Source organism: Podarcis muralis, chromosome 8 (genome assembly GCF_964188315.1).
Source record: "Podarcis muralis chromosome 8, rPodMur119.hap1.1, whole genome shotgun sequence".
In the NCBI taxonomy this organism is placed as follows: domain Eukaryota; kingdom Metazoa; phylum Chordata; class Lepidosauria; order Squamata; family Lacertidae; genus Podarcis; species Podarcis muralis.
This window is the reverse complement of record NC_135662.1, coordinates 60,237,521-60,814,236: the sequence shown is the minus strand read 5'-3', so window position 1 is coordinate 60,814,236 and position 576,716 is coordinate 60,237,521. Positions and strand designations below refer to the sequence as shown.

At 42.8% G+C, this 576,716-nt stretch overlaps 6 protein-coding genes, 2 long non-coding RNA genes and 1 pseudogene across 22 annotated transcripts in view; 4 read left to right on the top strand and 5 right to left on the bottom strand.

The window, feature by feature from the left end:
- The window catches only part of GMPR (guanosine monophosphate reductase), a 21,836-nt gene extending 15,054 nt beyond the window's left edge, over positions 1-6,782 (bottom strand). Inside the window, exons 1-3 of one of the 4 annotated variants that reach the window (XM_028737674.2) lie at positions 6,763-6,782; positions 1,042-1,161; positions 498-581 (exon numbers count right to left, since the gene is read on the bottom strand). In XM_028737674.2, the coding sequence (XP_028593507.2) occupies positions 498-581; positions 1,042-1,152 (195 nt within the window). In that variant the 5' untranslated portion in view covers positions 1,153-1,161; positions 6,763-6,782. Of the gene's footprint in view, positions 1-497; positions 582-1,041; positions 1,162-5,031; positions 5,054-5,639; positions 6,659-6,762 lie in introns of those variants that run through there. The other 3 variants (XM_028737672.2, XM_028737673.2, XM_028737675.2) reach the window with 3 other exon arrangements.
- A 36,079-nt stretch (positions 6,783-42,861) lies between these two features.
- MYLIP (myosin regulatory light chain interacting protein) lies at positions 42,862-56,210 on the bottom strand. 3 transcript variants are annotated; one of them, XM_028737654.2, is made up of 7 exons: positions 56,010-56,210; positions 54,831-55,021; positions 48,826-49,011; positions 47,894-48,091; positions 46,759-46,923; positions 45,837-46,257; positions 42,862-44,207 (listed from the first exon to the last, which is right to left on the bottom strand). In XM_028737654.2, exons 1-7 carry the CDS (start codon positions 56,094-56,096, stop codon positions 44,118-44,120), a joined length of 1,338 nt encoding a protein of 445 aa, XP_028593487.1. In that variant the 5' UTR covers positions 56,097-56,210; the 3' UTR covers positions 42,862-44,117. The 3 variants fall into 3 exon arrangements, with proteins under 3 accessions (XP_028593487.1, XP_028593488.1, XP_028593489.1); XM_028737655.2 differs by lacking the exon at positions 56,010-56,210 and adding an exon at positions 55,827-55,955; XM_028737656.2 differs by lacking the exon at positions 56,010-56,210 and adding an exon at positions 55,223-55,554.
- A 3,313-nt stretch (positions 56,211-59,523) lies between these two features.
- LOC114600880 (NXPE family member 3-like) lies at positions 59,524-104,394 on the top strand. 7 transcript variants are annotated; one of them, XR_013394009.1, is made up of 7 exons: positions 59,524-61,626; positions 94,283-94,427; positions 100,079-100,803; positions 101,912-101,985; positions 102,078-102,290; positions 102,654-103,224; positions 103,605-103,738. XR_013394009.1 is itself a non-coding variant. In XM_028737651.2 (6 exons), the coding sequence occupies exons 1-6, from the start codon at positions 61,592-61,594 to the stop codon at positions 103,058-103,060; spliced, it is 1,599 nt and encodes a 532-aa protein (XP_028593484.2). In that variant the 5' UTR covers positions 59,524-61,591; the 3' UTR covers positions 103,061-103,738. The 7 variants fall into 7 exon arrangements, 6 of the variants coding, with proteins under 6 accessions (XP_028593484.2, XP_028593480.2, XP_028593485.2 ...); XM_028737651.2 differs by having other exon boundaries at positions 102,654-103,738; XM_028737647.2 differs by lacking the exon at positions 102,654-103,224 and having other exon boundaries at positions 59,525-61,626; positions 103,605-104,394.
- Positions 104,395-118,322: 13,928 nt separating this feature from the next.
- LOC114601369 (NXPE family member 3-like) lies at positions 118,323-123,360 on the top strand. The gene is made up of 5 exons (XM_077933249.1): positions 118,323-118,431; positions 120,463-121,187; positions 121,919-121,989; positions 122,082-122,294; positions 122,666-123,360. Exons 1-5 carry the CDS (start codon positions 118,363-118,365, stop codon positions 123,199-123,201), a joined length of 1,614 nt encoding a protein of 537 aa, XP_077789375.1. The 5' UTR covers positions 118,323-118,362; the 3' UTR covers positions 123,202-123,360.
- Positions 123,361-154,632: 31,272 nt separating this feature from the next.
- LOC114600079 (protein S100-A6 pseudogene) lies at positions 154,633-155,710 on the bottom strand (annotated as a pseudogene).
- Positions 155,711-158,885: 3,175 nt separating this feature from the next.
- On the bottom strand, positions 158,886-184,037 carry LOC114600878 (uncharacterized). The gene is made up of 3 exons (XR_003707683.2): positions 183,908-184,037; positions 161,712-161,765; positions 158,886-159,467 (listed from the first exon to the last, which is right to left on the bottom strand). It is a non-coding gene; the product is annotated as an uncharacterized LOC114600878 (long non-coding RNA).
- Positions 162,088-174,135, top strand: LOC114600879 (uncharacterized). Of its 2 annotated transcripts, none has more exons than XR_013394008.1 (3): positions 162,088-163,475; positions 168,571-168,646; positions 171,240-174,135. It is a non-coding gene; the product is annotated as an uncharacterized LOC114600879 (long non-coding RNA). The 2 variants fall into 2 exon arrangements; XR_003707684.2 differs by lacking the exon at positions 162,088-163,475 and having other exon boundaries at positions 164,515-168,646; positions 171,240-171,431; positions 173,263-174,135.
- A 23-nt stretch (positions 184,038-184,060) lies between the features above and the next one.
- On the top strand, positions 184,061-225,431 carry DTNBP1 (dystrobrevin binding protein 1). Of its 3 annotated transcripts, none has more exons than XM_028737641.2 (10): positions 184,061-184,264; positions 186,535-186,585; positions 186,879-186,929; positions 187,884-187,944; positions 189,902-190,034; positions 192,392-192,524; positions 196,092-196,114; positions 222,179-222,334; positions 223,323-223,466; positions 224,104-225,431. In XM_028737641.2, the coding sequence occupies exons 1-10, from the start codon at positions 184,209-184,211 to the stop codon at positions 224,349-224,351; spliced, it is 1,056 nt and encodes a 351-aa protein (XP_028593474.2). In that variant the 5' UTR covers positions 184,061-184,208; the 3' UTR covers positions 224,352-225,431. The 3 variants fall into 3 exon arrangements, with proteins under 3 accessions (XP_028593474.2, XP_028593475.2, XP_028593479.2); XM_028737642.2 differs by lacking the exon at positions 184,061-184,264 and adding an exon at positions 184,427-184,605 and having other exon boundaries at positions 186,879-186,925; XM_028737646.2 differs by lacking the exon at positions 184,061-184,264 and adding an exon at positions 184,551-184,605.
- JARID2 (jumonji and AT-rich interaction domain containing 2) lies at positions 225,296-416,200 on the bottom strand. Its single transcript, XM_028737640.2, has 18 exons — positions 416,177-416,200; positions 327,181-327,316; positions 303,276-303,417; positions 275,200-275,369; positions 267,262-267,438; positions 260,823-261,046; positions 250,733-251,762; positions 244,703-245,199; positions 239,973-240,065; positions 238,951-239,069; positions 237,112-237,182; positions 235,858-235,972; positions 233,969-234,074; positions 233,114-233,296; positions 232,351-232,481; positions 230,342-230,525; positions 228,376-228,483; positions 225,296-227,168 (listed from the first exon to the last, which is right to left on the bottom strand). The coding sequence occupies exons 5-18, from the start codon at positions 267,413-267,415 to the stop codon at positions 226,992-226,994; spliced, it is 3,192 nt and encodes a 1,063-aa protein (XP_028593473.2). The 5' UTR covers positions 267,416-267,438; positions 275,200-275,369; positions 303,276-303,417; positions 327,181-327,316; positions 416,177-416,200; the 3' UTR covers positions 225,296-226,991.
- Between the last annotated feature and the right edge of the window lie 160,516 nt (positions 416,201-576,716).

The following is a 576,716-nucleotide window of genomic DNA, read 5'->3' as shown; positions in this document are numbered from 1 at the left end:
TAACTGTTCCCCCTTGCTGTAATGTTATTCAAAGAAAGATGCTCATTCATGGGCGTAGGCAAGGGGGGGCATGGGGGCAGCTGCCCCCCCCATCAAGTAAAACAATATAAATACTTAACTGACCAAGCATGTTGGTCCTGCCCCCCTAACAAAAGTCCTGCCCCCTCCTCAACACAAATCCTGGCTACGCCCATGCATTCATTCTTAGTTTACTGGAGAAAGTTTTGTTAACACACTTTCCCCCTAACTTCTATGAACATTTGCTACAGCTAAGGTTTCTTTCTAATGGTTCTATTATATATATATATATTATATTCCCCATAGAAATGCTGAATAAACCACTTAGCACAATTATTTTAAGAACGACAAAACCATTTCTTGCAACCAATACATGTTGTTTTCTTCTTTTTCTATTTTGTATGTGTGGAGTTTTTCCCCAAACTCCCAAGTTTAGAAAGCAGTAAATGCACTTAATAATTAATAGTGTGAAAATATACCTCTAGGCATTCTGGGTGATTGCTTGCAAACAGCTCCCACTGTTCCAGAGAGTAATGCTTGTGAATTGCAGTGAACATTGCATACTAGAAAAACAGAAACCAGGTATTACCCTACAATCTCAGGCAGCAACGTGCACAAAAAGACTACATGGCTACAAAGCAAGAATATGTTATGGGATCTTATTTTTTAAAATTTAAATTAGTTTTTACTAAAGATTTTCTTGTGTAACAAAACAAGCAAATAAAGAAAAGTACATATAGTGTCTCCACTTTCAATTTGTAGTCTTTTCCACAATTTGTTTACATTCAGTATGAGACACTATTATCATATCCATGGTTTAACAGGTATTTAGAAGTACTTGACTTTGCTCCTACTTTCCCTGTTTGCAACACAGGCAAGTCAAAAGAAAACTGGAATCTAAAATTACTTTGCTTCAAATATGTTTTTTGTTTGTTTGTTTTGGAAACAATGGACCAGCTCAGGTAACACACTTCAGGGTTTTATTTTTCTTTCCGTTTTGCAGGAGAATTAAAAAGCACTTACTTTAGTCATAACCTGTGCCATTTCAAAAGTGCCTACAGTGTCCATATTTGCTACTATAATGGGGATCCCAGTGTAGGTTTGCTTAGAATTACGGAATGTGAAAGTACGCATAAGATCCACCTGTAAAGAAAAAAATGCGTATTTTAATCAGTCTTTTGTACCAGCAAAGAAATACAGCTTTTATATGCTATTCGGGGGGGGGGGGGAGGTTCACTAAATGTAGAATTAAGGCCTAAAAGGAAGGAAATGCAAACTTGTATTTCTAAGTAAGCCAATCCCAGATTTAATGCTTATCCAATTAGGAACATATCCTCAAGATGTTCAAATCAAGTTCCTTTTTTCTAGTTTTCTACTACATCCCATTTAAGCTGTTGGCTGGTCTAAAGTAAGTTAAGGATCTGAAATTCTCAAAGTCACCTAGAGCTGAGCTGGAAATGCCACTTTGAAGAGTTTTCGCCAAATATTATTCACCATTTTTTCAAAAAATGGAGACTTGGCACTCCAACACACAATGTGCTGGAATCACCAGCCCAATGTCATTACGGAGCACAAAAAGTAGTAACAACAACAAACCTTTAGGAAAAAAGGAAAAAAGCCGTGCTACTGCCACCACTAATGGTAAGCTCCATCCCCAATAATTGTTGCATTATTTCTTCTCACTCTATAGAAATCTGGTGAAATGGCCCCCAATTTTCCTGCCCACAAATGGGCTGAACGAAGGCCTTTAATGCATAGCTCTATCATCAACACACAGACACCAACGAGTCTTAGCAAATGCTGCCAAAGGGTTCGCATTCCCCAGTTAGGACTGTTTGCTGTATGGGAGTGCTTTGGGATCAAGGTCTCCTTCTGGATGCTTAAACTGGCCAGGAATGCATTTTATCAGCCTTGGCCTTTTCCATAGCTTACCCCTATTCATGAAAGAGAACGGTTTGACCCTCATACTGCATGTCCTAGTAACCTTCCATCCAAACTGCAATACAGAGAGCCACACTTCAAGCATGTTCACAAGTTGTGACTGGTCCACAATACAACAGCCACGTTCGATTACAGGGGTTAGATGCAGGAAGCAATACTAATTTTATGTGAGCTACACTGGTTGCCAATTTACTATCAGGATAAATTCAATTTTTACTTTTATCCCACTTTATACTCCACCCACCAGGTAACTTGAGAGAGCATCTTTTCCATATGTACTTAGTAAAATCCAGCTCAGTTTAATCATCAGTTAGCCTGGTTTATAGAACCAGATTATAGAACCAGCTGCCTGTTCCATACAAGACATTGCCTCTTTTAAACAACCTTTATAGGTTTGTCTTTTTAAATGGGCTTTTGCTGTTTAATATGCCTAATGGTTTTGTTTGTTGCTGTGCCTCAGTTCTGGGATGGTTTTATTGTTATCGCTTCTCGGCCTATTAGCCAAGATGATGTGAAAACACTATTATATTTTCTGTTAACTGCTGTTCTCTACCTTGAAAAGCAGTGTATTGATAAGCAGACTACGCATCTCCCAAATAAATAATTAATAGGTAATTGTATAATGCTGGACCTCATTCATTACAAGCAGGACCTGTATCCAATGTCTCCCCAACCTGCCTGATTTTTTGTTGGCAGCAACCTAGGCTCATCCTTACAAGCCAGGAATTAAAAGAAAACAGAAGTCACAGAGGGGGACATAATGTCTGCCTCCCTCTTAACTCATGAGTAAAGCGATACCTAGAATTAATCCAATAGCCAACCAAATATAAATGGAAGAGTTGAAAAGGTTTAAAATATTTGTTATGCACATATATATACAAGTTCTTTGGTCACTGCTTTGTAGCATTCTCCCTTTTTAATATCCTCAACTCAACAACTAAGACTACAACTCCCATCATTGCTAGCTAACAGGACCAGATGGGAATTGTAGTCCCAAAACATCTGGAGGGCCGAGTTTGGGGATGCCTGATCTAAGAGCAGGATCACACCTGCCTTCCCCACTCTTATCCCATACATCTGAGAGCTAGCTTGTGGACCATGAAGAATCTCCTATGAATTGTACAAATAGCTAGTGTTCATTTTCCTGAGAGAGAAGCAGCATATTCAGAGTTACTCTAATTACCCATAACTTCTGTGGCTAAATTCCCACATTTTCTCTACCTTCTACCATTGTGAAATTATTTAAGAAAGCAACTTGCATGTTACCATAAGCAGTAGGGTCAAACTAGGCAGCCAAATATCCCTTAATTTAGAATATTCTCCTTTGTTTCAGAACGGAATGTGGCAAGCAAAACAGAAGTCAATCCTAAACAAACATGCTACCCAGTTCTATACAACCCATAGATTGGTAGCCAACTAAGTCATACTGAGTAGACCCATTAAAATCAATGGACTTGTAAGTCATGACTAACCTACACCAACTATTTCAGAGAATCTGCTCTAAGTAAGTCAGCACAATCCTAACCATGTTTACTCTGAAGAAAATCCTAAATGAAATAAGGCCTAAATAGGGGTTGGATTGAAGCCTTATTCTAAAGTAAATACGTACAGACTGAATTCTTACTTGGATGCAATAACCGCTCTACCCATTACACCAAAATAAACAAGCATGTGGCCTTATTTTGCAGGAAAATGCTGTTGGCTCGTTTACTTGTATGATATACGCAGCTGGAAACATTACATATAACACTTTGGGTGTAGATGCAAAACACCTGATGGCATGTATATCTTAAAGCAGCCTAAACTTTCTTCCATTGAAATCTATGTTAATGATAGCTACAAAAAGTTGGTTTTAAATTAAAGCTATTTTTCTCATTTAAAAAACAACTGGGTACTTTTATTTAGTCCTTACAGTACCCCATAGAATAGGCAATACAAAAGTGCCACTTATCTTTGGAATGTTGTTCCAAGTTAATAGGTAGATCAAACCATGTAGGTCATGGTAAGCCTATTGGGTCAACAGATATGCAACTCCACATTCCAGAGGGATTTCCTACAACACTATTCTGGTTACAGAGATATAATGCCTGCAGTATTTTTTTTGAAAATGCCTTTACCAGTAGCAATGGTTGCTGGTCAGAGAACAGATGTCTCTACACAGCCTGCAGTCACAAAGCATTCGTTCCAATATGATGGTGTGAATTATCCAACCACAAACTAGATTTCAGGGATTTTAATAACACAAGGAAGAAGAAGATTGCTGCTTTTATTGACAGCTGACCAAGCTATTCCCACCCACCCACCCCCAGAAGAAAACCTGAGTACAGTGGTACCTCGGGTTAAGTACTTAATTCGTTCCGGAGGTCTGTTCTTAACCTGAAACTGTTCTTAACCTGAAGAACCACTTCAGCTAATGGGGCCTCCTGCTGCCTCCACGCCGCCAGAGCACGATTTCTGTTCTCGTCCTGAAGCAAAGTTCTTAACTCGAGGTACTATTTCTGGGTTAGTGGAGTCTGTAACCTGAAGTGTATGTAACCTGAAGCGTATGTAACCCAAGGTACCACTGTATGCGTGTGCATTAAGAAACCTGTTGGATCAGACCAAATGCACATCATCAAAGCCTATCATCCTGCTACCCAAACTGGGCAACTAAACAAGGCAGGCGCAAAACAGCCTTCTCTAGCTGTTGCCCCCCAGGAACTGGCATTCAGTGGCACACTCCTTCTGTGAGCATGGAAGCTCCATTTAGCCACCATGGCAAGATCTATGTTGCAGACCTATTCTTCATGGATGTAGCTATTCTTCCCCTCCCTCCACCCACCCACACCCTTTTCAAAGTCTTATTTAATATGGGATCTTAAATGTCAATTTATATTTAAAAGTTAATTAAATCTGCTTTAGATGTTGAACATCCCATAAACTGATGCTTTGCAACCACATACACACACAGCTACAGCTAAAAGTTCAAGCTAGTTTCAAAAAATAAAAATGGAAGCTTTTTTAATTTGGCTGTCAATTTACAAAAACACAAAAGTATTTGCCTTCCCCTCCGTTGTGTATGTGTGTCCTGACCTGCCTTGTCCTCACAAAACAGCTTCTCCCTGATATTACTTTCCCTGGAAACTGCAGGCTTGCGAAGCATGGCTTGTAATTTGAGTCACCGGGGGCCCCCCTCCCGCTCACCCATTAGCCAGCAAATGATGTGTCACACCGGCAGTTTCTCCGCGCCTCTCTGCAAAACAATTCCGAGCACAGTTCTACCCAACTCTAGGTCACCTTCTTCCATCCACTGTATTTTCTTGCAAAGTAACAGCAGCAGCAGGAACAACAACAACAACAATAATTAAAAACGTTTTAGGCAGATGCCCCTATCAGGACAGCACAAGCAGTTCTTAGGGGGAAGCGAGGAGCTCACGTTTCACGTTTGCAAGGGCTCTTTCCTTGCAAGGAGGCAAAAGCTCCTGCAAAGGAGAAGGGGGGGGGGGGTGCTGCCTGCCGTGTGATTTTATCTTAGTACGCGAGAGTCCACCTAACCTCACCCGTGAGGTAACAAATGGGGGGATTGCTTTATTCGGGGCCGCAGCGGGAAAGACAAGAGGCGGGAGAGAAGCAGACAGACAGAGCTCATTAACCCGTTAACTTGGGAAATGCAAAAACCAAGAGAAAAAGAGGTTATCTACCGGAGTTAGATGCGAAGTATTAAGGGAAAAAAGCATGCTCGTTTGGAAAGGCCCCCACCTCTGCTCTGCTTTTGAGGCTGCTTCGCTTAGGTCTAACCAAGACATCTTTAAAGTCCAGTTTGAGATCGGCATCTACTCGGGGCATCTCGCCGGTTCAGCTCGGGTGCAGGAGGGGCGCTCCTCGCCTCAGGCTCTCGGGCTGCAGTTGCTTTGGCTTCTCTTTCCTCCCGCGGCGGCGGCGGCTCTCTCTCTCTCTCTTTTTGTTTGCTTTGCTTTGGTTAGGTTTGCTTTGGGTTTTTTGCCGGTCAGCCCGAGTCTGGGGCGGGCAGGACAGAAGCAACCGAAGCTTGTTTTCTTTGCAGGGCGAGTATTTATAGGGAGAGCCGAAGGCGCGCGAGACGGTGCCGGATCCCCATCGCTTCTTTATTAGGAACGGGCTGCTTTTGGAATGTGCACAGGCGGCGCGGGGCAGGTCAGGTGGCCTCGCCGCCCGGCTCCTTTCCCCCCTCGGCTCGCCGGTTGCTCCGTGACTCTGTGGGTGCCTGCGCGCTGCTACAGCAATGCAGCTCCAGGGGAGGCGAGCCGGAGACGCTGCAGCACTTCCAGGCGCCGGCAGCTGCAGCTTGCAGCAGCAGCACCATTAACGTGATCGATAAGGCCGGGGCCGGGGGAGAAGGGACCTTTCAGGCGAGGGAATCAGGCACCGGGGCAGAAGCGGAGTGGGCGAACGCAGCTCCAAATTGGAGGAGGAGGAGGAGAATTAAGGGCAACCCAAGGGCAGAGGAAACAGCGCGCGGCCATGTGACCCTCCCCAAATCTTCTGCGTTTATGCACTTGTGCTTCGTCCTCCCTTTCTCTTTTTCCCACCCTCAGCCTGCTCCAGTTTCTTGTGTGTTAGCTCCTTGGGGGGATCCCTCACCCTAATTCCAGCTTTCTTCATTTGCTGCTCTGCCAGTCAGTTATGAAACGGCGTCTCTCTCTCTCCCTCTCTCTCTCATTAAAGAAATAGACCACAGTTGCAGGCAAAACCACAGGCACACTAGTTTCCCCCACCCCAGTATTATCAATTGAGCACGTGAGGAACGTTACACTGACTTAAGACACTGACTCTGTCACCACTCACCAAGCTTCGTGGGCTGTGAGGGTTATTGAGGCCACATTCACTTAAAAACACTTATGATAGCACTTTTAGCACTCATGGCTTCCCCCAAGGAATTCTGGGAGCTGTAGTTCATTATAGACGCTGAGCGTTGTCAGGAGGCCCCTGTTGCACTTAACAGAGCTGCAACTCTTGAGTTGCTGTAAAGAGGGATTGATTGTTAAACCCATTTTTCTAAAAAAAATAAATGTTTAGGGGTACTCTCATTTTCCTGCTCATATTTAAATGCTGCCCCTCAATGAGGCCAAACTTAGATTCACAAAATGTTTAGGGGTATGCGTACCCCTCAGAAAAACCACTCAGAATTGACATTCTGTGAGGGGAATAAGAACCTCCTTCCAACTCCCAGCACCCTTAACAAACAGCTCTTATGACTGATCAAAATGATATCATAGTCCTTTAACTGTATGGTGTGAATGGGAACCTGAGTTCTAGTCACTAGCATCGCCCTGACAAGAATGCAGAAACACAGATTATTTTCCCTGGTTATTTTGCACATTTGGGAGCTCACACCTACTTCTGTAGTATGTGGGATATGATTAATAACATTTTGCCATATTAATTACATACCAAGGTTTATGTCACTGAAAAGCCTGGCTTACCTAAAGCTAAGAGTTCCAGCAACTTGGGCCCCAAGAAATTATCTGGCCATAGCTGTCAAGTGTCCCTTTTTTGAAGGGACAGTCCCTTATTCTAGTGCCATGTCCCGCTGCTGTCCCTTATTGATAGATGTCCCTTAAATGATGTCCCTAAAATTTCAAAGGAAGCAGCCCCTCTCCCTCCCTCCTTGCTGGCCAGGGAGGCTCCAACTGTGTTGCTTGGCTGTGTTGCTCACCCAATAAGAAGTCTAAGAACGACTGGGGGGTGGAGCTTGCATGCCTTGTGCTGATCAAATCGGCTGCGTTCCCTGGGAACTCGCCTTTGCTCAGCGCTTCCCAGTTGGAGAGGTGATGGTGGTTTTCCTTGAGGCTTCGTTTGGCTGCTGCCTGGGTTTTCTGTCTTTGGCTCAGAGGGGCTCAGAAGTTGAACATACCTGTGCTGAGTGCTTGGATCGGATTGTCATTGTCTCTTTTAACCCCAGCATGCCTCTGTGTAACCTAATACTTTACAGCAGTGCAAAATTCTAACTTAATAAAGTCTACAAGAATTTCCTCCATTACCATCTGAATAAGTAATTTTTTTGCAAAGAAAGGTATAATGTCCTGCCATCAATTCAGGAACAATATTTTGTCCTTCACACATTTCATAATATCCAATAGTTTTATTGTTTTTATGGCTATGGGGAGCCTGTCTAGCCCTGTTACTGATGGCTGCGTTTAGACAAACACTTTTTCAGTAAATGGGCCATTAGTCTATGAGTTCTCCAGTTTTCTTCTGTTGTAGTACATTTAAATGGCCTTAACTAGCTCTTGGTTTATTTTATTGGTTTTTTTCATTACTTATTTTTTATCTGTATGTTTATAAATTGTATATCTTGATTGTATATTAGTTGTATATTTTTATTTGTACTGCTGCAAGCCACCTTGGCTGCTACCACAAAAAGGGGGTATAAGTTTAAGAAATAAAAATAAATGAATATATGAATTTTCTGGAACAAAAAAAGCAATGAGGTAACTTAAAACTTTATATTCCCATCTCCAACTTTAAAGTTATAGGGGGTGTTGCTAAACTTTCTTCCCAACCTACAATATGATTTGCATAAATGGCAAATAATTTACATAATATGCCAAATAGGTCACTTGGATATTGGGAACTGCAGTATGGCAACCCTAACAACAAGTACATTGTGCACTAAGAACTAAATTCCAGAAGGATAATCTTCCAGAAATGTAAAGCTCAGGAGCTGAATCCTAGGGGAAATTTTGTAGAAAGTTAGGGTTTTCCTTCCCACTTCCGCTATAGCAATAAAACCTTTGTTGGTTGTAGTAATTCTCAACCAGAAATCTAGAATAAAGACAGTTTTTGAAAGGGGGTAAAAGCTAGTACAAATAGTTCTACATCTAAAAGGTCCACTGTCCAGACCTACATAAAGGAAAAGTCACTTGTGAGAGCTGAGAACAGGGCAAGGAGGCCTAAAAAGTCCTGCCCCCCCCCCCCCACCACTTTGATCTTACATAACTCAATTTTCTTAGTAAACAAATCCAATAAATTGATGCAGTGCAAAACAAAGGTCAGGGGGATAGTCTACTCACATGCCTCTCATTGCTACTTTTCCATTTTCTGCTAACTTGCATTATGCATTTTTTAAAAAAAGGATAAAAGAGGCCAGAATGTGATGCCTTTTGGTTCCTTCAAAGACAGTGTAAAGATGCCATGTACTTTCCATCATGGAAAATGGCAAGGCTCCTAGCCGGGAAGCAGAGCAAGACTCCCCTTTGCAGACATAGAGAGCTGAAGATAAATGATAAGCCGTTGATTTTCTGTAGTCATGCCCTGTACTGGCATTATCTGTCCCTTCCTTGCAGTATTGTAGGCACAACCCTATTTTGTCAGCAACTTGTGGCATTGTCCTGATAATTTGAGCACCTTATTTTTAGTTCAACTTCTTGAACTATCCATTATGCTTTAATTATGAGTTTTACAGAGTTGAAGATGAAGAATCCTGATGCAATCTAATGTCTAGCTGCCTTTATTTTTTATTCAATCTTACGGCACTGTTCTTGTGAACAACAATTTTGCTGTATCTTCCACAAGTTGTTTATGTGCTGTGGATTATATCCAACTATGTTCAGAGCAAACTCATTGAAATTAATTGGCATGTTTAACCATGACCATTAATTTTTACATATCTACTTTCAGTAGAACTTTGTTGGATAATGCTATATTTTTAACCATTTTATATGATTTCAGCTTTTCGGTTTTGTAGGAAAATGACCCCTTTCCCTAATCAAAAGTGATTTAACACAGAAGAATGAACAACAACAACATCGAGATAGAAGCTTAAAAGTATCCAATTCACAATAGCATCCCTTAGGAATGATGGTGTAAATATTTTGGGTTCCCTAAGTGGCTATAGGGTAGAATTTGTCAGCATCATAGAGAACCAAGTAACAGCTGTCTGATGAGACAAACAGTTTTCTTTTTTTGGGAGGGGGAGAAATAACATCAAAATGACATTTGGAAAGGGACACAATGTACATTATATTTATATACTAATGCCAGTCGCCCCAAGGCCAAGATGACAGAACTAGAATGTGGAGCACTGAAACAGAGCACAGATTAAGAGAACAGTCCTATGCACAAGAAACCGGCATAAAGCAAGCTGGTGTAAAATTACACCAGATCCAAACTCCAGAACATGTCGTCTTCCCAACTCCTTGACATGGAAACCACCTACCAAGAGCACCTCCACTTTGTTGGGATTTAGTTTCAGTTTACTGGCCCTCATTTAGTCCGTTACTGCCTCCAAAAACCAGTTCAGCATTCGCACAGCACAAATGGAATGGAAAGATAGAGCTGGGTCATGGGTGTCATCCACATACTGATGAAACTGCTCCGAAACCTCTGATGACATCTCTCAGCAGTTTCATATAGTACATATATTATTTTCTAGAGTGCTGTTGTGGCACAACCTCATGGCCTTCACAATGGAATTCCAGGTGAATTCGTGCCCACCCAGGGATGGTTGTGGGCAGCATTCCTGCATTGTAGGGGGTTGGACTAAATGACCCTTGGGATCCCTTCCAACTCTTCAATTCTATGATTCTGTGATTCGCTACAGCTCTGTACTTGGTTTTACAGGCTACGGTTTGAGTGATCAACAAAATATTCCTCTACATGCCCAATAGCACCATCTGCTGGTATGAAGCATGACAAATGAAATTACCATTAATTAAGATGTAATTATGTGTGAGCAAATTGATTCCATGCCATAAATTTGCCTCTATCTGCTGATATTCCATAGATACATTTATCTATTTCCATATCTAAATCTAAGAGGGTCCTTCAGCAGCAGTAGTAGAGCAACACTGATTGTGCCCATTATTGGAGAAATCCAGGGACTGATTATTTCAATTACATAGGTAGTACTGTTGAATGGATGAGTAGGATACAAATTCTAGTTTTTGAGTTCCTTCTTGTATCATTCTTCCTGGTGTTCAAGTTGTTACAGAAGGTGCTTAAGGCTGTGATCCTAAGCCCACTTACCTGGGAGTAAGTCCCATTGACTTTAACAGGATTTCCGAGTGATTGTAGCAAGGATTGTGTTGTTAGTGGGATTGGGGGTATGTTTAAAATTTCAGTTTTACCATCATATTTTTGTGACTTTGGTAAGAATTTTTGTTATGCTGCAGCAGAGGTATGCTAAAACTTAAGTAGAAATAATGATCCACAGTAACAGAGAGCTCTGTTGGAATTATCTGCACTAAAATGTCAATACAATGCTTCCTATACATGGTTAGTGATTTTATTTGACTGAATCAGCTAAGAGTGGGATTTAAACTCTTAAATGGCCTCTGGGTACCAGGAAGGTGCTCTGTTTCCTGGGTTTTCAGTAGGATGCAATGTTAGTTATACCACCACTGTTTCTGCAACTCAATAGTTTCAGCCTCTTAGACGATTAATGGGTTCAATAAACAAACTTATGTGCCTGCCTGTTATTGATTTTGTGGTAGCAACATGGTTACAAGCACTGCCATCAGTTTTAAAAGCACAATTAATGGACTTTAAAAGGTGTGCTTGTACTTCTTAAAAATTTGTCGTATATACTGTAGGTCCCTGTGCTTTGCATTATTGTAACAATGCGCTATACCTTATCTCGGGGATAACCAATGTGGTGCCCTCCAGATGTTACCCTACAACTCCCATCACTCCTAACCATTGGCCATGTTGACTAGGGCAGGTGGGAATTGTGGTACAACATCTGGAGAGCACAAAATTGGCTACCCACTTTATTTTATCAAAGAGAACAAGGGTAGTCAACATGGTGCACTCTTGACATTATGGACTATGATCAATGGTGGCGGTGATGGAAATTGTAATGCATAACATCTGGAGGAGACCACACTGGCTATGCCTAAGAGAGACAGAAAATATAGCTTGTGGTTCTTTTTTCTAGGTAAAGTGATTATTTTAATAATAGATTACTCCCCTGCTCTTTCTATTTCTGGATCCAAGCTTTATCTGTTCTAAAGCAATGCTATTCTAATGTTAAGCCATCTTCGTATCTCACTCCACAGGTGGCTACATTTAAGGGAAATCCGATGTAATGTTTGAAAACCACACACAGGCTTTGGGACAGTGAGGGATGAGAAGGGTGATTCATGTGCTTTTCTCGGGACACACAGTAATAATAAGACCTGCTTTAATCTCGGGCACCACAGATTAATTTGTCAAAAATCTCCATAATAAAACAAGCCTTTGCTCCAGGCAGAGTTATTATCACTGCTACATTAGTTCGACTTTATAATGAAAACCGCTGTGCTCAGTGCAACTGACTCTTGTACCTTCTGCTCATAATTCTCAGCTGCCTCTGCTAATATTTTATTCCCATTATCTGAATAAAGTCTTGCACACAATGTTAGAGAGCTGTACTAAGAAATTAGGTGCGTTGTTGATGGCAATTACATATTTTTTTTGTTATGGTGTGATGAGCAGGTAGACATGATTTAGGGAGAAAACAGCATTGCAGGCCACATTGGCTCACCTGTTGGATTAGTTAAGATTGGCTTGTGGGCTGGAGGTTCCCCACCCTTGCTCTGGATAAACCATGAGCTGTAACCAGAGTTTGTTCTTTGTTTACTTCCTGTGCTTGTTTGGAGGAGACAAACCATGAACCTGGATTGAGATGACATGCTAAGCAAAATCATGGTTTAGCCCTGAATAGCTGCTTTGGAGGTTGGATGCCTTTATAAATGATAGAGTAGAGTAATTTCTATCAAATATTCATTAGCTGTACAATTTATTTGGATGCATGAATAAACCACTCCTGTAATGTTTCAGTTTTAGTTACTTGCTTTTGCATTGGCATTAAATGAAATGTTTTATTAGTTGTGCTAAAGTCTGTAATAAACCGTCAGTAATATTTATTTAAAATAGTAGAGACATCACCTTGCCAACAAAGGTCCATATAGTAAAAGCTATGGTTTTCCCAGTAGTGATGTATGGAAGTGAGAGCTGGACCATAAAGAAGGCTGATCGCCGAAGAATTGATACTTTTGAATTATGGTGCTGGAGGAGACTCTTGAGAGTCCCATGGACTGCAAGAAGATCAAACCTCTCCATTCTTAAGGAAATCAGCCCTGAGTGCTCACTGGAAGGACAGTTCCTGAAGCTGAGGCTCCAATACTTTGGCCACCTCATGAGAAGAAAAGACTCCCTGGAAAAGACCCTGATGTTGGGAAAGATGGAGGGCACAAGGAGAAGGGGACGACAGAGGATGAGATGGTTGGACAGTGTTTGCGAAGATACCAGCATGAGTTTGACCAAACTGCGGGAGACAGTGGAAGACAGAAGTGCCTGGCGTGCTCTGGTCTATGGGGTCACGAAGAGTCGGACACGACTAAACAACAACAAAAAACAATATTTATTTTGAAAGCTCTTTTCAATGTAAATAATGTAGGTATCTTGCACCAAGTCAAGAAATACATGCATAGCAACATAGAAGGACAGCTGTATTGACTATTTTAGAGCAAGGCAGCTTACACCGAAAATGTTGAATTAGATAAATAATGTAATAAAAACAGCATTGGATAAAATTATGTACAGCAATACCATAAGTCCTTGAAAGACATTATACTACTTTTTCATTTGGGCAGGTATTAATGGACTGGGATTAGACTGACCCAAGAGGTTTTTCTATATTATTTGCATTTTCCCTATAGAATGTATTTTACCTGCTTAAGTGCTTAGGAAATTGTGGGATATAAATGCTTATATATGTCACAGCTGTTTTACCGCTCTGTTACCCTTTTACAGGAATTACAGAGAATTTGGGTACTTCAATAAATGAGCCAGCAGAGGGCAGATTTACATCTACTATTGAATTGAGCACGCACTGTGCGTTCTGGCTTTTAAGAAAGTAGAATTATTACTGCTCAACATTAAACAATGCCCATCTGAAGGTTACATATATTATTGTGTGTTTCTCAACTGAAATATTTGCTTTTAATTGCCAAATAAGTATAGTGCAGCTGCTTGTTTCTTTGTTTAAATGATAATTTCCCATCTTTTTAACACATAGGAACATATTTCCACAAAATATGCCCCTACATTATTTGGAGTTAATTTGCCTAATCCTGCCCTCTCCATCTTATTATTCAGTTCTGTAGTATCCAATGAATTGCCCTGTGGTATAGATTAATGAAATTGCCCTAATATTTTTAATAGTTCTTCAAATGCGATAGTACATTTTAACTTACCTGATTAAAATTTGCCTTTAAAGGAACTTAATTTTGCATTGTTTGAAACAAAAGAGTCTTGCTAGCAAATTGATGATAGCGTTCAATTTTTTCAGCAATTGCCTTTGAACTTTGCAATCTTCTTCCAGTTCTGTCACGACTGTTATTTTCACTGAGGACCACTCAGATTACCCAGAACAACCGTTTGAAAATTGTTGGAGTGTGGGGAAATTCTACAGTTGTAAAACTCAAGATACAAATCAACCCAACTTAAGAAAATTAAAGTGGGGGAAGGGAAACAATTAAGCTGTGCAATTAGATTCTGGATGTCCGTTGTGATAACCTGAAAAGTTAAACAAAACCACATTCTACCTTGGATCAAAAAGCTGTCTTAGTGTGTGAAATATTTTAGAAGGGGCTTGGGGAACTGGAAACAGATATTGTACTAAGAAAGGTACAAGGCTAAGAAAGCCTTGTATATTTTCTGTCAAGCACACACAGTTTATTCAGAAAGATATCTCCTTGACAGGCTATCTGCATACGATGGTTCCCAATAAATGTACAAGCTGGCAAGGATACCGCATGACATTTGAGAAGTGTAAAGCACAAAAGAACAACAAACAACAGAAGCTTGAAACTGATCTAGAGAAAAATATTCAAAACCTGTCTGACTGCAGCAAGCTACTCTTAAGTACCAGCCTTGATACCAGATGCTAGAAAGGTAAAGGGCCATTCATAACATGCCAGAGCTGCTAAATAAACCCTTAGTAATGAGGCTTGTGGAGAGGGTCCAATACACAACACAATACTCTGAAGTGCTCCAGTGAGAAAAAGGCTTGAAATAAGGCTGAATGATCTTGAGAACAAGAGCGACAGAATGTCTCCAATGAGCCAAAAAAGTACAGTTTCTTTTTCAGGCGTAGTGCAATAGAGCAGCTCCAAGAATGGAAAACAAAATGGACAGTGGGGGAGGAGGGGAAGAGGAAGAAATTCTCTGTTGTTATCTTCAAAATGAAACCAGTGATTTTGTAAGCTTTGTTTCCACCCATCCTGCAAGCAGCTCAAAAGCCTTGAATCAAATAGCTGTGGCACACTATTGTTTTAAATCCGGGTTGGGGGGGGGGGGGACATGCAATCCTCAATACATTGCTGGACCAGTAACCCCAGGCAGCCAAGCCAGGGGTGATGGGAGTTGTAGTCCAGCAACATTTGAAGGGCCACAGATTCCCCAGTGCTATTTTATATTTATATTCATGGTTTGCTCTTACAACCTCCCCCCCCCCAAGCTTTTAGTGTATAAGAAGTAAAGTTTACAGGCAATTCTAACAAACAACTGAATGAAATAATTCAATTCCTAGTTTCAGTGTGACTTGGAAATAATCATGTTTCAATGATACAAGGGAAATTTTAGATTGATTTTATTCTAGTTTTTGCACTTGTTTTTGATGTTTTGAGTTCAACTTTCTGGGGGAAAAGAGACTCATAATTAACATCATGCCTGTATAGACCAGATTTTTAGAGTCTGGTCAATTTGTGCTGTAATCTTGTACCCACTTACCTGCAAGCAGTGCTTTTTTCTGGGGGTACACAGGGGTACGCATACCCCTAAAGTTTTTTGGGAATGTAATGGGACAAGAAACTATTTAAAATTTAAAAAATTAGTTTCTTCTCTAGCACGGTGAATCGTCAGTTCCGTTGCTACCCCTGATGGCGGCATCATTTCCTGTCACAGTGTTTCCTGAGTCTCGGACAGAAGTGAGCGTTTAATGTGTGAAGTAGGAGTGGGAATCTAGCACGGTGATTGGTCAGTTTCGTTGTTACCACCTCCGATGCGGCTTCATTTCCTTTCCTAGAAAGGAATCGGGAAGATGTTAATGCACACAACCTCATGCCAATGTGGAAGTAACTGTGAGCTGCCAGCTGTGTAATATGATGCATGTTCTTTGTACTGTATTTATTTTTCCTGATTTGAACTATAAAATGGTGATTTTCTTAAGTCAAATTGAGAGTACCCCTAAACATTTTTTTAAGGAAAAAAACACTGCCTGCAAGTAAGCCTCATTGAACTCTGGGACTTATACCTAAGTCACCACCAACACTAGCTGGCCACCAGTGTTTTCCTGATATTATTTCCTTGGGTGCTCTGGTATACAGGAAGCTTATGCAGGAACTACATTCTGGGGGAAATTGCATATAGTCAGAATAAGCCATTGGAACACCCCTACATGACCGTCCTTACCTTCTGGAGCATGGCAGAGAGATTTTAAGCATCAGCCAGCTCTCTGCCTTGCTTACCCTCCTGTGAGATTCTAGCCCCAATGTCTCCCTGTTTCTTCCTGCTTCTTACGTTATGCTTTTTATTGAAAATATAAGACATTTGTGTTTTTTCCTCATATAAGAAGCTTTCATGCTTTGCAAAACAATTCTAATCTTGCCAGAAGTTGAAAGAGCAAGAAGATCAACTAGTCTGAAGCCCTGACAGTTTGCTAATTATTCCTGCACCCCCAATTAGTGAAAAGAAGACGCATTTCTGTCTTTTTGCACCCATCATGGGCCTCTAGCTTCACCTTATTAGGTTAGTAAAGTGTGACAAGAGTTCTCTGGCCTTCAGTAGAAGACCGGGGGGGGGGGGGCTGGCATCAAACCCAGGAGAACAATAATTTTATTAGACTCATACATTCTTCATGCAGCAAGATAATACTGGCAGGGAATAAGATCTTGTGAGAACCCAGTAAGCAAGGCAGAGAGCTTAAAAACTCTTTTTGCGCAGGATTTTGCGTGCATTTAATTTGTGCAATTTCAACTGGTGAGCCGTCAATCAAGTAAAGTTAAGAATCACACAAGTTACCGTAAATGTGCATAAGTTGTGAGTTACCTGTACCTTCTCCCTTGATCTGGCCTTGCCCTGAGGTGTGGTGAATTCTGTCTGCGTCTTGGAATCTACTTTGCCCCACCATTGCAAATACTACTCCTGTTGATGGGCAGAGGTGTTCCTTTACTGTAGACTGCTTTCCCCCCTCTTTCCTTTGCTGTTGGCTTTTAACAAATCTGTTCTTTTACTGCTTCTTTCAAGGCATGTCAGCAGTTCTTTGGCCCTTCTCACCAGGGAAGTGGTTGTGGCTTTCACTGATTGTTCTTTGTTAAAAAAAGAAAGAAAAGGCAGTTCTCAAATCTCTCAGCTAGTTCCACTTTCTCTCCATTTACATATAATGATATTTTTCAGAGGGTAATGTGTTAGCCAGTTGCAGCAAATGCAATGGGTCTTGTGGCATCTGAAAGACTAAGAAATTACAGCAAAAGCTGTCCTTTTCAACAGATGCACCATGTGTTATCCTGAATTCCAGCTGTTGTACGCATATGTAAGCAGAGGGTGGGATGTCAGAGGGTAATTAAATGCAGAAAGTACAGAAAATGATAATTAAGAACAGTGGCTGTTCACAAAAAAAGTTGTTGGTGGATAACACAGACATTCCAGCAATAGCACACCAATTAACACATGTAGTGTGATAAAAACAGCAACAGCGACAACACTTTATCCTAATTTAAACCACAGGAGACAAAGCCAAGTCTCTCTACCTGATACCTACCGCAGTGGGATGCATGTTTGCCTTGAGTTGCCAGGCCCATGTAAGCGGTGGCTGACTCCATTTTGAAACCTTTTACAATGACTTGAAATAAAGTTGTCTCTGACCCAGAATTCCATTTTTGCCAGCCAGCCAGCACACAAAAGCATTTGCCTACAGAGACTGGTGTGTTTCTACTTTCAAGGTCCTTTTGCCTGTTTTAGAGGTATTTTCTTCCTCTTTTATTTAAACGACACATGAATTCTGATTTCCTGTAAAGTAAAATTAATGTGTTGTTGTTTTTTTTTAATTATAATGCAGAACTTTCATTCTGGAAATTCTCTACCTATTCTTGTATGAAAATTCATGCTACCCAGTAGGGTGGCCGGATAACATTGGGCTTATTATGTCAGAAGGGAATGTAAGGCATCTCTGTGGCCCTAAAAATACCTGCAGTGTACTAAAATGCAAAAACAAACCAGCCCACAACATTTTCTATGGTTACCAAATGTCCCTGGGGACAGTCCTTGGATTTACAAACCTGTCCCCAGACAAAATCCGTCCCCAGAATGTCCCTGGATTTCATTAAATCTCCCCAGATTTATATTTTGAGTGTTGTAGATTTATTAGTAGGGAATGAATGTTGCGTGATTGGTTCACCGGCACAAGACACATTATATCGAGACTTCCGGCAAGGCAAAATGGTGGGCTCCACAGCAGCGAGCAGCTCCTGAAGCCAGCCAGAGCCAACTGCACTACCAAGCTGGCTCCGGGCTGCTGAGACTGCCGCCGCCACTGCCAACGGGGAACTGGGGACGCCCGGCACGTCACCTGGGGAACCGCTGACCCCCCTCCCCCTGTGACCCAAATTGAGCCAGGAGTGAGAACACTCGGCCAACTGGCTGACTCCGGCGAAAACCCCGGAGCCAACGTAGGGAGAAGGAGGAGAGGAGAAGGAGGAGAGAGAAAGAGGAAGGAGGGGAGCCCCGACCTTACCGCCACCGCCGCCACCACTGAGTAGGAGAGGTACAAGGTACGAGAGCACTGCGAGGGCAAGGATACGTGGCCAAGTCCAGGATCTACGCGAGCTTCCTCCATGGTGGCTAGCACTCCAAGAGAGCAGACCAGGGCCCAGAGGAAGGCCGCGCAACAGAGGAAACCACAGAAGAGAAGATATTACTTATTTTTTTTTAATAAAAAAATAACTTTTTAAAATTAACTTTTTTTTCTCTTTTCAAAAAAAAAAAAGTGTCCCCGGATTCTTTGGGGGGAAAATCTGGTAACCTTACCTTACATGCAGGTAAGGGATCAGCTGTAGCAAGGTGCAGAGACCGGGGAGAAAATCTTGCTCACTTCCTCTTTCCATGAGCAAGCATGACAAAAAATGAGGACATTTTCTTATTATCCTATATTGATTCCTGTTTCACATTTCATACTGTACATTTCCAAAAAGAGAGCAAAATACTGTATCCTCCTTTCTTTTATGAACTAACATAGCTCTGTAAATTTGTTAATTTTCCTAGTAAGAGATGGGTGGGGGAGGTTTTTAATCCTGGTTTCCACGTTTCAGGAGCTTCAGTAAAGCACATATAAAATACATAACAACTACACTACAGTCTTTCTGGCACCAGGTTATAAAATTCTTACTGGCCCAGAGAGCGTATGACCTCTGTTCTACTTCAATAGTTTTGTGTTTTTGTTGCCTCTCGATCTTATTCTTGCTTGAAAAATATCATGTTGCTTTGTTATATTGTATTTTAAAGTTTGATTGGGCACTGCACTGGAATCCCCTGGACAAGGGGTGTCCTAGTTTTTTCTTTATAGTAAAAATTAATTAAATTAAATAGCTTAAGCCATTGAAAGCTTTAAAAAAACTAACAGTAAGAGGAACAATGCCCATCGTTGAGTAAGGTTGCTAGGTAACGGTGACATGTCCTCCTTTGTGACCTGGCCTCTTGCAGGATTACTTGCCAGAGGTCTTTGGTTAGAGCAGGTCTTTGAAGGGAGTTAGATATTGTGCATGTGGTAGTTTAGGAGTTATAGCATTAGTTGAAGAGTAATTTTATTTGTTAGAGAGTTGTTGCATTACTGAGAAAGGTAAAGTGATACAAAAAATCGTAACATCTTTTAAACTGTAAATAGAATTTCTTAGTGACTTCTATATTCTGGTTCCGTCACAATTCATGAAGGTTCAGAATGAGATGAGAATCTCCTGTAATGGCTCTATTCATTCCCCCCCCCCCCCAAAAAAAAACCATCCTCAGGACCAGTTTAAACGCTTCAAATGATCCATGTTTTGGCAAGATCCTTTGGCAAGCTGTTCTCAGTGTGTCCAACTCCTTGCTACATTCTCCACAAGATGCCTATGACACCAAATTCATGTCAAGCCCATAGGTATCAGGTGCCCCAAGTTGAAAGCAGCGATATAGAGCATGAAGACATTACAACCTCACTTTCTCCCAACTCTGTCCTAAACTGAAAAGCATCAGAACGAGGTGTGTGTCATGGCAGGGCTTCTGCCACTTGAAGCAGCGTCCTCACTTGCCTCATGACTGGGCCTGATCTGTCTGCAGTCTCCCTGCTGAAATTAGGGCTCCATCTGCACTATATGTTTAAAGTGGTATCATACAGTGTGTCCTCATCCAATCACCACCCCATGATTCCACCCCCTCCATTTAATCGGGATTCAAGGTTCATGCGGTTGGCAAGGGCGTAGGAAGGGGGGGGCGGATCGCTGTCGGGGGAATGGGGGGAGCTGCGTCGCTTTGCCAGCAGCATTCCCCCCTCCCTTTCATTTTGACAGGGAGGCTTGGGAATCACAGGCGGGCCATGCGCCAAATGTCACTCTCCCTCAGCGAAGAAACCCGGGGAGTCATGGGCGGGCGGTGCGCTGAATGTCCACCATGGGTGGCTCGTTCCACCCCCGGCTGCAGGGCGCATGCATCGCTCTGTGCACCCGAATGGCCCCACCCCCTCGGGAGCGCGCCCTGCCCCCCTGGGCAGCACGGGCGTATGCTCCGCCACTGGCAGGAAGCAGACCCTTCCCACAGAAGCAGTAAATCTGGATTAAACAGGAATACAATATGCTCTGCCCCTGAACTTCAGCCCTTCCCCAAGCAAAAGCAGTAAGAGTTTTTCTTAACAGCTCTTAACAGTAAGAGACCACTGATCAGAATCAAAAATCAAAAGCAGTTGTTGCTCTGCCACCCAAGGCATCATGCAGCAACCATGTGATGAAAGATTAGCAGCAACAGGGCCAATAGGCCTTTCTGAGTGGCATTCTATTACACTTATGGATGCCAATATATTTTTTTAAGTATGTGGCAATAAATAATTATGCTTTTCTTGGCACATTACGCTGGTATTTTTTCAAAGTGCAGAGTACACCCTGCTTGTTGTCAGCCATATTAAATTATTTTTTCAAAGTCACAGAAAAGGAACGGTGTCTTTGCCCCTTCTGTCTCTTTGTCTCTCAAGATGTCAAGCTCATATGTTGCTCTTATAAACTCTGTGCTAGGAAGGTTTTAATGGCTGACAGTTTGAATAATACGCTATCACTTCTCAACACGCTCTGATTAAACTTGGGCAAACAAGGCATTGCCTAGGAAAATCTACAAATCACCCTTGATGATTCATTTGGCCAAGCTGAATCACTTAAACTGATTGCACCAATTGTGCTGTCAGAAAAAAAATTCAATTAAAGAAACAAAATAGCAGCCACAGCATCAAGAACAACAACAAATTGATTACACTCCCAACGTTTTGATATGTTGCTGTCTGCTGAAGGCTGAAAAATAGACAGGTGAAATGCAGTCCTCTGGGATCGAAGTTGCTCTCTGGCATAATTGGCATCAGAAAACTAAAGCGGATAAGTGCACAGCATGTGTAAAACAATTGTGTCCTCATGGTGGCATCATTTATTGCCATTCTAGAAAGGTATCCGGTGTTGGTTTAGGGTATTTTGCTAAAACACTATACGTACAAAATAAAAAATGGTGGTATAGTGGCTTGCAGTCACAAATGCAAAGAAGGATTTGTATTCCCATGTGTCCTGGGAATTTGTCTATGTAGGAGTTATCATCCAGGTTCGAAAGAAATTATGCAGGCATGCAACGGTGCCTCCATTTAATTCAGGGACAGTACAATTTGTGCTTTGCATGCAGAAAGCCTCAGGTTCAATCCCCCGTATCTTCAGGTAAATCTTAGATTGCAGGATTAGGAACGAATCTCTGGTTGCTTCCAGATAACCTATTTCTTGAGCAGTCATCCCGATTTGTTTGCTGGGGCCGTTATATGACATCACTTCAAGTACTTGTTGTTCTAATTGTTTAAACTGTTTAGAATTGCTTTTCACTGCTTTTTAACTTGTGTGTTTTAAATTTGGGGTTTTTGTTGTTGCTGTTTAAATTCCATAATTCCTTATGGCCCTTAAGATGTGCCTGGGAAGAGAGGAAATGGGAAGAGTCCAGAAATCATCACCCCATCCCAGCCCCCAAAATTGGTCTGTTTGCTGCTTCCTGGGTGAGCCTCAGCCACCCAGACAGACGACACAAGTTGTGAGAGTAGATATTTTCAAACTTAGCATTGAAAGCTAGTAATAGGGAGATGGTTTCTAAAGCACTGAAACTGCCCACCTAGCCATTGCCCTCCTACCTGACGCTCAATTTGATGTTATATTACGGTACTTTGCTAGCCAGCTTGCGTTTCTTGGTTGGAAAAGAGCTGATTTGGATTCCAATACTGGAAGAGGGGGGTAAGGCAGCAGACCTCTCCCCACTACTGCACTACAGCCTCAGTCCAAACTGAGAGTGGGGAAAGGGAGAAAAGTGAGAAGTACTAACCACAGATCTCCTAAGCAACTTCTGCTTTGGTCCTTTGTGTAAGACTTGCTTCACTGGATCATTGTGAAAATCCATCAGATAAATGTATGCTGTTACTCAATATACAGTAGGTAGGACCGCATGTCATAAGAATGGGACTGCTGCTTACCTCTTGACCAGACTTCCCAGAACTCCCATATCTATCATCTCATTCTCCACTTACCCTTCCTTCAGGCTCTGCTTTCTTAGCTCATGACATTGCACTCTTCCTTCCATCCCCATTCCATTTCTACCAGGGGCAGCGCACCCGTTTCGTCGCCTGATGTGAAATGATTAGGTGCTATCCCGCCCCCGCCAAAACTTCCCTTATCTAGGTCATCCGCCGCTGCCCATGAAGCAGCAACCACACTGGCAGGTTCTGGTGAAATCTCAAGCTCTCTAGTGAGGATGGGAGGTGAACTTGGTTTGAGCACAGATCGATAGGGAAAACAACAGCAAGAGAACCAAGAAGAAAACTACAGAAAGTAGGTAACAGCAACAACAATTTATTATTTATATACCGCCCACCTGACTGGGTTACCTCTCTCTGGAGATCATCATGTGGGGAAGCATGATTTGCTTTTGAAGTGCTTAGGCTGTGTGTCTTCACCTATGCTCAGTCTGTAAAACCACACAAATGTCCGACTCTTCGTGACCCCATGGACCAGAGCATGCCAGGCACTTCTGTCTTCCACTGCCTCCCACAGTTTGGTCAATCTCATGCTGGTAGCTTCGAGAACGCTACCCAACCATCTCATCCTCTGTCGTCCCCTTCTCCTTGTGCCCTCCATCTTTCCCAACATCAGGGTCTTTTCCAGGGAGTCTTCTCTTCTCATGAGGTGGCTAAAGTATTGGAGCCTCAGCTTCACGATCTGTCCTTCCAGTGAGCACTCAGGGCTGATTTCCTTAAGAATGGAGAGGTTTGATCTTCTTGCAGTTCATGGGACTCTCAAGAGTCTCCTCCAGCACCAACAAATAAATTATACATTTATTAATGTAACTGAAGTCAAATACTACATAACGCCATAAGCTTCCAGTGACTTTCTTCCAAAGGAACCAATTGAGGTATTAAGTGCTACGCTCCAGGAATGCCTCACTGTTTGGAGTAGGGCAAACATTGCATTATTGTTTCCTAGAAAACACTAGGAATTTCTATGCATGAAATGCAGGGGCCAGGTTAGATATTTTGTGACCAGTCGTCAAGACAAGTTAGTTATCGGGTAGCGAGCTCTATATAATCACAAGTAAACTTATAAAGTGTATCTAGGTGAGCATATGATCACCTACATGTCTCATAAAGTATAGCAGGCTGACCTGTATTGAGTGGAGTAGGGCATTCATTTAAATCATGCTGATTTCCACCCACATGGAATTTGTGGAGTTGGAAGTGATCACGAGGATCATCTCGTCCAACCCCCTGCAATGCAGGAATATTTTGCCCAATGTGGGACTTGAACCCACAACCCTGAGATTGTGGTAGTCTCAAGCTGTACCAACTGTCATAGGAAGTGGTGTAAACCTGTCTAGGCCTAGTTAGTCTGTTAATAATTAACGGATTCTGCATTGTCCACAATACCTATTGAGCTGGCACATTATTCTTTAAATATGTTGGAAATGCTGGATACCATTTGAAGTTCCAAGGCTGGAAGATGGATTGGAGAATATTTTTTCTCTTAGAAGATACGGCATGTCGTAAGAGGTAGCAAAATTTATAAAGAAATAAAGGTAGGGACTGAGGTTGTAGTTCATCTACAAAAAACAACACATCATCCGTATACAAATCTATTTTCTGCTTAGTCCTTTTGAATTACAGTCCCTTTACAGAACTTTTTCTGTTGCAGTATAAATGCCAAAGGCATCCTCATGAATGCCAACTCATTGTTTAGTGCTATTATTGTTCTATTAGTGTTAAGTTGTGGGTGAACATATCTATGCTGGTCCCGGGGGGAGGTTACCGTGGGGCGAGGTCCAGGACCTGAGTCGAGGGTCGGCAGACAGTCCTCCACGGGCGAAGCAGGGTCCAAAGCGAGGAGCCGGGCAAGGACAGGAACTCTGGAGGAACAGGACTGGGTGCTGGCTGAAACAGCTCTTCAACGACGTTGCTCCCGCAACCTGGGACCGGGCTGACTGGCCTTTATCTTCTCTGAGGCCAGGGGTGGTCCCGGCCCCCAGGAGACCTGCCTCTCCTGTCCTTAAGGCGAGCACTCCTCCTGGGAGAAACCAGTTCCCTCCGCCTCTCTGCCCTGAGCCTCTGCAGCTCAGGAGAGGCTGGAGGGTTACTGGACCCAGGGGGAGACTCGCCTTCCCCTGACAGGGCTGGGAGAGGCGCACCTGTAGGCACTGTGTCCTCAACCACCTCCGGAGCCAGAGTGGATTCACCTGGTGCCTGCTCCTGAGGATCCGGCACAGGTGCAGGCGCTTCAGAATCAAGGCCCTGCCCCAGTTCAGCTGGCCCTGGAGGCAGGGACTCCTGTGCAGGCTGGGATTCCTCTGGTTCAGCCTCTGAATCGGATTCCCAGGCCATCACAATATCAGATGACACAGCGATTCTTCAAAAAACTCTTGTTCATTCACAGGCCAGAACAGAACTGAACTGAAGGGTTCAGCCAGCCTGCTTATATAGAGCTCCACTAGAACGCAACAGTAACCATTTTCTGTAACTATCCAATCACTGAACGTCACTTTCGATCCCTTATTTGCATATGTGGACCTGAACTATCTACAATATCCCCCTGCTGGCCCAGGGTGAGAACTTCAGTACATAACAATTGGTTATGTTGTGTACCCCAACGTACAACGCCAGTGAAGGAAAAAGTATTTGAAAACACAAAGTTTTTAAAACACAAAGTACCTCTTGATCAGGTAGCCAGCTTCCTTGCCCCTCTACCATAGCTAGCAAAAACAGAATAAAACTGTGTGTCCCATTTCTTGTCCTCCTGCAGAACATCAGAAATAAGTTTCTGCTATTGTTATAGCCATGGAAGGATACAAACTAAAATTAGGCTTATTCAATCACTCTCAAACCTTCATTGGCATATAGACAAAATTCCCAAATGTTCGGTACAATAAAACCACTCAGCAATATCTGCATCTAACAATTAAAATACTGTTGTATAACATTCCCGAATCCTCATTGCTTGCTGCAATGTTACTATCTCCATCTTATCTTAGGCTTATTCATGAAACAGGGTTTGTTATTCTGAAACTGCATTTTCCATTTTTGGCAGAAAAACACCAAGCAAATGATCCCTGCCAGTATGCTTTGCACACTTCTGAAGAGTTTGGTCCCTCTTGAGAGACCGGTATTATGCAAAGCACTGGGAAATTCAGGAAACATGAAAGAAGTACTCCAGCCTTTTTGTTTCCTTCTGTGAACACACAAAAATCCCAGCATACTGCCTCAGTGATCCTCTCTCTCCAGTATATCTACTGAAACAGGGCTGGCCTGCCCATGAAGCGAGGCAAGCCAAGGCAGTGGCCTCAGGGCGGCAGGGTCCGGACAGCTGGGGGGGGGCACATATCCAGCCTCCGCAGCAGTCTGAGTCACTGGCGAGGGAGGCACGGGGAGGGAGAAAGAAGGCCCGCAATGAGGGCAGACCTGAGGGCTGTGGTGTCCTGTTTGCAAAGGAGGAGGCGACTGCCAGAGCTTCTTGCCTCTCTTCAGTGGGCAACAGCAGCACCTTCCACCTCCCTTCCTCTCTGCCAGCCCAGGGATGGGGCACATGAGGGGAAGGAGGCCCTGCTGCTACCCCAGTCATGAAGGCTCAGCCCAGGCATGGCTTGACAAGTGAGGGAGCCTGTTATGTACTGAGTTGAATAGGATCAAAAATGCAGCAGTCTGATTGGTCCTAGAACAATAGGATTCAGAATGCAGCAGTCTGATTGGTCCTAAAACAATAGGATTCAGAATGCAGCAGTCTGATTGGTCCTAGAACAATAGGATCCAGAATGCAGCAGTTTGATTGGTCCACAGGAGCCACCCAATCCAGCTCCATGTGGAAGTGAATCCGCAACCTGATTGGCTTACAGGAGAATCCCGGAATTAGCCAATCACATGGGGCTCATTGTGTAAATAATGTATATAAAGCAGACATCCTGGTGGAACTCCCATTCCTCCTCACCTCTATGAGCTGAATAAAGAGCATGAAATCCACTCTCAACTCCGAGTATATTTCAGAGCCTGTTGTGGGGGCTCCAGGTTGCTCCCCCTCGTGCCATTTCAAAAAATCTACACCCGGGGCCACAGCCCCCCTGCCCTCCCCACACTATGTTCCTGCCTCTGCCACTGCGCACCTACTGTGGTGGGAATGTGCGCGGCAGCAGGTGCGCGGTAGGTGCACAGTTGAGGAGAGAGGCCATTTTCTGATTTGCCTCTAGTGGTCAAATGTCCCGAGCCAGCCCTGTACTGAAAGTTCCTTTATGGTTTTGTTCAGAAGTCAAGCTACTCTCTCCATAAGGTGACTGAACTCTTAAGTAGTGCAGTGCTAAGCTGAAATATTAATTTGTGCCTGGGGTGGAGGCGGTGATGACATTTGCTAGAATGCCTCTTCTTGTAAGTACCAGCCCATATGCCAGGGAGAGAGGTGACTAAGAAAACTTGAGGTGGAAGGTCATGTGACACCAGCTTTGTCTAGAGATCAAATTGGAGCAAAAAAACAAAACCCTGCTGCAGTGCTTTTTTCTGGGGGGACGTAGGGATATGCATATCCCTAAACATTTTGTGAATCTAAGTTTGGCCTTATTGAGGAGTAGTATTTCAATATTGTTAAGTTGTGGGTGAACATATCAGACGACACAGTGATTCTTCAAACAGCTCTTGTTTATTCACAGGCCAGAACAGAACTGAACTGAAGGGTTCAGCCAGCCTGCTTATATAGAGCTCCACTAGAACGCAACAGTAACCATTTTCTGTAACAATCCAATCACTGAACGTCGCTTTCAATCCCTTATTTGCATATGTGGACCTGAACTATCTATAGTATCCCGCTGCTGGCCCAGGGTGAGAACTTCAGTACATAACAAATATGAGTAGGGAAATGAGACTACCCCTAAACATTATTTTTTGTAGAAAAAAAGCACTGCCCTATTAGCATAGTACCCTTAGCATAGTAGGATAAAATTGTTCTTCTATGTTCCTCATGTCATATCATCATCAGGGATTTTTTCCAACCGGAACTCAGTTCTGGCACTTTCCAGGTGGGCTCCATTGCCATTATAAGAGAACAAGTGAAGTGTTCATGGTGAGTTCCAGCACCTCTTTTTCTAGAAAAATAACAGTGATCACCACCACCAATTGTTAGGTGTGTTTCTTTTTAAAAAAGACTCAAGGCAACTTACAACAGATATACAAAATATAAAACAAAGCAGTAAAACCTGCAAGAAGTTACCCACATAATGGAAATACCAGCCTGCCCTATAATTTTAACAGCACCCTATAATATTAACACATCTGTCCCTTGGTGACTTAAGAAGTTCTTTTGATCCCAACTGATGTTTAACTGACCAGTGTTCTGGGATCCTTAATTTTGATGGAATATGAATACGCAGTGCTTTTTTTCTTTTAAAAAAAATGTTTAGGGGTTGTGGTGTTCGTACGGAGCCCCCGGTCGTCTCACAGACTATTGACCCATACACCACTAATCCGCTGCCACCAACCAGGTCCTCCTCAGTCATGTTCTTAAGTTAACAAAGAAGAGTGTAGTTTATTGCAAACACCATTAACTTTAACTGCATTCAAAACGTTGTTACTCTTTACTTTCTTAGTCTTATTTTATCCTGTCTCTAACTCTTCTACCTCCCCTCACACAAGAACCAACTGCACTAACTATCTCTCTATTTCCAACTGTCTGCCAACTGCTTTCCCAACTGCCTTTCCCAACCAACTAACCAACTACCCACAACCCAAACCTTGGGCTAAGCCCTTTTATAAACAGGTAAGCTCCGCCTCTGGCTTTTCTATTGGTCTACCTTAACTCTTTCTCTCCCCCTGTATAGACATTTTCAAAGGAACAGGCAAATGCCACAGGGCTACTCATTTTCCTACTCATATTGAAATACTGCCCCTCAATGAGGTCAAACTTAGATTCACAAAATGTTTAGGGGTATTAGTACCTCTGTGTACCCTCCAGAAAAAAAGCACTGTGAATATGGTTCTTAGAAGCCTTTATAGTGGTTTGAATGCTGGGCCACTTGGTTTAGAAAAATGCATGTTCACTCATCCTCTGGCTGGCTCTCAGTATAGCCTACCTCACAGGGCAGCTGTTAGGTTAAAATGGAGGGAGAAAGACATACATGCCCTTGAGCTCATTAGAAGAAAGTTGTGATATATATGTAATAAAATTATGTTTTAAAAAAACATAATCAAAAGCAAAATCTATAAATCATCCTCATTATTAAGAATAATAATTTTATTTTTGTGCTGCCCTTCCTTTCAGTTCAGAGCCCAGGGCAAAGTACAACACCATTAAAAAAAATACAGTCATTTCAAAAACCATTTACATTAAAAACATTATTATTATTTTTTTAAACCACCCCACTTTCCCTCCTGGTGAAAAACAAAGATAATTAACTTGACGCCATTATAATTCCATCCCTCATAACACCTCATTAAAATGCAAACACTTACGTTAATGTTCCACAGACACAAGGCAGAATGTAAACCTCGTGCTTTTTCCCCTCAGAGACTGAACAGAAAACTCCTACATGTACAAAGAGGCATACGGTAAATTAAAACAAGCTAAGAACAAACAAGACTGACACTGCTTTTTGGAAACTTCTCCATTTTTACTGAATTCAGCCTACATAGAGAGACAGACAGGGTAGTATTTCGCTCTCCCATTTTCACAGCAACCGCCTTTGCAGTGTTTGTGTTCTTTTTACATATCTGCATGTTGAGAAGGAATTGGAGCCTGTAATTTAGACAGTACAGCAGCCAGAGCAGATTCCAAACAGCAGTGCTGGATTATTCAATAGGCAAACGAAGCATGTGTTTAGGGCACCAGCAAAGCAGGGGCACTTTGGGGGGGGGGTTAAAGAATTTAGTTTGGGGGGTTTAAAGAATTTAGCATTTGATTATTATTTTTCTTTAAGCATCAAAGTAGCTATCATGTTAAAATCAGAACTTTGTTAGGCTTTCTTACAATCCATAACACACTCCTCTTCTTTCTTTCTGTTATTTATTATATATTACATATGGGGGCCACCATAATCTTTTCGGTGCTTAGGGCCTCTAAAGGTCTTAATGCAGTTCTGTGAAGCAGTTTGAAATAGAACACATGAGCTACTGGCAGGAGGAATGTATGTGATGTCGATAAATAGATGAGGAGTGCCCAAACAGGGGCAGCTTAGTTAGTGCTTTCCCGGCTTAGGGAAGGATATGGGAGAGGTCTAGCACCTTGCCAGAGCCCACCTTGCCAAAGTTGGGTGCCTCCTTATCCGTCTTCGGAAAGGCAGTGTGAAGACTGAGGGAGGGGGTGCCCAAATCCGCCACTGCCCCAAAGTTAAAAACTCACTTGCCATTTCGTCTAAAAAAGAGAGAGGGGTTTGGAAAAATGAACCCTACTGTGGCAATCTCATGATGTTCCTGATAAACTTGAAACCTAGGTTCTTACTGTCACAACAGGAGCTCCAAGATTGACAGTGCAGGGGACAGGAGCAATAGGCAAGAGCTGACACTTGTCTAAAAGCAATTTAAAAGATGTAATTGCACAGGTAATAAACACTGAGGCTTCGGCAAGAGAAACATCACCTACATAGGCAGATTGTACACTCGCTCACCCCTATGGAGCTAGGTCTCCCTGTTAGAATCATAAAACAAAACAGGCCATGCCAAATGGGCAATATTCTCTTCCATCATCCCTGATGGTGATGCTAGCTGCATCATGAGAGTCCAACCACACAGGGAGAGCTATATCTGTCCTTCTTTTCAGCCAGTTAAGAACTTCTTTAGAGACTCTTCTCCAGGTGCTCCTGCAGGCAGCTAGCTATTGGAGAGAGACATCTTTCTGCGGCAGTGCCCAAACTGTGTTGGCCCCTCCCCAGGCAAGTTCACCTTCACCTTCCACCTTCCTTATTATTTGTTTGGTGCCAGTCGGTCCTGTTCTCCCAAGCTTTCAATACCAGATGGTGTCTTCTATAATAACAACTCATCTTTTCAGCTTGAGTTGGGTGCTATTTTTATTTAGTGGCTGATCATTGCCTTTCAATCGTCTGCTTTAATATTGTTTTTACAATCTTTATCATATTGTAATATCATCTGTTTTGCGGCTTATGGGAAAGTTGGGTTATAAATCCCTTAAATAAAAAATAAAATAAACTGAGCAGGCATGTAAAGATAAAACTGAAGGCCAAGAGAACAAAGAAGTCAAGGTTTAGAGAAGAGGTAGGCAACATTATGTCTTCCAGTTGTTGTTGGACTCCAAATCCCATCAGCTCCACCCAGCATGGTGGGTGGTCAGGGATGAAAGGAGTTGGAGTCTGACAGGCACCAGGTTTGCTATCTCTGACTTGGAGGAATCCAATATTCTGCAGAGCAAAATCTGGCAAGCATTTCTGGTGACATGGCGGGACCAAGGATTGCCTAACCTGGAGCCAGATGACATGGCAGTGGAACAAGTCCCCTAACTAACCAAACCTTAGCTAAAATCCCACTGAAAGGAGATCTCCATTGAGATCTAATATTTCCTTCCATTTTCAATTGGACAAAGATTGTTCCGTTGTTTTAGGCTTTCAAAACCAAAGCATGAGCAGGGTTCCAAATTATAATATTTCAAGGACTCACGAAGAAGGACTGAATCTGTGTGGTAAAAGACTTTTTTAAGCCTGTTTTTTAGAGCACAAAATGATCAAAGCTTCATGGACTATATAACAGATAAACACACCTACCCTTCTGTAGGTGGTGTCAAGGACAATAATTGTCAGTTCTAGAGTTGTATCATAGATAAGAACTACCTAACAATTAATCTAAGCGTGGGCATGGCTAATAATACTTTTTTGTTCCTGTGAATACTTCTTTGCTTTTAGCAACATTACAGAACTTGCTTGCCATGCGACCAGATGTTCCACTTCTGAAAGAGGGAAAATAACTATATGGTGCAATCTACACACATATAAAAAGTGTTCTGAAAATGATCTTTTTTAAAAGTGTTTTTAAAAATACATTAAATTTTCCATAAGGCTCACCATTGCCATCTAGTGTCACATTGTATATTGCACCTAAAACACCCTTAAAATGATTTATTTACAGCTGTACCTTGGGTTACAAACACCTCAGGTTACAAACACTTAGGGTTACAAACTCTGCTAACCCGGAAGTAGTACCTTGGGTTAATAACTTTGCCCCAGGATGAGAACAGAAATTGTGCGGTGACGGCACGGCAGAAGCGGGAGGCCCCATTAGCTAAAGTGGTACCTCAGGTTAAGAACGGTTTCAGGTTAAGAACGGACCTCCGTAACAAATTACGTTCGTAACCTGAGGTACCACTGTATAGCCAAGTCCTTTGATTCCAAAAGAACAAACAGAAAAAATAGTGTACCAAACAACTTCTTCTTAAAAAACTAAACAAAAAAAACCCCTAGAAAACCAGACAAACTTGAAATGCTCAATTATTTCAACTACATTTTTTTTTAGAGGGAGTGCTTTCTCTGAGCTCCCCTGCCAATGTTTCAGTTGTAAATTGCCTGGATATATCAAAACAATATTTGATTTTCTGTCACATAAAGTAGGTTTTGCCAAGTAAGGTTTACCAAACGTACAAAAATTATATGCATGGTGCCATATGACTAGCTCAGGATGAACCTAGCGTATGGTGTTTTTTTAAATAAAAAACAACAACCTGTGTGGTTTGCTTGCATATGAATTGTAATTACTGGAAAAATGCAGATTGGGGACTAATTTACATGTTTAGAATTTTATTATTTATTTATATCCTGCCTTTTTCCTTGAAAAAGTCTAAAGGCAGCTTACCGATAAAATAGAAACAGCAAAAACATAGTTGGGGGATCATTAAAACAAGTGAGCATTAATAGAATTAAAGCTATCTAATAAAACATACAGATAATTACAATGAAAACATCGCAGCACCAGCACATTAGTTCCCAAAAGCCTGTTGGAATGAGAAAGTCTTCACCGGGCAGCAGGACAATAAGGAGGAAGCCAGTCTAACTTCTCTAGGAATAAAAAGCACATGATTCAGCACTTCTGGCACTTTGCCACTTCACTGATAGGGGGTTGTACTGTATTTTAAATGTTCCGCCCTAACTCACTCCATACAGAAAGCTAGCATCTTTTGAGGGAAAGCTAGACTACACTGCTTCTGCCTGACCAGAACGTTGTGACATGGAGAGAATAATACAGTGGTACCTCTGGTTACGAACTTAATTTGTTCTGGAGGTCCGTTCTTAACCTGAAACTGTTCTTAACCTGAGGTACCACTTTAGCTAATGCGGCCTCCTGCTGCTGCCGTGCCGCCGCCACACAATTTCTCTTCTCATCCTGAGGTAAAGTTCTTAACCTGAGGTCCTACTTCCGGGTTAGAGGAGTCTGTAACCTGAAGTGTCTGTAACCCGAGGTGTCTGTAACCCGAGGTACCATTGTAATCCTGTTTTCTCACAGAAATATGTGAACCTCTGCACCACCACTGCAACAGGAAAGAGCACGGAACGTTTGTACCAATAACTGTGAATCACTTTTGCACCAGGATCCACCTGCCTAGACCTGGAAAAATCTAAGCATGATGGGTAAAGTGGCCAAGCTCTCCAGGTTTGCCCATTCATAGAAACTGCCTTTGCAATAGAAGTATGTCAAGTTGCAATGGGCAGAAGATTTATGAAGTGTAAGCTGCAGGAAATGCAATAACTTTAAACTTAGGACATCTTTCACAAGTAATTTTACCACTGACCCAGAATGAACATGCTGAGCATTTTAATCACATATCTTCAGTGTTCACAATTACTGGGCCATTATTTATATTTTCCAGCTTCTGAAAAGGTCAAGTTCAAGGATCCCTGGATAGTTAAGTCCAGTCAAAGGCGACTGTGGAGTGCGACGCTCATCTCACTTCAGGCCGAGGGAGCCGGCATTTGTCCACAGACAGCTTTCCGGGTCATGTGGCCAGCATGACTAAGCCGCTTCTGGTGCAACAGAACACCATGACGGAAGCCAGAGCACACGGAAACGCCGTTCACCTTCCCACTGCAGTGGTAACCTACGTATTTATCTTCTTGCACTGGTGTGCTTTCGAACTGCTAGGTTGGCAGAAGCTGGGAAAGTGGTCCCACTCATCCCAGTAATGCCTTCATGTTTCCGAATTGATTCTGGAGGTGTATTTCTGGGTGCAGTAAGCCAACCTTATGAATGCATTTATCCCCCACTAATATATTCATTAAACTCTGTCATTCAACTGGCTGAGCGAGTTTTCCAAAGCACTACAAAAAGGTATGGTTATTGAAAACAGATCTCTCAGAAAAAAGAGGTGCTTTGCATTGCTTTTCTTTTTTTAATGCAACACTAAACAGGCCCCCAGCTTCCTCCATGGTAACTAGTAAGAGCTGCCCTGCTACATCAGACCAGAGGGCTATCTAGTTCAGCATCCTGTGTTTCACAGTAGTCAAACTGGTATTTACAGAAAGCCCACAAGCAGGTCACGAGGACAATAGCACTCTCCCATTGTTGTTCCCTAGCAACTGATATTCAAGAGAGATCTAGGAGGTAGCATATAGCCATCAAGACTGGTAGCTGTTGATAGTTTTTATCTTCCATGAATTTGTCTAGTCTCATTTTAGCCCACCTAAGCTATATCTTACAGCAGCAAATTCCATCATTTAAGTATGTGTGCATATGTGTGTTTGTGTGGAAAAGTACTTCCTTTTGCTGTCCTTATCTCCTTAACCATTCTATTGATGACCTTATGGCATACCAAGCAGCTTATATCAATCTCAAGATTTCCAAAGCATGAACCACACACCTAAGTGCCTACACCTTGCTAATATAATGAAGTATGCTGAGTGTCAGTTATTAAGTACTTTGCAAGGCTTGATAACGTATTGGCAAATAAAATGCCAGCAGAGGCGTATATGAGCTTAGTTGCCAAACTCTTCATTGGGTCATGATGTTAAACTACAACAGCCTTCAATAACCTGGTGCCCCCCAGAAAGTTTGGAATACAATTGCTGTCAGACCAAGCCAGGATAGAGAACCCATGGATAGCACCCAGCTGACAAAGGCTGAACTACACCAACTTAGAATAAAGAATTTCAAACAGCAAAGAGAGAAATGACCTGCCTTCCGTACCACCAACTAGTTTTAGGTGCACAAAACTTTATTAAGAGCAGTTTCAGATCAGGAAATTGGCCTAGAACCTAGTAAGAGAAGAATGCATTTCTAAAGGGAACTTCATTTGCTTTTAATGAAGAATTTAGTATACTTAATTTTTCGTTTAGTTGCTTTCTAACTGCAACTCAGAATAAGCATTATGCTTACTATTTTGCATACACTGTGCAGAAATGCAGAACTCGGACTCTCCCCTACATCTCTTCATCATCATGGAGAGACACAAGTTCCGCTTTGGCATGAGGGACAAAGCATAGACAGATGATGTATGAGTCACTTCTGCACCATCCCTTCCTCCTGCTTCTGTGCCAGATGCAAAGAGACTGGCACTGGAGCATAACAGCAGCGACTCCCATCTCCTTCCACTTCAGTTTCTACACAGTGCAGTGTTCTTCAGCCTTGGGTTGTAAGACTGTAACTTCCATCATCCTTGCCCATTGACTAAATTGGCTGGGGATAAGGGGAGATGAAGTTTACAACAGCTGGTATCCAAAGTTGGAAGAGTATTGCTGTAGTGGAAAATACAGTCCAGTGTGCATTAAGTTATATGTATTTTTAACATGGATTATGTGCAAAGAAAAAATTGTTGGGAACAGTTTTAATCTCTCAGTAACATAATCTATAGATGGCTCTTAATAGTGTATAAGCAAAAACTTGTCAGCTTCCTGTAGCCTGGTTCTAGCTTCACAGGTCCTGTACTTCCCTTTTATCCAGTCCCAGATGGCTCTTTATGACTTCTAGTTCTTGAACTTGTACAACATCTGTGGAGAATCTGTGGCCCAGCAGATGCAATTGGGCTCTTAACTCCTATAAACCCCAGCCAACATGGCCAACAGTCAATAGCTGGTGGGAGTTGTAGTCCAGCAACATATGGAGGGCCACAGATTCCCTGTTCTCGGTGCAAATGCTTGGTGCAGTGTTGTTACATGTACCTTTGCTATGCCTACTCAACAGAGCTCAGCAGACAACAGAATCTATTTTTAGATCAATACCCCTTTAAAAAGAAGAGCAATTTGCTCAAAAGCCACAATGTACTAACCTCAGAACAATAGCCCTTGCCAACTGCAGTAATTCAAAGTAATTGTCGCAGCACAAAGTACAGGACACAAAATGTGGAAAATGCAAAATATTGTCTGCTTCACAGAGAATTCAAGATTTGTAAGGTTTCCTGTAGAATTGCTGTAAATTGGGGAAACAGCAATTTCTCCCCAAAAAATGGCTACATGTGTTATTCATATATTCTACTATCTGCTCAGTTTTTATCTGTAATATTGGTTTAATAAATTATACAAGGTTACAGGGTAAATTCCAGGATCAAAGTACCCAAAGCTGTTAAGTTAAAGGCCACTTTCATTTATGTACCATATAAACAACATCAAAGTCCTACAGTCTCTTATGTGATGTTTACTTGCAAGTTATGCTCCTTGCATTCTTTCTTGTCCCAGTACTTTTCCCTTTTCAAGTTGGAAGCAACACTGAAGCTTTTGACCACTTGGGCTGTAGGTAGCCAGCTATGCCCTGACCACTGGCTTTCTTAACTACTTCCTTTGGGGTTGGATAGAATAGCGCGAATTAACAGCAGTAGGTAATATTTGGAAAAGTTGAGAGATGCAAATGGTTAAAAAGGACTCAAGACTGGAAGCAGCAGGAAATCAGAACAAGTGTTTATATCATCATGAGCTCGCAAGTTACCAAGAGAAAGGAGATGGAGAGTCCTGAACTTATAAACATGCATGAGCTAGTTACAGCCAGCATGGAGCAAGCCTGATGTTCTGATAATGCCCGCACCGTTGCTTTGCCATTTAACTTTTGGTTAAACATGCTGCATCACTTAAGATAAGCTTTGAAATAACTCGGTTGTCAGAGTTAAAAGTCCGTAATTTATAACCAAATCTCTTGTTAAACATTGGCCTAGTGTTCGCCTCAGCTTCAATATTGTCCTCAGCTGCAGAGGAAAGCAATCAGGGCTCAAAGACCAAGGGAAAGTCTAGGTGCATGGTATCTACGTTATACAAGAATGCAGTATTTTAGACTCTGGACTTTTGTGCCATGTAAGCAGCACAGACAGGAGTTTTTAGTTATCGTTTCCACGCTGTTAGGTACTTGGCTGAATTTCCAAGTCATGAGTCTTTTCTTAGTTATCATGGAATGCCCATGGGTTGTTTTTTTAAAAAACACACACACATTGAGTTACATGTGTTGCCAGGATGGTGCAGTAAACTTTTACCTCACCTAGTTACCGGTACTTTGCCTCCTAAGAGCTGCTGCCATTGTGATTTCTGTGAATAAGAAAGTCATGAAAAGCATTGCTAGCATTGTCAGCATGTGATAGGATGAATTTACCCTTCCCCCATTTGAGTATCATTCTTCCCAAAGTTAGCACTGAGTTCCAATTTCTATTTGAACATATCTAACTTGTGTATGTGGATGCAGTATTGTGCGCTTCCTGTTTTGTAACACTGCAACAACCAAGAAACGCCTCCTAAATTTTTGGTAGGCTTCACCATGACATTGCCACATTCTCTTTCCAAGTGTAGCTTTATTAGCACCAAAGAGCATGCACTGCATAGACTCCCCTCCATCTGTAGAACTTCACAAGTTAAAACTAGTTAATTTTCCACCTAACAAAAGGCTTGGTCAAGTGCTTTGACTGGAGGTTGAAATTATTCCCAGAATTCAGAGAGCTATTAATGGCTGGCAAATAGAACAGTGTATATAATTCTATTAGCCACAACATTTAACACCTGCCATTTCTCACCCACTTTCTTTGAAACCTGAATAGATCAGATATTCGCTATTCCAAATTTCTTACCAATATCATTTGTCCCATGCTTTGAAATTGGGTAAAATGCCATATATATATATATATATATATATATATATATATATATATATATATGCAGGTTTTGGTGTCCTCGGGTGTCTTCCCGTGTAAAAGTTGGGGTGTCTAGGCGACGTTTCGACGAGGTCTCACTCGTCATCTTCAGGCTGGTGCTTTCGGCTTCTTGTTACTGGAACAGAGCAGGATCTCAGTGTTTGAGTTCCTATAAATACTGTTGAGGAGGTGTGGCCTCTAATGTTCTTGGGCAGAGAGGAAGTTCCCAGGCTAGTGTGCCTTTTCTTCTTTTGTTTCTTAATTACTTGAGGGATATCTTGAGTGATTTCTTGAGTTGTATCCTGAGTACCACTTAGGTGGGTCATTAGGTGTGGATTAGTTGCTAAAGCCTTTGTGTCTTGACCTCTTGAACTTTGTGAAGAGTTTTTCTGGGAAGATGGTTGTACTGCATTTTGTTGTGCTCTGGCTTGGCTTCGTGTATAGGGGCGAGCTGTGGTTTTGTGGTCTGTGCCAGCCAGATCTGTGTAGGGATTGCAGGGGGGTGCAGCATCCGGAGGTGCCACCATGGTTTGGCTACTGGATGGTATCTGTAATTCATCTGTGGAGAGGGTCTGGGTTTGGGTCTGGTGTGGTTGATTGGTGATGGCGTTCTGTGTGCCTCTGGCTCTGGTGTCAGTTTTTGTGGGGAGGGCTAATTTCCAGATGTCTGGCAAGCGGGATGTGTCGTCACGCTTGTTCATGTTGTGAGGGTGTTTCTCTATCTCGATGGCTTCCATGATTATTCTCTTGTGGTGATGTTCCATGTTAAAGAGCAATTTGGAATCTGCAAAATTAATTTCGTGTCCTGTTTCTTTCATGTGTTGGAAAAGAGAGGAAGTTTTTTCTTCTTTTTTGACGGCATTCTTGTGTTCTGCGATACGTGCATTTATTCGTCTGTTAGTTTGTCCAATGTACGTGGCTGGGCAGACTTTGCAGGGTATTTCATAGACCCCTTGGTTTTCCAACTGGATTTTATCCTTGGGGTTTCTGAGGATATTGGCTATTTTTTGGTTGGTGCAAAAGGCTGTTTTGATATTGTGTTTATGGAGGATTTTGCTAATTTTATCTGTAGTGCCCTTGATATAAGGAAGGAGGGCCATGCCATTGTTTTCTTCTGTGTCTTGGTTTTTGGGGGGTGTTTCTTTTTGGATTAGCTTCGTAACCCTGTTTTGCTGGTATCCATTGGCAATTAACACATTTGAGAGATTCTGTAACTCAGTTGTCAAGTGGTTTTTGTCAGCCAGGCGTTTGGTTCTGGAGATGAGAGTCTTGGCTACGGAGTTTATTTGTGCAGGGTGGTGGTGTGATTGTGCATGTAAGTAGCGGTTGGTGTGTGTTTTTTTTCCGGTAGATAGTGTGTCCTAGGGAGCCATCAGGTTTTTTGTAGATTAGGACGTCAAGGAAGGGAAGTTGGTTGTTGGCTTCTATTTCCATAGTGAATTGTATTTTGGGGTGTAGGCTGTTGAGATGTGTGAGGAAGCTATCCAGTTTTTCCTTCCCGTGTGGCCAAATTACAAAGGTGTCGTTCAACATATCTGAGCCAAAGTTTGGGTTTGTGTTCTGACTTGTCTAAGGCATTGGTTTCAAAGTGTTCCATGTACAGGTTTGCGATGACCGGTGAGAGGGGTGATCCCATAGGTGCTCCTTCTATCTGTTTGTATCTTTGTCCATTGTGGATGAAGTACGTGTTGGTTAGGCAGTGCTTGGTCAGGTCCAAGATGTATTCGGGGGGATTGTATTTGTTTTGAATGGCTGTCAAGGCTTCATTAATGGGCACTTGTGTGAAGAGAGATACAACATCGAAGCTCACAAGTAGGTCATTGGGATGTAGGTTTTGCTTCTTTATTGTTTCTATGAACTGGAAGGAGTTTGGAACGTGTGAAGAGATGGATTCTGCATAGGGCTGAAGTTGCTTGGCGAGAAATTTAGCGAGATTTTGTAGAGGTGAGCCTATGGAGCTGACTATTGGTCTGAGTGGTGTTCCTTCTTTGTGTATCTTGGGGAGGCCGTAGAGTTTGGGGCATCTGGATGATTTTTCTCTGGGGATGATTCTTAGCTGGATTTCTTCACTGATAGGAGAGGCTTTTATTTTGGATTTGGTGGTTTTTTCCAGATAGGTGGTGGGATCTGTTTTTATAGGTTGGTAGGTAGGGTCTTGGAGTAGATTTGATAGTTTTGCTTGGTAGTCCGATGTGTTCATCACAACAGTGGCATTACCTTTGTCTGCTGGGAGAATGATTATGTTGTTGTCTTTCCTCAGGTCGGTGAGTGCTTTCTGTTCTTCTTTGTGTAAATTGCTTCTGGGTGGTTTGCTGGAGCAGAGGATGTTGGTGACTTCAAGTCTGATTTTATTGGCTTCATCTGGGTTGATTTTGGTTAGGCTAGCTTCGACTCCGCATATGATGTTTTCCGTGGGGATGCGTCTCGGGGCGACTGCAAAGTTGAAACCTTTGGAGAGTACTTTGGTTTCAGTTGAGGTGAGGATCCTGTCTGATATGTTATGTACTGTTTGCTTCATGGGTTGTTGTGGAGGGTGGCTGGGTTTCTGGCGTTTTTCTAGTTTGTGGAGTTTGTTGGTGTGTGTGTCTGTCTTACGTGAGGTCTCTGTTTCAGCTCTCCAGACGCACAAGGGCACTACAGATAAAATTAGCAAAATCCTCCATAAACACAATATCAAAACAGCCTTTTGCACCAACCAAAAAATAGCCAATATCCTCAGAAACCCCAAGGATAAAATCCAGTTGGAAAACCAAGGGGTCTATGAAATACCCTGCAAAGTCTGCCCAGCCACGTACATTGGACAAACTAACAGACGAATAAATGCACGTATCGCAGAACACAAGAATGCCGTCAAAAAAGAAGAAAAAACTTCCTCTCTTTTCCAACACATGAAAGAAACAGGACACGAAATTAATTTTGCAGATTCCAAATTGCTCTTTAACATGGAACATCACCACAAGAGAATAATCATGGAAGCCATCGAGATAGAGAAACACCCTCACAACATGAACAAGCGTGACGACACATCCCGCTTGCCAGACATCTGGAAATTAGCCCTCCCCACAAAAACTGACACCAGAGCCAGAGGCACACAGAACGCCATCACCAATCAACCACACCAGACCCAAACCCAGACCCTCTCCACAGATGAATTACAGATACCATCCAGTAGCCAAACCATGGTGGCACCTCCGGATGCTGCACCCCCCTGCAATCCCTACACAGATCTGGCTGGCACAGACCACAAAACCACAGCTCGCCCCTATACACGAAGCCAAGCCAGAGCACAACAAAATGCAGTACAACCATCTTCCCAGAAAAACTCTTCACAAAGTTCAAGAGGTCAAGACACAAAGGCTTTAGCAACTAATCCACACCTAATGACCCACCTAAGTGGTACTCAGGATACAACTCAAGAAATCACTCAAGATATCCCTCAAGTAATTAAGAAACAAAAGAAGAAAAGGCACACTAGCCTGGGAACTTCCTCTCTGCCCAAGAACATTAGAGGCCACACCTCCTCAACAGTATTTATAGGAACTCAAACACTGAGATCCTGCTCTGTTCCAGTAACAAGAAGCCGAAAGCACCAGCCTGAAGATGACGAGTGAGACCTCGTCGAAACGTCGCCTAGACACCCCAACTTTTACACGGGAAGACACCCGAGGACACCAAAACCTGCATTCCTGTACCCGTGAAAATCTACGAAAGCATATATATATATATATATATATATATATATATAAAAATATATAAAATGTAACTAGTCCTGTGGTTGTATATTTGTGTTCTGTCTGTGCCTTAGGTCTGTCTGTGCCTTAACAAAAGGTTAAACTGTCTTTATCAAATACTCCAAGCTCCTGAATAAAGTTTGCATTTAGCTTAACCTTTACACTTTATCTACCATATACTTTACTTTGACTTAGTTGATGGAATCACTGCAGGGCAAGAGGGCAAAACTAAACATTATCAATAGGTTATCAACTAGATTGTGCTCAGTATGGAAAATATGCATTGAGTGCATTTAAGTTTCCTTTTATCCGAAAGACTAATTCGCTTTTATTGGGTGTTTTTAAACATTTGCTGAAAGACCAGCTACTTTCTAAGGTAAACATCACTGTCAAACCTGATTCATTTTGCCATTAAAACAGCCTATGTCATTTACAATTCAGAATCTATCCACAAAGCCTAGCTCCACCATGGCTGATTCACCTAAAGCAGCTTACAAAATCCAGTTCTCTAGTTGTTAATGCCCATCCCATCCTCTTTTATTCTATTTTACACCCTCAACTGCTGGCAGTTACAGGTAGATGAAGTTAACCAGTTGCAAGCACCTTCATTTGGATCCTCCTAGGCTTTTCCACTGTCCAAGAGCAAAGAGCGACTAGCTGGGAGGGAGTTGTAAAGCAATGACATTTGGATTGAGTCATGCATGTGGTTATCTCATATTAACATTAAATGCAGACAGAAGCCTGCTCCTTATTTTATGCAAGCTTCATCTGCATCAAGCAATAGTGTGGTGTGAATGCAGAGAATACATAAAAGGGGGATAGGAAAGTTTCCATGATCTTACTACCATGCTTGAACAATAGCTACAGATACTTCATGAATTTGTCCTTTTAAAGTGCAACCATATGGACACTTTTGATCTTTTTATGCCATTTACTTTGTATTGATATTTTCATTGGCTTTAGAAATATGTATTAATACATGTTAATATGCTGTACACTGTCTCCTGACCATGTGAAGGCCATTATAGAAATATCTAAACAGGAGAAATATTGACAAAATGAATGTGAGGAAGCATAGTGTCAGTGTAATTAAACATGTTTAACCCTAAAAGCTATGTAGTATGGTTATGTTTTGTCATTGCGTAACAAGTGAATGTATGTAAAAATCTAATTAAATAATCAGAAATAAAATCATTTACACAGTAAACTTCTGCTTGAGGAAATGTCCACTGTCTGCAGCTCTCCCCACCCCCTGCCCTGTGAGAGGCTGCACAAGGATGGAGGTAACCAAGATGTGTCTGCTGTTGTCTTGATCTTTCTTGTAGTTAGCATTAATATGTAAGGCATGCAAATGAGGAACTACTGCAAAATTCTGTATATAAAAAAGTCCTTTATTAACCTGAATATATAAAAAAGACAAGTTGTCTACCATAATAGGAGTTCTTGCTTCATGTGGAAAGAAAACTTTTTACAAAGTGAAAAAATAAATACCTTTTGGAGTAAGGTTTATACGCTAATGTGCCATAAAAAAGTAGAGCTTTAATATTTTGACAAAATGTCTGTGCAAAGAAACAAATGCATACACACATTACTGCTACATTAAGGCAATATGAAAAGTATATTCAGAAAGTCTCAGTAAAGTGACTTTTCTAGCTTTCTTTTTAGCTAGTATTGCACCCAAACATGGTCATCTAGTTTTCAATATTTTGGAGCATTCACTAGCTGACCAAAGTCCAAAATGCCCAGGGACAGGGTTTGTGGTAGAAGGTAAGACGGTTTTAAGAAAGAATAATTTAACACAGCTGCATTTTAGAAAACCATATTAACATTATACTGTTTGAGAATACATTTCTCCCAACACAAGGCAGATAAACAGAAACAAGTACAAGAGAAACAACTGACTCTTGCAAGAGAAAAACGTTTAACAGATGTTCAAAGTTACTTTTTTAAAATGTAAGTATTTCAGCATTTTCTTCTCAGGAGGTGCCCAACAGGCTGCCAAATTTACTCAAAATCTTTATAGTAAATTTTGCAAGTTACCTATTTTTGATGAAACAAATACAACTATTTGCTTAAAGCTTTGCAATCTTAGGTTCTTAAATACAAAGATTTAAAAATAGTTTCTTCAGTGAGACTAAAAGCAGAAACTAAGTTACTGTGAAATAACAGATGTAGATATTAAAAAACTAGTTTTCCTAAAAGATAAATGGAGTGATCATGCTAAATAAAGTAACTTTAAAAACAATATTTATAATTGCAAAAAACAGGCAGTGTTGCCCTTGCTGGATACTACGGAGTAACTTTTCATCTTTCCTCCTCTCAGATTTTTTTTTGTATATTGCCATTTTATAAATAAATGTTGCTTCATGTGACATGAGGTTGTCTATAAGTCATTCACAGTTATACCCATAAAACAAATTCTCTGAACAGAGATCGTTCCCTATTCTCCCCTCCCTCCCCCCATAGTTTTGTTGCGGTCGTTTTGACTATAATTGCTGGCAGATGCTGAAGTGACTGCTCACCTTCACCATCAATGGAGTCGGAGAAAACATTAGTGCAGTATTTTGGAAGTATAAGATAGTTTAGAAGCTTGTATAGTGTACATCTTCCGGTGATAACATGGAGGTCATATTACGGTCAGATTAAGCAGGCTGGTGTGGGTAGGCAAATACACATGCTGGACATGCTCTACTCGAGATCTGCAAACTGGACATGACTAGAAGGAAAAAACAAAAGTCAGAACATTTATTCACTGTTGTTAACAACTTTAAGGCTAATATAAGGGTTTATCCGTTTACATAGCCTGTTTTTCTGCTGATATATATTTAAGTTTTAAAAATATTTGTCACAAAAGCAAGCCTTAGCAGATTTATACAAATGTGTTCATAACTAGAACATATATGCTCCAGAATCTAAAGTAGAAATCATATGATCTCCATGTAAGTAGTGCTGTTTAATTTCAAGATGCCACAAAATGTTGTCAAATGTGAGGTTCCAAAGAATTTCAAGCTTATGCCTACTATTTTCAGCAATTTCACCAAAATCTGTGTTACTTACCTGGTAGGTCAAATTAGGCATTTGACAGGGCATTTTAACTACTACTAAGGAATATCTCCATCTTCTCTCAATAGTATGCCAAAGAATCTAAGGCTATACACAGCTATTAAATGCTATGAACCGATGTTCCCTTCTATATCTATTTTGTCAACAGTTTGAGAATTTGTTTTAAGTATGGAGAACAGCAAAATACTTGGAAAGGTAATGACTCAGTTGTCACATCACATTATAGCATAGCTTAAAGCCAAGTAAGGCTTAACAGAAATGAACTGCATTCTGGTGCACTACTGCTGTGACACCATGCTACAAATATGACAAGCCACAGAATGGCTTGCTGTGAGGTCCAAACTCGGGCTTGCCAGTGTTGGTTTTTGGCTTACCACTTACGGTTTATTTGGACAAACAAGCCAGAAGCCCAAGTTTGGACATCACAAGTCAAGTTCCGGCTTTTGTTCCTTTGCAACTGGGCCAGACCCTGCGATCACCGTATGAGGCCCATCTTCATGGGCCCTCACCACGAGGTACAGAGGGTGGCAGCATGAGAATGGGCCTTTTCTTTTGCGTTTGGATTTGTTTTTCTAAGGTCCTACACTCTGGGTTAATGGGGGAATGAACAGGAAGGTGATAGATGGAAAGGGAAAAACTGTATTAGAGGCAAGGAACGGAAGATCTCACAGGGTGGGAAGCTGGAAGAAAAAGCTCCAGGTGAGAGATGGGAGGATCTGTCCACTTTTATGTGAGACAAGGGTTAAGATCTATCTCTGAAAGAGGACTTGGTATTTTCTTCTTTTCTTTAGATTAATTTTTTTATTGTATCATATGCTGAAAAGTTTCAATAATTTTTTTTAAAAAAAGGAGGGAGACACAGAGAATCGTCCTTTTCTGCAGTGGCTCTGTTTGCAGAATGCTCTCACTACGTATCTTTAGGCATCAGGCAAAAATGTTCCTCTTCTCCCAGGCCTTTGGCTCATTAAACAATCTACGGCTTTTTAAAAAGTGGGTGGGTGAGTACACGCACAGGGGAAGGCTATTGCTTTGTTTGCTTTTGCTATGTGTTTTTATACTCTAATCTACCCTGTGATACTGAGATGAAAGGCGGTATATAAATCTGATAAAAATAATGCAGCAGCAGCAAGGGAGGAGAAACATGATTAGAGCATAATGTATCAGCGCACTGCTCATTCACATTAAGCCACAGTTGTTTTATACTATGCTTTCATTTAATGTAGAAATCAGACCAATAATTTAACATGAGATTCAATGTTGTTGTAATTAGCTTTATAATTACCTGTAATTGTGCAGCACATGACTCACAGCACACGGTGTGACCACATGGACAAAATGTTGAATTTATTTCTTCTTCACAGCATACCATACATAGTAGGGATTCTTTAAGCTTCCGTAACTTTTCTTGAAGAGCTTTCATCTGCTGGCAGTTGAGACCCTCACAGCTATCACAGTTCATACTGCTTTCTGAAGACTTAAGGGGAGAACTTGGCGGGCTCTGGTCGCTTCTCGAAACAAGATCCACAATGCCAGCATTGTAAAGGGCTCGCCTTGCATGATCATAAGCTTCCTTAGATGTCCGCTTAATATCAAACACATACTTTTTGCCGAGATTAATATTCTCATTCAGGAACAAGGATGCTAAATGGCCCTTTAAGTCTCGACTGTACTGCATCATAACAGCACTAGTAACAGTGTCACACCTACCAGAATGGGGGGAAAAACCAAGTATAACTCAGTCAAACTGAACAAAAAGGTGAAATAATAGGTTCTGTTTATTCAAAGAATTCTAATACTGTAATTGCAATGAGAACATGGAAGACTATTCTAAAAACAAAACAGCATTCCTAGTTTGAATACTTCTATTCCCTAAAAGAGAATAGTTTGAAATGGGTTGGTACAAGTTTGTTAAACCAGAGTTGCATGAGAAATTAATTTAATGGTATGTTTAGGAAGTGTTAACTTTATTTTGTGTTCATACAAGAGGTTTCTTCAAGCACTTCTTCCCACTTCAGATATAAAAGAATATTCCTAACCAAAAAAATTAAATCCACTCCGGAGGCAGCAGAATAAAATGAAACCTTTTACTTCACAAATATTAAAGTTTACACTATTGTTATATCAACTAAAAAGAGAAACTTAAGCACTTATGCAGGAAATATTTGATGCATTTGAAACTGGATTTGTTTTCTAGAAATACAAACCTGTAAAATGCATGTGTTTCTGTTATCGCTCTGTACAGTCCACTAGCTGCTCTGGTGCTGACCATCTTGAAAAGGTGAACTATGCTATTGCCAGATTCCTTTGTGACAGTCAAGTACACATTCTTTCCAGACTGCGTTGCCATCTGAACAACTGGGTATGCAATCCTGTAAGGAAGGCAAGTATGTTAAAGAACAAGTCCTGTACTGAGAGCCTAAAAGGACTCTGAGGAACAACTACAGGCCAGCTATAGTTTGGCAGGGTACATTTAAGGTTAATACTAAGCTAGAACAATATAGCTCTTTAAATTTATTTATTTAATAATATATAACCTACATAACAAGTGTTTCCTAGATTGTGAAGAGAACAACGTAAATAGCAAAAATATAAATACACAAGTATAAAAAGGTCTTTAAAACATTAAATTACAAGATCCTATGTAGTATAAAATGTAAAATGGTTCGTTACTCTTCAGAGAAAGCCCACTTAAAAAGTTAAGTTTTCAACAGTCATCTGAAAGCAAAAATGTTAGGTGGTGTTTCCACAAAGCTGGAGTCACAACACTAAAGGCCTGGTTTCTAGTTCATGTCAGGCAGACCTCTGGAGCATAACGAATCCTTAACAATGCCCATTTGGAGGAATGCAATTGTTAGGTAATGATATATGTGTCAAGGCAATCTCTTAAGCAATCTGGTTCCACATCATGCACTAGTGGAAAGAAACAAAGCCACCTACAATTATTTCGACAGCTTAATCTACAGCACATGGGGGTGGGGGATCTCGAGCCCATGGACATGATTAGGCATGGCAGTCCTTGCCATTCGGCCCTTGAGATGCCCATCTGCCCATATATGACATGAGTTCAGAGCAGGTAAAGTCAGTGCTTGGATGAATGGGGCTTTGCATGCACTATTAATCTGCTGCTTGTAAAGACCCAAATGGCTGAGGATCACCTGACTGCTGGGCACTTGGGAGGTGTGGGGTTGGCGAAGGGGAAGTCCTATTGGAGAAGTGCACCCAGGTGAAGTTGAGCGTGAATCATAGAGAACAACAGGTAACAATGGTTGAATCACAACAGAGGTGTATCCCCCACAACTCTTCTGAACCTTTTAATGCAGTTTAGTAAGCATTTATTACCTGTTGATGGGAGTGAAGTCATCTTTACACATGGCAATACCCTCAGGACCAATTCCAATAAAAAGTTTCTGCCCTTCACTGTCTCTAACAGAATGCCATTCCACCCCATAGTTCTCCAGTGTTGACACAATCTGTAAAACTTGATACTCTGCTGAAGCTTGGGTGAGGCCTTCAAGTTCCTTATGCTTTGCAGTAATACTGTAGGTAACAAAAAGTTGAGAATAGGTTAATCATTCAGCCATGCATAAGCAAGGTTTAAAGACATATTCTATCAACTTCATGAACATTTTATAACTTTTAATGATTTACAAGATTTAAATACTGGCTTTTATCAAGAAGATCTCAAATGTTATGAATTTTATAGATTTATTTGTAATGATACATTGTTAAGTATATTTTTTGTCTTTATTTAAATGTAACTAAGTATGGTATTACACAATATTCAGAATTAAGGTTTTACATGGTAACACATTAAACAGTTGTTGGTAAGATTAGGTGCCTTTTGGGAAAAACAAAATTAAAAAATTTGTTGAACTATGAATGTGGCTTCATGCTTTAAAAAACTCAAACACTAATTGAGGAACAATCTCACCACACTTAAACAATTATAAATCTTTACTCAGTTCAATAGGAGATGTAAACATTTTCAAATTCTCCTATTGAGACCTGCCTTTTTAAAAATATTTTATTTAATCAGTCTAAGAATCAGGAAAATATATTATGGTAATACACAGGTAACATATAGATTCAAAATTAAAATCCTTAAATATCATGAGTACTACAGAAAATGAAGAAGTCTTAGATATGACTGTGTTAGCATAAATCCTGCAAATAAAAACGTGTGGTTTGCAACTGCAGTGGTTTTGCCAATAATATGCATCTGAACAATTATTTCAGCCATGGTAATGTTCTTAGGAAACATACCCTCTTACCTGTCCAAAACAGTAGTGGTAAGCTCCTTTGCACAGAACTCTTCATAATGATATTTGGCAGTATTTTGATTATAATCACCAAACTTCAACTGGGCAAGTAGTGCACTAAGTTCAATTGCATGTTCAGAAGAACACTGAAGATTACCAGCCAGAAGATCCTCCTCTATATGCAAGAAAAACATGTGCCTAAAAGGAAATTAATTAAAAAAGTATTAAGTCATATTTAGTAAAATATGTGACAGAAATATTCTTCTTTTAAAATTCACAAGATATTGTTCTGATTTCCCTATCAGTAAGAATTGGAAAATAAATTACAGAATACCTCAGTGATATAGAATAAATTGAAAGTCTGATTCATCTTGAGACATTGAAATAGAAAGACAGTATTAAAGATGAAGTTTTAGTTGAAGTGAGTGAACAGAACAGCATCTATTCTAAGTTTATTTCCAGGAAGGAACAGGAGTTTAGTCAGGGGAAAGGTCCTTTGCATGTGACTTCACATATTACTGAAGGATGATGGCAACTTACAATCATGAGGCACAATAAAACCCACTATGAATTGTTGAGGATACCTCCTCTGAAGATCAATGATTTTAAAGGCATAACAAACTGAAGGCTTTAAGGTAAAGAAAGGCAAAGATTTGAACTGCCCCACCATCACAGCTGCATTGCCAGTTCAACACATACCGAACACAAATAAGCTGGCAGAGGTTGGCTTGTCTGTACTGAGTGTTTCTCAGATATTAAGGAGGTCCCTTCTGCACTATACACTTAAAGCAGTATCATACCACTTCCCCAAAGCAATATCATGGCCTCCCCAAATAACCCTGTAAACTGCAGTGAGACTAGTTAGGAGATCCCTATTCCCTTCCCCTATTCCTTTTCCCAGGAGACTGTGTTATGAAAGGGGTATTAGTCTCCTAACATCTCTCAAAACTCTTAACAAACTTTAGTTCCCAGGATTCACTGGGGGAAGCCATGACTGTTTAAAGTGATATACTACTTTAAATGTACAGTGTAAATGGGGCTGGGGGGAATAAGAAATCTGTCATGAGCAGTGTTAGAAACAGATATGAAAGCTAGGAACTAAATGGCACCTTAAACCTAGGTTGTGGGTGCCACATTCGAGTGCCTAGGTGAGCTTTTTTTGTAACAAGAATACAAAGCTGAAAATGAATGAACTGCAGCTAAAATCTTAAGTTCATTTTTACATGGTCTAGTCTTCATCTGAAGACTACAAAAAACAAAGCCATACTTCCCCTGCCCACCTCCCTAATATTCTTATGAGGGTCTCTTCTCCAGTCTTCAGAGAATGGCTGGAAGTGGGGAGGCAGAAAAAAGGTCCCCCTTTTCTTCCAGTAGTGGCAGTTTTAATCTGAAGTCTTAGGCTCAGTACTGCACCCAGAGCTCAGACACTGCTTGCATTAATGAAATTCCCTTTCACAAAACGTGCTTAAAATAATGGGTTGTTTCGAACACTGGTTATGAGTCTAATTAAGTATCTGGTGATAGACCATTACTGTAGTTGTCTCACATATCAAATTAGAAATACTGTTACACCTATTAATATATAAGTGTATTGTGAATCAGATCTTGCCCTCCTTCTAGTTCAGAAGTGGAAAGATGGTGGTGAGGACTTTCTTTTGGAAAGATCTGTTGCAGAATTAAGATCCTTTTTTATAATTCCTTTTAAAATCATAACTGAATATTCTGGCCAATATTGGTTATAACTCATGGGACTGCAGGTAAGACAATCGCCCACTAATCTGCGAGGGAGTTATAGTACAAGATAGATGCCAGCTTCTGTGCAAATAACTCTTGTCAATAATGCTAGGTTTTTATTAGTTTACCAGTAAAATAGAAAACCAATTTTTAAGTTTAAAATACATGGATCAGAATCTGAAAGAGTCTTCTTTCCCCCTTGAACCTCCCCCTGAACCTTACCCCAGAGCCCAGCGGCCCCTTGAGTAGAATGGAATGGGAATGGCGGGATTGCCAACTGCTCCCCCCCAATGCACATTTAGTAGTGCACTGAGGCAGTAAGCCACTGTTTGAGCAGAATGCCTCAGCTTTATGGGGGGGAACAGAAGCCGATGGCACCTTGTACGCCTCCTTCTGGCAACTCCTGCACCCAAGCTGGTGCCACAGGTTTTGCTCTGCTTTCATTTGGACCACATCAGTGAGGCCAAGGGAGGGATCCTGACTTCTGCGCAGCCCAGGACCCTCCATACACACTGCCCAGGCTTGCACCCTGGGAAGGTCACTTTGGTGCTAACACAGCTGTTTGAAGGCACACTCCATTGTCTCTTGAGACACATGGATGCCAACAACAAAAGGTAGGAAGATTTATCTAGATCAATGTGCAAGAATCTGAGCAGGTGGTTTGTAACACAATACCTTTTATTTACTTCCTAAAATTTATATACTGCTTAACTGTAAAGAAAACAACAACCTCAAAGCGGTTTACAAAAAGGTAAAGCAATAAATCTGCCAAGAAGAAGAATCACCCTCAACAATTTAAGACTTTCAAAAAGTTAAATTAACAATAGGCTAAAGACAGCTTAAAACTCACAAACATTTTCTAAACATTAGGGCAAACTTGTCTAAACAAAAATGTTTCAGCAGGCACCAAAAGGAGTATAGTGAAGGCACCTGCCTGACATCAATAGGCAGGGAGTTCCAAAATGTAGGTGTTTCGACTAAAATATTTTAGTTCCTATAAATGTGGAATGGGTACTATGTGGCACCCACCTATAACAGTGCCATTTCTGTCAATATGGTTGAGTGGGCATATATGCGGTAAGGCAATCTCACAGGTATCTAGCCATGTAAATTGTATTAAATTGTGTTTAACATTGTGTTTTAATTATTGTAACCCACTCTGGGACCTTAGGGTGAAAAGCGGGTAATAAACTATTATTACTGTCATATTGTACAATGGCAGAGGCGGCAAGATTCCCAAGCTTTGTTCATCATTGTCGATTGATAAGGGAGGGGAAAGCTTGTTAAACTATGCTTCATGTAGTTATATGGATTCAACACTTTTTTCAGCAACCACCACAAGATTTAATTGCACTTGGGCAAGACAGAACACTTACCTAGACAAAATATATTTAGACTGCAAATTACAAGTGTGAACTGTACTGTACATGCAAATTCAACAAGCCAGTTTTAATGCAGCAAGCTGTTTGAAACAAATTTAAATAGCTCACTAGAATGGCCAGAATTCTGATTTTAACTCTTCGGAGATCAAACTGAACTTTAGTTCTTAACTAAAAAGCTAATACACTAGATGTTAGAAAGTAAAATGGAATTAATGGTTTTGTCATGTCCTTAATTATAGTAGCTGTTTAATTTCTGACCACTCACTACAAAAAACAAGTTACTTTATTCCAGTATTCTAAATGTATTACTACTGAACTTTAACAAGAAGTTTTAAAGGATAAAATTTAATATAAAAAGTTTCACATATTTACTCAACATCAACAATGCTTACTATTCCAAAAGTAGACAAAAGTTTAGACTTGTTACTTCTTCACAAAAAGCCTCGACCACAAAAGCAGAACTTTCTTCCCTGAAGCAACCATTTCAGACCAATCAGGAGTCGAATTTACCCAGAAACTCGGCTTTCTTCCAATGCAGCAGTCACCGATTCCATAGAACAGCCTGGCAGCTATTAACAAGGGTTACTTTCAGTCAATGACCTACAGTTACATTGTTGTTGCTTCTCTAGCAGCCGCCACACATCCTTCACTGCTGCCTTCACTGTTAGCAAGTAAAACACAGCCACACCCAGAATAAGTTTTGAGACTAAACTTTCTCATTGCAACTCATTTCTGAACCTTGGATTTCTCGATTACTATCCTGCTTTTACCTAAAAACAAAGTACCAGGCAGCTCCATGAAGCTTCCCTGAAATAAATCCAAACTCAAAACAATTTCCAATTATATAGATGGCTTCCCAACACCCTGGCACAATTCCTTTTAAAAGTTAAAGTAATTACAGGAGCATCTTAATTAAAGTTGTTTTGTTTCTTCTCCCCATCCCCCACTTTTTACAATATTCAGGTACCAGAATACTGTAAAAACTATGTATCCTGAAGCATTTCAACTTAGCACATGGACTTGGAATAAAGGTGTTCATATTTAAGACCATGAAATTTCAGCTGACACACTGTTTGGGCTCCTTTTCCTGGTTATAAATTACTATAGTAGAATATGGGCAAATGTAATAACAATGATTTGCTACTGTGGAAATCTAGGTTTGAAGAATTATTCAACCTATTAAGTAAAACAGCAGAACAGCAATCACAGTTTCACACTTAATGTCATGTTCTCAAGCCTATTAAAAGCAGTTTCACGGGTCAAGTCAAATCAAAACAGACCATTACGTCTTCAAAATCCAATCTAATCCAAATTTATGTGGAGAGTGCTCTAGGGTTGAACTCTTGAAATTTATAATAGCCAGCTCTCACATCTCTCTCACACATATACAAAACTTCCATTTACAAATACATATTCACACAATGGTTGATACTTCAAAAGAATAACCTAATCTCAGTACACTGTTTTCTACACAAACAATATGCAAATACAAGGGAACTGATCCTGTCACTGCTCTCAAACTGATGCCTATTCTTTTTCAATGGCACAGACTAAGTGAGGATGAAACGTCAACATTGAATCTCTTAAGCCTGGAGGACTATACACTACGACAAAGAGAATGGGTTCCCCCCCACACGGGTACTCTCATTCTTTGGAACTTGCCAACATTCATAGCCTTTCAAAGCAGTTCAGAAAACTGGTGCTATATTAACATATGACAGGATGGAACTCCTGGTCTTCACTTTGCAAGTCTAGCACAAAAAATGTGTGAGTGTTAAGGTTTAAAAGTCCCAGACAGCTGTAAGCCAGATTTTGCACAGTAACTGTAACAGAATGAAAAATATCCCCAAGTTATAATGCACAGCATTGTTTTCTTAAAAGTAAAATATTAACCAAAGTGATTCATGTAAGAAATATTGTTCTATCACATGCAATGAAAGCTTTTGAAAACATGATACACAATACAGGAGGTCTGTGCACTTAAAAAAGAAAAGAAAAGAAGATGCAGCCTGAATATTAAAAAGCTGTATGGATTATTTCAGAAGTATTTTAGTCCATAAAATATTAGCAGCCCTACCATCCCATGAACCTAGCAGCATCCAGATTCGCAAGCTGCCTGCCTAACAAATAGTTAATTCATTGTTACATTAGAATAACATTATGTAGAAAGCATGAGAACAGCATAAATGCATTCATGGAAGAGTTGTGATTATCTGCAACCATCTACAGCAGGCTACAGTTTGGAAGTGAGCATTTTTCTACAAGAAAATGTATTTTAATAAAATATCACCATGCTACTGAAACATTTCATCTTAAGAATTATATGGCTGGGTGAAATTTTACCATGAAGGCTACCTAAATAAGCCCCATAGGGAATAAAAGGTGGAGTCTTCCAAGTGCATTTTAAAAGTGTAATTACACGATTTTTGTCAGTGTTTGAATTCAAGTGTAAGCTTAAGATAGATACATATTTCCTAAAGGGAGAAACCAGCTGTTTTCTCTTTGTGGTTTGCAGCAGGGCCTAAACTTGTTTGAAACATTACTGTAATATGATATCAGAGCTCTGTAAACTGAAACACTGGGTGGAACAGTTTCCTGCTATGAACATTTTAAAATGACCTGCAATAACACTGCTAAGAGGTTACTATCGGGCAAACACTTTGTGTTACTTCCACTTGTAGAAAGGCTCCTGTAATTGCAGGAGGTACTACCCAGGCCTATATATGAACATACACTGCTATGGTATGTTTTATTCCCCATAACAAATACTATTTTACAATAAGACCTTAGCTTCAGATTCAGTTCTACAGACACATTCATGTCACATTCTAAACTTCTACTGGAGAGTTGCATATATTGAAAATAAAGTATGAACAGGTCTCACTGGGAGTTCTTTCTTACCTTGTCTGTTCTTGCAATATGAGATGGGGCTCCACAAAGAACTTGACACGTAGTTTCAGTCTGTAAGGAGGCAGACCATCCATCTGCTGGGATATTCTATTTCGCAAATTCAGCCACAAATTCTCTCCTTTGCTGCCTGTGAACTGGAGTCCGAAGTAATCAACTTCTATAATGCCCAATCGTCTACAAACCTATGATTAAAAATTGGAGCATCATAAAAGTTAGTACAAGAATCATCATGAAGTAGTGTGGCAAGATGTTGTTTAACAAACTACACGAAGTCCACAAAACAATATGCCACTTGATACTGGTGGAGCTGATAACAAGCATATACTACAAAATGACAAGCTAACTCAGATTGCTCTTAGGGTGCCAGAACCAACACCTCATACCTAAAGCTTGTAGAAAGAATGACCCTTCTGTGCAAGAACATTCACCATGTTGTAAACACCAAATCCAAAGACTTGGGTCTCCTGCCAAAAACATGTACAGTTGGGTGAACGTTCTGGGTTAAATGAGCATAAACAATGGGCGCAGCTGGACCACTGCATAAAACCCTGAAGTTCTCCATGCACAGGTTGAAAGCAGACGGTTCAATCAATCCCACGCTCACATGTGCCATGTACATTTACACCACGTGGTGCCAACGAAAACTAGAGCCTTGCAGGGTTCAGTTGCCTGCCGCAACAAATCTAACGATTAGTCCACATGCCTTGCCAAGCATAGTGTTCCCCATGCAGGGGCGATACATTTGGGGGGGGGCAGTCAAGTCACCTGCCATCGCCCCTGCAAAGTGCCACGTGGCTAATGCTAGTAAAAGGGGGCGAATTTCAGGGCGAGGGGGCGGGGGGGAGCCGCAGCTCAGTAAGCAACGCGTGGGAGGCAGCCAGAGCAGCAGCGTCGCTGCAGGCTCCGCAGCTCCGAGGCCGTTGCATCCCCCTCCCCTTGCCTGCATCCCCCCATCCCGATCCCCAGCTGCTCTGTGTCCAGTCCCACCTAGCACGAGAAAAGGCTCTCGTTCGGAGAATCTCGAGGCGAAGCAGAGAGCGCGCGAGAACAGCCCCGTCGCGGCTCGTGGGTCGCGAGCTCCTTCAACGACCATTCATGAACCAACGGCGGGTTGCGGGAAGGGGGGGGGAGAGAGAGAGCGAGAGAGAGCGAACGCGCGCGGCTCTTCACCTGGTCGAGGCAGTCTTCGCCGTTGGCCTTGGCCTCTACCTCCACCTCCATCACCACCGCGTCCGGCCTGGTCACATAGCACAGCATGGCCGCTGCCTTGTCGCGAAGACGCGCACCGAAGAGCCCCGGCTGCTTCGCGGCTGCCCACCACCACCCGCCAGCCCGCGCCCTCCCCCTGCGCTCAAACCTTATCGTGCTTTGAGGCGAGCGGCAGTTGGCGCTCCTATATCTCTCCTCGGCGCGCTCCCCTCCCTCCTCAGCCCCCGCCCTCCGAACGAAAGCGAACCAATGCGCGTACGCTGCTCTATTTACATGCAGCCGTCCGAGCCAACCGAAGCGGCGGGGGAAGGGGGGTGGCGGTTTGTTATTGCCAAGATAGCCTCAAAGAGGTTGGCAGAGGGAATTTGAGGTTTCCGATTGCATATCGTAGGAGCTCCATGTGCGGGGCAAGAAGGGTGGAATCGAATAGGAATCGGTGAAAAAAGTGAAAGGGAAACAGGCACGGTTTATGTGCCATAGACGATGCCCGATGAGATAAAGCTTAGTTTTAAAGCACCCAGGAAGCAAGTCTTTAGTTCAAGGTCATCATATGTAGCCACCACTTCCATTATATATGTCCTTTCCCAATTTCTGTTAACAGGCACATGCTAGGAAGGCTTATCCTGTTAGTGCTAGGCACTGACTGGAAATGACCATCTGAATAATATTTACCTGAATATTTACCACAATAGTTACTTACCTGACTTCTTATTTTAACTTCGTTATTTGGTTTTCATTGTAAGAATTTATTTACAGTTCTTGTGAACTGCACTGATTTTTAATGAATTAGCAGTATAGATATTCTATAAATAGATTAAAGGGCAAATCCGAAGAAAAGTATTTTTAAGGCTGAAATCCTATCCATACTTGTGTAAGAGGAAGTCCCACTGAACTACTTTTGAGTAGACATACATAGTTAATAAAGTAACAGCAATTATTATACTGAATGTGATCTAAAATATGGCATGTAATAAACCATATATATTTATCAGATAAATAGGACCATCCTTAATATGAATAGTAATTGCAACACCATCATGCTGTAAAACACTTTATAATAAGAACAACTAGCATACAGCTTTTACTGTTTGACATTTTATTATGTTTTTATATGTGCTGGAAGCTGCCCAGATTGGCTGGGGAAACCCAGCCAGATGGGCAGGGTATAAATAAAATTATTATTTATTATTTTATTTTATTTTATTTATTACATGGGAGTAGCTGTGTGGTACTCCTATAATGCACGCACCCCATTAAGATAGGAAGCATACTTAGCTCAATTTTTCTTAGAATATACTTTGATGAAATCTAAGTGGTGGGTTGCATCACTCTCACAAGATTTTACTGTCTACTGAAAAAAACTAATCAAGGTGTTCCAATCAGGGGTGTAAGAGAGAGATCTTTGTTAGATCTTTGGAACTGCAAGTAAGCTTGGCTATACTGTGCACATTTGTTGCTTAAGAAAACACTAAATGGAAAACGCAGATAAACTGTCCAACTTCATATTTTACCAACAGTTCTGTTAATCCAGGAGAGGCAAAATAAAGAGTGGTATATTGGTAATTTGGTACTTAATCTTGCAATGTGGTATATACTGCTGTCTACTACTAATGCCTTTCTGCTTTTTCTGCACAAGACAAACATGCTAGTCTCTCTGCAATGCAAAAGAAGAGATGACATAAAACTGTTATCAGAAAACACTAGGATAACATTTTACTCTCCAAGGACATTGGCCATTTTCTTGGGAGACTCCAATAGTGATGCTTGATTCTATGTATTTTGTCTGAATAGAGACAATTGTTTCCCGTCCCATTGCAGGTATTAGCTTAGCAATGCTAGCATGATTTTTAACATTTCTTAGGGTTGCCATACATATGGAATTTCCTAGACATTCAGCCCTCGTAAGCAGCATCTGGGTGGAAATCACTTAAATGTCCGGGAATCTCCGGATGTATGCCAGCCCATGTCAGTAGTGTACGGTAGATTTTGTGTTCATTTCATTTCAGAAAGCTCAACAACTTTGCCCAAAAACAAACAAAAAACAAACCCAAAACTTTTGTATCCGGATTTTCACTTTTTGAAATATGGCAACCCTAATTTATTACCCCTGTAATAACTTTTCATAAAAGTTACTGCTTATTTGTCACACATTTCAGCTCTGATTTGAATGGTCACAGGCTATACTTTTGCATTTTTTGCCCTTCACCTATTACAATATTTATAAAAAATATTTACCACTGTATCATAAAAATATATCACAGCATGCATACATACGCACATACATACATACACCTTTACCTGTCAATGATTATACTTTATGCATCTGATCAAGTGGACTCTAGCTTATATATTTGCCACATTTTTCCTTGTTTCTTTTAATATACTACCCCTCTGGAAGTTTATTTCAAAATACTGTACTACAGCAAAAAAAGAGCTTCCGTCTCTGCCTATTTTCATTTTCTCCTGCAATCTTATATGCAATTCCATCCTCTCGTCCTGCATATGATAGATTCTGCAGATTGTGGGGAACCTTTTTTATTACCTTGGTTACTGTGGGGGACTGTGTTATATTATCCTCAGTCATTGTTGCTTGCAACCGCCACCTAGTGGTGCCAATTACAAAAAACAACACCTACGGTCATCTTAAAACAAGAGTCTCCCACTCCGCCCTGCCCCAACCTGCAGTTCATTCAACTGGGACAGAGCTTTCCAAACTTTTCATGTTGGTGACACACTTTTTAGACATGCATCATTTTGCAACACAGTAATTCAGTTTTACTAGCAAAACGGAGGTTAAACTAACCCCTTCCCAGCCCCGGGAGGAGCGTAGGGAGTATTTGCGTGACACACCTGCACACTGCAGGCAACACACTAATGTGTTGCAACACACAGTTTGAAAAGCTCTGAACTAGGAGTATGAAACAATCCTAAGACCTTGCAGGGAGAGGGCAGAGTGTCTGACACTGTTGGGTAAGCTTGTATTGGATGCTGTTGACAAGCAGTAACTTTCTTGGCTTGAAAAGGGCCTAGTTTCATTTCCATCATAAGCAGAAGCTCACTACCCTTCCTACTGAAGGCTCCTTCTCCAGAGCTAGAATATGCAGCTCAAAATAATTTCGAAGTCACTTTTATATTTATTCTAACACAATGCTGTGTTCACTGGTGGAGGAACGGGGGTGCGGAGGCAGTGGACCGTCCCCAGCACCACAATTCCGGTAGGGTGCCATCACGGTGCCCCCCAACACTCGCCACGCACCCCCCATGCACTGGGCGCCATGCCCCCAGAACGCGTGCCACGCCCTTGCGGGCGGCGTACCACACCCCCGGGATGCACACCACGCCCCCGTGGGCAGTGTGCCACGCCCCCCAGGATGCACGGCACGCCCCCCGGGGCACCAGCCACACCCCTGCCTGCTCTCAGCCCCCAGCAGTGGAGCATGCAGCCCCGCCACTGGCTGTGTTACCTTTAGGGGGGGGAATTGGCTCTCCATACTGTGTACCCCAATCCCTCAATTTATATGCCACTGTGGAAGAAACACAATTAAAGATATAGGTTTGCTGCTACTAGCACAGGATGCATTTCTAAGGTGCAAACTATCTCCAAGCATAAAGCAGGGCTTCTTAATGTCTAGCAACAAACATTATGGCCAAGTCTACCTGGAGACCCTTTTTCTTGTGGGGGCACTCCCACCATTACTTAGTGCAGCGGTCAGCAAACTGAGGTCTGCGGGCTGGATCAGGCCCAATTGCTTTCAGGATCTGGCCTGCGGAGTGTCTGTGGATCGACGTGGGGATTATGTTCGTTTGGGCTACGCCATATTTTTTTCTGTGCCATTCCATTTCCCCCACCTCTCCCTCACACATACTGCGGCGGCGCCTCCTCCCTCCCTCCTCCTGGCTTCTCCCCGCCCTGCCTAGAGAAGGAAGGAGGCTGGGTTGAGCGCCATTTTAAGCAGCCCCTCTCCGTAGCCAGCCCTTTCATGCTGCTCATCTTCCTTCTGCCGCCGCCCTGGCGCTCCTGTGGGCCAGAGAGCAGAGCAGACGAGCTCGCTATGCCTACCCACAAGAAGCAGAAGCAGCGGTGGTGGTGGCAGCCCCTGGGAAGGTAAGCACAGCAGTTGGGGATGGGGTGGGGGGAGGACTACTTGCCGCCCTCGCCTCTTCTTCCAGTCCTCCCCCAGTGCAGCTTCTCCAGCCCGCCACAAGGTCTGAGGGACAGTGGACCGGCCCACGACTAAAAAATTTTGCCGACCCCTGACTTAGTGTCTCATAAATCACATGCAGAGTTGCAGGGGCTTTTTTTCAGCCAGAACTCACCGGAACTCAGTTCCGGCACATCTCACATGGGTGCCATGGCTGTTATAAGAGAATAAGGTTCATGGCAAGTTGTGGCACCTCTTTTTCCAGAAAAATAGCACTGCAGAGTTGTTTCATTGTCACCACAGAGGACCCACCAATTATTTAGAAGGTTCAAAGAAAATATAATGCAGCGGGCATCTGCCAGTTTCTGAGCCCACCATCCCTGCCTCATAATGTTACAGCTCTACAGAATCTCTTAGAGCAGATAACAATCAACTCTATAGGATTTTGCCAACCAGACAGGGCCCTTTTAACGGGAGCACTGAGTGCGGTTCTCATAGGCCTTTTACACCGAAGGCCTCAAATATGAAGAGCCCACAGCTTTGTTGCTAACTCTCAGAAACATGAGACACAGAGGAATGTCCAGGTTCCCTCAGTACTTCTCTCAGCAGCTGGGCTTAGCCTCTGCTTCCCCTCACAAAGATCATCCGCCCCACCTATCCTGTAAGGAGGAACAGCAGGACCTGACACTCTGAGGCAATGGTATCAACAGCACCTTTGTGCCATGATGGGACTGACAAGGCGGCGGATGATTACAGCTAGCCCCCAAAGGCCAAGGCCTCACACTGTAAAAACAGCAACTTATCGGCTGCATTTACAGCCATTTCCAGGACATCTGGGTCGCTAGGGTATTCTTGAAAGGCTGCCAAGACCTTCTTTTTGAACTGTGAGCTGCTCATTTCCATCCAAGCTGGTCATTGAAAAATCAAGTTTGATGCCTGAGCTTTCCTCTACTTTCCCTGTTCCTTTTTCTGTTGTGTCATTTCAGATTTTAAGTCCAAGGGCAGATTATGTGTGTGTGTAAAAAGTTTCCCCAGCTGACAATAGGTATAAGATGCTTTGAATGAACAAACAACCCTTCCCTGAATTCAGGTAACTTGAGCCCCATAAAACCTAACGGGGAAAATCACGAAACAAGCTCCATAATATAGGTGCTGATGTCCTTTTAGCACCACAAGATGAGCGACAAGAAGAAGTGATGGCAGGCAGGAGGAAGAGCAAAAGCCCAGCCCAACCACGTAGTCAGACTTGGCTGCATACCCCACGAGGCTCTCTGTACCCCTCAGTGCCAGGCTCCTGACTGACCAGCAGATGCGGAAAAAAGAAGAGTGGGAACAGCTCAAAATGGACCCAGCCAACAAAGAGACCGGCAGATGGGCTAAGAGGAGATACAAAGATAGTAAATGAATGGTGGTGCCGGTGCCTCTGTGGAACCAAGGTAGGAAATGGAGGTGGGGAGAAAAATGGAGGGCCCAGAGGTTTTAATCCTGAGAGGGAAAGTGTGTATGTGCGTATGTAGCATTACTTTTATTTAGAGATGAATTGGGGAAATTAATTGACTTGTCTTCGGTAAAATAGGTGTGTTTGAGCAGCAAATGGGGTTCAAATGAGTGGCCTTGTGTTTGGAGGTTCATATACCACATCTCTTGGGCAATATATTTATTGCTTAGCCTCACCAGCTTGCATTTTGTATAATGGATGCTTTGCTGCAATATTAAATACTGTGATTGTTCGCCGCTCCCCCCACCCCCCGAGACAGCCATTTTGTGACTGGCTGGGTCTCCACCATGGCAACCATTTTGTGACAGCTACCACCCAGCGTTTTCTCAAAATGGACCCCTGCAAAATCCCGTCTGTAATATTGATGTAGTTTTTAATTATTTTAAAGGCATGTATACAATAGAACTACCTTCTCAGCCTGTGAGTACGTAACACTCTCTGCTCATGTGTGACTTTAAGAGAGATGGTTGTCTAATGCTTTCTATATGAGCATTTTCCTCGCTCCCATCCTTCAGTTATGCAAATATTTTTTTAAATGACATTGACATGTAGTACAGTAGGCGGTGGTCAAATGCCTCAGGACTTAAAAATGCACTTAGAGTAGAAAAGTCAAACGTTTGTATATATTCCTCCTTAGTCTTGCACTTTAGTAATAACCACTTTAGTCTTTCACTTTAGTTTGACTGTGCTCAGAACACTTTAGTCCCTTTTTAGAGGGGCCTGCTTTCAACAAACACCAAATGAGTGAAATGACTAATCCATTTCTAAGATACGACATGAAAGCTAGGGTAAACCGGTTTTTGTCAGTGATGTACTAAGCAGGCCTCTTTTGCAACCTATAAATCAGGAAATTGTCTTTAAAAATGCCTTGAAGCCATCAATACGTTCCAAGTTCCTTTATTTGCACATATTTGCATTTGAGCTTATGTTACGGTTAATCATTTCAAAAGGTGTATTATTACACTTTCCCTGTAAGCTATTTTTATAAAGAAGGTTGAGGATTTAATGGATGCATTTGAATCCTGGTGTGTTTTAATAAACCACAAGGCATAACATATATTTTGCTAAACTCATTATATTGATAACAGTGCCTGGTGACAATGAGAAACACAAAAGGAAAGTCTGTTCAGTAAACTGCTGAATTTAGGCTATATAGTGGTACCTCGGGTTACATACACTTCAGGTTACATATGCTTCAGGTTACAGACTCCGCTAACCCAGAAATATTACCTCGGGTTAAGAAGTTTGCTTCAGGATGAGAACAGAAATTGTGCTCCGGCGGCGCGGAGGCTCCATTAGCTAAAGTGGTGCTTCAGGTTAAGAACAGTTTTAGGTTAAGAACGGACCTCCGGAACGAATTAAGTATTTAACCCGAGGTACCACTATATTTTAAGTTATGCTTAAAATTCTACAAGGAAGGCTCAAGCAGTATGTGGATCGAGAACTCCCAGAAGTGCAAGCTGGATTTAGAAGAGGCAGAGGAACCAGAGACCAAATTGCAAACATGCGCTGGATTATGGAGAAAGCTAGAGAGTTCCAGAAAGACATCTACTTCTGCTTCATTGACTATGCAAAAGCCTTTGACTGTGTCGACCACAGCAAACTATGGCAAGTTCTTAAAGAAATGGGAGTGCCTGATCACCTCATCTGTCTCCTGAGAAATCTCTATGTGGGACAAGAAGCTACAGTTAGAACTGGATATGGAACAACTGATTGGTTCAAAATTGGGAAAGGAGTACGACAAGGCTGTATTTTGTCTCCCTGCTTATTTAATTTATATGCAGAATACATCATGCGAAAGGCTGGGCTGGATGAATCCCAAACTGGAATTAAGATTGCCGGAAGAAATATCAACAACCTCAGATATGCAGATGACACAACCTTGATGGCAGAAAGTGAGGAGGAATTAAAGAACCTTTTAATGAGGGTGAAAGAGGAGAGCGCAAAATATGGTCTGAAGCTCAACATCAAAAAAACGAAGATCATGGCCACTGGTCCCATCACCTCCTGGCAAATAGAAGGGGAAGAAATGGAGGCAGTGAGAGATTTTACTTTCTTGGGCTCCATGATCACTGCAGATGGTGACAGCAGCCACGAAATTAAAAGACGCCTGCTTCTTGGGAGAAGGGCAATGACAGGCCTAGACAGCATCTTGAGAAGTAGAGATGTCACTTTGCCAACAAAGGTCCGTATAGTTAAAGCCATGGTCTTCCCAGTAGTGATGTATGGAAGTGAGAGCTGGACCATCAAGAAGGCTGATCGCCGAAGAATTGATGCTTTTGAATTATGGTGCTGGAGAAGACTCTTGAGAGTCCCATGGACGGCAAGAAGATCAAATGCATCCATTCTTAAGGAAATCAGACCTGAGTGCTCACTGGAAGGACAGATCGTGAAGCTGAGGCTCCAGTACTTTGGCCACCTCATGAGAAGAGAAGACTCCCTGGAGAAGACACTGATGCTGGGAAAGATGGAGGGCACAAGGAGAAGGGGGCGACAGAGGACAAGATGGTTGGATAGTGTTTTCGAGGTTACCAGCATGAGTTTGACCAAACTGCGGGAGGTAGTGGAGGACAGAGGTGCCTGGCGTGCTCTGGTCCATGGGGTCACGAAGAGTCGGACACGACTAAACGACTAAACAACAACAACACCACTATACGTCTATTTACACATTTTCAGGGGTAAGCCCACTGAACACAGCAGAAAATACGTTTGAGTAAAAATATTCAGATATAGCATGTTATGAAGGACTTAACACTTTTCCTTTTTCAAAATTGTTTTCTTTTCTTCTGGTTTATTGGCATACATAGCCCATGCATCTGCATAAAGGGAAAGAGGTAGAGGTGATCTATCATTATCATTATCATTATTAATTTATTTATACTCTGACTTTTTCCTTGATGGGACTCAAGTCTACTTACAGATAAAAACAGGAATCACTAAAAACACAGAAAATAAATCTTAGGATAATTTTCTGGTTGTATTGGAACATTTTCTGGTGTCATAAAGAATTATCTAATTTAGCACATTTAATTTTACCTGTAAATTAATTAATTAATTCCACTTATGAATAATGTCCCATAAAGTATCTCAAAGTTATTTCACAATAAAACCATCAGCAATAAAACAAGTACACTATTTCATTGATAAGAACAATTAAAACCACTTTCATCATGTAAAAACCTTTTCCGGTCTAGTGCAAATAAAGAGTAGGGTAAAGATCTCAATTGAAAAGCTTATTTTTGAAGAAAGGTCTTCAATTAGGTCTTGAAAGAACAACAAAGATGGTGCCTGTCTGATATGTACTGGGAAGGAATTTGAAGTAGGAATTAGGTGCCACCATGCCAAAGGCTTAGTTCCTAAGTACAGCATGGATGTCCTGATGAGGCAGTATCTGAAGGAGGCCCTCTACTTCACAGCATAGTGGTTGGTTTAGTAGAATAAACCTAAACACATGGAAACTGCCAAGCTTGCCATTATATTTGCATTTGGCATCCATTCATTGTTACTTATGAACTTAGGAAACAGATTTTTTTCCCCGCTGTGGAAAAAATAAAGCACTGGGAAAATGTCCACCCCACCTCACTGGCCTCCTCCTACCATGCTTTTATGAAGCCATAATGCCTTTCAGCAGACAGAAGGGCTGGATTAATGCTGGTAACTCCAATATTGTTTCCAGTTCCTGGTTTGCTTCCACCACCTGCTACAGTATACAACAACTATGGGCTGACGCCCCTTCTAACTTCACTCACCAACTTCCGCACAGCACCTCTTATTCCTCTGAAAGGCCCTTGCTCCTTGCCGAAGTCCCCCTCCCCTCCCCTGAGTCCCTCCCCCTCAATAATAATAATAATAATAATAATAATAATAATAATTCATTATGCATACCCCGCCCATTTGGCTGGGTTTCCCCAGCCACTCCAGGCGGCTTCCAACAAAACACTAAAATACAATAACCTATTAAACATTAAAAGCTTCCCTAAACAGGGCTGCCTTCAGATGTCTTCTAAAAGTTTGGTAGTTATTTTTCTCTTTGACATCTGGTGGGAGGGCGTTCCACAGGGCGGGAGCCACAACTGAGAAGGCCCTCTGCCTGGTTCCCTGTAACTTTGCTACTTGCAGTGAGGGAACCACCAGAAGGCCCTCGGTGTTGGACCTCAGTGTCCGGGCAGAACAATGGAGGTGGAGACGCTCCTTCAGGTATACTGGACCGAGGCCGTTTAGGGCTTTAAAGGTCAGCACCAACACTTTGAATTGTGCTCGGAAACGTACTGGGAGCCAGTGTAGGTCTTTCAAGACCAGTGTTCTATGGTCTCGGCGGTCGCTCCCAGTCACCAGTCTAGCTGCCGCATTCTGGATTAGTTGTAGTTTCCGGGTCACCTTCAAAGGTAGCCCCACATAGAGCAAATTGCAGTAGTCCAAGCGAGAGATAACTAGAGCATGCACCACTCTGGTGATCTCCATAGCTCATCTACACTCTTGTTCAACCCACGGCACCACCAGAAGCCCAGCTTACTCACCAGCTATGCCCCTGTCTATGCTGCTGTGCACAAGTGGGCCATCCCTCTCTCTCAGCCCACCCACCATGACAACCGCAGCTCACTTGGCTTCTTCAACACCCTCCACCAGAACCCAACCTGCTCACCCACTGCCCTTGCTGCTCACCCACTCTGCCACTTCACCACCTCTCTTGTTCATCTGCTCTGCCCCCGCCACCCTTCTTGCTTGCCCAACTGGCACAAGCCCCAGTTGCTCACCCCACTATCCCACTTGCTCAACCTGCATGCCTGTCTGATGCTTCCCTCAACCTGGACCATGCACAGTCCATCGTCAGCATAACAGTGGACTAGTGCAAATATATTATAGAGCAAAATATTGCAGAGGTACTGTAGTATCATTTAATGCCCCTGAAGACTGCTGGGTACTGGGGCCATACCAGAACTGCTGGAGGTCAGAGGCAATTGTATTTCATCCTGCAGGGAGCTTTACTGCTACTGAAGGCAAATGAGCATAATGATCACAAATCCAATACATTCAGGATTGGCCCTGTCCATAAGAAAGCCAGTTGCAGCAGACTTAATTTAAACTTAAAGGTAAAGGTAAAGGTACCCCTGCCCGTACGGGCCAGTCTTGACAGACTCTAGGGTTGTGCGCCCATCTCACTCAAGAGGCCGGGGGTCAGCGCTGTCCGGAGACACTTCCGGGTCACGTGGCCAGCGTGACTTCGCTGCTCTGGCGAGCCAGAGCCGCACACGCAAATGCCGTTTACCTTCCCGCTAGTAAGCGGTCCCTATTTATCTACTTGCACCCGGGGGTGCTTTCGAACTGCTAGGTTGGCAGGCGCTGGGACCGAACAACGGGAGCGCACCCCGCCGCGGGGATTCGAACCGCCGACCTTTCGATCGGCAAGCCCTAGGCGCTGAGGCTTTTACCCACAGCGCCACCCACGTCCCAATTTAAACTTACAATAACTTATAATAAGTCTAAACCTTAACACTAAGCATACTATGTTCAGAACAAGAACAAGGTATAAATGGGACATCAGCATAAGCACAAAAAGTAACAAAGTAAATAAATAATGCCCTTCACAGTGTATAAATCACAGATCACAAAGGCGTAATTATTCCAAGGGTGAAAAATTGTGCCAGGGAACAGTTATTTCCTATGCACACCTGACACTTTAGTCACATGCCCAAGTGACATCATCCTGGGCTACTTTGGCTTTGTCACATGTGTTCAAACCCATGCAAGGCAGGCAAACTGCAAAATTAACTTTTGAGTGTCTGAAAGTAAATCTGCCTGCTTTAAGTTATTAAAATTTAAGTATTAAAATTAATCCCACATAGATTCAACTACAGTGGAACCTCGGTTTATGAACTTAATCCATTCCAGAAGTCCGTTCTTAAACCGAAACCATTCTTCAACCAAGGCGCGCTTTCTCTAATGAGGCCTCCCGCTGCCGGTGCCCTTCCACCATTCGGATTCTGTTCTTAGAACGAGGTAAAGTTCACAAACTGGGACACTACTTCCGGTTTTACGGAGTTCGTAAACCAAATAGTTCATAAACAGGGCTGTTTTTAAACCAAGGTACCACTGTAATATGTGTAACAATTTGCCTTTCTTATGTAATGACACAGACAGGATATTGACCATTGTTCTCTCTAACTACATTACAGAGAAGCTCTAAGTTACCCACAGTTACAATGCTTGCTGCTTCCTTTTGTGACTTCTTTGCATTTTCCCCACCCCATATTTTGTAATGCTCAAAATGTATCATTTATTAGATAAGCAGGACATTTATAACAGCCTGGTTTGTTTTTATATGATACAGATCTGTAGTATGCTTAGCACAGCCTTCCTTTTCTCTTCTGCTTATTGTTGCTGTAAGTTTGGTATTATAAAACATTTGACAGCAAAAGATTATACAAGAGGGAAATTTATATTGGAATTCACTTCAGTTGGCTTGATACATATTAATCACAAATCGTAGCAGCTTGTAGCCTCTGAACACACCACACTTTACTCTGTTTTCAAATGAATGCCTCTCACATGTGGTAATAAGGTTAGCTTGACATTTCCTCATCCAGGAAGGTGACTTCCTACATCACTTGCTGCCTGCAAGTGATTTAGAAACCATAAAGTGGAAGGGCACCATTCTACAAAACCTTCAAATGAATAATACAGAAGCTGAGCCACATGTTCATAGCCAGGTTCTCCCAACTACTGTTGGAGGCAGCATACCTCGGAATAGTAGTTGCTGGGAGTCAAACTGGTGGAGAGAGCACTGTCATGCTTGGGTCCTGCTTGAAGGTTTCCCATGGGCATCTCATTGGCCACTGTGACTAGATGGGCCCTTGGCCTGATCCAGCAGGGCTCTTCTTGCACTTAAAACACTGAGCAACTCAGAATATTTCATTCAGGCAACCTCCAGCAATATTTTTATTATTGGTAGGAGTGTTGGTTTTTTATTGACACCACCTCATACTGACATTTGATACCAAATGGCTGGGTGGGCAGAAGAATCTTGACGCTTGCTATTGGCTCTTGAAAACTACCACCAGCCTTCTTTTTTCAGGAGTGGGAGAAGCTGTACTAAGTGGCTATTGACCTGCCTGAGGGGAGAAGTGGGGAGAGAATGAGACTTGGCTTGAGGTCTTCTTGCCTTTTAACAACAGCACTGATTGAAAGGTGCTGCGTAGCAGCAGAAAGGCAAGAGATGCTATTACTGGAGACCTGTGCGCTTAGCACTTGTGACCTGTCCCAGAAAGAAATTGTTATTCTACATATCCCAATATACTGAATGGTCAATACATGATATTTACTCTCAGATGAGTATGGATATATGCCTTACTAATTTGCATTATTTGCAACTACAGCAAAGATCTCAATGTTTTTATATTTTGTTTTTTAAATAAACTTGGTGGGCTGTAAAGGTGATTTATTAATTGGAATAAAGTAGAGATGAACCTGCAGAAGTTATTATTAAGGATTTATTTTAGCTATCCTCTATACATTAGATGAAAATTGGGAAGCTTAATAGCTCGTATATTATGCCTATACAGCTGCTGTTATTTAGTATTGTATGCAATGGCCTTTGGCTACATCCACAAGCAGTACATATTTATTCTATCATCAAAACCTATGGGAGTGGAGAAAGACCTCTTCCACTCCTGTAAGAAAGTGGAAGAACCTGAGCCATTAGGGTGATGACTCCATTTGTAATTTTCTGATACAAAAATGAATGGAACCTGTTCAGTTTTTTAGCAAGCTGTTTTCAGAGACATAATTGGAATAGGGGGGAAAAACTGCTTCCACCGCTGACATTGGGGTTACTGGTGTCGGGTGCCAGTTTTCTCCAAAAAATAACATCCCAGCCTCAGCTTCCTGTTAAGTTATTAAGTGGCTTCCAAGTAAATGAGCTCAGACTGTGGCACAGCTGAGCCAGTATTAGGCAAGTGGATTTGGCCCCCTCAGATGCATTCCTAGATGCAAGCCTCTTTCTTTTCCCTAGATCTCAAAAAGGGGGGAAATTGGGTTCCATGGGCTTTAAATGGTGATGCAGTTCAGGTAATGGGAAAGCTGATACTGTGTCAGTATGTCTTGGGCATTGTGTTAATGGACACAATGCAAAATGGGGTTTTGCAGAAGGTTGTGTTGGCTTGAAAAGGCCAAGGTAGTCTGAACCTACCCACTACTTTTCCAAGGTACCTGCTCTGTTTATTCTGTTTTTTCCTCATACTATTCTTCCTCACTGCTTCTGGTTACCATCCAAGCTAGAGGTGTTCTGCAGCCTGCTGTCCTAGGAGTAGGTTTTGGACATTCAAGATTGGAGATTCGAGAGTTGGTAACATGCTGTGTTCAGCTGTTTGTTATTAAAGGTAGTTTGAAGAATTCAAAACAAACATTTGTTTACACGTTTTCTTGAGAACAATTCATTTTTGCCAAACATGATTTTTCTGTCTCTTTAATATTTTTAATTTTTTAAAATTTTTTTTAAAAAAATATTTAGCAGTAAGGCCCATTGCAGCAAATAACATGCTGATATTTTTTGAAGTAAGCATTTGGTAAGTTCACTCCTGCCAACATATCTTTTTAGTAAGAGCCTTATTATTTCAGCTTGAAGAAGAGTCTTTAGATTTCAGTTTAATTTTTGTGTGCCATGAGCTGCAAAATCTGATCCAGCTATAGCATATTTTCCATAACTAGGAGATTGCTGTTCTCTCTCCCCCAGCCCCAAGAAATCTGTCAGCCACAGATCTAGGGCCTACTCAAGAAATCAAAGCAAATTTAACTCCTGGACCTAGGAACACACTCTCACTCTGCACCAGATTGACGGAAAGATCAGAGGTTAGAGATTGAGAATAGGCTTTAGCATATCTCTTGTGCTTGACCCTAACCCTTTATTTCAGGGGTGGGGAACTGGATTCATCTAGTGGTCTGGATTCTGACATCCCCGAACCACTGCAGCCCACTTTGACAGGGGTGTGGAGCTTGCCTCCTGCCAATCACCTGATGTTTTCAAGTCAGGTAAAGTGCTTTACTTTGCAGACCAGTTTGATTAACAAAGAAAAGAGTTATTTTGCCTGCATGGTATGAAATCAAACCACATGAGCAAAGTAAGTAGTGCTTGATTTCATACTGCATAGGCAAATGAAGCATTTCCTTGCAGAGCTTGCTGTATCAATCAGGTGATTGGCATTGACATGAAGACCTGCTTTAGGCAGGGTTCAGCTGCATTACAAAGTTTCTATTCAGGAACTCCGTAGTGCAGTCTGTCCAAGCAGGATTTGCTGATACTGTAGCACTAATCAGGTTATTGGCACTTAACAGCAATCCTTGTTTGCCAAGGAACAATTGGTAGTGCAGTTTACGACTTACACTTGTTTCTTTACAACCGTCTTCATCTGCTCTACACATGACAGCAGATATGCGCTTTGGAAAAAACAGCCTTGCTGGCCAGAGGTTTCCCACTGTTGCTTTATCTGGACTACTAATACCCTTGTGAGCTGCATGATGGAAGATTGGGTCTAGACCCTGTCTATACAGTATTCTCCTTACCAAGAAGTTGCTAGAAGGTTTCTGTAGAGAGAAATCCTTTCCTTGCTTCATCATGCCAGTCATTTCCTCCAGTAGACCAGTGTCAGACTACATAGTAGCCAATAAGCTGTGCTTTTAGTTTTTATTGTATCTGTCTTACTGCACTTTCATATTTTTTTAATGATACTGTGGTATATAAGTATTTGTATGTCAGCTAGGTCATTCTCAGATTACCTATCTGTTCTAACAGCTGCTGTGGAAAGGCATTAGTAGACCCCTGGAGCCAATATAGCAGGGATCAGCAAACTTTTTCAGCAGGGGGCCGGTCCACTGTCCCTCAGACCTTGTGGTGGGCCAGATTATATTTTGGAAGGGAAAAAAAATGACACAACAGCACCACGAGCCCTGGTGGCTGCTTATCTGTGTCTTGCGAGCGGCAGGGGCTGGCGGCGGCGGGACGATGAGCAGCGCGTGAAAGGGCTCCAGAGAGGGGCTGCTTAAAATAGCAGCCGCTCAAGAACTGCTGCTGCTGGCACCAACAAAGCCCAGCCCCCTTCCTCCTCTAGGCAGGGCAGGGAGAAGCCAGGAGGAGGGAGGGAAAAGGCACTGGTGCCATGTGAGAGAAAGGGGGGGGAAAGGAAAGAACGCGGGTGCTGGCGATCCACATGGCGATTCCCGGACCGTCCGTGGGCTGGATCCAGAAGGCAATTGGGCCTGATTCGGCCTGCGGGCCTTAGTTTGCCGACTCATGCAATATAGGAATCTTCTGCCTAGTTGAAGTGGCAGTCACAATATCCAGTTGGAAAAGAGGCATGAAGAGAATGTTGTATGCCTGTGACTGCACTTCTTTCATAGAGGCAATGTAGGTTGCCTCCTCTTATTAGCCACTCTTGTTCGAACTCTTCTCTGTCATAGTCTGCTGACCTAACATAGCTACAGGAGGAAAAATTGGATCTTATTCTGGCTCATGTATTATAAATATGATTGTTGTGTACATTTCAAGTGTAGTATGTCACTCACCTGCAGGTGATAGTGATGTCGAAGCCTGAAATAAATTGGCTTGAGTTTTAGATTTTTAAGAGAGTGGGGGATGACAGAAAATGAATATTCTCCCCTGTAACAGATGTCAGCTACACACAGGTCAGATGGTGCCAGCCTAGTAAGCTAACTGAAAATGAAAAGCAAAGATACACTCTATCACAGAATAAAATTAACATTACCCTGCATTTCTGAATGGATGAGATGTTCCATTAGGGATTTCAAATTCATAATGTGATTCCACTACACTCCCTTAGGACTGACAAGAATGCAAAGAACCATGTACAGTCTCTCCATGCATAATTTTAGGTCACGAATCTTAAGCATCTGATGCAGTCAAGGAAAGAAAAAAGCTCCACTAAAAACCCACTTTACTCTCCCCCCCCCCAAATTGCTGGAAATATGATATGAATGAAGTGGCTTTGATCTTGGTAACACAGTAGCCCTCCCCACTTTTTACTAGCACTAAGGGCTGCATAGTACTAAGGGTTGGATAGTGTCTTTGAAGCTACCAGCATGAGTTTGACCAAACTGTGCGAGGCAGTGGAAGACAGAAGTGCCTGGCGTGCTCTGGTCCATGGGGTCACAAAGAGTCGGACACGACTAAACGACTAAACAACAACAACAACAAAAGGGCTGCATGGTTACAGAAGGGCTGCAGGGCCAAGGGCTGCTTTTGTGCCTACCCATGAAGTTGCCTCCTAGCCACCCACCCATAGCAGAATAACTTCAGAAGTGTGGAGCCTTAACTCTCTGTCTAGGGTCTGATTTAGATCCCTGATCTTCCAGTGTTCTAAGTCTTATGGGGAACGTGGGGGGGGGGTCTTTACTTACTTCTCTATAATGGCAAAACCCATCTCCCTGCTCCAGTGGTTCTCCTAAACCCCTGCCACCGCTACCATTCATTTTTTTACTTCCTCTGATCCTTTAACTTCCCAATAACCTAGTTACTGTGGAGTATAGGTGTGGTATAAAGCCAGTCAGATACAGATATTATATTTAACAAGGTATTCATATTTGTTTATTAAGATATTATTAAGTGCACAAGCTTATCTGGTTACCATAGTACCGTATTTTAAATGATCAAATGCCTTGTTAACTTGTTACTGGCAGTTTAAATTCTACCAGCTTCCATTCAACTATTAATGTTGAACTAATACATTTTTAAGGAAGCAGTTAGTTACCGTGTTAAAACACTTTAGCCAAATTTCCCTCTTATTTTCTCCATCGCAGATAAGTCTCACCATAACCTTGTGCCCACTTTCCCAAAGCCAGACGCCTAACTTGGCCAGCTTTGGGAAGACAGCACAAGGACTGGGGGTAGGGGTGGGGTGTTGTTGAATTATGGCCTCTCCCCCCCCCCCCCCACACACAACAAGGAAGTGTGTGGTCTGCAGGTTTTGTGTCACAGTACTGTTGTAGCCCACTTGGTATGGGAAGTATACTACGTGAAACACCTTGAACTTCACTTGTTAAAGTCCTATAGTATCTATTAACATTAAGAAGGTGACTGAAAGCACAGCCCTAACTGTTCATTCAGAAGACCAATTGATTTCAGTGGGGCTCACTACATAGTAAATGTAATTAGGACTTATTTGATGCACAGAATAATAATCATGAACATTAAAATTTGACATTATTGCCTCCCCATTCTCCGTGGTGCATTAAAAGGACATATCTAATTTCTCTGGTATTGCTCTGTTAAAGAAAATACTAAGATACAGTGCTCCATATCACAGAAAGTGTAATGGGCCATGCATTGATGAAACATGACATAACATTACTCTAAGCAATAGGTCAGAAATAAAACATTCTTGAATCCGATATTCTGTCTATCTTAGCTGGAGTCAGTAGCTATCACCATCTGTGAAATGCTCACCACTTATAAAGAAGATTCATTCAAAGCAGTGAGCATTTCACAGATGGTGAAAGTTAGGAGCCATTTGAGATGCTCCAGACTAGGAAGGCTATCTTACGTTGCATTTAAGTCCCTTGCTTGTCCTGAGAATTTTATCAGAGCTTTGCTGCCAAATCAAATCATTTATAGGCACAGTATGAACACAAGAAGAGGAGACTAGAATAGACATAAGGCAGTTGAATATATATTTTGGTATAACAGTCTTGTATGTAGACCTGAAAGCTCAAGAATTACAAAAGAACATAAGAACAGCTCTGCTGGATCAGGCCAGTGGCCCTGAAAGCCAGTGCATTTCCTCACCACCATATAGCTAAACAGTAAGTCAGGCAGGGGTGCCAACTTGCCCTCAAGATTGTGGGTGCCCACTGCCACAGTGTGGACGTGTGACATCCCACTCACATGCCTGCAGTAGGAAAGAGCTGCTCCTCTTCCTCTTCCTCTCCGCAACCAGTGAGGCACCCTGCCTCATCATCCGAGGCCCCCCCAGAAAAGGGTACTTTGCTTGCTGGCTGTGGAGGCTGGAGCTGAACTTATTTGCTCTCAGAGGCAGTGCCGCTGCCACCTGATGGCTTTTCTCGTGGATTTTGTGGGTGTCCAGCACCCACAATTATATTATTGTTGGTGCCCAAGCACCCACAGCTCCTTGGAGTTGGCTCCTATGATGTCAGGAATGGAAAACCTGTAGTCCTCCAATTGTCATTGAATTTCAATTCCCTTCAGCCCCAGCCTGTGAAGCCATTGGTCAGGATGATGGTCCAACAACTTCTGCAATGCCACAGGTTCCCATCCCTGCAATTTTATTTTATTTTTAAAGCATCTTTTATAAACTTGCATGTGCTGTTCAGTACCCACTTCCCCACTCCCAGAATTCATTTTAAACAACCAGGAATCATGTTGCCATTACAGAACAAAATTTATTGCTATAGAATCTAAGTGAAGGAGTCCAATGATATTTACTCATTATGTAAACAAACAATAACACAACTCTCTCGCTGCTCAGGCAACCAATAAGGTAAAAGTTACCTTGTATATTATTTTGTGGGTACTAGTTTTGTGAAATGCTGTCTCATTTACTAACCCATTATAAGCAGAATAAATGAAGCAGGGAAGCTTTTTAAATGCAGTGGTACCTCGGGTTAAGTACTTAATTCGTTCTGGAGGTCCGTTCTTAACCTAAAACTGTTCTTAACCTGAAGCACCACTTTAGCTAATGGGGTCTCCTACCGCCACCGCGCTGCCGCCATGCGATTTCTGTTCTCATCCTGAAGCAAAGTTCTTAACCCGAGGTACTATTTCTGGGTTAGCGGAGTCTGTAACCTGAAGCATATGTAACCCAAGGTACCACTGTATGCGTGTGCATTAAGAAACCTGTTGGATCAGACCAAATGCACATCATCAAAGCCTAGCATCCTGCTACCCAAACTGGGCAACTAAACAAGGCAGGCGCACAACAGCCTTCTCTAGCTGTTGCCCCCCAGGAACTGGCATTCAGTGGCACACTCCTTCTGTGAGCATGGAAGCTCCATTTAGCCACCATGGCAAGATCTATGTTGCAGACCTATTCTTCATGGATGTAGCTATTCTTCCCCTCCCTCCACCCACCCACACCCTTTTCAAAGTCTTATTTAACATGGGGTCTGAAATGTCAATTTATATTTAAAAGTTAATTAACTAAATTTGCTTTAGATGTTGAACATCCCATAAACTGATGCTTTGCAACCACATACACAGCTACAGCTAAAAGTTTCAAAAATAAAAAAGGAAGCTTTTTTTTATTTGGCTGTCAGTTTACAAAAACACAAAAGTATCTGCCTTCCCCTCCGTTGTGTATGTGTGTCCTGACCTGCCTTGTCCTCACAAAACAGCTTCTCCTTGATATTACTTTCCCTGGAAACTTCAGGCTTGCGATGCATGGCTTGTAATTTGAGTCATCGCCCCCCCCCCGCCCACCCATTAGCCAGCAAATGATGTGTCACACCGGCAGTTTCTGTTGCCGCGCCACCGGAGCACGATTTCTGTTCTCATCCTGAAGCAAAGTTCTTAACCCGAGGTACTATTTCTGGGTTAGCGGAGAGCCAGTGTGGTGTAGTGGTTAAGAGCGGTAGTCTTGTAATCTGGGGAACCGGGTTCGTGTCTCCGCTCCTCCACATGCAGCTGCTGGGTGACCTTGGGCCAGTCACACTTCTTTGAAGTCTCTCAGCCCCACTCACCTCACAGAGTGTTTGTTGTGGGGGAGGAAGGGAAAGGAGAATGTTAGCCGCTTTGAGACTCCTGAAGGGGAGTGAAAGGCGGGATATCAAATCCAAACTCTTCTTCTTCTTCTTCTTCTAACCTGAAGCGTCTGTAACCTGAAGCGTATGTAACCCGATTTACCACTGTATAGCTCTACGTTCCACTTGACTATTTTAGGCATTGTACAGCTAACAGACAAGCTAAAAGAACTGCTCCTGTGGATGTTGCAATTTTTAAAACTGGGTAACAAATAATGGAAATGTGCTAAGCAGGAACCTAGAGCCCAGAAAAGCTTTCACGCGGCTTCTCTCAACACATCAGATACTGCACTTATACCCACAAGCAAATTTGAAGCAGTGGAGCAGACAGAAAACTGCACCTACCTGTAAAAGAATTATAATACGTCAGGAATACTTCTTGCAGAATACTTTATTGGCCATGGCATTTCAGTGGTTTTCCATTCATTTGAGACACAGGAGGACAAAAGCATAGCATTGCTAAGAATATAGTTCCTGATTTTCTTGACACTCACTGTAACTCTTAGTACAATTTGATATTTTCCAGAAAGCCACCTAACTGCTTTCAATTTGCATATTTAATAATCAAGATTATGTAAAGTTGATCATTATGTGGTAGACTTATTGAAGGGGTACATCATAGGTCAATAGTTTGATGGAAATTGCTAATGAGATTTTTTTTGGGGGGTGTTGTGCAGCAGTTTTCTCATTGAAATCCTCCCCTCTTCCAAGCAACACCTGTTGATTACCCATGTAATAAGATCCTCTGTTCAGCACACTTCCCTCTGTTGGTGGGAAATGGCAAAACCACAGAACTAGCTGTGCTCTACAAACATCAGAGTTCCCCTTAGAAACCATGGTTTCCAGATCAGTGGTGGATCCCTACAACCTAAATAAATATGGATAAAAAAGAACCTTGCTCTGTTGTTTATTGAGCTGCTTCAATTTGGCAGAGGTTGGGAGGGAAGACAATGGATTCTGGATATTAACATGTAGATAATACTGAGTTCTAGAGAACACAAGTAAGTACAAAAATAAATTGAATATTCCTGGGTGAAATATCTGTGGGATTTGCAGGAGGGCTGAATGTTAGGATCAAACTAGATGTGACACTAAACAAATAATTAGTAACAACATCTCTGTGTTCAAAGCATAGCAGTACAGACTCCTCAATTTCATCTTGACTGTTGTGCACAGGGAGGTTTAAGTTTTTTCCCTCATGACACAGTCCGAACAAAAAATCCTCCTCTTCTACACAACTACTGGCCCCATAAATGGGATTTTTCTCAGGCACACCGTGGGGGGGGGGGGGTGAAGCCTTCCTTACCAGTACACTTCAGTCATGACAAAAATAACCTCCCTCCATCATCTATTAATTTTTTAACAACACACAAACATAGTTGGGCTCTGGGACTAGTTAATTCACAAGAGAAGACCTGTGGGAAGTACTGTGCTGTTTCCAGGCACACTCCTGGTTTACTCTCAAAGGGAGATGTTTGTGATGGGTAGAAATGGTGTTCACATGTTTGTAACATTTGCAGGGATGTTGTAAGCAAGGCTGTGCCCATTCTTATGATGGCATTCTCACCTTTTCAAGATTCCTCCACCATGGAAACTGAGGCAACAGTGGCCCAGGTTCTAGAGCTTGAGTTGAAGGTACATGACACAGCAATTTTGCTGAACCCAAGTAGATCAGGAATGTGCCTGGATAAGAAACCACCACCTGGTACACTACCTGGCATTTTATGAAATAAAGGTGTGTTATTCTTCATATATGGTAAGCCTGGCAAAGAGATTTGTAAGGCAATTATCTCATGTGTGAACCAGCCATTTAATAAATTCTAAATCCTGGATTTTTATTTAATACTACCCTACATGGCAACTGCATTGCAAAACTGCTTTTACTACTGCTCCACACAGTAAACTCTGTGTATGAGCTCAGTGCACAGGTTAGCCACTGCCCTCCGCCACCATCGTGTGGTTTGTCTCCAGAGCGCTGCTACTTAGTCCAAACAGCAGTCTGACATCCCAGTGTTGGGATGAGCCAGATGGTGGGACTAATAAATGTAACAAACCAATACACATGAATGGCTCGCTGCACTTAATTGGGTCCTGAATAAACTTTCAATATCAGAATCCTATCTTGTATCTTGCTGATGAAACACCAGCAAAATCCCCAAGGAACTAATGAGAACTCCAGTTTGCAGAGTTGATGAAAACATGCTTCCCTAGAGAAAACAATGTTGACGACAATGTTGCTATTATGTTCTTGCAGAATTAGAAGTTTGCCCACCTATTATCCTTACTGTATAAGCAGTTGGAATTATCTGCTCCTTGTGTGAAAGCCCAATGTAATGCCATAGATAGGGATGTTTAGTTTCAGGAGATGTGCATAAATCCTGGAATTCAGATTGTGGGTTTCTCTACCTTTTAAAACTCTTTGGCAGCTAGCCAGACTCCAACAGAGCAGTTAAAATGGGGACATCAGAGCACCAACCCTGTGGAATCCAGGGGACCATGACAATGGAGCATCATCAGAGTCCCAAAAGAGGTCTAACCAATGGCGTTTCAAACCATAATAAATTGTTAATTTTGCAGTGGATTGAACACTCGCCACTCATCTTACTTCTCACCACCATTCCAGAGGAAACATGAAAACCAGACAGAATTGGAATATAATTTGCTGTCAGAGCATCAACTCAGTGCATTAGTGTATTCATTTCAGCGCATACACCACACTGATCCCTATCTTAAACTGGGATTAGGAGGACTGGCATGGCTGGCACAGTTAGTGCTGGCATCATGAGCAGGCAATGGACATCTGTTAAAGCCCATACCCCTACAGGGGCCCATTGTCAACCTCTTCATCTGCCCGGCCTTGCTGCTTCTCTGCTTTGCTATTCTTTCCCCTCAAAGCAAGGGAGCAGTGAGAAGAGTGAGACGATGGAGCAGCATCGTCTGCTTGCCTTGACTTCTCCCCCTCTGGGCAACTGTACTGATTGTGCCAAAGGACGAAGGACTATAGCTCACTGGTAGACAATCTGATTTGCATGCAGAAGGTCTAGGTTCTGGGAAAGACTCCATCTGAAACCCTGGAGGGCTGCTTCCAGTCAGTGTAGACAATGTTCCTAAAGAGAAAGGGAGGCAAACGGGCCTGTTCAGTGACAGGTCTCCCTGAAAGCATCTTGCCTAAGGGCCCTCCAAAATCTGGTGCGAGTTCTGGACACAGTCCAAGCAGGGAATTGCTGCAGGAGTTTTTATGTGAAAACTCATGCAACCTTATACAGTACTTCAGGGTTGGGAAAAATACTTTCTGCGCTTCTGCTTTGTCAGGGTCAGTTAAGAGACATTCAACAATGAATGTAAAAGATAAACCTTTTACTGGTTGCTACTACTTCAAGCTGCATGTATGAATGTTTCACATTCTCTCTTATACAGTATGCTAGTTTTCTGTGTGTAGTGACTTTTGGGCTGGGTGGGGAGAAGTATTCTCACCTGCGGCCTGCTGTCCAGGAAAAGCATTTTCACTTGATAAATTGGTCCTCAATTATATAAACTGTAAGTTATCATCTGGATGCAATCTGAAATACCACAAAACAGATTAGGAATTTCTGGAAACACCAAAGAAATGCACACACCCCACACCCACACTTGTAAAAATTACCATAAAATGTGTATTACATTGCATTACTGAAATTAACTTTGAGCTGTTTGCATATTGTTACATAAAAAGGAGTTTGCAAATGTTCCCGAAAAATTGCCTGCATATTTTGTGAGGAAAACAAATGTATTTGGGCTGCATTCTGCAAATCTGACAAATTGCAATCAAATGGTTTTATTACTGAGTTGATTAAAATATTCTAAAACACAAAACATGCAGGGAGGGGAGAGAATACAAGCCTGGGCAAAATTCTCACAGATCCTCAGATTATCAGCCTTTGTGTGGATATATAGAAAATCTTCACACCTTTTGGCCGACAGCATATAGAACCACCCACATTAACCAGCCCTTCATTCCTGACAGAATAAAGATGACTCACCAATGCCTCTCATTGACTATTTGCATATCAAACAAGCTAGATGGAAAAAGTGAAATAAAAAGCTCCATGTGTCATTGGATTGCATTTTATAGTAAAATTTGTTTTTATTTCCTGCATCTTTAATGCTGATAGTGCATTATTCTAAATTAATTTTATTAGTTTTACATTTATTAGTTTTATTATTTTTACAAAAGCAGCTTAAAGCAATGTACAATAAAGACATACATTAAAATCAGCATAAAACAAAACCAAGAAACATCTAAAAGACAACCATAGTTTTAAAAAACAGGATTAAAACAGTTCTCACCTGGGGTCTACTGGTTTTCCTGGCGCACTCCAGATGTTAGGTGAAGGGTTTGAATCTCCAGGTGGGCAAAAGCACTTTAAAAAACATTTAAAAGTGCTCAAGGAGGAAGCTGATTTTCTAGATCCATTTCAATTGGGGTTTAGGTCCCATTGTGGCACAAAAACAGCTTTGGTTACCCTGTATAATGATCTCTGTTGGGAGAGAGACAGAGGAATGTGCCACTTTTAATTCTCATGGACCTCTCAGTGGCTTTTGATACCATCAACCATGGTATCCTTCTGGATCAGCTGTCCAGGTTGCAGGTTGGCAGCACTGCTTTGCAATGGTAACAGTACTACTTGGTTGGCTGCTTCCAGAAGGTGATGCTTGGGGAGTGCTATTTGGCTCCATGGAGTCTTCAATGTGGGGTTCCTCAGAGTTTGATTTTATCTCCTATGCTGTTTAACATCTACATGAAACCACTAAGTGTGGTCATCCATTGTCAGGAACTGACTGGATGAAGAGTGGTGGGAGGCACCAGTCGGGGAACTCCCAAGAGCAGGTAGGCTCATAGCTAGGGGATTGGTGGTGGGACACTGAGGAGAGGTCAGAGGGAGAATAGTGGGAGGAAGGGATTGATGCCGAAGGGGCAACAGGGTTTATTGAGCAGGAAGAACCACTTGACAGGGAGCAGTTCAGACTCCGAGGCTGAAGTGGAGGAGGAAGGACTCTCTCTCCTGCTGCGACGAGCCTGAAGGCACTGAATAATGAGGAGGGCAGAACAGAGACCAGAGGTGCACAGACACAGTTTGAGATTGCTTGGGAAACATCCAGGAGAGGAAGAGTCTTAGAAAGGGTTGAAGCCAGGGACCTTTAATCCTGGAAACTGCTCCATAGAGGCAGGACCTGCTGAGAAGTCTTGCTGTGTTGTCTGCTGTTTCCTTGAATAAAGAGTTAACTGACAAAAGAGCCTTGTGCCTTTCATACCGACCTGCATCTGACTCCAGCCCTGACATCCAGAGTTTTGGAATATGCTGTCAGCAATATGCAGATGGCACACAGCTCTCCTTCACTTTTACATCTCCAGGTGTGACAGTGGATGTGCTGGACAGTTGTTTTGCCTTGGTAAGAACAGACTCGATGACAGCTAATAAACTGAAGATCAATCTAGATAACAATGAGGCACTGTTAGTGGGCAGTTCCCTAGACTGGATGAGTGGATGGTTGCCTGCTTTTGATGGGGTTGCACTCTCTCTCAAGCAGCTGGTACTTAGCTTGTGGGTACTTCTGGATCCATTGCTGTTGCTTGAGGCTCATGTGACCTCAGTGGTGCAGAGTGCCTTCCATCAGCTTTAAGCTGGTGGCCCAGCTGCACCCCTATCTGGACAAGGATTGCATAAGTTTTGTTGTCTATGTTCTGGTAACCTCTAGGTTAGATTACTGCAACACATTAAATGTGAGGCTGCCTTTGAAGATGGTTCATCTAATGCCCTTCTTTGTGTGCTCCCTCCACGAGAGGTCTGGAGAGTGGCAGGCTGCCTTATACCCTTAGTGGTTATGTGCTGGCTGGCCCGATATCCAAATGCCTCACACCTGCTCCAGAAGCTGTTAACAGGATGGTGTGAGGCATGTTTACATCATGGACCAGGTGAGATAGGCTAATAGAGCATAGATAATAAACCCTGCAGCTGCACTCCTGGCTGACACTCAGCTATCAGCTGACCCAGAAGTGGGTCCTCCCTGCCAATACTTATCCCTGAAGCGCAAGTTAATAAAGCAAACCAAAAACTCTTGAAAGTCCTAAAGGGTTTAACCCTTTAGGATGGGCCAATAAGCAATGAAGAAGAATTGTACAAACCAAGTAACCCATCTCCTTGTAATACAAAATTCTTCCACAGTAGGTTTGTCCTACAGATGGCGCCAGACGAGAATTCCATGTGGAATTCCTTTGGGAAGAAGGGCAGGATATAAATTTAATAAGTAAATAAATGCAGTGCATGCTCTGAAACACACGGTCTACCTCACAAAGAAGGTCATGCCTGGCCTTTCTGAAGAGGTAAAGAGCAGCCTCTGGTCCTTAAATGGCTCCATTAATTTCCCCTCCCCATGTCCTATGCCTGAAACTCCTTCCTAGAGCTTCCATGTCTCGCCTTCCCTGCCATCAAAATGTATCTTTGAAGCCTCTTGGGGCAGGAACCTGTCCTTGCTACTTACTGTTACTCTGTAAAGCGCAATGTACGTTGATAGTGCTGTATAAATAAATAATCATAATAGCCCATTACAGTAATTTAGCATCAGGATTACATAAACAGCAGTTGCTGTGTCTGAACCTGAAAGAATCTGAATAAATTCTTAAAAGACATTGAATTAACAAAAAGCAAAATGTTGGGCATGAGCGTCAAATGACAAAAGACAATAGAGATCCATGATTAGATCTCTAGAGACAGTTACATTTTTAGTTAAAAGCATACATAAGGGACCCTGATTTTTACTGGAGCATCAGGAGTGCTCCCCCCCTTAAACTTCTCCCAGTGTTTTAATTATCTAAATCACTCCCTCTCTGACTATTTGGCCTGTAGGGGACAATACTATACTACATCCTCCTCTTCCAATGCCATAACCCAGCAGCTGCATGTGGAGGAGCGGGGAATCAAACCCGGTTCACCAGATTACGAGTCTACCGCTCTTAACCACTACAGCACACTGGATCGCTTCAGAAACTTCAGAAAGTCTGAGACTGTACAATAGATCCCTTGTGTAGGTTAGCCATGAGATGCCAGTATCCCCACTCTCACTAAATATATATATATTTCCTTTCTCTACATTTAAGATAAGGGACTCGGAAGCAAGATTATCTCTTTCAAGGTTTAAGGGGCCCCTTGACAAAGTGGCCTCCTGAGTGGGCTTATCTGGCAAAGAAAAGCAATAATAAATAATAATAAAACCCAACAAGTGCCAGGGAGCAATGCTATGTCAAGGGCACTATGGGAAATTAAATGGCTGCCAGCTGCTGTAACCACCAAGTGTAGGGCACCCAGGGCAGACATCAGCACTGATGGGCTCTGCAGGGGCCCAGGTATCTGTCCACGTTTGCCAGGGTCCTGCCAATGCCAGGACAGGCATGCACCCAGGAACTTGCTTCTTCCACAGTAGGTCATCATCAGGAGGAAAAGAGACTGTTCCTCTAAGGTTTAAATGTATGTTATTTCTGGTACCTAAATGCAATAGAATCCAACCATGTGGTTTAATGCTTCTTGACAATACAGCTTGTTGTAGTTTTATCAGGAACTACCGTCTGATTTGATTTTCCCTCACAACATCATTTTAGGTGAATATGGGTGAACATGAATGAATCCATTTTTATATTTCATATACTCAGCAGGTAGTTGCAACTATTATTGTTCTTCTCTTCAAATGTATTGGTGAAATATATTCATACTGAGTATGAATATACGCTGAAGTGTCTGTAACCTGAGGTACCACCGTATTTATATTTTTGAGCTTCTCAGCAGATACTATATTTCCTCTTCTCATCAGTCTTCACAACAATATGAAGATAAAGGTACAGTGGTGCCCCGCAAGACGAATGCCTCGCAAGACGGAAAACCCGCTAGACGAAAGGGTTTTCCATTTTTTAATTGCTTTGCAAGATGAATTTCCCTATGGGCTTGCTTCGCAAGATGAAACATCTTGCTAGTCTTGCGATTTCCCCCCCGCTCCCCCCCCTTTTTCTAAGCCGCTAATAGCCTTTTAGCAGCTAAGCCGTTAAGCCTTTAATAGCCGCTAAGCCGCTAATAGCGCTAATCCGCTAAGCCACTAATAGGGTTGCTTCGCAAGACGAAAAAACCGCTAGACGAAGAGAATCGCGGAACGGATTCTTTTCGTCTTGCGAGGCACCACTGTAAAGGTAAAGGAACCCCTGACCATTAGGTCCAGGCGTGGCTGACTCTGGGGTTGCAGCGCTCATCTCGCTTTACTGGCCGAGGCAGCCAGCGTACTGCTTCCGGGTCATGTAGCCAGCATGACTAAGCCGCTTCTGGCGAACCAGAGCAGCGCATGGAAATGCCGTTTACCTTCTTGCCAGAGTGGTGCCTATTTATCTACTTGTACTTTGACGTGCTTTCGAACTGCTAGGTTGGCAGGAGCAGGGACCGAACAACGGGAGCTCACCCCGTCGCGGGGATCAGAAGGTCGGCGGTTCAAATCCCCGCGACGGGGTGAGCTCCCGTTGCTCGGTCCCTGCTCCTGCCAACCTAGCAGTTCGAAAGCACATCAAAGTGCAAGTAGATAAATAGGTACCGCTCTGGCAGGAAGGTAAACAGTGTTTCCGTGCGCAGCTCTGGTTCGCCAGAAGCGGCTTAGTCATGCTGGCCACATGACCCGGAAGCTGTACGCTGGCTCCCTTGGCCAGTAAAGCGAGATGAGCGCGCAACCCCAGAGTCGGTCACGACTGGACCTAATGGTCAGGGGTCCCTTTACCTTTACCTTATTTAACCTTTTTGTACCTACTGCCCACTAATCCATCTTTCTTGATGGTAAAATTTCCTTACCCCTCACCAGTGCTCGATGGAAGGAGGATTCAGCTTGTGCCGTAGAACCCCCTACCGCCCACCTAGAATCCTGAAATGCCCACTAGTGGGCGGTAGGGACCAGGTTGACAACCTCTGGGATAGACCATCAGAATCTGTAAACAATGTGTCACAAGTGAGTGGGGAAAATGAGAGTGGTGAACAACAGGTAATGAGACACAATTTACTGAAAAGTGATTTTACTGGTCAAAGTCTGAGGTGTTTTGAATAAAAGCTCTTCTTCAAAAGCAATTGAACTTGCTAGGTAAATATTTTAAGAATTACTGCTATTTTCATCCAAGTGTTTGTTTTTCTGTTTTGTTAGTCATTCTGAGTTACTCATTTGGAGGAGAGAAACTGGGTATTGGCGATATAGTTTTTTGTGCTTAGTAAACAGCATGTCTTATTTTGCTTGTACCTGCTTTTAAAACATTCATCTCGGCCTCTTTTCTATTAATGCTCTCACAGCTAGGGTAATAATAGCCTTGTAATGATTTCACATCTGCAATCGCTATACCACAGTCAGTGTTTATAGGGATGCAGCTGTCTCCTTTTTCTGTACTCTGACATGGTGGTACCCATTCAGCTTCTCTTGTTGTGGACTATACTGAGCTAATGGACCAATAATCTGACTCATCATAAGACAGCTTCCCATCTTTCTGTATAACTGGAGAGAGAAGGTGATGGAGAAGATGTATAATGTATGTCATTCATTTATTTTGCATGCATGTTTATGCACATGCACAAAAAGCAGCTTCTATCTTTTTGAACAAAGAGTTCTCTAAGGATAGGACAATTAATTATAGTCTGACTAGGTTGTGTAAATATAGCTGGCTCATCTCTTTAAAAGTTAGCGGCTCTCTTCCTCCACTGAGCAGATCATCCTAACATATGGCTCAAGAAGAAGACAATCTTTCTTTGGCAGCTACAATCATCTGTCCGGACAGGCACCAGAAGGCAATCTGGTAATCTCAGTTGCGTGTCAGTGCAAAATATTACCAGAAAGTGAGGAGCGCCTTTCTATTCCCAGAGTTATCTCCAAGCAGATCAAGATTTTTGTTTATCTTTCATTGGTGCCTTTAATGAAAAGGCAGGCACTTTATTGCTGTCCATGATGCTGAGTTGTTTTGACAGGTTAGGGCTGAAAAGGGTCTTGGGTACTTACAAAGAGGGAAAAGGCTAAGTGTAAACTGGCAGAATGAATTGGCAGCAGTAGTGCTGGCAGCTCCATTTAATCTGTGCTGCCCTTTGAATATTTGCTTTACAGTTTACACTAACAGGTTTCAACCTCCAGTTCTGCCAAGTCAATCAAATAGTCTTAACAGCATAAAGTGTCAGCGTTTCTTTTTGTCCTCAAAACCTTGAAACCATTTGCAGTTATTTGGTTGACGTGTTTATTTAATCATTAGAGGCCTCTGTTTACAAAGGCCCCCACAGAACCTGGCAAAGATTCCTCTGAAAGCAACACAAAGTTTCTTTGTGTTTCTCAAAACAGAAACAGGGATAGAAAAGCTATATCCCCTCAAGTATTTCTAGGAGTTTGCATTTAGAAGAAACTGGTCTGCAAAGTCTTTCTGGCAGCAACCTATCTGGCTGAAAAATACGCTTGTATTAACTCATTCATGCTGCCAGTTAACATTCACTGTTTTCTACAACACATCATTACTTATCAGCAGACATAAATAAAAGAAAAAGGAGATGAGCTCTTTCCCAGTAAAAATCTTGAACATTACACTGACACCATTTAAGACTGAAGAATCCTGAGTGCAATGAGAATAGACATTCTTCACATGGTGACCTCCATGCAGGACTTAATTTCTGCTGCAGAATTTGGACTCTTGACAATTTCAGCTTTTAACAGTTTCTAGTTGTCATGGTTTTGGAAATGTACAGTCCACATTACAGGGCTGCCCAGTATTCTTTTGGAACATCCAATTTTGTCTCCTGTCTAATTCTGCTGTTATGCCTTGCTGATCTCCTCTTCCCATTAAATCATTTGAGGCCAAATAAAAGAACTTCAAAGTCTGTAAACCCCAAATATTGCACTCAGAATAAAACTACAACTTTATCATCTTTTTTTTTGCTTATAGTGTGGCAAATGCAATTCTAAGCAATTCTGAAATCACTGGGATTTATTTTCCAAGTAAATATCATTAAGAGTGAGGTCAAAGTCCTTGTTTTAAAAAGTTACATTTAATTTCTGGATGTCACTAGTGTCCTATGAAATCCAACTTTTCCCACAAACCATTTCTTAGTTTTATAGTTTGTGTGTGTGTGTGTGTGTGTGTGTGTGTGTGAGAGAGAGAGAGAGAGAGAGAGAGAGAGAGAGAGAGAGAGATCATGAAATGGCTAAACATATGAAGCCTGAAATATTAAACTTGAAACCATGAAATAATCCATTTTTAAAGTTATTTCTTAGATGTGTTATATGGAAAAAAGTGGTTTGGATCCAAACAGCCCCTAGCATGAGCAGAAGGAATGTCTACTAATTTCAGGAGTGTCTTTAATTTTCACAGATGTGGTCTTCCCCCTGCCCTCTCAACACACCCACACTGTCAGCCTATTGCCCACCATTACACAAGGTCCTCTATGCCAGTGGTTTTCAACTAGTGTGCGATGGCACCCTGGGGTGCCTTGAATGATGGCCAGGAGTGCCGTGGGCAACACTGGCCTCTCTCCCTCTTTCCTTCCCTCCCTCCTCTGATGCCCTCTCACATCTTTGCCCTCTCACATCACAACCTAAGGCTTGCACAGGTTTTTATTGCAGCATCCCTGGCTGTAAGCTCCACAGGCAAATGGTGCCTCTGCGAGGCATCACTCTTTGGGGTGGGGAGCTAAGAGACCATGGATGGCAGCAGCAGCTGCCCAGAGGGCTCCCAAGGAGAGGGTCTACAAGGAAGGGTAGTTAAAAAATGGTGAGAGTCTTCCAGCTCTGCAGGCAGGGGTGTCATAACTGGGCTCCTGAGCCCCACAAGGGTGCTACAGAAAGAAGGTAGTTGATTAAGGGAGTCATGGACTCAAAAAGGTTGAACCCCCCCTGCTCTATGCTATACAATGAGTCTAGCATTAATAGTGTTTTGTACTACATGGTTTTGTCTTATGTGAAATGTACATCTCAAATAAAAAGATTTCCTTTGTCTTTAGAAGTATAGCCTAGCTCACTCCTATAGTCTTGCAGTGGTTCGCAAAAGCAAAACAATACCTTCAAAACCTTCAGCAAAGCAGAACGATGTTCTCATGAAAATGTATCTTAAACACTCACAACCCTATGATGACATAATTTTGAGTCTACAAAGCAGATAAAACTTGCAACACTTGGCAGCAGGTGGAAGTGTTGAGTCACTGAGTTTCCTGTGGGATGGTGTTCCTGTTAAACTGTGAGACTGCCACTAGGAAAGCACATGTCACCTGAGGGTTGCAGGGTTCCCTCTTTCCCTTAGTCCAACCACAATCTCAGCAGCACTTGGAGTTGGTTGTAGCAAATGGTAATCTTTATTGCAATCAGATGTAGTTGCAGGCTTTGTGGTTAGCTTCACTCTTGGACAGAAGCTTTTGCTCCCCTCTCATGGCTTTGAGTAGTAGTAGTAGTAATAATAATAATAATAATAATAATAATAATAATAATAATAATAATTTATTTATTTATACCCTGCCCATCTGGCTGGGTTTCCTCAGCCACTCTGGGCAGCTTTCAACAAAATATTAAAAATACATTAAAACATCAGTCATTAAAAACTTCTCTAAACAGGGCTGCCTTCAGATGTCTTCTAAAAGTCAGATAGTTGTTTATTTCCTTGACATCTGATGGGAGGGTGTTCCACAGGGCGGGCACCACAACCGAGAAGGCCCTCTGCAATGCCCTTGTAGGCCATCCTTTGGCAACACAGTGCCCTCCAGATGTTTTGGATTATAACTCCTATCAGTCTCAGCCAGCACAGCTAAACTCAGTGCTTTCTATTTAGATACCGTATATATGCCTCACTTTCCCCCCAAATTCTGACCATGTAAAGTTAAAGTGTGGCTTAAATCTGTGACCTTACCAAAATTGGCTTTTACGATATCACTGCTGAAACAAACATACGGTAAAACGGAACAGGTGTGAGTGCCTGCGGAATTTTAAGGGGGCGGCTTATATTCGGGTATTGTCTTTTTTGCTTTTTACCCCTTGAATTTTAAAGCTGTGGCTTATATTCGGGGGCGGCTTATATTTGGGCCAATATGGTACATTCTAAAAGAGTAGTGCACACTTCTGGTATTCACCAGAGGTGTTTATCTCCTTAAGTCCTTTCCTTCATCTATGTTTATCTCCTTTAGGTCTGCATGCACATCATATGTTAAAAACACAGTGCTTCTCCCAAAGAATACTGGGAAATATAGTTTACCGCTCACTAGCACCCTTAACAGACTACAATTCCTAGGATTATTTAGGGGAAGTCATGTGCTTGAAATATATGCGGTGTACACAGCCTAAGTCCCCACACAAAGCTCCTATTCTAGCAAAATCTGTCACTTGAAAGCTCTCTTAGCTGCAACCAGAACAGCACCTGTTACTCTGCACAGTGTGGCTCAGCTTTCTTGTGTAATATACCTCAGTGCTTGTGACATCTGTAAGTGAAGATGAGAATTCCTACAATGGTAAATAAACAAAAGAAAAAGACCATTTCCTTTCAGCTGAGAAGCAAAAAGAAAAGGTGGAGATCATGCAGCTCCCATCCTCCAAACATTTTCATCTAAAAGTGCTCATGCTTTTTCCCCACAAAGACTTCAGTGCCAGCCTGATTGTGGTAGGTAATCAGCATCTTCAAAGAGAACCCACAGCAGAGAGCCATACAGAGCAAAAGGGGAGTGTATTTGAGACAGCAATAATGTATTACTTTTTCTATTCCATTCCCATATATAAGGATAAGAAAACAAACCAGAGAGATGAAGAAATGTTTGCTACTCATACTTCATCCTCTCATGCATTTTTTTTTCTTAACAGGACTTTTCTGTGGGTTACTGTCATAAAGCTCAATAGATATTAAACTATCCTTATGGGAGACATATTTGGGACAGCTCTATTACTGTAATATATGGGATTCATAAGGAATGAAGAATGCATATGTATTTTAGGAGAGCATAAATGGAGAGAGAAAACATATTGAATGTCTTCAGATACTGGTGATTTTTCTCTTAATATGAGGGTCATTTAGCAAGCCTCTCTTTAGGAGCATAAACCTGGCCAAATTCAAAACACACAAGGCTCTGTAACGCCTGTTATGTCCTATTATGGGCTTGCTTTTTTAAACTTGGATTCAGTATTCCCTATTGTGGTCAAGATCTTACTACAGCATTGCAGCTGATGCTTTGTTCATTCTGGTTATTTTGGGGGCCGTGTTTCAGTGGAATATTTCTAACCAGCATCTCATCTTTTCTATCTTTTGGAATCTTCGGTAATTTATTCTGTTCTAAATAATTTTCTATTTTCTCTTTATTTTATTTTCCTGCTTTGTACAGTTCTTTATAAAATCTTAAGAAATTTCTCCTGATCTCCTTCAGATTTTCTATTATTTTATCTTCTATTTTTAACTCATTAATAGTATTTGGTCCTTGTTTCTTTTTTAATTGCCAAACTAATAATTTCCCAGGCTTGTTAGCAAATTCTGCCTTAGCATTTTTATTTTCCATTCAGCTTCTTGATTAATTAACATTGAAAATTGGGTTTGCAGCATCTTGATATTTTGTTTTATTTGTATACTTCCTAGTTAATAATAATAATAATAATAATAATAATAATAATAATTTATTATTTATACCCCACCCATCTGGCTGGGTCCCCCCAGCCACTCTGGGCGGCTTCCAACAAAACACTAAAATACAATAACCTATTAAACATTAAAAGCTTCCCTAAACAGGGCTGCCTTTAGATGTCTTCTAAAAGTTTGGTAGTTATTTTTCTCTTTGACATCTGGTGGGAGGGCGTTCCACAGAGCGGGCGCCACTACCAAGAAGGCCCTCTGCCTGGTTCCCTGTAACTTGGCTTCTCACAGCAAGGGAACCGCCAGAAGGCCCTCGGCGCTGGACCTCAGTGTCCGGGCAGAACGATGGAGGTGGAGATGCTCCTTCAGGTATACTGGACCGAGGCCATTTAGGGCTTTAAAGGTCAGCACCAACACTTTGAATTGTGCTTGGAAACGTACTGGGAACCAGTGTAGGTCTTTCAAGACCGGTGTTATATGGTCTCGGCGGCCGCTCCCCGTCACCAGTCTAGCTGCCACATTCTGGATTAATTGTAGATTCCGGGTCACCTTCAAAGATAGCCCCACACAGAGTGCATTGCAGTGCATTGCAGTAGTCCAAGCGAGAGATTACCAGAGCATGCACCACTCTGGCGAGACAGTCCGCGGGCAGGTAGGGCTTGCGTACCAGATGGAGCTGATAAACAACTGCCCTGAACACAGAATTGACCTGTGCCTCCATGGACAGCTGTGAGTCCAGAATGACTCCCAGGCTGCACACTTGGTCCTTCAGGGGCACAGTTACCCCATTCAGGACCAGGGAGTCTTCCACACCTGCCTGCCTCCTGTCCCCCCAAAACAGTACTTCTGTCTTGTCAGGATTCAACCTCAATCTGTTAGCTGCCATCCATCCTCCATCCGCCTCCAGACACTCACACAGGACCTTCACCACCTTCACTGGTTCCGATTTGAAAGAGAGGTAGAGCTGGGTATCATCTGCATACTGATGAACACGCAGCCCAACCCCCCTGATGATCTCTCCCAGCGGCTGCATGTAGATGTTGAAAAGCATGGGGGAGAGGACAGAACCCTGAGGCACCCCACAAGTGAGAGCCCAGGGGTCTGAACACTCATCCCCCACCACCACTTTCTGAACACTGCCCAGGAGGAAGGAGCGGAACCACTGTATAACAGTGCCCCAGCTCCCAGCCCCTCTAGACGGTCCAGAAGGATGTTATGATCGATGGTGTCAAAAGCCACTGAGAGATCCAGCAGAACTAGGAAACAGCTCTCACCTTTGCCCCTAGTCCGCTGGAGATCATCGACCAGTGCGACCAAGGCAGTTTCAGTCCCATGATGAGGCCTGAATCCCGACTGGAAGGGATCCAAATGGTCCACTTCTTCCAGGCGTGCCTGGAGTTGTTCAGCAACCACTCGCTCAATCACCTTGCCTAAGAATGGAAGAACTGAAACTGGGTCATAGTTGGCCATATTGGCAGCATCTAAAGATGGTTTTTTAAAGAAGCGGTTTGATAACTGCCTCTTTCAGCAGGTCTGGGAAGGCTCCCTCACAGAGAGAAGCATCCACCACCCCGCGAAGCCCATCGCCCAGACCTTCCCGGCTAGCTTTTATAAGCCAGGATGGGCAAGGATCAAGGATCAAGGAGACAGGTGGCTGGTTTCACTCGTCCAAGCAGCCTGTCCACATCCTCGGAGGTAACAGATTGGAATTGATCCCACGCAACTTGACTAGACAGGACTCTAGCACTCTCCCGCCCCAGCCCTGCTCCCACGGTGGAGTCTACCTCTTCCCAAATCTGAGCGACTTTATCTGCAAAAAACTTTGCAAAATCATTGCAGGAGATCATGTGTTCCATGCTGGGCCCCGATGGAGCAGGTGGTTCCACTAAATTGCGAACCACCTGAAAAAGTCTCCTGCTGCTGTTTTCTGCAGATGCAGTAGAGGCGGTGAAGAAAGTCTTCTTCGCTGTCGCTACCGCCACTTGGTAGGCTCGACATTGAGCTCTAACCTGTGTCCGGTCAGATTCGGAATGAGTTATCCGCCACCGGCGCTCTAGCCGTCTCAACGATTGTTTCATTGCCCTCAGATCTGTGGAAAATCACGGGGCTGTCCGAGCTCCATGTTTCTTTATTAACTGCTTTTCATTATCAATTATATGATTTAATATTTCCTCGTTTTTCTTTTCTCTGGTAGCATAGATTAATTCAATCAGTCTGCCATCTTCATTTTGAGATAGAGTTCAAATGTAGATTTTATGGCTACAACATTCAGCTTTCTGTTTGAAGATCCCCCGTCTGTCTTCTCCACTCCCTGCTCTGTGTAATAACTTTTGTGTGTATATTTCTCCTGATGATGAGTTCTGGAAAGCTCAAAACCTTTCTTGCGATTTTGTGACATTTTTGTTGTCCCCAAAATATTGTTCAATTGTGTACTTTTTTCTTAAGTACCAGCATATTTTCCATTCCTGTTCAGGGAGTGGTCAGAGGCTTTTCTGGAAATGAGATGTCTCTTCTTCCATTTTCTAGCTGGGGATGATGTAAGCAAGGATGATGTAAACAAGGAGACTGTCTGTGAAAGAGAGATTAGGCAGGCAACTGGAGAGGCAGATAGAGTCAGAGAGTAGCAAAAGCTAGCAGCAGCTGGGGGGGTTGGCTGTCTCCTTGAAGAAATTACTCAGGGAACAGTAGACTTTTGGGACATCTGTTGGTGTGTTGAAGCTACACCTGCGGTCAACCTTTATATTTGTAAATAAAATGCAAATATTACAAATTGCTATAAGTTTCCTGTGACCTCCTTCCAAAGGAAATCAAGCCGAGGTAAGTGCTTGCATCCCTGGAAACAGCTCACTGCTCAGTGAACCAAGGTGCACATAATAGCTGTATTTGTGTGGTGGAAGGGGTCTCTAAGGCATGGCATCGACAGGTCCACTTTTAAAGAAGCATTTCCAAGATGCAGATAGACAATGAGGTAAGTTTATGCTCCACTGTGGTAAGCAATTACCAGGATTTGATGTAGTCTTAGGTTTATGGCATCACAGATTCGCAGCAACTTATCTACCCTTCTTCATAAGTCTTTTGACAGGAAGGAGAGATTCTGAGTCCTTATAAGGCCTGTGAGTAGCCTGAGTAAAACATGTCCCAGCCAAGCCTCAGTAGCTGTGCCTCTAAAAGATTTAGTCCGCTGACCATCCCCTGCCCTACTCTTTTGTATTTTGCCTTGTAGGTGTGTTGACTTTCTAGTCACGAGTGTGATTTTGCTCTTGGAAGTACCTGTTTTGTATCTCTATTGTCGGGGACAGATGCCAAAGACTTATTGGGGTCTCAGACCAACTCCTCTTCTCTGTCTTGGACTAATATTCATAGGAGGGGTGAGTCCAGGAGGTCACTTAAAAATCTGCTTGTTGAATTTATTCTTTCTTTGTAGATCCTCTATGTATGTAAAAAAAGAATCAGAGCTAATAAATTTTGAAGCGAAATGTTGGATTTTTTTCAGGTGGGATGTGTTTTGAAGTTCCATGCCTGCTGTTAAACCCATTATTTTTCTCTGTTTATGTGCCCAGTGTCCCCACCACCACCAACCCCCACTAGGAAATGTGTGTGTGTGTGTGTTTAGGGGCAAACAAAATTTATTCTTAGAGATGTGCATGTGAGTGAGTGAGTGAGTGAGTGAGTGAGTGAGTGAGTGAGTGAAGGGGTGGAAGGACAAAGGTAGGACTGAGATGCTTACAGTCCTCCTCCAGTGTGGCCCAAGAGTTTGTGTGTAATGGTTGTGGAGCCTTGGGCTTTTGACTCCCCTGAGCCATGTCATGCTTTCTGACATGGGCCAGATGTGCAGCTAGGGTCCCTTCTTGAAAGTCTCAACAGAAGCTTGTGGAGCATGAGGGACTCTTCATCCCTGTTCACTGCCTTAGAAATGTACCCTATATGATTTGTAATTAACTCACAGAGGTCTTTCTCAGTACTGCCAAAAGAAAGTAAGAATCCTATCTGGCCCCAAACCCCAACCTCTCCAGGGACTGTGGCTGGGTCTAAAAATATTTTTTAAATGTTTCAGAAAAACTTCATAATGGGAAATCACGTTGGCGAAAGATGAGACTCCACAATGCCATCTGATGTAACAGTGTTATAACACTAATGTAGCTGAGACCTGTCTTTTGCACATTTATGCTGGTTGCTGTGGCAAAGCCACTTCTGGCCTGCCCAGGAGGTGGGGTTGCGGGCTTCACGCCCACCCCCCACATGAGCGGGGGCTGGTTTCAGCCCCCGCGAGAGCAGGGGAATCCCGGCCGTGTCTGCCCCCCCAGCCAGCCAATCAGCTGGCTGGGGGGGGGTGCGTGACCTGCCCTATTTAGGGCCGACGCAGAGGGGGCTCGCCCTCTTTTCGCATAATAATAATAATAATAATAATAATAATAATAATAATAATAATAAATTAATAAATAATAAATAAATGAATGAATAAATGCTAGGCTTGACACACTTCAAGGCAAATTAGAAAATCCTAGGCTTGACACACCTCCTACCAAGGCTGAAGCTCTGCAATACTTGGTACATTGGAGGGTGCTGGGTCGTGCAGCAAAGACTCTTAAACATCCAGTAGGCGGCAATCTCCCTTTTTCTGTAAGGTTGTTTAATCCATAGACCCTGGCGTGGACTTCTTAGTGTGAAGAGCACTGTAGGGCTGCTGTTCAGGGAAGTTTTTTTAATGTGTGATATTTTAGTGTATGTTTGATTTCTATGGAAGCCGCCCAGAGTGGCTGGGGAAACACAGCCAGATGGGCGGGGTACAAATAATAAATTATTATTATTATTATTACTATTATTGTTGTTGTTGTTGTTGTAGGGCTGGCGCAGGCTGCAGCCTCCTAAAAGTGATGGTAGAAGGCCCTTATGACATTCTATGCCAATTCCAAAATAATTAAATAAAATAAAAATAATAAAAATAATAAAAATAAAATAAAATAAGAAGTATCTGTTGGTCCGAGGACAAGGCCCGGTTATTTTCAGCTGCATACTCCATTGCCTTTGGCGCTATGCGCATTGGCGAAGTGGTTTGTAAGGGCCAACCAGAATCTGCTGCCCGAGGTTAGTTTGAGAGACCTGAGACCTGACCTTGTTCAGATCCAATTTAGTCCTGCATGTCCAATGTTCCAAAACCGATCAGCGGTAAAGGACACTAAACATTTCATGTATGTGAGACCAACCGTCTCAGGTCCATTCCTTATACATTTGGATGGCTCCCGCCGTGCACGGCATCAGTCCACGCGCATTATACAAAGAGAGATTGCTGCCTGCGGTTTATCCTCAGCTGAATTCGCGGCTAACTCCTTTAGGATTGGGGCCGCCACCACAGCACTGCATTTGGGACTCTCAGCTGAAAGGATGAAGGACTTGGGGGCAGTGGAAGTCTCATGCATTTAAGGGATATATTCGTAAGACCTTGTGATTGTTCACAGTATACTTGACCTGGCTTCGTTACCTTCTTTTGCTTTCAGGTGACGTTGTGGTGCACATTTGGATTATAGGCCCTGCACTGTCCACTGGGATAGAAACCATGCCGTTAATGGGGACCCTAGGGTGCAGGAACTATGGGGGCGCGCATCTGGATAATCGGGCACAGCATTGTGCATTGGGCCAGGGTCCGCGCCATCAATTCCGGTCTCGGGCCGCACCTTAACTACATCAATATATCTTGGATCTCTCGGAGGGGAATGCGCTGGGCCGGAATGTTGCCCGCAATTAGGGCCAGAGCGGCAGCGGAGGGCCCCCAGATGCTTTAGTTATCCAATTAGGCGAAAAGGATTTAGCTTACAGAAAGGCAGTCGACTTGATGTGGCATATTTTTAGTGACTTTGAGGAACTTAAGGCCTCTTATCCAAACATCACCATTCTTGAGGCCTTGTTGATGGAAAGCCGGGTTTGGAGAGAGAGCAGGTGCCCGATAGCCATAAATAGGGCTAGGAAAGCCTTGGATCGGGCGGTGGTGCGTAGAGTGGCAGCCCTGGGTGGGTGGGTCATTGACCACCCAGGCAACTGCGAGGCCCTCTACCGGCTTGATGGCGTGCATATTTCGGATGCGGGAAATGATATTTGGCTTGATGGCGTGCATCTTTCAGATGCGGGAAATGACATGTGGCTTACTGATATAGCAAAGGGGGTAAGGGATTGGTTTCAGGCATGAGAGTATTGGCGGCGAGTGATTGCTCGTGTGGCGGTAGGCATTGGTAAGAAGGGGTTAAGAGGATGTGGGGGGGAACGCCATCACCTCCCCCCAGTGAGCGAAGGGTGGTCCGTTAAAGGACTCCGGGGGGCGTGGCCCTGTCTGAAGCCTATGGAGGTGTGGGCCAAAGGCACGCCCCCGAGCGGTGACCCGGGGGAGCTCCTAGTCGACGTGCCTCGGCAGGAGACTCCCCCGATATAGTGTTAACCCTTCCCCGTGTCTCCAGCAAATGGGCTGGAGCCGGATAGTCGTTAGGACCAATGCCTAAGCCAATGCCTCTCATTCCTGAATTCAATAAAGTTGTGGCCTAATTCGCCCATTTAACCTTAAACTATGGTGTCTCGTGTCTTTATTTATCCTGGTGGGGGGCGGGAACTCGCCACGCAAAGTGTTTTGCTGGATAATGTTTGAGAAGGCAGATTGTCACTGCACTGAAGGGTGTCCTGTCCAGTAATATGGGGTGGAAAATTTCCCAAAACTGAAATAATTACAGTGCTTTATTTTTTCCATTTCATATGTTCATTAGTAATTATATGTGAATGGCAACAATAGTAAAACAATATTAATTAATACAATATTAATCATGCTTGGCAGTTTCAGACTATTTATCTTTCTTTTCTAGCAATAAAATAAATGTGCTAAATTAGAAAACTCTTAAGGCAGTATATTTTATTCTGCAATGGAAGTGAAACACTTTCTGATGCACTGTAGAAGCCCAGCTTTCCACCGCACCATGCACCACGCACCACTTCCGCTGCCACCATGTGCTGGCTCTTGCTGAACTTGGTGGGAAATGGGACCCTCCTCAAAGTGTTGCCACTTTCATGTCTTCTCTGCTGGGGGTTGGGGAGCCAGTCAGCAACCTGCACACAGGAATGCCTCCTTCTCAACAGCTGAAGCAGTGGGCGGATTCAGTGCCACATCTTGAACTTCCACCAGGTGGGTGCTTCTTCCCACGACATGGGTAGACCAGCTCTGTACATTCCCTTTCTCAGAGAACAAGAGTGGGGAAATATTTTGCTCTTGCATTGTTGATTCCTAGTTGTTTGGGTGGCCTGCTTCACCAGGAAGTGAATGCAAATTCCTTGGGCAAAAAGGCTTGACGCCTGGAGGCAGAAAGAAGTTGGATTGCTGCTTACGGTAATTCCTACCCTCACCACTCCCTGGTAGTGCTTTGGCTGGGGCTCTCGGGGTCCCCCAAAGGAGACAGGAGTTTCTTTACCCAGTTCCTTTGGGGCCAACATACTGCAGAATTCCTGTCCCATTTTGAATCTTGATGCTCTTTCTCTCTTCCTGTCCCCACCCTCTCTTTACCTCCTACCGTCCCACGTCTCTCTGACCTGCTAAAGTCCAAATCAGGAGTTAAAATAAAAATGTAGGGGGGAATAACCCATCCTTAAAACTATTACTCACATGAGACAAAATTGTCATGGGGAAATGACCTCACACAGACACACAAACAAACCCATACTGGCTAGTGTGTGCATGTGTGCATGTTTATGCCAATCTCCCTCCAGACCAGATAGTTGCAGGTCTTGCTTCCCTTCTACCTCCTCGCCCTTCTTGGAGCTGGGCCCCTCTGCCTCGTCCTGCTAGCTCTTGCTAGCTCCTTCTCAGAGGATGATATTCCTCATGAATTAGTAATAAAGTAATAAAGGATGTGGCCCATCCTTTATTACTTTTCAAAGTGTGTGTGGTGGATAATTCCTGGAACTCCTGAGAGCTGAATGTAAAGCAGAATTCATTTTGTAGCTGTCTCAGAATAGTTTACTCCATATGATACTCTTGCAGGCACATAAGCCCAGCTCCCCTTAGAGCAGGCTGTGGGTAGGTGGCAGTCCTGGCTTCACCCCACTGTTCTGACAATCAGAGTCTTTGAAGAAGCTGTACCGGGGAGATTCAGTTATTTTTGCTGCCAGACTTGAAACTCAGCCAGTATAATGCCTTTACAGTGGTACCTCGGGTTACAGATGCTTCAGGTTACAGACTCCGCTAACCCAGAAATAGTACCTCAGGTTAAGAACTTTGCTTCAGGATGAGAACAGAAATTGTGTGGCAGCGGCGGTGGCGGCAGCAGCAGGGCAGCAGCGGGGGGCCCCATTAGCTAAAGGGGTACCTCAGGTTTCAGATTAAGAACAGACCTCCAGAACGAATTAAGTTCTTAACCCGAGGTACAACTGTATATACTGGTAAATCTGTTGAACAGGACTCAGCTACATTAGTAAAGAAACAACAATTTGAATGTGTTATAAATTTTTGTATGTGATTTTCCATAACACAAGGCTTTTCTCTTTTGTTATAACAATTTAATTTCTGACTTATTTATAGCGTTCTCTGTTGGGATATGAGTGCTCACCAGCTCCATAACACAAGGCTTTTCTCTTTTGTTATAACAATTTAATTTCTGACTTATTTATAGCGTTCTCCCCCCCCCCCCGATGTGTAGATCCATCCACAGTCTCATTAAGCTCTGCATACAGCTCTAGTTCGTGCCTCCACCCCCACCCCCCCAGTGTAGGATGGGAGGCAAATACATCAAATGATAAGGAACTGAAACACCTTCCCTTCAACGAAGAGCTTAAGCCTTTGTGACATGTTTCAGTTAAGAAAAAGGGCAACTAAAGAGAAAAGGAGTGAGAGGGGGGTGGAAAAAGCAGAGAGGGAGAGGCAGCCATTTGAAATAAACATGCAATATTATTAGTTCATACTTATATCACATTTATATCGGGTCATAAACATGAGAGATTATCAGCATTACTAAGACCCGATTTCTTTTTTTGTCTTATTCTGACTCTCCAGATGATCTACTGGTTCCTGTCCTTTGACCACTTCAGAGACAAACATGTGCCTCCATCCCCTGTGGGTGCCAAGTCACTCCCGGATCCCTTTATGGAGTCTCCAGAACTGCAGGCACTGCTCCAGCTGATCCATTGGCCTGCTCCACCTGAGAATGCTGCAGCCTTTGCTTCCTCCACCAGTGCTGAGAAGAGCCACTACTGGCTCTTGCAGTCCCAGAGCAACTACACAGTGGGTAACATGCTCCTGGTGTCGCTGGAGGCCCGGGACCAGAGTGGGCAGCCAAAGCACTACGGCGGAGACTTCTTGAGGGCCAAATTGCATTCCCCAGAGCTGAAGGCGAGTGTGGCAGGGACAGTGGAGGACCACAAGAATGGCACCTACACATTGACTTTCCCGCTTCTGTGGGCAGGTGCGGTGAAGGTGTCTGTGTGTCTCATCTACTCCAGTGAGACTGTGGCCCTCCTTCGGCGCATCCGTGACTCCCATCCCTCCACAGTCACTTTCAGGGGCTACTTTGTGGACCCAGGCCAGGGGAGCAAAGAAGAAGTGACTGAATGCAACGTGCATCCAGTCTCAGGCCCAACCTGCCAGTACGTGGATCCTGGCACTGGGGAGCACTGGTTTTGTGCCAGGCCCCAGCATCACTCCTGCAATGACCTTGTGTACCACTCTACTGGGATCTACAAAAATGTGCTCTCCTCAGCAGAGAAAGTCTTCCTTAGTGGGTGAGTGCTTTGGAGATGGCTAGGAATGGGGAAGGTAAGCTTATGGTGTGGTGATAGCGATGCAATGCCAGGATTTCTTATGGGAACCATGGGAGTTTTTCTAGGCCCTTGGAAGTAGAGATGGTGTCAAGTCTACTTATGGTCTCTTGAGGTCTGGAGTGTTATGTTTGTTCCTGGAACCACTCTGCCCTCCTCCCTGTGTTACACACCCTACCTTTCCCATCTTCAAGGTTATTTCATGCCATCAAAAATTATGTCCTTTCCCCAGAAGGGGCTGCCATTCATTGTAGCAGAAGAATGTAGTGTGTGTGTTTTTATTTCCTATACTTTCCTGTGTGTTTAATTCCTGTGCAGAACATAACTGGGTATGTGAAGATAAATACCTTTGTTCAGTTTATTCAGCTGTGCAATGTGAGAGGTCTTTGAAACTTAAATTTGGAGGAGCCAGAAGTAAGGCACATTGTGGAGAAATGCCACTCTGTCTTTCACAGGGCATGGAGGATAGTTTATTGTAATGCCTAAGGTCTGGAGCAGGCATAGGCAAACTCTGGCCCTCCAGATGTCTGGGACTACAATTCCCATAATCCCTAGCTAACAGGACCAGTGGTCAGGGATGATGGGAATTATAGTCCCAAACATCTGGATGGCCGAAGTTTGCCTATGCCTGGTCTAGAGGGTTTAATGAAAGCAAAAATGTCAGCAATAGGAGCATGTGATCAGATAACAAAATGTTAGTAATGTTCATGAGCACATTTCAAAAAAATAATAATTGCAAAAATCACAATAGCAAATCACAAAAACAGCAAAAATAATGCAGCACCAAAATCAAATCTTGGCCCCAACAGAAACCCATAAACACTACCCCCTCCACATCTGTGGTAACATTATCCTCTGGACTTTGGACATACACTTTATCCATTAATATGAAAATCAAATTAAATTAAACACAGATTGAGAGATTGCCTGTTGAAGGTGAGCCAGTGTGACCAGTAAGCAATAGAACCCAGCATAGTCTTTAACAACGTGATGAGCTTCAAAGAAGAAACTCACACTTCAGCAGTGATGCAGCTCAAGTTCCCCTGTTCTTCATTCCTCTCTGTTCACACAGAGCTGCGACAGACCGGATTATTCCAGGGAGTGTGCCCATCATCCAAGTGCTGCCTAGCCACCAGCTGACTGTTGGTGAGTGGAAATAGATGGTGGGAAGTCAGTTGGCTCTGTGTTTATATTCTTGAGAATGGCATTGTGACCATCCCTTGCCTGTGTTCCTGTAGCCACCTCCCCACCGCTCCCATGCCATCCAGGACTTGCCCTCACCAACCCTTCAGGTTTCTACTACAAGGATGTGTGGGTTTCCTTGGGATGTTCTAGCCGGACCTTCCCTACTTCTGACTTGGCACTCAGCTGCTTGCGAGGCAAGATAGTCCATATGATTGGAGACTCCACACTACGCCAGTGGTGGGAATTCCTGCTGGCCTTCATTCCATGTAAGTCACTGTCTGGGTGTGGAAAGGGCATTGTTTTGGGGGACAGGTGTCCTGGTGTGGGGATAGATGTATAAGAAAGGTACGGTTGAGCTTCAGAACCAGAATGAAGGAAACAGAGGTTGGTGTAGCAAGAATTGTGTTGGCTGGGTTGGTTGGCTTTGGCAGAGAACTAAGAAGGAATGTTTGGGCCAGGTGAAGAGTGAGGGAAGCTACTCTCTCACTGTTACACATGTGTAAGGGTATGCAAATCATGGATCAGAGCACATGAGAACCTTTGATGGATGACTGGAGTGTGGAGCTGTCCATTTGGGACTCTAACTCCTGAGTCTCTCACACACTCTGTCTTTCTCTTTCTCTGTGTAGCAGTCAAGCAGATAGACCTTCACGTGACCTATCAGTCTGGCCCACTGCTGGCTGTGGAGCCAGCACAGGGCCTTGTGCTGAGGTGGCGTGCCCACGGCATTCCGCTGCGCACCGCGAAGTCCAAGATGGCTGACATGCACTACTTGGCCAATGAGCTGGATGCACTTGGTGGGGGCCCGGACATGGTAGTAGTTTTCACGCTGGGGGCCATTTCATCAGCTTCCCCGTGGATGTACATGTGCGGTGGGTGCACGGCATTCGGCAGGCTGTGGCTCAGCTCCTGGCCCGCAGCCCCCAGACCACCGTTGTCATCAAGTCAGCCAACACAGGATTCAAGTCTGTCTGTGGCAGTGACTGGCTCTCCCTGCAGCTGGACAACATCCTTCGTGCCATGTTTGCTGGCATGAAAGTGGCCATTGTTGATGCCTGGGCCATGACCTCCTGCCACTACCTGCCTGATAACATCCATCCTGGCAAGGTCATTGTGCAGAATGAGGTCAACGCCTTCCTCTCCTATGTCAGCCCAGGAAGTGACTCAGAATGGAGCAGTCTTAGTACAGCAGAAATAGTGGTAAGAATTGTGTTGGCTGGGGTTGTTGGCTTTGGCAGAGAACTAAGAAGGAATGGTTGGGCTAGGACAGTGATGGCCAAACTTGGCCCTCCAGCAGTTTTTGGACTACAACTCCCATCATCCCTAGCTAACAGGTCAAGTGGTCAGGGATGATGGAAATTGTAGTCCCAAAACAGCTGGAGGGCCAGGTTTGGCCATCACTGGGCTAGGAGAACAGTGAGAGAAGCTACTCTCTGACTGTTACACATGAGTAAGGGTATGCAAATCATGGATCAGAGCACATGGGAACCTTTGATGGATAACTGGAGTGTAGCGTTGTCCATTTGGGACTCTAACTCTTGAGTCTCACACACACTCTGTCTTTCTCTTTCTCTGTATAGCAGTCAAGCACATAGACCTTCATGTGACCTATAAGTCTGGCCCGCTGCTGGCCGTGGAGCCAGCACAGGGCCTTGTGCTGAGGTGGCGTGCCCATGGCGTTCCACTGCGCACTGGGAAATCCAAGATGGCTGACATACACTACTTGGCCAATGAACTGAATGCACTTGGTGGGGGCCCTGATATGGTGGTGGTCTTCACGCTGGGGGTCCATTTCATCACCTTCCCCATGCATATATATGTGCGGCGGGTGCACAGCATTCAGCAGGCTGTGGCTCAGCTCCTGGCCCGCAGCCCCCAGACCACCATTGTCATCAAGTCAGCCAACACAGGATACACTGTCTATGGCAGTGACTGGCTCTCCCTGCAGCTGGACAACATCCTTCGTGCCATGTTTGCAGGCATGAGAGTGGCCATTGTTGATGCCTGGGCCATGACCTCCTGCCACTACCTGCCTGAAAATATTCATCCTGGCAAGGTCGTTGTGCAGAATGAGGTCAACGCCTTCCTCTCCTATGTCTGCCCAGGAAAGTGACCCAGAATGGAGCAGACTTGGCACTCTATTTCTGCAGAGCACATGGAAAAACTTCCACAAGGAAGAGGGGATCTCTTTTGTCATTCTCCCTTTTGTCATTCTTCAAATCCTGCAGACCTTTCTGTCTCTCAGAAGATATGGAGGAAGATGATGGCTTTCTTATGGAAGAACTTGCCGATACCTGTTTTGGGTGGGTGGGAAATTTTACAGCACGGAATAATAGGACGTGATCATCTGGGGCTTCTTCCTGCAGAAAAAGGGCTGCTGCTTAAGGTGAGATGAAATGGGTCCATCATTCTCTGAGATGAATCTACAGGGCTGGGTGCCTGGACAGCAGTGTCCCTCCCCTGGACCACATTTGCACTTGAGACCTTCACTGTTGATGGGAAGGAGGCCCAGCCCAAACTGTTCTTATGTGAGAAGGCTTGTGTGGCAGCCAGGGGTGGAGGAAGGGGTGTGTGGTGGTGGGGGACTATCCTAGGTGTCTTCGCTGAGGGGGGTGATATTTGGTGCACTGCCTGCCTGTGACTCCCAAGCCTACCCCAAACCGCTGGGGGAAGGGAGGGAGCTGCACCGCTTTGCTGTCGCCATTCCCCCCCTTCCGCCTTCATTTTGACAGCTGGGGGAGGCTTGGGAGTCGCGGGCACGAGGTGCACCAAATGTCCACCATTGATGGCTCGCTCCGCAACTGGTTGCAGGGCGCGCACGCTACTCTGTGCACCTGAGCAGCTATCCCATGCCTGGGAGGGCATCCTCTGTGCCCCGCCCCCCTCAGGAGTGCACCCGCCCTGGGCAGCGTGGGCATAAGCTTCGCTGCTGGTGGCAGCAGCACTGTAATGGACTGGAGAGCCCAACAGCTGCCTCTGCCAGGGAAGCTCAGTTACACAAAGGGTTTGGACAGGCTCCCCCTTGCAAGTTGGTTTCCCTAGTGGGAGCAGCAGCAGCTCTGTAATGAATCACCACCAGGTAAGCCTGCCAATGCATGAGCACAAGGGTGTGGGGAAACTGCCAGCCTCCCCCTCACACTTGCAAACATGCTTAGCTGACTGTGGTGCTGTAATTGTCCAGGGAGCTGAGTGGCCACTTGTCTGCCTGGTCCCTTACAATGCTGTCATTGCTGCTAGGCACCTTAGCATGTGCAAGGGGGGGGGGGGGCTAGAGCAGCTTCTCCAGTGTGGGGGGGGCAGCTGCAGTGACCACTGAATGGGGGCAGTGACAGGAAGTCAATTCTGGCAAAACAGAAATCACACACACCCAAGGGCATACTTAGGGGGTGCTTAGGTTGACCCCTGCCAACGGTGCAGAATACCTAGGAGCCCACCCTTCTATCGGCACACTTCACAGGCCACTCCTGGCAGAGTGCTAAAGGAGATGAAAATAAGCTTTTTGAGTTTCCGGTCCATGGTCTCTCCTGGCTTTGGATGCACTGATACAGCTCCTTGCCAAGAGTTCAAGAGAACCTAGGTATGTCTCAATTGTTTCTATGTGTAATCAGAAGCATGTCCGGTCAAGTTCAGTTGGACTTTCCTCCATGTTAGAGGGGTATGGGATTGCAGCCTGAAACAGCTCCAGAGATTTGTTCTTCCACCCTCCAATAAGCACTGTGTTTGAACGTAAAAGGAAAGCCCTGGTGGCTACTTACCTGACTTTGTTAGTATTGACTAGGGAACATGAATGTAGGGGAGATTTCAGGTTTGCATCCATAACATGCAGTAATTGCTCACTACAGATGAAGTGTGCTAAATTTTGTTGTGTCAGCACTACAGAGTATACGTGTGTACACATACAGGCACATACATACAGGCACAGCATTCAAGCGCACACATACACCAAAGCAAAGTTTCTCAGAGTGTGAAATGTAAATCATTTGCCTACAATTTGAAAGTGCCTTCTGTTGAACACAAAGGCATTTGATTATCTAGCTTTTATTTTTTTTAATGTGGCCATGATTCTAATGTTGTTGTATTTGTGTATTGAGTGTTTTACATAGAAAATGGAACTGAAATAATAAATATTATTTGTTCATTATTTTGCTTTTGAGCTCATACTTAATTTGTTCACTTTGCCATGGTGGATTGTAACAATAAACTTGGAGCAAAAACCTTTTAGAATGTACATTACGAGAATACAGTACTACTGGAGACTAGTGATAGCTGCCTCCTGACAGGCAGGTTCCCAGCTTGGCAAAAGAGCACCTTCTGTCTCCAAAAAGTAAGCCACGGTGCAAAGGCAAGAGAGGGGGCATACTGCTGAATTGAAAGGGGTGGTGTGTTTTGTGGGGGCAGGGATGGGGGGGGGGTGAGGTGAGCACTCTCTCACCACCACAGTACATTCTCTTCATCCAAAGAAACATTTCAGTCCATCAAAGCAGAACTGGAGAAGGGTGGCCTGAGTCCCAACAGGCTGGGAGGGCTGCATGTGGTCCCTGAGACTGATATTTCCTATCAGTGCTTTAACCCATTGTTTCCCAATTGGGGACGATATGGTCCCCTTGGGGGGGGCAGGATATTCCAAGGGGGCCATGGGTGAAAATTGCATAAATGAGGGGGTCACGGCACAAGACTAGGGGCCACAGAAGGAAGTGAGAAGTGAAGAAAACAGAGAAGTGGCTGAGAAAAGAAAACAGAAAAGTGAAGAAAATAGAAAACAGAAAAGTGAAGAAAATAGAAAACAAAAATGACCACGCTTCCCAGTGAATGGATTGCCATGCACACTCTGCGGCAATGTCGCTTCCGCTTCTCCCTCCAACTTCCGCACCCCACCGCTGCACGCACCAAGATGTCCGCATCTTGTATGTCACGGGCAAGGTGCGTGGCTGCAGCAGCATTAGTGTGAGGGGCTGCTGTTTCTTTGTGCAAGCATTACTCCGAAAGGAGGTATGTTGTTGCATGCAAGAGTTACACAGCCTATCGCAGAATCGTGTTAACATAATGGACAGATACAGTGGTACCTTGGGTTACATACGCTTCAGGTTACATACGCTTCAGGTTACAGACTCCTCTAACCCAGAAATAGTGCTTCAGGTTAAGAACTTTGCTTCAGGATGAGAACAGAAATCGCGCGGTGGCGGTGCAGCAGCTGCAGGAGGCCTCATTAGCTAAAGTAGTGCTTCAGCTTAAGAACAGTTTCAGGTTAAGAACGGACCTCCGGAACGAATTAAGTACTTAACCCGAGGTACCACTCTATTTTAAAAAGCTTGTTTCTGGTCATCAAGCACAAGGGTCACATTGATCAAGAAATACTTAAAGTATGAATTATTATGTAATTGTATTTTGTATAAATTATAACAGTTATAAATAAAACATGTTCTATTTACAAACAAAACATTTAAATAGCTACCTTTCTACTGGTAGGCTGGGGGGTGGGACACAAGAAGCAAACCAGGTTGGAAGGGGGCCACGGAACAAGGTTGAGAAACACTGCTCCTACCCACCCCCCCTTAACAAATGGCAATTCCTGGCCGGGCATTTTGTGGTTCACCTCCGGCAGCAAAGTGTCTTGGGCTGACCCTCTCCCCTTGTTTTGGCATGAAGGGGAGATTCTCAGTCCTTATAAGCCATGGACATAGCCAAGGGGGGCAGCTGCCCCCCCAAATCAATATAAATCAATACACATCTGAGGTTCTGGCCCTCCTAGCAAAAGCCTGCCCCGCCAACAACAATCCTGGGTACGCCCATGTTATGAGCTCTGTGAGTAGCCTGACTGCAGCTGATTCACTTAATGTCCCAGATAAGCCTTAGTAGCTGTGCCTTCAGGAGGCTTAGTTCACTGACTTCCTCCCCTGCCCTCCTCTTGTGTGTTTTGCCTCACAGATGTGTTGACTTGAAGTACCTGTCATACAAGAGGAAGGAAGCAAAGACAGATGAGACAGATGCCAAAGACTTCTTGGGGGTCTCAGACCAGCTCCTCTTCTCTGTCTTGGACTAATATTCACAGCAAGGGTGAGTCCAGGAAGTCAGTTATAAATCTGCCTCAATGAATTCATGTGCTCTCTATCTATCGTCTTTGAAAAAAGAAAGAAAGAAAGAACTGATATGTTATAATTTATGATAAATTTTGAAGCGAAATGTTGGGTTCTTTCAGGAGGGTTCTTTTTTGTGCAGTTACATGCCTGCTGCTAATCACAATATTTTACCTATGCCCAGTCTTCCCTAGGAAATGTGTGTGTGTTAGGGGCAAATGGGGTTTATTATTAGACATGTGCATGTGAATGAGTGAAGGGGTGTAAGGGTAATGGTAGGGCTGGGATGCTTACAGTCATTCCACAATGTGAGCTGAGAGTTTGGGTGCTACAGTTCTGGAGCATGCCCTTCACTGTCCATTTGCCATAGGCTCCCCTGAGACATATCATGCCTTCTGATGTGTGGGCTAGATGCGCAACCAGGGACCCTTCTTGAAAGTCTGAACAGGAGCCAGAGGGGACTCTTCATTCCTGTTGAGTGTCTTGGATCTTAGAAAAGCACCTACATGAATGACAAAGCTACTCAGTATGCTTGGCAGATTCAGATTTTTAGTTTTTTTTCTACATAGCAGTAAAATAAACATGCTAAATTGGATAATTCTCTCAAGGCATTAGATCTACACACATATACCCCTCATGAAAGTGAAACACTTTCTGATGCAAATTACTCAAATTGGCATAGGGAGCTTTCCCAATTCAATAATTTCTGGAGAAATTTCCTGCCCACTGGCTCTGGATTCAGATCCTGGGGGGTGTCCTTTCCTTGGGCAAGTGGCTGAGACGAATGGTTTTCTGAGTTCCCTTCCCCTGTAGAAATCCAGCTTTTTCAGCAGCATTACAGCCCTTTCTCAGAGAACAGGTGGGGGAATCTTTTGCTTTTGAAGAGTTAATTCCTGGTTGTTTGAGTGGCTCCCTTTACCAGGAAATAAACATAAATTCACTAAAGGCTTGACTTATAGGGGGCAGAAGGGAACTTGCAATTTTTGTTTAATCCACGTGCTCACCTCTCCCTGGTAGTCCTTCGACTGGGGCTTTTAGGGTCTCCCAAAGGACGCAGAAATTTCTTCATCCAATTCCTTTGGGACCAATGTGCTTGCTGTAGAATTCTTGTCTGATTTTGAATCTTGTTGCTCTTTCCCTTCTCTTTGCGTGGCGAGTTCCCGCCCCCCACCAAGATAAATAAACACACGAGACACCGTAATTAAGGTTAATTGGGCGAATTAGGCCACAACTTTATTGAATTCAGGAATGAGAGGCATTGGCTTAGGCATTGGTCCTATCGACTATCCGGCTCCAGCCCATTTGCTGGAGACACGGGGAAGGGTTAACACTAATCGGGGGAGTCTCCCGCCGAGGCATGTCGACTAGGAGCTCCCCCGGGTCACCGCTCTGGGGCGTGCCTTTGGCCCTCACCTCCATAGGCTTCGGACAGGGCCACGCCCCCCGGAGTCCTTTAACGGACCACCCTTCGTTCATTGGGGGGAGGTGATGGCGTTCCTCCCCCCCCCACCCTCTTAACCCCTTCTCACCAATGCCTACCGCCACCGAGCAGTCGCTCGCCGCCAATACTCTCATGCCTGAATCCACTCCATTATCCCCTTTGCAATATCCATGAGCCAAACATCATTACCAGCATCCGAAAGATGCACGCCATCATACCGGTAGAGGGCCTCAAGGTTGCGGCCTGATCGCTGTTCAGCAGTTTATTTAAAGGGAAGCTGCACTGTTGCTAAGTAACCAGCGGGTCCCGCCCGCCATCTTGGGGGGACCACGTGGTTTGCGTTGCGGCCGCCATCTTACGATAGGCAGCCACCCTTAGGAAGGCTTCCTTTACGCTTCCTGTGTGTTTGGTTTGCAGAACAGCTGCTTGTGGAAGAGCAGCTATTTCCTGTCCGGGTTATTCAGTTTCCTTGCCGGCAATTTTCCTAGCTTGATCGCGGTTGTATAGTATCCATTTAAACTGACCACGTGGTCTTTCGGCCGCCATTTTACCATAGGCTTGGTGCTTGGGGATTTAATTTTCTGCAAGCCTCTCGCTTAGTTATTCGTCTGTTGGGTTTTGCAGTTTTTAGGGTTTATTTCCTGCGGTAGTGTGATTCTTTTCGCAGGCAGCAGCTGTTAGGTGTACTTCAGGCGGCTGACAATTTAGAGGGATTGTTTACAGCATTGCCGGGCTACAGCTTGCAAGCGGTCGCCATTAACAACCTTTCACGTGGGTTTTGAGGCGGCCGCCATTTTACTACAGGCAACGCCTGTGGGAGCTGCCTAGTGTGAGTTTGTTGGCTGTGCAGTCTTTATATAATTAGGCAATTCAGTTGTGCTTATCGGATTATATGTTAATTTAATTCATTTGTTTAATTTAGTTCATTTGGCTGATCGAGGTAAAGGTGCAGGATTTTGGTCCGTTTTAGTAGGTCATTTAATTAGGTCTGCTAGGGCTTCAAGCGGTTTTCCTTCCCCTCCCTGCCTGCCAAGTCCTTGATTTCTTGTTCTACTGAATTTAGAGGCACTGTGAGCCTGCATCGGCAATAGCTTTAAGTTTGTATAGATATAGATCCTGGCCATATAGTTTATTACAGCGGTTTAATTAAAGTGCGTTGGCATTTCACGGTTATACTTAATACATAGATATAATTAATTTGCTTAGGTGTTTGCTTTGAAAAACAACTCATTTGGCATTCACAAGACAACTTACCTCCCCGCTCGAATTTAAATAAAGTTAATTATATAAGAGGCAAGAGCTTCAAGTTCCAATTCAATTCTTTGCTTTAATTCCTTTTAACAATTTAATTAAGATATAGTTATAATCAATCAATTCATCAATCAATAAATAAGTAAATAAATAAATAGTTAATAATAATAATAATAATAATAATAATAATAATAATAATAATAATAATATATATATATATATATAATAAAGCGCCCTTTGGTGCTCCTCATCCGTGGTGTCGGTATCCAGTGAAGACAATTCTGAGCTACTGGGACGAGTGCGGACAATACTGAGCTAAGGTGATTGTCTGGAGTTTTACTGGTGTTTTACTGGTGTCCACAATATTGAACTGGTTTGGTCGGGTGTACTAATTATCTTTCCATTAAGGTTTTGCCAGTGCAGACGATACTGAACTACGCACACTTAGCCGTGCTACGTGGTTGGTGTTTCATTGATCAAGGTAAGCAAGAGCCTAGATCACATCATGTCTGGTCAAGGAAACCAAGTAAACTCCACCGCATCTGGGGGGCCTCAGGGGAATCAGGAGGATCCCCAACCCTTTGTAATCCCAAGTAACCCTCAAGCCTTGGCAGAGTTTTTCACTGCTTTCCAGGATTTCTATAGACACAGGTCTTTAGGACAAGTGGCAGCAACACCGGCAGCACCAGTGGCAGGGGCACCACTGGCACCAGTGCCACCGCCAGCGGCACCGATGGCAGCGGCACCAGAGGTGGCGGTATCCGTTCCAGAGGTACCAAGAGCATTCACACAGGACTTCATTCCGGATACACAACCCAATGAAGTGCAACTTCCCGGCACTTCTGCAGTCACTGTGGCAGCGTTGAGAGCAGCCAAGGAGTCAACACCGCGCCCTAAAAGGAATACCCGAGCACAGTCGGCTGCCCCTGGCAAGGCAAAAGGGGGCCAGAGAGGTGGAAAAAAGGGTAAGGCTTGTGTTCATTGTCCTGGGGCTACTAACCTGCAAAAGGATCCAGGTGTTCCGAGTCTCTTTCAGAACCCGCCACCGCAGGCGGCACCAGTCGAGGTTGCCTCAAGCTCCTCTTCCGATGAGGAAGCCCAGAGGCTGCAAGCTGCACAGGCGATCACCGTACCGGATCAAGCCATGCCTGAGGGCCAGCCAAGGAAGAGAAAGGAGAAGAAAAAACACACCTCAAAGAAGAGTAAGAAGAGTAGACATTCAGATTCAGAGGATGATTCAGGTACCTCTTCTTCTGATTCGGATAGCGATGCTCCTATGGAGGAGTACTGGGGCCACGGGGAGGATTCCGTGGGTCTTCCTGTATGGGTGCATGAGAGAAGGGCCAACTCCTACAGGAAATCCTTTAACGGGACCCTCGAGTGGAAGGATGGTGCATTGGTTCAGGATGTTAAAATGTCCACCAATCTGTCTACGGATGTCATCGTAGGCACTCACTTATCACAGAGAAAGAGGAATAAGATCCTCAGTGGGGACTTTGTAGATATATTTAGACTGCTACCTCCAGCAAAACTAACGGGGAAAGGGGAGAAGAGGCGCACGTATGGTAAACGCAGGTACAGAACACCTAGAGCCGAACGTACTTTTGACAATTGGCTCCCCTGCTCCTCACCCCCAATCTCTCTCTACTTCCTCTCCTCTCATGTCTCTCTAACTTGTTGAAGACTTGCAGACCTTGTTGCCAAGGGGGACAAAAATGGGAAGCAACCCCCTGCATCCTTAAAACTGTTGTTTTCTTGGGACAAAATTGCCATGGGAAAATGACCTGCAACAGATACACATACTACTTAATGACACAGCTAACACTTATGCAGGTTGTGTGTGTGTGTGTGTGTGTGTGTGTGTGTGTGTGTATGTTTTTGCTAATCTTCCCCGGGACCAGATAGCTACAAGACTTGCTTCTCTTCTGCCTCCTCGCCCCTGTCTGGAGCTGGACCTTCCCTTCCCTTCCTGCTCGCTCTTGCTAGCTTCTTCTCAGCGGATGCCATTCCTCATAAATTATTACTGCCTGTGGCGCTTCTTTCTTTTCAAAGGGTTTGTCCACACTTCTGCTTGTCCCATGCCTCAAAAAGTGGGGGGATACTTTCAGGAACTCCTGAGAGCTGGAGGTAAAGGAGAACTTATTTCATAGCTGCCTCAACATAGTCCCCCCGCGATACCCTTGAAGATTCATGAATCCAACTCCCCCAAGAGCAGGGTGTGGAAGCCTTGGCTTTACCTGTCTGTCTACAATTCTTCAGCCTCATTGCTCTCTCTTTGGCGAGGCTGTGGCTGGGAGCCTCCTTTTCTATTGCCCTGTGTTTCACCTAGTTGATCAGATGATTTTCATTTGACTACCATTCCACACACACCCTAAACAAATACCTAAACCATTTGCCACTCTTCAGTAGCTTTTGTTTGAACCTCCCTGAGGCTGCTGGAGTTGCTTGGATGGAAGCCAGAATAATAGGTTGGCATGGGTGTGGGTGTGAGGCCCTGATCCTCCTTAATCTGCATCTTCAATCTGTCAGTTCTGAACAATTACATTTTTACTCTAATCATTTTTATTGGGCTTTGCCATTAGCCTTTAGAACACACCACAAAGCCTAACTTATAAAGCCTGGAGGTTATTAAATAAAATTCAGAGTAAAATGTTATTAGACCTGTACAAATAACCTGCTGCACTATTCAGAACTTTTATCTGCTGTTGTCTTAGCTGCCAGTGCTATTTTAAAAAGGCCACTCTGTGGGTGGATATAAATCACCATCAAATGGAAAGCAAGTAATATCAATTATATCTATATCTTCCTTCTCAGCCCACCATACAGTGGGCACTGCATCTCATTGTGAGCAAAAGCATCCACATAGCCAACCCAGCAAATACAGTGGTGCCTCGCAAGACGAAATTAATTCGTTCCGCAAGTTTTTTCTTCTTGCGAGTTTTTCGTCTTGCGAAGCACGGTTTCCCATAGGAATGCATTGAAAATCAATTAATGCGTTCCTAGGGAAACCGCCTTCAGACCAGGTCCGGGGACAGTCTGTCCCCCGACCTCTTCTGAAGGCTGGGGGGGGGGACAAGGGCTTCTGAAGGCTGGGGGGGCTGGGGGGGAACAAGGGCTTCGCTGCCGACCCCCAGCATTTTAAAATCTCACCGGGACACGGGGAGATTTTAAAATGCTGGGGGTCAGCAGCGAACGCTTCGCTGATCCCGGGACGGCAGGCAGATCTGCACCGCCATCCAGAGCGGGGCGGGACTTAGCGCCCCGCTCGGGATGGCGGCACACATCTGCCTGCAGTCCCGGGATGGCAGACAGCTCTGCGCCGGCATCCAGAGCGGGGCGGGACTTAGCGCCCCGCTCGGGATGGCGGCACAGATCTGCCTGCAGTCCCGGGACTGCAGACAGCTCTGCGCTGGCATCCAGAGCGGGGCGGGACTTAGCGCCCCGCTCGGGATGGCGGCACAGATCTGCCTGCAGTCCCGGGACTGCAGGCAGCTTTGCGCGGCCATCTGTAGCAGGGCGGGCTTCGCCCCCGGCTCCCGATGGCCACGCAGAGCTGCGCTGATCCCGGGATGGCAGACAGCTCTGCGCCGCCACCCCGAGCGGGGCGGGACTTAGCGCCCCGCTCGGGATGGTGGCGCAGATCTGCCTGCAGTCCCGGGACTGCAGGCAGCTTTGCACGGCCATCTGGAGCGGGGCGGGCTTCGCCCCGGCTCCCGATGGCCGCGCAGAGCTGCGCTGATCCCGGGACGGCAGACAGCTCTGCGCCGCCATCCCGAGCGGGGCGGGACTTAGCGCCCCGCTCGGGATGGTGGCGCAGATCTGCCTGCAGTCCCGGGACGGCAGACAGCTCTGCGCTGGCATCCCGAGCGGGGCGGGACTTAGCGCCCCGCTCGGGATGGTGGCGCAGATCTGCCTGCAGTCCCGGGACTGCAGGCAGCTTTGCGCGGCCATCTGGAGCGGGGCAGGCTTCGCCCCCGGCTCCCGATGGCCGCGCAGAGCTGCGCTGATCCCGGGATGGCAGACAGCTCTGCGCCGCCATCCCGAGCAGGGCGGGACTTAGCGCCCCGCTCGGGATGGTGGCGCAGATCTGCCTGCAGTCCCGGGACTGCAGGCAGCTTTGCGCGGCCATCTGGAGCGGGGCGGGCTTCGCCCCGGCTCCCGATGGCCGCGCAGAGCTGCGCTGATCCCGGGACGGCAGACAGCTCTGCGCCGCCATCCCGAGCGGGGCGGGACTTAGCGCCCCGCTCGGGATGGTGGCGCAGATCTGCCTGCAGTCCCGGGACGGCAGACAGCTCTGCGCTGGCATCCAGAGCGGGGCGGGACTTAGCGCCCCGCTCGGGATGGTGGCGCAGATCTGCCTGCAGTCCCGGGACTGCAGGCAGCTTTGCGCGGCCATCTGTAGCGGGGCGGGCTTCCCCCCCAGCTCCCGATGGCCGCGCAGAGCTGCGCTGATCCCGGCACGGCAGACAGCTCTGCGCCGCCATCCCGAGCGGGGCGGGACATCTCTGCTGTCCCGGGGAGATTTTAAAATGCTGGGGGTCGGCAGCGAACGCTTCGCTCCCGCCCGCCAGCATTTTAAGATCGCCCGGGGCAGCGGAGAAGTCTCCGCTGTCCCGGGAAGGCAGGCGGGGGGGAGCAAAGACTTTTGCCCCCCGCCGGCCTTCAGAAGAGGTCCAGGACCTCTTCTGAAGGCCGGCTGTGGGCGAAAGTCTTTGCTCCCGACCGCCAGCAATTTAAAACAGGTCCCCGGAGATTTCCCTATGGGCTTTCGTCTTGCGAAGCAAGCCCATAGGGAAATTCGTCTTGCGAAGCGCCTCCGAAACAGAAAACCCTTTCGTCTTGCGGGTTTTCCGTCTTGCGAGGCATTCGTCTTGCGGGGTACCACTGTACAGCACCGACAGGCTACAGGGAATCTGCCAGTATCTTCCATCTGTGTTTGCAACCTGCATAAAGAGGAAAGAGGCAAAACAGCTCAAAGCAAATCTTGGGACTGGGGTCTCTCCCAGGTGCAGCCATCTGTGTGACCAGCACATCCAACTGAGGCTTTTTTATCGGCTGTAAAACACATATGGAGAAGCGCTAGGTCATGAGAGATATAGATCACATCCACACTATGTATTTAAAATACTCTTATACCACTTTAAGAGTCATGGCTTTGGATTTGTAAAAATTAAGCTGTGAGCCCAAGACTAGACCAAAGCTATAAAGCTCATGGATTTGGCCCCTTGAGGTTATCACTGGCTCAGGTGTCATGATTAGCATGTCATCGGCATTCAGTGAGAGCCTATACAGTTGCTTCTTTATTTCTACTCCAATAATATCTGTAGCCTCTCAAATTGCTAAAGTTTCTAACACCAAAATAAAAGTGGACAAAGGGCAGCCTTGTTTTATTCCCAACCAAACACAGATGTTAAATCTAAATTATTGAACCTGATCATAGCCATAGCTTCTGTTTTTTTCCCCCCTTTCCCAAATTTAGGGCAAAATTGCAGCATTTTCAATAGGACCAACAAGTACTGGTAATCCCACTCCAAACAATCAAAGGCCTTCAAAATACTAAGGCCATGATTGTAAGAGGGGATGCCGAATCCCTACAGAATTCTATAACACTTAATGATATTAGAATTGGATCTATGATATTTCTGCAGGGAACAAAATCAGTTTGATCTAGGGCAACTAATTTATGGAGGAAGTGTTTGATTCTATTGACAAATATAAAGCTAAACATTTTGTAGTCTTGATTGATGAGGGAGATTGGACAGAATGATTCTACCCTTGAATAGTCTTTAAAAGGTTTTTGATATGGTCCAAATTTTAGTATCAAGTTTTAAGGTAAAGATGCACCATGTTAAAGATAATTAAAAAGCCATACCATATAAGGAAGAAGTTGATAATAAGATCATAAAATTGTAGAGTTGGAAGGGAACATGAGGGACATATAATCCAAACTTCTGCAATGCAAGAACCTGTTGCCCAATGTGGGACTCAAACCCTGAGATTAAGTATTTTGTGCTTTACTGACTGAGCTAACACAGCTTCATTCAATCTTTTAAGTTTTTATAAAACCCAGATGTGAAACTTTCTAGGCCCAGTACTTTTTTTAAATTTTAAATTCTTAGGGACCATTTCAATTTCAACCTTAAAGAGGAATCCTCTACCATCATTTGAAACTAAAGGAATGTTTAGTATGTTTAGACACTATATTAGTGTATTTTGGATACATAGTGGTATACAGTGGTACCTCGCAAGACGAATGCCTCGCAAGACAAAAAACTCGCTAGACGAAAGGGTTTTTTGTTTTTTGAGCTGCTTCGCAAGACGATTTTCCCTATGGGCTTGCTTCGCAAGACGGAAACATCTTGCAAGTTTGTTTCCTTTTTCTTAACACCGTTAATACAGTTGCGACTTGACTTCGAGGAGCCTTTTTTGAGGTTTTTAAAGACTTTGGTGATTTTTGAAGCTTTTACAAAACTTTCCCGACACCATGCTTCGCAAGACAAAAAAAATCGCAAGACGACAAAACTCGCGGAACGAATTAATTTCGTCTTGCGAGGCACCACTGTATATGGAAGAGTAATAAGGAGCAAGTTCTTAACAAATTTTCTCAGGAGAAAAGATTTTGGTTCCATCTTTTTTCAAGGTACATTGAACTATAGATTTATTTTTCTGTTTTTCAAAACTCTTCACTAACACTCTAGAGTTCTTACCACCAGTGCTCATCTCTTTCTATCCCTCTTGCAATGAACAGACAACACACTGTTAAGTAAGTTTAAAACAATTCATTTACAAAATGTTCCAAAGGTCCCATTCATACATTTATCTAAGCAGCAGCAAGGAGAACACAGGCAGAATACTCTTGAATAGAAGATACAGAAAGATCACTTCAAATACATGCTATGAATTTGCAGCTTGCTTTGACATATCCTCCTTGGTCAGTTACAGGGTTCACAAAAAGAGAGGGAACAGGAATAAAAAGCTTCACTTCCTTCCTCATCAGAGAAGAGGGGATGTGACCTACCTGAGTCTAGGAATCTAGCTCTATTGTCTTAACCCCTTCATGCACCAACTAGCACTCATGCATAGTTATGTTTGGCTGCAATTTCCCACAGCCTGAGCCCTGATAGAGAGGCTGGGAGGGCTGCATTTGGTTCCTGAGGCTACTCCCTAACCAACCTCTAACCCAGCCCTCTTAACAAACCACAATTCTTGCCCCCGGGGGGTGGGGGCCGCAGCGCATTTTCTTGTTCACTTCAGGTAGCAAAGTCTCTTGAGCTGACCCCATCTCCCGTTCTTAGTGAATTTTTTGGCAGGAAGGAGATGTTCTGAGTCCTTACGAGCCCTTTGAGTAACCTTGCTGCAGCAGATTCACTTCATGGGCCTGCAGAGCCTCAATAGATGTGCCTCAAGGAGACATAATCCACTGACTTCCTCTGCTGCCCTGCTGTACTTTGCCTCATAGGTGTGCTTACTTTCTAGGTGAAAGTCCAATTTTGCTAATACCATGTATCTTTTGTTATCTTGATCAACAGGGAAAATCATACAGGAAGGAGAAAGGAAAGGCAGGTGGGACAGATGGTGATGGCTCCTTGTGGTCTCAGACCAGCTCCATTTCTCTGTCTTGGACTAATATTCACAGCGGGGGTGAGTTCATGGGGTCATTTATAAATCTACCTCTGTGAGTAAAGTGTTCTCCAAAGATTCTCTTTTTTAAAAAAGAAAGAAAGAAATCGAACATGAGAGTTTAGAATTCTAGATAATAAATTTTGAGAGGAAATGTTTTTCAGGAGGGTTATTTTTGTGCAGCTCCATGCTTGTGACCAATCATAGTATTTTTTCCTGTGCCCATTCTCCCCTATGAAGTGTGTGTGTGTTTAGGAGAAATGGAATTTATTATTAGATGTGTGTGTAAGTGAGTGAAGGGCATGCAGGTGAAGAGCAATGGTAGGGCTGAGATGTTTGCAGTGCTCCGACAGGGTGAACCAATAGTTGGGCGCTACAGTTGTGGGGTCTGCCCCTCACTGTCCATTAGCCATTTCTTGTCTTCTGGTGTGGGTCATATGTGCAATTGGGGTCCCTTCTTGAAAGTCTCAACAAGAGCCAGGAACATAGAACCATAGAATTGTAGAGTTGGGAGGGACAACAAGGATAATGCAACCCCAACCCCTGCAGTGCAGGAATCTTGCATCCAGTCTGGGGCTCAGACACACAGCCCTGACCTTAAGAGACTCATGCTTTATCAGCTGGGCTATCACATGAGGGACTCTCCATTCCTGTTCACTGCTTTGGAACTTTGAAAAACACCCTGTATGACTTGTAGATAACTTATCATCATCATCATCATCATCATTAAAATTTGTATACCGTCCCTCATCCATTGATCTCAGGGCAGTTCACAAAACAAAATTACAATATAAAAACCACAAACAAACTCATAAAGGTTTTCCCAAAGAAAGCAGGAATCCCATTCAGCCCCACAACCACAACCTCTCCAGGGACTGTCTATTACACATTCATGCTGGTGGCTGTGGCAAGTGTTTTGCTGGCAAATTGTCACCGCACAGAAGGGTGCCCTGTCTTGAAATATGAAGTGGATCTTTTCCCAGTACTAAAACTATTCTATTGCTTTGATATTTTGTCGTCGTCGTCCCCATTTCATACTTTCATTAGTAACTAGGAGTGGAGGCCTATGATATTACTATGATATTGTAATTAATTAATACAGTATTAGGCACGCTTGGCAGATTCAGACTTTTTAATTTTCTTTACTACATAGAACAGAAACGTGCTAAATTAGATGACTCTCCAAGGCATTAGATTTCCACCCCCACCCCTGCCTGTGAAAGTGAAACACTTTCTGATGCAAATTACCCAAATTGGCATACAGTAGGGGGACTTCCCAGTTCAAAAATTTATGGAGGAAATTCCTGCAACACTGTTCCTGGCTTCAGATCCTGCCTGAGACAGGGGTGCCCTCTCGATTGTGGGTGTGCATGTGACGCAACTCTTCTTCCTCCTCCTATCTGCAGCCAGTGAGGTGCCCTTTTCCATGGGGAGGGGCTCGTGCCTCTGTGTCTGAGCCCCACCCCCTGGAAAAGGGTGCCTTGCTCGCTGGCTGCAGAGGGTGGAGCTGAACTGCTTCTCTCTCAGAGGCTGCAGCACTGTCACCTGCTGGCTTTTTTCACTGACTTTGTGGGCGCCCAGTCCTATGGTCTGAGGTGTGTGGGGTCCTTTCTTTGGGCAAGTGGCTGGACTGGGTGGTCTTCTGAAGTCCCTTCCCTTATAGAAATTGAGCTTTCCCAGCAGCATTACCACCATGCTCCTAACCTGCTGAAGAGTTGTAGACTTATTGCTAAAGCCCCCAATATTCTTTTTTGGGTATGCTTTAAACATATGGCGTAGACAGGGTGCCGGGCAGAATAAAATATTGGGACGGGGGCCAAGTAAGCCCCACCCAAAATAATTGATCACAAGATGTGTCACATACACAATTTGAATGGTAATGTCCATCAACATTGTGGGGTTCTGGCCCTCTCAAATATTTTATTGGGGGGGGCTGAAGGGACCTCGGCTCTGCGGAGTTGGCTCCCACAGGCGCAGATGTGGCCATAGTCCTTGTATTTCCCCCCACAAAGCCTCACCCCATTTCTTTTTTGTGTTATTCTGACTCCCCAGATGATCTACCGATTCCTATCCTTTGACCACTTCAGAGACAAACTTGTGCCTCCATCCCCTGTGGGTGCCAAGCCAGGCCCAACTCCTTTAACAGAGTCTCCAGAACTGCAGGCACTGCTCCAGCTGCTCCATTGGCCAGCTCCAGCTGAGGATGCTGTAGCCTTTGCTTCCTCCACCAGTGCTGAGAAGAGCCACTACCGACTCTTGCAGTCCCAGAGCAACTACACAGTGGGTAACATGCTCCTGGTGTCGCTGGAGGCCCGGGACCAGAGTGGGCAGCCCAAGCACTACGGCGGAGACTTCTTGAGGGCCAAATTGCATTCCCCAGAGCTGAAGGCGAGTGTGGCAGGGACAGTGGAGGACCACAAGAATGGCACCTACACACTGACTTTCCCGCTTCTGTGGGCAGGTGCGGCACAGGTGTCTGTGCGTCTCATCCACTCCAGTGAGACTGTGGCCCTCATTCGGCGCATCCGTGACTCCCATCCCTCCACAGTCGCCTTCTGGGGCTACTTTGTGGACCCAGGCCAAGGGAGCAAAGAAGAAGTGACTGAATGCAACGTGCATCCAGTCTCAGGCCCAACCTGCCAGTACGTGGATCCTGGCACTGGGGAGCACTGGTTTTGTGCCAAGCCCCAGCATCACTCCTGCAATGACCTTGTGTACCACTCTGCTGGGATCTACAAAAATGTGCTCACCTCAGCAGAGAAAGTCTTCCTTAGTGGGTGAGTGCTTTGGAGATGGCTGGGAATGGGGAAGGTAAGCTTATGGCGTGGTGATAGCGATGCATTTCCAGGATTTCTTATGGGAACCATGGGATATTTTCTAGAGCCTTCCTGGAAGTACATATTCTAGAAGTAGCTTTCACACCATGTAGGGAACCTTTGGTATTCCAGCTGTTGCTAAACTACAATTCCTAGCATTCCCATGAAGACATACATCACTATCATTCACATGCTGGCACTCCTTAGTGCAAAATGTAACCAAATGTAAGTGATGTTCATGAAACCATTTCATTGAATAATATTCCATGACATTAAACAACCCTCTTCTAATGCATAATAGGGTCTAACAGCAGAATACAAAGTAATTACAAAAAGAGCAAAAATAACACAGCACCAAAATCAAATCTTGGCCCCAACAGAAGTCCTTAAACACCACCATAATCCACATCACATTTGTGGAAATTATTGTCTGGGGACTTTGGGCCTCAATCCAGCACATTGAGAAAAGCAATAGCACCAGAACTGAATTAAATTAAACACAGATTGAGAGATTGCCTGTAGAAGGTGTGCTAGTGTGACCAGTAAGCAACACAACCCACTGTAGCATTGCTCAGATGTGCTATAACACCTCCTGGACTCCCTCGAAGTGATGAGCTTCAAAGAAGAAACTCACACTTCAGCCGTGATGCAGCTCAAGTTGCCCTGTTCTTCATTCCTCTCTGTTCACACAGAGCTGCGACAGACCGGATTATTCCAGGGAGTGTGCCCATCATCCAAGTGCTGCCTAGCCACCAGCCTGTTGGTGAGTGGAAATAGATGGTGGGAAGTCAGTTGGCTCTGTGTTTATATTCTTGAGAATGGCATTGTGACCATCCCTTGCCTGTGTTCCTGTAGCCACCTCCCCACCGCTCCCATGCCATCCAGGACTTGCCCTCACCAACCCTTCAGGTTTCTACTACAAGGATGTGTGGGTTTCCTTGGGATGTTCTAGCCGGACCTTCCCTACTTCTGACTTGGCACTCGGCTGCTTGCGAGGCAAGATAGTCCATATGATTGGAGACTCCACACTACGCCAGTGGTGGGAATTCCTGCTGGCCTTCATTCCATGTAAGTCACTGTCTGGATGTGGAAAGGGCATTGTTTTGGGGGACAGGTGTCCTGGTGTGGGGATAAATGTATAAGAAAGGTATGTTTGAGCTTCAGAACCAGAATGAAGGAAACAGAGGTTGGTGTGGGAAGTGGTAAGAATTGTGTTGGCTGGGGTGGTTGGCTTTGGCAGAGAACTAAGAAGGAATGTTTGGGGTAGGAGAACAGTGAGGGAAGCTACTCCCTCACTGTTACACATGTGTAAGGATATGCAAATCATGGATCAGAGCACATGAGAACCTTTGATGGATGACTGGAGTGTGGAGCTGTCCATTTGGGACTCTAACTCCTGAGTCTCTCACACACTCTTGTCTTTCTCTTTCACTGTGTAGCAGTCAAGCGCATAGACCTTCACGTGACCTATCAGTCTGGCCCACTGCTGGCTGTGGAGCCAGCACAGGGCCTTGTGCTGAGGTGGCGTGCCCACGGCATTCCGCTGCGCACCGCGAAGTCCAAGATGGCTGACATGCACTACTTGGCCAATGAGCTGGATGCACTTGGTGGGGGCCCGGACATGGTGGTAGTTTTCACGCTCTGGGCCCATTTCACCACCTTCCCAGTGGATGTATATGTGCGGCGGGTGCATGGCATTCGGCAGGCTGTGGCTCAGCTCCTGGCCCGCAGCCCCCAGACCACCGTTGTCATCAAATCAGCCAACACAGGATACAAGTCTGTCTATGGCAGTGACTGGCTCTCCCTGCAGCTGGACAACATCCTTCGTGCCATGTTTGCTGGCATGAAAGTGGCCATTGTTGATGCCTGGGCCATGACCTCCTGCCACTACCTACCTGATAACATCCATCCTGGCAAGGTAATTGTTCAGAATGAGGTCAACGCCTTCCTCTCCTATGTCTGTCCAGGGAAGTGACTCAGAATGGAGCGGTCTTGGTACAGCAGAAATAGAGCACATGGAAAATTCCACAATGATGAGGGATCTTCAGAGAGCACCTTGACATGTTCAGGGGGTAGGTTGGTGGCTAGAGCAACTTCTCAGCAACCAAGTTGCAGTGGGTGTTAGATGGGGACATGCAAGGTAATAATATAATAATAATAATAATTTCTTATTTATACCCCGCCCATCTGACTGAGTTTCCCCAGCCACTCTGGGCGGTTCCCAATCAAGTATTAAAACAAGACAATGTTAAATATTAAAAACTTCCCTGAACAGGGCTGCCTTCAGATGTCTTTTAAAGATAGGATAGCTACTTATTTCCTTCACATCTGAAGGGAGGGTGTTCCACAGGGTGGGCGCCACTACCGAGAAGGCCCTCTGTCTGTTTCCCTGTAACCTTACTTCTCGCAATGAGGGAACCGCCAGAAGGCCCTCGGCGCTGGATCTGTGTCCGGGCTGAACGATGGGGGTGGAGACTCTCCTTCAGGTATACAGGACCGAGGCCATTTAGGGCTTTAAAGGTCAGCACCAACACTTGGAGGTGTAAAGAGGGGAGAGGATCATTTATGCATACTGTATGTGGTGGGAATGTGGAAAAATTAGGAAGTTTTGGGATGTTATATATAACAAACTAAAAAAGATGTTAACAATCGCATTCACAAAACGACCAAAACTTTTCTTATTAGGGATAATGTCAACTGAAATAAAAAGAAGAAGTAAGACCTCTCTTTATGTATGCAACATCCGCAGCCAGAATTTTAATTGCAATGTATTGGAAAAATGAAACTATACCTACAAAATCAGAATGGCAAGTTAAATTATTAGAATATCTGCAAATGGCAAAAATGACAGGGAAAGTAAATCAAGAATTGATTATATTCAAGGAATATCTGAAAAATTACTGTGATAGCAAAAACCTCCTGGCAGATCTTGAATGAGTCTTGCAATGTACAGATAATATATGTAAATTTAATGTTTCTATTTATTTTTTCTTTTCTTTTTCTTTTTGATTTCTTTATCAAAATGTTTTATGAAAATAATATAATAATATGGCACTGTGTAAAATATAACAAGTGTAATTTAGCTTTTTGAGAACTTTCGGAAGTCTAGGTCTTTTTAAAATTTCTTGTATTCTTTTTAATTTCTTTGTTATATGAGATGTGATATAAATTGTAATATAGTATATTGTATAATTTGTGAAATATGTTTAATAAAGATTATACATACATACATATATATATATATATATATATAAATATATATATACATATATATATATATATATAGAGAGAGAGAGAGAGAGAGTTTGGATATCAGAAAAAGATATTAATATATTCAAAGACAATTACACAGTATGGAAAGAGATTAAAAGGAATTTGGAAATCTGGGACAGACTAAAATTATCATTCTGGGGAAGGATTTCCATAATAAAAATGAGTACGTTGCCAGAAAGACATTTTATGGTTTATTTGGCAGGGGGAAAGGCATAGAATTAATTTCAAGATATTAACTGATATAAAAGAAAGAGGCGGTTTCACGCTGCCAAATCTGGAATTGTATTACGAAGCTGCATGCCTTTCTTGGATCAAAGAATGGATAATTTTGAAAAATTACAAATCTGCTAGATATAGAAGGTTTCAACAATGGATTCGGGTGACATGCATACCTAAACTATGGTAAGGTGAGAGTTCACAAAGAGTTCATGAATCATGTGGCAAGAAGATCATTATATGATCATGTGGCAATTTTGACTGGGCTAGAATGACTCGTAAAAACAACTAATAGAAACGGTGGAAATGATGGTTAATAGAAGATAAATTTGGAAAGGCATAGAACATAGAATTCTAAGGACCCAAGTAAAAGGTGGAAAGAAGTCCGGTGCAAACTAAGTAAAAACACAATAAGTAGAAAAGTAACACAATTTTTATTTTCCTTTTTGTTTATGCATACATGTTCAATGGTGGAATGTCGAGGGATTTCAATTATTCATTGTGAATGTTGACGTGTATGAAAAGAATGGTTGTAAATTAACTGAAAAACCAATAAAGATGTTTTAGAGAGTGAGAGAGAGAGAAAACCCTAATGCCAGGATAACAAGAAGGGGCTCCAACTTTAGATCTTATTGCAAGGCAGGTTGGTGTCAGGGAACTGCCATCGGAAGGACAGGAGGTGCAAAGGCTCCCTCAGGTTGAAAGAGACGGAGCAGCTGAAGAGGGAACCAGTAGGGGGCGAGCAGGAACTTCCAGGGAAAGTGAGTCGGAGGGGTGGCTCAGAGACGTTTCCAGCGAAAACAGTGGAGAGGTCTCAGGACCTCCTATAGGGACACCCACGCCTCGCCGGAAACTGTCACGCAGAGAGTCCAGAAGACGTGTTTCCGTGAAAGAGCTTTTATGTTGGAAACGTTTCCGAAAGCAACCACTTTCGGATTCTACTAGCGATTGACGCAGCCATGCCGGAGGGGCTCCGTCACAGGCAGAGGTTTGAAAACCTGATCAAACTCTGAGGGACTTGCATTTTACGCACAAGCAGCTCATCATCCCACCACAGCAATCCGAAAGTCACTGAAAGCCAGCTTGTGCAAGCAGCGGCATCATGAGCGACCCAGCCGGAACCGGAGGAGCAGGAGCAGCTGGAGGAGGTCCAAGCCTGGAAGAAAGGTACAGGGCGTTGGAGATCCAGCTGGCCATGCAAACGGCGAGGCTTGAGGAGAGGAGGGCTCAGGATGCAGAAAAGGGAAAGGAGAAAACCACCTCGATAGCCAGAAAGGTGCCAGGATTGGTGCAGAAATTCGGGGGAGATCCCAGAAACTATCATGCCTTTAGAACTGAGATGCAATACGCTCTCAACCTGCAGTATGATGACTTCCCCGACGAGGAATCGCGAGTGGCTTTTGTAATTGGCCATCTCGAAGGGGGGGCGAAGGATTGGGTTCGACCCCTGATGGCAGTGAATAATGAGATACTAAAGGACACGAGGAAGTTTTTTCGTGCCATGGACCTGATGTTTTCCAGTGACATTGAGCAGGGGGTGGTACGAAGGCAGTTAATGGCTTGCAAACAGGGGAGCCGATCTGTTCGTGAGTACTGGACTGAGTTTACTATGCTGATTCATAAATTGGGGTGGGACCTATCGGCGGAACCCATCCAAATGCTTTTTGAAGAGGGGCTTTCTTCGGCCGTTAAAGATGAACTTTCCCGGGGGGCGTACAATCTGATACGCATAAGGAAGGGAGATGAATGGAAGACCACCATGTTCACCCCTTTGGGAGCCTTTGAATACCTCGTTATGCCCTTCGGTCTACAAGGAGGCTCCGCGTGCTTTCAAGCGTTTATTAACCACGTTCTGGGGCCTTTGCTCTACAAGAACTGTGTGGCCTTTTTAGACGACGTGTTGGTGTATTCGGAGGATGAGGAGCAGCATGTGAGGGACGTTCGAGAAGTGTTGGGCAGGCTGCAAGCCAACCAGCTGTGGGTGAAACTGGAAAAGTGCCAGTTTCATACCAAGGAGGTGGAATTCCTGGGGTACCGCTTGTCAGACAAGGGATTGGCCATGGATCCAGGCAAGGTCCAAGCGGTACTGGAATGGAAGACACCGAAGACCAAGAAGGATGTGCAAAGATTCTTGGGGTTTGGGAACTTTTATCGGAAGTTCATCAAGAACTTTGCCCACTTGACGGCGCCCATCACCGACTGCCTCAGCAGCAAGAAGAAATTTGTTTGGACGGCGGAGGCGGAGCGAGCATTTGAAGAACTGAAAAGGGCTTTCGCCTCGGAAGAACAACTTCTGCATGTGGATTTACGAAAACCCATGAGAGTGGAAACCGATGCGTCCGACCGGGCGGTAGGGGCGGTACTTCTTCAACCGGGGAGGAGTATGTCAGAGTGGAGACCGTGTGCCTTCTTCTCGCGGAAGCTGAATAAATCCGAGAGGAACTACACGGTGTATGACAGGGAACTACTTGCCATTCACGAAGCGTTCCGGAGGTGGAGACATTTATTAATTGGGGCACAACAAAAGGTGCAAGTGTGCACCGACCACAAGAATTTAGAGTATTGGAGAACAGCTCGAGTGCTCAACCAACGACAAGTGAGATGGGCACAGGAATTCTCTAAATTCAACTTTGAAATTTGTTATGTGCCAGGTCCAGAAAACGTCAGGGCGGACGCTCTCTCACGCAAACCAGAGTATTGGGAGGGGGAGGGGGCGATTGAAGAGAGACATGTCATCCCTGAGGACCGCTGGGTGTGTGGGGCGGCGCTGGTGGGGCAACGAGAACTGGTAGAGGAAACGGAAAATGATGAATATGCCCAGGATAAGCTCAGAGGACTCAGGGGGGAGGGCGAGAGCCCCGAAGGTTTTGAGGAAAGAAATGGGGCATTGTATTACAAAGGGGCACTGTATATACCCGAAGGTGAATTGAGGGGGAGAGTACTCAAGCAGTTGCACGATAGCCCCACGGCGGGACATTTTGGGCAACACAAGACCATGTGGTTGGTTACCAGGGAATTCTGGTGGCCCAAGGTGAGGGAAGATGTAAGGGAGTATGTAAGAGGGTGTGACCAATGTCAGCGAGCCAAAGGGGAAAGACGGGCGCCGGCAGGGTTATTAGAACCATTACCCACACCAGAACGGCCTTGGGAAGCGGTATCAATAGATTTTATGACGGATCTGCCGAAGTCCAAGGGGAAAACAGCCATCATGGTAGTAGTAGACCTGTTAACAAAGATGTGCCACTTTGTAGCATGCTCACATGCAGTCACAGCGGAAGAAACAGCGAAGTTGTTTGTAGAACACATCTTTAGGTTGCACGGGGCTCCCTTGAGGGTGATCTCGGACCGCGGCAAACAATTTACTTCCAGGTTCTGGAGGAAGCTCATGAGCTTGCTGCACGTGGAAGTCAATTTTTCAACGGCCCGGCACCCTGAAACCAACGGGCAGGCGGAAAGAGCAAATGGCATTCTTCAACAATATCTGAGGTGTTATGTCAATGACAGAGAGAACGATTGGGTCGAAAAGTTGGCGCTGGCAGAATTTGCCTACAATAATGCGGAGAATGTGTCCACAGGGATGAGCCCCTTTTTGGCTAATTACGGGTGTCACCCCAGGGCATTTCCAGGGGAGGGAGGGGAGAGATGGAGCGTTCCAGCGGCTGAACATTTTGTAGAAGAGATGGAAGCGATCCATCATCAGCTCCAGCTCAACTTAGAAAGGGCCAAGGCACAATATAAGAAGCAGGCAGACAAGAACAGAAGGGAAGGTGAAACCATAAGGGTGGGGGATCAAGTGTGGCTGTCAACCCAAGGGTTGCCGTTCAAAGGGGGTTGTAAGAAATTGAGGCCCAGAAGATTGGGACCCTTTGAGGTCATTCAGCAGGTCAACCCGGTGGCTTTCAAACTCCGGTTACCCAACCACATGAAATTGCACCCAGTGTTCCACAGGTCGTTACTGTCACCATACAGGGGGGGACGTGAAGGGGAGCACGTCAGGGGACCAGCCTTGGAAGAGAGGGAACGCAGCAACCATGTAGCGGAAATCCTCGATTCCAGGTGGAAGGGAAATCAGGTAGAGTATTTGGTGGCGTGGGAAGGGGAACCGGAGTCAGAAAACACCTGGGTGACTGCAGGGGAGGTCAATGACGAGGTTTTAACAGAAACGTTCCACCAAAGATTCCCTAGGAAACCACAGCCGGTAGAAAGGTTTAGGAGGGAGTACTTCGGCACCACCGACGAGGAACAGGAAATGGAAGGATTCACGGAGTCGGAGTTGGAAGAGGGAATAGACTCCGAAGACGAGGAGTATCGAGAGACGAGGGACAGTAGCAGGTGGAGGGAAGTGTTCGAAACTTCGGACGATGAGGAAGGTTCTTTCAGGGGTTTTACTTCCTCCCAGCCCGGAGGGGAGGAGACGGGAGGGGGTGAAGGGGGCCCTGGAGGGGAGGTGGATGTCAGGGAACTGCCATCGGAAGGACAGGAGGTGCAAAGGCTCCCTCAGGTTGAAAGAGACGGAGCAGCTGAAGAGGGAACCAGTAGGGGGCGAGCAGGAACTTCCAGGGAAAGTGAGTCGGAGGGGTGGCTCAGAGACGTTTCCAGCGAAAACAGTGGAGAGGTCTCAGGACCTCCTATAGGGACACCCACGCCTCGCCGGAAACTGTCACGCAGAGAGTCCAGAAGACGTGTTTCCGTGAAAGAGCTTTTATGTTGGAAACGTTTCCGAAAGCAACCACTTTCGGATTCTACTAGCGATTGACGCAGCCATGCCGGAGGGGCTCCGTCACAGGCAGAGGTTTGAAAACCTGATCAAACTCTGAGGGACTTGCATTTTACGCACAAGCAGCTCATCATCCCACCACAGTTGGTATAGTCAGCTTCAGAAGATCCTTATTGAATTCTCAACACTGCTCAATGCCCTTACATGACCCCATTGCCCACCTGCAGTTTAAGCCAGTGATCGTGCTCTTTTGGGACAGACTATACTGCTGTCTTGCTTTTGCTTCAGGCTCTAGCCTTCAAGCTCTTCATCCAGTCTCACTCTGTTTTCTGTGTTCTTATCTTCCTCTTCTTCATCTCTCCCAGCACTAGTAGAATAGATCTATTTATGCTCCAGCCAGCCTTTCAACCAATTAGATCTGAGTGATGTAGAATTCCTCCTCAGACCACTTCTCCCATCCGATGAGTGACCAAGAATTTCCACCCAGTGAGCCAATCAGAAGTCTAATTTTACAATCCCCTCTGTCAGTATTTAAAAGAACCCAGGTTTGCTCAGACCAAACTTATGTAACTGAATAACAGCCAACTGCTAGCCACCAATAGACACGTCATAAGAAGTCAACCTAATCCTAAAATGGAAAGCTATCTGTGGACAAACGGTGGCTCCCTCAGCAACCCCTTAGTCGCCTTTGGCTGGACTTAACTGTCCAGGGGTCCTTTACCTTACCTTTTACCTAATCCTGAAATGAAATGAAAGCAAAGGGACTAGGCATTTAGAACTTGTTTTAATGTTATAAAGCAGTTCCCCCTCCCTCATTAAACAACCGAAAACATTTCTGGGAACCCCAGATTATGTTCTGGTAAGGTAAAGGTAAAGGTACCCCTGCCTGTACGGGCCAGTCTTGCCAGACTCTGGGGTTGTGCGCCCATCTCACTCAAGAGGCCGGGGGCCAGCGCTGTCCAGAGACACTTCCGGGTCACGTGGCCAGCGTGACATCGCTGCTCTGGCGAGCCAGAGCCGCACACGGAAACGCCGTTTACCTTCCCGCTAGTAAGCGGTCCCTATTTATCTACTTGCACCCGGGGGTGCTTTCGAACTGCTAGGTTGGCAGGCGCTGGGACCGAACAATGGGAGTGCACCCCGCCACGGGGATTCGAACCGCCGACCTTTCGATCGGCAAGCCCTAGGCGCTGAGGCTTTTACCCACAGCGCCACCCGCGTCCCCTTATGTTCTGGTAGGTTTGTGTTTATTCTTACCTACACTGTGTGCTCAGCATCAATTTCCTGATTCCAATCCTAGATCTAAAACTAACATATACACATTTTAAACATTGAGTCATGTTCTTTAGAGGTCAGAAGTGTGCTTGAGAAATTGCTTATCAGCACAGAATAATCTCTTGGCCATTGTTACAATCTCTTTGAAGGCAGGTTAAGGAGAAAATAAAAGTGATGTGAGATGAATATATGAACATCTAGCTAGATGGCAGATAGTTTAATGGAAACTGAAGGCCTTTCTTGGTTGGGACAACCTACTCTTCAGAGTGTTACCTTATTCTAATGACATTCATTGGTTTTGGCACAAGATGGATCTTGGTGGCTGCCTGTTAGTATACAATTAGGACCATCTAAACCTGAGGAGCACAATGCAATTTAAATTACTTCCATGGGAATAGGTATTTCAGTCATTAATCAGTTGCACTTGACTAACAGTGTACTCTAATACATCTTTATTTAGCTGTAAGTCCGACTGTTTTGCAGAGAAGACTGTGTAAACGTGCATCTGACTGTACTGTGAAGATTACCTTCTATTAAAGGGATGGGCTGCAAGCTAGGCAGTGCTTGGTTTCTACTGCAAGGTGTGCCAGGGCTCCAGCTTTCTTGGCAATCACACCTATTGCAAAGGAAAATCAGGGACATCTCAAGCCCAGCCCTTTGGAGCAGACTTTGAGGGAAGGGCTGCGGGGGGGGGGGGGAGGAAGGGAAGTTCCAGTGCACAAGCAGAAGTCTATTTCAACAGCAATGTTGGATATCGCCCTATAATTTTAATAGAAATATGAAAGATCTCACCATAGTGAGGAAGACTGTGAGCAGGTGATCTGTCAGCTCAGTCTGCAATTGACAAGCAATTTCCGGGGTTCTGCTCTTCCTTATTATGCTTCTTCGTACAGTATTGCACTTAGACCAGAAAGCCTTCAGAGGACTTCTTCAAATACAGGTCTGTCCTCTGGACGGCAGACTAAGCCAGACACACAGGTCACCTGATAATGGTCATCTTACCCCCTGTGGGGTGATGTATTTCTAATTTATAGCATTTCCCACCTCTAAATAGGTATCAATACATACAAATCAACATATGCAAATTGGTGTCCTCTATTTTGGTAATGTATTCCCTCTTGGGATTTTTTTTAAGAGACAATGGGGTGGTTTTTTTGGGGGTTTTTTGCTTAACAAATTTTCCATATAGAGGATAAATTAGATAAATAGGTAGACCCTGGAAATATGGGCTGGCATGGTGTACGGATGCTAGGAAAAGCTTGCATGCATGAACAAGCTTGATGACAGCTATGCCATGTGGATTCTGCAAACAGCAGCAACAAACAAACAAACAAACAAACAAACAAACAACCCTGCCTGTGTCAAAAGCACCAATCCTACAATAAACCCCTGTCTGGAAGCATGTTTAGTTTCATGTGAGTGGCACAAAGCTTGCACAAAGCTTATGCAGAGGTTATATGGTGTTTGCTTTTCATTGAGCATTCACCCTACTTTGCTTGCATGGAAGTTATATGTCTTGCTGTTAATCAGTCATTTATTTCACATTTTTTGGAACATTTCTCCATCACTTTCCTGACAGCAAAAAGTCTTTGAAGAAAGCTAGGAAATGGGCATGTGATGGAAGATGTTTGCAGAAAATGTTGGTGATGATACATGAAGCACTAAAGTTACGGTAGCTAGGGGCAATAAGAAAGGTCCAATTCTTTAGCTGATGTCCTAGATAACAGATGAAAGAAGAATGCTATCAGAGACATGAAGAAGCTGATTCTGTTTGTGTGTGTGTGTGTATGTGTGTGTGTGTGTGTGAGAGAGAGATAGAATATTATTTTATAAATTTTCCAAAAAAACAAAAAATGAAAACAACAATACATATTCAAACATAGAAAGATATAGAGTTGACTTCCCCCTGTTCCCTTCCCTGGTTGCCTTGTTTATCATCATACCGCATCTCCATTTTAAATTATAAAATCATTATATTTTTTAAATCGTATTTAAATCGTGCTAATGTATTAACCTGTATACATTGCTTCTGTATATATGCAATAAAGTCCTTCCAATCTTCTTTAAATGCATCGTCATCTCTTCCTTTTAATTTCAAAGTCAATTTTGCCATTTCAGCGTATTCCATTAATTTCTCTTGCCAATCTTCTTTAAATGGGACACCTTTGAAGAAGCTGATTCTAAACTTTTCCTAAAACCACCACTATATTCTAATGAAACAAACTAATCATAATTAAGGGTATCAAATTAGGGGTATTGCAATAATGCCCAGCATGCTAGCAAACAAATGAAGGCTGTTCAGCCTGCGAATTAAGTCACGTTTCCAAACAGAGATAGACTAGAAATATTGGCAATTGTTACCAGAAAAGGTTAAGTCAATGTTTGTTTGTTGTTGAAATTCTGTCCCCAGGGAACACAGTTTAGACATTTCCATGCTGGAAGTAAACACAAAAAAGGTCAAAGCAATTAACAGATAAAAAAAATTTCTAGGCCAAACTAATGGCGATTGTAAGAGATCCATTTTGGATCTCCCACTTAAAAAGAAAGAAAGAGAAAGAAAAAAGACTAAATGTAACAGCTTTGGACCAGAGAGAGGCAGTTCTTGGGGAGAGGGGATTGGCTTCTTTCCCTATGCCATCTTCACAATTCTTATTGCTGTTACCAGGGATGTGACCAGGATTTCCTCAGCCTGGTACACTGTATCTGGATTGGGCTCCCTGCAGTATATTGACAAGAACTGCTGCTTATGTATTTATATTAACTTACTAGCCTACCTCACAGGGCTGTTGCAAATATGAAAGGGGGAGGGGTGGAAAATGAACACAACTTTGACTTCCTGTGTGGAAAAGCAAGATGCAAATACCAACTCCCTTCTTACTGTACTCAAACTTTTTTTTTAAACTGCTACTTCCCCAACCTAGTGTCCCCCTATGCTCGCTCTACTCAGACCTCTGCCTTAGTTTAAAATTGCTACTTTCCCCTCTCAGTTTCTCTCTAACCCTGATTTATTCTAACTTCTGCTGTTGTTTGAAACTGCCATTATAACCTGTGACCCTCCATCTTCTGCCTTCTCTTTTCCTCCCCTCCCCTCCCCTGACTTCATGCAAATCCAGGATTGTGATGCAGAACAACAAATTCTGCATTGGTGGCTATGCAAAGACAGCCTTACATTTTTTTATATATAGGAAGACACACACACACACACACACACACACACACACACACCATACTAGTATAGTATATACCTCCAGTTTGAGAAATAGAGACATTCTAGACCAAATTGCAAGTCTTAGTGTGACCTTCCACCCTCTCATATAATTCTGATCCAAGGAGAATTCCTAAGCCTTTAATAACTGACTAGAAGGAGACCATCACAATTAGTGGAAAAGTCATGCCTGCAATATTTGCATCACTGCAGGTACCTTCTTCTTCTTTGGTGATCACTCGTAGCTGAGTAAGATTGTCTTCCATGAATATGGTCTTAATGGTGTGTCTGTGACTGTGGAGGCCAATTCTGGATCCACATGTCCTTCCACAGTGGGGACATAGGTTTCTGGGCAGGAATTGATCACTGTGAGGATTTGCCATAGGTGCCTTCTTCTTAGCTCGTTTCTCCCTTTCGTCCTGAGTTTGTGCTGCTTCAAAGTCCATGACACCTTTGGTAGAGGCTATTCTCCAATTGGAGAGTTTGCAGGCATGGTCTAGTCACACCATCTTTCATACTTCAAACAATGGGATCTATTCATCAATGGAAGGCAAAATATAAGGCTCAGTGGCCTACAAACTGAAGATTTCTGTTCCAGGCACTATTTTTTTATATATGCAATAAAGATAGGAATTTTAATGCCATGGATTATGTTTTTGCATTTCAGAACAGAATTCTGATGTCCGAGTCCCACGAATATCTCATACGTAAGTAGAGGCTGCAAAAACTCTGCCTGTCCTTAGAGGTACTTTGTTATTTATTTTTATGTTGGAAGGCAGAACTTTGACTATGAAAACAGGTCCTGGGACTGAGCCCTAATAACCTTCATGATAAATCAAGTCATGAAAATCAAGCCATGCTTCCCAAACTCACCTAGCTATGTTTACCATACCGTACTTTTCGCTCTATAGGACGTACTTTTCCCCCTCCAAAAAGTAAGGGGACATGTGTGTGCGTCCTGCAGGCTCCTTGGCTTTAGCGATAGCAACGCAAAGCCTCCGAAGCGCAGAGGGAGCGCTCCCTCTGTGTCTCCGGAGGCTTTGCGTTGCTTTCGCTGAAGCCTGGAGAGCGAGAGGGGTCGGTGCGCACCGACCCCTCTCGCTCTCCAGTCTTCAGGGATAGCTGCCTGAAGCCTTCGGAACGCAGCGCGAGTTCCCACTGTGCTCCGCAGGCTTCGGGTTCCTTTTGCTGAAGCCGGGAGAGCAAGACTCTCCTGGCTTCAGCAGAGAGGGAGAGCTGTGCAGCGCCCCTTCAGCCAAGCGGGAGGAGAAATGGAAGGGGCTCCGTTTATCCTGCCGCTTCGCTGAAGGGCCGCTGAGCAGGGGGGGGGGGAGATTTTTTCCCTTGTTCTCCCCCTCTAAAACAAGGTGCGTCCTATGGTCCGGTGCATCCTATAGAGCGAAAAATACGGTAATTTGTCTCACAATTTTCCTTGTATTTTTCACAGGCTCATAACTAACCTGCTCATTTTTTGTCTTTTTGACAACTCTTTGCAGCTTTACACGGTGTCAAATCTCTGAGGAGATTTGTTGCATGCTGTTTTTGTGTAGCCCTTCCTCGTTGAAATGCTCCCCAGAGTGCTATTCTTAGTTGTTTTGTGTATGAACCAGGACCTCCTCTGTTGTAAGCATGCATGCAGTCAGCATTAATATCACGCCCCGCACAAAGCAGCTGAGTGTGCTGCTGCCAGACACCCATTGATCAGCGATTGTACATGTCATCGTAAAGAAAGCCCTTTAATAAGCTCAAAAACAGATCCTGGTAGCTGTTCTCGAAAAGCCTCGGGTGGAATAATCAGCCTTGTAAGAAACTGGCGAGGGAGAAAAACACAATGCATTCAGTCAAGGCAAAACACTTAAGACACTTCATCAAAACCATGCCTAAGTCATTCTTATTAATGGAAACTCGAATGGATTGTCAAGATTACAAAACAGCATTTGAAGGGCTATTTATACTTTTCTCAGTACCAGTATGAATTTTTCATATTAAATTGCTCATACTATTGGAGGAAAGCCAATGAGCAGTCCAATCCCATGAATGGACTGTAGCGGCTGCAGTACAAACATTAGGGCCAAAACAGATGTGTCATTAATTGCAAGTAAACAATTAAAGTGCAGGGTTCTTGTTGTTGTTTTTAATGTAAATAACTGTAGAGGATTGGGAACAAACAGGATTGGAACTGTGGTGTGCCAGGGTAGGGGAAGATGCTATGATCCCAACACCTTTCTCCAAGCTGCTTTTCAGCCCAGGGGAGTTCCTATTGCTATCATCTGTGCACACTAACTGCTTCTGGGTTCCCCCAATGTGGTCCACAGCCATCACGGTGCAATAGATGACTCTCTTGGTGCTAGCTATTTCCTCCTGCACCTCCAATTCTTTAAAACAAAACAAAGAGGTGTTGGGTTTGTTATTGCTTGAGGGGGGATTTCTCCTCTTTTGGGGAATTATTTTTTTGTTTTTACATGGGTGTAGGTGTTTTGCTTCTGTGTGTAGGAGAGGGGTGCTTCTAAGCAACAGCAGTTTTTCTTCTGTGAAATGAGCACTTTCATACATTCAACTGCAGGATTATTGTAGTCAGGGCGCCATCTTGGCAGTGTCTTCTCTTTTGTAATAGTGTTTTGTTCAATGCATTTCAAACCTGGGCAGAGAGTGGTGAGTCACAGTGTAATTTGGAATAGAAAAACAGCAGACAGTGGAAAGGTCAAATGTTGCCACTTTCTCTTATCATTTCTCCATTCTGAATTATCTGCTTCCAAATAATAATAATAATAATAATAATAATAATAATAATAATAATAATTTATTACTTATGCCCCACCCATCTGGCTGGGTTTCCCCAGCCATTCCCCAGCCACTCTGGGTGGCTTCCAACAGGAGATTAAAAATACATTATTATTATTATTATTTTAATTTTTTTTTAAATTTTCCATTAAATACATCCAATTAATAACAAATCAAATCCAATCCTAATCCAAATCAAGGGGGGGACCAAATCAAGGGGGGGACCAAATTACAACCAAATTATTAATTATTAAATTTCAAATGGCCTTCCCAAATTCTGGACCTCTGAAGCGATCATCTCAAACAATTATAATTTCAGCTTTCTTTTTGTTGTTCTCATATTTTCCACATTCCGATCTTAAAGTCTCAAAGTCCTCAGTCCCTGGTTGATCAATTCTCATCATGTTAGACAGCCATATATCCTTTCATTTGCCAAGTACAGTTTATACACACACACACACACACACACACACACCCTTCTGTCAATTTATCAGCGCAGTTTTTCCTGGCTTCACTCTGGTCTTATCTCCCAGTCTAGGCTGTTGTCCAAGCCTGCTATTTCAAGTTTAAATTCCAAAGTTGTTGTATTCTTAAAACATACTGCTTGCAGATACATGCAGCAATGAAGATATGAATCATTTGGCAATTAATCAGCTTTTCCGGGGATCACACAGAACACACTTCCTGGGCCCTGGAGGGGGGCTGCTAAATACCCGCCTCACCTTTTCTCTCACCCATAAAGAAGAAAAGCCTGCAAACAGATGTACTGTACAGTGTGGGATATTTCCCAAATTATTGTCTCAGATTGTTGTAGAGTCAGCCACCAAATGTTTCCCACTCCCTCAAAAAAGGGAGGAATTCACTCTTTTTTTGTCCTGCGTCAGAGCTGGCAAATGCCATCGTGGCCACTCCTTTAACTTTTGTCAAGTCCAATTAAAACTGCGCAGCTGAATAATTAATTGTAAATAGAAGTCCACTTGTACTCCATTTGAAAATTAGATCTTTCTAATGAGGCTCAGCACATAAAAGCAAGTGTAGATAGAAAGAAAATTATAGTCACGTACAGATCACCTCCCTAAATCAAAACACCATGGTTATGTCCAAACTTAAACACCAGTGACTGTGCAGTTCCACAGGTTATTTCCTTTTTCTTCATCGGTCCAGAATACGCCTGTTTTTGGCCAGATATTATTTTTTTAAGGAACAGGTGCCCCTGCGTGTAGGAGTGGCTCTGGAAAGTGCCAGCAGTGTCGTGCTCTTTGACCCAGCACCCCCCCCCTCCGCTTGCACCTTGATGCGAACTGACAGATCACGGGTGATCTGCGGGTCTGTGAGACAGTCCTCCCCCACCTTGGGGAGTCTGCCAGGGTTAATTATCCCCATATCAGCCCTGAGTTACCGGCACAGCTGGAGTCTGTTCGTGTGGGAAGCAGCCATTTCCCACAGTAAAAAAGCTGGAAGTGAGATTAAAAATACATTAAAACATCAATCATTTAAAAACTTCCCTGAACAGGGCTGCCTTAAGATGTCTTCTGAATGTCAGGTAGTTGTTTATCACTTTGACATCTGCTGGAAGGGCGTTCCACAGGGCAGGCGCCACTACCGAGAAGGCCCTCTGCCTGGTTCCCTGTAGCTTTGCTTCTCGCAATGAGGGAACCGCCAGAAGGCCCTCGGCGCTGGACCTCAGTGTCCAGGTCGAACGATGGGGGTGGAGATGCTCCTTCAGGTATACTGGACCGAGGCCATTTAGGGCTTTAAAGGTCAGCACCAACACTTTGAATTGTGTACGGAAAAGTACTGGGAGCCAATGTAGGTCTTTCAAGACTGGTGTTATGTGGTCTCAGCTCCCAGTCACCAGTCTAGCTGCTGCATTCTGGATTAATTGTAGTTTCCAGATCACCTTCAAAGGTAGCCCCATGTAGAGTGCGTTGCAGTAGTCCAAGCGGGAGATAAAGAGAGCATTCACCACTCTGGCGAGACAGTCCACGGGCAGGCAGGGTCTCAGCCTGAGTACCAGATGGAGCTGGTAGACAGCTGCCCTGGACACAGAATTAACCTGCGCCTCCATGGACAGCTGTGAGTCTAAAATGATTCCCAGGCTGCGCACCTGCTCCTTCAGGGGTACAGTTACCCCATTCAGGACCAGGGAGTCCCCCACACCAGTCCACCCCCTGTCCCCCCAAAACAGTACTTCTGTCTTGTCAGGATTCAGCCCCAATCCATTATCCACCATCCATCCTCTAACCGCCTCCAGGCACTCACACAGGACCTTCACCACCTTCACTAGTTCCGATTTGAAAGAGAGGTAGAGCTGGGTATCATCTGCATACTTGAAAACAGGTATCAGGTATGTAGCAACTGATATGTAACAACACACATGTTACATGTATGCTACAAGTCTTCTACATGTTTCTACTTCTCATGGAAACAGTGAGGCTTCCAGTGGAAGTGGATATGCACGTCATCCATTAATACGTAGCCATTCAAAAAGGAAGATGGAATGGAAAGGTCAGAAACTTTGGGCACGTACAGGCTGCTGCTATTTTTGGATGGGATTCAATCACATCTTGGCAAATTTAGGCTACACAAGTAAAGTTGGTTTGGTGCTCTTGTGCAACAAACCCATATTCCCTACTGCAAAACCGGACACTTTGCAATAAGGAAAGTGGTGGAAAAGTACACTGGAAAGTGTGGGATAACATTTGCTTGCTTAATTCAACTTTGTACAAACTCCTCACAAACAAATCAGAATGAATGCTCAATAAACAGCTGAAGTTGTATAACATCTGTGCAAACTTTGTACAAAAAAAAATGATTAAAGCTTAAGCAGGTTGCCTGGGAGTGACCTTGAAGGAGGGAAGGATGGTATGGGAATATAGGTTGCAGAAGTGGCTTTTGGGGGGCTCAGTGTATTACAAGTCCAGGCTTCAAAGATGAGGTGGATCTCCAAATTGGGGTACATAGAATGGTCACCATTCTAATATTTCATATTTCCCCCTAGAAGAGTTAAACTGGCCCTTGGTTATGATGTGCCTTTTATTGGATTCATGTGCTGGTCATATTTTGTAAAGCTTTCCAATTTCACAGAGTTCCTCTTCAGGAAGAGGTAATGGATGGTTAATGTGAGAAGTAATGAAGTGCGACTTACAGTGGATGACTGGATGAGGGAAATTTGGAGTATCCTAGGCATGAGGCACCAAAAGTGAATGTAGCCCATTCCCTTCTGAATGCTTCGATGTTTCTCTCAGAGCTTTATGCTTTCTGACAATTCCTATTTTGTTAAAAAATGGTCACATCTTAACTGCCTCTATCCTGAGAGGCCAAAAGTGAATTGTAAAAATCAATTTAGCAATCTGACTGCATTAATGGTGCATGAAGTAAAATGTGGTAAGTCTGTTAAACACGAAGGGGGAAATGATACATTTAAAAAGAGAGGGAAGGTCACTGGAGAGCAGGGGGGTCAATTCACTTCAAAGACATATAAAATCAACTTTTTAATTATTATTACACGTTCACTGTGAAGTAAAGTAATTGCACAACACTGGAATAAAAAATAATGCTTGTCCATAATTAAGACGTATGGGGTAGGATTGTCTGGCACAGCTCTCATGCCTTTAATGTCCAGTACAGATAGCAGAAGTTCAGCGGGTGAAGTTTTCCCTTGCTACTGTGTCCACAGGAAGTGGGCCTTGCTTGGTGCATATTGCAGGTGATGTGCTGACTCTAATGTGCCAGTGGGTGATCTTCAAAGTCCAGAAAGTGCTTACGAAAGACTTAAAGGACTAGAAATGTATTACAGTGGTGCCTCGCAAGACGAAATTAATTCGTTCCGCAAGTCTCTTCGTCTTGCGGTTTTTTCGTCTTGCGATGCACGGTTTCCCATAGGAATGCATTGAAAATCAATTAATGCGTTCCTAGGGAAACCGCCTTCAGACCAGGTCCGGGGACAGTCTGTCCCCGGACCTCTTCTGAAGGCTGGGGGGGGGGGGGACAAGGGCTTTTCTTCCCACCCCCAGCATTTTAAAAAACCCTGGGACAGCGGAGGACTTCTCCGCTGTCCCGGCGATCTTAAAATGCTGGCGGGCGGCATTTTAAAATCGCCCCGACAGCGGAGGACTTCTCCGCTGTCCGGGGCGATTTAAAAGCCCCTGGGAAGGCAGGCAGGGGGGACAAAGACTTTCGCCCCCTGCCCGCCTTCAGAAGGTGTTCCCGCCCCCCGCCCCGCTTTGGAACAGCGTTCCGAAGTGGGGCGGCTGGGGCAGGTCTTCCCGCCCCCCTCCCCGCTTCGGAACAGCGTTCCGAAGTGGGGCGGCTGGGGCAGGTGATCCCGCCCCCCCTCCCCGCTTCGGAACAGCGTTCCGAAGTGGGGCGGCTGGGGCAGGTGATCCCGCCCCCCCTCCCCGCTTCGGAACAGCGTTCCGAAGTGGGGCGGCTGGGGCAGGTGATCCCGCCCCCCCTCCCCGCTTCGGAACAGCGTTCCGAAGTGGGGCGGCTGGGGCAGGTCTTCCCGCCCCCCCTCCCCGCTTCGGAACAGCGTTCCGAAGTGGGGCGGCTGGGGCAGGTGTCCCCGCCCCCCCTCCCCGCTTCGGAACAGCGTTCCGAAGTGGGGCGGCTGGGGCAGGTGATCCCGCCCCCCCTCCCCGCTTCGGAACAGCGTTCCGAAGTGGGGCGGCTGGGGCAGGTCTTCCCGCCCCCCCTCCCCGCTTCGGAACAGCGTTCCGAAGTGGGGCAGCTGGGGCAGGTGATCCCGCCCCCCCCTTCGGAACAGCGTTTTAAAATGCTGGGGGTCGGGAGCGAAGCGCTGCCGACCCCAGCATTTTAAAATCTCCCCGTGTCCCGGGAAGGTTTTAAAATGCTGGGGGTCGGGAGCGCTTCCCTCCCGACCCCCAGCATTTTAAAATCTCCTCGGGACAGAGACTTCTCTGCTGTCCCTTGGAGATTTTAAAATGCTGGGGGTCGGCAGCGAACGCTTCGCTCCCGCCCGCCAGCATTTTAAGATCGCCCGGGGCAGGCGGGGGGAAGGCAGGCGGGGGGGAGCAAAGACTTTTGCCCCCCGCCGGCCTTCAGAAGAGGTCCTCTTCTGAAGGCCGGCTGTGGGCGAAAGTCTTTGCTCCCGACCGCCAGCATTTCCCTATGGGCTTTCGTCTTGCGATGCAAGCCCATAGGGAAATTCGTCTTGCGAAGCGCCTCCAAAACAGAAAACCCTTTCGTCTTGCGGGTTTTCCGTCTTGCGAGGCATTCGTCTTGCGGGGTACCACTGTATTTGTATCATATTGCCAATGCACACAGTACTTTACAGTGTAACATGTGCAAAGAAGGCTGGTTCCTGGCCCAACAACCTTGCTTCTGGTTCACAGAGAAGCATGAAACTGTTTGCAAAAGTACTCTTAAATCAGCCCATGTGACACTTTGAAATTCCCACAACTGGGACCTCACAGTGCAGCATCACCTGATGTCAAGTGATTAACAGGTGGCTGGTCTGTCAATTTTTGCACTGCAAGAGTGGGGAAATAAGGATCAGGCCCACTGGCTAGAAGAGGTTCCCAATTCATCTTAAAGGGGCAGGTTATGGCAGGGCAGAACTGCATGGCAGGAGAGACAACAAAGGGCTCTTCTTTTCCCGAAGGCGATGATGACGCCAGTGATTAATTACTGTGCTACTTTTAGTTTGCAACATGCAACTCATTTGTACTCGCAACATTATTAATCTCTATTAATGGAGAGGGCTCTTGATATAAGGGAAAATATGCTTGCATCATGGGTTTCTATGGCTTGCCTCATAAGGTCATCTCTGTCCTTGTCCATTTCACCCTTTCCCTTCAGAAATTTGCTCAGTCCAAAAGGAGGAAATCTGTGAACTGAAAAATCTTCATTGAGCTTAATGTTTCCTGTCAGACTGTGCACATCTGCCTCCCTGGATAACACAAAATAAAAATCAAACTTGAAAATAATAAATAAAACAGAGGCTGCAGAGGAACATTTATAATCTCAGGGGGGCAAGAAGAGGCCAAGGGAAAGTACAATGTCTCAAGTGTATCTGATTGTACTATGGCATGTGAGTGGGAGACAAAACTTGAATGCTCAGCTCATTCTGTTTACAGCCTATCTAATATTCAATGGATGAAGCATTGGGATTGGATCTGGGAGATCCAGGCTTCGTGAGAGTCTTTGACCTCAGGAGTTTGCTGGCAGCAACATATACTATTGACAAGGCCTTTCAAGCTTCACCGGTCAAAAGGGAGAGATAAGACTAATTAAATCTGCCACAAGGCGGAAAGTACCAATGTTTCTGGGTGGATAAGCTTCTAATTTTGTAGAATAGCACCTGTACACCACAGGAGCTGTTTTGTTGTTGTTGTTGTTGTCTTTACATCTGGTACCATGAATGGGTAATCAGATATTTTATTTGGAAGCTGTTTTAAAATGCACATTGAAAATACTTGCAGCAAAAAAAGTTTTAATACCACACTGTGCCTGGCGCAATGTACAAAAGGTGTTGGGATTTGGGCAGAGTGTACTGGCTAGACTTTAGAGGGTGAGGACCTAAAGTCACCTGTCAAGGGTGTAATTAGAAATTCTGTTTGCGTGATTTTAAATTAAATAGAAAGCATGGGGAAGGGTTAGTTGTTATCAAGATAACAATGCAATTAACATTAGGGAGGAAAAAACCCTTCTCTTTAATGCTCATTTTGACAACATGGCACTATAGCCCTCGAGATTCAGCAACCAACTGCTTGGGGTCAGATCACATCCCAGAGGAACTGGGAAAGAATCACAGGCAGACAAAGTTGGAAGCCACAGTTTTGAGTCCACTACAGGGACGCGGGTGGCGCTGTGGGTAAAACCTCAGCGCCTAGGACTTGCCGATCGCATGGTCGGCGGTTCGAATCCCCGTGGCGGGGTGCGCTCCTGTTGCTCAGTCCCAGCGCCTGCCAACCTAGCAGTTCGAAAGCACCCCCGGGGGCAAGTAGATAAATAGGGACCGCTTACCAGCGGGAAGGTAAACGGCGTTCCTTGTGCTGCGCTGGCACGCAAGATGCAGCTTGTCACGCTGGCCACGTGACCCGGAAGTGTCTCCGGACAGCGCTGGCTCCCGGCCTCTAGAGTGAGATGAGCGCACAACCCTAGAGTCTGTCAAGACTGGCCCGTACGGACAGGGGTACCTTTACCTTTTTATCTGCACTTTTTATTGTTTGCACTTCAGACAAGACAGAGTGTTCCAGCAGGCAGTCCAGTGGTAGGGTGTTTAGGTCCTGCGGTACAAAAAAAGAACTCCATTTTTGTAGAAATTGATTGTTTTTCCTAACTGCAGCATTTAGGTCTTTTTTTAGTTTAGAGAAAAGGAGAGTAAAAGGTGAAATGATAAAAGTTTATAAAACTATGCATGGCATGGTTAAAGTGGATAGAGAAATGTCCCTCATAATGCTAGAAGTTGTGGACATGCAATGAAGTCAAATGTTGGAAAATTCAGGGAACAGAGAACAGAAAGTACTTCTACATGCAGCACCGGTAAACTATGGAACCTGCTCCCACAGGAGGCAGTGGTGGCCCCCAACCTAGATGGCTTTAAGATAGGTTTTGACAAATTCACGGAGGAGAGGACTATCAAAGGCTACTAGTTGTGATGGCTATGCTCTGCCTCCACGTTTGGAGGCGGTAATGTGTCTGAATACCAGTTTCTGGAAACCACAGGGAGGGAGGGTGCTCTTGTGTTCAAATGCCGCTTGCAGGTTTCCCATAGATACCTGGTTGGCCACTGTAAGAACAGGATGCTGGACTAGATGGGCCTGAGGCTTGACCCAACAGGCTCTTCTTATGTTTTTGTATGGGAAATGTCTGTCTAACATCTCCAGGGTGACATGGAAATGTGGAGAACCAAATTTAAGACTGGAAAGCTGACAGAAACTAAATTGACTGATCTGCCCATCCCTAACCAGAACTTATTAAACTTCAAGTGTTATCTGGGTGAAAAGTATGAGAGTTGGGACCAAGAGTTTTTAATCCTTTATATTTGGGTGAAGGGGGAGTGCAGTGCTAACATTTTTGAGGCTATTACTATAGATATCTGTAAAAGAATGAAATAACGGCCTGTGTAATTCCTTCATAAGGCTAGTGACTCGTGTGATTGTCAAATGTGGGTCTCTAAATGCCTCTAGCATACTATGTGGCATCATTGTAGTGTTACAGGACATTGCACTTTGTCATTTCCTTATGTACTAATGGTTGGATATATAACTTGAGCCTTAATGGCCTTTTTCTAGATAACATGCTGTTCAGTTATTGAATCCTGCCTGCAAGGCCCCATTTCCACTTGTTATCAATAAACAATTGGTTTACCAAAGTGGCAAAGAAACGGATGAATGTCATGTTGGAATTCTAGGTGAATCTGAACAACTAGATCTTTTTTCCCAGAGTTGTTCAATTCCCTCAGGATTAAACCTTTTTGATGTGGATGAAGCAATAATTTTTCTGATGAAGTCTCTGACAGCAACAGTTCCCTGGTTGTCAATTGGCACATGATGAACTTCAGCCGTTAATTAAAGCACAAACTCTCTGAGTTAATAATCTCACAGGCCAGAGGCAGCCAACATTTAAAATCATTTTCTCTTCCAAGATTCCAATCTTATTGAAAATACCTCCTTTGCAGAAACATGCCCCTTGTTTTTAACATATACAGGGAATCTCACTTTCTTATACACAAAATGATACAAGTATGCCAATTAAATTCAGAAAATGAGAAGAAAACACTTTAATGGCAACAGAATCGACATATTCACTGAATCTCAGGAGATTTCCTAAGAAGCTGTTGCATGAGCCACTGTAAAAGCTCATTCAAAAGCCTACCGAACAACACCCTCATCCTTTGATTCCTCATTTCTCATGCTAGAAAAGGCTCACATTGTCTCCTTTGACAATATCATTTTTACACTGTGCCATTTTAACACAGCTTTTTGTCTATAAAGTATGCTACATGCTTTTAAAAGTAATGGTAGATACCTGGCTAGAAAATAAATCAAGGTAATAAATGTCACTGCAGTCATAATGGGTGAGTTGCTAGGAAGAGGAATCAAACTGGTGCTGAAATACATAACATTTAAATCTTTTTTTAAAAAATCAATATGATTTTTTTCAAAGAAGGAGGAGGTGAAATAATCTCATTCATTATCCATGCAGGTGATTGAATTTGTTTGATAAAGGGTTGTATTTGGAGCTTTTCGTCTAGAAAAAAAGTGTTGGTACTCAGCATGGAGTTGCTACAGTAAGTGCCATGCTTTTAACCAGTGCTTTTCTTCTAGAAATAAAGGCGCTGCTACTGCATACCCATGAGTACCCCCAGAAAAAAAGCACTGGTTGTATTCAACTAAGGGTCACGCACCTTCTCTCCACCTGCTTCCTTCTGGAGCATCCATTCTACTCCCTGGACTTAATCCTGGTTCAGTGCTACATTGGCAGCAGCATTCCACAGTTAGGGCTAACCAGAGTTGTTGCTTAAATCAGTACAGTCATACCTCACGTTACAGATGCTTCAGATTGCGTGTTTTTGGGTTGCGCACCGCGCCAAAGCCAGAAGTACCGGAACAGGTTACTTCCTGGTTTTGGCGCTCGCACATTCGCAGAAGCACTAAATTGCGCTTTGTGCAGAAGCGCCGAATTGCGTCTCCGCTGTGGGTTGCGAACATGCCTCCTGCAAGGATCACGTTCGCAACCCAAGCGTCCACTGTATATGAAATACAGTGGTGCCCCACAAGACGAATGCCTCGCAAGACAAAAAACTCGCTAGACGAAAGGGTTTTCCGTTTTTTGAGTCGTTCCGCAAGACGAATTTCCCTATGGGCTTGCTTCGCAAGACGAAACGTCTTGCGAGTTCTTGCGAGTTTGTTTCCTTTTTCTTAAAGCTGCTAAGCCGCTAAGCCGTTAATAGCCACTAAGCCGCTAATAGCCGTGCTTTGCAAGACGAAAAAACCGCAAGACGAAGAGACTCGCGGAACGGATTAATTTCGTCTTGCGAGGCACCACTGTAAGTTCAAATCCCTGGTTTCATATGCTAGGTTAAGAGGAAATATAGGTTAGCCCTAGCCAGTGCTTTTTTTCTGGGGGGACACAGGGGTACGCATACCCCCTAAACATTTTGTGAATCTAAGTTTGGACTCATTGAGGGGCAGTATTTCAATATGAGTAGGAAAATTAGAGTACCCCTAAACATTTTTTTCTAGAAAAGAAGCACTGGCCCTAGCCCTTGTTAACTTTCCCAGTGTTGTTGTTGTTGTTGTTTAGTCGTTTAGTCGTGTCCGACTCTTTGTGACCCCATGGACCAGAGCATGCTAGGCACTCCTGTCTTTCACTGCTTCCCGCAGTTTGGTCAAACTCATGCTGGTAGCTTCGCAAACACTATCCAACCATCTCGTCCTCTGTCGTCCCCTTCTCCTTTTCCCAACATCAGGGTCTTTTCCAGGGAGTCTTCTCTTCTCATGAGGTGGCCAAAGTATTGGAGCCTCAGCTTCGGGATCTGTCCTTCCAGTGAGCACTCAGGGCTGATTTCCTTAAGAATGACTAGGATTGATCTTCTTGTAGTCCATCCAGCAGGTGAAATTGGTACTCCAAAATGGAGAATGGGAGGAGCATCATCAAGCAATCTGCTGTTTTGCATCCACTCCAGCTTGCACATGGGTCAGAAAGGTCTGACAGATGGATTAGAGTTATTTAGAACTCTAGGACATGGGTCAATGTCTTTTCATTCAAGGCTGGTTGACTGTTTCACTGGAGTATTAAGAAGACATGCAGATTCATGTTAATCAACTACCTGCACTACCTATGAGTAGTTCATCTTAATTCAAACCACTAGGACTGGCCCTACGATGAGGCAGATTGAGGTAGCTGCCTGAGGCAGCAGGTGCTGGGGGGGGAGGGAGTGGCCAGAGCTGTGCGTGCCATGTGACTTGGCCTATACCCCCTACAGTAACCTGCTGCCTTCAAGTACAGTGGAGGACACTGTCCTTACAAAGGTACTGGAATAAGATTCAACTTCCCATCCAATTGGCTTCTGTAGCTGCCTTGGGAAAGAGCACCATCTTGACCTTTGCCTCAGGCAGCAAAATGTCCTGAGCTGGCCCTGCAAAGCATATAAAAATGAAGCAAAAACAAAAGCTAGCTTGTCTGATAAATAGAAGAGAATCTAGCCATTAGTCGTCCTTCAGAGCCATCTGATATCAAAGAGGTTGAGTAGGCTTTTGTATATGTGAGTAATCTGATAGCATTCTCCTTAGCAACAAAGGATGCATTGTAGCCAAAAAGGGTCTGCTAAAGCCCCTTCGTACTTCACTTTCCTTGCTGAAAACACATTTGATTCAATTACATTGATACTTCAGAAGTAGCATCAGGCTATTATAGCACAGCAGAGGCTGCTATTATTCTGGGAGAAGGGAAAATGTTTAGGCCCTTTAGAAATTCCATTAGGTTGGAACTAGGGGTTGTTGTGCTGTTGTTTTTAAATTACGGTGATTATTTTTTAAACCCAGCAGGATCATATTTCAACCAAAATGGGATTCGTGCTTTTACAGGAGGCCAAAACAAGGGGGCAATCTGACTGAAATCAAAGGAGGAACATTGACGGATTGTAATGGAGCTAAATTGTGCCTATATGCTTCTGACTTAGCCTGTTCAAAGAATAGAGGTCTGGTGCTCTGGCCTAAAAAAGGCAATCTAGCTCAAATGTGCCTTGGTGCCTCTGGCAGTGGCATCCTTTATTTTGGAATAGAGAGCAAGAACTGCCAGGTGGAGACTACAGGCAAGCGCAACACCAGTGGGCACTAGTGGGCACCAATGGGTCAGGTTGGGCACTAGCTGAGGGCCCCAGGAGCCCAGTAGAAGCCCGACACATTCACGCTGTCACACACTGCTGTCCCCACTGCCACCCCCACCCTCGCCGATGACTATTTCAGCAGAACAGCAGTTCTGCTTTTGAATGGAAGCACAGTTCAACTCCAACCCGCAGTGACTTCATGCCATCTTAATTGACTCAAAATGCAATGCTGCAGCCTGTAGACCTATGGAATCTATAGGCAGAGAGGGCGGTGAGTGGTTTTTCTGTTGCAGGAGCAACACAAGAAGAAATAAGACTGGGCAGTTGTTGCTATGGGTATGTGTCTTGGCCCTTCAGTGGCACTCTGCTTAGAGCTGCTGGAAATCTGGCACCAGCCCTGACTTCCGCCTAAACATTTTCCTACATTCCTCAGTAAGCTGACCTGCATGTTACCTCAGCTGCCTGCAAGACTAGTACATCAGCACTGCAATTCTGTACTTTGCTGTTAGATCTAGTATGGTATGCTCCACATGGATTCTTTTGAACATGTAAATAATTGGCACAGGGTTGCCTGAGTATCTGTGACACTTGTGGCTTCAAACGTGGCACAACAATCACAATGCCAATGGTATTTTCCCAGGTACAAAATATTTGACATGGGATATATTATAGACTTAAGCGAACTGGTTTCCCAGAGAACCCTGAAAACCGTAGTTCTGTGGCTGGGGCTACAGACCTTTAAGAGAAAAATCAAGGCCCTCAAGAATTCCTATGATTCTTTGGGGGGGGGCCAGAATATTAACAATTTGATAGTTTCATTTTTGAATTACCTACCCCAGGGAGGCTTTCTGGGTGCCTGCTTTGCTGTCTTATTTGCCCATGTTTCAAGAGGTAACACAGGATATTTTTATCTGCTTTGCTAAAGTTTAGTGCTGAATTTACCAGCTGCTGCTCTGCTCTGTTGTCTGTTTATATGTGATTTTATATCTTCATTATACACTGCCCTACATGTTTTGCTGAAGGGAGATCTAAAAAGAATAAAAACATAAAGTAGTAGAAAACTAGTATGTCTGCAGACAGTGTAGACAGATGTTTTTGGGTGCTCAAATGCATGGAAACCTACAGGAGGCTTCATTTCAGTAGGGCTGAGAATTTAGGAGTGGAGTGATACAAAATTCATTGGAAATGTGAATGCCATCTAATGGGAATGAGTGGTCGCATGCATTTTGGTTTGGTTTGGTTTGTTACAACGTTTGCATAGTTTTGGAATTACAAAATGAACTGAAATAAAAAAGAGCACCAAGGAAGGTGGATGGACTGGTGCCAACAGGGGAGGGGTTGCAATTCAAAAGAGGAAATGTCTGTTTGTTTTCATAGAGAAATTCAGGGGTTTAATCTGAAATCAAGCTGGATTTGAGTTTGTTGGTGTCTCTGGTAACTTCTCTCTCTTGCATCATGGATGTTGGCAAATTGGATTTTAGAAAGGCAAAATAATACTAGAATTGGAGCTGTCAAAGATGCACAAGGGAAACTGTTTTAATCCTCAGGAACTTGGCAGTGTATTTTTTATATTATGTCTTTATATGTTATGGATGGATGTTCTGTACTATATCTATTGCCTAGTACAAGTTTGTCATGGCATTCGGCCAGAACAATAAACTTATGAACTTGGAACTTTTGGATAAGGATCTTGCCCGTGGGACAGATCCAGTTCCCCAGCCGAGGTTACAGGGGGGCTCAATTGGATTCTTAAATGGTGTGCATTTATTTACACAACTTCTGTAACCTGGATGTTATTTACACAGATATAGGGAGGGAATCACATACAACAGGACAAAATTGATTCTCATTTTGGCACCCTCACTGAAGAGGCATGGTAATGTGGCCGAATCACACTCTTTCTTTTTGCGGCTTGTCACAAGAGGCAGTAATTGTTCAGAATGACTAAGCACAGGCATTAAATGCAGTCAAGAGAGATGGGTTCATGCATACGTTTCCCTTTGTTTGACAGGAAAACTGACTCCACTGTGGTTTCCTGCCGAGCTGATTAGAGGCTCAGTGTGCAAAAAGAAGCATTAGGTAACCATTTTAAACTTTGTTATATACATGCTCCTGAAACATTATTGGACAATTCCAGAGCATGAAAAACAATAATGTTGTAGGGTCGGTGTGACCTTAGTTCTGTGTCTTCTACCTGAAGACTACTGGAGAGAGAGAGAGAGAGAGAGAGAGAGAGAGAGAGAGAGAATAAATAATAATAATAATTTTATTATTTATACCCCACCCATCTGGCTGGGTTTCCCCAGGCACTCATAAACATGTATGAGCTGAGGTTGAGCAGATGGGGCTGTCAATTGAGAAAGGGTCATGTTTAATGCAGCTCATCATGGTCTCTACATATGGGCCAACGAATTTGCATAAGTATGTAGTCAAAAGTCAAACAGAAGAGTACAGTCAAAAAAAAAAAAAAAATCCTTCCAGTAGCACCTTAAAGACCAACTAAGTTAGTTCTTGGTATGAGCTTTCGTGTGCATGCACACTTCTTCAGATTCTTCAGGTATCTGAAGAAGTGTGCATGCACACGAAAGCTCATACCAAGAACTAACTTAGTTGGTCTTTAAGGTGCTACTGGAAGGAATTTTTTTTGTTTTGACTATGGCAGACCAACACGGCTACCTATCTGTAACTAGAAGAGTACAGGTAAGTTTTGAATTGGGGGGCGGGGGCGGGCATAGTGGGAAAAGGGGAATTATCTACTAATGTCCTCATAAAATGATTAATACTGCAGTCTAATGCATGCTTACGTTGCATCAGTCCCACTGAATTTAGTGGTACTTGTTTCTGCATAGCATTTATAGCAGCGATGGCAAACCCTTCTGGGGGCCACATGGCTGTGTTGGGCAGGGCCAGTGGCAAAAGTGTACAGTAAGCTGGTTTTAGACATACTCACACATACTTCTCTGTCCTTTGTCCTGGCAAGCAAGAGGCATTATTGGTATTCAAGGACACATTCCAGCCAGGCAAAAACACTCAGGGAGTGCAAAGTAGGGCTAGGGAGAGGTATGGCCTTGGGAGAGGGGTGTATGGCTAAGGAGGAGGAGTCCTGAGGGCCAGATAGAGAGGTCTATAGGGTGCTTTTGTTCTGAAGTACATGAAGAGGTCTGTGTATTCAGGAGCAGGTCATCTAGTCGTTAGGGAAGTGGATAATGTTTTGTGTGTTTTGCATTAACAGGAAAGAGCTGTCTCCACAACTGAACAGAACTGTAAGCCCCTTCCCATGCAGGACTTGGATTGTCCCCATACTCTACGAACAGACTCGTATACTGTGGATATGGGTATGCCAATATAAACAGACATTTTAGAATTCTGTACTGAAAGTAAATTATAGGACCAGAAAAACAATCTGTTCCTGGAATGGATTTCATAAGAATGCCTCTTGCTGTTTCGCTGCATTGAACCAGTGAACTTGCATGCCACCTCTGGTCCAGAAGCCCATGTATATTTAACCACCCAAAAAGTAACTCATATTCTTTGACATTCCAACAGAGGGTATTATTGTGTTGGCAGCAATTAATAAAAATTCTGCTTGGTGCTTTGTTGCAAATAGATTTGCCTTTGGGCTGGACCATCTGCACCAGCCTGCAGCTTTGCTTTGGTATTGTTTCACTTTAAGTTCTAGCCTTTTCCATGAAAAGATAGCACTGTACAGAAAACAGTTGTGTTCCTAAAAACCTGCCCCAAATATAACTCTGTGCTAATGCAGGGTTTGTTACACAGAAGTGGGATAGCTACACAACAGCAGCACTGAATAATTCATATTCACAGGCTCTATCAAATGAGATTTACCCTCTCTGCCTGTGCAATGTGTTTGCATTTCCATATACTTGCGATAATACTTAGATGAATGATAGTGGATACAGTTGAAATCCAAAATGATATGGGCATGACCAATCTATTCTGCAGAGGATCTCCTCTTAATTCTGTTTGGTATAATGCTCAATTGCTGTTTTGGTCTCTGAAAAGCAAAGCATTTATTTATTTATTTTGCATCTTTAGGCCATACAGAACTCTTCAGCAGGTAGTATAAAAAAGGTAGCTAATTCTAAATGCTACAGAGAGCAAAGTGTGATGTGGCAGGCAGGTTGATAGAGCGATCCTATCTATGGTGGTGGGAGCTCCATTACAGCCACTGCCACCACCTCCAGAGCCCTGCCAGCTCACAACAGTTTGGATAGGTGGGAAGTACTTGTCTGTGATCAGTTTACCTTTTGATGTCTCTCCCACCCCCTGAAGTATGATATATGACAATTCCAGGGGTGCCATTGGTTTAGAGCTTTGGGGAGGGGTGTCTGAGGGGAATGAGTGTACATAGGATCCTATGGATCTGTTGCCTTTCCTGATGTGCCTGTTCCTGGCCACACTGCCATTGGAGAACCACCACCATTGAAACAGCAATGATGGTGGAGATTTTCATTGCCACACAAGACAGACTTCCAGCAGCAGCAGCAGCAGCAGCAGCAACTTCTCAGACAGCAGAAAGGGAGGCCCACAGCACCCTGTGGTCTCTCACCTGTTCTCCCAGGTAGCTAAGGATTTCTACCTTACACTGCACTCTCCTAAGAGTAAATCCCATTGTACTCAGTGAGGCTTGCTTCTGAGCAGACAAATATTTTTCAGCTGTGTTGTACTTCCCCTTGGCTGGGCTATGGTGTTTTTATTTTGCCTCCTTATGATTTCAGGCTAATTTCTGTGTTGGTCTGTTTTTTACTGATTAAAAAAAATTCCACTGTAGTTATATTTTAATTGTTTTTGAATTGTGGAGAACCAAGAAGCCATTGTTGATTGGGTGGTATATGTGTGTTTGTACATTTTTGTTTTGTATGTTATTTTCTTTTTATTTGTTTTGCAATTGATTTCACTTATATTTTACCCTGCTGTTAAGTCACTTTGAAACTTTTGTTTGTATAATAGGTAAAGGTAAATAGGTAAAGGGACCATTAGGTCCAGTCGCGGATGACTCTGGGGTTGAGGTGTTCATCTCGCTTTATTGGCAGAGGGAGCCGGCATACAGCTTCTGGGTCATGTGGCCAGCATGACTAAGCCACTTCTGGCGAACCAGAGCAGCACACGGAAACGCTGTTTATCTTCCCACCAGAGCGGTACATATTTCTCTACTTGCACGTTGACGTGCTTTCGAACTGCTAGGTTGGCAGGATCAGGGACCGAGCAATGGGAGCTCACCCCATCACAGGGATTCGAACCGCCAACCTTCTGATCGGCAAGCCCTACGTTCTGTGGTTTAACCCACAGCGCCACCCACTTGTATAATACACACACCCTAAATCTGGGGTCCTAATGTGGTGCCGGTGGGTACCATGGCACTCTCAGACACAGCCCTTGGCACCAGTCAGAGCCCCTCTCATTTATTTATTTTTTAAATTAGTAGTGTTGGCTCTTTCTTTTTTTACAAGTTGTTCTTTTTTGCAGGAGAAGGAGTTACCTGCTTTTTTGAGTGTGTTTATTTTGGGGTAGTTGTAGGTGTTTTGTCTGTTTGGAATTTGTGGTTTCTGCGCATCTCAAATTTTTCTTCTGTGAAATTGATATTTTGTGGTGTCTACCATAGATTCTTAGATTTCCAGATGTGCTCCTTGGGCCCAGAAATGTTGGGAACTCTTTCTGTAAATAAGTCATTGAATAGGATTGCACTGTTAGTATGTGACCCCATAATGCAGACAATGAACTGCCTTAAATGCTAATGCTATTGTACTGATATAGTTCAGGTAACTGGGACATAGGTTATCCCCTTCTGTTCCAACCTCAGCACAGAGATGCCGTACATGTGTGGTCTGCATAGAACAGGCTTCCTCAACCTCGGCCCACCAGATGTTTTTGGCCTACAACTCCCATGATCCCTAGCTAGCAGGACCAGTGGTCAGGGATGCTGGGAATTGTAGTCTCAAAACATCTGGAGGGCCGAGGTTGAGGAAGCCTGGCATAGAAAGTAAATGCTGTGTCCTGGCTTTAGAAACTAAGAGGTAAGTGCTGTCCTGATTACAAATTAATTTCAGTACTTTGTAGGTTCCAAAGTAATTCTCATCTCCTGCAGCTTTCACACAGGAAATTGTTCAGTGTAAGTAACTGTGAGTTGGACAAAGGCTTTTGATATTGTAAAGGAACCTCACTCTAGTCTTCAATAATTCTTTACCTACAAAAATAATTTGTCAGCATAATGGGTACTGTGTCAACCCCATGGGTGTCACCTAGTAGGCACTTTATAATCCTGCCAACGTAATGATTAAAATGTACTAGAAAATTGAATCAATCCATCAGTAGTACTCTATTCCTAGTGAGACTTGCAGTTCTTTATATCCACAAAATGCTTCTTTCTTCAATTTGCACTGGAACCTCAAACCCAATAATTAGAACTGTACAGATAGGGATGTATGAAGGCAGTGGATGTGAACAGGCTGGAAGTGGAGTTTTGCAGCAGATTCTGGACATGTAACCTGTCACTCATGACTGCATAAAGAGGAGAGGTGCTGGTGGGCATAGAAAGCAGCAAAGGGGACATTGCAGGAACAGTTCATCAGAAGAAGAAGAGGACAGGAAGGAAGGAGAGCCATCAGCAGAAATCCAGATTTTGGGAGCCTGGTCACTAACCAGCACTGGAGCAAAGGCAAGGAAGGTGATAAGGTGGAGGCTTAGGGGATCCCCAAGAAGGTATTAGTATATATACTGTATATATTTTTTAACAAAACTTAAATTTTATTGGACGTGAAACCACCCACAGAGGTATAATCCCAAACCACGACACCTCGCCCCACCGCGGTGTACATTTACAAACTCAAAGCTTCGTTGTAAATCATTGCCAGGGCACCCAGGAAAGTGACGTATTCCTGGAAGTTCACCACTTGGTCCCCATTGCAGTCCAGATCTTTCATTAATGCCTGTATCTCTGCTTCCTGCAGTTTCAATGGTGAGCTCCTTCTGTATCAGCTCCTTCAACTCCTTCTTGCTTAGGGTGTTCTTATCGCCATCCTTGCTGGCGTATTTGTGGAAGATGACAACCAGCACGCCAATAGCTTGGTCAAGAGGTGCTGCCATGGTGAGAGATCAGAAGCAAGATGGTCCAGTGCTGAGTGGCAGGAAGTGATGGGGAACGTGGTCAGGTATTAGTATTGTTGAGAAATCCCTCTACACCTATACTTATAGCTCCCTGGAGGATCCCTATGATGAGTCGGGTCCTAAACTCTGCTGAAAGAGGTAAGGACCCTTCATGCCTTCTCTGAAGAGGTTAGTTGGGGCTCTGTAGGCTTTTCTCTTCATTGTGAACCCCCTAGCTCAGGCATAGAAGCCAACCCCAAGGGCTCAAGGTCCCTTTGCCCCCACATAAAATATATGCCCCCCTCAAGTTGATGGGCATTGTCATTCAGATGGTATGTGTGTGCTGTGCCATGTGATCAATTGTGCAGGGCACACCTGGGCTTCCCAATATTTCAGTCAAGTTGGCACCCATGCATTTCCGACACCATTCAGGTGTTTTTCCACAAGGGCTCATGCAGGATCACTCTGGAACGATCTGAGTTGGAAAATACAGTCAGGGAAGTGGACAGACTTGATAGGCAGTTTTCCTCCCTCTGTTATAGTACTAGAACTTGAGGCCATTCAGCGAAGCTAAATGGTGGTAGGTTCAGGGCAGGCAAAAGAAGGCACTTACCAGGCATAGTTCGCTCCCACGAGACGTAGTGATGACTAGCAACTTGGACAGGTTTAGAAGAAGAAGAGACAAATTACTGGAGGATAAGGTTATCAATGGCCGGTAGAGACGGTGGCTGTGTTCCGCCTTCAGTGTCGGAGACAGTATGCTGGGAATCACAAATGGGGAGAGTGCTGTTGCACTCAGGTCCTTCTTGTGGCACTGTGAAAACAGGATGCTGAACTAGATGGGTCTTTGGTCTCACTCAGCAGGCCTCTTCTTAATTATGGTCTTATTTAAGTTCTTAGGTGGGCAGGTTGCATATCCTTTCCTCACCCCGCTAATCTAGTTCTTTCTCTATTTGTGAAAGGGGGGCAGGTTGCAGTGAGACATAGAAAAAGTGGCAAATAATTCACTTTCAGCTCTGCAAGCTTCTCACTGCTCGGAAAAGTTGGGGCAAATGTAATGGTATTAATGGTTAGACAACAAGGTATACAAGGGCAATTCTATAAGGCTGATCAATGACTTGGCATCAGTGATAAGCAACAAAAGCTAAATTGGTCTACTCTGCTGGCAAGGGATTATCAATGCCCACCACTTCTGCTGCCTCATCAAGAGCTAAAATATTTTTTCCTGGCAACCTGTGGGGTAGTATTTTGTCATTTTGTGTGTATGCACATACAATCAATCAATCAATCAATCAATAAATAAATCAGTGAGTTACCATTTAAGAGGGCGGGTTCTTACTCAGAGAAGTTTACCATTTAAAATTCAGCGTAAAGGAAAGAGAGGAAGGGGAGGAGGGGCAGAAGGTATAAATAGGGAAGCAATATGTGGTTGTTTCAGTTACGTATGCTTAGGTTTAGTTATGGCCCCTGTTACAGTAGGGCACGGAAGCACATAAATGAATATGAACATGGAAACAATTATGCTATATAGAACCCCCTCCTCATCTTTAAACAGTCATTACATGTACCCAGTCCACATCTTTCACCTTCGCCTAAACGTCTTAAGAAATGGGAGCAGGAAAAGTGAGAATTGCTGGAAACCAATTCAAAAGCAGTTAGTATCTAGCTCAATTTATTTCAATAAAGAGCAGATCATTAGGGACCTAAAGCAGTCTGTCAATTTTTCTTTCACATTTATCAGAAATTCACTGACTTCAATCTTTTTCTTGCTGGCCGCTTCTTCATGGAAACTATCCGCACACTCAGCATTAAAATTTGCTAGGCACTCTTACTGTGCTGAACGCTAAGCAACAATCTTCCCTCCGAAATGGTCTGTCAGGCACTGTTTTCCTGAAGCAACAAGAAATGGCAGTATGCAGTGCAACTCAAAAATGCTTGCACCTTTAATAATATTTAAAAATTTTAAATATTAAAACAAACAAACAAACCCAAAATCTTGCACATAAATATGTTAGGCCATAATTATTAAAAAGGGAAGATAAGTTCTGAGCAAAAAATTGTCTGTATTATTTAACTATTTCCTATTTCCTGCTTCTTTTCCAAGTTAGTCTGAGTTAGCATGTGCTAGTGTTCACTTCTTGGCTCTAGCTCGGCCAAGTATAAAACCTACACTTCAAATGGCTTTGTTTGCCTTAATGAAGTTTAAGTTTGCTTTGTCTTTACAACCAGCAGCTTTGCCAGGCTATTTCTTTCTGCGCACTGCTGCACTAGATTTCCCAAATAACAACACCAATCAGGTGTGACCATGTGGAGTCAGGCTCACCTCTAAGGCAGAATTTTGACACTTGGGACATGGCATATCCAACATGCATATTATATGAGAGGGGCCACTGTCACCTTTCAACAACCCAGAAGGTGGAAGTAAAACTGTACTGTTCTTTTTTTCATGCTTTGCCATATTAAATTGACTTTGAGGACCAAAAACTACATGTCCCTTCCTTGCTTTCCAAAGATACAGTTCTTCAAATACCTAGAGAAGGCAGGAAAACAAAGGAAGACAAGAAGGGAAAAACACATCCCCCTGCACATAAATTATTTCAGTGGTTAATGAGAAAAGAGTCTTCTAATGAAGCCCTCATCCGTGAAGATTGGAAAACAAACTTCAATGCATCCTCTTAGGTTCACAGCAAAATACGAACCTGTCACAAGGTAGAGAAATAGGTCGCGTGGAAGTTAATGGAAAACCATGAATGGAATACATTGTGTCACAATGCATCATCCCAATTAAGAGATTATAGTTAGAATTCTATTTACAGTGATTAATGTGCTTGATTGAATTGTGGGGTGTTGGTTTTGTTTTCTTATTTGTTTGAGTCGTTTCTGAAACTAGGATTGCTAACTCTAGAACTAAACATTTCTGGTACGGAGGGAAAGCTTGATGGATCTGATAATGGAGACATTGGGAAGAGTCCCATGAGAGTGAAGCCAAGAGTTTGTTATACTAAATGGGTACAACTAAAAAAAACCCCAGAGGTGGTGGAGAATCTGGCATTGCACCTCAAAAAATGTTACAGCAGGTGATTGGCAGGTGGGTGTCTCCACAAATCTGTTGCACGGTTACAAGACTCCAAAATAGACTTTATTCACTCTCTACAAGTTGGAGGGAGACTTTCTGAAGCAGGCGGCAGCTTCTGCTCATGGAAGCTCCAGGTATCTGACATAGAATCCCCACTTCAGACAGTTGTCTGCGCAACTCATTGGAGACAGAAACAGCAATGCAAGGGAGACAAAACTAGCTCACTAATCCCTGCTCTCCACATTCACATATTGTATTTCCAAATTTGTTTTCACACCAGATGTTTTGGACTACAACTCAACTGGCTGGGGCTGATGAGAACTGTAGTCCCAAAAATCTGGAAGGCACCAGGCTGGTGAAGGGCTGAGCTGGAGACTTTAGGTAGAAAGATGGCATAGTTTAAATGAAAGAGACCTGATCTGGAGAATGAGTCAGACATCTCACACTTGCCTTAGAATCACAGTGATGAATTTTTCCAGTGATACAACTCCTAGGTTCAGAAAAGGCAACAACTTTGTTCACCTGAGACGCACTTTCAACAATTTCTAACTGATTCAAGCAGAATTCTGTTGAAGGTTATGCAAAATTCACTTGAAGGTCAGCAAGACAGATCTGCATTTTTTAACTTTTTGTTTTTATTTTTTAAAGTATAAGAATAATTGTTAAATAACACCCACACACCCACACCAAAGTGACATATTTTAATATGTTTTATATCATTCTACATTAATTGATACAAAATTGCTTGCTTTCTTGTTTTGCAAATTGATGGAATCCCAGGTTTCCTCACAGACCTTAAAATACAAAAATACAAAATTACCGTAACCGTAAACTAATTTCCGTCATGGATATTCATTTTTTTAAAAAAAATCTGGTTCTCTGTCCTGCTTTGCAATGTACATGAGCTATTACAATGAATAAAACACAACAAACATCTTAAACGGCCATTCCATATCTGATGGCACCCACAGTTTGTTACCACCTGGCAATGATAGGACAGATGCTGTCTCACAGCAGTGATGTTATCTGTTTGCATCAGCCAATAGAGGCCATGCTTGCATCCATGCAACCCAGGGGAGTATCTGCCACCATTTCTCATGTCAAGTGCAGCTTTGGATGAGGCCCTGAGCTTGTTTATGAATTCCTAGTACATTCTTTTGACAAACCTTCCCTGTCACAAGCTGGAAAAAGTATGTGCTAAATGCCCCTCTAAAGTGCCTCCAAATGGATTTTCAACTCTGTTAATATTTTAGTACCCTTTACAATACACATCATTAAATGTGTGCACTTTGTAAAACTATGAATAAGAGTGTGTATAACTCCATGCATTTCATACTAAATGTAACTGATTTTTTTCTACACCGCAGAAGTAGTGGTCTGTTACTCGAAACAGCCACTCCTCTGGAGGGATGCTCAGCACAGTCCATATATCTTAGTTTCTTCCTTGCAAATGGAAACTATCATAGCGTAGATGATGCTCGCCCCCCCCCCCCTTAAGCACACTCTCTCAAAATAATTCATCCTTGGGGTGTATTGTACTACGTGCTATCCTTAAATGAGCACCTGGATGATAGATGATTTGAAGGTAATTTGTTTTATACTGTATTGTATTGTTATTTAACCTGTTAGCTTTCTTGTGTTTCCTTAGAAAATAACATGGAAAACAAAACAAAAAAGTTATACAATAAATAGAATAACAATGATAACAGGCAGGGTTATGTTTGAAATGTTTCACAATAAATGAGAACTGAGTTAGAGCAGGAACTCTTTGCTTTAGCTTTGAGACTTTGGGGGGTGGTTGTTGACACAGTGGTGCTCAACCCACACTATGGTAAAACGGTAAGTGTTCCTACTGACTTCTGAGGGTAGTTCTTTCTTCCATTCAAAATTCAGAATTTAAAATTCACTTCAAGCATCCCCACCCCCACCCCACTGCTGAGGCCAACCATGAAGAAGAGTGAAATCCTATATTCTTTAAAGACAAATATTTCAGTTTGATAAAGTTAATTGTAGCTGCTGCTTCTTTGCCTCCTGTCATGAGGAATTTCTGTCAGGAGGTGATTATATAGATGTGAAAAAAGAGATATACAGATGACCTGTATCATTGGAGAATGCAGCATCAGCATCGGAAGATCGTCATTTTTTTGGCTGGTCATAGGGGGACTGACAGAGCATCCAAGTGGAAAGGTTTCTAAGATAGTGTCTCTTCTTCAGCAGAGCACAAGGAGATGATAATAAGCTGATTGGATGCAATATACTCCCCACTGAAAAAAAGTCCAACTACTGCTATAGAGCAGAATGGATATGGATTGCTTCCAGTATCTCTTTACTTGGTCAGCAAAGAAATGATTGTTCAAATTTTGTCAGTGGACCTATGGTGCAACTCTTTTTGTGTGTGTGTACAATGTAGCTGTACAAAGGTACCAAGGCAGTGGTGGGGAGAGAGAAGGAGAGAGCACGTTTAAGTAGAAAAACAAACCACTGAAATACTGACATAGCAGTTCAAGAGATCTGCCCTGCAGCAAATAAGATGAGTGTTTAATGAAAGCTAAGATCCAGCTTAAATATAATTAACGCGTTAGTAAGTGGAGAGAAATCATGTCAGCTCCTTGTTCGCATCTATCATAGTTAAGAATAACTTTAGCAATGGCCACTCCAAATCTTTTGTGCTATTGTATTTTATTTGGAACAGTATTTTAAAAAACACAAAAACCCGCATGTAATGAATTCCTTTAATTCTTATTAAAGGGGGAGTGCCCTGTATCACAAGCAGTGGCTGTGGCTATCGGTTCCTGCATTTAAGGTACAAATATTTAGGAGGATGGGAAAATCAGATACCATGAAGTATCCTATTAATTTGAACCAGCTCTGCTGTCTAGTGTTAAAGTTCCTCAGAAAGACTCATAACGTGTCATAAAGATGTATAGGTATCCTCTTCTTAATAAGATGGAAAATAGCAAGGGACTGGAAGTCCAAGGTTACATGATACAGAGATGGTTTACCATGATTTGGCAACCAGGCTTGGCAGAAAAGCTTACCTGTCAGAGCAGACTGGCAATTGTAATTCTTGAAACATGGTTTCCCGTTCTTACCTATGTCAATGGAAAAACATCACAATTTACTTATTTATTTTACTAAATTTCTATACCAGCCTTCATCCAAAGATCACAGGGTGGTTTACAGCATAGAAATACAAAATAAGAACACAAAATGCACCACCACCACCACAACAACAGTAACAGTAACCAATAATTGTTTGTACCACAAAAACATTTAAAGTCCATAGGTTGTTTAATCAGCCAAAGGCATGGTTATAAAGGAACACTTTTGCCTGGCAACTCACAAATCTCACACATCTCTTTCTGGAGGGATTTATTTACCTGAGCAGTTAGAAATGGGTTTTTTAATTATCTGTAGCAATTAATGATCACATACACTCATTCACATAAATTGCAAATTCTACTTGTTAATGTTTAAAATTGTCATTGAGCATTTATCATTGATGAGCAAAATAAGCAATATAAACATTTATAAAAAAAATCAAATAAGGAAGCAAAACCAAACTAAACATCCACAGCCACCATTTTAAGATAGACCTGCTGGTGGATGGATTGAGTGGTATCCCATGTACAGTGCCCCTCCCTCAAAAAAGTCACCTGTTCTCCATATTTTCATTTTCGTTTTGTTAAGATCAATATTATAATTTATGTTTTGTCTACATTTCCCCTCTTTCCCCTCTCCCTTCATCCCATGAACATGATCTGCTTCTATTGAGAAACCTCTGCCACATTTTTGTCATTTAAAACTGTATTCACTGCCCTCAGTTCAGGACAGGGCGAGGCAGGAATAAATCTGAATTATTATTTAACTGTTCGATGTATTAATGAATGGTGCACTATTGCCACTTATATTTGTTTCCTAGGAAACCAGCTTGAAAAGTACTATTTGCCTAACATCAGGAGGTGCTGGGTTTGCTATGTGCATGAAACAAAAACATGGTATGAAAGAAAATCAAAATTTACAATTTAGCTTGAAAAAAAGAAAGAAGGAAATTATAGTGATCAAAGCATGTGTACTGAAATACAATTTTTCTTGGAAGAGCACTTGAGATTTGATTATCTTAAAACATGATAAAGGGTCTTTGTGTGACCTCAAAACTGAATGCTAATTATGATTTTTAAAAACCTGATTTATAGATAAATAAGATCAACCATATTTTTTCCCCCACAAAGCAATTATGACTCTGTTCACTAGATGAAAGCTAGTATAATTACAGACCATTCTAAAAAAATTACAGTTTCTTCAGTGTGTTTGGCTCTTGGTAGAATGGCATTATGTAAAGCTATCCAATACTGCTTGGTAATAGCAACCCATGAAGAATCTGCTTCCCTGTCTAATGCATTGCATAGCCATGTTTGGAAAAACCAGCCACAACCCTTCTCCAGAAAATCAATACTGTGTGGGCTTATTTCCTTGAGTGTAATAATTGCTGCAGACCCCAGGCTGTTGTGCTGACCACTTTGAAAGATTCACAATGATCAGCTCTACATTTCTATTCATTAGCCACAAACGTAACAGTATGCCAGGCCAATAAAGGCCACAATTACTCAGGCATCAATCCACAAAGCTTTTCTTGAAGAAAGATAAAAGTCAATAAGAAAAGTTAACTGTGGGTGTGTGGCAACAGGGTGTATACTGAATGACTGGCTAAAAAACATGGTTTTATTTTCCAAGAAAGTTACAGGAGCTGGATAGGTGTTCTTGATCTCCGAAGCCTTTTAAATGCAAAACTGCCAACACTGGTGAGTAAAGAACTAAGAAAAAACTGAAATAGCACATGTCACAATTTTGGACTGCAGTATCCAATTGAAAGCTGCCATTTAAGGAACAGGAACTACCGTAAGTGTGGATAGTGGGAGACGTGGAGCCAGTTTAGCCTCTGTATCATTGTGATGCTTTGCCTTACTTTCTTAGCATTGCTTACCCAGTACACAGCAGTGTTCAATTTGTGGCCAGCCTGTAGCTGTTGAGCTCTATTAATTGGTGACCCAACTCCTGTGTTTGAAGCCTGAACCAAGTTGCATGTTCTGAACATGCAAAGTTGTGATGTTATATTGCATTCCAGACTATCCTCTGGGTTCTCATGGAAATGTTTGCATAGTTACTTTGCAGGGATGGGGACACACATCTCTCAGTAATCACCAAGATGAGTGACACCAGCATCACACTACAGGTGCAAGGCTCTCCATTCCTCCTGAATACGCAAACTGTTGAGTGCTTTGTATACTAATAGTGACCCCTTGAACTTGGCTAGGTTCAAGGGTTCTATTCTACGTAACTGTATAGATAAATTTAAAAAAATTAAAAATGCAGTAACAAAAAAGTTGGTAAAATGTCAAAAACATACAGTAAGCAAAAAGATAATGTGCATTATTCCTTCACTTTCATGATTTCTAAGTCCATCTTTATTTTTCAAGCTCCTGGTGATGCATTTCATATTTGTGGGTACCACTAATTTCTCCAAAATAGCATTGCAAGAAGGTGGTATTTAATATGAACACAAGCTTGATATCTGCTATGTTTATGGAATGGAGCTACTGAAAGCATTAAAAAAGGTAAAGGGACCCCTGACTGTTAGGTCCAGTCACGGACGACTCTGGGGTTGTGGCGCTCATCTTGGTTTACTGGCCAAGGGAGCCGGCGTACAGCATGACTAAGCCGCTTTTGGCAAACCAGAGCACCGCACGGAAACGCCGTTTACCTTCCCGCCGGAGCGGTTCCTATTTATCTACTTGCACTTTGACATGCTTTCGAACTGCTAGGTTGGCAGGATCAGGGACCGAGCAATGGGAGCTCACCCCGTCACGGGGATTCGAACTGCCGACCTTCTGATTGGCAAGCCCTAGGCTCTGTGGTTTAGACCACAGCGCCCCCCATGTCCCCAGCGCCACCCGTGTCCCACTGAAAGCATTTAAGAGGCACCAGTAAAGACCTTTGAGGTGCCATGGTGCCACCACCATAGAGTCTCTTGACTTGACAGTCCAAATGGTTAAGTAACCCAAAGAACAATCACATCTACAGCATAGTTATGTCTACTATGGGGCAAACAATTGTACCCAGCTAAAGCACAATATTTTAAATATTTGCAAGTGCTGAGGGACTATGTAGTGTATGACAATAGAGGCAATGATGATGATGATATAGAAAGGGTCCAATATGAAGATCCAAATGTATGTTTTTATATGAAATATTTGGGGCCCATGTCCAATTATCATCTAATAGGTGGTACAGAAGCATGTCATCCATGGGAGCTCATAGTAGAAACTAAAATAGCTAAGTGCACCAAAATACATAAATGAAAATAGCATCTTGCAGAAAACATTTCATCCACCTACATGAAACTATGTTTTACCTGAACTCCATTCATAAGCAGATAGCCCATGATCGAAATACAGTTTTCCAGAAGAGTTATAACCCCAGCCTCATGTTCAAACGGATTACTTCACGCACCTTTGACATGAAGGCATTAATGAGATGAAAAGGAAAATTATCTCACTACTCCATCAATTACTACAGGTGCCTGTAGTCTGCTAAGTGCCTTTTACCTTCTTCGCAGTATGATCAAGTCTATTTGAAAAATCACATTAGGTTAAAATTGAGCTGCATTAATAACATGTTAATGCGCCCTTGAAATGTTTACCCAGGATTTTAAGAGCAAAAAGTAGAAGCTCTAAAATACCATGAAGGCAGCTTATTTTTTTTTAAAAACGATCTCCAGTTCTATCATGAATGAACCTCACTTCATGTATTTAACCTAGACACAACATTTTATGCCATAATAAATCTGATACCAGCTAAATCTGATATTTTTAGTGATCATAGCAAAAATAAAGTACTAATACATCTACCATTAATCCAGAATGCGGCAGCTAGACTGGTGACTGGGAGTGGTCGCCGAGACCATATAACACCGGTCCTGAAAAGACCTACATTAGCTCCCAGTACATGTCTGAGCACAATTCAAAGTGCTGGTGCTGACCTTTAAAGCCCTAAACGGCCTCGGCCCAGTGTACCTGAAGGAACGTCTCCATCGTTCTGCTCGGACACTGAGGTCCAGCGCCGAGGGCCTTCTGGCGGTTCCCTCACTGTGAGAAATGAGGTTACAGGGAACTAGATAGAGGGCCTTTTAGGTAGTGGTGCCCGTCCTGTGGAACACCCTCCTACCAGATGTCAAGGAAATAAACAACTATCTGACTTTTAGAAGATATCTGAAGGCAACCCTGTTTAAGGAAGTTTTTAATGTTTGGTGTTTTATCCTGTTTTTAATATTCTGTTGGAAGCCACCCAGAATGGCTGGGGAGGTCTGGCCAGATGGGCGGGGTATAAGTAATAAATCAATCATCTACATCATCATCATCATCATCATCTCACATTCTCCAGCAATGCAGAGCTCTACAGCCTATGTACCAAGGGTGGGAAATCTGTGACCCTCCAGATGTTTCTGGACTCCGGCTTCAACCAGCTCCAGTCAAAAGGGCAGATGGTTTGGGAAGATGAGACATGTAACATCTTGGGGGCTACAGGTGTCCCAACCTCTTCTATATACAAACCTTGGTATCTGAGCCCCATGGTTCCCCAAAGGCACATATGCCATTAGGGAGGGGGTTGAAAATAAAACTGTTGATATCATAACACTATCAAACAGTTCTATGATGCCAGCACACTTGGATCACTGTGTAAAGCTCTGGTTGCCTCACTCAGAAAGGTTATTGCAGAGCTGGAAAAGGTTAAGAAAATGCAACCAACTCTTGTGGCTTTTTAGTTTAGAAAGAAGGTGAACATAGGGTAGTGGTGGTGATAGAGGTTTATAATATTATGCATAGTGTGGAGAAAGTAGTTAAGGAGAAGTGCTTGGGGCCAACCAATGAAGTGGATGTTGGTAGATCATGGATAGGCAAACCTCTTCGCAAACACTCTACCAAAAGATGTAGCGATGGCTACCAACTCGGATGGCTTTAAGAGAGGATTAGGCAAATTTGAGGTGGGTAAGGCTATCAATATCAACAACCTCAGATATGCAGATGACACAACCTTGATGGCAGAAAGTGAGGAGGAATTAAAGAACCTTTTATTGAGGGTGAAAGAGGAGAGCGCAAAATATGGTCCGAAGCTCAACATCAAAAACACGAAGATCATGGCCACTGGGCCCATCACCTCCTGGCAAATAGAAGGGGAAGAAATGGAGGCAGTGAGAGATTTTACTTTCTTGGGCTCCATGATCACTGCAGATGGTGACAGCAGCCACGAAATTAAAAGACGCCTGCTTCTTGGGAGGAAAGCAATGACGAACCTAGAGAGCATCTTAAAAAGTAGAGACATCACCTTGCCAACAAAGGTCCGTATAGTAAAAGCTATGGTTTTCCCAGTAGTGATGTATGGAAGTGAGAGCTGGACCATAAAGAAGGCTGATTGCCGAAGAATTGATGCTTTTGAATTATGGTGCTGGAGGAGACTCTTGAGAGTCCCATGGACTGCAAGAAGATCAAACCTATCCATTCTGAAGGAAATCAGCCCTGAGTGCTCACTGGAAGGACAGATTGTGAAGCTGAGGCTCCAATACTTTGGTCACCTCATGAGAAGAGAAGACTCCCTGGAAAAGACCCTGATGTTGGGAAAGATGGAGGGCACAAGGAGAAGGGGACGACAGAGGACGAGATGGTTGGATAGTGTTCTTGAAGCTACCAGCATGAGTTTGACCAAACTGCGGGAGGCAGTGGAAGACAGGAGTGCCTGGCGTGCTCTTGGTCCATGGGGTCACGAAGAGTTGGACACGACTAAACGACTAAACAACAACAACAACAACAAGGCTATCAATAACGACTAGTCATGTTGTTCTACCTCCACCGTCTGAGGCAGTATGCCTCTGTATACCAGTTGCTGAGAACTGCAGATGAGGAGAGCACTGTTGCTTTTTGATCTTGCTTGTAAGCTTTTCACAAATGTTTGGTTGGCTGCTGTGAGAGCAGACTGCTGGACTTGATGGGCCTTTCGCCTGATCCAACATGCTAAACTCACATCAGTCAGAGGTGCCAGCTTCTCAAGATGATTGAGGGGGCCCAATGCGACGTTCTGAGGTCGCATGTGCGAGAAGCCAGGGGGCGGAGCCAAACGCCTTCTGAACTTTGAGGGGGTCTGCCCCCTAAAAACAACAACTGGGGGCCCCAAAGTGCCTCAGCCTCCAGGAACTGGCACCTGTCAGGCATAGGCTGCTTAGAGAAGGGGACAAATTATATTTGATTTGGAGGAACAGATTACTTATTTATTGGAAAGTATTTCCTAACTGCCCTTCGTTAAAATATTCTAGGGCTGTGTACAAAAATGTCAATAGAACTAATCTCAAAACATATATTTTAAAACTAATAAAAACACAACAAAATACAAGATGACAAGAAGCAAATAAAAACCTGAAAATGTAAAAAATAAAAATAAAAATTGGAATATGCAGAAATTCCGAACACGCCTTGGGAAAGAGGATGATCTTCACCCGGCATTCAATTTCCCCATACTTCCTAATGCCCTTGTGCTTCCTTGGGGAATGGTGATAAGCTGCATCCACAAACCATCATCAGACAAGTGCTGCCCCTAGGCATGCCTTTGTAAAGGGCTGAAAACTGTTATATGACTGAACAATCTTCCTTTGTTATGGAGACTGGCCTAGATAGCTAGTTCCTCAATGGGAGTTAATGGTCAGGAAATAGTTGAGATATCTTGCTATGAGCACTTTAAATGGGGGGAGGCTTGGAAGAAGCTACATCCCTTGACTCCCCCTCCCTGCATATAAAGGGAAGGGGCTGGTGTTAGAGGGTTTTGGTTAGTTTTTTATTTTCTATTTTGCAGAGAGACAGGAGAGCCTGATCTGAAGGCAAAAAGCAGCTGGAGCTGAAGATGCCTTTCCTCTTTCTTGAGATCTGAGGTGAGATAACAGATTGTATGCCTGGCAAGAGTGCATATGCACACATAGGCCCTAGTTGTATGTTTGTAGATTGACAAAAAATAAAATAAAATGCTATCAGTCTCTTCCAATGCTGGGAAATCAAGGAAAAGCTCATAGCTGTCAACCATCCCTTATTTGGCGGCAAACTCCTTTATTCCAGCGCCGTGTCTCGCTGCTGTACCTTATTGATGATGTCTCTTAAATTTCCCGGGTTTCAAAGGAAGCAGCTCCTCTCGGTCCCTCCCTGCCGGCCAGGGAGGCTCCAACTGTGTTGCTTGGCTGCGTTGCTCACCCAATAAGGAGTCTAAGAATGACTGGAGGGGTGGAGCTTGCATGCCTTGTGCCTGGCCACATTGCCTGGGGACTCCCCTTTGCTCAGCGCTTCCCAGCGGAGAAGTGACGGTGGTTTTCCTTGCTGCATTCCCTTTGCTGGGTTGCTGCGCTGTGGGGACCACTGCTTGAGGCTTTGTTTGACTGCTGGCTGGGCTCTTCCTTTGGCTTGGAGGGGCTCAGAAGTTGAACATACCTGTGCTCGGAATCGGATGGATACGTCATCGACGGCCCACTCACTCTTGCCGGGGAAAAGGTCTTTTTGGAGCGGGGGCACATGGTGGGGGGGGGAGGAAAGGAGTTGGTTGAGTACAATGGCAGGTGGAGATCTTGTGTGGGGGGGTTGGATTTGTTTTGGAGGCTCCTTCGATTGACTGTTATGGGGGAAAGGAAAGGAGCTGGTTGACTAAAATCCCTTATTTTCAAATCTGTAAGTTGACAGCTATGGAAAAGCTGCCCTGGAATTTTTCACTGCTTGGAGAATTGGGAAGCACCAAACCGTATCCTAGGCAATGACAGCACAATCCTATGCATGTCTACTCAGAAGCAAGTCCTATTGCTATGTACTGGAAACATTTGGGTTATTGCTTTAAATGCATAACTTTTAAGCAGATGGGGGGGAAAGAGATTTTTACTTTTTGCATAATAAAGAGTAACAAGGTTGGTGCGAGGGGTTGCTTGCAAAATGTGACATTTCCATTGATGTAACCCATAGCATAAACTTTTTCACAAAGATCTAACACCTTTGTTGTAGTTTTTTTTTAAACACAACTCCTGCCGCTAGGTGTACTGCCAAGCAGAACACATCTGTTATAGCGCTGAATGTGCTGTGTTGATCTCCTATTGATTAACATGTCATTGATTTAAGTCCAATGATGGTTGAATGAGTAAGAGCTGCACAGCAGGTATGAGAAAAGCCAGGCTTTCATCTACACCAGTGTAGCTGAGCAGCTCCTGGGCCTTTTGCAGCCTTCAGGGTTTTTCCCATCTGTCCAGCCTGCTTGTTTGTCTTTTCTCCATGCTTTTTCCCATGAGAAAAGGCAGTTCAGTAGTAAACAGAGGAAGAAGCTGCCTTGTACCAGGTCAGATCATTGGTCCATCTAACTTAGCATTGTCAAAACCGACATGCAGCAGCTCTTCAGCTTTCAGGCAAGAGCCTTTTTCCAGCCCTGCCTAGAGATACCATGGATGTAACTGGGACTGTTTTTTTTTTTTTGCATGCAAAGAATGAGCTCTACAACTGAGCTAATATTCCTCTTGAAAGAAATCCTGTGGCTGAATATTGTGCCATTTCCTGTGGGGTACTGATCAGTTTTTCTTTAAATACAAATGAGAGAGAGAGAGAGAGAGAGAGAGAGAGAGAGAGAGAGAGAATTTGAACCTTGCAGACAGGGCAAGAACTTGACACCTGGTAGAAGTCTCTTTGCCTCAGAAAAACCGACCCATAGTTACCCTACCTGTGAAATTGACACGTTTGGATCAGTCTTCACTTCAACCTGGACAAATGTCAACTTTGCAATAAAGTTGTTGTTCCCATGTGTTTGATTTCCATATTTCCACTTTTGGACAGCTGCATTAACACAGGTTGCCCAAATCACATGGCTGCTCCCCACATCAGTATCAACCACCTCTGAGCAGGTAGAACAACTGCTGGAAGTAGTGATGTGAACCATCACTCATGTGATAAGGAACTCCAGATGTTTATAACACACAATGAAGTAGCAGAAAAGGTAATGGCTGAGCGAGACTGAGCGTTCCGTACTATGCATGCTTATTTAGGAGTAACTCCACTATGGGTCAAAGCTGGGGAACTCTGGCCTTCTAGGTGACTCCAATTCACCTCATGAGCCCCAGCCAGCATGTTCAATGGGATGATGGAGTTGTTGTCCATGGAGGCCACGGGTTCCTCCTCTCTGCTGTAGATGATGCCAGTCTACTCACAAACATATCAGTAAGTAATTTATAGTTACATTATTCCCGCCGTGCACATTGATAGGCTCAGCTAACTACTGAATTGGGGACCAGTTGTTCCCTAGTCACAATAGTTTTTATTTGGCCCCGGAAGGGAAGAGATCGTCTAGAAAGAACAAAGATTGAAAGGAGATGATTCCCTAATCTATAGCACAAGTTTAGAATTTTAACCATTTAAGGAACAGCCTAGACATCAGCTAAAGTGACGTCAGATTTCAGTTTATATTCACCATTGTTATAAAGGGGGCACATTGTAGCTATGCAGGTACAGTCTGAAAAACCCGCAGGATGAGGACAAATTAAAAGTCAAGTCTTCAATCAGTACACCATTTCCCTTTTTGGCCTCCATGTTTAATTTATATCAGCCAAGGATAGCCTAAGTTTGTCTACTGAAATGTCATTTGCACTCTTTACAAACCTTTGAATTTGTTCAAGAAGGTGAAGAGAAGATTAAATATCAAAGGTGGGTAAAAGGTTGAATGGCTTGAAAGGTTGAATGACAGTGTTTCCTAGGAGGTGGTGTGTGTGTGTGTGTGTGTGTGTGTGTGTGTGTGAGAGAGAGAGAGAGAGAGAGAGAGAGAGAGAGAGAGAGAGAGAGAGAGAGAATGTGAGTGAAAGTAAATTGGCTTGCAGGACAGGCCTCAGTATGAAGCAAAGTGAATCAATTGGTTCAGAAAGCAGGTTCCAGAGAGGGTGCTGTTTTCCTCCTCCAGAGTTGGATTTGTTTTAATTTTTAATTTCAAGTGCATTGGCAGAAATCCACAAGACCAACATTGGTGAGGGCAGTATTCTGGGCAATGTGGTCAGTTGTCCTACTTTGCAGAAGGCAGCCCTCTCTCCATTAGAAGAGCTGTCAGAGGACAGTCTTGTATTTGGAGGGGTGCATTATTGGAAGGGCTACCCAGTCCAAGTCCATTTTAAAGATGAAATCATGGCAAGGGAAAGCAGGCACTTCAAAGTTGCCACTCAGCACCTGGACAACAGAGTGATTTGGCCTACATGCTACGTGGGTGGTGCTGTGGTTTAAACCACCAACCAGAAGGTCAGCATTTCTAATTTGTGCGATGGGGTGAGCTCCCATTGCTTTGTCCTAGCTCCTGCCAACCTAGCAGTTTGAAAGCATACCAGCACGAGTAGATAAATAGGTACCGCTGCGGCAGGAAGGTGAATGGAGTTGTGTGCCAGAAGTGGTTTAGTCATGCTGGCCACAACCCGGAAAAGCTGTATGAGGACAAACGCCGGCTCCCTCTGCCTGAAAGCAGAGATGAGCACCGCACCCCATTCAATGGGAATTAACTGTCCAGGGGTCTTTTACCTTATCTTTAACTTTACATGCTACAATCGTCTCCACTATGATGAAATGTCATATTTCTACTTTAAATGATAGCAATTATTTATTGATCTGCAATTCTGCAAATATGACCTTTTGTCTTTTGGAGATGCCTTAGTGGCCATCCTTGAATGAAATCTCCCAGTCAAAGTACCTTCCAGCCTAAGTACCTGGAATATAGGAATGACCTCAACAACTGATAGTCCCCACTGGTGTACCTTCTAGTTGCTCATGCCAGGTCATTGAGAACAAGGGAGCAACTGGAGGAGAAATCTGAAGAAGAGTCCTGGGAGAATTAATTTTTGACTATTGAGTCAGACCATTGCTCAGCTAATTCAGTGTTGTCCAATCTGATTGGCAGAGGAATTCCAAAGGACTCCTTCCAAGTCTGAAAAGGTCATGAGAAGGGAGGGAGGAAACAATAATTATAACATTTGTAATTGTTCCCCCCACCCTAGAACTCAGGAGATTACCCCTTTTTATTTTCGTAACCATTTAATGACGTATGTTTTCACAATCGAGCCCAGTCCTTTCCTCTCCTCTTGGACTTTCTCTTCCTCTGCTGAATTCCCCTTCTTAGATTAGAGAGATGCAGCACAATGTTGCATGGAAAAAACTGTCTTGCATGCGGGAGGCGGGGGGAACAAGCCCTTTAAAAATTAAACTTTTCCTTACTGAAAGTGCATAACACATGAGGCGTTATTTTAAAAATACCTAGCTGAAAATGTGTTGAATTCTGGGTGTGAAACTGTTAATTAGTGAGAACTGGAATGCACATGGAGAAGTTACATTATTGGGAGAGATTCAAAAGCAGATAGTGGGTGGCTGGGTCCATATTAGGTGCATGCGGGGAATTAAACCACCTTCTGCATGCCTTCTACTTGCCTAAAGAAACTGTACAGAATGGCGGACACTGTGTTGTAGGTAACACGTTAACATTTCTCCTTCCACATTTTCTTTCTAGCTTTTAACAGGAGAGTGGGAAGAAAGAGGACGGAAAGAGGTCCTGCCCCTTCAACTGTGGAGGCTAGGGAGGGGGAGGCAGGTCTGCTGGCTCATTGTCCTGCCCCTTCCATGGGTTGGAGAAATTCCCTAGCGAAGAGGTTGAATGCTGACCAGCCAGAAGGGAAGGCTAGACAGGTGGAGGAGCAAACTGAGGGGCTGACCTTCGTTCCACCACCAAGAATACAGCACTGCCTCTGCTTTAGGGAACAGACCCAGGTCCCTTGGAGAAAATCACACCTTCAAGTAAACCAGTCTCTTAGGGGGAGTGTCACAAGTGAGCGAGCTACATCTTGCCTTTAATAGATGGTGGGAGGGACATATCCATTGGTCAAAACATCTTTGCAGCTTTCATCCAGTCTCTGACTCTTGATACGGTTCTTGAACTCACTAGCTACCCCTTTCATGCTTTGCACCTATAGCCTGACCCTGCACCATACCTAGCCTTGAATAAACTTTTCTTCCTACTCACACAGAAGAGCCTCAGTCATGGTGTTTGGGGCAGGAGCCGGGATGGACATTAAAGTAGTTATATATAAAAAAAGTGTAATCTAATATTAAATTTTGAAATGTTCACGGCATGTCCCAGTTTCTCACAACAGAGAACAGTTATATCTGCCATTAAAATATTGGCAAACTAAGCAACAATATCGGGAGGCGGGTGGTGCTGTGGGTTAAACTACAGAGCCTAGGACTTGCCGATCAGAAGGGCGGCGGTTCGAATCCCCACGACGGGGTGAGTTCCCGTTGCTCAGTCCCTGCTCCTGCCAACCTAGCAGTTTGAAAGCATGTCAAAGTGCAAGTAGATAAATAGGTACTACTCCGGCGGGAAGGTAAATGGTGTTTCCGTGCGCTGCTCTGGTTCGCCAGAAGTGGCTTAGTCATGCTGGCCACATGAATCATAGAATAGAATCATAGAATCATAGAGTTGGAAGAGACCACAAGGGCCATCGAGTCCAACCCCCTGCCAAGCAGGAAACACCATCAGAGCACTCCTGACATATGACCCAGAAGCTGTACGCCGGCTCCCTCGGCCAATAAAGTGAGATGAGCGCCGCAACCCCAGAGTTGGCCATGACTGGACCTAATGGTCAGGGGTCCCTTTACCTTTACCTTTTTAAGCAACAATATAAACCTTATATAGTATTAGAACGAGTCTGATATATTTGGAGAGTGCAATACTCAGCAGAGGATGGCTCAGTTGGTAGAGCAGGAGACTCTTAATTTCAGGGTCATGGGTTCATGCCCCATATTGGGTTAGATTCCTGCATTGCAGGGGGCTGGACTAGATGATCCTTGTGGTCCCTTCCAACTCTATGATACTATGAATAACATAACACAGGATAAAACTCTTATCAGTCAAGCTAGTTGGGCAACATGTTGGGCAAACTAGCTCCATCTGAGGAAATTATATATTTTTTCTTATTGGAGGTTTAGACTTGGGGAATTTTTTTTAAAAGTCTGTCATGAAATGATGCTCTGTCTCATGGGAAAGGTATCCTTGGCACACACAGAGATCTTGATTGTTAGTAAAACAATTCTTTGAAGAGATTGTAACTGGAGGGTCAAATGAAACCTTTTCCAGACAAATTCTGGCTGGCAAAAGCTGCTGTGTTTATTTTGAATTTGATCCAGCAGTGCTTAAGAAGTAAGCACTGTTTATTAGCAAGATGTTTCAAACCAGATCTATTTCAGCTTTTAATACAAGTAATATGGATATTTGGCAAAATGTCAAGATGTATGAACCCAAATCAAAAGGTGTTCAAAGCAGAAGAAAAAGAAACTTGTTTCAGATTTACATTTGAAGCTGAATTTATCAAATTTGTACTTTCGCAAATAATAGAGAACCAAAACCATACTTTGAAATCCATACTTCCATCAGATTTTGCAATGCAGTTCTCCAATTAACCAATGTTTACAAAAAAGTACATATTAAGTAAAAGTGTACATAAAAATTAACATATTCATGAAAATAATATGTAAAAATGTGTCTGTTAGCTAAAGCTGTGTAGAAAAATGAGTTTATTAGGAGAAATTCACACTAAAATGCTGGTGAATTTTCATAAGGATAAAAAAAAAGAAAATTCACAAATTGCGCAGAAATGTATAGAATCAAATTTAAGATGGAAAAAATTAGAAACCGAATGAATCAAAATTGACAGATCCTTCCATCCCTAGTAGCAATAGAGAGATCTATTCCCCACAGATCGCATACAGAGTGCATTATGGAAAGAGAATTCTCATGTTCCATAAATTATTGTTCTTCGTTGCATGGATTTCTAATGATCACGTTTCACTCAGAACCCTAATTACAAGTGACTGATATGGCTAACCTTTAGCTTCAATTAAACATGGATGTATGTGAAGGAAAAGGTACGCCAGGATGGCCAAATGGCTGACTGTCCTGACCTCAAGACACATTAGGCAGTATGTCCATCCTGTCAGCTAAATCCCTGTCCAACTCACACTCCATGTAAATTGATCTTTATTAACTTGACCACCAAAAAAACTCAGAAATGCTGATGATCAATATTTAGCTGTAGAAAAAGGGTGAACCTGGCTGAGATCAAAGAGATGGCATATGGATGAGGTTGCAAGGCCAGAGCCTTCAGGCTACAACTCAGCAGTAAAAAACAAGATCAGAGAGAGGGTTTTTTTCCTCAGGAGAAATTATTTAACGGCATTAGATATTCGGCTTAGGGACAAACAACATGATAATAGATACTAAGGCTTGATTAGTTGCTAAAGGATCAACAATGGGAAAACTAAAGCAGTTCTAAATACAGAGGACAATATAACAAAAGTGACATTTCAACTTTTTAAAATTTTGAGATCCATCTTGTCCGATACTATACTGTCTATGCTGATTAGCCAAAGCTCTCCGTGGTCTCAAGACATAGGCTTTTCCTGAAATTATTTTAAGTGACTGTGCCAGTAACTGCACCCTTGACTGTATGCATCTAAAGCATGCACATTTCAATGAAACTATGGGACCTCCTTTTGGCAGCATCTAGCTGAAGCATAGAGGAGGCCTTTGTTTATAAGCTCAGTAGCATTCATGAGCTGGTTGCCAAAGGTAATCTAAGGACATGGTGGAATGATGAACCTGAAACTAGAGTACTTGGACTGACATAAGCAACTGTTATAAAACTGCTGTGAGCATTCATATAAATAAAAATGTGTGGATTGGGTTCAGATATTGCAGGGTTCTTAAATAAAATCAATGAAGTGCTGAAAACAATTAACTGAGAACCAAAAACTATTCTGGCGAAGATTAATGTGAAGCAAATCAAAGTGCAAGCAGTAGAAAACTGATAAATTTTCTGAACTAATATATTTCTTACCTACATTTTTATTTAACGTAGCTGTGTTTAAAAATAGTTTTTTACCACCTCTGTGTGGGCTTTTGCCATAATTGTAGCACACGATCCTTATTTCTTAAGGGGGGGGAAATCACAGGAACAAAAGATTCCCTTGAGAATACTGTCAAGCTTGAGTTCTGGAAGTATTTCAGCTGCCCAGTATCCACACATTATTTCCACCAGGAATTTGATCCTAATCCTCAGTTCAACTACTGCAGCATAAGCAGAGGATCAAGTTCAGTAGCTGAAGTGGTATCTTATGGAAGCTAAGTAGGGTAGAATGATAAAAATCAGATTCCAGTTACTTCTGAAAGCTCATTCTGTTCTCCCTTGTTCCATGCTAATTTCCCAATATACTGCCTTAAGTTGAATGGGGCTGCTCTTTTAACCAGTAGAAAGTCGCAGAAAGCACTAGCTTTTTCTTTTTTCATCACCCTCTTCGCTGCTGAAGCATAGAAGAGCTTTAAAAACACTATTAGCATATATGCAGCATTTAATTGCACAAATGAAGACTTTAGCAGAGCCCTTTCCAGCTGCCACTTCCTGATGGGGAAAAGCTGCCCAGGGGGTCTTTTCCTCAAGTGCCCAGTAATTTCAAAGGAATACTAATTAAAAGAAGTTAGAGTCAAGTGTTTAAAAAACATATATTTATTGGGAAAGTGAACATTTACCATACATAACCAGTACTCATCTCCTCACCTCTCATTTGGCTCCCTGAGTCCCGACTTAAATGGGTTACATAATACTGTTTAAAGCTCCCCACCTCCTTCAGCAAGACACTTTCAAGAGGGTCATTTGCCATGTAAAGAAAGGGCACATGATGAGATGCTATCTTGCTCAATTTCCTCTCCATTTCACAAGCAGCAGCTAATGAAGCAGACCGTGAGCCCAGAAACAAAGAGAGATGAAGGTTGACAGCAGCCAATAATAATAATCATTTCCCCTTCCTCTCTTCCCTCCACGCACCCCCTGGGCTCTCCCCAAATCTGTTCCAGGAGGTTAGGGAAAATCTTAGAACAGATTTATTTATTTTTGTTGTGCTGGTGGGTAGAAGAGAATGTTCCCTTGTGCAAGCAGAAATCCTTGCACCGATGGAACATTCACTTTAGCACTGAGCACCATGTTTGGGTCTTAGGATGCCTTTGTAAAATTTACAAGTGGATAAGTTAAGTAAGCAGAGAACTGGACACACATAAGTAGTCTTAGGGTGGCTGTGGACTGACAACTAGGGCTGCCCAGTTGCTCTTTTAAAAGCCATAAGAGTAGCGCTCTAGAGATTAGCACCTGTGGAGATTGTACTACTGTTGCATTCTGTCAGAGGGAGTGTGTGTGTGTGTGTGTGTCAGATTTTTTTAATGTTCTGAAAAGAAAGACGAACAGGGAAAACAGGAGGACAATCTGACTCTTGCTTGCTAGACTGAATAAAATGTACCCAGGGGCTAAGAACCAAAGCTTAAACTGTAGGCCCCCTGAGGCAAACATATTTCATGTCACATGGGCATGCCCAACTGTCAGGACCTTTTGGGAATCTGTTCTGACAGAAATATGGTCTCCCAAGAGATCCTGTGATAACACTAATTGTATAGCTGAAGAACATTACATTATCTGAATAGGATTGTTTGTACTCAAAAAAGTAGAACAATCAAAGTGTTCCATATAAATTCTGATGAACTATTAGATTCTTATGTGGGTTTGTAAGTAAATATGATTATTTTATCTATGAATCCATTATATATTTATTTGATTAGAATAATCTCTATAATTGATGGGATTCACTTAATGAATCCTGTCAGCAGAAGCCGGGACAAGGTCTTCTTGTGAGGTCCAGTGCCGAGGACCTTCTGGCGGTTCCCTTGCTGCGAGAAGCCAAGTTACAGGGAACCAGGCAGAGGGCCTTCTCGGTAGTGGCACCCTCCCACTAGATGTCCAAGAGAAAAACAACTACCAGATTTTAAAAGACATCTGAAGGCAGCCCTGTTTAGGGAAGCTTTTAATGTTTAATAGGTTATTGTATTTTAATATTCTGTTGGAAGCCGCCCCGAGTGGCTGGGGAAACTCAGCCAGATGGGTGGGGTATAAATATAATAATAATAATAATAATATAATAATAATAATAATAATAATTCTGAGACTACAGTGAGACAATCTCCCCTTTCCTCCCTCTTTGTGCCCCTCACAATTGTGTGTGTGTGTGTGTGTGTGTGTGTGTGTGTGTCAGGGGAACTCCCAGAACAGCATGCAAGGTTAGGAGAGGGGTTATCATTCTGGCTGGCACTTGTGGAACAATCAGAACAGCATATATGTATATAAACACTATGGAAATTTACACCTGTGAAGAAAACGCCACTACTGTATTATACTCTTTCAACAACAAAAAGTCAGAATTTTTTGTGGTCTGAAGGAGAAACAAGCACGTGGAAAGCAAGACAATGGTTTTATCACATAATGTAAAAAGTGAATGAACAAAGCATGGATAGTATAGAACGGCATTTCTCAAGCTATTTTCTGCAGAACCCTGGAGTTCCACAAAGCAGTCCAAGTGGATCTGCAAAGAATGCAGCTGTAATGGCAGACAAGCATGCACAACGTGCGATTTCCATTGAGCTGCAGTCATGGGGATTAAACGCACCACTCAAGCCATTGTCCTGGAGATCCCTTCCCTTTCCCTCCGCCCCTCACTGTGCTTTCCAAGGGCTGTATCACTAGCGGCCAGTGGGGTGGCATTGGTTACCTGGCCTCCGAAGGCCATGTTTCATTGCTGGTTACAAGAGCGGCAGAGGTGAGGCAGATGGGAGCTTAGGATGGTGAGAGCACAGCAGCAGGGCCAATCTGATACTCCTGGCACTGTGACCACTACCTCTCCCTCTCAGCAGTTGGCAGTAATATAAAGCGCTGGAAAGCCAGGTAAGCAATGCTGCCTGACTGCACCACCCCCTACTGGGTTAAATGTGCTGTTCAAACCCTCTTCATGGGAATATATTGTCCTTCCTCTTAGCACTGGGCTGCAGCTTGATGGCAGGGGTTAAACATGCTGCTCCTTTAGGTGAAGACGTATCTTTGATATGAGCCTAGGCCTTAAAGATCACAAATATAACAAAACAAAGGCATTTTCCATCAGAGACCAGGAGACGGAAACTTTCAATAACTTTGCTGCCAGAGTTGCTGCTTTTAAAGGTTGCCACTCTCCTTTGCGGGCTCTTTCAGTGTTCAACTCCCTCCCCAATTTTCATTCAGTATTAATTTCATTAATTACTCTCACTACATAAGGTGTTTGTAATATTGTTAAATTCAGAATAAAATTGATCTGAAAACACTATTTATTTTAAATCAGCACTATGTTGTTTGGTGCCGTTAGTAGTGGGCATTTTAAAAGTTATTTTTAAAAGAATTTGTTGGAAGGGTTGCCCTGACATTTTGTTTGATGTGAAGGCTTATGCCACTGCAAAAAGTTTGAGAAGTACTTGTTGTTGTTGTTTAGTCGTTTAGTTGAGAAGTACTAGTTTACAGTAATTGCCTAGGGTGGAAATATCCCTGATCCCTGAGCAAATCAGCCCAGCTCTTCAATAGCCCCATGAATTGCTACAATAGCCAGAAACCTCTTGGCAATGTTTCCCCAGCATGCTCCAAACCCAGACCATTTTCTCACTCTATTCTCTGCATTCAAAGGGCAAAACTGTTTATTTCAGCCCTCTTTGCCACACTAGTTCGTTCCCACATTGGCAGAGCTCAAGTGTGATCTGCATTTCAAGCTGGCCTTGACTGCTCATTAATTAGCATTCCTTGCTAGTGTCTAAAAACTATGCCAAAGCTAAAGAGCTTTGTCTTGAAAGAACAAGACAGCATAGCTCATAAAACAATATGCACGTAGCATTCTTTAGAATAAGCCAAGGAGTCATGAAAGGAATTTTTTTCAAAACTGCTCTGGGGTTTGGTGCAGGAAGCTTTACTGGTGACATCATGGGAGCTGACCAATTAGTGCTGTGTCTTCTGCTTGAAACCTGAAGATTGCCCCACTCCTTTTGAGCTCAATATTGGAGTGGAAGGGTACTTTGGAACTCTGGAAGTGTCCTGACTACAGGAAAAATGTTAGACATCTCTTTGCTTTTTAAAGCTTTTAAAGTTTTCTTTTTAAAGTTTCACAACTGGGCTAGTCAGTGTGTGATTCCCACCCTCAGAATTCAGGAATCCCCATGCAGCTACTTTGTTTTGGCTTCCATGCTCTTGGAAATCTACGCCCAGAATAGTAAAGCCAGGGATTTGCCCTGTTCTCAGGGGGAAGCAGAGGCTTGGAGAGCTGGCTTTATGCTCTGTGTAAAGTGCAAGGGATCGCCTGGAGAACAACAAAACAAGAGAACAAGGTTAATGCCAAATAAATAAGGGTAACAGTCAACTAAGTCATACTCATTTTCAGTGGATTTACTTGAAATATGGCTATTTAATCAGAAAGAATTCAGTGATACAAAAGAAGAAAAACAAAAGACGAGCATTGTTACCTTTTCTTTATATCTGAGTTTAGAGAAGTGCAAGTGGCCTATAATCTCAGGCAACAATAAGCAGAATTTAGCAGAATGTGTGCACACAGATTTTGTCACAGAATCTCAATTTAAAACACACACACACACACACACACACACACACACACACACACACCTCTAGTTTTACACTGCAGCAGTATCTTGAAAATGTGAACTCTGATAGATATAAAAATATTCAGCTCACAAGGGGCTAAGGCAGATGCTTTTGGAGTCCAGTCTTCATAGCTGGCCGAAACCAAATGAAGAAATATTTAAATTGCACAATGCCCTCCGAGTGCATGATTCAGTACCAGCTCAGTGTTCTGCAGTGTTTATTAGTGAAAATCAGCAATAAGCATTACCAATTTAAATCAGGGTTTAGAAGCACATTAATTCCAAGTAATTTAAAGTCAGTTTACAGTAATTAAAACTAGGACCGCTGCCCCCCACTTCAAGCAACATGGAGCTTCGTTTTCCTTAAGATCAGGTATTTTCCTGATTCTGCTCTGCCCTCTAGTGGTTTTTGCTATTACTATACCTCTCTCCAGAGGGGCTTGCCTGTTTTATTGTGAAAGCAGATATTAGGACCAATTTACAGAACACTGTAACACTGACATTTGTGTGTCAATTAACCAGATAGTTAGATAATTAGCCACTGTCACTATTTGCCATTAATAGTCTTATTCATTATAAATTTGTCTGCTCTCCCCTTTAAAGCTATCCAAGTTGGTGGCCATCATTGCATCTTGTGGTAGTGTGCAATGTGCAGAAGTCCCTCCTATTATTTGACCTGAATTTTCCAACATTAAGGTTAACTGGGTGTCCCTGGGTTCTAGTATTATTATAAGAGGGAGAAAATTCTCTCTCTAGCCATTAGGCTTTGCATAATTGTTGAAACCTCCATCAGGTTTTCCCTCACTTGCTTTTTTTTTAAATCAAGAGCTCTAAATGTAAACTTTTCTATAGAAGAATGCTCTAGCCTCTTGATCAAGTTGGTTGTCGCTTTTCTGAATACTTGTCATCTCTACAATATTATTTTTGAAGTAAGACAACCACTTTCCATTACCTGCCCTTGCTGGCAGGGTGTAAGTGATATTTCCTATTCCCACCAGATTTCTGAGGACCAGATTCTTCCTTTGGTGGATAGATCACTTTCTCCATTAACTTGCATTAACTGCTTGGGCACATTTCACGCAGGTGTTGGTTTTTAAATTGACATTTCAAGCACTTCTCACATTGCGTGATACAAGATGCAGTACAAGTGACTTAAGACACTAATACTTTTTATTGCACTTTACAATGGCACACACTCCGGAAAGCTATTATAAACTGAGAAGATGCAACATTGTATTCCAATGTGCCACATTAGCAGCAGTTGTATTAGCAAAAAACAAAAACCCAGCACAATGCTGCCTCACAAATGAAAGGTGCTGCGGTGTGGATCATACCCTAATCCTCTGGCCTGTAATATAGGATAATAATACTGGTTTATTTCATAGGAGTAATTTAATGACTTCTGAGATAAAGCATGTAAAATAAATAAAACTTTGAACAGCTGAGGGTAGTTCATGAAAGCAGAGAATTACAGTAGTATTAGAATTATTATTGTTATACTGTGTTTATATGCCAAATATTCTTCAAAACTGTATGTTTGTGCAAACCCATATATTCCACCCTCCACGTTGATGAAGGGTATCAAATAGTCCGATACTCTCCTCTGCTATACGGGCTGGGAAACTTATGCCTGAAACCCCGGAGAGCAAGCGGCCAAAGGTATTAATACTAGGCAGTTTTCTCATCTAATCATTTCCATGGTTTCGTTTTAATCTGTCAGAGAGCTGCAACAAGAGGAATACTACAGAATATTTAGGCTAGACAGAAAAACAAAACCAGTAAACGGTATAACGCCTCCTCATCAAACGGCTCTAATTAATAGCATCTGCCACCGTTTACACCCTTCAGCCAATCCTAGCGACAGTCCTACGACGGCGGTTTTCTATGCGCGCGCCTAAAACGACTCAGTCACGCGCGCCTGTTCATTCAATTGCGATAAATACCGAGACGCTGCGGGTTTAAGTAAGACCGAGTCACGTGCTGACGTCACCGCGCGCGTGATGTGAAAGAGATTGCTCTATCTCGCCGACAGAGCTATAAAAACGGGTGAGTGACACGTAGCCTCAACTTCTGAATTCTGCACTGGTGTCTCCCCCCCCCCCCCCCTTCTCTGAGACAGAGCTGAAACGTATTACTGTATTGGGACTGGAATATTCGCATAAACAAGCAAACAAGATTTCCCACACAAACAAGAGCTGAATTTCACTGTTGTTGGTTTTTTGGTTTTTTTGGTGGGTGGATCGGAGGGAACCACCGTATGCAGTGGGGCCCCGTGAAAGCTCGTGCATTATTATTATTATTATTATTAGCAGCAATGATAATACTTCTAATATCTCTTCTATGCCACTTTATATTTTTAAGGAAAAAACCCCTCAAAGCGGTTTATATTAAAACAGCCAGGAAAAAAATTACAAAGAAAGTAAAATGTAAAGTATACGTCCATTTAGAGCAACATAACATCACTCCTGATTCTAAACTTGTCCATAGAAGGGAGGGGGGGCAATTCTCACTTCCGTCCCGGGGAAGGCGACTTCTCTGATGGAAACCCGGAAACTCCCTATCCTGACAAGGCGACGCTTCACTCTCTATTTTTCTTTCATAGATACAGTATATATACCTATGTCTATCTCTCTGCGGCGACCCGAGCGGGCCTTCGTTTCTTCCCTTTTCTCCCCGGCGAGCGGTTGGTTTGGGCGGCTCGGGTGGGCGGGGCTTCTCTTGACAGGCACAGCGCGAGGAGGAACCGCCGACGGTTGGGCTGTGTGGCCGTTGGGCCCCTTCGCGAGAAGCCCCGCCTCTCCCCCCTCCTCCCCGCCGCGTCCCGCGCTTCTCCGGGTGCCGCAGTGGGGGGGCTCCGAGGAGTCCTCCTTCCCGCTTGTTGTGTCGCGCGGGCCGAGAGGGGGAGGGAGGAGGAGAAGATGTTCGAGAGCCTGCGCGAGCGGCTGCTGAGCGTCCAGCAGGATTTGACCTCGGGGTGAGTTAACTGCCGCCTCCGCTGCCGCGATAAAGTTCCTGAAAGTCCCTGAGGTGCTGAGGGAAGGGAGAGCCCGCGTGCGGGGCGGGTTGCTGGCGGAGTAAGGGGCTGCCCTTCGGGGCTCCGCTGACGAGGGACGCGCCGTGGGGCGTTGAGGGTTTGCCGCGGAAAGTTGCGGTTAAAACGCCCCCTAGGAAGGAGGCGACTTTTGAGGCACTTTGGGAATGAGCCCCGTGGTGGAATTCACTGGGGCTTTACTTCGGAGTAAACGCGCGTCGTGTGGCAGTGGAAGAAGTGCGTTCGCGTTTGTGGGCGGATTGCCTGCTAACTACCGACACCAGGTGCGTGTTGTGAGGATGGGGCGTGTGGCTTGTCCCGCCTCGGGTTTTCTTCTTTCTAATACGCTGCCGCAAATAGCACCAGGGGTGCTGCACGAAAACCACGCGCTGTCAATTAGTTCTTGGCTACTTTAGCCCTGAACAAGAGTCACTTCCCATGTCCCGCCTTCCTTCCCCCAATGTTGCTAAATGAACTTTGGACTTGGTAATTCGGTGTTGTTGTTGTTTTAAAATCACTCAGGCTGCTTATCACCTGATCGTGCGGTGTTGTGTTTTTTTTAAAAAAGGGATTGGAGCTTTTGCTAGCTTGCAACTGATTGCTTTCCTATCAGAGTACATTATCTGTAAGGTAAGCTCGTTTTGGAACAAGAGCCCAGCCAATAGGACCCCTTTCCGTTTTTAAAAAAATGCATACTATATATAAAAAAGTTAATGATAAAGGTCTGGGACTCATAACGTTGCAGGCAATGCTTTGTACTCCTCCACCTTCCCAGTTCGTGTGATTTTATTGGCCTGCTTTTTAAAAAGGCTGATAGAAGATACAGTACTAGTTTCCAAGTGCGCTTCTTATAAGGGCTGTTTTCCATGTTACCAGGGGAGCCCCTGTTCATTTGGGCGAATGGGGCACTGCTCCACCAATCTCAGTCTGTCCTCGTTCCCACCTGTCTCCCTCTTACTTCCAATCAGGCCAAGGGGTGGCACTGCCTGTCAGCTTCTTCCTCTGCAGTCTCAGTGTTGCCCTTGGGGAACTCATTGGGGGGGGGGGCAATATTGTTAATAGGCTCTGCCAGGCGTTGGCTGTGGTTCCACCTACTGTTGGTCTCCTGCAGTGGCCTGCGCTACCCAGGGCAGGTGCGGGAGTGCACCTCTGTGGGGGGCAGAGGGTGCCCTACCGGGCGCCACAGTCCGAGGAAGGATAGGGCTGGGGAAGCTGCCGCCCACTCTCCTCCTGCTCTCCACCACTGGGTCAGGCCTATCCCAGCGGCAGAGCTGCCACAACCAGGCACCACTCTCCTGCTCTTTGCTGCTGGGTCAGATATGACCTGGCGGCAGAGCCGCTGTGACTGGACGCGCCCGTTGTAGCTCTCTGTTGCTGGGTCAGACGTGACCCATTGGCAGAGCTGCTGCGGCCCGGTGCAAGGTGCACCGTGGCCAAGGAAGCTAGGCGGCAGCATTGCCACCCATTCTCATGCTTTCCTCCCCTGGGTCAGACCTGACCCAGGAGTGGAGCTATGGCCAGGCTCAGCTTCTCACTAAAAGGAGACTGCTGTGGGGGCACCTGTTTGCACCCCCTCACAAAATTACACCTGGGGCCATGGCCCCCATGGACTCCCCCTACGCTATGCCTCTGGTCTCCTGATCTCTGCCCTACCAGAACCAGTGAGCACCACCAGCTACCACTCTCCTTGTTCATATGTGGAATCGAGCGATGTTCTTGTTGATTTTGAAGTATAATGAGAAAGTTGGAGTATGCCTGCTAGTATATCCAGGCCTGAGTCATTAGTGTGCCTGGGTACATTACAATGATTGATTCACTAATGGCTAGCATGAGTATTTCCACCAAGCTTATAATGTGACAGGCCCTCTTTCATGGGCATAGCCAGGATGGGGGGGCAAGCTTTATGTTAGGTAGGGCAGAACTGAGTTATCTGTGATGTGATTTGTCAGTTAAGCATTTTTATTTATTTACTTTTAATTATTTACAGTCCTTCCCTGCTACATGGTTTAAGCTGACTAAGAGGCATGGAGTTATATGATACCAGAGAAATGGGGGGCTGGAGAGGTATCAAAATAGGTGGAGGAGCTGGACTGATATATCCAGTGAGGTTTATAAGTGGCAGGAGAAATGCAGAAGAGGGGGGAAACACTTAATAAACCTTAATAAATTGCCTTATTTTGAGTCTCACCGCTTTTCCTTTGTGTGTGTTTTAGGCTGAAGACCTTGAGCGACAAATCAAGAGAGACTAAAATAAGCAAGCAGAGGTGCTGTTGGATATTCTTAAATTATGCTTTATAAAAATTGCATAAGCAAAATTCAATTTATTGCATGATGTTTACATGGCATAACAAATACTGTAGTCTGTTCTATTGAATAACATTAAGAAGCTTATATTAGCAGGTTTTCTTTTTTAAAAAATTTCCAGTATGTTGTTGTATAATTGTTAATATTTGCAACAGCAATGTAAAAAAGGTAGCTTTGTGATCTAAATATTAATTAGAAAAGTACTGTAGGACTTCAACACTTAACTAACACATTCTGTTATTTTTTATTACAGGTCTATACAGTGTTCACCAGAGTTTTCTGCTGGATTACTCTTATTGAGCAAGTAAATTCTGTCATTTAAACTTCTGTTGAATTTCAGTTATTTATAATTCTTGTTTATTTTTCTAGAGGCATGGATGTAGTTAGTAAGGAAAGATACTGTAGCACTTTGCCTTGCTCCCCTTGTTTACTTCAATATTCAGTAGCAAAAAATTAATTCTTTTTAAAAGTGAGTGTTTTCATTGATCCTATTGATACCTTAGTATGGTTAGCATTTGGTTACTTATATGGAGCTAAAGTGGAACAAAAAACTTAGTATGCATTTCTAAAAACATAAGTCCCATTGAGTTTAGTGGGGCTTGAGCACAAACACTATTGGTAGTGCTGCCTGGTTAAGCATGGCTAAGATGAAGATAGGGAAACCATATCCTTGTTTTTAAGGAAAATTAAGGATTTTTCATTCTTCTATGTTTTATTTGTGAATATGTGGTTTGTTTCTGGCAATTGTTCAGCAGTCTCGAACCCCTCTAAGCCTTGTTTAGCTGTGTTGGGTAACTGCTTATTTTAGAAATTTGGCTTTCATTTAAAAGTTGTGTTATTGGCCCAGGTTTTAGACCTTGTGGTCTCTAAGAACTTAAGAGATGTGAATCTGGATAAGGCTCCAGTGCTAACGGAGTTTTTAAATATAAACATGTTTTCATATCGTGATCTTAAGCTGCAATCCTGCAGTATCCTCCGTAATACTTGCTACCAAATAGATGTGCATAGAACTGTGCAATTAATCTCTGCAAAATTCTGAAAAAATGCTTGCTTTCTAAGCCTTGACATCTCGAGTGCTTTGAGTTCAAGATTGTTTGACTTAATACATTATGAACAGTTTTTCTTGGTAGATATATATATATATATATATATATATTTTCTTACAGCAAATAAACACTTTAGTTCAGGACAGCTAGGTGAGCTTGTGGCCATAACCTTAAGTATAAGTCCAATGATATCACTGTTTTCTTTTGTGAAGATATGAAGATACTTGGGCAACTCTTCACAGAGGAGCAAAAGAATGTGCAAAAGCTGGAGAGGTAAAACATTAACAGAAACTAATATACAAACATTTTGTTTAAAAACTACTTTGCAGTTGTTTAGGTATTTTGCGTTTAGGAAGGTACACATCTCTCATATAAATGAGAATTCACCATGTAACATCTGTTTGAAAGAATCCTGAACATTGATCAGCATTCCTTAACTGGGAACCTGATATTTTATGTAGAATGCAGCTCCATCCATATCAGCTGAAAATCACCCACCCACCCAGCTACCTCTACCTCTCTGCTGGCTCAGACAAACCACGTGCTTGCAACATGCATGCCTTACCTAGAGGAGCCTTAGTTTATTCATCCCCCACATCCAGTACATTATTAATTGCAGGCAACCATCCAGCACTTCCACACCTTCACTTGAGTTAAATGGTCTATCTTCACTTGACTTTGATGGATGTTCAGCTGAAGTGCTTGGCTATGTTCACACAAATGTACATGGCAGGGAAATTGAAGTGGCATGCTACTCACAGAATAATGGGGTTGTACAGGTTCCTGCAAATTGATATGTCTGTATTTCTGGGGAGCATGTGGGCTACATAGCTGTAAATCTTAAGCATGCTTCTAAATTCATGTAACTAATACTAATAGGGAGCTTTGGAGGAAGGGTAGGATTCTAATGTAATAATTAAAAACCTTTGCAAAACTCAAAATTAAAATTATTCATATACATTTGCTTCCTGAACTGGTTTAAGAGCAATAGGAATATAGCCACATGTCATCAAATCAAAACTCAAATCAATCTGATTACTTGCAAATAGAAACTAGTTGTGCATTATATAAGTAAGTAAAACAAATAAATTGTACATAAATATACTTTTCTTTGGCATATTCCTGTTACGTATATTAGGCTTCAAATGTCAAAATATATTATAGAATTAAACCTATCTTACAGTATTGATGACAACGTCAAGGAGTTCCATGTTCATGATTTGCTGGCTTTCTAAGCTGTGGCTTGCCTTGGATACTTACAGAATACCAAATATCTAACTGAAATTTCAGCAGAAGGTTTTATAAACTTTAAAATGTGTAGCAGAAATAATTGCTGAATTGGCATAAACTTTGATTTGATACCTGAATTTACAATTGTATTCTCAGTTAAAATCTATTGTTCCAATATTTTTCAAAAAAATAGTTGTATTTCAACTTGTACAGCTGCAAAGGTTTGCCTTGTTAAAAGGAAAGACATGAATATGTTAATGGACACCTCAGGCCTAGGCGCCAAATGTGGCTCTCGAAGCCCCCCCCCCCCCCCCCCCGGACATTCACACCCCCTTCCCCTCAGTCATGTATCTCACTGGCCCTTCTTTGCATATCCTTAAGTGCTTTTGCCTGGCTGGAATGTATTTTGTACTGTGATAATGACTCTTGCTTGCTGGAATGGAAGGCAAAGGGGTATGTGTGTGTATAGAGACTTTTAACTCTTGCATGGATGGAATGTAGTATTCTGTAGAATAAGAGTCACATTTGCGGCTCTGCCTCACCTATCACTGTGAAGGTTGCCTGCGAGCAAATGTGACCCCAGGCTGAAAAAAGTTCCCCATCCCTGGAGTAATAAAGAGTTGACTGACTAGACTATGGGATATTGGAATACATAATACAAAGTGTTAAAATTAATGCTAAATTGAGAGTTTATCATAATCAGAATTCACATTGCAAAGTAAATAACATCCATTCACTTTTGGAGAGACCATGGCCAGGTGTATGAGGAATACTTTTGCAAACTTGGAAAAATATTTAGTATAGTGCATTAGCATAACCTTGAATATATTTTTGTTTTATTTGAAATTTGTTTTATCTGTATTTTGCACTGAAAATATTGTGAATTGAAATGTGTAGCTATTTAAGGCTTTAGCAGCTGACTTATGAGCCCTATCAGAGGTTTGGAGAGTTAAAATAAATTTAATAATGTTAGTTTTATCCTTGGCTTTAAACATTGCAGCTGGTGGATAGTGAAGTTGTGATGCTTTCTGCTCACTGGGAGAAGAAGAGAAGCAGTCTCTTAGACCTTCAGGAACAGCTCCAGCAAATTCCGGGATTTTTAGCAGATTTGGAATCTACAACCACTAGCTTGAGTAAGTGTGTGTGTTCCGCTTTATTTATTTAAAGAATTGTCTCACCTTTTAGGAAGCTTTCCCATAAGCAGCTTGAAAATTATGAATATACAAATGTTAAAACATCACAGTTAAAAATTTAGTAATGGTCTTGGTATAATAATAATAATTGGCATACAAAAATTAAAACTATTCATAATAATGCTTTTAAGGAATGTTTCAAGGCACAGGAGGAGGAGGATTGCCAGATTTCCCTAGGGGGAGAGTTCCATAATTGAGGTGTTGCTGCAGAAAGGTCCTGTCTCTGGTACCCTGGGAGATAAAAGAGCAAGACTTGGAAGGTTATATTTAATCCCATGTATGAATGTGGGCAAAGGTATTTCTTTAAATAGTCGCGTCCCAGAGCATGAGCTTCTTCAATTGAGTCCAGACACAAATTGATAACCAGTGTTAGATTCAAATATGTGGTCACCCTATTTCAATTTCTAAACTGTCTTTAAGGGAAGTCTAATGTAGAGAGCTAGTCTTAGCTGCAAATGCCATGTAGGCCTCTATTGTTAAAATTCGATATAGGAGAACCATTTCTCCTACATCAAGCTGTGTAGTTCATTCTTCAGGAAGTGTGCAGCCCCATCTGGAGCAGGTTATATATCTCCATCCAAATCAGATAGATTCCTAAATAACAGCATGTTTGTGTTGTCTGGATTAAGCTTCAATCTGTTAATCTTCCTCTCATTCAGTATTGCCTGAAGACACTGATTCCAAGTTTCTGCTACCTTCTTGGGGTTAATTGATGTACATTTGTTAATTTTTATCATATAAGATATCTTCTCTTGTGCCATTATGTTAGTATTTGTGAAGTTGTTAATCTACTATTTGGAAAGCTCTCTAAAGCACAATTTAAAAAAAGAGTAAAAGTAAATTGGCAAATGCTTGACATTTGTAAAGTTCATTGTAAGTAGTAAGACAATACGGACCCCTGGTCATGTAAACTACCTGGAGCTTTGTAAGGTCTCCACTAGGGGGTGCTTGATTGCTACTTTTCCAGAAATCACTATCTAGAATGAGGAAGAGGGGAGCATTGAGGACTACATTCCCTCTTGGCCAATCATCTGGGACTGCATGCCAGTCCCAGTGGTGGGTGGGGCCAAAACAAGAGTTAGCTTGACCAGAATTCATATTGCATGTAACCCCCCCCCCCCCCCGCACCATTGCATATATTATATGCATACAGTGTGACTCATCAGCACATACCACATAAAGGCCAGCTTCTATTCACCCCGTCCAAAAACAATTGGGCTTGGGAAAAATCATTTTAGCTTTATGCCTAATTTCTTGGGGTGATATTAATGGGGATTGCAACTGCGGTTTGTAGGGTTATCCCCCCCCCCCCCAAGCTGCACTCTCCATGAATATTGTGTCCTCCCCCCAGCAACTAAGATTAAAAACAACCTAACCAACTGGTTTCATTTGATTGGAGTTGATTGGATTTCATTTCATTGGAACCTATTGAAGTGGTTCTTTTCAGCCTAACCATGGTGTGTGTTGGGTTGTGTGTGTGTGTCACAGCATATGTGGAGCATGCAGGTTTAGAAGATCCTGCCTTTATTGAGACTGCTTGTTTCCCGTTGAATGGTATAGTTTAATGTAAATAACCAAATACCCTACATTGTAAGTACAAAAACCTACTCAAACAGTATGTGGGGTTTAAATGATTCCTCAGTTCCTTAAATAGACAAAAACATGTACAATTAACATAGATAAAAAGTTTAACAGTTGTGCAAGTAAAACAATGCAATAATCAGGAGTTGTGAATTGTTGGTAAAAACAATGATGATCATCATAGACCATACAACTGTTACATGCTGTAAAGAGCCTGTGAACACTCATCATATTTTACAACCACATGAGTAGGGCAGGCAATAACGGAGCACTAAATTTTGTTTAATGCTGTTGGTGTGCGTGTGACACAGATGGTCTGTGTTGCTTCTTTCTCCATACACCATCTTGATCACTGTTGTGGAGTGGAAAGGGATTGCTCCCTGTGATGGGTGGCTACTGGGTCCTTCTGTGTGTGCTCCATAGGATGTTGCACCTTAGGATGTTTATGGAATAAAGTCGCTAGATTTTTCTACATGGATCTTCTTTCATGTAGTGATTGTTCAGTGAAGCCTAGGCCAGTATTGTGGGAGAGTGGTGTTGGGAAGGGAAAAGGAGGGAAGAAGAACCTTCTTTCCTCATTGGCCCTATCCCCAGTCCTGTGATTAGTTTTGAGACATCACTTGTTTGCCAAGATAAGCAAAATTTTCCTTAAAATCACCACAAATTATGTTCCTAATGGTTTGCCTATTTTGATATTTGAATATCTTGTTACACAGCGCAACTGGAAGCAAATTTTAAGGAAATGGAAAATCATTTACTTTATCTTGAAGACCTCTGTGGACAGTGTGAATTGGAAAGATACAAGCATATGCAAGTACTACAGCTTGAAAATTACAAAAAGACTAAACGGTGAGTTTATTATGATTTTAAAGATTTATTTTTTATATTATTGACTGTGAATTCCTTCTTTCTGTGCAAATATATGTTCATCTTAAATATCTTCTTGTCTGAGAATGGAAACTTGAGGTCCCAGAATCCTTCATGAAAAGGAATTATCTGCCTGCAGTTGGCTTTCAGATTCAGGTTGTAGTCTTATGCATGCTTAAGATTGTGCTGAATATGTGCTAGAAAAAGTTTCACTTTGGGTATTTTAGGCCTTCAGTCTTCTACTAATTGCAGTGACTTGATCTGCCTTATTAGTCATCTTCTGTCAACATTGCTCTGATTCATAGTAAAGGGCATTGCATGGTAATTGTGGACTCCATTTCTTTGGTACAGATGAAAAAATAAATGCTTCTAGCAATGGCAGGGACCAGCTATTTCTGGGTGAGCTAAATGATAAATTGGTTCATCAAGTTGTCACTCACCTCTTGGGAGAAAAGGTAGTGTCTGGTTTGCTGCTGACATATGGTGAGGATAAGATAAATGGTGTTAGGAATAAACTTGGATCAAGTGATCATGACTTAGTCTGGTTTGATTTAATTAGCAGGCCAGTTGGATTTAGAATTGCAGCCAAGCTATTTGATTTCTAAACGACATATTTTGACATACTCTGGAGACACATTAGTGAGGTGATTTGCATCGTAGGGCTTATACCCTTGAAGAAAAGAGCTGGAATTATGCATTAAATTTACACCAAGTAAGATGGTGAACTCTTTTGGAGGAAAAATCTAAAGATGCAACCAGAAGAACAAAATTGGAGGATAACAGGGTGAATAATTACTTATACAGTGGTACCTTGGTTTACAAACTTAATCCGGAAGTCCGTTCTTAAACCGAAACCGTTCTTAAACCGAGGTGTGCTTTCCCTAATGAGGCCTCCCACTACCAGTGCCCTTCCACCGTTCGGATTCCATTCTTAGACCGAGGTAAAGTTCGCAAACTGGGACACTACTTCTGGTTTTGGGGAGTTTGTAAACCAAATAGTTCATAAAAAGGGCTGTTCTTAAACCAAGGTACTACTGTACAGAACAAGGAAGGCCTTTTATTGTCAAAGACTTACCAACCAATTTCTGTTCTAATAATTTGAGAGAGAACTCAATTAATGGGATACATTATTGTCAGAATGTTATTAACAACTGCCATTCAAGAAGGAACATAGTATATACAAATCTTCCCTTTTAGAATGTTTCTTGAGATGCTTGTATTATAACAGAGGAAGATGTAGTTGCTTTCTATCCCACATTGCAGCACCTATTCAGATACCAGACAAATGAGGCTTTTTTCTAAGGTGACTCACCTACCCAGTTCAGGTGTAACATTCTGAACTCAACAAACTCTAGTTTCTCCTTCTAGCAGGGATAAATTCACAGGCTACCACCTCCTTATGCACCATCTGCAAGAAAACCTCATGGTTTGTTAAACCACAGTTTCCCTATAAAGTCTACACTAGGAAACTGATATAAGCATTACCTACAGTCCAAAGTCTGCCAAGTACTACATATGAACCATGATCAATCCTAGTTGGTACAGTGTGCTTAAATCACAGTTTTCAGGTTTGAACATTGCAGGGAACATTCAAGAGGGGTATGCATGTTAGTCTGTTGCAGCAAAAACCAAAGAGAATTTTGTGCTATTCCATGCACCTGATGAAGTGGTTACAAAAAGTTATGCCATAATAAATTTGGGGTAGCATAACTGATTAAAGTTTGTCCTTGTTAATCAGCAGGCTGTGGGCATGAGGAGAGCCCATCCCTCTACTCAGGAGAATGTATGTTATTTAAAGAAATTGAAAGGTAGCAGCACCAGTTTAGGGTGACTGAGCAGGAGTATATAATCCTTATCTGGTGTTCATTATCCATGTGAGTTACCCAAAGGAGAGAAGCTACCCTTACCTGAAGTGCTCAAGGCAAGGAGAAAGTAAGTGTCCTTGAAGCCACACATGAGTTCAAGGGGCCTAATTCCCAGCCTAAGAGTGATTTATATTGGACTTTCATCCAACCTTCACCACAATACTATGATTAGGTTGAGAGATACTTAATGCATTTCCTTTGTGAATAATCAGGGTTTAGAACCTGAGTCCCCCTAAATCCAAACCACCTATCACTGTTCCTCTGTCCTGTTACATTTGCTGTACATGTGAAACAAAAGAATTTAAATATATCACATAGCTAAATTCATTTCAATATTCATTTCTGACTTGAACCTTTTTCCCTTGCTTAAAAAACTACCATTCCCTTGAAGATGACATTCGCTAATGCCAGCTGTGCCTATTGGCAACATTCATGATTTGACATTGCTCCATAGTAAATATATGCTAGTTTTCAGTGTTGCACTAAATATAGGAATTCCAGCTTGTTGAAAGACACAGCCTTGGTTGTTGTTTTTTTATAATCTAATTGCCAGTAACTCTTTTGAGATTTCTCTTGAAAGAATGGGTGCTCCTCAGATTACTTCAGTCAAAGAATGTTGTATGTTATATGTTGACTTGAAGCAGGCTGGAATTATTTACAGTTAATCAGAAAGGGTGCACTGGAAAAGGTTTACCTTATTATGTAGAAATGAGCACTGTGCCACTTTGCCGTTGATTAAGCATTGCTAATATTGATCTTGGTTTGAGAAAAAGCATTTCTTTGGTGGATGTTTGTAGAAATCAGCACCCTTATAGACTATTGCTTCTCCATCTCTCTGAATGTAGCCATCCAAGTACATTTGGCTCCAAGATACTGTGTATTTTACCGTTCTTTATATTATAGAACTTCATCTTTCCCCCAAGCAATTTCTGTTACAGTTTTATCATGCATTCAATTTTCTACAAGTAATAAATGCTAAAATGTAGAATTACACTAAATCCTTCAACTCTGAAGTTCATTTAGAGTAGTCTTTATACTTATTTTATTAATATGATTGGATATATGACTTCTGTTGTCTCCAAATTAATAATGGCAATAATTGAAAGCACTTTTTAGAACTTGATAAACATACTTAAACTATTTCAAATTACTTGCTTTTAAATTCTTGCACAGATTAATTGGTTATGCTGTTCATTCAAAGCTGTTTTTGCAGTGTGGGAATAAAATATATCAACTGTTGATTGACTTGAGATGAATTTATTGTGTGTAATAATGCTGTTTTATACACCCTGATTATGAGAAGCAGTCTTACATACTTAACATACAGTCATACCTTGGGATGAATACGCTTCGGGTTAGGTATTTTCGGGTTGCACTCCACGGCGACCCAGAAGTAATGGAGCGCATTACTTCTGGGTTTCGCCGCGCGTGCATGCGCAGTCCGTCAAAATGACGTCACGCGCATGCGCAGAAACTAGAAAACGTGACACGTGGACACGGGTTACGTTCGCTTCGGGGTGCGAACGGGGCTCCGGAACGGATCCCGTTCGCATCCCAAGGTACCACTGTACTTATAAAAATCACACAACCTTACATTCTTTTCCTGTTGCTGACAAAGCGTTTTGTGCAGCTAAACTTGTGATCATGCATTTTGTTTTGTTTCCCTCCCCCCCCCCCTTTACAGGAAAGAACTTGAGATCTTCAAAGGTAATTCAAATCCTCCCCCACCCCTTAGGACAACTTTTACAAAATCAAATGTAACAAAAGATATCTATTTCACTTTTGTTTCTGTATTGCACTAACTTCTGGCAGACCAGTTCTGCAGATCAGCTTTAGCTACCATAATGCAAACAAGTGTCTTACTCTGTCTTCCTGGCTATATATGTTTCTTGTTGAAGTAAATAAGTAATGCTCTGTGGTGCTGATATGCTGGTAGTAAAGTTAATAAACAGTGAGCCTGCAGTTTGAACTCCTTGACTGAGTGAAAAGGGGAGGCTGGAAAGGGATATAGGAGGTGTGTACAGACTTTTCATCCTCCCAACTGGCCTGAGGTGTTGAATGCTGTTAAGCATATGTTGCATGTGGGCATTGTGCCTATGGTGGATGACTACTAGTCCATAGTGTGGCAGTGTGTTTCCTGCTGTTGTGGGCAGTTATGATGCACAACTTGTTGAGACAAAATGTGTGAGGCACAAAATATTAACCTGCCATTTTAAAAATTGTTAGCAATTGCTAAATGTGTGATTTTGCTTAGCTAAGTGAGTGGTTTTATTATTGCATAACACAGTCAATTAACTTCAACAGATAACAAGTGGCACGTTATATAAAATGCCACATTGTTTTAGCTTGGTATTGAAAATGTCTTGTTTATCATGGCAGCTTTAAACTCAGGCTCCATTAGTAGATGGCCAAAGAGTAGGTAAATGTAATTCTGTGCTATTATTAATTCTTGCATTATAGAGTGAACAATATAAACTATGTTTAAAAAAAAATCTTCTAGCTTTGAGTTTTGAAAGTCAGTGGCATATATCCATAGCTGTCTTCTGTTGCATTGAATTTAGTGTGTTTATATATTCAGCCTGCCCTCTGATCTAGTGCTGCAGCTAAATGTCAGGTCTGTCCATTGGGGGCTGACCTGACATATATTATTGAGAACTGGATGGACAGGCTGGATGGAATTGATCCAGCTCAGCTCTTTCTACCTGGGTACCCAATTCAGCCTCAAAACAGATTGGAGGATTAGCCAGGGTGTGTGTCACAGGAATCCACAATGAGTCTTATCTTTCTTGTGAGGAGACACTTCCATTCTGCTAAGGGTTATGTGGGTCTGTACCTCACGTTGAACTATAGAGAGATAATAGGGATACTGTTGCAGTACCATCTATCCTGTTGCCTAGAATTCATTCCTGACCAAGGTAGTCTTGGAGTTAGTGCTGGAGGATCCCAGGACTGAGTATTGAAATTCATTTTGTTAGAGTCCAGTTCTTTAATTTGTTAAGCTCGCATTGAATCCTGATTCTATTTCTGAGGCATTAGCTACTCCTCAGAAATCCAATATCTTAGGAACCTGTCTGTACCAACCTATCAGCGTTTATTTACCAAAGCCAGACTAAATGTATTTCTATCGGAAGTGCTAAATGGTAGACTGAGAAGCATCCCTTATCAGAATAGGCTTTATGTTCTCAGGACGTCGATTGTATGAAGCATATCTTACTGCATGTGGGCAGTACAAGCAAGCAAGGGACCAACTGATTAAACCCCTACTAGCAAATCTGCCAGGAAAATCGGAAGCCTCCCATATTAAATATCTTTTGGATGACAGGTCTAATGATATTATACTGGCTGTGGCAAAGTTTCTTTCAGAAGTTATAAGAAACAACAATTATCATGCTTAAGACAAAACAAAATGACCACCTTGGTTTCTCTATCTTGTGTGGCTGGCTATCTTAACTGTATTTTGTTCTGAAATTACTCTATGGGTCTTTGGACTGCAATAAAGATTCTCTCAACAAGCCCTCACAGCTTGGTGCCATCTGCAGATTTCCTCTATTCATTTGAGTCATTGATAAAAATATTGTAACAACCACCGGGCACAGGTCAGAACCCTGCAGCACCTCACTTGTCCCCTTTTCCCCCCACTCAGTCAAGGAGTTTGCGAACGTTCTTTGGAACCCGAATGTCCAATGTGTGTTCCACAGCTTCTGGTTGGCTGCAGGAGCTTCCTGCAGCCAATTGGAAGCTGTGCCTTGGTTTCCGTATGTTCTGGAAGTCGAATGAACTTCCGGAATGGATTCCATTTGGCTTCCAAGGTACAACTGCTCAGTGCCTTGCATGTCTTCTGGGATGTCCTGGTTGCTGTCTGAATGTACCAGTCCCTGACAAGAGGAGAATGGCGTCACTGGCATATGTTAAAACTCAATATAGAAATTGGAGGAACTGGTTGCTTTTGATATTCCAAGGATTAATTTATATTTACGACTGTATTGATTTTTGTCTTTTATGTTATTTTATGGATTATAACTTGCTCTTAGATCATTTGATATAGAAAGGGTTAGCAATTAAAGTTAATATTAATAAAGTTGTACAACTGTGTGTATTTGGGCAGCTCTGTTGTAAACTACAATGATGATGAATAGTAAATATATATTTCTGACTTCCTAGTTTCATATAATAGTTAATTTTATTTCTCCCATGAAGCAATTATTGTAATTATTGAAAAACTAATTTTGACTGCCATAAAATGTCAGTGATTTCCAAATGTATGTATTCAAGTGGACACTTCCATTTCTGCTGTAAGGCATACTTGATTATTTCTTTGTTCTAAATTGCAATATGAGTTTCAGCTACAGATATTTTTAGTAGAATAGGCAGTGCCAGCTGAAATCTGCCTCCCCCCCCCTTCAGAGCTTTGAAAAAAATTGTAATAAAGTTTTCAATACTTTCTAACAGTTTCATGCGGAGATGAGAACTGGTCTTGAAATATGTCTTAAATAGTGATGTGATCCAGAATTGTCTATGAGGGAGTAGATGTATCTGAGAAGTCCTAACCATTTTCTATGGATACTTGGATCTAATTACAGGTTTTATTTGCAACATGGCTGCCACTCATCTCCCCCCCGCCCCCGCCCCCCCCCCCCCCGCTTCACTGAAAGTACAATACTGGCAAGGAAAGTACAAGATGCTATATTTGTTTGAGTTACTGATACTTTACAGGGTAAACATCACTAGATTAGTTTGAGGTTGTTAACCATGCTGCGGGGGCGGACCATCCGAATTGGTCCCACCTTCCTGCAGAGGGGAAGGGTCGCGGAGAAGTCCAGTTGCACCAGGAAGTGATCTGACCATGGCACTTCTTTTGTTTCACTTTTACTTAATGTCAGATCACCAACATCCATAGAGGTGAACACCAGGTCTAAGGCATGTCTGTGGCTATGAGTTGGGCCAAACTTATTCAGGGACAGCCCCATGGAGGCCATGCTTTCCATGAAGTCCCGAGTGGCCGGCCCCTTGTAAGGTCGTGTCGGCATGGATGTTAAAATCCCCTCGGACAACCAAGCTAGGTGTCTCCAGGGGAACATCTGCCATGACCTGAAGCAGCTCGAGCAGGGAATCCTTGGTGCAGCGGGGCGGTCGGTACACCAAAGGAATCCTGTACTGCCCTTATTGCCCAACTTCCAGAACATGCACTCAGAAAACTGGGTCTTCCCAATAGGACGCCTGGTGCAAACTAATGACTTCCTAAAAAATCACTGCAACCGCCCCTCCCCGCCCAGATGACCTGGGTTGCTGTGCATAAGAGAAACCTGGTGGACAAGCAGCGGCAAGGACAGGCCCATCTGCTTCATCCAACCAAGTCTCTGTCACACATGCTAGGTCAAATCCTCCATCCACAATCAGGTCGTGGGTGGCAGTGGTCTTATTCATCATTGACCTGGCATTGCACAGCAACACTTTCAGGTCATGTGGGTTTCCCTTGCTGATTCCAGTATCCTTCTGGTCAGGACCAGACCCGGAGGTAGGGATAGTCCTCAGACAACAACTAAACCTGCCTCCTCGGTCATAACATGGTCTGGTCTTAGCGTAGCTCCTCCTGCCCATTTCTAGTGATATGATCCTCCATTTCTAGTGATATGAGCCTTCATCTGTACTTCTAGTGTTTTTTTCTAGGTTGGTGGTGGGAGGTAGGGATATCTTGGATAATTTTAGTGATAATTTTAATGTTAACCTCTTTCTGAACTTTGCAAGGTATATACTGTATGGCAGGGATTCAGCAAGTGAGACATATCAGTAGAAGCTTGAACAAGAAATTTGTGTCTTGCACAATGGAGCTTCCCCCTTTGCCCTCTATGCCCCTTGAAATTGTTTTGGGGTGGGGAATTGGGAGAACTCCTAGAACGGTGCGCGCGGGGGGGGGGGGGAGGAGTGCTATTCCATATGGCAAGTAGAAATGCATGCCCTGACAGAACGATTGGCATAGCATGATGTTGAATTATTCCGTATGTCTTTACTGAGATACGCAGTGTATTCCTTACTGTTGCCTGTTGAGCAGATAATGACGAGTGAGGGTATGCAGGTGATGTTTCTGTTAATGAAACTAGCTTCAAATTGCAACCTTAAAATAGTGCAAAAAGAGGGAACATAATGCTCCTGTGTAAACGTATGATGCTCCCACAATTACAGTGTTGCATGTATGATACTGGGTAGCTCAGAATGTAGAACTGGATAAGGTATAAAAAGAGCAGTTAAAATCTGGGAGGGAACACTTTGCACCCCCCTTTTTCTCCCACTGTGCACAAACAGGTTTAACTGTATGCTTGCATTTAAATCATGTTTTTTGCTTGAGAAAGCATTTCTAAATTGTGAAAACTCACATTGTTGAGATTATCAGGCACAGGAATGTTAATGAGTATTTGGCTTAACAGAGCAAATCATAATAAGCTGTGATTGAATAATTTGTGTGATGTGTGTATCGCACATTAGCACAGTGTTTTCAAGTTCAGACTCTCTGTGTGTATATGCACGTGTGTGCGCACACCACACACATGCAAAAGGGGGGAAATGCATTTCTAGCAAGACTAGTACATAATCTGTTCTGAAGGGTTATTAAACACAACCATAATTGGTAATTTTGGGAGGGGAGAGCCAAATAAACTGTTCCTATTTAAACTGAAATCTGTTCATCAGTGGCTTAATTGAATAATGTATTGCATTTTGTTAGACAATCAAGTATTAGCTGTTAGTGTATTCCTTATTACCACTTACCACCCCTTTTTCAAACGGCATGTGGTAGCTCCCAGATATAGGCATGCATTCTGGAATACCACATCTCCTGACAGCTTATGTTCAGTTTATGGAGCAACAGTGGAAGAATTTGTCCTTGTTTGTTTCAGTTTTATGTGAATGACCAATTGATGTGGTCTGTCCTGTGTAGTTCTCGAGTGGAGGAATGGATGTCTAGTATCATTCTTTTACGACGGGAAAGATGTACATCACTAGAGCTGCTTAGTAATTGGAGGTTTCACTTGATCAGCACTGTGCTTCTGTTTACTTGCCTGTTTCTCTCTGCCATGTCTTCTCCAGGAACCAGTGAGAATAATCGGAAGAATTCTTGTAGGTGAAAGTTTATTAATGGTTTTCATCTTTAAAGCTCTTATTGTATTAAAATTCCAGTTAAAGCAATTTGTAAGCTATTTTTTGATCTTTTGTTTTGCTTAACTTGTACTGTGTATTCTGATGGTGGAATAGCTAGAGATCTTATTTATGTAGCTGAGAAGAGTAAATGAAAAAAATATTCCTGCATATTTATAGCAGGCATTGTTATTCCTTTGCCTTGATTATAAAATGAAATTTTGCAGGCATGTATCTAAGCTGATGATGATCTAGGTCTGTAATTATGTAAGAGTTCATAGAAATGTACATTGCCAGGCACTGGATAAAATTTGCCTAGTACACACTTCTTTCTTTAAAAAAGAAATCATTAAAATTAAATATATTAGAGAACAGTAGTCAGGAATCCATTTCTGTTGAATCATTTCTGTAATGTTGACTGCTGGCATCCTTTAGTACAAGCATGTTTTAACATGAAGCAGGTGGTTTCATATTTGGTAGATTGGAGAAAAAGAGTGGTATAAGAGTGGTATACCAATCCAGAACCTTTTTTTCTGCTAGTAATGTTTAAATGAGAGGTTGGTTTCTGATGTGTTCCTTTTTGCTTTTAAAGCTATCATTGCAAAGCCATGTTTTTAAAAGAGCATTTCCCCACATATGTGAAGAATGAAACAATCAAAATCACTTTTCATTTTTTTTAAATTTTGACTAAAATGTCACATAAAAGATGCAATTTTGATTTTTTAATGTTTCAAATACATAGTCTATGCATGATTAAACTATTTGCTTGCTATAAGATATTTGCTTGGTATAAATCCTAGTATAGAATATGTTTTCATGCAGTTGGGCAATGTTTTCAGATTAGTGTTATCAAAAAAATGTTAGTACTTTACTCTATTTCCACTATTAAAAATAAATAAAAGATGTACTAATTCAAAAATGGCAGAAATTATTATCGAAAGTGAGAATTCCATGTTACAGTTCTTGCTTTTTTAAAAAAGGGATAAACTCACATTTCTGCAAGTTGGCACTCAGAATTTTGTGTGTTATTCTTTACAGTCTTTAAGTTGGCACTCAGAATTTTGTGTTATTCTTTACAGTCTTCACTCTTCTTGCGGTGTCTTTTCGTTGCTTTGTTTTGTCCTGTGTTACATGTTAGCGTGTGTGTGTGTGTGTTTTAGTTAAGCCAACACTGAAGCTTCTCTGAAGTCTAAAAGAGCCTTTTCCAGTACTGAGTTCCCAGATGTTGTTAGATTACTGCCCCATCACACTACCATGGGGAAACTGTTCCAGTGACAATGCCCACATGCTTCCCCTGTCTAGACTTTGTTTTAAAGGCCCAGGGTAGAGCTTCACATAGTCATTCTGTTGTGAGCTGGCCTCCCCTGCACCTGTACAGACATTGACAGTTAATGCATGAGAGGAGCACAACCCCAGTTGCATCCCCATCAGCTCTAGGCACAGCATGCAATGACCCTGCTTCTGCCAGTCTGTAGGCATACCTACAGGCCAGGGGTTCAAATCCCTTTGTTTCGTACACCTACTATTGTATGAGCACAACATACAGTCTCAATGGAAGAAGGAAAGCCTGCACAGTATGTTAACATCATAGCTATATGGGCAGAGAGTACATGCAGCCCTACTGGGACAAAGGTTCAATATCATCTGGTGACCCAAAGACTCTTGCCCCACAGCCCAGGGGTCAGCACATGCAGCAAGAGGCATTGACAGCATCAACCTCCAGAGGCTCACTGTATACAATACTGGACTGGGAAGCAGGATGTGGCAGTTTCAGGTCTACCAGAAAAAAGGGCAAATGTAGCCCCCCCCCTTTTTTTTTGTATGCCTGGTTAAAGTCATGTCAGGCAAAAGAGAATGTGATTTCAGGACTTGAAGTCATGCTGCAAACACCATGGAGCAGTGCCTGAAACCATATACTATAACAGCTGACAACAATCAAGCACATAATGAGCCATTTGTCTTCTCTTCTGCCAACTTCAACACCTGCATAGATGCCAGGAATCCAGAAGGAATCCTAGCTGGGTGAAACAGCTCACATTTTACATGCAAGGGACCAAAGTTTCAATCTGAGTATTACTCCATACCAGGCACACTTGAGCTAATCAGAAGAGTGCTGCATGGTACCAATAACTCAGCCTGTGTATGGGCCAACAGTCCTTTTCGTTTGCCTCACTCCTGGCAACCTATGTGATCAATCCATTACATACCCTGCTATTTTGCCTGATAGGTTGGTTCTGCTGGATAGGCAGAGGCAGAGGGCTCACTGCCTGCTTTTATTTTCATTCCCTGCTGTACATCCCAAGAGGCATTCTAACCTCATGGTAAAGGACCCTTGACTGAACAGGGGTGAAGGGCCACTCCTAAACCCTTCAAGCTCTCAGCCTCTGTGATTTCCATCCTGAGGCCAGCTGAAGCCAGATCATGCTAGAGTGTGGGAAAGCAATCCTTATCTATCAATCTCTGGGAATAAGGAAACAACACATATGGCAGTTATAGCACTGATTGATCAGCATCTGGGGTGGGGTAGAACTCAGTAAATCCTGCAAGGAAAAGGCAAACATTTGGGATTGGCAAGATGCCACTCCAGCAGGGTGCTTGTCCTGTGCTTTGCACCAGCCATACCTGCTTCATGTTAGGAGTATCTTCACTTGTTGCAAAACTGTCTGCCATGGAGCTTACAGTGGTAGCTGCGGAACAGTCAGCCTGAGGAGATCAAGAGTAATGAGTAGTAGGCAGCAGCTGGATTATAGCTGAATCTGGATGCAGAATAGGTAGAAAGGCAGAAAGAGACAAGGGAGAGTGGTACAACCCAAGTGCTCATGTGTTCTTCCTGCAGTGACTGTGAGTACCCACCCCTTTTTCATCCTTGGGGGTTGCAGTGGAAGTCCGAGTGTGATCTTGCAATGCATTAGGGATAATGGGGTTCAATAGCAGTAGTTGAATTTGAGTGCTTGGTCTTTGCTAACAGCTTACCTGCAATGTTGGGATGAGTGCTTCACCTTAATGTGGAAAGTATTACTTTCTGCTGAAAGTACATTTTACTGTTAACAGCAATGCGGTTCAGGAAAGACACAGTGTTCATGTATGACTGATGTAGGAATGGGAGACAAGGGAAGCATTTGGAACAATTCTGCATTGTGTCATGGTTACCCCTGATCTCTTGCTTACCTGTGTGGGGTGCTCCATCCTGGCACCCTCATTGTTGGAGTGAGGTTTGCTGTTGGATATTTGTATCTGGATTCTAAAGATAATATACCTGTTAGGGTTCTAGGCAGAGAAGCAATACACTGTTTTCTATGAGTAATTTGGAGACAGTGACCTTTGCTAGAATTAGTCCTTGCAAGCTCTAAGTGTGTATGGCGTGGGACCAGAGAAATGTAGCAGCATGTAGCATGCCCTGTTACCTTGTGTTGTGGTCTCCCTGCGTGTGGTTAATATATTGGTGATGATATGCTGTGGTTTGGCATTGAGTTACACCATATGTTATGAGACGCAGGTGGGCTTGTGGATCGTGAGGTCAGCAGTTTTAATCTGTGTGATAGGGTGAGCTCTCATTGCTTTTTCCTAGCTCCTGCCAACCTAGCATACCCACGTGAGTAGATAATAATAATAATTTAATAATAATAATTTATTATTTGTACCCCGCCCATCTGGCTGGGTTTCCCCAGCCACTCTGGGCGGCTTCCAACAAAGATTAAAAATACATTAAAATGTCACACATTAAAAACTTCCCTGAACAGGGAACTTCCCTGATAAATAGATACTGCTACAACAGGAAGGTAAATGATGCTTCCGTGTGCTCTGTCTTCTGTTGCAGTGTCCTGTGCGCCAGAAGCAGTTTAGTCAACCCAGAAAGCTGTCTGCGGACAAATGGTGGCTCCCTTGGCTTGAAAGCAGAAAGAGGGGAGGAAAGTCCTGTTGCTCTAGCAGGACTTATTTGCTGGCTTCTGCTAGGGCAACTACTTGGTTGAATCTGGCCCAGAAAGCAGCCTCAGTAGGTCAAAATCCAAATTAGATCCTAGTAACATGGAAGGGCCATGTTGATATCAATAAGCAAGATACAAAAGATGTTACTTTAAAATGAAAGTTGATACAGAGAGTCAAGCTCTCTTAGACCTCTGCCCGCAAATGGTTTATAGAACAGCTTGTTTCCATATGCTAGAGGCTGCAGAGCTGCATGATTAGAGAATAGATGGTCATACATCAGAGAGATAAATAAAGCTGAGTATTCTGAGTGCTTGGGATGTGTTCGCATTAGAACTTTGATTTTAGTCTAGACTTGGAAATGCTTATGTAGAATCCATTATAAATGGAAGCTGAAAGCTTAATATAAAACTTGCTGTAAGATTTAGCATGAAGGATTGTTTCCTACAGTGCATCTGAAATAGTGAACAGATGCAAATAGCTTTGAAGTAGAAGTGAGTGATTCGTAACCTGATAAAGAAATAATAATAATAATTTATACCCTGCCCATCTGGCTGGGTTTCTCCAGCAACTCTGGGTGGCTCCCAACAGAATATGTAAAAAAGCAACAAAACATCAAACGTTAAAAACTTCCCTAAACAGGGCTGCAAGGAAGTATTGTATGGATCCTGAATAAAAGTAAAACATGAGTCAGACTAGAGTTGGTATTAGATAATGAATGAAAAGGTGTATGTAAATATATTGTCAAGAGCTAGTCTGACCTAGACACTGAAGGCATTTTGTCCAAGGAATTTTGTCCTCATGGAATGCCTTGAAGAATCTGTTAAGCAGTCTAGCTCATCAGGTCATGCAGACACCTTTCTTTGAGTTTGGACAATTCCTTACACCACACCATGGATCGAACTTCTCCCTCTTCCCCTGTAGCCCCCAGGAGCTAAGACAGAGGCAGACCTGGAGTGAGAGTGGCTGGGGAAGCCCATCCAGATGGGCGGGGTATAAATAATAAATTATTATTATTAAATTATTATGAGACAGATAATGGATGAGAAATGCTTGCCTGGCTTTAAGGAAAGCAGAGGTCTGCTGAGCAGGAGGGCCTACTCAATAGGAGGCTTCCCCAAGTGCATCTGGTAAGTAGGAAGGGGGTGAGTTGGCTGTTCAACAGCTCACAATAGAGGTCTCTGGACAGTCTTATCTCACTCCTGTTTACCTTGTCTTGACTCCTGATTAACTATAGCTCTGGGATTGCCATTTTAATAGGCCACTGTGCCATAATGTTTTGTACATGCATGTGCTCATGTGTAATCTTCCTACCAGTAGAAAACAAGCACAGTAGGGAGTATGTTGGACTAAATGTTTTTCCCTGGTGGTGTTGGGTGGTGTGTTTTTGGTTTTAGATGGGTTGCCACATTACTTTATTAGCAGGGATGGGAAATCTTTTCGGCTCAGCAGGTCAGATTTTTCACTTTCTCCACCCCTGCAGACAAACCTTTTGGACAACTCACTTGTGAGTCATTTGACATCATTATGATTTTTAGATGATTGATAGGTGCATTGCCTTACCTACCTTTCAAAGTCCCCTTTTCAGTGTTTCCAAAGTGCCTGACAGCCAGCTTGGTTGCTGGGTGCTCATTTTTGTATTTGATATCAGAAGGAAGCCCTAGTTTCCCTATCTGGGAATAGTACCTTGCCCAGCCCTATACTTGAGATCTCTGTGGTCTTTCCCTCTACCAGCCTCAACCTAAGGTTGAAAGAGATGCACTGACAAGTTAAGTTTCAAATGAATACATTCCATATAAGAGTAATGCATTAAATGCAAAATAAATAATTATGAAGACTGCTCAGACTAAGGAGTTATTTGGGTTTGCTTTTATCTTCTGGACTCAAATAGAAAATACCTTGCTCTCTGCAACTAGAACATTAGCTTAAGCCTACTTATTATTTTACAAGAGAAGTTACATAAAATAATGTAATTTTATCAAGATAACTGGGTGATTGGGATGTATCAAGTGGTGGTCTTCCTTAGAGCAGACCTATTCAACATTGCAATTTTCAGTTTTTCCATCTGTTGCAAGCATTGCAGCTTGCCAGATAGAATGACCTCACCTCTCCTCTCCCTGCACACTGTTCTGGGGATTCTCCCGACCTGCTCAGGCAGCTTTGGGAGGAGGAGGGTGAGAATAGGGGAAAACCCATTGTGCAAGTTGAAATCCTTGTGTAGGGCTTCTAACAGGACTGTTTAGGTGAATCCCACCCATTGAAATTAATGAGACTAACTTGGGTTTATTAATTTTGGTAGGTCTACACTGAGTCAAACTTAGTTTGATACAAGCCATTCACGCTATCTTACTGCTTTTCAGAAAGACTGAAGGCACTAGTTCTGTTAAAAAGAAAAACACTCAACTATCTGAAAATTTAAGAACTGTTGGCATTTAGCTAAGAAGAGCAAAAACTTCCAGGTCAATGCTTCCCAAACAAGGGAACTTACAATGTTTGAAATTGCTGTCTCTTTTTTTGGACATGAAATGGTCCTTCAAAAGGAAATACTTGCTTAAAGTAAGGGCTATTTGTTTCAGAACTCTTAAGGCAGAGTCTATTTGATATAATGTAAATCCTACAGTACCTTGTGACTTCCTTTTGATTTGAAATGTGACATGACAGTTGAAGTATCAAATATAGTCCTGTCAAAGCTAGTTTCTGTATCAAGATGATTCCCTACAGAGAGCTTTCATATAGCCTTAAGGGTGAGCTATTGAAGGCAGAATCAAATAGCTTAACTAATGCATTGACAAAACTAACCTGTAAATATTTGACTAGACTGCAAAGATGAAACAAGGGTAGGTATTGCTTACAAGTTCATTGTGCAGCAGATATTCTCAGCTTTCAGAATTTCCACACCCACTTATCTCCCAACTTGGTTTTTGAGAGGTCTCATGACTCCAAAGGGGAAACTGATAGCACCACCATCATAACCATCAACTGCCAGTTCCTTTCACAACAAAGTACACTCATTAGCAGACACTTAATATGTCCTGACCTCATTCCTCCCTTCTGTCCCCCCAGCATGGCTTTACGGCAGTTCCCACAGTTCCTAGTGTGTTTCCCCCTCCCACTCACAATAGTTTCAGAACTACCATGGTTTCCTCAGTGGTTTTCAAGTTTATCATTGTTAACAAAGATGTCTCCCTTCAAGGTAATTTCGGTAATTACTTTTTTTCTTAATGGTCTGCTTCCAGATGTTGAAACCTGGTCTGTGCCTTCTAGAAACACATTACTGTAACTCCAGACAGGTGTGATATATGCAGAGCCATTCTTGAAGTTAAACAGACTACCTTGCTCAGAGCGGTAATCTTTGACTAGTGAAATCCAGCATAATAAGGACATATTTTATTCACTAGTTCAACTTCATTTCAGTAACTGATCTAAGTAGTCAGTTCAGTTGCCTTATCTTCTTCACCATGCATAGGCACATAAATGGAGGGGTGATAGCCTTCTGTGTAATTTTATTAAATTTTGTCTGTGTTCTGTATGGTTTGCCACCTGGCCTGAAGCCGCCTTCTTAGGGTAACAAAGTATCTAACAAAAATGCAAAACAGAGGATTGAGAATTCTAGCCCATTAGCTTTAGAACAAGTATAACTATTTAAGTTGTGAATACTGCTCAATTTTGTATAGTAAGGCAACTGTGTGCTTCGGAATCATTTGAGATACACACTGCCAAAGTCGTCATAATTCCTTTTGTGTAATGCTTGATAAAATTGAAGTTAATATTAATTTCTATTTGGGCATCCAATTTTGTCAATAATAATAATAAATAATAAATATTTTAGGGACGCGGGTGGCGCTGTGGGTAAAAGCCTCAGCGCCTAGGGCTTGCCGATCGAAAGGTTGGCGGTTCGAATCCCCGCGGCGGGGTGTGCTCCCGTTGCTCGGTCCCAGCGCCTGCCAACCTAGCAGTTCGAAAGCACCCCCGGGTGCAAGTAGATAAATAGGGACCGCTTTCTAGCGGGAAGGTAAACGGCGTTTCCGTGTGCGGCTCTGGCTCGCCAGAGCAGCGATGTCACGCTGGCCACGTGACCCGGAAGTGTCTCCGGACAGCGCTGGCCCCCGGCCTCTTGAGTGAGATGGGCGCACAACCCTAGAGTCTGTCAAGACTGGCCCGTACGGGCAGGGGTACCTTTACCTTTACCTTTAATAAATATTTAATTTATTACTTATACCCCACTCATCGGGCTGGGCATCCCCAGCCACTCTGGGCGGCTTCCAAAAGGATATTAAAAACAATAAAAGGTCAAACATTAAAAACTTCCCTAAACAGGGCTGCCTTCAGATGTCTTCTAAAAGTCAGATAGTTGCTTATTTCATTGACATCTGAGTGGAATGGACTTCACTTAGGGAATGGGACTTCCCCTTCCTCACCATTGCACTTCCTGTATACTCCCACAATCTGCTGTAGAAGGCTGGTGGTCCTTGTAGCTTGAGCAAAGTATGCTCTTTTGACAATTTTCATGTGACTTTGAAAATCTCCAATTACTATAAATGTATTGATATATTTTTAGTTCATTACCTTGAACAGGTTTGTTGTGCATCCTCTTTGTTTTTATGTTATCAGTGAAGAATATATCACATATATGAAAATCTCAACATTCATAGTACTTTATTTTTTAAAAGCTCTGTAGGTCAATGACAATAATCAAATCTCTAGAAGAAATCCAAAGCTACCCTTTTAAATCCGTCTAGTATCAAATTAGTTCTCCTGAGTCCCAACTCCCATGTAAAGGCTGGGAGACCAGATGTAGCTCTGTGTGCTCTGTAGGTCACCTCATTTGGGCTGTGATGGAAGAAATGAGTTCTACTCTTGAGAATAATTGCTAGAATTGTTTTTCTGGGGAAATTAATTATAAATACAAATGTAGCTGTGTACATCTTACTTTTACGGTATGTTATTCTAAAAAACTGAAATGCTTGTTTTACAATAAGTGAATTGGATGCAGATAACCAGGTGAGGTTTAACTGAAATAGGAAAGTAAGTTTCTCAAATAGAATCTTTAGTATGTTGACAGACCATCACCTATACATCTTTTATGTTTCTTTAGTTCTGGTTTCTCTGGAAAGCTTTTTGTTAACTCAAATTATATTTCTGTTAATAATAGCTTGCTTTAATTCTTCTCTAAAGTGTGTCATTTAAAAAAGTGTATTCTGTCCCATTACTGATAGTAAAACCTAGTGTTGTTCTTCAGAAATGGGTTTTTATTTCTCTCATCTGCCTGATGAGGGTGACAGTAGGAATGTACAAATTGTTAAGAACAGGAGGTTGTGTTGGTAATGCACCTTGACCCAGAGGGCCATGGTTAAATTTAATTTTATTTCATGGAGTTGACATCACTTGTATTGTAAATGAGTATTCTGTGATGAGTGCTATGGAATCATTAGCCATAAATGTGAAAACTTAAAATCAGACTCTTAAAATTAGTGAAACATAATGAATTTGTGAAAATGAGTAAATTTGATCTTCCAAATGATTACTTGAGTTTTGTGAACACATACTCTAATTTCTTTCTGCAACATGACTAGAAATTACCGTATTTTTCTCTCTATAACACTCACAGTTTTTCTCCTAAAAAGTAAGGGGAAATGTCTGTGCGTGTTATTGAGTGAATGTGTGGTCCCTGGAGCCGACTGGCCCGAGTACAGGGGCAAAAATCAGATCTTGGAGGAGGGAAGGCTAAAGAAGGAAGTTGCTGCTTTCCTGCATTCTGCCTCAGGGTCTTACTGCCCACTGTTTTCGGTTGCTGTGTTTGCTCAAACGCAACAAAGAGCAGGGAAATCCCCTGCCCTCCTGGCAAGCAGAGGGGAAAGGAAAGGATCGCGTCCTTCCTTCTAATTCCTTCCTAGTCACACTGCGCGCAGGCTCCAGCCCACCTGGCTCAGGTTCCGTCGGCTAGGAGCGCAGCTGACAGCCACCACCTCCTCCTCTCCGTGCTCCGCTGCTGCTGCTGTGTCCAGCATCGCAGGCAGCCGGAAAATGCAGGTGGGAGAGAGAGAGAAAGAGAGAGAGAGAGGGGGGGGGCTGGCTTGGGTGGGTGGGGGAAACTTTTGCCTTCCTTTCCTCCCTCCTGTTAAACCCCTCTCCTGCATTGTTAGCCAGCTGCTTCTCTGCATGCAGGAGAAACATGCAGGTGGGAGAGAGAGAGAGGGCTGGCTTGGGTGGGTGGGGGGAAACTTTTGCCTTCCTTTTCTCCCTCCCGTTAAACCCCTCTCCTGCATTGTTAGCAAGCTGCTTCTCCGCACACCCGTCTCGTGCTCCTTGTCCCTTCTGTGTTTTTCCTTCCCTCCCCACTTAAAACGTGGTTACAAAGCACGGATCCACATGGATCCTCAGGATCTTTGCATTGGGTCACCCCAAAGTCACCATCAGATCACATTACATGTCCATGGCTACAGCCTGCACCAAAAAAATCATTCACCCACTGTTGCCTTGGGCTGCAATGGTGCAAAAACGTGGTTACAAAGCACAGATCCACATGGATTCTCAGGATTTTTGCATTGGGCTACCCCAAACTCACCGTCAAATCCACATGTCTGTGGCCACAGCATGAAGCACAAAATGATACATCCACTGTTTCATTCAGAATTTTTTTTTATTGTTTTCCTCCTCTAAAAATTATGTGTGTGTTATGGTCGGGTGTGTGTTATCGAGCGAAAAATACGGGTATTTTTAATAGAACCAAAGAGCCTCAAAAATTAATCTGCAACTACAGTGGTGCCTCGCAAGACGAAAAGAATCCGTTCCGCAAGTCTCTTCGTCTTGCGGTTTTTTCGTCTTGCGAAGCAAGCCCATTAGCGGATGAGCGCTATTAGCGGGCTTAGCGGATCAGCTGATTAGCGGCTTAGCGGATCAGCTGATAAGCGGCTTAGCGGATCAGCTGATAAGCGGCTTAGCGGCTTGGGGAAAGGGGGGGGGGGAAACCCTGCAGGAACTCGCAAGACATTTTCGTCTTGCGAAGCAAGCCCATAGGAAATTCGTTTTGCGAAGCACCTCCAAAACGGAAAACCCTTTCGTCTAGCGGGTTTTCCGTCTTGCGAGGCATTCGTCTTGCGGGGCACCACTGTAACACAATGTGAGTGACTTCCATCCTTTTTTTATAGGATGGTGATGATGATTCAATTTATTGTCTCCTTTTCATCAGCAGGTCCCAGAGCAGGTTACAGCAATTTAAAATTCAATAATAAAAACAGTTAAAACAAATTGCAGTCACATGAATAGGGTGGGTCCTGAGAAAACATATCTCAGATGTCAAAAGCTAGGGTAGAGGGGTGCCTCTTCTGCATAGCCACTTGCATGGATGTGTTCATTGCCTTAAGTTAAACGACTACAACGTAAGAATACTAAAAGGTATTCTTTGTTGTCTGTCATGACTGCGACTGAAGGGGATGTCAGAGGAATGATCAACAGCAACATCCAAAATATTTCCATTGAGCTTGCTCCCTAATAAGAATGCTTGGGGTTGTAGCCCAGTTCACTAGAGGTATCTAAATGCTGAAGGGAATTTATGTATTAAGGTATTTTAACAGAAGGGAAAAAGAAGGGGAATGAGAAGCATGTGGAAGGCGGCTAAAATCTTACTAACACTCACATTTAACAGACACTGCTTAGGAGACAGGTTTGTTTCACAGTAACACTTCTCACAGTAAGATAGCTTATCAATGCGGACTTGGAAAGTGTAGGTTGACATTTTTAGTTGACTTTAATGACTATTCTTTACAGATTTTACAGACAGATCATCTTTTCAAATGGACTGTGGAGAAAACCCCATCTTAACAAGATTGTGCAAGGCTTGTTTGTATTGATTAGGAAAGAACTTGCAGTTCTTTGACAGAATGGAGTGCTGCTGAATAGTAGCAAGATGAATGTGTTTGTTATGAGTCAGTAGGTAAAGCTTTGAAATCTCATGGCTGGCTGATTCTTTTGCAAGTTGATGCCTTTTACAGGAGAGTGCCTAAGATGTAGCCTATCTTCTGCTTTATCTCTGTTTTCCATGCAGCCAGAGAGAAACTTACACCTGAACTCTTAATCTACTATATTTTTGTTTTCGTTGCCATTTGTGTGGTCAATTATCAATTGCAGCCCAAAGTGCTTGTAGTCTACAAACTCTTGAAATGATAAATAACAATGAATCATCAATGAAGGAAAATACCAAAGCTCATGATATCAGTATTTACAAAGTCCATTTAATCTAGATGATTCTGAGAAAAGTGAGGGCATAGAGTGCTCTAGACATAGGTCAGCAAGAAATGTGGAAAGGGTTTATCACTGCTAAGAAGCAGCTGTGATTGTGGCTTCTTTATGCTATGACATATGGTACACTGTATACCCTAAGGCAAAGTAGGTGTACAGATGCAGCTTAGAATTTGTGTGTGTGTTCTTGCCTCAGCTAATGCTATCTAATTCAAATGCTATCTAGTTCAAAAATATCATTCCAGAAAGTAATATGTTGGCAAATAGATAACTTATGTACTTTTTGTTCTTGAATAACTGATGTAGCTTAAAGTTTAAAGGTAAAGGGACCCCTGACCATTCAGTCCAGTCGCGGATGACTCTGGGGTTGCGGCGCTCATCTCAGTTTAATGGCCGCGACAGTTTAAGGCTAGTGAAACATTATTGCAGACTTAAGTGGCTTTAATGACAACTCTGCCAAGAGTCTTTTTGCTTCTTTTTAGAAAAATATATTCAAGAACTTGGGATTTTGTAGATTTTCATTGGTGGTGGTAGCAGTAGCACCACTAGAGGGAGTGATGGAAAGACATGTACAAAATCATTTTGAAAGCTCTGGGGAGGTTGTAATGCATCACAGTAATTAAATTTGTACCTCAACAGTAGGAGCTGGGAGAGACTTAGGGAGAAAATGCAGTTGTTAAGAACTGTTGAAACATTTTAATAAATAGATGACAGGAAACAGAAAACCATAGCAGTTACTGTGCAGTTGACTGGGAGCAAACTGGCCCAAGACAGAGGCTGTTGTCAGTTGATGATTTTCCAGGTAGTCAAATCCACTGAGGTAGTAGCATTAGATCCTGTCATCTTTAGGGTTGCAAGTGTACCATTCTGCTTCTTCCAGTGTCTTTGCTTAATGTATGAACATATGAATTTAAAGATTTAAAGTCACAGAATATGCAACAACGTGGAAATATAGGGTGGTTAGACCTTTAAACCATGCCCCTCCAAGTGAGTTCCAAAATGTCCCCTTAAAATGTTGCTTTCCAAAGTTTCCCTCTGCCCCTAGCATAGAAGAATACCATGTCTGGGAAGATAATAGTGGTTTACTTACAAACTCTCCAAAGGTCTGATTCATGTGCTTTTCAATCCAGCATTCAGAAAAGTTCCACAGGCAATAAAACAAATTTTTGCTTATAGGAACTTAGGAGTGGATTGTGAGAGCCATGCGGATGAGCTTGAGCAACTAGCTCAAACCTCTTCACGTGCTGAAGCATGTTTGTTATATAAGGCTGGTTATCCCACATGAACCAGTATGATAAAGACATTTAACACCATACAATGTTTCTTCAAAACATTTATGAAGACCCCCCCCCCCCAATTTCAAGAACTCAACAACAGTTTGATTCCAATCCTATTAACCAGTGGCCAAGTTCAGTTCATATCCATTCCTGTGCAGAATTACAACCAACTGGAAAAAAATCAAGTGGGAGATGTCCTGTGAGTAATTCTGACTGAAGTTGTTCCCTTGTGTTCTGCCCACTCCCTCTAACTGACACCATAACACCTGTCAGAGTGTTTTGATTTACCACAGAGCCTTTAGTTGTATTCTTTTTAAAATATATATATATTCAATTTCAGTTCAATAAAATAGAAGATATATTTTAATGTGGGGGAAGGAAGTCTCAAATTCTAGGAACTGCAGGTTTTCCTAGTATTACATAATACCTTTTGTCATTTGGATGAACAATACAAAATATCTGTGAGGTCATTGGGAGCAGAGATCAGCTGCTGAAACATAAATTTGTAGACCAGCTGCGACTTTAAAGTTATGTGATATTTTTTGCCCCCATCCTGCAAAAACAAAGACAGAATTCATGGAAATGTCTCAGATTTTAAATATAGCACTGGATTATTAACCTATCAGTATATCTAAAGTACATATGAGCTTTGATACTTTAAAGTTAAATGTATTGAATTTAATATCTTTCCCTAGATGCTTTTTTGATCTCTGCACTTTCTACATTTTTTTAGTATCTTTAGTTCTTGACTGCTTTGTTTCCGCTTGACTATAGTAATATTTCCGGTAGTGCATTTGGAATGATGGGCTTCCTCCAGCTGCTTTTACAAAGCAAAGTAAAGTATCTAGATGTGCTCACTGGTGGTGTTGATTCTGGTGGTCTGCAGCAACATAAAACATTTTGATGCTATTAGTATAGGTAAGTAAATAGGTGTGTAGGGAACTACCTAAAAGTAGTACATTTACTACAAGAACTTCTTTGCAATTGCATTTTTTTTGTTTCATATCTTGAACAGTAATGTTACAGAGGGTAAGTTTCACAGATGTGTTGTGAGTCGTGACTGCTTTCAGGTGGAAATAGTGCTTGCTATTTTGTTACAGTTAGTTTCATGGGAAAAGCTGTGTTGTGTTGAAAAGCAATTTTGAGTTTGAACTTTGTGTTTTGTGTGTTGTGTTCAAGAAATAGGATGGCTGTAAATATTAGTGTTTTTGGATGGGTATGGTTCAGTGCTATCATGTTGTAATTATTTTGGATGATTCCCTCTTCAGACTCTATAATTCTACTCCAAACAATGTTTGGAGTTTGAAGCAGGTAAATTTCATCTGCCTCCTGACTTAAACTGATGTAACCCATTGATGCGACATAGAAGTTCAATTAGTAAGGTTTACAGTCTGTGTGCAAGGAATTTTCCTATATACTAAGTTGGAGGACATGGGCAATAGCCAGGATTTTTTTTAGGGGGATGGCCGGACTTCATTAGGGGAACAGAACTGACATTATTGGTCAATTAGTTAAGTATTTCTATTGAGTTACTTGATCTGAGGGTGCAGCTGCTCCCCTGCCCCCCTTGGCTACGCCCATGTTAGAGGACCTTCCATTGTCCCCAGATAAGCTTAATAAAGGTTATAGTGACATGTTGAGAGAACTCACACAGGGAAGTTGTGTTTAGATGAAATTGCTTGCTTGGAGAATGGGAACGAGCAACTATTTTCATGTCGGAGAGGGTCAAATTTGTTAAGGAGGAAAGCTTTCTTTAAATATACATGGAAGAGGAAATTGAGTGTGATTGCCTGCTGAGTAAGATTTCAAGATTGTAGCCTGGCAGCACTGACCTTAGGGACATTAATTGTACCTGATTGCTGGTTGACAGAAGACGGTTTGCTTCAAAAGAGACAAATGCCTAACATACTGTCTAGGCAGTGCTGGAACAGAGTATCAGTTAGTCTTGTTCTTATTATCTTTCTAATGATTGATGGCTTTCTCCATGAAAAGGCATGAGAATGAAACCACTGAGAGAACTTTATATTAAGAGGTGGCATACAGATGTCATAAACAAATGAAGTGAGCTTGAAGTTGAATGCTCTTTCATAATGTTTTACAGTTGGCACTATACTGCCAGATATTAACAAGTCTTGGATAATTGTTTGTTCATACCTGCACCAATATTTTGACAGCATACTTGCATTTATTACTTGTACAGCTTCAGCTAAATAATCAACTTGTCTTTGCCTTCCACCACTAAACAAGCAAGCAGTTCATTGTGCTTTGGGCAAAAGGCCTTAATGACATTCTTACACATTAGTCTTTTTTAATAATGTATAGCTGCCCTGTGCTGTTTCAAGTTGCTGTACCACCAATACCTGCTCACTTAATCAAGATATTTTTGCTTCATTGCAACTTGCCACAGAACAGTTCAGTTTTGTATGAAAATGATTCCCTGAATCAGCAGGAGTTCAGCCCAACTGCTAATGTGCATTTCTAGAGTCGAACAAACAGCCCAGTCATGGGCTTTGTGGAAAGAGTATGATTTAAATATGTGTGCTGCATAGTTTATTTTTCTGTGCTTAAAATGATTGAACAAGTCAAGTTTGGATGGGCAGTGCAGATCGTTATGCATCAAAGAAACCTGTTAGGTGTTAAAACATTTCCCAAGGCTGTAACTGTGGTTGTGAGATGGCAGCTGTTTCATATGATGCTCAATATGTTCAAGTTGTCTCTTCTTAGTATACAACAAGTTTGTCATAACACACAGCTTGCTCAGCCTACTCACTCTTGAGCTTGTAGTATGAGCCCATTTCTCAGTCACCTGAATTATTGAATTAGGCAACTACATAAGTGAGAGTAATTGTGTGGAGTTTTGTTTTCTCTATTTGCTTGTTTAAAAGTGTTTATAAAGTGCTTATTTTTTTGAAAACCTAAGTGGTGTACAATATAAAATATATTGGTAAAAGAAAAATACAACATAAAACTAATAAAACAGTAGTATAAAAGCATATTAAAGACACCACAATACCTTCAGGAATTCAGACACACAAAACATCCCATTCTTACTGGTCAGGGAAAGCTTAATCAATGAGGAATCGAAGTTCCTGGCTGGTTCTTAATGCACACACTTGCATGGATATTTTCTGCCTGATCAGTACCCTGCTATTGCAAAGGCATTCCTATTTATAGTAGGATCAAACCACGGGCCAGTGACAAATCCACTCTCTGTGTGTAAAGGAAATTCTATAGAAGAAAGATCATGGTGCATTTAAAAAATCAGAACTGTTTCACCTCTGTACAGATGGAAAAATGGGATTAACTACTGAAAAGCTATAATGCATCTGTACAGCGTGTCCTATTTTATTTTAAATATTCAGAGAATCAGGGGAAATAGGGTTGGGATGATCCTTTTGCTTGGATGCTAATTCTTGTATGGTTGCTTTCTAGCAGCATGCTTTCTTGGTCTTCTCTTCTGTCAGACAACTAATGGCGGCAATTGTCCTGGTTCTTAATTTTGTCTGTTTAACTGAAACGGTTGCACTCACCATTAAGAACAGGCTCAGTTAGATATCATTGGCAGAGAGATACAAACAGATATAAATATCTAATAATATACAAGAGAGTGCTAAGTTGTAATGAAATTAAAAATAGATGTGAGCTTTCATCGGCAGTGCTAAGAGAGCATATCCTTTTGGCTCTTCTTGCAGCTATGCAGTTCCTATCCAAGTTGGTCATTACATAAGAACTCTGTTGTGTTAAGAACTGGTGCTAGGTTTGCTGCTTCCTCCCTCATCTTTCCCCCTTTTTTGTGTTCTGTCTGTTAGATTATATGCCTGAGTACAGGGACCTTTTTGATTTTTATTGTTCTGTAAGTAGCTCTGGGAACATTTTTGGCTGAAGAGCAGGGTAAAAATGCATTTGGTAAAATATATTACAATATTTTAAGTACTTTAAATGTAGAGTTCTTATATCAGATGATTTTCTCAATCATTTGAAAAAAAGACACAGTATGGGAAACAGTGGTACTATGAAAAAACCATTTAGAGTGATATTCCATTCCCTCCCCTCCCACAATTTACTCTGAAGAGTCTTCCAAGTCTTTGGAGCAGACTTTGGTGCATGGTGGGGTAGCTGCAGAGGGGAGGATAGGGAGTTCTGTTACACCAGTGGTGGCCACAGTTGGAATTCACCCAGAGGCTGCAGTCCTTTGCACACTTACTTGGAAACAAACCCCATGGAACTCAATGGGACTTGCTTCTGACTAGGCATATACAGGATCGCACTGTTACTGTCTAAAATGTGTACAGTTCTATTAAAAATGGAGTGTGAAATGGAATAAGCTGCAGACTTGAAGATTAGATAGGCACAAGATGTAGGAGATAATATCCAAGTAGGAACTTTTGGAATATTTGTGAACAGAATGGGAAATTGATATAAAATGGCAACTAGATGGTATGTTACTTTAGTAACCACGAGTAAAACCAGTAACTGCATTTTTATTGGCTGCAAACATTTTTTTAAATGAGGAGATCTCTGCCGTATGTGGTAGACATACCTCTGTGCAGAAGGATATTGGGAGAAAATTAATGGAGAAAATATTAGGCAATACCGATTCAGCTTGACACTTTTCATTTTAACCTACAGAAAAGATTTAATACGCAAAGAACATAGAGAACTGACTGGTTAGACTTGTTCATGCTATATATTGGAATGTAGCTCCAGAAGCACCAGGATGGCAGCATGATTCACTTTCAAGGAAGCTCTTAGAAAAAGGCTTTCCTCAAAAAATGCCCAAATGAGAAGAACAAACTTTGGCAAAAGCAGACAATACAGGACACTAGAAAAGAATTTGAGGAGCATGCTAAGGCCAACAACAACAAAATCTTTAAATATATTAGTAACAGGAGATAGTCTAGGGAGGCTTGGACCCTTGGATGACCAAGGGGGTCAAAGGTGTGCTAAAGTAGGAAATTGCAGAGAAGCTGAACAAATTATTTGCATCCCTGGAAGGTAGTCTGAAAAATTGAGGCAAAATATTGATGAAATATGACATTCTAGGCCTAATAGATAAAATAAAAACTGATAATAACTGAGTCTGGATGGCATCATCCTGAGAGTTCTCAACTGTGAAATTGCTGATATTCTAATGGAAATATGTAACTTCTCCCCAGTATAAACCTCCATATCAGAGGACTGGAAAGTGACCAATGTTAACACCAATTTTTAAAAAGGGTTCATCAGGGGATTCTGGAAATTGCAGGCTAATTAGCTGAAAGCCTGTCCTTGGAAAATTGGTGGAAAATAGTTATCTTCCCCAGTGCCATTTGATAATGTTAGTCAATGAACAATTAACTGGTGTTATTCAAAGGAGTGTCAGTGAGGCAGTATATGCCATCTAAGCTTACATATATTTCTGGCTGTGTTGCAATTCTAAATAATCATATTTTATGATGCAGACTTATATGTGGGGAAGGAAGAAGTTGCCTCAGCAACTTGAAATGTGGACAGATACAGGATTCTGGACAGAATATAACATGAATAAGTTGAATGAGTGTGCCACAGAGAATTAGCTAAGAAAAAGCTGACTCTAAAAACCAAACCAGAAAATTTCCTCATAGTTCTTTGACACCAAGACAAGGCAAAGGTGTATCTGGTGACAAAACAGTGAGAGAAAATTGCAGCAATGAAGTATTTCATGTAACTATTTGTCTTTCCTACTCATGTAGTTGTGAAATGTGGTGGTTGTGCATAGGCTGCTCAGTTAGTGAGGAGCAGGTTTTGTTGCTTGATTGGTGGTATTTGCAACTCATGATTATTATACTGTTTTAGTTGTGCAACTTTTATAATTATGTTATATGTATGTAAATGGTTAAAGCCTCAGCGCCTAGGGCTTGCCGATCGAAAGGTCGGCGGTTCGAATCCCCGCGGCGGGGTGCGCTCCCGTCGTTCGGTCCCAGCGCCTGCCAACCTAGCAGTTCGAAAGCACCTTCGGGTGCAAGTAGATAAATAGGGACCGCTTACCAGCGGGAAGGTAAACGGCGTTCCGTGTGCTGCGCTGGCCCACCAGATGCAGCTTTGTCACGCTGGCCACGTGACCCGGAAGTGTCTTCGGACAGCGCTGGCCCCCGGCCTCTTGAGTGAGATGGGCGCACAACCCCAGAGTCTGTCAAGACTGGCCCGTACGGGCAGGGGTACCTTTACCTTTATGTAAATGGCACAATATCATTTTAAATGTTTTTAAAATGGTAAAGTCAGGTAAATCCCACATATTGTTTGTGTAGGCTTTGTATATTACATTTTAGGATACTGTTGACACTTTAGCAGTTGCTTTTTATAAAATATTTTATTACAGATGAAACATTAAAACAAACCAATATAAAACAATCGAAACATTCCAAAGATCACATTGGGGGAATACACAAGTGAACTGTGCGTCCTCATAACACACTTCGGAAAGAATGTAACTATAAATGCCATAGGCACCAATCTATAGAATCGATTACAACAACAGACTTGCAAAGTTGACAGCAACCTTCTTTATCAATTTAAACATAAAAGGCTAACTGGGAGTGGAGAGAGGCTTGGTAAAATATTACATAAACTCCATTTGTTGCTTAGCTGCTATGTCTATTTCGGGGATAGAAGAAAATGGATGTTGCCATTAAAATTCAAAACTGCCAGGCAATATTAGGGGCAAATAAATAGATTTCTATACTTAGTAATAGCTCCTGGCCTATTATTACAATAGAATTGCCTTTCTGCATCATAGCAGAACTAACATTTGCTCATTACATGGGACAAGCTCTGTGGTTTTTAGCCTACGTAAAATAATACAGACACTACCAGCTTATATAACACAATGGCAAAGAAGAGTGTGTTTACTTCTCAGTTTTACTCTTTCTACAAAATGGCTTGTCCCTAATTTCTGAAGTCCTTAACTCATTTGCCTTACAGCCACAGACAGATAATATATTGGGATGCGCATTTGTGTTCTTCAGAAGCTCCTCGCCAAGCAAGTGCTCTTCAGTATTTCTTTTTAATGGAAAAAAAAACTAGTCTTAAATGCCTAAGGAAATAACTTTAAAAATGAGTTCTGTCAACTGGGTTTTGTTTTTTGCAGAGTTTACTTCCTTGGGAAGCAGGATGCATAAAACATAAATGCTTCTGAAAACACTGAAATGAGAATCTTTCAGGCTTAATGCATATTTCTCTACTGCAGCTGAGCTTGATGCAGAGCATGCACAGAAGGTGTTGGCTATGGAGCATACCCAGCAAATGAAGCTAAAGGAGCGGCAAAAGTTCTTTGAAGAAGCTTTTCAGCAGGACATGGAACAGTATCTCTCCACAGGCTATCTGCAAATAACTGACAGACGAGGCAAGTACTGAAAATGTTCCATGTAATTTTTAAGCTAGATCCCAAGAGGAAGCAAGATTTTAGTTCCTTCAGTACATCTCTATCCTGTTTTTTCATTTATAAGTTCTTATTGGCTTGCTTGTTTGAGCATTCTCTTCTTCAACCAGTGAGCAGAATGAGACCCACTTAGCTTCTAAGAATGTAACAGCAGGCAAAGGACTGTCCTGTATGCAGGACTGCGATTGAGGCGCTGCAGCTGGAAATAGCATAGCACCAGTGGGTGGGATGAGGGCTGATAAATTTTAATATTGCAGTTGCTTGCTCCACATGAACAAGTAAGTGACAGATTGCAGTTTTGCTGTAGCTGTTTTCCTCCACAATGATGAATTGTATGGAAGAAAACACAGCCGAATCCGAAGGCCTGTGGTATAGCAACTGTATAGATGTATGAAAGCTGTAGGTTCTGAAGTAAGTTTAATAGTTTAAGACTTTTCCAGATGGATTCTGTTGATCTTCCACAGTTCAAGTGCCCTGGATCCAGCACCTTCGTTGTCACAGTAGGATTTCCTACACATGTACAAAGGACTTTTACAATGCCTGAAACTTCTGGGGCTTCTATCACAACCTAGCACATTCTGTTAGTCTCAGGGTTAATTCTGGAGAAATTAAGCCACCTCTTAATAGCAGTTTGAGATTGGGATGTTAGCTTCTTGCAATGGCAGTTATGATTAGTTTTACTTACCTGTCTCATAATGATAAAAATCTTTTTAAAAATGTAAGTTGCATCATCCTAGGTTTGGGAATGAAGTCTGAAGTAGTTCCATTACATGAATTTCAGAAAGTAAAACTGTAAATCCAGTGCAAGTATTTTTTTAAAAAAAATAAAGGTAAAAGGATACCTATTCACTAACCGTAAATGTATGCTTAATTCATGCCATAGTTTTCTCCAAAAGTGATCATATATGGGTTAGATTTTCAAGTTTACTTGTTTACCTTTTTCTTATGGCAGAGCCGATTGGAAGCATGTCTTCTATGGAAGTAAATGTGGACATGTTGGAACAAATGGACCTTGTGGATATGTCTGACCAAGAAGCCTTAGATGTCTTCCTTAATTCAGGAGGAGAGGACAGTACTATGTCATCTCCTATGATAGGTATAAAATGAACTCTTGCATTCTTGATCTGGTTGCACTGGCATAAAAAGAAATAGAACTTATTGATGTTTTTGAGCAGGGTGGATACGTATTAAATTGAGGTGATTTAAATCACCAAGAAAAAAGATCTAACATAAATTGTTGATTTCAATCACATTTCCCATTCTTGTGTTTTCTGAACAAATATACATATCACCAGCCAGGTTCACCAAGATGCAGGATTCAGCAAGAAGCCCACATTTTTCATTTCACAAAAAAATTGGAGGCTAAATTTGAACTAGAGCCTTAGTTCAAGGATACTTTCATAAAACAGAGATTCTTATTGTGGCTACTTTCCTGACATCTTATGTCTTAGACTGAGGTTTATGTGCTCCATTTGTTCTGGATTATTAGTAAGGCATTACAAGATGTGGAGCACACAGCTTTTTATGCTTTAGTATGCAACTATTCTTCACTTTCTTTTTCACCCTGAGAAACTCAGTGCCATTTCTGGAGCATGTATTCAAATGCTTTCTTACTTTCTCTCAGCTATTTTGTACAAAACACCTAAAGCATTTAGTCTCCCAGTTTTTGTAATATAATGGGTTTCTAACAAATGAATAAGCCTAGCTCACTGACTTCTCTTGTTATTTTGAAGGATCAGACAGCAGTACTGGTCAAAATGAAATTAGTCTTCAAGTTCCCACCCAGACAGCGTTGAGAGAGTTGTCCTCCTCTTCTTCAGCCTGGACTGATTCTGCCAGCCAAGATGCCAGTGAAGGAGAATCGCCTGTGATCCAGTCCGATGAGGAAGATGTGCAAGTAGACACAGCCCTTGTTGCTGTAAATACTGAAATGAAAGGCCCTTCTGATGTTAGTGATGAGAGTGATTCGCAAACAATTTGAGTTATCATGGTGCTCTAAAGGAATTAGGACCCTGGAATGAATGAGTGAGTAAAGAAGTATTTTGAGCTTGCTTTTGTTACTCCAATCTTATCATGAAAAATATTACCATATATAAAACTTGAGTTTGACAGTCATGAAAATACTGATTTTTATTAAAAATTTCTTGAAGCACACCATTAGCAATAAAGTGTTGGCTTTGGAAAAGTAAACCTTGTATATAAAGGATTATCCAATGAACAAGTTGTTGTAAGGGTTCCTTTTAAAATCCTCCATAGGAACATAATACAGAAGCCATGTTTGTTGTCACAGTGTGCATGTCTTAATTGTTGTGGCTAAAGACTGGTAAATGTTTGTTGTTTAGACAGAAGAATAATAGTCTCCAATTATGTGACCTTCCAGATGTAAGAAACAAATTGATATGCTTTCTTACTGATGTTTTACATACCTATAAATAACGAGCAGAAAAAGATCAGCAAGTACTTGAATAGTTGAAAAAGTACGTGAACTTTGATTCCATGCTCCTGTCCTGTTGTTGCTTTGTCCTACATTTAGTGGGATAAGCCTCATTTGTGATAAGGGATGTAGAAGCATGCTGCTTTGTTCACGTCACAATAGATACCGAAAGACTGATGAAGTGCACTAGCCTAACTTTAAGACTGTTGAAGCTTTCTACTTACTACCTGTAGCACACAGCATCAGGCCAACATGCTTGTGCTATCCCTATGTAAGAGATTATGGGCATGTTCTAAATGAGCAACTATTCCCAAATAGTTGACTACTTAAAATAAGTCTCAGAAGCCCATTTCTCTTTGGGTTTGGTGGAATAATGTACCTATAAATGAAAGCTGGGAATATCTGCTATATGTGTTGCATCTTTCCTAACCAGAATGGCCCTGACTTTTGAAGTTTAATCTCTACTGCTCTTTCAGAAGAAAGACAAAGTGTCCAAAAAGTGTGGTTTTTTTATTAAACCTTGTATTACAAACCTGAAAAGTAAACAAAACTGGCAATAAACATGAAGTCTTTCCTTACAAGGAAAGAGAGCAGAGCAGCGCTAATAAATTAAATGTCAAACTGTAAGCCATAGTCAGAAGTTTACTGTCAAGAAGGAAAAAGTACACAGCAAGGCCATAAAAACCGGACAACCACATTGGAAAACACTCGACTCTGTATGTTATTGTTAAATATTCCAAAACAATTCGTCTTCTGCAACAACCGACAATATGTATTTTATAAGACTTTTCCTGACAGTCACCACTGGCAAGCTCAGTGCAATATGGGTAGCTCTACGGTCTTGAATTCAATTATGAAACAAAAGAGTTTGTGAAAACATTTTCCCTTTTTTATTCCACACATACTGTACACACAACTGGAAAAGGGCAACAACTACTCCATTATTATTTTTGTTGTTGTTCAGTGATGTAAGCAGCACTTATAAATGTTACAAGAAAAACCCTGTAAGCATCCAAATCCATCCGATGAAGAAAGTGAAACGTAAGGCTTTTCTTCATCTTGTCTCTTTGCCACCCTTCCCCACCCTCCCAAGAAAAGGCTCAAGTATTTAAAACAATTTACAGGCTTATGTACAAAAGGTATGATTTCTTTTTTGTTACAACATGAAGGAAAAAAATAGACAAGATGAGAGCAAATGCATTTTTCACATTCAAAAGAAATATGCAAATCTGCTAGTGGCTCTAAATGTGATCAAACAACAAAACAAAATTCAAAACAAAATTAATGCTGACTGTGAAAAGGTATGAAAAACAGCAGTGGAATGGAAATGGAATGTTAAAGATTGCACGTCTATGACAAGAAGCACTTATGGCTTCAATCATTTTAAAAGGATGCTATTGAAGGGTTTTTGATAAAGTAGCCAACAGCACCAAAACATAACAGAATGGATTTCCTAATGAAATCAGGCACAGTTTTCGCTCACATGACTCCTCAAGGCAGGCAGTCTTTTTCTTCTCTTTCTTCTCCTCCTCGAACAGATGCATAGTGAAGTGCTGGTAACAGAGAACAATTTCTCCAAATCTCCCATTTTGCCTACAGTTAGAAAACTAAGTCCAACTTCAGCTGCCATAACCTCTCAAAGAAAAGTGTGTATTCTCCAATTTAAAAAGGTACAAAACTCATCCTGCCTGTTACAGAATACAAGCCAAAAGTATAGCAATTTCTTTCAAGTTTTGTCTCCTATCCCTTTTCTCTCTAGAAAAAAAATCTGTTGACATGACTTGGAGAACAAATTATAAAACGCCAAACTTCAACCTATCAAAAAAAGAGTTTAAAAGCCTTTTCACAGTTACCAAAAAATGAAAAAAAGGCTTTGTAGCTTCAGACAGAGGGACAAATACAAATGAATTTCATCAGCCCCTTGCTGCTTTCAAAACTGAATGTGCAGCAGTTTAAAAAAATCCTGCTGTAATCTAACTACCCTAAGTAAAAAATAAAAATAAAATAAAATTCAACAGTTTAATGCTAAAACAAAATTAGTTCTCTAAAACCAGAAGAAAATCTTCTTTAGAGCTAGTGCAAAGACAGCTTGTATTCTACAGCAAGTACTCCAAACTATGATATAATAATTACAAAAAATATATATAAAATTGACAAAAATGAGAGAGTGTGTTGGCATCTTCATGATTAACCTGAAGCACTTTTGGATGAACTGGAGGATGAAAGTCTTGATGATGGCACGTCGACTGTTGCTCTCTTCCGAGGTCCTCTTTTTGGTGTAGGCTTGCTGATACAGTTCTCAATGGTGCCATTTTTGCCAGATACTTTTCCACAGATTTGATTGACTAAACTGATAATTTGTTCCTATTTCAAAAAGAAAAATGAGTTTAGATAGCAGAAGCCTTAACAGAATGTGGCAAATAAGCTCGCAACAATGGCCATGCACCAGATATAACACTCCTCTCACATCGTCCAGCACAACTGTGAGGAATGGAACAATTCTGTTTAACTAACTTGTTGAATCAGTGCTTTATGAAGTTTGGCTTTTTTAAAAAAACAACCCACCCTGTTTAATCACAATTTGACATGCTGTTCAAACTACCGTATTTTTTGCCCTATAGGACGCACTTTTCCCCTCCAAAAATGAAGGGGAAATGTGTGTGCGTCCTATGGGGCGAATGCAGGCTTTCGCTGAAGCCTGGAGAGCGAGAGGGGTCGGTGCGCACCGACCCCTCTCGCCTTCCAGGCTTCAGGAGAGCCCCAGCGCCAGACCCACAAGCTCCGGGGACAGAGGGAGGCGGAATGCCGCCATCCCGCTGTCTCCCGAAGTGGTTTGGAGGCTGACGGCGGGGAGACCCCGCTGCCTGCCCCACAAGCTCCGGGGACAGCTGGGAGACGCAGCACGTCTTCCTGCTGTCCCCGGACCTGATCTGAAGGCGGGCGGCAGGGAGAAGAGCGCTTCTCCCCGCTGCCTGCCCCACAAGCTCTGGGGACAGCTGGGAGATGCAGCGCGTCTTCCCGCTGTCCCCGGACCTGATCTGAAGGCGGGCGGCGGGGAGAAGAGCGCTTCTCCCTGCTGCCGGCCCCACAAGCGCCTGGGGGGAAATAAAGAAAAAAAAATTTATTTCCCCCCCAAAAAACCTGATGCGTCCTATGGGCCGGTGCGTCCTATGGGGCGAAAAATACGGTAATCTAAATTAGAAATAAGGGAGAACACATGAACCCAGAGCTCATTCATATATGCTGAACCACAGATTATTTGCATTCTGCTAATGACAAAAAGTCCTCACTTAAACCTTTTAAAAAACCTTTGCTTTTTTTAAAAAAAGGAGATATTTATAACTATTTCAAACCACGTTACTGAAATTTATACATACTTACTAGTCTTCATATAATGATGGAATACAAAACAAAAACTACATGTTTAAGGACGCCTTTTAAATGCAAGAATAAAGTGCCCATAAAATTGGAAATCAAAAGCAGGTTTCCAATATAGCTGAAATTATTTGTAAGATCAAATTAGAATTTTCAAAAATGTAAACTTTTCCAACCTATGAGTTATTATACAAACCTCATCATAGCGATACATTAGTTTTAGTCCTCGGCAAGACTTCTGTTTTTCTACGTGTCGCAGGGCACATTCGAGGCAGAAGACAACGTTTTCGTTTTCCTGTACAACCTGCAAACATTTTTTAAAAGGTCAAGAGCATTAATAACCCACAGTTCAGTATTTCCTGAACAGCCTGATTCTATATGGAAGCTTAACCTGGAAGTCTCACACAACCGTGATCCCTGTTTGTTAATCCTGTGGGTGAATTCACTTTTAAAATTCAAACGTTGAAACCACTCATTACTACTGTTGGTGTGGCAAATGTAATCACCATGGTGAGACCATTAATTGATATATGTTCAATCACTTTGATAGTGTTTATGGACACACCTATTTAGAATCAAATCCCAATGAGCAACAGAATTAGAAACTAAACTTTGCAATTCTTCCAAGCAAAACTGAGCCAAGGTGAACTTTTTCTTCCATAGAGGCTAAGGAATGATGTAAACATCAAGGCAACCCTGTTCATGTGGCAGATGTTACCATCTGGTGAGATGGGTGTGTGGCATGGTTCACTGACGGCACATTTTCTCTCTGCCACTGCAGACCTTTTCAAAATGCATTGGTAATTTGCAGTGGTGTGCAGAAAAACCACTCTATTTGTAAATGAGTAATTCTACATAAATGGCTTATCCCACGCTGACATTCAAAAGTGGCCTTCATATATGCACTAGTGCTACCTTGGGCTTGAAATGGCAGAAAAGCTTTTATATTGTGTCAGGAAAATGCATTTTCAGCCATGATTTTAATTTATTAGTCCCATAAGCCAATTATTATTTTGGTACTAAATTCTAAAGTGAGCTTTATTCCTTTTATGACCTAATATTGCACTATTTTCTGCAACCTCTTGCTGGTCTGCAATGAGAAATCTTACAGTTTATTACTAAAGTTCTTCTAGTAATAGGCTCCCTTTTACTGAACCGTTTGAACTACCTCCTTGACAAATCTTGAAAACCAGAAAACCCTCTTCACTTATTCTGAATATGCGAAGAGGCCTGTGGAAAGTGTGGCTCTAGCTCCTCCCCCTCAATGACATGACTCTTGATTTGACTTGTGATTGACTGGATCAGAAGGAAGACACTTTCATTGTGCATAGGATTTCCTACATGGGGTGGAAGTGGCCTCCCTTCAGACTCAGCTTACTGCATGTTGGATTTGGAATACTGCCGGCATGCGTGATCTCATGAGGGAGTGGAGGTAAGCCCGCAGGTTCCTGCAGGCCCCAAAGTGAATATCTGAAGACAGCTGAAGTGAGGCACACATTCTTTTAAGTGAAAAATCACCAGCTTCTGCTTACAACTGGCATCCTGTAGTACAGTAGCAATTTTCAAATGGTGTTCCAGGTAATTCTGGAGTTCTCCCATGAGAAAATACCAGAGAATCTTCTCTGGAAGAGCCCCTGCCCACCACTGTCAATCATCCAGTGCAATGTGCAGACTGTTTGGAGAATCTGGAATATTTTGTACATCAGTTGTTGTCCTCTTTGAACTGATGAAATGAAGCACAGCTGGCCTCACTTGAACTGAATGGTACATCCTAGAACATATTCAGAAATTCTCTAGAGCATGTCAAGTTTCCTTGACAGGCGTCAGAATAAGATTTGAAAACTATGAAACGGCAATAAAAATTTCAAAACAAATCATCAAGCTTTTAGTTCTCCTGTTTTATGTTTCAGTCCAATATTGCTTAAAAAGCACTAACACTAATGTTCCTTAACCTTCAACTACCCTGAGTCTCCTACACACAAGTGCTTCCCAAGAGATTTCAACCTACCGTATACTTTACTGAAATACATACACTGCTTTGGCCAAATGCATTTTGGCCTTTTAGCACTGGAGCAATTGAGATTTTTTTTTCGGGGGGGGGGGGGAGATATGACATTTAAAGAACATAGTGAGAACTCCCAGCTACTAGGGATTTTCCATACCATAGATAGGTAACACAGATGCTGGCAAATCTGACACCTCCTCTCAGACGTCTCTAGCTGCCACTTTCGAGGCTTTTTCTTCCCATCCATTCCCGAACTGCTGCTGCTATCATGGCTCCCATAGCGAGCTGACGAATGGAGGCCTGCCTCATACAGCTGCCGCCGCTGCCTCAGCTCTGTCTCCCTGTGGACATGAGGAATAATTAGAAAACAGCAACCTCTCACAGGAACGCCATGAAGCAGCAGGCAACATTTCAACGTAGGCCTGAGATTTTAATAACAATTGCCATGCTATGATGGGCTAAATCCCATCTAAGGTTTTGTCTGACCAGAGAATCTGATACAGAAAAAACCTTGGGCCAGATCAAATTATTGGGCAAACATGGCTGCCAACTGATTTGCCAGGAGAGACTACTACCTGTGGAGACCAAGCACCATTTTAAGCAGTCCTACTCGCTGTAGAAAAAAAGAATTATTGAGTTGGAAGGGACTTGGGACGTCATCTCGTCTAACACCCTGCTCAATGCAGGATCAACAATCCAGGATGCAACTCCAGAATCCCTGACAGATGGCTATCTAGCCTCTGCTCAAAAACTTTCAGTGAAGGAGAGCCCATCACCTACCAAGACAGTCTCTTCCTTTGTTGAACAGCTCTACACATTAGAAAGTTTCTTCCAATGTTTAGACCAAATCTGTTGCACCACCATTTTCACCCACTGGTTCTAGTCCTGCCCTCTGATACAGCAGAGAACAAGCCTTTTTCATCTTCCACATGACAACCCTTCAGAAATTTGAAGACTGCTGCCATGTCTCTCTTTAACAATCTTCTCTCCAGGCTAAACATACCCAATGGCCAAGGAGGGAAACAGGAGGAGATAGAAGTGGGACAAAAACATTGTCCTGCGGTAGGCCCTCCCTCAGTTGGCAAGACTTGACTTGCTATGACACTTAAAAGGGAACTGAGCAAAACATTGAGCAGATAGGAAGAGAGATGGAACATCATGTACCAAAGCAGTGAGTAAATGAGAACCGAGCTCAGGAAAGGAAAAGGTGGTACCACATATCAAGCAAAGGAAAAAAGTAGGCTGACATTTGCAGTTAAAAAACATAGTTATTCCAGCAGCAAAGATCAGGCTTTAGAAGGAGAAATATCCTTTGGAAGATCTCCCTAAAGAAGCAACCTAAATGTGAACAAGCTTGAGAACCACTTGGATGGATGGATGTAAAAATACCAGCTCTTTCGATATTTGCAAATTTTCCTTTGTTAAAGGGAAAAGTGCATATCAACTCTCCAAAAAGGAAGAAGCTCCATGCAGAGCCTCAAAAGTCTTCCACTTTGAGGGCAGACATATAGTGGAGAAGACTCTAACCATTCTTTGCACATTAACACAGTAATTTTGTTAAATACAATTTGTAGATTCCAGCCATCAGATTTTCTCTTGATCTATTCGAGATGTTACCGACCAGCACTACCCAGCTGTCTCACACTTGAGTTGTGGGTAGCAGTGCTACATAGTAGGAGAATAAAAGAGAACAGCATTACATATGAAACATGGCAGCTTTCCCTGCTTTTCAAACCTGCCTTGGACAGGGGCTGGGGAGCATTTAAAAACAGGTCTTTCAGTGTCTTTAGAAAAGGTGTGTAGTTGTCCTCATGCTACAGACAGATTACATGGTCTGCTTCTGAAAGCACAGGAACTCCTGGCTTAGCCAGTGATTTTAAAACTCTTGACGTTATTAGGCACACTGGGAAACATGGATTCATTTGTTTGGTGAGGAAAAAAGTCATCACCTAATGCTAGTAGTATGGAGTACTTTGCTCTGTCCTCTAGTGCTTTGACAGCAAACCATCCATGGAAGTTTCTTCTCCCATGTGTGGCAGTGTTCAAGCAGGTTGGCTGGCTCAGCAGCTGCCAGCAATGCTCTTGGACGTCTCACAACACTCTCTATACTTTCCGCGAGAGCTACTCTGGAAGCAAGTAGGATAAAACAAAAGAGACTCTAGCTACCTGAGCTCTCCTAGAAGTGCCGATATTGTACTAAGAGAAGACCCATTTTCTTTCTTTGCTTCTGCTGTTGCGATCTGATAGAGCAGCTTTTCCATTGAAAATGGCTTGGGTATACGTCGTTGCTTCATCTCCTGCGTTGACAAATTCCAGAGTGTTAGTTCACATACAATGAAATAACTCGTTTTGGAAAGAAAAATGAACATACCCAATTAACGCATCATCCTTGGGGACAAGGATTTCCTGACCAGAAGAGTGTATGTGTGAAACACAAAATTTTCCTGAGCGATCTCTTCTCAGTCACTTCATATTGGCCCTTCAGGTGTCAGTGTGCAATTCCTGCCGTCCCTTAACTTCTCAATTAAGCCCTGGGCACAAGTGCAAGTAAATGCAAAGTGCAACTCACCTCCCCAAGACTTTCCCCTGCAAAACACAACCCAACTGGTCCTAGTAGGCACTGTTGCTGCTGTCCTAGCAACAAATTCAACCAACGAGTCATACATAAAAAGAGTTACTGATGCACATCACAGTTGAGTCAGGACATGTCCTATGAATAGTTATATGTGACACAGTCCATGCAGTCTTCATTGAAATGGAGATTTCTCAAGTTTTGAGTGGTAAAAGGCAAAGTCTAGATGCTTTATGTATGAAAAAAACCCCACCCATATCGCATAAGGTTTAATGAATGCATCAAGCAGCACTACACACGCTGTGACCAGAGATGTTCTGTTTGCAGAGGTGAGTTTTTAAGAACACAAGCTCCTACCTTGGCAGTTTTAAAACCCATGCTTGTCCACTGGGTGGTAGCAAAGTGCACAGTTTCAGAAACATTGTAGCCGCAGCACACTTTAGACACAAAAGATCCTGGGAAGCAGACAACAAACTGCCCGCTCTGCTGTACAGTACGGTGCACCTTGATCCCCTCTTTACACAGCACCTCTGGGGAGATCTAGGGAGAGAGAAAGAAGCAGGGGAAATCTAGAGCGGGTGCCTTTCTCGGCAGCTCCATTTGCTTACCTCTTACTACATGCCATGGAGAACATGCAAAAGTCATATTGAATCTCTAAATGCTTCTACAGAAACAAACCCCAGAGCAGATCCTTCTGCTGCCAACTACGTAAAACCAACCAACTCTTAAGCTTGGCTTAAAGGGAAACAAACCTCAGCAGGACCCAGGAGCCTTGGGGTGGGGAGGCATATCTCCTTGTGTCATATAGGACTGGGTTATCCCCTTTAAGAACATATGAATCCACATCAGTCCCTCTAAGTATTGCTTAAACAATAAATCTGAGCTTTCACTCTGGCTGGAAGCTCCTACCAATTTCAGCAGTGACAGCAGTAAGAAAAACCCCCAAAGTTGGACAATAATCCTCCATCTCCACCCTTAATACGTATAGGTCAGTTGAGGGGGAGTTGTGTGCCTGTGTTTGCCCTTGTGCGTTTGGCAGCGGGAAAGGAGTGTGTGTGGACATCTACCAGTGGCATGCAGTTCCCAGATGGTTAACAAAGGTTAACCTTGGATCTAGAAAGGAAATCTACCCCTGGCTTACACAATAAAATGTACTGCTGTTCACGACACCGCAAAAGAAACTGCCTAGTAACAAACCATAAAGCGACTCACCATGACGTTACTTTCAAGCATTTCCAGCCCTGGAGTGCCATTGGCTTGCAGCAGGGTGTGTACCACTTTGTCAAGTTTTTTCTCCTCTGCAGCAGGAATGCAATACCTGTTCATTTTGGGCACAGAAGGGGGAAACAAAGGGAGTATTTATTCCATGCTGCGCAAATCGATATCACCAAAGCTGAGAGCATCATGAGAACATACAAAGAGCCCTGCTGGATCAGACAAAAGGCTCCTCTGGTCCAGCATCTTGTTCTCAGATGTGTATAGGAAGCCTGGACCTGAATGCAACAGCAGATGTGCAAAATATACCAAGAGTTTGCAAATTTGAAAACAACATCCAACTTCAAAATAACACGGCAAGGAATAATTGTGGCGCTACAACCACTGAATATTTTATCAAAGATTGGAGCATTAAAGGATTTGCCATCTCTACATGTATCTGACTGCATTTCTCTCAAATATTGGGGGTTAGGGAAAGGAGAAATAGAACTGTGTTTGAACTCACAATATTTTGAAGCTCTCACCTAATGAAACTACAACCAACATATCCTCTGTTGGTTGAACCTAATGCTGACACCTGACTGCTTTTTAACATCCCATAACCACCAATAAGGGCTGTCCCACACATTCCATGTCAGCAAACCTGGGCATGCTGCTGAAGCAACCAAGAACAGACAGGGATTTGTAGCTGATCCTGGCTCTTTGGAAGAGAATACCTGTATGGCACAAATTTCTAAAGACTGGATTTTATCATTTGTATGACCAACTTGCAAGGGTATGCTAACCCCCCCCCCCAATGTAAACCTAAAGGATGAATGTGTGGTGGGGCCCCAATATCAAAAACTCCTTTTTGACAAATATCTGTACACCATGTCTGAATAGCAAAGTCACATTCAGGAGTATTCTTCATGGCCACTCCAGACTGCAGGCCTCTGCTCTCCTGAAGCTGTGCAACATTTTGGACTTTTTCCAGAGGACATTTGAAACTCTTCTATTTGAGCTGGCAAGAGCCATTAGCTGGGTAGCCCCTGGTTCAAATCTCATGTCAGCCCTGAATGCACTTCGCACTTGGGCAAGCCACACTCAGCCTTCCAACTGTATCACTGCAATAATAATACAACATCCTTGTAATTACTGAGATGATGTATGTGTGAAGTACATCTTAAAGCTGAGGCTTGTACAAACTACCACTCACTCCCTTGCCTATGGGAAAAAAGAACTGCCTCCTAGTGACGAGACAGGAAGTGTTTTTCCCCCAAACACAGTTAATTACTTTCCATTTAGGCTAGAAAAGATAGGTGTAAGTTTTTATGGTACAACAGAAGAATGCTGCCTCTCACATAGGGAGTACCACTTGTTACAAATCTGCACTGCATCTGGAACCCCTCTTAACCCTCTGAAAAGCTCTTTAGGGTGTTCTTGATCTTCTCAAGGAAGTTTGGCAGAGGGGAAGAAGATGGAGGGGGGCAGGATTGGTGCCTCCTTACCCAAGTACGAGAGAACGCATTCTACTCTTTGAACAGGATTTTTGGATCCAAGAGATTACATATAGGGAGTGCATGCTGGAAACATTTTTTACAGCCTAGTAACTTTGGAGGCTTATTTGCACGGCATTTGCACCAAATTTCTAGGTAGCGTGTGCTGAACAAGGGTCAACTTGATCTTTTTCTGCTTAACTTGATATTTTCTGGCTTTTTAGAGTTTTAGAATCTTTAGGAAAACATTATTTATAGAAGAAGGTTGTAGTTGGGCAGGTAGGGGTGCCATGAACTGCGATGGTGTTGAGGCCGTAAGCTGCTGCATCAGGATCACAATAGAAGCTGACGTGCAACTTCCTGAAAGCAACAGTGCAGAAGAGCAAAGAGGTTCACTTGGGATTCACTTACCAAATGCAGTCAGCACCAGTGTGTAAGTAGTCTATATATGGAAGGTGATTTTGGTCTCGAGACCAGCATGAGGTAGAAAAGACCATGCCAATATTTAGCCAAGGAATTGTCACTCCTAAAGCAGTTTAGATCAGAAGCAAAACACAATTAATGGGGGAAAAGGTATGTTGAAAACCACACATATAATTTGTGCTGATACTTGAAAATTTAAATCTTTTGATTTTTACCAGAAATAAGATTACATAGTTAACAAAAGAGATGTCTTTAATCTGATTATTCAGATACATTTTTTCACCCAAGCTCCTATTTTTTCACGGCATCACTATGCTGTCGATCACACGTGCAGATAAATTGTGCTTTCCGCAAATATTCCGGGTGCACACTTGTATTAACATGGGCAGGCTCTAAATGGTGAATTGCTTGGACAAGTGTGGCTCATGAACACTGGTTGCAGGCAGAAAACATTTCCCCCCAGAAAGTTGAAAATGGTGCAGGTAAGCATAGGTATCTCATTATCATCTCTATTTATAGGTCTTTGTAAAAATGCTTCAAAATCCTGCCAGACCTGTATGACCAAAGATTTTTTTTGGGGGGGGGGGGTTTAGAAGAAATGAGTGAGCAGCAGTAGTCACTTTCAGCTTTTTGTAAAATGATTATCTAACCCCCAGCCATTATCAGGTAGAAATCACTGAAGAGCCTTAATGAAGAACCAGAGGAATTTCTGCAAATTTATTGGCACAGCACTGCTCCCTGGAGACTGCAAATAATGAAGTTACATGTGCTGATCGCTCACCATATTGACACTAAAACATTATCATGAGCCTATTGAATAATGATGAACAACTGGGAGAAGTAAATGGTCCACGGTAGAGATGGTCTGCACTACATGCGTACCCCTCCGTCTCACTCTCACCTTTCTTTCTTTCCTTTTTAAAAAATTCAGTAATACAAGACACAGAGCTTAACTGCTACGTTTGGCTTGTTAAGATACAAAACGCACCTTTCTCAGCCTCTCTAGGATAGAAGTGTGTCCATCTGTGCTGAACAGATTGAGGGGTCAATGGGCAGCAGAGACACAAACAGGATTATAAATGCCACCATGATGGGAAGCTTACTGAATATTAATTCATTTTTAAACAGCAGGTAGAGATGCCCAGCTCCAGGGAGGTGGCAAAAACATGATTTATTCAACACTCTGTGTGAATTCCACAACAGAGTATGTCTCTTAAACATGGAGAATATAAATGGACTTACCAGGCACAGCACCAAGATGTCGCAGGATGGATCCTGTGTTATTAGGAAGGACTGTTAGGTTCCACCCATGCCTGTTCAAATTAAGTGGTGCACATCGTGATGAGCAAACATCAAATGTCACATTAGTCATTGTTTTATTTACCTACTTGCTAGGGGTTCTGCATTGCTGTGTAGGACTGCAGCCAAAGGAGGAATGCTCTAGGCCTCTTTGCTGCAATTCCAGCTTTTGTTTTAAAAGTAAAATTCTGCTTAAAAATGAAACTTCTAGCTCTTTCCTTTATGCTAACAAATGTGTAAGCAGCATTCCAGACACAGTTGTTCAATACACTTGCTCTTGCCTTTGTGTTCTGGTTAACCTTGCAAAGGCACTAGTGACTAACAAGAACTTGAGACTTCTTGTTTAAATTTATTGATGTCATTTTTTAAAAAACAACAACACGATTAATAAATTGAAATGGTGAAAACATAAAACAACTTGTTTTTCTTCTTTTTGCTGCTTCACAAAGATGCACCATGTTATTGTTTCAATTAGGTGCCTTGCAAAAGCAAGCAAACAACCCAGTAATTGACTGGCTCCCAATCCGAAGGGATCTTTATAGCTACGTGGGAAGGAGAAGTTTGGCAGGGACTGATGACCGTCTTTCCATGGGGTCATAGCTGACACATTTTAGCAGCTACTGTATGGTTCCTAGCCATCTGTTTCAATCCAAACTAAGTTGTGGTTAATTCATTAAACGCATTGTCATTAACTTGCTCACTCAGGAACAGACAAGGTGAACATTAAGGGAAACATACATGCATCTGGGTGCACAGAATAAAGAAGGCATCGTGCGGATTAAAAAAAAAGTCATTGCCCACCAAATAACAGGTTGCAGCATTCACACAACCCATTAAGATGCTTATGCTGAACCGGTTGGTTGGGGAAATGTTAATGCTCTGGCTCCTTCAAGCAACTAACGAACTGGATGGAAAAGTTAAAGGAGGAATGGTAGGATCCTGCAGCATCTGCCTGCACCCCCTTAAGAAGATCCTCACCCTTGGAACGTAAAAAGAAATGCAAAAGGTGTAATGAATGTGCAATTGTACAGTTTTAGAAATCCTTTGTGCTAATGCAGGGTGTGCAAAAAGGGGGAGGGAAACACCCAGTGCTACATTTCTGGTTTACTCCAGGCCTGACCATTTCACGAAACTCTTCCTTCTGGGGACACTATAAATATATGAACAGCATAACTAGGAAAAGGGATAATAATTACAAAACATAATAAAACACAATACGTAATAAAACACAAAACTTCATAATCTCACATTAAATGAATAATAGCTATCAAGTTGCATTCTGCAAAAGAGAATACAGAAAAGCTGGAAAATGTATCGACGTATATATTAATGCAAACGTATCTAACAAAACCACATTAAAACCAGACTTTCTACCAATGAGACAACCCCTAAAAATGGAAAGCTGTCAAAAAGCATGATTGGTAAGGCCGAAGGTGCTTTGGGGCAGTTTTCAATGATATATTTTGTCCTTGCTAGCCCTTTTCCTATGTACGCTGCTCATATGCCCCCAAGGAAGGAATTTTCCAAAACGTGTTGGACCTGGAATGAGCCATAATTCTAGCAGCCGAAGTCCACCCCCACCTTACCTGTCAGTAACAACCCTTATTCTGCAGCTGGCTGTTTTGCTGCTAACTGGGGTGGGGTAGCACAAGCAGCTACAAATACACTGAGCATGAAACAACATTATACCCAATAATGGTGATGAAACCTGTAACTTAGTAAACAAATTAGAGGAGCCAGTGCTCTATGGAGAGGTGAAAGGTGTCTTGGAACTCCCATTACCTTGAAAACGGTTCTGATTTTCCCACAGGAAAGCCACTGCCGTGGGTGTTGGTATCCACTTTCCCACAATGCACTGCTACATGGCAGTCCTTCTGTTCCACTAACCTCCAGTACTCTTGCTGTAGGAAAATAAAGTTTTCGTATTAAGATTAGAGAGTGCAGTTCCATTTCCCTGAGTTTAATCTAGGCAAATTCTCATTCCTTGGAAACTGGGCGCCTGATATTTCAAAATACACGAAAAGCAGGCTTTGTATAGCTCTTCCGACAAATAATAATTTCTTAGCTGATGTTATTACTAAGCCCTGATAAGCGCGAATGCTTGCATTATAAAAAATGATATTACTATCCATTTAGAAATTGCTGCTTGGTCCATTCTGAGAGTAAGTGGCCCTCCAAAGGGGAAATGGTTTATAAAATATATTTATGTCAACCAGCATAACTTCTGCTAAGGATATACCATGAGCTGTTGCCACTGAACCAATGGCTGTACCTAGGATAGCCTGGTTTATGTAGTGGGTTGGCATTTGCCCAAGGATGGCTATTCCTCGCATGGAAAAGAAAGCCTTTGGAATAAAGTGCTGGTTCACATAAGAGGTAAGATAGTGCAGTGAAGAATTTGGGCTACATGTTTGATGTCCTTGAGGCAGGACTTTCTTTTGCAGAAGCCATGCTGATTCTTCCTCAGCAAGCCTTGTTCTTCTTTCTAATAAACTGTTTCACAATTCCGTTTTAAAATCTGCCTTTCTGTGTGCTTCTTGCAGCTGCCCTCTTTTTCTTCCTTGACTTCTTGGATCCCAGCAGAAATTCCCCACCAACACAACACAACACAACACAACACAACACAACACAACACCTGCTGTAATCATGGGAATTGTTACAGGGCTTAACTGCTGAGTTCTCATGTTACATTACCCAGGCAAATGCACGTTTGTGGATGGTTTGGATCTCTAGTGTGTACGGGGAGAAAATCATCTTCTAGTGGCTAGTTTAAAGAACTACCCTGACTTTACGGAACGCCTCACCTCTATTTCAGCTGCCGTAGGCTCCTTGCTGAAGCACATGTTCATGATGTTTCTTGCTGTTCGGTAAAAGGTTGTTAAAGAAACAGACCTTCCCTGTGAACCAAAGCATAAAAAGGGAGAAATTGTGGTTGTTGTTTTCCATTATTAGTAATAGAAAATAATAATGAATAAAGGAAGAGCAGATATGAGTGGCTGGAAATATAGATACATCATGACACAGGGTTATTACACCAACAATGTTCCAGATTGCAATTTCTCTCATCTATTGCATGGGCAGCACCAATAAAAAATATGCACAACATTATTAAGAAAAAGTGTGGGAAATGCATAATATATGGGGGGATTGCTGCAAAATATGTATATGAGGCAGAATTGTGAACAAAAACGCACATTTTTAGTGTTGGCTCTAAAAAGAAAATCACAAACTGGTGTGGAAATGGGGCAAACTGAGCTTAAGATTAGAAAAATGAGACGCTGAAGTTGTCCATCACTAACTGCAGACTGAAACTGTAAATGCTCTAAATGGGCTTGCTCAGATACATTTTGTCCTGCGTTCTGTTCTAACTTCACGTTGCCTGAGAAAGTTGTCCTCTATGTGTAAGACTACTGCCTAGGGAAGGAAGAGAAATCAGAATGACTCATTTTAAGGACCAGCGGCTAACTGAGATGCCAATTTAGGCTTATTTTTAAAGGGAGTAGTGTTGATGCTTGCTCACAAGCTGGAATCAGCTGTAGGAAACAACTGCAGACATGTTAGAAAATAAAATATCTTTCACCAGATGAACTTTCAAACTGGGCAGCCAAAGAAAGACTAAACCCAGAAGTCCAAAACAAAATTGAAAAAGTTGGTCAGCATTTAGCCATAGGCCAGTACAATACTAAAATGTAAATATTTCAATCAGATTTTTTTAAAAAAAAAACACACAAACACAATAAAGAATCATGAAAAAACATTTCCAATTCATAAACTAGAAGTACATCAATATAACTCAACTGTGCCTTTTTCCCCAAGCAAAGGTGCAGTGATCATGTATGGTTTTCCATTCAGTAAGGGGAGTAATAATCACACCGTGAGCTTAACATTAATACTTGCAGTCTCACAGTGCTTTAACATGCACAAATGGAAGCTAGCTATTTGTCTTAAAATCTATCTTCATTTTCTCTCTGAATATGAAGACCACTATTTTGCTTTGATGATTAGAGATATTTTCCACAATTCATTGAGAAAAGAAAGACTCGAGGTGCTTTCAGTTACAATGCACTTCTGCAATGAACATTTTCCCTGATTTTCAACACTTGGCTGGATCCCAGACCCCAACCTGTTAATGGTGCATGTTGGGGGATGAAAAATATGCTTTGTGGGGGTAAAGAGAAGGCTCACGTGTTACCAAAAGTTTTAAGTTAATTAGTTAAAACTACAGAGTCAAACTCTCAGTAGTTTTCTGCTTCCTTCTCCCAGAGCAAAAACAGACACTACCGAATGTTTCCCCCCAATCAAAGTCTTAGCTCAGGCCCACTGACTACACAAAAATGTTGAGCTGCCCCATAAAAAATAAAATGTGAAATGAACACAAGGCAATTAAGCTATTACAAGTGCCCATCAGGGGAGGAGAGCTAAGACACTCTTAAATGTCAGAGCTGCATGCCTGTAAATAAAATGAGCAATTTCCTTCCTCTTTTACTGCCCATGTGAACCATTTATTGGGGTAGTCTAACAAAAAAAAACATCCTTCAAAAGTGCTATTCAACAGCCATCAAATTTGCGTCTGTAATTCAGGGTTTACAAAGACTGCTCACAAGCACAGAGAAACAGCTGTCTAGTGCTTGCTGTGGGGTTTGGTTTTTGTTTTTTTTTTTGCCAGACAAATAAAGGCAGAAATTATCATTAAGAACTGTTTACTATCAGAGAGAGGTGGCAACCCTACCTCAGGGCAGAAGTTTTCTCAACTTTTTTTAATAAAAAAGATTAGTCATAATTGATCCAATTTATTAGTTCTTAAATTTTTCCTCTGGGCATAAAGCACCCTTCAGGGAAAACTCTCACTTTCCAGCCTTTGTCTGAAATTTCATTTGGGAGAAATTTTTCTCACTTTGATTTTATCTATTTGGTTCAAAAGAACACATCGTTGTGAAGGAGATTTGCAATAGTCATCATTTCAGTGCAAAATATTTCTTCTCTTCCTTGATTCCATCTCAAAACATTTGCACACTTATTTAAAGAATTCCCCAAGTGAAAACCAAATACCCGTCCCAGTTACATGTAATGCTAAGCCACAGTAAGAAACAAACCATGGTTAGGAATGTGCTACGGCACACTGAAGAATTGCTTCTACTATGCTCCACCCTGACCTGAGTTGGGAGGAAACAAACCACAAGCTTTTGCTTAGCGTTAAGTGCAAGCCAGTCCTCTTGGGTTGTTTCTCTCCAAAACCCAGGGTGGAAACTAAGGTTTGTTCTTGGAATTACTGCCCATAGTTTGTTTGGAGGAGTCATTGCCGGAGAATTTCTTCTAAATAACTTAGCAACTGGAACCTCCTGGGCCAAATCTGGTTCCTTAAGGGGTGATGTTTGACTCCCATCCCAACTATAACCAAGAGGCAAAAGGTGATGTGAGAGGAGTGATGGGCAACAGGAGGAATCTATATAGGAGACTTTAACTTCACATTTCTCCTAGTTGATATATGCAGGTTACAGATTCTTTGAATACACTGTCTCACTTATTTCATGTGACCTAAGCTCAACTAACTTAGTCTGGGATCCAACCCATGACTTTAGGAGAATTAGGAAAACTGGGAGCCTACCCCCATTTTTAAAAAAATCTATTGCCAGATAGAATAATGAATCCCCTTTATTTTGTGACACAATAAAAATTCTTTACATGGGAAGCCAAGCATATGGCTTGATCATGATTTGCAGTTCAATTTTGTGTGGTTACTCATAGGTAATACCTGACTTACTACCAGGTAAGTGTACAAAGGATTTTTAATACCACATATTTAGTTAATTTCTCTCTTTTTCTGCGTGAGTTTAGCAGAACAAAACAAAGCTATTGTAGTCTGACTAGAAATAATTTGACTGAGCAGATTTTCTTTTACCTCCAGCAGAAGTGAAAGACTGACTCCAATTGCAGTATTAGTTTCCTATGGAATTTGCTGACAGTGGCAGCACTTCTGGCTGGCGTTAAAAATATGCACTTTCAAACAGAATTGGAAGATCATAGCTTAAGTATATAAGCTATGCTGTCAAACTGATTGTGGACTAAAAGGCCTTAGTTCAATTAAAAAACAACAACCCCCAGTCTCAATTAGACATCCACAAGGGAACTGAAGAGATCTGAAGGAAAAGGCTTCACGAATACCCCCCCCCCAAACCTAAGGTTTTATCAAACTTAGGTCCATTAATTTCAATGGGTCTACTCTTACTAAATATGTACAGATTTGAGAAAAGGGCCATGCTCATTGTGTTCATTCTTACAGTACTTTACTTTCACGGTGTACTCTTTTATAGACTTAGGAACACTCCTGTAACATCCCTTGGTATAATAAAGGTGTTGCATGAATATTCAGTGGCAATAAATGATTCTGTAAGAGGAAGCATAGGCTTAGTTAAGTAGCCTTAACCTCTGCTTACTTATTCCACACACTCTAGTCCTGTGAAATGCAGCTGCCAGTCATGAGGACTGTCAGGTCGCAGGTGATGGGGTGAGGGCATCCAATGACCCAGCCAATTTCTAGGCCTAACCGACTGCAGGGTGTCAGGAAGAAGGTGTTGATAAGAGCAACAGGCCAATTTGTTTCACGGATAAACATATTACAGCAAGAGCTATCAAATGACATTAAATCATAATGAATACATTCCAAGTGGTAATTGAGTGTATATTTTAACCTGGTATTTAAGTTTATAAAGCTGTCATGGGGTGAGGGGGCAGATTCTTCCAAGGTCTGAACTCTTGCGATTTTTAACTCCGCTGCTCGCTATTGCAAGCCCTAGAAATTAGGCTGCTTGAGCTGATCATAGGCAGGCAAATGTCAAGAGCCTACAGTGTGGTGTTGTGGCTGGAGTGTTATGTTTGGACACGGGAAAGCCAAGCCCATTCCCACTCAGACATTAAACTTGCTGGGTGGCCTTGCACAAGACACAGCCACACAGGCTCACCTCACTCACAGGGTTGTAGAGAAGATAAAGTAAATTACTCCTTTGCCCAGACCTCTTGAGGGGAAAAGGCAGGAATACAAATGCGGTTAATATAGAAGTAAACAGAATCTGGCACAGGAATGAATAGATAGGCCTCAGTTCTTGAAGACTGACAGCCTCTGCACAGAGGCACCAGAAGTTGCCAATTCCAGGCAGCACCTGATTCCTGTTTTGCAGCGAGAGGAGAAAGAGCAGTGATGGAAAAAGCAGTGTGTGCCGGGCACAGGCACCAGCGTAATAAACACCATATTTCTTTCTCTCTTAGCAGCTCAGCCTCACTCACTAAATCCAACCTCACTAACAATTACACAGCAAGCAGCGGTTGCCAGCTCCTGCTTAATAGTGGGGAGGCTGCCAAATCAAATTGAGTGGGGGAGTCAACATTCCTCTGCAAATGGATGTGCTCAGCGTCAGGAGGAATAAGCCTTCCAAACCACTGTTTGCACTAAATCAGAGCTGGCAATTGCGGACAAAAATACTGTTTGCATTTCGAGTTGCACGTTCTAAGCAGGGCCAACGGCAAGGCTTCTGCTTACCTTATATACACACTTGTGGAGGTCACTGAGAACGCCTTTGTCTTCCTCCTCTTCCTTCACGGTCTCTTTTTCCTGAGAGAAGAGTCGCCGCCGGCCCGTTTTCTGTGGGACTTCGACTTCCTTCGCCTTGTTCCGGAAGCCGTTTTTATGAACCACACCATTGATGAGTCCATTTTTGGGCTCATACCGGGGGAGAGACTGGAATTCGTAGTTGTTGTCCAAATGTACCTCCAGGGGGCCTTTCCTCTTTTCTAGGACCTCCTTTTCAAAGAGGACTTCCTTCTCCAGTCTCTTGTGCTCCTCGGCAGAGAGGGAGTCGTAGGAGAGCAAGTACTGGCAGTACGCCTCCTGCAGCTTTGCTAACCTGTCCTGTGCAGTTTTGGGGATCCGCAGCAGGTCTGCCAGCTTGTTCCATTTCTTGAGGTCAGTCACTTGCTGCATGCCCCCCATTTCGTTGATCAGTTGGAAAAAGCAGGCCAAATCTAGCTCACATCCTCCTGGGTGTCAGTGAAGTGGAACGACAGGAAGGGAAAGGAGGACATACAGGGGGAAGAAACATGGTTAGGAAAACTGACAGCAGACAGTATACAATCCAGGCCTACTTATTGTGGCAGTAGCTGCATCACTTAGGACTGTAAATAGGAGCAAGACTGAAAACTCATCTGTGCAAACGAATGAAGAATAAAGCCCCTCAATATAGAAAATCAGATGTCAGTGTTATTTCTGGACCATCAGTCTTTAAAAAACGGGAATCGGAAGGAAATTAAGCCACTGCAAAATCACTGGGCTTTCGTAGTAGTCACTGCACTTGCCTTGTGATTTGCCACTCACCTGTCCACCTGCATCAAGTTTCAACTGCCTTTGGGTATCTTTCTAAATGGCAAACTGAGCCTGTGCTACATAGGATGCTCCCCCCCCCCCCATCATGTGAATATTGCTTTCTTTCTCTCCTAGCCTTAAAGGCACTTTAAAGCTAAAAAAGGAGAGAGTTGTTTGTGCAAATGCCATTACAAACATCTGCAGTCAAATTAATGCCCCCACTGCACCCCACAGATCTGCTTCAAACTGGATTTGAGGTCACTGTTGTGGTAACTATTAATATTATGCTACACACTCTACAGAATGTACTTTGTGCCCCCTGTTTCCTATCTAAAGATATTACGGTTTCTTGATCAGCATTTATGCAATATCCAGGATCGATCTGTAGTTACTGCATTTATCAAGCAGCCATGTGATGCAAACACCATCCCAAAACCTGTCCATAGAAGCTCAGATTTATCAAAAGGATAATTCATAGGTTGGTGGACTGCAGGTTAGTGGGATCTATTTTGCTTTTAAGTGGTGCTGGGAGATGCAGTAACAGGAGCTTGGTACAAAAGACATACCCTCAGAATTAAAGAATTCTGAGCCTCCAAATTTGTTTTGAGTACCGCAGCTTAAATAAGAGTTTGCAATCCTTCCACACAAAAATCCACTTCTGGTTACCCCAAGCTATCTTAATTTCTGCAGCATAATTTAGGGGATTTTGGTGCTGGGGGTGGGGTGGGGCATCATGTTGTTGCTGCTATTGTTAAACATCTGGGAGTCAATTGTTTGCCAGATCTATTTAGCTGCTGATCTATTTAACAGCGAGTCATTCAGCGATAGATCCTGCAGACCTATCTTCTGCCCACCCTGGAGTAATTAATTTGTGCTCATTATCTGATGTCAAAGTGCCTTTACAAAGCTGACAAAATCTCTTACTGACAAAAAATGATAATGGAATAATGCTTCAACTTTGGCAAGTCATTGCAGGGAGGGGAGGCATAGAGCGTGGTGTGATTGCTGCAGGTGAAAGTAGCCATTCCATGTTTCGTCAAGGAGGGAGTGCTTTCAGGCAACACAAAAACAGGGCCAAACCAACTCTGGGTTTAATGAGGCTTGGTAGCTTTTCTTGAGCAATTTTATGAGATCTGACCCTTAAGAAAAGGAGGCGACTGCTACAGATTTTCTGCTCGTTGTAAAATGTTCAAGATCAGCAAGATAAACCCCCTTTATCTACATAGCTTTCTACCTGCCATAAAGATTACAGAAAACCAAAGGCCATCTCAGAAGGACAGTATTTGAGATAATAAACTGATGAAGCTAACAACTCATATTTAATTAAAGGTAAAGGTAAAGGTACCCCTGCCCGTACGGGCCAGTCTTGACAGACTCTAGGGTTGTGCGCCCATCTCACCCTAGAGGCCAGGGGCCAGCGCTGTCCGGAGACACTTCCGGGTCACGTGGCCAGCGTGACATCGCTGCTCTGGTGAGCCAGAGCCGCACACGGAAACGCCGTTTACCTTCCCGCTAGTAAGCGGTCCCTATTTATCTACTTGCACCCGGGGGTGCTTTCGAACTGCTAGGTTGGCAGGCGCTGGGACCGAGCAACGGGAGCGCACCCCGCCGCGGGGATTCGAACCGCCGACCTTTCGATCGGCAAGCCCTAGGCACTGAGGCTTTTACCCACAGCACCACCCACGTCCATATTTAATTAGGACACCACTAAAGGATTTTTAAAAGAAACATGGGTTACAAACCTATCAAACATTTCTGAAATTTGGTGTGCCATCAGCAAAGTAGCATTTTATTTAGACCAAACAAAGGTAGCAATGCAGTAGGCAAACTTTGGAGCTATACAGAACTGTTCCTCAGGACGGAAAGCTGTGAGAATTTTTATTATTATTATGGATCTTGCTTGAAGTTTGTTTACATTTTAAGGTAGTGGTGAAGGATTTCTTGCAGCCATAATTTGTTTAAAACCTCACTATCTATTAAGTTTCATCTTGCACAGAGGTAGGCTGGGATAATAAGAGTAATATAAGTGTTTATTTCATGTTAGCTAATCACTTGTAATATTCTATAGGAAAAAATCTGAGAAACCTTCCTGAAGGTTTTGTATGAAAAGGGGGAAAGAAAGTCCCTTCCAGCACCATTTCATTAGTCAAATGATATGATGGAAAACTACAAATGTCCAATCTAACGCTTGAGCTTCTAGTTTTAATTAAAAACAGGTAGCACTTTTTACAACAATCTGATGCACATCATAGTTCACAAAAGGTCTGTACTGCTACCTAGTCATGATTCCTAAACAGACAGATACACCACCTTGCCTGAGGCGAGAATGAAGGCCAAGGCATCCCTTGGCCAAAAGATAAAATAAAATAAATAATAATTGTTTTGAGTTTTAGTTTTCCACACACAAAAAGAAGACACCTTGCTGCATAAATTGCTGAACGCCTGTTAGCTGCCCTTTCAATTCTGCAGGTTTTACGTGGTTAAAAGCTAAGGAGAAAAGGTCGCTTTGGGAAAGATGTATGAACACTGCAGCTTAGATAACTCTGTACCAGGGAACACATACCAAGCAGTCTTCAGAATTACAAACTGAAGTATAAGCCCCAATTTAAAGTTACTGCAAATATCCAGTGCAATGTATGTGCATGTTGGCTAAGCAGCCCGCCTGTAAGCTATGTTCCACACAGCGTAAGAGCTAGAGGCAAGTGTTTACTGCAACGGCTGGTTCCCAAGCTCATCGAAACCACATGCAGTGGAGCATGAGGGCCATGTGTACAATTATACTGCAATTAAGATATTAAATTCATCATCCTAGGGTGCATATGAATGCATTCTATAAGTGGGGCATTTGGACAAGTCTGGTGCCCTGCCATATATAAAAGCTATCACCAGTTTGGCAAATGCATGAACCAGGAAAACGTTTGAAAGCAGCTTCTGAAGGACATCCTCAGCAAACTTTTACACGCACAGAGTCCTTAAACACTTGACATATGTGCTTACAATTTCCAGGGCTAGCCTTTGCCAACTGTTTTCTGACTGTGGTTTTTAGTTAGTTTTACACTGAAAAATCCAAAACTTATGCATCCTTTCAGAACTCATTGAAGTTATTTTCTATGCTGGAAAGCTGTTTCTTCTAGTCATCCAATTATGAGATTTGGTGGAATGCGGATTATTTGACAGAGCAATGAGCAAACTGATATTTCACTGTCAATGATTTCAAGATTTTAATTTGTTTTCATTGGTCCTTGCAATGAGGGAAGCTTCAAACAATGTCAGGCTGCTCAGTATATAAAAGCACTAAAGAGCTCATTCTCTTAAATTTGGCATTTACTACAATTCTTTGACTCATGACATTATTAATACAGCTCTACTTTGTAAGACTGGATTTCTTTCATAACATGCTTGCTATATAGGAACCATAACGATAAGGAATGGAAGTTTATTTTGAGTTCAACTTTGCAAGGAAGGGCAGGGGGAAGAACCCTCTTTTGAACATAGATAAAATAAAAACTGTCAGAAGGAAGGGCATTTACACAGCATTTCAAATACTAATGCTATAGAAGCCTTATATTAACTCAGTGGTTGGATATAGAACATGCTCAGTAAGTCTTGGGCTCACATGCTCCCTTGCAGAACATCAGAAGCTTCCAGCTCCATCTGAAATTAATGGCAGAACTTGGGACAAACTAAGGTTAATCTTTATCACTGTTAGCAGAAACAAGCTGGCTTCACAAACTATGGTTTGAAGTTTGCTTGTTTCAAGAATCTGTAGTTAACTACATATCAAGTGACAGATACTGTTAAAGAGAAGCAACACTTTCCAAGCTCCTCCTCATAGCTGTGCTAGAGAAGGATGAAGAAAGTGTGAGCCCAAGACTCACTCATTCTTCTAACGTTAAATCATCTGTAGTGTGGCTAAATATACACATGCATACAGTTTTAATCAGACACACAAGGTCAGTTTCACAACTAAAGCGTTTCACATCAACTATCATCTATTGCCTTTTAACAAATTATCTTATTGATTAGCTTTAATAAATGTTTCATACAACCAAAATATCAATATGCTAAAGGAGTTACTAAAGGAAATGTTGTATCATAAAGGCTGGAATCCACATATCATTAGGCTACTTACATTCCACTGAAGTCAAAGGCTGCCAATTACAATTTATTTTTACTACAACTTGCCAGTTAATTTAAAACACTATTTCTTATTCCTGGAAGAAATTACCCATCTTCAACTATTTTCTTTTTAATTTCCAGAATGAAAATCGGCTTCAAAAATAAAACAACCGTGGCCATCTCTCAGCCCTAGCAATTAAAATTTGACCTCATCAATTAAAACTGACCTCCGCAATCACACTGATTAAAGCTTGCAACTGTAACAGGAGCTCTAGCAAATTTATTAAATTTTAAAATTGCTTAGGAAGAGCAATTAAAAGGGACCTTCTTCCAAAGAATAAAGGGTATCCTAAAGGGAACTGTTGTTTCACCAAATAGTATGCCACTTTTAAAAACATACAACCATGTGCATCCTATCTGATGGCAGAAAGCAAACCAATTCAATTAAATAATCAAACACAGCAGAGGTACCTGCTGAGTAAGTTTACGAAACTGCCGTTTTGCTACAAACTACACTTCAATGCTTGTCATCCAAGATTTATTAAATGCCTGAAGATTGTTGAAAATTTGTAATTTTGGTGATTTAGATATTCGAAATGAAATCACTTAATCAAAGTTGACTGGGGTGGCGTGTGAGGAATGTTTAAGGAGGAGAAAGTTATTAAACCAAATTGTTAACTTGTTTGCACCGCTGTGCGTCACTGGTACACACACCTTGCTAGGAAAACACCCGAAAACCCTACTGTAATGAAGACTGGAGACACTTCAATGAGCATGACTACACCATTTTCTTTAGGCATAACGTGAGGTAGCCTTAAAACATGAGCAGATATGCCTCTTTTGCTCTAGGAGAAATAAAACAACATTTCTCTACAGCCAGCAAAGAAGGATCAACATGTTTAAGTGAAGCATAAGAGGGAAACAGCTCAGTATGCACCTGCACTGCACCTGGCTTATGAATCAGCTATGAATGAAGCCTAGTGTCCTGCAGTTTTCACAGGAGGCCTGTCAATCTGAGAAGGAACTGATGTTCAAAATAGGGACCTGCTATAAATTTGGAAAAGAACAGACAGAACACAACCAAGGACTCACCTATGAGTGGAAGCTCATCCATTGTAATGCCCTGAGATTTGAGGTGCTTCTTGATACAGGCCAGCCGCTGCACATTGGGCCCCCAGCGCCTGCTCAGCTTGTGAATGTGTTGTATTTGCGTCACAAAGCGCATTTCTTCATTCAGCTTGCACTCCGGCCTCCAGTCGGGAGGAGGGATCACCCTGCACATTCCATACTTCTCAACCTGAGCACGGATCGACTCGATGTATATCAACGGGTCATGGAACTCCTTTGGGGAAGGCTTGAAGATAGGGATCTCCTCCATCATGGCCCACCCAGACTTGACGCTGACCTTCTCGTGCTTCCCCATTGAGTCATGTGGCTTGTGCAAGGACTCGGTTTGAGAGGTAGAATGATTTTCACAGGAGGCATTTTCAGTTTTGCTATGTGCTTGTTTCCCTGGCATGTTCTTCCCAGCAGCAGCTCTCTTCGGCCTGTTTCTTTCCAGACTTTTCTGTGGCACTTCCTGACTTCCAGGCTTCTTCACGTGGCCGTTCAGCAAAGGCTTCTCCGCAGGCGCCTTTTTGCTTGGGGCTTCAGCCACACTGACTGGCCCCTTTAGCTTCTTGGTCGGCGACTGTGTTTTGTCTATGTGGTTTGCCTCTTCCAGTCTCCTTTTTGAATTGCGCAGCCCCTCCCTCAACTGCCTCCCTACCTCCTTAGTGCATGTCTTTTGGTTCAACTTGCCATTGACCTTGACACCGTTAACAGCGGTATTGTTGGGCTTGGCCACTCCAAGAGATAGCACCTGTTTGCGGGTTTTTGCATTGCTACTTTCCGTTTTCCCTGAGATTGTATGGTTGACAGGTGAACTGGGCTTGTGGTGATTTAGTTTGGTTTCCTTGACCAGTTCTTTCTTGGCTTTGGTGTATGTGACAGTTCCTTTTGTCACTGTTGCAGTGTACTTCACAGTTTTGGACGGTGAAGGTCTGACTTCTCTCATCTTTTTGGCACTGGCTGTGTTTGCACTCGGAGATGACATTCGAGTGATACCATTGACCTTTGAAACCTAGGGATGCCAGGACCATCAGGAGGAAGAGGAGACAAAACAGGAGGGGGGAAGCCAATTAGTAAAAATTCACAACAAGCCTCAGGCCCTCTAAAAAACGATCTGAGAGGGAAATATACGCCTTGCAGCCTTTCAACAACATTAAGTCACATTATACAATGTATTGGACTTCACTCAGTGGAGAGCAGAATCAGTCTCTTTTTAAAGCAAATAAAGACAGAAATATAAAGCAAGGCTTTGAAGTGTGGGTGTATCTTTAGTCATCTGATGCTGTCTACTCTGAGTGAGAGTGCATCTATACCCAGTCTCTGCTTCATAATGAGGCTGTGCATGATGGCTTGTTCTGCGGTTTGACTCTGGGAGGGGCCTGCCGCCCTCTCCCGGGGCCCTGGACTTGCTGCTGCCATGCCTCACTTCTGTCCCTGCTTCCCATTTCTGAACTTTTCTGGCTCTGTAGATGTATTGTGCGTGCATGCTGATGCATGAGACCCCATCTGCACTATATATTTAAAGCAGTGTCATGCCACTTTAAACAGCCAGAGCTTCCTCCAAAAAACCATTGCCACTTGCAGTTTGTTAAAAGCGCTGAGCATTGTTAAGAGACCCCTATTCACCAGAACGACAATTCTCAGTGTGGTTCAACAGTCCATCCCTCTTCCTAGGGAATTCTGGGAATTGTAGCTCTGTGAATGGAACAGGAGTCTCAGGACAATTCCCAGCTACAGTTCCCAGGATTCTTTGGGGGGGGGGGACCCACAACTGCTTTAAGGTATATGATACTGCTTTCAATGTATAGTGCAGATGAGGTTTTAAAACTGTCACTGTTCAGAAATACGCACAGCTTGAAAATAGGGCAGGGGCAAAAGGATGCCTGGCAGCAGCAAACGATACAACAACTGGAAGGATCCAAATTCTCAAGTCTGTTTTGGGGCAAAAGTTTCCATATTCCATATTGGAATTATTCCAGTCTATGTCTATTTGAGCCACATGCACACAGCCCCACTGGGTGACCCAATGGGAACTGATGCTCCTCGCTTCTCATTTTCAACCAATCCTCCTTTTCCAATATTAACCCCCTTTCCCCACCCAATTCCCATCTACCAAGATGTCTACTCATTTGCCTTCTAAACTTATTTGAACTTAAACACAAGCAAACTTAATAACCACTAATAACGGAAAATTACCAGAATCTCTCACTATCTTACTGCCATAAAATAGTAAGATTCACAAGTGTGCACACAATTATATCCAATATGCACCCAAGAGATTAGCATGGCTCTGAAGAATCCCACTTCCAGAATTATATTATAGCCAGGAGGTACAAAATGTAATTCAGTAGTTATGTGCAGATTCTATATCTGCCCCCACAAGAAGTTTAATGTCTAGGCAGTTTTGTTTTTATTCAACAGCAAGTTCCTGAAATAGTTGCAAATGACAGGACCCACAGCTAACAAGTTTTATTGATTTCAATGGGATTTGTTGCAATTTATCATTTGTTGAATTTCCCCAAATATTTATTAACTGTATAATTTATTAATTATGAATTTGTAAATGTATGGATTTATTATGGGGAGAGAAAAACCAGGTTTACATGTTTCAACTTTGTGTTATATAACTGCTGAAGCCCAGTAGTTGTTAAGAGACAGCAAACAGATATCCCAAAAAATGCAGTGGCGTAATAAACATTATACAGCAACCATGCAACATATCTTTCCAACTGTGCTTATTATTTGGTCAATAGAGCACCAAGCTGAATGAGTGTGCAATAATTAATGTGAGCGAGCATGTGCAATGTTTAGCCTCATGTACTATTTCTTGTTTAGTGGCACCAGGAACCATAAACCTAAACCTTTATTCTCCAAAGACTGTGCTTCTCTTTCCTACTGTTGCCAGCGCTAAGAAAGGCAACCCAGTGCCTCCCAAAAGGTTCAGTGGCAGGAAGCTGTGTGGAAGCTACAGCACCTCTGTGGCAATGAGAAGCCACATCCGCCCAATTTTTTCCTGCCATGCAGCTACAGAGGATGCAGAAACCTTCTCTGAGCAGCGGCGGAGTTAGCTGCTAGGGCACCCGGAGCGGCGCACATGTCGTACACTCAGGGGCAGGGCTCACCCCCCCATGGGGGCTGGGCGATCTGCCCAGGGGGTGGACCAATCAGCATGGCAGCGGTCTGCCCAGGGGGTTGATCAGCGCGGCAGTGGTCCCCCTTGGGGGGAGGGGCAGCGATTGCTGCAGTGGCAATCCGCCCAGGGTTTTTTTTTGTCGTCGTCCCCGGATGCCACCCGAGATGGACCCTCCCTTCCTCCCTTCCTCCGCCCCTGTCTCTGAGGGAGTGGTTTGCAATCCTAATCACGTATTTCACTTATGTTTATTTGGAATAGGATGCTGTTCAGCAAGGAAAGCTACTCAGAAGGGCGACCTAGAAAGAAGCAGACATCTGTAAATGCATAAAACTCTGTTTCCCAGCCAATGAGGAACAGCACATTAGGACACAAAGGCCTAGAATGTAGAAGGGATTGAAACACGCCGTTAAGCCAGTGTTTCCCAACCGGTGTTCCGCGGCACACTAGTGTGCCGCGAGATGTTGCCTGGTGTGCCGTGGGAGGGAGGCGGGCGAGTTGGGCGGCGAGAGGCGGCGGCGGCGAGGAGAGGCCGCCCAGCGCAGGGCTCTCGCCGTCTGCCTGCCTGCGTGGCGCTGACGTCACGGGGCTGTAACGTGCCCCACATAGGCACACGCGGGGCGGCGAGCGAGGTCCCTCCCACATCCCATCGCCGCTCGCTTCGGCCGGCCTACTGGGCTGTCGCAGGCGGAAGGCCTGCGCATGCGCGAGGTTTTCGCGCCTTCGGGATTCCCTTCACGCCTTCCTCCTCCCGGGTCCTTGAGAGCGCGGGAAGCGGCAGCGCGAGACCGGCCTTGAGCCTGGTAGGTATTGCGCTTGCCAAGGCAGTCATTTGGGAAATGAAAACTTGCAAAGCAAGCAACCAGTTCAATCTGAAGTACGTGTATGCTTAGTATCCTGTATCTGAAACGTGTTCTGCCCCCTCCCCCACACTTGGTGCCATTTTCATCTACACATGCAGCAGAGTAAGTTGACCCAGAATAGTACCAATTCAGATGGCAGATGGGAGAATGATAGTGCTGAATGCTTTCCCATGTAGAACAGTCCCTGCAAATAAAAACCCAGCATATTTGGAAGAGGGCCTAACCATTACCTTCTATGCTGTTACTATTTTTTATTTTTTTTTACATAAGTAAAAGTTTATATATAGTCAATATAGGCACAGAGTTAATTTTTTAAACATTTTCTAATGGTGGTGTGCCTCGAGATTTTTTTCATGAAACAAGTGTGCCTTTGCCCAAAAAAGGTTGGGAAACACTGCGTTAAGCCACTCTTAAAACACAGCAAGTTTGCTTGCTTCAAAGAGTCAGGTGGTAGGATACTTGTTAGAACATAATGTACAACAGTTAAAGCAAACTGACTACAGTCATACCTCTGCTTACGTATCCCTCTGGATACGTAAACTGGGATGCGAATGCGGCAAACCCGGAAGTATTTTTCTGGGTTTTGCCGCACGCGCATGTGCAGAAGCGCTCCTCCGGTTGCGAATTCCTCAGGATGCGGCCCGACCTCTGGAACGGATCCTGTTCGCAACCGGGGGTACCACTGTATTTATAGAAGAAAGGGGAAGCCACAGCTAATCAAAAAGATTTTAAATTAACACTGCTTTACAATTCTGTATTTGGTCCCCCGTTTATAAACAGCTTTGCATTTCCCCCTCTGTAAGCTTTACTACACCTAATACCACACAGGCACCTAGTATTCATGCCCTTTACATTGGATGTGCTACAGTCATGATTTCATTATCTCCTATGAGATGCAAATGGTTTAAGCAGGAACCTTAGCATAGCTATCTTTCGTGAAAGTGTGGTCAGGTTTTGCTAAAATATAAGGAACAGTCTGTATTCGGCACATATGTTAAATGTGGGGTGCATGATACGACGTCATAGGAAGACTTCATGTGACGTCACAGAACATTCCATAGCTTCGGAATGACTGTGGCTCAGTGGCAGATCATCTGCTCTGAGTGCAGAAGGTCCCAGGTTCACTCCCCAGCATTTCTCCAAGTAGGGCTGGGAAAACCAATGACCTGGCTCAGTATAAGACAGCTTCCAATGCTCCTGTGACTCAAGCATATTTTACACCACATCAACATGAGCCTGGATAGCTCAGTTGGTTACAGCGGGGTGCTGATAACGCCAAGGATGCAGGTTCAATCCCTGTGTGGGACAGCTGCATTATTCCTGCACTGCAGGGGGTTGGTCCCTTTCAACTGTACAAGTCTATGATTCTATAAACCAGTGCCAGAACTGAAGACTTAAAAACTCACCAGCCTCAGCTCCTAAAAAGACACATCCTCACTCCCACGTACGGCTGCACACACAGCATTTCTATAAAATTTCCCTTGGCAGCTTGATCCAATAACCTTATAAACACAGTTAGTTTGCTTCTCACAGAGCTTCAGCAGTTGGGGAACATAATTTCCCCCCTAATGAAATACTATTGTTTGGTGACATGACCACAGAAACACACGTTTTAAAAACACACTCCGACAAACATTTGACACGTATTTAGAGTCAGAGGTGATGCTGCTCTTATCTAACGGGGTTACAAGAACAGAAGACAGTTCAGGAGGGGAAGAATGAGGTCAGGGGAGAAGGGTCAGCACTCAGCAGAGAATCAAGCAACAGCAGCAACAGTGGTGAAACGAGGCTGGACTAGGAAGGTAAGTTGCGGAAACGAAGATCTTGGCAAGCACCTTGAAGGAAAAGAGCAAAGGGCTTAATCTCAGAGAAAGGTTGTGTCCGAGCAACATTAGAAGACGGGAAGGAGGCAGGCAGGCAGGCAGGCAAGCAGCATACTGCACATGATTTTGGAAAAACAGTGAAAAGGAGAGAGGCAAGCGACCAGTTGTGAAGTAAAGGGAATTAAATTTTCTAAATTGTGAACAAGGAGGTAGGTCCCCCTTAAAAAAAAAAAAATCTTACTTTTGAAATGGAGGGATTAAAACTCTCAGGACTGCATATTGGTTCCTTTGAAACAAATTTTGTGTCTGTCTTAACTGGCCTATGACTGAAACCAATGCAAAGTATATGTTTTTAAATTTTTAAAAGGATATATATGCTGCTTAATAATCAAAAACCTCTAAGGGATTTACATGAAAGTAGGCGTAGAAGTCTCAAAAAAAAAAAAAAACCACCACAACAACAACACAACAACCAGCTGTAGCCTCAAGAAAAGACTTCTGGATTGGGTAAGATTATATAGTGACAGAATCTCCATAACTAGTTTGGACACTTGGAAAGCTGTCTCTCTCTCTCATACACATGCACACATACCTAAACATTCTCTCACACTTAATTTCTTTGCCAGCTGTAAACTCTAATAAAAACTGCCAAGACAGAAACTTCTGATATTACATAGAGAATTTTAGAAATGGCAAACTATCATGACCACTTAGGTGCAGAAAAGTACTTCAATAAAACCTCAAATGAGATCCTTCTGAGCCAGCTAAGAAACTGCATGGGTGCATATGTTTTACAAATACACACTTTTCAAGCTTCTAAAACAGTACATAGGAAGATTGTGGGGACAGCTCAGTCAGTAGAGAACGAGTCTCTTAATCTCAGGGTCGTGGGGTTGTGCCCCACGTTGGGCAAAAAGATATATTCATTGCAGAGGACCATCATGGTCCCTTCCAACTCTACAATTTTGTGATTCTACATCAGTATCTGAGAGCACATTGTGCATTCTCAATTTTCCACCTCTGCTTCCAAACAGAACGTTCCCCTTAACCAAGTGGTGACGTTAGAAGGAGACAATACTGGGACCAATTTAGCAGCTGGTGATTTTCCCCATCTGCTTACTATGGATTTTTTTTTCAGATACTTTACTCTCTCTCCAAAAATGAAGTCCATTGCATATCAATAATAGGGAAGAAAAACATTAGTCTAGTTTCTAGATTTCACACAGTTAACATGGTCTTTATTTTGCATAAAATTGCCTTAGAAGAAAGAGCCTTCCGGGTCCCAGGTGCAGAAGAGAGCAAAAGAAATTGCAGTACGCAGTTTCTTACCTTTCTACTGTTGACATGTCTCCCCCCATTAACCAAAAACACACAACCTTTGTGAGTCAGCCTATTAAATGTCTGCACTGCTGGCTGCGGAGGATCACCATAGAGGTTCTAGTCCCAGAGTTCCATCGCGAGGCAGTGCTTACACTGATCACACAAGAAAGAAGTCAATTTAATTTTAAGAAGAAGTAACAGTGATCAATCATTAGACTTTATCACTTGTTACACAGTCTAAACTAATCAGAAGCACATGCGCGCGCACACACAACTGATCTTTTTTGTTTTCTCCAACCAGACAAGTAGAACACATTCTGTCTTCACACAACTCTCACACTTGAATGTAAAAGCTAAGCGTTCTCTTAAACCTTTTTTTTTAAAAAGAAAGAAAGAAAAGAACCCTTAATATAAGGGGCCAGCTCATAATCTTGCATCAATTGTATGGCCTTCTCTTGCATAATCAATAGAGGGCCTCCTCGAGTTAGGTTTCCTCTCCTTTCAAGTAACTGAGAAAGGAGCTAGAGAGCAAAGCAGAAAAAGCAGGGAGAGAGCAGAGCACACACAGCAGAGGGAAATGTGTAGAGCTACAAAACAGGAAAGACATTATAGAAAAGTAGAAAGGGGGATGGAGCGATGACTCGGGCAACAAATGTCTTCCTTTTGGGCACAACTAATAATTTGACATTCATCCTAAGAACATAAAATATAATGCTGTGATCTAATGCTGAGTTGTAAATCTTTCTATATGCCTATTTCTACTTTATACTGGGAAAACAGGATTTTCATTACAGGAGTTCTCCCCTACAGTGAATTTATCTATCGACTCATATAAGAAGAGTGACCAAGGAGGCTACTTCTCGGATTCACTTGGGGAAATTGCAGAAGATATTTCATTCTTTTAATATAGCAACATTAACCAAATTTGTCTGGCCTGGGAAAGGGTTTTTAATTATCTGTCTGCCCCACTATTTCATTACAGTATTATCCTTGTGAGTGTTCTGTTTATGTTTAGCATGTGCTGATGTTGCTATCTCAGAGAGATACAATTGTATGAGAAGACTAAGAGTTAAGGGGGGAAAGTACACCTTTAGGAGTGCCATGAAAACCTTTTCACACAGGTGGCTTGCAAGATTATCTGCAGGAAACTGAGGGGGCACTTGGAGGGAAGAAGTACTGGAATCATTTTCCTGTTTTTTTCTTAAGCTTCCACCCTGTTTGCACTGCAATGCTGGCCCTATTCCTGTTGCTGTTTTTAACAGCTTACAAATACCTGTGTCGAGTCACATCTCCTGTGCTTTTGTGGACCATCCAGAAAACATATGTGTGTATATAAGGAATTTCTGATCATATTGCTAATGCTGTCTCATTCTGGGAGGGCGAAGAACCTCCATCTTCATATTCTGCTCAGTCTACTTGTTCAAATGAACACTGGGAAAGCCGAGTTGTTTTTTTCTACAATCAAGCGGTATATAAATTTTAGGAAGCAAATGGAATAAATGGTGATATTACTACTATGGTCAGGTTTGGTAGATCTTTCCTAGCTTCATAAACCATGAGCACAGGGGCCAACCGTCTTGTCCAGCACCTCTTCCCACCCCCCCCTCAACTTTCATGCTAGCTCCACCACCTCATTCACAGGCCTGTATTAAGCCAGAGGTTTCCTGTAATGTCCAAACTGGGGAGCTTAATAACTCTTAATTAACCAGGGTAAAAAGCCAAAACCTGACCCTGGTTTATTATCCTGGTTTGTTAACTTAACATTAAGCCACAGTTCTCTGGTTTAGACATAACAGGAAACTCTTGGCTTAATGCAAGTCAGTAGCAGAGCACTGAAACTGATGCCTAAGGAGAGGAGGTGGAGAGTCAAAGCAGAGCCACTTAGTCTCGACACTCACTTCTGGCCTTATAAACCATGTTTAGTGCTGAGAGAGATCATCTGAACCTGATCTATAAGTCAATCTCGCCTGTGTTGGCCCTTCTGGTTCTGCATGCAAATCTCAAGGGGGTGTCTATTGGTTTACATTAACAAAGATCTAAATCAGGCAGGTACATATTGGCAAATCATGGCTTGGGGGTTCCTGACCTAACTGCTAAATATGGATAGGGAAGTTACCTTAAGGAGTGCCAATAGGCAAACAGCGAAAAGCATTCAGGTCTTTCCAAGCCTTCTCCAGCTGAATAAACATCAGCCAAACAAAGCCTTGCTTTAGGCTCTGCTGGTTCATGGAGGTACTAGAGATTTCTGGCACTATATCTAAGAATCATTACCATAAAGAGAGAGAGAGAAATAGATATTGAGAGCACAACAAAAGACAGGGGGGACATTGTATAGATAAGGGCCTCTAAACTCCGAGGTGCTGAAATTTAGCGCAGACACAGCAGTTTTCCTACAGAACCTCTTCAGTAAATTTGAAATAAACTGAGGATGTGTTTATTAACTGGAGCCATTCAATCTTTTGCTGTCAACTGGGGGTGTGATATGTTAATCATGGCTGAGCTTGCCTCCCAGAAACAGGTTTTGCTTATAATGTATTCGGGGTAGGAAGGGAATCTTCTGTAAGTATCATGTGCCATGTAATGTACTGTTGTTGTTTTAAGAATTCTTTTCTCTCTTTTCTTTGTTAAATAAATAGGTTTTTTAAAAGACCCTGTCTTCAAGGAAACCTATATGGAACTAAAGTTTCCAAGACTGGGCTATCCTGGTCGCACAGAATAACACGGTCATGAGAATTCGTTCTTACAACCAATCAGACGTTGTTTTAAAACTGTATAAGAAGAACCCTCATGCAACTAAGGCACGGTAATAAAGTGTGTGTCTCCTTACAATACAACAACATAACAGGCGACCTAAGTAGAACTAGCATTAAATATACCTCAAAACATCTCAAGATAAATTTGGACAGTTTTGTCCCAACTGGTGCACCACACACTACCTGTTTCCTTAAATCCTGAGCCGATCGATGAAGGGTGTGGTGGTTGTTGAGCCCTTTTGTGGAAAAGCCCATGTTTGTTGAAGAATGGTGGTTAGCAGCAGCCTGGTCTTTGCGACTCTCAGTCCTGTGTTCGCCATTTCGGTCCTTTCCTGGCGTTGTGTCTTTGACTCGGTGTTTCTGAACATGTTCTCTCTCTTTTGTTGATTTGCTGGATCCGTTGAAGACTGTGTAGGAAGAAGAAACATTTGTGAGCAGAAGAAGCAGTGGAAAAGAACAAGACAAGCACAGATTCCAGTTCAGACTCCTTTTGAAAACAACAGTACAAAAGCAGCAGCAGTGACAAGCTGATACTTTTGGGTGATATCCAAAGTCGTAACAGGACTTCTTCCTCTCTTTCCCAATATCAAATCTGATCTGGATGGTCCCCCAGTCCTTCAGAGCAAATCTGGGAAGCTGCAGGGGAGAGGAGAAGTGGAAGTATCATTATGAGAGTGGAAGTCCGTTCCGCTTGCAGATAGACACTGCGCAGTTGCATAGCCCCTGCACTGCTCTGGCACAAGCTGCAACATGCATGGTCTAATGCTGCCCTAACACCAGGAGGAATGGTGTGAGGGAGCTTCAGGAGAGTAGCAAAGTTAGCATTTTATCCATAACAGTAGCCTTAGCCAACATGGTCAATGGCCAGAGATGTTTGGAGCTGGAGCCCAACATCTGGAGGGCATCATATTGTCTATCTCTGACAACGCACAATCCCACAAAACAAGGCTGGGGAACAGGATCTGACGGGTGGGCACCAAATCCTTCTCTCCCCATCCGTTTGTGCACCAAGTTTGACAGGTGGGCAGTGGTATCAGGTGGCCCATTATCATCCCATGTGGTGCTTTGAAATCCCAACCATCAGCTTCAAAGATCTGTTTACTGTTCTCTGCAGCCCTCGAAGTACAGAAGACTAAGGCAGGGTACTATGTTACAGGTAGGTAGCCGTGTTGGTCTGCCATAGTCGAAACAAAATAAAAAAAATTCCTTCCAGTAGCACCTTAGAGACCAACTAAGTTTGTTATTGGTATGAGCTTTCATGTGAAAGAAATGTGCATGCACACAAAAACTCATACCAATAACAAACTTAGTTGGTCTCTAAGGTGCTACTGGAAGGATTTTTTAAATTTTGTAGTGTACTATGGGCAGGGCTTTGCAGGCGCAACCCTCTATTTGGCCCTGTTGTGTCCCTACTTGCCCCATACCTGATGTCACAAAGCTTGGCCAGAGCAGCCTCACAGGACCAATGGGTGGACCATCACTACCAAGAAGCAAGTAGCATACATACTCAAGGGTCGGTTACTGGTGAAGCCACCTAAACCCACAGGCCACTTTCCTTTCTCTGAGATAATGTTGATAACTGTGCTAGTGGTTATAATGTCTAGCATTTATGGGGCACTTTCAAGTGTGTGACAGACACCAAGAGAAATGTTTTCTCAAACAACAGATTGCTTAATGTCCAAAGGACAGCAGAATCACAGGGGGCACAAGGGCAAGAGTATAACTCTCATGCTTTTAGTGACACAAAACACTCATCAGGGACTTTAGCTCCGCAGCTGTAGGAGAACATGAAGTATCAAAGCATTTCACACTGATAAGAGGAGGAAAATAGAAGAAGATTTGCCAAAACCCACCACAAACACAACTGACTATCCTTTTCCAGTCCACACTGTTAGAACAGAGCTGGGCATCAAGGGAGGTGGAACGCCAATGGTTTCATGGCGCACTCATGAGGACACAAAGCTAGTGGCACTTGCCAGAAGCCTGCCAACTGTTTCCTACTCGACATGATGCAATGACAAGGAACGATGTTTTGAGTAGCAGCAGTAGTTTCTACAAAGATGTCACACAGTAAGTACATGCTCATTCCACAACAGTATCTTTTTGCGGAAAGCTGTTTAGGAAGTAAGATATCAAAAATGCTTTGAATGATTATGGAATGGGAAAATGCAGGGCTTTTTTTCAGCCGGAACTTGCCAGAACTTTCAGGTGGGTGCCACTGCAATTATAAGAGAACGAGGGAGGAGTCCATGGTGAGTTCCGGCACCTCTTTTTCTAGAAGAAAAAGCACTGGAAAAATGTATTGTAATGTTTGTGTTTGGAATTTCTAAATATTAAAAAACAAGGCCAAAAACAAACAATTAATGTTTCAGGCTCACTGTGTATGCCTTGCAGCTTCTGAGCTCTAAAGATTAAAAACAAATGAAAACACTTCAACACTGTCATTACCCTGGCCTAGGCCAACTAATGAGCTAGTCAAATACTACAAGGCAATGTCACATGGGAATTATTCTTTAAAAAACAAACCTGCCCCACCACTTTCCCAACATGGTAACCACAGCATTATCTCAGAAAACAGTTTAACCACGAAAATTATCACACCCTGCATTTGGGTCTTATTCATGTTGCAATATAGATCAGTCCTGCTCCCAGGCTCCCAAACAGTGCACTTTCGGTTGAGCAATAATCATGCAACAATAATACAGTGGTTAACTATTTCCCTCCTTTTTCCTTTTAGCCAGATGTCAACTGCAGTGAATGTTATGCACATTTCTTGGTTTTATTTATTTAATTAAAGTGCTTTTTTACTACCAACAGATTCCAGAGCAGTGAACAAAAAGCACTGTTATATTTATCACAAACAGTAAAATATGCAATAAAAACACAAGACTGAAGCTGCAGCTAAAAACATATAGAAGTCTAGGGCACCACACAAGTAAAAATAAATGGGAAAAACTGAAGTGTCTTTACCTGGCACTGAAAAAGTTGTAATGTCTGTCTGTGCCAGGCACAATTCTTAAAGGGAGGGGATTGCATAACCAAGATGCCCGCCGTCTCCTTTATTGTTATTTCCAGCACTTCCAATTAAATAGGCAGTTAGGGTAGAGCTTCAGCAGCAGATCTCAAAACAGAGGCAGACTAGTAAAGGAAGGGGTGCTCCTTCCAGTATTTGGGTATCAGCACCTTAAATTGGGTCTTGAGATAAATAGGCAACCGTTGTAGCTCTTGATTAGTATAATATGACTAGTGTAGTGTGGATATGCCTTCATCCCAGTTAAAATTCTGGCAGCCATTTTCTACATTAGTTGAAACTTCTATGTTGCCTTCAAGGGCAGCCCCACATAGAACACATCACAGTAGTCCAACTGGGAGGTTACAAGAGCATGAATCACCATGGCCAAGAATACCTTGTGCAGCAATGGTCACAACTGGCAAACCAGCCATAGCTAATGTCTCAAAGAACCCTTGGGCTTCTAATGACAAAGCTGGAGCTAGGAGCATTCCCAAGCGGCAAACCTGCTCTTTTACAGGGAGTGCAACTGTGCACAGAACAGGTTAAATACTAATTACAGGAATCCAGGAACCATCTACCCACAGTGCCTGTGCCTTGCCAAGATCCAGCTTCAGTTCACTGGCACTCATCCAGGCCAGGCACCAATTCAGCATCTGTACAGTTTCATCTGACTAAAATGGCAGAGAGAATCAAGAGCTGGTGCCAGGAGCAGGCCAGCAATAACTCATACGGTGTCAGTGAAATTAACTCTTTAGTCAAAGAAACAAGACAGCTTAGGAGGCCAGGCCTAGAGAGCACAGCAATTCTTCTTGGTAGATCTTGCCCCTATGAGGCAGTTGTGGGGACTGAAGGTCCTCGCCTTCCCAGTTCCCACAACTCCCTAAGGCTCCTCCTCTACTGGTTCCTTCCTAAGCAATGAAAGGCTCCGTCATCTTGCCTGTTTTTGCTCTGCCCTCTTCATACCTCTTTGGGTTCTTGGAGACCAGGGGAGAGGGAGCTGGTTGCAGCAGGAGGGGGAGGCCCCCTGGCTTCTTCAGCAGCCTGCCTAATCTCTGCCTGTTGGCTCCACTTCTCTCCAGCCTCCGGTTCTGGACTGCACTCTGCCACAGATTCTTCTTGCTCACTAAACCCTGCTATGTCTTCAGCTCCTGACACCTCCTCCTCCCAGTCTTCTCCCTCTGACCACTCATTGTTGTCCCATCACCAATCCCTGGCTCTGAGCCTTCTTCTTTTGGGGGCATCCCAAGCTGGTGCCTCCCACCATTCCTCTGCCTCTAGCCAGTCTATGACAGCTGAGTATTGTCAGCACTGAGATAACAGCCCTCAGTGGCTTTATATGTCATGGTGTCAAGTAGAGCCCCGTCAATGCCAACTTCTTGAACCAATACTACAGGTAAGAGTGGGACCATATAACTGTACCCTGTACACCCATCTAACTGAGATGGTCTACTAGGCTAAACATAGTCAACGGTATTAAACACTGCTAAGAAATAAAAGAAAAGTGCACACACGTCCCACATCTCCTGGCAGGGATCAAATCTGTTTCAGTGTCAAAATCAGGCTTGAACCTGAAATGAAATGAGTCAGAGCCAAAGCTCTCAGATTAAAAAAAAAGAAGTGAGAAAGGAGGAGGCATTTAAGTATGTCTATGACGATAGATAGATAGATATAGTGTAAACAACTATTCTTCAAGTATTCAAATATTAAATATTAACATGTAATGTTAAAATAATATTATTTTAATAAAAGGCAGGTCATGGATGCAACTGTCCTTTTCCTTCCAACTGGAAATATCCTGTTACAAGATAGGGCAAGGCAGATCTCCTGTTATGGTCTCAGTTAACGGAGGGAAGCATTTGGATATATGAAAAGAGTGGTTATTGTCAGCAGTTCTTCACAAGGGCAGGGTGAACCCCACCCTCCTTTGCAGAATGGAACTGGGAAGAGGTATAGCTTTCACCTGCTACTTTCATTTACTTCAGTCAGAGAAAGCTGAACCATGGTCAGTGTTTGCCTCCATGCAAAAGGAGCTGCAAATAAAGAAACGTTTCCCTCTGCCAAGAGACGCTGACCAGGCATCCCCTACAGGACACAGCAAAGGGAGAAGGGGGCGTGAATGGCAAGAGAATTTATCATTGAGTCCCAGGGAAAGAAAGTAGAACTGATTTACTGTGAAGGTGCTGCCAATGTCAATAGAATATGTATGACTTTGGGGGGTGGGGGTGGGAGCCCAGGTATTTTTTCATCCTGGCTATCAGAGCTTAGGGCTTCAAGCTACTCAGTGCTGAATACATTTTTCAGGCTCTACTGACAAGGCGCTGATCAATTTATCTGGATATGACATGAAGGCCGTGTGAAGAAAATACATTGTGACTCAGGCAGCTCTGCTGATTTGCAAGAAAGTAATTGATGTGATCCTACAGGAACAAAAATGCCGCATTAGTGACAGTGCTAATGTATTAACCTAGCAACTAGGAAAACAGGATCCCAAATAAGAGAGAGGAAAAATAATGCTGTTTACAGGACACACGTCTTGCTGCCACTGGCTTCACACTGTGGGGTTTGTTTTTAACAGAAAAGAAAGGAAAGAAGACACGTAGAGAAAACATTAACTGTGGGCTGAAGCCAACAGAATTAGCCAAAGGATTTGGGGGCCTCTGGGGAAGGGGCAAAGCTCAGCTGCACAGCACCAGCGTTTCTTCCAAAGTGCCTCACAACTCCAGATGTGAGAGACCCCTGTCTGAAATACTGCAAAACAAAAAAAATTCCTTCCAGTAGCACCTTAAAGACCAACTAAGTTAGTTCTTGGTAGGAGCTTTCGTGTGCATGCACACTTCTTCAGATACACAGAGTGTGCATGCACACGAAAGCTCATACCAAGAACTAACTTAGTTGGTCTTTAAGGTGCTACTGGAAGGAAATTTTTTTGTTTTGACCATGGCAGACCAACACGGCTACCTATCTGTAACTGAAATACTGCAGTTGGAGTTGCCAGTCAAAAGTTGACAATACTGAGCTAGATGGGCTAACGATCTGACATGCAGCAGCTTCCTATGAAACTAAATTCATTAGGTAGTAACTCAGCTAAGTTTTACTCAGAGTAAACACAATGGAATCAATGGGTCTAACTTGGTCATCATGCTGATTAACTTCAATACTCTTAAGAAAATATTATTTATTAATTGTGTTTATAATTCCACCATTTCTCCAAGTGGAACAGGGTGCTACCCATCTTCATTTTATTCTGCCGACAACCCCGAAGGCTAAGCTAGTCTGAAAAATAGCGACTGGCCCAAGGAGGGATCTGGACCCTGGTCTCCCACGTCCTAGTCCAGCACACCACACTGGCTCTAAATAAATCGTATCTGCATGCCAGTCATCACCATGAGCGTTTAAACAGCTTGATATTTGCTCCATTCCCCAAGAGATAAGAGGGGGGTGAGGGTGGGAATACAATGCAAGATGCTAACATTTAATCTTCATACTATTTGCACAAGTACAAAGTGACTGGAGGAGACCTCAGTTCAGCCCTCAGATGCCATCTTTAACTCTAAGCACACATAGCCTGACTCATCACTGTCAAATGAAGTTCTACATTTAAGGACCTACCATGCCCATTTGGAACGTGCTTCTGTGTTTTTCCTTTCCTGGGGGTCGACTGGCATGAAGACAAAGCATTGTGTGTGGTCACCTTCATGTCCTCTGCTTCTTCATCTTCTTCTTCCTCTTCCTCCTCATCCTGAGAGCTTCCAAAATATACCATGTTGCTGGGCAGGGCAGGAGAACCTGATACCAAGACAAATGCATTAAATATCATCTGATTGCACACAACTACTAACCTCAGTTAAAACATGGGCTATGAGCAATCAGTTAGGACTTGTGGTGGGTGGGTGACGGATGAACACATTGGAGGTTTAGGGTGCCACTTTCCCCGTCTCTTCCCACCTGTTTCATTAACAGCAGCACGGCACACAACATTCAGCAGGGGAAATTTACAGCTTCCGCTCTTTTAACTGGTGGGAGCCAATTACCTATAAAAGATGCCTATTTGGTTTGGGAATCTCTTTTCTCATGTAGCACTGGTTTGCTCACGTAAACCACTGGGTGTGTTTGCTAAACCCATTTTAAGTGGCACTTTGGCAGCTTAGCCCTTTCTGTTTGTGGATAATGGTGCCTGCCCACAAATGCAGCTAAAAGCCAAATTACATGTGAGAGTGGCAGGCTCTCTTTCACACAACCAGCCAACATTTTGTGTGCTCCCTTCTTAACCCTTAATGACACACTGCTTTATATGGGAACAGGACAGATAACTGAATGACTGCCCCATCACACCTAGGCTTGACCCCAATATCATCTATGGGGAGAGAACAAGTTTCTTCTCTGAGGAAGTCTCTAGCTTAGAACTTGCTTCCTTAAATTTTTCATAAATGCAGGATTAAAACAACAACATTAAAGACCCAGGTGGTTGCAGGCTACTCCATGAATAATACAACAGTACCTTGGTTTTCGAACAGCTTAGTTCTTGAACGTTTTGGCTCCAGAACGCCGCAAACCTGGAAGTGACTGTTCCGGTTTGCAAACTATTTTTGGAAGCCAAACATCTGATGGGGCACCTGTGGCTTCCAATTGGCTGCAGGAGCTTTCTGCAGCCAATGAGAAGCCGTGCTTTGGTTTCCGAACGTTTTGGAGGTTGAATGGACTTCCGGAACAGATTCCGTTCGACTTCCAAAGTACGATTGTAGTTAGTTATGGCAGCTCTTGGCTTCTGTGAACCAATTTATGAGGGGTGCTCTTTTATCTTTGTGGATTTCAATTTAATTATAGTTGAAATGCAACCTGAACCATTTTTTTTTTACCCTGTTTTTCAGTCTGGAACATATTCACAAGATAGCTTACAGGAGAGGTGGGGGGGGGGGGTCATAATACAAATTCCAACGTGTTGTGGAAATTGGTAACCACCATTAAAAGTTATCCAAGAGTAGATTAAACAATTTAAATGTTGGCTGGGGCAGCTGAGTAAAGAGTTCAAGAACATACAGGTTCCCCCAACTCTGGTCTAAACAATTACCCACAGAGTTATTCAGACAACAGAAACAAATCAAATGCAACAGCTCAACACTCAGCATGACAGAGACAGCACATTAAGTAGGTCGCTGCACATTCGACTGAACTATGTAATGAAAGAGCTTTGGGCAAGCTTTCAAGTCAAACAGAATTCTTTATCAGGCTGACTGGGAAGGCAGGTAAATATAAAACAAAAGGGGAAATGTAAGCAGGTATGTTAAGAAGCAATGCTGTTACTGGCAACTTTAACAGAAAATCACAAATACCACAACATTTCAGGGCCTCCAGAATAATTTTGTTTCCTCTCGGCTTGATATAGGTTGTTATTTAAAAAACAAAACTGCCTCAAGCCCATCAACAGTACAGGCAGCATCTGTTTTGCCAAAAGCAGCATTTCACTGCTTTCCAGAATTACCTGGCAGAGTGTCTGCACTATTTACTGAAGTGAAAACTAAATGTTTTCATCTGCACAGAAATCAAACTGGGGCATTAAAACTCCACAGAAACCATTTCAGCCCAAGAGCGTTCTGTGTAATTTGGGCTGTGGGTTTCTGGGAAAACTGGATTCTTCTCTGCAAATCATGTGGTTCTCTCCTTTTCCCTTTTCTAATACTCTCTTTCTCCTTGCAATTAAACACAGCCCAGCTGTGCACTTGAAAAACACTAAAACAATTTAAGCCGTCACAGTGATTTAGGGATGAGGTCAGGTCAAGGTATGTGGGCCTTAAGCCTGGCCGAGTAAACACATGGTATGCCAAATGCTACATTTCTGAAGAATTAGGGTCCCCTCACCCCCAGTGCCTTTTGACAGGAGGCTCCATTTCATGAGTACATATATAGGTGGAAAATCCTGCATAAGCTGCATTGCCTGCACCTCAGCACTCAGGATATAAAGCCTGACTCACATTTACGTTGGCACCAAGGCCTCAGTGTAAATATAGAATGTGATATATTTAAAGGCTGGTTTTATACTTGCCAGCATGATGCAAAGGACCCGTAGTGTAAGTGAGAATCTGGTCTGTAGCCTCCAAGGGAAAAGAACGACTGTACATACACTGTTACTCTCTGAGGAGTAATCACATAGGGAAGAGTTTGCTGGTGCCTCAATAAACAGGAGAAGTGGGTGGTTGGGTCAGTTTAAAAGTCTGCATGCAAGGTGAGGAGCAGAAAGACAGACTGCCCTTCAACGCTTGTGCCCTCCATCACTAGTGGACCATGAACAGCCTGGTATTATGGCTGTGACATACAGCCCAATCTTCTTACCCCCCCCCATCCTTTAAAGCTCTAGTGAAAGCAGTGGAGCATGGGACAATTGTTTATCCTATGGGAAAGAAATTGGGGGGAAACTTAAGACCCTGTTTATTCTGATGGGGAGTGGAGTAATTGATTGGCAAGAATCTTGCACTAAAAGACTCAATTCCTGACCCCTGACCCCTCTTCACAGAGGGGACAACAGGATAAGGGGTGAATGGCATTATCATGAAGAAAGTAAAACTAAAACTTTAAACAAGTTTGAAATTATCATCATCATCATCATCAGGTGAAGCGGGGTGGGAAGAGACATTTAGTCTGGATAAGATCAAAGCACCTCGATCTATTTAACTGAACAATAATCTGGGAACACTCAGAGCCAATTTTTCTTTCATTTCTGAATTCCAGAACTATTGTCACTGTGCAGACAAATGTATAAGAAAGGTGTGTGTGTGTGTGTGTGTGTGTGTGTGTGTGTGTGTGTGTGAGAGAGAGAGAGAGAGAGAGAGAGAGAGAGAGAGAGAGAGAGAGAGAGAGAGAGATCTTTTCATAATAAAAGTGTTCCTAGCCAATGTGGATTATATTCTTAAAGTCTCACGCACTTGGTTCCTGCATTGCTTGTAAATATACTGATATGATTGCAGAAAACTGCATGTGAGCACAAACCTTGCAGCACCCACAAATCAGTAAACTTTCCACCCTCAAGCAATTTAGTGATGAAAATGGGGGCACTATCAGATGAGGCCAGAGTGGGGAGAGCAATGATTGAGAAGGTGGAGCATGGAAAGATCAGTAGATAAAAAGCAGATGGACGAAGTCAAAAACATGCACAGGTCAATAAATGAATTCCTACTAGAAATTTATTCCTAATGACCCCATTATACAGTGTGTCATTTGCCTGGGGTTAGGCTACCAGATAGTGACCAAACTTTTAAACACTCGTCCCATTAGACATCTTTAGGTACTAGGAAAAAATATTCCTCTCCAACCAGGCCTTTGGCTGATTAACATTCCATGTCCTTTTAAGTGTTTGTGGGAGGGGTGGGTGGTTTATGGGTGTTTTATTCTTATTGTGCATTTTGTGTTTTTATTTTGTATTTTTATGCTGTGAACCACCCTGAGATCTTTGGATAAAGGGCGGTCTACAATTTAAATAAATAAATCTGCTGATGCAAATACAAAAATTAATGAATTCAATTAGTTCTGTATGTTAAGCAACTCTGTATATTCATTAATTAAATACATAAATGGTGTCCAGCTCCCAGAAGAACAGAAACTGGCTGCAATTACTAAAACTAAATTTAAAATAAATACTTGAAGAGACCACTCTGACTATGCACAGAGGTACTCTTATTATTACATATATCCAAGGACTGAATTCTTGATTCAAGAGGTTTGAAACTTAGAGCTATCAAAGGCTTAGGGTCAATCAATAATCCTATTTAACTACATAATTAGCCAATTATTACTACACCGTATTTTAATGCAGATTAAAGTTTGAGTCTTCTGTTTGAATACCAGTTTTTCTCTGCTACCTACCAAAGGCTGATGATTTATTGTGGCGAAAATCATCAAAAGCAAATCCTGAATCAAATAACTATAGGCAGGCTGCCTATCTGAAGATTTGAGTAGCTGAAAGGTGTAAAGATGTATTACTATTGAGAGGAAGAGACTGCTTCGTGCTGTTAAATGCACACCTCGTTCCTTTTGAATATGGGAAATTTTGAGGCATTTTTGAACTTCAAATATTGCCCATTTGGGGTGGGGTGGGGGAGAGAATTAGGATTATGTAGTGTGGGTTCAGCTTCCCCCTTTTTTTTGCCCTGTACATATCACACAGACAAACTGAGGCCATGAAGCAAGCAGGAGCCCATTCCTCTCCTCCTGGATTGCATTTTCAAGGAGCCTTTTCATGATCACATCAGTAAACATGTAGTTTGCTTTGGAATGTGCTTATTCAGCTTTGTTTAACCTGTGCCCAAAATGAATGCAGCTTAAGAGAGACCCTAGTGTTACTAAGGAGGCTATTATTATGGCCTTTTGGGGACAGGAATGGGGAGTGGATGGGCTTGAGAAATTCTTTGTGTACAGTTCTGTTGGATACAATGCTTTAAGCTGCATGACCTTTCAGAGGTTAAGCAAGGTAGGAGGGCCGTCCAAGTTTTAGGGCAGTTGGGCTGTCAAATAAGCACAGATTTAAACTGTTAACATCCTTGGAAATCAAAGTGCTTAATATAGTTTTAATGTTCATTTGAACAGTAACTAATGAGGCTTAACTTAATGTCCTATTTTACAGAGGATAGCACTCTATCTGGTCCAAACCCAGTTTAATGTAAGAAAAACGAGCAGTCGCATTGAAGTTACTCATCAACAGTTAGCACTTGTTAGTCTGTGCAGCCAGATAGGTCACCTGATCATAGTCTTTCTCACTATGGGGAGATGAGTTTTATTACTATTTAAATTATAGTGATTACTTCTAAATTTGCATCTATAAATATACATTTACATCTAGCATATGCAAATGTTACGCAAAACACTCCAGCCATTCTGCCTTGGTAAGTCTGAGCCTGGCAAGAAAGAGTCACTGAATGGCAAGGTTACTGAATGAGGCGCCTTCTGAAACCAGGCCTCAACTTCAAGGAGGTTTGGCCTGATTTGGAAAGGACCTGGGGAAAGGAACTCTTCAGTTTGCCTTTCTGAACCCCAGCAACCCACGATTCAGCACTACTGTCTGCTTATGGGTTTTTTTGCGACCTGCCTCCTTTGCTCAATTTACACTCCTCTGTTCCATTTTGGAACGGTTTTATGTTTATTTTATATTATTTTATATTTATATTTATTTGTTTTAAAGTTATGTTTGTTGTAACCCAACCTGGACCTCATAGTGAAAGACAGGTAATAATACATTTTATAAATGAATGAATGAATATTGTAGCTCATATTTGCCCCAATTTTTACAAGTCTTGGACAAGAATTTAACCACTACCATTATCTAGGAGGAACCTGATTCTGCACTGGAGCTTTTGTCTCTACCCTTCTGCTTTACACTAAGAAGGGATGGTGAGGGACTTCTGCATTTGGCTTCAACAGAAGAAATGGTGTTGTCACAGGGGAACTTCCTCTTCTCCATGCAGCCCTTGTTCTACCCAGTGTCAAACAGTCTAGTCCAAATGTGGGGAACTCTTGCCCCCCCATGCCAATAACTAGGGATAATTGGAGTTGTAGTTCAGTAACATCTGGAGGCCAAAGATTTCTCACTCTAGATTGTAACATGTGATTATGTTAAAACAAATCTTATATAAGAACAACAAACACTAAAAAAAACAAAAAACTTTACTATGATATATTAACAAACTCTGCTATCTCTTTTTAGGACAAAGTATCTTAGTACATTTTTTTTTAAAAAAAGACTGGAAAAAACCATGCTGCTTTCTGGCTGTCATTGTGTTCTTTAAAAATGCTATTTTAAAAATGAGTCTAACATACTTTTGGGGCTATTTTTAAAGTTAAAGTAAGCATGCAAACGTACCCAAATAAAAAAAGTGCTTCAGTGTAAATTAAATAATCCATTTTAAAGATTGATTTTCTAGAAGTGATGTGCTCGGAATTCCCCACCCATTTGGCTACATCCTGTTCATTATTATGGTTAGAAAACACACACACACACACACACACACACACACACACACACACACACACACAGTTCTATATTCCCTGAAGTGTTGAAAGTCAATTGTAATTCTTCATGTAGTTTACAGAGGAAGAGCAGTGGCTGGGTAGCACTAGCTGCCATTCTCAAAACATCCTCTATCTGTGTGATACACAACTCAGGAAAAACAGCACTCTTTGGGGTTAACCAACTGAATGAAAATGTATCTGGAAGTTCTATTCTATTCTTCTATTCTATTCTGTTCTATTCTATTCTATTCTATTCTATTCTATTCTATTCTATTCTATTCTATTCTATTCTATTCTATTCTGATAAGAGGGGATCCAGTTGCTATTTAGCTAGTACAGTAAAGGAAGATTTAGGTGTGTCTACCATCAACTATAATCCCACTCCTAGCAAAAGGTCTTGATCAACTATGCAGTAGGAGAGACTATGGGATGGATTCTAGACTTAGTCATGCTTCAAGTAGACCCACTGAAATCATGGAACATAAATGACCAACTAAAGTTGGTCCAACCCCATACCTATAGGGCATGTTTATGCTTATTTTGGAGGGTTGTACACTTAGCTAACTAAACTCTGTGTAAAAAAGCAGCTTTAGCAGCAAGAAAATTGTAAGTTTTAGTGCTTTAACCCCAACATTTAGATCTTTCTCTGCTCCAACTAAAAAAGTTCCAAATATGTATTTGCCCTCAAAAACAGATTTAGAGTCCCCATGGGTTTTTAATCTTTATTTTAAAGATGCCTTTTGGAGGTATCATAATTTAACCTCTGTGCCTCCAATACATGTTGAGAATCTCACATTTGGGATGGAGTCAGTGAAAGATCAATGTGGAACAGGGGCAATCCGTAGCAGGAGGGAAGTTAAAAAACCTCAACCTTGCACATCTCCACTCAAAATTCCTTGAGTGGCTGTTCTTTTCTTAGGAAATGCAGCTGTCAGGATTTTGTTTCACGGATACGCACATGACATGGAATTCTGTCCTCAGCCATCGGACAGAATTTAAAGGCTGAGAGGAAATTTTGGGCAAAATCCATCAAATTATTTGCAAAAACATTCTATGAGATAATACAGTGATACTTCTGGTTGCGAACAGGATCCGTTCCGGAGGCCTGTTCACAACATGAAAAGCCCACAGCCTGAAGCGCCGTATCTGCGCAGGTGCACAGCGTGATTTGGCACTTGTGCACATGCATGAAGCACGATTTAGCGCTTCTGCGCATGTGTGAGCAGCGAAACTCGGAAGTAACCCTTTCCCGTACTTCCGGGTCGCCGCGGGACGCAACCTGAAAAAATGTAACATGAAGCAAACGTTACATGAGGTATGACTGTACTGCTTCCAAGTCAGAAGCAGAGAAGGTGCCCTCTGCAGTGAGGAATATGGATTTTCCCCACCTTCTTCCTCTTCCCTGTCCCCAACTTTCCCTTCTTCCAAAATGCTCTTTTCGAGCACTTTTGGAACTATGTAATGGGGAAGAAATGAGTATCTGGAGTGTAAATCTTAAAAGTTCATTCCCCCCCCCCCCCTACATTGGTATGCTGGGATAGGGGACACACTTACCTCGAAGGCAGAGAAATGTAAGGAAATCTTCTGTCTTGGGCTTCCTTTTGGAGAGGTCAGAAATCTGTGTAGCTGGAGGGGGCAATAATGGCTCCACTATCTTTATTGGAGTTGTGCTGGGACTGTTTGGCTGAGACTGAGCAAACTTTCTTTGTGCTTGCAGCCTTGGCCTAAGAAAAACAGAGGAAAACAAATGCAATTAGGAAGGAAAGACAGCTGAAGAGAAGCAAAAAATTAAGTCAATGTGAAGGGCAAGATTTTAAGCTAATGCCAATATAGCCGTCTCATAAACATGCCAATTCTGTATATTTTTGAGCACTGTAATTGGTTATAAATCTCACAGAAATATCAGGTTGCTTTAAAGAACCCCCCCCCCCCCAATAAAACAGCTTCTACAATAACCAAGGGAGGTTTCATTAGGAGAACGAGAATTAAAACTGCAAATAAACAGCAATTTTTAATACTTTTTGAATATCCCACCCATTTTTATATGGAGAAGATATAAAACTCATAATTTTTTAATACTTGGAAACAAATGAAAAAAAGTCAGAAGGATGAGAAATATTAGGCAAAAATAGTTATATATATTTAAAAAGTAAACTTTCTTATGATGATAATAATAATAATAATAATAATAATAATAATAATAATAATACTATGGCATGGGCTTTTCCATTTTTTTAGCAATACCAGCACTGTCTTTCACTGAATAGGCAATTGATTCATAAACTCCTTTGAGAGCCCCTTCAATTTTTTTCTTTGTACTCTGAGACAATGGGCACGTACAAAATTCATGAGCTGCACATTATATTTGCACTGTGAACATATGCTCTTTTAGGCTCTTGTCCCTTTCAAATACACATGAGCAGCGAGAAGAAGAAGAAAAGAATCACACCTCTCTTAACAAGACAAGCTGCTCAAAGCACATGGTTGTATCTTCTATAATTCCATGTGGCTGCATTCTGTGAAAGTGTGGCATCATCTGAAATGCAGAGACCACTCTGGAAGGGCATACAACATGGTTTCTTTCCATACCACATCATTCAGGCATACTGAATGCACTGCCTATTTGAACATTACCAGAGCGGCAAGGATATGGCCACATGGAAGCAGCAACTATGTCACTCAAGTAACGCAAGAACCGTTCCTATCTATGACAGTGACACAGAACCTTCACAGTGGGGCAATCTTGTTAAGTTCCCAGGAAGACAGTTCATTAATGACGGATAAATACTGCCATGCATTTGAACTGATCCAAAATATGAATAATTAGATCCTGGTAGAAACACGGGTAATTTGGCGATGTCCTCTGTGCCACCTTTGGCCCACAGAAGACCTTCCTTCAAACTAGATTCCCTTTACAGCTCACCCAATTCAATTGGATTATGTGTCCCTGCTTAGCTACAGGATGACTGCAGAGTCTACGCTCCTCGACTAGCTAACGCCTTTGGTTTTGTAAGAGTTGCGGCATCTCTGAAACCAATGCCAAGTTCATGTCATTTCAACAGCCGAAAATGAACACTCTGCTGGTTTCCCGCCAAGCTGCTGTCATTTGCATAAACACTCCCAGATTGTCCCTTCATACACCCTTAGTGAGAATTAACACGTGCTTGTTCACATTTTTTCCCTTCCCATAATACTGCATTTTATATCAAGCATCAACCACAGTTCTCCACAGCATAACCAATTTTCTCACAAGTACACATGCAAGGTTCCCCTGGCACAGGAGGATAAAGGCCAGGAAGGGTAGGGGGGAAATGAAAGGTTCTTAGGGCACAAAATATGTCCTAGCTGTTTCCCATTTAAGACATAATGTTTTGTGTTCCCTCCCCACAAACATCTGGAGATTAAGCAGATGATGAATCTGGGAAGGTTATGGTTTGTGCTTTTGGTTTTGTGCTAGAGAGACCTAAGAATCACAGAGGTGAAACACTGGCTATTGAGAAAGACAAGAGGCAAAAAGGGAAGGGGCAAAAGCTTCAATCCCACCAGGAATATTAGTGCTCACGGTGATGGAGCCGGAGAGGTCTGGGTACAGGGCAAAGCAAATAGGCAATGTCAGGACTAGTCAAACTTCAAGCAAGAGGGTGTTCCATGATCAGAGCACCACCACTGAGAAGGCCTGATCTTATGTCACCACCTGATTAATTTCCCATTAAGGATCAGAACAGGCTCGTACAAGGAGAGGTATTTCTTCATTTTTACCCTCCTTTCCTCATAAGAAGCCCAAGGGGGCTGCAAACATAAAATTCAAAGTATCAATTACAAAAACATTAACACTCTAAAAAGGAAAACAGCAGCAGAAAAAGGTCTCCATTTCCAAATAAGCCTATGAAAACAAATACAATGAAACAGCCATCTAAAAACAAAAGCCTGCTGAAAAAGGAAGGTTTTTACTAGCTTGTAAGGTAAAGGTAAAGGTAAAGGGACGCGGGTGGCGCTCTGGGTAAAACCTCAGTACCTAGGACTTGCCGATCATCAGGTCGGCGGTTCGAATCCCCGCGGCGGGGTGCGCTCCTGTTGCTCGGTCCCAGCGCCTGCCAACCTAGCAGTTCGAAAGCACCCCCGGGTGCAAGTAGATAAATAGGGACCGCTTACTAGCGGGAAGGTAAACGGCGTTTCCGTGTGCTGCGCTGGCACGCAAGATGCAGCTTGTCACGCTGGCCACGTGACCCGGAAGTGTCTCCGGACAGCGCTGGCCCCCGGCCTCTTAAGTGAGATGGGCGCACAACCCTAGAGTTGGACACGACTGGCCCGTACGGGTAGGGGTACCTTTACCTTTACCTTTAAGGTAAAGGTAAAGGGACCCCTGACCATTACGTCCAGTCGTGACCGTTTCTGGGGTTGCGGCGCTCATCTCGCTTTATTGGCAGAGGGAGTCAGAGTAAAGCTTCCAGGTCATGTGGCCAGCATGACTAAGCCACTTCTGGCAAACCAGAGCAGCGCACGGAAACGCTGTTTACCTTCCCGCCGGAGTGGTACCTATTTATCTACTTGCACTTTGACGTGCTTTCGAACTGCTGAGGCAACATTCCTCTGGCAGTTCCAGAACTTAGGCACAGCTACAGAAAAGGCTCCTCATTGGTCCCATCCAAGAATATTTCAGGGAATGCTGGCTGGGAGGCTCATAACGCAGAAAGTGGGCATTCAGATACCTCGGACCTAAACCGAACCACACCTTTTCCCAAGGCCACACTGCTCATCATCCCTGCTCTGTGCCCCCCCCCCCCCCCCCCGGCTACTGACTTGCTGACATGTATCCTTGAACTAGGATAATACCTCTTGGTTGTCTGTGTGGAGATGTGTGAAGGAGGGTGTAGACATGCTTCACTTTCGTGCCTGGAATGTAGCCTATGTTAAAAGGGTACGAATTACATCTGCTGCTAACCCACATTTTGCCTCTGGCACCACCTACCCACTGGCATGCAGGCCTCCCCCCCCCCAGGTTGTTTTTGGATTTTGAAGGTCTGTGGACTATCAATAAATTTCTGTTGAAAGCAGCAGGTAGCAATGAAGCAGGAGTATAATAATTTCAGGAGAATTTAATGATTAGGAAAGTATGCAAAAATACAGAAATTAAGAACTCAAAATGGTACTGAAAATAAATTTTAATAATACCTTTTCCAGAGGCACTTAAACAATAACCATCATATAAACAAACCATAATAGTCTTTATTATATATGGTCAGTAATTATTAAACAATTCCATTTTTTTTAAAAAAAACTTTATACTGCACAAATCGTACCTTTAAACAGTAATCCTACACCTCTACTAAGCATAATATAAACCAATTAATGTCATCTAGCATACTAGTTTCTCATCACAGAACCAAAACTCTGAAAAATCCTCATTATAAAATCACCTACATTATAATTATGTATCCCTTTAAATCAATAAATCCTTGGAGAAATGAAAGTGGGGCCGTGAAATTATGAAAATAGAAAATCCTTTCCTTAAACATTTGCTTTCTGAATGATTGAGAGACACAGCCTAGTTTATGGAAAGTGTTATGAACATATTAAAAATATAAACCAATGTTTTCAAGAAGTCAGATTCAACGCCAGAGTCAAGATCCTATGCAGACGGAAAATATGGACAGCCTTTGCAACAGTCTGGAATTATCAAGACAATATGATTTAAAATAGATGATCTAATTCAGCCAATATATATTCTGCACAGGAGGTTAGCTTGGATGATTAAAATGGCCTCTTTGGTGGCCTTCGGACTATGAAATTATATCAGGCTGCAGGATCAGCTCTGCTCTCGTACCATGAAGATATTTATAGCGTATAACAACATAAATGGTTTAGTCACTAGCGGGCACCCATACGCCGGAGTAGCACACAGCTTCTGCTGACTACAGTGCAGAAACTGACCAGCATCCACACCTACATATACACAGGATGTAGAAAGGTGGCAGCCATCTAGCAATGCAGTTCAAAGGGTCAGGACGTAAGTGGTTAGTAATGGAGCTTAGGCAGAGTTTCAATCTCCTAGTAAAGACCCCAGTAGCTGCTTTGTCATTTGACAGTTAGGCTATATTGTGTTGTTTCTAAGTGTGGCTGTGTGAAAGCTATTTTTCAATTTGGATTGAGTATACCCACAAACATTTAGTAATTTTTACCACTCTCTCCAACCTTGTACCACAGAATAGCTTAAAACACAATGGTTGCTTGCAATGAACTATAAAACTATTCTAAGAAGTAGCTGAAGAGTCTGCTACCTGCTTTCTTTTCATTTCTTCCAGTAATGTTTTCCCTTTATTATCATCAACAACAGACAGACAACATTAATACAGACAACAGACAGAAGCAGGGAATCAAAAAAGGCTGTCTGTTGAGGATGGAATCATGATGATTGTCCATAATGGAAAGTAAAGATACTCCTCTTAACACTCTGTAGTCCACCGCCTAGTCACTGAAAGCTGAGCCTGGTTCTGTCTGCACAAATCAATCCTGGGTTCCGTTTCTGGGTTGCATTCAGTGTGATAAAACATTCAGAATGTGCTTTTATACTGCTGAATTGTAACTCATGTCAGCCACAAAGGTGATGGCAAATAGCAGCCTGATCAACCACCACACCCCACAACACACCACTGATCAACCAAAGTTTTAGCAGAGGCCTTCACTGTGGCAGAAATAACAGAACTTGCAAGTTTAATAATATTGTTTAAAGCAGGGGTGATGAACCTGTGGCCCTCCCGGTGCTGTTGGACTCCAATGGGTCCAACTCCAATCAGCCTGGCTAGCATAGCCAATGGGTCAGGGATGATGGATGTTGTAATCCAACAACACCTGGAAGGCCACAGTTTGCACCCATGGTTGTTGTTGTTTAGTCGTGTCTGACTCTTTGTGACCCCATGGACCAGAGCACGCCAGGCACTCCTGTCTTCTACTGCCTCCCGCAGTTTGGTCAAACTCATGTTAGTAGCTTTGAGAACATTGTCCAACCATCTCATCCTCTGTCATCCCCCATCTCCTTGTGCCATCAATCTTTCCCAACATCAGGGTCTTTTCCAGGGAGTCTTTTCATGAGGTAGCCAAAGTATTGGAGCCTCAGCTTCAGGATCTGTCCTTCCAGTGAGCACTCAGGGCTGATTTCCTTAAGAATGGATAGGTTTGATCTTCTTGCAGTCCATGGGACTCTCAAGAGTCTCCTCCAGCACCATAATTCAAAAGCATCAATTCTTCGGCGATCAGCCTTCTTTATGGTCCAGCTCTCACTTCCATACATCACTGCTGGGAAAACCATAGCTTTAACTATACGGACCTTTGTCGGCAAGGTGATGTCTGCTTTTTAAAGATGCTGCCTAGTTTTGTCATCGCTTTTCTCCCAAGAAGCAGGAGTCTTTTAATTCTGTGACTGCACCCATGGGAGATGGAAACAAATTGTTTAGCCTGATAGAAATACCATATTACAACTTACAACAACAACAACAACAAACTTTATTATGGTCCAGAGACCAACAAAACATTACAAATCAATACAGAGTTCATACAGCCTACCTCCAGGTTAATCAAGCACTTTGTTTGGACTATAGGGCTCATTTGTTCTTGCAACCACCGATAAAAACTTTGCCACTGCCAACGTTCTGGCTTTTGTCCGGTCTTCCAGTAGGAACCTGACATAGTGAGCCTCTGACTTTCCCGGGAAAGGCACCAGCAAGGGTAGTATCAGTTCAGCCCTGGCCTGCTCATACTTCGCACAATGTAACAAAATATGATTTACGCCTTTGGCAGATCCAGAATTTCACCACCCTCTATCCCAACTGGAACCTGACCAGCCAATGCCAAGTGACGACCCTCCCAAGGGAAATGGGACACATAGAAAGCCAGAGACAGATTTAATTATCTTTGACGAAGACCTCCCGATGGCACCAGCAATTCAAATAACACCGTCGATGCCAGGAAATCGGGAAAATGCTGCAAATCAACCCCGAGAACAACAACACAGTGCATATCCTAAGAACGGTTGCATCATTACCGAACCAGTGGGAGAGCTGATAACAATTTCCCCACCACAATGAAGCCAAGCCAGTTATGGAACGAGCAGCTTTAACATTATCTCATGGAACATAGCGGGTTGGGCTAACAAACTTGGGGACGAGCCATTTCGTGAATATATAACGGGTTTTGACATAATAATGCTGCAGGAAACTTGGGCAACTGATAACATAGCTCTCGACGGTTACGACGTCTATGAAATCAAGGCCTCTAAACCGCTTGGAAGGGGACGACCGAGGGGGGGCCTAGTAACTCTGGTTTCCACTCAATTGGCGTCACAAGTTATTGAGTGCTCAGTTTTCGAGCAGCTGGCACTGGGGATCATCTTGCATATGGAATCCAAGAGTATTATTCTTGTTTCAAAACAAAAAAAAATTCCTTCCAGTAGCACCTTAAAGACCAACTAAGTTAGTTCTTGGTATGAGCTTTCGTGTGCATGCACACTTCTTCAGAGTGTATCTGAAGAAGTGTGCATGCACACGAAAGCTCATACCAAGAACTAACTTAGTTGGTCTTTAAGGTGCTACTGGAAGGAATTTTTTTTGTTTTGACTATGGCAGACCAACACGGCTACCCATCTGTATTCTTGTTTCAGCGTATATTCCACCATATACAGTGCAAACACAGATAGAGAGCACGTGGCGTAAATTCCATAGTTTCCTTTATTCCCTACAAATTAGGTACCCTGGCTCGCCATTTTACCTAATGGGAGATATGAATGCCAGAATAGGCTCAAATGATAGAAATACAAGACCTGAAATTTAGTCTGGTAAATGGCACATTGTGAAACATGTGCATGATGGGAGGCAGTAAAAGAGAAGGGGGGAAAGCAAGGAGAGAACCTACTGTGAAAAATGACTTTATTGAATTTTGTTTCACTTAATTACTCTAACACCAGTTGAGACACAGCATCAGGTTTCAACTGAAGTACCCACAGTTGTCTGAGAAGCCTGCCCACTTTAAACAGTTTCATCTTAACCTGGGGAAGCTAAATATAACTGAAGTCAGAATTGCTATAGCTATGCTAACCACTATACCACCTCTCTCACCACCAAGGAAATACATCAAGCGAATAGTAAGAGAACCCATGCAAGTGATGCTGACACAAAACCCCACACATACACTAAGCAGAAGAATAGAAGCATTACCATCCCATCCCACCCACCGTTCCCCCTCCCCCTCTTCCCCCTCTTTTCTTCCCAGCCTAATACTGCATGCGACACTAATGTCTCACAACAAATGAAACTGATCTGTAGAAAACACAACTTGAAAAAAGAGACAATGAAAGTATTTTTGTAAACTAAGAAATCTTTAATAAAAAGAATTGCTATAGCTTTACTATGTTCCCGAAACATCATCATGGAAATCTCAACCACTTACTGAGTTAGTATGACTGAAACTGTCTTTACTATTGATTGAAAAAATAGTCTTTACTATTATTTGTTTTCCCCAATTCTGTCTGTCTGTTTGTTTATTATTCATTATTAGATTAATTCATCTATGTTCAGTGATGTTACTTTTTATTTTTCTAATAGAATATTGTACAAATGGAATGTGTGCCTAGGCGCATGTGTGCGCGCGCACATGTGTGCACACACACACAAACGATGTCAATGATAAACAATAACATAAAACTGAATTTAAAAATGGAAGTTTCAACATTCTAAATGAGAATGTAAACATACAATCCATTCGGAATGTATCCAAACGATCGATTCCAAGTGTACTCCAAAGTATCTGATCTTAAACTTGGCATGACAGTCCCACAAGCCCCGATTTAAAAAGCAACCATGTGAAATACAGCCTACAAGTAATGGATGCAAGGAGGGGCAATGTGCCATCAGGGACAAGGGAGAATAACTGTCTTCCTCCCTTCCCCTTTCCCCCTTTATTCCCAAAGGTTTCCATGGAGGTGCACTCCAGCATATGAAAGGGGGAATGCTAAGCCTACAAAAGAGGGGAAATTGCTTGGGAGCAGAAACGGGCTGACCTTGGCCTATCAGAATGGTCTGCATCTGGAGGCTGATAGTGGCAGATAATTTCCTGATGTTTCTTGGGGGTTTCCCATCTGATATGACCTGTGGGCCTGTTGGTAACCTGCTTGACCTCTGGAATTTGGATGTGACCTGGACAATTAACTCAATTACTCTTAAGACATCCTTCGCCTGTCTTGTAGCAAGGGACCCTCTCCTTGATTTTTTGAGGAGCTGGCTGAACTTAAGCTGGGAGATGGCTAAAGTGCAAATGGCAGAAGACTCAAAGAGACCTAATTCAATCAAACACAGGTTACAGTCCATCTCGTTGGTGGTGGATGGCAGTGAATGGTTCATACTTTTCTGCTATGATTATTCTGCTCAGCATAGGTGGTAGAGCATTTTCAGGAAGGGATATCAGGTGAAATCATATAAGGGCACTAGTCAGGCACTAGGTGCAAGTCAACTGTTGTCCTGCTCTTAGCCTACCTAAGAGCAGGTCTTGGGTGGGGCCATGAAATAGAGTCCAAAAATGCCAATGGGTCCAGAATGTGGGAGCTAGACTGCTATCTGGAGCTAACATTTTATGCTAGTTTTGTGTCAGCTGTGGCTGCCTATCCCTTTGTTTCCATGTTCGATTTGAGGCACTGGCTTTGGTCTTCCAAAGTCTAAATGTTCTGGGCCCAGGTTATCTCAGGAATCACCTCCATCCACCTCTCTTTAAGAACTTTGCTCAGTTTCTGCGACCTACTCATCGATCCGCCAGTTACAGAGTTATGCTTGGTACAAAACAAGAAAGAGAAAGCGAAGCTCTTGGATTGTGGGAACCAAATTATGAAATTATCTCCCCAGAAAGGTATTTTTGCTCCCTGACACAGTTTTGTTTAAGTGGGCATTTTTAAATTGAAACCTTGTAAGACTCATTTTATTGCTACTGTCTGTTCGTCATAGTTTTAAACAGCTGGTATTCCACTGCCATTTTACATTATTCTGTTCTTAGATGGTTTTTAGTTGGTAGATGTAAACCGCCTTGTGCCTGCTTGCCAGAGAAAGGTGGGATAAAATAATGTTGTTTTAATTTTTTAAAATTTATATATATAAAATAGGCATGTTGCAAACCCCATTACTAAAAAGCAGAGTTTTTTTACAGCCAGAACTCAGTTACAGCACATCTCAGGTGGGTGCCATTGCCATTCTTAGAGAATGAGGGAAGTGTTCATGGTGAGTTCCAGCACCTCTTTTTCTAGAAAAACAGCACGGCTAAAAAGCATAAACAGAAGCACAGACAAACACCAGGGCTGGGTTTCCACAAGAGAATTTCCATCCTTTCTATTATGCCTGCTTTCAATTTCAGCAAGCACAGATAAATCTTGTCATGTATCAGCTCTCCAAAATACACACATATGAATGTGCACACGCACACACACACCCCAAGTCTGCCAGAGATCAACAATAACAGCAATGCTGTCTACGTTATTACATCCATCCTCTCCAGGGTTGAAAGACTTCCTGTTCAATTAATTCCTTCATTAATTCCTATCCGTTTGAGTAAATTTTCCCTGTCTGCCAACAGGAAGTGATAAAAGTCACAAGGTCAGTTTGCTTCAGGGCAGCTTAACCTCTCCTGAAGGTTACTGTCTGCAGTCTCAGCATACTAGAAACCAGATATCTGCAGCAGCTCATTGGTCCTTTTAATAGGTTCCCACCATCTGGGTCCTAGTAATTTCTTCACATTCCATCAGAAAAGGAAGGCTAAACTGTATGGCAATCATGGTCAAGAAACAAAAGGCTGCTACCCCTGTTAATTTCCCTCTGCAGATTAACAAAGGAACTTAATATATATGCTTTTCCAAAACATGTATTAAAACCAGAAAAAACCCTAGCACTAGCGGTCATGTATTGTAGTACACAACTGATAAAACAAAAAAGCATAGCAAAGTTAGTCTGCATCATATAAATATAGTTTTAACGGTTATGACTGGCTGTGGTTTCACAGCATGCGAAAGCTAGAACTAGATGCGGCAGCACAATGAGATGGGGATAAGGGTGAATCGGTCTTTGAGGGTCTTTATATAGCAGTGGATAGATATGAGAACACATGACTACACAGGAATTACTCAACTTTGCACAAAACAAAAGGGCAATCCAAACTAGCAGACATGCATTTTGCCATGGCCTGGTAACAGCCTATTACATCACTATGCAAAGTGCTGTGTTTAGTCCTTCAAAAGCATGCAAACATCTGAATGAATTGTTTCCAGATTCTCTAGACTGTAACCTCAATTGTCATAATTTTGCTTTTCCAAAATAATGGATCATAATATGGAAGACTCTGGAGTATAAAAAATACTTAATCAGTAGGAATGTTCATACTTCCATTTTATCTAAGGGAGTCACAGCAATACCAGTAAGAGCATTTGAAGAAATTTTACTTCCCTAAAACTAGACTCTCCAGATAGGAGTGCTTCTTATGTGTTGCAGTTAACATTTCTTGATTTATATACTCTCTCTCTCTCTCTCTCTCTCTCTCTCTGTGTGTGTGTGTGTGTGTGTGTGTGTGTGTGTGTGTAAAAAACAGTAGGAGCTACAATTATTAATTTATTGACTTTTGAGAGTAACTCCTTTAAAGTAAGCAGTAAAAGGTACTTGGCGTCCACAAGGTAATGTTTAACAAAAGGTCAAACAAAATGATTCAAGTCTAATATACCCCAAATCAAAGTATTCTGGTTCCACCAGTTAGAGAATTGCTGTTTGAAACCTAAAGAGCTCAAACAAAAGCAACCACTCTCAGCTACAGGAAGGTAGATTAAATATTAGGAAAGCCTTCCTATACATGTAAGACAATGAAGTAACCTGCCTAACCTCTGGAAATCTCCTTCCTTTAATGTTTCTAAGGAAATGCTGGACAGTTATCTATAGCTTGTAGGAAGAAAGGCAGGATATAAAAGGCAGGATACAAACATACATAAATAAAACTAAATATCTCACGCCAAGCCTCTGCTGCAGTATACACATATTTTAAGAAATTTTATGCTAATGTTTAATCTAAACATTAATCTAAACAATCTAATGTTTAATCTAAACATTAATGCCAAATCCACATCCTCAAGGATCCCAAGGGTGAGGGGCAGGATCCCAAAATGTTTTGGGGATGAACATGCTTACAAGTCTTCCCACTATTGAGAACACTGATCATGATTTCCTGATCATGGGGAGAACAGTATGTTTACAACCTCCCTTCAGACTTTCTGCTCACAAGAGGAAGATTGGGATTGCGGGAATAGGGGCATCCTAAGACCCTGATGTTGATAAAGATTGTGTGCACAAGGAGAAGGAGACGACAGAGGACGAGGTGGTTGGACAGTGTTTTCGAAACTACCAACATGAAACTGTGGGAGGCAGTGGAAGACAGGAGTGCCTGGCATGCTCTGGTCCATGGAGTAACGAAGAGTTGGACACGACTAAACGACTAAACAACAACAACAGTAACAACAACTTTGGAGGGCTGTAGCTTACTTAAATTCTCACCATTCTGAGGAATCGGGAACTTGGTGACTTCAGTGCTCATCCCCAACTCCAACTCATTCATGTATGTTCAGACTCACAAAAGTGACCAAGACTGTGGATGCAGTAACTGCAAATGACAGCAGTGACTATGACTGTGCCAACACCGCACCTCCAATTTGATGAAACACTGAGCTAAGGAGGGACTGAAGGAAGGGACGGTTTAGCTCTGTCGCAATATAGATTGCAATATAGATTGCCTGAGCAGCTTTGGCTTTAGATTCCAATAAAGATTGCTTGAGCAGGTTTGGCTTGTGACACTGGTCAAGTAAAGAATAAGAGAAGCCACGTAGGCCCAAAAGACAGGGAAATGGGTGAGGAACGTGCTTAACGTGATTATCCTCCTAAGGTGTACCTATAGGTTGGCAATTGGTGATTGGTGGAAGGAAGGTGTACCTATAGGTTGGCAATTGGTGATTGGTGGAAGGAAGGTGTACCTATAGGTTGGCAATTGGTGATTGGTGGAGAAATGTGTACCTACAGTATAAGAATGCCTGCCAAATGCCATGTATTTACAGCCAGTTTTCAGGAGCTATCCTGCTGGTTGTCTCTGTGTACAGATTATCTCTGTACACAGATTTCAATAAACTCTTTTTCTCCAAAGAAGATTTTGCTTTCCTGGTACTTTTGTTCCCTCCAAGGTCCGGGGATGGCGAGGCTGATGGATCCCTAGGTAAATAAGGCTTCATTTCTTTGGGGGCTCGTCCGGGATAAGCCTCCCCCCCCCAATACGGACCGGAGGGCCAGGCTCAACCAAGGTGAACAGCTCAGCAGCGTTTTGCAGGCTCCCGTGCGCACCCCACCTGTTTCGTGGGGGGGAGCCAGCCACACTGTTCTGGAGTGGAGACATCTAGTTGAGGGAGAACAAGAGGATGGCGCCGAGGGGACAGGTCCGCAGCGGAAGCAAGGTAAGCCCAAGGGAAAGGGCGAGGCCTGATCAGCCTCACCTGGCCGTGGCAATAAAGGTGCCGCCAGGAAAAGGGAACTGGCTGTGGTAGAAGTGTGCCAGTAAGGTTAAATAAAAGGGAAACAGAGGAGAAATTATATTGCTGTGATTTGTATGTTGTATGTTGCATGTCAGATACTCCGGTGATTGAATTGTCAAGTGTGGGCCGGGGTATTAGTGCCCCTTGGCTGGGCGATTGCAGGGTTGTGCATTAGAGTGCCACCAGCAAAAGTTTGGAACAGAAGAGGGAGGGATATATATATATTGTGATTTTTGGTGTATTCTGTGTGGTGTGTGTACCGGATACTCCAGTGTTTGTCTTGATGTGTGAAGGTCGGGGCTTAGCGTTCCCCTTGGGCGATTGCAGGGTTGTGCATTTTCTGGCAGGTCTGTTGTGTGTGAAGTGTGAGAGAATTTTTACTGTGAATAGGAGCGGGGTATCTGGAAGAAATGGGTTCTGGCCAAAGTAAAAGCACCCCTTTGGAAGGCTTTTGGGGATTCAAGCTGATGAGGGGAGGATGAGGACATTGTGTGAATTAGATTGGCCCACCCAAAAGAATAAATTGGCCGTCCACCAGGACCCTTGATTTGCAACTCATTAATCTATTAGATCAGAACATTTTGAATGTCCATTCTGATCAAATCCCCTACATTTCCACATGGAAGACCAATGTGGAACAGAACCCCCCCCCCCTGGCTGAAGTCATGCTGCCAAAAAGTCTCAGGCAGCCGTATCTGCTCAGTCAGGAAGACAGGAGGACAACCCCCCAGTCCTCCAGGATTTAGAGAGGGAAGAAGATAAAGTTTTAATGCCCCCACTGCCTTATGCCCCGGCAACAGCCCTGGCACCACCCCCGCCACAGGGAGCAGATGGCCCAGCCCCAATCCTGTGGACAATGCATTGTTAAACCTGGGCGAAGATGGAGAAAGGGAGGAAAGAGAAGAGGATGATGAGGATGAGGCATTTGTAGGAAGATTGATTAAGTTGACAAGTGATGGAAAGATATGAACAGAGGAACAGGCAGAACGTTTGAGAAAGTATGTGGAACCTTATGCAGAAGAAGTGGACGTCAGTCCCCATTTGTTAAAAGCAGCAGGATGCATAGGGGAACAGAGAAGAATGTGGCAGAAAGAGTGGGGAAGGCAGTGAAAAGAGTGACCCTCCATAGGGCACATGAAGCACAGGAAAAGGGCGCGGCCAGAGTGATGCCTCTCCATAGAGTATATGACCCTCCGGCCCCCGCGGGACCTGATGGGGTGGTGCCCAATAGAACTTATACAGTTCAACATGTCCCCTTCTCTAGTGCAGATGTTTGTAATTGGAAGAACCAAAACCCTTCATTTGAAGAAAACCCTGCCAAAATCATTAAGCTGTTTGAGGGAATTTTTTAAACATACAACCCCACTTTTTATGATGTGCAATATTTGATGGATGCCCTGCTAGCTACAGAGGAGGATAGGCGAATTCATGCTGAAGCCCGAGCACACATGAGAGTGCAAGGGACAGAGGAGGCCCCTGGAGCCTACTTAAAGAGGCTGAAGGAAGCCTACCGCCAGTATACCCCTGTGGACCCAGATGAGGCTGCCAACGCCCCAATTCTCAAAGTGGCCTTTGTAGCCCAGGCAGCGCCCGATAAAATTTAAAAAAAATTTGAAGGTTTTTATGGGCCACACCCTTGAATGGATGCTGGAACTAGCCCAGACCACTTATAATCAGAGGGAGGAAGAGGCCCAGAAAAAAAAGGAGAAGTACCAGGCAGAGAAGTTGATGGCCCTGAAGACGGGAGGTCCACCGTTGGGAGAAACCGCCCGGGGAGGAGGGCGAGGCCGCTTAGGAAAGAGTCAGCGTGCCATCTGCCGAACGGCACGTATTTCCTCTCCTAGGCTAAAATGAGGAAATGTCAGATGCTACTACTACATCCGCGTTAGAAATTCCAAGTCACCACAGCCCTCAACCCAGCTGCCCTATTACCGGTAGGAGAAGGTGAGGAGCCCACGCATGACTGCATTGAAGTAATGGATGAGGTGTACTCTAGCAGACCTGACCTTAAAGATGAAGCAGACCCCCAGTGGCCGTCACGGTTTGTGGATGGAAGCAGCTTTGTTGAGGCTGGACACCGGAAGGCAGGTTACGCAGTGGTAGCCCTGGAAGACCAGGTGATCGAGGCAAAGCCACTCCCACCTGGAACATCAGCACAATTGGCAGAAATAACAGCGCTCACCAGAGCCCTAAACCTGGCAAAGGGGCAGAAGCTGACAATGGACCAGCCTTTGTTCACTCAGTGTTGCAGGAGTTGGCTAAGGCACTATAACTGAAAGTTGCATACAGCATACAGACCCTAGAATCAGCCATCCAAGCTGACACAGGAAACTGGGTCTAATTGGGTGACAATGTTACCCCTGGCATTACTCAGGGTCCATAGTCTCCCATTAAGGTGTTTGGGAGACCAGTCCCATATGTTAGAATGTTAACTCCATATGCTAGCCAAGATATGCAATTGAATAATTAAGTCCAGATATTCTTCCGAGTTTTCTGTCTCAACAGGTGGACCCAGGCTCGCAACCCCTGTGTGTTGGCTGCATCAGTTCGAGCCAGGTGATGAAGTGTGGGTAAAAGATTGGGCACGGACGCCGCTACAACCGTGCTGGAAGGGACCTTATACCGTCCTGCTCTCCACACCCACGGCCGTGAAAGTTGCCGGCATTACCCCTTGGGTCCACCATACTCAATGAAGAAAGCCATTTCAGACTGGACAGTTACACCAGATCCAGAGAACTCCCTTCGGCTGACTATCTCCAGATGCCTGGCAGACGACCGCTCTGCTGATATCACACCGGAAGCTGATATCTCAACGCACAGCTGAAGAATTGGATGGGAGGGGCGCCCGCGGGCAGCGTCCCCTACGTGAAAACCCGTGCCGGGACTAATCCAGGAAGTCCACCAGGTTCTACTTTCATAAGGACTTTCTCTTTTCTTTTTTTCTGTTATATTCTGTATTGATTTGCTCTATGTCCCACAGTCCTGACCCCACCGAGCCATACCGCCCTTACTGGCCTGCTGACCTCTGCTATGACTGGTTCGTCTTGCCGGTGGTAAGAGATGGCGTGCTCATTGGCTATTGGAAACAGGGGTTTGATGAGGTTACCATATTGAAACATCCCGCTTCCCCGTTGTGGCTCCTCTTCCACACCACTATCCAGCACGCGTGGGTAGTGCTCCTACGGGAAGTTGCAGAGACGGTCGAATTCTATCAAGTTCTGGACTGCTCTTGCTGTTGGGGGGAAGTAACCAACTGTCATTCGGGGGGTAGAGCACTGTACCAACCTCATTTGATAGACCAGGTCCTACTCTTAATCCAGGCAATAGATGGAACAGAACCTATCTTAATGCAAGTATTACAGGAGTGGGAGCCTTAACCAGGTGTGCATTGAAATTGCTGAACAAGTGCCAGTAAATTCTGCAGCACCACCTCTGACAATCGTGGTGGCTCGAGCCTCCCAAAATAAGAATTGCCACCCCAGGATTTCAGCCTCCATATGCCCTGGTCAGTAGGGAGGCAGCACGAGAGTTCAATCCACCCAACAGGGTTAGTAGAAAAGTTGACCCACATAGTGGGAGCATCAGCTCACTGGTGGGCTCTCATCCTTGAGGCTCAACAGATAATCGGGCACAAATATCAGTGGGCTCTTCAACAATGAGCACACCCCCTGAATATTGCTGGGAGGAACCATGGAGTGATTGGGGTTGGTGGATGGGAGTTATTTCAACTGCCCTTGCCACATGGATGTGTCTCTTTTTCTGCTGGCATGAGCGTCATAGGCTCTGCGGGAGACGACGGCCCGATCCTTCTATCCCCTTGATGATCCTCCTAGTGTTCCTCGTTCTCCTAGTTGCAGGAGACAAGGAAGGTGCTGCACCTGGTGAACATGGTCAGATGGAGACTAGGTTATTGAGTAAAATATCAGCATTTCGGCCACAATTGACCACATGGAAACAATGATAGCTGGAAACCCGCTAAAAATTACAGAAGGTGATCCATGATCCATGGAATTGGTTATATTATTGGCTCCCCGATGGTGGTTGAATCAGGCATATTATGGTATTGACAGTACACTTATAATCCTTTTGCTTTTCTGCTTCTGTATTCCCTGCTTGGTGCAATGCTTGCAAAATATGGTGCACAAAACAATGTCGCGCATGATGGGTCCCCGAGTGATAGCTTTGAGGCGTGAATACCAGCCTATTGCCTTGGACGAGCCAGAAGGCTGTCCAAAAGAAGAGGAGGGAATGAAGGAAGGGACGGTTTAGCTCTGTCGCAATATAGATTGCAATATAGATTGCCTGAGCAGCTTTGGCTTTAGATTCCAATAAAGATTGCTTGAGCAGGTTTGGCTTGTGACACTGGTCAAGTAAAGAATAAGAGAAGCCACGTAGGCCCAAAAGACAGGGAAATGGGTGAGGAACGTGCTTAACGTGATTATCCTCCTAAGGTGTACCTATAGGTTGGCAATTGGTGATTGGTGGAAGGAAGGTGTACCTATAGGTTGGCAATTGGTGATTGGTGGAAGGAAGGTGTACCTATAGGTTGGCAATTGGTGATTGGTGGAGAAATGTGTACCTACAGTATAAGAATGCCTGCCAAATGCCATGTATTTACAGCCAGTTTTCAGGAGCTATCCTGCTGGTTGTCTCTGTGTACAGATTATCTCTGTACACAGATTTCAATAAACTCTTTTTCTCCAAAGAAGATTTTGCTTTCCTGGTACTTTTGTTCCCTCCAAGGTCCGGGGATGGCGAGGCTGATGGATCCCTAGGTAAATAAGGCTTCAGGACCACCTGTACACATTTTAGGCACTGCTTTCATAGTGTTGCCATTGTAGGAGAAATTGCACCAGCCAAAATTTGCCTTTTTATACAACTATTATAAAGGTGTAAGTAGCTCCATTTCATACTGAATCTCTCATAGCCAATGTCAGTTGATGCAAGCCCCTTTCCCTTTCTGCTGCTGGTTAGCTGTGATAGTATTCTCTGGGAAATGGAGGAAGAGAAAAAATATTTATCCGAAAGATTCCAATCCAGCAGCAATCAATTCCTGACTATTTTGATAGAATTTTAAACAGGAAGAAGTATTACATCTGCTGAGACTCAGCCATTTTTGTTAAACTTTCAAGTAATCATTAAATTAATAGCAGAAACTTTGAATTAAAAAAATGGTGTTTGCATTCTAATCCCAGTTTGAAAACTAAATTTCAATGTACAAGTATTCCAACAGCTATTGGCACGGTATAATCCAAAACCTTCAATCTGAGCAACAACCTCTCATATTAATGCAGATTCAGGAGTAAAATAAATTATGTTCTTAAAAGCCTCTACAGTGTTGGTGCTCAAATGCTTTGGACATACAATAGGCACAAAAACATTACTTGAGTGTTCTTTTTATTTTCATGATTCAACTTCAGAATGTTCCCGCCTCTTTTTCAATATGAAAGCACATGCCAACCATAAAATTGCTTGTCAAAGCAGCTTCTAAACAAACCACGGAAGAATGGCTTCAACAAGCTTTCCTAAAATCCCATCATCAGATCCAATTTGGACTCATTTTGGCAATAAAACCATCTTATTAGTAATAAATGTCTCGCATAAAAGTTTTGCCACTTCAGGAAATTACGCTTCCCATTTACTTGTGCAAACAACTACTCGCAAATAAACTAAGACCATGATTCAAACGCCGTTTTAAAAAATGTTGACCTTTGTTTAAATATACCTTTTATTCTGATTAAGTGCCATTTTAGTGCTTCCATAGAAAACTCAAGCAGTGACTAAATGCTGGTAAAATATTTATATTTATGCTCCTTCCATTTTATTTACAAAATACGAAGACACCCTTAAACAGTATTTCCTATAAAGTTATGGAGAAAAAGGCAACAATCCTACATGGAGTAATTCTAGATTTGAACATATATGTTATGGTACAATCAAGGTCACAATCTAGAATATCTACTGCATAGTCATAAACTGCTACTTTCCTTTGAAGGATTATTAATATATAGAGCATTCTGCATAGAGCAAAACATATGCTACAGCAATGTAATTGGAGAATAATCCAGACTGCTATTCTCATGTGAGGCTAAGCACATTTATGCATGTTTATCTATAAACACTGTAGGGAGAATGCTGAATTGCAGAACTAAGGTACTTTTAAAGGTGAGACTCAAGCCTCCAAGTAAATAGGCAGTGTGGTGCAATGGTCAGAGCGCTCAGCCAGGGAGACCCGTGCTCAGTGAAGTTATGCTTCTGAAAGAACAGAAAGGACTCAAAACTATGCTTTTGTGGCTTACAGCTTGTTTCTGAATTGGACTCACATACCCAACAGCTCAATCTAATCTCCAGAAATGGATTCAGAAACGTCTTCCTGATCATTACTATTGGGAGTACAACAATTATCTTGGACAACACATAAATTAGCAACTCATCTGGATATAACAAAGCAGTCTAAACACTTTCAATTCTCAGGGAGATGCAGCTATGATTAGACTATATAGTTCTCAACAATACTGTAAAACAGGGGTCAGCAACCTTTTTCAGCCGTGGGCCAGTCCACCGTCCTTCAGACCTGTGGTGGGCTGGACTATATTGGGGGGGGGGGGGATGAACGAATTCCTATGCCCCTCAAATAACCCAGAGATGCATTTTAAATAAAAGGACACATTCTACTCATGTAAAAACACGCTGATTCCCAGACCGTCCACAGGCCGGATTGAGAAGGCGATTGGGCCACATCCGGCCCACGGGCCTTAGGTTGCCTACCCCTGCTGTGAAATGTTGGACTTTTACAATATTGTAAAAGGACTCTGCCTCTCCCCATATGAACTGAACCAGACTCTGCAATCATTATCAGAGGGCCTTCTTCAAGTGTCTCCTCTGTGATTGTGGGGGGTGGCGACAACATGAAATTGGACCTTTTCTGCAGTGGCTCCCTGCTTGTGGAATGCCCTCCCCAGGGAGGTGCTTGAAGCCTTTGTTATATATCTTTAGGGGCCAGGCAAAACCCTTCCTCTTCTCCCAGGCCTTTGGCTAACTAAAGATTGTATGGGGTGAGGGTGGGGGTGGGGGGTTTCTGTTGTTAATATGGTATGTATTTTGGGGCTTTTAGATTGTAAACTGGCCTGGGATCCTCAGATGAAGGGCGGTATAGAAAGTTTAATAAACAACATCATAGTGAGGATAGATGGACACCACAGCTAAAAGTAGTACTTCTTTGCCAACTATGAACACTGGTGGAATCTGCAAACATATTAGAAAACGCTGTGAAAATGCATTTTTAAAAAATGTTTTGAAAAAATATATTGAATTTGCCATAGCTCACCATTGCCATCTAGTGTCACATTTGTATACTGTACTTTCCAAAACACTTAAAAAAATTATTTGCAGCTGTATGGCTGAGTCCACTGTAGACATCTACAAGTAAAGTGAGACTGATGAAAAGAACTGCAGACTTTGAAGACAAAAAAACAGGAGTGGAGGCTCCCTGCCAAGCTGACTCAGCTAATGAGAGTATGAAGTATTACACTCTGCTTTCAGTGCTTAATTTGTAAACAGAGATGTGCTGGGGTTAAGGCTTGTCTGGGAGTTGTTATTCATGACCCAGAAATGTGGAGGACGGCACATTTCTGAGGGAATGGTGCTGTTGCTTAAAGGCACTCTTGATCTTCTGCTTCTTTAGAGGTATGGAGAAAATATTTAGTAGTGCATGAGTCCAAATGTGGCTGCTACTCTGCTCTCTTTTTCTGTCATGCTGTGATTTGGACCCTGTACTTTCAGCTGTATATGGGTACTACAGATGGTCTGACCTTTGGGTGCAGAAGCACAGTGTTGGACTGAAATGCCCTTTTCATACATGATTAAGTGAGGGCTACACAACTAAGATGGAGAAGGAACTGGCAAACCACTCCAGTATTTTGCCAAGAAAATTCCATGGACATAAAAAGGAGAAGCTCTGAGAAGAAAGTGAGAGTTTCCAAGGCATGCTCTGGTTCATGGGGTCAGGGAGAGTCAAACACAACTAAGACGACTAAACAACAACACACAACTAAGCTGTATCCTACCGAGCTGCAGATGTGGGCAACCAGCCATTCCGTGCAGTGTGCTAGGTGCTTCAACATTCCCCACCCCAGCTTTGCAGTCCTGGTCAGGCTTCCAAAACTAGAGACCCATCAAGCTCCTGGTGGGCTGCTGTATGCAACCTTCACATTGCGTTCAGCTCAACAACTCACAAACTGTGTAGCACTGGTGCAATCTGTTTAGCCATGGAAGAGTTATTCACTTAGGGCAGAGATGGGGAACGTTTAGCTCTGCAGATGTTGTTGGACTACGTCTCTCATCATTCCTGACCACTGGCCACGCTGGGTGAGGAAGATGGGACTTTGAGTCCAGCAACATCTGGAGGGCCACAGCTTCCCCATCCCTAACTTAGGGATTCATAGTTCATGGTAAGAAGGGCACCAAGTGTTAAATATAATGATATGCGGGATCCTGGTCCTTGACAATCTCTTATCATTTATTTATTTTAGATTAAATGATTTGCTACAAGATTTTTAGAGATCTCAACCTAATCTAATATTCACATACCACAAATATTTCTCAGGTATGATTTACCCATGCCCTTACTTTGAGGCATAGCTTTTATTTTATTAAAAGATTTCAAATAAACAAATAAGTTTGGGCCTGTCTTGAAGATGTGTGCTTTTAGTTTTAGCTGCTTTTATTTTTAGTAATTCATGTAACGTTGCTGGAAAATGCTTTATTGCTGTTTTTAATCAGTAGCACATTTCTAATTGATATGCAAATATTAAATGCACTTTAAAAGTGCTAATATTGTTTCTTGGGGGTGGGAGAGAGAGAGAGAGAGAGAAAGAGAGAGAGAGAGAGAGAGAGAGAGTGTTTTGTTGGCTGGAATAAAACAGGAAAGTACTTTGAGGAGAAGAATTCAGTACAACGCCTAAATGGCCCCATTTCTGCATGGAGTTTCCATCTTTTGATGGGAAAAATTATTATGAATTACTGTCTAGTAATTCAGTAATAATGCCCCAGGCATGTTAAAACCAATTTAATCTAAGTTTTAAATTTAAGTGACACCTAATGAAAATGTGATCAACTGTACATCCCTCCCCCCCCCAAAAAAAAAACACAAACGGAGAGAGGGGGTGATTCTCAACATTACACGAGATATTTTATGTAGCCTTATCCACCCTACAAACCAAATGAATGAAGGCCTATTATTTACACACTTGGTTGTTTATAATTTGCTACATTCCTGATCAACAATGCCAGACAAACACTTATAAAGGATTAAACCACTTTATAGCTCATGCTGTAGGTATTCAAAGTGCTGAAGTGAGCGTTCTTTGTTCAACTACAAAGACAAATTGTCCTCGAGGAAGACTCCTAATCATTATTTTGACTGTAGAGAAGTCTTTTGAGTTTGAATATTTTCTAAGCACCATACCTGCACAGCTGAAGACTGACATTTGAAGATTTGATAGAACAATCCCTCGGTTGTATATGTAATCCCTACAGGGTTTATGGTGAGGTTTAACAGCTCATAAAGTACTTTGATATCCGGAAAATAAAGATGTTCTACTGGTGGACAACATTAAGCTGCAAGGAAATGAAGGAAACCAAACTCCCAGGAATGGCTTGCCTCCATCATTGCACCTGACTAAGCCATTCACCCACTGTTAGTAGTAATTTCTTCTAGGCAGGCTGCCACAGGATAAATAGAAGATGTGAGGGAGGCGCTGAAAATATTATTAGCACTTATCTACAGGACTGTCCTGTGTCCATATTACATTACAGGCCTGCATTTAGACATTCCCAAATCAGCCTACATCAGTGGTGTCCAAACTTTTTCCAAAGAGGGCCAGATTTGATGACGTGAAGGGCTGTGAGGGCCGACCAAAGGGGTAACCAAAGTTGTTGACCTTTTTTTTAAGGCTGAAGAGTTGTTGAGATTTTTTATGATTTTACCCCAGCAGGAAATAAACTGCCACAGGGGCCGGATTAAACCAACCAGTGGGCCAGATATTAGGCCCCCGAAACAGACTTTGGACATGCCTGGCCTACATCAACAAAATGGAATTATATTGTCCTCCAATATGTTGCCACCGATCAGAGGTGCTACTGTGCAGGGATGATCATTACCGCCATGCAAGAGCCACCTGGAATGGTTTGCTGAAGAGAGAGGTCACTTATAAGAACATTTGTTTTCTACTTGGGAACAGAGCAGGATGTGTGAATCAGGAGACCATCTTTTAACTGGATGAAGTCTGATACTGAAATACCAAATGGTTGAAAGCAGTCCTCTAAATGCCTGCTCCATGATCGAATGAAGGTCCTTCTGAGACAGGCACAAGATCTGCTCTGATGTTCCTGCTCTTTCTGGTGGACCAGGAACAAATTCCTGCGTACTGACCTCTCCTAGAAGAGAGCAAGTGGCGTGAAGCCTTTATACCACCAAACAAAGCTTTTGGTGCAGGAATCCCATTTCCCTTGAAACACCGATTCAAACTAAACATCTGCCCTGTAAAATGAGTAGCTATCCAAAAACTCATTAAATGCCGTGTGTCAGTCTAACATAGAAGGCAAATAAAATGCTTAATATTTCCAGTGCCCAGAACATAATTTTCTTAAGAATTATTACTGTTGGGGCACAGCTTCTCCTCGAAGTGCTCAAAAAGCACATCACATACATAGTTATCCTTACAACAATCCTGTAAGACAGTCCACTTGTTTTCATCCCAGACTAATGCTGCTGACATTATTTTTCGCTCCTGGATGTTAGCATGCAATGCATATGCAACTTACAATCTCCTGAGCAGACATGGATGTAACTATTTCCAGCATAACTATTCTCCTCAGGGGACTGGTTTGTAGGAGAAGTCCTATGGAGTAGCACTGAAGTATATGAAATCGCCTCCAGCGGCTGAAGTTAGGTGCCAATTTAATTAGGAGCAAGATTCTATCGTCTCCCAAGCCTGATTTACTACTCAACAAGGACCTCAAAGGTCTTTGCTTCATTATCTGCGCAAAGCTTATGATTTGTTCCAGTGTGCATAGCAACAAGACATACAGCACATGTGGCATTAGTAGAAAACCAAAACCAATGCATATGCTAGTTATGGGAGTGAGAGAATCATTGATAGCCTAAGTTTGGCATGCTCTTGATTAAATGCATATTTCAACTGGCAGCACGCCATCCAGCCTTGCTTCAGAGATGAACAGGAAAATTTTAACCACTAGGGGGCAAAACTTCCTAAAATGTAGATAAATATAAAATACAGGCAATCTTCAGAATAACATTACAAAATCAATATACAGGCACACCTCAGAGATACTGAAGGTTCGTTTCCAGACCAACTCAATAAAGCAAATGTCACAAGAAAACAAGTCACACAATTTTTTGTTTTGTTTCCCATATTAAAGTTATGTTTACACTATACTGTAGGTCTATTAAGCCAGGCCCCCCTGGCTGCAGGGGTGGGAAGGGGAAAACTAGCCAGCTTCATTCCTGTGGGCGGAAGATGGGCAGAGGTGGCAGGGGGCGGGGTTGCCTTCTCCTGGAAGCAGCCTGCAGCTGCACCCGTGTCCTTGTAAGAAGCAATATCTGCGAAGCGCAATAAAGCGAAGCGCAATAAAACAAAGTATGCCCATACCATATTTTTGCATGCACACAAATGTACCCCCCCAAAAAGGGGGGGAGTCATTCATGACATTTGAGAAGGAAGGGAAGATATTCAAAAGCAAAATCGTATGTACTTGATGAGAAATGCCACTGGTGTGTAAAAAAAGGAAGGGTTGAAGCAGGATTTCCAGAGTGTTTTAGGCACATTCCCTTGTTCACTATCTCAGTACAGTGTACAAGTTCTGAACCCATTAGAGAAGAAAAGTGAGATGGTCAGGTTTTGCTTTATTTGGGGCCCTGCTGTTTTTTAAAACAGCAGCAAACACAAATCAACTATGTAAAAGGGCTTCTCAAATACCGTGCAACTGAATATATGAAGCTTTATAACCTAACAATTTAAAAGCAAATACTTAGATGAATAAAAAATAAACTTCATAATAATGTTTATATGTGATAGACACTCATGTATAACAGATATCACACCTGTTTCGACCAAACATTGGCCTTCTTCAGTGCTGCAATCAAGCACAAATTATCCTATACACATATGGACAAAATAAACCAAGACTCTCATAATGTGCCAAATAATACAACAACGGAAAAGTGGTGTGACCACAGAAAAACTATACCCATGCAGAAGGCAAGATTGAGCAGCACTAAAAAATCTTTACATAATACCCAATCTAAATTCAAAAGAACACTTAAAGACACAAATTCAAAAGTCTATTTGGTTTAAATGTGTTTGGCATTTGTTACGAATAGGTGTTTATTATATATATAAACATTTATTTATCTAATTTTTAATGGTTTTGGTTTTGGTATTTTGTGGTTATAACATTTGATATATTCAGTTGTACATGGGTTGAGAAATCTTTTCCAACTTATCTGATGCTGATTTGGTTTTTGAGGTTGTTATATATATCAATCCTGTTTTCCAAACAGCAGTTTTGGGCCTAGAAGAGCATTTTGCCACACTGCTAATTCCCTTCTTAAGAACTCAAGCACTAGCAACAAAAAATGGGTTTCCCTAGTAGCAAGGGCTCTGTTAATAAAGAACCACTTACACAACAGAACTGGAGATATAATATTGGCTGTTGGTAAAATTGCTTTGTTTACTATCTAGTCTGATGAAGGGGTCTGGAGAACTCAAAGGTTTGCACACCATTTTGTAATATTTAGCTGGCCTAAAAGGGAACTGCACAAATGTGCTTTTCTTTTTCTTATGGGCCAATACAGCAACCTTGACTTTCTGTGTGAGTTAACAACTATTTATCTTAACAACTGGTAGCACCAACAAGCCTCGGGGAAAGTGAACTGATGAACGGAAATGCAGAAAAGAATTGACTAAAAAGGAAATGGTATGGGAATGAGAAAATAAGCTCAGAAGGTATATTTTACCATTTTTATTTTTTTTATTTTAGATGTATCTGGTGTTTCAATGTATCAAGCCTCTTTTGTTTGTTTAAATGCTTTGTAGCATCATGTTTGGTAATTTCTATCTCTGTCATACACACTCACATGCGTGTATGGGCACACCCTACTATACACAACTACAAATGTATTTGGGTTCCTACAGCTAGAGAAATGAATGAAATGCACCATATCTGAGAAGCAAATAGAATATAAAGAATTGGAGGTTCCTATTTTATCTAAGCAGTGGGACAACGTTTTAGCTTCTGTAACAAATGTGTCATTAGATTGTAAACTATGGTTTATACAACAAAAAATAATATTTAGAATTTATTGGACTCTGCTATGTTTGTACAGAAAGGGACTGTCTATGACAACATGTTGCTGGAGATCGCATAAGGAAAATGCTTTTTTGAAACTTGCGTTTATGAAATGTTTGATGCTTACAAATTTTGGGGGGGAAAGTACCAGGATGCATAAATACTACTTTGGGGGGGGGGGGATTTAATTTTTTTCAGATGGTAATATTATGTTAAACTATATAGCAACTATATTGGGTTTGACAATGTGTCAGCGTAGATTGACTTTCTGCGCCTTTACTTCTGCCAAAAGACTTGATATTGATTCATTGGAAAGATAATACCATGGCCCCCTTCAATCAATGGATAGAAGGCATGACAACTCCTGCACCATATGAACAGATTGCTTTTAGATGCAGATTGTGTATGGATAAATATAAGGATATTTGGATTCCATGTCTTGTTAACAATGTCACATTTGTTGGAATAATTGTATTACTTATACACCCATAACATTGTATCACCATTTCAAGTATTTTGTTTTCTTTCTTTCATTTCTTTCCTCACTGAAAAGGTTAAATAAAATATAAATATTAAAAAAGAACAGACCTAGTCTTAAGAAACTGAATGAAGGCAATATGGAAAACCTAAGAAAATCCTTCAGAAAATTCTTTGTGTTTTCAAGTAATCTTGCTTTAAGGCTGCAGCATAGCTTTTACTTTCTTTCTTTTTAAAAGTAATTCATCTCTTCCCAGTCATGCAATTTAATACAAGAAACAAAATCCTCATAACCCACTCCACACTTTCGGCATATTTTCTACAAGAAACTGGTGGGGAAAGGTGCTCCATTTTAGTTCACATTGTTGAAAGGATAGGGAGTGGTTCAGACTCCAGCGTAATGAGAGTCAACAAGGATTTCTTTACAGACTTCTATGAGACAGGAGCAAAATCGTTACACTATTATATCAGAGTAGCCCCCCTACTGACAATAACCAGCATCTCTATAATGAGCCCCCAGAATACAGGCAGCACTTTCTGATTATCTATGCCTTTTAAACTATTGTCCTTTGGCTCCATTCCATGTAAATCAAACGTGTTGACACTAACGGTTCTCTCTCGTGAAATTACATTATTTGTATGTAAACTATACAGTGACAAGGACAATTACCTTTACAGATCTGAATAAATAGTATGACTGAATGTTTCGTTTAACCAATCAACCGCTGCAAAAATGAAACCTAACCACAGAAAGCCTTACAAGGGGCAATTGCTTCAAATGGATCTTAAGCTGATGAGATCAGGACATGGGAACTGTTTTCACAACCGTATGAAATGTAAGATGCATCCATTGTAAAAAAGAAAGGGAAAGAAGATAATAAAGAAACATACAACAATGTTAACAACCAGAGTCCTCTTTGGTCTTCATCTTGTCTGTTTTCACAACAACTCTTTCAGACAGATCCCTTTTTTATGTCTGAGAAAGCAAGGTTGTGAGGTTAATGAGTTTCTCAAGGCCATGCAATGAGACTATGGCTAAGCAGGGATCTGAACCAACTTCTGACAGGTCTACATCCTTACATATAGCATCCACTGAACTACACTGGCATACTAAGGTACTTTAGCATGAACTGTACCTTTTTTCAGACTTCATTTATCAGACTATATTCTGCTAGACTATTGGAATTTAAGAGAATCTTACCTCTTCCTTGATGGTCCTTCTTCAAAATCTGAAGAACTAATATCGTTGCTAGTTGAGGACACTTGCGACGCATCGTCCTTCTCGTTCTCTAGGTGCTCAGACCCAGGTCGTAATCCTTTAGACTGGCCATTACTAAGCAGTCCTATAATTAAGAAGGACAAAATGTATTAACTATGAACAACAATACTGTAAACAAAATGAACCAGGTTACTGCATACCCAAGGTGCTGAGGAACCAAATGACCTTAAACCCTTTAGCAGCGGGGTGGGAGGGTGGGGTGGGGGAGCGGCGCTCATATTTATGTTGATGCAGAACTTAACCTTTCAGTAGGTTGTCTTTTTGTCCATTTTTGTACTGAAAAGAGTGTAGAGTTAAAGTACCGCAGGCTTCTCTGGTACTATATTGGGAGCTAAAGCTGTTAAAGACCCTATATGGCATTTCTTAATTATTGTCCCCCTGCATTAATTCTTAATAAAAGTTCATATTTTACAATACATTGAAGTCATTGTGAAATACATCTCTGGGTTTTATAGTGGGACTTAGTTGGATCTATTTAGGGTTAAAGACACAATTAAGTTTTATAGATCAAGTATCACATGGATTTTAAATTGTCCTGTCTCTCTCCCTCTCTGTTTTAACTAGTCCTTAAATAATAGGCTATTAAAAATAAATGGGGCCAGGGCATAAAACAAACCAGCTGGGTAGCAACCCTAACCATGGCATGAACAAAAGATTGTGCTCTCACGCAGAAGTAACAGTGTAAGATTTGACTCTAGACTGAGTGAATAGCAGTTAAATAACAGTTTGCTAAGTCACATTAAAACCATTAAACATTTATGGGCATATTAAACTTGTGGCAGAGACTGCACCAAAGATCTTTTTAAAAAACCACCACCACCAGTCTAAGATATGACATACTTAATTTAACTAAGAATTTTTGAATACGTAATCCCTGCAATTTGATTCAGATCTTGGAAAATACCATCCTGTTCTCCACAGTTCCAAAATACACAGTGATGTGCATATGTGCGTGTGTGCGCGCACACACACACACACACACAAACATTGGGAAAGATACAGCATTACAATGTGGCAAGTGGATGAACTTTTGCCAACACTATATTACAAATGATGCCATCCTGTTTGGCAATATGGTTAAGTTTCTGTTGAAAGAGGGTGAGGCACAAAAAATGTAGGCCTGCCAGCTTTTGGGCAGCTACAACATTTGCCCAGTACACACCAGGCAGATCAATGGGATCACAATTAGGGTGCATTTACAGACTGATATAAAGCTAAATGAAGCTCTCTCCAGTGCTTGCTTCACAAACAACCTTCAGATTTCAAACCACAATCTGCAACTTCTGAGATATTATTCTGAGTTTTGTAAAGTAGTATTTAATCATAAATAGGATTATAACCTGTGAATCCCCCCACAATGTAAATAAATTCAAAAGTTAAATTTTACCCACCAAATACAGTTTGGGGGGTGGCTGCCATTTTCAATTAATTCAGTGTCACTTATCAATTCTGAGTAAGCAGAGAAAACATTATTTCTTATTCAATTTGGGTATTTTGAAACTTCTGGCTATAGTCTAGCAAGTAACCTAACTCAAGGGCTCTATCCAACTACCTTCTTTTCCCTCAAGGTCTATACTTGCAAGTCATTTATTTTAGAAGACAGTAGGGTACAGTTCTTTCTGAGTGACAGCTCATGCATATTGGCTACAAACCCATTTTAAAAACCCTACTAAAAAAAGAAACAAATTTCCCTACTGAGAAAAATAAAGGAAGATTGATACTCTGCGGTGTAAAGAGATGCAAAGCAAAAATAAAAAGAGCCAAGTTTTGCACAAAAGTAATTTTGATTTGTCTTCACTAACTAGACTGTAAAGTGGATTCATAATGCAAATAAATCAACTGCCCCATATTCAAAGCCCCTCCCCTTTCACTAAAAGGTATCTTGCTCAACATTTAAAAATTACACCAAACCCACTGTAGCCCATTACACCAAACTCTTCATGAAGCAGAGTAATATTTGGAAATATCTTCAGTGAACCTAAAAAGCTAATTTTGTCTTCCTGGCAGTATCCTATATAGGCATTTGACATTAACTAATTATTTCCTTTTGTATTATATGCGGGGTGGTGTTTTTTTTTTTTTAATGCTGTTGATTAAATTTAGAATTACCAAACTCCAGAGAAGTCTAGATCAAGCATATAATTGAGGCGCTCTAGTTAGTTAGGTAACTATTATGACAGAACTGCATATATATTTTTCAAGAGTAATATTTGTTCTGGAGAACTGCCACACTCGAAACCCAACCATATGAAGTGTATGAAGTCAAGGAAAGAGTCCTGTTGCCTTCTGACTCACTTGTGTTTAGAAAACAGCTTTCTCTCTACTTCAAATTCGTATCCTCAGTAAATCAAACAAATTTGTCACTTAGAAGCCACTGAACGGGGATTTCCATCTCAGAAAAGTTAGCTATTTGTGTTTTGTTGTAGGTCTTCCTAGGGTGAGACCCAAATGTTACCAAAGCGTAGAAAATGCCTTGCTTGCCCCATTGTTATATTGCCAGAGGCAACATAGACTTCTCATTTACTGCTTTGTCTCCAGAGGAACTCTGTAACTCGAATCCCTCAGCATTGCCTAGCCATAATTTAATTAGCATGGTGTCTGCAGAATGAGGCTGCGCAGCAAGCATCTGCTTTTATTATTTCCTTTGAGCATCCAGGTCTGAAGGAGGATGCTTGCTTTCAATATATCTTAAAAAAGATTCTCTGGTCATTCAATTATACTGCTTCACATGCTCTGTACATGCCCATCTTGTGATTTACATGCAGGTTATAATTCATGCCAAAAAAACCAAAACAAAACTAAGAGGAGATGGTTGTTTTTTGTTGTTTTTAAAAGGTAGCCTGTGCAAAGTAGTCAACGTGAAACAAAACAACCTTGAAGTCAGTTTGAACGGCTACTTCTCTCTTCCTCACCTCCACAGACAGAGAAGGGAATGCTGGCTTTGTAGGAAAGTGCAAGAGTTATAGCAAGAGGATGGGGGGGGGGGGTGTCTCAAGAAAATGAAGCTACCAAATATACTCCTCCATACAGCTAGCTATGTGGTAAAAATAATCCTGTGACATGCAGCTATTCTCATTTTTCGCTCACGTTAGTCTGCAAAATAAAAACATTCTTGCATCTCACTGTTAAAAGCAACCTGAGACCAGAATTCAAATTTTATCTCGAGTTGGGTGTATTATACTTATGAATTTATATCCTGCCTTTCTTCTTAAAAGGAGGTTCATGGCAGATTAAACCAGTGGCTTTTCAACCGTGGCACCGTGAGCTGCCTTGAATGATGGGTGAGGTGCTGCGGGCAACATTGGCCTCTGTCTTTCTTTCTTTCTTTCCTTCCTCTCCTCCTCTTATGCCCTATCATGCGTCTCTGCTTCCCAAAGGCTTGCCTGGCTGTTTGCTGCAGCAGCCCTGGCTACAGGCTCTGCAGGCGAATGGTGTCTCTGGGACTGGCCAGGGGGTGCTGGTTGCCAGGAGCTGAGGCGGCTTCAGAGTAAGTAAGCAAGCAAGCGGGCAACGGAGCCCAGGCAGCCCTTGCTGTTGGGAATGGACAGACAAGTCCCAGGCCCCTGTGGGGCAGTGTGAAGAGGCACTTTTCTTTGGGGCGGGCAGCTCAGAGACCAGGAACAGAAGCAGCTGCTGCCCATAGGACCCCCAAGGAGAGGAGAGAGGGGGCTGAGGGAACAATCCATAAGGGAGGGTGTTCGATAAAGGGTGAGAGGCTGCCAGCTCTGCAGGCAAGGGGTGACATAACTGGGCTCCTGAGCCCCACAAGGATGCCGCTGAAAGAATGTAGTTGGTCAAGGGAGCTGTGGAATCAAAAAGGTTGAAAACCTCTGGATTAAACCATACACCTGCTTCGGCAATTGAGCTTTTCACAGGACACCTAATGGGACAGAGGAAAGTGTTCTGGCATGTCTCTCTAAGAAGGAAATCCAATAGCTAGGTCATCGAAAGAGGGCTACAGGGTCTTTAATAGTTGCATGGATCATAAATCAAGTACTTGTGTGTAGCCTATCCCAGGGGTAGGCAACCAAAGGCCCGGGGGTCAGATGCAGCCCAATCGCCTTCTCAATCTGGCCTGCAGAAGGTCCAGGAATCAGCATGTTTTGACATGAGTAGAATGTGTGCTTTTATTTAAAATGCATCTCTGGGGTATTTGTGGGGCATAGGAATTCATTCATTCCCCCCCCCCAAAAAAAAATAGTTCGGCCCACCACATGGTCTGAGGGACAGTAGACCGGCCCCCAGCTGAAAAAGGTTGCTGACCCCTGGCCTATCCTATCATGACAAAGTTGCACCATGACACAAGCAGCCACATGGCATGAAACTCCTCCCTCTGCAGCCTGAAATAATACAGTCCCGTAATACTTTTAGCATTTGGTTCTACCAAATAAATGGGCAGAGCAAACCGAACTTACAGATCTACTGGTTGGAGAGGGTCAGAACACTGCACAGGGGTGGTTCTCTGCCAGTGAAAAGAGGAGCATGACCACTATAGAGACTCTCACTATGCCCACAGTAGCTCCGTGGACATAGAGCTACCACTAATGGATGTCTCACTGGCAAAAGGCCCCCAAACAGGGAGTTTCACAGGTGCGAGAGATGCAACCTTGGTCCTACTAGAGCCAAGGCCCCTTTGTTCATTGGGGAGGCACCAGGATCAGGCTCCTTTTTTATGACAGCCTGTCAGCAGTGCAACTAAGTTCCCTCCATTGGAAATGTGAAAATACAAAGTGTGTGTGTGTGTGTGTGTGTGTGTGTGTGTGTGTGTGTGTGCGCGCGCGCGCGCGCGCACGCGCTCTAAGTCTGCACAGGCAGGAGCCAGCAGGGTTTTGGAAGTGGCAGATGAACCACCACTTCACACTCCTTCAGCCCCATTTAGGATTGCGCTGTCAATCTTCAGATGCTTGCAATGTGTACATTTTTTAAAAAGAGATGCTCTTGCCTCTCACACATGCAGCCACATACACACATACAGAGGCAGTCACACCCATCTTACATGCCACAGTCCCACACATAGTCCCCCCCCAAACATCATGTGTCATAGTCTCACACAACAAAAATAAAGCCATTCCAGGCTAATTAAGTCTGTGCTACAAATATATGCAAAGGACAATATATTTAAAGAGCAGCTTTTACAATTACTTTAGTTTTACATTTCCTTTTTCAGTACACAAAAGGGCAAGATTTATGCTGATATAACTGGAATCATAAGATATAATTTCTATGGCATGGGATGCTGAGGATTTAAAGGGGAAAAATGAACTCCTTAACAGCTAAAAGATAACCTTTGGGACCCCATCAGTGGAACAATCTGACTAAGGGGCACAATGCAAGAGAATTCAAAATAATAGTTAAAAGAAGTTCCTTTTGAAAATGGAACACTCCCCCCCCCCCCCCCGAGGCCTTTCAGAAAAAAATCACTACATATATTCATCGTACAGCTCACAAAATGCAGGAGGGTTTCTATTCTCTCTTAGATAATGGAAGAAACTCAGTAATGATTTCTGCACACTTCAATTTATCAGGCTGCGATGAGATAGGAAGAGGGAAATAGATGCGCCAATGTTTTCACCTCTGTTATCTAGTTCACAAGGAGCAGACAAGAGTTACTGCTATGTACCATTAATACTGATCAGTGCATACAAGTCAAACATAGTTAAATGACTTAATTGTATGCCAGATACATAATATAATATATTATATTAACAACCTTCAACATAATGTGAATAGCTTACACCAATTTGTGTAACACCAGCCAGGCAGATTGTAGCTCCTCTGCTGAATTGCACTGCAGTAGTATATGTAGTTGGGACGCGGGTGGCGCTGTGGGTAAAAGCCTCAGCGCCTAGGGCTTGCCGATCGAAAGGTCGGCGGTTCGAATCCCCGCGGCGGGGTGCGCTCCCGTTGCTCGGTCCCAGCGCCTGCCAACCTAGCAGTTCGAAAGCACTCCCGGGTGCAAGTAGATAAATAGGGACCGCTTACTAGCGGGAAGGTAAACAGCGTTTCCGTGTGCGGCTCTGGCTCGCCAGAGCAGTGATGTCACGCTGGCCACGTGACCCGGAAGTGTCTCCGGACAGCGCTGGCCCCCGGCCTCTAGAGTGAGATGGGCGCACAACCCTAGAGTCTGTCAAGACTGGCCCGTACGGGCAGGGGTATCTTTACCTTTTAGTATATGTAGCGCTCCATTGTTCTTTACAAGGGTGTATTTCTGCACCTCAGCTTCACACCATTTTAAGAACCTTTAAAAAAATCAAATAGTCTACCTGACAACAGCATTTCTACCCCTAACATCACAACCCTGGTCAGCAAGAAGCTTTTCTAGAAAGCCATTTTGAGAAGACAACACAACGATCTGTGCCAAAATCTCAACCACTATTTCGCCTGCAATGATGTCAACCAAAGTACCTATTTCTCAGGTCGTCTTCTGTTACTTTTGGGCTGATAACAAAGAGAGGGACAAATACTCAGGGAACTTCCATGAGTACAGAAACCTCTCTGCTTCAGACAAGCAACCTCCAAGTTTTTTTGGGGAAAAGAATGACAATGTGGGGTGGAGCAAAAACATTTGTCCCTGCAGCTCCCCCTCATGTGTTTGTTTAACCGGAGTTCCTGAAGAGGACTTAAAAGCTTAACCTGTCTCATATTTTAGAGTCTTTCATTGTGATGTGATATCTGCTATGCTCAGTCCTTATTTGTTGTACTCATGCAGTATCTTGAGTACAGTGGGGAAAAGGCTTGAAGTTGTAAAGGATTCCAATTTAGGACAGTAGTCTAAAATTATTTAAAAATGGACTGGTTTTCTTTTAAAAAAGAAATGCGGCTGTCACAAATTTGACTGTCCTTGTGGCCATCACATGAGTAACCACTGGCTTTTACATATGACAAGCTACTGGGCATTAAATTGATAATCCTAGCACATGCATATGCTTTTCAGTTGCTGTCACGCCAAAAAGTATTAGTCCATAGCTTTTACAGTCTTTGTAAATGGACAGAAGAGTGATTTTATATATGTAGATACACATCATTACTATGGAAGCTAAGCATGCATGACATTACAGCACAGGCTGGTTTTGTGAGGCTGTCAAAAGGAAGAGATCAGCAAAACGGAATTGGCTTAATCATGCAGTTGAAGGAAACCTACATTGCCCTTCCGATTACATTCATCCTGATCCAAAATTGTTACAAAGTCAAGCAACCGGGGGCATGTTTCATTTCGCATTACTTCGGTGTATAAGCTCCAACTGAACACTGATAGGTACGTTTGCTAAACCAATTCCTCCTTTTCCTGTCTCAGCCTGAAAATTAACATTTTGTCCAGATCTTTGAGGCCCATTTCACTTGGAATAACCATCACAGCTTGGTCACTTTGTGCAATGCTTCTTTTGTGTGTACTGGCTTGAGACATGAATGAGCTGCTGCCGTGCAGTTTTCTCTGTGCGGCTATTGAACACGAACGGGAATTTTGAGCAGTGGCATGAGTACAAACGACACACATTGAGGACCAGTTCTCATGGCAAGCTGCTCCATAGGAACAGTTCCCCACACAGCAGCTGCCGCAATGATACCGTTCCAAGCAGCCATTTTGTGTCCAGCGGGCCTTTTAAAAATTATCACTATTATTATCAAAGCACAGTGCCATAGTATCTAGTCTCTCAGCCTCGCAAGGCTAGCCTGAGACATTTTGTTTCCTGAGATGGAGAACAAGACGGAACACACATTCCACATACAGAAGATGAGTGTATTGGCAACTGAATCTTAATTCCACAGTGAAAATGGGACAGTGTTGTCCATCATACCTAAGGGAAAGTGCAGGATTCTCAAGTTTGGAGTGGGAGGTACAAAGCAGGATTCAAGGCACGTTCAGTTGTGCCTTATAATTAGGCAGACTGTGCTGGCCAACTCAAGTGACAAATGCTAGGGGCTACCTATTGCTTCTTGCCCCCAGCACTTGCTACCTGAGGTGGCTGGCTCACTCTGCCTAATGATAGGGCCAGCCCTTAAGCTACAATTAAGTAAACTATTAATTAAAGGGTAACGTAGAGATCAGTTGGTGGAGCACTACTTAAATTAATGCAAGTGCATTAAAGTACTTCTTCTGAATAAGCCCCACTAAAACAGAAAAGGCTATACATTTCCCATTCGTTTAAATGAAATCTTGCACATACCACATCTCCAGAGCCAGCTCCAGAACAACACACTATTTTGATTGTTGGCATCTGTCTGTCTCAAGAGGCAGTGGACTTTGGGGATGAAGTCAAATCACTGTGTTAGCAGCGCTGAAGTGACCTCCCCATGGCACAAGCCTACGAAGTATGACAAGATGACACCCCCCCCCCGGCCTCACTGATGTGGTCCAAAGGAAAGTAGAGCAATATGTTTGGCACCAGCTTGGCTGAGTGGAGGTGCATAAAGCGCTATCCAACCATCTTAGGGACTCCATGTCAGATTTGTGCAGGGTTTACCCCTTAGCCTTCTCTTCTCCTAAAAGCTGTCCTATTTATCAATGAACTGATGAACTCTACAGATTAATTTAGCCTTTCAAGCTCAGTTCTCTTTAAGACAGCCTTTGTGTTACTTTCTTTTTTTAAGTTTCATCTCTTAGATAAATAGACTATGGTTGTTTTTTTCAATGTATTACCCCATGAAAGATGCATCTTTTGTGGCTTCTTCTCACACCACGCCAGGAACATATATGCTAAAGAACCATGTCACTGACCCCCACACATGGCCTCCTTCATGAACACGTTACCAGACTGGTAAGAGGCAAGCAACTCCCACACCAATATGGTAATACGTATTACTTTGTCCCCTCCGCCCCTGGGAAGAGGAATGAAGTGAGAAAAATGCCATTTCAAATACTACAGAAATGAATAAAATAAAGAGAAAGAAATCAACAATCATTTTTATGTAGAGCTAGGTTGCCACCCCCCAGTTCCATCTGGAAAACAGCAAAACTGTGAAATAATCGTTTCTTACTATGATTTCATATTGCACTCTAAAGCATCATGGACAGCCTAAAAAGCTTTGATATGTCAGAGGCAATGGGGTGCTGCATTTGTCTTCTAGAAATTCACTGTGGGTAGTATTTTCAATAAATTCATTCATTCAGGCACACTGTATCCTCAGCCACCCTCTAAAGTAGGCCTCAGATATCAACGTCAATGAAAAGACCTCTGTAATAGAGGCTGGGATCTTCTGAGGTTGCTCTCACCAGGAGTTAAGCATATAGTACTGTACACAATTCTCTGTTTGGGCTGTGCAGTACAGGCATACCTTGCTTTATTGTGCGTCACAGATACTGTGATTTTTACAAACTGAAGGACTGGAGGAACTGCTGCTGCTGGGTTGGAGATGAGGCTGCAGGGGCCTGTCCCCACTGCACAGCGGCTCCTGAGGTTCCTTAAGAGGATGCAGGTGCAAATGTTTTTTGTTTTGAAAAAGAAGATGCCATTGGCACACTTAATGGACTACAGTATAGTGCAAACAAAACTTTTATATGCACTGAGAAACAAAAAAGAAAGCGTGACTCGCTCCATTGCGGTATTTGATTTACGGTGGTCTGGAACCAAACCCACAATATCTCTGAGGCATGCCTGTTCTAAGGAGGGCAGATTTAGCACAAGAGGCAAAACGCACAAGATCGCTTTGGGGAAAAGAACGAGGGGCGTCAAACAGATAGGACAATGTATCATCCAAAACTGGTTTGAAGCAGTTACCTTTTACAGCTTTGAAAACAAAATGTGACAATAAACAATTTCAACTGAAGTAAAAGATACCATTTTGGAATCAATGACTTGAAGAATTCAGCGTGAATGAAATAAAGGAACAGTAAAGCAAATCTGAAAGCTATTTTTTTAAGAAGAAAAGAAAACGCAAACCTAGAATCAGAGAGAGAAGCGACTGCAAGATAGCTGGTAAGTGTTTTGAATGAATTAAGATGGCAGGGAAACAGAAAATGCTTCCCTTCACTGAGAGGCCTGCATGTCTCTATGCGTAGCAGCATGGCTGCATAGATGTTCCTGCAGGGAGCTCAAATATCTGACTATGGAAAGCAAAAAGCTGTGGCATATTTCCAATTGTGCAACCTCATTTGATATTGTAATGCATGTCATTCAGAACAGCCCTTCATGGCTTTTGCCTGAAGCGTGGGCAGCCCTCCAGACAGACTCAAGAAATATTTTTTTCCAATGTGACACATGCTCTGAAGAGTCCTCTTACAGCGGTAACACATGACCCAGTAATGGGGTGCTGACCCTCCAGAGCAAGCATTATCTGACAATAGATTTAATCCTCTGCTAAGCACAGCAATTCAAAACAAAAACCAAACACTCCCCCCCCCCTCCTCCCAGCTGTATCCAGATACATTCTACTCCTACAAGCTCTGCTTGGCTTGTACAAAAGCACCTTCGTAATTGCCTGCAGAACTCCGACCGGGAGTAATTAATTTTACTTCAAAATATAAACATCTTGGGGGAAATTACACTGTATAACACATGGAATAATCTGCTGACAATGAAAGACAAAGGAAAAATCAGACCAAATTGAAAGCCTAATGAATAATTTATTTGCACCCCAAACAAAAACACTTAACTTACAGTATTTAAGAAGAAAACCTTGTGCGCTTCCTTGATGCTCTCACTCTGAATGCCTCAAAATATAAATGTGTGAAACTGCACAAATTTCACCCTAACTTTAGAGGTCAGAGTAAAATTTATTTTCAATAAAATATAAATTGACCCAAGAGTAAAGCGTCAGGAATGTTGTTCCCAAATGTTAAAAATTAAGCATGATCTATTAGTTTTTATTGTCTTGCCTTTTTATTGGTTTAGATATAATTTTATGTTCATGTGCATTTTGGGAGATGCTTAAGGGGGCTTTATCCAGCACAGAGGATGTGGGATACATATAAACTCAAGTAAGTAAAATGAATACACATAAAACCCAAGTTCTGACCATTTATGCCATTTGCTTTCATTTATACTTCCTAACTTCAGAAGCAAGGAAGGATCTTAAACCTGAAAAATGATACTTTCTACAGGAAGAAGGGATCCCACCAAGCTACTGCCAGAGAGAGTTATGCCTGCAGCAAAAGACTGAGCAACCATTTCCTGCCCAATATGTCAAATTCCATGTTGCACAGCATACTAGGAACAATCAAAGATGGTGGAACTGCACACATCAGGAATGCTGGTCATGGACTTCAAAATGAGGAGAAGGAGCAGAAAGGAAAAGCTCTTAAACGCAATAAAGCAATAGGGAAGAAATCTGAGCCTGCCTGTCATACGAGAGATTCAGTACATGCAACTTAGATATTGAGAAGAGTGAATCCCAAGATTACTGTTTGCAGTTAAATTATGTAAAACAGCAGCATTCCTCACATCAATAGCTGCCATTCCTCGCATGTGCACATATTTCCATATACTTAGCAGCACTTCTTTCAAGAGGATATCAATGATCTTTCTCACAACTATAACTTGAGACACACACATGGCAGCTGAACTTAAAACACGATGGGTGTTCGTGTAATGTGAATATGGACTTTCCCAAAGGCTAGCAATCTGGAAATCAGGCTTCACCCAAATGTTTGTGAGGTAGGTTAGGCTGAGAGGGAGCAGCTGGCCCCACATCACCAGTGAGCAGCGTAGCTGAGAAGGGATTTGACACTTACTCTCCATCCACTACATCACACTGCTGCCGCCACCGCCACCACCATTTATTTCTAGCATTATTAAAAACCCTGGAGCTACAACTCTAGAACACTGTTAAGACAGACACATAAAAGTGTGCTTATTCCCTTATGGGGCACAGATTAGACCAGTGTTTGCCAAACTGGGGTCTCCTGGTGTTTTTGGACTACCACTCTCATCATCCCTAGCTAGCAAGACCAGTGGGGATGGGAATTGTAGTCTGAAATCAGTTGAAGACGCAAATGGGAAACACTAGATTAGACTAAAACACCAACAACTGGTCCTTCCATTAAGAAAAGGCAGCAGAGCCTTACCATCAAAACAAGCAGAACCCAAATTAAGTTTAGTCCAACCAAAAGTGACAGCTGGCACTAGTCATTGAACACCAATGAGGAGACTTCCTTTTTGAGACTAGACATTCATGTGGACTACAAAGTGGGGTGAAAGTTTGCTATGACTGGTTTCCTCACTTGCTATTAGTATTTTCATCTGAAAGCAGAGCTGGTTGGCTGTGGTCTGCAAAGAGCGAATATTCAAATAAGAGGAGCCAATGTTAGCAATAATGAGAAACATCACAGTCAGGTGCCTCTGTCTCAGAACAGCAACCAGACAACTTTTGTCCCCAGCCTAGTGTTTAGGTTTTCAACCACAAACCTGGGACTCAGTCGGATGCTGGGCAAGCAGAGTAAACTTGTTAGGGTCCTTCCACTCAACAAGCTACAACATTAGGGTTCAGATGCTTCCTTATACAGTGGTGCCTCGGAAGACGAAATTAATTCGTTCCGCAAGTCTCTTCGTCTTGCGGTTTTTTCGTCTTGCGATGCATGGTTTCCCATAGGAATGCATTGAAAATCAATTAATGCGTTCCTAGGGAAACCGCCTTCAGACCAGGTCCGGGGACAGACTGTCCCCGGACCTCTTCTGAAGGCTGGGGGGGGGGGGACAAGGGCTTTTCTTCCCACCCCCAGCATTTTAAAAAACCCTGGGACAGCGGAGGACTTCTCCGCTGTCCGGGCGATCTTAAAATGCTTGCGGGCGGCATTTTAAAATCGCCCCGGGACAGCGGAGGACTTCTCCGCTGTCCGGGGCGATTTAAAAGCCCCTGGGAAGGCAGGCAGGGGGGACAAAGACTTTCGCCCCCGCCCGCCTTCAGAAGGTGTTCCCGCCCCCTCCCCCCGCCCGGCTTCGCAGCAGCGCTACGAAGCCCGGCGGCTGGGGCAGGTGTTCCCGCCCCCCACCCGGCTTCGCAGCAGCGCTACGAGGCCTGGCGGCTGGGGCAAGTGTTCCCGCCCCCCCCACCCCGCTTCGGAGCAGCGTTCCGAAGCGGGGTGGCTGGGGCAGGTGTTCCCGCCCCCCGCCCGGCTTCGCAGCAGCGCTACGAAGCCCGGCGGCTGGGGCAAGTGTTCCCGCCCCCCCCACCCAGCTTCGGAGCAGCGTTCCGAAGCGGGGTGGCTGGGGCAGGTGTTCCCGCCCCCCGCCCGGCTTCGCAGCAGCGCTACGAAGCCCAGCGGCTGGGGCAGGTGTTCCCGCCCCCCCACCCCACTTCGCAGCAGCGTTCCGAAGCGGGGTGGCTGGGGCAGGTGTTCCCGCCCCCCGCCCGGCTTCGCAACAGCGCTACGAAGCCCGGTGGCTGGGGCAAGTGTTCCCGCCCCCCCACCCCGCTTCGGAGCAGCGTTCCGAAGCGGGGTGGCTGGGGCAGGTGTTCCCGCCCCCCCCGCCCGGCTTCGCAGCAGCGCTACGAAGCCCGGCGGCTGGGGCAGGTGTTCCCGCCCCCCCCACCCCGCTTCGGAGCAGCGTTCCGAAGCGGGGTGGCTGGGGCAGGTGTTCCCGCCCCCCGCCCGGCTTCGCAGCAGCGCTACGAAGCCCGGCGGCTGGGGCAAGTGTTCCCGCCCCCCCCCACCCCGCTTCGGAGCAGCGTTCCGAAGCGGGGTGGCTGGGGCAGGTGTTCCCGCCCCCCGTCCGGCTTCGCAGCAGCGCTACGAAGCCCAGCGGCTGCGGCAGGTGTTCCCGCCCCCCACCCCGCTTCGGAGCAGCGTTCCGAAGCGGGGTGGCTGGGGCAGGTGTTCCCGCCCCCCGCCCGGCTTCGCAGCAGCGCTACGAAGCCCGGTGGCTGGGGCAAGTGTTCCCGCCCCCCCACCCCGCTTCGGAGCAGCGTTCCGAAGCGGGGTGGCTGGGGCAGGAGTTCCCGCCCCCCCCGCCCGGCTTCGCAGCAGCGCTACGAAGCCCGGCGGCTGGGGCAGGTGTTCCCGCCCCCCCCACCCCGCTTCAGAGCAGCGTTCCGAAGCGGGGTGGCTGGGGCAGGTGTTCCCGCCCCCCGCCCGGCTTCGCAGCAGCGCTACGAAGCCCGGCGGCTGGGGCAAGTGTTCCCGCCCCCCCCACCCCGCTTCGGAGCAGCGTTCCGAAGCGGGGTGGCTGGGGCAGGTGTTCCCGCCCCCCGTCCGGCTTCGCAGCAGCGCTACGAAGCCCAGCGGCTGGGGCAGGTGTTCCCGCCCCCCCACCCCGCTTCGGAGCAGCGTTCCGAAGCGGGGTGGCTGGGGCAGGTGTTCCCGCCCCCCGCCCGGCTTCGCAGCAGCGCTACGAAGCCCGGTGGCTGGGGCAAGTGTTCCCGCCGCCCCACCCCGCTTCGGAGCAGCGTTCCGAAGCGGGGTGGCTGGGGCAGGTGTTCCCGCCCCCCGCCCGGCTTCACAGCAGCGCTACGAAGCCCGGCGGCTGGGGCAGGTGTTCCCGCCCCCCCACCCCGCTTCGGAGCAGCGTTCCGAAGCGGGGTGGCTGGGGCAGGTGTTCCCGCCCCCCCCCACCCCGCTTCGGAGCAGCGTTCCGAAGCGGGGTGGGGCAGGTGTTCCCGCCCCCCGCCCGGCTTCGCAGCAGCGCTACGAAGCCCGGCGGCTGGGGCAGGTGTTCCCGCCCCCCACCCCGCTTCGGAGCAGCGTTCCGAAGCGGGGTGGCTGGGGCAGGTGTTCCCGCCCCCCGCCCGGCTTCGCAGCAGCGCTAAAAAGCCCGGCGGCTGGGGCAGGTGTTCCCGCCCCCCCACCCCGCTTCGGAGCAGCGTTCCGAAGCGGGGTGGCTGGGGCAGGTGTTCCCGCCCCCCGCCCGGCTTCGCAGCAGCGCTACGAAGCCCGGCGGCTGGGGCAGGTGTTCCCGCCCCCCCACCCCGCTTCGGAGCACCGGGAGAAGCGATCTCCCCGCAGCCCCTTGCTTCAAAAGAGAAGACCCGCTGTCCCCGGGGCAAGCTTCGTTTTGCGAAGCAAGCCCATAGGGAAATTCGTCTTGCGAGGCAACTCGAAAACGAAAAAACCTTTCGTTTTGCGAGTTTTTCGTCTCGCGAGGCGTTCGTCTTGCGGGGTACCACTGTATTAGGGTTCTAAGACAAAGAGCCAAGCTTGAAAATAAGCATCACATGTCAAGCAAAGGTCCATAAACTCCTCTTGCTGAGACTAGTCAGGAAAGCAAATTCCTTATAGGGAAATGGAGAGCTATGAATGTGTTCTCCAGTAAATGGGGTACCAAAGATTATTTTAAATCTGCCCCAAAAGCACCAGAACCTGATAGAAGTCACTGTCAGGATAAGAGAATGGAAGGCAGCCAAAAACCATAAAAGTAAACAAAATTATGCATTTAGAGTCTAGACTTCTCATTCCCGCACCTGTTCTTTTTGAATCAAGGTTACCTTGGGACTCTTCCTGCAATAAGAGATACAAGTACATATGTCAGAGAGTACAAGCAAGAAAACAGAACCATAAAGATCTGCAGATGCTGCTGAGTACATTATCATCCCTACTCAGCTGCAAAATGTGAGTCTTCCTTGCACACAGAAAAGAACAGCCGCTTTGCACTCTGTCAATGCAGCCCATCATCTGTCCCAAGCTGTTGCACTCTTCCGGTTGTTCCTCTGCATCAGGCCAGTCAGCAAGAGGAGATAATAAGCAAGGTGAAGAGATGAGTCTACATTCCAAGTGGCTAGGAATTGAACCACTCTCTCTAGCCCTCACTCTGAGCATCTTTGGCCTTTATTGATTGGTATGCTTGTCAGGAATTGTTTTTTCCATGTGGTGGGGAACTTCAGGAAGAAGGGCCTTGTGTGGCCTTCAAGCTCCCTCCATGCAGCCCTCAGAATTCTCCTTAGTCCTTATCTCTCATCACACATCTAGAGTCTCTTACAAAAGGAAGAGTCACATCTGTTGTGTCATCCACATTCCATTCCGGCCTCACCCACAATGGTCATGTGGCCCCCAGATGGTTGCCCAAGTGCAAATGTGGCCATCATGATAAAAAGAGTTCTCATCTTAGTCAACGTAAACATGCATCTCTGTTTGGTGGTGAGGTAACTGTGGGGGGTGGGAATGGTTCACAGGCTGCCTAGTGGTGGGTGAAAGGTCATGTGGACCTTATGTGGTACTATCCAACACCCATAGTGCAACAATGAAGATTTACTTTTAAGGTTTCCAATGTCCTCATCATGGTTAGGAGATGATGAGCATGAGAGAGGCTCACAGTCTGTCTCCTTCCTTCTCCTGCATTAAAGTTAACCTAGGCACTAACCTTGTAGCCCAGGGCTGAAGTGGGTTTTTTTGGAAAGGGGATCTGGCCCATCTTTTTCTCTGTTATCCCAGGCCCCTGATATGAAGTTACATATTAATAGTTAATCTACTAGAATTCACTAAAACTTAGTTTTAAGGGGTGGGGTACAATTAGAGAACTGACTGATTGCTTTTAAAAGGAGGGAGGAGAGGAACGCCACAGCTTTTCGCTCACTACAAAGTGACACAAATGTTCCTGCAATTAGTTTGAGCAGAAATCTGAACATTCAGTTTGAAAGCACATCAAAGTGCAAGTAGATAAATAGGTACCGCTCTGGCAGGAAGGTAAACGGCGTTTCCGTGCGCTGCTCTGGTTTGCCAGAAGCGGCTTAGTCATGCTGGCCACATGACCCGGAAAAACTGTCTGCAGAAGCGAACAGACGCCGGCTCCCTCGGCCATTAAAGCGAGATGAGCGCCGCAACCCCAGAGTCATTCGCGTCTGGACCTAATGGTCAGGGGTCCCTTTACCTGAACATTCACAACCCGAGGGGTACATATGGATATATACCTTTAGGTGACAGGAAGAAGTCACTTTGTTGTCCTGCCACTTTTTCTCATGAAGTAACACAATGGGTGCTGCCCTAAGCTGAAGGAGGGTGGGCTAGAATTGTAATAAGTTCTAACACTGTAATAAGATTGTTTATTTAATTAACGGAATATGAATCTACACAATCTTTCTTTCTGGTTCAGGCCAGCCCGTATTTCATTCATTCTGTCCCCTGTTCCCACTTCTTCCTCTGGCTTCTGTCATGCAGTTTCTATATGCTTCAGTAAGTCTCCCCCAGTCTTTATCCAGTAAGTCTCTCCCTTCTGTTATGTTAAATGTGCTTCTTAAAACCCTTTCCTGGACCACCATAGTACTATATTCACTGCTGCTTAGTGCAGCAATCTTCTGAAAGTGGCTTGGAGGTGTGCATTCAGCCTGCATATTACCCACAAAAAGAAAATATCAGAAACCAAAAACCTGTGATAACATCCCTTAGAGGCTTGCTATAAAACCCACATTTCTAAATGTCTGTTTATTATTCCTGAATTTCCTAGATACAGTAATTAAAAACTAAGGTAAATGAGACTTCTGTTAGAATTCTATACATTTAAAAGCTTTCATTTCAAAACTGGAATAGTCTATCTATGGTTGTTCCCATTTAATAAAAAGTGAAGACTTGTGTGAAATCTTTTATCCCTGGCTTTAGGTCATAAACTTGAGATTGAAAGTTTGAAATGTGGATAGTATTATTGCTTAAGCCTTTGAGTATTTTTATATCCCACTAGCTCATCTTAAAAATAAATGAAACGCTCTCCAAATAATTACATTTTAATATCCTTTCAGGAAACAAAGTACCCTGAATGAAAACTGGTGTATAGAAAAATGGATAATATTTAACTGGAAGTTTTCAAAGCAGCACAGATGGTTCCTGGGGTTTCAGACCATATCATGGCATGTTTGCACATAACCAAGAACCCCACAAGCACACTCAGAAGTTGTTTGTAATCATTAGTATGGTGGCCACCCAGAAATCCAACCATGACTTTTATATGCTACCTTTTCTCTGCATGGAAAAATTCAGTGAGATTACAAGACAAAATGCTATTTGCCTCACATTACATGTCAGCATTTTTACTATTGCCAATTTGAGAAAAATGTTGGTGTAAGATCTTTCTGGGAGGGGAAGGAGGATAGTGGAGGGTAGTGTGGTTGTAAGTCACTTTGAGTTGCCTTGGGCAAGATAAAGCAAGTAACAAATTTAATAAATAATAAAATAATAATACGGATACAGTAGTGGAGTCACTTTGAAATTATTTTGCCAGTCATCATTGTCTCCATGTCAAAATGCCTTGCTAGCATAAGTAGGCTTATAGTAGGCTGACAGTACCCCCATGACAAAATAAATTAAAATAAAATAAATTATTCACTAGCTGCTAGCCAGAGGTTTGCAGTACTGCAGAGCACAGCTTTAGTATTGTCACAAAATGGCCCTCTACCTATAGGGCCAAACTGCGACACCAAATGACAGATCACAACACTGGATCTCATAAGGCTAATGAGAATTTAACAAATGGGAACACAATTGTTTTCTCACAAATTATATAGAGGAGAATGGGACAGATATGTCCAGCTCCATAAGGTTAGATGTTGAGCACAACAAAGAAAAACCAAAACATATCCTCTATGTGAAACCCTCAGAAAATATGGTTTGAAGTGGTCTGCAAACTACAGTTTCTATTAACTTCGATTTTGGCCAAATGCCTGAATTAGCAAAGCATAGCTGCAGCTGTCATCCCACTTCTAGGTGCCACTAAATCTACAGAAAGGAGAACTAAACAGGCCAAAAAACAAAAAAACAAAAACCCCAGCTAGCCAACTTTAAACCATGGCTTTCAGTTTGCCAATTATTTGAAAGCTCAAGTCATGGGTTGCGCACTAAAACCATGGCTTCTACAAACCATGGTTTGTCAATGTCCAATGTCTTTCATAAGATGAACGTAGAGAGCACAAGGAAATTAATGTGGGTAATATCTATGTCCATTATCTAAGTATTTTTGTTGTTTACTCAAGTGATGCCCATGTGTTTTCAAGAGCAGTTTTTCGTGGTTTTTCATTTTAAGGAAAAATGCCTTGTTTTATGTGCTACTTTGCTGAAGGATACAAAATACAGCCTCATGAATAAAAGCCAAGGATGGTTACATTCTATACTTCAATTTTACAGCAGTCTATTTCATGTCTAAAGCAGCATTAGAAAGAAAGCTATTTCCCGTGAGAATGAGATTCTCTCTTTCAAAGAGACCTCTGAAAAACTGATTATCACGATCTCAAACCCAAGGCCTAGGCTTATTAAAACCGTTGCTGAAATACCAGATAGTAACATTCAAAATTACAGCACGTGTTCCCTTGGGCTTGCTGATGTGTTATCCTGTTTCCCAGAGTGAGAAAGACTCCCACTGAATGCTACAAAGGGTTTCCTGACATCACACAAAAATATCCCCTTCTGATTTTAGTGTTCCCACATGGTGGAACAGAAACAAAACGAACAAAGGCACATTGTAGAAACAGGACAGTGGTCATTCTATACCCTGTGAATATCCAGAGGCAACAAAGCAAATACCTAGTAAAGAAAATATGTAGATAACTTAACTCATCTGTTTATTAAATTTCATCCTTCTAAATCACTACAGATGACATGGGTTTTGTTGAGACATAATGCCAAACCATGGTTTGATGTTTAAAAAAGAGAAATGAATCTCACATACATCAAAAAACTGATGAGTTTATACAATTATTTATACAATGGCCCCAACATGTCTTGGCCCAAAATGCCTTCGTCAAGGGCCTATTTCCTTGTTTTTAATTAATCAATCTCAAGTTTCTGTTGTCGAAAGAAACTGGCAAAATCTGCACTGAGCACCTTGTATAAAGACCATCCCTTTATGTGCTCTACATGAAGCTACCCTTGAAGATAGTGAAGAACTGAAATTGGCGTAGAATGTGGCCACCAGGCTACTGAGCGGCATTGTGAACTCAAATGGCAGCAATTCCTGAGGAACTGGACCAGCTGCTGATTTGCTACTGGGCTCAATTAAAATCTTGACATTAGTTTATAAAGTGCTATATGGTTTGGGACACGCATAATCAAAGGAGTACCTCTCTCAATATTTGGTACCTCGGACCCTTAAGATCTGTGAGAGTGGTCTTCCTCATGGTCCTTCCTATGACTACAATATGCAGTGACCCAAGATAGGGCCTGCTCTGCTGTGGCACCCTGGTTATACAATTCCTTCCCACTAGAAATATGACTGCGCCTCCTCACTGCTAGCTTTTCGTCACAAAGTGAACATGTTCTTCTTTCATCAGGCATTGGGAAGTTGGGAGCAAATGATTTTAATATATGTGTTTACAGTCCTGAGATTCTGTGCACAGGATTTCAGCCAGTGTCTGTCAAAGGCTCCACTGTTCTGCCATGGGGTAAATAGATTGTGTGTTACGTTGCTGTTCAAGGCCTTGTATCACATTCCTCTGGACATACAGCAACACATACTCTACCTCACTCATCAAATTTTTCCCACAATACTATTCCTTTAAAAAACCCTCTGCTTCATAAGGGTTCAGACTGATAGTGCAATTCTATTCACATAAGTCTAAAGTAATTCTATAGGGACACAGGTGGCACTGTGGTCTAAACCACTGGGCCTCTTGGGCTTGCCGATCGGAAGGGTTGGTGGTTCGAATCCCCATGACAGGGTGAGCTCCCCTTGCTTGGTCCCAGCTCCTGCCAACCTAGCAGTTCGAAAGCACGCCAAAAAAAGTGCAAGTAGATAAATAGGTACCACTCTGGTGGGAAGGTAAATGGCGTTTCTGTGTGCTGCTCTGGTTTGGGTGTTCCGTTGCGCCAGAAGCGGCTTAGTCATACTGGCCACATGACCCAGAAAAACTGTCTGCGAACAAACGCCAGCTCCCTCGGCCTGTAAAGCGAGATGAGAGCCACAACCCCAGAGTTGTCCGCAACTGGATTTAACTGTCGGGGTCCTTTACCTTTAAAGGTAAAGGTAAAGGTACCCCTGCCCGTACGGGCCAGTCTTGCCAGACTCTAGGGTTGTGCGCTCATCTCACTCTATAGGCCGGGAGCCAGCGCTGTCCGCAGACACTTCCGGGTCACGTGGCCAGCGTGACAAGCTGCATCTGGCGAGCCAGCGCAGCACACGGAACGCCGTTTACCTTCCCGCTGGTAAGCGGTCCCTATTTAGCTACTTGCACCCGGGGGTGCTTTCGAACTGCTAGGTTGGCAGGCGCTGGGACCGAATGACGGGAGCGCACCCCGCCGCGGGGATTCGAACCGCCGACCTTTCGATCGGCAAGTCCTAGGCACTGAGGCTTTAACCCACAGCGCCACCCGCGTCCCCCCTTTACCTTTACCTTTAAAGTAATTCTAACTCTGCAATCTATGTATGTCTTTTCAGATGTAAACACCACCGAGTTCAATAGAACCTATTTTCACGTTAAGTGAGTACAGGATTGTAGCTGAAATCATGCAGAATTAGCAAAGTTATGCAAATTAAGAAAACCTTCCTACGTTTTGTCAGTTTGTAACACTTCAAGGCCAGACACATTGTGTTTCACTGGTGCAGTTTGTATTTTCTTAGTGCAGTTCTTGATGTAGATGTACTCCCTTGTGTGTGAGCTGTTCTGAGATAGAAAACTGGGTTAACCCACTTTTCATCAAGTTTACTTGGAAGAAACCAGACACTATAAAATCTCAGTCATGCTCTGTAACCTGGCACTCCCTCAAAGCTTCCCAACATACAGTTGTTGTGCATTACGCCTTCAAGGCCTTTTCTGCTCCCTGTAGACTACAGAGTAAAAACACACACAATGGAATAAGAAACCTTCCTTAAAGAAACTGTTTGACGGAAGATCAACGAAGCAGAGCCATACAGAAAGCCAAAGCTGTTGTGTGTACTTGTCCAGGAAAATTGGTATGGTTTGCTGCTAAAACGTGACTATCTTTCAGATTGCTATTTATTACTAAGCTGAGAAAACTGAGGGAGTTTCTTTTTCAGATGTGAGATGCTATAAATTGACCGCGCAGTAGATCTTCTGTAGATAAACAGCTCACATCCTTGTATCTTTATTAACAAACACCCAAGTTCTCAATGAGTAAGTGCTGAAATATGACGCATCAGAAATGATGCAACGTACAAGCACAAGGAAAACTACACAAGCAGCCAGCTGCTGTTGTAAGATGCTAGTAGGCATGCAGTTATGCAGACATTTGGAAAATGCTCTAGATATGTTGGAAGTAACTGCTGTGGTTGTCAAACGAAAGCTAAATAAGAAGGTATACAGTGACATTTCTCCTCCTTTCGTTTAGTGAAAATATTTGTTAAAAGAATGCTCCAAAATTTTCTGGATGAGGCTCAACTAATTTGAAACGGATAATTTTTTAACGATTGCCTATGCAATACACAAACATGAGCAAATATAGATGGGCATTTTAGTTATGCAAGTTATTTAAGTTATGAAAATGTATGACCACTGAGGGGACCACTAGGGGCGCATCAGAAGATGGCTGACAATAACATCTCTCCGACCCACACGAGGTAAATTGGAGGCTGTGATGGGAGTAAATAGCCTCCCTACCCCCCCAGGATTGTGGTGGGGGACTGCCCTTGCCTGCTGTGCCCTATACCACCCCCGAATTTGTGGGGATGGGGGCACTAGGCACAATGCCCTCCTGTGGGATTTCGGCGCTCCTGGACGCGCCACTAGCTGCAAGAACTTCAAAAGAAACAATTTGGATGAAGCGAATGCACATATTTGAAGGAAGAAGGGGGAGTAAAGACTGCTAACAGAAGAGATCTCTGATAAAACAAGACGAGCCAGAGGAACAAGTATAAATCATGAGAAGATACGCCAAGACTCGGTATGGCAAAGGGACTGATGGGGGGGGGGGGACTTTCCTTTCTTTCCTTTATGTGATTAAACAAGAATCCCCCCCACTCACAAGTCAGAAATGTCGTTTTAAGGACTTAAGCTGTGGATTTAAGGCTGTGTGGAGATAAACTTTCGAACCAAAGCATGTTTTAAGAAGAGCGTGGAATGTATAAGGGCTTTGGAATAACGCAGTTAAAAATACCGTCGCCATATTGGGAAGTTCTGTCGGAGGACTTAAGTCTGAGAGGAGAAATAGAGTAATAGTGCTGTCTTTATATTGTGGGTGAAATTCCTCAGTGGGACTTAAGAACGACAGTTCTGTAATTAATGATGGAAAGAGCGCTGTTATCTATGAAGGCGATGATATATGGAAACCATCTCGATTTGAGGACTGGAAAAACGGAAAAATTCACACAGGATTATTATTGGTGTTTATCGGCTTAAGGAGACTTAAGAGAAGAGATCATAAAGAAAAAAGAGAAAATATATGAACAAGATGTGATGTGGAAACAGCAAGATAAGTCTGGATAACTTTGTTTGGACTGATTTGGACATTAACGCAGTAGCAAGATGATGATCAGAATCCCCCTTCGGATCTTGAAATATGGGTTCCCTCAACAAAATTTAAAATTCGGCTTTGTAATTCAGAATTTATGTGATTTGATTTGATTTGATTTGATTGGCCGGTTAATAAAAATTATTTTTTTAAAAAAGAAAATGTATGACCACTGCAGCAAGAAGACAGTCATCTGTATCACTTCTCCATGCAACAAAAACAATTTTACCACTCCGCTGCTTCCATGAGTTTCCAAACGGGTGCACTTGTAGTAAACTTCTCTTCATGATAAAACCGGTACATCAATTCTCCATTAGTCTTTCGATCATGGTGAGAGACTGCAATGCTAGACTACGTAGACTTGATCTTGCTCAGGAAGAAACAGGCTTCCAAAAGAGGTTGCCAGAAACATGGAAAGCAAGTTCCTCCCCCCTCAGTGAACTGACTGCTCACACAGTTGTATGATGTGACACATAACAGGGAAACAGAAGGGGGAAGGCAGGCTCCAAGAAACTTCTGCTGTGACTCCCAAACATAGCACACAGAGCTGGAGCAAAGCTGATCCGCCAAGAAACTTACCATTCACGCCTTTGAGACTCCCATTGATGCCATCCCCATGCTGCCTCTTCTGCGCATTCTTGAATTCCTTTAGGGATAAGTAAAGGACTTTTCGTACCACCCTCTCCTCCGACCATGGAATCCCATCACTATCATCCTAATAGAACAAGAAAAAAAAGAAATGAGACATTTTACTTAATATTTCAAAACATGCACATATACGTTATTCTGGCTGCCAAAATGAGTTTTCAGCTTTTTCAAAAAACAAACTTTTGGGGTTGTTGTGAAGACAAAATACCGCTGTAAGGTTTATAGGATAATGGATGGGATTAAAAAACATTCTTTTGAAGAAATAAGCAAATAAAATGAAACACACAAAAATGTAAGACATCTGTTTTCTTGGCTTTAATTTTTAATAGAAGGGAGCAATAAATATGTCATATTCAAAAATGTGCTGGAGGTGAAAAAGGAGAATGGAACATTTTACCATGTGGCAGACATTTAGTTAAGCACAAAAATACTGGAAGATTATTATTAGAATAATAACAGAAATATTGAAATATGAAGTTCCCTTAGATCCCGTACTGATATCGCCGAACTATGTATCACCACCAAAAAGAAGGAAGATAACAAACTTAAACCCTATGGGTGGAATTCACCCAATGAACCCCATCAGTGGCAGCCCTACCAAGGACACCCTCTTGCGCGATGGGGCTTTCCCCCCACTTCTGCCCCCCACGTGTTCCTGCACCTCCTGAAATTGGCTGGATTTGTGTGGGAGAACCCCTGGAACAGCACATGGGGGAGGGGGGTCGTTCTATCAGGCAAACTGCAATGCTTGCGTAGACAGAACAATTGTAATAGCGCAACACTGAATTCCACCCTATTTGTTAATAGCTGCAAGGATGTTATTGGCTGAAAACGGGTTACATTACTGCCTCCCTGGAAAGAATGGTTTAACAAACTTGGGGATTTGGCTATGATGGCAAAAAAAACCACCTTCTTATATAATAACAACAACTGCAAGTGAATGCAGACATAAGTTCTGATAGGTCTTTAGGTTTTGTAAGAATAAGGCTGCAATTTTATGTTATTTCATAAAGGTAAAGGTACCCCTGCCCATACTGGCCAGTCGTGACCGACTCTAGGGTTTGCGCGCTCATCTCGCTCTAGAGGCCGGGAGCCGGCACTGTCCAAAGACACTTCCAGGTCACATGGCCAGCGTGACGAAGCTGCACTGGCGAGCCAGCACCAGCGCCACACATGGAAACGCCGTTTACCTTCCCGTTAAGTAAGCGGTCCCTATTTATCTACTTGCACTTAGGGGTGCTTTTGAACTGCTAGGTGGGCAGGAGCTGGGACCGAACGGCAGGAGCTCACCCCGTCGCGGGGATTCGAACCGCCGACCTTACGATCAGCAAGTCCTAAGCACTGAGGTTTTACCCACAGCGCCACCCGCGTCCCTTATGTTATTTCATACATACTTGCATAATATTGTGATGCAAAGTATTTTTTGGAGCAGGGTTTTGTTGATTATTCATAATTATTATCAAATTATTAAATAAATGGGGGGGGGGGAGTAGACTAACAGGCCCGTTAACTTCAATGGGTATATTCTGAACTGAATTTAGCTGGATACAACCCATATAAAATACTAATCTTTTGCTATCATGTTTCCTATGTTCCAATTTCCCCATTCTGCCAACATGTTTTTTGAAAACAGTTCTTTGCCCTAGAGTTTCTCAAGGGCTGCACCACTGCCAAGTGAGAAAATTAGAGTTTTTTGGATGACCTTCATTTCGAAAAACATGAGCCAACTCACTAACACAGTTCAGTAAGGAATCCAAACACCAGTATCAATAATCCATTCCAGAGGGTAAGAAAGTTTACACGCTGCATGACAAGTATGGTCAATAAGACTGCAATATTTTTTTAACAAAAACAAAAACCTATTTTGAGCGAGATACATCCTGGATACTTAAGGCTGAAAGCAATCCTCTGATCACTGAGCCCAAATGTTTGCTTTCAATTCTGTGACAGATTACTTGACTGCCTGAAAAGGAAAACAGGCAGCAAAATAGTAGTGATAGCAAAGCAAGTTAGCAATTTGGCAGAAGACGATCATTATACACTGGGGAAACACTACTGCACAGTAACAGGAGAAAATTATGCCTAGATTCCTTTGAACATGAAGCATATGTACATTTGAGCCAGAATGACAGCATCTGTGGAAGAGTTCTCAAGGCAAGCATGCCCAAACAAAACTTAGAACCTTTCTTATTTTCTTGCACACAGCCAGCCCCCACCAGTAGGTTCATCACGAGAACGGAAATGGGGAAAATAATGACAAAAAATGATATCTGAAAGAGAATCCCTTCCCAGCAAATAACCTTGAATATTCATAAAGTATGCAATAGAAACTAAAGAATTAAACCACAAATGCCCACTACTTAGAATCAGAGAATTGTAGACCATGAGGGACCACGAGGGTCATCTAGTCCAACCCCTACAATGCAGGAATTTTCTGCCCAGCATGGCTCTTGAACCCGTGACTCTGCGATTAAGAGTCTCTCGCTCTACTGATTGAGCTATCCCAGCTGTTCCCAAAAGAGGAAGGGGGGAAACCACTCAGGTCCCAGCAAGGATCGAACTTGACACCCCTGGCTTACAAGGCCTGTGCTCTAACCACTGGGCTATAGAGCAACTTCTATTACAGTGGTGGTGTAGAAGAAGCCCCAGAGCACCACACGAGAAGCCCACCTTGCAGTTCCACCCCGCATCACATCAGTCCTTGGGAAACTGAATTAAAGCTGCTCAGCTGTTGCAGTGGTTGCCTTGTTGTTGAAGTAACCTAAGTGTCAGGCCTAAGGTTTTCAAAATCTAATGATAATCAGAGTCACAACTTGGTCACATCCACATGAGACATGTTAATGGGGTATTTCACATATTTTATTGCCGCACTGAGCTAAGTCAAATTTTGCGTATTGTCCAAACCCAGGCTTCTTGTTAAACTCTCTCCTCGCTAATTTTGAGGTGGTTAGTGTGCAGAGAAGTAAAAAAAAGACTGGAGATAAGTAGAGGAGCAGATGGCCAGTAGTCTGAAGTCAGAGCTTGGCTAACCAAGTTATGCGAAACATGCCAGTACGTCTTAGTGTTAACTAATAATTAAAGTTAGCACTTATATAAGTCAATCAAAATAGGAAATACCCATTTCTGTTAGGAAATGCTTGATATGATTAAGTCAGCAAAAGGCCAAGGAAGGGCGATACATGATGCTGGAACTTGCTCCCAATCCCTTATTCATGGTTAAGAAATTGGAAACATCAGGTGTACCTTGTTTGACCCAGTGTGCAACTACTGCTTGTTCGTTTGTTTGTTTGTATGTATGTGTGTATGCACAGATATACACACCACATGCAAAAACAAAACAATGAAAACAAAACATACACAATACGTTTCATAATTTCTACTTCTCTGCTGAAAGAGCACAACACACCACTTTTGCTATTAACATGAAATAAGCTCAAAGATGAGTCGTCCTGTCCCGTCCCCCCCGCAAAAAGCACATTTCTGCTCCTATTAAAGCTGTGTAATGCTTTAGGCACTTCACACACAAAAATGAAAACTAATGACAAGACCCTGCTCACATGCTTGCAATCTAAATACTGCAGAGGCACAGGGAGATGCGGACGAAGCAAAGGGAGATTAGCAACGTTATATGGACAGGGTCTTCATAAAAGTTTGCAATCATGATTACACATCAGTGAAAGCGATTTTTTCTTTTCGGTATCTGAAAAAAGAATGCATGCTTATCTAAGATGTGTTTCACGTAGAATTCTAGCAGAAAGCAAGAAACCTACAATTTAATTAACTAGCCTAAAATCTAATTAATTAGGACGTGAAGAGAGAAAACGCAGCCGTTTGTATTGTTTCACTGACAGAGTGAATTCTGCTGATAGGATTAATTTTTAAATTATTCCTGGCACACACTGAGCAGCAGAGCTAGTGACCTACGAAAGGTACAATCCATCTTCTGGGACATCGCCGTCATCAGTCTAACACAGAGGACACTGAAAAGGAGACTCAAGTGAAAGGTATTTCTGACATACCGTTTGCCTTGGTTGTGGACAACTTGTCATTTAAAAGTTGAATTAGAAGGAGATTATTTCTGGTTCCCCTTCTGTAGATACTGGAAAATACAGCTGCTAAGCTGATATAATTCCTGGTGGTGTAAATCTATGTAATATCAGATCTGGAAAATACAAGCAAGTTCAGCTAATCTAGCTCCCACTCTAGATCTGAAATACAATTTTCCTGTTTTATCATTGAGGGTTTTTTTTGGGGGGGGGTTGTGGTGTGTGTTTTCATTTTGCTTTGTTTTCCTGTAAGTCACTTTGAAACCCTTATATATTTAAATGTAATTTTAATTAACACCACCAACCAATCACCTAAGATTTTCACACACACACACACACACACACACACACACACACACACACACACACTTCTAATAGTATGTTTTCACACTCAAGTACTACTAAGCAGAGTTCATTCCCATATTTCTGCCAGGCATCTTCACATCATTTGCACTCTTCACATCATTCTTGCACTGACTTCTGATTCGTGTCCAGCCAGATTCAAAGTGCTGGTTCTGACTTTTAAAACCCTAAATGACTGAGTCAGTAGAGCACGAGACTCTGAATCTCAGAGTTGTGGGTCCGTGCCTCATGTTTGGGAAAAGATTCCTGCATTGCAGGGGGTTTGGACTAGACGACCCTCATGGTCCATTCCAACTCTACAATTCTCCAATTGTATGATACTGTCTGCCAGTTGAGATCTTCAAGGTGGTGTTCTGTTGTGCATGCCAGAAATCAGGCTGGTGACAATGTATTTTAAACTTTGTATGTTGCTCTGGCACCATGCTTCTGTATTGTGCTAACTTAACTTAAAAGACCATGAGTTTCTGCCTTAGTTTCCTCCTGTTAAACACATCAGCAGATTTTAGGTTAAGACTAGCCTTCAGCAAACAGGAGCCAGAGTCCAATGTAGCAAAGAACCTCTAGAGGAGAAGCTAGGCTATTTGTTTTATTGTATGTATACAGCTTGACAACAGTGATTATTTTATTTGAAGAGTGAGTTCATAAGGTACTGCGATAGCTTGGAGCATGTATATTATGACTCAGTGTTGTCTGGCAAATTTCCAGTTCTGTTCCTAGAGACTTCCCAAGCAAACACCTCCTGACCCCATTTCTCGTGCCAGGTCTTCAGACAGCAGAACCACCCCTGACAAAAATTAAACAAAATTAAAATGAGCGTTTGTAATCACCTCTCTGAACAGGTTGAGCACAGCGCTTACTGAATAAATGAGCATTTATATGAGTGCAGTCTCCAAAGGGCCCTCCTACACACTGAACTAAAAGTACCAGAGAGGGAAAATGCCTCCAGCCTTCCATGCTAAACCTGACAGGAAAAGCTGCACTGCATGTGAAAACCTAACCTTTTGGGATTAAAGAAGAACAAGCTCTGCTCCCCTCCCACAAAGCCATTTTTAAATGTACCGTATTTTTCGCTCTATAACACGCACCTGACCATAACACGCACATTGTTTTTAGAGGAGGAAAACAAGGGAAAAAATTCTGAATGAAACAGTGGATGTATCATTTTTGTGCTTCATGATGTGGCCACAGACATGTGATCTGATGGTGAATTTGGGGTAGCTCAATGCAAAGATCCTGAGGATCCATGTGGATCCATGCTTTTTAACCACGTTTTTGCACCATTGCAGCCCCAGGCAACAGTGGGTGTGTGATTTTTGGAGGGCAGGCTGCTATGTGATCTGATGGTGAATTTGGGGTGGCCCAATGCAAAGATCCTGAGGATCCATGTGGATCCATGCTTTGTAACTACATTTTAAGTGGGGAGTGAAGGAAAAACACAGAAGGGACAAGAGAGCGGTGTGCAGAGAAGCAGCTGGCTAAGAAAGCAGGAGAGAGATTTTACGGGAGGAAAGAAAGGCAAAAGTTTCCACAAACCGAAGCCAGCTTTCTCTCTCCTCCTGCATGTTTTCTGGCTGCCTGCGAGGAGCACGGAGAGGAATTAGAAGGAAAGACCTCTGCTTTCCCCTCTGCTTGCCTGGAGGGGAGGGGATTTGCCTGCTCTTTGTTCCGTTTGAGCAAACACAGCAACGAAACAGAGGAGGGTGGGCAGTAAGACCCTGAGGCAGAATGCAGGAAAGCAACCACTTCCTCTTTTCAGGTTTCCCTCTCCGACACAACGCACGGTTGATTTTTGCTGATTTTTGTTCCTGCGCTCCCCTAATCGGCTCCAGGGACCCCCCCCCCCCACATTCGCTCCATAACACGCACAGACATTTCCCCTTCCTTTTTAGGAGAAAAAATCTGCGTGTAATAGAGAGAAAAATACGGTAACTGGAGTCTCTTACCTGTGGGTGAGAGTACATCCACAGCTGGAACAAAAGGAAGCATCTGCATTCAAAAGCTACATTACAGGCAGTGACCTATTTGTGCGGGGATTACATTTTGAGGCACTGTGTGCTTATTGGAGTCGCATATAATCGGAACACCCATTGAAAGCCTACAGACACCCCGCCCCACCCCTGCCCCTTTTGGTGATGTTTTTGGGTCACTTCTGGATTTGGTGCAAACCATGTGTGTGCAGTCACACATATTTTGGACATGCCTAAAGCAGTTGCTGCCTTTCCTTAGATAAATGGGTGTATCATGGCTGGAATCTGCAGTGCTGCTCAGGCATGCCCAAGGTCTTGCATGTGCCCAGTGGGATTTCCCCCCTCCCCTTATTCTCACTACCACTTCTAAAAATAATACTTAGAATTCGTGCAATGCTTTTTAGCGTATTCAGAGTACATAATTTACATCGGGATGGTTCACACACCACACTAAGCAAACAAACGACCTGGTTTTGGGAGACTGGATCATGGCCTCTTTGCTCCTCTTTGCTGTTGTTCTCCAGCTATGCCATTCTGAAATCTACCTGTTGTATAGTAGGCTAGCTACCACACACACATCCCCTTCTATCCTTAGATCATTTGCAGAAATGTTACTTGTGGCACTGCACCCTAGACAGTATCAGAGGGTGGTGACCCAAAAACAAGCATTTCCTGTTGTTGCCTCTGTACTGTGGGATGCCCTCAACTTTGCCATGCATAAAGCAGCAACCATCCATTGCTTCAGATGTCTTGTGAAGGCATATCTTTTTGTACCAGCTTTCCCTGACGAAAAAGATTGGACCCTGCCCTACATGTTTGAGTAATTTCTGAATTTCTGTTTAATTTACTTGTATATGTTTCTATACTGCTGTTTTATTGGCTAATACTGAGACACGGTTTAACTTAGTGTTATGTGCAAAGTGGGCCTCTGACAATGAAGCAATTTCCAGCACAGCATTCACAGTCCACCCCATGATTGCACTGTAGTTTGCAAATATTTGATTCCAGAAACTCTGCTGGATTGGGCAGGTCCACCACATATGTATGTGGGTACCAAATAACCTCATAGTTCCTCCATCTTAGGGGAGGTGGGGTTTTTTATATATGGTTTTAGTTGTAGTGGTGTAAAGCACAATATAAATGTAAGGTCTTAAACGAATTTCCTTAATTTTCACAACTACTGACATTAAAGGATGTTTACTCTAGGTAGATGACCAAATACAAGGACTTTGAGAAGTCTCCCAAAACCCTTTCTCACATAGTCTTTAGCTCCTCTGTTATATATTGTTATTTAACATTTGCAGAATACAATGATATAAATGTTTACAATGCAGTCAAAAGGTCTTGTGCCGTTCGTTTTGACACTAGGAGTGGAACTTAAACCTTGTATTTGCTGGAGAAGAAACATGGTTCCCCTACCCATGCTCAACTGTTACTATAATTACCGTAGTTTTACAGCTGTAGAGCCACATCCTGGTGCATATGAAGAACACTGGGAGATGCAACTATAGAAGCTTGTTCATTCATTTCAACAGACACTCCTAATCCATACACACAGAGAAACATGTGAGAAGAATCTTATAGGTCAAGTACATCCTCTGCATGTATAAAATTTCCTCCAGTGTCAGGGCCCTCCAGTTAAAAGAGCTTAAGTAGCAAGGCTGGGAAAGAACGCTGCCTAAGAACATGAACAGCAGCTGTCAGTCAGGAATCGACAGCATGTATTTAATAACTTGGACTCACTCGGAATAAGGCATCGTTACATGTACCTACATGCGCAGACTGGAACCCTCTAGTCCAATAAAAGGGCAGACTGCATATCCAAGTACATGCAGCTCTCCAGAATGAGGCTTAGGTGAAGAGGCTGCTTTAGTTAATGTGTACCCGATACTTATAAAATAAGGCACACAATGCCAGTGGTTTTCTTGTAGGTTTTTCAAGCGAGTTACTGTAAAAAAATAATAATAATAAAATCCTTAACCCAAACAGTAAATCCAGACTAACTGGTGTTGACATTTCCCCATTCATCAAGGGAAAAGGATTAAAATTGAAAGGTTTCTCCTCTGGAGACAGTAGCTTGAGTTCAGCAACTTCCCTAATGCACCAGCTAATTGAATTGTTATTTTGAAATCTAATGAATTAATCATCCAGAAAGAAAGCAGCTCTGTGAGCGAGTGTGTGTGTAGATATAGATAATACACGCCCACACCAAATGTGTTTCAGAAGCAGAGTCCCACACCTACAGGGGCTTTCCCATTCCTTTCTACCTCCACAACAGGGAATCTCCAAGCATACATTTCATTTCAAACAAAAGGAAAAGGAAACTGCTGTGCACAAGGATTTGAATCAGGCCTGGTTTGTCCACAAAAATAAAAGCACAGTAACTGAAAGGTCCTACCTTTTACACATTCTGAGGGTATGCCAAGTAACTGTTTTCTCTATAACAGCACTGAACATGAAGTGTTAAGGGAGGTGGGGAGCATTTCCCAGAGAAGATGCAAATAGAAAGGTGGGGGGAGATGTTGCCATCATTGCTGGGGGTTTTGCACCACAATTGCTCTGCCACTTTGGGACAAGCAAGTGATCTTCATGAAAATTGGCACAATCCCTCTGAAGATTGCGTTTGCAGATACGTTTATTTATAAACCCCATTGCCCCCATCCTTAAGCAACCTGGAATGCATGCAAAGCATTTCAAAATATTTAGTGTGTGTCCATAATGCTCTATTTTACACATGCCGGCAAGGTAACCTGCCCCCCAAAACATCCTATGCCATAGAGATGAAAACCTAGGTGTAAATCTGCCATCGAGCCACACTAAAAATAATCAAGAGGGCCTGATCATCTAAATAAATAAATTGAATAAAATAATTCATGTGAATTTCTATATCTTAAGATTGAATACTACCAACAAACCTTGAAAACGGCAACCTTTGTTTCTTTTAAAATGCAGCAAAAAACCCCACAATTACTACAAAGCACAGTCCTGACCGTCTGGGTATCTAGCCACTGACAGAGGCTTTAACCAAACAAAATCAACTGAACAGCTGCCAAGTCTGCTCTTTGAGGGTGGGGTTATGTCAGACATCTAATATAATAGTCAACATATGCACATGTGCTGTATGACATCCATGTTTATGGCTCAATGTAGATCTATAAGATCTGTTAAAATATAGAGGCAATGCTTCATTCCATTGCTGACTGAAGGGCTTTTATCACTCTGAGGATAATCAAGACCCTGTGCAACATTTCTTTATTGTGCATCTGGACAGAGGGCTAGATTCAACTAAATACATGCCCTAGTGACAACAAGTGCAATGTCCTGTTAGACCAATGGGGCATCTGTGCCTCTCTCTGAAATTGGCTGTCTCCCTCCCTCCCTCCCTCCCTCCCTCTCTCTCTCTCTCTCTCTCTCTCTCTCTGTGTGTGTGTGTGTGTGTGTGTGTGAGAGAGAGAGAGAGAGAGAGAGAGAGAGAGAGAGAGAACACCTCTCTCCCCCCAGAGCAGCATGGGAGAAGGACAGGGGAGATGGTTCCGTCTAGCAAGCAGAAATACTTGAAACTGATGGAACGATTGCAATAGAGCAACACAAGTATTTTCAGTAACTTCAAATGAGTAATGCAATATTTAGCAATACTATCACCCGCAGTATCACCGACTTTTCTAAAGATTGCTAATCTAACTCTGGTTTCAACACTTTCCCCAAAGTATCTGTCACCATGTATGCTAAACAAATAATTCTTTATTCATTTCAGTGCTGCTCACATCAAAGCATGTGTTCACCGAGCAGCAGCTAGCTAACTCATTCCATCAGTGCAAGTATTTTTGTCTGTGCAATGGAACTTTCTCCCTACTCTCCCCACGCACCCCTTAAATCGGTTTTGGGGGTTCACCCAATCTTGCAGAAGTGGTTTGGGGAGGGGGAGTTCCATTATGCAAGCGGAAATCTTTGTGCTGAAGGAACAAGTTAGTAGAATACCACCCACTGTTTTTAAGTAAAGGTTCCTTGACATTATTTTGACACCACCATTGATTAAGCTATTTCATGGCTATTATGCACTACTTTTTATTATGACACTGCATAGAGGTTATCACATGCAACACTGTGTGTCCCCTGTCCTTGATAAAAATACTGCTTGCAATAATTTGGCCTACCGAGAACTCGTAAGATTTTTAGAGTAATAGGTTATCTGCATGGCTGTCCTACCAAGTGGACTTTTCTTCCTGTATTGGAATTTAATTTGCTATTAATGGGGGGTTTCATTAATGTGCTATTTCCAATATAACTGTTATTTTATGGATGGCTGCATCATCTTGTTTTATTGTCCTAGATCATAATATTGCACTTAATGCTTTGCTTTCACGTGGTTTAGTTTTTCTGTTTTCAGGTTTTTCTTCATTGGTTTCCCCCTGATAACAATGATCAGTTGAATCAGCAGCAGACTGTTTGGTCTATGCTCTCTTCTCAACCTTCTCCTCAGATGCAGTCTCCCCTAGCAACAGACGTTACTGCTTTATACAATATCAGATCACTGATCCATCTGGCTCACTGCTAGCTACACTGACTGGAAGTGGCTTTTCAAGGTTTTAAGCACAGCTCTTCTCAGTCTTACCTGCAAATGCCAGGCATTGAACCTGGAACCAACGGCATACAAACCACATCTCCTATACTAGTGAGCCACTTTAACATCATCACTACAAAGATATTTTCACTAATCACAGGTATCTCACGTCACAGTTTTCTAAGTCTACTTTGGATAGCCAAAAATGCTGCAGTCTTGAATTTTGCCGAGCCGCTGTTGTTTGAAGAAGACATGCTGCACCTTTGAAAACAAAACTTGCAAGACCATGGCAATAGTAAAGTAGGATAGCATCATTTAATTTCTATTTAACAGAATCTTTGAAACATCAAAGCAGGTGAACATTATGCCATGAGGAGCTCACAGGTCGCACTGCAACACAACAGTATTTTGCTAACATGCCAAAGTACAGTGTGCTGCTAAATAACCTGACAGAAGAAAATGCTGGTGCTATTAAGGTAGGAATTGAACAAAAATACCCTGGGATTGCAACTTCACAGTAAAAGGAGGGTTTCGTACTATCTGTGCCCTGTTTTATATTTTCCAGAATAGAAAAAGACAATTCTGTGGATTAAGCACAGTGATGGTCAACACGAATGGAACACCATTAGCTGGGCAAAAAGAGATTTAGGTTAGCCAGCAAGAGAGAAAATGCTTTGTGTTAAGGTTCTAGTGTGCATGCAGTTTTGTTCTCAGATAGGAAGCATACTAGATTTTACTGTGTAAAATACTTACACAAGGCACATCTTATTCAACTACAAGTTTATTAGCTGGAAGTTTATAGTGCAAACATTTTCTTCAAAGTCTTTAAATTTCTGTGGTCAAAATCAAACATTTGACTTCTAAGTGGTCATTGCCTTTGGGTATTAAAAATTAAACTCAATAAGAGTGGATAAATTAGATTCTCAAAAGCATAAGAGCCAACTCCTAGGGACCAAAGTCCCTTCGCTGCCGCCACCCTCAAACTGAGAGCCCTCAAAGTTAATGGGCATTGCCATTCAAATGGTGTGTGCGTGCTGCATAATGTGATTGATTATGTGGGGTGGGGCTTACCTGGCTGCCCCAATATTTAATTCAAGTTAGCACCCCTTCTCAAAACACTTCCCCCCAACCAAATCATAAAACTGTAGGTCCATGGCAACAATGCAAACAGGATTAATTAATAAGGGTGAGTAATCCACTAAACATACTTTGAACAGCCTTGCAGGTATCAGAAAGTGGCTTCTGTCTCATTTAGTTTTAATCTTGGCTGTGAGGCGTGGAAGACCTGCTTCCTGCCTTGCAGGCCTTTCCCCACCTGGCCTAGAAGGAACTGACTCCAGCTACTAAAGCTGAGGTTGTCATACTCACCACTGAATGTCGTTGCTATTCACCCCTAATTCCAGCCTCAACACAGATCCTTCCACTCTTTTCTTTTTGTACTTGATGGTACAAGTCTAACGACATTCAGTGGTGAGTATGACATTTTACCACAGAATGTAGAGTAACTTGGCAAGAGGAATTCTGTGAACAATATCTACTCTTCTACAGTTTCCTGGAAGACCTTGCCCCAAACAATCTGATGTCACCGGAAGTACAAAAAGAAAAGAGCGGAAGGTGTATGCTACCTTTCAAGAGGCATGCCATCAATTGACTATGCTGTACGTGAGGAGACAGCAAATACAAGATGATGTAAGGGAATTCATTCAACCTCATGTTGACAGTAGGCTTGTACTAAAGTTTTTAAAATGGTGATATGATATTGTGTTAGGACTGCATATTTATAAGCTTTCCTTGCATATTGACAAACTTCTCAACTGCACACAAAATTAGACTAATTAGAAAGTAGGCTTAAATTAGACTTAAAATGTACTAATTTTGAGTGTGTTGAAGAACCAACATAATAGTACCTCTTATTCCAAACCTGTCAGACACGTAGTCTGAAAACAAGAAGCAACTGCAAACAAGTTTAAACTGGCTGTGAAGAACACAATGTTGCCTTCAATTTTGATATTAGTGTTCTTGAAAAACTACAAGCCTTCCCCTTTTTTTAGTGTGTGTTTATAAATTAGAGAATGCTGCATTTCATAAAAATCATATACTTCAGAGCTTATGAATTCTGACAATGTACCCAATGAACAGGAAACTTCAATCTTGCAAAAGTACCACATGGTTACTCTCTCTACCTTGAGTGTTAAACCTCACTCTAGCTTGGAGAGAGGTTGCTCTTCCGTTTTATTTTCAGTTTGTTCAAGTAGTGAAAACCATTCCCTCACTCCGTGGTGAACTAGGACTAAAACCGTGATCTCTCGGGTTGAAGTCCAACCATCTTATCCAGTGGCCCACAGTGTCACTTAATGCTTAGGATGCCTGCTAGGTTACAACAATATATGGCATACATAGCACGTTGACCAAATGCCAATTAGGTCACAACGTTTTTAAATAACTTTGCAAAGCAGTAACCCTTGGGCTGCAATCCAGACCAATGCTGGATGTATTTAAACACTCTTAAAATGGGGGAAGGAATTGAAATAGGTGCCTACATATCAAGAGATGAACTGCCACACTAGATTAGACCAAGGAACCAATGAGCCCAGGACTCCATCGCCCTGTATTAGGAAGGCAGGCAGGTGCTCCAGGGAAGTTCATAAGCAGGTCAATATGTAGATAGCTATCTTCTGTGCCAATTCAGGACCTCCTTGCGGCTGTTATTTTAAAGTAAAAGAGCAACCTAAGAGAAACGGCTATGTGTTTAACATTTCATTTAAATAGCCCCTGGTCCCCACAATCTCCCAGAGTAATCTAAGGAGGCATTTGAAGAAGCTCAAGAGGCAACCAAAGCATGATGGTTTAAGAGTGCCATTATAGCCACATCTGCAGTTTCCAAACCACTGCAGTATTAGTGTAATAGCTTTATTTTAATTCTTCTTTTTGGTACATATTGCAACAGCAAGTCTTCATCACTCTGCATGAGAAAACAACCTAAATATGAAACACTTCTAAACCTGAACGCTCTGGCAATCCTGCTACACCACAGTGCACAAACTCTTCCTGGCAGTCTTCAGAATCTATTTTGGGCAGAAGTGCAGGTTTTTCACGGGGGGGGGGGGGGGGAGATTCACAGCAGGAAATCCCTAAAGAGGGAGGAAGAATGCTGCCTGAATAGGCTGAAGACAAAACAAGCCTCACTAAGGACAGGGCACTTTCTTCCCATCTGGAAAAAAAACCCAACACTCATGCTGCATACATCAAGTTTCCAGAAGTGTAGGGGGGACGCCCCCCTCCCCTCCTCGGAGACACATGTTTCTCAATATCCTTTCATAATTCACTAAAAGGGGAAACATGTCCATATTTCACTGAAATACACCACTTCCTCCCCCTCCGTTCTAAATAATAAAGTTATATAAAGATCCACAGTTATGGCTTCTTCACTTCCTACTAGAACATTACAAGAAGCTTGCAGAAAGATAAATCTACTCAACCCTTTACATTTATTCGGGCCAAAGTCATGTACACCTGTCTTTATTCCCAATTCTATGCTCCAACACTTTTGGGATTGGCTATCCCAGTTCTGAAGTACCCAGACACCTGTTGTTCAGCTGTTAACAAACCAGGCCCATTTATGCTTGTGTTGTGTTTACAAGGCCATCAAGATGCCATGGCTGCTATCCCACACTACCTGGCAGAAAGAGTTGGCTGCTAGTGCAACTATTTAGTTCAATTTGACCGTTGGAATTCAGCTGGTTCTTTCCCTACTCTTGAGGAGACCACTGTAAGGCTGTAGGAGCCCTGTGCCACTGGCCCAAGGTGAGTCATACACAGGTGGTAGCTGCAAAGAGAAAGGACTAGGGCAGATTCCTTAGGGCTACCAAGCTACCCTACATGACTGGCACTAGAACAGGGAACCATCCTAAAATCATATCATTAAAAAACAAATTTAAACTATTAGGTGTTCCAGAGGCAATCAAACAAAGCATGGCTTAGTGTTAGATGTGAGTCAGGTCATTATGTCTGGCTTGCTCTGGTCCATGGGGTCACGAAGAGTCGGACACTACTAAACGACTAAACAACAAATAACCCCACTCAGAACAGTGGGAATTATTTATGGATACAAAAGAGAGAGACTTCCTGGGTCTCTTAAAATGTATCAGTAAGCGGAAATGAATTATTGCTGATAGGGATACACTTTACAAACTTCATTCTGTTGACAGATAAACACAACGGAAAAGGAGACTTAAGGAAGGGGGAGGAAAGTGGAGATGAAAACCAGAGTGGAAGTAGAAGACTGTTGACCATTTGATTTCTTTTGTTCCTTTGTGCATTTTATACAGATAATATGAACCGGGGGCAGGGGGTGTTCAATTTCCTTTCATGGTATCCTTCCTCTTGTTCACTTCTCCTCCAGAACTCCTACTATATCAGAAGGGGATGCCAAAAGCAATACATAAATGTTTGGCAAAACTATATAGTTGACAGTGCCAAATCCCAGCCTTGCTTACTTTGCTAGAAATAGAAAAGAACTCTCTTCCTATCAGTAAACTGGTCAGTGTCCAAAACATTACTGCTTCAAAACTTGGGAGTGTTGCTTTACAAGAAAGAGAATAAATACTCCAAATCTGCTGTGCTTAGAAAAGGTTTAACAGCAGACCCTAGAACTTCCTAATTTATTGTCCTTTCCTTTTCCTATAAGCAAAGGAGCCATGTGACATTCTCATGACTTTGGCTCCTTTTACACTAAGACCATTAAAAACTGCTTAGGCAACTCTTTTCCACAATCATCATGATAGTACAGCATCCTGTTCTTCCTTAATGGTCAACCAAATATCTCTGGGGACACCCAGAAGCAGACATGAGGGCAATAGTTTCATCGCACTGTTGTTCTCCAGCAAGGCAAATCCTAGAGGTAGCATGTAACCATTGTTAACACGGAAGACATTGATAGACTTCTCCTCCAAAACTAGGTTAAACATATCTAAATGCTGACAATCTGCTTCCTGCTCAGGGATAACTTAATGCTGAGATATATAATATTACAATAATAGCCTATATAGGTAAAGGTAAAGGGACCCCTGACCATTAGGTCCAGTCGCGGACGACTCTGGGGTTGCGGCGCTCATCTCGCTTTATTGGCCGAGGGAGCCGGCGTACAGCTTCCGGGTCATGTGGCCAGCATGACGAAGCAGCTTCTGGGGAACCACAGCAGTACACAGAAATGCTGTTTACCTTCCCGCCGGAGCGGTAACTATTTATCTACTTGCACTTTGACATGCTTTTGAACTGCTAGGTTGGCAGGAGCAGGGACCGAGCAACGAGCGCTCACCCCGTCACGGGGATTCGAACCGCCGACTTTCTGATCGGCAAGTCCTAGGCTCTGTGGTTTAACCCACAGCACCACCCGCGTCCCTTATAGCCTATATAGTTTTATTTAAAATCGGGTTTTTATCTTTAAAAGGTCACCAGAAGTTTAAAATGTGTTTTCTAGAGGATTAATAAGCAACTTCACAGGTAACTGTTTTTAATTCTGAATTTTAAATTTTTGTAATCCATGCTGGAACCTGCTGAAGGGCAGATTAATAACTAACAACTAATAATAATAAGTTCCCCCCTACTGCACAATTATGCTTTCTTGACTGTCACAGTGCTGCAAAGCACATACCTTAACCTTGCAATTTGCCATTTATCCAGTTAGCAGTGGTGAGTGCCATTTGCCCTCAAGTCAACAGTTATGAGGGCAAATGGCACTCACCACTGCTAACTTATTTATTTGGAGCATTTGTAACCCACTTTTCAGCCCAAAGCCTCCCATAATAGCTAACATACAATCAGTCAAAACAAAATATGTCCTTGCCAACAGACACAACACAAGGAAAAATGCAAACGCAAGCACCAATTCTTAAACTTAAATAGTAGGTCTTATAATGACAAGCTGCAACAAAGAGTTCAGGGGGAGAAGTGTTCATCTTTACGCAGAGCTGATGGAATGAGTGCTGCTTCCCATCTCTGCCACTGACACAGCCTGATGGAATAACTGCTGCCATGCAACAGATGAGGGAAGAGGACGGATGGAGTTGGCCTTTCAGAGGAGCTGCTAAAATGCTGGTTTTACAGACAGGAGTGCCTGGCGTGCTCTGGTCCATGGGGTCACGAAGAGTCAGACACGACTAAACAACTAAGCAACAACACAACAACAATATGTTGGGCTCAAGATTTAATTTTGGAGAGGTTTAATTGTTGGTACGTTACATTTCTGAATCTTTACTGATAGACCTTACTATAAATGATGAGGGGATTATTGTATCTCTATTGTGACATTTCCATTTATCTGTCATGACTACTTAAATTTTGTTACATTTCGTTACATTGTACAGATTCTTTTGATGTTGCGAGCTGCCTTGAGCATTGTTTAGTTATGGAAAGGTGGCATGCGAACCAACGACGATGACGATGACAAAAAACCTTTATTTTGAACTTGCTGCTGGCATGCCTAATGCTGATGGTCCCACACACGCCTCTTATCAAGGGAAGTGTATCATACATACAGCTGACAAATTTGTAGCAACAGTTCGGAAGCAGAGAAAGAAGTATGTTGACAACAAGGGGGGCTAACTGCAGAGATATTAATGTGAATTGGCAGCTTCCCTGTACTTGTGTTTTAACATCTCCTGAAAATTGTCAACATATATCGTGACAGTTTGATTATGGCCATGCTGATTGAAACCAATAAAAATTACAGAGTGTTGACCTCCTCCGACCCCCCCCCCCCCATAACCTAGGACTGGCAAACCTGGAAACACTGCACAGCATGTGGCTGCAAACACAGCTGTCTCCATTCTCCCTTGTCTTTTAAAGGGCAGAAGGGCCATAAAGAAAGTCACGCGATGCTGCACTGTTATTTTGGCTTCACACACAGTGCCCTCTTCTTCCCCGTCTCCCAGTGTTGAATGAGCAGTGGACAATGCATGGTTTGTGTTTATGTAGCCAGGGAATCTGGGTGTGATTTGTCTGTGTGAGTGTGAGTCAGGGTGTGCCTTTGCAAGATGAAGGGTAAAGGGAGAAGGGATCCCTCTTAAGATGTTTTCCAAATGTGCTGCTATGTGTGGTGTCCCCCGCCTCTTTTTTGCTTTTGGGACTTTATTCCTCCCCCCCCCCCCCAGTTTTTCAGTTACATGGCTGTGCTTGTGTGTGTGTGTGTGTGTGTGTGTGTGTGTGTTATTTAACTGCTTAGAGATGGTCTTAGTATTAAGCAGTATGTAAATATACGAAATAAATCATATTAAGCTTGCACACACCACTCGTTGTCAAAACATGCTTCTCGGTTCTAAAGACACTGCAGGTTGGCTGGCGGGGTGGGGAAGAAACTATCGCAGGGCAGGGCAAGCTACCTTTTCCATCCTTAGTTGCAATGAAACAGTACAACTATCAACAAACAATGTTACAACATTCCTGAAATTGTGATTGGGATGGGCACAACAGCTTGGGTGCCCCAGTGCAAAACTCAGGAAAAACGGGGGGGGGGGGATATTTGAAATGCACACATATTTTAGAAAAGGTATGTGGGGGGAGAGAGAAAAAAAGATGCAAGTAAAAAAGGCAACTCTACAAAGAGACATGAGAGTAAATTCAAGAAGGGGGATGTTTTCCTGCTTTCAATCTCCAAATCTATGGGTTGCTACAAAATGAGAATAACTCTCTATGGGTTATCACAAAAGGAGCAAGAAGGAGCATACTGTATTTTGCGCCCCATAGGACGCACCGGCCCATAGGACGCACCTAGGGTTTTTTTTGGGGGGGGAATAAAGGAAAAAAAATTATTTCCCCCCAGGTGCGGGGCTGGAAGAACCAGGTCGGGGAACAGCAGGAAGGCGCGCTCCGCCTCCCCGCTGTCCCCCGAGCTTGTGGGGCTGGCGATGGGGCGAAGTGCCGCCGGTCTCCCGAGGGTTGCGCAGAGCTTCCTGAAGCCTGGAGAGTGAGAGGGGTCGGTGCAAAAGCCTGCATTCGCCCCATAGGACGCACACACATTTCCCCTTCATTTTTGGAGGGGGAAAAGTGCGTCCTATAGGGCGAAAAATATGGTAGCTTTCAGGTGTGAGAATGTTATCAAGTCCTGTGCTGATAGAGTATTAAGAATATAGACCCAGAGACTGGCTCACTAAAATTATTTGAACTGTCTATCTGTTTAGTGGCAAGTTTTGGGGTAGTTTGTTTTCTTCTTCAAATGGTTACATTCTTTTGGTGAGATCTATATTTTCATGGCTATCTCCAGGGATGGAGCCTATGTTGATTAGTATCATATTTATATTACTATACAGTCAACCTGAAAGGAGGAGGGTGTACTAGGGGGAATTTCCTGAAAGCCGAAATTCAAAATATGGAAAGTGATCTGATTAACTACTTTAGACTTTTAAGTCTGTTTTTCTTTCCATCAACAGCTGCTTCTCATCTTTATGCAGCTGCAATTTCTTCAGCATCTCAGAGGATTTAAAGAGCTCAAGAATTTATTTCAATCTACAGAAATATTAAAATAAAAAGGATTGGGCTTTTTAAAAGCATTTTCTTTGCCCTCTGCTGTAACTCAGGCCACAGAAATGCAATCCTTAAATCATTTTATTTAACAATTCTCACTAATGTATGGTTTAGCACCAACATATCTTTCTAAGATTTAGCTCCTGTGCCTTTCAAAAGAAAGAAAGAAAATCTAAAACCCCCACCTCTGACTAGGGAATAGATCTTTTTTTTTTTTATTAAGCTCCACCACAATATAGCTCCACTATGATACACTGGTGAGGTCCAATAATGAGAAGCTAAAAATAGCCCCTTGAAAATAACAGTGTGTAAGGTTACAGAAACATTAGATCATTTAGCATAGGGCGAAATACAAAAACATTTCAGGAATCTGGTACATAATGGAAGCAATCTGCCTTGTGACAAAAGATACATGTAATACAGAGGCAAAATAGAGAAATAATTACATCAACAGCTATTAAAGCCCCTTGGGGAAAGAATACTTTAACTTTAATGTATTTCTAGCTATTTCTTTCCACTTCTGGAATGAATTACATTTTTTTTTAACAAACTTGCAGTACACATTTCTGAACTGTACATAAAATTGTTCAGTAAGTGGCAACATTATGGAAAACACACACACGCACACGTGAAGTCAAGGGGGAAAGGAAAAAAGAGGCCTCCCTGAGGCATATGAGAAATCTTTCCAAACGTGAAGCACTGTGCTAGCCGCAGCGGAACTAGTGGAATACTGAAAGCACACACAATAAATGCTGAACACCAGGTATGACAAAATATTTTGCCAAAACAGGTCCTGGCAACATCCAGGCATCCCAACAACCTGAGCAATGTGAAATTCTAACACTTCTGTGTTAGAAAAGATCAAAGATAACAACAAGGACAAACTTTTAGATCGCCACATGTACTAGGTAGGTGGAAACTAGGTACAGTGGTACCTCGGTTTACATATGCTTCGGGTTACATACGCTTCAGGTCACAGACTCCGCTAACCTAGAAATAGTGCTTCAGGTTAAGAACTTTGCTTCAGGATGAGAACAGAAATTGCAGCAGCAGGAGGCCCCCATTAGCTAAAGTGGTGCTTCAGGTTAAGAAGTTTCAGGTTAAGAACGGACCTGCAGAACGAATTAAGTACTTAACCTGAGGTACCACTGTAGTTAGGAAGCCTTTGGGCTATCCCTCCCAAACACACAGGGCTTATCCATAAAAACTACAGATTCATGGACTGCACACACTGTGGGCAACCTCTCTTGTATGTGAGGGTAAAAGATGGTGTTGCTGACCCATCCAGGCAAGTAAGGTGAAATAAAATGTGTCATCTGCTGTGCAATCCTGCTTGTGTTTGCTCAGAACCAGGTCCTATTATGCTCAATAGTGCTAGGCTCCCAGGTAACAGTGTACAGGACTCGGGATTTGGTGCTCGGTCCTGAATTCTGCAGCTGGCATGCTTACAGTCTCCAACTGGAAAACATTATGACAATTAAAGATTTCTGTATAAGCTTAAATAGTATTTGCTGTATTTTAAAAAAAATGTAAGTGAGAGAGATTCCCACCACCATCCAGCAGAACAACTGGCATTACTTTGTTAAAGTTTTTTCCTCACCCCACCCAATAACACTTTGGGAATAGAGGGCTTGGGCATACTTGGAAGAAACCAAGGTCTGTATTCAACTGCTCAGAGCAGACCTACTGAAATTAATGGACCTCAGTCATGCTCATTCGGATCCATGGACCAGATCCTTATTGCATCAGCCTCATGGGCAAAACTGGACAGGTGGTCCAGGCTACCCATCTGTCAATCAAATGACAACTGGTGCAATGCGCTGTTGGTTGGGGCTTCAAAGCACCTTGCAAGACGCTACTAAAATGGAAATGGCATATTTCATGGAAGAAAATGGATATTTTTATCGTTTTAAATGAATTTACTATTGACCTTTATTGATCTGTATTTGCGTATGGCTGTAAACCACTTTGGGAGGGAATTTTGCCTTTAAAGCTTATTAAATAAATAAAATTATAACTAAATAACATACTGGCAGGTGGAAGGGCTTCAGCATCATAGCTTCTAATCTGAACAACCTGACCTAACCCATGAATATTTTGTACTTGAATACAGAGTCCCTAAAGCACAACTGTTAAGTGCTAGCTATTGACAAATTTGAGAATGTGGTTGAAAATGGCATACCACATCAAGAGTGCAAACTGTTATTTTCAAGTATCCGGAGCTTGCAAATAATTAATTATTATTCTTTGTGCTGATGGCAAACAATTGAGGACCTAGCTCATAGACATTTAGGACTGATATTGTACCTATACAGGTAACGCACAACTTACGTGCCTTTAAATTGTGCGCACTGAGCATTACGTGCTTGGCAAAAAATTCTTTTTTAAAAATTGGGGGGGGGGGCAGAAATTGGGAGGGCGTTCTGGAAAAAACTTTGGCAATCCCACCCATTGCTGAACCCAATGTGTTTTGACTATACACAATTTTGGCTTTATGAACTTTCCCCAGAACATAAGCCCTCATCTAAATTTAGAGTCTCCTGTTCAATACTTTTTATTTATAAAAAAAATAGTTATTCATCTGAGATGTCCCCCTAATCAGGATAAATAAGCCTCTGACTGCCAAACTGACATGCAAGATTGAAGACTTGTTTCATGTCAAATCCAGTTAAATAAAATTAGCTTAAAACGCCAATATTCCAAAAATCCATTATATGGATTATATGTAATCATTTTATTGGTGCAGTGATTAATGTAATAATAAAAGATGAAAGGATAAACTGTAACTACAAGATAAAATGTACTGTCTGGTTTATTACTCAGAGGGTCCAATATGTTACATATAATAAGTTAAATGTGGATAACTTGTGATAATTATTTAACCACTACCACTAAAAGAAAAGAGTTGCAGTTTCATCTAATCTGGACACGAACAAGGCAACATAAAATAAGAAAGGCATTACAGTTTACTTAATTAAAAAAAAAAGTCTTGTAGCAATTTCTAGACTAACACATTTATTATGGAACAAGCTTTTGCAGACTGCACCTCCAGAGAAGTGTTCTTTCAAGCTGCAGGTACATATCTACATAGAATGTCAGACTAGCCGATACTGCCTTCTGAAAACATCAAATACAATAGCGTTATGATCATAGCTGTGCAGGAATCTGTTTTATATAGGTCTGGCTGGCTTGAACATTATTACGCTGAGCCAAATCATGGTTTAGCATGAGTGTGCAGGCTTTCAGAGAGGAGATTTTGGCTGCTTCAGTTCTTCCCGATTGTTCTGCTGGTGCACAGCACTAAGTTAAGCCATGAATTGCCTTAGAATGTTGCCTAAATCCAGCCTCATGGTTTCTGCCGCACACAAACCATGAGTCATAAACCATAGGACAAACTTTGATTAGTCTGGTTAGAGCTAAACCACCAGCCTGGTGTTTGACAACATGCAAAGCAGAGCCAGGAACAACCCTACCTATATACACAGAGTGAGATGGTGGTTTTGAGTGTCATGAAAAGAGCAGCACGTTGTTAGTCACTTAATGTATTGTTGTATTTTTACTGCCAGGAGGATGGAGACCAGAGCCAGCAGGATTTTTTTTTTTGCTACAGGTGAAAGAATAACTTGACAAGTCTTAGGTATTATGCAAGCTGACTCCTGGGGGCAGGGAGATTTCCTGCTAAAATGCTTTAGGTCAGCCGAGTATGTCCTGTAAACTACCCTGGTACAGAATCAGCATTATACGAGCTGACAACCTTGCTTTTACGAGGATCCTAGCAGCTGCATTTTGTACCATTCTAAATCTCCCAGCAGTCTTCAAGTGCAGCCCTATGTAGAAAGCATTGTGGCAATCTGGGCTTGGTGTAATAAGTGCTTGAGAAACTGAAGCAAGATCCATCTCTCAGCACAAAATGTCAGCATTCAAGGCACAGTGCCAATGGTTGACCAAATCAGGCACTGGCTAAAGGGCCCTCACAGGCTTGACCCAGCCATGCTGCCACTTGCCACCCTCCCTGCTGGACCCCTGGATGGCCACTGTTGTGGTGGGTGGGTGGTAAATGAGCCCACATTTGAAGTGACTGCCTGCCATGGACGTTTATGCAGTATCCTGGCCTATAGATCTATATGTACCTACAAAATCTAGTGATTACATTGATCTATAGGCTGGGGCATTGCATTTTGGGTAAGTTAAGATGGCGGGAGATGACTATGGATGGGAGCTGAGCTTGGCTCCCATTCTAAAGTGACACCAACAACCCCCCATGTCCAGGAGACGGGGGAGAGTAGTGTTGCATTGGTTGCATCCTGCCAAGGGCCCATGAAATTTAGCACCAGCCCTGCTTCATACAATAAACAGAAAAGTTTGCATTAACAAGCAATCTTGCTCTGCAACACAGTTCGCAGACAAAGAGTTCAACCTATATTATTTTTGCCAGGATCTGAATAACTCATTTCTTGGCGGATGAGATTCCTGGCTCAAATTGTCAGTTCTTTACTGGAGAGTGGAGGGCCACCATCCAAATTACAAAAGCACAAGCTAGGTAAACAATCAATTTTTACAAAAAGGAAAATATTTGGTTTATCAAGACCCTTTGTTTGAATCAGATTGTATTGGTTAGGGCCTCCTTTACTATTAATCCATTGGTACTTAAAAGCAGGTTTTTGCCTTCCCTTCTCCCCACCCTACCCCATGTATGGAACTATGTACACTTATGTGCTCTATAAATAAAAGACGTGCATTTATCTCCAATTAAAACCCTGTGTAAATTTATATGCAAATTCAATGAAAGCCTAAGGCTCCTGGCAAACTGCCAATCCAGCCCTTTAGTTCTGGGAAAGTTATATATGCAGCACTGCTATAAGAATTAGCATGCTGGAATTTGAATTGGAAACAAATACATAATTTTGGGCAAGTTAAATGATAATATTATTCATATTGGTAATGATTTTAAAGAAAGAGGCATACTTTCATTTCATCCCTCTAGTAAACTGATGTTGGAACTTGGTGTTTTGATGAAAGTGAGTGTGAGATTCCTAGTTTTTGGATTCTCAGAATAACTAAGTTTTAAACAGATGGCCTACATCAAGATAAACTAGAAAGCCCATGTGATGCAGTTACACTGGGGACAGGGAGACCTATGTTCAAATCTCAATTTGGCCATGAAGCTCACAGGGTTAAGTTGGGCCACTCACCATCTTTCAGCCTAGCCCAGCTTACAGAGGTTGCTGTGGGGTTAATATAGAGAGGTTGAGGAGAACCATATATGCTCCCTTGAGCTCCTTGGAGGAAAGATGGCATAAAAACAGAGAAAATAAAATTTAAATTATCAATAATGTGAACATTATCTCCACAGCAGGGCATATCAGTCCACACAACCTTAAATCTGATCATCCTTCCAGCAAAAAGGGAGGCCTTTTGATGGCAGTCCACTGGCAGGCAAAAACCTTATTTAAACAAGCATTTGGCCTACTGAGCTAATCTGTTCATTGCTACCCTGTTTTAATCTGTATTTTAAATTTGTGTGTGTGTTTAAAACTGTCTTTTAAAACCATTTTATCTGTTCTTATCTGATTTCATACCGTTTTCATTGTATTATTGCTTACTAAATTATGTGCATTAATCATTCCCCATGGTGGATTTTATTGCCGTTAGCCACCCGAGGCGTTTTATGGAAAGGCGGAGTATAGAAGTAACAAACAAATAAGCAAGCAAACAAATGTGACTCAAAGTAGCAGAATATTTATAATAATCTGACAACACAATATCAATAGCATTCCTCCCTAAAGCACTCCTAATAAAACAAGCCACTCTATGAGGTGGACAGTTCAGAAAATAATGTACCAAATATCCTGTATCTCTGGAGGTCTTCCTTTGTAAACCTCAATTCTATGCAAGTTGTTGGCATTGCTTTGTTAGGCCATGAAAATAAGAGTGTGTGATTGTGCTTGGTTTCTTTAAAAAGCAAAGCCACTGGAGAACGTAATAATAATAATAATAATAATAATAATAATAATAATAATAATAATAATAATAATAAATTTTATTTATATCCCGCCCTCCCCAGCCTTAGCCGGGCTCAGGGCGGCTAACAACAATAAAACAGTACAAAAGTACAACATAAACAACACTCTAAAATCATTCATTCTAAAATTAATTAATTCAAACCACTGGCAGCCATTGGGCCAGAGCTCCGCGAAGATTGCCGAAGGAGGGAGTCAGGCTGTGCCCTTGCCAAAGGCCTGGTGGAACAGCTCTGTCTTGCAGGCCCTGCAGAAAGATGTCAAGTCCCGCAGGGCCCTGGTCTCTTGTGACAGAGTGTTCCACCAGATCGGAGCCACAGCCGAAAAGGCCCTGGCTCTCGTTGAGGCCAGCTTAACTTCTCTGTGGCCTGGGACCTTCAAGATGTTTTTATTTGAAGTGTTATAAGTGTTATAAAACTGGCTTCATCTGTGCTTAAACAGCAATTTCTTCAACCTCATTTTGTAAGACCTTTAGCTTTATCATAGTCTTACAATGCTAACTTACCTAGTATCATATAATATTACTTAAAGCTTTATACAACATTTTTGAGGGTTTCAAAAGGCTTTGTACATATTGGACCACTTTCAATATAGGAAGCCCGTTAAATAAGCAGAAAGGCACTTGCAGTGGTGCAAGTTTCCAACCACTGCCCCCCTCCAGTTGCAACACCACCATTATTGCAAGCTACATTCCACATTGGCGGGTCCCCCAATCGTGTTGGGAGTGGCTTTTAGAGAACAGAATGGGCTGCAATGAGAAGGAACTTCTCAGGATCCAAGCTGTTCTCATTAATTCCTTACAACAGCCCTGCAAGACAGATAAGACTACACAAAATGTGGGAAACACCCACACTTTGGAACTACTGACATCAGGCAGGTGGCCTCACTGAACTCTTTCTGGTGCCTGCTAAAAATATTTTTGCTCAGGAAAGCCCCTCCAGATATGTAGGTGTTGATGTGTTTTAATCTGTTTTGACAAAATTTATTTTTTTACAGTCAAGTGGTGTATAAATTTTGTGACACACACACACACACACACACACACAATCATATGCATGTATATATGCATACATACTACTAATCAGGGGCAGGGTCTAAAGGACAGTGGCTTTGCTATAGCTATTTAGAGTGTTCCTTATATGGCGGGAGGGGGGAGTTTGCAATGGGAGTTCTTAATTGGAGCTCACACTCTTTTAACCACTGCTACAGCTGCTCAATACAGCAAGCTCCAGAATAGCTTTAATCCCAACTCTGCTCTCACTGAAAGGAAAATTAAATGAAGGGATGAGTATAACACACAGCATGATCATAAGTCTTACAGCGCAACCATATGCACATTTACTCAGAAGAAAGTTCCACTAAGTTAATAGGAATTTATTCCCTAGCAAATAAATACCTTCCATGTTCTTTACCAGTCCACTTGATCACCTCATTTTCGGAACTCATATACATGATCAAAAACACCGATAAAGTGAAAGCAATGGCTCGAGTTCCCCTTCGCTTGTCTTTAATAAACTTTCAGAAGAATAGATGACAGCAATGCTAGAGAAAGCCTTACCATGGAGCAGCCATACGGAAAAGAAGATTTCCAAACCACCTTCATTTCTGAATGGTGGAGGGTGTGTAAGTGTGAGAGGGGAGGCTTTGTTGTTTCACCTCAGGTACAAAACCTTAGTCTAAAGCACTGTCCACTATTGATTCACATGACCAAAATTAGCTATTATCACCACAAGGCCCCCGCCCCCCAATATTCCATTGAGAAGAAAACTACGAGCACTGTGCCACAGGAAGGAGTCGTAAGCACCAGGATGCAAAGCGGTGAGACAGAATCAGGTCTGTTCCTAGCTTGTGATGGAAACATACACTGGATAATCCCAACACCACTGAGGTTGGTCCCCACTTGTGAGGAAAAGGTTAATAATCGTAATGTGGTAGCAAGATATATTAAGTATCTAAAACAACCACAGGCGATGAAAGTTTGAGCCAATGCTCCCAAGAATAAATATTGGAAATGGAATTCACAAGGAACTCACCCGGGTTCACACTGCACCTTCAACTTTTAAAGATTTAATTCAACATTACAAAACAGAGACTTGAAGCCTTTTCACACCATGCTCTATACAGGTGCAGCATAAAAAAAAAATCTGTCAGGAAGCAGGCTAGCAAAGGAGTAAGGGGAGGGGGGCTGGTTGCAACAAAAGCATGTTAATCTGCTTGCCATGCCATCATCACTCTAATTGGAACCAGATTCTGAAAGCTACAAAGAGCAGAGAGATGCAAGTACTTACAACAAAGCAACACAAAAAGTGATTTAATGACCTTCCACTACCCATTTGAAAAATAATGGAGCAGAAATTAGAATAAATAACTTTTAATGCACAAGTTAAACATTTTATCAAGCTAAGTCAAATGTTATAGTATTTAGCTGCCTGCCTACCTAGTGATTTAGACCCTGCAGTTACAGTGTTGCAGTTTATTGCTATTTAGACAATTGCTTTCATATTGGAATTCATTTATGGATATCATGGTTTTGGTTTTTTATTACGTTGATGTAATATGAATTTGAATAAAAATATTTTCTTCTTTTCTATTAGTTTCCATTACAACAGAAAATTCTTAAGTTTGGAAACTCAAATATATTCTGTTGGAAAATTCTTCTTGAGGTCTTCCCCTAGTACCCACAAATCTGTGGTTTATCTGTCTCCCCCACGCACACACAATGCCCCCTTGGTCATGTGGTACATAGAGTGCATAAAGCAGGAGGAGGAGGAGGAAGCGGACATTGTGACACTTTCTCTCACTTCCTCTTTCACCTCTGTGTGTTCTGCAAAACTAGATTAATACTACTGAATCTGACTTTTACTCAAGATTCCTTGGAAAAGTGAAGTTTGTGGGGGCATGTCCACTCTCTGTCTCTTAGTGGGCAATCTGATCTGGGGTAGGGGGCAGAGGGAGAGGCCCCCAAAGCACCTGATCAAAAATCCACATGTGCCAATGAGCTAAAACAGGTTGGTGACCCCTGCAAGAAGATTAACTTCCAATAATCTAGGCAGAGCCAGAATTCCTAAGTAATTGACTAGAACCATGTAGTTGTTACTAAACACAGCATCCTCCATGTTCTATTACTTATTAACAAGAAAATATGGAGTGGCAAATCACAACATCAGGCAGCCAAAGGCCTGCTGTAACATCACAGGTGATAATGCAAAGACAGACCCAAAATAGGACACAAAGGACACCCAAAAGGACACAAAGATACAAAAGTACCAGTGTTTGGCAACATATGAATAGCTCTGCTGGTTGAAGCAAGGTGCTCATAATGCCAAGGATGCAGGTTTGATTCCTGTACAGGACATTGCATTGCAGGGGTTTGGACTAGAACACACACACGCGCGCGCGCGCACACACACACACACACACACACACACACACGTCTGCAAATGAAGCCAGGAGACACAGAGGGCAGAATAGCTAACTGGTAGCTGGCACCCTTGCTACTCCTGTGTAGTCCTGAAGACAGGCTTTATGTGTTCAATGAATTCCTAGATTATTTCATCTTCTAATTCTCCTTGAATAAATGCGGATTTGTATTTCCAAAACCACAACAACCCCACAATCCCCTGCTGCAACTGCACAAGCTACCAGTTTTTTTCTTTTTACAGATAATCTATTATGCTTTTTTGAGGGTGGTGGGAATAGGATTGAGAACTACAGCAGACAAACAAGACAAGCACAATGACTATCTGGCTTTTCCTAAACAGGAGAACCACGATATCAGAGTCTTGGGGTTGACGTTTGATTGTTGGTCTCAAAACTATGCATAGCCTAGTATCACGATAGGCCAAAGAAAGGAAGTCTGCCTTTCAAAAGTGCCAAGCCAGATTTATAGCACACCAATGCCAATTCGTTCCCAGATGTCTTCACAGCAGAGCATTCAAGTCAGATACACATCAAGAACTGCTTCACCTTGGCAGAAGCCCTGCAGTAGCCTTCTGGCACAGAGAAGCCTTTAACATATTTCTGAAAATCCCGCACTAGTTATGAAAGCAACATCATTATCAGGGTCAAAATGCAAGAGGAAGTCTCTCTTGTCTCTACCACTGACAACTGTCACATCAGATCAAGCACCTGAGGTTGAAAAATGGACACTTTTAAATATTGCTTGTTTAAAAACAAGTATCTTTTTGTCCGATATGAAAGCAGTACCCATTTTGTACACACGAGACTACAGTATTGTTGCAAACTGCCTCAGGGGTTATGCCGAGTTCTGACTTATTAATTAATCGCTTTGTGAATTCAACAATTTGCAGTTCTGTTATTGCATTAGTAGGCACGATGAGTTTATATTGTTCCTGCCAAGATCAATGTACATTAATCTAAACCTCTGATGTTAAGCAGATCCTGCTCCTGACAGAGATAGTGAAAACCAACACCATGAGAAACATCTGCTACCTAATGGACAAAAAAAGAAGACAAAACCCATACATTTTGTAAAAAGTTACATAACTCCTCAAAATTTAATTCACAATTCACCTGAAACTCCACTTACTGCTTAAAACAACAAACAGGCCAGTAACCTCACTTTGCCTTCTAAACATACACAAAGCAATAAATGCCATCATAAGGGATTATTATTGGGGCGCAGGTGGCGCTGTGGTCTAAACCACTGAGACTAGGGCTTGATGATCAGAAGGTCGGCAGTTCAAAACCCTGTGACGGGGTGAGCTCCCGTTGCTCTGTCCCAGCTCCTGTCAATCTAGCAGTTCGAAAGCACGTCAAAGTGCAAGTAGATAAATAGGTACTGCTCTGGCAGGAAGGTAAACGGCGTTTCCGTGTGCTGCTCTGGTTTCGCCAGAAGCGATTTAGTCATGCTGGCCACATGACCCGGAAAAACTGTCTGCGGACAAATGCCAACTCCCTTGGCCAGTAAAGCAAGATGAGTGTCGCAACCCCAGAGTAGTTCGCGACTGGATTTAACTGTCAGGGGTCCTTTACCTTTTTTTAAGGGATTCTTACTGGCTTTTATATTGCACAATCTTAGAACCATCACTATGTCTCTACTACATCTGGACCATTACACAACATGAAACTTGCATTATGAAAATGTAACAGTCAACTCTCACTCAACTACAATTTGAACACAAATGAGCCATCCTAGAGATTTTTTTTCTTTCTAGAATCCAGGCTTTGTTCTTTTATCCATGTTTACATTATTCCAATTAGCTCATTCCTCCAAGTTTGTGTTCCCCAAAACTCAGTTGTAAATTTAATTGCCATCTGGACACTGTTAATCTCTCCCTCCAACACACACTTTTTTCTCTCCCTTTCCATCCAGCAGTGCTTTATAAGTGCTCATGTAACGAAGGCCAAGAAAAATAAATCACACTGGAGACAGCCACTGCTACACAACAGAGCTGAATTTTAAAAACAGTAAGAACACCTTTAATGCAGAAATCCAAAATTTTCAAAAAGAAATTCCCTCACATAAAACATACAATGTGCTATCTTCGGCGGGGGGGGGGGCATGTTTTAGTTCCAATACATGAGCTTCACACATCTAGAAAAGAAAAATCACATTCTGATGTGCCAATCTGGCAGTGAAGAAGTACAGGCATACCTCACTTCATTGCGCTCCACAGATATTGCTCCTTATGAGGACACGGGTGCAGCTGCAGGCAGCTCAGCCACTTTCAGGGAAAGGAAGTCCCCTTTCCCTGCTCATCTTCTGGCCACGGAAATGGGAGCTGGCTAGGGCTGGACCTGGGGGTTTTCCCCCTCTCCCACCCCTGAAGCCAGGGGGACCTGGCTTAATAGACTACTACAGCATAGTGTAAACATAACTTTTATATGCACCGAGAAACCAAAACATTTGTGTGACTTGCTTTACTGAGATATTTGCTTTATTGCGGTGGTCTGGAACTGAACATGCAATATCTCAGAGGCATGCCTGCTTTTCAAATTCCTAGGCACCAGCATCAAAATATTTAAAGTGTCCATGTGGGATTCTTCCCCCCCCCCCCCAGTCCTGGCTACCCACCCTCACTCCCTAGTATAATTGCATGTAACTCACACTGGCAATTTTGTGGGGAAATTGAGTAAAATGTAATTCTGAAAAAGAAATTCTGATGGGCAGTGAGAAAGATAGAGAAGTATTATTTTTAAAGCTATTTGAGCTTCAACAGACTGAGTCTAAAGTTTGGAACTAAGTGAATACCAATGGTAGTAGCTCTGCTGCCTTAAGTGATATATAAATTCCTACCCGCTCTGGATATGTTTGGTGAAATGGTCCTCCCAACTTCTCTGCCCACAAATAGGGTGGAGAATTTCAAGAGGCCATTTGCGCACAGTTCTAGACGATACAAGATAATGTGAATTAAAATGGAGATAACCTGGTTTAAGCGGAGCACAATTTGGGTCTGGGCTGTGGCTTTAGCGGAGGTGGAGGCAGCTTCCAACTTTCCCCCTGTGCCATTTTCCTGATGTGACTTACAACCCACCGCCCCGCCCATCTCCTGTTTTCAGTTTTCAGCTTGATCCGTGTTGTTTTCATTATGTCAGAGGATGAGTTTCTTTGTACTGCTTTCTCTATAAAATGGAATCAGATTCAGAATAACAGAAATATAACCTTCAGTACAACCACCGTATCCAGATTCCAAAATGACATCAGTAAACAAGTAGTAAAGAAGTAGAAGGGAAGAGAAAGAAAGAGATTTTGGAACCTAATAGCTTCAGTAGCAAGCAAGGTAGCCCTGTGGTGATCATTGGGGTAGTGGCCCAGGGCCACCAAGCAAGGCTGACCTTTCTGCCTATTTTGGCAGCTTGTTTCAGCTGCCTCACAGAATATACTGCTTTGTGACTTAACTAAAGACAGAGAGGGAAAGAGGAGGATCTGCCACTCTTCCAGCAATCAAAGCAAATTTATAGCTACAAAACCAAGCCAACACCTCCCCTTGCATCAAGCAGGTTTACTTTATTACAGGAGACATGCCACTACTCCAACCAGGCCCAGCAAGCACAGCCAATGAACAGGGATGATGACCTGTTCTATAGTGAAACCTCTCTTACAGTCAAGTCACCTGCCATACCTCCCCTTGTTCCCCTCAATGTACCTGTCAAAATCTCCTTCAATCCTTCCACTGCTTGCTATCAAGTGATGTGTTTTTTAAGAACCATAAAATCAGAACTATGGTTTTGCAAAAGTCTAGTATCCCATTTTCGCAGTGTTCAACCAGATGCGTTGGCAAAGCAGCACATGAGCATAACAGCACTCTCCCCACCAACTGGAATACGAAGGCAAACTGCCTCCAATACTGAAGGTTGCTCATAGCCGGCACAGCTACTACTGTGGTAAATTAATTAATCTACACACACATATTTTTATTATCTATTACTTAATATACTAAAGAGGTATATTGGATTAACCAGAAAGCAGGTTTTTAAAATAGATTTTTAAAAAAATACTGGGTTCATAAGAACTACGGATAAACATCCAGCTTCTTAAAAGAGCCACTACCTTTAAAAGACACATTTCCCTCATCTCACATACACAACATGCCTGCTATGGCATCATATCAAAACAAAAACAAAAAAGCTTCTTGGTTGAGAAATATATTTATCATACATATATGGTAAATGGCTACCATTTACTCAATAGGTTAAATCAAGTAACTTTTTTTTTCAATTTGCTTGCAGCCTTACAAAAATTGTGGAGGGCAAGGGGAAAAAACCTAGCAAACATGCTTGCTTTTAAATATATACTTAGACTTGCAGTTTGAGCCAAGCCTCAAAATGCATATATAAACAGTGAGTATTAGAAGAACGCAACGCAACACAAGCCTTGTGTACTTTGCGTACTCTGCTTTAGCAGCCTAGTCTGCATTCCGGCCGTGGTGCCTTATCAACAGATGGCCACACAAGTGGATCAATGAACTATTCTAGTCCTCATGCCCATTTTGCACCAAGTGGCATTAAGGAAAGAAAACCTTTCAAAATGTACTTCTCGATAGACCAAATTACCTTCTGACCACACAAGCGGAAAATAATTGAAAAAACACTCCAGTCTAAATTGGGTTCAAAACCAGATGGTGAACTTAAAAAAAAAAATTGAAATAAGTAACAGTCAGACAAAGGTTCAGTTTAGCCAGTCACAATGGGGCGCAACATTACTTGGACGTATCGAGGAGGAAGAGGCTACTATAAAGGAAAGAGGAAAAGGGAAAAAAGATTATCTACTCGTAATACAATCAGTTTAATGCTTGACTGGAGGAGGGCGGGGGGTTCTTGCTCAAATTCTCCTTTATAGTAAGAGTCCTGGAATAAGAGGGTATTGAGATTAAATTTCACTGCATCCCCTTTCACCAAGGCCTGACAAGAGAAGGGTTTTATTGCCCATTTAAGTCGCTCCATGGTATCTTAACTGGGAACAGAAAGTGCACATATCCTACTTCCCCTTCCACATTGCCACTTTCAAACTTGAATATTTAATGAGGTGCATAAAAGCGCTAATATCATCAAATGGAAGGTGGGCGGTTGGCTGAGCAGGAGGAGGGAGGCAAGCGCCAACTACAATGCGGCACAATAAGCCTCTAAAGGGAAAGGGGGGGGGGGAGAGAGAGAGGGAGAGAATAATGGGAACAAACCTCTGCTCTCTGCAAAAAGATGATCTCAGTTCACACTGCTACCCCACAAGGTCAGGCAGACTTTCCGAACGCAAGAGCAAGTTAAAATTATATAGCCTGACCTTCACAGAATCTGGACAGATTAAATTCAGTTTAGCACTGGTATTTAAAAGGATGAAAAGCCTCCGCTGTGGAGAAGGCAGCCATTAACTAATCTGCTTATACAAAAAAGGGGTGGAGGGGGGGGGGAGAGAGACACAGACACATAACTGTGGCTTTCAGTTAAGTCCTTCAAGAATGTGCTGTCATCATCATAACAGAATTTATTTCAGCACATCGTGCTTAGCTCTTCGGCTTCTGAAAGAAAAATAAAGCGCTCCACAAAACCGTAACGGCCGACATCGCTAGGCCTCAGAACGGCTCCCACACTACAGTTTTGCTGCGCGGTCACTGCCAGCTGATATGCCCCGCAGAGATTTCTCTGCCCTCCCTGCAGTAACTGTAAGCAGCCAGACATATAAATCAGAGGTTGCAGGCAGATACAACAACAAGGCAGAAATGGGGAACGGGGGGGGGGGGGGGGGAAATACGTCGAGAAAACAAAAATGAGAACAGCCATTTCCCTATACTTGGTAACATCCTGCCATGCGGCGAGGAAATCTGCTATTATGCCACGGCTTCTCCAGATTTTCTGACCAGGTGGAAATGTGTGGTAAGATTTTCCTCAGCATTTGCTGCCGGGGGTGGGGGGTTTGAGACAGGATCAGTTTACCAAGAGGATATGGTTGGCAGAGTCCCCGCTCCCCTCCTCTGTCAAGGTTCCAGTCAAACGTCGTAGGTTATGGAAACAAAGAGCACAAGCGACGGAAATAAACATCATTTCCTCACAAGGCATTCATTTCACATCATTTTAATCAGATTAAAGGAAATCCACAAGGGTACTTTCTGCCTGGCTTCAGAGGCCCTTCAAAAAAACACCACCACCCCTCCTTTTTATTCTAAAATTAATATCACTGCTGACTCTACACAAAAGTCGTCAAGTACAAAATTTAGACCGCTAACAGGCACATTTTTAGGATAAAATAATTGAAACTTTTCCATTAACGCTTTAGGTGACAAAACCATTTCTATTTTCCACTTGTTCCAACCATATTTATAGGAACATCCTACCCACTCCATATGAGTCTGTGTACTTTCTCTCAATCTAGGGAGAATCAACCTTCTAGAGGCAAAAGTGGTCAGAGCAATGTATTTAAATCTTACCTTTGTACAGTAGGCTAGTTTTTACACATATACCTCTCTATCTTCCAACCAGTAACAAGGACATATTCCATAAAGGCAAAAACACCCGCGGAGGGGGTCTGGCTTGGAAAGAGTCCTGGGGGCCAGACACAGAGGGTTGGGGGACCAAATTTGATGTCTGGAACCGAGGTTCCCCACCTAATTGTGCTTTCAAGCATTCTTGCCATTGCTCAAAAGGATTGGGAGACTTCTACTTCTTTTATATGCTTTTTGGAAAAGGGAAAAAAGTATTTCTTCTTTGCTAAACTTTAACCATTGCCCATCTACTGCAAAATGCAGGACAGCATATCCCAAATCAACAAAATATCACCAATTTCTACTCTTTTCGTCCAAAACACCTAGATAACAAGGAAAGGAAGATTTTGCACGTACTTCTATGGTACATTTAATGGGGATATTCTGCACTTGAGATCTAATTTTTTTAAAAAACAAAAACCACTAGGACTTTTATCCAGAGAAACTAGGAAATGAAAGCATTCACATGGCCAATTGCCAAAAGGAAAAAAAAATCAGTGGCGGTTTCCAGCATTTTCTTCGGTGTGGTGGTTTAAACCAGGAACTCAAGATGGAATTCTGATTAAACTAAAGCAGGAAATGTTAGCTACATGATTGTATCTCGTTTAGTAACTGCACCATAATGCAGGCCATAGGGGAGAAAATTCAACAGCTATAAAACACAAGCGCCACCATTAAAAATAAAATAAACATCCATTATATATTTTTTGCTTAACGGTTCAAAAGTATTTTTTTCACATTTATGTAACATTCCCTGCATATCCCCAATTTCACTTAGGATCGGTTCTTTTCCTTCTTTACAATGTTGGAAAACGTTAAATGCGACAAAAGTGACCAAAATGCATGTTTTATTCTTTTTTTTGTTCTTTTATTATTTATCACACTCCTTTAAGGAAAGATAATTTTGAAGCATGCAGACTTAGCATGGAATGGGAATTAATTAATTATGCTCTAAGAACTTAAATAGAGATCCACTCTTCCCCTCTCAGAAGCCAGCTAATTGTCATCCACTACATAAAACATCTCTCACATGAACACTCACTGTCACAGATATCCCCTTGGACTTCATCCAATACAGATATATTACTTCTCACAGTTAAAGGAACACTGAGCAGGCCATGAGATTGATGTTCCTTTTGGAGTGAATTTTCCCCATCTGTCCCTACATCTGCATCAATATTAGCCTTTAGCTAATAAGTTTTTGTTCCTCATCCACGATTTTGAAATAAAAAATTTAAGGTCTTATATATATATAATAAATGTTCATAAATGTACCAACCAAGCACTTACATAGATATGTGGACCACATGTCTGAAACCCCACAGAAAAAGTCCTGAAACCATTTTGTCCCTCCCAAATTGACCTCAAATATTTCTCTGCAAGGTCGAAGGAAAATGGAAAAGCCTCCCCATTGTCTTTTTGTTCACAAATCCTGTCTTAAGGGTATGTCTGTGTATGAATAGGGTGAGCCTGTGACCTGGCTCAGGAACTAAGTGTTTATCATTACAAAAGACTGGCCAGGTTCCCCAGGGTATCCAATCAAGTGACCATTAACAGGTAACCTGCCAGACAGGAGATAAACAACGCACTCAGATTTCTGTTGTAGACCACCTTTTCTGTGATGTAGGTATGATGTATCTGGGGGGTGGTCTTGGGCTACACCCCTTCTGTGATGTATGTATGATGTTCCTAGTGGTGGTCTTGGACTCCAGGGCGGGCAATTTAAAATGTCTATATAAGGGCATGCACACCTTTGTTCTGGGTCCTCCTCCTTTCATGCATGTGAGGGGGGCACCCTGTTGCAACAGTTCAATAAAGATCAGGCTTACTAGCTGCTTTGCTTCTCAATATTCCTCAATATTCTCTGGTTGGCCTCTGTTATTTTCTCCTACCAATGGAGAACCTACAAAGGACTCTATAAGGGTTCTTGTGTCCCCCGTAAGGGAATAAGGGCAGATTTTGTTTATTACAATTTGAAACCAGCTTCAAACACTTGGTAACCCTTGCTAGCAGTATTGAGGAAATAGCCATGAGGAAAAGATGCAACAGAGCAGAGTTAAGGAACAGGAAAGAGTTAGATCTTTATGCCAACACCTAGATGTGACCCTGGCTTACTCTGCATGGATAGCAGAAGATAAGAGGGCCAGGCAGGGACAGTGGGCTGTTTCAGCAGCAGCACACAAGGCTCTACTATACTGCTTTCGATTCGTCTGGTGCTACTGCATTGCACTGAGTTGGTGCAGCACAGAGGGGTTTAGGGTATACTCCAGAGTCTTGCATCCACCCTTCTCATGTTACTTTTCCTACAATGGGATTGGGTACATGCCAGAGGCCCAAACAGCAAAGGATTTGGTCTCTGAGTCACCTAGTAATAACCCCTAACCTAGATTATTATACAAGTGAGCATAATAAAAATGCCTAATGTAAAACTGCTGGGTATAACCAGAACAGCATTTTTAAAGCATGTTATATTTTAACTCCGAGGTCCCCAAACTTTTTAAACAGGGGGCCGGTTCACTGTCCCTCAGACAATGCCAGGGGCCCGACTATAATTTGAAAAACATATGAACGAATTCCTATGCACACTGCACGTATTTTATTTGTAGTGCACAAAAAACATGAAAAACAATACAATATTTAAAATGAATAACAATTTTAATCAACATAAACATAAGTATTTCAATGAGAAATACGGGCCTGCTTTTGGCTAATGAGATGGTTAATATCGCTAATGCAACCCAGCCTACACATGGATCTCCCTCACCCCCATGGCCCAGTCTACATGCAGGCCTTCCATGCCCCCATCCCCACAGCCCAGCCTATACACATCTCCCTACCCCCCTTCCCCACGACCCAGCCTATGCATGTGCTTCCCTAACCCAGATCCTCACGACCCAGCCCACACCCATTTCTCCTTAAGCCCCATCCTCACGACCCAACTTGCCCGCCTGTCTCCCTAACCTAAGGTTACCAGATTTTTTCCAATGAATCCGGGGACACTTTTCAACTTCAATGGATTTTGTACAGTGACTGATTTGTAAATCCGGGGACTGACCCGGCGAAACGGGGACGTCTGGTAACCTTACCCTAACCCCCATCCACTGCCCCCAGCTTGCACACCTGTCCTCTAACCCCAAATCCCCACACACCAGCCTCTCCCTACCCCCGATCCCCATGGTGTGGCCTGCCCGCATGTAACCCGTCCCCATGACTTCCGACTTACTGCGGGGCCAGCTCCTCTGGCACATCACAAACTCCACATCTTGGCATTGCAGGCGCGCCAGATTGGGAAATTGGGGCCAGCACCAGGCCCTGGGGAGGCAAGGTGAGCAGCGGGAGGCGGTGACGGTGAGGGCGCGGCGCACTGCAATGCCAGCAAGTTCCTCACGCCAGGCCCATCCTATGCACCACCAGCCTCCGGGGCGGGCTGCCCACTCACAGGTGGGCAAGGAGCGGGACAGGGTCTGAAACACGTGGGGCTCCTCTCTCCTCCGCAATCCCCTCCTGATCCCGGGTGGGCTGGGTCCAGGACCCTGGCAGGCCGGATCCAGCCCGCGGCCCTTAGTTTGAGGGACGCCTGTTCTAACTGTTCCAACAGTTGCCTCATTTGCATGTTAAAATAAACCATGGTTGATGGCATACCATGAATGGGGTGGTCTTGCCTGCTTTGCTCCTCATCCCTAGCATGCTGGAGAAACAAGCCACAATTAGCATTACATCCAAACTGGGAGGTTGTGGTTTGTTTCAGTCCTAACAAATAATGGTCTGTAGCCAAGGTTAACTATGATTTACTATCATACGCATACTGGGCCAATGTGACAACATCGATTTTCTTGCACTCCCCACTGGTTTCAATATAGACCTTGCTTCTAACTAAATATGCTTAGAACTGCAGCCTTCCCCTCTTTAGTATTGAATATGGGTGGCCTCCATGACTTTTGCAACTGAAAAGCATATGCACTGAAATAAAATCCTCTGTCTAGAAATAACTGGCACAGTTTCTTCTCCCAAAATGGACGAGGCCACAAGGAGAACAGGTACCGCAAGTCAGAAAAAGAAGCAAAAGCAAAAAGGCCCTCTGTCTCTAAGAGTTGTCTAACTGTCTTGTGATGAAAATAAGCTTTTTTTCTTTAATTACAGACTTTTTTAAAAAAGAAAAGAAAAGCATTTTTCTAGTTAGCCCATAAAAGCTAAAAGGGAAGCCCTGTCTGGGTTGCTTCCTTACACCTTCTTAATGAGGCCAGCTGCAAGCAAGAAGAAGTGGAAACAGGAGGCTGTGGGTGGAGGGAAGCAAGGGGGCCAGGGAAAAGAAGAGGCTTGCTGATTTTAGCTACTTGCCTCTTGACATCCTCTGGTCAAACTTGCTGCATCTCTCATTCCCCAACCAGCACAAGATCAAACAAAGGCACTTGTGTTTACAACATCCTGAGCAATTTAGGAATCCCAGCAGACATTGCTTCCTCCTTAGCTCCCCTTTTAAAGTCTATTGCTTCTAATGAAGGTACTACAAGTTTATGAGTTTATAATCAGGAGTCAGGCTTGCTTGCAGAAGGGGATTTAAATGCACGGACAGGACCAAGTGCTTCCGCCTTCCCAGTTCTTCAAGTAATTTATCCAAAAAGCCTTGTGTTGAAAGGAAAGGTTTGTTTACACCTACATTCATGAGGCTGTGGTTCCTGTAACCATTCTCTACTTCCCAGAAGTACACTAGGGCAGAGTTTTTCCAAGTCAGATATTCTAATTTTAAGTCACTTTTGGGAAGGAGGAAGACTCAAAACATGAGTATTTGCTAAGTGCAGCGGATGTTCCAAGAACTTGCTCTATATGCAGTTTCCCTCCCATGTCTTTCAATTCTGCTGTCTGACATTTACGGTCACTTTCATTTATGTCACAAACTCAGCAGCTTTTATTTTGCATTTAGTAGAAGAAAATGCAATTACAGCAAATTGTTCCCAAGATATATTTTTTTTAAAAAAATATGTAACTATGAATGGGCGTTTCCAGGGCTGATTTTGCTGCAGCAAAAACATTGAGTCTTGTGATACCTTAAAGACGAAAAAGATGGTACTGGTGTGTGAATGTGTGTGTAAAGACTACAGACAGTGACAATTAAGCTAAAGCTTAAAATTATTACAGTGACCATTCCAAAAGCAGTACAAATGATAACACAGACATCTAGGCACCGGTAATCTACTTAACTACATGTGGACTAGTCCATGAATGCTCATGGTAAAATAAATGTGTTAAGTCTTGAAAGTGCCACAAAACCTAGCTGTATTTATGGCAGACACACGTGTTCAGAGAGCTTAGAAACTGAATTCATGCACGACAGCAAAACAGTGGCTTTTATATTATTACTTATTAGTATTAGTGAAGTAAATGACCATATAGAGTACAGTAGCAACTTCCAATTTCCTACAAACAGTTGTGGGAAGTAAATTCATATTTATCTATTGGTGATCTTGTGGATGTCCTATGTGAGAACACATAATAATACAAGTCAAAATCTTAATCGTTCTGTCAATCCTGCAGAACAAAACCAAAAAGTACAGCAATCCTTTTGGTCTTGAATGCTAAAATGTTCAAGGTGCAAACCTTCATGTTTACAGGGAACTCTCCTGTGATGGTTTTCATGACTCATTTCCTAGATGCGCATATTTATAGCCATATGCACGGTTTCATTTCTTCCTCAGACATTTAAGCCATTATCTAAACAGCAGGACTGCATATAGAAAAAGCCAGTTCAAATACAATATACTAAAGGCTTGATCTTCACACCTACTGTGCCAGTAAATAAATGGATAGGCCAGGGCATGCCAACTGCTGTGCCAGCACAGCACCACAAAACATGACATTACCCTGCCAATGCAGGATGCTGGCCTAAATACTGGGGTGCCAAACTGATTTCTCAGTGTTCTTGAGTTTCCTCTGGGAACAATATTAGCAACAACAAAAACACCACAAACAACACGCTTATTCCAAATATGCACTTCCATTTCCACTATACAGTAAATACACTGTCAATGCCGAAACAGAACCCAGAGCAAAAGCAAAACAGCAAAATTATCTGTGTGAATTTTTCACTGTATTATTTCTGACTGTGAAATAACTTCGTATTTTACTGACATCTCAGAAACACTTTGATACAGCAGAAAGATATAAGAAGACATTTTAACATGCACATACAGACTGATTCCCAAACCTATTAAGCACAGCTTCTCTGCAAAACAGCTTCTCTCAATCCCCCTTAACTGTTTGTGGATCTCTGCTGTATTTGGCGAGCTTGTAACAATATGCTTTCAGAAAATATCCCTAAAAGTGCAAACTGTAGCACCGAATCAGATACCTTGAATTGAACATTATCTCTACATACAATTTTCCTCCAAGTCTGAAGAAGCCAGGAGCAAGGGCTGTATTTAATTTTAAAGGAATGCTTCCTATGTACATAGGAAACATTTGTTTTGCTAATGGCTCTCACAAATGTAAGGCAACCCCAGCCAAAAAAAGAGAGACCTTTTTGTTTTGAAGTTTATTGACAACAGTACCAGAACTCTTCTTGCTCTAAAACCAGAAAGAAGTTACTTTTCTCTTAGAATTAAAGAACTAGCTTTTGGATTTAGGCCAATCGACATATTTAGAGTTGCCATATGCCCTGTGTTATAGAGGACAGTCTCTTATTTGAATGTTTATCTGGTCCAAGTCCAGTTAAAACACAAAGAATTGTAAGACAAGAGCAGGAGTCTTGAAGTTGCCCATCAGCAGTAAGTACCTACATCTGGATAACAAACTGAGCAAGCGCACAGGTCTCTCACGGATCACAGTCTTGCATTTTTAAGAGTCTTGTATTTCTGAGAGTAATTCTTTCTAAATTTGCATTCATACTTATAAATTAGCATGCCCAAATTTTATGCAAATCTATGACCCTTTTGTTTTGGAGGTGCATTTCCTCTTTCTTGGTGATGTGTAAGTGGCCACCCCATACCCATCACAGTGGGACCTTGGTTGTTGAAAGCTTTGAAAGTCAAACATTTAGGCTTTCAAATGCTGACAACCCGGAAGCGAATGCTTCTGTTTTTGAACACGCTTCAGAAATCGAACGGCTTCCGAGGCGCGTTTCTCCATTTTTGCAATGAGTTTTGCCAACTGGCAATTGTGCCTCAGTTGTCAAATGTTTCAGAAGTTGAACAGTCTTCCAGAACGGATTATGTTCGACAACCAAGGTTCCACTGTATATGCAGATGCATGCAATGGTGGTCCAACAGCTATTCTGGATTAAAAAAGGCTACTTCTGGTGAAGACTGGGCACAGAAAAGCAGCAAAGAAAGGTAGTCCTTCACTCTTTCTTGGCTCACCATTTTCCCATTATTAACTATTTATCCCCAATGAGCTTTCACACCAACTTAGCCCAAATGATGTTATCGAATTATGTGCCTCCAGACCATTTATCTACCCTTGACTAATAATAATAATTTTTATTATTTATACCCCGCCCATCTGGTTGGGTTGCCCCAGCCACAGTGGGCAGCTTCCAACACTACTACTACTACTACTACTACTAATAATAATAATAATAATAAGCATTAATAGTAACAATCTGATCCAATATTAAAGTCACAATAACTTTAAAATAAATAACTTATATCAAAAAAGCAATATTCAATAATCCATTAGAATCCAATAGAAAACAGTAAAATTAAACATCAGCAAATAATAATTAAACAGTTTATACCTATCAATTACAATAAAGAATTACTAATCTACAATCAATAAAAATAACAGCAAATCACAGTGCATAAAATACCACAAACTATTATTAGAGGGCCTCATTTTGTTGGACTCCCCCAGCTTTTCCTCTTTCTTACTCAGAAATATCAAAAAGCCAAGTTGATAATCGCAAATAGCATCTCTTTAAAATGAGAAGCAAAACTGCAGCATACTCACTGCAATTGCTTAGATTTCTCACCAACTTCTCAGCACAAAATATTGTCAAGTCAACTGATTACTGGTGTATGTATGGATTTTTATATCATCCAGACAGGCACACATTCAGAAATATCTGCCTTGCAGACTTTAAGAGTGCCCACATCGGGCAAAGCTAAATCAGCAATCACCACAAATTGTAGGTTTAGTTAGCAATTATTGTGGTATGAGTCACAAAATCTAAACTTACTATTGCTACCGGAAATGTCACCATTGTTCTCTTCCTTCCCAATCCACACACACACACACACACACACACACACACACACACACACACACAAACACACACACTCCCCAATTAGATTTGGAATGTAGGTCCTTCACAAAAGCTGCTGTTACAAAAGCCTGGCACCTGTCCCTCTCTCTGCCAAACAGTGGCAACAGCACATGGGATCTCAGGTGCCCACAAAGGGTCTGTGTCCCTTCTGAGAATAGAAGACATGTTGGAGGCTGTCATGCTTTAAGAAATAGGGTTTATTCACCTATTTACACCTTCCATCTGCAATGGAGGCGATCAAGATCTTACAGCATGGTCCACAGCAGTGCAGGCAGTCCTTTCTTTAGACAAGATGGATCTCCCCCTTTCTTCTTCTCAAAAGCCCTATGCCCTTCCCCCAGAGCAGTTACCCTGGCAACCTTCCAAATCTCCAGTCTCTGGTCACACCTGGGACAAAGAGTTGTTGAGGACCCTCAATGGCTCTCTATTGCAATGCTAACAGCTCTGCTCTTCCCTCAGCCAGCCAGACTGGTTTGCCTAAGGCAGCCCAGGAATCCCCTTCCTATCACAGAGAACCAAAAATCCTAGTATTTACTAATTTTAGGGTCTACCCCAAATCTCTAACACTGCATTTCTGATTTTCTCATATGAGCAGCAATGGGAACCAGGTAAATATCAAAACAAATTACACTATGAATTTGATTCAGCTAAAATTAAGCACTTTAAATGCTAGCAGTATCCGTGTGTGTGTGTGTGTGTGTGTGTGTGAGAGAGAGAGAGAGAGAGAGAGAGAGAGCGCACATGTGTAAAACCTGTCCAGTCAATAGGATCAACGTGCTTACCTTTTGCTTGATTAGAGCCTGCATATTCTATCCCACTCCAGTTTACACATTTATTAATGTATTTTATATTATTTTCAAATAGGACATGGATTGTTGGCATAATTTAAATAGGTTTCACTGACAATGGCAAGTAGTCACTAAAGTGGAATGAAAACACCGGATTTGCTACTAACTATTCCACCTTCTCAGGCACACATGTATGGCAAAATATGGACCAGCAGAGGGAAGGCAATGATGGCCTCAGGCAGAATTTTTGGGATGGCATTAAAGGTAATGAAGTGAGAGACAAAAAAATCTGACCCATGGGAACCCAACCATCTCTTCCACAATTCCCAATTTCTTTCAGTGAGAACTTATGCCGGATGATATAGAACTCAATCCACCAGGACCAAGAGTGTGAATTTGTTGGGTATGGTATTCTGCTTTTTTGTGTGTGTTGTGTTTCCAACTGGTCATCAAAGAGAGTCTTGTTGCTATCATTCAGAGTCTTGTTTCACAGTGCTACATTTCCAAACATTCGGCTGAAAGGAACTCACGACTTCATAATCTCCTTTTGTTTTTGACATTTTGACCTGCCACAGCTTATTTTCTGCTAGGAATGGGAGAATCAGTAAATAGCTGGCATGTGACCCAGGTTTATTCCATTGCTTTATAATAGCAACAATTTTATAGAGCACACACATCTTTAAACTGACGTCCCATTAAATAAACTTGATAGACCAGAAATGGTGCTGGCACAGTAAAGCCGTCTCCACTTCTACTTACACCATTCAGCTGGTGGGAGTAAAAACAGGAAAGCAAAGTTAACACCTATGTACATAGCTTCATTCATACAGATACCCCCTGCTGCTTACAGCAAGATAAATATACTTTGATGTCTTTTGGATTAATCTAGTTAGCACACAGATCTGCTTAAGGACTTTTTGCTAGGAGGATAATGAAAGCTGTAGCATTGTGCAAATATTTTTTCCATTCACTTACGAGCAAAAATTATAACTCAACAGTCTTTAGCTCATACAATGTAAAAACCCATTACACAAAACTGGCAGGATATTTACAGTTCAGGCAGAAAGATGTCCAAATGCAGCTCTAGTGTTTTTTACAAGGGCAAAAGAGAAAACATTTGCTTGGAAGCAGAAATAAGGGAATGCAACAAGCTTTTAAAAAGCAGGGCTTCTCTTGCCACAGTAATGGCCAGGAAGAAAAATACTCCAGCAAGTCTGGCAAAAGGAAGTGTCTCCTAAAGACTTAAAATGAGATAGTAGCTAGAGCTTGTAAAAATCGGGGTAGGAATCCATTATCCCACTGCCTTCTGTCTGGGAAATTCTCGCCCATAAAACTATTTTACAAGTGCAGTTTACAAAAGAGGGCGGGGAAAGGGTGACTGTTTTGACCTGTTTTGATAACACTGTTACAGTTATTATGAGGCATAAAAGTGTAACCACAATAAATGGCTCTCAGCATACACACAAGCAGTCTCCTCCCTGCCCCTTATTTAATATTTTGAACACACAAAAGCAGGCCTTTGGACACTGCTGTGAATTATGCCCCTGAGTACTTGAAATTGACTCTTCCCACTAGGGACACTGTTAAAAGGGTGGCCTATGGGGCCAGAGCCCCACGCCTTTTGCACTTGTCCAGCCCCAGACCTCCTGTCACCCATCAGCTTTGTTTGCCCAGAGACAAAGTTGTATCATCATGGCCTCATGCCCAAGGTCTTTTAAGTAGGACCTAGCAATGCCCTTGCATCCCCACAATGAGATCTGAACTGGTAAACCCATGGAAATGCAATGACAATAAGACAAAGAAAGATAATATTTACCTAAATCGCAAATTACCAGCTAGTATGTTTTTGGTAGAGACATCACCTTGCCAACCAAGGTCCGTATAGTTAAAGCTATGGTTTTCGCAGTAGTGATGTATGGAAGTGAGAGCTGGATCATAAAGAAGGCTGATCGCCGAAGAATTGATGTTTTTGAATTATGGTGCTGGAGGAGACTCTTGAGAGTCCCATGGACTGCAAGAAGATCAAACCTATCTATTCTTAAGGAAATCAGCCCTGAGTGCTCACTGGAAGGACAGATCCTGAAGCTGAGGCTCTAATACTTTGGCCACCTCATGAGAAGACTCCCTGGAAAAGACCCTGATGTTGGAAAAGATTGAGGGCACAAGGAGAAGGGGACGACAGAGGACGAGATGGTTGGACAGTGTTCTCGAAGCAACCAGCATGAGTTTGACCAAACTGCAGGAGGCAGTGGAAGACAGGAGTGCCTGGCGTGCTCTGGTCCATGGGGTCACGAAGAGTCGGACACGACTAAACGACAACAACAAATGTTTTTGGTGCCACAGTGTTTTGAGGGCCAAGTGCATTGGTACCTTGTTAACGGTAAAGGCTTCATAGTCAAGGAGCAAATGAGCTCAGGCATAGCTTTACAGACTTGTGAAATGCACGTCAAAATCAAAACCTAAAAGAAGGGTGCAACTTTAAAATATGAAGCTTTCCCATTGGGCTCTGCGCCCCACCTTCCTGAAAAATGAAAACTTGGTTGGAGATAAAACAAGAGAAGGCTGCGGACAATGGTGATTACAGGTCTTCAGAATCAATGTCAACTCCACAGAGCTACAGCAGGGAAGCAACAGATTTCCCTCAGGCTGATAGTTCCTTTGTGGCAAAGGACAAAACATGGATAAAGTGCCCCCAAACACCACCCTTTAAATAACTAACTAGGTCTTTTAATTAAGAATAGCTGCCGATTCCCGGGGCCTGAATAAGAAAAATCGGGTGCTTTTCAGAGTGACAGGAATAAACATTCCTTTAAATTTAAGTAACACCATATATGGCAAATCAGAATATAATCTAGCTGGGATATTTATCAACCCACAATGGAAAGCAGCATTTTGTGTTTAAAAGCTTGTGCTGTTGGGCAATTAATCTAAAATAAAACACTTTTTAACAAATCTGCAGCTTGACTGAAAGTTAAAATACAAGTATTCATTGACACTGTGGGCAGCAGCAACCACCTTAAAATAAGGCGTTTCAGTCATGAGTTTCAGCCAGCTTAGTCAATGGTCAGGAATAATGGGAGCTGTATCATGGAGGCAAACAGCTGGGAAGATACAGGGTCCCAATCCTGCTCTAAGTGGTCTGGGACTACCTCCTTCCCTATGACCTTATCAGATGGCCTGATCTGCGTACCCCCCAGCATCTCAGGTGCAGCATGCACGTACTGGAGCAGGGGTAGGCAACCTAAAGTCCAGGGGCCGGATGCGGCCCAATTGCCTTCTCAATCCGGCCCGCGGATGGTCCGGGAATCAGCGTGTTTCTACATGAGCAGAATGTGTGCTTGTATTTAAAATGCATCTCTGGGTTATTTGTGGGGCATAGGAATTCGTTCATCCCCCCCCCCCCCCAAGTATAGTCTGGCCCACCACATAGTCTGGGTGACGGTGGACCGGCCCACGGCTGAAAAAGGTTGCTGACCCCAAGGCATTTTCATCTACCATAACTTACCTCTGGAGAACCCTCCCAAAGGAGTTCATCCAACACCATCTCTACTTTCCTGTCAGCATGCAGAGAATAAGTGATTATTTCAGCATGCATTTTGGTTTCTTGCTAATGGACCTGCTTCTTTATCAGATCTTTATTCGTTATAGTTTCATTCCTGATGCGGGTTTTCATGTTTCTAATTGCTGCTTTATTATATTTTGCTGTTAGCTGCCTTGAGAGTCTTTCTGACTGAAACACAGGCAAAAAATTAACATTTTCAACAAAACAATTGTTGTTTTTGTCAGTGCATGAACAGAAAAATACTTGTGCTTCTGTGACTCCCCTAGCGATAAAGGGAAAAAAAGTCTACTGAAAATGCACCTTACTCCGCACATCAAAATGGGTAAAGATAAGACTGTACAGAAGGTTCCAACATTTCTGAAGATAAACCAATACAGCCAGTCCCTAATTAAGCAAAAATTGATTTATGCAGTGCCAGCGTAAAGAACGGACACCTAATTTATGCTATCGTTGATCAGGCTCAGAAAAAAGCCAATAATAGCTGCTTTCTGTCTTGTCATTATTAGGATTTGCCAAATAGAAATGACAAGTCACAACCGCAAAGAGAGAGAAATGAAGTTGTTTGGGTACATTACAAACTGTGTAATAAACAGACTGTCCGTTTGCTTCCAATCCTCTTTCAACAGGGCATTTTTAAAAGGGTGCTCTGCATAGTGTGTGTGCGGCATAAGTTAAACAAAAGCTACTATAACTCTACAGACCACACACTGAGGCAACTTATACTGGTCATTCTTGCTTAAATGGTTTTGTGGTAGGGCTGAGGTCTGAATGATATTCTCCCATTTGGTTCTGACATACATTATTATTATTATTATTATTATTATTAATTATTATTATTATTATTAAAGTAGAGGATGTTGTACTTTGCAAAGCATGTAATAATTTATAAAGAAACAGTAGCAAACTGTATTACAGAATAGTACAATTGTACAATTTTCCATTGCTTTTGTAACATTAGCAAACAGGCCTGTCGTTTTTGCTAGTCTGTATCACTTGGAGAGCATCCATTTTGGAAAACTATGGAGAATCACTAGCTTTAACAAGCACTGGTTTGTATATTGTGTCGCACAATGAAATACATGCATGAGGAAACATTTAATCTGCCCCACTCCCTTTTACATAAATATAGCAGGAATGGGTGGGGAATAGCAGCTTTATTTGCAGTGGTACTAAGTCTTCTTGTTTGGTTTGTTGCTTGCCAAGCATTTTATTAAAAGGCATCATGTGGCCTGCAAATAGTGCTCAAGTTATGTAGCACATGTGGAGGGGAAGCAAAGGAATTCTACCCTTAAAAAAAACATTTCTAAGTGTTATTAATCTGTCGCTAATGTGACAAATAAGATTAAAATAACTACTGGCAATATTAGTGTGGCATCCAATACTGAGATAGTTATTTAATATTCATCATCGAAAGTCTCTTTTTAGGAAACAAGAAATCTTGTTTTCCTTGTGATATTTTAAATTTTACTTAGTCCTGATAATGGCTACACCCTAATATTTTCAGTTATAAACTTTTTTATTTTCCAACAACTCTGAACGGGTGGCATATTCTTTTTAAGTCTATTCCCATGAGTAGGGAACCTCTTGCCCATCAGATGCTTCTAGCAGATGATGGGAGTCGCTGAGCAACATCTGGAGGGCCAAAGGTTCCCTATACCTGCAGTATTCTGTCACAAATAAGAATTAAAAGAGTAAAGTGTTTTATATAATCATTAAGTTGTCAGTTAACACTGTTGCAGCTTGGTAACATGAAGTTGTAAATGCGCACAGATTTGCTTGATAAGCTGGGAGGCCAGTTTTTCTATTGGACTCACTCGTGTGCATGATGAAAGCAAGCAGATGCAAAAATTAGGGTGGTGAAGCAGTTCCCATCACTTTACCTCCATTCCAGGAACAGCTTTGCTAAACCAACTTGTGTGCTTTAGGCACAAGAGCAGAACCGTTTGAAGAAGTTGCCAACCCCACATTACTGTGCAAGATGCGGATTCAGAACCAATCTTATACCTCCGCTCTCAATGAAATCAATCTGGCAGGGCCCTTCTGAAAGTTTAGGCCTGCAGCTTTATGCTCTTCCTCCATCTCCTATCCCTGACCTCCTTGCATACCTTACGTACTATTTATGTTCCTACAGCATCCCTGTGAAATGCCAAAGCACACTTGAGTACTCTTTATTCCTTATTATTCCAGAAGTGAGGTAAATACATTTCAGGAGGGAAACAAATACACAAAATGTTTAATGTTCCTTTGGATGACAGGCCATCTCAAAAGCATTTATATTTCTAGACGTAGCCGTGTATAATAAAGAGAAAGAGGGTTAGGAAGGCTTCTTCAGACTATCTGCCAGACTGAAATGAAAAGAGCTCCATTTATTGTTCCTCGGAGTCCAGCCACAATACATTTTTAAGAAGGAAGAAATTCCTAGACTCCTAGAGTAAAATACTTAATGACGTTTTAAAAGTTTACACAGTGGAGGAAATTTGTTAAATAAATCCTATTACTAAGAATGCCTTTGACAGAAGTACACTTTAGCTGAGTAGTTTCAGCAGCAACAACAAAGTACATATCTCACATATCCTATTCTAGATGCCTTCAGCAAGTCCTATACACTTGCTCTCCGTTCTCTGAATATTACAAAAACTTTCCTTCTCAAGAAAGCTATTGGGCCAACCTCTTCAGCTTTTGCTTCAACCAGTTCCATACACCACATAATAAATGTAGAGCCAAACTCATGGAGCCTACTATCAACAAATTTAATTAGAAACAAGGACTTGAAAGTTATCAGAAAAAGGAACAGAAATTTCTCAATAAATCAGCAATATTTGTATTAGTGGGCTCAAACTGTTCGAAGCATATTATGACATCAAAATTTGATTGGTTAGACAGACAGACAGTTGGGAGAAAACATGGGGAAGATAGGGAGTTTCCTTGTAGAAGAAAGAACAAGGAGGCTGGAATTCTTAAACCAATGGAAGCACACAGTTTCAAGAAGAAATGTGATCTCCAATTTCTCTCTAAGTGTCAATTAAGCCACCTGGTGGCTAATGATAAATGAGAACAGCTTTTGGAAGAGTCGTTTTGCCCAGAGTTGAGGCCCAGTGGTATGCTTTAAATCCTCAATGTTTCTTTTTTGCCTTTGGAGGATTTAATGCTCAAAAGGGGCCCTAACTCTCACTCAAATTCACTCCCCACTAGCAAGGCAACACCAGCTGGTTCAACTACATGAACTGAGAAAATTCACGGCAAGCCCTTACTTTTTAATTTTTTATTTGGTAGTAAGTTCTAGCCTGACGCGGGTAGCGCTGTGGGTAAAACCTCAGCGCCTAGGGCTTGCCGATCGCATGGTCGGCAGTTCGAATCCCCGTGGCGGGGTGAGCTCCCGCCTTTCGGTCCCAGCTCCTGCCCACCTAGCAGTTCGAAAGCACCCCTAAGTGCAAGTAGATAAATAGGGACCGCTTTCTAGCGGGAAGGTAAACGGCGTTTCCGTGTGCTGCGCTGGTGCTGGCTCGCCAGAGCAGCTTTGTCACGCTGGCCACGTGACCCGGAAGTGTCTCCGGACAGCGCTGGCCCCCGGCCTCTTAAGTGAGATAGGCGCACAACCCTAGAGTCGGACACGACTGGCCTGTACGGGCAGGGGTACCTTTACCTTTACCTTTAAGTTCTAGCCACTCGATCCCACATCAACTGTACATGAAACAAGTTAATACCAAAGGCTGAAAGGGTGGGAGAGGCATAAACCTTTCATTTCCCAACATCAGAAGGAAGTTACAAGGAGAACCAATTACTTATGGTACCCTAATTAGCATCTTTGCTTAAAAAGAGCTGATTTGTAAACATGCAGTGAGGACATCAAAATAAACTAGCATTAAAAGAAAAAGACAAAGTTCAGCAATGATTTTTACAATGCAATTGTAGTCTAGAGAACTCACTCCTGGCATTCCCAAGTCCTTGAATTTATCTAACACTGCTCTCTGGATCCTAGATAACATATTTTGCTACATAATTGACGTAAGAACCAACCCAACCATTATCAGTTTCATATTCAACAGAGAGGCTCATGAGGATGACCCATATCAATTCTGATATGCGTCAAGACGTGTTGTGTCTTCTGTCATTTGAAGGACAGCCTGACTTAAAAAGAAAAAGCTTTATGGTCAACAGGGACGTCAAATTGCCCACCCCAAACCCTTCCGTACGTAGTTAAGACAAGAAACCTTTAGCAATGCCACCCTGATTCCAGAGATCCTGAAGACCACCAGAAATCTTTGAAAGACGAATAGTCTGGAGAAATCAACACTGCCAGGAAAAAAACCATGCTAAAATATCTGAGGGAGACGTTTCCAAAAGGGCATAAAAAGAGTGGTTACACAATTTGCTCATCCCACCAGGGACTACTTTTGTTTGTTACATTTGACCTTTCGACACTTGTCTCATTCTTGAAGCTTTAAAAAACAAACAGAACAAATAGCCACTTTACTCTGCACTGACCTTATCAAATGGCTATTAATGTTTGCAAAGCAGGGGAAGAGCAACATTGCTTTTCTTCGGCCCTGGGATGCTCAATAAGCATGAGCTCTCCTTTAAAAGAAGCACACACCCTAGAATTCAATTTTTCAAAGTGGGGAGACAGCAACTTTACACAACTTAGGAATACCGGTTTTCGCTATTTTATTTATTTTCTAAATATCAAGAAATAGTCTGCGAGCACCTTACAAGCAAATAATTTATTTTTTTAAAAAAACGCACAATATATAATAATTAACATCCACAGAAAAAGCAATAAACACCGACCGCCAAAAGAAAAAGCATTTTAAGAAATATCTGCCCCAGACCCAAAAGTTTATATCAGTAACTACGAAGGACAGAACATTTTCAGATGTGCTTTAAACACAGAAGTGAGAGACAGAATGTAGTATATATGCTGATGCAGCTCTGACCAGCAACTGCATGCTTGCTTGTAAGTACAACTATGTTTAATGGCTCTTACTCCCAAGTAAGGATGCAGAGAACTGCAGTCTCTCTCTGTTCAATAGAGCACAAAGAGCCCGGAGAGTTTACTTCAAAATCAGGAGTTAACACCCAGATGCAGGTTTCAAGACAGACACAAAAATCTGTTTGTGAATTGTCTTGGTGAAAAGGCCCGAGAAGCACAGATCCATAAAGCTGCCTTAAGATAAGAAAACTCTCTGGTATGCAACAATAAACTTGTTAGATTTTAAAGTGGCATAAGACTCTGCTTTTAAAAAAGTTATCCATGCAATTTTATATACAAACTTATACTAATGGCATATATAAAAGGTAACCACAATCTTCTTCGGTATTAACATTATCGTCCAACGTGTGTTGAAAGGGCAATAATAAGAATGACATTTCAGCAAACTAGATATACAAGCTTGTGAGAAAACACACACACACACACACACACACACACACACACATATATATATATATATATATATACTCTGGTACTCATTCACATGGGAAGCCTGAATTTTATTATGAGCTAATCCTTAGAAAAGAAGGAAGGGGAATAAATGCAGCCTATGGCAGCAAAACTGAAGATCCCAAACTGGCTAGAACAGTCATTTGCAGGCTGCCAATAGCCTTCATTTAAATTCCCAAAATGACCTGCTAATTTCATGGTCAACTCAACTTGCATTTTTCAGTAGCTGGGTTAAAAGAGCACAATAGTTGGCTAGGCAAATCTCCAAGGAATTGTAGTAGTTGTAAGGAAATAATAATTGTCATAAACAATACAAGGAAATGTGTCATACAAATACAGAGCAAACAACAAGAGAACGCAGAAGGCATATAAAGAATCTGCATTGTATGAATACTTATTTTAGATATTTCTTCAAATGATATATTTGGATGAATTCAGTTCATGATGATTCACAAGAAAATACATCTGGAATAAGTGGCAATTCCCTGCATGGGAAATGGGATATGGCTACAACCACAGACTCCTAGTGTTCCACTGACTTCAATGGAATTGCAAGCTTAAGTTGTATTTTATTTTAAGCATTTTTACCCTGCTCTTCAGTCAAAAAGACCCCCAAAGCAGTTTACATAACAAGATATGCCATGAGTCCATGGCAGGGGTTGGGAGGGAAAGGGGGTGCAGAGAAAAGAGGGAGGAACCAACTCAGGACAACAGTTTTTAGTAGTGTGGTGGAGTACACAGAGCACTACGTTTCAAACAGTACCCAGTTCCTGCTCGGTCTCAAGCAGAATTCACGCCAGCAAACATCACAGAGCTGTTGCAAGAGACAAAAAAAAAAAAAAAGGGAGGCAATCCCGTGCCCTTGAGTACCCCAGGTTTCCAGCAAAACAAACTTCAAATTGTGAGCCTCCTAAAGAAACCACCACTTCCCACACACAAATGATGTTCTACACATCAGCAAAACATACATTTGTCTGCAGTTCACTTTCTTTCCCAGTTCAGCCCAGGGCAAGAAAATTCAAAGAACCTGTATGGAATTACTGATTGTTTCTCCCTGTATGTCTTGTTGGTGACATGCCTCTCTCAGCAGTCTCCTGTCAGGACTTCCCCTATGCATAGCATCCTACCTGCAACAGGGTCACCTAAAAGGAACAAGGCGGTGCATGGCAGTCTGTAGTGCTGCTGTTACCTCAAAATTGGAAGGATGAAGAGTAGCACTTTAGACAAAAACTTTTTGCCAGGGGGTTGGACTAGATGGCCCTTGGTGTACCTTCCAATGCTGCAATTCTCCGATTCTATGATCTCAACTACACTACTTGGCTATAGCTTGCTCTTACTACAAATCACTTGTCCCAGTATGCAAGAAGGAGACGCACACATGGTGGAAATAGAAACGGTATTAACTATGGACTAAGGCAGAGGTTTTTAAACTGTGGTCGCCAATGTGGAGCCCAGAAATCTCCAAGTACAGTGGTACGTCAGGTTACATATGCTTCAGGTTACATACGCTTCAGGTTACAGACTCCACTAACCCAGAAATAGTGCTTCAGGTTAAGAACTTTGCTTCAGGATGAGAACAGAAATCGTGCTCCGGCGGCGCAGCAGCAGGAGGAGGCCCCATTAGCTAAGGTGGTGCTTCAGGTTAAGAACAGTTTCAGGTTAAGTACAGACATCCGGAATGAATCAAGTACTTAACCTGAGGTACCACTGTAGTTGCAATTGGACCTGTACCAGTAGCAAAACGTGCCTTGAGAATTTTGAACACTGTGTAGCATGTGCGACTGTGAGCACAACATGCCTTAAACATAATCAAGAAACTTAGAAACAGTCCCTAATTAGAAACTTGTATGCCTCTCTTTCAACTGTATTCAACCCCTTGATTGTTACCATCAGAGCATATGCAAAGTTGGATTTCCTTCAGGCTTCCCACTGGATAACTGTTGCTGTACAGAAAGGTCTACAAGAACATTAAAAGCATACAAGATGTATATAAGAGGAAAAACTAATAAGCTGAAGCCACAGTTTTCACGGGGGGTGGGGGAGAGAATCACCATGTATTCCTTAATCACATAATCATTATTTTTGTTTTAAATGTGTGTGCCAACAAAAATGGTTCCTCAGATCAGCTAACATCACATAACAACAAGTTCTTTTTAAAATTACACAAAACAAAAACAATGCATCCTACAAGCAATGCATCCTCAGCAGCGGAGAAAAACAGAAATACATTTCTGGAAGTTTCAAAGACATAACCTTGCCAGTTCTTATGAAATGCTTATGCCAGCAGAGATAAGGGAATTAGAAGCTTAACATCAGTCCCTGGAAAACTGGTGGAAAGTACTGTTAAAGACAAAACAACCTAACATATAGAGGAACAGGCCTTGCTGAAGCAGAGCTGCATGGCTTCTGTAAGGGCAAGCCCTGTCTCAGGAATTTACTAGTAAAAGATGTCAGAGGTGAGATGATTTATTTTTATAAAATTACCGTATTTACTTGATTCTAATGTTCCATCGCGAATCTAATGCGCACCTCAATTTTCAGAACCTTGAAACCAAAAAAAGTATTTACTGGTGAATGTATAAATGTCCCATCGCATCTAATGTGCACCTTAATTTTCACGACATAATTTGGCCAAAAAAAGTGAGCATTAGATTCGAGTAAATATGGTATTTATGGTATGGAGAAAGTAGACAGGGAAGTTTTACTTCACCCCTCATAATATTGTGACATCCAACACTGGGAGATTCAGGATGGATAAACGAAAGGACTTCTTCATACAGCAGATTATTAAAATAATGGCACTGACTCCCACAGGAGGCAGTGATAGCCACCAACTTGGAGGACTTTAAAAGAGGATTAGACAAAGATGGATTGTGGAGCAAGAGCCCCAAGATGACTGCATCATAAGGAAATGGTGTTCTCTGGTCTCTTGCCTTAAGGTGGTTTCCTACTGTGAAGTGTGAAGATGCTAATCTACACTTTTTTAATGCTAACCACACAAACTTCATAATTACTTTGTCTCCTCTATGCAGATACAATCTGGCAATCACCACCCCACACACCTGTTTCCCTTACAAGTTCAGACTCTTTATGAGCTGGCTCAGTCACTCATAAACCCTCTTCCCAGAGCATCCCCACAGACACGAAACGTGACACAAGTCATGCGCAACCCGGCTGATAAGCACCACTTCCTGCATATATAAACCCATGAGCAGTGACCATTCAACGCATGTGACAAAGCAGACTCTATAATAAATTTTCCATCTTTTACGATGCTACTGTATTAGTTTTCGTTTTTCTAGCGGGGAGACAAATACAAATGTAAAAAAAGAAAAGAGAGGGTGCGCTTATAGGAACCAGCAGCAGGACTTGGCATCAGCATGACTGTGTTGCTTCCTCCATATATAAGGCAATGAAGGATTTCAAGTGAGGGTGAATACGCTTTTCCCTATGGACACCTGGGATGACCTATGGTCAAATCAGGGGCCAAAGTCACTGGTGGGGGAGGGGGGTCCAGAGCTGAAAATGGACAGAGTTTGCAATACTGCATAACTTTCTCTCTCCCACTCTATTTCCCTTCTGTGTGCATCACCCCATATCAATGAGCTGCCTGTGATGAGGCCAAGAGGTTAATACAGCCCACAGGAAACAAGTTCCGGTTGAAAGCATCTAAAATAGTCTAGAACATAAAAGAGCCCTGCTAGATCAGAGGAAAAGCCTTTCCAGCCCAGTTTCTTGTGGCCAACCAGATTCCATGTAAGTCGTCCACTAAGCAAAGTGTGAGCATAATGGCACTCTCCCACTTGTGATCCTCAGCAAGCGAAAGTCAGAGGTGGAACACAGGCATAGTAGCCACAGAGGCTTATCCTCCATGAATTTAGGTAATTCCCTTTTAAAGCCTTCTAAACTGGTGGCCAACATCTTGCCTGGTGCAACAAAATTTCATAGCTATTTTTACATAAGAAACATCAAAGTTAGCCTCCATTTAACCCCTATGCAATCTCAACTGGAAGTTTTGATTTCCCCATCGCCACTAATGATAACAATACTGTATTAATTTTATTATTTATACCCGCATCCATCTGGCTGGGTTGCCCCAGTCACTCTGGGCAGGTTCCAACACATATACTGTTTAAAATGTAATATTTGGAGAGGACCAAGTAGCTACATTAAACTAAAAATGCCTAGCCTTGGTATCAATGCCAAGTCTCATAGTCATTGGGATAATTACACCGAAATTTCCTATAGCAGACTTAGCTCTGCCCTTACAAGCCTATAGTACACAGTATGGATGAAACTTCTAGTACAAAGATTAAATACTCTGCAACTTGGCATGCTACCAAAATGCCATTAAATAAAAGACACACAGAGAGGTAAGACCGAGACCAAACTTCTCTGTTCCTGAACAACTGCACATCAGCAATCTAAGGTTGCATTCGCTTAAGAGGTTGGAGGTGATACTTTCCTCTCCATCTGAAAGCTTATTATGAAAGTGATAGCCTTGAAGTCGTGACTGGAGCGAGACGATTAAAATTATCTTATTTGGGCACCAACAGAACATATCTGCCATACCAGCAGCACAAAACGTTTCTGTTCTTGCCTCCTTGCAATTAGAGTTCCATGTGTTCACAAAAGTTCAGAAAGGGAAGTTGGGTGGGGTGCAAGAAAGGCAGCATTCAAAATGCAATCTACATTTATAGGCTTTAATCCAATTTCACACCCTACTTTCCCTGCCCCCATCATGAAAATTCAATTCTTGTTACAGTCCAGCAACTGCTAGGAATAGCGTAGACCAAGTTGATGGTAGTCCCACAGATCTGGAAACTGCATACAGCATAATGAATACTAGGGGTTGTTTTTTATAAATCTCCCCTGTTCTGTTTGTTATGCCTATGCATTTCTGTCATTTGCAGAAGAGTTTATTAAGCAGTACATTTCCTAGCAGGCCTGGGCAGCATTAACCTTTGCTTAAAACAGTCTCCAGGCTGAGAATGTGGACCTTGTGCTGTTAATTACAGGAGGCACTGCTAGACTCCCATGTGGTTATATGATCCTATGTAACCTTTGAACAAGGGAGCTAGAAGGGGGCCTGTTTTTCCCCAGTTTAAAGGGGGATGTTGCTATGAGGAGAACATGGGGCTGATTAGCCGTTCAAACAGACTCCACCATCTCATAATTGGCTCATAAATTTCACTCATAAGTTGAAATGGAATGGGGTTAAAATGAACTATCTGCCTTTGTAAAATATTTGTCATTACTCTCCTGTTCGCAAGCAGTTTCAGAAGAGGAGCGAGTCTGGTATATTGAGTGCCCGAATCACTGGTGTATTTAATTTTATACCTCCACAAGCCCCAAGTAGAACCAAAACCTCTCCGGAGATGACTGCTGAATCCAGAGCTCTGCGACCAATGGGTCAGTTAATCAAAAGTGACACAATTTTCAGGCAATCCAGGATTTGCAAGCCACTTGGCCAAGCCACACAGTCCCCTCCGCCTCCCTCAGCGCATCCCCATCCCCAACACCTGCCCCAATTCTTCCTCAGTGAGCAGGGATCAAAACTATCTTACAGGCACAGCGTTATTGTCAAAAGGAATTCCGCGCATGGCTTTCGTTCAGCTCATTTAGACAATTCTGTGGCACTTGAAAGGGAAGCTTTCATTATTAGAAAGCAAATGAGTGGAAGCCAAAAAGCTGGGGGGGGGGGGGGGTGGAGGGGAAAAACAAGGAAACACATTCACAAAACATTAATTGAAACATGAAACACCACTCTTTGCTACACACACACAAAAACCGGAACATAAAATATCATGTAATCATTAATACTCGTGCATTTACTTTGCTGTTATGCATTAATATCAAATTACAATGGTTTCTGGACTCTGTCAAATTCTTTTGGGACAAAAAAAAGGAGGAAAAATGTAGTAATTAAACTAAAAGCTCTTCATATGTGCTTTTAGCTATTGCGGAAAACATTCGGAAGTTTTTGAAAGTTTACACAAAAGTGGGTTTTTTTTAAACAACAACAACAGCAACACAGCATATTTGCTACCACATTTATAAATGGAAATGCCAGCAGTTGTAAGCAGAAATAAGGAGTTTGTTCTGGAACTGCAGAGAGATAGGAGGAAAAGCACATTAACATGAGGATAATTTCATTTCTATTTTTGCATAAAGCAGGGGGGGGGGGGAGAGACTAGTTTTGTGTTCTGATTTAAATACTGATTTAAATAATAAATGGAAACAGTGCAGAAACCATGTAAAGATCCTATAATCAGAAGCAAAGTACGCAACCACTTTTGGCTATCTCACCACAGACATAGGAGATATTGGAGAAGCTTCCAGATAATCAAAAATACAAGCTCTGAGTTGTAGTTGCAAGGCCAGAGAAAACACCTGTTTCAGATTACAGTCATGATTGCTCTCCATGCAAATTGCTCAGTTCTTATTATGCTGAAGGGCATATCAATCCCCATTAAATTTAAACAGAACACTCCTGCAGAAGAAAAAAACCAGCCCATACCAACTCTTCAACACAGACTGAATGCAAGGGCCAAATCTAAACACAGCACATTTACGCTTTGGCAGGGTTTACCAGGAAGCATGCTAGAGCAGGCTGCCTCACTATTACAAGAACACAAGTTCTTGGGAGCTGCCCACCCCACTTTCCTTTCTGCAAGTTGAACGGGGGCGGGGGGGGGGGGGATACCACCCTGTGCTTGGCAGCAAGAGCCTAAAACAAGTGAGAGTGTGTGTGAATACCACTTCTGAGACGGCCATTGCCACCATGCATCTTTCATCTGCACATAAGCATAGGTATCTGGTTTATATAGTCTGCCCCATCCATTGTTAGGTCTTCAGGTTTTCAGATAGGGAACATTCCCAGCCGTTCCTGGAAATGCCACAGAATGAACTAGGGATCTTCTGTGGATGCTGTACCACTAAGCAGCCATCATCTGGTAGGCCAGCATTCCAGGTTCAAAAGTTAGAAGGGAAAGGACTGTTGATGCATGTTCTGTGCATTTCCTGCATTTAAAAGAAGCAAACTTCCTGGCTTATACGCCTGCACTTGCTGGACTCCAGAACGCAAATATTTTAAGCCACCATTAAAAGCTGGCAGGTTTTAAAAAACGTCCTTCCCCAGTCCCACCCCCTTTTAAAAACCAACTAATCAACAACTCTCACATCAAGCAGAGCTGAAAGAGAGAGGGGCATTTTCTTTTTTTAACAAGAATGGAACACTAAGCAGTGCAACCTCAGTATCCATCAAACTCATTTCCTGCTGAGCGCTCTGAGGATGAGGAAGAATCAGAAGGCAGTCAGAGGAGGGGTGGGAAAGAGCATGTTCCTTTGAAGTTAAAAAAAAGAAGAAGGAATAAATCCAAAGCAAGCAAGAAAAAGCCAGGAAGCAGAAATGGAGAGGCAAGGGGTGGCAAGAAAATTGAGAGAGACCTATGAGGAGAGGAGGGGTGGTTGTGGAAGCCACTTGAAATTGCAGTGCAAATGAGAAGGTGGAAGATGAAAGGGAGGATAGAGCAAAGAGGAGAAATGTGCAAGACTTCACTGAGAATTGCCACACTCACTCCCACCCATTAATCCCTTCTGAGCAACTAGGAAGAGGCCAGAACATCACACCAACCACATAATTTCAAAAGAGGTGGCAGTCTGAGACTCAAATCTGCCTGGGAGCAACATTATTGAAGAGAAGATGCCCAAGGTGCTCCATTATCCTGATTTGTTGCAATAGAGAAGGGAGAAGGCACTCTGCACAAGCTCAGAAGTATTTCTTTATTGATCGCCTACTTCTAGATTTTAGCCACCATGTTGAAAACAGATTTTAGGGATGAGACCTGATGGAAAAACAGCTCCAATTAACACCTTAACCTGCCAATTAAGTACCCAGTGCTATTGTGCACTGAAAAATATTTTTCACAGCTATTGTGCCCCGGTTCCATTTCCACAATCTCAACTGTTTCTATCTTTAAGCAATAATAATGCACATAATGTGGAGGAAGAACCCAGACTTTTATCAGTCATAACAGTGTTTGACTTCTCCTAAATTCAAAGTTGTTAAAAGGGTTAACCAATCTGATTTCACTACTGATACTTAGTTTTGAGAGCTTGTCTCTGTTAATTTTCAGCATGCGACAAAATGCAGCTGACCATTAATTTTATTCGTGGGCTAAATTTCAACCCGGAAAAGTTCATACAGTTCCTATAGTGATCTTGGAGATAAATAGCTACAACTGATGGCTGGAGTCCAGCAGAAGTAAAACTTTTTTAATTAAATGCTGTTAACAACCAACTGCCGTTTTAATGACATTTCTAATTTACATGGTGACATTTTGGTCAGCGTGCTTTAAAAAAAAGCTGCCTTGCTTAGGGCAGCAACTGTACTTTGCCTCTAACATAGGCCTGAAATGTACGTTTATCCACATTAACAGATAGTACTAAAGCATCATTTCTGTATTATGGGTACAAATCTCAGGCTTGTGCACGCCCCTCTTCTCCTCTGGAAGAAATCAGAAGGTCTTGCTCCCATTTTGAACTAACTGTGGTTATTAGTTATGTCTAAACTGGGAACTGTGGCTAGTGTTAACTTTACTGTAGTTTACTGAAGCAAGCCAGGATTGGTAGTCACTCGTTGATGTTGGCTGGCTTGTTTCAATAAACCATAGTTAACCCTAACCACGTAGGGTGCGGGTGGCGCTGTGGTCTAAACCACTGAGCCTCCTGAGCTTGCCAATCAGAAGGTTGGCAGTTTGAATCCCTGCGACGGAATGAGCTCCCGTTGCTCAGTCCCAGCTCCTGCCATCCTAGCAGTTCGAAAGCATGCCCCAAAGTGCAAGTAGATAAATAGGTACCGCTCCAGCAGGAAGGTAAATGGCGTTTCCGTGCGCTGTTCTGGTTTTGCCAGAAGCGGCTTTGTTATGCTGGCCACATGACCCGGAAAAACTGCGGACAAACGCCAGCTCCCTTGGCCTGTAAAGCGAGATGAGTGTCACAACCCCAAAGTCGTCTGTGACTGGAGTAAACTGTCAGGGGTCCTTTACCTTTACCTTTTAACCCTAACCACAGTTTGGGTTTGGAGCCAATGAGAAATTGTAGTTAGTTGAAGATGGAAGCAAAAGCTTTCAATCTAACTTGTGGCCAATTCAAAGTGCTGTGAGGAGGAGCATGTGAGCCTGGGGATCATGCACATGGTTTAGCATCACATGCAAATTTGGCCACTGAAGCAGAAAACATGCCCCCGAGAACTGCCACCATCAACAAAGAACTGTGCAGAAAGCTGATGTAATGAATTCCGAGCTAATTTCTAGGAATCCATCAGAAGAAGCAACAGTCGCAAATGTAATCCTGGTGAACGTCAGAAAGAGCCCCCCAACTGCTGAAAGTACCTAGAGTTTGGGCTGTTGTTGTTTCTTTTTTAAAAAGACACTCTTGCGCCAGGAAGTAAACGTCTGGTTAGCACCCCAGCTATCATATGAAAGCAGTCTCTCTCTTTTTTTATTAATAAAAAAGGAGGAAAAATAGAAAAGTTGGGGGGGGGGGGATGCCAGGAAATCCATTAGGCTTTGTTTCAAGTTCCATATGGGCAGAGGTCAATAATATAATGTGCAGATGGCTCAGGCAAACAATCCTCCCACAGCACACTGTGGGCTTTTGAAAGTCTCCCAGAAAGCATTGCTTTCTTGGAATTGTAGCATTCGGTGGGCTACTGAACGAATAACCTCACCCTTCTGTGTGGAAGCTGCTCAAATACAATTCAGCCCTAGAGCAAGTTATTTATCAGAATACAATTCCAGTCATTTAACTCTAATATTTAAAAGTAAACATTCCGCACTAGTTTGCGTTTCATGTTCAACGAAGGCTATCAAGTTTTACTCTCGTTAGTCGTCTTCCAAAATTGAATTATTCTTGCTTTTCGTTTCATTCCCTCAGAGACCAGAGGCATTCGATTCCACAGAGAAAAGGGGCCTTATGAGGACCGTTTTCGAAAGTATATTACTTAATTAAGGGGGATTAGGATTCTATGAATAGCCTTGTCTGCCAGACAGACAGACCAGTTTAGTTTGTTTATTTGCTTAAGCTGTTAATGGCCCTTTTTTTAAATAAAATAAAAAATAAGCTTTTTAACAGTGTTACTCTGTGTGCTTTGAGTTGTCTATCCTCATGTCAGAGGGCATAAGAATGTTTGCCAAATCACCTAATACAAAAAAGGGAGGTTGTAATCCGAGGGCAACTGACGGAACAGTACAGTAATAAGGAGGATAGGCAGGCAATATTTACTAGCACTTTTAAAAAAAGAAGCTCTACATTTTCCCAGCTTGTTTTGCAGCCAAAGTTCATGTTCTAATCCAGTAGTTTTCTAAACTTTCCAGCTCCAGGGAACCCATTTCGCATTGACTCATCCTCTGGCCAGGTCTGTTGGGCTTTGCTGAAAACACACACTCAACTCCTATGGCTGCACAACGCAAGGGAAAGACCACCAAGTAGTTGCCAAACTGTCATTCAAAGCAATTACTGATCCTCATACTGAGGGACCCAATCAGTTCCCAAGGCATGCCAAGTTTGGATGGAAGGAAGCTCTGAAAAACAACAACGTTCTAATCAAATGATACACTCCGCTTTAAATTTCAGCAAATGCTATCCTCAGTCCTCTTGTGGTGCAAGTGAACATATTACGGTTAAGGCTCAGATGAAACGTTTTCTCGGACCATCCTGACAGCAGAAACATTGCCCGGCCCTTGGATTTGGCTTCGTCACGATGCAGAAAACAGATTTTGACTGTTTTGGTAAAAGCTGACCAAGGAAAAATATTTTCTGCCCTCACACTGGCATCCGATAGGCAAGGAAATGGGGGAAATGGCAGCTTGAAGCAGCAGGTGCGATCACCACTGACACTGAAGGGGAAACTTCACTTCTGCTCAAATCTCCCCTCCTCCACAGCAATTTGTACCACCCCCCCCCCCAAGAACCAAGATGCTTTCTCTCCAAATTTACAGCCTGGAAACTGATGGCAGAAGTCATTGTGACTCAGCTCTCATTACAATACTGCACAGCAGCATTACATAGTCCAGAAAAAAATCTTGAAGGAAACAGGGTTGTGGAAGGTAGCTGTATACCATAGAATGTGCCCATATAAATGCAAGCTAACTTTAAGAACTGCACCTGGTTATCATAAATGTGACTCCCCCCCGGCCTCTCTGTGTACATCTACAGATTCTTGCTCACCCCTGCTTCAACTGAATACTTCTGCTAGCACCATCTTCTATCACAGAGCACAAAAGCCAAAACTAATGGGGTAGGTGGACTGTAATAACACACCCAACTTACTCAAAGTGCGCATTAAATCCTCAAAAGAACAAAGCCAAGGGTACCCCCATGCATTCTGGGTAAAAAGACAAAAGTCAGGATTAGTTGGCCACCTCTTGTCTTCCTTTTTCCACCACCATTCCTATTACTTAAAGCAAGGAGCAGACTTTTTAACGGGAGCTTTAATGATCATTAAATATACCTTTCCCCTTTAATTAAAACGCAGGCTCCAACTAAGTGCATCGAATTAGCCAAAAATAGCAGTACAGCTGGGTCACCTTTGGCAGATTCTCACACACCACCACGCACAATCTTCCTGTAGCCACTTCCTCCTGAGCGCACCACCTTCATTTAACTGCCAAGTCTGAAAGAGATGCAAAAGCTTTGCTTCTTGGCAGAGAGAAGAACGTCTATGAAGGGGAGGGAAGAAAACTGATCCATTGTGTAGCAAGGTACATTACCTTATGCCAGAAAGGTTCGTAAGATTTCAAATCCATTGTTTATTTAAAGGTAGCCTTTTTTGTCAACCAGACTTAAGGGCAAAATCTAGCAGAGGCAATAATGTATTCCTTCATAGTTATACAGCCCCATCTGTTTATATTTAATTGCCAAAGGACTATGAGACACATACCGTATATAATATTTAATTCACATAACCATCCTGGCTAGAGAACTTTCACATGTCCCAGGTATTGGCTTTGGAGAGAGTTGACTCACATGCTCACATACAACTTCCAGGCATTTACAGATACACATCAACAAAGGTATACTGAATATATTGTAGGAAGGACTAAAACTAGCCCAAACTATCTTGCTAATTACCTATTCTATAAAGGCCTGCCTTATTAAATGTACATGAGGTTTCCTCCCCAAAAAATTTCACGCAGCCTCCAAACAACAATTTCCCAGCGTCAACAAAACCCAACATTGTAATTTACCAGGAAACAGTGAATTTGTCATTATTCAAGTTCCTTTGGGGGATTTTTTTTTTTAAAAATGCAAAGCAGTCTCGGAAGGCTGAAGTTTTCAGGGCATAGGTGGTGATGCTTCACTCTCATGTTCATGCATCTGGAACTCCAAGGTGATTTTATTTGTGGGGTGGGGGTGGGGGGGAGAGCTGGCTGGAAGGGAGAAAGCCATAAACAAACAAAACAAACCACACAAGCTAACTATGTTTGCAGAATTAAATCCTGATTTTAAAAGTTGGCATTCAAATCCTGGCTTGTTTGGAAGCCATTAACCACAGTTCCCAGTTCACACATAACAGAAAACTATGGTAAACTGTGGCTTGTTTGGCCACTCACATGAAGCAAAGAACAAAGCAGCAGCAGATGGGCTGCATGTAGGTGCAGAGAGTGTTCATGTGCATCCTGAATGGAGTCATCCTGGGCCACATCTCCTCTCTAGCACTTCCCAAAGCTGCTTTGCATTTTAAATGAAGCCAAGTGCACTAGCATGAACTCTGCTATATAATCCATTATCTGCAGTAGACACAGACCCATTGTCCGCAGCACGTGCAGAGAACTTGGAAAAGGGAGATACATTTACCCTTGGCACCAGGCCTCAGCAGAGCATGCATGAAACATCTTGCTGCTGCTGCCTAATGCAAAAATCCCGCAGGAAAGCAGAGAAAAAGATGTGTGTGTGGTGGGGTGTCTTCTGTTCCCAAAGCAAGCACTGTACTTGGGTTCTTGCTAGACAGGGGAGGGCACTCATTGGTGACTGAATTCATAACATATATAAGCACGCAGTCTGTCACCACATCTTCCCTGCACCTTGGATATTTGCTCAGTTAGGAAATATTGGAAACAGAGGAACAGAAGGCCACCTAATCAGACCCTAATACAAGATATTGGGCAGCAGTCTACTGTAATCGAGGATTTCTAGAAAGCATTCTTCTCGCTTAAGGCTTCCATGAGATAGATAAAAAAAATACATACCTGAGCAACAAGGCTATGCAAACATTTGTAGGCTCTGAAGAGATTGAGCAATTCTTGATGATGGCACACAAACCACAAGGGGGAAAGGCTGACTGACTCGATGTTTATAGAGCCTTACAGCTCAAACACATTTTATGCGTCTGGAGAAATAGTGCACATTTTTACAAATTACAACAGGTTATTTCTGCTTCACAAGACAGGGTTCAGAGACTATTATCTAGTCTCCCACCCAGGACACTTCAGAGAGAGGCTAGGGACTAGATGAGCCAAAACAGGATACAGTGCATTGGGAAGAAAAAGCATGCATATTGATCACAACTGTAATGGAGATCACGACTGCTGCAGGCTTCTTTATTACACACAGTAAAGGTTCCCTTTAAAGTACCGACTAGCGTGGCCTCTCCAAATATTATTATTTGGAGAAGCAACACCAAACCGCTTCCAAATATATCCTTTTATCTACGTGTGCGCTTACAAATTTATATACCGCATCCCCCTGCCTGGTTCCCATATGACACAAGCCATTAAATATTTCTGAATTTATCATTTTAATGCAGCAGCGTCCTAGACACAAATCCAGTACATTCCAAAATCATGTCTACAAATCCTGAAACAAATCCAGATGTCAGGCAGCAGAGTTAACCAGCTACAGATGGCAGGCCAGATTCTTCCCACCAAAGAGTTGCTCCAAAGGTTCTTGCCTTCCCCTGCATCGCCACTCAAAACTGCAGCACAATCTCAGGTCAAAGCATTCCAGGCTTTGTCACCACCACCAGATCATGCCACCGAAAAGGATGCTAAACCTCACTAACATCCCCCCCAAGGGCACCTCACTGAGTCACAGGCGTTTCTCCCCAGACACGGCTCTCCCCAGACTCTTTGAACTCAATGTGTTATTACAATAGCATGAGAGGAAAAGGGAAACAGCGTTTTTGGAACTGGAGTTAGCAGTGATGAGAAATCAATCTCTCGGCTTGGCCCAGCTTTAGCTTAAATGCAAACAAATCTAGGGAACAGCTACATTATCACTTTTGATATGATGCTAATATTAATTCTGGCAGTTCATACCCTAGTCATTGATTTTTTACTCTCTTTTTATTACAGCTAAAGTGCTAGCAGGAGCAACAGCACATTATTCTATTATTCCATAATACAAAATGAAAAGGCTGGATTAAAACACGAGGGTCAGGCAGCGGCTGCATATTTAAGAGATTACAGCAAGACTGCCTCTCTTGCCCCCGGCAGTTCCACTTGTTTATATGTTTGTCACATTTGTGGACTGCCTTCTCTCCAAGGAGCTCAAGCTGGTATACAGTTGACTTTCAACTTACACGTTCCGGAAATGACGCGTAACGCTAAAATCACAGACGGTTAAAACATACTCTCCCTGAACTTCCAAACACTTTCCCAGGGTGAGTGCAATGGTGGGTGGGATTGCCAACAGTTTTATTTGTGGACGTCCACACAAACCCTCCCCCCCCCCCCGGCAGAGCACATAAAGCTAAATTTGTGCACGGCAAATGTGTGTAAGCTGAGAGTTGGCTGTACATGATTCTACCCCGCTCCTGCATTTTATCTTCACACCAACCACGCGATAAGGCAGCCTTCACCCAACTGGTTCCCACATTGGGACTATAACACTCCCATCAGTCCCAGCCAGCATATCCAACAGTCAGAAAAGATGGGAGCTATTGTTAAAAAAACATATTGAGGGAATCGGGTTGGGCAAGGCTGATCTAAGCACTTTGATCTAGGGGCTAATCATATTGATCCAGTGTGTTACACTTCAGAACACACAGTAGAATCTCTAGTGTGATATACCCAGAACTAATCACATGGCTTCCCCACCCTGCTCTTGTCCATGACCGATGCTAGCTTGGCTGCTGGGCCAATGCTATCTCAGGCTGCCATTGCCACCTTTCAGAAAATACCCAGGAGACAAGGGGTTCTTCTTGGTGGCTGTTGCTATTTATTTATTAACAACAACAACAAATATTTCCAGCTTGAGTCAAGGTTTGAATATTTCAAGGGTAGTACATTGAACTGAGAACATTTACAGTAGCTACTGTATTCAGCAACCATAGTACGCCCTTGTGCAAGTTAATGGAAGCAAGAAGCAGTTCTGTTCATAATATTGAAGTTAGCTGTGCCCCTCTGGCCCTTGATTACATGCACTGATAAGATGCACATTAGCTGTTGCCCTTTGGCTCGTTTTCAGTGAGGTCTACACCACTGAAGCAAGCTGTCAGTGTCTGTTATGGTATGTTCTTGATAATGGAAATGCACAAAGCCCAAAAGGTGCTAAGCAGGGTAGGGTAAATTAAGAAATGAAGTGAAAACTAGTCATGCTTAACAGTGGGTATAAATCAATCATCATCTCACTAAATCCTACCCGAAATCCTTGGGCTGGCCTTTATGCCTGGTGGTAGAACAAAGAACCCTTACACAATCGTCAGGATAGGAAAATATGTTTTTACAAAGGGAGGTGACACACCATAAAAATACAAAAGTTGGCTTCAAAAAACATCTGCTGCCAAATGTAATTGCTCTCATTTTGATAAAACAGCACTGTTGGTTTATTACCCCGCTACACCCTCAGGATGCATAGAAAACTTTATAAATGATTGTGCAGCAACAAGCTTACTTGTGCATACATAAACACACATACCCACAGGACTCAGCCAGAATCCGAAAGGTGAACCCATGATTCAGCACTACATGAATCATTAGATAAATCCCAATAAACTCATACACTGAAAACTTCTGGTGTGCTGCTCTTAACACAAAGATGCACTGTCATGCAGCCACACTTCTACCTAGCACTGATGTTGGAAAGCAGTATTAGAAACTCAGATATATAAACTAAGTGCCAAATGGCTCCTTAAACCAGGGTTACAGTCACCCAGACGGAATGTCTGGTCACCATTTTAGAGCCAGATGGTTCGAAAGTCATATTTTTCAATACGACCTTTTCATTCCTGAAATTTGTTTAGATTGTACAGATAAAATATCACAGATCGAATTCTACAAGATCTGTTGTTTGTGTGTGTGAAGGATCCTCAGGCATGCCCGTCCAGATGGTGGAGATGTCAGGTGCCATCCTGGCAACTGGGCACCTTCACTTGGTCGCAAGTGGTCGATAGCCAAGTGCAAAATGGGCCTGGCGCCTGACAAATTTTGAACCCTGTCGGAAACTGAAGGTTGGGATTATGTGGATAATAAAGTGGACAGCTCAACAACTCTACACTGACTTAAGCTGCACCGACTTCCATGCAAAAAGTCGCTGAACCAATCTGCATTGCCAGATTTACCCCTCAGAAGCCCCACCAGCACAATGAGAATAGGCCTATCTGGGAGCAGATAAGTTGCAGCAACAGCCAACGCCACAGCACTGTTACTTGCAAACCGTTCCATGTCACTCAGGACAGAAAAAGAAAAATGAAAATCCCAAAGGCTTCCTTTTAGTCAGTTATTTATTCTCCTCGATGTAGCTGTCGACATCCTACCTTATTTGCACACAGCCTAATGTGCACATAGCATGCTTTAAAGCTGTGTTTTGCATTTCACCAGAAATAACCTGGTTCTGTATTTTTCTTTTCTAAGCAGTATTAAGTAAGCTGATGTCAGGAAGATGGTGTTGCCACTGTCTAAGTCTAAATTGCTGACAGATGTGATGCAATGTTAAATACATGAAGCACAATAGACTTTTCTTTCTCTGAAGCTGAGAGAAGTAATAAGAGAAATTGACTGCATTATGTTATTTGACTTCTAGAACCTCACACTACAGAGCAGAAAGTCAAACTCAACTCTCTCTCTGGTACCAGTCACACGATCCAAAGGCAGTGATATTAATGGAAAACTGGGTTTCTACAGCAGCAGTGTATCAGCTCTGGATGACAACAGAATGTTCACTAGCCTGATTCAGATATAAGGAGTCTAATAAATCAGAACCACTGCCTCCAAATACCAACTGCTGCAGGTCACAAGCAGAAGAGGGCTGAATTTCTATGCTGCTTTATATTTCCGCTTCCAACTACAAATCCCGCTTCAGCACATCAGTCATGGTTCATTCAACCACAGTCTCCCATTCCGTCCTTTCCCCAATTTTGTTTATTATTACATTTCTATCCCAACTTTCCTCAAAGCCAAGCTCAAGGTGGTATGCATGTTTTCCCTGCTCACCATTTATCCTCACAACAACTTTGGGAGGTAGGTTAGGCTGAGAGACAGTGACTGGCGCAAAGGAGCTTCATTGATCAGGTCAGAATTCAACACTCAAATCCGTGCATTGTACCTCAGTAGTTTACATATAATGGGAAACCATGGTTTAATAAAACACCAGCTGTCTTTCATTAAGGTACCCAAGAAAAAACACAACATTCATTCTCTGTGTACTAAATCATGGTTTAATAGCCGGAATAGTTCAGATTTAATGATCTTTGAAAAAACAACACTCTCAAAACAAAAGGTACATATATTCTTTTAGCCAGTTGTAGCTGCTGTACCACCTTTGGGGGCCATCATAGCTAAAAACTAGAGTGCTAACTCAACAGAAAATGAAATTAGACAAATAAAATAAGAAACCATTAAAACATGAGACAAACCATGGTTTGCCAGTTTGTTAATAGAACCCAGACAATGGTTTGAGTTTAAGTTATGAGTTCAGCAAGCCATGATTTGGCATGCTAACTGATTTTTATTATTATCATCTGGCTTGATGCATGAACAGAGCCATCATCCTCTGGAAATGACAGCCTTTTAGAAAATGCCAGTCCCACATAGTTCTGCATAATGAAACTGACCATGCAAAACACCATGTTCACATCAGCTCATAAAAGCCAACAGTCAAAGATAAAACGGAAAAGGTTATTACTTAAGAAAGTACATTTAGTATGTATCATACAGAAGAGTAAAATGCAGGTGATGTGACAGTTTAATTTCTTTTTTGTTTAGGAAGGAGAGAAACACTTACAGTGAAATTACACGTTGATGCACAATTTTGGCATAGTTGGCTTCTGAAACAGGCACACCTTACATCTTATTAAAATGGTTTCATAGTCCTACTTAAGCACTCTTAGTTTTAGAATCGTAGCGTGGAAAGGGGTCACAGGGCTCATCTAGTCCAACACCCCAACGTAGGACTCAAACTCCCAACCCGCAGGTTAAAAGTCTCATGCTTTACCGAATGAGCTGCCCTAGATATTCTGTCAAAAGACAGCACTTTTAATTTAATTCAATAAATGCAGTTTAAAAGTAAAAAGAGCAGGACAGTTTATTTAGATACTAGCTAAGGACCCATAAGTACTGCATTTTCCATTCTCCCAAAAGACCCTTTCCTCTGATGTATCCACTCCTGCAACAGCCCCTTCAGCCTCAGCCTTGTCTTGTCTGCCTACCACTGGCTGATTTCCTCTGATATCACAGTCAGACGGGGGGGGGGGGGATAACGCCTTTGGATGTCATTAGCTTACTTGCTCTGATGGGACAGTGTGGCCTGGGCAGCCTTAAGCCAGGGCGCTAAGGAGGACATGGGAGGCCTGAAAATTGGAACTCAAAACGCCCATGAAATTAAGTCACATCAATAGAGCTTGGGTGTCAATAGGCTTCAAATGGCATCTTGCTGGCTAGATTGCTTGAGCAATGAAACAGGACAGGTGCTGCTGCTGCTTTCTAAAAACATGTGCTCTTCTTATTTGAAAAGTTTCTGTATAATCACTTTGTAAAATGAATTCAAAATGACATCCCGCATACGGTATTCAAGGGTGGGGGTGGGGGCAGAAAACACATTCCATTAACAAAAAGAACAAAAAGAGAGAGAACAGAAGCTAGCATGACGGGGAAAGGCTTTCCAAAAAGAAAAAGGGGGAGGACACATATGCTGAGGAAAACAAACCCACTGACTATCATCTAATGCTTACACAAAAAGCAACAGCTCCTAATAAAACAAAAATAATTTAAAAAAACCGGTGCTGCTTTTAGCATGCAGTAAAATGGAAAGAGATTTCATGTGATTGAAACAGAAGAGTTGATGTGCAGCAGGATTGCTGTAAGCCCTGAGGGACCTGGTATCTGCCTTGCAATCTTTTCCCCACCTGGCGGGGGGGGGGGGGCGCTGACTGACTCCAGCGACAAAAGTGAATGGATTCTTGCCTTTATTTAGTTTTGTTGTAGATGCTGTCCATCCAGTACTCATAGCTTAATTCAGACCCTTTGTGCTCCTTTGAACTTTTGGGTGCTTAGTTATGAGCATTACTTCATTTGTCATAACATGACATTTGGGGGGGGGGGGTTTCACACAACTGAAGTTAATGTTCTCTCCCTCGTAGCAGAACTGTCAACCGAAGACATCAGCACACACCTCCAGACTGAGCTCATTAAGGCAGCCTGTGGACTAATACAGGTGGACATGTCAAAATTAAAGACTTATTTAATGCATGTACACAACTGCTTGCATTTTTCATCTGAGAGCCTAAGCAGCTAAATTTCATGTTTGAGAAGGGTGTCCCCCCCAAAAAAAAACAACACCATAGAAAAAAAGATGAAGCACCCTTAACCAGAACTTCCTTGGCTTTTAATTATACTTGGCTCCAAGTTCTGAAAGTCTCTACCTTTCCATTTCTGTTTTGTGGTTATATTAATGTTTTTAAAAAGTAAGAAGAGGGACAGTCTACTCTCCTCTTCAACTCACTCGCACAATATAGTCACACCATCCTTCCTCCCTGCTACAGACTAGAGAAGGAAGCTAGGCTGGATCCAATTTTGGTCCCCCTGTACAGAAGTAAGAGTCAGAGATAGGCAGCAGAAAGGCAAGTATCTTGGAGAAGGGTCACAGTTCAGTGACAGAACACATCCTTTGTATGAAAAGGGTCCCAGCTTCAATTTCTGGCATTTCCAGGTTGGGCTGGGAAAGACCCCTGTCTGAAACCCTGGAGAACTGCAGCCAGACAGCATAGAATAGACTGACTTTGAGTTAGATTGACCCATGGTCTGATTTGATACAAGGCAGCTTCCTGCCAGTGCCCAATGCTCCACTGGGACCAATGAACAGGGTTCACCAAAAGGAGTTTGCAGCTCAGTGGCTGGGACTAATGTTAAACTTGTCCCTTCAGCAAGGCCTGTGTTCATTCCAGTCCCTCATTGACACTGGCTTCTCCCTCCTTGTACTAATGGAAACTAACCTTGGCTGCCATTCCTCCTAACAATCTAAACGCATGCAGAGCAATTACAAATACAGTTTGTCAATTATGAACTTTAATATTTTTGAAAGAGCTGGTTAAGAAAACATCACTGTTATCTCAAAATAGTATTTTTTGGAGGTGGGACCAACCTTCTGAGTTAGCAAACATGAACAAAAATAAGTCGGGAGTAAACATAAAAGACATGCCATTAAAAGTAGTTCAGAAACAGTAGAAATCTATTGCTATGACTATCTCTTTAAAGATGAAAAGATAAGTGCTTTTTTGTGCCTCCCCCCCAACAGGAAGTATATCCATTTTTCATCCTAATTTAGAACTAACTTGGTTAGGAATTTTTAATGCCACATGAAACAAAAATCAGTTTTTCATCCAGTGCTTTGAAAGCATAAAAGGCAGACCTGCAATCAGAGGGAGATTCAGCTGAAACATATGACTGTCAGAATTAAGTGGTTAATTAAATTAATTTTACTTGTTTGTGGCTTATTTGAAGAAGGCATGAAAAGGAATGAAAATGTGTTTTTGTTACAATCAAGAGCACAGTCCACATACCTCTTGGAAGTCCCTGCACATTTACAATAAACTAGGAGTTACAGAAACCACCGCAGAATATAAAAACCATAATTATCCAAATTCACCATGTTCTGCTCTTTTAACTCCACTGCTATATAGCTGAGTTTCTGGGGCGTGAATAAAGTAGGTGTTGCCAAGCCTTGCCTTCCACCTCTTGCTTACCTTTCACTCCTTGCACTTCACCTGCCCACAAGGCAGCACACCCCTAGTATCTGCTGACACACCTTGATGCATGCAAGGACAAAGCAGGGTGTGTCATGCCCTTTCTTACCCATGTGTTAATTTAAAGAGGCTTTTCTTCCTCCTCTTGCTGGTGGAAGGCAACCTTCTCAACCTGCACAAGAAGTAGGGATACTTCCAACAGGTGCCAAGATGGGACAAGGTAAAGAACTGTGTCCTACTGAATACATAGTTCCAGAAACATATCAATATTTTCTGTCATTAGGGATTTTAGAAAAGCAGAAGCATAAAAACATTTTTAGTTTAAAAGGGGTGTTGTTGTTGTTGTTGTTGTTGTTGTTGTTGTTGTTGTTGTTGTTGTTGTTTTTGCTGTCCACCATCATGGACTCCCTAGGGAGGAAGGGCAGGACATGCATCTAGAGTTGAATACAATGCTCCATGCACTTAGTTCTGTTGGCACAACAGGACTTCCGTTTCCTCTCCTCCACCTTTTTGAGGGCACCCGGAGGGGTCAGGAGAGGAACCCTGTTGCACCAGCAGAGCCTCAACATTGCAAACCCTTTAAAACTGGAGTCACCAGCTGCTCTAGAACAAATATACTTCTAAGTCTAACAACTGTAATACACTAATGTTACCAGATGTCCAGCCTGTCTTTCCAGACATATAAAACCTATGTTTTGATTATTCCCCAGTTCAAGGGGCTGCCCTAAATGCCACAAATTCACATGGAAATTTTGAAACGGGCTCCATCTGCCCACAATAACCCAAGCAGGGAAATCCTGATCTATTAAACTTAGCGATAAAACTCAGAGTGAAACAAAAACAATGAGCGTGTTCAGTTCACATCCTTGTAATATTTGACTTTGAAACCATCAGTCACAGGTACACCTAAATGAACTGGTCAGCTCCCTGAGTGGGGATGGGGGGTGGTCCTATAGAGGGAAACATCTTATAAGGAAACCAGCCATTTCAGTAGATTCCAGCTTCCCTGTAAATAACTCCCACTGACTCCTGATTCAACAAGCACTTCACACCCCCTTCAAACCATTAATATCACAGATGGCACTACGAAAAGCCACAAGGTAAGAGGACAGAAGTGGCTGCGGCAGAAGTATATTCCTGGAAATCAAGCAAAATTCCCATTCTAGCCAGCAGGAGTAGGTGTCAAGTAAGCACTTTGTCAATTGCCTGTACTGTATCCACAAATGCATTTTAAAAACACTGTTGTTGTTATTAAAATGTCAACACAAAAAGAAATTAAGCACCACGTAGTACAAGTCAGTCACCACTGAACTATGTGTTCCCACACCTTTCAGCCATTTTCAAGAGTGGAGGTGGAGAAGACTACGTAGTTAGAAATTCTTAGAAGTCAACAGAATCCTTGAACTACATTGCCTTCACTGAGCATAAACATTAAAATGAAACTTATGTCAGATCCTATGTTGTTGTTGTTTTAAAAGTCTCCCAGAGTCATTCTGAGACTCTGTCACATATGATGTTACTCAGATTGTGTCAGTGATCCTTTTGCAAGGAGCAGCATTCCTTACTAAGTCCACGTTCACAGCGATTTGCCCACACCATTCCAGTTACCCTTGAGGAAATTCATACGGAGGTACCGTAACTTTCCCTTGGGCAGGAGCTGCAAACATTTTTCCTAAACCATAAACCCACACCACACAGTTTCCACCCCAAAGTAAAGATAAAATTAGCCCAACAAGTATTGATTTTATTGGGATTTGAAGAAACATGAATAGCTGAGGCTGGTGGTACAACCCAGAGAAAACAGAAAACTTGACCTACTCAGACTTCAGTGGATTTGAAACCTGCAATCCTACACACAGAGGTAGGTTGCTTAAAATTTCAACGGGATTTAAGCCATGTAACAGGATGCAGGATTGCACACTTAGATGTATCTTACTTTCCCTGGATTGCACCCTAGAGCTGTAATTTTCAACATCTGGAGGCTTATTTTCCATTTTACAACCTACAAACTATGTCAAAACTATGATCCAGTTTTAAAGACAGGATTATAGGCAATGAAATCCAAAACTGTGATAAGCTATGGATGGGGAAAATACCACGTGATTGCCCACACCTGGACCATGGCCTGCAGTTACTACTGTAGGTGCAAATTAAAAATAAAAGCTGATATAGTAATAGCTGGAGAAAGACTGATGGGGGGGGGGGACCTAGGAAATGGGCAAGGAATGATATTGTAAATATATGACACATTAGCCTGGCACATGGTGCAGAGAACTCCAGGCAAGAGTCCCAGTATTTTTGGAGCTAAAAAGAACTGGATGTCACGCGGAGGCAAAAAAAAATCTCAGCCCCAAGTGAAATGCCATGACTTGCATTGTTAAGCAGCAATGTGTGAAATGAATCAATGTTATTCTTTAATTGGCTGGAAGGAGTTCTACTTAGTATTTGGCAAACAGAAGGGAAAGTAGAGAAAGAAGTGGTCAGATGGATTTCTAAAAGAAAAAACGTCGACACCAATGTCACTGGGATGAAGTATTGTATCCACTTGAAACCAAAACAAACTGCATTCAGTTTTATTTTACAGAGAGAGATTTTTAAGTGTACAACCAAATAATAAAAGTGCCAATACACATCTGTTGCTTCTGTCTGTGTGGCCTTAGTCACTACTATAGAAAGACCTACTACAGCTCAAGGCATACGTGCCCTAAAAATCTTTCACCATCTTCAATTTTCTCAAGGGATTATAATGTTTTTGAAGGCACTAATAATTCTGCTAGAGGTAAATTAACCTGCTCACAGAAGTCCCAGGATTCCTGGAGGAGGAGGAAGCTATGACAGCTTCATCACTTTAGGCCTTTTCTTTTTCTTTCTTTCTTTCTTTCTTTCTTTCTTTCTTTCTTTCTTTCTTTCTTTCTCTTTCTTTCTTTCTTTCTTTCTCTCTCTCTCTCTCTCTCTCTCTCTCTCTCTCTCTCTCTCTCTCTCTCTCTCACACACACACACACACACACACACACACACATTAGGAAAACTAATAAAATGAAGGAAACCAATATATGACTAAAAACAGCCCTTCACTGATTTCAAGCATGATACTAATTTTGGAATCTTCCCAAATAATTTCATGGCCGCTTACAATCATTAACAGAAAATTAATTGTGCTGAGTGGTTATCCTAAAAAAAAAAAAAGAGAGAGAGAGAGAACATGACAGAAGTTGTTTAAATTGTATTTTTCTCCATCCCAAGACTGTTTCCCCCCACCCACCCTCAAGCCCCTTGTGTGTCAAGTTATTTTAAAGTTCAAAATAAAACAGCAATGCTATAAAAACAACGCCTACAGCATGTACACTGCATGTTGGAATGGATTCTTCAACTTGGCCTCATCGCTTATGCATTGGATAAAACAAACACTGACAGCTTTTTTGCATTTGTAAAGGCCCCCATAGCAGCTGTGGTGATCCCACCATAGAGCAATGAATTAAGCCTGAAATCCAGCTGGGTTTGAACAGAAGCCTTCTTTTTTCTCCACAATACAGCAAGACTATCATTGTTAACCTAGGCATTATTACAAAATATTCCACATGACATTCAGAGTGAGAACTACACCCTACAAAATTAGCTCTTGTAAGCATTTTTAATATATTTAAAAACAAATTTGATAGCGCGGCCTAGGCTGATTACAAGTTTCACGTTGCAAGGATATGAAAGACAAAGCTGGCCATCTCAGCAGAATGATCAACTGAAAAGAGAGGTATAGATAGACAGATCCCAGTTTACTGAACACAAGAAACATGAAAAAGCAGGCCGGAAAAACCTCTTGATAAAGGTCACTTCTATATGAAACAGATTTCCAAAATATTCCCACCCACCCCATTGCCGCTGTCACCCCCAAAAGCCAAGCAGCAGCATTCAGCAAGAAAGATTATCGTTTAGTGTGCTATATAAGTAGGAAATTTCCATTCTTGGCATACATGGAAAGGGTTGACAGGGGATTCCCAGCATTTTTAAGGCTTCTGCAGCTGAATCTTCCATCTTATTCTCCATTATACCTGAAATATCACTACTCGCCAAACTCTCCCTTGTGCAGAGATGGAGGGATGGATGTAGGTTGCCATGAATGAATAAACAAAACGTTTTGCTTCTCGTGGAGAGGGGCTGCAACAAGCAGTTGAAGGAAGAACTGCATGGCTGCAATGTGTGTAAGAAACCCTTTCCTTCCAGATACATATGGGTTAAGCACCTCGGCCTTCCTCTGGCCCCAAAAGACTGCTCTCTCAACCCAAAACACATCCAGCCCCATAACCGCTTTCCGAGGAAGCAGCTGTCAGGTTTTGGTTAACACACATGCGCATGTAATGCATAGCTGGGCCCTTAGCCTGCTGCAGCCTGTTCACACCAAGGCTTCCGCCCCTGGAGTCTCTGCTAGGAGTCCCAGCGGCTCCTTCAACAGTTTTAACATGGAATGATAATCAGGAACTGGCTAACCCACCAGGGGCTGAGTAAATGCTACAATTAACAAACAGCACCTTAAAAATCAGCCAAAATAAGCAGCCGCTTGATTAAACAGAGAAGTGTCCTGAGCCAGGTACATTAAATATAAATGCACTTGGTCCTGTGAAATCACGGGGCAATGGCTTAATGGAACCCTCTGTGCTTATAAAGGCAGGCTTAGAGCAAGCTCAGGCAATTGCACTGGAGAGCTCAGCTTTTTTCTGTGGGTTGGCATCTTTTGACATTAGCCAGTCAATGAGTCCACCTGCAGTTTCCTCCTCCCTGTGGAAGAGACTGGAACCTGGATCAGACATCAAATGCCGGTAACCAGAAGGCAAAAAACTAAAAAAACACCACCTTTCACCTATATTATATCACTAACGTAATGTACACTCTGTGGACTGTAACTTGCTTGAGGAGCCAATTAAAAAAATTAAATGGCTAGCACTAGTCTCCTCGTGGAAAGTAAATGTCTTAAAAGCACCTCAGTTTGGCTCACAATTTGGGGTTTCTGCCTGAAAGTGCAAAAAGAGGCAATTTCCATGTCAGTTCACAGCATGGTGACCAATTCTAGCCATTTCACGCCTTCAGGTTATCTAGCAACTGCTGCAATTTTTATGTTTCTAGGAAGTAAACTTCAATTGTTTGTATGTGGGGCCTCAGACTCCGCATGAACTTCCTGCAACCCAGAAAAATACAGTACAATCCTAGGCATGTTTACTTAGAAGCAAGGGTCACTATGCTCAAAGAGGCCTACTCCCTGGTAAGTGTATTTAAGACTAAACTGCCATTTAACTAGGACAATATTGGCATTATGTTAGTCCTATGTGCATGTTTTGGAGAGGGGAGGAGAGAAGAGAAAGCTTTAGCATCATTAGGATATCTAGCAGCTAATAAGGCAAGAGCAACCCTGCTGGGTTATATCCATCAACCTGTTTTCTATAACATCCAGATATGCTACATGCAGGGTTTGAATTCTGCTGAATCTCCTAGGAACTATGGACTCAGGGGACCTTCCATTATTAACAGGATCTGAGGCACACATGAAACATAAATGCAGTGGTATTATGAATAAAGATTTTAATATTTAAGCTATTAGATCTGCTAATCTTCCAGAGCTTTTTTTCAGATACAACTTTTCTTTATCTTTTTTTCTTTCTTGGCTTGGGGTGGGGAGGGGAAAAACAAGGCAAAGAGCCACAAAATAGGGAGGCTTGTGGCAGATGGAAGGAAGTTCAAACCCACATCTGAGATAACTTTGTAATTTAGCTATAACTTTAAAAGACACCGGGTAAACCAGGGATTGTGGTCAGGATATTCCTTGTCTGGACATACTCTTTAAAGGGAAATTCAAAGAGAAATATATCTTATGAAGAGAGGAAATGCAGTTAATTCCCGATATAAGAATACAAAACGTCTCAAAACATTAAATTACTGAATGCTTTTGCCTCTACAACAAACAAGCCAGGAGAGCCTTTCTTTTTTTTTTTTTTTTTTTGGCCTCTGAAGAATGTGGGTTGAATAATCAGTGTTGCCATTTCTGGTAAAATGATTGTTTTGTTCCATTTATAACCCATCATTGCAAAGCAGTAGGCTGGCTTTAGGTGTTCTTAGGCTTGCTAGTAGTAAATGTGAAAAGAATCTAGGGGTCTCAGTAGACCCCTAGCATAACACGAGACAACAGTGTGATGCAGCAGCAGTAAGCAGCAGCAAAAAAATGTTTTTAATGCTAGTCTAGGCTGAACCAATAGAAGTATATTGTCCAGATCAATGGAAGTAGTAATACCTCTCTGCCTTGGTCAGACCACACCTGGAGTATTGTGTCCAGTTCTGGTCACCGCAATTTAAGAAGAATCCCTGACCACTAGGTTCCAAAACCCACAGGAGACCAGTGAAGGATTTAGAGCTGAAATTGCATTGGAACACAAGCCATGCAAACAGCAGACTGACACATTTATAGCACTATAAATGAAACTGACCCAAGCAGGGGGAGGAAAACTGTAAGATTAAAAATAAATAAATGGAAATATAGGCAATTATACAGGCAGTGCTTTTTTTCTGGGGGGATGCAAGGGGACGCATTGTTGGAGCCAGACCCCAAAACATTTTGTGAATCCAATGGCGGCTTCATTTCCTTTCCCGGTGATTTTCTTGAGTCAAAATGACAGTACCTCTAAATATCTTTTTAGGGGGAAAAAGCACTCCGTTACTCAAAAGCAATCCATTACTCAGACTGTGGACAGATTTGCACATGCATGAACATCACTTGATGGATTGTGTGCTGAATGTGTTAACAGCAACCAGCAAAAAGCTGTGTGTTCCAGTTTGTCAATAGGCCAGAGATCCTGCCTTATTCTTTAGTTCTGAGGTAGCACAAAATGATGCAGTAACCACACCTTCTGCTCTGTGGTCCACCGGTTCCCTTCTGCCTACCATAGGGGGAAAAACCTGTTGTCTTGCATTCTACGGAAACTGCAGGATGAGAATAGGCAACTGGCCTGTAAAAAAGACAAAGGCGTGGGGGTGGGGGTAGGCTCTCCACCATATTGTCAGCTCTGCTTGATCTACAACAGCATTTTGCACACATTCAAGTTGTCACTTGATGCTGTAGTCACTATGACCTAATTCAAGTCAGTTCAGAAGCACCATGAGTCCTGTGTTTATGCACTCACCCTGCCACTCCCTGCTTGTATGCTCTGCTGGATTAAGAATGTCCTTGTTTCTTGTTTTTTGTGCAACTCTTAATTTGCAACAGTTACTTCTGAACTGGCAAACTATGGTTTGTAGGGGGGAAATTCAGAACTATAAATCACTTCCACCAATATGCAATATCAAACTCTGATTTCCAGTCCTTCCTTCCCTTATAAAATCAACAAGTGAAGAATTTTTGCTGTAACAAGTTTATAAAAATTAAGCTGAGAAAACTCAAACAGATAATTAAACTTAATATGAAGCCTTCAACAGTAATCACCAGACATTCCTGGAAAAATAGTTTTATATTCAATTACTATAAAATATGTGAATTAGCATGTCTGGGAAATGTAGCAAAAATAACAGTGGCTTCCTCCATTCATGGAGGAAAGGCAAGTTTTGCCAATTTACCCTTCTCCTACACTAGCTTCCATACTCTTCCCAGAGGGCCCTCCAACTGTTCAGAGCAGATTTCTGGAAATTCCAATGGATCAGGGGGGGAATCAGTTAAAATCACCTCCCACCCACTTCCATTCACAGGAGGCTTCATGAGTAAGTCAATCATAGGATCTCTGGCTCCAACGCAATGATTTAAAAGAGACCATGTAACCCAGGCATGGCCAAACTTGGCCCTCCAGCTGTTTGGGGACTACAACTCCCACCATCCCTAGCTAACAGGACCAGTAGTCAGGGGTGATAGGATTTGTAGTCCCAAAACAGCTGGAGGGCCAAGTTTGGCCATGCCTGATGTAACCAATATGATCTATATAGCTGAATTTGTAATCCAGGTGGTGCCCTCCAGATGCTGTTGGACTATAATTCCCATCAGCCCCAGCTGCTGTAGTTGGAGTTGGGAGTCCAACAGCATCTGGAGGATACTACAGTGGCTAGCCTTGGTATACTGGATGACAAACACCAAGTCATAGGCAGGTAGCCATGTTAACTCACTGCAGGAAGCTCGACATGAGTCCTGACACTATAAAGAGTAACAATTTTGCTGCAGTTACCGGTAAGTGAGTTCTAGTCCAAGAAAGCTTATGCCACAATAATAATGGTAATTATTTTAAGGTGTCACAGAAACTGATTAAGTCACATTGCATCCCTGCCTTTCTGATGTAATTTTCCTTTGTAAACATTGTCAATGTAGACTACAATATTGCACCCCACACATGTGGGTGCAAGCCCCACTGAACTCAACAGGACTTGCTTCTCAGCAGATATGTGTAGGACTGAACTGTCAGACAGTAAGCAACACAGAGCAACACCAAACTTAACTAGCTAGGTGCATTTTTACAGATGGATCGCAAAGTCCTAATGAGATACTATTTATTCATAAAATATGAGCTGCATTTCCCAAGTGCTAAAGTGTGCTATATACAAGTGTAACTTAAATAGCAAAAAACGTCTATTAAAGCAATAGCATTATAGCTTAAGTGTTGAGGTGCATAAGGTGCCTCTGTCCTAGTTTTTCAGCAATTCCCCCTCAGTGCCTTCAGCAGAGTCCCCCTACCCTCAAGGAGAAACATTTGGAGAGGGAGCTCAAGGGGCTGTGGGGCAGGATGGAGCAGCAAGGTCACTTTCTGGCCCTGTCTCTCTTATCTGTATCTAACTCACATTTATTTTTAAGCCAATCATTAAGTAGTCATTCTAGATCTTTCCTCACCTCATTTGATTGTGTAACACAGGCCACAAAGAAGCAAGCTGCAATTCAGCAAGATATAGATTAAAAACAGGCTAACCACCAAATATTAGATAAGATTGCTCTAAATCACACCTAAATCACATTTTGGGCAACAAATTACTGTCTCAATGGCTCTCAGAAACAATGAAACTTTCACCATCGCAGCTTATATTGAATGAATACCATTGATCCCCAGACAACTACAGCTTCAGCTTCACAAACACAAGTATTATCTTCCTTCTGAGGTAAAAAGTAATATACATTTTCATAATTATTCAACGCCACTCCAAAAAGCACTTGAACGTTCTGAGCCTAACTGCTGAACACCCTTAAAATTACAGAGAGGATTGTCTTAATTTGAGTAGGAATTTTTTGAACTGAAACTTGGCTTGGAGTTCTGTATTTCTGACACAGAAATATGAGCAGTCCTAAAAAAATTTCCTCAGCTGCAGTTCAACAAAGTTAATTGTCTTGGCACATACATTGGACTGAAAAGTTATGCTTGCTGCTTTGCACATCTGAAAGCCTCAACTTCCAATGCCAAATTCAATACATGATGTAGCTCAACACCAATATATATAGAAGTCCAAATTCTGACCATCAAAAGAACCTTAAAAATAGATGCAGGTTAGATTGTTTAAAGCAAAGTTCAGCTCCTCCTCAAAAATACAGCCTGGGAAATTTCATTACAGTTTTAAGAAGATGCCAGCAGATGGGTCAATTAAAATTAGGAGCAGTTCCCAGAATTAAATAGCACCCGATTTGATGCCTGCTCAAGATAATAGAGGTGGAGTTGGCTACATAACTCCTTCCCTTCTCAGGCAGTTTTTGTACCACCAGGTGCATATGACAAATATTGTTAATGTCAGAACTCTTGTTGATTTTAAAGAACAGTTTGCCTGATTTAAAGACAGATACCCAACAGCAAAATCTTTTGCCTTAAACTGTAATACTAAGCACACTTTCCTGGGAGTAAAGCTTATTGAACTCAGTGCAATTTACTTCTGTGTAAACATGTATAGGAATGTGCTGCACATCTTGCAAGGCAGAAAAACAAACTTTTGCACGGTGTAGGACGGCCTGTAAAGCTAATGGAAATTCTATGCCATACAGGTAGCACTGTAATTTATATATATATATATATTTATTTTTATATATATATATATATATATATATATATATATATATATGTGTGTATATGTACACACACACACACATATATATATATATATATATATATATACACATACATACACACACACACACACACAAAGCAAAGAATTGTATGACAAAGCAAAGAATTGTTTTTGCAGTTCAAAATGTACTGCAGATTCTTATCTGCAAATCTGCTAGGAAAAAGCCTGTTTACATTTTAAGAAATCAGTAGACCAGCAAAACTTATGGGCTACAATTCAATGCTGAGTTAGGCATGCATAAAGTGTGCCTTTGTGTTGGACTGTGACCAATGGAAGCAGCAAGGAGGCCCCAAAAACACTAAAAAAAATGACCCATTTATAGTACTTTTGACTTGCTGCCACTGACTGAGATTTTGAAATGGCTAGCTAAAGGAATAGCTTGATTCCTAAATGGCAACATTTCCAGTTGCGGGGTGTGTGAGGGGGGTAATTTCTAACAAAAGGAATGATCCGTCAGTTTTCTGCAGCTGTGGCATTCAAAACATTCTCGCTTCAAGGAACCCTTTTCCATACAAACATGTCTGTTAAGGAATTCCTGTATGTTATAGAGGTTTCTGGAAAGTGTTTGGGGGAGCTGCCTGTGACAGGATGCTTTCAAAGCCTGCTGGGCCTCACCACTGTCTTTTTGAAAGAATCAACAGTGCGACCTAGAATGCATCCAACACTCTCCTGGGCCTAGTGCACAAGCAAAGGGAAGATGAGCAGTAAGCAGGCAAGCTCTCAGAGGTTTGTATAATAATAATAATAATAATAATAATAATAATAAATAAAATAATAATAATAATAATAATAATAATAATAATAATAATTTTTAATCTATAACCCACCCATCTGGCTGGGTTTCTCCAGCCACTCTGAGTGGCTTACAACATATATAAAAATACAACCAAACATTAGAAAAACAAAATATCCTATACAAGCAACAAACAGACCAATAAATAAATAGAAATCAACAATAAACAGTTTACAGTTATACTCAAATTAAAATACGGTAACCATCAACTCCAACTAAACATTTAACCAACAGCAACTCAACAAAAACTAAACAGAGGGACCAAAATGAGAACCATGTAAAACGTTTTAAAACATTTTAGCCAGTGACCGCAAACCAAGAGCTGTTCTAGCAATGTCCCAGTGGCCTCCCAGAAGCCTCTTTTAGCTGTTCAGAGTGAGTTTGGGCCCCGCCCAGAGTCTACCAGTTCATATTTGCTTATTGAGGAACCCTGAACCTCCAATAAGCCTCTTAAACATACGGTAACTGAAAACCACTGAACTAGAACTTAGTATGGTCACTTCCCAATCTGGAGAATTCTCCACTACTTTGAGGATTCCCAGGGCTGTGAGACATCACACAGATATGGATACGGCACCCTGTCCCACATTTGCACCAGAAATGATTTTGTAAAAGTGAAGCAGTGAGCATCTTTGGAATGACTACTGTACATAAATAAATGGGGAGATCTATGTTGGATGTGCAGATCTCTTTTAGGCTTTTGTTATTTCCATTACACAGGGGAGTGAAATGAAGCTGAGAAACTGTGATTATCAAATGCCACAGCTGAAAGAGGATTTGAACTCAGGCTAAATCCACCACTCCAGCCACTACACCAAGTTGGAGAAGGCTGTCTTTGATGTTCAAGCCCAAAGCAATGATGGCATACTAAAGAAAATACTCCTGGCAATCTTAGGAATTGCAATAGGATATAATAAGTAGTTACAAGTTATGTATGGCTCAAGCTATTTAGGGATTTGCTAAGCACATCAATTTGTACCAGGAATGCTACTAGAATACAGTACAAGCCCTGGGGCATGGGTATATTCTCAGAAGTCCAGCCCCTTCAAATGGTGAAACCCTAGGCTTAGTTTCCAAACAATAAAAAAGACAGCTTAGTCCTCATAAACGGACATAAATCACATTCAGTAGCCAAAGACTGAACAATTCTCCTTCCTCAGTGGATGCCACCACAATAAGGAAAATAGCCTTGATCTCACTTAGCAAGAATAGCTCAAGTGCCAACCAGAGATAAATTCCACTCTTCAGCCACAGAAATGATACGGCTGATGGTTCTAGGCTAAATTCAAAGCACATTCCAGTACTTTTTTTAGTGCTTTAACATTCTACAAGACATGCTACTACCATGGGAAACGTCTTCTGGTCCCATGTCATTAAATAACACCACATTAAATTAACAAGATTTATAAAATATCTTAAGAACTCCACTGAACCTGAACAGTGTCATAAACCCCAGCTACTCAGGATCTGACTGTCACTGTACACAGATGGATCCTCCACAACCATCTCTGCAGAGGCAAGAAAATATCATACAATACAAGAACATGTTTTGTCTAGCGGACCATGACGTGACAGATTGGCCTTGGGTTCAAATTCTACCGCAGACATAATTTTAAAATGAGTCCTCAGTACCTGCATCCCATTTGTAACATACATAGCCCTGCAACAACTCCTGCAGGAATTCTAATGCTACATCCATCGAGTTACAACACTAGTATTACATATTTGCTGGCACAGTGGCTCATAGGATCAGCCAACTGTGTGCATTTTAATTTATTAATTATTTTTAAAACATCTGTAAGCTTGTCTTTCATCCAAGGAGCTCACAGCTCTCCTCTAAATCCACAGCTTCGTGAAGTAGGTTTGACTGATAAATTGCAATCTAAAGTTGCATAGTGAGCTTCATGGCTGAACTGTTATTTGAACACAAGCCTCCCAGGGAAGAGTACAGTGCCTTCTTCACTACAATGTGCTGACTTCCCAGAGCAGGTGAGAGAAGATGCTTTCTTCAGCTGTAGGTATAATGGTGAATTTAAAACAGTTGGTTAATCATCTTCAAGAACAATACAGGAATTGGCATCTATGAAAGTCAGGTTTAGAACTTCAATATTGTTGAAGAACTACAAAGTTCTCTGTATGCAAGCGAGGATATTGGTTCCCTCAAGTTTAAGCCAAAATTAGACTACTTCATGTGGGAAAATACTTAGGAAATAGAGCACAGCAGACCACCATAATGAACTAATTAATATAGCTAATTAATTCAAGAGAAATTTGACAGAAAAAAATAACAAAAGTGAAATACACCCATGTATTGTGTTTATGGGTTATTACAAATCAATTACTGTAATGCACTACAATTTGAAACATACTGCTTATTGCCATTGTAAAACCAGCAAATCATGCGAGAAGCATCTTTGTTGATGCCTGTATTCACATTTAAAATATATGCTAAGGGTGGGGGGATCACTATATAGCGTTTTTCAAAAGGCTCTTGATGAATGGTGACAATCTCTACACAGTACACAGCTATACTGTACTTTCTAATTTCTGCATCAGCAGGAAACATTTTCATTTGACAAAATAGCTCTGGTGAGTTCCAGCACTATCTAGCCTTACAGAATCTGAGTCACTGATACATTAAACTTCCACTTCAAATCTATACTTACTGTGTAAAATGTCATGAGCCAGCCAGCAACAGAGGCAATATAGACACTAGGTGGACCATTGTTCAAGCTGAAATACATTAATTCTATACTGGAATTCCTCATCAGTGATTTCTCCCACTGAAAGATCAACTAAATGACTAGACACAATCCACACACTGGTTACACAGGAATATTATGATGTTCGAGACAGTGATGCAAGTGAGTTACATGTGTTTTTAGAATTCTTGAACTGAGGGGTGGATGTGGGCAAAACATTCTAGCAGTCTTTCATAATGCTTTTCAAGCAAACTGTTTGGCATACACTACTTCATGAATTTCTCCCTTTTAGTGGCCTAGCAACGAAGGACTCAATGTTAAGTGTTTGGGACAAGAAGGCCACAGGAAAAGGCTGACTGAGATGGGAGGTTGAAAGCCAGCCAGGTGAACTGGCACTTCAATCAGCCCCGGGGGGGCACCTAATAAAAATGGTAGGATTGCGCACCCAAAAAATTCCAGCAGGCCCATAACTCGGGAGGAAGAATCAGCTTCTGCCACTACATGCTATTTATGTGATAGCAGAAGGTGCAAACACCTTACTTTTGAGAAAGGTGAGCACAGGAGAGTGGGCTTTCTTCACAGCATCCGTGCAAACGGAAATGGGGCCCGCCATCCTCCCTTCACCAGAAAGTCTGCAGGGAGGAAGCAGAATAACTGCCCAGTTCAGACAGCCTGGTAGGCAGGTGAGGCGGAGGGACACGTCAGAGGTATGTGAATACTTGCTACACCTGCTCACCTCGCCAGGGAGGCCTACGCCAGCGGTGCCACCATGGGCTCCGCAGCCGCCCTTCGCTGCTGCCGCCCCCACCGCCGCCGCCTCTGGCAAAGCGGCCCGTCCCCTCAGCAGCCCGCTTTCCCTCATCCGTCCGCCCGCACCGGATCTCGCGCATGACGTCAGACCGGTGGGCGGGGCATTCGGGACGCTGAGGAGACGGGAGATTTTTTTCGGCGAGCCCAGGCCCTTCCTTTTGTGACGTCACGAGCACAAGAAGAACCTGGCCCGGGCTGGGCTGAGCTGAGTGGCCGGAAACCCGGGGGCTCGCGCTGACATCCCGCTTAACCTGTTGCTGCCGCCGGAGAGAGGACGGATGCAACCAGGAGCAGCACGCGCCGCCGAGGGCCGGAGCAGCAGCAGCAGCAGCAGCAGCAGCCATGCCTGCTGTCTGCGGCCGCGATTCACTGCCATGGCCAATAGAGCCTCCCTGGTCTCGCTTTCCCCACCAGCCTGCCCTCTTCTCTCTCTCTCCCTCCCCGCCACCCCGCTCTCGTAACATGACAAGCCTGAAACTTGTGTGAACACACGAAACGCTGTCTGGCTTTTCCAGTATAGCGTGTCTTTCCAAACAGGTCCTGGAGAGAGAGGAGTGGCACCACTTCTTTTCTCTTTCCCCAGCAAGCTGCATGAACGCGATAGAGTTGCATTGTTCAGTCGTGCAGACGAAAAGAGTATCTAAAAACAGATTTTGGCTTGAAAAAGGAAAACACGCCGCGAATTCCCCACCCCTTTTCCTGCTTTGTTTCGCTGCACTGGAAACGTGCGCAAGGCACAAGTCACAAGTCGCGTGTTCATCGGGGGCTTCCTACAGAAACAATCCCTTTTGGACAAAAATACTTTTGCTTCAGATTCTCAGTTCCTCTGCAATGCGGATGTATTTCTAATTCGCAAGTTCGTTGGCGAATTTTCTTAAAAGTTACCCATTGTTACCTGGAGTCACGTTTCTCAAAAAAATACATTTCCAGACGTATAATAGGAGGAAAAACTCTGTCGAAGTCTACTGTGACTTTATGAAGTATTTATTAAAATCAATGGGGAAGTCAGAAGAACACCCCCACCATCAGGACACAGGCGCCCCATAACAAATGTTCTGCTTACAAACGATAAACACACTATACTGTATGCAACTTTTTGTCATCTTGAGCCACTTATATTCAAGAAAGGTATTCTAACCAGAGTAAAAGCCGCATTTTTTTTGTTTTTAAACCACCATTAGGACTGCCTGCACATCTGACTAATCCACTCTGTTGCTGCAAACTTAAAATAACTCCCCCATCCCAACCAAACCATGACTAGAGCCAAGAAAAAAAGGCACGGTATCAGCAATTTCTACACATTTCTACATTGGAAAAGGTTATCCCGTGACTGACTACACGATTCGAAGGCACACACCATTAGCTAGATCGTTGGCTCTTCAAATTTCAAAGCATCTTTCTGAACGGTAAACCCATTTCTCCGTGAGCCCACACAAAATTAACAAAACTCCAAGCCATTTCCCCGAATATTAAAGTCAGGCCTTGCAAATACATTCCTTGTAACATGATCCCCAACTGGCTTGGTTCTATTGCAAGCTAGATAAGCCAACGATCACATACACGAGATTTGATGGGGGAGTAGAAGAAGCAAGCACGCCATAACTAGATATTATATTTCAAGTTAACAGTCTCGCCTTCTCAAACCCCTAAACAGTGCCTTCTCAAACCCCTAAATATATGTTATAATAATGTGATCATTTGCATGCAAAGTGAAATATTAGTAAATCCGCTTGAGAAAGCAGTTTAGTTGCATTATCGCAGCAGCCCCCCAAGCACCGTGTCTTTCATCTTCTAAAACTAGATTATGATTGTGTCATTTGAGGTCAATACATTTATTCACTTGAGGTATCGCTACACGAATCTCGTTTTTAAACCCGCTTTACAGTTAAAAGAGGCTTTTGAGAATTCCGCCCCCCCCCCCATTCCCAGCGGACGAAAAGCCAACATTTCTAGATATTCTTTAAAGCCACCGCTAGCTGTAAACTTGGCATTCATGAACATTTCCAAAAAAATCAAACAGATAAATGATCCGGTATAACCACTTACGTATTTCTTTTGAATTATATTCCTCTTGGGTCTTTCTTTGCTCATTCTGATATCCAGATTCTGATTGCAAATGGGGGAAATTGCTTCATGAATTAAAAGCCGCAACCAATTTGGAGGAAAAAAAAACCCTTTTTTTGTTTCTTGTTTGTAGTGGTTTCTTGTAATCCGATTTTCTTCGCACACAATACAATCCTCCTTGCAATAAATCCAATATGTTGGGTGGTGGGGTCAAAAAAGAAGAAAAAATACAAATGTAGAGCAAACCACCAAAAAAAGAAAAATCACTTTAGAGATTCATAATGGAAATTTTACACCCTACAGACACACAAAACCGCCCTTGATGTCCTCTTTTTCTTTTTCCCAGGCCACCAAAGCGATCCGTAGGCCCGTAGTGTCCGAGGCGTAGTTTACATCTTGAAGAGCGGAGAAAAGATTTGAAAGGGGAAGGTATTTTTTTTTAATGTTGGAAGTCACGTTTCTACTGCTGCAGCACAGACAACTCCAGCAGCACTGAAGGCTGCACTCACACACACGCACGCACACACACCCCGTAGGAGTCTGCTTCTTCAGTTTCTCCCTCCGCCCCACCAATGAGAGCAGCTAGCTCTCCAGCAGCAACTTTAAATGGCCCGATTTTTAAAAAATATTATATTATGTATATAGATAGACAGGCAGGCAGGCAGACCGGAGTAAGGGGGGAGCGGGAGGGGAGGAGGGGGCGGCAGAGAGAGAGAGAGAGAGAGAGAGAGAGAGAAGGGTTAGGGCTTCGCCTCAATTCTTAACGTGTTCCCAGCCGCAAAGCGATCACTCCGGCTGCATCCCCGCAGCTGCAAGCCCAGCCGTGCCGTGCCGCTGGGCAGCCGTGCCCCGGTCGTCCTTCCGCCCTCACCCGCCCGGGGGCCGCTCTCCAGCCGGAGGCGCCGAGCGCAGCTGATGCCGCCGGGGCGAGGAATCCCGGTGCAGAATTTGAGGACAATCCCTGCGCCCGCGACACGCTCCGCCGCCAGCTCTTCTCCTTTCTGTGTCTGCAAAGCTCTTTAATTGTCCTCCCTTGCCCTCCCTCCCCCTTCGCCTGGCGAGCAAACGCGACCTCCAAGTCCGGCTACATCTCCCGCTCTCCGTGCGCAAAGGGCCCGGGTCGCGGTCTTGGGGGGGGGGCTCTGCCTCGCGTGCCCGGGAGGGGAGGAAGCGAGGAGGAGGAGGAGTAGGAGAGGGAGAAGGAGAAAGAGGAGGAGAAGCAGGAGGAGGAGGAGAAGCAGCAGCAGCAGCAGCAGCAGCAGCTCCGCGCACGGGTGCGTTCGAATCGCCCTTGGTCTCGGGAAAAGTTGTAGTCCCCTCACCACAAAATGGCTACAATAATTGCAGGGAGAAACTACAAGTCCCAGGCTGTGCGGCGCGCGCAGCTGCGGCAGGGATGGCCTGATTGGGCGCCGGGAGAGGGATTGTCCTCGAGGCACCCTTCTTTCACCTCCCGCCCCGCCCCCTTTCGGTGCCAAGCCTGGGCGCAAGCGGAGGCGGCTCTTGCGCGCGTGCGGCGCCGTGACGAGTCCGGCTGCGCTGGCAGCGAGGTCGCGGCTTCGGCGAGGAGGCGTCGGGCAAGGGGGAGGCGGGGCTGCCTGGTTAATATACATAATATATATGCAAATACATATGCATGTGTGTGTGTGTGTGTGTGTGTGTGTGTGTATGTATGTGTGTGTATATATATATATATATATATATATAAATATAAAACGAGAGAGAGAGATATACACACAAACACATACATATGCATATACATATATATACATACATATGCATATATATATATATATATATATATATGCATATGTACAGTATATATATGCATATGTATATATATATATATGCATATGTACAGTATATATATGCATATGTATATATATATATATATATATGCATATGTATGTGTTTGTGTGTGTATATATCTCTCTCTCGTTTTATATTTCGTATTGCGTCCATGCGGTTTAAGTAAAGGGGATGCTGGAGACAGAAGAGGGTGAGGGAGTTGTGGGCTGTTCGATTGGACGGCTATGGAAAAAAGAGGAGCCCAGGCCAGCGCGGGCGCGGATGAGGAGATCAAGGGCAGGAAATGCAACCTAAGAATCATCCATAGCATATGGAGGAACTGAGGAAAAAAGTGAAAAAGTTCATAATGGGGTGGGGGACGTTGGTAAGGAGTTGCCATGGGAAACTGACAGGTATCCATATGTGCAGCCTGAGCCCCCACCCCTCATCTCTCCCGTTGCAACGAAGCATGCATAGGGTCACACCGTGGCCCATGCAGAGAATGGGTCTTATTTGACTGGAGGAGGAGAGAGAAAATCGTCTAAGAAGGATGCGCTTTTCCTAGAAGGGGAAAACCCCAAAGGGCCGCATTCTAGAGGTAGGCTTTTTCTTGGGAAAATAGGGATTACATTGCCTTTTAAAAAGCAGCAATAAAAAGAGCATTTATCTAAATTACAAGCTGGACAGAAAATACCTCTTGCTGGTTGCTAAGTAGTTGTTGGGAGACTATAGCTTGGGTTTCCAGCCAGTGTTACCTCAGGACAATAAGCCTGGTTTATAGAAAACTTGCTCAACATGTCTCCAAGGTATTCTAAGGTCATACCCCTCCGCCTTTCTCTAATGCTGTAGGAAACCCTGCTGTATCATATTGTGTGTGTGTGTGTGTGTGTGTGTTTAGCTTGTATATAGCATCAGGCAGGCCAGTGGAAAGGGCATATTTTAATGAATGTATTTATGTATAAGTTTCCAGGGCTTTTTGCTACCAGTTTTAACACGCTCCATAGTAGCAATCTCAAATTAAAAAATTAAATAAAATTGGTATAGATAGCAAAAACACCTTTAATAAATATGGCACAGGTCAGTAAAGGATCATTTTAGTCTCTTCCTGCTATAAACTGTAAGTTTGGCACTTACTTGGCCTCTTGCTTTCTTTATCATGGTCTAATTCATCTTGCGGTTCCATTTATAGGGCTTGTTCCAAACAAATCAATCCTATGCATGTCTACTCAGAACTTCCTTAGGGAAGGAATATCACAGCTTCAGCATCACCACAAAGAAGGCCCTGTCTCACATTACCACCAACCACACTTTAAACAGTGGGTACACACTTAGCCAGGTCTCCAATTAAGATTTCACCATGTGAATGGTCCAGGAATCAACATGCTTTTACATGAGTAGAATGTGTCCTTTTTTTAATGAAATCTGCCAAAATCTATACGTCCAGATTTTTCTGGCAACTGAATCCCCGTTTCTGACAACCAAATCTCAGCCATGTTCGGGGAATTCTGGACATATGGCAACCCTTGTTATATGCTTTATTTGCCCTGCAGCAGTCAATCCCCCAGCAGACACATTTTTTACCTGTTGTAGTTTCCAGCCTATTAAGAAGCAGCCCCAAAGAGAGAGCGCATTCCAATACTCCGGTCTAGAAATGATTAAGGTATTAATTGCTACAGAAAACTGTTAAGGAGTTTTCTAAGCTGTAAGTTATATGAGGGACTACCTTTGAAGACTGCTCTCAAACTGCAATTAGCTTCAGGGGCTAGTCATTGAGAAGACATTTCAGTGATGCTTAAAGAGCTACACTAACTCGCAGGCCAATTTCAGACACAATTCCGTGCCCTGAGACTTGCTTTAAAAGCTGTCCGCAACCTTGGAAAGGGATACCTACTTCCAAATTAAATACCTTCAGAAGTCCCCCTCCAAGTATCCCATCATCAGACAGCGACTGGGCCTTCTTGTATGGGACACCCCAGTTTCCCCTGGAGAATGTAGGCCTGGCACCTTCATTTGTCTTCTTAAAAAGGCTTCTTAACTTTATTTCCCCCAGGCCTTCTAATTTTACGAGATTTTTATGCTACCATTTTAACATTTGATTGCTTTTGGATTAAGCTGGCGACATTGTCAAATGCATCTTACTGTTGTCTTTAATAAAAAGCTGTGATTTAATTGAAATCTATTTGAGCTAGGTCAGTGAAATAGTAAAGTGCTTTTAACATGTAAGAAGGTTACATTTGTCCACGATGCATGGGGAAAAAATTGGTGTATGTATACCCTCTTGATCCCAGCTTTATACTTTAGAAGAGGCAGGCACTAGCACTCTGTTTCAGGAATGATCTGATCAGTATTCCACACTCCTCTCTTCCTAATAAGCAGACTTGGAAAAACACGTTTCTCTTGTGATCAGTCATCCATATGAAGACTTTAATAAAACAAACAATTTAAGTAAAAAGCCTGATACATTCATGCAGCACTCTCCATAAGCCAATTAGAGAGACTAATTGTGGTAGGCCTCAAAAGTGAGTTAGCAAGTTTATTCTAATGAACAAAGTATAGAGGAGGAATAGAACATGTACTTGCTGCTGGGAAGGCGATCCATTCATGTGGTATTGAAAGGATGCAAATGGTCTTGTCTGAAAGATAACTTATTTGTTCCTCTATTGGACAGCAAAAGGCATTGCGCAAGTTGGCTGGCATCCCATTTGAAAGGTGCTGAGTCAATTGACTTCCTGGTATGTTGTGTCTGCTGCGGCAAGCTTTAAACAGTGCCCCTGAAAATACCTGTTTTGTTGTGTATCCTTCCCATCTTTTAGCCAGATAACATAGTTAGTAAATTCATGTGGTAGAGTCCTTCCTAGTTTATACAGTGACAGGTGGGGAAGTATGGTGTGTGTGTTTTTTCATTAACTCCAATTAAATATCAACAGCAACAACTTCCTTGCATGTGGAAAACTAACACATCAAGTAAAGTGTATCTGAAGAAGTGTGCATGCACACGAAAGCTCATACCAAGAACTAACTTAGTTGGTCTTTAAGGTGCTACTGGAAGGAATTTTTTTTTTGTTTTGACATCAAGTAAAAAAACGTTCTAGGTGCAAGAAGCTTCCATCAAAATATTCATAAATGCTATACTGCATCTGCAGCCTAGTTGAGGAATGCCTTTACTAGGTGGTTTTGCTTGTTGTGTAAATTATCCTCCCCACCTTCATACTATTTGTGCTACCTCTTCCACATTTATTCTTATTTTAATTTTACACTAGTGAAATGCCCATCATTAGGATAGGCAGGTTATGTGTGTGCAGAAGAAGGGCATGTATATTGCAGGGAGGGGGCTGTCCATAGAGTTTCCTGTTCATAGGGGTTGGCACCCATAACCTGCCAGGGCTACACCATAAAATAACAAAGAGCCTATCTCACCAGCAAGGCCACTATTTTCAATTTGCACAGGACACATGAAATGGCTGGAAGCAACATGTGAGAATTCTGGGTTCACATGCCTCATGCCTTGCAGTTTAAGGAGTCCCACGGAGAGTGCCCCGAGGAACCAAAGCAGATGGAGCAAGAAGGATCTTTACCTTCTCCCAGCAGTCCACTGGGTGAGGAGAGAAAGGGAGAAGTTGGGGAAAAGAGATAGACCAGACCACTTTTGTATTTGACCCCTCCATGCCCCTGCCCACATGCACCCCCTGACAGATGACTGTCAACGGACTGCAGCACCATAGCAGAAAAAAATGTTCCCCCTCATTGGTGAAGACAGGATCACAGGTGCAGATCACAGGTATGACTCAGTGTAAGGCAACTTGATATATTTACTGTGCCTACTGAATCCAGCACTTTCTAGGTGTCAACAAAAATGTGCACAGATTGTTCTGTTTCTCATAACAAATTAAATTGTGAAGCGGGGCAAGCATAAGTGATTCATGCGACAAATGTGTAGATTAAAAAAACCATATTTAAATTATACCAGGCTTTATCATTACTGATTTAACATGGGGGGGGGGGTTGTGATATAAGTTCTTTTAAGGTTGCAACCCTAAATCCACTTACCCGGGAGTAAGTCCCATTCACTTCAACAGGACTTACTTCTGAGTAGACATGGTTGGGCTTGCTCTGCTAAGCTTCCAATGTATTTTATTTTCAATCATTTCTTTCCTTGCCTCACAAAGTCATGCATGCATCCCCAAGTATAAATCTTCGGTTGTAGCTAATATTCTGCAACTTGCAGGTGCAGCTACGTCACTTCCAGAACAAAGACTGGATTGCAAGGGAGAAACAACCCTAAGCGTGAGGTGTTTTGGAAGTAGATCCTACTAGTTTCAGCCTAAAACAATATGACAGCAAACTGTTCGTTAATTTATTAATATTGTATTTTTACTTCTCAAGAGGCAGGAAGCATTGCTGGGATTTCCTGCCTCAGGTAACAGGAGAGCGTGAGTGGTCTTTGGTACTATGCAGCCAGTAACCATGATAAGCAATGCTTACCTAACCTCCAAACACTTTAGTCACTGCTGCTCACAGGGTGGGGAGAGGCGAGGTGGTGAGGTCAGTGCGGTATAAGTACAGTCGTGGAGTCAATCTGGCACTCTTGCTAGTAAGTTCACATTGTGATAAGCCTCCCTTTGCCTTCCCTGCTCCCTCTTAGTAAGCAGCAGAGACTCAGCTGTTGGGAGGTCAGCATCTGGTGTTCCACCTTCTGCAGTAAAATATCCTATGCTGACCCTGTTTTACTCAGAAGTAAATCCCACTTAACACAGTGAGACTTACTCCCAGGCCTAAATGTTTTACATAGGATTTACTTTAGAGTAAGCTCTATTTAAACAACTAGAGCAAACAGGTACCTGATATGGTGCTTTGACCACCATGTCAGTGCAGTGTCAACATTATGAACAGGCTACTAGGATTGTGACCTTCAGTGCAGCTACACATATAACTCTCTGAATAAATAGTATCTGCTCAGTCAGTGTGCCACTGTATTTTCATTGGCTGTTGCCAACACCTTTGGTATTCTTGTTTAACCAAAAGATAGGCCAAAGGTGTGTGGCAAGTATCTTTTTATTCTAGCTGTTGCAGTTCCAAGGCCATCGCTCCAGCTGACAAGACCAAATTTAGAAAAGAATTATTTTCTTAACCTCATCTCTTTCTCTGGAAAAAGGGACAAAGAGCAAGATTTCATTGTCCTGTTATTTGTCTTCCTTTTGTCACAGCTTCCTAGACCTCAAAGGTTGAATTTTACAGTTGACTGGGTTGTTATAAACTCTAAAGTCATGTAAAGAAATGGAATGTGCACCAACTGTAAGCTATTAACATGCTTATCTGTTGACAAATAATTATGTTTTACTTTTGTCTCACCTGCTAATCTTTACTCTCACTTAGGTTTAAAGGTGAAAGATCACAAGCTCAAGAGATTCAGTTTCAGTTTCAAGATTGATAAAATCTTTTCTCTTGTGCTATTGACCCAATTGCACAATTCCACTAAAACCTATCCACCAGATGTTTTTTAAAGATGCATGGCCAAGAAATGTAAACGAGCAACGCTACAGCCTTGGGATACATAGATGTCATCTTGACCAAGATACAGTACATTTCTGCAGTGCTGTAGATTATGTGAACTACATGAGTGGGGCTCTGAAGTATCTTAAGCAGAATCTGCTGACTGGTAAATGGAACTAACATCATTATCCTGAGTGCATTATTTGACCCATGGATTTCAGTGCTCAGCATGGCAATCTTTCTCAGTTCACATTTGTGAGTATAGGATTCCTAAATGTAAGGATAGCCATAAACCGCATCATATGTTTAATTTCAGCAAGCACAACTGATTACTCTAAAAAGCCCTAAAGTTTTTTCTTTGGTCTACAATGTTTTCAGAGCTGTTGTGTAGGGAGTGCTCCATGCCTCTGCCCTCCTGCCCATCCTTCGCTCGCTCGAATGTCAGTTTTGTTCCTGGGGAAGGTTCTGAGAGTCCTGATTTCCATTGCCCTCTCCCTTGCTGCTCTACAAGCAGGCAGCAACATTATTTGGGGGGAGTGGGGGAGAAACTAGATAAAAAGAAACCACCACCACCAATTTCCAAGACCAACAAGGAGAGTGCCAAGAGGTCCACAGCAGCTCTGGGCACTAGGAGCCACCAACCCATTGATCCCCAGCTCAACTTAATGGTTACTGGAGGCAGGCAGGGTATGTGTGCACACGCAAGGGTGCATTCCCCTCCCCCGGAAGGTGAGTGGGCTGGATGGGATCTGCCAAGAGAACCACTTCCCAGCCTCTCTCAACAGCACCCTCCCCACTTTATGCAATTTCACATATATGTACAGAGTCTGGGAACTTAACCCCCTGCTTAAGTGCGGGAGACGGGGACGCCTGTATTACAACATTCAGACTGATAACATTTGGCCTCTATGTTTTTGCTATAGTGCAAACCGACCTTAGCATTGTATTGCCGCTTGCATTTATTAAAAAACTGCTTTAAAATGTTTTTTGCTTTTAAATGTTACTATGTATTAAAACTTCACTTCACAAACCATCTCTGGTTCTGTATGCTCATTTGGAACGTTAAGCTATCGGAACAATGCTAACCAAATCTGAAGTTTCTGACTTTTCCTCCTCCCTTCCCCTTTTTGCGACAAGTAAGATGAATCATTCACAAGTAGGAGGCTTGACACATGATGAAATCACCAACTGACACTTCAATGACTTTTAATGTTGCTTTGCGTAACACATTGTGGATAAGGATGTTGTGGGATTTTCATGTTCCACAAGGCAAGGATGCTATGAGGTTGCAAGTCTGTGGGTAGTGTTTTGCTTTCCCCACCAAACTGATGAAATGCTTTATCATCGCAGAGGATGTGAGAAGTTACCTTGGGGGTGAAGATGACTAGCCCATGGCTATTTTAAAATGAATCACGATTAATAGCACCTCACAAGCACACACGTTCAAAACTTGCTGAGAAATAACTTTTTTCTGTTTTTATATTTGGGAATCTTGAGGAAAGGGAGAGCTGTAGCTACTTCAAAAGCCAGGTTTTCATTATGGATCTTACAAATTAACATTATAAGCTTTGTATGTCGCACATGGCATATCATTTCATATTCTGTTGTAAAGCAAACACATGGAAGTGATCCTAATGATGACTATAGACAGTAGCACTGCCAAGAATTGTTTAGGGGTCATGGGAGGTGAAATGTTCCTCAATGATGAAAGGCCTGTTGTCAAGGCCCAGAGGCAAGTGATGCGGTCAGGTTCTGCTAACAAGGATCAAGGGGTCAGAAGCAGATGCAGTGGCTTAAGATGGTCTGGGGGTCAGATTCTGGAGCAGGTGAGATGAGTATATACAGTAGCCCAGCCTCTGGTCATCTGGACAAAGCATAGAACCATCACTGACCATAAGAACAATGCTGGTGGTGCAGCACAGCTGAGATTAGGATAACCTTTCAGATGTTGTTAACTACAACTCCCATCATTCATGACTTGGGCATGCTAGCTGGGGCTGATGGGAGCTGAAATCCAACAACATGGAGGGCACCATGTTGGCTTATGCTGAGCTAAAAAGTCACTGCTAGAACAGTGCCCTGGTGGCACATTGAGGGTTTGTTTTTTATTGATTTCATGGCAAAACAAACAGTATTACACAAAGAAAAAGAGACTGGAGAAACAGAAACAGTAAGGAACCTTAAGGACAATGGATTGCACAAATCAGATACTGTATCCATCATACACATGGAATAATTTTTACCAACAATATGGACATTGTTGATGCCCAAACTTAGCATTCCAGTGTTTTCCATGTTTATTATGAAATTTATACCTCAACTTTACAGGCATATCCTAACTTAAGGTGGCTCACAATAAGCTAAAAATAAATACCTCAGGTTACATACGTATGTATCTCGGGTTACATACGCTTCAGGTTACAGACTCCGCTAACCCAGAAATATTACCTCGGGTTAAGAACTTTGCTTCAGGATGAGAACAGAAATCGTGCTCCGACAGCGCGGCAGCAGCAGGAGGCCCCATTAGTTAAAGTGGTGCTTCAGGTTAAGAACAGTTTCAGGTTAAGAAAGGATCTCCGGAACGAATTAAGTACTTAACCCGAGGTACCACTGTATAAGAAATACAATTTTGAATGCAACTGAAACAACAATAAAAATAGCAGAAGCTACTGACTTTTTAAGTAGCTGTTTCCTTTCACTTGTGACCATGGCATTCCTGAATCAGCCCTTTAATCATTATTGCAGCCAGGCCAATTCCTTGTTAGTTTCTAAATTTTATTTGTTATTATTGTAGTTCCACAAATGCAATCATTATTTAAAAAAACCAAATAGTTGCTTTGGCTGTAAAGAGGAAGTGAGTAATTAAAGCTGTACACAGACCCCAGCAAGGAACAGGAATTGACTAATTACAAGTCTGATTTAAGCAAGAGAAGGAAGCAACTACCGTAATTAAAGGACTGGTAGCCAAGGTAAGTGGGACTTTTGCTGAATGAGACTTTCTTCCATGCAAATTAATATTAGGGTGAGATCTTGCCTGTAGGGATGGGCAATACTAGCTCCAGTAATTGGGAAGTTGTATGAAACCTTTGGATTGGTCAAGCCTGGAATAATACTGGAAGATTTGCATTCTGATTTGGCTTTAGACCAGTACCTTTTACTTGCTGTGCTCTAGGTGGTAAGCCAATATTAGCCTTGGGAGCCCTGAACTAGCAAACATACCTTCAATGAATGCATTTGAGTACTACAATGCCACCCACTGTAGACTCGACCTGGGGGTTATATTTCCAGTGTACTATAACACAGTACCCTTTTTTGCATTGTAGTACATTTTTCATCTCAGGAATACAACCTTATTTCAGTAAGGTTAAGACAAAGATGGGACACCAGATATTTAACAAAAGTTGTCAGAGTGCCTTTAGCTCCTTTCTTTGTCCTTTTCCTCCAATGAATCTTTCTTCCAGTTCAAAACACACCATTAGGCCATTTCAGCTTCCATCAGGCATTTGAACCCCTAGTAACCAGTGCTATTTTTCTAGAAAAAGGCTCTGGAAGTCACCACAAACTTGAGCATGGCTGGTGTGAATACTATGCTCCTCCTTTCCATTGATACCAGTGGGCTCCCAGTGGATATTGATGAAATGGCCCCTCTGCCACAACAAGGAGCAAAGGGGAAGCATAATCTCCCGATAAGCAGCTTCTGTGTAGCACAACTCTTGGAGCATAATAATTGAAAATGTAATTTACTTATGCTGATTGGCACCGTTTCATGCAGCAATTTAATTTGTCATAGGGAAGATGTTTAACAGTTATAATGAAACAATTATAGTTCAAAAGGAAAGCTGTCAGTCTTTGTGGCCTCCCCTCTCCTCCCCCATGATGCCAGACAGGCCCAGAAGATGCTCTTCTTTCACAGGGACCATAGGAGGGTCATGACACTTTGGGCATCTGGCCAGCCAGGGCTGATCTCATAAGCTGCCACTGCCCTGGTTGTTATTAGGGCTGCGTGCATGATTCCTAATTCAATTCTGTTGTGTCCTCATTTTACCTAACTGAAAGCTAAGCTGGGATCCATCTGGTAGTGAACTGCACTGATGGACGTTGGCTACGGTGTGCTCAGCCTCTCATTTATTAATATTGAGGCTTCTCTTGAGTTGAGATAAAGGTATTCGCTTCATTAAATAAATCATGAGTAAAGTCATCTTGAGGCTAGCCAAATTGATATAATAAAGGTCTCTTCCACCACCCCCGGGGAGGAATCTGCACCTGGTGAGAGAAAAAAGAGATGCAGGTATATTTCTTCTGCCACTTGCCAGGGCAAGATTCAGCTATGAATCTTAATGGGTAGTTGGGGTCATTGACATCACTGTATCTCAACCTATTTTACTGGATTTCTGTGAAAAGTAAGAAGAATTATGAAGGGCTTTTCTACACTGAAAAGGGATGGAGAAATGATAACAGTGGGATTGACTCTTATCTGATCGTAAGCCTCTTCTGTGTTTTTGTACCCAGAGGCTTATGCAGTTTGTTTTATTGGGGCCTCTGTACTGATGTAATTTGGTTTCCACCCAACTCCTAAATTCTCTTCCAACTGTAAAATTATTTTTATGTGTCTACATCCTAACTTGGGGGTGACTAGGGCTGAATTTCTGTTCGTCAGTGTTGCATTTTGAAACACAGCAGGTTAGCAGGAACAGTAGTTGAGGTGTGCAGATTAGGTGTTTGAAACCCTTTTTGTACCAAACACAGATTCGGTTTTCAGAAAGTCAGTGCCCTGTTACAGTTTGCTTACTGCAATTGTCCTGAGATGCTGCAGATAAGATGTGAGACAATATATGCAAGGATTCTGCTTCAACTCTTGCGAGAGCCCTGCAAAGTCTCGCCAGAAGCCGCTGCTGCTGCAGCCACTTTTCTTTTTGAGTGGTGGCATGGCAGCGCCCATGGTGCGACCAGAGTAGTAAGGAGAAGCAGCAGTGGCTTCCGTCAAAATCTTGAAAGGCCTCACTGGAACCCAGAAGCTGCCACTTCTCGCTTCTCCAGTGGGGGCAGGCAGGATGCCCTCGGTGGCTGCCTCAGTCCACCTCATGGATAGGCCAACCCTGCTAGAAGCAGTTTCTATTTGGAGGTAAATCTTGGTCAATGACCTTGAATAATAAATAAGATAAACTCCTCTGTTGTGAGTTAATGTCCTTAAGATTTTATACTGGGAGATTCCAACCCACCCACCCACATTTTTGCTGTGTTGACCTTCTCCCTGACTCACAATAAAATAAGACAATGGCTTATTAAAACTGATATGATTCTTGTAAACGAACCATTTGTGCCTAGGGCACTGTAAGGTGGGCGGGAGGCGAAAAGAAATACATTCTTAAATCTTCTTGCACACAGTATGTAGGGAGCTACAGATTGCAAACATGAAGTGGCTCGTTGACTTGTTAACCTTATTGCTTCGCTCTTTTATTTTTGACCACTCAGACTAGCTATTGAGAAAACATTGTTTTATTAGTTTAATGAGAGTGATTGCAAACAAGACATTGCTTGGACACTGGCTAGATTTCAAAGGCATAAAGGTGGCAAACATTTAAAATAATCTTTCTAGGACTGTTAACATTTTACAGGGTTTTGATGCTTCAAGTTTTTTGTTTTAACTTAGAAGGTACTGTACTTTATCTCAGGCTTTGTTAACCTGGTGCTGTCATCAGCCTCAGCTACTTTAGCCACATAGGCTAGAGCAGATGGATTGACCATGGAAAACAGTTTCCTTTACTATCATGCATTTCTATTGATCTACAATGGCTAACTCAGAGTGCAATCCTATATGTTTACTTGGAAGCTGAGCCCTACCAAGTTCAATGGGACTTATTCCTGGTAAGTGGGTATAGGATTGCAACAGTAATGTTAGAGGACAGAGGTAATCAGAATCTGTTGTTGTTTATTAAATTTGCATACCGCCCTTCATCCGAAGATCAACATAAAAACACAAAATGAGAACACAAAATGCATCATAAGAATAAGAACAAGAACCAAACCAAACCAAAGCAATAACATCCCTCCCACAAACACATTTAAAAGGACATATGTTAGCAATTAGTATGACAGATTTCAGTCTTATATGACAGTGCCCATAAAATTTGGTGGCTTCTTTGTTAAATGTCCTGGTTCATTAAAGGACAGGAAAGCTCGCCTCACAAGGAAGTGAAAAGGCTTGACTGCGAGATAAAATCGGAAATACTGTAATCGAATCCCCAAATTTATCCTAAAATCTCCCATCTCAGCAAAGTGTATACTATATTTCAGGATTGTGCATTACTCAATGTTAAATCTTTTTTCATCGTGAAAAAGGCAGCTGCACTTCCTTTTATATTGACGTTTAAAAGGCTGGAACTGTATTTGGACCAACAGAATCTAGAAGGTATACAGTATAAATAGTGTGAGGGGACTTGCAGTAATAGTGCAAGTTTCCACATCTCTGAATTAACACGCATAAAAGAGCAATGGGTATCACAGGATACCCCTGTCCTTTTTGGGAAAAGCAGCAATCCTACAGCTGTTACATGATAACTGCGGGAGTTATATATAGAGAAATAGTGTTTGGTTTTCAATGCCGTCTTACAAAACCCACAACTATTTTTCCCAGCACAAATGCACTGAATTTTAGCATTAATGAAGATCTCATAGAAAACTACAGTATGTCCTAATCTAACAGAGGGCTGGGCATACTTAAAGCCATTGACTTCATGGCTTTAAGCCTGAAACACTTAGCTGTGTGCTGGATTTAGGCCAAGCATAGTAACATCTTTCTTTCTAAACCCACTTCCCAGTCACTAGACCAGGGGTCTGCAACCCGCGGCTCCGGAGCCGCATGTGGCTCTTTTACACCTTTGCCACGGCTCCGGGGCGGATACTAGCGAGGGGAGGAGGCGCATTGTGCGCCCCGACACTCCCCACTGTGGCGGGCGCTGTACTGGCTGTGATGTCGCATGGGGGCGGTGCGTGCGTTAGTCACCTTCCCGCCCGCCTGCTACATTGTAAGGGGCATGTACGCTGGTCACTGTTTTGAAGGGGAGTGAAGAACACACACACACAAAAAGGTAACTTGTTAATTTAACGTTTATTTCTATGAGGAGGAGTAATTCTGAGGAGTCAAACAAAGAAATAATAAAAAAGTGACAAAAAAGTTATTTTTATAATGACGGGTTTTGCGGCTCCCAGGTTTTTTTTCCTTCGGAAACGGGTCCAAGTGGCTCTTTTTGTCTTAAAGGTTGCAGACCCCTGCACTAGACCCAAGCTTTAGCTGAAAGAGGGGGAAATGTATGGTGCAGGGGGAGGAGAAGAAACTTGCAGAACCTTGGCCCTTAAAATGCCACATAAATTTATACCTGACAGATGTTAGCATTTGTTTAATCTCATCAGTTCGAATGCAGAGGTTCTTCCAATTCATGACTACCAGTTGTTTTTAGGTGTATTTTTTATTGGTGAAAATAATTAAGTTTCTTAATAAATTAACTGACTTTCAAAGAGCCTTAATAGCTAGGCATAGGATTTGGTCCATGTAATGCTGTTTGTTACTGTACAATTCCTTGAATGCTGTTCCATACATTTGCTCTAAAATATGGCTCATAACTGTATCCCCATAAGGAATAAAACAAAAATGACCAAAAAATGCCAAAATTGTTTTCTCTACAGAAATCTAATTTCTACATTGACAAAATAGCATTTCCCTAGGTATATTCTTGAACACCATTATGCTCTAAAACCTCAGCAACCTACTGCAATTTCCTTTTCTTTTTAAAAGACACAGAACTGTTTTACACAAAGTTTAAAGGCTGTAGTATCTAAATTATATCTAAATTAGTTTTGAATTGATTTACATGCAATGCATCAAAGGATGACAGTATTACCTTTAAATGCTGCTATTGATTTGCACTCAAAAGCCCCACTGACTTTGGAGGAAGTTGCCTGGGATCATCAATGAAAGTATCAGCGTAATAAATAATTCACCTAAAACTGTATTAAAAGGATATTAAGGGTTTGACTCAAGCCCAAGATAGAAAGATTCCATATATTCTCAGCTAGGTTTTATGGATCAAATTTGGCTATGTGCACAAAAATGTTATATTATAATGGCAAATGATACACGATGAATAATATATTGCACAAATTAGCATACGTTCTCAATTAATTCCAGACTAATTTTGTGTGTGCATGCAACATTCATAATATTTTGGCAGGGATTGGAGTGACAACATATGACAAGAGTTTAGTGGGAAGGACTAGAAAAGGCTCCTGGGGGGCGTTACGAATCTGTAGGAAGCCCCTGCCCTCATGTTTACAATCCAGAAGACATGGCAAATGAGGAAAAGGGGACCAGGAGGGAGGACAAGGTGAAAACAAAGGCAAGCTCAGGCACCAGATTGTGAAGTGGGATGGAAACAGATCAGGTAGCCAGATCAGCTGCTATGAAACAGTTGATGGAGGGCCAAAGGCAGCTGGTAATCTCAACAGAGGCAATAGAATAGGTCTGCATCCGTTCCTTCCTTCTGCTCTGCAGCCTAATGGAATAGCTGCTGCTAGGCAATGGCTGGGGAACAGTTGTGCTTCTATAGGTGTTATTTGTAATAAAAAGGAATCTACTTAGGAACCTACCCGTCTCTGTATGCTGGGTGCAAACCTGGAAACAGAACCATCTAGGGCCTTGAAGCTTTGAGCTGAGTACTTCATGCCTGGGACAGACAGGAAAAATAATATTTTGTAGACACTTTTTAGCACAGCTTATGTACAGCATTGATCACAAGCAGTGCCTTGTCTTAAAGCACGCATCCACCTTACCTGCCGTGAGCCTGTAGGAAGGCCTGCAAGAATGATATCTCTCAGAGCAGGAAGAACCGTGGGCTCAGAACCCTTGCATTGGCTTCCTGTGCAGATAGCAGCAGCACAAGGCCAAACATGACAAGGCAGTTTATTTAAACATGGTTCTGGTGAGAGTGTGGGAGATGAACATGCACATTGCCTGTGTGGTGTAGTGGTTAGAATGTTGGACTAAGACCTGGGAGACCCTGGGGTTCTAGTCCCCACTCAGCCATGAAGCTCGCTGGGTGACTTTGGGCCAGTCAGAGTCTCTCAGCCTAACCCATCTCAGAGGGTTGGGTTGCGAGTAAAATGGGGAGAGGAAGCACCATCTACACCTGTCACCTTGAGCTCCTTGAATTAAAGGTGGGATAGAAATGTAACAATAATAAATAAAAATATTCACCTCCATGTAACCTATGTGTGAACCCCTGGAACATAGCCCCAACATAAATTGCTTCCTTAGTTTCAATTTAGAGGGTGTGTTTGGGACACAATATCTTCAGAAATGAACTCTTAAACTTGAGGTCATACATTTTCACTGTGTGCTTGAGACCTTTATGGGAGCAGAGGCGTGGTGGTGTTGATAATAATGAATAATGATAATAATTCCTGCAGAGCATACAGGTTTTATAGATTGAATTGCAGTAACCTCTTTCTAACAGGGGCGAGAGATGGGGTTGCTGAAATCCCTCTTACTCATCAAGCAGGTTTACCAATTGTTCTGCCTCTGGTTAAGCCGCACTAATCCTGAATAGTAATCCAAACATTATCATAGAATTGTAGAGTTAGAAGGCACCCTCAGGGTCATCTAGTCCCAACTCCCTGCAATGCAGGAATCCCAATGTGGTGGAACCAGTCACGCTGCCCTAAACCTGCCTCTGTCTCCAGCAACCAGTCTTCAGAGACTTAGCCTCCATCATGACTAGTAGCTATTGGGAGCCTTACCTTCTGTGAATTTGTCAAATCCTCTTTTAAAGCTATCCAAGTTGGAGACCATCATGTGGTTAAACTAAGAAATTTGCTCCCACAAGATGAAGGGATGGCCACCAACATGGAGCACACCAAAAGAGGGATTACATATAAGTTTAGGGAAGATGAAGCTATCAGTGGTTGCTAGCCACAAAAGCTATGTTGTACCTACCCTGTCAGAAGCCTCTGTGTAGCAGCTGCTGCGAATCGCAAGTGGGGAGGACAGGAATGTTGGCTTTGTGCCATGCTTGTGGACTTCACCGATGCACATGGTGGGCCATTGCGGGAAGTAGGATGCTGGACTAGGTAGGTCTTTGGTCTGATCCAGCAGGGCTTTCCTTACATTCTTAAGTTTTGAGACAATGCTGCATAATGGGGCGTAACTGCTGTGTTATGTATTTCCAAGGATTTCTGTCGTGCAAACCCATTTTGCTTCATTGGTTTTAATGCCTTGGACGGGTGTGGGGAATCTTTGGCCCTTCTGAAGTTGCTACAGCTACAACTCCCATCATCCCTGGCCATTGGCCATGCTTGCTGGGATCGATAGGAGTTGTAGTTCATCAGCATCTGGAGGGCCAAAGGCTTCCCACACCTGCCTTAAGAGGACATAAGAAGCCATATAGCTATGACTACTAATGCAATCCAATAGAGACCATACAACTTATGTAATGGCAAGAATATTCTTTCTCCACTTCTGTTGCAGCTACTTTTTCATGAGCAATGGTTAGAGTTGCATAAGGCCTTTCTTCGGAGAGAAAGGGGGGAGGATCTAGAATTGAAAGCAGATGTCATAGTCTTGGATTTGAGATTCTTAAGACTGTTTCACTTCCTTGGGCTCTTTTCTGAATAGACCCACCTGATGGGTCATTAAAAGACCTGCATAACATAGCATTTAAGCCCTGCTGGCTACATTTTCTGAGCAATCAGGCTCTCCAGTGGGAGAAATCCGCCTAACTGTAAACATGTCATCTATCACAAGTTGCCTTGTGGCGGCACAAGTCCGGCTGATCTGGTGTGCCGAACCTTTATCTACAGAAGGTTTTCCCATTTAATTAATTTTAAAAAGCTCAGCATGGGCAGACCCTAGAAATAATAAACAATAATAACAATTTTAACTATCTTACAAAGAGTGTTATTCGGGAATAACACTGCAGATACTGGAACTGACCCAATTTATACCTAGTCCATGTGTTATTCCTTAACTCCTTGAATCCACACCAAGCACAATACAGAAATGCCTCTATTCAGAAAACGCTGCCTTACGTTTTAGGTCAGAGCAAAACCACAGCACAGCCATGCCATTTACATAAAGAAGTGTGGAAACATGCCAGTCTAAGAGACTTATGAGCATTGTGTTTGATATGACATCTTTCTGCCAGTCTAATGTCTCTAGAGACTCATATAAAAATCAATAAGTTGACTTTGCAAGTCCATAGCTATGCCATTCGTTTTCGTTTTCTGGTTCTGCTTTCCAAAGGAGAAACAAGCATCTCTGTTAGAGCGAAGCAATCTATGTGGATCCTGGATGCCTCTCTGTCTAACACACACACACACACACACACACAGAGAGAGAGAGAGAGAGAGAGAGAGAGAGAGAGAGAGAGAGAGAGATGTCAGGGAATAGGGAAGTCTGTCCTTCATTCTTCTTTGTGCAATATTAGTGTATATCATGATATAATTCGTAGAGAAGATAAGAAAAGCACAAAGGCAGAGACTGGGCAGTTGCCAGGGTAGCAAATCCAAACGGTGCATGCCATATTAGAAGAAGCAGGTCAGGTGTTCATATTGCCAAGGCTACCCTTGCCACATAGCAGGGTATAAAGACATGTTTCTGATGGCACCATGGCATTGGAATGGGGTGGGAGGATGGATGAAGGCAGGAATTTATGTCTGCCTAGTGAAATGAAGACCAAACGTTCTGATTCTGGCCAGGGAATTGGGCTCTGATTTAGACAACAAAATATCTTAGGCCATCATCTATGTGTTGCTTCTGGCATGCCTTCTTCCTTATGCAAACTAAGAAGTTGGCCCAGAAGGCTTTACAAAGGTGTAGCAAATTTTGTGGCTTCCCCCCTCGTTCATGTGGGGGGAAGCCATAACCTGGCTAGTGTGGCAGAAGGGGGAAGAAGAAGAAGAAGAAGAAGAAGAAGAAGAAGAAGAAGAAGAAGAAGAAGAAGAAGAAGAAGAAGAGTAGTAGTAGTAGTAGTAGTAGTTTGGATTTGATATCCCACTTTATTACTACCCTAAGGAGTCTCAAAGCGGCTAGCAATCGCCTTTCCCTTCCTCCCCCACAACAAACACTCCGTGAGGTGAGTTGGGCTGAGAGACTTCAGAGAAGTGTGACTAGCCCAAGGTCACCCAGCAGCTGCATGTGGAGGAGCGGAGACACGAACCCGGTTCACCAGATTAAGAGTCCACCGCTCTTAACCACTACACTACTACACCACACTGGCTCTCCAAGTCTTGAACCAGTCTTGAAGATGGGAAATAAAACAATTGTGCCCATGCTGTCAAGCATTTGCTCCATGTTTTATAGCTGTAGGCCTAGTACTGTACTAATATTATTAAACATATATAGGTTCAGAAAAATATTTCCTTAGTCATTTAAGCCTTACTCAGAGTAGACCCATTTAGTCATCTTCATTTATTTCAGTGGGTCTACCCTGAGTAAAACAAAGCTGAATACCATCCTTCGAGTCAGTCCATGATAAAAATGCTATTTTCAAGTTACGCAAAACTTTTTCTCAGATAGATGTGCCAGCGTTCTCTGTTGGATGTTTTCAGTTGGATGTCCAGAGTTTCTGAGTGAAGCCCTGTATCTTTTAGATGGTTCAGTTTGTAGAAGTGTGTCCTACCAAAGTGCAGTGTTTCCTAAAAAGAGCCACAAGGTTTGTCACAAAAACGGGAATGGGGAAAATAAGGATGATACAGATTACAGCTAGAAGACCCCTGTCCCAACTTCCAATCACAAATAAACCCTAATGTTCATCCACTGAAGAACAGGAGCTACAAAGGAAACTGCCTCAGACAGAGTTAGACCATTGCTCCATTTAGCTCAGCTTTGTCTACACTGACTGGCAGCAGTTCTCCAGGGTTTCAGTCAGCGGACATTCCTGGCCTTACCTAGAGATGCCAGGGATTGAACTCTGGAGCTTCTGCATGCAGAGCAGTTCCTCTACTGCTGAGCTACACCCCTTCCCACTAATGTCCTAGTAGAGCTTTAATGCCAAATGCTATTACAAATGCTTTATAGAGTTTAGACAGGGTGCTCTGTAACAACCTTATATTGTAGATGTTGAAATCTAAGTAACTGGTTGTGTCATCTTGCTGTCCATTTCACCTGAAGGAGTCAGGTACGTCCTCCCACAAAGTTCCCAACCCATAAATACAGCCTAGGTTCTGTATGACAGGAAGATGAAGGGATCTCAATAGCAATTTACACCACTGATAACCATCTCCCCAGATCCCAAAAGGGGCCAGCCATGGCAGCCCTCCAACTTCCCTGAAGGTGGGTACTGAGTACCTGGCAAAAGTCATCTGGGATCTGATTGGCTGAAAAGCTGCTGCCTATCACTCAACCTAATGTGGGCAGGAAACCCTTAAAAGTGGGCTGTTGTCATGCAGTCCTCATCCCAGACATCAGGGTCCCTCACTCCTTGTTGGCCATCAGAAAACTGCAACTGACCACCCAGGCTGCATTGTTCATGGGGAGATCAGAATCCTATATTTACAGTAACTAAGGTAAGGTTAGATATGTTTAAACCTACAGGTTCCTTTTATTTAATAAATCCAGTTTTGTAATCTGCCTTCTCTTCTCTTCTCTCTCTCTCTCTCTCTCTTTTACTCTTCATAAAACTTCATATAATTTTGCTGTTGGCATCTGAATTGTGTTTAAACTCTAGGATTCTCATAATCTCTCGTGTGTGCACTGAACATCCCAGTGCGAAAGGCAGCTGGATGCAAGCCCTGATGTTCCTGATAAACCTAGAGGGATTTGGCTGAGAAGTGCAGGGTGCACTATTTCAGAGTCCCTTTAGAGGCAATTGCTTTTGCTTCAAAGAATTCACCCTGCCTGGGAGTTGTAGGAATTACTAGGGAGTGTAATGGCAGCATTATCAGATAGTGAGTCACAACTGGCATACCTTGCAAGGCGGTTCTGCAAGGAAGAGCATAAGCAAGTTCTCCTAGCCTTCTGCTTCTGTCACAGTTGGCACACTGAAGATCATCCTCACCATTCCTGTTATTCCACTGTTAAAATAGCACACGTAGTGCTTCCAATGTAAACACACACAAATGCTGCTTCAGGAGTCTTGAGGGAAACTGAAGTCTCCCACTGTATTTGTCAGCGCATACCTGCTATTTTTAATGTAACACTTTAAGGCTTTTAACACTGCCACAACTGCTGTTTAAAATGTCACTTTCCTTTACTTACCAGAACAGTCATCAAGGTCTTCAGAGATCCGATTACAGCAGCTTTTGTGTTCCTACACATAGGCGCCGACTCCATGGGGCTTGAGGGGGCCCGAGCCCCCTCAAAAATTCGTTTGGGGGGGCTCCGCCCCCCCAATAATCTCCGGCGCCCCTCCAGCAAAGCGCCATCGCCGCCCCTCCCCCAGCCCAAAATGCACAGGGAGGGGCGGGCTGCATGCCTCCTGCCCTCCCTCCCGAGCAAAAGCTCCACCCAATTTCCTTTGGAGCTGATTAATAGGCGCAGCACGCTCTCCCCTATTCGCTCACGAGGAGGCGGCGCCACTTTATTTGCATATTCATGAGCTTATTTATTATTCATGAGCTTTCCCGGGCCCCCCCAATATTTTTTATAAGTCCGCGTCCCTGTTCCTACACGTGTTTTGATATAACAGAAACATAACGCTGTATCATACAGTCTTTAATTCAGGTAATGACAGCCCCCAGGGCTTGATATGCTGTTGTCATATGACTCCCTAGGGACTCCCTGGTCCTGAATGGGACAACTGTGCCCCTGAAGGACCAGGTGCGCAGCCTGGGAGTCATTTTGGACTCACAGCTGTCCATGGAGGCGCAGGTTAATTCTGTGTCCAGGGCGGCTGTCTACCAGCTCCATCTGGTACGCAGGCTGAGACCCTACCTTCCCGCGGTGTAACTTGCCAGAGTGGTGTATGCTCTGGTTATCTCCCGCTTGGAATACTGCAATGCGCTCTACATGGGACTACCTATGAAGATGACCCAGAAACTACAACTAATCCAGAATGTGGCAGCTAGACTGGTGACTGGGAGTGGCCGCCAGGACAATATAAAATCGGTCCTGAAAGACCTACATTGGCTCCCAGTATGTTTCCGAGCACAATTCAAAGTGCTGGTGCTGACCTTGAAAGCCCTAAACAGCCTTGGCCCAGTATACCTGAAGGAGTGTCTCCACTCCCCTTGTTCAGCCTCAATACTGAGGTCCAGCTCCCTATTTCCCTCACTGCGAGAAGTGAGGTTACAGGGAACCAGGCAGAGGGCCTTCTTGGTAGTGACACCCTCCCTGTGGAACATCCTCCCATCAGATGTCAATGAAATAAACAACCATATACCTTTTAGAAGACATCTGAAGGCAGCCTTGTATTGGGAAGCTTGGATGTTTGATGTTTTAGTTTGTTCTGATATATGCTGTGAGCCGCCCAGAGTCACTGGGGAAACCCGGCCAGATTGGGGGTTCTAAATAACAAAATTTATTATTATTATTACTATTTCAGATGTTGCAAGTTTCATATGCAGCAACAGTTAATGTACACCTGACCTACTTTGGAGTTTGGCAGGGAGTGCCCTGTATGTTCTACCTCTGGTAGAATCAAGGTTCCCCCTCCTCAGTTTTGCTATTATATAACTACATTCATCATTGATTTACATTGCCAATTGGGGGAAAACACACCATATGATGTCACACATTCTAAGTGAGCTTAGCTCAGGGTTGGAAATGCTAATTTTTTTAATTAAAAAAATGTTCCTGATAAACCTGTGAAGATTTGCCTGCGTATGAAACAGGGAATAAATAAATAAACCTTATAGCAAATGACTATGATTACAATGCCATGGAAACAAGTGATGTCCTATATATTGGGGTGCCTAAAAACATTCAGTAGCTGTGTTGCTCCTTTGCTGCTGTTTAGTCATTATTACGTGGTCTTACTGTATTATTCTTAAATGTTGTATTGTATGCTCCCTTGGAAAGGCTTGCCTCCAAGGCAACTAAGGAATATTTAAAGTAAAAAATTGAACAGGAACACAGTTGATTTAAAGTAAGTTTACACAGGGGATCGATCCTTATATTAGTGGTGTGTTGAAGGAGAAGGGAGGCCTATTTGGATTTTCTGCCTCAGTTGGCGGAATATCCTGGGCCATCTCTGGTTCTGTCAGCCTGGCTTTATTCAGCCCTGTGGGCAGGATGTATTACCCGTACCTTCCCTGACCCTTTCTTTTTCAGTTGAGGACTGGTAGAAAAGAAGCATAAAAGACAGCTAGGCAAGACTATCATGGCATAACACAGATAAGGCAGGCCGGGAAAATCAGCTTGTCACGGGATGGCTGTAAAACGCACCACAGAGTCACAAATCTAAACATGCAAATTACGACAGCTATTTTATCCAGCCTCTCTTCATTCTCCAGACATTGCCATTTTATTTTTATTGCATAGATGTGTTAATTTGGGCACCATATGTGCATGGCAACATTTACATCAGCAGCAAGCACAATAGAAAACAGAAGCACTGGGAAACTGAACCTTGGGGGCAGGGGAAGGACTTGCTAGCAAGAACTATGAAACTGCAGAATAATCCAAGGGGGGAAAGCGGGGCATCAAGCCTCTGACATCACAATCCTATATGTGTCTACTCAGAAGTAAGTCCCATTAAGTCCAGTAGGGCTTACACCCAGGTAAGTCAGAATTGCGTTGTAGCCTGGATCCCCCAGACAGGACAAATTCAGAAAAATGACTGAGAGAAGTAATCTTCCATTTACAGACAGAAGGACAAGTAATTTACTTGCTCTTTTCTCTCCTCTTATTACTATTATTCTGTGATACTTTACAAAATAATCAATGTGGTAGCTAGCAATGGAGTATCCGGGAATCGTAATGGAATGAAGAAAGAAATGTACTTTTGTCCCAAATTGCACAGAGTAATGATGGCTACTATCTTTTTAAAGGTTTGGTGATGCCATCTACTGAGCATAACTACCCAATTTCAAGTGGGTATGGTATGAAAGAAAGCATCCAGATGTTGAATAAGTACAATCAGTTTTAAAAGACTTCTGCTTTTAAAAGATGATTTCGTTTAATGGAATTCTTTATCAATCTCCCTGCCTGATTTACCTTGGCTTACTGGTCTACAACAACAAAAAAGCTTAGTGGTTCTTAACGTTTGCATCGAATGTTGAAGCCTGGTTCTTTTTACTCATAAGAAATCAGAAATAATATTGCAAAATTGTCTATTTGATCATTTAGGATTGGATTAATCCTACTTCATGGCATGCATCAAGAATGAAACCCAGTAGAAACAATATTTTTAAAAAAAACACCACCACAGAGCGCGTGGCAATGATGAGGGATATATGTGTGGTGATACATTACTATGGGGAATATACAAGACAACCACTCAAATCCTATACATGTTAATTCAAAAGCAAGTAAAAAAATAACCAAAAGCAAGTCATTCTGTAGTCAGTGGGGTTTATTCCCAGATAAAGGTACATATGATTGCAGCCAGTGTCTGAATGAAAAAGTTAGTTATTGACTTAGGTTTATATACTCAGAAGGGCTTATTTTTTCCCCCTGGAATCATCCCCAAATGCTAACAAAATAAGTTAATCCAAGGACTTTGGGCCCAATTTAGACAAAACAAATCTTGTGTTCCATTGATTATAGTGGGAGACCTGACTCTCTGCTTTTGAAATCAATGGGATTTAATAGTAAAAGTAATTTTCGGTACAATCGAACTGAAATTGTGCACTAACAAATAAGTTGAAAATAGCAAGAAAGCATCCACCCGACATTGTTAACGCTAGCACCACCTCATTTGCCCTCATCAATGGGGCCAATGCAATTGCTAAGATTTTGCTAATGATGGTTGTACATGCACAGGAACCAACACAGTTACTAATACCTGAAAAACTGTCTTGAGGTGTTCATAATAAAATTGAGACTGTGTAAACATGATTGCTGATGCCACATTTCACAGAAAAGAAAAGCCTAATAATTGGTCTGCATCAGGGGTTCCCACCCCACCCCCCTGCAGCAAACCACTTGACAATTGCTGAGGGTTTTGGCAGACCACTTAATGATTTTCCTTCCTGTTGTAGCAATTACAATCAGCTGCGTGAGGTGCTGCATTATTTTTAATTGTATTTTAATTGCTTTTATTTCTTGCTGCTGCCTTCAGTTTGAATTCTTCACAAAACATGCCACGGGGCACCTCAATGAAGCTTGTGGACCATTGGTGGTCCATGAACCACAGTTTGGGTCCACTTGGTCTACATCAAAATTTATTGTAAGCTCTTCATTTAAACCTGGCATCACCAATTGGTATCAATAAGGCCTTACTTCCTGTAGCAGTTTCCCTTTCTACATTCCTGTAGTACTAAATAATTTACCTTGTGTTGACTTGAAATAATGTACTTGTAACCAGGAACAGAAGAATTTTAAGAAGGAATGGGAAAAAATTATAATGTATTTAAGAGAACACTGTAAACAACTAAAAACTTTGGCAGGATTTGAGTAATGCTTGTAATGTACGAAAAACTATGGAAAAACGGATTACTATTCTTTTAAAAAAATAGAGAAAATAAGATAAACAGTTGGAAAAATAAGATTGTTAACGGTAACCATGGAAGGGTGGAGGGAAGTCAAAGGATTCAGACAATCCTAAATGAAGACGTGGCTGATTTGTTTGAATTTAAATTTGTTATGTAAAACTGATTAAAAATATACCGTATTTTCGCTCTATAAGATGCACCAGACCATAAGACACACCTAGTTTTTGGAGGAGGGAAACAAGAAAAAAAATATTCTGAATCTCAGAAGCCAGAACAACAAGAGGGATCGCTGTGCAGCGAAAGCAGCGATCCCTCTTGTTGTTCTGGCTTCTGGGATAGCTGCACAGCCTGCATTCGCTCCATAAGACACACACACAGTTCCCCTTATTTTTTAGGAGGGGAAAAGTGAGTCTTATACAGCAAAAAATACGGAACTTTGAAAATAATAATGAAATAATATACTTGTGAAAAGTAGTAGCGTAGGCTTAAAAGCAAGTCTGAAAGACTAGAAAAATCCAGTTCCTATGCACTCTTGCTTAAAAGTCAGCACCCTTTAAGTCAATGCAACTTACAACACACATATAGGATATGCTGGATCCAGACATCCAGTGAAGCAGCGTTGTGCACTAGGAAGGGAAACGGGGCAGGGATGAAGCATGTTTTGCTACACCGGGTTGAGGAGTCCCTTTGCAAGAGCATGGAAAGTGCAGCTGTGGCTTGTGAGAGAAAAAGGGAACTGGCAAAATTCACTTCCCACCCCTTCTTCTGATGGGAATGTCTACAGGATCAGCTTCCATGCATAACAGAGTTAGCAAGTAATAGCCAAGCTGAGATGAAATAGACTTTATTGGAGAACGCCATAAATATTTTAAGGTCTTTATTTGATTCCAGAGTAGAATTTGTCTGTGATGTGGCAGTGGTGAGTAAAGAAGACTAGTGAATTTCCTATAACAACCTTTATTGGGGAGTGAATCATGTTTAAGATCTTCTTACAACTTTTTATGGAAAAAGCAAGATCTGTGGCAAAACCAGTGCTTACGTATGAATAGCATCATTTTAACTAGAAATGCAAATATACAGGCATCCCTAAGAGACAATTGCTAGTGCAAGCAATCCCAGACCCTCCAAGTGTCCCTAATTTCCAGGGATAGTCCCAGATTCACAGAAGCCGTCCCTATTTTCATTGGATAAATGTTGGAGGGTATGAGTTATGCGACCCCTGAGCCAAGGAGGTAAGTAACTATACAGTACAACCTCTCTAGAAGACATCTGAAGGCAGCTCTGTATAGGGAAGTTTTGTTTGTAATGTTTAATGTTTCATTATGTTTTTTATATATGCTGGAAGCTGCCCAGAGTGGCTGGGGCAACCCAGCCAGATGGGTGGGGTATAAATAATAAAAATGATGATGATGGAATAGGACGTCTCTATTTGCATCGGATAAATGTTGGAGGGTATGCCTATTGAACAATAGAAAGTTAAAACAATACATTTCCAGTGCTTTGCCTGATCCAAGGGAGCCCAATGTGACTTACTTTTATTTGTTTATTTATTTCATTCATTCATTTATTTCATTCATTATTCATTCATTCATTCATTCATTCATTCCCCACCCACCTGACTGGGTTTCCCCAGCCACTCTGGGTGGCTTCCAACAAAAGATTAAAAATACATTAAAACATCATTCATTAAAAACTTCCCTCAACAGGGCTGTGAGCTCCGATGTGAGTGTTTATGGGACTACAGCCTAAGCATCTAACCAGTAGAGAGTTATCCAGAGTAATCTTTGAAATCTTTTAAGCTTTTTAGGGCAAGATCATCAAAGATGCTCTTGCCTTCTGTGAGACACGTTCACCTGCAGCTTATAGTGTTGTTTGGTCCAATCATACTTTTCTCAACAAATTCTCAGTTCGGCTTGCCAAGGCCTTGCCCTGAGATGACACCTACACCTTTAAATAGGTCTCCCACACCTTGTTCTTTCATCAGTCTTCTTATTCACCCTCCTCCTCTGCCTGCTGCAGGGAGAAATTAGAATCCTGTTGGCCACTGCAAGCAGGAGGGTGTGAGAGAGACTGGTGAAGGATTAGGCTGCAGGACTTTGTGTATTTAAAGGTATAGCTGCCATTCCTGATAAAGATCTGGCAAAGCTAGGACAGAAAAACACAGTAGCATGCAATCGAAAAGAAAGAGTGGAGCCAAATCTGTACTGTGGGTATAAAACTGACTACGTGAGGATGATCATGTTGAGCAGCAAAGCAAGACAGACATATTAATGGATTTCTCATCCTTATAAAAGCTTGTTTATTTGGAGAAGTTGACGCATAAAAATGGAATGAGGCTTTAATTTAGGTGGCTTCTACAATAAAGCCCTTTACTGCTGCTGAGGCATTACTTGTCCACAATTAGTGGGAAGCTCAATTAAAACAGAAGTTCCACACAAGAATTTAATATAGTGCCATATTAGCCTAACATTCCCTTTCCCGTGTCTAAAAGCATAAAGTCCTTGCTGAATCAGGCCAAAGTCCCATCCAGTCCAACATCTAGTTATTATAGTGAACAACTACCTGCCTACGATTACTAGCAACTAGTAATCCCAAGGCACATTGCCTCTGCCAGTGGAGGTTGTGATAGCCTTTTCCTCCATGAACTTGCCAACTCTTGTCTTAAAAACATCCAAGCTGATGGTGATCACTGCCTCTTGTGGGAAGAACTGCCTTTAAATGTTGGCTCGCAGATAAATTTCATTCAGCAAAGCTTTCCAGAAATGTTGATTAGAAGCTCCCCCTGGTAGTCTCAGCCTCTTTTATTGCTTCCTGATAGGCACAGGCTATTTTGCTCTGTGTGTGTGTGTGTGTGTGTGTGTGTGTGTGTGTGTGTTTGTGTGTGTGTGTATGAAAAAATAAGGAACTCTGTAACTAAAACCTCCCACAGAAATTGAGGGCCAAGTTCAATGTGACTTTTAATGCACAGTTAGCTACTATGCCAGGAGTTTAAAAAAACTTAATATTTGCAATGTTCCCCTCCCCTCAATTTTAATCAGGACCAAAGCAACAGGGTGAGGTTTAACCCTGACCTCTCCAGCTGTGATTCTGATGAAAAACACCCCTTGTGTGGCTATGAAGCTTAGGTGGAAAGCTCCCACTAGCACAATACACAGTCAGTGAGGTGTAGCACTTAGAGTATTTGACCAGGTCTCGGGAGACAAGGGTTCAAATCCCCATTCACCTATAAAGCTCACTGGGTGACCTTAGGAGAATCAGCCAAGCCTACTTCACAAGGTTGTTGCAAGGATAAAATGGGGAGAGGGAGAACAACGTATGCCAGTTTGAGATCCTTAGAAGAAAGGTGGGATATAAAGTGTAATAACAACACATTGACTGCAACAAACATGTAATCCATATGCTACGTAAAAAGCAAGTGAAGAAAGGATGGCAATTCCAGGAGAAATTGACAATGTGGCAACAGACATACAGAACCAGAAGTGGCATATGATTTTCCATTTCTAAGTGCTTCAAGTTAAGAGATGATGTTAACATATAGGTGTGCATCTAGCATATCTGTCCAAGAAGGTGGCAGATGAATTAATCATATATAAAAGAAACATTTTGAAAACCTGTAATATATCTCAAACATTAACACACACATAAACTAATTGCTACCTTTTTAAAAAAATGTTTTTGACAGATAATTAGAATTGAGCTTAGGGTCTCTGCGGGAAGAGTCTCTGCAATTTTAAGAGAACCACAAAGAATGAGGCCCTCCATGTTTTTGATGGCTTACCCTGACACACAGATGGTGTTTATAAGAGGGTATCCTCAATTTGTTTGAAAAATCACAATGGGGCTCAAAAGATGAGGTAGCAATCTCTTTCATATGCTGGGTCCAAGAGGGGCTTTATACATCAAAACCAACACCATGAATCACATATGATCCAATTCTCAAGTAGATGAAAGACATTTTAGCACATGGAATCCATCATGATGTGAGCTTCCATTCAGAAAAGTAAACCTTTTAGTTACAAAACAGATTTTTCAAAAGTATCTGTAGAGGACAAGATATGTGCAAAACAATAAGATGTTTAGCTAAAAAGTACATAAAAACAAATTTGTTTAGACATTACCAGGGGTCTAGTATCCATACTCATAGTCATTGCTGAAGCCTTGGACACAGGGAGAACAAATTTGGCAGGCGAATTTAAGTAATTTTCCCCCCTCATGAAACCTAATTTATCAAGCACAAGAATATATAGACTGGGTGAAATGTGGAATAAATCTAATCTAAATATAAATCCAAATATTTGCCTAGCTCTCATGTATGCTTACTTATGAGTTCAAATGTTGAGCTAGTATGTTCAGATAGCCTGAGAGAGTGGTTTCCTGTATCTGTGAGATGAACATTGTATATGACTCATGAGAGGAATCCAGATTGATGGCCTTTTTTGTATCACAAGTGAGCTATTAATTTCATAGAACTATATTATGAAGACCAAGGATAGGAAATTATTGTGGATATTTAGGTACAGGTCAGTGTTGTATATTTTGCTGAATAATTATGGATACAAAATGGAACAAGTATACAAAAACGATAAGTACACTATATACATGAATCAGCAGTAATCACTGATTTTGTTGTATGTATTTTTATACATAGTTGTAATGCTAGAGCATAATCTGAGCATTTACATAGTGCTTTTGGAGTTTAGTGTTCAAAGTGTTTCACATACATAAACTTAGAAAAAGCCAGTTATTGATCTTCTAGCATGAAGATGAGCTCCAACCCTTGCATTTAGATCTCAGGCAATCCATGCACATTTGTAACATTTTATGACACTCTGAAAAAATACTAATTTTGCCTTTATAACATTGTAATTACCATAGTCGGCTCTTAACATGCAAATATGTTATTGCTCTCACGACGCAATGTATCTTGTGAAGTGCATAGTGTGTAGTGTGATAAGGTAATCTGCATAATGCATGAACAGTTTGAGCTTTATTACTAATTGCTGCCTTAGAATTAAGCAATAGTTAATTGCAGATCAAAGAGCAGCTGTGTCTTCTTCTGCCCCTTCCAGGATACCAGAGGGATGCTGGCTGAAGTTTCCCCACACATGCTAGTTTACCCCTTGAATTCTTGATACAGTAATGACAATGTCAAGTGAAGACTACCATGTGAGAACCAATCAAAACCCAAAGGCAGAGCTTTCACATGGGCTATGCACAGGTTTTACTTCACATAAAGGCAAAGGGGACCCCTGACGGTTAGGTCCAGTCGTGGCCGACTCTGGGGTTGTGGCGCTCATCTCGCTTTATTGGTCGAGGGAGCCGGCGTACAGCTTCCGGGTCATGTGGCCAGCATGACTAAGCCGCTTCTGGCAAACCAGAGCAGCGCACGGAAATGGTGTTTACCTTCCCGCTGGAGCGGTACCTATTTATCTACTTGCACTTAAGAGTGCTTTCAAACTGCTAGGTTGGCAGGAGCTGGGACCGAGCAACGGGAGCTCACCCCGTCGCAGGGATTCGAACCGCCGACCTTCTGATCGGCAAGCCCGAGGCTCTGCGCCACAGCGCCACCCGTGTCCCTTTACTTCACATATACCACTGTATATGTGGAGATTGCAGAACACACACGGAAGTATACATTTTCTACAAAAGAGACATAAAACATATGCCACTGTATATGTGAGGGGCAGATATTCATGCTGCCAGGGGGCAGAGCCAGTTGGCATGTTGTGTAGCCCCACATTGGGACAACACATGGCTAAAATGTCTGTATATGGCGACCAGGACTACTGAGTGATCCAATTCTATACAATATGCTCTCTTTTCCTGCATGTAATGAACCAAACTCCTCTGTTATAAGGTAAAGGTACTGGGCCCCTCCAAAGTTGATGTGCATTACCATTAAAATGGTGTGTGTGCACTGCATCATGTGATTCATGATGTGGGGTGGGGCTTATCTGCCCCCCCCCATATTTTATTTAAGTTGGCACCCCAGTGTTGGGAACTGCTCGTCATTATGACAGACGAGGTTTGTTTGAAGAATAGCATGTATATAGCAGAAATCCTGGTGTCAGCAGCAGACAGCAGGTTTTGCCCTCATGACAACAGTATACTCAAAATTCAGTGTCATGAGGTCAAAGCCTCCACCCTGGACACTGGGCGAAGGAAACAGGCAAAATCAGACAGGGATTAATTGAACCTGCCCAGGGTCCCTGCAACAGACAAGCCATGCACATACCCCCTCCCATCATAATATATTTGCTAGTATATTTCAACTTTCACTCTCTTGACATTCCATCACAGTGTACTGAGACCAAGAAGCAGAACTAGAAAAGGGCTATGTAAATGAGGGAGCAGGTTTGCCAGGGATCACTGGAGCAGAGAGCACTCTAGCAGAGTCACAAACGGGATCATTTAAATTCCTTCCATGTAAGCGAATGGTTCATTCACTCCTATAGAGGAAAGCACTGCACTTGGGAATACCATTGTGATGAGGTCAACCCTTGCTCTTGATCCCTAGTATTGGGAGATCCAGCCTTCAGAATGGAGGATATGCTACATGTCTCTTGTAAAGGTCCACAGAATTGCCCTGGACTCCTTATGGGACCTTGCAAGACTTCCCATCATAATGCTGGACATATTGCTAATTCTGACCTGAAAGCAGTTTAGTACAGGTATAGAATTTGGACAGCTAGTATTCACATGGCAGTTACCTAAATCTTCACTCTGTGGCTGCTATAACCACATGGAGAGTTGGTCACATGTAGCTTCAGACTAGGGTTGCTGTGTTTCAAACAGTGAAAATCCAGACACAAAAGTTGTTGAGCTGGGCTGCCATACACCTGGATTTTCCTGAACACTTCAGACACGGGAGTAAAGTCCATCGTCCCACAGCTCGCCAAATGTTTGCACACTGAAGTTGAAACTGGGTTTAACACTACAAGCACAATCCTTGTTTCCCCTTGCTATTACGGACTTTTAATGGTAACTGATTATCTAAATCCCACCTAAGAAGTAGTGTAAATTAAATCTAGGAATATTTTAACCAGCTAGATGCATAGGATGACGAGATGCAAAGGAGGAGAGGGCTTCTGCACTTTTTACGTGTACAATTACAGTATACCACTTGAGACTAGAATACCTGAATGGTCACTTCATCCCTTATATACCCAATTGATCATTTGTTTCAGCTGGTGAGGGCTGAGGGCCTCTTGCAGAGACCGTCTTAGGGGGCCCATTCCATACAAAGCAGGAATCAGGCCTTTAGTGTTGTGGAACCTACCTTTTGGAAAGTCTACCTCTTGGATATTAGACAGGCACCATCTCTCTTGTCTTTTTAGTGCCTACTGAATACCCTCTTCTTTCAACAGTCCTTTTCAAGTTGAAATATTTTCCAGTCTGCATCTGTATTATAAACTTCCAAAGGTACCTGGTTGGCTGCTATGGGGGGAGGGGATATTGAACAAGATATTTCCCTTGTCTAATCCAGAAAGGTAAAGCTTATGTTCCTATAGCTCATTTTACTTGGCATGTAGACCTTCCTTATAACCATCATTATAGCGGAAGCAGCCCTAATAATTCTGTGTAATTACTACTTCGTTTCAATTCCTCCATCCAATATTTAAGATTTGTTCCTATTGGACTATATACAGTTATCTGAAAGGCTGTATATTTAGAGTTGTTAATATTTCAATGTGTCTGCTTGAACAATACCAGATCAGATGAACAATTGAATATATATTTAATGTCTTTATATCCATGAATCATATTGGTTTTAAGGGCTGATATTTCTTTATTTTTGGCTAGGGCTGTTGGTAGCAATTTATGCCTTCAATTACAGTATGGAAGGTCTCTTTATTTCAAGGCTTAAGAAAATATTTCTCCAGGTTATTAAAGACTGATATTTTAGAATGTAACAAAAGAGTACTTCAAATCCTTTAACCTCAACTAAAAGATTGGTGCTCGCTTATCTTAGGGCTCATGAATGTTGTTCTTCTTGTGTCTAAGTCTTCATAACTTTTCCCAGGAAAATTAAACAGAATCATTAAAAGGGGGATAAACTTGGAAGCTCAAGAAAGGCTCTGTAGTTAACTATCCCTGGAGAAAACAAGTTTCCACATGACTTATGGGCCATTTGGGCTCAATTGAATTTAATGGGTTTCAGCTGTACCTCTGCAATGGCTTTGAAGAGCAACATGTTGAAAAGGGATCCGATACAGGTCTGAGGAAGTCCATTTTAGCTTACTTGCAGAGCAAGAGAAATGCAGGATTTTAAAATGTGCAAGGAGGAACTGGCAAGACTTTCTTACACTAAGAATTAAAAGAAAATAATTACTCTTGCAATGCAACCCTATCTACTTGGAAGTAAGCCAGGTTGAGTTCAGTAGGCAATTATTTGCAGGTAAAGGGGCACAGAATTAGGATGTGCACCTTAAACTATCCCTTTAAATGTGACACTAATCTTTCCTTTTGGGTTTTTCTTCAGAGGAAAGGAGCGCTTAATTTCAAGCAGCTGGATTAAGCTCTGACATCAGTCTTCTTGATCTCTCTGCTTTTACAGTGGAACTTCAGCCATTAGTTGGTTGATGCCCATCTCCAGGCCCAACTACACGTGATATTAATCAGACATGCATAATACAATGATATCACATCACAAGTTGTGTTGGAGTAGATGTTAAGGAACAACAAGCAAAAAGACATGGCTCACACCCACACTGTGCATGTAAAGCACTCTCATAACTCTTTAAGAGTCATGGCTTCTCCTAAAGAATCCTGGGAAGTTTAGTTTTTAAAGGTCCTGGGCATTCTAGCTCTGTGAGGGGTGCGTGTGTCTCCTATCAACTCTCAGCACTCTTAACAAACTACAGTTCCCATGGATCTTTGGGGAAGCCATAACTGTTAATGTGATGTAAGCATCCTTTAAATGGATGGTATGGATGGGTGGAGTGGGTGCAGGGGCAGAGTGTCCTGTTTTGCCGCTTGAGGCCAAACAGGAAGCGCCACCCCACCTGCCCTGATGTCACCGCTGCCTCCACCCCACCTAATCTTTCTCCTAATCTTCTTCTACATCTCTCCATCCTCTCTGCTCTGCAAAAAAAGTCACACTACTTCTTTCCAGGCAGCATCCATATTCTGAGTTTTTCCTTTAACTCAGTTAGGATCTCCATGTAGTCTGCCTGACATCTATCTCCCTCTTGCTTTATTGCTCTTTGATTTTAACCAAAGAATTACTAGGTCAATCTGAGTACTGTCTTTGTAACAACTGATTCCCTTGTTTTTGTAATAAGCTGCATATTCCTTGATTCTAAAAGAAAAATTCAGGCCTGTGGAGCCTTGCTGAATTCCTTTGAATTCCTTAGGAAACTTAAAGGCCTACTTTTCTGGCAGGGGAGCAGGAGGGAAAGGAAACAGCTATATAATTGTCTGATGAACATCAAAGCTATCTGTGTCTTACCAGTTTTATTCATATTGTTGCTTTGAATGCGTTGACGAATACTTTTTAGTGCAGGGCAACACACAAACACAAATGAACTATTTATATTCCTGTCTAAGGATGCAGTACTTAAGCAGGGAAATGTAGCTATGTTTGTGTAAATATGCCCTTAGAATTAAGCTTTGCTGGGACATTATAATAGGTAATTTGTTCTTTTTAAACCCAAGCTAGTTTCACGCAGGAACACAAGAACACTCTTATGTGAGAGCTGTTTCTGGAATTTCTTCTTCAGTCCAAATAGCTTCCAGCCTTGGCTACTGAACTGTGAAAAGGCTCCCTTCCTCCCTGCTCTCAGCAGAAGAAAAAAATAGGCTGAATTTGTTTCCTTCAACACCTTCAGATATGTTCAGAAAGGCAGTTCTGTTTGGCCCTTCACTTTTTCTTATTTTCCTCTTAAGATGAGGTGAAAGGAGCAACATTACTGTCCTTTGAATTCTGTCTTTCTATACACAGTCCACCCTCTTCAGGTTAATCCTGACGTTTACAGTCCTACAGAGAATAGTGGCTTAATGCCTGAAACTGAAAGCCGGGCAGGTTGATATAACCCAGCGGAGAAACTGAAATGAATCGTCCCATTCATTCTTCTTATTGTGTTTATCTTTTCTCCTCAGATAGTATAGAACTAACATGCTGTATCCCTTTATCAAAAGACTTTTTACACACACACACACACACACACACACACACACACACACACACAAAATAGCAGAAAGAGCTTATGTGAAATTCCAGGTCAGAAGAGTACAGGGGACTCTTAAGTGCCTGTTTTCCCCTCTTGTAACCTGTAAATCCAGATTTTCAAAACACAGCGTGTCAGCAGCTACTTTCACATTCAATCAGGAGTAATCACTTCTCCCTGTGTTGCTACTTATATGGCTCTCCTTCTACGGCTTCAGAAACATTAATGGATTTATCCTCCTAGCCCCTCCAGCTGGCGTGGCTGTTTGAAGGGAGGCGGGCCTTCCGTGGCTATGAAGATAGGACATTTTTACTCAGGAAGAATATCGCCTGCTAAGCATCTTTCTCAAAGTCATTTGCATGTTTGTAATAGCGCAGACCCTCTGACTGAGGGAGACTGACCTTGTTGGGCAGCACAGATTTCTCCTGCCCAATTTCTTCTAATGCGTTCCTATCCATGTTTATGAAGATCTACACCTGTAAATAAATAGGGCCTTTTGTATTAAGACTGGAGATCATGGCCAACATACTCAGAGGTGCTGAGTTACCTGGGGCAGAACCAGGAGGTGTAGTTTTGCGCATTGTGGAGGGTGCTCAAGTGACCAGCTCCTTACTCTCTGCAATTGGAATCTTAACATTTTTCTTAGGTTGGTAGCAGTGTTCCTTGCTAAGAGAATTATGTTGAGAGTAAGCTGAACTAGACCTGTTTTTCTTTACCTTGATTTAAAGTCCCTTTTGTGACCATAATCTTTACTTCATTCCTCATTTGTTTTGCATTGACTGGCTCCAGGAGCAATAACTCCTACACAAGCAGATAATTTTCTTCCTTTTAAGTAATGTGAACTGAATTCTGGAAGATACTGTTCAAGTTTGTCTAATTAACTTTCTGTCACTGGCAGCCAAGGCGTAAGAGGGCGCAGGTACAGTAACTAACTCATTTCTGCAGTCACTCTATCTGGCACTGAATATAGATTGGGAAAATTCTTTGCTTGAGCAAGATGTGTGGTAATGTTGTTACGCTTTGTTAAAGTGCTCTTTAAAAATACATTAGGTTCTCTTGAGAGAGTGCTGTTGTCTGCTGCTAAAGTCAGACATTGCACAGGCGGTGGTAGTCTCCCCTGCACACAGTTTTCAGCAGATATGTACTCTGATCTCAAGGCAGACAAATGTGTTAAAAGGAGTAGGATGGTGACTACACCATACTAATTTGCACTGGCCTCCCCAAGTGAGATTTAACCCCTGACTTCCAGAAAGCAAGAATAGAAGTACAACTGAAACAGGCACAATTTATGTTCACTAAATGTGAACCACCTGGGCTTCAGGCAACAGCAAAGGATACAGAAGTATACTCGCTCCTTCAGATTTGGTGTAACCCCATCAAGAACAGGCAACCTCCCAGCCACCTGGCCTAGGGAACCGCCCACTAACAGTGCCTCATTCTTATCTAGATTGAGCTTGTTGCCTCTCATCCAGTTCATTACTGAGGCAAGATATTATCAAGGAAAGATGCATCCTGGTTGCTAGGGGTAAAAAAAGGACAGAGAGATTCCAAGGACTAAAAAACAAAATAGAAGCAGGGAAAGTGCGCTAAAAGAGTAGAGAAAAACCGTGGCTCTTTAGGAGCCCAGGGATTCCTATTGGCTGGTTTCTAAACAACTCACTTATCAGTTTCAGTTCTCACTTTATTCATTGGCAAAAACACTGGCAGGCAGGTGCAGCCAAGCTCGCTCATTTCCCAGAAATCACCTAGAAGGGTATCTGAGAGTTTAGAAAATTGGAGAACATGTCTCCCCTGTGTTTATTTTGTAATATATCTTACTTTTGGATAGAATCCAGGTTGCATTACTTATCTGTAAAAACTTTGGAAAATTGGTGAATACGACTAATAGGTTATTGAATGTTTTTGTAGAAATACATAAGTTCTCCAATAAATAACTTGTGAAAGCAAAAAAGAAGGGTATCTGCACATTTTGCTATGTAAATTCCTTTCTAGGAGGGCTAGAGACTTGTTTTATTATTTTTTTAATGAAAGCTCCAGGTCTGGGGCTGATTGGGATACCACCTGGGTTGGTCACAATCCACAGGAAATAATAGGCTTATGCACTAAATTGAGAATCATATTTAAAAGATCCTGCTCCAACCCTCTTCCAGCCCTGTGGTTCTGTGCCAAGTTGTAGGTCTTTTTAGGCCCCTAGGCCTAAGAATACCCCCCCACACCCCCCAGCAAAAGTCCTCAACTTGGTCACTTCTGTGATCTCTAATCCACTTTCCCCCAAGAGCCAGGACAGCAACGTGGAATAAAATTTAGGGATGGAGGCAGCTTCCTGGCTAATCACCCTAGGGTTTTGAGGTGTTGTTGCCAGGCACGCAGTGTGTGCTTTGTGGCACACAGCATCAAGCATCCTTGCACCATGTGGCTACACCCTGGCACAATAACTTAATCATCAAGTATTTGAATGCAGTTTGGTAGCTAGTCTAACAGAGGGGGAAATGAATTGCAATATACTACAGCCTATCTCTAGAAGGAAGAATAAGCAGCATTTCCGTTAAAGCATCACATCTGACAGTGAAAAGCATCAACAATAATCAACCCACACACTTGGCACTGAAAATATGCCATGCTTGCAACACTCAGTGGTAGAAGTGAGATACCTACCTAATCCTATTAATCTAGTGCTGTTGGTAACTGTCATAGGCAGTATGTGACTTATGAACAGAAAGATCACAATTTACTAAAGAGCCTACAATGAATTCATAACTTATGAAGAGAATCATAATTCGTTTGCTACCACTTGACATCAGAAAATATGCCCATAAAATACCCATGGATTTCCTACCACAGTACCTCCTGTTTAATAGTAACCACTTGGGGAAGGCTGGAGAAGTATATTGGAATTGTTGACATAACTCCTTTTGATCATGGAGACAGGATAGATCTGCTTACACTGCTCTGTGCAGCCTAGGGGAAGGAACTGGGCATTCTGGGGCATAATGTAGCAAAACTACCACAGTTGGAGGAAGTGGCTCAGAGGAAGGCCCATCTAACATATGGACTGTCATATTTCTGTTTTACTCTTAACAGTTAAAGGTAAAGGTAAAGGTACCCCTGCCCGTACGGGCCAGTCTTGACAGACTATAGGGTTGTGCGCCCATCTCACTTAAGAGGCCGGGGGCCAGCGCTGTCCGGAGACACTTCCGGGTCACGTGGCCAGCGTGACAAAGCAGCATCTGGCGAGCCAGCGCAGCACACGGAAAAGCCGTTTACCTTCCCACCAGTAAGCGGTCCCTATTTATCTACTTGCACCCGGGAGTGCTTTCGAACTGCTAGGTTGGCAGGCGCTGGGACCGAACAACGGGAGCGCACCCCGCCGCGGGGATTCGAACCGCCGACCTTTTGATCGGCAAGCCCTAGGCGCTGAGGCTTTTACCCACAGTGCCACCCGCGTCCCTTACCTCTTAACAGTTACTTAGTTCAAATAAAGCTTTGGTACACAACTGTCCTGTTTTAAAAGATGGGAACACAGCAGTGTTTAATATCTGTATACAGTGTTATTGTGATGTATGTTGTGCTCATGCACAATTAAGATTAAGAGGTAGCACTCATTTGCTTGAGTAGATGACCAGGTACATTAGAACACCTGTGTGATCCAGTGAATATCATATTGAAACTCTTGGATCCAGGAGAGCTGGGTTGAGCTCATCCTCCGTTAATCTCTAAAATGGGAATTTAGAAGAACAAGGTGTACTGTGAAAATAAACGGGTTGAGTGTAAAGCCCTCTGCTCATTAAGTATTAGATCGATGATGTTCCTACCTAATACAGTATAAATCCAAAAGCAACCTTTTGTTAGGACCAATTAAGATGTCATAGAGTAATGAAAAAGCTTTTGAGTTTGGTATTATACTAACAGAAGGTACAGCTACTGTTAATTTTGATTCCCCTTCCCCCCCATGGACCATCATGGCTACCCACAATTTTTGCTAGCATAGTACAGTGACTTAGAATAATAGAACTGTAGAGGTGGAAGGCACCTTGAGGGTCATGTACTCCAGGCATCCCCAAACTCGTCCCTCCAGCTGTTTTGGGACTACAATTCCCATCATCCCTGACCACTGGTCCTGTTAGCTAGGGATGATGGAAGTTGTAGTCCCAAAACAGCTAGAGGGCCGAGTTTGGGGATGCCTGATCTAGTCCAACCCCCTGCTACGGAGGAATCTCAATGAAAGCATCCATGAAAGATGACCCTCCAAACTGGGCTTAAAAACCTCAAATGAAGGAGAGTCCACCACCTTCTGAGGGGGTTTGTTTCACTGTTGAACAGTTTCTACTATCAGAAAAATTCTTCCTGATTCTTAATTGGAATCTCCTTATAAGTTGAAGCCATTGGTCCCTGGAGCAGAGGAAAACGTGGAGTTAACAACAGTCGTACCCTCCAGATTTTATCTCCTATATGGGCTAATAATATTTACCTACCCTTCAGGGTTGCTGTAAGGGACTGCTGAAATAATGTACCAGTATATGAAACATGCTAAAAACTCAGACAACGCTGTATAATAAATAATAACTAAATGTTGTTCCATGTAGCTAGGAGATAAAGGTGCCTAGTTTTTGCTATATGTATAATAATATCCTGACAATTAGCACTGATTTTCACATTATCCTCTTATAGCAGCAATACACATACCGAAGGTTCTGTGCCTACCTGCAATTCCACATTGCAGTTTGGTGCTTACTAATATAATCCTAATAAAATACATGATATTACTAGGTTTAATTATACAGTCTAGATATTAAGAGCTTTGCCCCTTGCTGTTCTCCATCCTGCTCTCAAGCTGCAATCTCCTTTCATCTTATCCTCACGGCATGAAGCAGGGTAGGTGTTCCCTTTATATGGCTCAGGGCTGTGGTCATATGACTGCCCAAACTTCATTTAATCAGTTCAGAGAATCAGAAACCAGAGTCTTTTTATTACTTTAATCCTCATTCAAAGCATAAAAAGCTGGAAAAATATTAATATTCACACAGACACACTTGAACACCTTGGGAGTATCTGTGTTAAAAGGGCACATGAAAGGAACACCTGTGCCTTATGAGAATTTCCTACCTATTGTTAGGGCAACATCACTGACAATATTTTTAATTGTGTGTCAGTTTCACAAACTGAAACCTTTGTAAATGCAAATTGTTGCAATTGGGTGGCTCCTATTCATCCAATTGGAAATGTGCAATTCAATTCATGACATTTTAGGGTAGATAATGCTAAACCATCAAAAAGAATTCTTTAGGGAACTTTTCTCCTCACAGCTTCATATATGAACATGCATACTATATGCTGCTTCTCTTATTCTTGTTTTAGGCAGGGGCGCCATTTCCTGGGGGTGGGTGGGTTGTAATTTGGTGTATTGGACATGATAGGAATATAACACGTCCAAAGCTTTCATATTTATTCTGAAATTGAGGTGGCAGGGAAGGACTGCCCTAGACCCTTATGAGGAACTTGGAGTGGGGACGAAGGTACTAGCCCCACTTTCTTCTTTTTTATATTTTGATTTGTTTCCCCTTCCAGTCAGCTTTCTTAAACACAGGCTTAGTGCTACAGTCCAGGCTACAGCACCTTTATTGTTCCTTTACAAGGTCCTCTCCAACTACAGAAAAGAGCCAACCCTCTTCCAGCACTTTCTCTTTGTCATGGAATTCTACTCAATACAGTGGTACCTCGGGTTACGAACTTAATTCATTCTGGAGGTCCGTTCTTAACCTGAAACTGTTCTTAACCTGAGGTACCACTTTAGCTAATGGGACCTCCCGTTGCCGCCGCCCCGCCGCCATGCGATTTCTGTTCTCATCCTGAAGCAAAGTTCTTAACCCGAGGTACTATATCTGGGTTAGCGAAGTCTGTCACCTGAAGCGTCTGTAACCCGAGGTACCACTGTATGGATCCAGAGCAGATTCCAATGTGTAGTTAGCAGAGTAAAAACTTAAACATGTTGCAGGATTCCCCCCAAAATAGACCAGAGGCAATTGTATTTCATCCAGCAGAGCTTTACTGCTGCTGAAGGTCACAAATCCCATACATTCAGGATTGGCGCTGTCCATAAGAAATCCAGTTGCAGCTGACTTAACTAAAACTCACAATAACTTATAATGTCTAAAGGCTCTTTTGGGCCTTACTATTATAGTCAGCATGACCTTGAAAGAAGATATAACAGAACCAGTTTAATCCAGCTGTACTCAGCTTCTCTGAAGGAATAATCCAAACATCATGAACCTTCTGTTTGTTTCTTTCACACAGAGAAGCTTCCAGAACCCTCTTGAATTAATTAGAATAGGAAAGATCTCTACACATCAGATCAATACTTTCTGTACTAAGAAATAAAAGCTGACACTATTCTGTCAACAATCAGCCATTGTCTTTTTAAAAAATACAATATTGAGTGGAACCATTTGAAAGTTCTATTCTTATATAAAAGAACAGGAGGCTTTTGGTGGAAGCTTTTAACAAACTTTTAATTCGGACATATCCTGTAGCACTAGTTGAGCACTACTGAGGTTTAAATAGGAAAGCATCATCATATTTTAATGTAGATTTACATACAAAATATGATTACAACACTGGTCTAGATACTATACACGGAAGCAGGCATGTAGAGTACAGTTCAAAAATTACTATAGGCAGATTGGCCTGTGTATATTTGTTTGTGTGTTCCACCTGCGTTGAGAGTCAGGTGCAGGTACGCATTCATGTGCTGAACAATGTAGAAGACCACATTGTACCAGTTAGCTGTACACATCGGTGTGTATGCAAAGTGTCCTCAATGGGTTCACACCTGTATTCATACATGTTATTTGATTTAGGCATGAAAAAGACTTATCTTTCGAACTGTGACTTTTTGCCCCTGTGCTCCCAATATGAGTTTGCACCCATGAGAACCACTCTTCTGCACACAAACACAGCCCTTCTCCACTGAAGGAACCAGTTGCTGGAACAGGATATATATTGCTTATAGGCAACAGAAATCCATCTGGACATAGTTGTACTTTTCTTTCTTAGCTTAGAAAATCAAAGATATAGTAACATGCTTGTTGAATAAACATAAAAGTCTAGCTTTAAACTTTAAATAAAGCTATTGACATATTATTTGTAGTATACAAACTGCAGTATCTGCATAAAAGTTTGTCAGAAAGAAAAGTTTTTGTGTGAATTATAAACCACATTCTTTTTAAAAATTGCAGGTTGTGTTCTTGTTGGTTGAATTCAACTTGTTGATTGTTTTTAAGGATGAAAATAAATTTGTTCAAATGTTTTGAACATTTTAAAGCAAAAATGTAAAATGTTAAGCAATAGATTCTAAAGTCAAACGATACTAAAGCCATAAAATATGTAGTACAGTGCTTTAAGAGACCATTTAAAAAATACTAATTAGAGACAGATCAATGAACATAGATCATAGCAGGACATCAATTTCCTTTGTCCTTCCAAATCGAGTTGCATTAATTAACTCTCTCTTTGGCCTTCATCCTAATGTACAAGTTAGTTGCATTCATGATGTTAATAGTATTTCTGCATTGAAGACTGGAGCAGCGGGAGAATTTTGCAGCTCATTTTACATATTCCTATAGGTTTATAAGGACATTCACTAGATGAGGTGATGCTCAAAGGCAACGGGTTGTTGTTTTTTAAAAAATGATCTGTGCAACTTTAGGGAAGTTCTTTTAGGATGCAGTCCTCCACTTTGTTGTTCTAGTTCTGTAAAGAGGCACAGTAGAGTTTGCACAGTAGAGTTCTACCGCTGGACTCTAAAGAGTCTCCTCCAGCACCATAATTCAAAAGCATCAATTCTTCAGTGATCAGCCTTCTTTATAGTCCAGCTCTCACTTCCATACATCACTACTGGGAAAATCGTAGCTTTAACCATATCCATTTATGCATTTATTTTTCCTGATTTGAACTATAAAATGGTGATTTTCTTGAGTCAAAATTAGAGTACCCCAAAACATTTTTTTAAAGAAAAAAAACACTGCATGGGTCCATGGTGTCATTTTCCAGCTCACATAAACTGTCCCCAAGCCACCTTTTAATCACTGAGGCATTTGTATCTTCCTCCATCCCTGGGTGAGAAAACAGCTTGGGATTCAGAGTTAAAAAACTATTGGAGTGTGAAGGATTGAGCAGCCTTCCACTGCTCTGACTCACAGCCTCTGCCCAGCCTGATTTTAGTGATTTCGATTTGACTTTGTGATCTAGATCCCTTGATTATTATCTAGGGTGAGGGGAGATACTGTGTTGCTTAGAGGCATTTTGCCACACTGTGAACTGAACAGGGCAATTACAAGGATCATCAGCGGGGAGTTCTCCATGGAAGTTGAAAGTGGGAACCATATCAATTCAACACTGTATAAATACAGTGCTTCTGCGTATCTATATTGATGTTCATTTCCAAGGTATTGCACTGTGGCTAGTGCAACTATGAAGCACACTTAAGTGCTCCCATCCACTCCAGAACACTAGTTGCTTCTTTTCTAACCCATGGAAAACACCTACCATCACACATTCACACACATGCCTCTTGGGGGAACATATCCGGCTTCTTTCTTTCTGTCTACATGTTCCAGATCCTATGTTCATCTTGGCACTCCTTCCTGCTCTATGTATCGTGATAACTAATTCTAACTTGAGTATATTCCCTAGGACTTTTTAATGTGGAGATGAGCCATCTCAGGAATGAAGCGGTTAGACCCAGATTAAAGGATGTTCTTTTATTCCAGATGGAACTTGTTTGTTTTTTTGAGGGGGTGTTAGTTTTACTTTGCAATTCAGGGAGCACTGGTAGTATCTTGCCAACCATTAATTTCCACAATTCCTTTCCTGTTTCCTTCCATAAACCTTGTCACCATGTTCCCCAATATCTTACTCGGTGCTGGATTATATTTACCATGAGGGATGCCACTGAAAAAAAAATATTTTGGTGGGCACCCTACTAGCAACACACAACAGTCAGAGGTGCATGACATAAAGGGCACCAGCACTGTGTTGTGAATCTCTTGCTTTGGGCCGGATGGAGTGTTGAGTAAAAGCACAAAAATTCCCAACATAGTGATGATGTCCCAAAGGAAACTTCTATGAGGTCAGACCATTGGTCTATCTAACTCAGCATTGTCTACATTGACCGGTGGAAGGTCTAATTCTGGAAATATTAGTGGGGAAAAACCAAGGGATTTAAAACTTATGGGTAATATATAAGTTACCACATGGAAATGTATCAGAGTATCATTCCATATTCGTAATATACATAGCTGCTTATGGTTGTAGCTCCATATCCCGTGCTCTTTTTGATATCTGCCTGCATCATCCTAATACTCAAAGTCAATGAAAGGCAAAGCACTACTGCTTGTTGTATAGACTGGAGTGGCTCTCCTTGCAAATGCTTCACGGGGATGGAGAGCATATTGGTCCTAAAGGTAATGACTGTGCCTTTGCAATACAGCTGAGACCTCGGCTTATTTTTCTAAGCACACAATGCTGGCTTGCTCAAAGCAGCCTGTGTGCGGAAAATTCAGGTTTTGTCCATCCTGTCTTGGACAATTTTTCTCTTAGTGATGTAGTTGCCGTAATCAAGCCGATAAGAACTGCTGCCAGACATAGCCAATCAGTCCCATGTTATCATCTGGAAATGATCAGAGCCCTTGGGTTAGATTGAAGCCATTTTTTTACAGAATTGATTAGTTCCTTATTTCTGGGTTGTACCTTTTAAAAAGAATGCTGCCTGCTGTCCTTGCTTAATGCATCAGGGTTGACTGTTTTACATTGTAAATAGTAAAAACTTTAGCTTATTGTGTGAATCCAAAGCCCTAAGCATGCTTTTGAAGTCTGCAGCTTTGTAATTCAAAACTCCTCTGGATAGTGTCTGCTCCTTTGCCAGCTTTAATCAATGAACAATAATCAATTATCATATCAAAGTGTTCGGTGGCTACCTTGTGATGTAGCAGTGTAGCTGTTTGGTCTCATTTCCTGCGACGAATGTAAGCCCTCCTGCTCCTCTATGCCACACTTTGTGTGTTTCCCAGTTCATAACTTAAAGATGTCAACTCTGTTCATTTCTTCTTTTTTCATTTCTCCTTTTTTCAAGATACAATTGTGTTCCAGTAAATGTGTCATCACCCAACTCTTTAATTATGAGCCAACATATTATTAAATAAAATTATTTTTAAATAATTGGAATTTGCTTTTGGGGAGGGGGGGGTCTGGCTATTCTTATTTATATTTGTCACTTTGCTCACAGAAATGACTCAAAGTGACTAACAGACACAATAGAAATACTAAAAGCAATTACAATAAACCCAGTCAGTAGAAACCTATGACAAAACACTCATATTTATACAAGTAAAAGACAAGATCCTGCCCCACTAAAAGATGTCTAAAATACAGTGGTACCTCGGGTTAAGTACTTAATTTGTTCTGGAGGTCTGTACTTAACCTGAAACTGTTCTTAACCTGAAGCACCACTTTAGCTAATGGGGCCTCCTGCTGCTGCTGCGCCGCCAGAGCACAATTTCTGTTCTCATCCCGAAGCAAAGTTCTTAACCTGAATCACTATTTCTGGGTTAGCGGAGTCTGTAACCTGAAGCATATGTAACCTGAAGCGCATGTAACCCAAGGTACCACTGTACTATAAAACCCTTTAAACAAAGGGTCAAAAGCCTAGGTAAAAAGAAAAAGTGTTGCCTGGTGCCTCAGATTAGATAAAGATGGTGTCAGGCAAGCTCCTCTGGGGAAAACATTCCACAAGCAGGGAGCCACCACTGAAAAGGCCCGTTCTCATGTTGCTACTCTTCCTTGGGGAGGGTAAACAGAAAAGCACTTCAGATGACAATTGCTGGGTCAGAGTGATGCCATGCCCCACCAACTTGGAGAGCTGCTCCAGAACACCATGGTCAATGGTATTGTAAGCTGCTGAGAGATCAAGGAGAATTAGCAGGGACACACACACCCTGTTTCTCTCCTGACAGAAGACCTCATACAGGGCTACTAAAGCAGTTTCTGTTCTAAACCTGATTGCGATGGATTAAAAAAATGGTTTTATCCAAGAGACCCTGGATCTGGCCCGTCACCAGCTGCTCATGAATCTTCTCCAAGAAGGGGCTTCAGGATAGGTTAGGTAGGGGATCTGTCTTCAGAAATTAACTTTCATGTTGTACTCTTGTGCCCTGGAATAATCTTCATCAAGAGAAATAATAGTAGTAGTAGTAGTAGTAGTAGTAGTAGTAGTAGTAGTAGTAACAATAATAATAATAATTTATTCATGCCCCGCCCATCTGGCAAATAGAAACACAAACAGAGAACTGCAAGTTTTCCAAAGCTAGCTGAACAGCAGCACAAATACCTTTAAGGATTCTCTCGGTATTTTATGGTCAAAGTATCTGGAAGAAATTTTGTGTTTCAATAGCCAGACTAGTATGGGCTATTCACATTCACAGTGAATGCCAATCTGTTCCATGTGGGGTGCTGCTTGAAATGCCGTGTTTTAAAACGTGCCTGTCTCCAGCAATGAGGGACCAAAAATAAAAATTGCAGTATGCCTTCTCTGTTGGATCAAAGTACTGAAGCTCCTTGTGTTGCTTCTCTAAAACCAGATTTTCCTATGTGAGGACAGCTGACACGCCATGGGGTTGGACAAGGAAAAATGGGTTTTTAATCCAAAGAGGTTTGTTCTATTGGAACCTCACATGACATCAAGAAAGCACTGCTGGGAGAGGATTCATTGTACTCGGTGATCTCTTCCCCTGCCAGGAGGCCTGCTGCAGATGCCTTCTGGAATGGATTACAAGGGAATTAAATTTCTTCTTTTTTTAAAAAAATATGTTGGTATAGAAACAAAATGAGGCTGAACATCAGATAGGTAGGTTCTGTGATTTGAAAATAAGTCAGTTCTGGAGATCAGATCATGTTTTCTCCAATGAATTTTTTGTGCCTTAATAAATATTATTTCTGTGTCATGAGAACTGTTGCCCTGTTTTACCGTATTGGCCTGAATATAAGCCTCACTTTTCCCCAAATTCTGACCGTGAAAAATTAAAGTGCGGCTTATATTTGTGACCTTACGGTATGCAGCCAGGAGCAAGGGGCAAACAGCGCCAGGAGAGCAGCAAAGCGGCACCCGCCCCGTGCACAGTCCCCTGTCCTCTCCCCCAAGACAGGGAAGGGAGAGAGCGAGGAAGGGGCAGCCAGGAGCAGCAAGGAATGGAGTGGCTTATATTCAGGTATTTTTTCTTTTTTCTCTCTCCCCCCCCCACCTCCAATTTTAAAGGTGTGGTTCATATTCGGGTGCAGCTTATATTCAGGCCAATACAGCAATTGACAGTTTCGCCTGCAGCTAATATGAGTTAGACTGGTAAAATATGGACACTGCAGGATTACAGTGGTACCTCGGGTTAAGAACTTAATTCGTTCCGGAGGTCCGTTCTTAACCTGAAACTGTTCTTAACCTGAAGCACCACTTTAGCTAATGGGGCCTCCCGCTGCTGCTGCCGCTGCAGCTGCATGATTTCTGTTCTCATCCTGAAGCAAAGTTCTTAACCCGAGGTGCCATTTCTGGGTTAGCGGAGTCTGTAACCTGAAGCGTGCCCAGGTGCAAAAGAGGCCAAGGGTCACTTGGATGTTTCACCGAGGAAGAATAACTGAAAGAAGGAAATATCCCCAAGCCCCTCTCCTAGACAAATGATGCAGGAACCAGGTGTGCCAACTCTGTGGGGCCAAGGTGTCTTCAGCCCCCTCAATATCTGTTGGGAGGCCCCCCCCCATGTTGAGGGGGTGGAGGAGGCTGAGTAGAGAGACGAGCGTGGCTCAGCTTCAGTGGTCTGCTCCTCCTGAGTGCGAGAGGAGAAGCTGCTGGCCATTGAAGCCATGACACGCTAGGCTCTGTACTAGGCCTCCTCCCGATGATGTGATGTTGTGTGCGCATCATGGGCATGTCACATGCATGCCGGGCACATGACATCACACACACGTGGTGTGTGCATGTCACACACGCACAACACGCACTGGGTCCCCTCAATCTTGGGTGCAAGTTGGTGCCTCTGGCAGGAGCCCTGGCCTCTTTCTGTACCTGACTACCCTACTGGATTTTCAAAATATGGATAGTAAGTAGACTCAGCCGCCATTCTTCTAGGTGAGTTGTTAGGAGACCTTTATTCCCCTCATGGAGCTACAATTCTCAGAGTGGGACTCAAACCCTGACTGAGCTTTCCCAGCTGCTAAACTGCTGTTGGACTCCTAACTCCCATAAGTCCCACCAGCATGGCAAATGGTCAGAGATGATGAGAGTTTTAGTGCAGCAAAATCTGAAGGGCCACCCCTGCTTTAAGTTGCTCTAGATGCCCTGTGGGGATCTAGAAAGGTTTCACAATTATAAAAAAACAAAACAAAAAAATGTACTGGTAGATCTTGCTGGACAGTATCAGTAACTTTGTCTCCCAGATGCTTTGCTAAGTTCTGGTGAACCTGACCTGCAAACCTTGATGATGTCTGGACATATGAGTCCTGTATCTTTTCTTCAATGTCCATTCTGCTCCCCTCACCCCACTGTCTCTTTTAAACCCTTTTGCTTTATCTACTCCCCTATGGACTCCATTTATTTCAGGGACGGAACAGATTGCCCAATTTCAAAAATTGGAATGGAACTATATTCAACAGTGTTCTTGATTATTCGCTATTAGTAGAAGCAGCCTTCTCTGCACCAAAGAGAAGAGAAGAGAAGAGAAGAGAAGAGAAGAGAAGAGAAGAGAAGAGAAGAGAAGAGATAGTGATGGACTGGTGGAGTGGTTGGAAGGGAGCTACAATTAGTCACCATGGAGGATAACCTGTTAGTGGTACTGTGATGAAGATTCCTTTGCACTTGCTGTGTGATACAGCTACCTGATGCTGTTTTAGCTGTCTGTTGCTATCTGACATTGGCCATTTCATCTTCCCCTTTTAAACATTGTGTCCCTTTATCAACCCTCACAGCCCAAAAGGTTATAGCCCTTCAAGAAACTTCAATGCTTCCCAACTAAGATATTTGAAGCTGCTTAATTCTGTACATCACCTCTGCATTGGCGCCTTGTATCTCTCCCTCTTTGACTTTTTATTGACATAGTCAAAGAAAATAAAACTGCAAAGTGCTGCTTTGAGTTTGAGTAAGCTTCGGCCCCTCAATTTCCTGTGAAGCATTCCTGCTGTGAAAGTGAAGCCGAAAGCTGAGCACAAGCTGACAGGATGCCATTGCAAACATGACATGTCTTAAAAATATTGAAACAGAAAATGCAGCTGAAAACACGAACACCATTTCTCAAGATGGTGGAGTGCTGCTTAGATTCATGGTATTAAATATTTCACTGTACCATATCGCACAGTATCCCACAGAGATCTTTCTTTCAGGTCTGTGGTCCAGCTACAAGAGGCCAGGATCCTTGCCTTCTTGACATAGTTCTAAACAGGAATGCCTTTTTCGTGTGTGGCAGTCAACAGTGAAAGCCTGAACCAATTCCGACAGTGGTTTTAATATTGCTTCCGACTTCTCCTTTCTGGAGCAATGCGGGGTTCAGGATAGGGTTTATCACATGGTTAGCCAACATGGTGCACTTCCCATCATCCTTGACTATTGTTCATATTGACTAGGGGTGATGGGAGTCAGGAGTCCATTCATTGGGTGCCTTTAAAAGAGAATTAAGACAAACTCATGGAGGATAGGTTTTTAGCGGCTATTCGCCATGATGGCTATATTCTACTTCCACTCTCAGAGGCAGTCTTGCTTTCGAATGTCAGCTGCTGGATAACACAAGAGGCGAGAGCCTAGCTTTCTGACTTCCCATAGATATGAGGTTGACCACTGTGAGAACAGGTTGCTAGACTAGATTGGTGTTTGGTTTGGCCCTTCTTATGTTCTTTTGAGATTTTGAATAAGAATGTATAGAAGAGTTACAACCCTAATTTGTTTCACTGTAAAGACCTGACTGGTGCTCAGTTTTGTGAACGTTGCAGAGCTTATAGAAACAACATGTCCAGTACATCTGGACTTGCTTTTCAGCATTACAACTCCCTGCTCCTTTGCTGAAGGTCTGCCTTTATTTTTCCTGTTCTTTTGTGGGCTTAAAATGTTTCTTGCTAATGCTTAGCAAATTGGTGGACAGAGAAATGGTAGATGCAAAATCCCTTGACAATCTTCCTTCTTGGAACAAAAGTAGTTCTGGCACTGTTTCATTACTCATCCAAAGATAAAAATTTCTAGTGTAAAGGCATCAAAATGCCATATAATCAGTTTTCCTCTGTACTCCCTGAACTCCTTTTTCCGAGTTCTATAGGTAATTGGGTTGTAACTCCAGAGTCAATCTCAGGTCATCTTTCATTTGGTTAAAATATATTCTTATTGGCAAGCTCTTTTCTTATTATTCAGGAACACACATCATGTTTTACTTACAGCTGTTTTGTATTTTATGTTCTCATATAAATGTTATGCTTCAATTATTATAGAAAACTGGATGTCAGTTTTATTATCATTTTTATTCTAATAAGAGAGCAGGATCATTGTATTTATTTTTTCATGATATGATCCTGATGTAGTAATGTGGGGAAAAGACTTACTATTTGCTGTATAAATTATTTCTAGTTGACTTAAAGCAGGCAGCAAACTGTCTTCCCCAGAGGAAGAAAAGTATTTGAAGGGTATGCACAAATATACATAATTTGAGTGATGAGCCTGCTGTGGAATTGTACTCACTTCATATTGTTCAGCCATACCACAGTCTCCCCTGGATCAAGTCTGATGTGTCTGTGAGGAGGGATCAGTTCTGCATATTTACAACACAAGCCAAATGTGCAATGCTGATTGGCTGTAACTGGTAACATCAGTAACCTGTTCTGTAAACAGTTGTTGATTCTGCTTTAAATACAAACAAAATATGTGATAATGTATCTTTAATTGAATAAATGTGCACATAATACTTTAAAAATAAAAAGTGAGCAATCTTAAAACATGAGGAAGCTGCATAACAACTGACAGTATATTCATCAAAAAAATTATGAAAGGCAAGCAGAAGCCAGAGACACTTGTAGGAGGAAAAGCACAGAATCCTGGTGTGTGTGTGTGTGTGTTTGTGTGTGTGTGTGTGTGTGTGTGTACCCCAAGTATCTCTGCCAGCTTGATGCATCTTTACATTGGGTAGTAATTGGAGGAGATGAGACATCTTGATTTTTGAACAGGTAAAGTGGTATCTTTTAAATAAGTATTCTGGATGAATGCTTCATGGTTAGCAAGTATAGGAGAAATTAGTGCAGGAGGCATTCAGTCAAGTTGATTAAAAATATCCTGGAACCTATGCAAAGCTCTGCATCAGCGTAAGATAAGCAAAGGTATGGTCTGTAGCTTAAAGCTCCATTTCCAAGAATTTATTTTTTTTTTTTTGCTCTAGAGCTTTCCCCACGAAAACCCGCTCTTTAAAGCTGAATTGGAGCAAATGGCAACCTGCAGAAAAGCAACAACCAGGGTGCCCGAACACAGAGCTTGAGAGCACAGACCTGTGCTTGGAAAGAATAGGGCTGAAGGCAAGTGTGAATAAGCCCTCATTTTGAAGAACAGGCCCAGAATCAATAACTTTATAGGAACAGGTAAAATTATGTTGGCCCCTTGGGCTACCTGACTTGTTGAGCTGGTAGTGGTAATGCTACCCTCTAGCTCCCAGCAGTGGTGGGTGGAAACATAGCACTGGGAAGGCCAATAGCGGCTTGCTCTGGTTCCTATTCCTATTGTTTCCCTATCTAACTGAGGATTAAAATAGGATCATCCTATGCAATCTTTCCTGTGTTTGTTAGAGGAAAAGCAGAATAGAAGGCTCTATAGGTAATGTAAAAGACCCAAGCTTTTAGCATTGTTGACACTGTTCAGCTAGTCTTCTTTCTCATCTCAGTATTGATGTGACTGCATGCCAGTTCTTCCATGCAGTATTTTTATATGGAGATGCCTTGAGGGCCCTTGTTGCATAGAAATGTGACATAAATTTAACAGTGAGTCTATATACTGCCCTTCCTCGGAAACCAAGCAGTGTGGAGAGCAAACACGTAGCCTGGGTAATGTGAATGGAGTCTCAACTACATAGGTTATATCTAGGCTTAGGTTTATTAACTGTTGCTTATTCAAGCTCCTGAGATACTTGGGTATCACTGCAGCTGTTAACTGATGTAGCAAGTCTCTTTAAAAATGCTCTTCTTCCAGATGTGAACATAGATTGAGTCTGGATTTGCAATGGAATTAATAAATGTTATAGAAAGAGTTGCCAATATCTAGTGTTCCAAGAAGTAGATTAATGTGCACCACCACAACACACAAAGTGCTTCAGTTCACTTCTCTCTGAATATTTATATGAAAGTTGCATTGTTGTTTCATTTCTAACACCATTCAGTAACACAATAGCTTGCCAGTCTTTTATTATTTGCAAATACATCTTCATGGAATTGGATGGCACAGCTGGCTCAGAAGAGGAACTCAATACTTAAAATTGATTATAAGTTCCTGTTTCTCTGGGATTGCAGCAGCTTGGCTGCACTACAGTCAGTCAGCGTGGGAGAGGCAGACATTCTACTTGAGGGGATTCTTTGGCAGCTTGCTGACAGGAATGTAACCTAAAGAAGAATGTCAAACCAAATGACAAGGCACACACAGTGAATTTCAATGATAATGCAAATGCATATCCCTCCCACCTTTCTGAATTGATTTCATTGATACATGTTTCAGCACAATAATGTTCCTGAAATACCATAAGACCACCTGACAATTAAGGCCTATCTTCTTTCTTGCTTACCCTATTCACCTGTAAATAGGCCAAAGAGGTTCCTTTGTGTTTGCTTTAATGACACTTAATGACCAAAAATCAGGTTAATTTTTTAAAGGATATTTGCTTTTGCAGGTTTAGTCTCCATCCATGATAAGGGTGATGTCTGGGCACATAAAATAGAGGTTCTGAACTTACGGTTTTTCAAATTGAGTTTAATGCCTTCCTTTTTATTTTTCCGTAGATGCAATGCTTGGTAAAAAATTTCCAAAGTCATAAACTATAATGCAGTTATATTTTCCCCACTAATAATAATAATAATAATAATAATAATAATAATAATAATAATCCAAATGACCAAAACAAAAATAGGCAAGTGAATTTTAATTACAATACTCTGATGAATGCTAATGTATGCCTAAGTAATCTAAATTGCTTTACAAACTGTTGCTTGAAGTCAACATTTATCCAACCTTGGCTTAAAAGCTATAAAAATCTCAGATACAGGAACACAGGAAGCTGCCTTATCTCAGGTCACACCATCGGTTCTGTCTAGCTCAAAAATGTCTACATTGACTGGGAGTGCTCTCCAAGGTTTCTCCAAGACATGAATTTTTGCCAGTTCTACCTAAGGGCGCTGGGAAACCTGGGACTTTTTGTATACTGTAGAAAATATTTGCTCTACCACTGAGCACACTGGGTAACACAGCTGGCCCTACTGTTAGGCAGTTTGGCAGCTGCCTTTGGCAGCATGTACTTGAGTACAGGAAGCAACAGAATCGGAGGACGGAATGGTGTGCCCCGCAGCCGGCCCTGCATTCTCTAAACCAGAGATGGCTAGCTTATGGCCTGCCAGATGTTGCTGCACTACATAATTCCTGATCACTGGCCATGCTAACTGGGACTGATGGGAGTCCAACAACATGTTGTGGGGTGCAGGATAGACACCCCTGCCTTGTTAGCATGCTGCCCTCAGGTGGGCAGCGCTGCCTCATCATCACTAATGTTGAAGTAAAATTCAACTGCCATCTAGTCACCATGTACAGATAAAATGAGGATGGAACAGCACCATCTTGTCCTTTGCCTCTTGCAGTGAAATGCCTTCGGTTGACCCTGAGTTAGGCATACTTAGTTCCCATTTAAATAAATGGGATTCAATAGGGACTCACTGAACTTCTCACAGGGATAGCAAAGAGTGATTACTTTAATCTAGATCTTATCTATTGCTTGTAACCACTCCTTGTGCCTGCATGCTTGTGTCACAAACAGCTAGCACAATTGGCTCACTGCCACAAACTACAGAGGTACCTCGGGTTACATACGCTTCAGGTTACAGACGCTTCAGGTTACAGAATCCGCTAACCCAGAAATAGTACCTCGGGTTAAGAACTTTGCTTCAGGATGAGAACAGAAATTGTGCTCCAGTGGCGTGGCAGCAGCAGGAGGCCCCATTAGCTAAAGTGGTGCTTCAGGTTAAGAACAGTTTCAGGTTAAGAATGGACCTCCGGAACGAATTAAGTACTTAACTCGAGGTACCACTGTATTGAATGGGGGTTGTGTGTAGCATGCAAAATTGATTTCTGTTCATGTCCAACAACTCAACATAGCAAGCAGGCAGGTCTGACCACCACTAGGGGGGAAAGTGTCACTCAGAAGGAGGCAACCTAGTTTATTCATTTTACCTTTAAAACATTTCTACCTTGGTAAATGCTCTGTATCAGGGATGGGGAGCCTGTAGCCTCCCAGATATTGTCAGACTCCAGCTCCCATCAGTCCCAGCCAGTGTGGCTAATGGTCAAAGATGATGGGAGTAACATTTTGAGGGTCCCAGGATCCCCAACCCTGTTCTGTATGCTTGGGAAGTATGGACAAAACAATGAACATATATACTTATAATTTTGTTCAAGCAAAATTGGAAATGACTCCTGCTCTAAATGGTGACTCTCATTCCTCCTCATTACACAGATGACTCTGGTTGCAGACAAATCAGAATCGATTGCAGACAGAACCGGCCCTTTTAAGACGCAAAGTTAATTGCATGCTCTCCAATTTTCTCCATTAGGAGGATCAAAGGACTGGTTGCCTTCACTGGCAAATCTCAAGGATGAGTCGTGGCAGCTAGACCAGAACTAGTCTGTGATGAACTGTAGCTTTCCAGAATGAATCGGCAGTAATTACAGACCAGCTTGGGTCTTCTGGAGTGGCAGTTTAAAACAGCAACAGCAACAAACAAAGGGCCTAAGCCTTTTAACTTAATGCTTGCAAAATCAAGCTCAAGATCACATCCTACTGATTGCAATGAAGTCCATTCATTATATCGTTCACCTCTTATACAGCATTTGTTTATGTGTGTAAAATAAAAAATAGGAGGATACTTGTGATGTTGGCCAAGATATGGTTGACACTTATTCGTTGATTAAGACATGTTGTCATCTTTTTGGAACATTTTCAGGTAAGATAATCCTCCTTTCACCTTAAAATAAAGAGAGGCTCTAATTCTACCCCTTTTCTTTCCTTGTCTGTCTCTTTCTATACATATATGCACATATATATTATTCTGGTTTCCTCAAATACCCATGTCCAGTTGGCTAGTCAACCAACAGTACTTCCTGTAATACAGACTTCATTTCTCTTTTATTCTGACAGGATTATTGTGAAGCAGCTAGAAGCAAGAACACTTTTCCTGTCAGGTTCTTGCAACAGCTTGCCTTTGGAAAGCAAAGTTCAGTTTTCATATCTATTGTCATTTTTAAAATCAAGTTGAACCTCATTTCATTGTATTGTGGGGGTTTTTAATGTAAAATTTCTACACAGGAAGGTTGCCTAAGGCAATATGCATGCTTTGGGATGTTGATTTAAATTTTTTACAAGACCAAAGTGCAATTTTTGGAGCTGCAATGAAGGGTGTTTATTTTTACATATACCTATTTGAAAAAATAGTGACAGCTCAAGCCAAACGAATTAAGGCTCCAGTCCAGGATTTTCAACAGTACGAAGAGTGAATGGATGACAGATGCAAGAGGAACCATCTTATTATCTTCCTAATGGCTGCAGCTGTCCCTGATTAATGAAATAATTAATCCATCCTCAATTGTTCAGATAGTCTAGGTCAGTTGTAGACTGCAAAATAGCTGTAAATGTGGGGAACAACACAGAGCATAAATTGCTCTTAGTCTGAACACTCCAAATGTAAACTTTGGCTTAGTTCACTTAGACAGCGGGAGGGCTGGCAGACGCAGTGGAAGCTGGTCCATTAGGGGACATGGGACCACCAACTTCACTTTGTCCACACCCAGCCCCCACCCGCCTGCCTTCGTATTTAGGCAGTGGTTCTGCTTATCCTTGGCTGTGGCTTCATCTACTGCTGGTTTCCCTGTCTGCTGCCCCACCAGTCCCATTGGACACCAGCTACCACTGGTTAAACCTGTTTCTGGATTGTGTTGCTTCAGATAGCAATTGGGGACTCCATATTACTGAACATTTCTCCAAACAGAAAGAGCGAGAGAGATCAAGCAATCCCTGTAACTGGCACGCGTGGCTTAGAACCTATGTTCCCGACACCTAGTTCCCTATATTCCAGGGGAGATTTCTGGGGATATGTAGGATCAATCAGTTATGAGTGACCTCCCATTGGCATTATGAAGTTCAGGCAGCAGGTATGTCATCTTATCTGCTGTTTTTTACAAACTAGGCCTGAACCTATCAAAATTAGATCAATCGTGTGTATAGAATATTATTCCCATCCATTCTTAATTGCAGAGTGGACATATAGAGATTGTTGCACCAAATAGCAATTCCCTTGTAATGGCAATGCAGTTCCCCACCCCAGCCCTGTGGTGGTTTAATGTGCTCCTTTAGCTCCAGTTTTATTTCTATCTTTTTTTTTTGTTTGCTTTTAACATACCAGGATGGGAGAAGGCCCACTGCAGAGGGTTGGGTTGCTACATACGTATTGCCAGAAAAGAAGAATTGCATCACCAGCAAAAGAGGGTACCGATTTGCATAATAGTTGTACATACTAATTTATATGTATATATGCAAATTTATATAGAATAGCTATAATTTTAAAATAAATACAATCCAACCCTCATAGCAGGAAAGACTGTGAACAGGTGGCTTGTGTGCCTAATTCCTGATACTAATTCCTGGTACTAATTCCTGAAGGGTTCTTAATTCCTAAATCTCTTCTCATGGTTTAAATCTTTTAACCAGGATTTGGACAGGATAGCCCTTCAGATATAAGAATTTTCAAACAGAATACTGTCTTCTCTAAAACAGGACACATGTTCACTCTATCCTTAAAGCTGCAATCCTATATCCATTTACCTGCTAAATTTTACAATACCATTTTAACTGAAAGTAAGACAAACATAGAATTTACTTCTAAGTAGACATGTTTGTGGTTGTGCTGCAAGCAATCCAAGGGTTATTTTGCTCAGGCTAAGAAATGTTGTGTTTGAGTTGTTTTTTAAATAAAAAAATAAACTGTTCTAAGAAAATATTGTATTATATTTGAAATGGGTTTACGAAAGTTGCATTCCGCCCCCTTCAGAATAGGAGAGAGGGAGGGACATTTCCCAAAGTAGTTGAAGGGTTTAAGATGTGATATCCCCCCCCCCCCCCCCGCGGCTGATGTTAATGAAAAGCACATGATAAAATCTCTAGCCAAGTCTTTGAAGATGTAGAAATAAATGTTAGAAATTCAGTCCATGTAATGTGCAAGCTGGAGTAACAACACACATACGTGCTCCCTGACACCTCTGCAAACAAATTGCTGCCTTATTTCACCATAATGTGATCTTATGCAACAGCTGGGGTGGAAAACAAACAAATCATGAAACTATTACTTAAATTCTGCATGGTGCCATTGTATCTCTGGATAAGTGATATTTATCATCTCAAGTCCTAATCTTTCAAGCCTTGCTTTGGATGGAAGACATGCCAGGACTGATAGCTTCTCTTCACATTTCCCCCATTCTGCTGCAGACTATTAAAGATGATATGATGTGAAGTGCCCACAGGCCTCATGGTGTGTACAAGCACCATTCAACTTATATACGGACTACAACATACAGTACTTACATATTTGAAAACAGGAGTCATTCCCACAGAGCTAGCCCAGCTCCTCCCAACTTCAGATGGCAAATGACCAATGTACTAGTATTTTGTTGGTTTGGTTAAAGGGGAAAAGAGATGTGGTGAAATGAAAAGCGGTTCTGGCTTACTTGAGAAAGGAATATACCCCACTTAGGATGACACTACAACCGATTTGCAGTTTTGATTCTTTCAGTGGGGGCATCATTTTGTGAAGATGTGAAGTCAAGATTATTGGAGACCTTCCCTTAGGAATACTGTCATCCCTGATGGTCTTCAGAGAGTCCTTATCTCTTTGTTTAACCTGGCACCCAGGGGCTCGCTAGGGATGCTGAATGAGTGAGTAGTTGCCCCAGCTAAAGTCCACTAGGACAGTGTTTCCCAACCGGTGTTCCGCGGCACACTAGTGTGCCGCGAGACGTTGCCTGGTGTGCCACGGGAAAAATTAAAAAATTCGAAAGATATCCGGAGAGGCGGCCTTCAGGCGAGTTTTAATTTTAATTTTCCTTCTCCCACTTAATGCCCCACGCTCGCCCGAGCAGCTTGCAGTCCTCGGTAACCACGGCGACCCGAGGGAGGGGAGGGAACAGGGAAGTCGAGGGCGGCGGCGAGCCGCGATGACGTCAGTGGGCCGCGCTGCCTCGCCCTGGCACGGTGTGAGAGCCCCGGCTAGTGGCGCGAGCTTCAGAATAAGTGGGATCCGCGTGCGCGAGACCGAGATTGCCGGTAAGGAGCTCAGCCCTGGGCAGGAGGAAGCGGGGCCACGCGTGCGGGCCACATCCCCACAGAGAGCGAGCCTCCCCCGGCCCACCACTCCGGGCAGGTCCACTCGCATGAGGGGGCGGCGATGGCGACGGCCGGCAGCTTGCCTGTAATGCCATCCCTCGAGCAGGCAAGGAGCCCGGAGGCTACCAGATGCGAGTCCTCTTTCCCACCCTGCTCGGGAGTCCAGAGCACTTGGTCGCATTCAGGATCTAGAGTGGGGAAGCGGGGCTTGTGTCTGGGCTGGACACATTGGGCTGCCTGTGCCGCTCGACCTGCGGGGAGAAATCAGGGTGGGAGTCACGACCGTGAGGCAGGGCTGCCAAGTGTGGCAGAAGAGGACACGGCCGTCGCACCTGTCCTTAGGTAGGAGCTTCTTCCGTGTCGACCTGCTGCCCTAAAGTCTTGGCTTTTTTCTTGGCTTTTTGGCGGTTGGCACAGAAGGAAGGCAAGGGGGAGGGGGAAAAATTGAAACTTACACTTTCGTGCGTCCCTCCCGGCGTGACGCTGCGCGCTGATGTCATGGGGCTGTAATGGTGGTGTGCCTCGAGATTTTTTTCATGAAACAAGTGTGCCTTTGCCCAAAAAAGGTTGGGAAACACTGCACTAGGACTAAACATATCTGAGTTAACAAATTAGTAAGACTTTAAAGTATTATGGAGAAAGAGATGTACTGCAATCATATACAGTGGTGCCTCGCAAGACGAAATTAATTCGTTCCGCGAGTTTTGTCGTCTTGCGATTTTTTTCGTCTTGCGAAGCACGGTGTCGGGAAAGTTTTGGAAAAGCTTCAGAAATCACCAAAGTCTTTAAAAACCTCAAAAAAGGCTACCACACTGCATTCTATGAGTTGCTCCTCGAAGTCAAGTCGCAACTGTATTAACGGTGTTAAGAAAAAGGAAACAAACTTGCAAGACGTTTCCATCTTGTGAAGCAAGCCCATAGGGGAAATCGTCTTGCGAAGCAGCTCAAAAAACAAAAAACCCTTTCGTCTAGCGAGTTTTTTGCCTTGCGAGGCATTCGTCTTGCGAGGTACCACTGTATCTTTACTTAACTATCATTTACTTAACTTAACCATTTACTTAACCATCTTTACTTAACTATCTTAAAACACACACACACTTTTATATAGTTCTGGTCCAATAACTGGATGGTCATTTCATGGTACAAATCGGGCCCACACATCCAAAAAGTTGCTACCCTGCTTTAGGCCTTTTGCTGTTCAAAGTTGCTTAGTTAAGTCACTGCATAAATGCTATACCCCATGCCTTATATACCTAGCATGAAATGGCTGGGGCACCTGAATTTGCACATTTGCACATAAATTAGTAGCTGCTAACAAGGTTTGTTCTTTTGTGGGACAAAAAGGAATTTTCTCCTGACCTCCAATTAGTAGTAATAGCCTGTATTCCCTACTCATAGATACTAAATGGCAGAATTTTCCAGAATTGGCTACATTTGTTTTCTGATGAACTTCAGCTTTACAATGTTTCCTGAGTTGACATTCTTGATTGTTATTTCCAATTAAAGTTATATCACTTGGGGTGTTTGCTGAACAAAGAAGGCTGCTTATTACCACTTTGCTGAGTCTGTAGCAGGTACAGGTTTCAAAAGCCCAGGTTGCAAAGAGAAGGGAGAATTTGCATCATTCATCACTTCCCTTGAGAATTTGTGAAGTGTAAGTTTGAAGGTAATTAACTGCATGAGATCAAAACAGTACTGCTAACTTGGAAAAAAAGAAAAACACCACCCACCCAACAGCTGTAAATATTTTCTCTTTGGAAAGGAAAGAAACTCCACTGATAGTATTTTCCATTTCTGCTGTTTCTCAGGCTTAAAAGCCTGCACACCTACTTTAGCTAAACACAAATGATTTGGGGCCACAGGAGATCCTCCATCAGGTTTTGTTAATTAGCAGTCTCATAGGACTGCTTTGAAGATTGTGAAAGGTGGTGGCCTGGCCTTCTGCCTCTGTCTATGTTCTCCCAAACCTCTCATTCCATGCCACCAACATCACCAGAAAACTTCACTGCTGTTGAAGGGAGGGAGTCTGGTAGGTAGGAATTTCTGCACACACATACAGCACACACAGAGCATGGTGGTCAGGGTAGCCCTTTGGAACATTCTGAGCTTTTTATTTTTATTTTTTAAGAGCAACCCTTTCAAATGTTGGTCTAGGATCCAGACTCTGTGTTTTGCTCAGCAAAAATGTTGCTAGGGGCAAATTCAGTGTTGGGTTCCTTCATGATAGTCACACCACACCCCCGTTATGGAAATTACGGGGGGGGGCACATCTTAAAAGTTGTTAATAGTTACAAATATTATGCAAAAATGTATTCTTTTGACTTGACAATTCAGGGAAGTTACCTAGCTTTAGCAATCATATAAAATCAACTCCTTTGCCAGTTTCCTCCATTCCAATGCTATTTTGCCCTTGAAAAAGGGGACTCCAGGAAGTGCCTAGAGGTGACAACTGCTGAGCTGATTGTTGGCCAAGGAAAGCCTAATCCCATCACCAGACTTGCCCAGGGGTCCAGACATGCAAAGGAAGTTCTATTGTACTTTGGGTGGTGGAATTTCAGAGGTGTTTGCCTATGCTAATCTTATACCTGGGTCTTGCCCTGACATGTCTGCTTATGCTAATCTTGGACCAAGGACTTGTCTGGACATGTTTGCCAAGGTTAAACTAGTGTAACCCCTGTCTACCCCTCCCCTTTTGTGACATGTCAGTGATGTAGCAATGATGTATCAATGATGCTGTACGAACTGTATTCTGGGATATGGTGGGAAAGTTTTAAAAGTCATTGTCACCCCATCCTAGGGGTTCAAAATTCCTCTTTGAACCTGTTGCACAATAAACTTTGGTCTATAGCTATTTGCTCCGGTTGGTGGCTGGACTCCTTCCTTTATTCCGCAGGGACCCGCGGGCTCTGCCTGACAAGCTGGGTGACTGAGCAGCCTCGCACCTAGATTTTTCCGTAGCACCCCCTTCTAAGATTATACAATAAAAATGAGCTTTCAGTCTCTTACTTTGTTTTGAGTTCTGTTAAGCAATGAATGCAGGATCAGGGTATGTCCTTTTGAGGTTCAGTAAGAAGAGGACAATGATAGAGAGAGCAAGAGTTTGTTGATTTTTTTGCAGAGGGACTAACCGCTTACAGCAAGCAAATCACACACACACACACAAATTCACAGCAAAACAAATAATTATATTAGTGGAAATCTGGTGTGGCGGTGGTAGGGGGAGGGAAGGGAATTTCACTGCTATCACAGAATTGTTCCTCATTCCCACAAAAGTATGTGAAGAGCAAAACACCCTCTTAAAATGAAACCAAGCACAGATTTCCAGTGCTTTGTACTTAAAAGCAATCTAAGTAATTAACCTTGACACTGCTGTAACGTTCTTTGATTACTAAGTTAATGGTTAATGTTCTCTTTATGGAGGCCATATACTTCCAGGATTCTCTTCCCTGTGGAGAAATGCTTCTGATACACCAAATGTCTGACCCGGTCTAGAGAAATGAAGGCTCTTTTTCCTTGTGGTAAGTGGCAGTGCTTAATTGTCTTATATCCACACAACAATTTCAGACAACCCCCTCCTTTTTTCTAAAAAAAGTTGGGCATTAAAAAAACTATTTACAAACTGCACTTTCAGAGGAAATGTAAAAAGGTGGGGTACAACATAAAACTGGTTGGTTAAAAAACCCAACAACAACCTCAAGTCCCAAAGGCCTTCTGAAATTTTAAAAAAGATGTCCAAAAGAAAGCAGGGATGACTCCTGCTAGACTTCTGTTGGGAAGAAGTTCCAAAGGAGAGGAAATGCCACATTAGGGGCTCATTCCCTGGTGAAGGCTGGGCGAAACTAAGGGGCAAGGTGGAGCAAAAGGAAGTCTGGGATAGCTCACTTGGTAGAGCAGGGGACTCTTAATCTCAGGGTTGTGGGTTCGAGCCCCATGTTGGGCAAAATATTCCTGCATTGCCAGGGGGTAGACTAGATGATCCTTGTGGTCCCTTCCAACTCTACAATTCTGTGATTCTATGAACTGGGATGTCCATACAATACATTGGGCCAAAGCTGTTTAGGGCTTTGCCAATTAGCACAAGAACCAGGCCTGGACTGGTAGCAATATCTAATTGGCATCGTATCTGTGTGTGGTATGTGTGACTGGAAAAGAATATAGTATAGCAGCAGAAGCTGCCTTCATAAATCCTTCCTTTTCTTTGAGTAGCTGATTTTACTGGGGATGGTTAATGACTTCTTTGAAATATTGTGCAACAGCTGCAGATGACATCAGATTTTTCTGCCATATTGGGCAAGATGAACACACGGGATGCATCAAGGGCAGACTGAGCACCATTTGTGGCTTCCATAAAAGGAATGGATGGAGGTATCAAAATAATGACATCATGAGAAGTTTCCCCTTCATCTGGTTGTGCTTTAAAATGTGATTATTTTCAGAGTTCTTTATAGAAAAGGAACAAGAGAACACGTCTGCCAGAAGTTTCACACACACACACCCAAACCTCTGCAACACAACCTGAAGGCCCCTCTTCTGACAATTAGCATTAGCTAATAAGTAATTGCTCCATTAGTGAGTTTATCAAGGCAATCCTGATCCCATAATGCAGCCTTCCTCAAACTTGGCCCTCCAGATGTTTTGAGACTACAATTCCCACCATCCCTGACCACTGGTCCTGCTGGCTAGGGATCGTGGGAGTTGTAGGCCAAAAACATCTGGAGGCCCAAGTTTGAGGAAGCCTGCCATAATGTCTTAAGACAAATTAAAGAATGACCTCTGTGACTTTTACTAACTTGTGACAGGCAGAAATCCACAGGTAATATTTTTCCATTACTGCAGCCCCAGGTTAAGAAAGTTTTACCTGTTATGCAGTGGTTAAATTAGAAAAAGTCCTGCAGAAATAATGGTGGCAATCTGAGAGTCATGTTAAGTAATCTTGAAACAGTGGTGTAGAAATGGTGTACGTTATGATTTATTTATTTCTTACACATTATTTTGCAACTTGGAGTTAATGCTAATTTTGGAATGGTTTGCAAAGTAAAACTCCAAAATTATACAACACACAATTAAAACAAAATCATGTAAAGACAGCAGAGATGATAATGAGAAACCATACAGTGGTATCTTTGTTTATGAACTTAATCCATTCCGGAAGTCTGTTCTTAAACCAAAGCATTCTTAAACCAAGGTGTGCTTTCCCATGGCTGCGGGGGACTCAATTTACAAATGCAACACACTCAACAGGAAGCGAAACATGTTCTTATTTCAAGACAAAGTTCACAAACCAAAACACCTACTTCCGGGTTTGAAGCGTTCTTAATCCAAGACTAAGCTGTCCTTAAATCAAGGTACCACTGTAGTTTCCTGTTACAAGAGTGTGCTAAGAGTTGCATGCTCAACTTTTCCTTCCCTCCTTCTTGCACAATGGGTGGAAGTTGAAAGCTTCCATTCACAGTTTGAACAACCTGCAGTCTCCCATTAACTCCCATTACTGAGGCACTGAATTCCTCGGAGGAAACCAAAGATATAAATATGATCACTGGTGGAGGAAGCAGGGTGTGGTGGGTGCGGTCTGCCCCGGGTGTCATCCCTGAGGGGGGTTGACATCGCTGCCCCGCCCCCGAAATGCTCGCTGCGGGCAGCACCCCCGTCAGATGCTCACCACAGGTGCCGCCCCCTGGGATGCTTGTCCCGCCCCCGAATGTGCACCGCTCCAGGTGCCGGAGCAGCTATCTCTGCCTCTGAATATGATAACATTAAACAGGCTATGATCCTTCTTTCCTAGCGTCTCAAATGCCAGGAGGAAGTCTTAGTAAAGTTCCAAGTGTCAGATGGGGAGTAGGTAAGGAAGGAGGAGGAGGCTTGAGGCACATTGGCAACAGCCTTTCCTGTTACATCAGCACTGCTCAAGGTAAAAGCATTAAGAAATGGAATATACTGCTGCCAGTGATGGAAAGTGATGCTCCAGCCCATCCAATGAGCAAAGCTGCTCCTAATTACCTGCAGGAGCTCTTTGGCACAGTTTGTAAGCTCCATACATTGCACCTTTGGATTTTTAATGGACTTCAGCAACTTCAGATCAGCACAGTCAGTTCCAGGCCATGAATTCAGCTGCAGAGTGTCACTTGTTGGAAAGCTGGAGAACTAGGGGCAGATGTATATACATATTCACTCCCCTCTAGTCTACCACTGCCTATTTGTGTTTTAAAGGTGTTGTAAGATTCCCATGTTTTTTATGTTTAAATAATTTTTATTAAAGATTTTCCTTGTTTACAAAAGCACATGCATTGTCTCTTTCTTCAGGTTGTGTTTTCTACAGATCAGTTACATTTGTTGTGAGACATTGGTGTTATATGCAGTATAGAGTTGGGAAGAAAAGAGGGCAAACGGGAGGGGTGGGGTGGGATGCTAAAGCTTATGTTCTTTCACCTAGTGTATGTGGGGGGGGGGGGGGTTGTGTCAGCGTCACTTGGGTAGGTTCTCTTTCTATTTGCCTGTTATGTTTCCTTGGTGGTGAGAGAGGTTGGAGAACTTCTCATATGTGTAAACCCATATGTGAATTACCGTATATGAATTATGTGAACACCCAAAACATTACCTATAAAATGGAATATATAATCTAGGCATATTTATATTTATATTTTACAGTGACAATTTGGGTTTCCATTAAAGCTGTAAATCTTTAGAAGATGTAGCACTTGATTCAGTAAAAATCTATGGATGGCATTTCTGTAGAAGGCTGTTACATATAAGACTTGAAGGACTGCAGTGCAGGCTTCTCTTGCCAAGTGTGTGTATGATTTCTGAATTTCACTTAATTCCAAGTTCTTTAAAATATAAATAGAAAAGTTTTGGCTTGATTATTTTAGTATGAAAACCTAGCCAAATGAGGGGGTAGCCCCTTAGCACTGTTTAAGCACCATAAGGGAACTGTAAAACATAGAACAATGCATTCATTTTGCTTTGATGTTCAACAATAAAACTGCAGTTTTGTTGCCCAACAGCCGGTCTTATTTTAGAAAATTTATCATCCAAAGAAAGATGCAGGATATGTGATTCTAAACCTGTATTTTGCATCAACCCATAACAGCAACAAAGCTCTCCATTCATTTCACCGAGATTACTGAATGTTTGCTAAAAGTTAGCCAATTTTAAAAGGGCTCTTCTTGTATAACGGTCTTTAAAGGAAATTATAGTTGATACCTGTGGTCAGATATTCAAACATTGTATTTATTCAGGATGGGTCTCTTAAACTGCTGCAATTTCTTTTCTGACTTTTGTTTTTTAATTTTCAACTACTAGTTATTAATCAATTAAACTGGGTGTGTCATTAGCTTAGCAAATTGCTTACACCAACATCACCAACCATTTCCATGTAATTATTTTTTTGGCCACAAGCCAGCACAGAATTATGCTTGCTTATTGGATTGTGGTCTTCCTCCCCAAAAGACTATCCACACTAGAGATTTAAACTAGCTGCTAAGGAACCCTGGTTCTGTGATGTAGTCTAATGATCTCTAACAGAATTTCTCTGTATCCCCACCAGACTACATTTTCAGGCTTTGATGGGCAAAGGGAAGACATGCCTTAAAACTAATATATTGGTAGTGGCAGTTGTTAACAGTGATGCTATTCTAAACAAAATGCTTTCAATTGCAAACAAATATTAGGTGACATGCTCCAGCATCATGGGAGTTAAAAAGAAAAAAGCACACAGGGCACAATAACGAAATGAACCACATATTTTATGCAGAGCTATTTTTGCTACAATTAGTACCTAAGTTTGCATCACTCTGGGATTCTCATTCTAAAATACAAATGCAAATTCTAGGAACACAGGATGTAATAGTTGTCAATGATTTAACTAGAAGAGAAAATATTGACAATAACATATAGTATCAATAGGACTCTCAGTAGTCCTTAATTAAGATTATCTGAGCATATGCCCTTTCAGCAAAGATGCAATAAGTATTTAATAATAAACAGTTAATAAACATTCCTGCTCCCTGGCCTCCAGCATCCAACAAGAGCCTTCCAACAGCAGAACAACACAGTTGGATATGACCTAGTGTTCTGGCCTCACAGTAGCCATGATTAAGGATTGTTTGATAATCCTATTGGCACACCAGGAAATATATTCTGGGCCTATGGATCAATCCAAGTCTCCAAATAAACTCTCCATGTCAGTGTTGGCCTCCTCAGTGTGGTTTTCATATTGCAGAAGAGATTTCCTATGAGTCCCTTCTCCTGATGCTAGGAATTTCTGCCTGAATTTCTTCTTGCCTCAATTTAATATTGGCCCATAAAATATTAGTTCTGTTTTCATAATGCCAAGCAAAAAAGCATTTCCCCCCACTACGGGGCTGTTGTTATTGCTGCTGTTGTTTGTTTTGTTTTGTTGTTGTGGTGGGGTATTTTCATGGTATGCCTTCTAAGACAGTTGTTCCAGGAACAACTGCTGCTATCTGAGAGGCTGACTGGTTTGCACACAATTCCATAGCTGGTTTAAAATAAACAGGGACATAATCCTTCGGAAATTAAGATTCAACAGATGTAAAGCAATGTCAGGCTCTGGAAAGACATAACAAAATTTATGCAGCACTCAAGAGAGAATCCAGGGAGGAGGAGGCTGCAGATTGAAAACATCACTTTGGAGTCACTTCTGATGTTTTATTCTTAGAGGACAGAAAAGTGCAAGGCAAACAATACCTCAGATATTAGGCTCATCAGCAGGAGGCACATACATAATCATTTATGGACAGTGTGTGTAGTTCCACTGAAATGTCGTTTGTGTCTTGTCAGAAATATCCTACTGGTCAAACATAGCTGTAGTTAAATGGTAGTCTATGCCAGAATGTTAGGATGCCCCCAAATGCTCTAAATATCGACAGTAACAATATCCATAACGCAACTTACCTTATCGATTGAAGCTTGGAATTTGTGAGGCGACTGAGGGATCAGAGTTGAGAAGGGGCCTGGTTTCTCTCTCAGGAAGTGAGGCAACAGGGATGACGCACAACTTTTTCAAGGCCTGGGATACTGGAAAGTAATACAAATCTTATGAGGAAGAGAAGCAAGCTGTTACCTTCTGTTATCACCACAAAATGGTGATGCAGACGCAGAGCCAGTCACAAAAATGGAAGCAGAGTTGGCATAACCAGCAGGCTGACACTGCTGTCTACTGATAGCCATTTCCAAGGACGACTTAGGTAAGGTTTTTTGCCGCTGCTTTTTTCCTTGTGGCAAAGAGTTCCATATTTCAGCTTTCCTCAAGTTAAGTCCATTTGCTCTGGAGGTATTGAATTTGCTGGCATTGAGTCTCTAACTGAAGAAGGCTTCATTTCCTTTTACAGTGGTACCTCGGGTTAAGAACTTAATTCGTTCCGGAGGTCCGTTCTTAACCTGAAACTGTTCTTAACCTGAAGCACCACTTTAGCTAATGGGGCTTCCCGCTGCCGCCGCGCGCCGGAGCACGATTTCTGTTCTCGTCCTGAAGCAAAGTTCTTAACCCGAGGTACTATTTCTGGGTTAGCGGAGTCTGTAACCTGAAGTGTATGTAACCTGAAGCGTATGTAACCCAAGGTACCACTGTATATTTTTTTCCTCTCAGAGGACTGTCGCGCATTTCCTGCAACTTCTTCTCCCACTCTCCTTTCACACTCAGCTTGTACCTCATTTCCTCCACCCAGAAAAGAGAAAAGAAAAGAAAAGAAAAGAAAAGAAAAGAAAAGAAAAGAAAAGAAAAGAAAAGAAAAGCTGCCAGTGTCTTCCTTCCTTCCTGGGTTCAAATACCCACTCAAGCCATGAAGTTCTTGAAAAGGTGGGATATAAATATTGTACTACTACTACTACTACTACTACTACTACTACTACTACTACTAATGTCACTTATTCCTCTTATAACCCCTTTCTTTTCTATTCCACAAATTTTAAAAACAACAACCATATTTATTGATGATAATAAATATTAACCTTTCACCTCTCTTTCTAATTTCCTTCGATACCTGCTATGGCCCTTTCCCCTCAGAAGGGAGAAACTTTTCTTCTGTTCCCTGAACTTCCCTGTCTCCTGCCCACCTTTACTCAGATTGCAAGGAGTTTGTCGGTGCTGCTGTTGGTCTACGCAAAAGGTTGTGGCGCAGCTGAGGGGCAAGGCAAGTGAGGAGGCCCTGAGGCCTGCCTGAAAGCGGTCCACCAGTTTGTCCTGGCCCACCGTTGAGAAACACTGCCCTAGAACGGGACTGGATACTTGTGACCCCCTTGTGCCATGCAATTCAGCTCTCTCCATTATAATATCCTCAGTTATTAAAGGTCTGCGGCATTCACTTGCATTTGCTTGTCATAGACTATGGGTGTATTCCTTTCCTGGCAGAGCAGCTATTCCTTGTTAACCAGCTGTATCAGACCCTCTAAGTGTCCTGTTTTTTTCCAGAGACATCCCTGATTTAAAGAAGACATCCCAGTTTCTGATTTGATCCCAGAATGTCTCGCTTTTCCTTAGGGCGGCCCTATTTTCATTGGAGAAATGTTGGAGGGCATGGAGGTATCCCCCATCTGAAGACAATTCTATATGGGAAAGTTCTTAAAAAATGTTTTATTATTTTTTAATATATGTTGGAAGCTGCCCAGAGTGGCTGGGCCAACCCAGTCTGATGGGTGGGGTATAAATAGTAAAATTGTCATTATGGAATGGGACGTGCCTATTTTCACTGGAGAAATGTTGGAGGGTATGCTGTATGTGGGTTGAAGTGCACATATCCTGTATGAAGAGGTGGTTATTTGAGAGAGACCTCAGCTAGTGTGTTTTTCCCTATGTAGATATTGTAGCTGAATTTTGGAACTTCATCAGTGTTTAATTGGCTATTTAAGGCAGCCAATGGGTTGATACTTTATAAAATCATTACCCTTCTGATCTTGTACACACTGGTGTGCATTTTTTAAAAGAGAAGATCTTCCCATTTCTTTTTGCAATAGACAGCTGCTGTTGTAGTTTTGCAAGAAGGCACTGTATACAAAATTAGGAAAGATGTTACCTTTAATTAGGAGACTATCTGTTGGTATAGGAATATGCAGCACCCTACATGAGGCTAACCAGAATCTGGTATTGCTTGGAAGCTCAAATATTCCTACACCAGACCAGCCCAATTTTAATCTACCATCTTCCCTATTTTCAAATGTCCTCTGAAAACAGCCTGCTGAGTTTTGCCTGTCATCTTCTCCTCCCTTCCCTCTAGCCTTCACCACCCCTTTTCAATCTTAACCTTTCACACACCCCTCCCACCTTCTGTCCTTTACAAGGACACAATATCTCCTTCCAAGTAGGCTTTACACTGCTTGTGTGAGCAGCTGACAAAGAGAACAAGTAATTTCTTAGCATTTCAATGTTGGGCTGCTTCTGGTTTTGTGAGTGGCCTGTGCACCTGTTGTGATAAGCAGAGCTCCCTTCACAGCCTAGTTGAAAAGAGGCCACTTCCCCCCCACACCCTCGCTGTTTTGTGAATGCTAATAATTAAGAGAAAGGGTCGAAGCTGCGATGAATTCTTTAGCTTCACAAAACTTTGTGTTTTGATGGTCTAAAATAAAGGCAGCCCCTCCCCCCCAAGCCTCTACCTCAACTGTTTTGTGAGTAGCCTACAGAGAAAGTTTATAATACAATAAAAAGGGAATGACCAGCTAATTGAAGTGGATGTTTGCTTCTTCCAACAGAGTTTGGCCTGTACCATATCCCTCTTTGGGGTGCCTTCCCCTCATGTGAACTTGCACGAAAGCTTCCAAAAACCTGTCAAGATAGCGAACGACTAAAGCCAGGATTCCCCCTACCCCAAATGTGCCTCTGCTATTTACATTTCAGGTTTTCTACTTCTTGTGCCGCCTTGACAACTGAGCCAAGATGTTCATGGCTTTGGCATTTTGTTAGGAATTAGTGTGGCATTTGTATAAAGAGTGTGCAAACTTCAGCAGTCAGGGCAGCCCTCCAATTCACCTGTGTTGTCAGTCAGTTGGTATGTCAACTTGAAGACAAGGCAAAGCTTAAAACCCTGGAATTGTGACAAGTGCATTCAGTTGTCTGAAAAAGGCATGGTAGATGAAGAAGGAGAGGAGGGAGGGGGGAATAAAAGGCTGAGAAGGCTACCCAGCTGCCAACACAATGCAAGCAGAGGCTTTGGCTGCCGTTCAAAGCCACTCAAAATGAGTGTTTCAATTTAATACCAAATTAAAAGCAGGCAGTGTTGTATAGCACAGGGAAAAGATTATACATTAATACTTCCCCCACCCCCCCACTCCCCACCGTAATCTAAATGATCACACAAAAATAAATAAAAGTTAAGCTTCCCATCTCTCTCTCCCCTCCTACATTAGCTCCCTTTCCTTTTCTGGGGTTTTTTTTTTTTTTTTTGGTAACCCAGATTCTTTTGCAGGGGCGGGGGGGGGGGGAGAAGAGGAATGTTTAATGCACAGATTCATCCATGCATCTCTTACTTGTGCTTCCAAAGTCATTCTGCCTTACTTGCTGTTTTTGTTTTTTTTTAAATGCTCCATTGCTATAACTCAGCTAAAGCCGTACTGCAATTAAAATATCTGCTTGAAAGTTGTAAGCTTGCACCCCGTTAAAGAGAAATGAGCTTGCTTGAGGGGGCCTGTGTCCTGAAGAGCTGAACATGTAATATCCATAGAATATAACTGGTGCCTTCATTTTTTATTCCTTGTGTGTATGAACATTTTCACAGAATGGACTTGTCCACACCCGAGTTTACTGTGTGTTTGCAGCTGTTTGCATTCCCATTTAATTTGCACAGTCCACATGACATTATCCTCAGCCAACGTGAATCTCAGTGCTTTCCTGCTGTAAATTCAGGTTTAACTGATATGAGGATAATCTGATAAACTGTGGGAAATCAGGTTCCAATCTGCTCCACTTTGGGTGGCAGACAATTTGGTTTAGTGTTTTGGGGTGGGTAGAACAATCCTCACTTTCTGTTACTCCTCTTTCCATGCCCACTGCCTCAATGCTTTCCTTTCTTTTCTGGCCATGCTTTTAACTGTTTTGGCATGCTCCTGACCAGAGCAAAGCCTTTTACATATTTTCTTTTGATCCCTCTGATTTGCACAAATCTAGAAAACTGCACAAGCAACCCATATTAAAAACTGTGTGCTGAAAAATTATTATTGCCTAACTATGATTTTGCACACTTCCTGGGTGGGGATTTTTTTAAAACAACAACAAGGTGTGCATGCAGCTATCTGTTTGCATGCCCTGTCAGTACCTGATGAGCATAATAGAATCCACAGATTAGAAAGTGGGGACAAACACAAAAGGGAACACCTACTGGTATGAACAGGAAAGACCTATACAAATTCAAGTGTGTGTGTGTGTGTGTGTGTGTGCGCGCGCTATTCTGGTCAAATTCAAATAGTACTAAGGAGATAGTACAAGAATACTTGGCTAATCTAGATGTATTCAAGTCTCCAGGGCCAGATGAACTGCATCCAAGAGTATTAAAAGAACTGGCAGATGTGATTTCAGAACCACTGGCAGTCATCTTTGAGAATTCCTGGAGAACAGGCGAAGTCCCGGCAGACTGGAGGAGGGCAAATGTTGTCCCTATTTTCAAAAAGGGGAAAAGAGAGGACCCAAATAATTATCGCCCAGTCAGTCTGACATCAATACCAGGGAAGATTCTGGAGCAGATCATTAAGCAAACAGTCTGTGAGCACCTAGAAAGGAATGCTGTGATCACCAATAGTCAGCATGGATTTCTGAAAAATAAGTCATGTCAGACTAACCTGATCTCGTTTTTTGACAGAATTACAAGCCTGGTAGATGAAGGGAACGCAGTGGATGTAGCCTACCTTGATATCAGCAAGGCATTTGACAAGGTGCCCCCTGATATTCTTGTAAAGAAGCTGGTAAAATGCGGTCTTGACTATGCTACCACTCAGTGGATTTGTAACTGGCTGACTGACCGAACCCAAAGGGTGCTCATCAATGGTTCCTCTTCATCCTGGAGAAGAGTGACTAGTGGGGTGCCACAGGGTTCTGTCTTGGGCCCGGTCTTATTCAACATCTTTATCAACGACTTGGATGATGGACTCAAGGGCATCCTGATCAAATTTGCAGATGACACCAAACTGGGAGGGGTGGCTAACACCCCAGAGGACAGGATCACACTTCAAAACGACCTTGACAGATTAGAGAACTGGGCCAAAACAAACAAGATGAACTTTAACAGGGAGAAATGTAAAGTATTGCACTTGGGCAAAAAAAATGAGAGGCACAAATACAAGATGGGGGACACCTGGCTTGAGAGAAGTACATGTGAAAAGGATCTAGGAGTCTTGGTTGACCACAAACTTGACATGAGCCAACAGTGTGACGCGGCAGCTAAAAAAGCCAATGCAATTCTGGGCTGCATCAATAGGAGTATAGCATCTAGATCAAGGGAAGTAATAGTGCCACTGTATTCTGCTCTGGTCAGACCTCACCTGGAGTACTGTGTCCAGTTCTGGGCACCACAGTTCAAGAAGGACACTGACAAACTGGAACGTGTCCAGAGGAGGGCAACCAAAATGGTCAAAGGCCTGGAAACGATGCCTTATGAGGAACGGCTAAGGGAGCTGGGCATGTTTAGCCTGGAGAAGAGGAGGTTAAGGGGTGATATGATAGCCATGTTCAAATATATAAAAGGATGTCACATAGAGGAGGGAGAAAGGTTGTTTTCTGCTGCTCCAGAGAAGCGGACACGGAGCAATGGATCCAAACTACAAGAAAGAAGATTCCACCTAAAAATTAGGAAGAACTTCCTGACAGTAAGAGCTGTTCGACAGTGGAATTTGCTGCCAAGGAGTGTGGTGGAGTCTCCGTCTTTGGAGGTCTTTAAGCAGAGGCTTGACAACCATATGTCAGGAGTGCTCTGATGGTGTTTCCTGCTTGGCAGGGGGTTGGACTCGATGGCCCTTGTGGTCTCTTCCAACTCTATGATTCTATGAAATGGGTGAAAAGTGGATTAATAGATAAATAATGCTCAAATCTGGACAAGCCCAACATAAACTGTCCTTTATTTCACAGTCCCAGAATGTTTCCTGAATTCAATGTGGTGTTGTGACAATTCTTGTTTGTGGATGTTTGGCCAGAAACTAGGGTGGCAAAGTGTCTTATTTTGCAGAGAACCATCTGTTTGAATGACTATCCAATCCAAGTTTGGTTTAAAGATAAAAAAACCATGAGAAGGGAGAGCAAAAGTACCAAAGTCAACAGTACCTGAAGAGCAGGTACATTGTCCACAGTCTTCCCTGCTGTGGTGATATGTAGTATTTCTATTTAAATTATAGTTAAAACCAACACCACACATCTCCAGATATAAATTAGCATGTGTACATTTTTTTGCAAATCAGTGTCCTCTTTTGCCCTGTAGTGCCCTGTAGTATATTCTTAGGGCTGGATTAAGTTGGCAAGTCCCACTGGCTGCTGAATCACAGTTAAATGTAATGCAGAAAGATGATATGGCTCTACTTCCTGTCAGAAAATGGTAGCTGGGGCGGGGGGACTTAAAACAGTTTTGTTTTACAGAAAGGGAAGGGAAATATCAGAGACAAGCAGGAGTTTTGTGTATGGCAAGGGATGTGGAACCTTTCAGATGTTAGACTACAACTCCTGTTGCTCCTGGTCAGTAAACTTTTTCAGCAGGGGGCTGGTCCACTGTCCCTCAGACCTTGTAGGGGGCCGGACATTTTTTTTGGGGGGGGGGGATGAACAAATTCCTATGCCCCACAAATAACCCAGAGATGCCTTTTAAATAAAAGGACACATTCTACTCATGTAAAAACATGCTGATTCCCGGACCATACGTGGGCCGGATTTAGAAGGCGATTGGGCCAGATCCAGCATATGGGCTTTAGTTTGCCTACCCATGCTCCTGATCATTAGTCATCTTGGCTGATGCTGGAGGGAACTGGAGTCCAAAACAAAATATAGAAGGTCACATGTTTTACATCCCTACAGCATTATATATGTGTGTGTGTGTGTGTGTGTGTGTTAAATTTTCATTTTAAACAAAAAAAAAGCTGGAAAATCAGTATACTCCTCTGTCTCTTGAATATAGCACAGAACGGTAAATCAAATGGGCTATTCTGACAGGATATGCCTTGTGAATTTCAAGCTGATAGTATTCAGGTACTATTACATCTGTATCTCGCCCTTCCAGGACAGAATACAAGCTTCTTACTCTTATCTTTACCTCACAACTGCCCAGTGATGTAGGTCAGGGATGGTCAATGTAATGCTAATCAGAAGTTTTGGGTTCCAAGTCCCATAATTTCTGAACATTGGCCATCCTTGCAGGTGCTGATGAGAGTCCAAAAGATCTGAAGAGCACCACTCAGGCTACCTCAGCATAGATTTTCCTGAGAGAACATCACTGTCCCAAGGTCACCCAATGAATTTCGTGGCTGAGTGAATATTTGAACCTACTTCCCTATCCTACTCTAACTGCTACATCACACATGCTCTTGCACCACATCTGTCTTAAAGGTAAAGGGACCCCTGACCATTAGGTCCAGTCGTGACTGACTCTGGGGTTGTGGCGCTCATCTCGCTTTATTGGCCGAGGGAGCCGGCGTACAGCTTCCAGGTCATGTGGCCAGCATGACTAAGCCGCTTCTGGCAAAGCAGAGCAGCGCACAGAAACGCTGTTTACCTTCCCGCCAGAGTAGTACCTATTTATCTACTTGTACTTTGACATGCTTTCGAACTGCTAGGTGGGCAGGAGCAGGGACCAAACAACAGGAGCTCACCCCGTTGCGGGGATTTGAACCGCCGACCTTCTGATTGGCAAGTCCTAGGCTCTGTGGTTTAACCCACAGCGCCACCTCCGTCCTACCAATCACATTATTGCCATTGTTTCAAGTGTGGAAAGACTTAATTCAGACAAACCTTTCCCACTGGGGATAATGCTTTTCATACTGACCATGCTAAACACCCATTTGGCTTGAGAAGAAATTTGAATACAGCAGCAAAGAAATGTATCTGATGTGGGGAAAATCGGAGATGATTTCTTCTTCAGTTTGGTTAGCTAAAATGACTTTGATATGAAAAGGGTCTTGTTTAATTGCTTAGTGAACTTTATCAATCAACTTTATCATTTATATTAGTGCTTGCTAAAAATTTGCAAATATACTAGTGTCTCCTTGCTTGTGTTTTTTTATAGCTCTGCTATTTAGCTTCTTGGGTTCCTCTATAGCTAGAATGTTCTCCCTTTTGTTCTCTTCTTATTTGATGTGATGGTGCCTACACAGAATTCTTTTGCATGTGCCCTTCTGCTGCTCTTTCCTAAAGAAACAAGAGATTTGTTTGAATTACTTTAATTGGCAACTACTTGTTCAAACACCTGAGTTTGGCCGAAACAGCTCTTTCATTTGTGTATCCAAACAATAATGGCTCTTGTCTTTATGTAGCTTGAGCTGCTGTATTAATGGCCAAGGATTTATGGAGCTCTGCATTGCACTTGATCACAGATACCCAAGGATAACTTCTAAATGGGATTAGTGTGCTGTTTTTCAGATGGTATATTGAGTCTCAGAGTTTTGCCATAGGAAGCTGATCGGAACAGGTGTGGAGCTCTGATTCGCTTGTATCCTTCTGCCCAGCGGACTACATTGGCTCTTAGCATAGTCAGCATAAGTAGACTTTTTACATGGATGTTGACTGACTTGTTGGTCATATGATTCTTCTGGCCTATTCACATTCATCTAGACTTAGTTACAGCTTCAACATTTAATGTTGCCTGACTAATTTCATACAACCTTTAGAGCACATGGCAGCATTGTTTTTTCAGTCAACCAGTGCTGACTTATCATAACCAGTGAGACTTCTATACATTACTGTCAGCCCAGGCATGGCTTAATTTAGTTGATTCATCAGAACAGTGCAAGACTGAAATTTTTCTGCTGCTTTCCTAATATTCAATCTGGGCTTGAGCTGTGAGGTAAATTTAGAGAGGCAGAGGCCCAATCCAAGTCCCTAATAGAGTAGATTGATACTGGGCATGTCACACATTTGTTAGTAATCTACAGTTAAAGAAAAGGGTAACAAATAATGTATTTCCTAAGAAAAGAAGAAGAAGAAGAAGAAGAGTTTGGATTTGATATCCCGCCTTTCACTCCCCTTCAGGAGTCTCAAAGCGGCTAACAATCTCCTTTCCCTTCCTCCCCCACAACAAACAGTCTGTGAGGTGACTGGGGCTGAGAGACTTCAGAGAAGTGTGACTGGCCCAAGGTCACCCAGCAGCTGCATGTGGAGGAGCGGGGACGCGAACCCGGTTCCCCAGATTACGAGACTACCGCTCTTAACCACTACACCACACTGGCTCTGAAGTAGGAGGGTTGCACACACAGACATTTTTTTATTTACATGATTTATATGCCACACTATAACAAAAGTTCTCTGGGGGCTGACAACATAAAAAACACACCATTAGAATAAAAAGGCAATGTAAGCAACAAATAAAAACAGTACAATAAGATCATAACAGTTAAGCCAAAGCCAAGAGCAAATAAGTAAAACCACAGAGGCAAATCAATTTAAAATAGAAGGCAGAGGGATAAAATTTGTCAGGATTCAGTCTAACCCAGACCATGGAGAGACCTCTTCTGATGAAAAAGCTTAAGGACCTACAGAGAACCCCAATCCTATAGAAGACCAGAAGGAACTTACAGTAGTTCAAAGACAGCCTGAAGAGACTCATCTCTGGGGAGCCTTGCCTGGGGTCTCCAAGCCCTCCCCCATCCTGAACCCTGTCTTGATCCCCAATTTTCCTTCATCTTCCTGCGGATGTCAAGAGTAAAGACAGCAATGGACCCAAGAGGAAGCCAAGAATTGCCTGTTTAGCTGCCAGATGTCTCTCTTGTCAGGGGTCTACTCAGTAGAAATGGCCTACATGGAAGGAAGGGTCTGATCGGGAGAAGAGAAAAAACCTGCCTGCAAACATTAATCTAACACATAATCTGGAAGCAGAACAGCTAGCTATATAAGTCTCCAACTGACCTTTGGCAGGTTCATACCACCCTTTTGAGCTCATCAGTCTCTAGTGTGGGAAATCTTCCTGGCTCATCCCCTGCTACATTCCCGACTCTGGCTCAAAACTTCACACCAGGTGCTGGCTATGGATAAAACTCCTCAGAGCTAAGCTAAACAATTTAAAAGTGTTTTGGAGAAAGTGCAGTCTGGCAAGGCTGCTGTGCTTCTTCTACTGGTTGTTTGAGAAGCAAGGGAGGCTTCCGGTCCCACCTGCCTTAATCGAGGCAGCCCCCACGACAGCAAGGGGATCGTTGGTGATCAAAAAACAAGGATGATGGAGGGTAAATCACCCTTGCAAATTCCCCCCAGGGAGGGGGGTGGAATGGGTTTACTTGTAGTTCGTCTTGGTACCTGGCTGTCACTCTGGCATGGAATGTGGGAGGCAGGGAGGTGCTGAGTGCAAAAGTACTTTGCCTGGCAAAAACCCTCCTACGCCACCATTAAGAAGCAGAGGTTCTCCATTCAATTGGATCTTTAAATCGGCTTTAAATTACTGGTGTGTGATGGAAAAGGGTTGCAACACTACACTGCCGGATATACCAGCTACATGGATCAAAGGTTTGAATTGAGATAAGATTTTATTTGGAGTGAGAGTTGGTTGGGGAGAGGGAAGCCCACGCTTTGTTTATTCTAAACTTCTTTTATATATTTATGGTTTTGCAACCCACTCTGGAATATAAGATAAAAAGATATTTACAGGTGAGGAAGGGACGTTGGAATAATATTAGCAAGCAAAAATGGAAACCATGTGATCTGAAATGAAGAAAGGAGGGGGAAGGGAAGCTCTAGTATGACTGTGTTGGAAAGACAGAGTAATTCCCCTCACCTCCGTTTAAAATACAATGGACAAGGAAAAAGAGACTGAGATTTGTATGTGCTACTGACTGAATGTAATCTGAGATAAAGTTAAATGGGCCATAAATCTCTTGCTGGAAGGAGAAGAATTTGGGGGCTGTGATAAGAACGTTGCAGAGATTCTGGGAGTTGGAAAGGAGTATTAAATCTTCAGCGCGTTCGAAAACTGCCCATCTTTTCCTAGGCTGAGGGGGAAATCGTGAAGATCTGCGACATGTTTTACTAGTGAGACAGAATGGTTTCTTGCAGACTGTCGCCTGTTCTGAGACATTAAAGCAAGGAACGGAGAGATTAGACCAGGGTCAGCAAACTTTGTTCGCAGGGGGCCGGTTCACTGTCCTACAGACCTTGTGGGGGGTTGAACTATATTTTGAAGAGGAAAAAAATCCCCCTGACTCTCCCTTCCCTTCTCCACAGCACCGGACGAGCTCCGGTAGCTGCTTACCTGTGCCTTGTGAGCAGCAGGGGCTGGCAGTGGCGGCGGGATGATGAGTGGTGCGAAAGGGCTGGCTCCGGAGAGGGGCTGCTTAAAATGGCGCTCAGCCAACGAAGCCCAGCCCCCTTCCTCCTCTAGGCAGGGCGGGCATAAGCCAGGAGGAGGGAGGGAAGAGGCACCGCCGCATTGTGTGTGTGTGTGTGGGGGGGGGAACTGGAATGGCGCAGGGGAAAAAAAAGGCACAGCCCGAACAAACAGAATTCCCACGCTGATCCACGTGGCAATTCCCAGACCGTCCGTGCGCTGGATCCAGCCCCCCGGGCCTTAGTTTGCCGACCCATGGATAAGACCTATGAGAATCAGTTCTGTGGCTTTCACCCCAAACCATGATGGGAGAAAACAACAGCTGGGAAGGGAAAGAGACAACACCATATATGGACAGAAGGAATCTCCATAGATATAACAGTTTTCACACACAGGACAAAATAAAGATAATAGTTTGAGTTCCTCAGTTGAAGCTTTATACATTTATATATTGTAACATCATGAATGGAAATAATTATGTAGCTGTTGACTAAGGGATTATTATTATAACTGAAATGTAACTGACATTAATTAAAGATTATGGAACACAGTGATATAAGATTGGAAATGCACCCATTCCACCATGTAGGGAGCCACTTTAACTAAAATGTATTAATTGGAAGTTGATTGGCACTTTGATAATTGTATATTTTGGGAATTAATTGTTGTTATAATTTGGCTATTATTGGGAGTATGTTGAAAAACTAATTTAAAAATTTACTTTAAAAAGAAGAAAAGAAATGGTAAACAAGCAGGATTCGTTCCAGAAAAAAGCTGGTGGTTTTTATTGTCCATTGAGACTTCCTAATGGTGCTATTAGTGAGACTGATTAAAGCAAGAAATTATAGTGAAAAGGCCATCAGATGCAAAAAAAAAAAAAAAAAAAAGAAAAAAAAAGTACTGAAATGGATACATGCAAACAGATTTACTTTTATCTGAGTTCTCTTTTCTTTTCTTTTCTTCTCTTTTCTTTACGAGAAGGAAGGCAAACTTGCAGTCTGGTTCTTTTCCTTCCTGTCCACCCTGTTAGATGGCGCTGATGGATTGATTTCCATTGTGGCACTTATTTGTTATTGTAAGTCCATATGTGTACAGATCCAAGTGTAAGATTAGGTTCTCCCTCCATTGTTAGGGACAAGCCACTCAGTTCATTAAACCTCCCTGATTTGCTCCACCACCTGCTCCTCTCTCCTCCTGACCCTGAAGACCCTGGCCATTTATTTTCTTCTTCCTCTGGTTTTCCCACTTGGTTCCCTTTCTTTCATATATTTTCTGATGAACACCCCTCCTTGCACATCCCTCCTAAATCTAGATCTTACTGAATTCTAGAAAGTAAACACATGTGCTTGTTACAGTCTTGTTCACAAGGCCCATTGTCACCAGTTTTGTAGTGGGGAGACTAGTTAGGTTTGCAATCCTGTACGCACAGAATAGAAATACTTTAATGTCGGGCACCTTTTACAATTTATTGAGTTCTTCCTGAGGGCCACTTGTTTGATCTGAAAGAACTAAGCATTCTTCAGATCTGGAAGCAAGCACACCCTTACCACCTATCCTTGTTTCCTTAGACATCAGTCCCACTCTTTCCTATGAAGACTTCTTCCAGATAAGCCACGGGACAGCACTGCAGCCTAACTTTAACTTTAGTAGGCTCTCTAATCCTTTCTTGAGAGAACTGGGGAACTATATGCTACCATTCCTTTTCACAGAAAATTTCTCAAGCCTGAAGGTGAAAGAGAAGCTGAGGCAGACTGACATGAGAAGTGTGAGGAAGTAAAGGAATCGCTTGTCCCGGGGTCACCTGCAGTATTTGGGCAGTGTGAGATTTATGAGGGGCATTAGCAATTCATTTCCTGGCTTTAAAAGCTTGAGTGCATAATGAAGGTGGGATAGAGAATTACATTGCTCTTGTTGAACAACCCTTGCTTAAAGGAAATCTTACTTTTTAAAAAGACATTACCAGTTTAGCCAGAAATCCAAAACGAAAAGTGGATAAGTCCCTGCCCCTCCAACTTCCTGTCTGCAAGAATAATACTAGCAAGCTAAGTTACTGGTCTTGCTGCTTTTCCTTTATACAGTCATACCTTGGGTTACAGACGCTTCAGGTTGCGTGTTTTTGGGTTGCGCACTGCGCCGAACCCGGAAGTACTGGAACGGGTTACTTCCGGGTTTCGGTGCATGCTCAGAAGGGCTAAATCACACTTTGTGCATGCGCAGAAGCACCGAATCACAATCCTCGCGTGTGCAGATGCGGCGCTGCGGATTGCGAACGTTGCAGGTTGCGAATGTGCCTTCCGCGCAGATCACGTTCGCAACCCGAGCATCCACTGTATTGACATTGAGGGCCAAACTATGTGTGAAGTTAAATGCTAAATGTGCCTTTGCATCTAACCTGCAGGGTTTTTGTTTTTTAAAAAAGCAAATTGCTTCAGTTGAACAGCAAGCACCTACCAAACAATGAATGCAGCTTGGTGGTCACAGTGTTTAATGTATGAATGAAGCTCCCTACCTTTCATTCTTTGTTAGGCAGCAAATGCCTTGCCAAAGCATTAGGAATGATGTATCCCACAAACACAAAAGGGGAGCTTTGAGATTGCTGTGGAATAGAGTAGGTGAAGCTGGGCAAGGGGAAGGCAGGGCTGCTGTACATTTTAAGACACGAGAAAGAGATTTTTGCAGCAGGTACAGCCTTTCTCAGTCTTACACCATGGCAAGCTGTACCTGCCAAAATTCCCTCTTCTGGTACAGGAGACTTCCCTCCAGTGCACTTGGTCATCCTGGTAGACTGAGGGTCAAATATAGAAATGATTCTGCCATAAACAGTAAGATAACAGACCCTCCAAGTGTCCCTATTTTCCAGGGACAGTCCCGGATTTACAGAAGCCATCCCAGTTTCTGATTTGATCCCAGAATGTCCTGCTTTTCCTTACAATGTCCCTGTCTTCATAGGAGAAATGTTGAACGGCATGGAGTTATGTGACCCCCGAGTCAAGGAAATAAATAACTACAGTATACAATCTTTAGAAGATACCTGAAGGCAGCCCTGTATACGGAAGTTTTTTTAATGTTTAATGTTTTATTATGTTTTTATATATTTTGGAAGTTACTCAGAGTGGCTGGGGCAACCCAGTCAGCTAGGCAGGGTAATAATAATAATAATAATAATAATAATAATAATAATAATAATAATATCCCTATTTTCATTAGAGAAATGTTGGAGAATATGAGATAACATGAATGTCTGTATGTGAAGCAAAGTATTTTTTTAAAGGCAATTAAAACAAGATGTGTGTGTGAAAAGAGTATTTTTAATATATTTCGCCTCCCTCCATAATGTGTTAACATGGTGGTTAGCAAATCAGTAATTTCCAAAACATTAAAAACACTCATGCACTGTATATGGAATATAGAATAGAAACTGTGGATGAAGAAGTGAATGAATGCCAGACTAGTAATGTAGCTATCTAACATTTCAAGTTAGATGCAGGGTGATATTTAAGTGCTGTGTGACATTCAAAAGCAGAACCATACACCTAACCTTATGATGATGCTCCTAATTTGAATACTGTGTTAAATAAATTCTTCTAGCTACTTCATTCATTAGAGCCTTGAGTCTAACTTAGGCCTGATTCAGACAATCTTTTCTGGTTTCCTAAATCATGATTTATGCATTTGTTAACCCCAGTTAAAAACAATTGTCTGAAGCTGTGCACTAAATATGGTTTACTAATGATGGTTAATAGGCACTCACTAACCAATGTTTATAGTTGGTTAATAAACATTGGTTTCTGTTAAGCGTAGCTTTAGCATGATGTCTGAACCCAGACCTGGTTAAAGTTCTGAAGCCACCAGAAAACCACCAGTAAAGAGTGGCTGGAAATTTATATTCCACAGGGACATTTCCCCACTGCCCAGGATACACCATGGGAAACAGCACTGGAATTGCATAGTGGCTCTATGGCTAATTTTGGGTTTTAATTATTTAGATCTTCCACCACCCTGTTACACAACACATGATTATAATTTTCTCCCTTCCCAGAAGTCTTCTACTTCTTTCCTCTTCTCATTTCCCTTCAGACCAGTAAGATATAAAGTTTATGCCCCTTTGGCTACTAATCTGCAATGTGATCTGATTTTTGTTCATTTATTTTTATAGTTGCAGTATTCCTTAAAGAGATGTTACTCTGTTCCTTCCTAGTCAGAAGTAAGCTTCACTGAGTTCACTTGGGCTCAGGCTCCCTCCCAGGTAGGTGTATAAAGGATTATCATGTGAAACTGTTTTTTGCACTTCCTGCTTTTGTAATTCAGACGTGGGTTGGGTTGGGGAGGAATTGATTACAATGTACATCTGATTTTAAAAGTGACTCTCCTCTTAATTTTGCTAATGAAAGACTGAAAGCAGGAGTGACACATCTCAGACTAAAATGGGTTCTATCCTTCCTTGTGAAAACGACCTCTGCTTTTTCCTTGCACAGCAGATGGTAGGATAAGTCTATAAATCTACCCTGTTTTTGGCTTTCAGATGTTGGCAAGATACATGCAAAATTGCTTCTGATTTTTGTTTCAGGGCTGGTTAGCTGGAGCAAAACATATTCCATGCTGTTCTATTACCACAAGGCCTAAGGAATTGAGACTGTTTGGCTCAGAGGACAAATGAAATGAATCCATCTTTTTTAAGCAACTTGGCTCCCCCACCCCACCCTTTTGGGCTGTGTGACACAAACTGGGTCCAGTGCCAAGTCCCAAGTTTAAATTTGGGTTTAACTTGTTTTAAAACAACCCCACTGCTGTGTGATAGTAAATCACTGTGAATAGTGTAGCAGCTGAAACTTAATGGGATTACCTAGTGTTGCAGCCCCGACTGAATAAACAAGACAGGGAGGCTGTGAAGGGCACCAAAACTGGTTTGCATGTTGTCAGCTGTACGATGTCACAGACCATTTGGGCTGCTTTAAGATTGTTGACACTACTAGTCTTAGAATTCCTCAGAAAGAGGATCCACCCCTTGTTTTTTCTTGTACATTTATTGAATCTGATTAAGCAGATTCAGTGTCCTGCAATTTTAGTTTAGGTGTGCTCTTGTACTACTTTTATTTTCCACACTGTGTTAATTGCTCATCAGCAGTGCATGTTTTAATTTCAAAGGCCATTTAATTTTCTAGGTGCTCTAGCTGGCCCACATAAATGGTAATTAATTAGGCTCACGGGGATGGTATCAGGGGTCACTGAGCATGTTCAGTGTGTCCTCTGTTGCCATAATAGGGTGTGCAGCAGTGGGGCGGGGGACAAGAGGGAGCAATATTCCTTAACTGAAGGGAACTTTGTGGGCTGTGCATGAAATGTCATAGGGTAGATCAAAGACTCTCTGCAGGGAGCAGGAAAGAATAGCTGCATTGTATATGAGACAGAACAGAAAATGGGGATTCTTAAGCCGGGCTCTCTGGAGCCCTGCATAGTTGTGAAATTCGCTTTAGTGCTGGTTCTGGAGTATATCTTATTAATTTTCACATTATCATCAGTTAATCAATCATAATAACAGCAGCACTTTCAGCTGAGCCCAGAAACAGACTGGCTACTTTAGACAAACAAATCCTTACATTTTAGGAGGAATCTCCATACTTTGGGACACACTGTCTTTTCATTATACTGACTGATTGCAGAAATTTAATAATTCAGCCACAGAGTAGCTCAGAGTAGCATTCAAGTTTAAGCACAATAAGGTCTCATTCCATAAAATATTAAAATAAGCAAAAATTGAGGCTGTCGTAAAACCAGAACTATACTCTCAATCGGTCCAAAAAATCTTTAAATGCCTGGGGAAATGAAAAGGTCTAGAATCACGACTCCACCTATCGGAAGGCCTAATCTCCAACCACCTACAAAGGTTGCCCCATATAAAGTGCATTACAGAACTCCAAACGGGATGTTATCAGATCACGGATCACTTCGTTTTATGTTACGGTTTATTTATACACCACTCTCTGGAACAAAGGCTCCCAGAATATTAATGCAAAGGAAACATATACAATAAAAGTACAATCAATACAACCAATCAATCCATCAAAATAATATAAAATAGCAAAATTGCTAAATACTTGCTATGAAAACACTGGATATACACTGGTGAGCTGCATTCATGCTCTCATCACATTCCTCACTTAAAAGGTTAATTTACGTCCCTGTTCCCTCCTCACCTCTCAAGGCTCTCAGCAGTCACCCAGGGGAGTGCCTTTGCCCTCATCACAGCGGTGATCTAAAGGGCAATCCCACCTAGTGAGGTCCAGCAGGTGGCTAAAAGAGAAAGACCCTCTTTCCTTTCTGGGCTGACCAGGTGAGGTTGGCACACTAGGGGTTACCTAGTGCCCATGGCAGCCTCCCAATAAAAAGGCGTGCCTCACCCTACCCTGGGAAAGCAACTACAGCTGTGGCAAATTTCTTTCTCTTGTTCTTTATGGGTGGAATTAGCTGCCCAAGCCTCCTGGTTTCTGCAACAGGCTGCTCTTCTCCATTTGTAGCAGAAAGCACTGGGAGGTGAATGTAGGTATTCACCTCCCAGCCAGCAATAGTGTTTTTACTGCTACATGCCTGCTACAACCAGGCTATCTCTGTCTAGGAGGGGCCACAGCTAGTCTACCAGTCTACCAGGAGGACAGTACATGCTATGGAAGGCAATATGAACTCCTGGTTTGGATCTAAAGTTGGACCATTTGTTGGTTTTGAGCGATTTGTTGTTCTTAAATACACTTATGGGGAGGGTTATCTAAAACAGCCTTTGTTGTCGAGGGCTGATGGAAGTTGAAAACATCTGGAGGGCACCAACTTTGTGAAGGCTGAATGAGATGATGTCATACATGGTCATGTTAGTGAGAGTTCATTATCAAAACTAATCTCAGTATAGGAGATCGGCAGATACACCAACCATGAAATAATGGGAACAAATTTATGAATATGCTACAATGGCAAAATTGGACACAGAAAAATGTATATTTTGCAAGTTGGACTCTATTTTTAAAAAAGTCAAATTGTGGTGCAATGTGTGTTTAATGTTTTCAATATGTGTCAGATTCAACGTATTGCATGTGTATTTAAATGAAATGCTTCATTGTCTTCTTTGAGATTGGGAACAAAGTTTGTCTTGGCAGGACTGCCTAGCAACATTATAATTTTCTTTCTAGTAGAAACTGATTTAACAAACTTGTTTTTTTTTAATGTAGTTTTGCAAATTGTGAATATAAACAGAACAAGGCAATGTTTTACAAACAGGCCCAGAAACCAAGTGAAGCTTAACATTTTAATATGAATTTAACATAAATGTTCAGCTTCAGGTTTTGTGAGGTTAATTTGGTATTCAAAACCCAACATCTGAATTGTATCCACAAGGCTCACGGTATTTGTATTTGGATTCAAATTCAACCGTTTCCTCTTAAGTTGTACCATCTTTAACTTCAGCACTAGTTCTGCCCCCACTTTATTCCAATTCCCAATTAAATGACAAAATTCTGATTGTTTTACTAAACTATTATCGGAATGCAGTGATCATTTCACATATTTCACAGGAGCTTTATGAAAACACCAGGAATTCAAACTGGAAAGAAAAATAAGTTTTGAGGACTACTTGAAGTTGATTGGCATCAGGGTTCACGTAGGTTGGAGCTAGCCACCTAAACAAGGTCAGCAAAATCTGGCACTCTGTTTAACTGCATCCTGTTAAAACCCTATCAGCTATGAAAAGAGGTGCTGTGGAATAGTGTACTTTATGTTAACTGTTATCAGGCTTTTTCAGAAACCACACTGATTTGAATCAGTGACACTTTTGTGAATGTTTTATGGGTGCAGAAGTCTGCAAATCTCTAATGGTAATTTGGGAATGATATACATCAGTATTATTCTGCACATTCAATCAAATCGCTGTGTGTGTCTTGCCAATTAGCACACAAGTGATGCTGTAATGGGTATTATTTTATGTTTTTGAGTGCAATTCTGCAGATGAAGAGTATTAACCTTTTCAGGGGCTGGGTAGACAGTGAGATGAGATTGCTTTCTTGTTTTGCTTTCGTCTGAGGACAGAGATGTAAGGAGTTACGGTAGGTTTCCTATATCCACCAAGCTCTGTGGGAGTAATTTTGAGTCCCAGAGGGTTTGAACTGGCATGCCTTGCAATACTTCCCAAGGTTGCATCACTTCTAGCAAGTTTTTCAAGTTCTTCTCTGTGGTATCTGAGATGCTTATTAATAAGTAATCCTAATGGCAAGCTAGAGGCAACCAGATTAATAGGAGAAAAATATTGAACAGCATGGTTGTATTATCATTAACTAGGAGAGGTGATGCAAACAATAAACAAGGAATGGGTTATATTTCTCTGTTGCATCTCAGTAACTTGGTCTCTGCCAAGTGTGTTTATATGCTGCATGGACCATTCCAAAATTTACATGAAGAAATCCAATATAAAATAAGAAAAGTTTTATCCAAGGATTTGCAGGATTTGTGCATTGGTTTGGATGCCATTTTTGGATCCCATCCAAGCTTGTGGTTTGCTATCTGTAAAACTGCATTATTTTGTAGAAGGAACCGCTGAAGTGGTCAAACCAGTTTCTTTGTTGGATTATTTGTGGGGGGTCATTCTTTGTTACTATGTTAACTATTTTTTTTTAATACAGTATATTATAAACATCCATGCATGGCTATAATATCAAAAGGTGACATTTGTGAAGGAATTATCATAGACCTAATACCACATATAGTGCTTCAGCTAATTTCCAGTGCAATACTTTTAAGTGGAATCAGTTCACACATTAAGTTGCTAGTAACCATAACATTTGTAAGCTGCCCAAAGCTGTAGCAAGTGAATGTATGCATGTATGTATTAAGTAGTGGGTTGATAAAGTAGACGACGCAGAGATTTCTCCAAGTAGTTCTTTATAAGTAAGCTGGAACTAAACTGAACTGAACAGCTCAGCCAGCCTGCTTTTATAGGCAGCTGACTGTCAACATTGTAGCAACAACAACCTAGGGTTTCCTGCCTAAATTAACTGGTGTGGACCTGAGTGAAAAGTATATACACAATACCCCTGGTAGCCAGGGTGAGAACTTCAATACATAACAGTATGTATGTGAGAAGATAGCGAGCAAGAAAGAAGCAGAAAGAGAAACATTAAAACATGTCTTCTTCAAGCAATTTCAAGATTGTCCTGCTCACATTTAGCCAATCTGGGATTTAGAGTTCAAACTTGTGCATGTTTATTCAGAAGTAATGATGCTTTCAGGTAGGAGTTTATTGTGGGATTGGCACTGCTTATGCATACAAGCTTTTCACAGCATCTACATTACATCATTAACATTAAAAGGCCAACCCATATTCTCCCCTTTAATCCAGATTTCTCTTTTCTGCAGAAAATCCAGCAGGTTAATTTTGTTTGTGTGAATGTGTGTATATTTGATATGTGTTGTAGACTTCTAAACTGCTTAGACATCTACTTTGGCATTAAGTGGTATATAAATTCCATAATAGTAAAGGTAGTTAAAAATAATAACCTGTTGCTAATTTCTTTTTGGCAACATCTGAACCAGCCCCTATATAAAGTACCCTAATTCTCACTGAATTCAATGGTACTTATTTCCTAATCCCTTTCAAATGCATCTTGGATTCCAGCCTTATTTATTGTGTGGATTTTCAGAGTATATTTTCTCCTCCAAACAGAAAATTGTGAAGGCATAGATACCATTAATTTATTACACTTTTATTCTCTTCTTCCAATGAGCTAAGGATAACGTGTGACATACATAGCCCCCCAGCCCAGTTTTTACCAAGGTCATTAAAGACCATGGCAGGATATAGACAAGTGTTTCAACAGGCATTTTGAAAAGGTATATATGTGTACGGAAGGCTCGGAGATGTTTTATATTATTTACCCTCTCTGTGGTGACTCCTGTTTTAAGGTTTGTTTATGAAGGAGGTCTACAAGGGTTATCTCACCATGTGATCCATTTAATTGCAGGGGATGTTTGATTTACTGTCTAGGCTTAGGTGCAGATGGTTCTATTTGTCTTTTATCGATAAGGGTTCTCCAGTGATAACAGGTGCTCTCTAAAAAGCAGGCCTGTTGGTACATTCCCCACCCCCACCCCTTTCTGCAATATTTGTTTAGGGCAACAGAGCATTGCTGAATTCTCCCTATACAATGACTGTTCAGGATCCCTGCCCAGTAGAGGAGGGGACAGATGGTAAAACAGGCCCAGGGGTTCCAGTTTACAAGGGCTTCCTCAAATAGCACACGAAGAATGATACGGTAATAAAAAGCCAGCCACCTTGTGCATTTGTCCTTCTTTGTAACTACCAATTAGCTGCAGTTTTATTGTCGCTGTCCATGGCTTACATGCTACAGGAGCAACACCAATTTCTTTGTTATTGCTCTTGTAATGTTAGTAAAACTATTCCAGTGATTTGAGAACAAATCAGTAAATACTTCCCTGGGTCAAAAATTATTTCCCCCCTTCTCTTAATAGTGCCACGTTCTCATTCATTCTCTTCTTAATAAGAAACACACATGAGTGGTCTACAGTTCAGGTTAATTTACAGTCATGTACCAGTTTCCAGGGACGCGGGTGGCACTGTGGTCTAAACCAGTGAGCCTAGGACTTGCCAATCAGAAGGTCAGTGGTTTGAATCCCGCAACAGGGTGAGCTCCCGTTGCTTGGTCCCTGCTCCTGCCAATCTAGCAGTTTGAAAGCATGTCAAAGTGCAAGTAGATAAATAGGTACCGCTCCAGCGAGAAGGTAAACAGTGTTTCTGGGCGCTGCTCTGGTTCGCCAGAAGCGGCTTAGTTATGCTGGCCACATGACCCGGAAGTTGTGCGCCGGCTCCCTCGGCCAATAAAGCGTGATGAGTGCTGCAACCCCAGAGTCGGCCACGACTGGACCTAATGGTCAGGAGTCCCTTTACCTTTACCAGTTTCAAGCAGACAGCGATATGGAAACTTTTCATTTTCCATATGATTGTCTATCTTATTATTGTGAATATTGTTTCGGATCTGAAGCTAGGGTGGCCAGGGACAAAACTGAACAGGGCTCCTACAACCTTTAATAGTTATGTAGAAGAGAGGATTTCAGCAAATGTACTGGCATGACAGGCTACACCTGTTGAGATTCCTTCTTCTGCACAGATACTAAAGGTGCAGGAGCCCTGTCCTCTTTTGCACCTGGCTTCTCTACCTGAAGTCCAAAGAAGCTTCCATGAGAGGCAGTGATGGCCACCGATGTAGATGGCTTTAAATCCATGGAGGATAAGGCCAGCAATAGATGGGCGCATTCTACTTCCGCTGGCCAGACACAGTATGCTTCTGAATACCAGTTGCTGGAAAACACCTGAGGGAAGAGTGCTCTTGTGTGCTTCTGACAGGCATCTGGTTGGCCACCATGAGAACAGGATGCTGGACTTTGATGGGCCACAGGTCTGGGCCAGCAGGCTGCTTTTTGGGCAGACTAAGGTCCCTCATTTTGTATGTCACACTGGAGCCTACTATATGGCTCTGAATAGGCAAGCAGTGGCTATATCAACTAAACCAGGGGTCAGCAAACTTTTTCAGCAGGGGGCCGGTCCACTGTCCCTTAGACCTTGTGGTGGGCTGGACTATATTTTGGAAGGGGGAAAAATGAACGGATTCCTATGCCCCACAAATAACCCAGAGATGCATTTTAAATAAAAGCACACATTCTACCCATGTAAAAACGCGCTGATTCCTGGACCGTCCGTGGGCCAGATTGAGAAGGCGATTGGGCCAGATCCAGCCCCCGGGCCTTAGTTTGCCTACCCATGAACTAAACTGAGGCTATGCAGAGTCTTCTCCCCACCCCAGCACTTTTCTCATCTATTGCCATCATGGCAACATGACTTCAAACTCGTTCATGGCTCTTGGTTCTTTAACTGTAATAATGGAGTAGGGGTTTTTTTTTGGGGGGGGGGTAATAGCACTATTAAGCCGAGACTCTGAAATTACTTGTGCACCACTGATTGCAGTTCATCACTAGGGCCAACCCAACACATTTTGTTGCCTGTATCTGCTTTGCACCAATGAGACAGGACAGTACTTGCTCTGCAACTCTGGGGGGAAAAATTGCCCACACAAAACCTACATAAATCACCTTGACAATTTTCTGAAAGGCAATTGTTGTTGCAATCCCCCCCCCCCCCATGAATTCATTGAACACATGTGGCCATTTGTCTAAGCAGTTCTAATATTAGTTCTATATCTCAAATCATCATACTGACGATTTACTCAAAGCGACAGTCAGTGGATATTTGTCAGGGTAACATTCTTTGATGTTCCCTATCAATGAAAGTAGCTTTGTCTGATGAGGCTGAAAAGCAATCTTACAGTTTGTCTGGAACATGATGAGGTTTTTAAAATATATATACCGTATATATATATATATATTTAAAAGCACCACTTCAAATCTGGAATTCAATTATTTATAAAATAATGTGTTGTTCACACTTTGGAACTAGAGTAAGCCTGTTAATGAAGAAAAGTGTGAGGGTGGGTGTCAGTCATCCATATGGGTTTTGGACTAGTAATTGATTGCTCAGGCCAAACTAGATACAATGGTGTGATGATGGACCTACTGGTATTTTGTTTAAACTTGGATCTGCCACAGTCATGCATATACCTTGTGTGTGTATATATATGCTGACTTCAACAACATAAGGAGTGAGTAAATGAAGTGTGTAAAATTTTCCCCACATTCATGGTTTACGCTCCCACATTCTCCCCGCCCCAACCCCTCCACCATTTGGTTTTCTTCAGCTGAGCTCCAAAACTAGAAGGAAACTGTGCTGGAAGAAAAGCATGGCCCATTCTTCTCATTTCCAATGTCTTCTGCCTGTATTCCTGCTGTTGCTTGTCCTTTATTCTGAGAAAGTGATGAAATCTTATTTGTTCACTAATGGCTGGACCCTTGTGGGGCTTCCTTCCTCTTAATCAGCAACAGGCTGTTTCTTTGGGGAATGTGGTAATATTTGCATCAGTCATATGCTCCGGGGACAGGGATGTTGCTATACAGAAACTTTCAAGTTATTAGATAAGTTTAGCTGCTGAGTATAACTACCTGTTTGAGGGTTTATTTAATATTCATTTTGTAGGAAGGAAAGACACAGGGGTATAAAGTCCAGTGTTGGAAACATGATTGATATTCAGTACAGGGAGTTTTCAAGTTTACATCTTGCTTCCAGTGTCATCCCCACCCTGTTGTTTTTTCCTTCAACCAAGATTAGACTCCTGTAAAGTGAGTGTGTTGCTTTTTCTGCAAAGGTGACAGAAAGGAGACTCTGGAGAGCAGGGCAACAGAGGAACTGCTCTTCATTTGTGCTGCTCTGTGCTACAGTTCCATTTTGCCTGCCATTTAACTGTTTAACATGAGCTCAACTGAGGAGCAAATGTAGCATGTACATGAGATGAGTTTTCTTTGCTGTATTTTAATATATTTCTATCTAAGCCTTGATATTAGGAACATGTTCCAATTGTTTTGCTAAAAGACACTGCTTAATGATACCAAATAGGCCATCTTGAAAGGGTCTGGAGATATCATGAGGTGAGCAGTCTCGTGGCTAAATATACTGGAGGTGGTTGGGCAACAGTTCCCATTTCCCATGTCTCTTCCCCAATACGTATTGGGGCACAATGCTGCTGCTTTCCCCCTTCATTCTTCCTCTTCCTCCCCACTTTCTTGATTCCTAACTGGGGCTTAAGGTCCAAGGTTGGTATGGAATTATTCTGGACAGCAAGGAAATGATAGATTAAAGCACATTGATCCATCAGCAATCAACTTTGTACTCTGTTACAACATCATATGAACCAGAAGCATAGAATCGTAGAGCTGGAAGGGACCCTGAGGATCATCTAGTCCAACCCCCTGCAATGCAGCTGTCCCATATGGGGATCAGACCTGCAGCCTTGGTGTTATCAGCACCACGCTCTAACCAATTGAGCTATCCAGTTGCCAGCTGTAGCAATTGAGCATCCACTTTACACCATTCCCAATGAAATGAACTCATGAAAGTTAAGGTCTGTTAGCTGTAGTTGTGTGTGGAGAGAGGAGAGCTTGGGGAGGAGGAGGAGGAGGAGGAGGAGGAGGAGGAGGAGGAGGAAGGAAAGTGGTTATCAGTTATTCATTCCGGTTTGTCTGTAGTTTGTTTCATTGTACAAATGTTACTCCACACTCTCCAGTGCATTTTCCCATTACTTTTTGAGAAGTCCGTTTTGCGGGATGGGGTGGGAGAGAAGACAACAGGTTTGTTGCAGAAGTGCTCAATCAACTTTAATTGTGCAAACCCTGAATTTGCCAGAAGGTGATTGAATCCCACCCCAAAGCTGTGACATTCTGGAAGTGCCTGTGTTTTATGTATTAACTATGAAGAAGTATATGTTACTTCCAATGAGCACCAGAAACGCAGAATGAGGTTTGCTGAATCATTAAGATGGTGCATTGTTGTTCTTTTGCTTTATATTTTCACACTAGCCCTGAAGAAGCCCTGGGGCAGCATTGCTGCCACATTTTATTTTATTTTTTGGCTTCAGATTGGGAGCATCTTTCATTTTTTGGGGTCAAGGTAGCTTTTGTAAAAAGGCACTGGATTAAAACAATGTCAAACCCTCATTTGGCCTATTCTGCCTAATATTTGTGCCGAGTTTTACTTTCTCTGAGGTCTGCTCTCTAGTTTTTCTTTCCCGCAACAGTCCTACTACAATGTGGAGACCTGCCAGGATAAGGCTCACCTCTCACTAAGATGTACTTTGCTGAATCCAATCACTCAGGTATGATGAGCCAGGCTTCCTGAGCATCAGAAAAGAGGCTTGAAAACAATGAAAATAAAGACAGATGGATATCTTTCAAGTTTATTAATATAAACATTCAGATTTAAATGTGACCACATTTTAAATGGAAACTAAAAGAAATGAAGCCTTAAAAACAACAACCCATAAATCATGAGATGGGGTTATTAGTGCGCCAAGGATCACCTAGTTTGTGGAAGTGACATGTGCTTGTAATGGCGGAGGAGGAATTCCAGGTGGATGGTGCCTGTTATTTTATCACCCCACATTTATGTAAACAAAGGGATGAAGCAGGCAAACTTAGTCAAGTGAATCTCTTCTTAATTACAGTTTGCCCACCTCTTCTTGCAGCAGTATTCCAGGAACTTCCAGCTCAGTTTTATAAATGGCTCATGTATCTGCAATGGCAGCAGAATTTTTGTCCTAATTTGCTCCCACATGAATAAACTGAAATGGACATCTCATCAGCACAAAGGATACACCGTTTTGCATCTAGATTCTGCTCCCAAGAACAATTGTGCTGAGGTAGGGAAGAAAAAAGAGAGAGAGAGCTAAAATCCCCAAGAAAAAGAAAACCGATGATACAGCAGCCTGAACGCAGTTGCTATTCAAAGATGCTTCCCCCATGTGCTGCACTTGCACACAATGCCAAAGTCACAGCTGATGCGTGTTCTGTTTTATTTCTTTCGTGAATCGCACCCCAAGGTGATTTAACAATGAAAACATCAACAATAAAAATGTATATCGAAACAATTTCAAGTCCAGTACAGATGCAGACTTGGATAAAAAAAATCTTCACTATAAATGGCTGGCTGAAAATGGAAGGTCTTCAGTAGGGGACAAAAAGATAAGAGGCATGTTGTCTTGATTGTATATTTTACTTCGTTTTTTAACATGCTGCAGGCCACTTTGAAACTTTTGCATTAGCAGTGTATAAATGCCCATAAATAATAAAGAAGAAGACCATCTACAATGCTGTTTGCCTCTCTGGTCCCACTGTAGTAGAAATCTATCACTTTCTTCATACAAAGCCTGACTTCTACCTGTACATATTCTTACTTTCCATTGCCATAGCAAAGCAATATAAGGCACACTTATACCACTCCCGTGGGTAGCCAGAAATTGCTCTATGTCAGGACCTCACACCTAGAACAGTATCCACCTCTCCGGTACATATGCTAAAATTTGACAGCTGGGGTTGTTAAACAATATGATGGTGAGCCCGTGCCTGGCAGGAAAAAATTTATTGCTGAAAACCATCGCAAGCCAAACAGTTAACTGAATGTACATTCTCGGAGAAAAAAACTGGGTGGTCCTGCTATATTTCTCCTAAGTCGCCCAAGAGCACTCAACTAGCAGGATTGTAGGGAAGGTGAGGTCAGTTTATTTTGAGAGAACCTATTTGAAAACTAATTTGTCAAATCCTGGCAGAGTGATTTAATGGTGAAACAAGAATAGCCCGCTAATGGTAAGTTTTAAAACATTTTCTAAATGCAATCGAAATTCACATATGTGAAGTTCTGGGCTGATAGGCCCTGTCAAGGGGAGATGAAATCTGCCAGGCCTTGCAAACTATGGCCCTGGGTTGCCAGGCAGGTTAATGGTTGTTGCCTGGTGCTTTGATTGGATAACCGGGTTGCTGGGGCAAATTGTATGTTGCAAATTGGGTGGGTGGGACTATAGTCTTTAAATATTGGGGCACTCTGGTTTTCCTTTCTCTTTTGCAGAGTGCATCGGATCACCCGCCCGCCCGCCCGCCCTCTTTTCCGGTTGACCTTGCTTTGCCTGTCATGGGGTCGCCTGCCTTGGTGCAGGGGCCTAGTAGGAATTTTGCCATTTGGCTGATTGGCTGTGCCATTTGGTTTTTGCCTACTACTTAGCAATTCGTCACAACTTGTAAGGTTGCGGTTAGGCATTGGTTATAAAAAGGTGGTGGAGGGGTCAGGATAGGCTGTGCCTATTGCGCTGAAGGGAATTCCGTTAAAGGAATCCTAGGGCTTGCCACGATTTCATCCAATCCCTGTCATGGGACCAGGGCCGGCAAGCCTTCGGGGAGCTGCTGGGGTGAGTGGTGTGGGTCCGACACTTAGCTCAAATGGTCCCCAACTTTGACTTTCCCTTCTACTGGCTTCCGATCGGACCTCGGTATGTCAGTTCTGTCCCAGGTGGGGGGACAGATAGTCATAACCAATGTCTAAACAACCACTCACTGATTTTGTATTTTAATAAAGTTGTGGCCAAAATAGTGCCCAACAACCAAAACTAAAATTACGTGTGATGTGTGAAATTATTTGAGGGGTGGCCTGGGGACCTACACACGCAAAGTCTGAGGGACAGTGGACTGACCCTCTGCTGAAAAAGTTTGCTGGCCCCTCTACATCATAACAATGCAATAAAATAAGAGAAGATAAAAATGCAGCAATTAAAACACCATTATAAACTTTTTTCAGAACAGTTTTTCATCACTCAGTTATCCAGGTCCTGGAATTTAACTTTAGATCTAGGGCAGAGATCAGAAACCTATGGCTCTGCAGATGTAGTTGGAGAACACCTTCCATTGTGCCATGCTCCCTGCTGGTAATGGAAGTTGGAATTTAACCCCAGTGGTGGTTGTTTCATTGGGGCATATGGGGCACAGCCCCACCAACTTTAACCAGCCCCAACTCCTGCCATCTGACAACCAGTCCATTGCCTGTTCGCTTCCTCTGTCTTAGTCTGCATACACACTATACCTGTAAAGCACATTCAAAGCACGGTCTTTCCCTCAAACAATTCTGGGCCCTGTAGTTCATCCCTCACAAAGTTATAATTCCCAGCAGCCCTTAACAAAATGCAGTGCCCAGAATTCATTGAATGAGCTTTAAAGGTGCACACAGCTTCAGGTTTGTAGGAATCAGCACAGAGGAGGATGGGGACAAAACTACCAATGGTTGGCTCCGTCTGCCATTGGTTCTGGCACCTCCTGTTGTCGGGCTCCCTGCCTTCTGCCCTACCAGTCCCAATGGGCACCATCAGAAGTTCATCATCATCTCTTTTTTAATATTTAGGCCCAAGATCCCTCCTTTTGGGTTGAGATAGTCATACAAACTGCCTCGTAAAGGTAAAGGGACACCTGACCATTAGGTCCAGTCGTGAGCGACTCTGGGGTTGCGGCGCTCATCTCGCTTTATTGGCCGAGGGAGCCGGTCATGTGGCCAGCATGACTAAGCCGCTTCTGGTGAACCAGAGCAGCGCACGGAAACGCCGTTTACCTTCCCGCCGGAGCGGTACCTATTTATCTACTTGCACGCTGACGTGCTTTCGAACTGCTAGGTTGGCAGGAGCAGGGACCGAGCAACGGGAGCTCACCCCATCGTGGGGATTCATTGTAATGGCCTTGGAGTTGCTGAGCTCAGTGTCTTACTTGAATGCAAGTTAAATAGAAACTCTGAGAGAGGTGAGCAAACTGAAGTCTGGGTGATGGTTACCTTGAAGGGACTCTGGTTTGAGATTTGCCTGGCTAAAGCAATTTTTCCTGCTTACCTTAAGACTCCCTGCATGGTCAGCAGCCACAATGGTGGATGGTCTTGGTGGTTAAGGCATATCCCAGACTTCTCCACAATATTCTGTTGCAAGAAATGTAACTTACTTGTTAATATAATTGCCTTCCAAGCTTGCCTTATCTACCTTGGATATTTATAAAAAAATAACCAATCTAAAGCACTTTTTTTTTTTGTTTGAAAGCTTTTCTTACCCACCCCAAATAGTGAGAAAGAAAGAAAGAAAGAAAGAAAGAAAGAAAGAAAGAACAGGCTTATTATTTCATAGGACATTCTGACTGTGATGTCTGTGCATGTCTCACAGAAGGTCCTCAGATGGATGATCCATGATATCTCTGAGCTCTCACAAATGCACGTGTATGGCTCAGACTTGCCTTTTTAACTGTGGAGAGGCAGGAATTACACTTGTGGCATGGGTGGAAGAGAGAAGAAAGCACAATCTCACCCTCTGTACCAGCAGGGCACTGCTGTCTACCTCCCAAATTAAATCAGAGTAATATATGGCTAAAGTAGGACACCCACAGATAGCACCTGTTGCTTCGCCACAAACAAACAAGTCTGTTATTCCCCAGCATTACGGTGCTGGCTGGAAGCCTTCAATTCCACCACCCCTCCCCGCACCGCATCAGACTGTCACGTGGAGAGAGAAGAGTTTGGGCTTTGGGCATAGATAGGAGGGTGGCTGGCAGATGAAGAGCTGTTCTTCAGCCAGGATTCAGGCGACACACGCACTGAGACACTCTACCACCACCACCAGCTACGGCTGTCGCCGTAAAGCTAACACATCAGAGGCCCATTCTGCCTTCTTCAGAAACACAAAAGCTTCCACTGAAAACCAATGTACCAGTGTAGTTGGCAACATTAACCCAGGGCCAGTTACTTAGCAGCAATTGTAAAAACACAACATCTAGACAAGAGCATTATCAGACACAACTTCAATCAGACTTCTCAACTTTGCACACAAAGGCACAGATTCAGACAGAAAAATGTTTGGAAAACCACGACTTGTAAGTCTTAGGATTTTAAGACGGTAAAAGGTAAAATATTCATAACCTGAAATATGCCTGCACAAAAAGGCATATGAAATGCTGCAGTGTTTTACACTTTAGGAATATTCTGGGGGAAATGCATGCAGGATTTGCCTTTCGGATGTTCTATGGATTATGATTTTCTGCATGCTGCAAAGGACAGGGAAGTTGCCTTAATTAATTTATGACTCCTTCCTAAAATGTTGGTTATAAGCAACTGGTAAAGGAATAGAGGATACCTTTCACTGTAGGTCAGCATTTATTCTACAAGCCAGGTCAGTGACAGCTTAAAGCTGGTCTTGGTTGTTGACCCACATGATACCATCTATTGGCCTCCGTCTATTTCATAATAAATAGAGAACACTTTTCACAGCAACTAACGTTGCAGTTCACAATCAACACATTTCTTGTCAATCAGCACAAGATGAGCAGGGTAGAAATAATAATAATAATAATAATAATAATAATAATAATAATAATAATAATTAATTATTTGTCATATCCATCAGCACAGTGATAAGAAGTCCTATTCATACTAAATGGGGATAGCATGTGTCAGGGAACTGCCATCGGAAGGACAGGAGGTGCAGAGGCTCAATGAGGTTGAAAGAGGTGTTGCAGCTGAAGAGGGAACCAGTAGGGGGTGAGCAGTAACTCCAAGGGAAAGTGAGTCGGAGGGATGGCTCAGAGACGGTTCCAGCGAAAACAGTGGAGAGGTCTCAGGACCTCCTATAGGGACACCCACTCCTCGCCGGAAACTGTCACGCAGGGAGGCCAGGAGACGTGTTTCCGTTAAGGAGCTTTTATGTTGGAAGCATTTCCGAAAACAACCACTTTCGGATTCTGCCAGCGATTGACGCAGCCATGCAGGAGGGGCTCCGTCACAGGCAGAGGTTTGAAAACCTGGTCAAACTCTGAGGGATCTGGATTTTACACACAAGCAGCTTATCATCCCATCACAGCAATCCGAAAGTCTTCGAAAGCCAGCTTGTGCAGGCAAAGGCATCATGAGTGAACCAGCCGGAACCGGAGGAGCAGGAGCAGCTGGAGGAGGTCCAAGCCTGGAAGAAAGGTACAGGGCGTTGGAGCTCCAGCTTGCCATGCAAACGGCGAGGCTTGAGGAGAGGAGGGCTCAGGATGCAGAAAAGGGAAAGGAGAAAACCACCTCGCTCGCCAGAAAGGTACCGGGGTTGGTGCAGAAATTTGGGGGGGACCCCAGAAGTTATCATGCCTTTAGAACTGAAATGCAGTACGCTCTCAACCTGCAGTATGATGACTTCCCTGACGAGGAGTCGCGAGTGGCTTTTGTTATTGGCCATCTCGAATCGGGGGCGAAGGACTGGGTTAGACCCTTGATGGCAGTGAATAATGAGATCCTAAAGGACACAAGGAAGTTTTTTCGTGCCATGGATCTGATGTTTTCCAGCGACATTGAGCAGGGAGTGGTACGAAGACAGTTAATGGCTTGCAAACAGGGGAGCCGATCTGTTCGAGAGTACTGGACTGAATTTACTATGTTGATTCATAAATTGGGGTGGGACCTATCGGCGGAACCCATTCAAATGCTTTTCGAAGAGGGGCTTTCTTCGGCCGTGAAAGATGAACTGTCCTGGGGGCCCAGGGCGAAGTCTATGGATCAGCTGACCAAATCCGCGCTGGCCATAGGAGCGCGCCAGGAAGCGAGGGCTTTGGAAAGGCGGGAAGGGAAAGGAGAACGTTGGAGGGAGCTTCGCATTCCGGACATTCCAGAGCCACCTTTCCCGCCGGCAGAGCCGATGGAAGTTGGAACAGCGCGGGCGCGCGCAGTTTCAAATCCCAGTGATGGGCGGAAGAAGGAGGGAAAGAGCGCCAAGAAATGTTATCTCTGCCAACAGCCAGGGCACTTTGCCAGAGTCTGCCCACAGAGAAAGGAGTGGCAAGGGATGGCAGGGGCTGTTGGGGGAAAAGAGGAGGAGAGCAAGGAGCAAGTAAAAGCCAACGCCTGGCTGCCACCGTCGGGGCACAGCAGCCAGGCCAAAGAGCAGTGAAAGTGCCCACGCCAGAACCACCCAGACCCGCTTTAGTGATAGAGGTGTCTCTAGAGTTGCCAAACGGGCACCCGCTACAGATCAAGGCGCTTTTGGATTCAGGCAGCTCCTGTAATTTTATGAGTAAGGAGTTTGCAGCTGAGCATCAGATACAGACTATCCCTTTAAGTAACCCCTTGCAGGTGACCACGATTGATGGCAGAGAACTGCTGGGAGGAGAAGTTAGCCAACAGACTGTCCCGATGATAATGAGGGTGGCAAGGCACACTGAACAGATAGCGTTTAATGTGGCCACCTTGGGAGGAGCTCCCATCATTTTGGGGATGAGCTGGCTGGCACTACACGATCCACTAGTGGGTTGGCATCAGAGGGTGGTCTCCTTTGGGTCAGCGCATTGCCTAGAACACTGCAAGCAGGGGAAGGTTCCGGGAGGAGCCAGAGTCGCCCTAGCCGGAATGGAAGTAATGGATAAAGGGAAGGTGCCCCCGCAATACGCAGATCTCAGCGACGTGTTCAGCGAGAAGGAAGCTGACCAACTACCCCCGCATAGACCCTTTGACTGTCAAATCAATTTACTCCCTGGGGCACAGCTTCCTGTAGGCAAGTTGTACGCCATGTCAGACAGAGAAATGCAGGAGCTAAGGGAGTTCATTGACAAGAACCTGAAGAGAGGTTTCATCAGAGAGTCCAGAGCGGTGGGAGGTAGCCCAGTGTTTTTTGTGGATAAAAAAACACGGATAAGCCGAGACTGGTGTGTGACTTCAGGGGGTTAAACGCAGTGTCAGAACCTTTGGCCTTTCCAATGCCCAGGATTGATGACATTTTGACCAGGGTACGGAAGGGAAAGATTTTTACAAAGCTGGACCTAAGGGGGGCGTACAATCTGATACGTATAAGGAAAGGGGATGAATGGAAAACCACCATGTTCACCCCTTTAGGGGCATTTGAATATTTAGTTATGCCATTTGGATTACAAGCAGGGTCGGCGTGCTTCCAAGCTTTTATGAACCACGTACTGGGGCCTTTGCTGTACAAGAATTGTGTGGCCTTCCTAGATGACGTGTTGGTGTACTCTGAGAATGAGGAGCAGCATGTAAGAGACGTCAGAGAAGTGTTGAGCAGGCTGCAGGCCAACCGGCTGTGGGTGAAGCTGGAGAAGTGTCAGTTTCATACCAAGGAGGTGGAGTTTCTGGGGTACCGCCTGTCCGACAAGGGATTGGCCATGGACCCCGGCAAGGTCCAGGCAGTACTGGAATGGAAAACACCCAAAACAAAGAAGGATGTGCAGAGGTTCCTAGGGTTTGGGAACTTTTATCGTAAGTTCATTCGAAACTTTGCCCACCTGACGGCGCCCATTACGGACTGTCTCAGCAGTAAAAAGAAATTCGTTTGGACTGAGGAGGCGGAGCGAGCCTTTGAGGAACTGAAAAGGGCCTTCGCCTCGGAGGAGCAACTTCTGCATGTGGACTTACAAAAAAAGATGAGGGTCGAAACAGACGCATCAGACCGAGCCATAGGGGCGGTGCTTCTTCTGCAGCCAGGGAAGGAGGAGTCAGAGTGGAGACCGTGTGCCTTTTTTTCGCGGAAACTGAACAAATCCGAGAGGAATTACACGGTGTATGACCAAGAACCTCTGGCTATTCATGAGGCCTTCCGGAAATGGAGGCACCTGCTAATTGGCGCACAACATAAGGTGCAAGTGTGCACTGACCACAAGAATCTAGAGTATTGGAGAACGGCACGAGTGCTCAACCAACGGCAGTTGAGATGGGCTCAGGAGTTCTCCAAATTTAACTTTGAGATTTGTTACGTGCCAGGCCCAGAGAACGTTAGGGCGGACGCTCTCTCACGGAAACCTGAATATTTGGAGGGGGAGGAAGCACCCGAAGAAAGACATGTCATTCCAGAGGACCGCTGGGTGTGTGGGGCGGCATTGGTGGGGCAAAGAGAACTGGTAGAGGGAACGGAGAATGATGAATACGCCCAGGACAAACTCAGGGGTCTCAGGAGGGAGGGAGACAAACCCGGAGGTTTTGAGGAGAAAAATGGGGCGTTGTATTACAAGGGAGCGTTATATATACCTGAAGGAGATTTGAGAGAGAAGGTACTCAAGCAGCTGCACGATAGCCCCACAGCAGGGCATTTTGGGCAACACAAAACCATGTGGCTGGTTACCAGGGAATTTTGGTGGCCCAAGGTCAGGGAAGATGTGCGGGAGTATGTGAGAGGGTGTGACCAATGCCAGCGAGCCAAAGGGGAGAGGCGGGCGCCGGCAGGGTTATTAGAACCGCTACCCACACCTGAAAGACCATGGGAAGCAGTGGCAATAGATTTTATGACTGATCTGCCAAAGTCCAGAGGGAAAACAGCCATCATGGTTGTGGTAGACCTGTTAACCAAAATGGCCCACTTTATAGCCTGCTCACATGCTGTCACAGCGGAAGAAACAGCGAAGTTGTTTGTAGAACACATCTTTAGGTTGCACGGGGCTCCATTGAGGGTGGTCTCAGACCGCGGCAAACAATTTACTTCCAGGTTCTGGAGAAAGCTCATGAGCTTGCTGCACGTGGAAGTCAATTTTTCCACTGCCCGGCACCCTGAAACTAACGGGCAGGCGGAGAGAGCAAATGGCATACTCCAACAATATCTGAGGTGTTATGTCAATGACAGAGAGAATGACTGGGCCGAAAAGTTGGCGCTGGCAGAGTTTGCCTACAATAATGCAGAGAATGTGTCCACAGGGATGAGCCCCTTTTTGGCTAATTACGGGTGTCATCCCAGGGCATTCCCAGGGGATGGAGGGGAGAGATGGAGCGTCCCAGCGGCCGAACATTTTGTAGAAGAGATGGAAGCGATCCATCATCAGCTCCAGCTCAACTTAGAAAGGGCCAAGGCACAATATAAGGAGCAGGCAGACAAGAACAGAAGGGAAGGTGAGGCCATAAGGGTGGGGGATCAGGTGTGGCTGTCCACCCAAGGGTTGCCGTTCAAAGGGGGGTGTAAGAAGTTGAGACCCAGAAGATTGGGACCCTTTGAGGTCATTCAGCAGGTCAACCCAGTGGCTTTCAAACTCCGGTTACCCAACCACATGAAATTGCACCCAGTGTTCCACAGGTCGTTACTGTCACCATACAGGGGGGGACGTGAAGGGGAGCACACCAGGGGACCAGCCTTGGAAGAGAGGGAACGCAGCAACCATGTAGCGGAAATCCTCGATTCCAGGTGGAAGGGAAATCAGGTAGAGTATTTGGTGGCGTGGGAAGGGGAACCGGAGTCAGAAAACACCTGGGTGACTGCAGGGGAGGTCAATGACGAGGTTTTAACAGAAACGTTCCACCAAAGATTCCCGAGAAAACCACAGCCGGTAGAAAGGTTTAGGAGGGAATACTTCGGCACCACCGACGAGGAAGAGGAAATGGAGGGATTCGCGGAGTCGGATTTGGAAGAGGGAATGGACTCTGATGACGAGGAATACCAAGAGACGAGGAACAGCAGCAAGTGGAGGGAAGTGTTCGAAACTACGGACGATGAGGAAGGTTCTTTCAGGGGTTTTACCTCCTCCCAGCCAGAAGGGGAGGGGACGGGAGGGGGTGAAGGGGGCCCTGGAGGGGAGGTGGATGTCAGGGAACTGCCATCGGAAGGACAGGAGGTGCAGAGGCTCAATGAGGTTGAAAGAGGTGTTGCAGCTGAAGAGGGAACCAGTAGGGGGCGAGCAGTAACTCCAAGGGAAAGTGAGTCGGAGGGATGGCTCAGAGACGGTTCCAGCGAAAACAGTGGAGAGGTCTCAGGACCTCCTATAGGGACACCCACTCCTCGCCGGAAACTGTCACACAGGGAGGCCAGGAGACGTGTTTCCGTTAAGGAGCTTTTATGTTGGAAGCGTTTCCGAAAACAACCACTTTCGGATTCTGCCAGCGATTGACGCAGCCATGCAGGAGGGGCTCCGTCACAGGCAGAGGTTTGAAAACCTGGTCAAACTCTGAGGGATCTGGATTTTACACACAAGCAGCTTATCATCCCATCACAGCATGTATTGCTAATGTGCTTCTCCCAAGCATACATACAAATAGTAGGAAATTATTCACAGAAGAATTTATGGCAAAATAAACTCATTTCGAAGTGTACTCTCTCTCTCTTTGGTAAATTCTACAGTTACCATAAATGTGACTTTGTATCTGTGACTAATCTGTCAAAAAAAACTAGCTTTAACTAGTCCCCCCATCACAACCCCATTACTTCAGACTATAGAATTTATCACTCCATATACAGTTTCATATATTTTCAGGTTTCCATCACGTTACTAGAAAACAGAAGACTGCAATATGATCTTCGACTCCCCCCACCCTCTGCTAATTTTACGAGCGCATTTGATTAATGTTCCATGCTTGTGTTGAGCACTTTGGCTACCAGGGATGCCTTTCTTGCATTCATGCAGTCTCTCCTTCTCATCTCCTTACATCATCTCCACAATCTCAGCCTGCGTTCCAGAAAGATGAGCAGGAAGATACAGTGGGGCTTTGCACTTTCTCTTTTTAATCATTAGCTCTCCTGTTTCACATCAGAAGCTGTTTCTCAAACTGTGTGCGCGCGGGCATGCACTTATTTATGAAACTGCTCCTACCTAACGTGGCATGAAAAGATCTCTCGACTGAAACAGAAAGCCAAATCCTGGACTGGTCCTGCTCAAATGTGTGACAATGCTCTGAATGTGCCTTAGTTCTAACCCCCTGATAGGTGAGATCAGTTCTGACAATGCTGGTGACCAATTTGGGGGCCAGGGTTGAATCCCAACCCACTTTTTCTTGTGGCTTGGATTTGGTTCCCTCCCAAAACAAATAATCAGCTCTGTCAAAGCTGACAGCATTGACCTTCGATTGTAAAAGCTTCTACTTACAATGTTCTATGTACAGCTACTGTTGTGGGCACTTGATAAATGTTACATCTCATTAATCTGAGATTCATGCATCTCACACAGGTTCACACTGCACATTGTAGGGAGATAGTAGTAGTAGTAGTAGTACCTTGCCCATCTAACTCTAGGCAGCTTCCAACATACATAACAACATAATAAAACATTACACATTAAAAGACTTCCCTGTCTTCAGATGTCTCCTAAATGTTGTATAGTTACTTATCTCCTTGACATCTGATGAGAGGGCATTCTACAGGGTGGGTGCCACTACTGAGAAGGCCCTACCAAGATGATGTATGGGTGACAGCAGTGTTACTTTGTTAGCATTTTACTGCCCCTTGCAAATTGCACTGAGTCATCGCATCACAGAGTTTTCCAGCTACCTGTTACTGGGAAGATGCAGAGTGGGGTAAGGAGATATGGGCCGGTGACACACGTACATCTCCCTGTAACATGTTGTTTCAATCACATAAACCTATGGAAGCAATGGGCAGATAAGCAATTCAGGATAAGATGCAGGTGGCTATGGTACACAGGAGCACATTAACAGAACATTTTTTGTCACAGGTTCAGTGTTGCATTTCCTCCCATATAGGTGATATAGGTAAAGTGATGGGAGGAGAGCCTGGAAAAGTGTCTACTGGCTTCTTTACAGTTATGCCACTGATAAAAGCAGAAGCTTGACGGGTGTTTCTGGGGTTGGCAGTCCAACACTGCAAATGAATAATTCTTAGAATCTCCGCTCATCGGTAACAGCCAGACAGAGAGATTTGTAGTAACGTAAGAAGAGCTCTGGTGGATCAGGCCAAATGCCTATCTAGTCCAGTATCCTGTTCTGGCAGTGTCCGTCCAGATACCTATGGGAAGCCTGAAAGCAGGGCATGGGTGCAAGAGCACTCTCCCCATTTGTGAATCCTAACAACTGGCAGTCAGAGCAACACTGCTTCTCGCACCCTTTGCATTTTAGGTCATTTCCCCATTCCCAGGGCTTTTGGGCGTTTTAAGTGGTGCCGGATTTAATCAGCAGCAATGCTTTGGCACCACCACTGAACTAATTGGTATGTTTCCCAATAGAACAGATCAGGGGGAGAGGGGAGATAGACTCTCCCTTAAACTGACGAAAGTTGATAATAATGAACATCTCAGACAAGGCGGCAGAGTGATTCTTGGCGGAGAAATAATGGATCTAAGTACAATATTAATTTGTGAAAGTTTTCTTCGTAGACACAGTTTCGCTCCTCCTGTCTTCATCTTAATTGGCCTTTACAGACTAAATTGGTTGGGGAAGGTTCTTGTCTCCTCAAGTCCACCTCTAACAGGGGACTGCAGTAATCTAATTTACTGCTTCCTCCATTTTCAAATGAGGTTGTTACTATTAATGGGTTTTTGTTATTAGTGGACAGCACTTTCATAAGCCGACCTAAGTACAAATTTGACGTTAAAATTATTATTTTTGCATTTAAAATTATTACCGAGTTTTAAAAATATTTATAATGATTAGATAACAAGGCTGCAACCCCACTCCCACCCGTGAACTCCTCCCCCAATGCCACACTATTGAAAAAGAGGCCCGGATTCAGGCTGTAATTAAAAACAAATAAAAGAAAGGTCTGTATATATGTGCAATGGATTTTATTTTATTTTTAACTTTTTCTGAACAGCTGGATTTCCTCTTCCCTAGTACTATGCTACAAGGTGCTTAAAAATATTTTATTTTATTACTAAACAAAATAAACGAAAGGTAAAGAGCATGAAGAAATTATGGTACAGCAGGCTGAAATCAGCACAAGGTTGTACATTACTATTGAACTTGTTGTTCCAAAACATGACAAAAACCACCAATTCTTCTGTAAACCTGTTAGGCTGGTTTATATGTATTATTTTATCATAAGTTAGCTTAATCATAGTGTCAGGGAACTGCCATCGGAAAGACAGGAGGTGCAAAGGCTCACTGAGGTTGAGAGAGACGTAGCAGCTGAAGAGGGAACCAGTAGGGGGAGATCAGGAACTCCAAGGGAAAGTGAGTCGGAGGGATGGCTCAGAGACGCTTCCAGCGAAAACAGTGGGGAGGTCTCAGGACCTCCTATAGGGACACCCACTCCTCGCCGGAAACTGTCACGCCGAGAGTCCAGGAGACGTGTTTCCGTTAAGGAGCTTTTATGTTGGAAACGATTCCGAAAGCAACCACTTTCGGATTCTGCTAGCGATTGACGCAGCCATGCTGGAGGGGCTCCGTCACAGGCAGAGGTTTGAAAACCTGATCAAACTCTGAGGGACTTGCATTTTACGCACAAGCAGCTCATCATCCCATCACAGCAATCCGAAAGTCCCCGAAAGCCAGCTTGTGCAGGGAGAGGCATCATGAGCGACCCAGCCGGAACCGGAGGAGCAGGAGCAGCTGGAGGGGGTCCAAGCCTGGAAGAAAGGTACAGGGCGTTGGAAATCCAGCTTGCCATGCAAACGGCGAGGCTTGAGGAGAGGAGGGCTCAGGATGCAGAGAAGGGAAAGGAGAAAACCACCCCGCTCGCCAGAAAGGTGCCAGGCAAGCTGTACGCCATGTCAGACAGGGAGATGCAGGAGTTGAGGGAGTTCATTGACAAAAACCTGAAGCGAGGTTTCATCAGAGAGTCCAGAGCGGTGGGGGGCAGCCCAGTGTTTTTTGTGGACAAAAAAAACACAGATAAGCCGAGACTTGTAGTGGACTTTAGGGCCCTGAATGAAGTGTCGGAACCCCTGGCTTTTCCTATGCCCCGAATTGATGACATTTTGACCAGGGTGAGGAAGGGGAAGATTTTTACAAAACTGGACCTGCGGGGGGCGTACAATCTGATACGCATAAGGAAGGGGGATGAATGGAAGACCACCATGTTCACCCCTCTGGGAGCCTTTGAATACCTCGTTATGCCCTTCGGTCTACAAGCGGGCTCGGCGTGCTTTCAAGCTTTTATGAACCACGTCCTGGGACCTTTGCTCTACAAGAATTGTGTGGCCTTTTTAGACGACGTGTTGGTGTATTCGGAGAATGAGGAGCAGCATGTGAGGGACGTTCGAGAAGTGTTGAGCAGACTGCAAGCCAACCAGCTGTGGGTGAAACTGGAGAAGTGCCAGTTTCATACCAAGGAGGTGGAATTCCTGGGGTACCGCTTATCAGACAAGGGATTGGCCATGGATCCCGGCAAGGTCCAAGCGGTACTGGAATGGAAGACACCGAAGACCAAGAAGGATGTGCAAAGATTCCTGGGGTTTGGGAACTTTTATCGGAAGTTCATCAAGAACTTTGCACACTTGACGGCGCCCATCACCGACTGCCTCAGCAGCAAGAAGAAATTTGTTTGGACGGCGGAGGCGGAGCGAGCTTTTGAAGAACTGAAAAGGGCTTTCGCCTCGGAAGAACAACTTCTGCATGTGGACTTACGAAAGCCCATGAGAGTGGAAACCGATGCGTCCGACCGGGCGATCGGGGCGGTACTTCTTCAACCGGGGAGGAATACGTCGGAGTGGAGACCGTGTGCCTTCTTCTCGAGGAAGCTGAATAAATCCGAGAGGAACTACACGGTGTATGACAGGGAACTACTCGCCATTCACGAAGCGTTCCGGAGGTGGAGACATTTATTAATTGGGGCACAACACAAGGTGCAAGTGTGCACCGACCACAAGAATTTAGAGTATTGGAGAACAGCTCGAGTGCTCAACCAACGACAAGTGAGATGGGCACAGGAATTCTCCAAATTCCACTTTGAAATTTGTTATGTGCCAGGCCCAGAAAACGTCAGGGCGGACGCTCTCTCACGCAAACCAGAGTATTTGGAGGGGGAGGGGGCAATCGAAGAGAGACATGTCATCCCTGAAGACCGCTGGGTGTGTGGGGCGGCGCTGGTGGGGCAACGAGAACTGGTAGAGGAAACGGAAAATGATGAATATGCCCAGGATAAGCTCAGAGGTCTCAGGGGGGAGGGCGAGAAACCCGGAGGTTTTGAGGAAAGAAATGGGGCATTGTATTACAAAGGGGCACTGTATATACCAGAAGGTGAATTGAGGGGGAGAGTACTCAAGCAGTTGCACGATAGCCCCACGGCGGGACATTTTGGGCAACACAAGACCATGTGGTTGGTTACCAGGGAATTTTGGTGGCCCAAGGTGAGGGAAGATGTAAAGGAGTATGTAAGAGGGTGTGACCAATGTCAGCGAGCCAAAGGGGAAAGAAGGGCGCCGGCAGGGTTATTAGAACCATTACCCACACCAGAACAGCCTTGGGAAGCGGTATCAATAGATTTTATGACAGATCTGCCGAAGTCCAAGGGGAAAACAGCCATCATGGTAGTAGTAGACCTGTTAACTAAGATGTGCCACTTTGTAGCATGCTCACATGCAGTCACAGCGGAAGAAACAGCGAAGTTGTTTGTAGAACACATCTTTAGGTTGCACGGAGCCCCCTTGAGGGTGATCTCAGACCGCGGCAAACAATTTACTTCCAGGTTCTGGAGGAAGCTCATGAGCTTGCTGCACGTGGAAGTCAATTTTTCGACTGCCCGGCACCCTGAAACCAACGGGCAGGCGGAAAGAGCAAATGGCATCCTCCAACAATATCTGAGGTGTTATGTCAATGACAGAACGATTGGGTCGAAAAGTTGGCGCTGGCAGAATTTGCCTACAATAATGCGGAGAATGTGTCCACAGGGATGAGCCCCTTTTTGGCTAATTACGGGTGTCACCCCAGGGCATTTCCAGGGGATGGAGGGGAGAGATGGAGCGTTCCAGCGGCCGAACATTTTGTAGAAGAGATGGAAGCGATCCATCATCAGCTCCAGCTCAACTTAGAAAGGGCCAAGGCACAATATAAGAAGCAGGCAGACAAGAACAGAAGGGAAGGTGAAACCATAAGGGTGGGGGATCAGGTGTGGCTGTCAACTCAAGGGTTGCCGTTCAAAGGGGGTTGTAAGAAATTAAGACCCAAAAGATTGGGACCCTTTGAGGTCATTCAGCAGATCAACCCAGTGGCTTTCAAACTCCGGTTACCCAACCACATGAAATTGCACCCAGTGTTCCACAGGTCGTTACTGTCACCATACAGGGGGGGACGTGAAGGGGAGCACGCCAGGGGACCAGCCTTGGAAGAAAGGGAACGCAGCAATCATGTAGCGGAAATCCTCGATTCTAGGTGGAAGGGAAATCAGGTGGAGTATTTGGTGGCGTGGGAAGGGGAACCGGAGTCAGAAAACACCTGGGTGACTGCAGGGGAGGTCAATGACGAGGTTTTAACAGAAACGTTCCACCAAAGATTCCCGAGGAAACCACAGCCGGTAGCAAGGTTTAGGAGGGAGTATTTCGGCACCACCGACGAGGAAGAGGAACTGGAAGGATTCGCGGAGTCGGAGTTGGAAGAGGGAATGGACTCCGATGACGAGGAGTACCGAGAGACCAGGGACAGCAACAAGTGGAGGGAAGTGTTCGAAACTTCGGACGATGAGGAAGGTTCTTTCAGGGGTTTTACCTCCTCACAGCCCGTAGGGGAGGAGACGGGAGGGGGTGAAGGGGGCCCTGGAGGGGAGGTGGATGTCAGGGAACTGCCATCGGAAAGACAGGAGGTGCAAAGGCTCACTGAGGTTGAGAGAGACGTAGCAGCTGAAGAGGGAACCAGTAGGGGGAGATCAGGAACTCCAAGGGAAAGTGAGTCGGAGGGATGGCTCAGAGACGCTTCCAGCGAAAACAGTGGGGAGGTCTCAGGACCTCCTATAGGGACACCCACTCCTCGCCGGAAACTGTCACGCCGAGAATCCAGGAGACGTGTTTCCGTTAAGGAGCTTTTATGTTGGAAACGATTTCGAAAGCAACCACTTTCGGATTCTGCTAGCGATTGACGCAGCCATGCTGGAGGGGCTCCGTCACAGGCAGAGGTTTGAAAACCTGATCAAACTCTGAGGGACTTGCATTTTACGCACAAGCAGCTCATCATCCCATCACACATAGTTAAGCATATCTCCTACTATTTCTGAATGGACTGAGAAAATTTGGTCCTTGGTAACTATGATTAAACAGCAAGGTGCTTTTTAATCACTGTTATTTAGAAAGCAACAAAAGTCCTACTACATATGTACAGTCCTTTGCTACTACAGACTTGGGTCACATAGGACTATATCTGCTCAATAAGCCCAATCAAAAGCATGCAATCTGAATCATTACTAAAATAACAAAAGTACATGGAATTGGGAGATGATATCTCACATATTTGCACTTCTGCGGAGGCTGGAGGGAGAGCTGAATGAAATACAGGGCAGGCTCCAGGAATTTTGTTGCTGCCCTAGCCTGAAAATTATTTCTTTGCCACTGGCCTGAATCTCAGCTTGTTTCCTCCTGGAGAGTTTTCCTGATTGCCACCCAATTCAGTACAAACAAATATTAAGGAAGGGAAGGAAGGAAATATGCTGCAAAGGAATGTGGGCAGGACACATACCTCTTAGCCCCATGCTAGACTTTGGGGGCAAAAGGCTCAAGGATGCAGGATAATTCATATCCCTCACCTCCAAGGGTTTCCCTAACTATATTGTATTGTTTATCTGAGGAGCTAAGGAAAGGAGACAGAAGTCAAAGAACCCTGGAGATTGGGCTCAGTGGTTTGGAGGTATAAACTTTGCTCCTTGGTGTGTGTGTGTGTGTGTGTGTATTCTATTTAGCCTGGAATCTCTGGGTTTCTGTTGCCCCAGCCAGCTGCTTGTGCTAGAGTTTGTGCTTCTTCTCAGGGCCTACTTCTGGATTTTTGTATTTGTTTACATTTGTATCCTGTTCAGAGCCGTTTACATATGTTTTCCAGGCAGCTTCCCATCCAGGCATCTTAGAGTCAGGCCTGCTGATTTGTGTATTTTCGCACTCTCCATTCTGCCATTTACTTTGCCATCTCTCTCCATACACTGCCTATTCCCTATCTTGGTTTCCACCTCCTCAGCCAGGGGATGATTCATGCATGCATATATTTATCACTCAGTATCTTATCATTTTGTGACTTGCAGCTGAGGCTTGCTGATAAATGAATGGAAATTGACTTAACAGCCCAGTTTGCGTGTCGCCTAACTATAGTTAATGGCTCTCTGTGAATGCAGAGATTGCTCCTGCTTCGCTCCTCACCTCTAGCAAGCTGGAGTAACAAACCATGATCACTGATTTAGCATTATATCCCAACCTGGGGTTGTGGTTTGTTTTGCTCAACAAACCATGAGCAGAACAAACCCCAATCCCTGGTTTGGATGTAAAATGCTAAGCCAGGCTCCCATTGGATAGAGGAAGGAGCCAGTCAGGAGCCTTCTGGGTGTTCATGGCAAGCCATTAACTATGACTTACCTTGACATGAGTATGCTGCCAAATGGAGTTGTAACATATAACATTTACCTCCACTTTCATGCTTTTTCTTCATACAGGAACTTTCAGTGTTACTTTATTGCCATGTAGATTACAGAGATGTTTTGTAAGTGCCTCTTCAATGCATGGTCCAATAAAATAACATCGGCTAAGAACACGAGTAGCACAAAATGTCTGTCTTTGACCATCTGCTGTTGAGAAATAAGCTTGCTTGTTGGGACCACCTTTTCAGGCAGCATCTGCTCCCTCTTCCTGAATTTCCTCTGAAAACATGTGTAGGCTGGATTGACTGACTGCTAACTATTATTAAAGTCGAGAAGAGCAAGCTAGCTATATATTTAACTCAGTGATGCATTAAAGCAACAATACCCTGTTTTCAGACTTCAAACTTAGCTCCCTAATAATGGCACAAAGATAGAAGAGAATAGTTGGGCTGGGTGCAAAACATCCTTGAAAATACAGAATGTCATATGATGGTTCTCTGTGGAAACAGGAAATCCTTAAATCTTGTCTCTGATGCACTGGGCTCTAGCTTACATATGTTTATGACACAATAATATTTCTTAGTCCATTATAGTGCCACAAGATTCTTTGTCCGACTGACTTACCATTACTACCTTTCTGGAACTTGTCCCCGAAACCGTAGGATAGCCACATAAAGTATCCTGGACTCTGAAGAGAGATAAGTATCAGCTTTTAAAGCTCTACTTTCCCCACAGTACAATGTCAAAGTGGGAAAAATAAATTTATCTTGTTCCAGACATGAACAAAGCAATGAGCATCTTGGTCTGACTGCTGGAGATAGTGGTTTTTCAAGTGAAACCAATACACACACAAAAGATACAGAAATAGATTAGCAGAATGGTACGGCTAGAACTCCCTTGAGAGAATGAAAGTGAGCTATTAATACCATTCAGTCACCTCTCCGCTTTGCTATTGAGTTCCAAATATATAAGGAACCTTTTCCCATTTTTCTGTTCCTTGTACATGTTCTGGCGTAGGTGTCCTGTTGTCAGGGCAATCTGTATTTCAGTGCCAAATTATTTGAACTGAAAAAAGGGACAAAGCAAAACCAACGTGAAATGTCCTGAGATATTTTATTTTTTTAGAATACAACCATGTAATCTAAGTTCCAAATATATGGAAGTACAAATGTAGTTATTGTTCTTACAGATATTTGAAATTTCAAAAGGGGATTTCAGACTCTCCCCCCTAATCTTGAAGTACACTGCAGAACCTACACTCATACCCATTACTTGACCCATGATCAAACTTCTAAATGCATATTATTGTCTCTTCCTTTTCCAATATTATATCTTCTAAGTAGCATCATTCCTGGACTTTGAAGATGAGGATAATTTCATTTGTATGTGTCGCTTCTAAACATGATACAAAAATGTGCCTATTTACCGGTAGTTTCTCCTGCCACATGTAAAATTCTCAATACTGTATTGTAAAGTTTGGAAAACCACTGATATGCTTCTCTCATAGTTCTGACATACAGAATCTGGATCAGCTCCAGCCCAGGTTTCATTCAGGACTCAGGTTCTTTCTTTGCAATGAGTTCTAGGCACATGAGATCTGTAGGCAAATGAAGAAGCCACCTTGCTGAAGCTAAGCAGTCTAAGGGCTTATCCACACTTAGCTTTCCTCAGCTCTTACCAGACATGGTCCGCACTTTAATGCTCTGTGTTGTGTCCGGGTGCTTCTTTCTTTCTTTCTTTCTTTCTTTCTTTCTTTCTTTCTTTCTTTCTTTCTTTCTTTCTTTCTCCAGAGCTTTTCCCATGAAAACCTGCTCTTTAGTGCTCTTTAGTAGATACTTGTATGTACAGTGGTACCTCAGGTTACATATGCTTCAGGTTACATACACTTCAGGTTACATACTCCACTAACCCAGAAATAGTGCTTCAGGTTAAGAACTTTGCTTCAGGATGAGAACAGAAATCGTGCTCCAGTGGTGCGGCAGCAACAGGAGGCCCCATTAGCTAAAGTGGTGCTTCAGGTTAAGAACAGTTTCAGGTTAAGAACGGACCTCCAGAACGAAATAAGTACTTAACCCGAGGTACCCCTGTACTAAAATTATTATATTAAAACCCTACTTTGCCCTCTGGGTTTTTTTGGGTCCCTGAAGGACCTGAGATGTTTGCTAGAGTGCATTTGTCTGGAAGCAGAGCTAAGGCTGCTTCGCACAGCACAGCCTGCAAGGACAGACAAAAGCAGAAGCGGATTCCTGCTCCAAAGCTAGGAAAAATTTGTGGTTTGCCCACTGGCACAGAGGCTTCCATTTTGCAACTAGTGGTGGAGATCAGAAATGTGGGGTCCACTGGAACATCTGCTTGTCTGCATAAGTTGCAAAGTGGCTCTTGGCTTTGCAGCCCCAGCATATTATGGGGTGGCTGTCCTGTGGTATTCAAGCTGGACCAATCCAGCTAATGACCAGCCTGCCCGGTGGGTTTTCTTGAGAATGGAAATCCAATTGCTTGTCAATAAGATTCTCTTCATGGTTGGGAGATGGTTAAAAGCCCTCTCCCTTGAGTAGAGAAATAGTGCAGCTGCTTGTTCTCTGTGCCAAATTGAAAGGAGACCCAGCCTGAGGGGAAATGTGTCTGGAATTTCTTAATCCCAAAAGTATTATAAAATGAGGGCACTCTGGGGAGCCTCTCAAAGCCTTTGCTCTGTGGAAAGAATGGACAATTGGAGAAGTGCTTTTCAGCTACAGGCATCCCTCAATTGACATTGAAAAGGCCTGAAAGGTTCACGAAGGTAAATTTGGCCAAACTCTGATAGAGGCTCAGAGGGAACATGTTCAAACTAGGGCATTGCTGCACTAGAAGGTGTGGTTAGCCTTCGTTTTGCCAATTAATTCCTAGCAATGCAAGCTGTGCTGAATGTGAGTGCAGGCATTTGGAACCAGTGTGCCATTTAAACATTCTTGTTTTGCACAAACCATGCTGAGAGCCATCAAATTACCGGCTTTTTGAGGAGTTTATCCTCTCGAGTCTTCCTGTTAGCGTATTTTCCTGCTAAGATCTCAGGCACAGTCCTGATTAATGGCAGCAGGCTGCATGTGTGGATTCCCTACTGCAGGGGTCGCCAACCTTTGGGAGCCATGCACAAGTTAGGAAACCGGAGAACCTGGCATGGGCACCACACACACATGCACACCTCTCGCTTACTCTGTCCCCTGCCAGCAATTAGACTGAAGTGGTTTTTACTTGTTTTAAGACTAAGGAAAGAACAGGGGTGAAGTGGAGAGAGGACTGGTGGTCTTCCTGAAGAGTGCAGCTGGAGAAGAAATGGTTAACCCTCCCCAGCTACAGTCTCAAGAGAGCTTTCTTGCCCCTCCCCTGCTGCAATTTAGGCTTAAAAAATGCTGACAATAGAAGAGGTAATTCCAGTTTAACTGTGGTGTGAGGGCATCTCCTTCCCCAGCCAGACCCTCCAAGTGTCCCTATTTTCCAGGGACAGTCCCAGATGTACAGAAGCCATCCCGGTTTCTGATTTGATCCTGGAATGTCCCACTTTTCCTTAGGACATCCCTATTTTCATTAGATTATGCAAACACTCACTCACACACACAACCCAGCCAAGGAGATAAGTGACTACACAACCTTTAGAAAACATCTGAAGGCAGCCCTGTACAGTCATACCTCAGGTTACAGACGTTTCGGGTTGTGCGATTTCAGGTTGCGCACTGCGCCGAACAGGTTGCTTCCAGGTTTCGGGGCTTGTGCATGCGCAGAAGCGCTAAATTGTGCTTTGCACATGCGCAGAAACACTGAATCGCGACCCACGCGTGCACAGACTCTGCAGGTTGTGGATGCTGCAGGTTGCGAACGTGCTTCCCGTACGGATCACGTTCGCAACCTGAGCATCCACTGTGTAGGGATTTTTTTTTATGTTTAATGTTTTTAATGTGTTTATATATGTTGGAAGCTGCCCAGAGTGGCTGGGGCAACCCAGTCAGGTGGGTGTGGGGTAATAATGATAATAATAATAATAATAATAATAATAATAATAATAATAATAATAGAAAGGTTGGAGGGTTTGGGCTGCCCTTCTCCAAATGGCCACGATGCCACAACAACTAGGATGGAAAAATAGCCTTATTTTGGGTACCGTGAAGGGGGTGGCACACCTTAGGTGCCAGGAAGTTGTGGGCACATGTGTACTATGTTGACCTACCATTCTGGTAGTAAATCTCGCTGCCTTTCTGTCTGGGCCCAGCCTACATATGCAAGCAGTACAACTTTTTCTCTCTTGTAGCCCCTCAAATTGTAGTAAAGACCACATGATGTGACTGTGAACCAGGCTGTACATTTATTCATATATGGCACACTCTGGCTGACAGCAGTTTTCAGAATCCTGGCTATACTTTTCCCCAGTTTGCTGTTGCAGGAATCACTGCTGGCTGCTTCTGCTTACTTCCACACACAGCTAGTTTCACCCTGACCTTTCTCCATCGAATTGTCCGGGTCAACGATGTACCAGTTTCATTGCTGGAACTCAAAATCAATGCCCACTTGTTAGCTGGCAGTTGGTCATTTTTTCCATTCATTGCTTCAACCTACATTTATTATCTGGGTTGACTTTGAATAGACATAAAGTACTACCCTGTTCAATTAAATAAAACGGCCATTTGCATGTTAACCAGTCATCTCTGACAGCCGCAGTTAATCTCTACCATTCTTTAATGGATTTGTTTGCTGATTCATAGCTTGTTATGCTTTGGCATGCTGGAGATCACCAGCGATTACCCAAATTCCTGTTGACTGCCTCCCGCTGCCCCCCACATGCCCTTGCAAGCACACACCTCAATTGCCACACATGTTAAATGCATTACACTATCTCAGCTCCAAGTTCATTTTCTTGAGATGTATAATTTCCTCCTGCTGCTGCCTCCCACATTGTGCTTGGTCTCCTGTCCTTTGTGGTCTGGGCCACCAGAGAGAAGTGGTGGCCCCTTCGGCCTTTTTTTGTAGTGGTGGTGGGGCTTTCCCACAGGCATGATGGGAAGCAGCTGGTGGTTTATTAAGATTTACATAGACATTAATCTGTTCATGTGGGAGCCAATGAATACCTTTCCCTTTCCCTTTTCCCAATCACTCACCTATATATTAGCCGGGAACTTGCAAAAGGCAAAATATTCCTTGAACAGCCCAATCCTCTGCATGTTTACTCAGTAGGACTTACAACCAAATAGGTGTGTCTAGGACTGCAGCCTAACAGTGCAATCCTATGTATGTCTACTCAGAAGTAAATGCCATTGCTGAGACAGGAGCTTGCTCCCAGTTAAGTGTGCAACCTTAATGAAAATGTGGAAAAAAAGAATGTTCTGTTCCTGAAATAGGTATGGAATCACTATGGGTGGGCATGGTAATATATCCTAAGGGGGGAATTATAATGTATTTCTGTTTAATAAAAACAGGCAATAAATTTCATAGGAGTTACCATTCCAAAGTATATTTTGGCTTCAGTGGCTATAATTCCATTGATTTATGGTTAGTTTTATTTTATTTTTCACCTTTACGTTAGTCAGAGGAGGCTGGTGCTCATTAGGAGTGGTAGGGCTGAAGGCAAGGAGGCCAACAGTAGGTGGCGCCAGAGCAAACGGCTGCTGGACCTAGAGGCAATGATAGACACAGCTCTCTAATTCTACTTTTGTTGAGGCAAGACTGAGACTGAGGAGGGGGAGACTGACAGCCAGCGCTGCCACCCCTAGACCGGTTGTAAGAAAGGGGCGAGCTGGCTGAAGGCAGACTGTGCTTGGTGGGGCAAGTGTGCCACTTGCCCTGATGGACCAGCCTCCACTATCAGAGAATGATACCAAGACAACTGCATTTAAGAACAAATGGTAAATGTATTGAATTGAGATTAACACAGTTTACTAACCTCTGTTCGGAGTCTTTTACTCGAAGTCTAGGTAGAAGTAGAGTACAGTGGTACCTCAGGTTACATACGCTTCAGGTTACATACTCTTCAGGTTACAGACTCCACTAACCCAGAAATAATGCTTCAGGATGAGAACTTTGCTTCAGGATGAGAACAGAAATTGTGCTCCAGCGGCGCAGCGGGAGCAGGAGGCCCCATTAGCTAAAGTGGTGCTTCAGGTTAAGAACAGTTTCAGGTTAAGAACGAATTAAGTACTTAACCCGAGGTACCACTGTATTTAGTAGGTTAGGCTATTACAACAGTGCCCAGCAATGTGCCCTCCCATGATTAGATGAATGAAATCAGATAATCTTGTTTTGCATTCATGAGGGTGGGGTCACATATATATAACCGTGGTATTTTCTTTTCAGTTCCTGCATGGCAGTTTGGTGGTTCGATGTTTCTAATGTAATCCGAACAGTCTGAATTATACATTCTGAGTATACCATGATCTTTCCACATAGTTGTCTTTCCAGTATGGTTGCTGAAGAATTTTGTGTGACTCAGATCTTCCTCTGCTCCCACCTGCTGGGAGGGAAATTAAGGACCAAAGGAATCTTGAAACTCAGTTCTGCGTGTAACTTTGCTCTGCTGTTTTGTTTTGTTTTTAATTAACAGAGGCTTGCAGGAGGCTGTTATCTTTTCCCACACTGGCAGGAAAGCAGCATGAGAAGGCCATAGGCAGCCTCTCTCTGCACGTCCCTGCAGCAGTCTTCTGCTCAAGATGGCAGCATCCTACAACTGCCTCAGGGCTATGTGCAATGTGATCCTGAGAGTCTTACATGTTACAGGTGGGAGGGAAGATGGGTGAAGGGGTCAGGGAGGGGTATAGGGTGAGGGAATCTGCAGTGGTGGAGCTATAAGTTAGCCAGTATAGTACTTCTACAGTGATTGTGGCCTGGCAACTCTTAAACTGCAATACTGTTCCACTCACCATCTTTGTTGTGAGCCCTGGAAGACCTGCTCTCTGCATTGCATGCTTTTCCCCACCTGGCCTGGGAGGGGGGCCATGACTGACTCCAGCTACAAAAGCTGAGGTTGTTGAACAGACTCTTGGACTGGGGTATTGCTGGAGGTTTTTTGTTGTGGGGTGCGGTGGTTGTTGCTACCGTAGGTTTTATGTATCCTTATTTTAGATTTTGCTTTTATTTATGCGGAACTTGTTTCATTTATTGCTTTTATGTGGTAGTTATGCATTTTTCCCCCATGTTGTAAGCCACCTTGAGCATGGTTTGAATTGTGGAAAGGCGGAATACAAATAAAATTATGTATGTACGTATGTATGACTGCTGAGACAATTAAGGCTGTAATCCAACATAAACTGCAACATCTTTAAACCCATTGGGGACGTTCTGTAGCTCAGTGATGGAGCACAGGCATTGAATGTAAAAGGTTCCAGGTTCAATCTTGAGCATCCCCAGGAAGGGCCATGTCTGACATCCTGTCAGCCAGAGTTGTCAATACTGAGCTAAATGGACCAGTGGTTTCACTCAGTATAGAGCCGCTTCATCTGTTCTATTAAAATATATGGGCGTAAATGCACTTACGTAACTGCATTGGATTTTGGCCTTAGTGTGCAAGCTGGGAAGGCATCGCGTAAATATACAATTGTGCGTGTGTCTTCGAATTGGTATTGTGCTTGAGCCACAGTGACGTCTGTAATGTGCAGTAGTCACCATGCAAACAAGCTGGTGGCTCAGCTTGAATTTCCTTGCTTTTTTGTGGGAGTGAGGTTCTTTGGGATTTTTTTTTTAAAAGCAACAAATGAAGTGCATAGACATTCCTTCTCTCCCCCCCCCCCAATTAATTATATAATGTCTAACACCACACAGCAGTATTTCACACTCTGAACTGTAATTAGTGGAGAAAACGTTCAACAAGAAGAACCAGATGGTGTTGCTAACAGGAAATGGATCATTCCCATCTACATTCACTTGCTGAATATTAACACTTGGGTTCATTCTTTAAGACTTTCATCCTTGTTTTTTTAAAAAATAACATAAAATTTTCTGTTGAAACAGCTTGAATTAACCAGAGAGTAGAAGCATGTTGATAGGTGGCCAGTATCAGCATCTGCTGTGGTCAATCCTTTTGAAGTCTTTACAGTTTTCTAATTCAGTCTTCCCCAGTCTGGTGCCTTGCAGATGTTTTGGACTAGCACTCCCATTGCTCCCCGGTAGCATAGCTGTGAACTTTTGCGGAGCTGCTTTGGGTTGAGGAGAGATGGTGTCCCCTTAAGTGGAATGTGTCAGCTGCCCTAGCCTGGAGAGTTAACTGGGACTACGGGTGACAAGTGAAAGGTTCTTGCGGGGTTTTTGCCAGCATTGGCTTGATTGCCGTTTGTGTTAACTGAGAAACCTTTAAATCTTGGGGACAGGGACTCTGAGTTGACCAAAGTCAACAGAAAATATTTAGGGGTAGACCCTTGATCCAAAGAGCCATCCCACCTGCCGTAAATAAAAATCAGCATTACGCTGTTTGCTTTTTTTCGGCGATAGCCTTTAAATAGTACATTAAATGGGACAATGTGGAAACATGTCACCTTATGACCTTTCCCTGCATAAATCTCTCGGCTGTTCCTATCCCCTTGCCTGTTGCTGTCTCTCACAGTGAAGTGTCTTGTGTAATACAGATTGTAAATGCTTAATGGGCCAGGACTGGGAACCTGCCTCACCACTATGTTACACCCATTTTATTACTTCAGAGCAATTCGACTCTGCTGGAGTCATACCAGTATTAAGGTGTGTGAAGCACAGAGAGGCATTAGACATCATGGGTGAAATACCAGCTCCATAAAAATCAGGAGCAAGCTTTGCTGTCCCCACTGCCTTCAGCTTAAGCCTTTGAGATGGTAATTGCCAGAGGTAAGATCGCAGTTCTGGTACAGCACAGTGGTCAAGAGGCTATGAAGGACTCAAATGTCATCACAGCCGCCCACTCATTAACTGGCCTTACGCAAGTCACATATTACAGCAATGCCTTTGTTAGGCCAACTAAAACGTCACAAAATAGTGTGCAAGCTTTCAAGTTCTCCAGAACCCTTAATGCAAACCCTGGAATGTTGCCCATGGGGGGATGTGGTCCTCAGACTGAAAAAGTGCTCCCCCAGCCCAGTTTAAACCTCAGCTTTAAACAATGGGCAACTAACTTTCAATGGAGTTATAATATAATAGCTATAAGCAACTGTAAGCTAGTTTAGCTCTTATGGGCTTCCTTGGAGGTAAGCTTAGAGTGGCAACCTTAGGTCTGTTATATGTATGTATATATACAAACACACACACACACACACACACAGAGAGAGAGAGAGAGAGAGAGAGAGAATGGAAGCATCAAATGTAGCAAATTAAACATTTGAACAATTGTGTACTTGGAAGCGAATAGTAGGATGGCATTGTAGGGTATTTTCCTGAGGGTGGTCTATGACCAACAGAACTCTTAATTTGACCTAGGCTACCTATGAGCTGATTTTAAAAAAATAATAAATGTGTAAAAGTGCCCATATGAATAAAGATAGGACTATCAATTAAATTACAATCTCATCCTACAAATATTTTTAACAGGAGTGTATTGATGGGACAAATCACCCAAGTGTAACACGCCTGATTGACAAGTTATTAAAGATATCGTTTCCGCAAAGTTACATCTCTTTTTCTCGATTGTGGTGCTCTTTTCCGTTACAAGATTAATACACATTTAAGAAGAGAGCTAATTGCAGAAAACAAGGCTGATGTAACTGAGCTCTAATTAAATGAAAATGGTGGCCCTAATGTAATTGTGGTGTTAATTGAATAACAATGGCGACAAGCGCCTGAACACAGGGAGGAAAAATGATAAAATTCTTCACTCACATGGTCGAATTGACTAGTAACTGAACTGAATGCAAAGCAAAGGGATGGAATAAAGCATCAACTGCTCTGTAAATATCCAGAGTACATGAAAGCAGTGCAGTCCTATTTACATACTCTTCCTTAATTCAATCTCCTCCCCCAATCATCACATTTGTGGGCTGAAATTCTTTTACAGTGCTGGTTATTGCCTGCTCTCTCCCACTCCACCCCCTGCCCCGAGTCCAGCATCTGCTATTATTACCATTTTGATCTGGAAATGGCATAGCTATATTTTTCTTTATGTCACTTAACGGTGTCTTAGAATTGTGCTTTTCAATTGAATTAAATCTTAATCATACCCGGATGGCAGGTTCGGCATCATAGTGCAGAAGCCCCACCATGTACAGTGGTACCTTGGGTTACATACGCTTCAGGTTACACACTCCGCTAGCCCAGAAATAGTACCTCGGGTTAAGAACTTTGCTTCAGGATGAGAACAGAAATCGTGCTCTGGCAGCGCGGCAGCAGCAGGAGGCCCCATTAGCTAAAGTGGTGCTTCAGGTTAAGAACAGTTTCAGGTTAAGAACTGACCTCCATAACGAATTAAGTACTTAACCCGAGGTTCCACTGTATACACCACCTCCTCGCTCCCCTCAAAGCCAAAAGTCAGATGTGCAGAGTGAAGCAGGGAGCTGCTGCAGACTAAAACAGCTTGTTTGTATGTGGACGGTGTGCAGGGCCAGCCCAAGACATTTTGACACCTGAGGCGAACCACAAAATGTTGCCCCCCCCCAAAAAAACAAGAGGGGGAATAAGGATCTACATTGAGTACAAAGGTGGGAGGATACCAGCAGTGATTCCTATTTGCTAAGAGGCCACTGTAGAAGTGGTGTTTGGGGGGGCGCTGCCAATGAGATTATCATTATGATTAATTAATTGCATTTGTATACTGCCCAATACCCATAGATCTCAGGGCGGTTTACAACATAAAACCACAATACAAAAAAACAGAAAACTCATAATAAAAATAAAAGCAATTCCCCTGCAAAAGAGTGTGCCACAGCAATTCCTTCCACCACAGCAGCTGCAGGAAGCAATACATTCCTGCCCCTGTGGATCCTGCCACCCAAGGCAGTCACTTCCCCCTGCATCGTGAGTGGGCTGGCCCTGATGGTGTATGTGGGACGCTTCCCTCTTTACACCCACCTGTATTTTCATCTTTAAGCGTGATGTAGAGACATTCATCCCTAGACATGTTCTGGGAAGGTGGAGCTGGCCACAGCTACCTGACTGGTAACCACTATATGTTTATGTAAGGATTTTATGTGTGGCATTCTCATCTTAGTTTTCTCTCTCTCTCATTTAAATCAGGGATGGGGAACCTGTTGACCTCCAGATGTGTTGGACTCCTGTGAGCCCCACACAGCATGGCAAGTGGTCAGATAGGATGGGTTCTGTAGGTCAACAGCATCTGGACTGCTACAGATTCCCCATCCCTGATTTAAATTACATTTCTAAATACATTTTGTAAGTAACAAACAATTTTCTGTGAAAGGTGTTTTGCTGTTGAGTTCTCAAACAGTTTTTTAAAACCAAAAGTGTGAATTATAGCTGGTACGTATTCCTTGTGAATCTCATACATCTCATTTGCTTTCTCTTAGAAGCTACAAGTCGTTAGTTTTTAAACAATTTACATTCTTGACACCTGCTCTTCAAGTATGTTCTGTAGCTTCCATAAACTAAATCTCCTATATTAAAGCTGGGAGAAAATAGGATTTAGAGCTCATGTAACAGAAACTCAAGTTGATTTTGGGAGGGTTGGTTTTTTTAATAACCATTTTGAATAATTTCCCAGCTCCTTTTCCCACAAATGAACAGGGTGCTTCAATTGTATATAAAAAAATGCATGCTTTTCTAAACTTAACACTCTACTTAGGATTTTTTTATTTCATTTCATTGTTTGTATCCCACCTTTTCTTCTTTCTAGAGTTTAAAGCACCTATTAGTAAAATGCAAAACAAAAACATTAATATTTATATAAAATCAACCAATATGAGAAATTAATAGCTGAAATGGTACAGTAGCCTATCAGTAAAATTTAAATTGAATGCCTAAGAAAAAAGATTAAGAATTCTGCAATTCCAAACACTCTTAATCCCCCTATTAAATGCAATGGGACTTGTTTCTAATAAACATGCACAATACATAGGATTGTGCTGCCAGTTGATAAACAGAGTGCAAAATTAGTAAACATTAAATCACATTTGTTACACTGTAAATATTTCAGGAAATAAAAAGGACTTTGATTTTATTTCTCACCATGTTTTAAAGCAATCCCCTTTAATTGTACTACGCCTTCTCTGATGGCACATTTATAGAATGCCTGCCAAGTAACTTTCCTTTCTAATCTTAACAAAAAACCCTCAATTCCCAGTGTATTGCTGACTACCTTTCCCATCATATTGCTGGCCCAGATGTAATGGTATCAGGCTGATGACCTATCAGTCCAAAATGAGTTGCATGGCTCTGCATTTTTCTCTTCACCCCTCTCCTTTCCTCAAAAATGTCTGGCTTTGATATTTGTGTCTTGGCTTATGTCTCATAACTAGGAAACTTGCCTTAAGCACAGCTTACAAAGCAGGATTTTAGGCAGCGCTTAAGACACAGTTTCCTGACTATGGGATTACTGTAGTGTGGTTTAAGTAGCTAGGATACAAGTGCCCAATAGAGGCACATGAAGGGAGAAGTGGGGGACACAGGAACACAGCCCATTTTTGGGTCCATGAACAATGGTTTCTTGGCTTGGAGACTGTGATATCTGAGCCAGGTCAATTTCTCTTTCCCACCCCCCCGAAAGCCTTATCAGAATAGACAGAGCTGCACTCTCTTTACTGTCTCAACTTCTCTGCCACTAGCCTTGGGAATTCTAAGGTACTGAGTGGAATGCAGTGTTGTTCTATGACAAATGTTCTGTCTGCACAAGCATTTCAGCTTGCCAGGTGGAATGATTCCCCCTCTCCTCTCCCACATGCCTGTTCTGAGGGTTCACCTGATCCCACACCCACCCACCAAAGCCAATTGTGTGGGGAATGGGAGTATGCGGGGGGGGGGGTTGAAGAAGGCGGAATGCCCTCTTGCACAGGGGCTTCCACTGATTGGTCTTTTTAAGTGAATCCCATTCCACTGTCACATATAAAAACAAACAACAACGGAGACATGTCAGCAAAGTCTTGGGAGTTATTGCATAGCAATAAGGGTATGTGATGATCCTAAAGTCAGTAGGAGTAAAGACAAGAATCATGAGCAGGAGAAGGGCACTCTGTATTTACTTCTCATGAATGTTTTCAGTCTTTTATTTTCAACACAAGGGCTAGAAGCTAGCTTTAGAAAAACAAAAACAAAATAGGGATTCCCAGGAAATTCTGTATCGGTTTCTGCATGCGCAAATACGCACAACATAAGGTCACCATGTGGCTTTTTTGAAGGGATAAAATTGCTGTGAGTTGTAGTCAGTGTTAGTTATACTCAGACTAGACCCCTGGAAATAAAAAGGACATGACCAACTTAGGTTTGTTAATTTCGGTGGGTCCCACTCTGAGCAGAGCTTAGTTGGCTACCACCCAATAACTGAGAGCTTGTGGATTCATATTCCTTTTTGACATTGAAGCCTCTGAATGGATTAATAAGGAAGGGCATTGTACTGGGTGGTCCATACTTGCATCAACAAACTTGCTTTTTTCTTTTGTGTAAAAATTCACTTGGGCAACTGATATTGTTTTATGTCTGACTCACCCAACCATGTAGATTTGGCAGAGGAGCCTCAAGGGATTCCTGAATGAGCAAACACACTGACTTGGGCAGATGTGTGCCTCAGCCTGCTTGCAGCTTGACTCTGAGAGGTGTGTATAGCACAGCATAGTACTGTAAAGCTATTCTTTTTTAAAAAAAAAAAGTTATTAAGTTTTTAAATCAGGTTTAAAAGTGGAACAAGCAGAACAATGATAATAACAAACAAAACCAACAAGTGTGGGACAATTAAATTTAAAGACAATGACAAGTAGGTCCCGTATCAATGTCAAATGTAGTGCCCCTGCCCTGCCCTGCCAAACTCTAGGAAGGTAGCACTCTATAAAAGCATCCCATGTATTAGTCCTCTTTCCTTACAGGGAAACATGAAGATCTTGAGCAACCAATGTCTGCCCCGGAACCCTTTAAAGAGTCAAGCATAATCTGCAGGTCAGCAGGTGGCCCTAAACCAGACAGGTTTTAAATGACTTCCTTGGTGGCCAGGACGAAGCAGGTGAGTGAGCTGGAGAAGGAAGGATGGGTGACTCTCTTCCTCTTTTCCCACTCAGCAAGGTTTTTGGGCTAGCCATGGAGGAAAGAAAGTCTCTTCCTACAGCAAGCTGATGGTGATGGGGAAATGGCATAGTTCTGTTTAGTAGAAGTTCTGCTTCACAGAAGTCAATACTTTTTACTAGCCTGAAGGGTTAGCAGCCTATGTTTCCACCCTGGGTATGGAAGAAGGGCTTTCAGTCATCCATGGCCAGTGTAGAAACACAGACAGACTAGTGGGCTTATTTACAAGGGTGTCATAAATAAGTGTGCCATTGTGCTGAGATCCTGGTTATAGACCGTCCATAGGCATCTGGGTTGGCACTGTGAGGAACAGTGATGCTGAACTAGATGGGCCACTGGCCTGATCCAGCAGGCCTCTTCTTATGTAATTGTGCCCTAGAGAGAACTTACCTTATATAAGTTGACTCATAACAGGCAAATTATCAGAGTGAAAGGAGCCAATGCCCCATAAAGCCTGAGTTCACTCTTTATTTGAAAATTCTTATCAGTGCATTTCAGCTTGCTGTAATACAGTGTTGGCAGAATTGATGACTTTATAGCCTTGAACATGTTTGGGTGAGCCAATGTATCCTCCTGCATCAGGATCTAGTAGCAGTTCTGTTCCAGCTGCACAGAAAGCAGCATTCAAAGGAAAACAGGAAAAGTATAAAGCTATGACCAAAAACGAGCAGGAATTTACCATTTTGAAGATTCGCTGGTGCTTGTTTCTGCTGAACCCTGCAGATAGTAATCAGGCAAGGTTAGATAATAGTGCTCACAATTTGCAAGCGATCAGCTCTCTAAATCAGAGCACTTGCCACCCCATGAATCACACATTCAGGAGGGGTGGGTGGAAGGGAAGAGCTTCCCGCTCTGATGATGCTATTGTGTATGGGCTAGTGCAGGGTCTGCAATGGGAGTGTGGGCTATTGCTACATCTGAACAAAGCTTCTGCAACAGAAATTACTTCTTTTAATGAGTTACTTTGGGGAGCTAGGCCTTCCTTCCACTACTGCTGCTGCTGGGAGGAATGTCTGGAAGTGACTTAATTCTAAACTGTTTGTATCTTGTTTGATGGTTAAAAATTGCATCTTGCTTTTGCTCTGTCCCTTTTTAAAGTTAGGAAGCTTCAAAGGGATGGCTGTGAAAGTTTCAAATTGGCAGCACTAGCATTTGTTTTCTTAAAACTGCTGCTAGACAATCAACACCATGCATGTGATTCACTGTTCTTTCAGCACCAAGCTAAACACTGTGCTTGGATTCAGTGTGCTGGCTCTACGTGTATTCCCTGGAATGTTCCACTGGCCAATACCATCTCCCTTAAAAAACTCTTGTTTGCTGTATTTAAGAATTACGTAAATGCAACCTAGCTAGCCACTTTATTTTCTGCCTTCTAGCCCAAAACAGACAGTGCTGCTTTATGAATCCTGCTTTCTCTTAGTACCAAGGAGACTGCAATCTGCACTGTTTTATTCTGCTGAACCATAGAGCATATGGGAGGCATGTGCTAAGCATGTGTGCTCCTGTGCTACAGGAGATGAATCTATCTGACGGTAATACACTTTCAGGGGGCCTTTTGTGGGCCAGCAAGCTAGTGGTGTGGTGTGATCTAATGTCATCCAGCCATTCTGCAAATGAAATGGAAGGTTAATCTGAGTACCAGCATTCTCTTTAAATGCAGATGAGAGTTCATTCAGCTTATATGTTATGGACCAGCCTGTGTCGCCTACAGTCCCTGGTGTGCAACTGGTGGGTCAAGACTCACTAGTGGATTGTGGCTTGATCCAAAGTAGGTTGCAATGAGAGCACTACCACCATGCAAAAATATGGCAATAGATTAAGAAACAGGTCCCCAAGTGCATGTTTGGGTTAAGAGTGGGGTCTTGGGTCTGAAAAGCTTGGGGATATCTGGCCTACACTGGCAAATAGATTAAGGTGAGTTGCAAAAACCTCTTCACTAGCACAATACATTTATTGATTTAAGAGACAACATGAATAGGGAAAGCATGCCATTCTAATGGGGAGGAAAGGTATCACACAAATCCTGCCTCTTCCAAAATAAATCAGTAAACCCAGCAGTAACATAATGTTAGATATAGAAAAGACTCTTTGCTTCATATCTGGATGATTGTCTTTCCCTATAAGAGCCTGTCCGGTCTTAAATATCTCCTGGAGAAAATATTCTTTGCATCTCCATCATCACCATCATCTGAGTGTTGAATGGTTTCTTTAAATGTAAAGGTTCATCATTGTTCCACTCGATGTGTATATCTTAAAGGGGCCAGAGCAAGGGCCAGAGCAAGATAACGAGACCCAACTTTAAAGCTGTGAAACATAGCAGGTGCTGCTGAGTTGTATTTGATTAAGGTGTGTCAGCATTTGGGTTTAGTATATAAGGAGCAGCACCTAGCTCTCCCATTACCCTGGGGTTTGGGTTGGTGGTTGGGTCTGGTTTGGTTGTTAATGTATTTAGTGTAAATGGAGTTTTTGTTTTTCTTATTAAAACCTTGTTTAAGTTATTTTTGAGTCCTTTTCATTTTTAATGCATGATCTCCCCAGCAAGCTATCTGCAGCGCTACCATACTGCAAATAGCCAACATCTTTGGTTATGGGCCCAGCTGCTGAGTGGATGACTGCATATTTTTGGACTCTGAGAAAGGTTTGAAAACTCCTTCTCCTGTTAGTGTAATTTTTTGTGGGTCTGGAAGAGTTCCAGAATGGTTGACCGGGTTCCTGAAGCTGAGAAGGCTCTGGTCTTCCCACAGCTAACAGATGAGAACTATAGTTTATGGTCTTTTCGGGTGGAGGCGCTTTTGACCTCTAGAGAAGTATGGACCTATGTAACTGATGACCCTCCTGACCCTGTAACTAATGCTTGGTCGAAAGGAGATGCAAAAGCCAGGGCGATAATTAATTTGGCAGTCAGCGACCAGCAAGTAGTCTATATAAGAAATAAGAAAACTGCCAAAGAAATGTGGGACAGTCTTGCAGCAGTGCATGTTAGAAAAGAGTCAGCATCTGCATTGACGTTTTTCAAGCAGTTGTACCAGACGAAGTTGCAGCCTGGTGGTGATTTGGCAGCACACTTGAGACGTCTGGAGGCAATACGCGGCGAATTAATTCGAAGGGACATGGTGATACCTGATATTCAGTATGTTTTTATCATCCTTTGTTCCCTTAATGAGGACTTTGATGGTATAGCTAGCCAGATATCTGCTGTTCCACCAGCACAATTAACTGTGGAAGGGGTAACGGCAAGATTAATGGGCGAGTTGGATAGAAGGGAGGCTTGTGCCATAAGCACTCCTATTTCCAGAAAGAATGAGGAACGCCATATGCAAACCTGTGGTGATACAACTGCATTTAAAGCTGCAAAGCGTTGTTGGTTCTGCAATAAGCAAGGACATTTTGCAAAGGACTGCAGAGCCAAAAGAAAGCAAAGTACTCCCAAGTCTGTTTCTGTTCGTCAGTCACGGTTGTCAGCCCAACAGCAGACATCGTATAGTAAAGACAGAAACGAGCCGCGAGCTTTTCATGCTTGGACTACAAATCGTAAAAGAATTAAAGATGCCAAGTGGAAGTCTTTTATTATAGACTCTGGAGCATCTCAGCACATCTGCAATGATCGAAGCTTGTTTATTTCTTTCGAAGAGGAAATTGGTAATGTACATTTAGCCAATTCACAAGTCTTGCAGTCGCTTGGCAGAGGTACTGTTAAACTTGACTCTTTAAACATTACAATAGCAAACTGCATTTACTGCCCGTCAGTGGACAATTTATTGTCAGTAAGGTGCTTTGCTCGTCAAGGCATAACTGTGCGTTTCTTAAAATCAATGTGTGAGTTTTTTGATGGGAACGAACGTTTATTGTATGCCCGCGACTCTGATGGTTTATATAGACTGTATTTTCGCACCTACTCCCAATCGCCTATAAATTGCAGAGCAGCACAGTCAAGCCAGGGGTTGAGGAATGTAAGGCCTCATTCCGGGTGTGTCCATGAGGCGCACAGAATTCTGGGACACCTGAATTTTGCTGATGTAATTAAGACAAAGAATATCGTTAATGGCCTCAACTTAAAACCATGTAAATTCTTTATGCAATGTCTATCCTGTTGCAAGAATAAGATTAAGGTTGCACGCAAGGGTAGGTGCTCAGATAGGAAAGTAACTGAACCATTTGAGCGTGTACATTGTGATTTAGTTGGGCCACTCCCACCATCATTAGGAGGTTCTAAGTACTGGCTTACTCTGATAGACCAGTATAGTAGATACTGTTGGACTTATGCAATAGCTGAGAAGTCCCAAGCATTTGAAAAGTATAAAGTTTTTTGCAACTGGGTAAAAACGCACTTTAACAAACCAATTAAGAACCTATTTTCTGACCGGGGCGGGGAATTTGTTTCTGAGGATTTTGAGAAATTCCTGGAAGCGCAGGGGACTACTCATGAGTTATCTTGCCCCCGAAGTCCCTGGCAAAATGGGCTTGTTGAAGTTGTGCAGCGTGACCTACAGGCAGGGGTTAAAACGTATCTGCATGATGCTAATCTGCCCAAAGACTTTTGGGCTGAAGCACTTAATGCATTTTGTTACGTTAGAAATCGCAGTTATCATACTGGTTTAGATGTCACCCCCTATGAGAAACTGTTTAAAAAACGCCCTAATCTGAAATACCTCCGCATTTGGGGTTCAGATGTAATTATGCATTATCCTGCTAAGCAAAAATTGGGTGAACGTAGTGTCCAGGGAAAATTAATGGGCTACCAGCAGGGGGCGTACAGAATTTACATACCAGCAACTGGCAAATTTCATATTACCAGAAGCATGATACAAACTGTAAATTGGAATGGAGTTGCTGTCTTCCAAGATACTGATGGTATAGATAATACTGAGGAAGAAGAGGAAGAAACAGCAGAAGAAGCAGCAGGAAATAGTGCTTCTGAATTAATGGGAAAAGACAAAAAGCCTGTTGAGTCTGATAAATTGTTTGATGATTTAAAGTCACAGGCACCCGAGGGGAGGTCAGATTCTCTTGAGTTTTCTGACCGAGAGCTTAGCCTACAGGCACCTCTTCAATCTGACAATGATTTACAACCTGAAACTAGTGGTTTACTTAGTCCCATTAAGTCTGAGAAGTCTGACTCTCCTTCTGGACTGAGACGTTCAGATAGAAAGAGACAGAAGCCACAACGATTTGCAGATGAACTTTTTAATACTGTGTATGCCAATAAGGTAGTTTTTGAGCCAAAAAGCTACAGTGATGTTCAGAAATTACCTAAGCAACAAGCTGCAAATTGGTATAAAGCTATGAACTCCGAGATAGCTTCTTTAAAAGAGCATAACACTTGGTCTCTTGTACCACAAACCCCAGATATGAGACTTATTGATTCGAAATGGGTTTATAGAGTTAAAACGAATGACAAAAATGAAGTTGTAAGGTACAAAGCAAGATTAGTTGCTAGGGGTTTTCAACAAATTCCAGGCGAAGATTATGATTTGTGTTATTCACCAAGCGTAAAATATGAAACAGTTAAGCTTTTGTTAAAAGATGCATCACAGCGTGGACATTCCGTTTATCACCTAGATATAAAAACTGCATATTTGTTTGCAGATTTAAAAGAACAAATTTTTATGCGTGTTCCTGAAGGCATAGACGCCGCTGAAGGTTTGGTATGCAAATTAAACAAATCCCTTTATGGTCTGCACCAAAGTGGAAGGAATTGGCACCAAACTTTAGCAAAAGAATTGCTGGATATTGGTTTTTCACAAGGAAAGGCAGACAATTGTGTGTTCATAAAGGAAAGGGCAAACTCTGTAACAAAAATATGTGTGTATGTAGATGACGTATTAATTTCTACAAAAACTAAACAGGAATATGAACAGGTGGTATCACAGTTACAGAAGAAATTTGATGTAGTGGAATTAGGCATAGCTAAAAATTACTTATCCATGCAAATTGAGAAAGGCAAAAATGGATCTTTTCTGGTTCATCAAACTGCAAAAATTGATGATCTTGTTGAAATGCTATGTTTAGAAAATGCAAATTGGAAGGAAACACCTATGGTGTGTGGTTTCACCTTTACAGGTGAAGACAAGCCATTTCCTAACAAAACTTTGTATCGTTCTGCTATAGGCAAGCTAAATTTCATTCAAAGAATCTCAAGACCAGATATAACTTATGCTTTTCACTTTCTGGCAAAATTTGTGGAAAAGCCTACTACACAATGTTTCTCTGCTCTTAAGAGAGTGGTAATGTACCTTAAACATACCAAACATTATAGGTTGCAGTTTACAACATGTATTGACAAAGGTTTTGAAATTTTCTGCGATGCATCTCATGCAATGGAACAAAATAATTGCAGGGGTGTGTCTGGTATGGTGTTTTGTTATAACGGTTGTCCATTTGAATGGAAGTCCCAAACACAAACCATTATTTGTCTCTCCACAACAGAAAGTGAATTGTGTGCATGCGTTCAGGCCACTCGTGATGTAGAATGGTATCTGCAAGTGTTTGCAGACCTACAGATGCAAGTAACACTACCAGTAAAAGTTTTCCTTGATTCCCAGAGTGGACTTGCTATCCTGTGCTCAGAGACCAATACGCAGCGCACTAGAGTCTTAAGGTTACGTTTAGAATTTGTAAAGCAACTAATTGCTGATGAAATGGTTGTATTTGAATATGTTCCTGGTGACAGTCAAATTGCGGACATTTTTACAAAAGCACTTCCAAAGGTTACACATGAAAAACATGTACAAAGTATGCTTTCTGTTTTTGTTCCACAATGATGAACCGCAGGGGAAATGTTGAATGGTTTCTTTAAATGTAAAGGTTCATCATTGTTCCACTCGATGTGTATATCTTAAAGGGGCCAGAGCAAGGGCCAGAGCAAGATAACGAGACCCAACTTTAAAGCTGTGAAACATAGCAGGTGCTGCTGAGTTGTATTTGATTAAGGTGTGTCAGCATTTGGGTTTAGTATATAAGGAGCAGCACCTAGCTCTCCCATTACCCTGGGGTTTGGGTTGGTGGTTGGGTCTGGTTTGGTTGTTAATGTATTTAGTGTAAATGGAGTTTTTGTTTTTCTTATTAAAACCTTGTTTAAGTTATTTTTGAGTCCTTTTCATTTTTAATGCATGATCTCCCCAGCAAGCTATCTGCAGCGCTACCATACTGCAAATAGCCAACACTGAGATGCATCTCCTTGAGGATGCAAGAGATGGAGAGGGCTTTCTTGGTTGTCACCTTCTGGCTTTGGAATTCCCACCCTCGGGAAGTTTGACCATTCCATCAGCAGATGAAGGCTTTATGTCCAACCTCAATCCTCCAAGCAGGCATTTTACCTGCTGAGTTGTTGACCTTTTTTTTCCATATATATAAATTTCATCCACAGAAGCATACAAATAAATAACTTAAAACACAACAGAACTTAAAACTCAACAGAATTTAAATAAAAATGGGTTCCAGAGACTAAGAAGTACAACAAAAATCACACAAGAACTACTCTCTGGAAAGTACAGTGAAAAGTTAACAGATGTCGCTATGTTAATACAGCAAAAACAAATAACTATGAGTTCCATAAAATGTTCTCTGTGTTATTAGGTGCTGAATTTTATCTACCATTTTTTATCTTCTGTTTTATGTTATATTGTTGTCATTGCCTGGTTTTATGATAGCACCATGCTGCAAGGCAGCTTGGAGATTATAACAGAAAGGAAGGATACACATATTTTTTTAAATAAATAAAATAAATAAATAAATAAATAAATAAATAAATAAATGTATTGTGTGAGATCCAATTATGTCTGCCTGCAGAGACTGCAGCAGTAGAACAGGGTTTTGGGTTTCTCCTCCTCACTACCCCAAAATTTAATCTGGAGGGGTTCCCTCAATCCCCTGGAGCACATTTGGGGGGAGCAGCCATTGGGGAGATGCCAGGAGGACAGAGAATTCTGGTTGTGCTAGTGGCCAACTGCACTGTATTGGATCTTGCCCATTGACACAAAAAGATCACCAACATCTCTGCTTGCTTGCACCACTTATCCTTGTGTAATTGCAATATATATTTCAAAACCCATATATGATTAAATGGTGCAAATTCTATCTCAGAGTTTTTGTCTTTGTCCTTCATGCTTTCTTCACATTTGTAGTGTTCAGTGGTACTATTGATAATATTAAGTTTCCATTAAGTATATTGCCAAATATGCTTCCCGACCGCTGGCCTAGAGAGAGGATTATGGATGTTTGTGAGAATGTGGGGATGTAAGAAGCATTTACAAAACATTATTGACCCCACAGTTTGAGTGACCCAAGGTTAGGAAACAAAATGGAGGGCTGCATCAGTCTCAGAAAGAAGCAAAATGTGGGGCTGGTTGCTTGGCTGGTTGGTTTGTGGGTTTTCTTGAACCCAGGGCTATTTCCATTGTTGCTGCACTGAGGGTTAACTTGCTGCCATCCCCAGAAACAGATACTAGGCTAAGCTTGTTACCCCAAGCCCATTTACATCTGATTAAAGATGTGGATCATTATACTTCCTATGACTCTTTATTCTGAATCTGCAAGGCTCTTCTGGACTACTTTGGATTCAGTGTTACTGAATTTCCTCTTCTGTGTAGCACTCCTGTTTTAAACGCATATTTAGCAATGTGCATATGTTGCATTGTTCTGGGGAAAATAGGTTAACCCTAGGGATATGTGAGCATGGTATGGTTTCATCTTCCTTTTAGGTCCTCCCCCTAATCCCTTTTAATCTCCTGCAGGCTCAGTATATGTGTTTGTAGCAATCTTGCCTGTTAATATATTTCCTGGGATTTTTATTTTTTTTATCCTGAAGGTTGTAGGGGTTGAATTTTCACAACTGTGTAAATTATTATTTTTTCAAAATAAACAAAATCTAGCAACCTTGCCTTTTGATGCAAGGAATAGTGAATAGTGGTGACAGCTGGAACGTCTGATACAACTTGACTCATAATTATTTTGTTGTAATAAACTCAGTCATTCATAAAAACCAGCTGGAATTCTGCAAAAGACTGGACTCTTTTCTCTCCGCTTCTCCTGCCCAACTCTTGTTTCACTCCTCTAATCTCTGTGCCACTGTTTCACCCGTGACCAAGGCAGCTCCCAGACGGATGGCTCCTAATGCTAATAAATCATGGCGCTTGTGCTGTAAGGTAAAAGCAGAATTGCAATTGACTTTCCGTACTATGGGGGATGCTGCACTTCCCCTTTCTATTCATCCAGCTATGTTCTGTCCACACTAGTGGGTTTGATAGCTGATGCAGCTGGGGACCAATTCACTTCAGTGGGGGTTAGAAGAAAAAAGTATCCAAACAATCCTTTTAAAAACAATTATTTATTTACTATTAAGTGCTTATTCGTTTAAACGTGATTGGCCATCTCTACCCATGAAACATTTATATATAAATCAAAGTATTCAACACTTGTGTACAGTGGATCTGTTAAATGGGTGGGGTTCTGCGCTTTGGCACTGATTAAATTATTATTATTTATTGAATTTATATACCGCCCTATACCCGGGGGTCTCAGGGCGGTTCACAGAATAAAATCAAGATAGAAAACCACAAAATGCATAACAAAAACAACAACCCAATACCCCCCCCCCAAAAAAACCCCACATTTTAAAAGGGCATAGGATGTAAATCAGATCAAGCAAAGGCCTGGTTAAAAATTAACGTTTTTGCCTGGCACCTAAAGGTGCATAATGAAAGCGCCAGGTGAGCCTCCCTGGGGAGAGCGTTCCACAGATGGGGAGCCACTGCAGAGAAGGCTCGTTCTCGTGTTGCCACCCTCCAGACCTCTTGAAGAGGAGGCACATGAAGGAGGGCCTCAGATGATCTCAGGTTCCAGGGGTAGGTTCATATGGAAAAAGGCGGTCCTTGGGATCCTTGGGGTATTGCAGTCCTGAGCCGTATAAGGCTTTATAGCATGGGTAGGCAACATCCGTGGGCTGGATGTGGCCCAATCACCTTCTCAATCCAGCCCACAGACGGTCCGGGAATCAGCGTGTTTTTACATGAGTGTGCTTTTATTTAAAATGCATCTCTGGGTTATTTGTGGGGCATAGGAATTGTGGGTTCATTCCCCCCCCATATAGTCCGGCCCCCCACAAGGTCTGAGGGACAGTGGACCAGCTGCCTGCTGAAAAAGTTTGCTGACCCCTGCTTTATAGGTTAAAACCAGCACTTTGAATTGGGCCCAGAAACTAATTGGTAGCTGGTGCAGTCGGATTATCATTAAACAAACACACCCCAAAAACCTGAGCTTATAATATGGTGACTTCCACAAAGGTTATGTAAAATGTGTGCTGAACTCTAGTAGATTTGCCTCAAGGTCATTATAGTGTTAATATAATTCAAATAAAAATGCAGTACATCTGCCTGCATGGAGGGTGTGCTGGGAAGGTGGCAGCCTGTGGTCAGAGGTTGGTGGGCAACGTCAGGACCCCTCCTCTTCCTTCTTATGGTTTAAGCCATTCTTGGACTGTACAGCCCTTCAAAGAGAAGGCCCTAAAGTGGACCTTCTGTGACATAAACGACTATCAAGGGATGCAACACACTGAAAGTTCTGTATTAGTGCAAACCCTGCAAAAACAGGTGGGACTTTTTTTTTAAGTTTCTGTATTGTTGAGGCAGAATCATACCTAAAACCAACATGGACCCATGAGGTTTTGAGAACTTGAAAGATTACACCACAGCATGCACATTTGCTGCAGTTAAACTGTGGGGAGGCCAATACGTTGAACCATCACATTGGTTAGTCTGAGGTATTTGACAGCACTTTTTCCTTCCTGTTTTTGAACAGGAAGAAAGAAAAGAAAGGGTTAATTCTTTAAATCACTTTCTCGGATTACTGTGCTTTCCCATGACATCAATCCTCCCAAGATCCCGTCATTCTTTGAAGAACAGCGCTACTAATAACTTTCCTCGTGCCTTTAATATAATCCTGAATTCCGCTTTGAGCCGCCTAGGAAAAAAAAATCACCATTTCCCCTGTGTTAAGCCTCACGATAGATTTGAAATCTGAAATTTTATGAGTAGGACGTTGGCGGGGAGGCTCGGGAGATCAAAAGATTTAAGCTTTTCATGTTTGCAAAATACTAGGCTTTATTTGTAGGACAGCGCTTTAATTTCTGTCAGCGGCACACGGCCTCCGCGTGCAAAACAGAACTGTATCCCTAATGTGTAGAACATGCAAGATGAGCACACACACACTCGCTTGCTCACTCATGAAAAGGGCTTGAATCCAATGGGCTTGTGTATCCTTGTGTCCATGTTCATGCACAGAGTCAATTGTTATTGTTTTGGGGAGCTTTGCACAGAAGTCCTTTCATTGATAGAGGTACACAGTCCTATTGAACAAAGGGGAATTCACTATACACACACAGGAACTGGGGGGTGAGGTGGACCTGGGCCCTCCTGTGTGTGCAAGGTGATTCTCAGCTGGATCCCTCCCTCTTTCAATATTTGGACTCTGGATTTTGGTGTTTGAGCTCTCCTGTCACACCAATATGCTGTGAACCTCTGCTGATCCCTGAGGTTTGCTTAATCGTTAGTAATTCTTCTTCTGTACCTTCAGACTAAGAAAGGAACTTGCTTTGTTCATTTATCAATACATTTAACACTTTCCACTGCCTCTCCCAAAAGCTGAACTAATCAAAGGATCTGCTGTGCAGCAGCCATAAACTATCAAGGTGAGATATGGGGAGGAGTGGTTGGAGCTCACCTGGGTTAATGTAGCAGTCAAGTACACCTATACAAAACAAGATGAAGGAAGGGCATCTTCATGCGTATTAGGCCATCCTTGCATTTGTAATGCAAATGTTGCCAGAATGCTCATTCACATTATAAAGATCTCCCCTTCTGCTTTTTCTGTCTGCATTAATGTCAAGGACACATTTGACATGCATTATGTGAGTGAAGTTGAAAGATGATTTAAGCCTCCCACATTAAAATGTGTCAAGTGTCTATCTGCATATGGGTATTTCCAAGGCCCTTACAGATTTAAGTCCTCAGAGCTTTGTGGCTCTAGCCTTTAGAAAGTTATAATGGACACAAAGGAGTTGCATCCCAAATGCTTCTTGATAAGAATAACTTATCTTCTGGTGCAAAGGAAGCCTGCCAATTTAGGATTACACTTCATGCGTCTGATAAAGGGACTCTGGTTCACGAAAGCTTATGCCATAATAAATTTGTTAGTCTTTAAGATGCCAGAAGACTCTTTTGTTGTTTTTGCTGCTCCCATCTGGAAACAAGAAGGAGATATTTCATATGCCATAAACGGTGGCTTTTCATGCACATGACTTGCTCCTCCATGCCCATGATGAGAGGGAACAAGCCATGATCCCTGGCTTAGCACTATGTCTGAACCAAGCGTTGTAGTTTGGTTGGCTCCAACAAACAGCTCAGGTAGGTGCGTTCATAGTAAACTCTTCTATGGCTTAATGTGATGTGCAAGATTAGCTCAATATCAGAGTACATTTCAGTAACCTAAGTTATTAAGTGGTAGCCTGTGATTTAAGAAGCAGGGAATGTAGGCAAGCTTGAGCCCAATCTCTGGTGTTTTAGAGGGATCCTTCTGATATTTTCAATGGAATATAAGATGCTGACGTTGGTTCATTTTCTCACTGCCTCTCTAGGGCTTCAGACAGGGATCTTTTCCTGCCCTACTTGGAGGTGGAAACTTTTGCCCATAACCAAGTATTTGCTACAACCATTCCCTAAAAATAAAGCTTGGTTTCACATCCTAAAGCAATTCCATGAAACAACTAGATTTGCCTCTGGGATTGATACATAAGTAATTTTTCATCAATCTCCAGTTATTCCACAACTGCCTTTGGAGGGTATGCTCACAATCGTGGCTTCAGTGCAATGACCGCCACTGCATTTAAGCTGCCTTTGCAGGAGCAGTTCACATTAGAGAGGGGGTGGTGATGTGTTCACCAGACGTGCATGACCTTTTTGGTTTCCCCGCCCCTGCAACCCCAGTAGAACTCTTATTAAGCTGCACACCTGTGCCTGTGCCAGCGCACAGCTATTAGGGTATGTTCACATTACCACTTACTTTGCATCCAGTTTTTGAAGCGGATTGCAGCTGGCTTAAGAAAACCTTGGCAACAGCTAGTCCTTCAGGGAGTAATAGCATCCGTTTCTCCTTCTATGTTGAGGTCATATAAGAAGGCCTGGGTGGACTTTTTAACTTTCAGAGCACAGCATTCGACAAGCGACAGTACAGAGTCGCCATCCACACATCAGGTGTTGCAGTATTTGGCTCACCTGCGGTTTATGGGTCGTGCTATGAAGTCCATCCGAATTCAGTCTTCTGCCATTTCATTTTTTTCCCTAGAGACCCTTGCGCAAAGTTTGTGGTGCGCAAGGCTCTTGAGGGCTGGGCCAGGCTGCAGCCACCTAAGTCGCCAGGTAGGAGGCCTGCCATTTTCGACATTTTATGTGCTGTGTGCAGCAAGCTGAGGCTAGTTTGCTGGTCTATTTATGAGCCAAGACTCTTTTCGGTGGCCTTTTCAATTGCATTTTTTGGTGCACTGCGTGTGGGTGAAGTGGTGCTGGAATCAGCGCAGGGAAGGGCTCCCAGGAGCTTGCTTTTGCAGGACATTCAGCTGTCCGATGCGGAGCTGGTGCTCACTATTTGTAATTCCAAACTGGACCAGTTGGGCAGAGGCGCCTTGATGAGGCTGCCTACCACTGGTAAGCCCGGCCCTTGTCCAGTGAAGGATGCCAAGAAATATTGGTCATTTTGCCCCCCTGGGGATGGTCCCTTCCTGGTCCACGAAGATGGGTCCCTGTTAAGAAGGCATCAATTTGCTGCAGTAATGCACAAGGCGCTGGCAGCATGTGGCCTGTTGGCCAGTGAGTTTGCACCTCATTCCTTTCGCATTGGGGCAGCTACCACCTCTGCACATTGGGGCCTGTCCGTTGACAGGATTAAGGTTCTGGGCCTCTGGAAATCTGGAGCACACTGGGGTTATGTTCAGACATGGCTCTGAGGTCCAGTTGCTAATGTTATTTTGTTCATTCCCAGGTCTGCCTACCCTGCATGTCTGGATAGTCAGGAACAGTAAAGTCCACTGGGCCAGCAGGAGGGCGGCAGAGTCTGGATTCGGACGCAGGCTCGGACTCCCCGACCACATGTGCGTCTCCTGGATATCCAGACAAGGAATGCATTGGGAGGAGCTTCTCCCAACGGTGTGGGCGAAGGTGTCTGCAGAAGGCATGCCTGCGGCGAAGGTGGTGCAGCTGAGCGAGAATGATTTTCCAGAACCTCCCGGCTTGAGCCTGCGGACCCGCATGCAGGAGGACTTGGAAGAGTTGAAGGCAGCTCTTCCCGGACTCAAAATCTTTTGGTCCCAGCTGCTTCAGCGAAGTGTGTGTTGCGAGGTAGCCAATGGCCAGCTGTCACCGAGAGGGCCAGGAGGCGCGTCCAGAGTGCACTGGCGAAGAAGGTTCTGACCTTGGGTGGGACAGTGATCTGTCACCTGGGCATTACCTTCCGAGATGCGTCCCTTTACAGGCTTGATGGGGTTCATCTGTCTGTGATTGGGAATGATTTGTGGCTGACCTCTGTGTCAGCGGGGTTAAGGTATGAGTGGTTGGCGGTGAGCGCGGGTGCTCGTGTGGCAGATAGGCTCTGGTTCAGGTGATAGGGATGGGAGAAGGCTCTTGCCATCCCTGTGTGAAGGGTATTTCATTAAAGGAATCCAGGGACTCAAATGGTTTGGTCAATCCCTGAGAGGGGGTTCTGCCCATGCCAGAGTCCAGGGGGACATCTGATGGAGGACATAGTCTGTTCCCGATTTTTTGCTTATCCAGGTGTTCACGCTTGGCTGACCTATGCTGGAACCCTGGGTCAGCACTACCTGCACAGCAGGGAGCTAGTTGAACCAGAGCTTATGCAACCACTAACTTTCTGTAATCAATATGGCCTAAATTCTACTAAAAACCAAAACTAAAATTTGAGTCAAGTGTGAATTTATTTAGGGGGGAGGTTTCTGGGTCTGAACACGCAAAACACACACACATATCCAACAGCAGTATTTGCCAAGAGATTGCAGGATCAATATGGATTACGGCTAATGTCATGCGAACGAAGCTTCAAAAATTAGCAGTGGGAGTGTGCGCTGGATGTTAATGTGAACATACCGCATAATCCTAATTTCTTAGTATTTTTCTGACAACGAAAGTAGTTACTCCCATACATCTTCAAATATATCAATGTTGCTGTTATAATAATGGCAGTGATTATGAGAAAACAGAGACAAACAGTTTAGGTTCTTGTGGTGCTTATTTCTTCCTAATTTTCATACTCGGTTCTCTTGGTGGAAAGGAGACATTCACTCAGTTGGACATTCACTCAATTTCAGTATAACTCAGCCTCCCAGAACAAACAAAAGAGGTGAATAAGCTTGCTGATGTCACCCATTTCACGGGCTGTTGACACCTTTGCTCCCCCCCCCCTCCTCCCAGAACCTTCATTTGAAAAAGAAGGGGAGAGGGGGAAGTCTCTTGTCAGCAACAATTGGACTAGCCACTCTTTAACTAACAAATTACAGCGAAAACATTGGCTTCCTGTCCTTTCATTTAAGCTCATTGATCATTCTTCCCAGTAAACAAGGCAGTTGTGGGCTTTTGTTTAACTTGTGCTCTCATTTTGTGTGGGGTGTTTTAAAGCACAAAAAAAGTGCTCTTGAGGTCATTCTGCTCAAAGAAAAGTGGAAGGATGGATGGCAGAGGGACAATCAGGGAAGAATCTGGTCAGGCAGAGCTGAGTGGGATTCACTTGAGTTAAAGCAGGGGCCCTGCAATAAATATTCCAATGTACAATAGATGAAAGCGAAGGTTCAGGTGAGAGAAAATGCAACCTCAGGCTTCAGTCACTCTAAAATATTTGCGCAGTACAGAGAAGCTATACATGCACATATAGAAACAATTACTGTAATTTAAATAGAATATAATTTAATTCAACAGTATTATTTCAGCAATTTATATGCAGCTTAATGAAATGGTCTCTAATACATCTCACTGCAGTGGGGAGCAAGACTGACTGAATAAATGTGACTTGCCTGATGTCCCAGTGCCAAGGTCCCTGTGTTTATAGATCTTTATTTTTATATGGGGTAGTCCCTCAAATAGAGAACTGCCCTCCCTAAGGAAGGGCACATGGCTACCCTAGCTTGGCCCCTTCCTTCCACACACGGTGTAGGGCCAGCTTAGGCTAGGCTCTGGTGCCTAAGTTCTCTCTCTATATATATGTACTATTAATTGTCTCTTATAAAACGTCTTATTTAAAATTGATAAAGTGTTACTATACCCTACAGCAGTCCCACAAGACAGGCTGGGATTATTTTCTCCGTAATGCAGATGAGATTGGAGATGGCCTCACCAGAGCCATGAGTCCATGGCTGATGGGAGAGTAGGAACTTCTAAGGTCAGTCACTCTTCACCATGAAGGCCTGCCTCTCCAAATGATAGTCAAAAAACCGAAGGCTTCAAAAGAAAAATGCCATAAAAGCATATGAAGGGTCTGCTGGATCTGGCCAATAGCCCCTCTAGTCACTGTGGTCAAAGATGTACCTGTGAGAATCCTGCAAACAGGATTTGAACACAGGAGCCCAAAATGTTTTGGTAGGAGACAGTAAATTTGGATGAACTAACCACAATATGTGGAATCACTCTGCCCTCAAACAATGCATATTACTGTGGCCATTCATATACAGTATTCTAATAAAGGTTTTGGGAACACAAGAGGCTGCCTTCTACTGAGTTGGTCTCCTTGTTGTTTAGTCGTTTAGTCATGTCTGACTCTTCGTGAAACCATGGACCAGAGCACACCAGGCACTCCTGTCTTCCACTGCCTCCCGGAGTTTCATGTTGGTAGTTTTGAGAACACTGTCCAGCCATCTCGTCCTCTGTCGTCCCCTTCTCCTTGTGCCCTCAATCTTTCCCAACATCAGGGTCTTTTCCAGGGAGTCTTCTCTTCTCATGAGGTGGCCAAAGTATTGGAGCCTCAGCTTCAGGATCTGTCCTTCCAGTGAGCACTCAGGACTGATTTCCTTCAGAATGGATAGGTTTGTTCTTCTTGCAGTCCATGGGACTCTCAAGAGTCTCCTCCAGAACCATAATTCAAAAGCATCAATTCTTCGGCGATCAGCCTTCAGCCTTCTGCCTTCTTTATGGTCTCCTTAGAAATATTTTTTAAAAATTAAAAAATTGTCCAGTAGCACCTTAGAGACCAACTAAGTTTGTTCTTGGTATGAGCTTTTGTGTGCATGCACACTTCTTCAGAGTATCAAGAACAAACTTAGTTGGACATGTTGCTGTGTGTGTGTGTGTGTGTGTGTGTGTGTGTGTTTTCCCCTGTCTCCCACTCCCCCAAGATCATCCATGATGATCAAAAAGCTGAGGCTGCTTGGCAGCATGACACTCCCCTCCATGAGCATCACACTCAGTGTGAACTGGTGCCATTCCCGAATTCTTCCTTGTCTCCTTCTTTTGTATGAAATGCATTGTATAGAGTTGCCATCATTTTTACTGGCTATTCTTCCATGCTTTTAACCAGCAGCCTGACATATCAACATTAAAAGTAGGAAATGCTTCTTCTGGAGATGTGTGTGTGTGTGTGTGTGTGTGTGTGTGTGAGAGAGAGAGAGAGAGAGAGAGAGAGAATGTAATTCTTTTAACGACACTGAGGTTATATTTATGATATTGCCCCAGGATTAAGGATCGCATAAATAATAATGGTAGTGGCAAACACTTCACTGGCTAGATAGCTGCATGTCAAGCTGCTGCTACAGGCACAGGAGCAGGGCCAAAATTAGGTGTCTGGCAACCTGGGGCTTTCTTAGGGATGAAGGTGGCAACCCTAAACAATAATTGCACACAAAGTGAATTCCAGACATGCTCCCCTCTGTTGCTGCCTAGACAATGGAGGTGCCAAGGCTGTGTGTATATTGATGCTTAATACATAGATGGTATGACAGCATTTAAAAAAGATTTCCTATGCTTCGATACCAGACAACAGTAAGATATGAGAGGACTGAACCTGTGCAATTTTAATGCAAGGATCTTTCTTTTGGAAAGACGTCTGTGTGACAGGCATGAAGAAAGCAGTGCAAATCCTTTCCCCATTCTCGCTCTCCCCTCCCACGCCTCTTCCCGGAGAAAACCTTGTCATTAATGCAACAGATTGGTACAATTGGCCCGTAGAGTAGATTATTTAGGTGTCACATGTCTATTTTCTCACTCTCAGCAGGGGAAAACTTGTTCACGGTTCTGCTGATAACATGATAATATCCCCGATGTGCCTAATGATTAATAATGTATTCATAAGGCTCCTTGCGGCTTCTGAATGTATTTCCTCCTGCATATGGTGCAAAATTCTGCCTAAGCAAAAAGCCCCACAGCTGAGATGGGTAAATGGAAGGGGGATTGCCACATGGTCAGTTTTCTTTTGCCTCTGACTCCTGGTGTGCTCGTATACGTGTGTGTGTGTGTGTGTGTGTGTGTGTTTAACAACTCGGCTTCAGTGCTAGGCAATAAACATACATTTATATATGAATTAACATATGCAGAGGAGGCCTCTACCCTGCCCATCTTCCTAGAGATCTGGCATCCCTAAATTAAAGGGTGGCAGACATTTTCTATTTAGGGAAACACTGGCAATTTAGCATTCAGACTGCGGTTCCTTCAACACTTGCCAAATACTGATCAAACTCTCCTTATCCTAGGCTGCAGGGTGTGTATATGGACTTTTTATATACTGCAGAGTTTTGAGGAGAGTGTGGCTACTAGTGGTCTGAAGGAAGTCCACAGTACTAGTGTCTTGAGGAGCAGGGGTGAAAGCCTATAGCTCAGTGGCAAAGCATCTACTTTGCATGCAGAGACCTCAGGCTCAAGAAGCCTCATCATCTCCAAGTAAAGGCGGAGAGAGAGGCTTAGATTCATAGAATTGTAGAGTTGGAAGGGATCCTGAGGATCATCTAGTCTGACCCCCTGCAATGCAGGAATGTGCAGCTGTCCTGTGTCTGAAACCATGGAGAGCCGCTGCCCACCAGCGTAGCTTAGAGTACTGAGCAAGAAGGACCAGTGGACTGATTTGGTATACGGTAGCTTCCTATGTTCCTTTGGATCAGCCATTGCAGAGTTGCAGAGCATCTGAAATCCCAGAGAGCCCTTACTAGTAGACAATACTGAGCTATATGGACCGATTGACTGGCTTGGTATAAAATAGCTGTCTCTTTTCCTGCGGCAATAGATATTGCAGACTGCCCCCCCCAACAAATATGTTTTCCTATGTTTGCTGACCCTCTCCCATATTGACTGACTGACTGATTGATTTAAATCTTTCTATATGAGTTTTCTCCATCCCTTTCCCTATGTTGCAGCAACTGCTCTCTCTCTTGTTCTGCACTGTCTAGTGATACTTACAGATTCTCAGCCGGCAAGTCAGCTTCCTGCATTCCCGTGTGGCAGGAACTTTGTGTTTGTTTTCTTCAAGGTCCATCTGTGTACTTTACAATAGTTCCATATTCACACACCTCTCCATTTGGGAACGATCCCAAAATCTTCTCCCCTCTCGCTCATCCTTGTCTATTCCCCAGCCTAGTACATGAACAAAAAGTGGCACTCCTTTTTGGGGAGGACTCATTAAAAAAAAAATGTGACTGCTGCTGTCGCTGAAAGGTTGGCATTAGAATTGTGGAAGGATCCCTCCCTTCCTCTTTTTTACTACTGGAGAGGGAGAGAGGGATGACAGGTGGTCTAAATCCAGGCCCAAATTCCCCTTCCTTTCAAAAATCATTTCTTTTCTAGACACTTACATTCTCCTACGGAATATGGAAAGGACATTAGCACAGACTGTAGCCTAATAAGACAATAATGCCTTTTATGTTGCCTTCCCCCACTTGGACAGCTTCCACTGGAGCCCTGAGGTACGCTCCAGGCGAAAACATTGTCAGGTGGAACAGAAGATTGGAGATGGAAAAGGGAGAAGAAAATCTTGTCTTGCCCTTGATTGTACTCCCACCCATTATGCCAAATCCCACTCAGAGATCTCTCTTGCATGCTGCTGGAGTGCCTGAGCATGGATTTGCTGCCTGCCCCCCCCTTCCCATGCTGCCTGCATGTTTTAGAAAGTAGTCCACTTCAAGAACAAAACAGTAGTTGCTACCAGGAATCCAAACATTCCTGGCTGATTGACAGAAGGCCACCCATAGTCCTCTTTGTTTGGCGCAGACAACACATCTTCAACAGCTAGGTGTTTTTATCTTTTCGGCGTGCACATATTTTCAGTGGGTCTGGGTACGGTAAAGATAAGGACGTACATTCAGCCTGTTTGCATAATAAACAACTGTGTTAGCCAAGGTCTAAGTATTATTCTGAGCTGCTGTCATTTCTGGTTGTTGGTTTCTAAGTGGTTTTAATTGTAGCAATGTTTTCTTATGTCAAATATGTTGTTTTTTATGTACTGTGCCAGAAACTGCCCTGTGACTACCTTTAGTATGGTCTAAAAGTTCTGTAAACAAGTAAAATTTATATAGCATATTTCAGTTATTAAAAAGCCACCCCATAAACTGTAATCAAAATATATGTTTTCAGGGATGGCAAAATCTGTTAATTTTGATTCTCCCGGTTTCTCATTTTTCCAAGCTTAAATCAAGTTCTTCACATTTCTTCAGCAATTTGCAATCAGCCCCCCTTGTAAAAAAAAACAACCAAAAACAAAACTCATAAAAATCTATCAAGATTTTAGTGCAAACATGTTCTGTCTCTCTAGCCCCACATCAGGTAAAATCCTTCACATCTGGTTTCCAGGTAGGTGGGTTTCCTAGCGAGAAAAAGGTCAATGGATGGTGGTGATCTTCCCAACACCCCAGCCTGTGCTGGTGATCCACCAAGTAAAAATATAAGAACATAAAAAGAGCCTGTTGGGTCAGGCCAATGGCCCATCTAGCCCAGCATCCTGTTCTTACAGGGGTGAACCAGAAGCCCGTGAGAAACCTGCATGCAGGACCTGAATGCAAGAGCAGTCTCCCCTCCTGAGGTTTCCAGCAAATGGTATTCAGAAGCATACTGCCTTTGACTGTGGAAGCAGAGCACGGCAATCATGGTTAGCCACTGATTGCCTTATCCTCCATGAATTTGTCTAATCCTCTTTTAAAGCCATCCAAGCTGGTGGCCATCGCTGCCTCCTATGGGAATGTTCAGCTTTGTGCTGCATGAAGAGGTCCTTCCTTCAGCCACCATTCAGCTTCATGGATGTCCACAAGTTCTAGTCTAGTGCTATAAGAAAGGGAGAAAACCTTTCTCTAACTGTGCCATATGTAATTTTAGAGAAGAGGAGTGGGGCATTAACACTACCATAATACCATTTGGGCTTGTCTCGGTCTTCTGCCTATCTTCACTGCAAACCTTTTTACACTTTTATGTAGCAAACCACTTTGATATTTTTTTTAAAAAATATTTAGCTGTATATAAACATTTTTACAAATAAATAAAATAAGGCAAAGCATTGTGGGCTTAAGGCTGAACTCGGTTACAAACTGAAAGCTAAATTTTGTTCTGCTCGATAACAAAATAAAGCAAAATGAAATAAAAACAAGCCAAAGTTTATTTTCCAAAATTTTGCTTTAATTTTATCCAAGTTCAATTATTGCTAGTTGGGATATAGTCCTGCCTGTATTGTAGCCGTAGCTCTTCCAAGGTCCAGTAGGCGACACACTAATAATTTTGTTCAAGAAACATTAAGGAAAGCAAAATAGACCAGAGTAGAGGCAAGCATGAGCCCTTTTCTTAGGAACTGCCATATTTTTTTCATTTACTTTTTACAAAGCTTCTAAATTCATTGCAATCCAGTGTTCCTTCTGCTATCCTTGCACATTTCCACCAGATCTAATTTGTCGTTGGGTTTTTGGGGGTGGTAGTGGGGGAGGGATGTAATAAAATGCTGTTATTTGTACTTCCCTATCGAATGTCACCAACAAAGTATCATTAAGGTCATACAGGGTTCCTATGCCTTTAAATTAAACACTTCCTCTTTGCAGGTTCAGCCCATTTTCTTGCTGCTTGTTTTTCTTGGCTTTGGAATTGATGCTGAGTTGTCTCTTATTTGCCCCCTTAACAGCCTCTTTGAATTGCCCCAGTTTCAGCTCCCCTGGGATGGAGGGAAATAAAGTTCCTTAAAAAAAAGAGAGAGAGCGAGCAAAATGTGCTATTTGTTATTTAAAAAGAAATGGTAAAAATGAAAATTACTTGTAAGCACACGATCCACTTGCACAGACTTCACAGCCCACTTGTGGGTTGCAACCCATAGTTGGGGAAATGCAGAGTTATATATGATCAGGTGAGCTGGTGGCTCCCAGCAGGTCCAAGCCAGTTGCGTACCCACCAGCCTGATCACATGCATTTCACACTATGAACTGGACTGTGATTCAGTAGTGGTCCTCCAGATGTTGCAGGACTCCAACTCCCATCAGCCCCAGCCAGCATGGTTGAAAGTCAGGGGTGATGGGAGTTGTAGTCCAAAACATCTGTGGCTCTCACCGCCCTGCTTTAGTGAAGCTAGGCTCTTTATAGATACATTACTACTGCTGCTACTACTACTACACTTTGGTTTAGCTAGTTTAGCCTAGGGTCAGATTTTAACCCATCTTGGAGCGCAAGGAAGTGAAGACATGATATAGAAAAGGATGTGATTAAATTTAGCAGCAGCTAGGAAGCAGGGCATGGATGTAGCGACTTGAGTGGGAGCCAGCAGTAGCAGCGAAAGCCTCGGAGGAGAAACCACAAAGTCTCCACGCAGCTGCTGCAGCTCAATACCCGGCATTCATGGTATAGCTTCACGAAACTGCCTTGTGACATTTTTATTTATGTCAGTGACAGAGTAGCATTGTTGGTGGTAGGAAAGGGGCTGGTCTCCCAAGGCTTAGAAAATGCTCTCTGGGTGTCTGTTTAAAGGTGTTTTTGTCCCCCAACATGCATAATAGCTTAGAGAACGTATAGGCACTGATTGGCTCACTTATTTCTTTATTTATTCATTCATTCTCTCTCTCTCTCTCTCTCTCTCTCTCTCTCTCTCACACACACACACACACACACACACACAAACACACACACACACATGCATAGCCCTGTCTCACTTCTGAAAGCTTGGGTTGGCTTCTACATGGACAATCCGCAAGCCACATGTGGCCCTCATCTGCCCTCCATGTAACCTCCCACTGTTGCAGCCACTGCTGATTTTGCTGCTGCTTTGGTGGCAGTCTCCAATGTTGCCACTGCTGCTGACAGATTGCCCTGACTACCACCAGCAGATTGCTCAGTCTGCTGCCACAAAGCTTGCCATTCCTGCCTTTCTGTCTGCCTCCCCTGCTCGCTAATCTAGTCTGGCTTTTCCTGCTTCTGACTTCAAAACACACTTGGCTGGTGCTTTGCCTGCCATGTTCTATGCTTAGCACTGAGGTTGACAGCATGTGAGGAAGGTCATCCTTGCCCCCTTTTGACTTGAGCTTCCACTCACCTTTCAAACTGCTGTGCCTTCCAATCATGCTAACTCCCCTTTTCCTCTAGTTGTCCCCTTGTAAACTATCCCTCTAACCATCCAACTGCCCTATTCAGGTAAAGATAAAGGGACCCCTGACCATTAGGTCCAGTCGTGGCCGACTCTGGGGTTGCGGCGCTCATCTCACTTTATTGGCCAAGGGAGCCGGCGTACAGCTTCCGGGTCATGTGACCAGCATGACTAAGCCGCTTCTGGCGGACCAGAGCAGCACACGGAAATGCTGTTTACCTTCCCACCGGAGCGGGACCTATTTATCTACTTGCACTTTGACGTGCTTTTGAACTGCTAGCTTGGCAGGAGCAGGGACCGAGCAATGGGAGCTCACCCCGTCTCAGGGATTTGAACCCCCGACCTTCTGATTGGCAAGTCCTAGGCCCTGTGGTTTAACCCACAGCGCCACCCGCGTCCCCCTATTCAGGTAGTGACCTGAATTAATGTGTGTCTGGGGAGTGGGGGCTGCTCAGCCCCTCACCTACACTGAATGCTTATACTCATTGAGGCCTCTGCCCAGGTTACCAGGAATCCTGACAGCAAACAGGTCCCTGATTGCATAGGCCAACCCCACATGTGCAGCTGTATGTGTGGGTTCCATTCCTGCATTCAGTTATGTAAGGGACAGAGCCAGTCATCTTCCTTATGCAGTGTGCAATCTGGAAGCAGATGCGTAACCAGTGAAGTAAAAACAGCATCCTGTTCCTTCACCACAGGCCACATATATAGGACCTGAATGAGATTTGTGGCTGTTGGATCTGTTCTGCTGTTGCCATCATACAATCAGCTTGATTGTCTGAACAGACAAGACTGCAGGATTTCCCATCTCCAAGCTACCTAATTATTTTACAATACCATGTGAGGGTACGAAGGAAGTCTTTCCTCATCGTTATGGATTCAAATAAATATTATACAAGAGCAATATCTCGTGGCGTTTTCAGTGGCAGTGGCTCATTTGGCACCACCAAATTCCCCCCCCCCCTTTTGTTATGGTCCTCCTACATTTCTTTTTAAAGACGCCATTATTTTCATAGTAGATGCTCAGAAAGGCGTAAGTTAAAAAGAAGTTTGAGCGTGTAATGAAACACGAGAGAGAGAAACTGCTGGCACTGGTTCCTGTTCCTGAAGTCAAGAGGGTGGCGCCATCGGCAATGGTGGATTCCCTCTGACTTGGAGGGGACTGGCTCTGTGGAAATCGGGTCTGCACTGCTACGGCGCAGCGGGGACCCTTCAAAAACCACAGGCGGGTGGCAGGAGTAAATCTGAACCAACAACGTACCAGATTGTTATGAGTCAGAGGGGAAAGATAGTTATGAATCAGAGAGAAAAATGACTGTGTATTTTAAATCTCAGGGTTTTCTATGACATCAAACACATTGACTCTGGATTTTAGCTTCTCAAACATTGTGGGCGTTTGCTACTTGCCTCTTAATAATGGTAGTCAGATGTGAGTACAGATATTTGCTGCCCAAGAGATTCCCGGAGTTTGGGGAGGCGTGTACCTCATGTTTGTGACTGAGCATCCACCCACAATTGTTTGCATTTGAACAATTTTCAAAGTTAACAGCAAGTAGCTTAGGTTACCACGCAAACTGTGCCCTTTCGTGGAGAGGGATAGTTTAGTCATTGTGATGCATGTGTTGGTAGCCTCACAATTTGACTTCTGCAACATGCAGTATGTGGTGCTTCCCTTGAAATTGTTGCAGAAGCTGCAGCTGCTGTAGAGTGTTGCAGCTGAACCAAGTGGGATTTACTTCTGAGTAAGACATTATGGTTATATTTATTTCTGCCTTTTATTACAGATGATCTCAGGGTGTATCACAACAATTTGAAATACAATAAACATTACATTGAAGTACAACTGAAACCAGGAGTGGGTGGTGGGGTGGGGGGGACAGCACTCATATCAACTCCCAGCAGCTGAGTCACTGCAACCTACAGAGGAGAGGTCAGCTGGGTTCTTTCTGCTCCTGCTGGTAGCTGCCTGCTTCTGGTTAAAACATTTAACACAATCCAATGTGTAGGATTGCACTGTAAATGATTTTTATCTTGCCTTTCCACCAAAATAACCTTCCAGGTGGCCCCATTAAAGATTGCACCAATTTAAACAGTGTAAAATAGCCATAACGAATAAGCTTATTTAATGGCTTAAATAGATGAAACCACCCTTTGTAATGGTCACAAAACAAGCTATTTTCTCTTTCCTAAATGGGAAATTTATGTGTGATTTGCAGTGTGTTCATTGCAAACTGAAGATCTCCTGTGGTCACGAGTTTCTGTTTGTTGATCATATGGCTTATTTTCTGTACTTTGCATTTATGTTGTTCCTCCCCTTGGCTGAGAATGCCTTCCGCTCATCTAAAGCTATATGATCTCGATGATAGCTTGCAAGATCCTAATCTGCTGATATCAAAGGCCGGAGTTTATTCCCTGTTGTTTGTGCAGAGGAATTATTTAACAAGGAATCCTTGTAAGTGTGAACATCATACATAAAACGACATAACACTTGGGGGAAAATAAGAACTAAGCCAATATTTCCACACCAGCTTCAAAGCTTAACATACTTCCATATACAGATGCTTTTTATTTCTCATCTGTGGCTTCTGTCCCTCCTAATTGAATCTGACACCAGAAACATAAGTTCTCCTCCTCCTCCTGATTATGTTTTGACTGGAATGTTAAATACAGCAATCCCTCATTACAAAACTCTGTTAACTGTATTCTAAAACAGCACATGATTTACAATCGTCTTGCTTTACATCTATTGCCCTTATCTTATATAAGAGTAATTGTGCCTTCTCTCCAATCTCTGCCACATCTTTTCTTACGTATTTACACAATTTGTGAGCTGCTTTGTATCTGAGAAAGAAATTCAAAGCAATGTATAAAAAGCCTTTTGTTCAACAATAAGCAATGTAAAAAGGCAAACAATATTTTCAACCTGATGATTCAGTATGGCTGAGTTCTCACCCCTCTGAGGAAGCTTGTCTACAGAAGAATCTTTCCACCATGGTCTGAAAAACCATCAAGTCTGGTACCTAATTTGTACAGGGAGGCAATTCCATATTTTTGGTGTTGTGAAGTAGCAGATGGTGCGATAGGCAGTAGTGCTCACCTGACCTCTGAGCAGCACAGCAGCTGCTGCACACCAGGTGAGAGAGTTGGAGACATGAAGCGACAAGGAGGTTAGCACTGTGCAAACCATCAAGTGTGCTGATGGTTCTGCCAAAACGTTTGGTCACCTCACATGTCCAACTCTCCCTCCCGATAAGCAGCAGCAACTCAGTTGTTGGGAGGTCAGGTGAGTGCTACAGCCCTACCATACTGTCAGCCACTGGTGCTGTGACACTGAAGGCTCTTCATTGAACTGTAATGGAGTGGGCCTCAGATTACCTAGGTACCATCATGCAGTGGCTGAACAGGGATGCAGGGGATCTTTCAAGTAACTTAGTCCTGACTTATTTAGGGCCTTGTACGCAAGTATCCAAGCCTTAAACGTGGCTGGGTAGCTTACTGGCAACCAGTCCAACTTTCTCAATAGATGTGTTATATGCCGGTGGAAGGCTGTTCCAGTTAGTAGTCTAGCTGCTGCATTCTGCATCAACTGCAGCTTCTGGATCAACCTCAAGGGCAATCCTACATACTGCTCTTTGCAACAATGCAATCCGTTGGTGCAGCTCATATAGACCATCTATCATCTATCTATCTATCTATCTATCTATCTATCTATCTATCTATCATCTATCTATCTATCATCTATCATCTATCTATCTATCATCTATCATCTATCTATCTATATCTATCTATCTATCTATCTATCTATCATCTATCTATCTATCTATCTATCTATCTATCATCTATCTATCATCTATCTATCTATCTATCTATCTATCTATCTATCTATCTATCACCTATCATCTATCTATCTATCTATCTATCTATCTATCTATCTATCTATCATCTATCATCATCTATCTATCTATCTATCTATCATCTATCTATCTATCATCTTTATCATCATCTATCTTCTATCTATCATCTATCTATCTATCTATCTATCTATCTATCTATCTATCTATCTATCTATCTATCTATCATCAATCATCTATCCATCTATCATCTATCATCTATCTATCTATCTATCTATCTATCTATCTATCTATCATCTATCTATCTATCTATCTATCTATCTATCTATCTATCATCTATCTATCTATCTATCTATCTCTCCATCTATCTTCTATCTATCATCTATCTATCTATCTATCTATCTATCTATCTATCTAATCAATCTATCATCTATCTATCATCTATCATCTATCTAGATCTATCACAGCCCACTTTAAGAACCACTAGTATTGCCTCTGCTACCAGCCAGTTCATGGAGAGGTAGCCCACTCAGAAGCTTCACTCCTTGCCACCCAGGAAGACTATCACAGCAGTGGGAAGGCCAACCAATCTGATGAAGTGGACTGTTGCCCAGAAAGCTTGTGTATTAATAAATGTGTTAGTCTTCAAAGTGCCACAGAATTCTTTGTTCTTTTTCTTCCAATGGCTACCCCTCTAGAATTTTTTTGGTGATTGATAAGAAATGATGATGATGATGATGATGCATGTATGTGAAATGCTGCGAAATGTTCTAAAGTGCTATTAAAATTATTATAATAGTGATGATTAAGTCATTTAGGCTCATAATTTCCAAACTTCCATTCTAGTTTTTATGATATTCTCCCTGGAAATGCAGGATATTATACAAAGATTACATTTAGTTACTTCACCAAAGCGAGATGGTGGTTTAACTAGTTTTCTAACAAAAGCAATTTTTGATCATTCTTGCTACATATCAAAGGTTCACCACCCTCACCCCGTAAATCCCTGTCAGCTCTGACAAACGTACCTTGTAGAACTGCGTGGTGAACGTAAGGGCAGTGTTAAAACACTTCTCTTGTTCTGAGCAAAATTTATAACATGGCTCTTGGAACTCACTTTTTGCTCCAAACTTCTGATACTCCTGTAATACAGTAATCAGCATGTCAGTAGGCTATTTTTTCTGAATAAAGACAAGGTTGCTGAAATGGATTAGACACAGACATTCGCATAGCATTGCATAATTCAAAAAGTAGGCCTGGTGCACATGATTTGCATTAATAGCCTGCATAGAGGCAGCTTTTTACAACTCCCTCTCATTAAACTCCATGTGGAGGATTGCAGACTGTCAATCAATTACAGCAATTTCCTTTTCCATATTTATTCCATCACTATCACTGACAGTTACCATTAAGTGACATTAATACAATACAGTAGCATCTTGCTGTTCTCCAGTGCTCTCTTCATGCACGGCATCTTGGGATACTTAATCTCCTAAGAAGGTTAAGAGTGCCTGTTAAAAAGAGGGAGGGGAAAAGGTGACCACTTTCAGGGATGGAGAGTGTTTAAGCTTAGAAAAGAAAGGAGGAGATTCTCCCAAGGTGCTCTGGGAGTGACATTTGTTAGGAAATGGAACGCTCACTCTGGTGTTAATGAGTTGGTAGGAAGAACTGGCTATAAATGTCTTTTAAACATTAGGGATAAGGGCTTTTGAGAAGTGTCGAGGATATCCTTAATTATTAGAATTGTTTGTGGGCAAAGAATAAACAGGAGACTCATATTCCACATGGATTTATATTATGTAAACAAGTGCCAGAATGAAAAGCAAATGATACTTGTATTGTATGTATTACTTGATCTTGCTTTGTAAGGATGGGATAATGTTTTCTGTTTCTGAGAAGCATGTAAGTGCAAAGAGAGGTGATTGAAGTGATGAAACATATTTTGCCCTCCTTATCACCTGAGGATCAGGTAACAAGGATATATATATATACAGTGTTTCATATATGCAGACGATTTTAACGAGCAGATTTGGGGGGCTAAGATGGCCTGTAGGGAGAGCCCCATTGCACAGTCAAAAGTTATGGTGCTAATAGAATAATTTTGTTGGATACCACTCACCATTTTCTTTATGTACAATAATGATTGTAGTGAGATTGTTTATTTTCTGTAAACTACTCTGAGTACAAATGTATCTGTGGGAAACTGATTAAGACTTATTATAGCACATTATTTTTAAACCATTTCCCCCCCACTCAGTTTTGAAAATCATGTTAAAATGTGTGCTAAAGGGCTCTTTTAATTTCAGCACTATTTTGCCATTACTTCAATAACTGCAAAAAAGGAAAGGAAAACAACAGAACTATAAATGGAGGAAAAACTAAAATGTGATAAAATGGTTTTTAAAAAGACTAGAAAGGTGGGGGGTTGTTGTTGTTTTTTATAAAAAATGAGCTTTACAATACATTTTAAAGCAATATTTTAAAAGAAAGTTAAGGCCTATTTAATTCAGATTGCTTTGTAGTGTATAAAATAAAATGTCTTATCTAGGAGTAGCAATAGAATAATGGGCTTTATCATCATATACTATTGCAGATTTCCTTACACTGTAACATTTCACAAATTCCTACGAAAGTGAATTATCCTTGTAAAACCAAATTGTTTCCAAATGTCACTATTTCCAAAAAGGGGAAGGAGAACAAGAATTGCACATTGGGTAGTAAACCAAATAATTGAAAAAGAGAGATGAATATCCAGTACTACAATCATCTCTTTTATATGGCATTTCAATCGGTTGCAATTACAGAATGATTTGGTAACACAGCAAAAGCATATTGGCTTTTAGCAGAACAACAGGATGTTGATAGTCCTTTAATATCATTGCTTTGGCTTAAAAAGGAAAAGGAGCTGGCCTATGCAGCTGGGACAAAGACCCTTCATAGGATCTTTGTTAACAGCATGGGATAGTGTAAAATAAAAGTCTAAGAGCTGGAGATGCACCTTTAAGGTCACTTCTTCGTAAATGAAGTG

Coding starts and splice junctions, on each gene's coding strand:
- DTNBP1 (XM_028737641.2), top strand. CDS start 184,209: ATGTTCGAGAGCCTGCGCGAGCGGCTGCTGAGCGTCCAGCAGGATTTG. Junction 184,265..186,534: donor CAGCAGGATTTGACCTCGGG/GTGAGTTAACTG, acceptor TGTGTGTTTTAG/GCTGAAGACCTTGAGCGACA. Junction 186,930..187,883: donor GGATTACTCTTATTGAGCAA/GTAAATTCTGTC, acceptor TCTTTTGTGAAG/ATATGAAGATACTTGGGCAA.
- JARID2 (XM_028737640.2), bottom strand. CDS start 267,415: ATGGTATATTTTGGAAGCTCTCAGGATGAGGAGGAAGAGGAAGAAGAA. Junction 240,066..244,702: donor TCCACAAGTGTGTATATAAG/GTAAGCAGAAGC, acceptor TTTGGTTCACAG/GGAAGGTCTGTTTCTTTAAC. Junction 233,297..233,968: donor TGCTTGAAAGTAACGTCATG/GTGAGTCGCTTT, acceptor CTCTCTCCCTAG/ATCTCCCCAGAGGTGCTGTG.
- LOC114601369 (XM_077933249.1), top strand. CDS start 118,363: ATGGTGATGGCTCCTTGTGGTCTCAGACCAGCTCCATTTCTCTGTCTT. Junction 121,188..121,918: donor GAGAAAGTCTTCCTTAGTGG/GTGAGTGCTTTG, acceptor CTGTTCACACAG/AGCTGCGACAGACCGGATTA. Junction 122,295..122,665: donor CCTGCTGGCCTTCATTCCAT/GTAAGTCACTGT, acceptor TTCACTGTGTAG/CAGTCAAGCGCATAGACCTT.
- MYLIP (XM_028737654.2), bottom strand. CDS start 56,096: ATGCTGTGCTATGTGACCAGGCCGGACGCGGTGGTGATGGAGGTGGAG. Junction 49,012..54,830: donor ATATTGCAAGAACAGACAAG/GTAAGAAAGAAC, acceptor ATTTCCTTTTAG/GCACATGTTTTTCTTGCATA. Junction 48,092..48,825: donor ACCACTACTGTTTTGGACAG/GTAAGAGGGTAT, acceptor TGTTACCTACAG/TATTACTGCAAAGCATAAGG.
- LOC114600880 (XM_028737647.2), top strand. CDS start 61,592: ATGAATGGTGGTGCCGGTGCCTCTGTGGAACCAAG. Junction 61,627..94,282: donor GGTGCCTCTGTGGAACCAAG/GTAGGAAATGGA, acceptor TTTGCCTTGTAG/GTGTGTTGACTTTCTAGTCA. Junction 102,291..103,604: donor CCTGCTGGCCTTCATTCCAT/GTAAGTCACTGT, acceptor TTCTCTGTATAG/CAGTCAAGCACATAGACCTT.